At 41.3% G+C, this 576,716-nt stretch overlaps 1 protein-coding gene across 2 annotated transcripts; it reads right to left on the bottom strand.

The window, feature by feature from the left end:
• Positions 1 to 123,153: 123,153 nt before the first annotated feature.
• Positions 123,154 to 521,209, bottom strand: EBF1 (EBF transcription factor 1). 2 transcript variants are annotated; one of them, XM_060008445.1, is made up of 18 exons: positions 521,192 to 521,209; positions 515,465 to 515,583; positions 513,143 to 513,299; positions 512,516 to 512,579; positions 511,829 to 511,884; positions 500,763 to 500,836; positions 491,232 to 491,300; positions 264,678 to 264,759; positions 247,117 to 247,258; positions 219,042 to 219,172; positions 200,368 to 200,494; positions 154,466 to 154,554; positions 137,908 to 137,973; positions 136,750 to 136,927; positions 135,904 to 136,083; positions 131,874 to 132,068; positions 131,453 to 131,521; positions 123,154 to 123,600 (listed from the first exon to the last, which is right to left on the bottom strand). In XM_060008445.1, exons 2-17 carry the CDS (start codon positions 515,554 to 515,556, stop codon positions 131,454 to 131,456), a joined length of 1,770 nt encoding a protein of 589 aa, XP_059864428.1. In that variant the 5' UTR covers positions 515,557 to 515,583; positions 521,192 to 521,209; the 3' UTR covers positions 123,154 to 123,600; position 131,453. The 2 variants fall into 2 exon arrangements, with proteins under 2 accessions (XP_059864428.1, XP_059864427.1); XM_060008444.1 differs by lacking the exons at positions 131,453 to 131,521; positions 521,192 to 521,209 and having other exon boundaries at positions 515,465 to 515,839.
• Positions 521,210 to 576,716: the final 55,507 nt, after the last annotated feature.

The following is a 576,716-nucleotide window of genomic DNA, read 5'->3' as shown; positions in this document are numbered from 1 at the left end:
ACCTCTGTGAGAAGAGCAGCCACCCCTTAGCTATGATCAAAGTCAGTTCCCTCTGTGGCATCCTGCTGTTGGATGGTATTATGGAAAGTGATGAATTTGGGAGTTAAATTCCAGCTCTGACATTTGCTGTGCGGCTTGGGCCAGTCACCTTAATCTCTCTGAACCTCAGTGTTCTCATCTGCAAAGGAAAATATGGATACATAATCCTGACATCACATGTTGGTTGGTTGTGAGGATTTAAATAATATTTCTAACATACCTGGCTCAGGAATCTGCATTCAGTGAATGGGAGCTGTGAAGCATAAAAAATAATATTTGTGTGAAGGACTCCATGTGGCGCCTTCTTTGTGTATGTTGGTCCTGAACCCCCATGTAGAGTACAGGTTTCTTGAGTTCAGTGTTCATCTGAGTCGTCACTTTTTGGATACTGCCACTGAGGCTGGAAAGATCAGGCTTTTCATTTGTGTGAAAATCTGTTACTTATGCGCTATGACATGGGGACACTCCCCAACATCTATCAAGACTGCAAATGGCATCAACAGTGTCTGGGTGAGTGCTTGATATCCAACATTAGTCTTTAGCAGACTCTGGGCTAAGATGGTGCATCTTCAGCCAGAGAATGTTCCAAACAGGAATAAGATGTCAAGACGTTATTTTCTGCAGAATTAATAAATTTATCAAGTTTAAATCACTGATGGAAAGAGGCATAAATAAGGCTTAGGAAAGGCCCGTAATGTGTGTAACCACTTCAGAGAATAGACAGAGGTCAACTGCAGAGGCCAAGGAGGAGAGTAGAAAGGGCTCTTTTAGGAAGTCATCCAGAGTTGTTTCTGCCCTCATCTCAAACAGGCTATGTGGCTTGAGGCAGTCCTCTAACCTCTCTGCGCTTCAGTTTGCTCAAAAAAAAAAAACAGCTTGAGAATTCTGAGTGACCCTCCAGGGTTATTGTGAGCATCAGTGTCTGGCCTAGTTCCTGGCATGTGGTGGGCATTCAATCAGAACTTCCTGAATGAATCAGTACAGTGTCACAAGAGACACACGAGAGCACTCTGAACATCAAAAATTATCACATACCACTGAAGCTGTTACATGGTGGAATGCAAGTAAGATGCATTAATGGCTGGCTGTTCACCTGGGCACGCTGGGCGCCCTGGGGGCACTGGAAGAGGGAAGAAGCATGCAGAAAGGTAGGGACACATTGATAAAGATGAGGGGCAAACATGGCTACTAAGAGTACCTGGGACCTACCATGGACTATGGTTGGGAGGGATCAGTGGTTTGATCTGAGTCAGAATTCCACTGAATCAAGTCAGACAGGCGCTGAGTCAAAAGTAGCAATTATCATCAGAGTACACAACAGGCACTAACCACGTGCCAGGAATCGTGCTAAGCATTCCATACACAACCTCATTTAATCTTTAACAACAACAGTGAGATGTAGGTACTTAGCCTAATTTACAGTAACAACCACTTGCATGCAGTGAGACTAGCGGGATAGAACCAGCTCTGGCTGCAGGACTGTGAGTAGGAATGCCATGGGGCACATCTGCTCTTGCGCAGAGAAAGGCAGGCGCCACGGAGCCTCCTTCACCTTCTTTTTCTCGGCCATGGCAAACTTGAAAGCCACAGGGTGATGGGGCAGAGTGTCAAAGAGGAAAAGATCCTAGATTCCCAAGTTGCCTGGTAGAGAAGAAATCCCTCCATTCACATGAGTGAGAAATAAACTTTCATCGTGTTAATCCACTGAGGCGTGAAGGTTTATTTTTGTCTGAGGCAGAGCTTGACGCATCCCAGCAAACACAACAGCCCACATTTATTTAGTGCTTGTTACTACGTCAAGGACTCTAGGTATATTTTTCATTTCATTTCATCCTCACAGCAGCCTCTCATTCTCATTCTACAGCTAATGAAATCAATAAATTATCTGAGAAGACAGTTAGGATGTGAATTTGAACCCTGGCATTCTAATGCCAGAGCTGCCTTCTGAACCGCTGTGCTTAAACTACTTTCTTAGAGAAGGAAAAGAAAGTTGAGAAGTTAAGGAACTTGCCCAAGATCACAGAACGCAGAAATGGCAGAGCCATGATTCAAACCCGTATCTGTTTGGCTTCACACACTGTGGAAGCTGCTGCTGTTTCTCGTGCTCTGCTTTGCAGTTTTGGTCCAGGCTGATCCGGAGCGACCAATGTGTCTTTCCCTGGTTTTTCCACTCACTGTCCAGTACGTGGGATGTGAACACACTTTGTAAAGTGTGAAGGGTTGTGCAGACACGGAGACAGTGTGGGGTGTAGGAGTGGGCACAGGTGGGCTGGCTGGCCTTATGCTCCAATCCTTGTTCGCAAGGGAGGCTGCAGATGCTCTGGCCTGACAATGACACAGCCCTTGCTCTGGGCAGCACTTCCCATCACCACTCCTTGCGGGATGGCTTGCAAAATTCAGCAATACCGCCATGGGTGGTCCCTGGAGACGCCAGGAGTCCTGCTATTGACAGGTGTATTGACTTTTAAAACCACAGTGTTGGAGCCTCGGGGCACTCTTGGACGCATATTTCCTTTTTCAGTCTATAATGCTGCAAAGGTTCACAGAGACAGCCTGAAAGTCAGGCACAGCCGTGCCTGAGTGGGTAATGAAAAGGGTACTGTGGCTTGAAGGGAAAGAAATGAAAGAGGTAATAACAATAGCTAGCATCCGGGGGCACATGCGCCAGCTAGTATTTAGGCTGCTCTGTGGGCAGATATCATGGAATCCTCACAGCAATGCTGAGAGATGGGTATTATTTGATTTTACAGGGCAGAAAACTGAGATTCAGAGACATCATGTGATCTACCCAAAGTTACACCTCTAGGAGTTAGAAATTATATTGGGTTCCTCTGGAATCAGGAATCTTAATTTGCTTGGCCCTTTCAGTGCTGATTTGCTTTATAAATGCTTTTCTATGTGGGTTCACTTGACAGGTTAGCTATAATGAAGAGTCCGCTGGGGTTCTTACCTTGCAAACAGCATTTGTAAATGTTAATTTCTTTGATCCTCACAAAAGCTTTGTGAGGTAGAGAGGATGTATCTGATTTCCTCCTCAAGGACACTGGGACACAAAGAGGTAAGCATCTCACCTAAGGTCACACAGCTAGCAACAGAGGCAGGACCTAAAACCCACATGTTCTGAAATCTGGTCAGATGTCTTCCCATGAACCCCCCAGCTCTCCTCTTGGAAGCCGGGAAGTGGCCAAGAGCATAGGCTTACACGTGGGGCCATCTTGGATCGGAGGCATAGTGACAGCTCGAGAGCTATGTGGACTTGTACTATGCAGAGTCTTTCTGGGTCCAGGTTTCCTTAGTCCTAAAGTAAGAAGAATAATAGTAATACCCACCTCATGGTTATTATGAGGATTCAGTATAAGTGCACATAAAGTCAGTGTTCAGTGGATAGAAGCTATTATTTTTCTTATACTATAAAATCTCTTCATCTGACTGTTGCTGTCTGAGAAAGAGCTGCACTGAAAACAACCCATCATGATGTGATAGAGCCTGGGACTCCTACAGCTCACGTATGTTTCATCCTCTGAGATTTCCAGGAAACCTCACTGTGCTCAGTGCCAGTTTTCTGGATTCACTGAAAAATAATGCCATTTGGTCCCCTCTCTGCTGGCTTCTGGCCCTCCGGAGGAGAGGTTGGGTTCGGGCTGTGTTAAAGATCCTATCTACCCTACCCGTGGATGGCTAGAGGTCTACGCGGGGCTTGGAGCTGCTGTCCCTCTCAGCAACTTTAGTTGTTTCCTGATAACGGTGTTATTCTCTTCAGTCTTCTGGGAGCCCCACCAGCATCATTAATCAAAGCACCACGTTGCTTACTCGTACTGAAGTATCCTCACCGCCTCATCAATCATAAAAGCAGCAAAGGGTGTGCTTTGGATTTCTAAGGAACGCTCCCGACAGCACCAAAAGAAAGAAAACCATGTGAGGGTGGGGGGAGCTTAAGTATCAGCTGGTCCTCGGCCCATCACTCACACTGGAAATGTCCTTACAGCTTTATTTGGGTTGTGTCTCTTTTTAAATCCTAGTAAACAGCCATTAAGCTAAAAACACTCATTGCTTGGCACAGGGAGCCCCACTGGTTTTCAAGCTATTATTTTAATAAGGCCTATTTTACAATTAAGGCACCATGGGCTTTAAATTACACATAAAATAAAAAGTGGAAATTGAAGCATTAAGTGTGTGTCTGCCGTTAGAGAAACAGCAGCCGCTCTTTGTGGTAAAATGCTGTCTGGTATAAAACGAACAGAACAGAAGACTGGGGTTGTGTACCACCATGACAATAAAAAAAAAAGTGCACACACGTACCATGAGAAAGGCCTGTTTACTCTGCTGCAGTCAGGCTTTGGGCTCATGCCTAAATGAGCTAAATAATAATAATAACCATAACAATACTGTGAATATTACTGGTAATAATAATAGCAGCTAACGGTTTTTGAGCACTTGCTATGTGCCCACGCCACTGAGAACTTTCTTATGCACCGTGTCATCCTCTCACCAAGTGTAAGAGGGAGGTCATTCTTTTTTTTTTTTAACATCTTTATTGGAGTATGAGGGACGTCATTCTTATCTCCACGACAGAGAAGGAAACGGAGGCTTGGAAAGGAGGCCACCTGTCTAAGACCTTCCACCACAAGACGAAGCACAGCCTGCACCAGCACCCGACAGAGGGAACACGTTTGGTGATTTCAGGAAAGTGAGGGAGGCCGGCGAGCTTGCAGGGTGTTTCGTGAGAGAGGGTGGAATAAGATGAGGACAGGAGGCAAGCGAGGGTCAGCCCGCTCATGACCACAGTAAGGAACTGGCTTTCTTCTAAGTCTTGGGAGAATCTTAGGCAAGGGAGGCTGATGCTCCAATTTTAAATAGATAACTTGGGCTGCTGGTGAGGACGGATTGGAAATGGATGAGAGTTAAAGTAGGGAGAGCGGTCAGGAGGTTGTTGCAGTAGCCCAAGAGGCCCAAAAGAGTTGGCAATGGAGATGGAGACTGGGTGGATTCAAGTTGGGTTTTGGAGATGGAAATAGCAGAGTTGTTGTCAGTCGCCCGTCTCGCACGGTTCCCGTCAGTCTCTGTGCTGTCCTGACATCAGTTCTTGTCCTTCCAGCAGAGATTCTCTTCACTCCCTCAAGCAAAGCTTCAAATTCCAAACTCTTCTGCCTCTCCCTTTCTAGAATGTTCATAGATTTATTAAGGAGCTTTGTTAGTCTTTCCAGCTACCTCCTCATCTGTCTTGCAAAAAAAAAAAGGTTTTTAAGCTACCACCCACTCCCACCACCCTCCCTATGGTTGGCATTTAAGGCCAGAGAGTTCAAAAAGGTTTGGAGGATTCTCGTACATGTTAAATGAGCCACTTGCAGATCAGACCTGCCTGCCTCTGTAGACAGCTGTCAGGGGAGGGTGATGCCACAAATGCTCATTTGTCTTGACAAAACATCAAAGCCCCATGGGGCAGGAGGCTTTTACAGAAAAGTGCTGGGGGATTGGACAGGAGCTGCATCTACTCTAGTGACCAAGGATTCTCTGGTGGCAAGACCTCGTCTTCCCTCAGAAGATGAACCTCCTCTCTGAGGAATGGAGGGTGTGCCCAGCTATGTCATAGACTAGGAAACTTTTCACTTCTTGTCCACAAAATCCAGCTCCTGGGTGGTACTGAGTCAAATTCATTAACATCTGACATCTGTTCAGTGGTGCATGGAAAATGAGTTGCAGCTTCATGGTTGGATTCCCAGTTTGGCCTTTCAGAGCTCCAAGCTTCCTTGGCAACCATGACAGGGATCCTGGATGGGATGAAGGATCTTCAGAAAGGAGTGGTCCTTTTGAATTCTGCTTACATCCAAGAGACCAAAACTGGCAAGAGTGGAGCTTAGAACCTTCCAAAGATGTTGAATGTAGGTCTCTCTCTCTCCTAATGCTCGGGGAAGTATATTGGGAAAATTCTAGATACTTATCGAGTTGTTTGTCCAGCCCACCTATGTGGAATGTATCTTCTGTTTCTAAGAACCGACTCTCTCATGCCCGCAATCCACATGCCTCCTGTGGGAGAAACTGTATTTCTGCCATGGGCTCTGTGCCATGGCTTCAGCTAATGGAAGACCAATCAGACTTCTTCCCCTAGGAATGTAGAACCAAGATTAAGGTCTCAGTGGGGCCCGTCTCTCTCTCTTTTTAAAATCTTATTGAAGTACAGTTGATTTATAATGTATTAATTTCTGCTGTCAGCAAAGTGACTCAGTTATACATATATACTTTTTCTTGTTCTTCTCCATTATGGTTTATCACAGGGTATTGAATATAGTTCCCTGTGCTATACAGTAGGACCTTGTTGTTTATCCATTCTGTATTTAACAGTTTGCATCTGTTAATCCCAAACTCCCAGTACTTCTCTCTATGTCTGTGAGTCTGTGTCTGTTTCGCAGATATGTTCATTTGTGTCGTAGTTTAGATTCCACATATAAGTGACATCATATGGTATTTGTCTTTCTCTTTCTAACTTACATCGCTTAGTATGATAATTTCTAGGTCCATCCATGTTGCTGCAAATGGCACTATTTCATTCTTTTCGATGACTGAATAATATTCCATTGTGTGTGTGTGTGTACGTGTGTGTGTGTATACCATATCTTCTTTATCCATTCATCTGTCGATGGACATTTAGGTCATTTCCATGTCTTGGCTATTGTAAATAGTGCTGCTGTGAACATAGGGGTGCATGTATGTTTTCAAATTAGAGTTTTCTCTGGATATATGTCCAGGAGTGGAATTGCTGGATCATATCGCAACTCAATTTTTAGTTTTGTGAGGAACCTCCATACCGTTCTCCATAGTGGCTCCACCAATTTACATCCCCACCAACAGTGTAAGAGGGTTCCCTTTTTTCCACCCCCCTCTCCAGTATTTATTATTTATAGACTTTTTAATGATGACAGTTCTGCCTGGTGTGAGGTGGTACCTGATTGTAGTTTTGACTTGCATTTCTCTAATAATTAGTGACGTTGAGCATCTTTTCGTGTGCCTATTGACCATCTGTATGTCTTCTTTGGAGAAATGTCTATTTAGGTCTAGGGCCAATCTCTTGAGCCTTACTAGCTGAGGAAAATCAGGTTTTCCCCGAGGTAGTATTAGGAAATTAGTGGTACTCATCACAGTGGACAAACCCTGAATCTCTGGGGCTTAACACTATGAGTGTGTTTCTTATTCATGCATATAGGAATGCCATGTGAGCAGCCTTCAGGTTGCAGTGGCAGGAGGAGAGAGAGGTGGAGGGTCACAAGGGATATTTTTAAGGGTCAAGACTTACATCATTTCCATTTGCATTCCGTTGTCCTGGATTAACTGAGGTGGTCCAAACATAACCACACGAGAGGCAGGGAAACAGAGTCTCTCTGCGTGTCAAGGAAGAGGAAATGTTATAGTGAGCACATAGCATTGCTACACCACCTATGTGAACCTGCAAACAAAGAAAGTCAGACCCTAAAGAGAAGAAGAAATGAAGCAGGCACAGGCTACAAATAGCATCCCTATAGTGAACTTCCATTGTGGCCTCAGGTAATGCCAGGGGTCTCTGTACTTACAAACAAAGAGTAGCGTACAAATCCAGCCTTTAGCATCCACTGCACAAAGACACTTTAAAAGACTTGAACATAACATGGCTCAGGGTCAAGCCCAACTCCTCATGGTGATGAAAAGGTGAAGTTCTACATACTTACAACTCTGGGCTTCTAACCATAAATGACCTTGAGAACACAGGTGTTCTGGTGCTGTGGAGGTCTGTTGCCTTGGGTTTAAAAAGATGAAAATTTTCACATCACCAACTGAGAGAGTACCCTTCGATGCAGTTATGATTTTTTTTTTTTTGAAAGAACATACTGCCCTCTTGCAAAGGTCGTATTATTTTGCATTTCAGACAAAGGGCTGTAGATCAGGGAGGAAACCTGAATCCAAGGGCAGAGCAAAGAAAAGTGCACCATTAGCATCCGGGTAGTTCCACATACAGATGGAGTGGGCAGCATCCTGGGTGCTGATTTCAGTGGTGTCAGGAGAACCTCACAGGCTTCTCCAGGTTAGCCCTGCAACCTTATCCTAAGAGATTCATTTATTCCCTTGGCTTAAATCTTTACAAATCTTCCCAACCCCATCTTCTTGAACTCAACATTCCTGCACTCAACATTCCAACACTGGTGATTACTGTCAGATTCCCCAGGCTCACTCCAGTCTCTCACTTTCTGTCCTGCTGTGTCCCTCTCTCTGCCCCCAAAGTCCTTGGCCTTCTCTTCCTCATGGAAAAATCCACTCACTTTCCTCCAGCCCTTTTCAAAGCTTTCCCTGTCCTACCAACAAAGATCACCCCTTCTTCTGTGGCACCATCATGTCTAGTATTGCTCTGTCTTGTAATTATTTGCTTCTCATTTGGTCTCCCCTGTCCCTGCCAAGCCCCCCAGACCCCAGCCTGGCACTCTTTGAAGGTAAGATTTTTATCTTACTTGTGTTTAAACTTCTATGGAATCATCTATTATCTGACACATAGTAAATCATTGACTAAATAAATAACTGACTAAATAAAATGAACAAGCAAATGAATGTATCCACAGAAACAGTTACCTCTAGGAAGGATAGCCAATCAAGTCTTAGCAAATATACAAGTAAGTAACAATCAAGTGATTGGAGCTTCCGAGTCAGTGAGGACAGTTTTTGTTACTGCTACTAGAAACATTTATTTTTTCCTCTCTGGCTTTACCCCCTGGAGTGCTCAGGCTCTCAGCTTCTCCTCTCGCCTGTCAAAATTCATCTACTCCAACTTCAGATTTCTCTGCTGTCCCTTTACTTCTGTCTCTTGCTCCCAAAACCTTCCAACACAAATTCATTGACATACTTAACAATATTAGAACATTGGTTCCATGGGAGGAAGCGACTATGCTTGTCATGCCCATCAGCATCCCCAGTGCCTAGAACAGTAACTGGCGCAGAGTGGGTTCTCAATAAATATTTGTTGAATAAATGAAAGAATCAGCTAATCAGTAAATATGTGAAAAACTGAAGTCCTTTCCATTAATATGCTATTGAATTTTTAGAAATTAGTCTGGGTTTTAGATAGCATTTTTTCCCAGTTATAAGAGATGATAAATTGGTTTTATCTCACTTAAAATCGTGATTAACTGGCAGTGGCTAGTTGGAACACTCTATTGAGAAGAATTCAAGTTGGGTTCAGTGGAAAAAGAGGACCATAATTGATTAGTGATGTCTGTATTGGGCAAAGGAGGAGAAACTGGTGATGCAGCTTTCATCCCTGAAAGAGAAAACTCCCAGTTAATAGATAAGTAATCTTTGATCATGTGGTTCAGGCTGTAGACATCTGTGTAAAATGGTGAGAAATAAAGGAGGGCTGGGGTGATGTAAATGTTTACAGTTCCCAGGTAACTTGAATTTGAAAACAAAATTAGTAGTAATTTTAAAAATTTGTTTAAAAAGTTCTGTTCAGATATATAAATAAATCTATCAATTTAAATTGCCAAAGCACCAAAATACGAAACCTGCAAAAAACTACTCATCCGATCATATTATACATAGACTGCAGCAAGTGTTTGGGTATCTTGGTAACAAATCAGCTTGAGATTCTCCGTGGTATTTATTAGTACCATCCGTCAAATATTCCCAGTATTTCTTCTGCTCGGTACATGGTAAGATTGCATCTTCTCTGGCTCTTTGAAATTGAGTGTGGTCATAGACTTGCATTGGCCAGTGAAATGCGACTGGAGGTGAAAAGGGCCCCCCTCTGGGTAAAATCTCTTAAGGGCCAGTGTATGGCTTGCTTTTCCTGGTCCCTCCCACAGCAACCAGCAAAACTCCAGGCAGGAGGTCCTTCTTTAGCCTGAATCTCTGCCTGAAGACAGCATGGAGCAGAGCAGAGTCTCCAGCTGAGCATGAAAAAGAAAGAAACCTTTGCTAACGTTTTTAAGCCACTGATATTTGGGCTTTGTTTATTGCTACAGTATAACTGAGCCTGTCCTGACTGATACATTTTCCAAATTGGGAATTTGCAGTATGTGACAGCACAAGGTAGAGATGAGACTGGTCGCTAAGGACTAGTTACTTGGCTAAGCATCCCCTTCTCTAAACTGTGGCTTCTGTTCACCTGAAATATTTAGGAAAAGAATCAATAGAGGGAGAAATGAAAGCTCTGCTTCCCACTGCTCCTCGTCATGAACCTTGTGCTCCAGACGAACAAAGCAATGCACTGTTCTTTGTAATCACCCCCAGGCTTTCTCATTTCATGCCTTTGTTCCCACTGTCCTCTCTCCTTAGAAAACCTTTCTATCACCTTGCATCCAAGTCACTACCAGCTCCCAAGAACCAGCTACAAAGCCGACTCTTCCAAATGCATCTTCCCACCAGCTAGGAGTGATGTCTCCCTCTTCTGAAGTCTCAAAGCACTTTACCATTCTCTCTCATTATATTTTTCATTGTCTGCTGTAAAGGTTTATTGATGATTGTATGAAAGAATAGAGGGATGGAGGAGAAGGGGAAAGGAGAAAAAGAAGGAAGCAAATTTAGGGGATTATGGGTGGCAATATAGAAGTAACAGTTGCAAATTTGGGAAATTGGTCTTTGCCTCTCTATTTTATATTTTGGGCTTTCCCTCCATAAATTGCTTTTTATTCTAGTTACCCTCTCTGTGCTAACCCACTTTTTCTGTGCCCCACAGTTGCTTCTTCCCAGCTGTGTCTTCTGATTGGTTATAATGGGTTAATTGTTCAGATAAGATATATCTTTGCCAACAGGTGAAGAAATCTACGATCCTTCCTGATTAAAGTAATACATACTTCTGTTGGCCTTCCCTTCGTCTCTTGGTGGTTCATGATAGACATTGATGGCAACTCTGAGTCGTCAGGGTAGACAGTTTGAAAAATTCAAACCTTAATTCCTTTAATGGCCCTTTTGAAAGAAACAAACCAATTTGCAGTGCTTGGCGCAAAATGAAATTTCTGGGTCTCGTTCAGAAGTTATTGAGAATTTCAAGATGGCGACAGCAGAGCATAAAACCAAGGGTGAGGCCCTTGTAAGTATGGGACCCTGTGTAACTGTGTGGATTGCATACCCATGAAGTCAGCCCTTGCGTGTGATATGCGAGTTCTCAGTGTTTTCAAATCCTGCAATGTAGCTGACAGTCAATTCTGGTTATGTATAGAGCTTCTCCAAACTGGCAACACCTTTATCTCCATCCTCCTATCTACTAAGCGTGTCCTAAGCATCGTACGAAGACAGTGACATCCAGGAATCAATTACCTAAGGAGACTAACAACCTTCAGGAATGTTGCCTGCTCCTCTTTGTTCTCTGCAGAGGAAGCGGGATGCATTCCAGCATCAAAGCAGCAGCTTCGCTAGGCTTCCTCTAGCCGACTTTCAAGATGCTGCTATAGATTGTTTGTGGCCCCCCCAAAATTCATATGTTGAAACTTAATCCCCGATGTAATAGTATTTAGAGGTGAGGCCTTTGAGAGGTGATTAGGTCGTAAAGGTAGAGCCCTCTTGAATGGGATTAGTGCCCTTATAAAAGATACCCCAGAGAGCTCCCTTGCTCCTTATGAGGACACAGTGAGAAGACAGCCGTCTATGAACCGGGAGTCTGGTCCTCACCAGACACTGACTCTACCGCTGCCTCCAGAGCTATGAGAAATAAACTTCTGTTGTTCATAAGGCACTCAATCTACGGTATTGTGTTATAGCAGCCCGGATGGACTAAGACAGATGTCAAGGAAGAGTTTTGATTTGTCCTCATTTTCCTTTAACAGTTTGTCGACTAGAGCACCTATCTATTTCTTGACAGAGTTGAAAGTTTGCCCACATCTTCTAAGAACTGTGGTCTTGATGGTCTGGGAGTATGTTTTATTTTATCTTAAAAAAATTTTTTTCCCCTACCTAAATCAAAGTGAAGTTGAGAATACTTTTAGCTTATGTTGTCTAACTCCTGTACAGTTCAATTCCACATCAAGGTAACAGAGAAACTGTGGGATGTTCTCCAGTAGGGCAGGCCAGCAGGAGTTCCCAGCATGGATCTGTGGTGCTCTGTGATCCACTGGCAGCTTTGGAGAGTACACCACACACAGGGGAGGACGAGTCTGCTCCTGTTCAAAATTCCAGGAAACACCAAAAGATTACTACAGGACCTAGAAGTCATATTGCTATTGTCCTTGCCCTGCCTCTGACAAACTAAGTCAGTACCTTTGGGAAGAGAGTGCACAGGACAGATGAGGTCAAAGTGGTGACTTCAATTCCCTGAGGGCCGGGATGCTCCACTTTGTTGTACTTGTCATTTATAGTTCATATCTGCAGTTAGACCACCATCCATTCTGATGTCATATCAGTTGTTAAACTTTGTTTACTGTCATTCCTGGAACGAACCACGTGCTCATTTTCAATTTGGTGTCTCACACATGTATAACTTAGAACTACTGGAACAGCGGTCTAGGAAGCTCACACCATTCTTCCCAACCCCGTATTCAGTGATGCAACATTGGTACCTTAGAATCAGCCTTAGTGGGAGCATTTACACAGCAGAAATCAGCAAGGATTACAAATCAGAGCTTTTTTGGTTTTGTTTTCAGAAAGCCAGCTTATCTGTTCATCACGCATCTCAGACGGATGAGAGATGTGTGACTCATTTGTTTAGTCAGTCATCTATTCTTTCACCCATGATACAGTCAAAAACGTTTCTTGCTGTGTAATTTATCTCCCAGACTAGGACATTTTCAAGAGTGAAAGAGCAAAATTATACCAGAACAACCCAGAGTAAACAGAAACTGTGTTGGGCAAGTGAGAATGTGTCAACACCGTCTTACAGTGCCTCTAGGCACTGCGCTCGTGGTTGAGGCTACAGCGGTCATATGAAAGACATGATCTCAATCCTTCTGACATCACAGCCTCGTGAGCTAAAGGAACATATCAATAAATAGCATTATTTACTGCTTCATCTCCCATGAATAATATCAAGAGGTCTCAATCAAATACGATCAGGTTAGTTCTGTGAAAACTGATTTTATCTTGATCATCTAACTTTAAAAAATTTTGAGTTGTGACTCTATCAAGTAATTTTTCTGTCTTAAAAAACAAACCACATAAACACTCTTCATGTTCAAAGTGGTCACCCTAAGAGGCTGAATATTTTTCCCAGGGAGGCTGCCATTACAAGCACACCCAAGGCCTAAGGGTATTTTGATTGGCTTTGATGGTGGTCAGTCTTCATCCCTGCTGCACAGATTCAGCTTTTGAAATGGACCAAAAGTTACTTGGCGTTAAGTGTAATGAAGAAAGAAAATGACCAAGCTGGGCAGAATACTTTGGTTTAAAACAGGGTGGAATCATAAGGTCATGAGATGCAGCATCCCGTGTGGTTAGCTAAAGTGGTTTTGCAAGTAGATACTCCCAAGAAACCTTACCAAGTGAAGTCTTGCTCGATTTCTTTGGATAAGCATTCTTCATTTTTAAAATCACCCTGAGAGCTTTTGGCCACATCTTATACACATCAGGTATGGGAGAAGAGCAAGGCTGCAGTAGAATAAAGACATCTTAGTGGTTTGACATTTGTGTCATAGCGTCACCAGAAGCTTGCTGATAAAAATTGTTTCAATCTGCTACAAGAATTGAAATAGTTAGTCAAAATGTCCTAAATATGGTTAATCTTTCAATGTTGCTATGGAGAGAGAGTAGTTGCTGGTTTACTGATGTTTAGGAGGTGCTACTCCTCACATAAATTCCTATTAGTGGAAACTGAACTCAAGCCCCGGTCTTGCACCACATTCATTCAATCAGCACAGGGTAATGGAGCAACTACCATGTTTCAGCACTCGGCCCTGGGCATAGGGCAGCAAGGAAAAGTCACAAGTCTCCTATTTTCTTGCAAGTTATAGCCTAACAGGCTTTGATCAAACAGTATGCAAATAAAAGGATAGTTTCAAGCTGCTATGCTAAATTCCATTAAAGGAAAATTCAGGGCTCTATGAGAGAGTATAACCCTCCCGAGGAAGTAAAGTTCAAGCTAGGTTGTGAAATATGAATAGGAATTAACTGGACAAAGTGAGAGAACAAACTGTGGGAGGAGAATAGCATGGGCAGAAACTCAGAGGCTCGTGTTAGGATCAGGGAATCATTCTAATTTGGAGATCACATGAGCAAGCTCTTTTTTTGGTAAGTGAGAAGGTCACTTCTAGAGACCAGGTGTCTTGACTCATACCTCATTCAGGGTGACACTTCTTAAATTCCAGCTGTGTCTGGAGCATACAGAGAACCTAAGTGTTGAGATGGTCACGTGTTGATCTGGAGGTTAGCATCTGGGGCTTGCGCACACACACGTGCACACTCAAACTCATATGTGTGCATATGCACACATACACACAAACACACACTTATATTTACATGGGTGCACACATATACACACCTGTATGTATTTTTTTTTTAATATTTATTTATTTATTTATGGCTGTGTTGGGTCTTCGTTTCTGTGCAAGGGCTTTCTCTAGTTGTGGCAAGTGGGAGCCACTCCTCATCGCGGTGCGCGGGCCTCTCACTATTGCAGCCTCTCTTGCTGCAGAGCACAGGCTCCAGATGCTGCACAGGCTCAGTAATTGTGGCTCACGGGGCTAGTTGCTCCGCGGCATGTGGGATCTTCCCAGACCAGGGCTTGAACCCATGTCCGCTGCATTGGCAGGCAGATTCTCAACCACTGCGCCACCAGGGAAGCCCCTGTATGTATTTTTTTACTTATGAGAATGACTATCTACTTTATATTGAGCAGCAAGGTAGAATAACAGAAAGTACACTGAATTCCACTCCTGCCCATATTGGTACAAGTCACTACATCGTTCCATGCCTCTGTTTCCTGATCTGTAAAACAGGGACAAATCTTCTGGTCTAAATAACGCATTGGGTTTTATAGGTGCTAATCAGATGGTTAATATGAAATCGTTATGTATACACAATAGTATATTATTATTAGGTAGCCAGAAAATTAAATGGTGGTTTGGTGAGTTCTCTTTTGTGGTAACACTATGACTTTGCTTCCTTCTTTGCCTGTTAATCTGGAATTCTTCACCTCTACGTGGCCATTTGGTGCAGGCTCCACAGATCTAGAACCATGAGAACTGCCCCGCCAAGCTCACAGCCCTTCCAGGTAGGATTCAGTGTCACGAGGTTTGGATACCAGATCGTTATCCCAGCTTCGTTGCTTTCCAGTTCAGTTCCCCTTGAGAAAGCTGCATAATCTCCCTGAGCCCCCGTTTCCTCATTTGTAAAATTCAGATACTAATATTTTCCTCACAGACTTGTGAGAAACAGAGGCTGTTTTTGGAACCCCCCTGGGCCCCTGTCTGACACCCAGTAAGCCTCAGGAGGCTGCATTTGGCAGGGCCAGTGCTTTGCTCCCAGCATCAGCCCCAAACATTGCCAAACACCCAGAAGTCCTGTGCATCTGTTGTACCATTATGGATCTGTCATTCTGTGAATGTTTAAACATCTTTTGAGGGTACTGTTTGTATTTTCACTCTGTCCCATGTCTTGGGGTTGATTTAGTTGTTTGTTCACTCAACGAACATTTAGTGAGCACCTACTATGTGCCAGACACCATTCTAGCCACTGGGACACATCATGAACAAGATAAACCAAAAACACTACTCTAGTGGTGGAAGACAGATAATAAACTATAAACACAACATAGTAGTAAATTCTGGAGTATGTTAGAAAGTGATAAGTTCTGTAGGAAATAAAAGAGCAGTGTAGTTGTTTAATGGGTGTAAGGTTTCAGTTATGCAAGATGACTAAATTCTAGCAATCTGCAGTACAACATGGTGCCCATGGTTAACAGTACAGTGTTGTGCACTTCAAAATCTGTTAAGGGGGTGGATCTCATGCTAAGTGTTTTTACCACAAAAACCAATGGGATACAAAGAAACTATTGGAGGTGATGGACATGTCTGTTACATTGCTTGTGGGGGAGGCGTCATGGGTGTTTGCGTATGTCCAAATTCATCAAGTTGTGCACATGAATTATGCACAGTTCTTTGTATATCAATTATATGTATCAATTATCTATTACATGTTAAATTTATATATAATATATATATAGCAATTGTATAGAAAGCTGTTTAAAAACCAAGGAGCAGTGTACAGGTAATAATGCCAAGGTTGGGGTGGCAGGGGCGTCTTCTTAGGGCGCTCAGTTTAAGCATACCTGGAAAGAGATCATTTCAGCAGAGACTTGAAGGAGGTGAGAGAGTGAGCTGTGCAGCTCCCTGGGAATTGGAGAGGACAGAGAACATGCCAGGAAGCGGGAACAGGACCATGGGTGACATGTGAGGAAGCATAACAAGGAAGCCAGTGTGGCTGGAGCAGGGTGAGCAAGGAGGAAAACAGTAGGAGAGGAGGTTGAGAAGTAGAAGGAAGGCCAGATCACTGAGGGCTTTGTAGATGTTGATTAGACGCTGAACTTTACTCTGAGTTTATTCATTTGACGCGTAGGTATTAGGTTTCTGTTTCATGGACAGCCATGGGTTAGAAGCCATGGTGGTCAGGAGGAAATCAGAAACAAAAAGAAATAACAGTCTGTTGGCCCCTTTGCTGTTGACACTGGTGGACAATCAAGGACATCTCTTAATGCACCCTTTCTTTTATTTATCTAGTCAACACATAGAGCCCTTCCTTCGATGACTGTCAGGGCACAGCCGTGAGAAAAACCAGAGAGGGTCCCTGTCCACGTGTAGCTTTCAGCCTGACACTGGGTGTCTCCATCTTGGCACTATTAACATTTTGGGCCATTTAATCCTGTGTTGTTGGGGGCTGTCCCTTGCACTGTAGGGTATTTAGTAGCATCCCTGCCCTCCACCTACTAGACGGTAGTGACACCTCTCCCGGTGTGGCAACCGAAATTTTGTGACAACCGAAAATGTTTCCATACGTTGTAAATGTCCCTGAGTGGAGGCAGGCAAAATCACCCCCAGAGAATCACTGCTCAAACTGGAAAGATACACTGGCCTCTTGTCATTATTTTTGTCTGGTAGCAGCTAACCTTTTCCCTGTTAATTTGGAATCCCCCACTTTATGAGATATGGAGACAGGCAGAGTCTGTCTCCTTTTGTAGAATCTGAAAATGCCAGAAACTTGCTTTCAAGACAAGCAAGGGTATACACCTAGGCTGGACCAGTCATATGTATCTATTCCTAGTTTTGGACCTGAAGATAGAGCTGCAAAGAAGCAGGGCCTATGCAAAGTTCTTTGGCAGTAATGGGGGGAGTGGGAACAGGTAACATGTAGTTTCTCAGAAATCAGGGGAAGGATGATTCCCAAGACAGCCTGATCCAGAGATACAAGTTCCAGAGCTGAGTGCTCAGCACTGGAGGAAGCACTATCCTGCTCACATCATTTTGAGACAGGTCAGGGTCATCTTCCAGGCTCATAGTTTCTGTGCTTGTTTCCCACTGGTGTTTTCCCCTATATCCTTTTGTTAAATTATTTTTCTGTATAAGTCACCCCCATTCAGTTTCTGTTGCTTGCCACCAAGAGCTTTGTCTGAGACAGAATATAAGACACTGAATAAACAAGGGCTAATTTCTGAAGACAGGTTGAAATGGGGTTGGTACCCCCACCTTGGACAGAATGAGCTCTTAACTGAGTAGCTGCCATTTGAATGTTCTTGTGCATTTTGATATTTTAGCAGCCTGCCCTCACGGCCTTTGGGTTTTTTAAGAAGAGCAAACAATCGAAGGTCTTAAGTGCTCAGAGGCACTGCCTTAAGCCTTTCCTGAAGAGAGACTGATAATTGGGGGGCAGGGGACATTGTGCCCTATGTGGGGACTTAGATGGAAGATTGAAGCCTCAGAGAGCTGGCCACTGAATCCCACCCACCCATCACCCCCAAACTTTCCTTGAACTACAAAATGGTGGCAGCCATTTTTACTAGACTGTTCTGGTGTTTTGGTTTGGACCAGTCAGATCACCTTTATGACGTAAAACTTTCTTGGTATCTCTGCTGGTTGATAACCGTGTTAGAATCTGACCAGTCCTCAACCAGATTCTGTAAGAGAATTAAATCCTGATGTCTTAATGCATCCTTTTTATGAACTGAAAGAGAGAAGGGATTTATCAAGTAATGATGATAATAATAAATAAATACTAAGAGCGAGCACTGAGCACACTCCCGTGCCAGGGACTGTTCTAAGTGCTGCACAGGTAGAACTTTTCCTTTGATCTTCATCTTGATGATATGAAGTAGGCGCTGTTATTAGCCCCATTTTATAGATGGGAAAACCGAGACACTAAATGGTTAACGAATTTGTCCAAGGTCACACAGTCAATGAAGCACAGAGCTGGGAGATTGATGACTGATTGATTGATTTAGGAGCATCTACTCCTTTCAAGATAGGGATTAAATCTTCTGGCCTGGAAGCCATGGATTTAAATACTAGTTCTACTTCTTACTCACTATGAGAACTTACTTTTAACTTCAGTTTTCTCATTGCTAAAATAAGCAAATAATAGTATCTAGCCTTACAGGATTCTGCGAAGATTAAATGAGTTAACACATGTAAAAATTTAGAATAATGCCTGGCACCAAATAAGCATTCAGTAAATGTTAGCCAACATTATTATTATTATTATTATTATTCATTTGTGTATAACTCAAGCAGACTGGCTCCAGAGCTTATGTTCTTACTATTACACGATACCGTTTTCCTTATTAGACTCTGTTCTCAGTTCCTCAATTGAACGATTGACACATATTAAGCAGTTGATAAATACCTGATGAATGAATGAATGAACACGTGAATTATTGAATGAATTAGTGGAAGATGCAGAGGAGAATTGGGTCTGATGCTACTGTGTGGGATTTGGAAGGGGAAACACAAACTCATATTTCTTAGGAAATAAAAATAATCACCTACGTTTGCTATCATTAATGGCTCAAGTAATGTGCCTTCCTTCAAAGGAAAATGATGAACTTGTCTACACTAAAGCAAACAGCAGGCTCTGGGACCTCCCAAGTGCTCCGAAACCCTGGTCCCTTTCACACTTTCTCTTTGCTTCTTCGTAAGTACCTGCCCTCCCCCCTCTTCCCCCCACCCAGCCTGTGCTGTGAATTTCATGGCCCTAGCTTATGCCAGTAAAAAGCTTTCATGCTCTGCTAATGTGGCATTTGTTTGGTAATATGAGAGCAAGAGCGTTAAAAATAAATCCAGAAATGGCATCTTATAAATTTGGATTTTCTGTTCTCATAATTTATAGGAGTTCATGTTAGAGAGTGCTGTCTTATGCATAAATACAATATCTTTGTGAGATGATGATGGAATTTATATCAAAGGGGGTCGAACATATACTTCATGAACTCAGCATCTGCTATTAGAAGCTATTTCATGTATAACTGGAGACAAATGATCTCTCCCCCTGTTTGTCTTAACTTAAAATTCAGTTGGTTTGCTTGAATTCATTTCCAAGGTACTGGAGTGGGGCAGGGAACCCAAGATTTATGCACCTTTAATATAATCAATTCTAAACATATCTTTAGACAAATAATTTAAAAATCTATGCATCTCAAAACACCTCTATTAATTTCAGGATACACTGGTGAATTTTTATATGATTGTGGGTTTATGTGTTTAAAGAGATTTTTTTTTAAATTCCATCTTCTCTTTCCTTCCCCCTCAGAAAGAAATTTTAACAGGAACATTTTGAAATACAATCCCACAAGGAAACAATCCCCTTAGACAATTAAACTGGGAGAAGGTCCCCTGAGGGCAGACACAAAAAAAAATCTGTAAAAATCATTGCCGTGCTGAGTTTCTGCTGTTTTCTGGCTGGGCGTAAGCAAAGACGTTCGGCTGCCTGTGCCCACACTCAAGGAAAACACACACACACACACACACACACACACACACGCAGAGTAAGCGTGTCCCTCCATGGAGCTGACTTGTGACACTGCTGTGTGTAACTACCTGGCCACACTTGGGGCCTTTCTGACAAGCAGCAGTGATTTGGAGACTGTAGGCAATATAAACTAACAATCAGGTCATTTACAAGGTTCTGCCAAATATTAACCTTCTATCCAATTCTCCTCCAACCTTTCAGAGCCCCTAATGTAAACCAGGCCAGCTCCCCCATCGCTTTGCAATATTCTGGAATGGGGGTGGCAGTAGTGGGTGAGTGGAGGGAGCTAACACACTTGTTGGAAATATCTTAAGGGGGTATGTTTATACCAAGATAATGATGTGGTTTGTTGTTGTAGGTTTTTTTTTTTTTTTTTTTTTTAAGTACCAGAAAGATTGTTTAATTGCCCTCCCCTTCCTTAGGGGAAACTCAAAGGTTAATTCGTCCAAGAAATTTGGGTTTGCATTTGCCCTACAGATAACAGAATTACTTGAGCTGTGGTGAGGGTATAGGAAACTGTGGTTTAGGGCCAGGTGGCTGAGAGGGTTTTGGCAGGGACGACTGAAGTTATGGTTTTGTGTCTGTGTTAGGGAATTGCTTTGGACGAGAATCATGCAGTCCTGCATTTAATGCCACACTTAGGAGTGTGCTCAGACAGTTCATGTTGTGTTAGTATTTATTTTTTAACTTATCATAATTATTGTTAGCCCTTTAAAAGAAATCGTAGGTTTGGACCTTGGTCTCTACTTTTTCACTTCTCATTTTTTTTTTTAGCAACCATTTTTGGGCCCTTACCTCGTGCCAGATACCACGACTGACATGCATCATAATCCTGTTTAATCCTTACGACAACCCATGGAGGTGGATATTGTTAACATCTCCATCTCAGAGATAAGGAAACACCTTTCCCAGGTTAAGTCATGACTGAATGTGGAGCTGGATGCAAATCCCCCTCCCCTGGCAACCCGTACCCCTGGGCCCTGTGAGCCTTCTGGTTTAAGATGGCATTAGCCATCCATGCCTGGATCCCTTCTGCAAGGATTGCTAGTTTTTGCTTTCAAATGCCAAGGAAGCAAAAGCTACTGAACTAGTCTGAGCGATGTCTCAGAGAACTGTACTTCTCAAATCATCCATGATCACCAAGATTCAATAGAGAAATCATTCCTAAGTAAGCCCCTCTGTTTGAAGAATGGATTTTATTCTCTCTCCCTGCTGTATAAATCCCAGCCAAGTATTCCTTCCCCCTCTAAAGACTGATCATATCTTCATACTGAAGGCCTTGGAGAACTTTGGTGCAATTTCCCGTTTGAAATTAAGCCAGGTGAATAGTTCAACAATAACAACAACAAAAAAATTGGTCTCTCTGGGTCTTCGCTGGAAATTGGTGTTGTCACAGCTTCACTGGAAGCAGGGGTGACATTCCTTCTTAGCCAAGACGCCACATCTTCCAGGTAGTCTTCTTTGAATTTCTTTCTTTCTTTGTGGAGTGCAAAGGGGGAAGCCAAATTCTTTAGCGAACAGTGTTAGAATAAAGACCTCTGCTTGAATGCCGGGATAGCATACTAAAGTGAGTACCAGGGTTGTAGTCAGGGAACCCAGATTTAACAGCAGGGCTGTTATTTTAACAATAGGTTACCAGATCCATTGGGCAATCTGACTAAAAGCCCATATTTATTTCCCTAATTTTATAAACATTTAATAGGTCCTTATTAAACACATCAGCCAGCATGATTTAATAACACAATCAGTCTAGAAGTTTAAGAAAATTGAAAACAGGATTTGAATGTAATACAGCCACAATTACTGGAGATTATAGGGAATCATTCCCATATGTCTCCAGTGGAGAGCTGCTAATCTCTGTTTGCGTGGAGGTGATTTCCTTTGGAACCCTGCCCAGCCTTCAACGGCACTAGCGCCGAACAAATTAGATTTGAAAGTCCCCAATTTTATGACTAAGGTAATATACTCTGAATTTAGAGAAACACTGAGTTCCTATTTTCACTGGCGCTCGAGTGCTGGACAGAGACCTTGATTTCATTTAGTTTGGCTCCACTTAGAATATGGTCATAGGTTTGAAGGGGTCAGCATGTGTTTTTGTGTGTCTTTCATAGATATTCTAACTCCTCTCCACCCATAATGCTGAGGCATTCACATCATGGCTCCGTGAATGACGACAGATCTCAGGAATGGGCTGCAATTAGACCTGGAAGACAGCCTGATGCTTGGGGCTTGGGGGCCCAAACTCCCTCCTCTACAGTCCTGAGCCCCCTCCCCGCTTCCTTGTCCTCTGCTCGTAGGCCCTCCAAGTGGCTCTTATGCTCAGAGTGGCAACCTGGGAAACTAGGCTTTGTTTTTCCCTCCTTCTTAGGCAGCTTCTAGAAAAAGGGTGGATTCTTTGCAAGGAGGCAGAACTTCTTGACTCTGGGTAAGACAGCAAGAACCAGTAAGCTTAAGATTGAAGTTCTAGGAGCTGTCATTTTAGGGGCAAAGCTGAAAATAGGTTTCCTGTTTTCTGACAGTGTCTACTTTAATGTTCTCTTCCCATACTGCCTCCTGTTTTTGTAGAACTAGAAAAACATAATAACAATGACCCCTGATTAGTGGGCACTTACTACATGGCAGCACATTATAGTATTAACGACTTGAAACTTCATCATAACCCAATAAGGTTAGTATTACCAGTTATGCTTTATGGAAAAGGAAACAGATTCTGTCGATGTCAGATCCTTGCTATGGTCATAGTGAAGCAAGTTTTCATACCCGGAGGTCTTTGATTCCAAAGCTCCGGTTGTTAATTGCTCTTTGGAGCTTGCTTCCAACAATAGGGAAGATAATGAGATGATAGCAATGCCTTATGTGTGTATGAAAAGAAAGTGTAAATTTTTCTAGACATCTTCCTGCCCAATCCCAGAGTTCTGGTTTTATCCGTTCAGTTTCTTCCTGGCCTTTCCCCTTTATAATGGTTCTTTCAGCTTTTGAAGATACAGGAGCAGCAAGAGGAGGAGAGTCATAGGACTAGAGGAAGAAATGGGGGTAAGGTTTAGCAAGAGTGCTGGGCAGCTTGCAGAGAACCAGAGGAAATAAGATTTTAAAGTTCTTGAGTTAAGATTTATCAGTCACCTACCATGTTCCAGGAACAGTTCTAAGCACCTTTCTTGTATTTCCCTTCATTTCAGTCCTCCAAACCCTGTTAATTTATCGAATTTATCCTAAATTAATCTTTATTTTACCCACGTTAAGTAGTTCCTTCAAAGGTACCCTACTAGTAAGTGGCATGACCAGGATTTATACCCAGGCATCCTGAGTCCAGCGCCCACTCCTACCGCTACTCTGTGGCAGTTGTGTAGAACCTGCAGTCTGACAGGTAGAACCTGCAGTCTGACAGACACAAATAAGGAATTCGAGTCATGTGTTGGTTAATTTTTGTTGTTGAACTGTATTTGTTTGCCCTTCACTTGACCCCTTGCCTGAAGGCTGCAGTAGATTTATCTAAGCAGAGGGCGAAGCAAACCCATTACTTAGGAGCTCACTTTACAACCTGAGCACATACCCTCCTCCAAACTACACGCATGCGTGCACGCACACACACTTATGTGGTACGACTCACAAGCACAAACAAATCCATTACTGTATGTTAAGGTTATACCTGTTGAATATTAAAACAGAGTGGAACAAAATTATACCCTCAGGCAATCAAGAACACCAGAATTCTTCATTCATCCTCCATTGTAGCCAAGGATTTGAAGGTTGCCCAAAGGTGGAATGTTTGACACCCAGACATCTGTGTATAGACTTTCCTTTTGTTCTTTCTTTTGATCTAGAGCAGTTGGTCCTCAACTCTAGCATGCATTAGAGATATTGTAGAGAATACTATATCCTATAGATAATTGATACAGTATTAGAGACAGCATTGATATATAACACGAATACCACAGATAATTGAATGCACTAAGCCAAAGGCTCTCTCCTGAACATGATGGGCACTGATGGCTCTGCCTCCCCTGCAGACTTTAGACCACCCAGGTAAGAACTGGTTCAGTGGCCCAACACTTTGAGGCTTTTGAAATTATACCAAATCTGGGAGGTACCAGTCCAGGGCCTGGCCCAGTGAGGTGTCCTATCTACACCACAATTTTTCATCAAGAGATGATAGCAGCACAGGGAAGGGCCTCATCTTAACTCAGAATGTGCTGGACTCTAAAGAGAACCTCAAAACTCCCCTGAAATATGTTGCTGGGGCACACAGAGTAGCATCTTTTATCAACAGTCAACTTTTACTACAGATGATTCAAATAGCTCCTAGAGCTATTGAACATAGCAGCCTGAGTATTTAACAACTTTTTAAAAGAAATACAAGTAAGTTCAGTTGAACTGCCTGAGAACAAATCCAGCTAAACAAATAGCAGATAGGATTTTCTGTTTCCAGAAAACTAACCCTCCTGAGTATCATCCCATTCCATCACTAAGTCTTTTATTTAATCAAAGTTTTCCAGTGTAGATTTTCCGCTAAATCCTCAGGTTAATTCTAATTTCATAGTGTGCCTAAGTGGTTATAGAGCATGACCTCTCCAGAGCCCGCCTGCCTGGCTTTGAATTCTCACCCTGCTAACCACTAGCTTTATGTCCGAGGCAAGTTCACTTCATCGCTCTGTGCGTCAGTTTCCCCATCTCTAAAATGGGGACAATAATGGAGTCTACCTCCTGGAGTGGTTGTGAGGGTTAAGTTAGTGAATCCATGTAAAGTACTTAGAAATATGGGCTACTATTCAGAGTTTAGTGATTGTTATCTCCTATGCCTTCAAATGGGAAGACGCTGCAGTCAAGATGGAAGTCATTGGGCAAGATACAGGTTTGGTTTTAAAATTAATAAAATCAATCGAGTGTTATGTAGTGGACCAAGGGTAGGATTTTAGAATCAGGCAAACCTGACTCTGCATCCCGGCTCTGCCTCTTTCTAGAGCTTTCATCCATGTAACTTCTCTGAGCCTCAGGGTCCTCATTTTATTAAAAATGGGAGGATGATAATACCTCCTTTACGGGGCTTAATGAATGGAATCTACATGAGGCAGCGTGTGGTCAGCTGTGTGAACTTCAGAGCCACACAGTTTTGGGTTCCAACCCTCTGGCCACTTAGGATCTGTGTGATGATAGAAAAGATATATACCCTTTCTGAGCCTCAGTTCCTTCATCTGAAACAAAGGAACAATAAAGCCCATTTTACGGCATTGTAGTGAGGGTTAAATGAGATTTGTGTATAGTTCCTGGCATATAGTCAATACTCAGTAGATTGTAATAGTGTTACCATTATCAGACTTTTTCAGGTCACATAGGTAGCTGCCACCTCCACAGCCACACCTCATGGGAATGACTTTTAAATTTTAATTGTGCTAAAATACATATTACATGAAATTTACCAATTTAGCCATTGCTCAGTATACGGTTCAGTGGTATTAAGTGCATTCACATTGTTATGTGACCGTTACCACCATACATCTCTAGAACTCTTTTCATCTTGCAAAACTGAAACTCTGTACCCATTAAACAATAACTCATTTCCTTCCCTGCCCTCAGCCCCTGGCAACCACCATTCTCCTTTCTGTCTCTATGGATCTGACTACTCTAGGTACCTCACATAAGAGGGATAGTATGTGTTTCTTTGTGGCTGGCTTATGATAAGCGTAGCATAATGTCCTCAAGGTCCATCCATGTTGTAGCATGTGTCAGAATTTCCTTTCTTTTTAAGATTGAATAATAGTCCATTGTATATTTGTACTACCTTTTGTTTACCCATTCATCAATCAACAGACATTTAGGTTGCTTCCACGTTTTAGCTGTTATGAAAAATGCTGCTATGAACATGGGTGTACAAATATCTCTTCGAGACCCTGTTTTCAGTTATTTTGGATATATACCCAGAAGTAGAATTGCTGGATCATATGGTAATTCTATTTTTAATTTTTCGAGGAACTGCTGTACTGTCTTCCACAGTAGCTGCACCATTTTACGTTCTTACCAACAGAGCACAAGGATTCTAATTTCTCCACATTCTCACCTACACTTGTTATTTCCAGTTGGTTTGATGGTAGCCATCTTAATGGGTGAAGTGCTATCTCATTGTGTTTTTCATTTGCATTTCCCAAATGATTATTAACGTGGAGCATCTTGTCATGTGCTTATTGGCCATTTGTATATTTTCTTTGGAGAAATGTGTATTCAAGTTCTTTACTTTTTAATAACGTTGTTTTTATTGTTCTTATTCAGTCATAGAAAAAGACATTTCATAAAACTTCCAGAGACTCATAGAGAAACTTTTATTTTTTCTTCAAAAAAATAAATAAAAGAAACATTCTTAAAGGAACTATGAGGTTATTTTTCCCATAGGCTGCCATAAAATCTCCCTTTCCCTAGGAGCAGCTTAAATACAGGCCTTGGGTGAGGGAGTACAGGAAGGGCCTCTGCCTCTTGGGCCCTGACACTTTCAGGTGTCCATTCAGGCCCCATTATAAATGGGGGGGGGGTTGCTTATCCTGCCTTGCAGCTGGACTGTCCGTGAGTCTGGCTAACCCAGTTTGTCTCAGGATTAGTTCAAGAGAAGAGCGTACCTCACAGTTAACTGGATCCCACCCCATCCACTCCATAACCTCAAACGATGACTCCCTCACCGCACCTTATCACCTCAGAGCAATGGCCCCTGAGAGCCTTCCTTTTTGGGAGCCTTCAAAGAGCTCCTAACTGAGGACTGAGCTGGGTCACTGCATGTGACAATAAAATTCTGCTGTGTTCTACCAGCTCAGCTCTGTGGTAAGAGGCCAGGAGAAGCAGCAGGTGGATTTTGCTAGAACCCAGTGTCTTCCGTTCCTTTCATTCTCTTGCTGCTTATACTAGTGTCCCAAAACCCAAGACCTGCCTGGCACCATCTGCTGCCTGCATCCTTGGGGAATGGCTGGATCCTCCCTCTTTGCCCTTTACCAGGTGGGTCACTTGGAATTCCTTGCCTTTGGCTTCTTTTATTTAAGAATAAAAGAAGCTTCTTTTTTACCCACAGACTTCTACCATTACTTTAATATGCATTTACTCAACCACGGGACTGGATGAACTTGCCATGAAACAGAAAGGGAAGTTCAAAATGTGTAGGGATGTAGTGTACAAAGACCAATGAATAACTTCTTTGGGGTGAGGACCATCAAAGGTCTGGCAGGAACCTGTGAAAATAACATTCCTGTGGTAATTCCTCCTAATATGCAGAGACCTGAGAACATTTCAAGCATTTTATTTTCATGTCTGCTCCAATCACTGAAAACAGTTTAAAGAAGCAAATTATCAGGGCCAGAATTTTTCAAAGAGATGTTTTTTTTTTTCACCTCTTGCTTTAAAGCAAATTGTAACTTTCTAAGCAAGCAAACAAAAAGGGCTTTTGTGCATATCTGATTAGCTCATTTCCTTTGATTTTGGTGAGTGATGTCATTTGGGCCCAGCTGTTGGTATGCTGCAAATGATTTCCCTTCCTTGTGTTTCAGCTAGCCATTTCTGCCCCTAATAGAGTTACTTTGACTGGAACCCAGCATTTTTCATGGTTCACCTCTTCTGTCCGCTGATACCCAGGACTCCTCTGGAAAGAACGAGGAATGGCCACAAAGGCATTTAAATACCTAGAGAACAGTCATTTCATGTGGACCCTCATCAAGGAGCTGTCATTCTGAGGTCTGTTTGCTTCCATGGCCTTAGCTTCTTCTCGATTCATCCTATGCAATAATAGAGTCTAAGTAGTCGAGGGACTCTGAATTAAAGGCTTCTGGGTCCTCAGAAGCAGACGTGGCCCCCTTCCTGCCTCAAGTGTTCACAGCAGATCTCACAGGTTAACTCAGTAAGGAAGGCAGCAGGGCTGTGGAAGGAACTAGGTAATGCTCTGAAGCATCGGCTTTCACATTCTGCTGACTCTAGTCCAAATTCCAGGGCCGCACCTTGTTGGCTGAGAATCAGAACCTCTGTAAGCCTGTTTTCTTACAGGTAAAAAAAAAACAGCTACTAAAAGTAAGCACAGATAGGGGAGGAAGCTGTGGGTTTATAGGGACAGGAGGCATATGGGAAATCTGTGTACTTTCTGCTCAGTTTTTCTTTTTGTTTTTTTTGGTTTTTTTGCGGTACGCGGGCCTCTCACTGCTGAGGCCTCTCCCGTTGCGGAGCACAGGCTCCGGATATGCAGGCCCAGCGGCCACGGCTCACGGGCCTAGCCGCTCCGCAGCATGTGGGATCTTCCCGGACCGGGACACGAACCCGCGTCCCCTGCATCAGCAGGCGGACTCTCAACCACTGCACCACCAGGGAAGCCCTCTGCTCAGTTTTGCTGTGAACCTAAAACTGCTCTAAAAAATAAAGTCTGTTTTGAAAACAATGTAAGCACAAAGTGTTGTGGAGGCCTCAGAGCGCTTAGAACCCTACGTGACACGGTAGTCGTTATCTGCTGCTTCTATTTATTAGGTATGGGGCTAGGCCTCATCCACTGGGTCAGGGATTTTCAGCCAGGGCACTGTTGACGTTTTGGGCCATTTAATCCTTTGTTGTGGGGTGGCGGGTGCCCTGTGAATTGTAGGATGTTTAGCATCATCCCAACATGCCTGTTCTCTACCCACTAGATGCCAGTAACACCCCTACAATACACACACCCAGCTGTGACAAACAGAAACATCTCTAAACATTGCCCAGTGTCTCTTGAGGGGCAAAACTGGCCGTGATGGGAAATGACTGGGTTAAAGGAAAAACAGTAATCAGTGCGTTTGATGGCCCCGCTGCTCAGTCAACGTAAAAACTCTCTCTCTGAGGGTTTTGCTCCCTTGTCTCCACAGTACTCAACCTCATCTGCTTGGGTTGGTCTCACAGGCACATCTGGCTCACCTCATCGTTGTTCCTAGTCTTTGGCTCCCACATCAGGAATGTACTGTTTTTCCTCCCTGCCTCTCTCCTCCAGTCTGGACCCTTCCTAGCTTCAGGCCCCACCTCCTTAAATAATAATCCATCCTGAATCTTCTAAGCCTCTGGGTCATCTTCTCTTCCCAGCTTCTTAGCCTGCCACTGAATGTATCACCCTGCAATCATGGCCTTAAGACAAGGGGTTTTAGAGCAGGAAGGGACGATGCTAATCGTGTAACTCAGTGGCCTTCTGGAGCAGATAAGGAAATTAGGGCCCAGAGAGGTTAAAGGACTCAGCCAAGGTCACAGTGCTGGTTGATAGCAGGGTTAGGCTTGTAACCTCTGCCTGGCAGCCGTTACCCTGGAGTGCATCATCACAGGAGTTCGGCCCTGTGTCCAGCCTGTGCCTTCATTCACAAATAGCTGCTCCATTTATGGACTGGCTGGCAGGTGTAGACTCATCAGCTGTTCAGAGATATTCAAAAGCTTCTGGTCCTCCCGTGGATACTTAGTTTAAAAGACTTCCTTCCTTGCTGCCCCTGCTTACACTAAACCCCACTTAAACCCCCAAAAGTCAGAGAAATGGTGTAAACAGGCTCCAACTTGAGCCTGCATCAGAATCATCTGGGAAGCTTTTAAAAACACAGATCGCTGGGCCCCAGCCCTGGAGTTTCTGGGGTGGGCCTGGGACTTTGCATCCCCACGTGATGCTGGTATTTCAAGCCCCCACTTGGAGAGCCTGATGGAGAGGGATGAGGAATCTGGACTTTAGGACTAGACAGTGCACAGACAAGTGACTCAATCTCCTTGAGTCTCATTTTCTCATTTGTAAAATCAAGATAATAATAATTAGAAGTGCTCATAAAAATGAACCTTTTTTTTTTTTTTTTTTGGCGGTACGCAGGCCTCTCACTGTTGTGGCCTCTCCCGCTGCGGAGCACAGGCTCCGGATGCGCAGGCTCAGCGGCCATGGCTCACGGGCCCAGCCGCTCCGCGGCACGTGGGATCTTCCCGGACCAGGGCACGAACCCGCGTCCCCTGCATCGGCAGGCGGACTCTCAACCACTGCGCCACCAGGGAAGCCTTGAACCATTATTTTTTATTAAACATAGTACCTTCAATGTCTGGCATTTACCAGCTCTCAGTATATATCCTGCCCAGAGGAGTAAAAAGAGGCCAGTTTCCTTCGATTTGTCTCAGCTGGTGGCTCACTAGGTAGTTGAGCTCAGGGTATGTGTTTAATTTGGTATGGAACTCTGAGGAAATTGATTTCTCAGCCATTTCTTTAAAATGGGCAAAATGGGTTTTTTTCTGCTCCCCTCTAGCCCCTAGCACCTGTTGGACAGGTCAGAGGAGGTTTAGTACTTCCAAAAATATTACTTGATAATATGAGACTGTTTATTCGTGTTTATTCTTGAAGACCCTTTTGGTGATCATCCTTTGCTGCTTTCAAAACCCTGTACGTTTTCCTTCCACTAGGCACTTTCTTCCTCATTCTAGCCTACATGGATAGCTCGCTTTTCTGACTTGTCTCTATTACCTGATTGCTACTTAACAATAAGGAGCAATCTATAAGCTTACTTTGAAACCTACCTGCCTAATGAGTGCTATCTCCATGTCTCTTCTCTCCAATTAGAGTAGATGTTTCTTGAGGAAATGAACTATGCTTTCCACTTCTTTTGAATTCTCCCTGAGTGCCTAGCATCATTCCATGAATAGTCAGTGGCTTCAACTGTTGGTTGAATGTATATTATAGAGTTTGTGTAGAATTAATATCAAAGTTTTAACCCAGACATGGGAAAATAGTTTCCTATATCCTTTTATTTAAAACGTAGGTCTGTTCATCTTCCATGTTGTTGGTTCTTGTGCACGAGGAATTAGTCACTGACAGACTCCTGAACGCTTGAGTTGACCGCCTACAGAAGGGTAACTTCTAGGGTGAATCTACATGCAACCTATTCCTCTGATATTATATTAACAAAAAATTGTGGGGGGATCCCAGTGTTAGGAAACTGAAAGATGTCTGGCTTTGAATTGTCATATCACTTTATAACTGAAATTATAAAAGCATTATGCTGAGTGAGTTACCCAGCCTTCCCAATTTAAATTTAAGGACAAACATTAAACTCTTAAAATAATAAAACCCTGTGGAACAGAAAGGAGGGAGTCGTGAAATGAGATGAGGGTTTCCAGTCCTGGGTTGCTCATTTTTGTCCAACTGAAGTGTAGCCATAAAATAAATAATGGGTTGGTTGGAATACATGCGATTCAATTTGCATTTCAATTTGTATTTGCCTGTGATTTGAGGAGGTGGTCCCACACAGGTCAGTTGGGAAGGAGAAAAAGGATGGCTGACCTGTTTGTCTACCAGGGAGACAGGATGTTTTACGGGATTTAAAAGAAAAGCATAGTGTGTACACACTTGCCTTTCTAAACATTTGTGTTAGCCAGATCCCCATCTCTCAGGACATCAGGAAAGAACCAATATGAGCCATTCAAGAAGGAAGTGGCTGTGCTCTGAAGAAACTCGAAGCTAAGTCCTCTCTCAAATTTTGCCCAAGCAAAACTAAAAATGTTCAGTTGTTGAATTGCAGACACTTGACCCTAGTTTTTGTTAATTTATTTATGATGATGATAATAATGTTATTTTATTTGTGATATGATAATGTTATTTTATTTATGATGATGATGATAATGTTGCTATATCCAGATTCTTTTGTTGCAGCAGGCATAACTCAAATTGCTGTAAGCGGTAAAGCAAACAAGAAGCTTTCAATAAAGTTTAAATAGTCAAATAGACCAGGGTAGATATGACTCTACCTATTGCTTATCGCATGGCTCAAATGATGTCACCAGGGCCCTGTTCCTCTCCATTTCCCAGTGACCTGTCCCTCAATGCTGGCTCTTTTTATAGGTTCCACGTACTCATAGAACGGCTGCAGCAGTCCGAGATGCTCCTTTTGTTCTGATTCATTTCCTAGAAAGAAAATTGATGATCTCTTTCCAGGACTCCTAGCCAATGTCTCACTGCTGTAATTAGGTCATTGGCCCATCTCCAAACCAATCACTATAGTCATGGGTGGGGACATGACAAAGTCATGGGCTTCTACAGAAGCCCAAGGGTTTAGAGTTACCAAAACAGATATCCGTGATAAATATGAACACTCACTGCTGTTGAGAGCTCTTTATCAGGTACTACCTAATATTATCCCCACAGCCTCTTATTCACTCATTTGTTCATTCATTTGTTGTGGTCCTACCATGATGAGCAAAAACAAACCTTGTCTCCATGCACAGTTCAGAAAGAGAATGCACTATGGGGTATGTATGACATCTACATTTTACAGGTGGGACAATTCAGGCTTCCTAGAGTTATTTCAGTTGCAGTTATTTCAGTTCCCTACAGTATTATAATTACTAACAGAAAAACAGAGATCCGAACCCAAATCTGTTTCCATAGCCCATGTCCTTAACTGCTATGCTGGTCTGAAATGTCCTGCTTTGGGGAATAATCTGCCCCAGGCTAACGTATGTTTATCTGTGACCATGGCAGCACATCATGAGAATTATCTCATGATAAAGAATGAGGAACACAATATAAAAGGTCCAAGGAATATGTATCCTCCCTCTCCACCCCATAGTAATGAGGCAATATTAAATTCTTCTGGCTTCTTAATAAAATGACCACAAACTGACCAAGTAACTTTTGTGGATGTGCTTTCGCTTATAACATGGTGTCTCCTCAGTGCTTTAGAAATAACAACCAATCTGGTCTCAGATATTTGGTCCTATCAGAGCATCTTTGCAGCTCCTTTGTAAGATCAGCATTTTTAATCCTCTCTGGCTTCCAAGAGTTTAACAGACCACCTTACGCTACACATGAAGAAACTGAAGCTCGGAGAGGTTAAATGACTTGTCCAAAGTCACTCAGCTAGTAAAAGGTCGAGCAGGAACTTAACTCACATGTTCTTTTCACTCCTATGCTGGTGTTCCATCATCCTTCAAGATTTTAGGATAATATACTTATCAACTTTATTTAAATGTCTACTCTAGTCTCATTCTAAGTGACAATACTTGTCCGTGTTAGTGTATTATTTTCCTAAAACACATTTCAATAAACATAAAACTATCAAAAATTTAAAATCCATCCATGAATCCCCTAAAATTTTTTCATGGATCGTCAGAAATAGTGTCTGACACATTCAAAAAGTTCTGTGCTATGTAATTGCCTCACCAGTGAGTTTCAGAACAAGGCTTAGGGTTACAGGCAGGCAATAGTCAATTTCCATGGAAAGATTTTTTTTCTTTCCAGGAAGATATATATATATAGATAGATAGATAGATAGATAGATAGATAGATAGATAGATAGATAGATATAGATAGATATATATATGAATGGGGATATGATCATTTTCAGTTCTTTCCCCTCTGGTGTTGGCCTTCCCAATCAGAGTCACATCCTCACCCTCTGCTCACTTCCTGTCTTTGCTTGTGGGTGAAATACACCTGCTACTTAAAGGCTAACCTGACTTTTCAAGTCCCACTAATATTTAAGGCCATTTATTGTTCTGCAACTTGAGGGAGTTTTTGTGGTGTGCTTCTCTAGTGGTTGTCAAACTGCATTATTATTCTGATTGAGAATTATGTCTTTTGGAGGGTGACTTCAACAACGAAGCTATCGCCACCTTCACTTTTTTTTGTTATAATTGTGTTTGGCTCTTCATAAGTTTCCTACTGATTTCTGAAGATCTGCTACCCTTGTAAGCCACTTAAGGATGAAAATTCAAATACTGAAGTGCGTTTTTATCCCAGTTATTTGGAAGGAAGGATTAGGAAAACTACTTAATACTTCTCTATTTAAACACAAAGATTAGGAGAAAGAGAAAAGACCCATTGCATGAGCACATTTCTTCACAAAAATTCAAGCACTTGGAGGTGGCTCATTTGTTTTACTATTTAACAGTGAAATTAAGGAAGTCTTTGTCCTCATCTCTGTTCTTGGCTGCCATGATGCTCAGGTAGATTGGGGATATTGAAGGCAAGTGGGCCTTCTTGAGGCCAAGGGGTTGCGCGTTTATGTTTCGTGTTTTATTCTTCCTCAGGACAGAAACTACCAAGCTACACAATAGCACTGTGATTTTTTCCGACTCCGCCATTAGGGTGCTAACCAGGTTACTGATGGCCGTTGTTAAGTCCAGAGAGAGATTAGATCCTTTCTCCTTACTGTAATATACCTCAAATGTGTTGCACATTGAATCACCTAAGATGCGTTTAACAAATACTGATGCTCAGGCCCCAGGCTGACCAATCAAATCAGGATCCCTGAGGGTAGAACCCGGGTATCCTTTTATCCTTTTGAAAGTTCACCAGGTGACTCTAATGTGCACAGAGGGTGAAGAACCTCTCTTCCACGGGGCTCTGGTTTTAAGAGTTCCTGTACTGTCATGGTTAGATGCAGTCAGGCAGGTCTGGGGTCGAATCCCTGCTTCACTGACTAGCTATGACTTAGGGCTGTTCATTTAGGATCTCTCTCTTTCATTTACAGTGCTTTCTTTTTCTTGTTTTGAGTTATACCATTTTTATACTTTTTTACCTGACTGGTTTCTCTTCCTAGCCATCCTGAAATAATAATAATTGAGCACTTAATATGTCAATTAATTAACTGTCCCTACAGACGTCCATAAATTCATTCGTTAAGTCCAGACAGTAACCTTTGAAGTAGGTGCTATTATTATGCCCATTTTACAGATGAGGAAACAGAGGCACAGGCAAATTAAATAATATGTTCACATTCAAGCAGTTAGTAAGTGGCAGAATAAGGATTAAGAAATACTGTTTTATCTTCCTAATAAGGCTGTTGTAAGGACTAATGAGATAATGAAGGAAAAGAGCTTAACATCGTGGGTTTCCCAAAGGAGTTCCTCGTGCTTAAGCTGGTTTTGAATCCCTGTTTCGCTGCTGAAAACCTTTCTTTAGTAGTCCCCCAACAACGTGAGGCCTGAGTAAATTTTGTTGTGTATACTCAGGTGTATATTGCCTTAACTCATTCATTCGTAGACTTCTGTTTGCCCCCAAATTCAAGAAGCCATTGGAACTTGTCTGAGTAATCTTTGCCTTCCTATTAAGAAAAGTCACATTAGTTATCTGCTTATTAATCAAAAATGATCAGGGGAGTTGCTTCAGTCCAGCATGCTTTTTTAAAGACTTGCAGATCCAAATGCTAATATTCAACTCTAAAATTGAACTAAAGACACCTCACACATAGAGAATGTTCAGGAGGCCCAAGGCTTTGTAAATCACTGCAAACGTTCATTTCATGAAGGCCTCTGAATTTTCAGGTGGCAACCTTTTGCCAGATTAATTGATCACCTAGTTAAATGATTTACAAATCCCTTTGGGAAGCTCAGAATTTGTGTAAGACAGTGGGTCACTTTTTCTATTTATTGCAGCACACAAAATTTAAATACTTCTGCATTACATACCTGCTGGGGACTCATTTAGTTTTCTTTTTTTTTTTTTTTTTTTTTTCCGCGGTACACGGGCCTCTCACTGTTGTGGCCTCTCCCGTTGCAGAGCATAGGCTCCGGATGCGCAGGCTCAGTGGCCATGGCTCACAGGCCTAGCTTCTCCGCGGCATGTGGGATCTTCCCGGACCGGGGCACGAACCCATGTCCCCTGCATCGGCAGGCAGACTCTGAACCACTGCACCACCAGGGAAGCCCTAGTTTTCTTTTAATATGTTTTCAGGGGATCTTTTTTATATTTGTCTTGGAGTCACACAACTCCACCATTAAGCGCTTCCATTAGGGATGAGTCTTGTATCCCAAAGGAAAAGAGTTTTCAAATGTGTTTGAAATGGAACCATCTCAGATGGGAAAAACACAGTTTCAATGAGATTCAGGTGTCTGGAAAGAGAAAAATTCTTAGAACGTCATGGGAGGCACAGGACATTGAGTTCAGTCTGAATGCTTTGGGGAACCTGGGACTTAGGAGATTCTGAGAAGATAGGCATGTCTGGTGTATTTGAACTTACATCAGACTGCTTCCCACTTTGGGGTGACAGGAGCCTAACAGTATTTGTTTATAACCTTCCATTCTTTTCACTCATTAAGGAGCATTCTGTTTTTGCACCTCAGGGGCTCTCTCACCTTGTTCTCTAAGGACTCCAAACTGTGGCTATTGTGTTGCTTAAACAGTGCAGAGGAGAGGGAGAGGAAAGATGGAAAAGCTAGGAATGGAGGTCTTGTTTGGAAAGGGACAAGATTCAATCAAGGGAGAACAGAAAAAAGAGAAAGGAAGCATGGTGGGTAAGGGATGAAGCCCCACCCAACCTTTACACTCACAGCTGGGTATAAAAAAAGAACTTGTTTGGGAGTTGAGAATGGGAGCAAGTTTGGAGGAGATTAGAGGTCATCAGTGTGCAGGACATAGAATGACATAGATGAGGAGAGAGCATTTTCAGTGTGTACGGTAGACAAATGTACTTCTTTTCCTGTCCTTTGAGAGTCATTAAAGATTTAAATTGTTTTCTTGGATTTTTCTGCTGGCGTATGTTGCTTGGCATATGATTCTGCACATGGACTTGACGTATTGTGTGATTTGCCCCTTACTTGGGGATCACATACGCTACATTTCACTCAGCCTATAAGTGAGCCTGGGTCATATTCAGAATGTTAGGTTTAACATTCATGGCACTATGATTCAAGAGACCTATATTGGCACTTCGTTCAACTTGATTGCCACCAGGAAGATGAAAGAGCTCAAAACCACTTCATTTTAGTATCATTAAAAAGAGTTAGGGGCTTCCCTGGTGGCGCAGTGGTTGGGAGTCCGCCTGCTGATGCAGGGGACACAGGTTCATGCTCCGGTCCAGGAAGATCCCACATGCCGCAGAGCGGCTGGGCCCGTGAACCGTGGCCGCTGAGCCTGCGCGTCCGGAGCCTGTGCTCCGCAACGGGACAGGCCACAACAGTGAGAGGCCCCTGTACCGCAAGAAAAAAAAAAAAGAAAAGAAAAGAAAACTAAATGAGTCCTCAGCAGGTATGCAATGCAGAAGTATATAAATTTTGTGTGCTGCAATAAATAGAAAAAGTGACCCACTGTCTTACACAAATTCTGAGCTTACCAAAGGGATTTGTGGGATAGTCAGCAACCAGCAATAAGTTTTTCAGGAGGGATATTCAAGCACAGTATTTGTAAAAATGTGGTAAGTGGATGAGCATGAATTCAGTAATTCACAAATCTGAACGATCATTGGAAACCTATGCTCCAATCCAAAGAGTCTAATAAAGTAGGTCTAAGGAAAATACATCTCCAAAATGCAATGCAGGACAAATAAATCAATACAGTGGAATGCTATTCAGCCATAGAAAGAATGAGGTACATGCTGAAAAATTGACAAACCCTGGAAACATTTGATAAGTGAAAGAAGTCAGTCACAGAGACCACATATTGTGTGATTCTATTTATATGAAATGGCCAAAATATTTGGCAGATCTGCAGAGACAGAAAGTAGATTAGTGGTTGCCTGGGGCTAGGAGGCATTGGGGGGTGATGGGGAGTGACTGCTAGTGGATATGTGATTTCTTTGGAGTTATGAAAATGTTCTAAATTGATTGTGGTAGCAGTTGCACAATTCTGTAAGTATGCTAGAAACCATCAAATGGAATACTTTTTTTTTTTTTTGGCGGTACGCGGGCCTCTCACTGTTGTGGCCCCTCCCGTTGCGGAGCGCAGGCTCCGGACGCACAGGCTCAGCGGCCATGGCTCACGGGCCCAGCCGCTCCGCAGCATGTGGGATCCTCCCGGACCAGGGCATGAACCCGCGTCCCCTGCATCGGCAGGCGGACTCTCAACCACTGCGCCACCAGGGAAGCCCCATCAAATGGAATACTTTCAATGGATGAACTGTATGATATGTGAATTACATCTCAAAAAAAAGCTATTATATTAAAAAAAAACAATTCAGATGACACTATCTTTGGTGAAATTTGAGAACCAAATCTCAGTCCCAATCTTATAATCATCTGAGGATTTTTCATAAGTTACTAATACCCATGTCCCACCACCTGAGATTCTGATTCAGATGAGAGTAGAGCACCTGTTTTTAAAAAGTTTCCTACATGAGTTTAATACACCACTTAGCCTAAGAATCTCAGGAACAGATGAACTTTAAATTCCCTCTTTCTTTGAGATGCTGTGATTTCTCAAGCTTCTAATTCTATCTTAGCGTTTACAAGCATGAGCTCTGGATCAGATACCTGCATTAGCATTTAACTCTACTTGTCATAAGCTGTATGATATTGAGCAAGCTATTTAACCTCTCTGAGCTTTGATTTCCTCATTTGTAAAACGGAAGTAATGCTAGCACCTATCTCATAGAGCTCTTGTGAGGATAAATGATTTGTGTAAATTATTTAGTCCAGTGCCTCACATATAGTAAGAACTCAGTGTTAAAGAGGATGATGACATTGATGATGAGGATGATGATTCTTCTGCAAGGAGAAGAAATATAAATTTGGATGTTGGAGGGCTGGATATTTCTTAAGATGAAGTAGGGCCAAAACACATATCAGGTATATATGCAGTGGCTTTTGTGGACAAAGATTATGGGGTAAGAGAGTCAGTGGCTTTGAGAAATATTCTTGTTTGAATACTATAGGATCAAAAAATAAAAAACTAATGTTACTCATTTTAATGATCCTTTTTTAAGATGACATTTAAATGGGGCTAAGCATAAATACTGCAGTCCTTCTCACTGGCTACGTTAACCCAATAAGGCAGTTTCTGCCCCTGATGTCTAGGAAAGATGGGGGATGTGTTCTCATTAGGAGAAAGTTCTCCATTAGGTGCAGGTGTATTTTTAGACTGGCAATGTTTTAAAAATACATACATATATATATATATATATATATATAGTCAACAAACGGACGTGGAAAGCTACCAAGCATGAGGAAACAAGACCCTAATTTGAGCCTTCTGGGAGATCCAACCTCTATCACATACCTACATGTGGAACAAATAATGTGGCACAAACTTTCTAAGACTGTATTTTCTAGCTTTGGAAAACAAGCAAGATTGATGATGCTTAACCTGCCAGAGGATCAGTTCCCTGCTGCTGCTTTTCTTTTTCAGTCCTCCACCCCCTTCCCCCAAACCCACTTAAAAACAAAATCAGAACCTGGTATCCTCTGAGCACACTTTTGGCAGCCCTTGGCTTTGGCATTGTTTTTCTGACCAGTTTACTGATTAGTGTTTATTACTAATCGTCTGTGGCTAGAAACATGACCCAGAGAAGAGAAAGAGCAGGGCAACAGCATGCAGTGCAATTGTTAGAATTATTCACAGTGTTTTCAGCAGGAATCACTCAACTCAAATCCACAACCACAACTGATGCCTTAGCGTGCCAAATCCCAAGCATTGGCAGCTAGGCAAAGCAGGTTTCCCTTAGCACTTGGCAAGATTCCCTTTCCCTTTGCCCAGTATCCAGAGCCCAGTGCTTGGCCAGGAGTGAAGGTGAGACAGGCTGAGGGAATAATAGTTTGCTGTATCTGACAGCAATGCTCTGATGTCATATATCTCCAATGTACCATAGAAAATCGAGTCTCAGTGAGTAAGAACAGGGGCACACTTGGGCACAAAGGCAAGATGGCCAAGGGAATATCCGACAGTGTACTTTGAGTTATGATGCCTCTTGGAGTAATTTAACCTCTCAGAACTTGGGCTTTCTGATGAAGAAATTTATTCACTCATGTAGTACGTCAACAAATGTTCATTGAGTCCCTGCTATGTGGCAGATCCATAGTGCTAGAAGGAGGGCAGTAGATGAACAAAAATATTAAAATTCACTCTTCAAACAAATGATAGAGATTTATCTACATCTAAATCTGTGACTGTGTAACTGCCACTGTTTCTATAGGCACTTGGGAGAAACTTGTAGACTGAGGTTTACGTTGTTGAATAGATATGATTATATCTCTTACCAAGTCCAGAGTGTAAATATTGCTTACATTGCTAATATAGTAGTTCCTTTGTCTGGAAATAGGTCTTTTAGTAGTTAATTTTTCCACTCTACTTCCAAAAGTAAAAAAATTCCAATTCTTAAATTCATTTGGAAAACATGGGAAACATTTTTAAAAATCACCCATCACCTTACAACCCCCCAAAACCACCCTTAACATTTTGGGCGTAGAATAGGGGATTTTAGACCATGAAAATATGTATTTTTATATTAAGCTAATAGATCTTGTTATTATATTGCAAATTCAGCTTCCTGGAACAAAGACAGAGACATAATACTCTGATGGAAGGATTCTTCAGGAAATGGTGATTTCTATTCTGAGTGAAATCTTTTAAGTCAATTTAGTATTTTTGCCAAACCAGTAGGGTATGAGAGGATTAGAAAATGATGAGGGATGAGATAATGGTATTTTATTTGATGTTTTATGAGCATATTTGTTTAAAGGTTAACAAATGCTTTTTCATCAATGAAGAGAATTATTGTATCCAAGAGAGCTATAGCTATTGCTGAGTGGTGAGAATGGTTTTTACTTATTCAGTCAATATTCTTATCAAGTGTCTTTTATGTGCCAGCAATTAGGTGAGGAGACTGGAAAAGGAGAGGTATGGAGGTATTTAGTCTGGGGGACAAATTACCTTAAGCCAGTAATAATACTCAATTAAGTGTCATGGGTGCACGCCATAAAGGGAAATACAGATGCCATGAGATCACATAGCAAGGTCCCTAACTTACCCTAGATAATGAGAGAAGCCTTCCATACTCAAGTACCCTTTAAGTTCACACATGTGAAGGCAAGGGGTTCAGTCTGGTCCATGGTGGAGACCATTCGAGCAATCGCAGCAGGTTAGGATTTGGATTCCAACTGCTCAAAATAACCATCCTGCACCAGGAGCATTTTGTACCTTGCTGACATGTTGGTGCTGTGAATACGATTACACAGTGAATCTAGAAAATTATGTCCTTTTGTGGTCAGTCCAGTAACTGAGCTTCCTCAGAAAAGAATGCCACTTCCGGGAGACCATTTGCTGGAGCCCCACCCTTCAGCATTTGATGTATGGTATCACTTTGCACCTAGATAAGGGGATACCAGGAATTCCAGGCTGTATGCCTAAATGGATACAAAAAGCATGAGATAGGTTCTTTGCTTGGCTGTTGCAAAAGGACTCCTCATGATTTATGCCCTGTACATTGGGAGATGGCTGATGTGAAGTCAACAGCTGAAATCGAATGAATAATTCAGCATGCGGATCAATCGCATCATCTCCCTTGCCATGTTATTGCTATTTTTACGTAATTGCCAAGTGAAAAATAAATTGATGCCATAAATAAACAACTGTCATTTGACATGAAATAGACCCTAGCATCTTAGGGGTATTCTATTTTCAGGTACTACCCTGAAGCTTTTTATACAATTAAAAATATGCTCTTATTAAAATACGGGGAGACACATCTCTAGGTGTTAGTTCAGTGCCAATGTGGAAAGGAAAATAATGTAGAAGGACGAAACATCACATCTCCTCTTCAAAGGCCCCGTTCTTTGCTGGTCTTGTTCTGGAAGGTACTGCTCAGGAGAAGGCTCTTAATGCCCATTACGTGGTGTGATAGGACAATTGACTATGTAACTAAAACAAAATACTAAGTTTAATTCCTTTCATATTAGTTTTTAAAGTAGGTAGATATGAATGGACAAAACCTAAAAGCCTACTTTTCTTCTCCATGAACCTTTTCTTGATTAAGTGCATAGTAATTAATAGCTCCTTGTCATACTCATTTTATGCCTCTTTAAAGAAAAACACAAAACATAGTATAGATAATCTCATAGCTTAGGTAACTGTCATATCATTGTCATAATTAATGTTACAACTAGCATTTGTTCATCCTGGCACAAAAAGAATAATCAATTTAATTAATTGTGCAATTATTGGCCTTTCCATTTTTAAGGGTTTTTATCAAAGTCTTGCCTCCCTTGATCAGAAATTTTGCTTCTTGAAAGTGTTGACAGAACTTGTTTGCTGGGTGGCAAATATAAAATCTCTGAAGTTTAAGCTTACTATAAAAATTAGAAACATCTTTTTATTTATTAGCTTTTGGTCAAAAGGCAAGCTCTAGCTTTATCTTTAGTTCTGCAAATATGTGTTATCAATAAAATTAGTCAATCTTTTAGCATGTTATCAACTGTATCTCCCCTTAACAGGTTAGTTTTGTATCTTTAAACATCTTATCTCTGAGAGGCTGAACTTCATTTGAACGTCAATTAAATGCACATCAATATTTGCTGTTTTGGAACAGCAATTCCCTCTGGGTCAAGTAAGCTTTCCAGATAATATATCTTGTCTAACAGTACACTAGGTAGAGTTAGTAATAACAGAACAGTTGCAGATTATAGCATGATTTAGAGAGCACAGCCTTTTCGCTGTCTTTTCAGATAACTACAGTTCTCTTTTGTTCATTCTCAGAATTGAAAACACAGTGACTTTTTAAAGCCAACTATAATTTAAAATAAACTCTTGCATTCTCCTTTCCCAGCTCAGATCTGGGAATGGACAAGAGCTAAGTGGGAAAGAATTAGACCTTTTGAACTCTTCGGGGGTTGGGGGGGGAAGCGTAGGGAATTTGAAGGCTTCTGATGTTTCTCATCCGGGCTGGGTTTGTATCACTGAGAGGCTGGTGTTCTTGACTGTGCCTTCAATACACTTGAGCGTGTTTGTGCAGCCAAATGTCATTTCATAGGAAAAATCAAACTCGATTTTTGAGATTGGTGAGATTTCTGGAGAAGAATGAATCCAGACTGGGGTGGAACTGACAAAGCACACCAACTGAAACAAAGGCTATGCGGTGCCTTGCACGTGCCATTGTAATGTCTAAAGATGATTGCTTTTAGAGAAATACAATGGTTTTAGCCCAGAGGTGACAAAACACATTCTCTTTCCCTTTTCTCTTGGTAGATCTTCCTTTCAGAAGGGAAATGAATCTCTTTTATGTCCCAGTGTTCAGGGAGGAAAGAAGTACCTTCTGCCAGAGCTGAACATCGGAGGATATTAGTAATACTGACTGAGCAGATTGGATTCGTGGAACTGATAGATTCAACACTGCACATTCAAAGGAATACCGTGATTTTGTACAGTGCATGTTTATCTGATCCTATATTGAAGAAGCTTGCTATTGGTTTTCTTGGGACCAAACTGAATGATTTTTGTAGCCTAGAGTTAGATGGGTGGATAGTTGGGCTCAAGTGCCAGAGAGTCCAGTCAGTAGTGCAGGTTGGGCACCGCACACCTTCAGGACAACCTCGCTCACTTAGACTGCAGTATGGATGTTGCCCCCTCAAGTAAAGGTGCGAGACCTTTACAAGAATAGGAGCAGCCCTACCAGTTCTCCTCATTCAGATCTGCTTCAGTTAGTCACTTAGCCATTTCACTCAGCCCCCACTCAGTGCAAGAATCCAAAAAGACAGAACTGTTTACAGTGATCACTTTTAAAGCAGCAACGAAATAGATATATCCATTACAATGCAGCGCGTAACCCATTCTAGATGCTCAGTAAACGTTTGTTGGATGTATGATTTTATGTTGTATGTGTCGGTGAATCTCTTTCTCTACTGTTAAGCTGTAACTCTGTGACAGCAGGGATGATAACTGTCCTGTTCATCTCTGTAACCCAGGTGCAGGCCCCGGACAGTGGCACACATTAAGTAAGCATTCAATTAGTATTTGCTGAATGGATTAAAAAATGATAAACCATTGCCTAACAAGGTATACACTATTAACATTCCCATTTTACGTATGTGGAAACCGAGTTCTCAAAAGGTAAAGTGAGGATCCCAAAAGGACTGATGCATGGTGTTGTAGCTCACCCATCCTTCTGGTCTGGGTACCTAATCTCAGTCAGACCATGAAAGCTTTGCACCTTTGGACCCTTTTGATCCATGTATAATCCGTCACTTTGAACAAATTGTTTTGGATTCTGAGGGATGCTGAGAAAAATGGCCAAATAAAACTCACTATTTTATTTATTATCCAGATATTCTTGAAGGTACAAGTAATAGCCTACTTAGGAAGACTCTGAGAAAGGTTCCTCAGTGCTCTGAGCTAGCAAACTTTGATTCCTACTGAGTTACTAGTAGGATTTTGTTTTGGGTTTTTTGGCGGTTTTTATTTGTTTGTTTTTATTTTTAAATAGACTTGCTTTTTAAGGAAGTTTTAGGGTCACAGCAAAATTGAGAGGAAGGTATAGAGAGTTCCCATATAGTTCCTGCCCCCGGGGCATGCATTGCTTTCCCCACTGTCGACACCCCCGCCTGAGGGGTACATTTGTTACAACCGATGATCCTACACTGACACGTCGTTATCATCCAGAGTCCATAGTTTACACTGGGGTTCACTTTTGGTGGTGTACGTTCTTTGGGTTTAGAAAAAGTATATAATGACATATATCCACCCTTATGGTATCATACGGAATAGTCTCATGGCGCTAAAACTTTTTGCTCTACCTATTCATCCCTCTTCCCACCCCACCCCAGCCCCTGAGAACCACTGACCTTTTCACTGTCTCTGTAGTTTTGTTTGTTTCAGAATGTCATATAGTTGGAATCATACAGTATGCAGGCTCTTCAGGTTGGCTCATTTCACTTAGTAATATGCATTTAAATTTCTTCCAAGTCTTTTCGTGTCTTGATAATACATTGCTTTTTAGTGCTGAATTTATCACAGTTTATTTATCCATTCATCTACTGGAGGACATCTTGGTTACTTCTAAGTTTTGGCAATTATGGATAAATCTGCTATAAATATCTGTGTGCAGGTGTTTGTGTGGATATAAGTGTTCAACTCTTGGGGGTAAATACCAAGGAGTTCAATTGCTGGATCCTCTGGTAAGAGTATGTTTAGTTTTGTAAGGCTGGTGGGCTTTTTATCTTATGAACAATGTGCATTATATAACTGATTGCAGTTCCCTTTTTGCTTTGTCCACTTGGAAATTCAAAGCCGACTTTGAAGGCCAGCTTTAGTCAATGTGTACCAATGTGTGTTTTTCACTTCTTGCATTTTATAGTTCTTCCTTTTCTTGCCATGATGCTTTTTTATTTGTTTTACTCGTACCTCATTTTAACATGCTGTTACATTTTGCATGCTATCTTTAATTTTATTAATTGGAAATGAGAATCTAATAAATTATCCCAGTAGAGGCACAGTTTGTGGGAGTGGTTAAGAGATTAAGAGACCCTGGCTTCAGATGCCAATTGTACTATGTACTACTTGTGTGACCTTGAGTAAGTTCCTGTACCTCAGTTTCTTCATCCATAAAGTATGATAATGATAATTTCTACCTCAAGGAATTGTTGCCAGTATTAAAGGAGATAATTTATGCATGTTATTTTATTATTGTTTTGGTTTCAGCCCCACGCCACCCGTACTTCTCCCACCCAAATCCACTGACTTAATGCCCTGGAGAAGGTTCTCTCAACCTCCGTACTACTGACATTTGGGGTCAGGTAATTCTGACCTATGGGGGTTGTTCTGTGCATTGTAGGATGTTTTGCCGCCTTCGTGGACTCTACCCACTAGATGCCACTAGCATCCCCTCAGTTGTGACAACCATAAAATGTCTCCGGGCATTGCCAGATATTCTGTGGGGAGCAGAATCATCCCTGAGATGATTGAGAACCTCTGCTTTAAAAGTCTCGTGCTGTCACTTGTTGTTTTCGACCACTTTTCCTCCAGTAATTCTCTATGTCAGATCACGTTTACCCAGACCAGTGCACACGTTGTTGGGTTCATTTATTTCTTAAATCCAAATTTCATGGCCCACTTAGAATCCTGTTCTCCACTAATCATAGGGAAACATTTATTGAGCACCAGCAATGGACTTTGTCTTTGAGGAGACATCATCTGGGGAGGAAGTTGGGCCATGTATGCAAACCACTGTGACACATCCCAGTGACTGCTGAAGCTGGTGACATGCAAACTCCCCAGGCCTACACCGTACTTTCAGAATGTAAATGCACAACACATGCTTTGACACAAGATTTTTTTTTTTTGGTTGACATTTCAATTTATGTAAAATATTATGAGTGTATACAAATAAGTAGGTAAAAGTTTAATGAGTCATCCTTTTGAAAGGAGCAATTACATGAAATTGGAAAGTACTTGGAAAACTGGGCTATATGGCAGCTCTCTGAGGAGGGAGTGATTAATTTTTCTAGAAATAGGCAGATAGCCCGATTCATACTGAAGCAGTGATAATTGATAAGAGGTTAAAGTGATGTCCCTTCCTGGTACCATTTACATTTTGATGTGGGGCTAGAATGTGCTAAGTGCAAGTATGAGTAATATGGATATGATACTTATAGAAATGGAACCTGAACATATTTTGTAAGCAAAGTGAAAGCTATTGGGGGGATGGACTGGGCAGGGAATGTTCTTTTTAGCAAACAAAAACAAAGGAAAGCACACCTCGAAAACAAACAAACGAAAGCAAACAAACCAAAGAAATTTCTGGGTCCCTGATGATCTTGGAGATTTTTGCCATGACCAGCCCTGGAGTGAAAGGAGCTTGGATAGAGTCTCATAAGATATGGAGGCGATTCCTAAGAATAAAGACGATGATAGGGAATGTATGAGTAATGATAAATGGGAAAAAAATTTGGCAGTATTCTTCTTAATTTTTATTAAAAAAATAAATCAAGAAAGCGTGACTTTCACAAAAACTTGCCTCTCTGCACTTTTCTCTTTGCATCCCTGGCTACTCACCATCACACAAATGAAACCACCCCTTAAGTGCATAGTAATATAGAAGTTTACTGAAACATCCTAGAATTCATTGTTTTCTTATCAAGCTTGGTGCTGCTAATCACCAAAAGTACTTCATTGTACAACTTTCCTCCTGACTATTACTGTGCTTTATAAATGCCTCATCTCCAAATTCAAGTATCTCCAAGTATATACTAAGTGCGTTGATGTGTCCCTCCTTTCTGATTATCACTGAGATTGTGGTCGGTTTTGAAGATGGAGGGAAAATGAGAACGAAGATGAAGTGCTTTCTGAGAAAGGGCTGAGTTTATGTTCTCACATCAGGCTGTACCACAGAAGTTACAAAGAGCCCCCCCTCATTACCTGTGTACAAACCTATTTGTCTTCAAGCCTAGAGAGCCATATAATCCAATATAGGGACTAGGTGAGAAGGCACTAATACGAACGAGAAATTCATTCTCCATGTGTTTTCTGAAGCTCAACTTTGTACAATCCCATGAAAAACAAAGATACTTGCCCAGTGTGTATAATAGGGTCATTTTAAGGACACATTTGTTGGACTTCACTCTTTTGGCATCTGTTCAGGACACCTAACAAAAGTCAGTTGTCTCTTACCTTCTCATCACCCCCTCAGCGCTTCCCCTCACCGCAACAAATCCCTAGCAAATTCTACTTGCTGAGTGTCCTCCTATTAGCATAATGGTGTGTGTTAATTTGGAGAAGAAGCATGTGTTTCCTATAAGAAAGTTGTTTTAGGTCTTTAAATGTCTCTGTCAAACACTTTCTTTTTGTTTGGAGAAATAATTACAGATCAGTACTGTTAAAACCAAAACATCAGAGAAATTGCCTGTCCCAATGTTTCTAATTTGGTGGATGTCTGCTTAGTGAATGACAAAAGTTTAGCTTGGCCATGCCAAGAAAAACACATCCAGTTTGAGCATTGCAATTGCTGACTTGGTTATAAGGGATGACAGTCACTGCACTTTAGTTGTTTTCCTCACGTCCCAGTGAAAGAGCTCTCCTTCTACAGGACAGATCTGTTCCTATGACTCCAATAAAGGCAGACAGCTGGTTAAACGGTGATGTGAACCATGGTTGTGTTTGGATACCATTTTTCCCCCTTTTTAAGGAGGCATCTTATGTTGGCCCATAGATACTCAGAACCACCACATTGATAACTGATTTCTCTTCTCTGTAAACATTTCACCCTAGACTTTTTCCAATCCCAGACCTGGATGTGGTTTTGTCATAACTGTCATGGCTCCACTGGCTGAAGTGAGAAATACATCATTTTGAGAGACTTGTACAGCGTAGCATTTAAATGGACGGTATATTCATGGGATAAAGGTGACAAAGATGTACACACGCACACACGTACATATGTATGCATATAAAACTTTCTTTGGGAAATAGAGAAAATTATAGAGCACAAATAAAAATCAGTCACAATCATAGCGCTGAGTGTGTATTGGAGACAGTAGAGAGTGGGTCAAAGGGAAGTAATAGATGGTGACCCAGGCCTTCCACCTCTGCTCCTACCAGCACAGTTTCTCTCCTATTTGCTGTTTTGTATGATGGAATCCCACATGAGGTTTTGTGTCAAAGAAAGTTTCTACTGCTGAAAAAGATAAAAGTTGAAAAACCACTTTCAAGTCGCACATGGAACAGTCTGCTGACCATAATTATGAACAACACACAACAGCCTGGGTGAATCTCATAAGTGCAATATTGAGAAAAGGGGCCAGGCAAAATAGAGTGCGAATTGTATGATTCCACTTATACGCAGTACAAAATCATGCAAACTAGTCTATGGTGTTAGAAGTTAGGACAGCGGTTAGAAGGGAGCGTAGGTGGGCGTGCTGTAGGGTTCTGGAAATGCTCTGTTTCTTGATCTGAGTGCTGGTTTCATGGGTGTGTTCAGTTTATGAAAATTCATTGAACTGCACTTACATGTGCGTTTTTCCTATGTATGTTTTACTTCAATAAAAAGATGAACACACAACCAAAGCTTGGCTACTAAGGTAAGATAATCATGTATTTTGGAAGTTTACTGAGACGAGGAAGGCTTCAGGAAGATCCACCGGGAAGAGGCAGGTGGAAAGAGAAATGCCGAGATGTGGTGGTCTTTAAAACAAATATGTGGCTCTCTAGGATAGATAGGGATGGGGCTGCCATGTCTTCTCTCCACACTGAGCCTCTGGTACAGCCCAGTCTCTGAGGTTCACTCTCATCCATACTTCTGAATCCCAAACACACCTGATCCATGGATGTTTACTGTGTTGATCCATGGCTGTATGTTAGACAGATAGGGCATTCAAATCGAAAAAAGATATATCCTCCTCTTAAAAATCTTGCATTAAAAAGTTTTGGTTTATTAAAGCAACAATTTGGAAATAGCCTAAATATCCAACAATAGGGGATTGTTTGATTCAATTACCTTAGATCCATACAGCCACATAGTAGCAGTCATTAGAATCAATGTTTCATAAGAATATTTAATATATTTTTATATTAAATGTTCTCTTATAGAGAACATCTAAAATATTCTCTATATTTGTTGGGAGAAAATAGGTGAAGAAAACATATTTTATACTATGATAGCCAGATATGTACCCATAGCAAAAAAACAAAAAAACAAACAAACAAAAACCTGGAAGGATATGCACCAAAATGTTATCATCTAGGCATGAGACAATGATGATTTTTATTTACATTTCTTATATCAATTTGCTAAATTTGTCATCTGGAACATGTGCTGTTTTTGTAGTACAGAAAAATTATGTTTCTTTAAAATAAGAGTCATTGGGGCTTCCCTGGTGGCACAGTGGTTGAGAGTCCGCCTGCCGATGCAGGGGACACGGGTTCGTGCCCCGGTCCAGGAAGATCCCTCATGCCGCGGAGCGGCTGGGCCCGTGAGCCATGGCCGCTGAGCCTGCGCGTCCGGAGCCTGTGCTCCGTGACGGGGGAGGCCACAACAGTGAGAGCCCCACGTAACGCAAAAAAAAAAAAAAAAAACCAGAATCATTCAATTTAGGAAAGTTAGACAAAATATAAATATTAAAAAAAGTAATTCAAATTCCAGGGAATAAATAAATGCCAGGCATAAGTACTGACATTAAATCTTGTGAGCACGAAGAGGGAGCAAATACTAAGAAGTCATCAGAGGCAGTGGGACTTCAGCTGAGCTTGAATTCTGATATCAGTGATGATAGATAGCATTCAGGCAATGCTTGCCCTCTGCTGAGAATTGCTTCATTAGGATTTTCCATACATTACCTCACAGTAACTTCATGATGTAAGTGATGGTATTTCTCTATTTTTTTAAGATGAGAAAACCATTTAGAACAGAGAAAATATCTCATAATCACTCTCATCATACAACAGAGAAAATTACCTGTCCTAGATCCCATGGCTAGTAAGTTTCACAGCCAGTGTTACTAGAATCCACTTTTGTCTAATTCAAAAGACTACTTTCCCTACCTTGCCTTGTTCCTTAGAAGGAGAAGCAAAACTCAAAAAGGTTAGCTTTCTTTGTTTTCAGTCAGTGTGTATGTTTGGGGGTGGGGGAAGGTGATGGAGACAAAAAATGGAACCACTCAAGCAAATAGCATTTCCTCCACCTAATAGCCTTTTTGCCTGATAGTAAGTTATGGGTCAGGAAAAATGGGAAAGTTCTTTCTCTGATTCAGCATAGGAAATCATTATGCAGAGGCTCTGTTGCCTCTTTCAGAATAAAATGTAACATGATACTTTGGGTTTAACTTTGAGAAGGGTACAGCCAAACTTTCTGGGTTTGTTGATATATATTGTCTTCCAAATTGTCTGCACTCCATTACCTGATTGGAGATGCTCTGCTCTCAGATGGCTTGGAGTTCATCCTCCAAGTATCTGTAAGAGCATCCTGGGCCTGTTTATCAGATTCCTTGCTAGTGCTACAAATGGAAGGATCTTTAAAAGGTGCGAAGATTTTATGCAGGTGGTAAATCTAAATCTATCAAAGTTCTCTACCTCTCTGATGAAATGGAGATACAGAATGTGAGAGGTATATGAAATGCATTTGCTCTTATGCACCGTCCACCTGGAGAAAAGAATTAAAATTCTGAGTATTCCTCTAAACAGATATGACAATATCATTTGATGTATACTAGACAAGTTTAGATGTTAGATCTTAATTTATATTTAAGAATAAGCTTTCAACTTTATTACGTTTTTAAGGAACCCCTCATATATATAGTTTACCAAAACGTAGACTGGAATGACACTTTTTGTGTCTTTTGTTTACTAAATTGCAATGTCAGGATAATAAATGCTGAGGTTGGAGTATGTGTGTGTTTCATTTCTCTTAGGGAGTTCTGTACTTCAAGGGCTTTTCTCTTCAACATTGCAGATAAAACACTACATCACACTCTTTAGTGAAAGAGACACTTTCTCCTTCAAGATGCCTGTTCAGCTGTTCCACAGCTGAAGAGCTGGGGAGACTTAAAATTACATTCCTTTTCCTGCCATTAAAAGGGAATGGGGGGGAGGAGTGAGGACAAGAAACTTGCATCTGGTTCAATTTCTTTGCCAAATTCTTCATTTAATTGTTTTGTAATTTGAAGAAAACCACAAGTGACAAGATGAAATTGCTAGGAACATAAATACAGAATTTAATTGTTCATGTCAGAATTTCAATTCCCAAACCATGGTAATCCAAGTCGCAGTTTTGGACCAACAAAGAGGAAAAGCAGTGGAGACTGTTGCTGAGTTTTCTGAGCCCCCATGATTCCACCTCCCCACCCATACCAAGTTCATATAAAGTCCTTCAATCAGGAAGAGAGAGAGGAAGAGGGAAGTTCACTCTTCTTATCTCTATGGATTTGATCCTAACAGCTGGGATCCAAGGTTCCTCAAGAAAAGCCATCACATTGAGTCCATGATCCAAAATAAAACAGCACCTAAGTGTTAAACACTTCATTGATAAGCACCTATAAATTCAAAGAATCTTTGATAGTAATGAGGTTCTTCTAAAGGGGTGCCTTTATTTTGGTTTATGACATAAACTTCCCTGGACCAAGGGGCAGTTTAACCCAGTTGGGGTTACTCTTGATTTTAAGTTAGGAAATGTATGTTACTCTCAGCCACCAAGCAGAGGTTGCTTTTCTTATTCCACTGCCTGGAATAGCGTTACATCAGTAGTATATGCTCAATTTGTATTTGTTGACTAAATTTGTTTGATGAGCAAATGCACAGTAGAATGAGCCCTGGGGTTTTATAAAATAGTTGAGTAGACAAGTGTCTCAATTCTCTATGTTCTTTTCAAGTCTTATGAAGTCTCCAAATTCTAACTTACCAGATCTGCATCACATTCCCTTAAAACTCTGGTTTTGGCTCCATTAAAATCTAACAAAGTAATTGGGACTAAGATGCTATTGACTTAGAACGGTTTAATTTGCCATCTAACTCAGATTATTTTATTTTTATAAGCTTGATTTGTATTCAGAAATCACAGGGTCTATTTTAGAGTCAAAGGGGACTGTGTTGGGGGTGGACTTACCTCTATGTGTCTACAGGCCAAATTATTTCTTTCTTTGAATGTGAACCTTGAAAGGAAAGATTAGTTCCTAATCTTAGCTCAGGGTACTATTTTCTAAGATAGTTTGCGGGAGTGATTGGTTATGCTATACAGTGAAGCAATTTAAATCCCTTTTATGTAGACATATTCACAAATCTTAGAACAAAAAAGTGAAAAGAGTCACAAGAGAGAAAAATCCAGAATTACTCAGGTCATGTACATGATTAAGAAAATATATTATAAAGGGACTTATTTATCCAGAAGATTCTTGTGAGGTTTTAAAGGACAGTGAATTCTATATACGTACCTTACAACACTTTCTTTCAACAACAGATAGTAGACATGACTCATTACTTGATGAGATATGGAAGAATCTTAAAATTTATATACATACTTTTTGCTTCATGAAAAGTACATTCATGATTTTCCCTCTTCCTGATAATAGTGGGAAAATCCAGGCAAATCTTAGTTATCCATCCCATGTAGTACATATTAGTGGCTCTCAATCTCATTTACATTGAATCTCACCAACCTATCAAAAATCTTGGATTTATCATGACAGGGAAAAAATCGTTTTTTTTTCCTAAGTAAGAAAAACTCTATTTCAACAGCAATCTTGTTATATTTTTAAGGATGTCAAATACTGTAGTAAAAAGTACGGTCAGGAATGAGTTGTGTAGTTCTGGCTTTAATACTCAGATAAATGAAGACAATGGTGTATTGTTTCTTGAGTTGCATTATGATACTTATACCAAAGATTTTCTATAAAATTTCACCATATGGTTTGGGTATGATGATAATAGTTTGGTAGCTAAGGTAAGTCAAAAGTTGCAAACTTTGGTGAGTGACCACTTATTTGCTTCTCTATTCATCCCAATATACCATTATATTGAAAATTAGTACTATAAGAGATGCTACAAACACCTCCTCCATGCAGCCTTTCCAGATTAGCTCCATTAACCACCTGAGAAGTTTTCAGATAGAGCTAATTGGTTTGTCTTGGGTGATATACTTCTCTGGTAGGGCAGTAGTCATCTTGAGGTATCTTTCTAACCACAGAGCCATCTACTCCCATGTTATTCTGGAAACTGCCTATTCCTCTCCTTCCTCCAGGAAGGACCCCAGCAGCCATTTCTGTAATGAACAACTATACCCTCACTGGCAAATTGGGCCAAAGCTGGCCATGATGCAAGCAGGGTCATGTGGTTCTCTTTCTTGGAAATCTATAACTAGGGCCAAGAGAAGATAGAGTCAGCTTGTCTGTGTGGCTAGAAGTCAACATGTAGACTCAAATTGGAGGTAGCCAAATTCAGCCACATGTACCTAAGATGCAGAGATAGTGAAGAACAAAACAGAGACTAAGCTGAGAGAAAGGGAGAGATGGAGAGAGTTCCTTTCAACTTCCTAGTTCTATATCCTGAGATCCAAGTAATTCCTGCCCTTGATTTCTATGAGACACCTTTTTATCTCATAGCAAATTCTCTTTTTTATGCCTTAAACTGGCCAGGAATTAGTCCTTGTTACTTGCTGCCTTAGTGTCCCAGTGAATTCAGGTAATTTGCCCTTGGGAGGTTTTGAAAATATTGGCCTGACTTCTTCCATTTCACTTCATGGTCTCTAGGACCAGGTGTCAGGCATCCTGGGAGCATCTTCTGAATGCTCCAATAGCTTGTTTCAGGGATCTGTCTTCAGCCTGTGCTGCCATTTGGGGTGGGATGGAGTGGGAGTTAAGATGAAGGGATTTCTCCATAAATCCTAATCTCGCTGGGAACCATCTCAGCTCTTCTGAGTTGCCTGGTCTTCTTGGATGAGGATTCAAAAACTATGTTTTACTTGATGTTCTCACGCTTCTCAGTAACAAGTTTATATATGAGTATATTATATATAATTTTGAACTGGGACATTGGTGGGAATCTTACGGCAGACATCTTCTGATGAATTCAGTGCCAGCTGCCAATTTTCAAAATTATGTTTTGAATAGATTTAGTTACACTTTGTGTAGAAGCCAATTTTCCTTTATTATATTTCATATTTTGTAGTTTGACTTTTAATTTGCTTCAATCTTATTTGGAGAAAATGTATCCTTGGCTTTAGAAGGAAAGTCTTGCAATCTGCTTAATCTTGCTGCCACCACTTAATTCTCTTTTTTTTGGTTTTTTTCTTTTATTTATTTTTTATATTTTATTTTTTTATACAACAGGATTTTATTAGTTATCTATTTTATACATATTAGTGTATATATGTTAATCCCAATCTCCCAATTCATCCCCCCCGACCCCGCTTTCCCCCCTTGGTGTCCATATATTTGTTCTCTACATCTTTGTCTCTGTTTCTGCCTTGCAAACAGATTAATCTATACCATTTTTCTAGATATCATATACACGCATTACTATATGATATTTGTTTTTCTCTTTCTGACTTACTTCACTCTGTATGACAGTCCTTAGGTCCATGCATGTCTCTACAAATGACCCAGTTTCGTTCCTTTTTCTGGTTGAGTAATATTCCATTGTATATTCTTTATCCATTCATCTGTTGATGGGCATTTAGGTTGCCTCCATGAAATGGCTATTGTAAATAGTGATGCAATGAACATTGGAGTGCATGTGTCTTTTTGAATTATGGTTTTCTCTGGGCATATGCCCAGTAGTGGAATTGCTGGGTCATAGGGTAATTCTATTTTTAGTTTTTAAGGAGCCTCCACACTGTTCTCCATACTGGCTGTATCAATTTACATTCCCACCAACAGTGCAAGAGGGTTCCTTTTTCTCCACACCCTCTCCAGCATCTGTTGTTTGTAGATTTTCTGATGATGCCCATTCTAACTGGTGAGAGGTGATACCTCATTGTAGTTTTGATTTGCATTTCTCTAATAATTAGTGATATCAAGCAGCTTTTCATGTGCCTCTTGGCCATCTGTATGTCTTCTTTGGAGAAATGTCTGTTTAGGTCTTCTGCCCATTTTTGGATTGGGTTGTTCGTTTCTTTAATATTGAGCTACATGAGCGGTTTATATATGTTGGAGATTAATCCTTTGTTGGTTTCTTCGTTTGTAAATATTTTCTCCCATTCTGAGGGTTGTCTTTTTGTCTTGTTTATAGTTTGCATTGCTGTGCAAAAGCTTTTAATTTTCATTAGGTCCCATCTGTTTATTTTTGTTTTTATTTCCGTTACTCTAGGAGGTGGGTCAAAAAAGATCTTGCTGTGATTTATGTCAAAGAGTGTTCTTCCTATGTTTTCCTCTAAGAATTTTATAGTGTCTAGTCTCACATTTAGGCCTTTAATCCATTTTAAGTTTATTTTTGTGTATGCTGTTAGGGAGTGTTCTAATTTCATTCTTTTACATGTAGCTGTCCAGTTTTCCCAGCACCATTTATTGATGAGGCTGTCTTTTCTCCATTGTATATCCTTGCCTCCTTTGTCATAGATTAGTTGACCATAGGTGCATGGGTTTATCTCTGGGCTTTCTATATTGATCCATTGATCTATATTTCTGTTCTTGTGCCAGTACCATATTGTCTTGATTACTGTAGCTTTGTAGTATAGTCTAAAGTCAGGGAGTCTGATTTTTCCAGCTCCATTTCTTTCCCTCAAGATGACTTTGGCTATTCAGGGTCTTTTGTGTCTCCATACAGATTTTAAGATATTCTGTTCTAGTTCTATAAAAAATGCCATTGGTAATTTGATAGGGATTGCACTGAATCTGTAGATTGCTTTGAATAGTATAGTCATTTTCACAGTATTGATTCTTCCAATACAAAAACATGGTATATCTCTCCATCTGTTTGTGTCATCTTTGATTTCTTTCATTAGTGTCTTATAGTTTTCTCAGTACAGGTCTTTTACCTCGTTAGGTAGGTTTAGTCCTAGGTATTTTATTCTTTTTGTTGCAGTGGTGAATGAGATTGTTTCCTTAATTTCTTTTTCTGATCTTTCATTGTTCGTGTATAGGAATGTAAGAGATTTCTGTGCATTAATTTTGTATCCTGCAACTTTACCAAATTCATTGATTAGCTCTAGTAGTTTTCTGGTGGCATTTAGGATTCTCTATGTATAGTATCATGTCATCTGCAAACAGTGACGGTTTTACTTCTTCTTTTACAATTTTTATTCCTTTTATTTCTTTTTCTTCTCTGTCATGACTAGGACTTCCAAAACTATGTTGAATTACAGTGGTGAGAGTGGACATCCTTGCCTTGTTACTGATCTTAGAGGAATTGCTTTCAGTTTTTCACAATTGAGAATGATGTTTGCTGTGGGTTTATCATATATGGCCTTTATTATGTTGAGGTAGGTTCCCTCTATGCCCACTTTCTGGAGAGTTTTTATCATAAATAGGTATTGAATTTTGTCAAAAGCTTTTTCTGCATCTATTGAGATTATCATATGGTTTTTATTCTTCAATTTGTTAATATAGTGTATCACATTGATTGACTTGTGTATATTGAAGAATCCTTGCAACCCTGGTATAAACCCCACTTGATCATGTTGCATGATCCTTTTAATGTGTTGTTGGATTCTGCGTGCTAGTATTTTCTTGAGGGTTTTTGCATCTATATTCCTCAGTGATATTGGTTTGTAGTTTTCTTTTTTTGTAGTACCTTTGTCTGGTTTTGGTATCAGGGTGATGGTGGCCTCGAAGAATGAGTTTGGGAGTGTTCCTTCCTCTGAAATTTTTTGGAGAAGTTTGAGAAGGATGGGTGTTAGCTCTTCTCGAAATGTTTGATAGAATTCACCTGTGAAGCCATCTGGTCCCGGACTTTTGTTTGTTGGAAGATTTTTAATCACAGTTTCAATTTCATTACTTATGATTGGTATGTTCATATTTTCTATTTCTTCCTGATTCAGTGTGGAAGGTTATACCTTTCTGAGAATTTGTCCATTTCTTCCAGGTTGTCCATTTTATTGGCATAGAGTTGCTTGTAGTAGTCTCTTAGGATGCTTTGTATTTCTGTGGTCTCTGTTGTAACTTCTTTTTCATTTCTAATTTTACTGGTTTGAGTCCTCTCCCTCTTTTCCTTGGTGAATCTGGCTAATGGTTTATCAATTTTGTTTATCTTCTCAAAGACCCAGCTTTTATTTTTATTGATCTTTGCTATTGTTTTCTTTGTTTCTATTTCATTTATTTTTGCTCTGATAGTTATGATTTCTTTCCTTCTACTAACTTTGGGTTTTGTTTGTTCTTCTTTCTCTAGTTCCTTTAGGTGTAAGGTTAGATTGTTTATTTGAGATTTTTCTTGTTTCTTGAGGTAGGATTGTATTACTATAGACCTCCCTCTTAGAACTGCTTTTGCTGCATCCCATAGGTTTTGGATCATCGTGTTTTCATTGTGATTTGTCTCTAGGTATTTTTTGATTTCCTCTTTGATTTCTTCAGTGATCTCTTGGTTATTTAGTAACCTATTGTTTAGCCTCCATGTGTTTGTGTTTTTTACATTTTTTTCCCTGTAACTGTTTTCTAATCTCGTAGCATTGTAGTCAGAAAAGATGCTTGATATGATTTCAATTTTCTTAAATTTACTGAGGCTTGATTTGTGACCCAAGATGTGATCTATCCTGGAGAATGTTCTGTGTGCACTTGAGAAGTGTAATCTGCTGCTTTTGGATGGAATGTCCTGTAAATATCAATTAAATCTATCTGGTCTATTGTGTCATTTAAAGCTTATGTTTCCTTATTAATTTTCTGTCTGGATGATCTGTCCATTGGTGTAAGTGAGGTGTTAAAGTCCCCCAATGTTATTGTATTACTGTCGATTTCCTCTTTTATAGCTGTTAGCAGTTGCCTTATGTATTGTGGTGCTCCTATGTTGGGTGCATATATATTTATAACTGTTATATCTTCTTCTTGGATTGATCTCTTGATCATTATGTAGGGTCCTTCCTTGTCTCTTGTAACATTCTTTATTTTAAAGTCTATTTTATCTGATATGAGTATTGCTACTCCAGCTTTCTTTTGATTTCCATTTGCATGGAATATCTTTTTCCATCCCCTCACTTTCAGTCTGTATGTGTCTCTAGGTCTGAAGTGTGTCTCTTGTAGACAGCATATATATGGGTCTTGTTTTTGTATCCATTCAGCTGGTTTGTGTCTTTTGGTTGGGGCATTTAATCCTTTCACATTTAAGGTGATTATCAATATATAGGTTCCTGTTACCATTTTCGTAATATTTTGGGTTTGTTTTTGTAGGTTCTTTTCTTCTCTTGTGTTTCCCACTCAGAGAAGTTCCTTTAGCATTTGTTGTAAAGGTGGTTTGGTGGTGCTGCAGTCTCTTAGCTTTTGCTAGTTTGCAAAGCTTCTGATTTCTCTGTCGAGTCTGAATCAGATCCTTGCCGGGTAGAGTAATCTTGGTTGTAGGTTCTTCCCTTCATCACTTTAAATATATCGTGCCACTCCCTTCTGGCTTGTAGAGTGTCTGCTGAGAAGTCAGCTGTTAACCTTATGGGAGTTCCCTTGTATGTTAATTGTCGTTTTTCCCTTGTTGCTTTTAATAATTTTTCTTTGTCTTTAATTTTTGTCAGTTTGATGACTGTGTCTCGGTGTGTTTCTCCTTGGGTTTATCCTGCCTGGGACTCTCTGCACTTCCTGGACTTGGGTCGCTATTTCCTTTCCCATGTTAGGGAAGATTTCGACTATAATCTCTTCAAATATTTTTTTGGGTCCTCTCTCTCTATGTTCTCCTTCTGGTACTCCTATAATGCGAATGTTGGTGAATTTAATGTTGTCCCAGAGGTCTCTTAGGCTGTCTTCATTTCTTTTCATTCTTTTTTCTTTATTCTGTTCCATGGCAGTGAATTCCACCATTCTGTCTTCCAGGTCACTAATCTGTTCTTCTGCCTCAGTTATTCTGCTATTGATTCCTTCTAGTATATTTTTCATTTCAGTTATTGTATTGTTCATCTGTGTTTGTTTTTTCTTTATTCTTCTAGGTGTTTGTTCTTTAATTCTTCTAGGTCTTTGTTAAACATTTCTTGGTTTATTTCTTCTAGGTGTGTGTTAAACATTTCTTGCATCTCCTCAATCTTTGCCTCCATTCTTTTTGCGAGGTCCTGGATCATCTTCACTATCATTATTCTAAATTCTTTTTCTGGAAGGTTACCTATCTCCACTTCATTTAGTTTTATCTTGTTCTGAGGTTTTACCTTGTTCTTTCATCTGGTACATAGTCCTCTGCCTTTTCATTTTGTCTATCTTTCTGTGAATGTGGTTTTTGTTCCATGGGCTGCAGGATTGTAGTTCCTCTTGCTTCTGCTGTCTGCCCTCTCACACCAGTTGATTTTTGGCCACTGTTTTTACAATGATGGCTACCTTTTCTTCAGTGTCTTGGTGAATTGAGGATTACAAATCCTGGTTTTTGGGAGGTTTTTCTTTTTTTTTTTACTTGGCCCCATAATTAAAAATCTACTACTTCTCTCCTTAATGAACAGTTAGGTTGAGATTCTAGATTAGTGGTCCTCAAATTGTAGAACATAGCAAAATCACCTGAAGGCCTTGTTAAAACCCAAGTTGCTCGTTCCCACCCCAGAGTTTCTGATTCAGTATCTGGCATGGGTCCTAATAAATAGTGTTTCTAATATGTTTCAAGTAGGTGTATTGCTGCTAATCGGGACCACACGTTGAAAACCACTGTTTAAAACATGAAAGGAAGAGCTGCCCTTGGCTTTCCACGTGTGTTACACAAATCACCAACTTTTGATTTTCTTTAGCCACTAAACCAGTATCATCATACAAAACCCACCAGGCTAAATTTTATTGAAAATGCTTGGAATTACTGTGGTATAACTCAAGGGTATAAGAAGTTGATTAGGATTATTCAGACAAATGGAACCAATAGGATATTTATTAATTTTTATTAATAAACCAATAGGATATATACTTATTAATAAAAACTTATTATACGGAATTGGCTCATGCAAATATGGAGGCTGAGAAGTCCCAAGATCTGCAATTGGCAAGCCAGAGACCCAGGAAAACCAATAGTATAGTTCCATTCTGGGTCCAAAGCCCTGAGAACCAGGAGAGCCGATTGGTGTAAGTTCCAGTCCAAGTGCAAGAGAAAACCAGTGACCAGCTCAAACAGGCAGAATAATGTCCCTCTTACTCAACCTTTTTGTTCTATTCAGGTATTCAATTGGTTGGATGAAGCCTATCCGCATTAGAGGGGCCAATCTGTTTTGTCTATGGATTCAAATTTTAATTTCTTCCAAAGCCAAACCCTCACTCAGAATACTGTTGGACCATATGTCTAGGTACCCCATGACCTAGTCGAATTGATACATAAAATTCACCATCACAGGAGCCATTGTTTTCATTTATTTGAATATTAAAGCAGAACTACATGATTCATTCTCAACAGTACTTACTACTGTAGCTTTTGGTATCATTAAAAATTAAAATTCATGAAATATATAATAAGGTATTTATCAAAATAGGAATCTTCATATTGAGAAAAAAAAGACTTATTTGTCTATATCATGATAAAAGCCAAGACTTTTCATGTTTATTATAGACATTCTTATGCTGATTACAGCCAGTTCAAAGCTGTAATGATAACTCTATCACTGTCCTTCATGTACAAAACTATATTTTCTTGAATAGGAAAGAAAAGTGTGGAATTGCTTCTAGTTTATGCCAAGAATTTCACTAACCCTCAACCTACTGTATTTATGACTTTTATTGATCCAGCTGTAGAATTGTGTCTATTTAAATGCTTCTACTTCCTCACACTCATTTATTTTGTGGGGTGGAGAGGTTTTTGAGGGTCAAAATATGGCTAGCCCTCAGGAAAATGTGATGAGCGTGAACATCATGGGTATAGTACGAGAAGAAAAGGCTGAGATCCACTGCCTCATGAGACCAATTGCCACTTTTCTCCCCTTGGATTTCACAAGCTTTTAATAGGAATCATAATTTATTCTGAATGATCAGTATGTTCCCATTGTGGACATGGCAGTGTTGCCAGGCAACATGAAAATACAAGTGATGGGTCTTAACACTGTCACAGATGATAAAGACATAGGAGTAGAAAGAGTCCCAAGTACTGCAATCTTAGGACCATTGCCTTAGCAAAGAGGTGATAGACCTGGGGGCTGGAGGCAAAGATGGAAGTGAGGGAGATGGAGGGTCAGGACTGTGAGTCAGAAGTTGCCAATATCCACATCATTTTAACTGATGCTGAGGAGCATTGCAGGCAGGATTCTAGGTCCAGCCATCCAGTTTTGAAGGGAGCAAGGATGACTTCAGTAGGCCTCATAATTCATTCATGCACTCCTTCCTTCCTTCCTTCCTTCCTTCCTTCCTTCCTTCCTTCCTTCCTTCCTTCCTTCCTTCCTTCCTTTCTTCCATCCTTCCATCCATCCATCCATCCATCCATCCATCCATCCATCCATCCATGAAGAGATATTGAGTCTTTGTGTGTCAGGTACTATGCTGGGCCCTGGAGATCATGAGATAAACAATCCAAACATGGTTCTACCTACCCAGAACTTACACAGTAGCAGGGAAGACAAGTCAGGAAAGATTAATTATCTAGTAAATTATTTAATTCCATTTCTGCTGTTATTAATGAGAAGTATGTACAGAAGTTTGGGCAGTCAGGAAAGGTTTCCAGGAAGAAGCAAAGCTGTTTAAGCTGAGGCTTAAAGGAATGAGAAGAAATTAATTAGTTTTAGAGGAAAGGGCTGCAAGGAAGAGGAAAATGATGGGAGAGTGTTCCAGGTAGAGAAAACAGCAGGTATGAAGTGCCTGAAGTGGGAAGGAGCCACCAGGTGTTGGTGCATGGATGCAGGGGCTGGATCTCACCCCCATAGCCACAGTCCTTGTGCAGGATGCAGTCTACAAACCTACAGTTACCTTGGTGCTATATTATGACGGCAGATTCTCTTTGCTCATTTTGTTTGGCATCTCAGTTATATTTCCTACCAATTAACTGTTGCTTTCTTCTTGAAACACTTTCTTCCCCAGGCTCACATGACCCCACACTCCACTCGTCTTCCTTTTACCTCTGCTGGTGCTTCCTTCCCAGTCAGCCTCCGCATGATGGTGCATCCCAAGGTTCAGTCTTCAAACTTCCTCTCCTTTATTGACATCGGGGCTCTTTCCTGGACCCAGGGCTTTAAATCTCAGTATTGTGATGATGTCTTCATTATTATCTCCACCCTGACTTCCCCTTGGCGCCCCACCTTCTTGAGTCCTACTGCTTATGTGACATCTCTACTTACATATCGAATACACATCACCTCATACATAGCATGAATTAAACAGATCTTCATTTCCCTTCAAACCTAACTTATGCCTTTCCTATATCCCTTCCATCTCAGGAAATGGCACTTAATTCATGCAGTTGTTTGGGTCAAAAACCTAGGCGTTATACCAGAATGCTCTGTCTCTCTCTTTTTTTTTTTTTTTTTTTTTTGATGCCACAGTAACTCCATCAGCAAGTCCCATCAACTCTACCTCTAAAATATATTCCAGATTTTTATCACTTCTCCCATCTTAGTCAGTGACACCATGACCTTGTACCTGAACAGAGCAGCAGCCCTTCAGCAGCAGCCCTTCACTGGTCTCCCTGCTTCTACCTTGTCCTTTAAAATCTATATTCTATCAAGAGGTTAGGAGACTGTTTCCTGCAGTTCTACAACTCTCTAATGGATTCTTATTTCAACCAAAATTGAATTTTTTACCATCATCTACAAGGTCCTATTTGGTGTGTCCCCTGACTACCTGCCTACAGCTCTCAACTCCTCCTCCTTCTCTTCTCACCCTCATTCTAGGATCAAGTCACACTGGGGTCTTTCTGTTTATTAAACTCGTGGTGCTTATTCCCATCTCAGGGCCCTTGTACTTACTGTCTTCTCAAAGAACATGGTTCCGCCAGATATGCTCACCCCTGTCTCATCTCATCACTCAGGGCATTGCTCAGGGAAGATGGTCTTCAGTAGCCTTTCCCTCCCCACGGTCATGAGCTCTCCCAGGACTTGCTCTTATTCTCTTCATAGGCTTGGAAAGTCTTATTTATGTTACTTGTTTGTTTCTCTGGACATCTTCCTCTAGTATATAAGATTCCTGAAGGCACATTCTTGGCCTAACTAGTAACTCCAGCACCTAGAATACTACCTGGCATACAATAGGTGGTCAATAAATAATTAGGAGTGAGTGAAGGATAGAATTTTTGCTACTTGAAATGATACAGTCAAGGGCCAATACATTAAATTCCCAGACAAATGGACAGATGAATGTCTGTATCATATCTAGATTGGAATGTATGGAAAAGTAGGTAGTTTCTCGGCCTATGGCCACACTTATATTGTAAACTTAGGGAGGGGTTGAATGTACAGCATGTGGCTGATACTTACAGTTAGTAGCTCCTTGGAAGGGAGAATATTGAAAAATAAAAAACACGGGTTCTTTAGGTCAAGGGACCTGAATTTTAATTCTGTCTCCTGTTTTTGCTATGCCAGCTTACAAATATTTCTTAAGCTATATCATCAACTATGCAATAGAAATCATACCACCTGACTTGTAGGTCTGTAGTAGGGATTAGCCACATGTACAAAAAGGCATAAGATGAAATCTGGCACATGGTAGATGTTTACTAAACCACATTGGGCCTGGCAGTGACACTGACATTATGGCTGTCATTTTACTGAAACAATGAGAGTGCTGTGCCTAACCTAGTCAGTGTTTCCTCCTTGCCCTTGTAATTCGCTCTTTTTGATTTCTCTTTGCCCTTTCATGGCCCTCCTTTCCCTCACAACTCTATTCCAGACTAACTCTTCCATGTCCTTCATCCGTCGGTCTATCTGTCTCTACCTTCTTATCACCTATGCATGGACGTATACACTCATTTATTTGTCCATTCAGTATACTCATCAAATATTTATTCAGTGCTTACTTTATGCCAGATTTTAAGCTTTAGCAACAAACAGAAGCACTTGAAGTTAGCATATTGGCTCAATCATTTAAGCTCTTACATAATTAAGGGTCAAGATTAGTACATTTAAGGAGTAGGAGCAAACCTTATGGCATAGTATCTGCACATAGCAAATACTAAGTAGATATTTAATGACTTTGAAGACTGCTTAGTGTAGTAGCAGGTATAGGGGATTTGGAACTAGATAGACCTGGGTTCAAATCCTAGCATTACCACTGGTTTTCTGTGTCATGTGAAATACATCTTCTTCACCTTACATCTCCTCCCACCAGCACGGATGATGCCTTCCTTATGCTCTAAGGTTCAGCTCTGGGAAGGCTCCTCTGACCCATCTCACTCCAAGTTAGTCCCTATCCTCTGGACTTCTGAAATTCTGGGTACCTCTGTTTTAGCATGTATCACATCTGGGTTTATGTGTCTATTTCCACGTCGCATTTTTAAGCTACTTAAGGAATAGAAAAATCATATTTGTGTTTCTGTCTCATCTCTAACATAGCACACACAGTGATTTGCCCACTGTCCTTTTTGCATTGCCCCACTCAGTTTGCACACTTCACTTGCCCTGGTGTGTTAGTTGTTTTGGAAATATTGCTGAGACATTACTTGAGTGTTTGACCTTCCTAACTAAAGTATCAGCTCTCCAAGGACAGGGCCCCATCTTCTCCACCTTGTTTATCACTCCTTCCGACCCATGCTCTGGTCTGGTCTGTGTAAATGTCCCCTGTCCATATTGTTGACCAAGTGTTGAGAAAGTAACTCTCCAAATGTTAAATCCTTTAAAGAGGTCAGCAGAATCCTTATTTTGCCATTTTCCTTGTTCTTTGATGACAAAAGAATCCCCCTAGAATTTCTTCTATGCTGTTCACTTGCCATCAGCCCCAGATGACCTCCTCAAAGGCACAGCCTCTGTAGGTAAAAGGTATTTGTTCATCTTTATGAATGTCAGTCTCTTGACATTCACGGTAAATAGACAAGTTCTCAGTCTCTTGACATTCGTAGCAAATAGACGAATCCTTCAGTAAATGACAGTGGTCCCCAGCATCTCATTAAAAACTCTTGGGGGTAAACACTCAAGGGTAGTCGTTGTTCAGGCTCAACTTTCAAAGGCTTTGTAATGTGCTTACCTACAAAAAAAAAAGTGTATACCGTCACCTGTTACAGCCTCAACAGCAGCATTTTTAGAGCCCTCATCTATATTTAAACTTGGTCTTGCTTAGTCAGGAGCGGAGATGTTGCCTGCCAGCATTTCCAAACAGCAAGAAAGACACAGCAGCTTCCAGTATAACGAGCACAGCTCATGAGGGCTGCTTCTTTGGTATTCACTACTGCATCGGTTTGCCAGATGATGCTGATCTTATGCCATTTCGATGACTTTCTCTCCAATCTTCAACAGACTCCAGGGCCTTGGGCTTCCCAGTGGGTCATTTAAGCAGTAATCCATTCATTATTCATTACTGAATTAACAAATATTTATTGAGTAGTTACTATGACTTGAGCCCCACCTACTACTTTAGAAGGCGGTTGTGTAATGGTTAAGAGCATGGGTTCTGAAACCAAATTACATGGGTTCAAGACCCAGAATGTCCCACTTATTAGCTGTGGAACTTTGGGTGGCTTATTTAACCTCTCTGTACCACAGTTTCTCCATTAGTCAAAGGAGGATAATAATACCTTCTTCATGAGTTGTTGTGAAAATTAAGACTTAACACCTAAAGTGCTTAGAACTGGGTAATGATGGCTGTTGTTCGTTAGTATTACTATTATGTCTCTGGCCCTGAACAAGGCTCTTGGAATTACAATGATGAACAGATTTGTTAATGTTCTTGCTTAGAGTCCAATAAGAGAAATTAGTAAAATAATGATGCTAATGATTGTATACAGTAATTACGATAAGCATATATCGGAAAGGAATGTGAGGGCATAATCACAAAGGAATCTGTCCCTAACGAGTATTAGGTCTATCTTCTACCTAATCTACAAGCAGTAAATTTGTGCTTTACATAGTCTACAAGCATTAGGTTTGTATTCTATGTAATCTGTAAGCATGTACCGAGGTCGCACAAGTGGAGACAGAGTGGTAGGCCAGGAAAGAGCGAAACAGAAGAGCTATAAAGGGTTTTTAAAGCCATGTTAAAGATTTTAGTCTTTATCCATTTGGGAATAGAAATTCACTGAAGGATTTTAAACAGGTGGGGACCTGGTGTTTCATTTGTGTTTGAAACTAGTATTCCGGCTACACCTTAGAAAATGGATTAGAGAGGTGCCCGAAAATAGATACGACGAGACTGCTTAAGTGACCATTTTAATGATCAAGGCAAAAGACCAAGGTAGCTTGGATTACAATGGTGTAGGTAGAGAAGGTGATAAATATAGACTAGATCCTTCTCATGTTGCCTGGTATCTTCTACCCTTGGAATACCAGCTCTGCCTTTGCCCAAGGTGATGGAGTAGTTTACTTTTGTAAACCCTCTACTAGAATCTAAATATTACCTGGTCTCCTGATGGGAGGGACAGGCCTCCAATTGATATTCAAATGTTCAGAAATTTTTTGTTCAGATGCATGGAATCTTCTGGTGGTGCTGAGAAGTCAAAAAAATATATGTATACATGTTCAGGGGAAGAGAAGGAAAAGAATGTTGAAAGTAATTATACATTCTCTTGTCATGCAATGAAAATAAAAGTCTCCAAGGAAGTGTGTTAAATGACTTTTCTAAGAATGGATGAGCTTTTTGGGAGGTGCACAGCCCTTTGGCACCTCCAGTGGAAAAGCTCATCTCCCTGGATATGGCAAGACTTTGCTCTTGCATGAAAGCAGATTTTGGCTAACATTTCACAGGCCTGTGTTGACAGTTTTTAGATAGGGAATTTTCAGAGACAGAGGTTTGGAAAATGGGTCTTTAGCCAGAGTGCCTGATGCAGGAAGAAAACATTCGGAATTAGATTAGAACATCTCCATTTACTACCAAGAAATGGAGACAGGATAACAACTCTTATGGTACAGGACACTGACATGACAAGAGGGAGAAAGGATCAACAGCCTAAATCTTGTTGAGCACTACATGCTAGGTTCTTTGCTTACCTGGTGTTTATTTAATCTTCATGACAACATTGGGGTATTTAATGGTATCTTTTTATTTTTTAATGAAGAAATTTAAGCTTAGAAAACTTAAATGACTTGTTCAGGGTGACTCAGCTTGGACATACAGGTAAGACTTGAACCTTCTACCATCTAGTCATCAAATACAGTCTCCTTTTACTACATGAGACCTCCATGTTTATGGCATTGTTTTCCCAATCTTCATGGGCTTAACTGGGCTTCTCTATAAGGACTTTCCCCCTCATTCCTCTCTTGAAAGTAAAAATAACTCCCTTTGTGGAAAGTGAGAGAGCAAGACAAGTAAGAGAGGGGAAATCAACAACTGTCCTACTTTTCTGTTTCTCCAGCACCAAAGCTTAATGCTGCATGACAAAATACTGGAAGAAGGAGGAGAAAGATATTTTATAAGAAAGCAACGGTAAAACGGGTTGGAAACCTCATCATCCACCAATAATATTTCATAGCTTTGAAATGGGTACCAGGTGCTACTTTATGGGGGTTTGATGGATTTGCTAAAGGGAACATTGGGATCAAAATCGGGTGCACTATTTCTTTTATTTCCATAAGGTCTCTACCTTGTGTCTCACACAGGCCCTCCAAGGCCCAGCCTCCTTTTGATAAGCTTCTTGTCATGAGAATCATTAACAGTGGTCTCCTCACTGGGTTATTAGTTGGGTGATGTGGAGTACCAATATTCCCTGGAAGGAACTAACTGCTTGAGTCACATGCCATAATCAGACCTCTAACAGCTGTAGTGAGGATGTGTTGGCAAGTTATATTGAAATTCTAGGATGAATTTTAAAAATATATATTCCAGCCTGTATGTCTGAATCTCAACCTTGTACCCTTTTCTTGATCTTTTTCCTGTTGTACGTTAATGAGAAGATAGTTCTCTCTTCCTCTGCTTCTGTAAATCACATTCATAATTTTAGCCATTTCACTGTCTCATCTGTATTATTAGTAATTTTAAATCAACTTAATTTTTTATACTTAGTTTAATCCTAAATATATGAGACATGAGATCAGTAGTAGCTGTATTTTTGTATATGCATTAGTATAAATGCATAACTGTTTTCCCGTTTACCATTCACATTAGCATCCCATTAAATGATCAGTGATATGCATACTATATTGGAGAAATTTCTCGTACAGTAAAAAGAGGTCAACTCTGCCACTTAAAGGCCATGTGGCTTCAGTCATGTTTTTTCCTTTCTTAACATCAGTCTCTCCCTCTGCAAAATAGGAAGGCTTCTACCTGCCATCTAAAGTTGGGAAGTTTCAGTGAGAGAATCAGCTATAACTAAAATTTATTCAGTTCCTACCATGTACCAGAGACCATACCATGCCCTTGATGTACATATTTTCCTGTGTAATCCTGATCATGATCCTAAGAGAAAAGTACTACAATCATGTCCCTTTCATAAATGAGGACTCTAAGGCTTTGGGCTGTTATGCAACATGACCAAGGCTCTCCTTTCATCGAGTGGTACAGTGAGAATTTGACCCCTGTTCTGCCTGATACAAAGCCCAGGCTCTATCCCGTCAGTGTGTCTGTCACCGTGCTTGGCACCAGTAAGTGCAGAATAACCGTGTACTCCTTTCGCATTGTGTGGAGATACCGACTCGTGTCGTTCCATCATGGGTGCTAGATTCTTGCTGACCAGAGCTGCCTTCCTCTTCCCCCATGGCCACCAGTACTGTGTTACACAGAGCTGATGCTCAAGGGCTATTTGTGGATGACTTAACTGAAGGCTCTAGGATCCCAGTGGAATCATGTCTCACATTTGCCTTGAGGAAGATGATTTTCACATCTCTCTAGTGACTCTGGGACAGCATGGTTGTAAACAGAAATGACATAAGCCCAGAGCACTCACCAGCTGATGGAGTCTGAGAGTCTCGTTCCCTAGTTTTTCCCATTAGATGAAGACTTCAGTCTCCAAAAAGAAACCTTTTATAAACATTTGCTGTTATGTACATTTTTCAGAGAGAATTAGGAATCAAGATTAAGTTTTCATAGGGAAGTCAGGAAAGATTGCATTTGGGTGCTTGGTGTCTGAGGAAGGATAAAGGCCAGTGTGGGGATGAGGAAAGGGTATGCTTAGAGGAAAGAGACTTTGCTTCCTTCATAATTCTGCATAGAACTCTTCCTCACTCTGGCTATCTTCACTCCCCTGTTATAACTAGTTATTAGCTTTTTATATATTATGATCTGATCTGATGCAAGCTATTGGCCCTCTTCCTAGGAAAATGCAAGCCCATGCATACACGAGTTTGTACACAATTGCAGGGACTAAATGGACCCTCCTGAGAATCTATGGACCTCCCCCCATGCAGGTTAATAATGCCACAAGTTCTGGAGACTTACTGAGGTAATCCCCTCAGGGAAAGATAACAATCCTTTTGGGGTATCTCCTATGATATAGAATACTTGGTGTTTGTTTCTTAGGAACTAGAGTTATTAGGAAGCATTCCAAACAACAGTCTTCAGTTTTGACATTTTCATTAAAAAAGAGTTACAATAACACTAGAATTTCTTGCTTTGGACAATATACCAATATCTTTTTGCAACATTTAAACAAGAAGAGAAGAAAGGATAACAACAAGAGACAGATATGGCATATCATCTATTATAATTAAACATCAAAAATCTGACCATTTAAGAATAATTTTCCTCTGTATACATTGACGTTCAACATAGAAATGATGGCATTGTTGAAAGAAAAACTCAACTAGCTCTTACAAAGTACTAGGCGTTATTCCATGTGCTTTAACTAATATATTGATATATGATCTTTTTACCTCTTCTTCCATGAAATCTACCAGAAAAGGAAAATATTTTCTAATTCCTAGATGGACAGAATCCAGGGTGAAGGAGGATTTAAAAGACTCCATTAAAATGACAGAAGAGTTTGTATTGCTTCAGTGTTATGATACCTTATTATGTAAGTTTTTACATCTCTAGGGACTTAAAGGGATCCACTTAACTGGTCACTCAGCAGAGGGGTCCAAGAATTCCCAAGTCTCTGAAGTTCATCTTGGTGGCAGCAAGTGGGTTAACTTTTCCAGAGGCCCAAAGGCCCTCCTTCAGAGGAATCTTGTGAAGCAGAATGCCTTGCTTACCCTCATTGTTCTCTAGGAAAACGCTTGTTTTCCACCTCGGTTGGTATTTTGCAAACACTTTATCCTGGAGACACTGGGGGCCGTAGGGAATGGAATGTTGCCCATGAGCCAGATATTTGTAAACCTTAGCTCTGAAATGTGGCACAATACCACAAACTGTCAAGTTGTGTAAAAACTAAAGCAAAGACAAAAACAGAATGTAATATTTACCAGATGAGAGTTTTGTGTGTGTGTAATCTTGCTGGAATTTTGGGAGTATCCAACTCTCATACATTTCAAAATGAGCCTTGTGTCCCACCCTATCCCACCCCCACCCCCAGTTTTTCCCTCCTGCACAGGGAAGGAGAGTTATGGAAGTGAAAGGCTTCGTCCGAATAAACAGTGAGCTTGATATAGCCCTCTGCAGTTAGCTATATATTGAAAGATGAACAAGAGGGTTTTGGCCCCGTCGCAGAGGGAGGGTTCTGAAAATATTATTTCTGGAACAATTTTCAGAATTAATGCGAAACAATGGGATATTGTGTGTGTTGGCAATTTTCATTCAGCATAAGTGATTTAACCGTATGTTCATTAGCTTGTCCACAATTTTCATTGTACAAAATAAAACTAGATTCAAATGAGAGTTTCCAGTCATGTGGAAGAAAATATTTTTTCCACATGACTACTGACATCATTACACTGTGTCCTCTGACACAAGTGAACAGCCTAAAGAAACCAGTAGAAGATACCCATTTAAAGGAATTTAGTTTAGAAAGAATCAGAATGGGGAGAAATGGGAGAATTTTAAGTGCATTTGAAACACAAGCCTTCTGAAGAAGGATCAGGTTATTTGGGTTTTAAGTTTGAAAGTAGTTTGAAGAGTCACATCGTGAGTTCCCACTACCAGCGGGTACTCTTTCTGTTGAGAGAGGAAGTGAGAAATTTGATTCAGTGACTTCATTATGACATGTTTGTGAGTGCTGAGTCTAGGGCAGCAGGCTTGTACCATGTTACCTCTCCCCTATTACAGCTGGTTAGATCAGGGGTAGACTCATGGCCCAGGGGATCTGGTCCATGGATTAGGTGATGACTAATCCAATTCTGTCTTTCCTTTGAAGATCTGAACTAAGAGACCCAGTGCCTGAGATCAGACAATGGCAGGTTCCTAAATTGAAAGGTCACATTCAGATGGGAAAGGGAAGAGGGGAGGCTTTTTCAGCCCACTGCAAGCTAGAGGATTAGCAGAGAAAGCCAATCTGCCCAGAGAAGTGGGAAGTTTGATCAGCTGCACAGAGAAAAGGATATAAGATGACGTGTTCCCAGAAAGAAACATGGTAAGCATAGATGGCTCGAAAATGGATGGTTTTCCATTTCTAGTCCATCTAAGACCCAGAAATAGGTCACTCTCCTTTGTTTAAACTAGTTACATAGGTGAATTTCTGTAACTAGCACTCATACAGGTCCTTCTTGTACAGATTTAAATTTTTATATACAATGATGGGGATTTTTAAAAAATTGTTTACTTGGTTCATTTTTACAAAAGTCTCTTACACCCTTGGGTGACACTGAGGTGCAGCAGAGTTGGTGTAAGACATGGGTTTGCTGGGGAAAGCATAGTGGCTGTGCTTGGCAGAAATCTGTGTGTAATAATTGTGTATTGAGTGGAATTTGTGCCATGACACAAGTAAAGTGAGAGTACGGTGGGTTGGCAGTTGAAACTGCTAATAGCTACATTCCAATTCTACCATTAGATGGTTGATTTCAATTCTTTTTATCCAGCTGTGTTGAAGTAAGTGAAACTGTAAGTGTTAATAGCAAATTAAATGAAATAGATACTGTACGTGTGCATTATGGGAACCATAAACTCCGTAACCTTAGCAGAAGATTCTAGAGGAGGAGAAAAAGATCCCTGTGGTATGCTAGTGAATAATTTGAAAGGAACTACCTTACTTTCAAGTCCCCACTTCTGACTAATGGAGGCTCTGATGACAAAAGATCATGCTGCCGCTTTGGAAGGTCAAGATTCTAGTTTCAAATTGCGATTAAAATGGATTTCTGCATCACCAACCCCTCCCACACCTTACCTAGCACCTCCCTTCTCCCACCCGGCACCTGGATTTCTCATTTATCATGTGGCTTTCCCAAATACTGAGCTGAGAAGTAAGGGTTTTTTTAGTTTTTGTTTGTTTGTTTGTTTCTCTTAACAACTTTAGCGCACACATTAACAGTGAAGACTCTTGGTTGACACATGTGCTGCGAACCTTGCTAAGCGCTTCACATATATCTTATCTCTTTAAAAGTCACAGCAACCCCAGATGATGGGCATTTCCTGATCTCCTTTTGCAAGTGAGGAAAATGATGCTCCCAGAGGTCAGGTTACATGGCCAGAGTCACACAGCTCTAAGTGCCAGGGTTGGTATTTCCCCATATGTGACTGCACAGCTCCTGTTGTAAACAGCTAAGCTCTTCAAATTACATAGTTGTGTGCTTGAATCTTGAAAGGCCTAATCTCAGGGTCACCTCTGATATGAGATACTTTCCCCTAAATGACCAAGAACCTAGATCAGAAAGCTATAGATTCTCCAGCTGAGAAAAGACTGGTTCTCAGTTTAAGTAGTATGGTTTTTCATGTGCTCGCTAACATGAAATGATCTTGAAAATTCTTTTCTGTATAAAAACAAAATCACCCCTTATTGTATTATCTGTGGCAGCACGTTGAGTCAACATATAATCAATGTTTTATACATTTAAACTACAAAGGTTATTCAACTTCATATAAATTAATATACATACCTTTAGGCTTCATGCTTTGAGACTGTCTTATTGTCAACTCCCATTTCAAGAGACCTAGAACAGACCCACCTCCTGCATAAATCCGTGTGGTAGCAAGGCTCAGGCAATAACATAACAAATGAACAGAATTCTTTGGATTTACCTGCTTTATTTCAGGAATTATTAGGAGAGATAGTTGATCTCTCTTAGGATAAATTGAGGCTATTTTTGGAGACCGTTTTCCAGAAAAACACAAAGATCTCACATTCTGGTTTCCAGTTTGTTTTTAACCTTATACCAAATTTTCATCTTAAAAGTAACATCAGGATAGAATTTAATCTATAAAACATGTCAGGCTTCCCTGGTGGTGCAGTGGTTGGGAGTCTGCCTGCCGATGCAGGGGACGCGCGTTTGTGCCCCGGTCCGGGAAGATCCCACATGCCGCGGAGCGGCTGGGCCCGTGAGCCATGGCCTCTGAGCCTGCGCGTCCGGAGCCTGTGCTCTGCAACGGGAGAGGCCACAACGGTGAGAGGCCCGTGTACTACAAAAAAAAAAAAAAACATGTCAAACCTTTTCCCTGAAGGAATAAGGTAAGGGGCAGCAGGTGGTACGGTAGGGAAAATTTCTAACTGGCAAGAGGACATTGGCCTTGGAGGGCATGATAATTGCTATTTACCCCACTGGCTGTTCTCCAGTAAGACTTAAGGTCTTGCATACTGTGTCCTTCTGAATTGAAGACTATTGGTTTTGCTGCTGTGCTAATACAGAAATGGGAGTCACAATTGTGCAAATAAATATTTGCTTAATGTAACAAATTGTTCTGTTTTGGGTCCTTTAGCTGTATGGTGTGGTATTTTTTTTCCTTTGAAAAATCAGCTGACATTGGAAATAAAGGAAATGTAATAATTACCACGGGAAATATAGTTTGAAGATGGCAAAGGAGCCAAAATAGCAGTTGTGGAAAAAGGGAATCAAAATCATTTGATGTTACCAGCTGTACTATTAATAGGGCTCCGAGGAGAGGAAGGAGTGAGTGAGTTCCCAGAGCTATTAAGATTCCACCAGCCCTTCTCTTGCATTCAGCAGTCCCGCTGGATACCTTTGATTGTTGGCATGGATTCAAAGCATGGAAGTGTACTTCACTTAGAAATTCTCTCTCACACATGCAAAGAAGAATGGGGGATTAATGAATACGACACCTTAAAATGGAAGCCTCAATACAGCACTAAGCGAGTATAGCAAATTCGTTTAAAACATTCCCCATACGTATTTAACCAAATTGATCTCTTCTCTCCAGCCTCTTTTTTTTCCTGTTTCTTATTTTCTTTCTTTCCTTTTTTTTCCTTCTTTAAAGAGAAAACTTCATCTGATCTGGCAGAGAGTGACAAACCTCCAAAGCAGGTAGTTTGTATTCTAATGACAAACGTTATCCTGGGGCAGCAAGCGGGGCCTGGATGTACACACAGAGAGAGTTATCTAGTTATAACTGGGACAATGCCTGGTAAGGGGAGAGCTTGGGAAAGGTCTTCCATCAATGGCTGGGTGCATTTTCTCTTCTGGGGAGAGTCCGAGTCAGCAGGTGGGATTCTCTCCTTGCCCACTACAAAGGTTTAGGGGCATTAGCTAAGATTGCAGACCTCACCCTTATCGGAGTGGTCAGAATACGGTAACATGAAGCCTTTCTTTCTCTTACCAAACACAAAAACCTGTCCCAAAGAAGGCAATAGGAATCCCTTTGTGATTTCCGCGCTTGGATGGAGTTTAAGATGCTTCTCTGAATTCATGGTACATTCCAGCTTAGAGCTGCCCTACACTCTAGGCTGGCTTATGTTGGAGTGGGATTTAGGGCAGGGGCAGGACAGAGATTTAAGGTTCCTGCTAAAACTGTTGGGAAGGGAAAGTTTTGCTTTTTATTTTGCTGTGTTTTCTTTGGTCCATCACTCCCTGAATGGCCTTGGACGTGGAGCACGGGTTGGAAGAATAGGGGCTGCTTGTTTAACTTTAGGAGACTGAAGAGTGGGATAGAATGGACCGTGAATCATGGTTATATACACAGCCTCCTAAAGGCTAACATGCAAACACATACATAGTATATCATGGGGGAAATAAAAATGGGCCATGATCTAATGTGTATGATATCTCTTTCTTTAAAAAAAATGCAAAATATATGTATTTTGAAAAAAATATATGTTTGGAAGGTAGTAGACCAAAATGTTAACAGAGATTGTCTTAAAACTGGAGATTGGGGTAGTTTTACTTTTTTTTCTCTTTGCTTATTTATAGTCTCCCTTTTTTCCTAGCATGTTCAAGTGTATTATACATATATTTCCATTTAAAATTAAAAGCTAAAAATGTAAGACACCAAAAGAAAATAAAAATACATAGGGATTCCAAAGCTCAGGTCCTGCCCCTGCCTCATTCTGGCTGAGAACCTGTTCTCACATCCTCAGATCCACTTATAAAACAGTGATGATAACTATACCCTCCTCACATTGTGGGCATTTAATAATTTAATATCCACGGCAATGCTTTGTAAAGTATATACTAAGGAGTTGTGTTTACTAATATTTGGCATCCTTCTAGTCGGGGGAGGCACGTCCTTCCTTAAGAACTGTCTGTGAGGCTCGTATGTGGCTAAGGGGTGGTGATTGTGTCCTGCCCCACGGGAAGGCCCACAGCCTCCAGGGCCCTGCCAGAGCCCCCTGGCTTCCATCTGGCCCTTCCTTCATCCTGGTGGGGGCAGTGGTATGGGTGTTTGGAGGGGGCGTGACTCCTGGATATCTAGTCAGAGAAAAATGGGAACCATGTAGAAACAGCTCCAAGATGGAATTGTGGCTGCAGAGGAGGTCAGACAGCCTGGAATTTAACCCTAACCAGCCTGAATCTCAGCTTCCTTATCTGAGAAGGAGAGACAGCGTAGTGGCTCACTCAGCGCATTAGCACAAGTAGTCAGAGTGAGAGAACGACCTTCAGCGCTTAGCAGAGAGCCTGGCGCAGAGGAGTGAGTGCTCGGTGAATGTCAGCTGTGCTGCTTTTTTTTAACTTTTAATTTTGTATTGGAGCACAGTTTGATTAACAATGTTGTGTTAGTTTAAAGTGAACAGCAAAGTGATTCAGTTGCACATATACATGTATCTATTCTTTTTCAAATTCTTTTCCCATTTAGGTTATTACATAATATTGAGTAGAGTTTTCTGTGCTGTACAGTAGGTCCTTGTTGATTATCCATTTTTAATATAGCAGTGTGTGCATGTCAATCCCATACTCCTAAATAACCTTCCCCCACACCCTCCCCCCTGGTAACCGTAAGTTCGTTCTCTAAGCCTGTGACTCTGTTTCTGTCTTATAAACAAGTTCATTTATATCATTTCTTTATTTTTTAGATTCCATATATAAGCGATATCATACAATATTTCTCTTTCTCTGTCTGACTTACTTCACTCAGTATGACAATCTCTAGGTCCATCCATGTTGCTGAAAATGGCATTATTTCAGTCTTTTTAATGGCCAAGTAATATTGCATTGTATATACGTACCACATCTTCTTTATCCATTCCTCTATTGATGGACATTTAGCTTGCTTCCATGTCTTGGCTATTGTAAACAACACTGCAGTGAACATTGGAGTGCATGTATCCTTTTGGATCATGTTTTTCTCCAGACACATGCCCAGGACTGGGATTGCAGGATCATATGGAAGTTCTATTTTTAGTTTTTTAAGGAACCCCCATGCTGTTCTCCATCGTGGCTGCACCAATTTACATTCCCACCAACAGTGTAGGAGGGTTCCCTTCTCTCCACACCCTCTCCAGCATTTATTGTTTGTGGATTTTTCAGCTGTGCTGCTTTTAATCCACTGAACAGTCCCTGCTAATGACAGTGCTGATGAGGGGGTACACTTATTATTACAAGGTATTCACTAACCGTAAGAAGCATTGTGATGTGGAACCAGGAATGCCTGGATGACATGAGAAGGTAATGCCCAATGTGCTGCATTCTTTTGATGTTAACTTACCCATCTTACTGGTATTTGAAATGCAGCAGGCTTGGTCCTCTGAGTGGCTTCAGGGTTTTATTCTCTTCTGCCCAAGAGTGTTTTCTTTGCCTGACTCAAGAGGCTCGGGGAGCAAGTCAGAGTTGAGCTATTGCAGGAATGAATAAATAAAGCTGTAGTCTGAACACTGTCCCCAACCGGTGCTGCAGGGCTTGCAACTCATTTTACAACTTTGACCTGCCTGCCTAAGTCAGGGGTCCTGTCATTTCTTGGAATTCACTGTATACAGTAAGGCAGCATGGAGGTGGCAAGAGAGCCCCTTCTGAAGCCCTGGGATCTGTTTGGATCCTGGTTCCTCTGTACCTTACTGATATGTCCCTGTCCAACCTCTCAGCTGTTAGAAGAATGAGAAATGATGCATTTAAAGAGTCTAGCAAAATATCTACATCTAATAGGCACTTAATGTATGTTTTGTTATTGTTAAAAACCCTCCTATTACAAAGCTGAATTAAGAAGGGAGGAAAGTCCTTGTCTATCCTGTGTTGTTCAGACAACCGCTAGTGTTGGGCTTTGCTCTGATCACCATGATAAGAGGGATCTAACACACTGGGTCTAACACATTTGGTTCTGGAAAAGACCAAGGGGATGAGAGCAGCCATGTCATGGTAGTCTGATAAAAGGATACTTAGTCTAAAAGTGAGAAGACAAGAGACCTCTTTACAAAGAATAAGAGTAACAGTAACAATTAACATTATTGATCATTAATTATATGCCAGACCCTGTTCTAAATTCATTGCAGGCAGTACATTTTTTAACCTTCAAAACAAAAATGAAACATTTGAAGCATTATCACCATTTTTTACAGATAAGGAAACTGGGTCGCAGGGAGGTTAAGAACTTGTCCAAAGTCACACAACTAGTAAATTTGGGAACTGAAATTCAAAGCTGGGCCATCTAGCTCCTGTGTCCATGTTGGGCCCCACTGTGCCAAATCCGTTTCCATCATCTAGTGTGTCGTCAGGAGAAGAGAAATAAAACATCCTCTGCTACTCCAGGAGGTCAAAATAGGGCCAGTAGTAGAAACTTCAGGGAGAGAGATTTCATCCTAATATAAGAAAGGTTAACAGTCAGCAGCAGTAATTCAAGGATTGGCTGCCACATGAGGTAGTGAGTCTTCTGTTGCTAAAAGTATTCAAGTAGTTGTTGAACAGCCATCCGGTATGGGTAAGCTTTGAGGGGAATTCTAGTATCTGGAAATGGCTTACACTAAATTAATCCTAATTCTTCTCACAATGCTGAGATTCTCCTGGGCCTGGCCTAACACATTGCAGTCCTTTAATAAGAATTTTGGGAAATGAATAAGGTAAATGAATAAATGAATGAGTCCACTGATTTCATAAACGTATCAGATCAAAGACTTACCTAATACTTGCACAGCAAAAATGACCTTTTCTTCCCGATGCCTAAAGTGCTTAGTGACTTTAGATATTGTCAATCAACAGTAAAGGTTATCCTCATATTGTAATTTTATATTTGACTGTTTTCTTTGCTATAATTGGATTTTAAAATCCTTGCCCACAGAGATAATGCCTTACCTAGTATAAAACAGAGCACATATTAGAGGCCCTAAATATGTTATTAAATGATGAAGTCAATAGAAATATGATTCAGTTCCAGGTAAATATTCTAGATGCTGCCAAGATGTCTTGGGTCAAAGATCCATTCTGAACCACTCATTCATTCATTTACCAAAAGTTGATGATTTTGCTTACATTAACCTTTACTATGTGCCAAGAGCTGCACACAGAAGAATGAGAATGACCCTGCCACCAAGGGAGGGCACAGTGATAGATAAACTCATGGTGGAGAAAGCACAGGTGAGGTCCCAGGAGCCCAGATGAACTCAGCCTTGGAGGTAAGGAAAGCTCCAGAAAATTTCCAAGCCAAAGAAACTGGATGTTCAAACACCTGGAGGAGGAACAGGGCCAGGCACAGGAGGCATTTGCTAGCTGATGTGTTCACTGAATATAGCTGATCTGTGGGGCTATGTCACGTAGACCAGTGGTTCTCAAAGCATGGTCCCCAGCCTAGCAGCTTCGGCATCATCCAGAGACTGGTCAGAAATGCAGATTCTCAGACTCCAGCCCAGACCTGACTCAAAAACTCTGGGCGTGGAGACAAACGCTCTGTGTTTTGACCAATCCGAGTAATTCTGGTGCACACTCAGGTTTTTTGTCCTCTTTAGAAACCAGGCACCTAAATAGGATTAAGCCAACTAAATCCCCCCCACTCCCCAGCACACATGCACACCTCTTGAATGAGATTGTAGGTAAATACTGGCAGAGTATCACTTCTCAGAAAAGGCAAAGCTCTTCTGCCCACGGATCCTTCACAGCATTCTCTTAGTTGGGAAGAGCAGATGGTCCGAGGGGTCTGGAGCTGTAATGCACAATAAGAGGTTAGTACCTGCCGGCCCTGGCAGGCAGCCCTTGTGCCTGCTCTGATGACGGAACAACATGGAGAATTCCTCTTTGTTCTCACTGGGGTTAATGACGATCTGTGACTGATTTCACCGGGACATTCAAAACCGGGGGTCCAGGTCTGCTTCCTGGGTCTCCAAGGACAGCCCTAAGATTTGGGGTATAAGTCTCTGAAAAAACCAAAGAGACAGAAAGTGAAAACAAACATGGACATTTATTTTCCTAACTTGCCAATGGCAAACAGAATTTTGTTTAATAAACCATGAAATGATTCACAGAGGTCTGTGTATTATTCCATTGTGCAGCTGGCTCATGTAAAAGAATCTTTTCTCTTGGTCTTTCAAGCTATATACAATTCCCAGGCATGCCAATTTCTATTTATTTACTGGTAGGGCCTGTATCTGCCTTGTGAGTCCGTGGACTGGAATTCACACTTTCAAGTGGACATGGTAAACAAGAACCTGCAGGGGCAGATGAGCTGTTATTAACCTCAGACACTCAAGGCCCCCACCCCAGCCCAGGTCATCATCTGCATCAGTGGATAACTGCATCTCCAAGATAGTCAATCTGAATATCAACATGAGTTCTCTCCAGTCCGACCTCCACACACAGCCAGAGTAAATTTTTTTTTAAATGCATATCTGATTATATCACCCACTTGCTTATAAGAATATCTTCACTGTATCTTCAGTTGTATTCTTACAAGAACATCTTCCCACTGTAATTAGAATAAAACACATGCTCCTTATTAAGACCACCAGCCTTGCTACCTTTCATCTTCTGTCTCTGTGGCTCATTCTACTCCAGCCACAGTGACCTACCTCCTTGTTTTCAGTTCAGGGCAATTGGTTTGTTCTTTGCCGCCTCAGCACCTTTGCGTGTCTGTGGCCTCTGCTGTAAATGCTCTCACTTCTGCTCTTCACCCAGTTATGTTCAGTTCATTCTTGAGGTCTTATCTGAGCTGCACTTCCTCAGGAATTCCTTTCCCTCAACCCCACCAGACCTCACAGACTAGGTCAGGCCCTTCTGTTATATATTCAAAACATTATCAATTGCAAGAAAGTAATTGTTTACCTGACTACCAACTATCCTCTTTCCTTGTGAGACAAAACTTCATAAGAACAAAGACAACAATTGCTCTGTTCACTACTGCATTCCCAGCACCTGGCCCAGTGTGTAGCAGAGAGTAAGTTGCTAGTCACTATTATTCAATATCATTGAATGACCCAATGAATGAACTAAGTCTTTAGAAGGATTTGGGATTTCTGAAGAAATTTAAAGGAAGGAAGAGAGATGGGTTAGACGTAGGGTGAAGACCATTCCAGCATGGGAGGAAGGTCAGATTCAAATTTCTAGGCAGAGGATTTGTAACTCAGAGGCCACAAAGTGAAAAGTCATCGTTTGAGAGTACCCACGTGTAGGCTCCCCTGTGCCCAGGAGCACAGCTTTGCAAACGGAAGGGAAGAAGTGGAGAACCCCGGCACAGTCACACAAGATGTGTCTTTTTACTAAAAGTTGGATGCGTTGTTGAAAACTCTTTATGGTTTTCCAAATCAACTCTGATTTTCAGAGTTTAGAAGCAAGAGAATTTCCTTGTGCCATTAGCATTTAAAGGCCTTGATTCCCGTAATATTCTGCTTTCTAGAAACCTCTCTCCACAGACAGTATCAAGTGTGGAGGCTCTGAGGACCTGGGCAGCTCTGGATTTAGAGTGAGGGGGTAGGGCACTTGATGCAGCCTGTGATGTGGGTTCTCTCAGGTCTTTTGGAAGGGCCAGCTGTCTTATCTATTATTAGACTTTGCCAGTCAGGAGGAGACGTATATAAAGAAAGCCATCTACTTTCAAAGAAATATTAGAGTCTTGAGCTAAACAAAGTGTCAAAAACACACCTTCTGGGCTTCCCTGGTGGCGCAGTGGTTGGGAATCCGCCTGCCGACGCAGGGGACACGGGTTCGTGCCCCGGTCCGGGAAGATCCCACATGCCGCGGAGAAGCTAGGCCCGTGAGACATGGCCGCTGAGCCTGCGCGTCCGGAGCCTGTGCTCCGCAACGGGAGAGGCGACAGCAGTGAGAGGCCCGCGTACCGCAAAAGAAAACCAAAACACATATTCTCTCGTTACACGCGCGCACGTGCACGCGCGCACCCACACACATACACACGGTCCATAGGACTCCGTGTTGCAAGATGGCTTCCATGTCGGACATGCCATCCACAAGGCGCCTACATCACACAGTGTGATTCGGGTTTGACATATCCCCGTCTGAATCACTTGAAGGATGCCAGGCAGATATTCCATTTGTTTTCTCCCTTCCCGAGTAGTTTTCTACTTAAAGCCTCAGTGTCTGAAATTCCTCCATTAGGTGGTCCTTCTTTGGGATAAAGTACTGCCGTTTCTGTGTAGTCTCTTTAAATAGCAAAGGCTTAAATTACATCAAATCAAGTATAAAATAACCTGCCTAATATTCCATATCTTGACAGCAGTTTGAGTTACAGAGATAGATGCCTCTGTCCAAAGTCAGTGAATAGTCACTTAAGATTTGAGCATTTTATTTTTTGGAAAGCTTACATTAAAAGAAAAAGTAAATAAATATCATACTTTAGTTAATGGTATGCATCTGAAGTATTTAAGGGAAGTTGTACAGATGTCTGTAATTTACTTTGAAATATTTTTTTAAAAATAGATGAATTGATGAATAGTTAGAGGGACAGATATATGACAAAAACCCCAAATAGTAAACCATTAATGGTATAATCTAGGTGATCTTTACATAGGTGTTCACTGTAAAATTATTTCAACTTTGCTGTATGAAAATTGTCATAATAAATTATTGAGGAAAAGAAAAGAAAGAAAATATAACCTGCTCAAGTTCCTATTAGAGAGCCTTGTATATACAGGTCACTCAGTAAATGGGAGCTGTTATGTGAGTAATGAGAGGACTAGGACAGTGGTGTCCAACCTTGGCTGGTCTTTAGAATCAGTGGGGAAGCTTTTCTGAAAAACAGATGCCTGGGCCCCCCTTCCCAACATTCTGACTCAATTGGTCTGCAGTGGAGCCCAAGCATCAGCATTTTTTAGTTTCACCCCAGGTGATCCTTCTAGGTGACAACGTTAAGAGCAACCGTCCCTCTGGCCTGCAGTGGTGACCACACTGCTTTCCTCCTGAGGCTGATTTGCAGGGCACACTTGGCCTAGGATTGGGCCCAGACCCCCCACAGAGAAAGGAAAGGGGGCGAGTTCCTCTAACAACCAAGGCCTGAGATCAGACCAGATCAGCCTATGTAGTTCAAGAGTTCTGCCTTTGCCCTTTATCTGGGCTATGGCTTCCCTGTTGATGACCCAAGTAGAACAAAAAAGGTAAAAATCACATCAATTACAAGGAGATCTCTTGTCGAGGTGGATGGCTAAAATAATCCTTATTACTTTTAACTTTGAAAATAGACACAATAGCATCCATGAAGGGGAAAAATCTTTTCTGTTAACTTTTATTTGCCTTCATTTAAGCTTTAAATATGTAGTAAACATGATTGTAGGGCTTCTCATTAACTGGGGTATCTTACAGTCATAATTTTTGATACACAACATTACTCACCAATTAGCCTGTCTTGTTCATTTAAATTTCTTTGCTCATATTTTAATGGGAGCTAATGATGCCTTTGTTGACTTATTTAATGTTATGTAAATGTGGCTATAAACTGTGAAGTGTTTAAGCAGAAGCACTATTTTTGCTTACTCGTCAGATTTTGGAGTGTGTAGAATCCCCAGGAAACACACATCAACACAATGAATGTAAGCTTACTGAGGAGACCAAATAATAATAATAATTTTTAAAACAAGCAGTGAAGGATGTTTAGAGCATGAGATTTTTACTTTCCTCTGGGGTTAATTGTTATTTGAGCATCAAAGGAATTTCAAAGTTAACTTCAACCAGTTTTTTTTCTTTTCTTTTTCTGCTCCCATAATGACTCAATATAGGCTAATCTTAAGACCATCTTCTAAGCTCAGGCAGGGAGAGCTGGGCTAGACAGGCTCTCTTGTTGAGTTTCATGAGCCTTGCTCTCAGTAGAACTCCATTTTCCCTTATGGCCAGCACATAAATATTTGAATGAAGAAATGAATGAATGAATGGAAACTTTATAATTTCAACATACACATAGATGAAGCTTCCAAGATACTGGATTCTCAATACTATGGCCTCTACTCCTCCAACAATCCTTTCCATTCCCCAGCCTCAACCACTCCCTTGTCATACCTGAGACATTGTAACTAACAGTAACCAAACACCGTCGTATTTTAATTTCACGTGCTTTACTCTCTTCTTACTACTTTGTGACTTTCCAGCTACCTTCTTCAGGTGCCCCAACTTCATCTTTCCACCCCACCAAGAACCCTGATCCATTGATCCTAACACTTTTTCTCAGTCCCTTACCACCTTCAAGTTCTCTCTTCCCTCCTGCCCCAGCTTAAGCTGCATAGTGAATCATAACAGTCACCGACTGGCATACATCCTTGAATTCCTTGCTGAACTTATCAGGTGAAAGCACAGGCTTGGTTAAACCTCATTGTCTTTCTACTCTGTACTTGCACTCGTGCTGCTGAATGTGGGTGGGGAAAATGGTCTCCCCAAGCTGAATGGACTCACTTTGGAGTTATGATCACAAATGTTATGTGGCTCCTGCTGCTGCCAGGTAAGCACAGTATACTTCCAACCTATCCTGCTTCCAGTGGGATTGAATAGTGTCATCCCCACACCCCAAGTCATATGTGGAAGTTCTGATCCCCAGTACCTAAGAATGTGACTTTATCTGGGAATACTATTGCAGATGTCATTAGTAAGCTGAGATGAGGTCATGAGGGTGTGCCCTAATCCAACATGACAGATATCCTTGTAAAAAGAAGAAAATTTGGACACAGACACATACACAGGGAGGGTGAAGATGAAGTTTAGAGATCAGGGTGTTACTTCTACAAGCCAAGGAACACCAGAGATTGGCAGAAACTAACGAGGAGAGAAGTGTGAAACAGAGTCTCCCTCGGGGCCCTTAGAAAGAAACAAACCTGCTGACACCTTGATCTTGGACTTCTAGCCTCCAGAACTGTGAGACAATAAAATACAGTTGTTTAAGTCACCCAGTTTGTGGTACTTTGTTATGCAAACAGATATGTCATTCTGTCACATCTTCTCTAACCTCAAATCGTCAGCATCTCTTGCCCGACCTCACTCTCCACCAATGACTGTTCTTTATTCTTCGCTGAGAAAAACAGAAGCCATCAGGAAGCCCCATCTGCACATACACTCAGCTATGCAGGAACATTAACTATGCACCTTTCTAGTGAAAGCCAGTTCGATGTACTACATGCCATCCTGCTGACCTCCTCAAGGGTATCACCCCAGCTAGTGTCTCCTTTGTCCTTTTCATCAACTTTTCCCGCTCGACTGGATCATTCTAATAGGAATACAAACATTCTGTATTTCTCCTATTTTTCTCTTAAAAGAAAAATCCTTCAAGAAAATGTCAAATCTCCTTTTGACTCCCACTTTCCTCCACCCATACTGCCTCATTTTGTTGCTCCCCTTTGCAGCAAAGCTGCTGGAAGAAGTTACTCATGTTCACTGTCTCCACTTCCTCTCTCATCTTCATAAATCCACTCCAACGAAGCTCACACTGCACAGACATTTCTTTCTTCAGGTCACCAGTGACTTCCAGGCTAAATCCAAAGGTCACTTCACAGAACTCATCTTACTTGACTTAATGGCAGCATTTGACACAGCTGAGCAAACTTTCCTCCCAAAAACATTCTCTCCACTTGGTTTCTAGGGCAACACAAGACGCTGTTGCTTCTTCTAGTCTTCTTTGCTGATTCTTCCTCTTCTACCTGATTTCCTCCTTCTAGGGTTCCCTGGGTCTCAGTCTTGGTTTTTGTTTTGTCTCTACTACACTCATGCTCTTCTGTCCTTAGCACAGTTCTCTATTCCAAACTTCAAACTCCAATTTAGACTGCTAATTTAATGTCTCCGTTTGGATGTCTGATATGTCAAACTCAATGCCTCAAAAATTAAATGACTTTTCTTCCTCTTCCTATCACTTCTCCTTGCAGCCTTCCCCATCTCAGAAGGGATATAGATGTCCTTTCATTTGCTCAGGCCAAAAAACTTGGGGTCATCCTTGACTCTCCTCTTTCTCTCATATCTCATGTCCAGTGTCTCAGGAAATCCTGTTGGCTTCACCTTCACAATAGATTCAGAACCTGACCATTTATTACTACTTCCATGCCTACTCTAGTTTGAACCTACCATCATCTCTTGATGGTAAAGTACTGCAATAGCCTAAATCTGTTCTTTTTTAAAATTGTTTAGCAGTTTTATTTTTTTTTGACATATGGTTGATTTATAATGTGTTAATTTTCGGTGTACAGCACAATGATTCAGCTATACATATATATAGATTCTTTTTCAGATTCTTTTCAGATTCTTTCCCTTATAGGTCACCACAAAATGTTGAGTATAGCCTAAGTCTATTCTTAACACAGAAGCCAAACTGATTCTTTTAAAATATATGAGGTAGTGTCACTCCATGCAGAACCTAGCAACTCCATTTCATGCAGATCAGAAATCAAAGTTCTTCCAATGGCTTACAAGGTCTTGCCTGACCTGTCCCTCCCCTGCTTCTCTGGCCTCACCTATTGCTACCTCTGCTCATTTTTCTCTAGCCACATCTTTCTCAACAATTGTTCCTCAATGTACCTGGAACACTTCCACCGTTTGTACCAATTGGCCTTTGTACCAATTGGCCTTTGTACCAATTGTCCCCTCTACCTGGAAAACCCTTCTTCCAAATATCTCTGTAGCTAATTCCCTTACTTTCGTCAAGCCTTTCTCTTCCCAATCGAAGGCCCTTTTAAATACTGCAATCTGTTCTTCCAAAGCTCCTTATCACCTTTAGCATTCTCTTCATTTACTTTTTTTCTGGAGTATTTATCAACTTCTCTTATTAGATGTATTAGTTTGCTAGGGAAGCCATAAAAAAATACCACAGAAACGGTGACTTAAACAACAGAAATTTATTTTCTCACAGTTCTGAAGGCTAGAAGTTCAAGGTCAGGTGTCAGCAGGTTTGGTTTCTCTTGAGACCTCTCTCCTTGGCTTGCAGATGGCCACCTTTTGGCTGTGTCCTCGCATGGTCCTTTCTCTGTATTCACACCCCTGGTGTCTCTCCTTGTGTCCAAATTTCCTCTTCTTATAAGGATACCAAACAGACTGGTTGAAGGCCCATCCCAGCAGCCACATTTTAACTTAATCACCTCTTTAAAGGCTTATCTCCAAAACCACTCACTTTTCTCAGAATATACTGGGGGTTAAGGCTTTAATATATAAATTTGGGGCAGAGAGGGAAACACAATTTAGCCTATAACACTAGGTAGCTTACTTATTACATTTGTTCATTATTCTCTGTCTCAACTCCATAAGCCCCAAACATGGGAAGCTAAGTTCATGACCAGGAGCACCTTGTCTGTCTTGTTCCCTCCTGTGGCCTCTGCATCGGAAACAATACCTCATACAAAGTGGCCTCTTGATAAATATTTGTTGAATGAGTGAATGGATAGATGCAAGTCCAGGGTATTAAGAGTTAAGAAAAACAAGGGGAGGCTTTGTGGGTCACTTGGGCATAGGAGATCTAGGTTGTATTCCAGTTATGGGATCGTGAGCAAGTAGGTTATTCTCCTAAGTCTTAACTTACTCATCTGCAAGAATGAGGGTTCTTATCTGCCTGTCTCACCAGATGGTTTTGAGGTTCACATGTAAAAATGTATGTGGAAGAACTTTGGGATCCTCAATTCTCACTCATATATGAGTCATTTTATTTACCATGTGGCTAATGGTAATTATAATAGTAATAATGACAGCTGCCTTCTAAGTCCTTACTGTGTAACAGGCACTGTATTAAGTGTTTCACAGTCACTACCTTATTTAATCCTCATAGAAACCTTCAAGGTAGCTCCTACCCTTTCCATTTTTCTAGCTAGGAAAACTGGATAGTGGTCATGGAGCATTAAAAAGATGTATTTGCTCTATGCTGTTTGGCAGAAGTTAACTTGACCTTTAGAACTTTAAAGAAGCGTGTGTGTGTGTGTGTGTGTGTGTGTGTGTGTGTATGTTCGTTCTTCTATTAGAAGTCTATCCTTCAGATGATTAACAGTAAAAATCAGAGATCTAGTTTGGTGCTGTGTCTTATGACATTGTACTCTATAAAGTATTGTGGTGCCTAGGGCATTTCAAGAATGGCAAAGTCTCTGTTTTTCTTTTTTTTTTTTTTTTTTAACTCTTAAAAGGGTAGCCACTAAACTAGAGAACTTAGAAGCATTCTCCTCCTCTCTCTAGATAAATATAATCTACTGGCTGTCCTGACTCCATATTTTTAATCTCTAAATGCCTCATTCCTTCTTGTTTGTCCAGCGTTGTAGCATGCTAAAGGTCTGCCGAGAGGGATTTGGCTAACCCTTGTCAGAGCGAGAACCAGCCATTTGTGTGCAGTACAGTTAAAATTGCACCATTCTACTTGAAACTAATATTATCCTAATGCATTGAGATAGGGGGAGAAGGTTGCTTAGAAAAGATCGTAAGTGACTTAGCACTGGTTTCTCACTTCCAATGATAATGTTCTTCAGAACTGTGTTTTGAACACATTATTATAGATTTAAATATTTTAATATTCATTTATTCTAATTTTCCTTTTGATAGGTGCCATCTCCGTACTTGCATTTCATCAGCTCTGACTAGTGACACCGCTCTGTTTAATATCTTCCTTGGCCAAATTTCTTGCGATTTGGGAACTAGATTTTACCTTCTTAAGGAGGTTTCAGCAACTCCTTTGTGGTTCAACATTTAAAACTCAGATACTCACCTAAAATCCTTTCACAAGGAGTTATTCAATCTAGAGCTTATATAAATGTCCTGGGATACAGTCTATTGGAGATATTGTCAATATTTGCCCTAAATCGCAACCTAGCTCCATTTTCAGTTGTGTTTGGAATTGAAATAGAAGTCTTTATTCTTTCTTAAGTGTCAGTTTGGAGTATATTCTAGGCAGTCAGTAATTTCTGCACATGGGTGATGCCAGCCCTGAAAGGGAATATGGAACTCGCTATGCTGGCTAGTGTAGGTACCGTAAGATCCGTCTGCTCTAAAATACACCCTCACAGGCCCCCACGATGCCTGCGTCTCCTCTTCTCTGCCATTTGTCTATAATCACGTTGCCTTTAGTAGGTCCCTGTGAAATGCAGATGGCTTCTGGAAGAGTAATTTATGCCACTTACTGATGTTAGCACATATGTGTGACTGAGGAAGTGGGACACAGAAAAGGCAAATTTTGATGAAGAAAGAAAATCAGGAAAATAACAAGCCCAGAAGTCTTCCTGAGAAGGGTAGGACCATGGACGGTTCCATAGGGACTGAAGGTACCAGTTAAGGGCACTGAGTTCCTGAGCATGAGGCGTTACTCGTAGACTCTGCGGAAGGGGAAAGGAGGAGAGGCGAACTGATGTCCAGTTTTGTCTCTGCCATAATTATACAAAGGCCCAGTCTTCCTCATACACCCCTCTTACTCACAGATTTACTCCTTTATCCCAGGTCTTCACCTGACTGCCTTTTTATCAGCAGTCAGGTCCTACCTCAAATGTCAGCTTTTAAAAGAGACCGTCTCAGACTATCCAGTCTAAAACGGCAGTCCCCAAATTGTGTTTCTTATCTCAGGATGCCATGAAAAGAAAAGCCCATACATTTATTTTCCCACAGATCTGGAGGCTGGAAGTCTGAGATAAGTAGGTCAACATGGTTGGGTTCTGGTGAGGACTCTCTTCCTTTCTTCCAAGATGATTACCTTCCCGCTGTGTCCTCATGTGGTGGAGAGAGAGAGAGAGAGAGAGAGAGAGAGAGAGAGAGAGCAAGCAGAGGTTACAGGCTTGGTGTGGGGTCGCAGAGCTAGTCAGTGTCAGAGATGGCATTTCAACCAGAGAAATCTGTTTCCAGGACTCTTACCCTGAACTACTACACTCAATTCCCTCAATGGAGGTTACAGAGAGTGGGATTGAAAGAATGAATATGACTGAGTCTGTGAAGGATTGAGTCTTTAGCTCTTAGTTCTTTTAGAAAATTCAAGAAGCAAAATGGAGAGAAGATTAAATAATATGGAGCAAGGGAGCAGAGGTATAAGGAGAGAAAGGAAAAGAGAAGTATGCCTGTAGTAGAGGGACGGGGCAGCATTCATCTTCTGTGACATGCAAGGGGACTGTGCCAGCATTTACCCTCACTTGGTGATGGTCAACACTGAGCTTCCTGAGCTTTCTGTCATGTGCAAAGCAGACAGCATGGTGCGGTGGGGAAAACATTTGTTTTGAAACTGGACAGATATAGGTTCTCCTTGTGACATATGTAAGCCATGTGACCATGGGTGAGATCTAAACTCACTGATCTTATCTTTTATCATTTATAAAATGTGGGTAATGACATTTAACGTTGCTGCGAGTGTTAAATTAAAGCACATATGTATAGGGCTATCCTTGGTGTATGGTAGGTGTTCAATAAATTCAGCCTCTCCCTTAACACTATGGATTTTTAAGACACATTAATATACATTTCAAACACCTGTGCCCTCTTAAAGCAAAACATAGAGAAACCAATAAAAATAACAAAATAAATAAAAGCCAAACTTGGTTAACAGTAAACTCATAGAAACATTTATTTCTGGATCTTTCTTTTTCGTCTGAAAATGACAGGTCGTTATACTAATGTTGTGGTTGTTTGTTACTTAAAGAAAATTTTAATAAGGGTAAGAATATTATACTTCACTTTTAGTTCTCTTTTGACATGTTTCCATGGATCTTTAGATTGAATTAACAGTCTTATAGCTAGAAAATGGGCCTGTCAGTGACTCGATCTCCCTCCTTGAATTATTTTGTGATCTTAGGCATATCCATTACCTCTTCCCTGGCTGAGATCCTCCCATAAATTGCAAGACGGAAAATTTCTGGGCATGTAATAGAAGTAGTAGAAATACTGAGTATAAAAATTCCTTGGAAAAATTATTCTGTACAATCGTATGTTGGGCAAGAACTCAGACACCTTTTGACCCGCCCTGCCGCCACACACGGTACGCGTCTGGAGGATGCGTTTGTCGTCGTGCATCTGTGAGTGCTAAGGTGAGAGAGGCAGAGGTCTGAGGACGGAGGCAGAAAAATTAGAGGAAAGGAGAAGCAGTTTTTCAGTTCAGCAATTCTCGACTCTCCAGAGCTGCCGTCAGCCCCCAAACCGAGGGAGCACCAGCCATCACTAAGCCTTCCCCGCTTCTTTTCCCCCATTCCAAGCTCAGGTCCGTCAGGAGGAGGTGAGGCTTGCTTGACCCATGAGCCAGACACTTGACGCCAACACTCCTCACCTCCCAGCCTACGATGCTCCTCTCACACTTCACAGATTTGAGCTGGAACTCTGTGACCCCCTGAAGCGATAGTAAAGTCATGTGTGTCTGTGTGCTCAGGGGCACTTTTGTGGCCTTCCTATCCTTCTGGGAGTTTATGACTCCAAAAGGTCAAGGACTCTAGTTTTCTACTGATTTCCACTGTGTGATCTCTTACCCCCATGGTTTTAACCACCATCCTTAACTTCACTCTCAGATACTGTCAAGGTGTCTCCATCTGCACCTCAAAACTCAATAAGGCTTCTTCTCCTACACCAGGTGTTCCTTGTCCCATATAGCCTCCCATGGTACTGCACTGTCCATCCTTCTGCACCATCTTCCTCATGCCGACATCTGATCAATCACCAATGGCTAGCAATTCTTTCTCTGAAGTTTTCCTTGAGCTGGTCCCTTCTCTCTGCCTTGAACACCGTTTCCCTAGGGCAGGCCTTCACCACGTCTCACCCTGACAGGTACAACCGTCTCCCTCCTGGTCTTCTCTTTCTGCCCTAAATCTATCCTCCCTATTACAGCCAGACTCTACCATCTAAAACATGGCCTGACCACATCACTACCCTGTTCGCACAACTTTCTGGGCCTTCTTGGACAAAGGCTTATTCCTATAAGGGTAAACAAGACCAGCCATCGTGCCTACCTCTTCATTTCCATTCTTCCCATGTCCCCAGGTACACATCACACTCAAGTCAAACAGCACCACAACCTACTGTGACCCCCGTGCACCAGCTGCTTCGTGCCTTTTAGAACCTTGTCCTCTTCCCTTGGAATGCCTTGCCCTCTGTTCTTCATTCAAGAGTCTGTTTTTTCAAGTCACCTTCTCTCTGCCCAGATGGACCACACTTTGTGCTGCCAGAGCCCTCTTGGGTACCAGTATTACCTAGACCAACCCTGGTATGTGTAGGAAACTATCAGTTGCATGTTTGTGCTCCCCATGAGACTGCAAGCTCCTCAAGAAACTCATCCATCTTGAGCCCATCACATGGCCTGCCCTTTCCCTGCTACTCACCAGTACCTACTGAATTGAAGTTAGTTCAATGCAAAGAAGGTACTTGTGCTTGTAAGTAATCATACTCAGCAGTGCAGAACAGTGAAAACTAAAATAGTCGCCTAGTTATAATTTTACTTACTCATATTTAAAATGACCTCAAAGTTGCTTATTTTCTGTTTTCCTATTTCTTTTTTTTTTTTTTTTTTTTTCAGTACGCGGGCCTCTCACTGTTGTGGCCTCTCCCGTTGTGGAGCACAGGCTCCAGATGCGCAGGCTCAGCAGCCATGGCTCACGGGCCTAGCCACTCCGCGGCATGTGGGACCCTCCCGGACCGGGGCACGAACCCGTGTCCCCTGCATCGGCAGGCGGACTCTCAACCACTGCGCCACCAGGGAAGCCCTGTTTTCCTATTTCTTAATACCTGCACTGATATATCCCATACATGCTAATAGGAAATGAAGAGCTATCTATTGTAAAAAACCTCCTTGGTAAATAGCAATCACACACATATCTAAGCAATCAGTGCCATTCCATGACACTGCGGGGGCCACAGTTTATCCCATGACACTTTATACTCTCTGTCAGAATCTGCTCACACAATTGATAGCAGTCTTCCAGAAATGATTGTCCACATTCATCGGTAAATGCCAGATTCTGAAGTCAAAGCAGAATTTGGCCTATGAAGAGCCCAGAGTTGTTCTATGATATGAACTCTGAAACCTGTATGACCAAGGTATTAGTGGCCCTGGACAGAGGTCCACCATAGAACTCGACTTCTCACTGATGAATGAGCTTTTGGAGAGCCTGTGAGCCCCGAGATGAATGTGCGATTCTGTAAGTAGGGCCATTTCACAGGTGAAGATGCCCACAGCTTCTATCATATGCTCAAAGCGGTCCCTGAGACGCCAAAGTTCAAGAAGAATTTAAGAAAGCTGTAGATCCTTTTCCTGTGATAACTTGTTCTGTGTATGAGTATTAATTCTGGGTGGTGGTAGGGATGGTGGTGAGTGGGTGGGGGATACAAAGTTGAAGCAATCTGTTCTTCATTGACCAACTTATGGCTCATAAGTGAGTAATCAGCATAATCTAAATACTCTAAAATGAACTATTCTTTTGGGCTCAACAAAATGCTTTTTAGGTTGAAACCAATCAGTAGGAAATGACTGGTGTTTGTTAGTGTTTGAGAGGAGAGACCAGATTCTTTGCACATTAGCATTCCAGTTGATGCCAACATAAACCTCCAGACCTCCAAGTCACAGAATGTGTTATTGTTTTCATATGAGTGAATCTGGGACCGCTTGTGAGTCCTGTTTCCATCCCTTTCTTGAAAAATGGAGCTCCCTGTTTCCATAGACTCTGGTGACAGAAGTAACAAAACAATCCTTCTGAAGGTTAAACATGCAGAGAAGAACATTATTCCTCAAGTTGGTGTAGTCCCGGCTCTTGTTTCCATTTAATCGTGGAGTTGAGAGAGGACAAACTCTGATTTGACAGCCATGTAAGCTAAAAAGCTTGACTCGTGGAACCCAGCCCACACGGCAAGGGGTCCTTCCTGCTCATGAAGGAAGCTCCCCCAGGAAGGACATGATAGTTTAGGCCTGTTTGGCATTTTTCTGAGAGTGCTGTAAGATATTATTTTCTAGTGTACTGCCTCTTATATAACACCAATTTTCCAGGACCTCAGAGCATGTTATTTCTGTATGCAGAATCTTTGGATTCCTAGGCTAAGGAAAATAATGCCAGGGACTCTCCGAACACCACTGCACTTCCTGAAATGGGTCCGAAAGGAAGAGGGCCAAAACTGGAGGCATTTGTTTGCCGCCCCCCTTCAATTTTCTGTAGTAAATGTGGTGCTAAGATTCAAGCAGGGAAGTTCAATAAACCAGAGTTTGAGCCCCAATGACACTTACTAATTGTGCCCCTGAGGGTATTACCTAATCTCCTTCAGTCTTAGTTTCATAACCTGTAAAATGGTCCGACAATTATATCTGTCTCATAGGATTGTCTCATAGGATTGTCTCATAGGATTGGATATATCTGTCTCATAGGATTAAATTCTCAAAAGGCATATTGAGTTGATATCAGCAACAATGGAGGAATAAATAAGTCTTAGGCTTCCAAAAATTATCTCCTCCACAAAAGCAATGAGAAAATGGGCAAAGATTGTCAGAATCAATTTTTTAGAACTTGGAAATTAATCAAAGGCTTACAACAATCCAAGGAGCATTTATTAAAGGATTGTAATTGCATCTCAGTAAGGACAGAGGCTTTTTGACATTTTCGGTTGCCCTATTTCCATATCACTCCCACCCACCTTGAAAACCCACAGCCCTTTAGAGTGGTGAAAGCCATCAGCCAGGTAGAAACAAGGAGGAAATACGGTGTTGGAGCTCCTTCAAACCTCATTCCCATTCTTTGTTCTATATGGTGTTTCCCTGAAGACCTCACTTGGGAGGCTGTCTTTTTTTAACCTGACTCGGTGCTTGCCATGTAAAAAACCTTTTCCCAGGGAGCATCTGTATAAAAGAAATAGAGTCAATTGATTAACATCGCAACTGCCTGAAGAGTTGGATAACAGAGTGAACAAAAGCTAGGGTCTAGCTCTCAAATACTGATGGTAGAACAGTAAATTGGTACAATCACTTTATAAAACTATTCAGAGGCATCTATTAAAGCTGATTGTACCATGTTTATGGCACAGCAGTTCCGTTCCTAAGTATGTATTAAACAAATAGGTGTATGTATATTCGCACAAAGACATGTTCTCGAATATTCGTAGCAGCTCTGTTTATAGTAACCCCCAAATGAGAACTATAGAAATCTCCATCAGAAGTAGACTGCATAAGTCAATTGTAGTATGTGCATACAATGGAATATTCTACAACAATGAGAATAAGCAAACTCGAGCTAAATACAATAAATTGGATGTATCTTATAAACATGATGTTGCATGAGAGAAGCTAGATACAAAAGACTTTATACTGTATGATGTCATTTACATAAAATGCAAAACAAGCAAAACCATTCTATGCTTCTAGAAGTCATAATAATACAATTGGGAGAATTATCAGTGACTAGAAAAAGGAAAAGGAGGAATTCTGGAGGTACCAAAATATCCTATTTCTTGACTTGTATACATTTCTGTACTTCCTGAAAAATGCATCAAGCTATACATATGATGTGTGTACCTTTCTGTATGTATGTTATACATATATACTCCATTCAGAGATCTCTCAATACAAAGAAAAAGGCAAGGAATGAATATCCATGGTCCCACTAACCCAATAACCCCAAATGACCATGATTAGTAGTTTAGATTATGCTTTTCCATTCCATGTTTATGCATACTTGAGTACATGTATTCTTTTTCCTACAAAAATTGAATTGTACTATATTCCCTACTTTATAATCTGATTTTTTTCTTAATAATATGCCACAACCATCTTCCAATGTCAATATGTAATATTATTGCTGGAACATATCCAATCTTACTAAACCAGTCCCCTATTGTTGGGCATGATGGTTGTTTGTAGACTTGACCTTTCATATGAATTGTTAAAATATATCATCGATGAGTCATCGTACTCATTTCTGTTTTTTTTTAAACATAAGAGTAGAATTGCTGGTGAAGAGGAATGCAATTTTGAACTTTTTAAAAAGCCTTTAGTACATGTTTTAAAATCATCCTCCAAAAAATACCGAAACTATACTCCAATCAAATTTTATGGAAGGAGCCATTCCTTTGCCAAGATCGAGGATTATGATTCTTTTTCATATTTTCCATTTTACTGGGCCAAAGAAATTATATTTTGATTTATTGTTTTTGTAATTTTTATTCCTGTAAGAAGTGAACATTGTTTGCATATGTGCATCAGCCATTTATATTTCTTTTGTGAATTGCATATTATGTACTTTATACATGTTTAGAATATCAACCCTTTGTCCACTCTGTATTTCAAGCATTATTTCCCAGTTTGTTGCTTGCTTGTTGGTTTCTTTATACCATTTTGGGGGTACAAGGCAAGTCTGTCATGATTTTCTTATAAATTATTTATTTAATCATCTTAATTATTGTTTTATTTTTCACATTCCATCTGACTATAGGTTATAGAGTATGGTATGTGGAGTAAGATAAGAATATGACTTCTTGTTTTCCAGTAAATAACCATTTCTCTTCATTTACTGAATAATCCTTTCTAGAGCTGGCATATTGTAGAAGGTATTTGCTTTTTATTCAAGGACTGAGGAAGAGAAATTTAAAAATCTTAACAAACCCTAAAATTCAAAGAAGTAGTTCTCTCTGAAGATTTAATATTTTATTTAACATCCTTGAAACAAAATTTTGCTTATCAGCACTGCAGGTTGGTTACTGACTCCTTAGTCCCTTTTGTCTTTATCTGTTTAGGGTATTAACTCTTTGTTTTCTAATATATACATCAAACTATGTTTCAACCTATCTCTGTCCTCCTGCTCGAGAAATAATTAACTATTAGCAACATTCCTAGGATCTGATTATAGGTAAATTTGAACATGCCAAAACAAATACAGGAAGTCCTGTTTATTTCCTTCATAAGTGGAATGCCAGCCATATGCCAGGTTCTTCATAATGTATATGAAGTACTTAGAACAAAGTATACAAACTACTTAGAATCCGTAACTAATTACCACACAGCATAATGAATTTGTTGACCATCAGTTATTCATCAGACTTAGGAGTATGTTTGTTTGAGCACAGCCCTAAAAGTGACTGTGATTATTCTATGCATAGCTTTCTTATTTGTTGCTCGTGAATCGTAGTCACCAGCTCTTTGTTCAAATCAAGCCACGTAACCACTGGTCTAGGTCCAGCTTCTTTACTGTTAGGTTGCTAAGGGAAAAGAAGGAGGAGGAGGGGAGGGAAGGAAAGAGAAAAGGAAGAAAAGAAAAGAAAAAAGAAAACTTCAAACTAGATAAGCATAAAAGGTGGTTTATTAATGCACGTAGGTGAAAAGTTCATCCTGGTCAGACCAATGCATTCACATAATACCAAGAATCTGTCTCTTTATAGGCTTTAGCCCTGTTCTCTTCACCCGTGGCTTTTCTTTCAGGTAAGACCTCACCAAATAGTAGCAAAGGTGGTATCAGCTGCTCTGGGGTTTTAGCCTCCTAGGTTAGCAATCTCCCCAGGAAACAAGAGCGCCTCTCTCCCACTAGCTCTGTCAAATGCGCCGGGTATGACTCTCATTGGCCCACCAGAGGTCCTATGCACATCCCTGAATCAGTCACTATGGCTAGAAAAGAAAGGGGTGTACCTAGTGGTCACATCTGTGTCATGTGCCCATGACGTGGCCTAAGAGTGAAAGTGATATTGGTTCTGTTGACAGTTTTGTTATCAGGAGGAGGATGTTTGCAGACAAAGCAGGTACCCTAGACAATTCTGAATAGTTGACTCGGGCATTTTTGCTTTCCTGTCCCCAAACTGCAAGGTACCGGCCATGGTAAAAATAAGAAGAGCTCTCTTACAAAGGGACTTTTGAAAGAGACTTCTTTTTAGCACTTACTTTCAAAGAGGAGAGACATGCCTTCCACATCCTCCTTAGCTACAAACATTGGAAAACTTATAACATTGTTTCCTTGCATTTTGTTTTGCCATGTACCATTGACTGTCACATTTCACAAGTTAAGAAACATGTTATTTCTTTGTTTATTTTGTCAGTCTTTGGTATTCTCTGGAGAGAAATTATGTATCTCTGTTTCAGTGGAATAGATTTAATCTGTTTGTTTTGTCTCTAGACTCACCTAACTCCTTGTCTTTCACAGTCAAAGGTTTTCCTTTTTCCTCTCTTGGAGAAGAGGTGAATCTGTCCCAGATTCTGGAAAATATGGATTTTTAAGTATATCACATTAAAGACTTTCCAGCGTAGAAAGAAGTTGCCCTAGAAATGTTATCTCTTGTTCTGATATTGTTTGGAAGTTGCTCTGTCAATACAATTATTCAAGAACTCTAAAGCAGGCATTGACCTTGTGCTTTGGACTTTTCTATCACTCTAGTCATACTTTGTCTGCAGATCTCTTGTTAATTCTCCCATCTATTAAACATCCACCTTCTCATAACACAAATTACATTGTGTGTATATATATATATATATATATATATATATATATATACACACACACACACACACACATTATACACCTGAGGTTGAGGTTTGAGGCAACTCCTTAGAATGTTTGTCTTTCCAAGTAATTTGCCTGATTTTATGGGTGGGCTCTTGATCAGTAATGGGGATCATTTGGGGAATCCTGGTTATGTTACAGAAGAGGCAAGCAGTGGACCAGCTGTGTGTTTTACTAAATGTATCACTGGTGTGTTTTTAATGAAGATATTTGCTTCCCATCACTTAAAGTGTAAGGAAGTTTAGTTGTTGTACATTAGGCTTAAGCTGTTTTTATCTTCAAGCTGCCTTATTATTTATTTGCAGGTTATAGCCTATATATTGCAAATTCTTCTCAGCCAACTATATATAAACATTGTATCCAGGTATATATTGTTTAGCACATTAAATTATCATCATTAATAATTACATACATTAAGGTCTTCGCCAGCTGTCTTTGGCTGTCTTGTTTCCCTTTTCCAAAGCTTTGTTCCCCGGTGCACAGTCCATGGAGCACGAGTTGAGTTCTGGAAGATGCTAATGAGTGTTTCCAAAAAGGGGTTGGGGTTCCTTGCGCAAATATATTTGGAAAAGCCCAGATGAGACCAAATGAAACCTTTATTATGTCATTATTAGTAATACATTTTTACTCTCCAGACAGGTTACTCTGTGTGCTTCTTGCACTTACGGGAAAGTGAAGCAGTTCTGACCATCTCCTGAGTGAGACTGATGACCCATGAAATAAAACTTGGGAGGTGCTTTTTGGAGCTGTATAGCCAGTGTCGTCATTCCCTCGATTTCATCCTTACATTCTGACCTCTCTTCCTTCTGGAAGGGCTATGATTTGACCCTTCAAGATTCCCCAGAATGCTTCATGGAGGATATCAGTGGAGCAAAGATTGAGTCCCCTGATTCATAGCCTCATAACTACTCACCAGGAACTTACCTCTGTTTAGATTCCACTAAATTCCCCTGAACTTCATCTAAAAATATGAAAAGGTGAGGGCGTAGTCTGGTGGGTAAGAATTTATGGAACCTTTAAACCTCGCTATCTATACAATTTGATCTAAATTAGTATATTGAAGCATTCTGAAGAAATTCAGTTCCTCTTCGTCTCACCTGTGAGTCACAGCCAACGGAAGGGACAAAGTCAATTGTGAGATCTGCCACAGATATTTTGGCAGTAGCACTCATGTTGTGGTGAGGGGTGCTTAGAATGTTGTCATAGAGTGAATTCTTAACCGTAGTAAGTGCTTATTGCAAATAATTTCTTATATGCCCTGAATTAAGTATTGGAAAAAAGAAAATATATGTAACATAATTCCTGCCCTCAAGGGGAAGGTAAGACTCACACAAATGAATGCTGTAACAATATAAAATGATATGTTGTTAACAACCAAACTGAATATAGAATAGACGCTTGACATTCAAAAAGGGTAAGTCCAGAGACGTATGTAAATCCCCCAATATATAAAATTTTCTTATAAGATGCATGGGGTAAGAACATTACTGAGCAAATGCTGATTAGAGGGGCTCCCACATGGGAGGAATGGAAGTTTAAAATCTCTGCCTCAGCCAAATGACCAGTAATTCTGAATTGGACGTTTTGGAAAGTAAGCAAATGGTTGAACAAGAATGTCAACTATGTGAATGCCAGCCATCTCCTGTAATCATGCCAATACATATCTTATGCATGATAAATATTGTGAATAACTTAGAAGGGAAGATGATCATTTTGGGGTAGAAGTATCAGGCTTCAGTGATGAAAAATGGAAGTCAAAATAGACTCTGAAATATTAGTAGAATTAGGAAATCAGAACAACAATATTCCCAGAGAGGACTGAAGGGAAATGAGGTAGGTCTGGACTCTATCTTAGGCCAGCAGTGGTCATTGGGAAAGCACTTGTAGTGTTACAGGTAATCCCTATCCTCTTAAGCTGGCGCCCATCCTTTGACCTCAGACCACTTATCTATCGTCTTCCCCTCCATTACAGCTAATATCCCAAGGTCTGTGTCTCATCTTCCTACCCATATTTTGCCCCCAGGTCCACTGCCCCCAAGTATAGTTGTGCAGATTGCACACGATGTCTTATCTAAGGGAACATAATTTACATAGTCGACATCACTAAGATTGGTAAAACTATTATGACAATTTTTCTTCAGATGATAGTAAAGTATCCACTTGGAGCAAAATTAGCACATTACAGTCATTTTCTGACCCATGGAAATAAGGTATCTTGAAGGAAGAGTTGTCATTCTCTAATTTGCACCAAGGTACTCTATGGGCAGTTGGCAGCCTTTGCTTGTTGAGCGGTCAGAATCTTGGACATATTTCCAGGGGATAGTAGGCTAGACTCTCCAGGTTTGTCAAAGAGCGTGAAGAAAATAGAAAGCAGCCCTTTGCCTTTATGCACAGGTAAAGAATATTTCTCAGTTTTTGTGTTGTTCCCAAAAAAGCTTGGAAGATCAAGCATTGTGTATAATCATCTGGGCCTAAATTGCTGTATTATATCATAAACAAGTATTATGTATTATCTTATTCATTACTATATTCATGGTTACAAGTTGTATCCCCGTGCACATTTTTTCTTCTTTTAAATTTAGTACAACTTTGGAATTCTTCTGTTCTTTGCTTAGCCGTGAAACCTCGTAGTGAGAGTGACTGCTAAAACGCAAAAGCATCTTGCTGTTTGTACACCTTTAAATGAGCTATTGCTTATCACCCCCACCCTATGCCAGCCAGCTACCTTCAACACAGTCCACTGTGCATTTGAGGACCAGTGGGCAGACTCTAGGTCTATTTTCCAAACGCAGATTCACCAGATGACCAATCTGACAAGTTATCAAGTCACCAAATACTCTCAGACAAATGCCTTAAACCAGGTCTAAAAGACCAGCTGGACCCTTTTGCCGCAGGCATTTGGCAGAAACCAGTCTAAGTCCAGTATAGCCTATGTTGTTCTTCGGCACCTCTGAATCTTCAGAATGAAAACTTCTTTTCTATTTTAAATTAGGAGCACTGTGCATGTTTTGAGTCCAGATTTATATAAAAGAATGAGATTCTCTTCTAACGCTTTATTTGGGTCCAGTCTGCTGAGTCTCCATCATCTTTTAGTTCAATGATTTGTTAAACTAGCTTGAATAAATGTGTATTTTGTGTGGTTCAAATTTCAAAAGTCTCAACCATTCAGACACAAAGGATATCTATGCCTTTTATTTTATTTATTTTCTTTTTTTGTGGTATGCGGGCCTCTCACTGCTGTGGCCTCTCCTGCTGTGGAGCACAGGCTCCGGACGTGTGGCTCAGCGGCCATGGCTCACAGGCCCAGCCGCTCCGCGGCATCTTCCCGGACCGGGGCATGAACCCGTGTCCCCTGCATCGGCAGGTGGACTCTCAACCACCGCGCCACCAGGGAAGCCCTCTGTGCCTTTTAAATGCAGTTCTATGCTAATTTGCATCCTTTTTTTTTTTTTTTGGTGGGCTTGATTTTTTTCCCAAATGGTGCCTTTACATGCATGTTGATTTTCAGCAGTCTTTGACAACTTTACTAATTGCTGAAACTCTAACTTTGAAAAATTTTTAAAAAAATCCTCAAAGCCTTTAGATATTGGTTCATGCAGTATGAATTCTGTAAACTTTACAATTTGACAAATTGGTCATTCAGAATTGCTCATTTGGCAAATTGGTCTATCTCCCATGAAGCAACTGTCCAGAGAGCTTCCCAGTGGCCCCTCGATGCCAATTCACACACATCCTAGTGGCCTCATATGAAAATGAGGCCCTTCCTGGTAAGAGCTCTGTTCTGCAGTGTAGGGGTGAGGGAGACAGCAGGACGGGCTGTGCCATCTCTGTTGCTGCAGCACGGGTCCCTTTGTCGCCACTGTGGCTCATCACTAATGTGCCCAACATCGGCGACACAGGTCCGCTTTCTCTCCTCTGCTTTCCTTGTGTCACTTCCAGTACGAGTTGTTGCCAGGTGCTTCTCAGTTCTCAAAGTTTGAGGGGCCTCTACAGCTAGTCAGAGCTTCTTTATTTCACTTCAACCAGCCAACTTGTAGTGATGCTTTGAGGGTGATCCCCAACGTATCCTTTAAAATACTTTTTATTTGCTGGATGTCCAAGGGCTGAGTTTTCTTTTGACTTTTGCTTCTTGTCTACTTAGGAGTTTGTACCTGTAACAAAGTAGCAGCAAGAGTCCTAGTAATCTTGTCTCTATACCAGCTAAAGAATTAATGTGCAGTAAAGCCTCTGATCTGGTGGTGTTGGAGTAACGCTCACTAATCTAGAATTCTGGCTGTACTCTAGTCATCACAACCATTACGTGTGGATTATCGTTTTTCCGGGACATAAAGAAACAACATGTAATTTCTTGGAAAATTAGATCAAATAATTGTACCTTTGGTAGCCCAGAGCATACTTTTAGAATTTATGAGACTTCAAAATCCTTTTTACTTGCATCCATTTTGAGTTAACCATAGAAGTATGGAAATTGTTAAGGGAGAGGTTTAACTAATAGGATATTGAATGATAGAATTTGTAATGTGCTAATTTTCCTAAAAGTGTCTGATTCTCTAGTCTGTTTTGTTGGGGGCAGGGAGAGTGTGGGTAGTAGGGTAGAACTGGGGAAGAAAGAAAGAAAAATTGTAATTTCTAGTCAGAGCATAAACGTGATTACAATTTCAGGGCCTTTGCTTTGCCCATTTGCATCACATTCATAAGGGTAGTAATTCCACTGAATAAACTTGGGGCTTTTCCTCTCCTATCTTCTGATGGGGGAAGTTCAGCCATCTTTCTGGAGGAAGAACCAGAGCTGAAGGACATGCCTGAGATGCTCTGGAAAAGCCAACACCGGGCAGGTCGTAACAATTAGTTCCTGGCTTACTTGGCCACAAGTTAATTTCTCTTTCCAGAGACTGAACTTCCCTGACCATTGACAGAAACCTCAGGACCCTCTGCCTAGCCCTTTGGTGCATTTCCAGCAAAGCTCAGGGTGCCTGCGTCTCCCATAGGCTGTGTTGCTGTCAGAAATGGCTCAGAGGAAGATGGAGGTGTGATTAGCTGTAAATGAAGTTCTAAACCACTGGTACATGAAATGAAACTATTTTTTTTCTCTCTCTCTTTCTTCTTCCCCTTTCTTTAACCTGAGCTGCTGATGTAAGTGGATCTAATTTACTTTCCCCGAGAAAACAAAGCAAAATAAAAGGCGGAATGGCAAAAAGATCCCTTTGCAAAGTGTAGCGCTTCTGCTCCTGATAAAAGGGAGTCATTTGCAGCTTTCATGGTGTCAGTATTAATTTCCAAGCAGTCAAAGCCACAGCTAATTTATTTACAGAACAATCTCCTTGCCCAGGAGCTGGGCTGGTGAGGCAGCGGTTTCTAGCCTCCAGCTTTGTTTGTTGACAGGCTGATTTCCCACAAGGCCATTTCCACCTGTGTTTCTGTTGTTTTTAGTGCATGTCTCCCTTTCTTCCCCCCCCCCCCCCACCGCCACCGCCTCCCCGATGGCTGCTGAAGGGCCTTCTCATCTCCGGTCTCTCTCATCCACTTCCTCCCTCCAGCCCCAAGGCCTCCTGGCAGGGCTTTGCAGTCACTCTGCACTTACCCAGAGTCTCTGCTGGCAAAGTCCCAGGGGGCCCCGCATTTCTTTCTTTCTTTTTTCCCTTTTTTTGTTTCAAGGACAAGATTCAAAAGAGCCTGCTACACACAGGTTGTAGGGTGCACCTTCAGATGTGCCTTCAAATAGGGGCTAAGAAATTTGAATATTTGTGCTCCTGGAAATCAGCCTGTAAAATTGGCCCCCAAAGCCCATTAAATTCTGCAAAATCTCTCAGCTTTGAGGGCTTCGTTATGGAGTCCAAATGGGGACCCCGGCACCTCTCTACCAAAGCATTCATCTCCAAAGATGCCTACCGTTGAAATTATAGAGTGGCTTATTTGGCCTCAGCTCGTTGCATATCAAAGGGTGGGAGGGCAGGAGGGATATGCTTCCGCAGAGCAGTCAAGATGCTTGCTGCCTGCCAGACCCAGACAGGTGATAGATTGAGATGTTTAAAGCACATGTCTCGTGCATGCACGCGTGCCTGCCTCTGCCATTTTATAGCTCTGTCTGCAGGGCGCCATGAAAGAGGTGAGGCATGTTTTAAAGTTAGTGATGGTGCCACGTGGGCACGGAGTGGGAAATAGGTATTAGGTAGCCCATTTTCCAGACTGCGTATTTGCTAAATCAGTAAGGAATATTGAGACCCAAAGAGACATCATCGTAGCTATATAACCTGCACCGAATGTTGCCACCTTGGACCCATGAGGCACTTACTGATTAAGAAATACCAGCAGAAAAGGTGCCTCGCACTAATTTCTCAGCCCCTGCACAGTATACACAACCCGTTTTGTGCATCTTTCTTGCAGTTGCTATTTTTCCAGATTTAGAGGTATTTATTAGTTGTTTGTGTTTAAAGCTGTTGTGTTTAAAATAGCCATTTATTTGCAAAAGGAAGGACGCCAGAAGGAAAAGCACAAAGCTTTGTCCTTTTGGAACCATACAGTTCATCTGGAAAATTATAAAGAACTGGAGGCCTACCAAGGGGAATTTTGTTCTCTTTGGCGGTTGAACAGAAGAGTATAAGAATAAGAGTATAAGAACTGGCCTGTGGTTTCCATTCCCCCCCCAGTAATTATGGAATCTAAACTAAAAAAGTTTCACTTTGCTAACAGAATCTTCTTTACCTCCCTGCCCCCCTCAAACTCCTGCATCTTCTTTATTCAGATTATTTTCTCCCAAGTCTCTGAGATTTGTTTGCTTACAAGAGCTGTGGGATTCCTGGAGTCTGAAGGTTCAGCCATTTCTCACTTCTCATTCCTGAGCTCTCCGTGACCAAAAACCCTTCTATTTATTTTGAAAGTGGAAACAATGTCATTTCATTCCCTGCATGCATAACTCCAAGATGCCTGAAAGAATTTTCTCAAACTTTCTACTCACTCATCTTTGGGCTGAGACTCATCTTCATCTTTGGGCTGAGACTCATCTTTGGGCTAAACGGAAAGTTTGGGCCCCAAAGGACAATTTTTCTGAGAAGCTGGGAACAGGTAGAGGCAAAGTCGAGTGATGAAACTCATCTGACAGTTGTCATCTTCCCTTTTTGCGTCTCTGGTCTCATTCCTCCCTGTCTCCTGGGGATGCCTTGCTTTTCTCTCCTCTCAATAATGTTAGCAGTTCCTCACTCCCTTTCCCTCGCCTGCTTGTCCTCAGGGATGAAGCAAAGGCTTTAAACCTGTAAACTGTATAAATTTTCTCCAAAATCAACTTGAAACTCAATTTAAATCGGATGGAGAGGCTTTGCTGATGGAAGTGGCAGCCATGTACCCACACGTGTCTGATCGGGCACCCGTGCTGTCGGGGCTGCAGGCTGATCATGTGGGCTAGCAAGCTCTTGATGTCTGCAGTCTGGAGTGTCTTGTGTATATTGATATGAAGACTGTTCCCCTTGCAAACTCTGAGAACGTGGGAGGGTGCTAGGTTCTTCCTTCCTTACCCAGTGGATACTGTAGCTCAGGGTCCGTGTTGAGATGCTGAGTCTCCGATGCCGTACGTGATCAGAGGCCCTGTGGAAATGGGCGTAGCTGATGCAGCTTGACGTCCATACCCTCAGATGTACAAGAAACAGAACTCTTCCTTTTTCTAAACTAAGTTTTGGTTTCACAGACGATTCTCCTGATGAGGCAGAAACCTAATCTCTGTCAAGTTGGGCTTTCCTTAGTCCCTCTTCCCCAAGGGTGAGTTTTAGGTCTAGATGATCAGCATGGTTCCCAGAACTTAGGGAGGTCAGCTCAGCAGCACTCTCAGCATCTTTTCTGAGCTGCTGTGGCCTGTGTGGTCCTCACTTGCAACCCCGGCTGGTCGCTGCTGAGGCATCCCTTGTTTTTTTCAGCCTCATCCCACAGCCCTGGCAAGGCACTCGTCTACTCCCGAGGACAGGAGTGCTGTTGGGTGACCAGGTTTCTCACTGAAGCATGGAAATCCCCACCAGGCTGTGTAGACCATCTGCCTCGTGCCCCACTGCCCACTCTCTCTCCAGGGGCACTCTGAGGAAGCAGAGAACAGAGCCCTTCTCTGGGAACCCTCACATTTCTGCCTCGACACATCCCCTCCACCTCTCCCTTTCCTCAAGTCCAGAGGAGCTTTCTGGTCTTCAGGCGAAGCCCAGTTCTCCTGGAGCCTCCTTGCTTGACTCATGATGGCTTTCCCAGACATTTTGTGAATGCCTAGAACCCTCTTTGTAAGGGCTTTTGAAACACAAAAGCCTGAAAGAAACTTCTTTTTTCTTTGCTGTGAATCCTGTCACCGTCATTTTAAGAACCTGCGACTTGGACTGTTGTGTGGGAATGATATGGAGAAGGGAAATCTGGAAGAAAAGAAAAATGTGCAGCCACTGTAAACCAGCTATCCCCCCTTTTTTAATATTCGTTGCAGCTAATTAACCAGCTTAATTCACCTGTCCTTTGTTTAGAGACCGTTTAAATAACTTTTCTATCATACCAAGAGCCAGTGACAATAGTGTACGTAGTTAATGCTGGTGACCAGGATCATCTTACTAAGTAGTTCCTTTTTGGGGGGGGTGGGTACGCAGGCCTCTCACTGTTGTGGCCTCTCCCGTTGGGGAGCACAGGCTCCGGACGCACAGGCTCAGCGGCCATGGTTCACGGGCCCAGCCGCTCCACGGCACGTGGGATCTTCCCGGACCGGGGCACGAACCCGTGTCCCCTGCATCGGCAAGCGGACTCTCAACCACTGCACCACCAGGGAAGCCCTAAGTAGTTCCTTTTAACAGTCTTTCAGATCATTTACATGGCAGGTTATATAGTCTTTGAATTAGCACTGTCATGAGCTTTGGAATCAGACCTAGTACTGCACTCACCTAATAGCTCATTGGCCTTACGCAACCTAAAGAACTTCTCTAAGCTTCCAGGTCCTTGGGTGAATTACATTAGTGTTATTAGGCGATGTAGATGAACTAAGATGTGCACAACACCTAGCACGTAGTAAATATTTATTATTCATCTTCTATTTCTACACATTACCACGGAACAGATTACTTCTTATGAGAGCAGATCTGTAGCGTAAGAGCTCAGAATATGAAGTGAAATGGAATGAAGGTGGTAATTTATAGCCAAAATTAAAGGGTGGCAGAGAGAGAAATTCTTCTGGTCATCTCACTGGATGAACAGATGGATTGAGAGGAAGAACAGTAGATCAATTTTCTAAGTTAATTTTTCTTTAATTTATATCCCATCCATTTAAAATTGGGAATGATATTCAATGTATTACATTGAATAGGGGATGCTGTTTGTAACATTTTTGTGGTTGAAGTTTAAATTTTCTCCTGAGCTCCCTAGAAGGCAAAGTAAAAAGGGAAACACATTATATAGTCTACATTATTAGAAGGGAGAGGCATATAAAAATGTCATGAATGATATAAGGGAAATGAAAACTTCTTCCTCATCTTGACCTTATTTTTATGTTGTCAGTCTGTGGACTAGAGAGATTAAAAGAAGTTGGATAGGGAGAGGCATAGAAGACAGGTTACAGAATTAAATTTCTCTCTCTGAAATGAATAGGGGCCAACTCAGAAAAAAATTCTCCTTAGATCTAGAGCTATTTAAAATAAAAAGAAGAAGGAGGAGGAGAAGGACAGACAGAGCCTCAGAAAGTCTCTCAAAAGCTTTGGAGGCACTATGTTGCTTCATGAACTCCACGGGAGCCCTTTCTAGCATCTTTGCTTACAGGTGCAGCCTTGGCGAAACCCCTGCCAATTATCATACAGTACCAGTAAATCCTGGGAAATTAAGTTTTAATTCTTGATCCACTTAGGCAAGTGCTGGGCCTCAGTTCTCTATGGAAAAATAGTAGTCATAACCTCCCCCTAAAATAATTCCTGACACCTATATTGCACCAGGCACTGTAATATACACTGAGGATGCAATAGTGAGCATGACAGACATGGCTTCTGTCCTTGTGGTACCGACATTCTAATGGGAGAGACAAGCAAACAGACAAATAAAATAATCGGAGCTCGGGCTAAGTACTGGAAGACTGAAACATAGGGCTTGAGGTAGGAGCCATCTGGACTGGAGAAGAGTTGAGATTTGGGAGATTCAGGGATAGTCCCTTTGAGAAAGTGACATGTGAGCCAAGACCTTAAGGATAAGAAGATAGCAGATATACAAAGAGAAAGGGAAAAAAAATCCTTCCAGACAGAGGAAAGAACAAGGTCAAAGGTCGTATAGTCGGAAAGGGCATGGCATATCGCTAGAGCCTAATGAGCCAAGGGGAGACCTGTACGAGATATGTTTGGAGAGATAAACAGGGCTCCTATCCTATAGTGCTCAGTGGCCAAAAGAGGCAGGTGTTTCCTTCTAAGTGTGATGGGAAGCTATTGAAAGGTTTTAAGATGGAGAATTACATGGTCTGATTTGGGATTTAAGCAGACCACACTTGCTGCAAATGGCAAGCAGAATAAGAAGAGACGCCGAGAGGCAGTCAGGAAGGGCCACCCTCTCTTGCCTTGAAATAGCTGCAAGCATTCCCCGGTGTCCAGACTCTACCAGGACAGCTTCTCTCATAGCTGGACCCAGTTCTGGGAAGGAGGAGCCTAGATCTGCCTGTTTGCTAATTAACTGTTCTGATCCCTCCAGGGAATTCTGTCCGTATATTATTGGGTACATCATTAAACTGACTTCAAAAATTAGGAATTACATGGGCTTTCTAAAATTGACATATTTTAATATTTCTTGGATATTATTTTGTGAAAACCTCTCAATGAGAAGGACTTTCTAGATTCAACTCTTCAGCTTTAAAAATTCCTGTGACAGGACTTCCCTGGTGGTCCAGTGGTTAAGATGCCACGCTTCTAATGCGGGGTGCACAGGTTCCATCCCTGGTTGGGGAAGTTCCACATGCCATGTGGCATGGCAAAAAAAAAAAAAAAAAAAAAATTCCTGTGAGAAATCTTTGTTCTCACTGCCCCGGAAACTAGGGGAGCACAAAAAGGGAGTGAGAACGTCAACTCTCGTACTAGGGTAGAGATGGGGGGGTCTGGGGCCAGCTCTGCCCTTGATATATGACTTTAGTCTGCCCCTTCCTGAGTCTCTTCATCTTGTAAGGGCATTATAAAAATAATCTCTAAGGCTATCCCTTCAGCTCATAAAGGTCTATGATTCTCTGGCCTTGGATCAGCGCAAAGATCGAGGTTGATCATTAGCAACTGATTTTTCTGAGTGTGAGACTAGTAGCAAATAGCGGTCCTCTTATTGTGTTTTTTTGGTGCCTTTTTCTGACACCCCATTTTTGGGTTTAACATGTCCAGAATCTCCTTTGAAGGCAATTAATTTTCAATCCCTTCCTTCCCACCTCCTAATCCGCCAAATAAAGGTGTTCAAAGGTGGTTATATGGGCGATAGTCTTTGCTTGGGCTGATATGTGAGAAACACACCCTGCGTGTGTTTCTGGGGCTTCACTTGCTGGTTTCTTCATTCTGCTGGACACCTTCTGCAAAATGTGATCAACGGCATGAGTTCTTTTGCTGTTCCCACTGCCCACAAATCAAGCTCTTAATAGCACAATAAAATCATGAGATTTGGGATTTTAAAAAGTGATGCATTGCTCGGATGCTAACGAGACACATATATCTGAAACAATTGATTAAAGACTATGGAAAGAAGGTCTGGACACAACATGCAAGGTGGCTAATTTACAGAGGTGTGGAGCATTCCAGATAACAGAATGTCAGGCACCTTTACTTCAAAGAAATGTATTTAAAATAGCCTGCTTTTCCTTACGTATTTTCCCATGAAATATTGGGACACCAATGGAGTGAGTACAAGCAAGAGAGCTAAGTGATTCTCCCATCAGGATCCTTCTGTCTGCCAGGTTACAGCCAACATATGTACCAAGCTGGCAGGCCAAGTGTCTCCAGTATGTTTCTAGAATGTGTTGTGCAGTCGATAATAAATAACTTCTAAGTTGTGTGATTACATAATGATAGCCACGTTCATTCACCTGTCTATCAAAGGAACTATACTTGAGTTTGAGCTCCCTTCCCCTGGGCCCGTGAAGCAAAGCATTAGCTTGGAGTCTTTAAAATTCCTAGCAACCCTGGGCTAAGTGCGCTGGGGTGGAACATAGTCCCTTTTGCTTAGTAATCCATTAGTTAATGGGTGTGAGCCCATCAGCTTTCTATTTATTCCTTAAGCCATTAAGGTTCACCTGCTGTGCAGGAGACTAGACTTGACAAAAAAGAGTGATAGTTGAAATAAAATAAATATCAAGCCTTACAAGATCTGATGGGTATTGTTTAAAACATAATGGGCTCCATGGAAAGGTAAAGGTGAACCAAGCATTACGAGTTGACACATAGCATCCTGGGCAAGATGCGGCAAACAGAACTCTTCCTTGGTTCTAGCCCAGAGGTGCTCACTAGTGGAGGAGAGTCATCAGTATTTGAGAACTGTCTTCCAAGTGCCCCCCAATATTTGTCTGCAGTGTCTACCTAAGTGTCTTGGAAGCTGGTTGATAAATTTCTCAGTCAACCTTTCAATGGCTTTTCTTTTTTTTTTTAACAACCCTTTAGACAAAAACCAGACTCCTTACCACGTGGCTCTTTGTGATCTGGGTCTTGCTGTCTGTACAGCTTCATCTTTCACCTGTCTTTCCCTTGTTCCAGCCACAGTGATCTCTCTCAGGTCCTTTGCACATGATATTCATTCTTTCTGTAATGTTCTTTCTTGCCTTATTCATCCTTCAGATCTCAGCTTGAACAACATTTTTTCAGAGGAAGCTTTCCTTGATGGTTCAAAGAAAGTCGGTCTTTAGATGATCTCTTGGTTTCCTGTCCTCCTACATGGCCCCTAGAAGGGTTTAACATACTGCATTTAGTCACATATATATCTTACTAAGGTCTGCCTCTCTTACTAAATGGAAAGCTTCCTGAAGCAAAGACCATTTCTGGCTTAGCTCACCATGGTTCGCCCAGCACCTAGCATACTGCCAGTTGAATAAAGAAACCAATTCAACCTTGAGAGATCTCCATGGACCAAAAATGCAGAGGTACATTGATAGCTATTGAGAAAGATAGCTTGACATTTCTTGGGTTTTATTCCTTACAGTTAAGGTTTATTTTGTGGTGCCTAGTTTTGACTTCATCAGTTTCCATCATTATCTCCATTATCACTTTGCCCTATATAGACAACGTTATCAGCAATTTAAGATGGATATACTGGAATTAACACCGTGGTCTTCTGCTCATCACAAGTCAGTCTAGAAGACTGTCTCCCAGATTACTTGTTCTCCTGAATCATTACTTGGAAATGATTCTACTTCCTGCTTTTGTCCAGAAATCACTAAATCAGAGTTCATACGATATGGGTGTTCCCAATGAGTTATAACTATCTCTGATCAAAGATACCCTTTAAACTAATGATACCAGTATTTTGAAGCGTTATTGAAGGCAAAAAACAATGTCTTCATAATATCCCCAGTGCAGTCTAAGCTTGTGAGAATTACAGACTCTTTGAGAGAGAAAGGAACTTTAAATCAAAGGGCATCTATTTATCATTACTATGTGTCAGGAATAGTTCTAGGCACTTGACTATGAGGCAGTAAATAAAAATATTTACAAATAGACAAATATGTAAATGAGATAATTCCAGAAAGAAAAAGAGGCTATGAAGAAAATAATAAGTGGTGATGTCAGAGAGGATGACTAAAAGCACCTGCTTTAATTGGGTGTTCAGGGTCATTTAGGTTCATATGGTCCAAATTCTATGCAAGAGCAGGAATTGCTGTGTCAGCTGTTGCCACAATAATGCAGACCAGAGCCATCTGAGCATGCCCCATGGCTTCCATTTCCATCATATCCATTGACATTCCATTGGTCCAAGCAAGTCATATGGCTAACCCAACATCAATGAGTTGGGGTACTATACTCCACCCACATTCTGCCTCCTTGAAGTAGATTCTTAGACAACTATTTTTTCCACAACTGTTGGCTCTGCCTTCGGGAGACTCTTTCATTTATTCTGTAGTCATTTCTGAAACGGCAAGGAAAGGGTTTTTCCTTCTCAGTAACTGAGAAACTTTCTCAGCCTGCTTCCTGCCTGTTAGAAATGTGAGTGACTCAGATGTCTTTTTACATCTCTAATGGCCACAATCTCTTGTAATCCAGCATGGCTACGTAACTGCCAATACAACTGTCTCAAAACCTGAGTGGACTGTTTATGTATTGAATTCCACTGAATTCTGTTCACTGAAGCCATACTCATAATTCTTGTCAAAAATGCCTTTCTTTTTAGAGGTAATTGTGCTTCTTAATGTGGACATCTCAGGCTTCTGTGTGATCTTTCTGGGAGGCTCTCCATCCAGCTGAAGGAATCTGCTTAATCTTTTCAGAGGTCTTAACAAAGACTGTGGTGGCCACATTCTTGGTTTAGACTATGTTCCTGAGCTGTATCTTAATGGCTATGTCCCTGTTTCGGTCTTTCCCTTTAGGCTGTATTTTACTTAGAGGATATTTTACTGGATGAAGAGTCTAGAGATGAAAAACAGTATCGTTTTCCAACACAGCATGTGCCCAGTTTTCTGAGTTCTCTGCATTCTTTCTTAATTGTGTTTGTAAACTGGACCATTTTTTTCTGAGCTCATCTCTTTCGTGTAGCACCTTGTCAAATGTGGCTACCTACAGCCAGCTCAGGCTTTTAATATTTCGTTTCCAAATCTCCTTACTCCACTCCCGGTCTCCTGTCTAGATTATCTCGGGGACTCCCTTTACTACATGTTTTACTGAATTCTTACTAAATGTTTCCTCGGTTGTATAACACAGGTCGTGATTCTCCCAACCTCCCATTGGTTCCTCACCACCCGCCACTGAGTTTTAAACTAATTTTTTTTTTCAGTTTTTTCTTATAACTGCACCCACTTCTAGGCTGCTATTTCAGTGTCAATCAGCTATTGCCACAATAATGTCACATGACAAATCACTACAAAGCTCAAGGGTTTACAACCACAGCAAGTTTTAAGTCTCACCCTTGCAGATTTGCAGGGCAGTAGATCTAAGGAGCAGCTGATATTGTCAGCATGGCTGGGTGACTCTGCTTCAGGCTGAGGGTCAGTGCAGCTCAGCTCTGAGATGTCAGTGGCCTCTGGTCTGTGCTGTGTGTAGACACTTCAGGATCCAGGTTGACATTTCAACAGCTTTCTGGAGGAAGCTCTCCTCCTGGCAGATCTCTGGAGTGTAAGAACCTAGTCAGAATTCACAATCACATCTATGGCCTCTGCCTGTATCATGTCAGCTCATGTTCCGTGGACCTCAGCAAGTTACATGTCCAGGCCCAGCATCAGTAAGATGAGCAGGCAGACAGCATCCAGGCCAGTTTCCCTCACAGGGCTCTTCTCAACATGTAATTATACGTTTGCTTATTAATTTCCTTTTTTGTGTGCTGAATTATTGCCCACGTCCAACTGCTCTTACACTTATTTCCTAGCATAATGACTGGCACATACTAGGCCCTTACATATTAGAGTGAGAGAGCAAAGAAGGGATAAGTGATTTCAAGAGATTTCTTGTTCTGAGGCAGATAGGCTTCTAATAGTCCATCCCATAACTGTGTCAATCATGTCTAAATTTCATCTAATTTCACCTAAGCCTGTTTCACTTATCTTTTTTGAACTATGAGAGGGCTTAGCAGGTTCACACGTCGTGAAATGACTTACGGATGCCAACATACAAGAAATATTTCTTTACTCTCTTCCTTGTGTCCCCGAGTTACCCATCTCAACCTCTGTCTTGTCTCATCCTCAGCATCAGTGCTAGGTCCTTGCCCCGCAAATTTATTGCCCAGAGTCCCCTTCCTTTGACATATGACGGTATTCAGAATGATTCTTCTTCTTTCCTGTCTGGAGCTCACTGGTACCTACTGTGGTACCAAAGTATAATGATTTGGGGGATCTTTGTTTTTCTTGTACTTATGACAAGCATCAGCCACACATCATCTTCTGGTTTGATTTGGGATCTGTTGGGGTAGTGTTTTCTTGTTAAAGGAGGAATCCTTTCTTGAGGTGGCGCTTTGGATGCCAGGGATACTATACTGTTAGCTTTTAAGCAGTAGGAAGGACTTGCAAGAACTTTGTTTAAATCAAGCATATCTATCATAGTGTTGCATATAATATCAAGAAATAGGAAACAACTTACTGTCTATCAGTCTGAAATCAGTTAAACATATTATGATCTATCTATCTATCTGTCCATCCATACACACACACACACACACACACACACACACACACACACACACACACACACACACACACACAATGGAATCACAATGTCTAACATTGACAGACTGGCTAATACGTTCCAGGCACTGAATGATGACTCATTATGTGGCTTATTTAACATTATCTTCTTAGATACCTTTTAAGGTAAATACTCTTATTATCAGTTCTTTTTTATAGATGAGAAGCTGAGGATTAGAAAATTTGAGTGACTTCTTTTTTTGGAGTCATTTTCAATATCTGCTGATTATTGGGTTAATTCATTCCATAGATAGAGTAACTGTTGTGCCCATATGTCTTAAATAGATGGCCTTCAAGGTCCAGCAGGGACCCTCCGTCCTCATACAAAGTTGGTGAGTAATTCAGTTTTAGTTGAGGACAATTACACCCCTGTTTCATGACCCTTATGAGAATTTAATAAACATATTCCATAAAGTTAATGGAACATCACCTCATGTAAAAATAGGCCCCCAGCAAGGGAATGCCAGGTGCCATTCATACCACCTCCTTGATTTTCCTGGACATGAGCTTGTGCCACAGTATACGGTGCTTGTGGGAAGAAATGGGAGCTCAGGGTTGGCCTTTCCAGTTGAGCACTTTGGGCTGTGGTGGTTTCTAGGGCATGAAGTGTAGGGTAGGGATGTTTACCTTTGAATTATAAAGAGCAATATTGGGGACCCCTAACCTTTCATCTGGTTTCAGCTGCTTTTGAAGGATTAAAGAAAATTTCACCATATCCCTAGAATCCCATGCAATAAGTCCATGGGGCAGGCAGGAGTAAAGGTAAAGAGAAGGAGAGGGTCTCCCCGGAGGTGTACCGGAATCAGTAAGGTAATGGCTCTGCTTGAAGAGCTACCAGTGAACCGAATGCTGATCAGGACTGTTGCATAGACAGAGAGGAAGGAAACCATGTTGGAAGGCAGAAGAAAAGGACACGACAGAGGAGGGAGGTGAACTGAGAAGGGGCAGCATTCTGTAGGAAAGGCTCGAATGGCACCAGCCCTGCCCTCCGGGTGGCCTGCTTGTGTCTGGAATGCTGTCTGCGCCACCCCCAGCTTGGCCCTACTGACTTCTGCTCCTTCAGGTCTTCGCTCAAACAGGAGCACATCCGTGACTCTCGCTCTATGTGCTCATGGCTCCCTATCCTTGCCCCTGAAAGTACAACACGTCAAACATTATTAACAAGGAAGTGTTTACGGACTTTCCCCTCTTCCCAGCTTGCCAAAGGAAATCATGCTTGGCCAGTCCAATATCTCCCCTTTCCCCAGCTCTGCTAAAGGAGAAAGATTTTCTTGCTGGAAGAAAGTCTTAATGCAATGAGAGAAAGAAAATAATGCATTGAGAGACATGGGGAAAGTGAGGAGGTAAAAAGAAAAATCATGCAAACTCAGAATAGGCTTTTGTCAGATGGATTGAGAACAATAGCTTCTGAGTAAGTTGAGGAGTAGGGAAAAGGATGGTAGAAGAAAGAGAATTTTCGTAGGTATTGCTGTGGACTTTACATTTAGGTTCTTTTTACTGGCCTTTAAGGGATTTGAACAAGGAATCCATTTCTTTTTAATTAAAGGTGGGTGTTGAAGTAGGCTTGAATGTGTGCAGAGATAGAGCCACATGCTTGCTCAGATATATTAGGGTTACAGCGGCATTTATCACAGTATGAAATGATGTTCCTGTGATTCTTCGATTCATATCAAAGAATCCTCCTTAGGTAGTAATGGGGGAAGGAAATGGGTCTATTTAACATACAGTCAAACCCCAGCCCTTAGCACAGTGCTTGACACAGAGAAGGTCCGTGGTAAGAATATATTGAATAGGCAAATGTGTGAGAGAAGGCATGGCTATTGGTTCTAATTCATTTCTCCTTGCTCTCCCTCATTTTATGGCCGTGACTTTCCTGGCAGAATCCCACCCAGATCTATGTTATTGAATGAATCAACTTCGTGGGACTCCCTCCTTTCTGTTGACTCTTTTGTGGAGTACTGGATTCTCCTTATAGCATAATTCCCTGTGCAAGATATTTCCTGCAGAAGGTCAGCTCTCAGGCCTGTGGTTCATTCCAGGGCTCGGAACGTTCCTTCTTAATATAGAATGTGGAAATTCTACAATCAGTGGGAAAAAAGTATGCCAAGTAGATAAAAATCAGTCCCACTGTAGCATAACTCTCCAGAGAGAAGAGAGAAAACTGCTTGATGCTTGAGTTAAAAAAAAAAGTAGCGAAATATTTCCAGTTCCGGAAACTGAATTTCATTCCTAATGTAAATATAGAAGCCTCTGGAGAAGAGGATCATACTTGGAAGAGGGAAGGAAAGCAAAGGGAACAGTAGGAAGGGATTTCACCGTCAAGCTCTGTAGCTCAATAGCAGGGAAACAGCCCAAATAGAGAAATCGACCATTTCTTTAATAGCGGTTGCCTCAGTCAGAAAACTGAGTTTTATCTTGACTTTTTCCTCTCCTTCAATCCCCACATTGCATCAGTCACCCAATCCTAGTGGTTCTATCCACTAAATATTTTTTTATTGGGATGTACTTGACGTTTACCATGGCATAAGTTTAAGGTATACACCATGTTAATTGCAATATGATTGCCACCACAGCACTAGCTAACACCTCCATCTCATCACATAATTATTTCATTTTGTGGTGAGAACATTTAAGACCTAGTCTCTTAGCAACTTTGAAGTATACAATACAGTATTGTTGACTATAATCACGATACTAAATATGTCTAATCCTATCTATTCTCCTTCTTTCCATTCTTATGGTCCAAGCTATGCATTTTTGCCTTGCCCATGGTAATGGCCTCCTAATTTTTCTCTCTTTCCCCTCTGCCTCTCTCCAATTCATTCTCTAGGTAGCTACAAGGATACTTGTAAAATATGTGTTCGATCCCTTGTTTACAGTGTTTAAGACTCCCCACTACTCATCATTGCAGCAAACATCTATTGTAATATGGATAATAAGAGAATAGAGATGAAGAAGAAGAGAAAGACACAGACACCTCTTTAGAGAGGACTTGCTATAAAACGGAGCAGAAGGATGATGGGCAGACTGAGAGCAAAGTGAGGTCAAGGAGTTTTTTCTTCTTCCCTAAGATGAGATAATATGTATGGACTGATTAGATAGCAATATTGAGGAAGAAGAAATGGAGATGTTGGAGGGAGAGGAGGATAATTCAGGAGCAACGTTCTTGAGAACGTGAGTGATTTGGAGCCTGCTAGGACAGGCATGGCCATGAGCATGGTGTGCCAGAAAGAGTTTACTTCTCTGGACGTCTATTTAAAAATGAACTTTTTGACGAGGGCGTTTCGGCAAGGCAAAAGGAGATTTTTCAAAAAAGTGATCTGTATATTTAACATTGACATGGCTACTGTAGGATATAGAGTTTTCTCACAATTATATATTCCATTTCCCCAGATTACTATTCCTTTTGATTAATTGAACGTTGATTTTCTCCTACAGCCAGCTCCAGAGGCATTGAGCATGGCCTTCTATGCCCTGCTTTCCCTTACCTGCCTGGAGAGCGTCTATTTGCACCCCTCAGGCAGGCCCTTCTTTACAGCCTTCCTTGACCTAGTTCTAGGACTTAGCAGTAGGACCCTCAAGTCAAGCTGGGTAAACATCTCCTTTAGTAACTTGTCTTTTGGCCAGAAGTCCCAAACTGACATTCTTAGAGGCTCGTGCACTTTCTTTTTTTGCCCAATGCAGTGTTTTGAAAGCACCATTTTTGGATTAGATGACAACATTTAAAAAATGAGAATTTCACAGCAAAAAAAAAAAAAAAATTCAATAATATATCTGGCATTCTTGAAAAATGAAAGATGGGCGTCACTGGGGCCACATTCCCATGTGGGAACAAGTGCCTGGAGCAAGCGAGGTGTTCCTTGTCTGTTCTTACCCCAGCTCACCCACTTCATGGTTTACCTGTGGACAAATACGGTGCATTGAGTTTATGAGCTATGCTTGAGGCCCTACAGGCTGGACCTATGACTGGTTTGTCTAGTGCATCCTAGCATCTAGCGCAGTGCCAAGCACATAGTAGGTCCTCAGTATGTGTTCTGAATTGAACTTCCCAAGCTCCACGGTGCCATCCTGCACATTCGCATACTCTACAGACACAGTCTTCCTGTTCCTGAGTGGGCCATATGCACGCCCAGAGCCCAGCTCCTTACATCTGCCCTCATTCCCTCTGCTTAAGGTGCCCACCCCACCTGCTTACCTCATCCTTCACATATCATCTTAGGTGTCACTTTCTCTGGAAACCTTCCCCAACCTACAGGTTAAATCAGATCCCACTGTAATATATTTTCAGAGCATTCTAGACTTCTTCTTCATTGCCATCATCGGTTTGTTAGTTTAGACTTGTACAGTGGCTTAATGTCTCCTTGCCTCGCTCAACTGTAAGATCCGTGAGGGGAGGATCGGTGTTGCAGTGCTTGTTATAGAATCCACCAGGCCTCACCTGGTGCCAGATGTACAATAAACCCTCAAGGTCTACATGAATGAATGGATGCTTCCAGGAAATAGGCCTTAAGGAAAGTAGAAACCAGTATGTAGACGTGTGGATGTGTTTTATTCTGTGGAGCATTATGACATGACTGTTTTGCCCTAAACATTCTAAACTGCTTTGAGTATAGATTTCTCTTGTCTGAGATTATGAGTGTCCTGAGGGCAGGGGCCTCTTGTTCATTCTTTTTTTGATCTTCTGCATCTAATACGGAGACCTGCACCTGATACAGAATTCCAAAAATGTATATTGTATGACCAAACTAATCAACATAGATTTCTTTTAAAGAAGAAGATAGTAGCTTCTCTTCTTATTAACTTATTCATTACCGTCTTTCATTACCTCAGATTGGGCTCTATCCAGAGCAAAAGTGTATCAGCAATGCACACTTACAAATGATTGTGATGGTGGTTGTAGGACGACCTATTAGCTCTGGTCATCAAGTTTCTGTTGGTCCATGGCCTATTTGCTGAGTTTTCAAGGCATTTTACAAGCATCATTAACCTTATTCTGTCCAGTAATTGCAAAAGTAGGGAAAGCATTGAGTGTGCAATTGGAAAGCCTTGTGATGATGATGGAACTTAAAGTGAAATCGTTTTACAGGAGCAGGGACCTATTGGGTGTTTGTAGAATGTTTGACTCCAGATAAATTTTTTTTTTTTTTTTTTTTGCGGTACGCGGGCCTCTCACTGCTGTGGCCTCTCCCGTTGCGGAGCACAGGCTCCGGACGCGCAGGCTCAGCGGCCATGGCTCACGGGCCCAGCCGCTCCGCGGCATGTGGGATCCTCCCGGACCGGGGCACAAACCCGTGTCCCCTGCATCGGCAGGCGGACTCTCAACCACTGCGCCACCAGGGAAGCCCAACACCCCACCAGGGAAGCCCGACACCAGATAAATTTGGTTTTATCCAACAGGAAAAGTGTCATATCCACATGGGATTTAAAACTATAGATCATAGAAGTTTCTGTGTTCACACATGCCTCCTCATCAATGAGCCAGGGCACATAATTAATTGACCAGAAGTCTCGCTGGGATTAATTAGCAGATGTATGTGAAGAGCTTGGTTCAGACTTGCAGCACGGAGGATGGCTTTCCAGAGTGGCCAGATCCTGGATTCATAATTCAGTCACTTCCGGGGGATCTCATTGCTTGCCTAATGTAATCTTTGGGGCTCTTGGCCTCTCCTTGGGCCAGTATGGGCACTGCGCGTCCAGCTGCTGCCAGCAGAGGGCAGCAGTACGCTGTGTGTGTTCAATTTGCATCCCAGATTAGCAAATCCCCAAGGATTGACAAAGAGGGAAAGTGGGTGTCCCCAGACTACTCTTGCTGCTTTTCTCTGGGTGTCAGCACTGTCCTGAGTAATTGCAAACACAGACCTTTTACATTATGTTGGACTCGGACTCATCTGAAATAGAGAAATGAATACACAACTAGGAGCTGCCATCACAGACAGGAAGTAACTTTAATTAAATATTGTGAAAGTTGAAAAGTTTTTACAGCTTGAATGTTTGCAAAAAAAAAAAAATTATAACAATCTCTACAGTAGTTAGGTTCTCTAACAATTGAACTGTACAGTGTGTGTCTATTCCAAAAGTTTGATAAGAAGGTGAAAGGTTAGATTTAGAGATGACTTCATTAAGCTGCATCCTAGTACAATGTGAGGCCAGGGCATGTTCTGCAATCCAGTCATCCAGAAGCTGTGTTCCACCACCCCCCCAACCCCCCACCCCCCGCCCCCAACTGAAATCTTAATTGAATTCGCTATTTCATTTTCTTCTTAAAGCCATATTCTGTATTTAGGGTAACATCGTTTACTTGTAAAAAGTTCTGTGTAGAAGAGAGAGGGTCAGAGGGCCAGAACGTCTTTTCATCTAATCAGTATCAATAGAGGCAACAAGACACAAATTATACACATTTTAAAGGCTCTTTGGACTTTCAAGAAAACTTCTAACCACTACACATGGCTGACAGTGGGTGGCGTTTGTTGTCAAGGTCTGAGCCCGACACCTCACAGGCTGACCCGGGTCCTTCACAAACAGTTAAGGGGCTCACCAGACAAAATATGGCTTTAAATTGTACACATCTTCAGGCCAGCGCTTAGCACACGAATTCAGACAACCTTTCTGAGTACCGAGAAGCAACGCGTCCACTTTGCTTACATTTTCCAGTTTTATTATTATTATTAATCATTATTATTATTTCTCACCAAGAAAAATCAGCTTTGCTCCCCTCCCTTCCCTCCCGCAACACCCCTCCCCCACCCTCCCCAACCCATAAAAATCGCACTCTGACAGTCTAGTGAAAACCATTGCAAAATCCATATGGGGGCATGCACAGTTGCAGCATTGTTGTAAATTTCTTGCTCTACTAGAAAAAGTTACATTGTCTTAAGGTAACAAAACAGTTCTTTTGTGCTTTTCGATTTCTTTGTTTTTTTTTTTTCTTTTTTTTCTTTTTCTTTTTTCTTAGAATGTTAGTGATGACTGACAGTTCTGGTGCACAGTTACAATGTACAAGTGAAATGAATATGATTTGCATTGTTAAGGCATCCAATCTGCTGGTTTATATTTATGTGAAAGACAGGGGAAATATACAAGCAGACTTAGGAAAGAAAGTATGTTCATTGATTTCTATGAAGTTTCTCCCCGGAATTTAATGCACAAAATGCGTCACTCCAAAGGGAGAGGTTCCATGCATATTAATAGAGTAAAACAGCATTAGGGTTTTTTTCTGTAAGCTTCCAAAGCAAAGGATACATTTTTTTTAATCTACAGAACTAAATGCTACAAGAATAATATGCTACTATTTTTTGCCATATATTGGAAAAAACTTCTTAACTTACAAATAATACAAAAATAGACAATGGCTTTTGGGTGAAAATTAAAAAAATGAAGCATGGTTTAAAACAATACTAAAAATAACTATAAATGAAATGTTTAAAAATCACATTGAAATAGCTAATATAACTATAGGTGGCCAAACAAATACGCACTTTTCACATAGCAAACATACACAATAAAATAAACTGGGAGTTGGAGGAAAAGGAGGAAGGGGAAAGCAATGTACAAATTCCAAAGATAAATACATTATTTATACGGATATCTTACAAAATCCCCTTTAAAACAAAAAGCCTTTTAATTAACTTTGCAAGTATGTGCAAGCTAAAGGTAGTGAGCTTTTTTTTCTTTGCAAAATATGCAGTAAAATCTTTTTTTGTGATATTGAAAAACTGTCTTAAGACATTAAAATGTATAAATAGAACAACAACTTTGGCAAAAAATCACAAAAAATCTACAGTATTTATAACTACATACAAAACACAACAGCAAAGAAAAAAATATCAGGCAAATGCATCCTCAGAGCTTTGCTGCATCTTTGCTATTAATTCCTATTTTTAAGAACACTTCCCAGATAATGAGAGCAAAAATTCCCATCAAACAGAAAACCATGTTTTGGAGATCTCAACCTTCTTCTCCTTTCTCCCAGTTTCCTTTTATTCTTAATTCCAAAGCACTTAACCTGTCGTTTCAATCTACTATGTTACAAATGGTAAGGGTCGACTGATAGAGGCGCTATCTCGGATGGGAAATCTGAAATACCTGCCATGTTGCTTTTGTCAGCTTTTGAAGGATTGGTATGAAGTCAGCATTTAGGATGAGTAAACTTTAACCATGTAAATGGCGGAGTGTAAGTGGGATTTGGGGTTGATAACTGGAGGGCATAATGTGGAATTCTGTGCCTGACCCTGTTCCATGAAGTCTCAAAGGAGATTCTCACACAGCACGTGTGCCACCAAGCTCTCGAGAGGCCATCGGCTTCCGAAGAAGTTGACATAAGCAAGAGAGAGAGAGTGCTGTCAGGTTTAAATATGCAGTTTTAAGATCTGTCTAGAGGCACTGGATTTTTGAGTAGAAGGGGAAAATGTGATCACTTACATCACTTTTTAACTTTCCAGGCTGCATTTATTTACACAGTTACTTAAGACAACAATACAAAAGAGAGAAATAAGCTTGCACTGCTAAGGGGTGGCATGTTAAGTTAGATATTGGAAATGCACTGTCCGAGTAACTACCACTTGATATGCTTTAAGGCGCAAAAGCCGACCCTTAGTTTTCTAAAAAAATCTAACTGGCATTCCTATTCTGTCCCATACAAGCTTTTTTTTTTTCTTTTTTTCTTTTTAAACTTTTTTGTAAATATCACCATTTCATTCTCCTTTTACACAGCTTTAAAAACATCATAAATTAAAACATGGAGTCTTATTTATAGTGTCCCTTGTATACAGCTTTATGGTTTATAAAAGACAAATGATTGCCGAGTTAAGCTTTAAAAAAAAAAAGAGAGAGAGAAAGAAAAAGAGGATTTGCTTTTATCAACACAGAATAAATATATCCCCCCAAGGACTTGGGAGGTACAACTGGAACCAACACCCTGCATTAGCAGATCCCTTCCAATTTCAGTATTTGCAAGGTCGGTGATATTGTTTGTTTAAAAATCTGCAGTTATTGTGATTCCTCTTAAAAAGGCCTGAGTTAAAAGTTCCACTCTGGGACTTGTATCAGATTACTTTCTGTAGCAGAATCCAACCTCTTCATTAATAAAATTCTTCAAGGCAATTCTTTCACATGGGAGGAACAATCATGCCAGATATCGCTGTGAAAAGAGAAGACAAGAGTAAATGGTTTTGCATCCAAACTTCTCACTGAAAGAGGGGAAAAAAAAAAAAAGATGGAAAAAAACACCCACACGCCACTATGTTGGTTGAATATTAGCCACACATGTGCTTTCTCATCTTCCCTGGAAGGAGTTTTTCTTATAAAATATACATGTACTTTATTAAGAATGATAGTATGTCAGCATGTGTATGTGTCTTTAACAGAAAAGAAGATCCTAAGCGTCCCTCCCAATCTGATTTCAATTTTAAAACGTAACTGGAAAGTCACATAGTTTGCATGCTGCTGGGAAAGTTGCAGCCCAACGCTTGCAAAATAGTGAGAATTTTCAGTTTGTCACTCTTTTTTTTCCCCTCCCCTTCGCTTCCAAAATATACGATAAAAAACTGGTCCATTGTAACAGCCAGTAGTTTCTGCCACAAGCCGTGGCTCTGCCTATGCCTGTGTGAGCATGAGGACGGAGGCTCAGAGCAGTGATCTGAGTGACTCCATTTAGGTCCTCAGGCCTGGGAGAAGGGGACACTGGCTCCAGAAGGCATTGTTCACTGGAGGATGAGGACGCAGAATGTCTTCTGTGCCACTGCTTCACTCAGGGTTTCTGGAATGGTCTGACCATGTCCCTAGAAAACTGTAGCCTAGCGAAGCTCAAGAGAGATCCTAGGCAAAGGGAAGGCTGTATGGGATAATCAAAACTCTTGCAAAGCCGTGTTAGGAACCCACACACAGCTGTATTTAGAAAAGCATGGAATCTGACAGCGTTCCACCCCTGGCTTTTCTGCCTGCTGGGTATGTCCCCCCCCCCAAAGCTAGTTGCTTGTCTCCTTGCACCTCTCTGCCTCCTCAGCTAGAAATGCAGCGTATCGGTATTTGCAAGGGCCGCGATATTGTTAGGGTTGTTGGAGATTTAAATGAAACAACCAGTGCGAAGTGCTTAGCCCGGATCAGCTCCTAGTTAATAGAGGTGGGCTGCTGTTATTTTTAACTTCTGCCGCTAAATTAGCTGTGTGACCGGTGCGAACTGCTTAATTTCTCCGGGCTTGTGTTTCCTCATATGAACTAGGTACCATCCGATATGGAACACTTCACAGGATGGGTATGAGGAATAAAGGGATGAGTGCAGCGTTCCGGATGGCAACTTTGAAGTATGTGGAGAGGAGAGCGATGCTTACATTAGAAGCAAGAGGCAGCCATCTTTGGCTCCCAATGATGGCTTAACATCCTGTCAGGCAGAGAGAGGAAGTCATTGCTTTCTTTTTGTTGGCAATTCTAAATTTAAATGAATGTCCTTGTCAGTGGTGACTGCATCTAGGAAGTGACCCTGTAAACTTCCCAACTCTCACGTCTGCGAGAATGTGCCTTTGTTGGTAAGCGAGCCCCAACTACCACAAATCCTGCAGTAGACGTCGGAAGGCCAGGTGAGGCTGTGAGCCCTGTGCGCCCCATGTTCCTCTGCTTCCCCTACCCCAGCCCTGGCATTTTCAATTCAATTTTTTTAAAAAAAGTATTTTGCCAAACACTTTTTCCGTTAATTTTTAAACCCATCTGTATTCACAAGGAAATTTAATCCACATGTTTCTGATTCATTTACACGTAAATCATCCACATGTTGTTTTGCAAGAGCCGTTTCGCAGTCCAAAAGCTCCTGGAGTCTTTTTTGTAAGCCATCATAAGCCATTTTTCTTAGAAACAGGAAGTGTCACTTGCCAAATGCAGACCAACTTAAACCCCCAAAGGTTTGGGATCCACTGGAGATGCAGTCCCCTTAAGATTCAAGTGAGCCCTGGATTTGACTGAAATGGGGAGCTGGGTCTTTCAATCCAAGCCTTGAGAATTCAAGATGCTGTAGCTCCAAAGGCAAGGGGGAGGTAGCGGGAGCAAGAGGGTCTTTGCGGTGTGACAGCTCAGCATGGTCCTGCCTCCCTAAGGATCTTTTCCTCCAGGCTGGAGGTGCGTCCAGGCACCTTTACTAAAGGCGGGCCTTTCCGTGGGAGTTCTAACCCTCTGGCAAAATAAGCGTGTCTCCTTATACCTTCCGCCAAAATCTGTGTGTGCCTGGCATTAAAGGGCAGTCTCCTGCAGCATACATCAGGCAGCGTCAATATGATACAAAGCAAAGTAGAAAACTGACCAACTTCCTGCTATTACCGTCAGTGGACCCAGCCAGAATGTATCAGCTGGGCCCTAAAAACATCTGGATTTTTTTTTTTTAAATTCTAGATGACCAGAATTTTTTTAAAAAAGAGCTACTCAGTGTTCTGCTACCTGAATAGTATGTTAGATCAATTAGATAAAACTTCTATTAGGGCCACATTAAAAGCTATAAAGCAAAGCTAAGTGATGTGCTGCGAGTCCACAGATAACTGCTTCTTAGTCTGGAACACAGGAGTCAAAACCTCCAGCACCTTGAGAGCCCAGGCTGGGATCATGAGTGAGCAAGGTCCCCTCAGCGTGGACTGAGGTCTGTAGGGTGGGTGGCACTCTAAACGCTGCCCTGGTGCTGCCGTGCAGGAATGCCTGCTCACAGCCACCCAGCTTTCCAATTACTTCTAGAGAAGGTGGGCAGGTGGATTTTTTAAAAGATAAAATAGCCCAGTCTATATGTGTTAGCAAAAAGTTAAAATTAACACCAAATGAACAACTGTACATATCTGGGGGTATCTAGGGCTGGCTGTGGTCTGCCTGCAGTTTCCTACCTTTGCTCCGTTGGCCTTCAGATTCCTCTGGGGGTCTAACAAAAGCCAGGGAACCTCTCTCCAGAAGAAGCCCCAGAGGTACTTACACCCAGAGTTTTGCACATAATATCAGGGGGTTACAGCTCCCTAAATCTCATCGGTCACTTCCTAAAGTCCAGACGCAGAACCCTCACGGATGAGTAGATTTTGGGAAAGGAGCTCCCTTTGTGGCCTCTGAATTTAGGCACCTCTAAAGTGGCCGTTTAATAAAGAAACCTCATTGCACGACTACAGGGAAGCTCCCGGAATGTTAGAAGCTGTTTTTCTTGTATCCGTGCTGTAATCCCCAAGATTACTTACGTGGGTGAGAGGGATGGCTGTTTCAGGCTTAGAATGTTCCAGAAATGCCACTGGCACACGCACTTGGCCCAGTAGGGCCCGTGAAGATTCCCATGAGGACACGACAGTCTCAGTAACATGTGCCAAAGACATCACAAGACGGAGGAGGCTCTGCCATTCCCCTGGCTGCTGGGTGAGCACGTGTCCTGACCAGAGCGCAGAAAACTACTGGCTTGAGAGGCAGTGCATTTTTCAGTGTGATAAGAACAAAGACAAAACGGAAAGTTTTGCCGAGCTGGGAGAGTTTGGAGCGAGAGGGTGGAATGCGGTCTTCCTTGAACCACCATATGTGTAAGAAAGAATGAGGAGCTAATCAGGAACAGAATGGGGGGGAGAGCTTGCACAAACTGAACATGTGCGTGGAGCGAAAGACAATTCCAGGAGATTTGCTACCAGGCTGCAGATAGTTGGGTGAGGCCAGCCAGCCTGCGCTTCAGGGAGGTGGGGAAGGAAAGCGGCACAGCGTGCGGACAATTTTTGTAAAATCACTCTGGCCTTTTTGTTTTTAATTCTTCGCTGCGGAGACTGTCTGGGACATGGTTGGGGTTTCAACTCCCCACATTGGGGACAGGTCCAATGGCATGGTGACAGCATTCTTGGGGCTGCCTGTCTCTTGATTAGTGAAGTCCTTTGAGGCCTGAAATTGCGGAGAATCCATGCTGTAGGGGCACATCTTTAGGAGAAGGGAAAGGATGTCTCCAGGACAATAGCTGAGCGTACGAAGTGACTCAGGTCTCTGGGCTCTGAAAACAGACACACTTGGGGACTCTAAGATCAGGATTGATCAGTGACATTATCTACATAAGAATGGAAGGAGATTTCTCTGTGTTTCTGTCTTTAAATTCAAAATATGTCTGAATTTCCCAAGTGTTTCATGGCATGTTCACTGGTGTTAACATTCGGAAAAGTGTTCTGTGGGCAAAGAGGTGCAGAGAACAGAATGGGAGACTCTTTTTTTCTTTAACCGCAGGGTGTCTCAGAGCCTTTAGTTAAACATACGTGCATTGTGACTCCAAGACAGTGATGCAGTAAACACCAACTTCTAGGTTTGTTTGACCATAACATTTTCTTTTTCTTTTTTTTTTTAACAGAACATCTATGGGACCCCAGAAGTACTGAGATAGAGTTGCTTTGTCCTAAAAAATTTCTCAGACGAATCGTAAATCGTCAAAGGTTTTAGCTACCTGGGAGAGAAAACCAGTTGGAATCACAGTAGAAACTGTGAATTTTAAAGTATCAGTAAAGAATGGAACTTCTGACTCCCAGGTAAGGACTTGCTGTTCAAGCTTCTCCCTGCTTCTTGGTGCCTGTGCTGCAGAAGGGTGCACAGCCCCCTACACATGACTCTGGCTCAGGTTATCCTTGATCCTTCTGCCTGAAATGCTCCTCCCCCATCTCCCTGGACCCAAATCCTACTTGACCTTCACCCAAGGTCCAGTTCAAAGGCACCCTTCTCCACTAGGCTGCTCTGAACTCCCCCTAATCTTTCCCTCCTCTGAACTTCCACAGCTGGGCATCCAGCCTCTCCCAGACAGATCTGCTTTCTTTCCCCTGGTGTCATGTTTCCCCTAACGCAGGAAAAGCTTTTAAGGTCAGCATTTGCTGGTCCACATGGTCCTAGCCCAGTGGCTTGACTACGACCATTTCATTTAGCACAGGGCTGATACAGTAGTCAGTCAGCCTGGGATTTAACCCCAAGCTCCCCCTACGTGCTAGCTGCGTAACTCTGGATGAGCCAGCTTGGCTTTGTCTCAGTTTCTGCATCTGTACAATGGGGACAATAGACAGCCTATATCTAAGACTGGTTGGGAGGAACACATGAGACAGTGAAAAAGCCAGGCTGGGAAGAAGCCCTCCCTCCCACATTAGTGGCTGTGACCATTGTCATCACCATCACGTGAGACCACAGTGCGTATCTGTTGGGGAATAAACGTGAGTGCTGTCACCAGAGGAGGCTGAGAAAGGGCTGGTAGCGAAAAGGGCCTCTAAGGAGTTGGCTTGAAAAAAAAAAAGAACGATGGACAATTAAGAGTGATAGCTGGAGGTAAAAAGACCTTTAAAACACTTAAAACAACCTAAATGTGTCACCTCTAATCTTGTTTATGTGGTCAGTTTGCTTAACCAACTCTTCCTTCGTCACCTGCCCTGTCTTAATGATCACAATTCTGAACGAGGTGGGTCCAAATGAAGCAGGTGTTACTGTAACAATGCAAAGGAGGAGGGCTGCAACACTTCAGAGATCCTCACCCTCAATTCTACAACCCACCTGTGTCCTTTCTTTTCTTTTTTTTTAATAGAAGTGGAATTTAGACAGCTGAAGATGAAGTAATTCTTTAGTTATGGGTCTAGCAGCCTCCAGTCAGAATGTCACTTTTCTCAGGGGAGACTCCAAGGCAAGAGCTCCCTGAAAACCGTGCTGCATCTCACCCGTGTCCGCAGGGACAGCGTGCAGAGGACAGACGTGTGATCCCAGGTGTGTGGGCCCTGCCTGGCGGGTGGATGGTGAAGAGTGGAGTGGGCAGGAGGGAGGACAGCTTCCAAGGTGGTATCAGTTAACGTGACTTTCATTTCTCGACTCATTCCTCCTCTGCTGCCACCTCCCCCAAACTAGGGACGTTTGGTACATGACAGTACTGGAAAAACAAAAACCACCAGAAAGCGTCCCCGGGACACGTGCTCAACTAGAAGGAAAGGGCAGCGTCATCCACAATAGCAAATCCAGCACAAAGCGTGTCCCCCTAAACCCTCCCAGCTGTGAGCTGTGCATTAGAAACGAGATGGAGACTCAGCCGCTGATGAGAAGCGGGGAGCAGTCTCTGTACTTTCGGAATCTGTGCAGACATGGGTTAGAAATGCCCTGGGGGTGACAGATGCACAGACTCTCTATGTGTCCCTGTCTTGATGCCATTTCATCATTACTTAAGTGTACACACCCACACACCCCCCCACACCACCCGATGTTCCCTAGATCCAGGAGGTTCTAAAACTCAAGCTGAGTCCCTACTTTCAGTCCCTTCCTGCTCCCTCCTTGGCCCACGTGGCATGAAAAGACACTCGGCCTCACAGAACAGCTGCCCACTTCAGTCACCGGTGGCCAGTGATACAGCTGTGACCCTGCAAGGGCCGTGGGCCTTTTCTTCTCAAGCGCCAGCCCTCCACGGCGGATTACAAACCCCGTTATACCTTCTTCCTGACGTCAGGTCTGTGTTTAACAAGCATTGTGATTGGCAGTTCAAGAATGGTAGATTTCTGCTTTCCATGGGTTTTATCCTTACTTAAACCCGTTATAAGTTACGTTCGCTTAAGCGTTATAGCCTCAGTTTGCCAGCTGGGGGTGTACTGTGCGTGCCAAAGCATTATTTTTAGCGGAAAAAGAGACTTGCGTGAATGGGTGGCTCCCCTTTGTGGGGTGGGCATTTCCTATCACAAGGAACGTTGCCTGAAATGCCGTTCCACAGTACGATTATCTTCCTTTTCCCTCTAAGAAGATGGCTTTGCAGTGTATGTGTATTTCAGGGAGGGGGCAGGGGCACTGACCTTGGCTGTGCTGGGCAGACTGGCCAGCAGGTCTCCGAGGAGTGCCTTGCTGAGCCCTTATGGAGTCAGAAAAGGAAGCAGGAGCTCAGGCTCAGGAGTCACACAGATGGGGTTCAGTTTGGGCTCCACTAATACTAGATATGTGACCTTGAGCAAACGGGGCCTTGATTTCCTCATCTATATAATGGGAGTAGTACCAACCTCATAGGGTCTTCAAGAGAATGGATGTAAGTTTACATCAGTGTAAAGTGTCCTGTACAGAGTACGTGTATAGAAGTATAAATAGATAGAGATATAAGAAACAGGGCTGCCCCCCTGACCCCTCTCGACCTCCATGACTCACCTCCACCAGTGAAGATGGGCAAGCCGGCTGTGAAGGAAGGCTCCGCGGGGCACTGGGTAGGCTAAGGGTTAGGGCATAGACCCTGAGGGTTTATATTCATCCCCACTGTTTCTGGCTATGCCTATGGGCAGGTGTTTTCTCTCCTTACGCCTCAGTTTTATCCTCTGTACAGTGGAGAGCATAATTGTCCTCATGTTTCATCAGGAAGTTGTGAGGATTAAATAGGATAAGGCAGGCTCAGTGCTGAGCACTGGTCAGCGCTCAAGGAATGGCAGCTGATGATTTTATTGATCTTACTTCCCTGCCAGCTGCCTTACGAATCCTGGATACATCCCGTTTACCCGCTCTGAGCAGTAAAGTGCCTGGAAGCTGGAGGGAGGAGATGAACTCTTGAGCCTGGGTTTGAAGCCAGCCTCTGCCACCCACCCCTGTCGGAAGTCAAGCCACTCCATGACCTCGCTGACCTTTCGCTTTCTCGTCTCTAAGGTAGGGGCTCTGAGTGCTGATCACACGATCCCACTGTGGGGAAGGAGGGGGGTCATGCGGGTCAACGCCACAACTCAGTGCCAGTAAGAAAAGTGTAAGAAATGGTGGGACCCGTCTTAAAAGGTTGGGTTTCTTCTCAATGAATAGAAAGGTCACCTCAAATTTGGTTACTCTGTTATTTTCCATATTCCATGAGGGGGAGGAACTCGAACAGTTTTGATATGAACCAGAGTCCTCTAGTAGCACTTCAGGGTTTCTGGTTCCCAGTAGTAAGTCTTGGGTCTTTGGTCTAAGATGCTGTAGCCTCAGGGCTCTGGCTTGGCCAACTCACCCCCTCCCCATTATCAGCCCCACCAAATGTGCATGCTGACACAGGCAACAGGAAGGGAACCTACTTCAGGAGAAGGCCAGTCCCGGGAGAGACCCTGCAGTGGAGAACTTGCTAGAGTCCACAAAAGACTGATCTGATTATGGCGACCACAGGGAATGAGAGAGGAAAGAGAAACGATGGCATTAGTAAGTGGAAACAGTATTCTCAAGCAAATCCCAGGCCTGAGCAGAATTGCTGGAGTTGGAAAGAGAACTGCTCAGGCAACTCCAGCAGAGGACGGATGCCGGGGACGGGGGGCGGCGGGGGAGGGGGGCGCGTCAGGGACCAGGGCCGACGAGGGCGAACACAAAGGAACAGAATAGATGAGGGTGGACAGAAGCAGGCAGGCCCCAGGCCGATCCCCTCGCAACAGTGGCGCATCTGCTTCAGGCCCTGGGAAGGTGAGTCAGGGCGTCTGGTTGGCCCGGGTGGGGCCTGGGGCTTACCTTGCAGGCTGTTCCCGTTGGTGCTGGTGCAGGTGGGAGGTGGGGAGGTCTGGGGTCTGACCACAGGCGCAAAAGCACTCTTCTGTTTCACGGCTGAGACCATGTTGGCTGGTGAGAAGGAGAAGATGCCGGAGGAGCTGCTGCAGTTGGAGGGGAGGCTTGTGGAGGAGGCCATGGTGGGGCTGGATGGCACGACTAAGGGGCAATGGGAAAAGAGAAATCAGTGCCTCTCCTGGTGTCCTGACACAAGGCATCTCAGCTCCGACCCTGACACCCATCCTTCTCAGGCCGCCCTTCTAGAAGGAGCCTTCCCTGAACTCTGAGGGTCTTGTCTGCTCTCATCATTTGGTACTCAGCATGTGTTTCCTTTTGTTGTAGGCCGACTATGTACCAGGCAGCGTGCTAGAGCACCCCAAGCCAGGAGACAAGAGCACTCTTATAAGGGGTAGGGTACCACATGATAGCCTCAAAGGTGAGTATGGCCAACTCTGGGGAGGCAGGGAAGGGAGACCAAAGAAGGCTTCATGGAGGAGGTGTCAGGGGAAGCATTGCAGGTAGGGCCTAAACTAAGGTTCTAGCAAAGGGTCTGGGGATACAAGAGACAGGAGGAAGCCAACCTGAGAGAGTGTGGTCACCGGTGGAAGGAGAGGTGTGAGGAAGAAGAGTGAGTTGGTCACCGGTGGAAGGAGAGGTGTGAGGAAGAAGAGTGAGTTGAAGGCAACACCAGGATTCCAGCTTAAGGCACTGGCAGATGGTGGTGTGTGTGTGTCGCCTGTCTCCCCATGGAGCTACAGCTTCCTGAAGGATATGACTGTATCTTCATGCTCCACAAGACAGACAGAGGTAGGTCGGAAGCCAGGCGGGTAAACAGTCTGCCACGTGCAACACGTGTGAATAACGCAGGACTACAAGTCAAAGTTTCAAATTCTCTCTATCCCCCGTGGAGCTGTACAGAGATGAGTGTGAACTAATAAGCAGCAGGATCGGAGCCTTATGTAAATACTCACAGTCTGGGAGTGGTGGGGACGTGAATTAGCAATGATAGGAGACCTTCGGCAGTTGAGAGAGAGAGAAAACCTAGCTGCTTGGGGAGACGAAAGAGTTTGGGCGATGCACGTTCTCCACCAACCACAGTCCTCTCTGCCCGGCCTTTCATTCATCTTTTGATAGTTGCTAATAATCTCAGGTCACTTTAGGAGACAGATTTTGAGCACATGAAAGCCCTCTACACTCAGGACTGGTGCCATCACACACTCACCTTCCATTTCCTCCGTCTCCTGGGAAAAAGTATGAATCCTGCCTGATGATTTTCAGGCAACTTAGTTCAAATTCTAGGCACTTCCTCCTCCACTGTATTATTTTTCACATTATGTCATAAACCTTGTATATTGCTTTATCACCTGCAAGAATCTTCACATCTTTTTCATCTATGTCATTGGCCAAGCAAGCTTAAATTGGGACCTATTACATCCTTTTGACACCTGAGCAAACCCAGCGAGCTGAGACTCAGAAAATAGTCCAGTGACTTGCCCCAGGGCCATAGCTGGAAGGTGAGGCCAGGAACCAAACCCAAATGCAGTGCTCTTTCTACTGGGCTACCCTGCTAAGCAAACAGATTGCCATCGGACAGGCACCTTCCCATGAGCACACCAGAGTCCAAATTGCCAGTTAGGTGGCCTCCGCCTCGGCCTACTGGCTTTGGAAAGTTAGGGAAGTGGTTATCAAATCGGTCACAGGCAGCAATTGGCATCGGGGTGGTGGGGGGTAGGGGAAATGACCCCTGGTAATCGGCCCTCAGCACTACACAATCCAGACGCACTGGATGCTTTATGGAGCAGAACCCAGAGCCGCCATCATCAGAATTTTCACAAACATTTTCTAAACTGTACTTTTTTTCTTTTAATGAGACCAGCATTTTTATACATCTCTGAGGATTTGTAAATGTGAAAATACGCTCAATAATAACACCCATTTAAATTGCAAAACTCCTGCACTGGAGGTTTGATTTTTTAAATATTCGTAGACTTGAAATCCTGCTGGTTCACTGAGGAAGGCAATTAATCTCCTTGGCAAATGCGATCATTGTGTGTATTTAGAGGTGGGGAGTTTGGGGAGGGGGCGTTACCAGAGGAAGGGGTGAAATATAGTCAGGCAGTTCCATTTGTTTGTTATAACATGATTAGATATCAGCCACTATACCAGAAACTGTGTTCACCAGTGGAATGTCTTATTTTATTTTCTATTCTGTTTGGAATTTTTCAACATGAGTGGTTTATGAATAATTAAATATTATGGAGACAAAAAGTCAAATCAGCTGGGCTTTGTGTTTATTGTTTTATTTGCATTTATGCAGATAAAACTGTCCCATCTGAGAGCCTATTTGAGAATTTAATACTATATTTGTGAGCACTGAGGAAATCAATTAATGGAAATTAAATGTTCGAAGTTTCGTGGTCTAACGGATGCAATCTCAGGCTCAAGTCGCTGGGTGTCTGCAAGGGCTTGGGAAGACACAGCAATCCAAGCCCCTCAACTGAATTGCTGCCACGTAGCGATTAGGTTATTGATTTAATTAAGAACGCCACCTTTTAATTTTCAGGTCATGATTGAAACATTTTCTGATTGAGTAGAAGGGAGGACACTGAAATGATAGATCTGTGAGAAACAATTTTTTGATGAATCAAAATCTAATGTGAAACTGACCCCAAACACTGATGCTCAAGCAGACAGACGTAATCTATGCAGATTATTAGGGGGGATTTTAAATGTTCAACAAGCTGCTGATTCCAAGCAGATCAAGTAGAAATAAAGAAATATAGAGATTTAGCAAAAATGTGCAGAAACACAGGACACCCTGAGCCTACAGATTCACCAAGAAGGTAAATGGCCCTAAGTATTACTTTCAGAAATAACTTCTCACAAAGGCCAAGAATGATCTTTCCTTTTTCAACAGCCTAGCACACTCCACATTTCCACTATCATCAGAGAAAGCATCCTTTTCCGTATTTTTAGCTGAGACTCTCATTTTAAAAACGTGACCATTCTTTCATTTAACAAACAACACAGCGGCTATCATCCCACAAAATTCTAAGAGTTTACATATTTTATACACCGGAAGAGCCACCCACATTGTCCAAGATGAACCTGGTATTCTATGTAAAGCTCCTCAAAGGGCGACAAAGAGATTGCGCAAACACAGCCTATGACATTTTATATGTAGAGATGCCAGTTCCCTGAGGTTCTTTAGATGCAATCTAAACAGTGCACAAAAAAATCCTTTAAGCTAAGCTTCTGTAAGACAGGGACGAGACACCAAAGAACAATTTCTTGTGCGTGCGTAATTTTTTTTCATCATGCCAAATTTTTGGAAAAAAATAAAGTGTGTTTTTTGATTTGTTCAGTTTTCGTTTTTTCTTTGTACATATCGAACACAAAGGGGAAAAACTTTCCAAGCACTAAAAAAAGAGATTTCAAGTTTGGATAGTTGTTAGTATGCTATACTACCAGCACCGCTTAATATCATCATTCTGTCCTTATGATTAGTACCTAGATTTGTTGAATGCGTCTCCTATGGGCCAGGCCTCAGCACGAGCTCATTACGTGCCTTATTTTATCCAAGTCTCACAACAACTGTATGGGAGCGGGTACTGGTTCCTTCCCCATGTTACAGATAAAGAAAACTGAGGTTTAGAGGGGAGATGAACCTGCCCGCAGCCACCAGTCAGCAACTGGTAGAAGAAAGAGTCAAACCCAACTCCATCTGACTGGAAGCTTGGGTTCCTGCAATGACATCACGCTGCTGTTTGTTTGTTTGGGTTGCAGCCGAGTTCTGTGAGGGAGATGGGGAGGACGGTGAGCAAGGAGGGCAGAGATTCCTGCCGGGGACAGTGCTGGCTTTGGTCCCATCACCTGGCGGGGCAGGGGCCCTCAGACTGGGGACCGGGGAGACCTGCACAGTGGGCCACACAGCACGACGCCCAGTTCTTAGAGCAAAAGTGTGCAGAAACACAGGACACACATCTCTACTTACTGGCATAGGGCGAGTTGGCAGCTGAGCCATTGAGGAAGGTCGGGGAGCCGCCCAAATTGGACATGGCGGCAGTGCCGTATCCATTCATGCTCGTGGTGACCGAGTTATAGTTGGTCTGCTGAGGGGTGGTGCTCGGCACGTACCCATGTGGTGATACGCTGCTTGAGTTGCGGGTGAAACCTGAGGGGCGGGGGCAAAACCAAGGATGAGGTTGGGTGGGTGGCGGATGGGTGGCGGGTCTGAGAAGCTTGGGGAAAGGAAGGTCTCTGTTTCTTGCCCCATCGCTGCATCCTGAAGGGAAGGGGCCAGGTGGTTCATGGCTGGATTGGTGGTGCTAGCTCCGTGATTAAAATGGGAAGCGAGCAAAAGACACATTTCTCAGGAGATCATAGATACTTAGCGGGCCTGTGAGAAGTGGCAATGCAGGACCTATCAATCACTTATCATTTGGGAACAGAAATAAATCCCAATCTAAGAGACATAATACCCTGGAGGTAACCGGTTCCTACTCCCTGGGCAAGGATGATGTGCTTTGGCCCCTCCAGAACTTTAGTTCCACCCCTCCTTGTGATCTGTCATTCATGGTTTACAGTGAAAAGTCAAATGGTGAGGTAACTAAATGCATGCATTCTTTCTAGCACCTCCACCAAATTACCAGACATGATGGCTAGAACCAAAATTCTACAGTAATATCTGATACACACAGACTAGGAATCTCCCCTTTTGGGGGGGAAAAAAAAGCCTTTTTAAAAATAAACACTGTTTTGTGCCAAATAAATGGGGGTGGGGTAGCTTGAGGTTGGGAAGGGGCAGGGAAATGGGGAGGGGAAGAGTGGGGCTCCTGACCCTGATTGGTAGCCTGCGACGCCTCGGAGACATTCACAGCCAGTTGTCCACTGAAGGAATTCACGCCCATCATTCCCGCGTGGACGGAGGTGTTAGTGAGGGCCGGGAGCTGGCTGTGGTTGCGGGGGACACTGTACAGGGCCTCTGCGATGTCAGCTGCTCTCTTCAGAATAATCTCCTGAAAAGTAACAGGAACATCCCCCTTAGCTGCCCAGTCAGATTCCCAGGAGTACCACGTTCCAAGTGTTTACTACAGGCCGTGCTTAGGGCTTTCCGCGGTTAACGGCACTAACTTCTGCAACCCTCTCAACCAACCTGGGTGTTCAGTCTCATCATCATCACGCCCATACCACGGATGGGGCAACTGAGGCTCAGAGAGGCCAAGACCTCACTTCAGGACACTTACCTATTTAAGGAGAGAGCTGGGCTGCATAACCCTGTTCGTCTGACTCTGAAAGCCCATTAACTCAGCCAGTCCCCTCTATACTACCTCGCAGTACAGGACAGCAACCTGGGGCTTTCCTTCCCCACAGGTAACACAGAGAACTCTGGGTTCACACACACTCACACACACACACACACACCCTGCAACTCATCTCCCCATATGAAGTTAAGGGCAAGTTTACATGATGACCTGTGTCCCTGAGTCCCTGAGTATTAATGGGACTGTGTCCCTTGGACACTGATTCAAATGACACAAGCAAGGAAGGAGGATTTCTCAGACTCAGTTTCCTGAGCAAGTTGAGTCAGATACATGGAGTTGCTCTACGAAATAGAAGCAGACAATATTCAGGCCTCATTACACTTTTTAGGAGAAGAAATTAAATCCCCCTTTTCCTCCTAAATTTTCTTGAAAACCTGAGAGGAATAAAACCAAGCACCGGTAACTCTCTTCTTCAGTGATGAACTACATTCCCACAGAAGAGTCCTTTTAAATAACGTACCTTTTCTCGTAAGAAAAAATTATTCCCTAGAAAAGGCGTTAAAAGATTTACAAAAGAAGAGAGAAGACGCGAATGGCCTTGCAACCCGTTAGGTCCGAATGACTTATACACTGAACTCGTGCAAGAACTTTTGTATTTTTCATACTTTTTCATTCTAATAAGGACTCCAGGCACTTCAGTTGAATGTGGAAAGTTCGAGACCCACTATGCTCACCTGGTTGTTGTGTGGCATCCCATACAGCGCTTCCACCAGATCTGCAGCCCTTTTGAGTATCACTTCCTGTCAAGGAGAAAAACAGATACAATCCTCTGAGTGAAGGCAGGATGTCATTATCTTTTCACATGATCACGTACCACTTTCCTCTGGCCATCCTTTGCCAACGCACTGCTTTAAAAGAACCCCCGAATGGCATTAAATCACCAACGTATCCCTATTCACGTACACACTTAATCAAGTCAAAAGGTGAGCATCATTGGTACTGCAAGATAAAATACATCACTCAATAGTGCGCCATAAGCACGATAAAGCACTCATATGTTTATTGCTGAATACAATTGCGAGGTCATTTACTAGATTACTATGATGGATGTCAGTTGGTGCATGTTATGAATCCCTGAGATGTGTTTATTTTGCACTTAACTGCTTATTCCAGGAACCATGACCTTATCAGACAGGTCATTTTCAAGAGATGTCCAATCCATCTTCAGCAACTAGAAGCATGTAGCATTCAACTTCTTTTGTTTATCTCCCTTGCACGGCAGAGTCATGATATAAGGGAGCGATGTAGTAAACCCATCTACTGGGGCAATGCACTGTTTTGTCAGAGGTTCTCACAAAAGAATTCTCCCTGCCCCTGGAAGCTCCCTCTGCACCAGTTTTCATGACCGGCAGAGTCTGTTTCTCTTCTAGCAATTCTTTGCTATTTCAGTATTGTTTGTCATTTTCCCCATTTGCTCATTCATTCTCCTTCTAGATACATGCTCCACTGTTCACTCCAGGTGAAGAAAAAATGTCTCCTTTTCATTTAGGTGGGCTTCCATATTTAGATAGCATGCTTGTTTCTAATAATATAGGGCGCTCTACAAAAATGTGTGTGGTGGTAATTTTTTTTCATTCTAACCACAAGAAATCGTTCCCTCTTCATTCAGCCCTAATTTTCTGCAGATTCATTTATACTGGAATGTGAAAAGGAAAGTTAAGCTTGATACAAATAAAATGGAGGTTTATCAGAGGAGCAAACATGAAGGCGTGGTGTGGTTATCAGAAGTGATTTGCAAGAAGATATGTTTATAATTTTTTTTGCTGTGGGTAAAGTTTCAAAAAGAAGTTTGACTTTAAACATTTTACACAATAGAGTTCTGCATGGAGAAGCAGTGCTGTTCAATTTTCACATACTGCAGACGCTGATCAGAAAATAGGGATATAATTGCATTCATTTTGCTGTCACCATAGCCTCTTCAAAAATTCTTGAACAACTCTTGAAATGACACGCTTTTAGATACATATTAGCATTTTTCGATTTTAAATTCTCTATAAGATAAAATAGTTGTCATACTGCAGTAACTACTTGTGACATATATAATGTCCTAAATTCAAAAATGAGATAGAGGGGTTTTCAGTTCTCAATAAACATTTATGCTTGCCTTAAGCTGCTAGACCCCATTTATAAAACAGTTCTGTTATTTTTCATATAAGGAGTGAAAAACATTATATAATCAATGGGGTTTGAATCAATACATCTGAAATAATTTATTTTTTTTAATGCAAGCTACAAGATAATCTACCACTGTTTGTTTGCAGTGCTGTCTGACAACAGCAGTTAATAATTTACTATGGTATGGGCACAGTAAACCCTATCCCCAGATCCAATCAGCTTGTGCTGCCTTCACTAAAACCTCACGGCTTTATCTGGCTCTTAGGAAAGATGAAAACAAAACAGGATCAGGTTAGTTTATTTACCAAAATTTGACTTCTCTGGGTCTATATTCATTTATTTCTTCAAATAAATATTTATGCCAGTGTTTGGGCTTGGCAGAGAAGGTATTTTTCTTTTCATTTCAGGGAAAAAAAAAATACAAGTCTCTGTCAAAAGCAAGATAAGGTGCAGTCAGAAACTGCACTTGCAAACTTCAATCTTGGAACAGTATCACTGAGGATTTAGAGCAGTGCTTCTTCTTTTAATTAATTTCACAGAACCAGGGATGAGGGAAGGTAAACTCCACAATAAACTCCAAGATCTTTGAAGTTTTTGTGCCTGAAAAATTCCAACTATCAGTGTAGGCTGTATATTTTAAACTGATATATTTTTGGTGATAACATTTTTCAATAACATAATCTACAGTGTTCCTTTTTCTCCTTATTCAGTACCCAGGGCTCTCATCACCATTCAGTCCTCTGAAAATGAAGCTTGTGCATCTCACTTCCTAGAGTTGCCGCCTCCTTCAATACAAAGAGCCGGGACGTGCTTTCTACTAGGCACGTTGCCACTGTAGGTGGGTCAGCAGCCAGCATTGCTTCAGACCAGCAGTCTTGAGGACAGTGCGTGAATCTGATGTTGTGTCCTGGAAGTGACTCCCTTAAATGATATCTCGCCTATTTTAAAATGTCCTTCATCGTGGTATCAACTGTGGGGTTTAAGGGAGGGTCCACTTTTGGCTCAGCTTTGCCAATGTGATTCAGCTTCCATTAGTTATTTCTGCAAATGGGAAGGAGAAAGGAAATTTCTGGGTCCTCTGTGAGTTAGTGCAGCGGACCTGCAAGGTGCTTGGATTTCGGTGACCAGAAAATTGCTCTCACCTCCATGTCATTATGCTCCCAGTGAACTAGCCCCCAAGCGTGTTTGTGTTGGGGATCTAATATATTGCCTTTCAATCAGAGCTGAGAGCCACTGAACACACAGACAGAACATGACGAGCAGGTCAGGAAAGCAATAAAGATTTTACAGAGCTGTCCAAGGTGCTAAATTTACTCAATAATGGTTTTGGCACCATAGTGTTAACCTCTCATTTACTACCAGTTTGAGGGACTAAATTGAAGTAGCTGACTTCATTTACCTTGAAATGTATATTTTATGACATTATGTAAGTAGATTGAAGGGGCACTGCAGTTTTAACAATTTAAAGGCTAAAGCATGTTTAAGATGAAACTTGAATATTTATTGTATATTGCACTTAAAGTATATAGAATGTTAAAATGTATTGATTAAATTTGTAAAAGGCATTATAAAAATGACAGGTAGTATAAAAGATGTATGCCTCTTAAAATCAAACTGATAGTATATGCTATCTCTTCGGTGGTCACAAGTGTAATTTTTTTGCAGTTTTATATGGTAATTTGAAAATTCTGTAATTTCACATTAGGAAATGATTGAGCCTGGGATGTTAAAGAGAGAAGTTTCCCATAAGGGGACAAGCTGCATGTTTCATATAATCTTTTGTCTCTGAAATTGTTCCTAAAGTCTTATTTTTTGCGACATTAGGAGGGAGCATCGTGTAAGGATCCTTCCATTCTAATATGCAATTTTAATATTTCTGAAAAGAGAGAGCACTTGACAAGTACTAATATCTAATTTTTCAAAGCATTTATTTGTCAGGAGAGATTGTCTCTTCTTTTCATAATGTTTAAAACGTCTCGCTGCTTGCGGTCTAAAACATGAGGGTAGAGATTAGACTCTTCCAAGATAATTAATCCTATCCTTGGATTAAAAAAAATACATATCCCATTGGGGAATTAAGAAGACAAATACCACTACCCTAAATAGTGAAAAGCCTCAGAGTCTCCTTATAGAGCTAATGCTTGTTCTCCAACCTACATCCTGAGTCAGACTATTTTTCTTTTCATGGCTTTGGATTTCTTCTCTCTTAAAGAAAGAGAAAATGTATAGTCCTTAAAAACTGCAACAACTCTTTGCTGACCTATTTCCTTTCTCAATTAAAACCTGTCTTTACCTGCCTTGCTATGACCATCGACTGATGATTATGTGAATGGAGATCTGGAGAGAAAAAAAAAAAAAAGGATGAACCATACTAAATCTGCTTAGAGTTAGTAGGAACACTAGGAAGATTCAAGGATGAGTGGGGTTCGAGAAACAGTTCAAGTATAATTGGTACAAGTTTTACCATGTTTTGGAACCTTTATAATGAAAGTGCTGAATGGGCTACAAATGCAGAGAGATGATTTGGCTTTACTTCGTATGTTGCAACCCAATCAATTAGCAAATAAGTTTTGAACTTTCTCTTGTCCCAGCAGTCACACACTGATATTACTCTCCAGCACCTTTCAAGGCACCCTGTCTTCCCAGAATTAAGGTACGGCGTTCTGTGGGAATTGCAAAAGATTTCCGCCACCATCCGGTCCTATCCTCTTTATCCAATCTCCTCTCCCTAAACATCTGAAGAACTGCCCTCTATTCTGGGCTAGTTAGTCCTCTCCAGCCTGGAAGTAACATGTTGGGCTCCTTCCTATCTCCATACCTTTACTCATTTTGCCTTTATTTGGGAAGCTGGCTTCAGTCTGTGCCCATTTACAATATCTTCCCATCCTCTAGGGCCTGATAATGAAGGTGGTGCTGGTGGTGGTGGTAGAGTAGTGGAAAACATAACTGTTGTTTATGGAAAGGAAAACATTAACTCATTCAGTCTTTGTGGTGAGACTCCGTATCGCCATTTGGCAGACGAGGAAACTGAGACTCAGAGAGGTCCGCCAACTTGCCCTGACGTCACACAACTAATGAATGGCTGAGCAGGGATTCAATCTCAGGCCTGTTAGACATCAGAGCCTGAGCTCTTCATAATTACACTATCGTATCAGAACTAATTCCACCTTCACTGAGACCCCAGCTCCTAACCTCTCTCATTCCTCTGAAAAATAGTGCTGAATGCACTGCCCAGCACTGCACAGAAGTGGACACTGGGGGGTCATTTTGCTCTGGTCTTAAATGTGTGAGCTACAATCTCCACAACCAGACTACAGGCTCTTTGAGGTCCTAATCTCCTTCTCTAAGCCCCTAGCACTATGTTCAGCAAACTACAGCCCTTGAGAAATTCTTGTTGAAGAGCTCATTCTAAGATCATTACTGATTTTTAAAAGCACGTGCTTAATTTACATGAGGAAATGACCAAGTCATGTATTTGGCATAGTTTATAAAAGCAGAAGACTTAAATTTGGTGCTGCATTTGGCTCTAGACCTTTAAATCCAATATATAAATTCCCAAAGGTCAAGTCTTGATCACTGGGGGGTTTTTTAATACCACTTTTTTTTTTTAAGTGAATTTGCTCCTTCACTCCTGCTGGCTTGTACTTACATTTTAATTTTGTGATTAATATAATGAATCATGTCGGGTACAGACATTATCTCAAGTTATAGGCTGCTAACAACATGAGGTTTGTCTTGATGTACGTCAGCCTTTTATTAACTATACTCCTAGGCTCTTAGAAATACTTAGGTATTTGCACACTCTTAGGAACCAGGCGTATCACGTCTGATATGCAGACATGGCTCATTCACCTTTCCTTCCATTTCATGACAGTAAACCCGCTGAGGATTAATCACCTTCCATGTGAATCTTCTCTGCAGCATCTGATCTCAAATGTGTTGCTAATAATCTCATATTCACTGGGCCCACCTAGCCTTCCAGAGAGAACGGGAAGGCGGGAAGGCTGTCTAACCACCCAATACTGAGCCCATTTATAAACCCAGTTCCATGTTTTGAGTCATTCAAACCCAGATGAGCAGGGGAGATGGCCTGAACTCTCTTTCATTCAGAGCACATGTAGACCAACTCATAAAGCCAGATGGGTTACCCGTTTACCAACACAACATTAATTTCAAATCTCAGGATCAGATTTTGAGACTCTGGGAACTCCCTCATAAAATTCAAGCCCAGGGATGCTTCTGTAATTTGGGAAGACAACCTGTGCTTGGCTTTATGCTCCCTCAGTTAGAAAATAATGTTTTGAGGGACGAAGAAGAAAACAGAAGCTAAACGTAAACATCAATTATCAAAGTCAAGTTGACCTGGGTGATTCCCGAGAAAGAAGTACAATACTTTCCTGTCACTGCACATTGCCCTGTCGCCCATTTATCACCACTCTACTTTGCCCTATCAGGAGATTCAAGATACAGTGGGTTCAAATATCAGCAAAACAAAATGAAGAGGACCAGCAAAATCACTCCTGATTTAAAGTCGATAAGCACCTATCGGCACTGAAATCAGCACTGGATCCGTTCACCTCCTCACGTTGGAGTTTACTATTGGGTCCAAATTTTAAACAGTATATTCAGCTTACTAGCCTTTAACTTCTAGCTCTTTCCCCACTTGCTTCTGAAACTACTGATTGGAAAGTCTAAAAGCTGAAAAAGTGATTGGAAGTTTCTGGCAGCCCATATCCTGCAGAGCTGGATGTACAATGCAATAAATACTAGTTGACTGAGAGGTATTTCTGTGGAGGGTAGTATTATGTCCCAACTTCCGTTGTGTTTATTCAGCCAAATGGAAAATTCCACAGTGGTAGACTTTGCATCCTAAAAAATCATAGAATGAGGGCAGTGAGGGAAGGGGTAAAACAAACCAAAATAATACTTGAGCACTGTTTAGCTTCCGATCCTCTGAGACATTCCTTAAATTTTTCATTTTTTCTGGTAATATGAACTTCTCGAAGAGCTTACCGCAGATCATTAGAAACCTTTATTGTCACACTTTAAACACGCTTTACTCAGAAGCCCTATGACCGAGAGGAGTCACTCTCATCTAGCATGGATATAATTAAACATGTTTCCGCTGAAAGGGGCATTCTCATTATGGCTAAGGACCACTTTAGAGTAAATTGAAATGGAAAGGAGGAGCATAGATGAGGTGTAGGTAGCAAGTGGTTAGTTCTAGGGAGGCATAAAATGCCAAATGTGTAACAATTATATTTTACAACCCTGCATTCTGAAGACTTCATAGCATTTTATTATAGAAGAAGCTTCAGCTGAAGCTTACCGAACGAACATTCTAGTGCACACTCATTGCCCATAGTCTTTAAAGAAACATAAAATTCAAACCATAATCAAAATCTGCAGAAATATTCAAAACAAAGGAATCAAATATTTTAAAAGGGTCTACTGCTATTCACACAAGAGGCATCGGAAGTGTTCTAGTCTAAAGAAAATGCAGGGGCTTGAAGGGGGTGGGCTTCTGAACCTCCTCTAATTTTAAAGATGATTTTGTGTTCAGATTAGATGACACCCCTCTTACTTCTCAAACATATGATTAGGTATCATCGTGCCGCGTGGCTGGAGACGCACCCAAAAGCTTTGCCTTTGTTACAAACGTGGAAGACTTCTGAATCACATGAAATTAAGGTAGGTTGTAAGCTAACGCTGCTACCTCAACGTAAGACACACTAACTTACATGACTGACTTTTACAGTGGAAAGGAAAAGGCTGTTTTCAGGCAGCTGTTATTGCCTCAATGGGAAAAAGAAAAAAAAAAAAATCAATGAAAGTGAAATGAACAAGAGATTTTGTCTGAGTTGCAGTTAATACCACTGAAGAGCTATGGAAATTAAAAGGTCAACAAATAAATTAGCCAGAGTGTTATGAAATGAATGATTTGGCTTATAATTTTATTGACTGAAAATTGTTCACTGCCTATTAGACCAGGTAATTTTTATCTGGTGCCTCAATTACTGTTCCGTAAGCAATAATATAGTTGTAAGAGCTGCTGATTCGATCGCGTGACCTCTGAGAAGCTGGCTAGGACAGCTGACTTTACTATGATGGATAACCAAGCTTGGTCTCCACGAGGTGCGAAACCTCCCTTTCCTGCAAGGGGATCTCATAAAAGAAACACTACACTTGATTCATTTCACCAAAATGTTTGACTTTTCAAGTGTCAGCAGTTAAGTATAAATTGTGAAGCCAGGTATTCCTGAGAAGAGTGATGACAATGGCTTTCCCCCTCTTTTTGGTCTCCTGGCATTCTCTTCTAAATGGTGTCATGGTAATTGGTGAATGGGAGCCTGGGGTGCTTCCCGGCACAAATACAGTGAAAAATGGTGTCTGCACCCTTGTGAATATGACCTGCTTGGAGGTACAGAGCTGAACTTGGTAACCTCTGGCTGGCTCTTCTTATTCCAATTCATTGTACTGGTTTAAGACCAACGCTCTGGGTTAGATCCTGCTGAGTGGCCTTGGAAATCGACTTTCTGATCAGGATGAAAGTCTCTGCTTAAAGAGAAGGCTGTGGACAGAGGTGGCTTTTTCAGGGCTAGGTTGTAAAGTCAGCACATGAAACAAAAACTGCCTAGAGTCAAAATTACCCTTGAAACTCTTTTAAGTTGCCAAGGCCTGGGCTCTTAGAAACACAAAAGCCAGAAATTAACCACTTGTGTTTCTCTTTGTCTTTTGGCTGTGGCTTCCCTTTCCCTAGGGCAAAGGACAATAAATATCTAATTTGAAAGTAAAAGGAACACTGAGTGAACAAAGAGACTTATTGTCGTATGTATGTCCCTGTATGTCTGTGTATGTGTTTGGTGTGTGTGTATACAAATGTATGTGTATATTTATATTTTTGGACAAGTACATGTAGTTAAACTTGAGTAAGTGCTATGTGCAGGCTGGAACTATGCTGGACTTTAACGATATCTAAGGAAGGCGAAAATAGAGTTGCTTTTGGTTTCTTAAATTGTTGAACATCATCAGTTATGATATGTACCTCCAGAAGAACGGTATCTGTAAATGATGATTCCCAAGGCTTTACTGATGGTCCTGACTATAACTGCAATTAAAATCCACTGCCTCAAGACTGCTGGGGCTCACTTCTTATTACTCCAGTGGTTAATTGAAGTGTTACTCAAGGCTGAAAATAGTAAGCACGGCCAGAGGCCTCCTGGTGTCTCTGTTTCTAAGGGCTTCAGTCTTGAAGAGGAGGATGCTGGGTGGTTAGGAGGAGAAATGAGCCCCTGTTTACTCCTGTGACTTCTTCTTGAACTAATGAGTAATTATATTCAAAGCCCCTGTACACAGGGTGTGATACAAAGGTTAAACTTAGTCCCCCCCTTGTCAAGAGCTCAGTGCTAAAAGAACTTGAAGGAGGTTCCGGAATTCAGCTATTGGAGTAACTGTTATTACAGAGTCCCTACAGCAATGACTCTGGGGCTAAAGAGAAGGAGAATTATCTCCCAGGTTTGTATGTGTGTGTGTTTTAACTCCTACTGCCACTTCCCTCTGGCTAAGCCATCTGTGAGCTACCCTCAGTCTATGCTAGCACCTTCCCCTTCCCCCTCTGGCCAAGCTTGAGGGATTTTAAAAAATTGGTTTACGAAATTGCCTTTTTTCTTAAAATTCCCTTTTCTTAATTCTAGGAATCAGTGCTTAGAGATACTGGCTCTGGAGTCCAATAGAGTTGGCTCAAATCCTTGCTCTGCCATTTTTTTAGCATTGTAAATGCATGCCTCCGTTTCCTCAACTGTAAAGTACGGTTCAGACCAGCATCTGGCTCAGCAGACACACAGTGAGTGCTTACTGAGCAAGAGGCAGCAAGAATATTGATAACCCTCACTTGTTTTCCAGAAAACTTGGGCAAATTATATGCATTCTTAGAGTCAATGCTTTGAGTGCTCCTTGAGGTGCAATCCTATCTGCAAAACACTGGGAAAGATTCTGAACAGACTAATGGTGAGGATGTCCGGTGAGGTAGAAAGCCTCCCCTGACAGCTGTGTGAGTGGTCCCTTCTGAGCCTCAGTTTTCTCATCTCTAAATCGGGCATGATTCCATAACGACAGAGTAACTTACTGCAGAGTCAGCCAGTTAAAGATAAAATAAATAATCTAAAAAAAGTGAGAATTAAAACTTTTGTGGGGGTCATGGCCTTTTTAATGAAGCTATAATCTCACTCCCCAGAAAAATATGTGCGTATGTGCATGCATGTGTGTGCATACTCATCACACACACACGCACACAATTCTATATACAATTTCAAGGGTGCACAGAACTAGGCTAAACTCCCCTGATGAAAGAAGCATAGGTAGGAGGGGCTACCAAGCCCCTAAACTGAGCATATCATCAAAATGGGGAAGTGGAATTTGCCCGTGAGTTTTCTGGCAGATACAGAGGAGAGAGGGGGAAAAAGAACCGCATTCCATAGTGTGTGTTTTTGACAAGAAAATGCAGAGACAAAATGGTTTTTGGAATCAAACTCAAGCATTCTTTTCCTAAGAGCTGAATATACTGCATGATTTGCTTTTGTTGCTATATTTTTTTGTTTGAGTCATTTTGGTTCCCAGATAAAATGTTAATAGATTTTCTTGAAATTAAAAAAATAAATAAATGAATAAGACGAGAGAGCACGTCCAGTGTCACAGTGTGGAAGATAAAGATGCACGGTTTTTCTTTATCCTTTTCTGAAACCCTTAGTCATCCCCTTTTCTGCTAACAGGCAGTGTGGTTATGCAAAAATTTCTTATGTGTATTTTCACTGATGCAACTGCAGGTTTTGAATTACGGATAGTCTTTGCATAAAGACTAAAACAATAAAAGCATAATTAGAATACGTGGTATACAGCCGACTCCAGTTTTATTTTGCCCCAGCTCTGTATTTATGATAAATCACTAACACGACTGCTCTTTAGGGAGGGTGATTTTGGGTCTCGTCTCTCCATTGAGCAAAAACAGTGCCTGTGACTAGAGGCTGAATTTCAATTCTGCAAGAGTACAGTGGAACTGAATAATATTTGGCACAATGCAGTGCACAACCGAGCCACTAAATGGCTGATTTACTAAATTATTATTAGATGAGCCCTTGCTGTTCCAAATGAAAGTGCAGTCACTGCCTTCCTTCGTGGTGTGTTCAAATTGTTCTGTGTTTAAATATTCAGCATGAGGCTAATGTGAACTGATGAACTGAGACTATAAACATTCACTTTCAATACAGATAGAGCGACAGAGATGAAACATATCATGTGGCCTGCGGAGGTGAAAATGATTTATATTTAAGGATGTTGCTGCCTACTTCCATTACTTTAAGGTACTCTTAATTAGCATTAAGAGTTAGAAATGACTAATTCCCGTGTACAGGAAGAGGAGGCTGGGATTTTTTTTTTTTTTTTTTTGCATGCCAGTGCAGGAGAAGTTACCACGAGGAACTGCTGCCTGTGTTGTTGTTCAGAACCTTGAGTTTTATTCATGGTGGGGTGCACCGCACCAGCAGAGTCATGTGTCTGCTGGGAGAACTATGGTGTCCGACAGTCAGTGTTTTTTCTCAGCCCACCCAAAGGGTCTACAGTCCATCCTCACTACCATCCATCCCTCTGCAATCCACCTCCCTTACCATCACATCTACTACACCTGCTACACGGACCCCCCAGCACCTCACTCTCCACGTCACCAAGCTTCTTTACTGACACCTGCTGGAGTGAAGAACAACCCTTTGCTCCTTGGGCAAAGATAACCCCCTCCTCCTTCCTCCCCTTTGAGGGCAGTTATAGGCAAGCACTTAAAATACTGTGATCACTTACAGTAGATTAGAATTTTTTATGGGTACCGTGTTGCCATAACAACACGAAGACAGCAGATGACTTAAGCTAAGCTTGCAAAGCAAAAGGCTGCTCATCTGGCAGTTAAAATGAATACAGTTCATTTCACAAGTTTCCCATATGGACTCTTAGTGTATGGTAATGAGGAGACCATATGGTGAGAGAAAATGCACTGAGAACAATTGGGTTCCACTGGCTGAGTGGGAAGTTGGGAGAGAAAACCCGGGTGAGAGATTCTGGTGCGTGTGCTCTCTGGGTTCAAGGTTTGGTTGAGGTTTGTTTGGGATGGTTGTTTTCCATAGTGGTTTCGCGTTTCTTAATCTGTTCCTTAATATGTCAGCTGTGCGAAATGACAAACATCTTGCAAATTTTGCAATATCATTCATCACAAACTGTCAGCAGTGTTTGCAAATCTGACTTGCAAGATCCTTTAAATGTGTTGTTCTTAAAAGGCAACAGTACTAAGTTTTTAGACAAAGTGCAGGAAAATTTAAGTACTTCTGACAAGCAGAAACATTAACGGTAATCATTTTAAAAACACTCGCATCTTTTGCCTGCATGTTTAGCTGTAAATAATGCTAGAATGTATAAAAGCTTTAAACGAAAACTGTAATAACTACTTTTTAATATGTTTCATAAAGGATAAAGAAAATGCTGTGAGCCATGTGTATGGGTTATCTATAGGTGCGGACGTAGGGACATGGAGGGTTCCCATTCTCCTTACTGCTCACCAGATTGGAAACCGGGGAGGACAGCTTGAAAAAGGCTCTAAAGTCAATCCTGTACTATACATGCTTCATAAAAGATGAATATAAATGCATTAGTTAGACGCGGTGAGCTAAATTAGAAGGTCAGGCAGGGCTGCGAGGGCTGAAAAATCACACAACCAATGAGTGTAATTACTCTTTTTTAAGTCTATTAAGTGGTGTTGCTCTATCAAGGCTCAGGGATATAGGACATGAAGAACAAGATAAAGTAATGTGTATTTATTACTCCCACCGGATCAATTTACCAGATATTTTCAGCTCCATAAAGCAAAACACACAAATGCCGCCTTTGTTACTCTTCTCAAACTGCCTTATTTTCTCTAAAAGAGGGACTGGCTCTGGAAGAAAAAACACGTTTGCCCTGTGGAGGTCCCCACGCAAACCCCTCTGGGTGGGGAATGGGAGAAGCTGGTGCGTATTTGAGTAGGAAGGGGCTGAGGTTAGGCGAGAGACAGGAGAGAGAAGCCAGTCACCTCAAGGCAGAAGTATTTGGGTTTCCAGACCTGGGAGGGAAATGGGAACTTGATGCAGTGAGGCCGGAGGCCCCAGGTGCTAATCTCAGTTTTCCCATATGCTTGCTGTGAGTGGTAGCATGCCACCAGCCCTCTGGGAACTCTGACCCTGTGAAATGGGGAGTACCCATCTTGCAGGGAATAGTAGCCCCCATTTACTGAAGTCTCACTATATGCCAGAGAGTCCTCGTTGCGTACATTATCTCATTAACGCCCAATAGCCATGCTGCGGGACAGCTGCTTTACAAAGGAGAAAACGGGGGCTGAGAAGGGTGAGTCCCGTGCACGGAGCAGTGCAAGTGGTTTTCAAAATCCACGTCCATCTGACCTGAGAGCCCACTCTCTTGGCCTCAATACCCTTCAAAAACCTTGATAAAGCCGTGCCAGGCACATCGAGGGCATGACGCAAAGGTTACCTGTTCCCTGGGATTCACTGCAAACACACGGAATGCCAGCCAAGCTCGGTGCCTTTGTGCTAATGCTCACTGACCACTCAGGAAGACAACTACAAATCGAAAGGGGACAGAGGCACCTCTGGCCTTCAAAACAGAGACAGCTCCTTGTTCAGTGTTTCTGGATGGCCTCGTGCATTTCAGCATCTCAGCGTTTCTGACCGACCACAGTCCCCATCCTCCGCACCTCTACATTATAAGAAAAGTCAACCTTTGCCCCAAAGTTGGTCACATGTTCCTCTCCCTCCTGCCAGGATCCAGAGAGGAAGGCACGTCTGTCTGTATGACACAGAATGGAATGCTGCAGCTGAAAAACCTTCGCCTGCCCTCCTCCACGTGCACGTGAAAAAGGAAACCAAAGCACACCTGGGGTTGGCATAATTATAGTATTTTAAATTTGTGTGTACAGCAACTATCACTGATGGTGGCTTTCAGGGACAAAATAATTTACAGAGAAGGAAGGGTTCGGCTTGCTCCTGTTTTCTCGTTTGGTAAATAGGGATGATGTCTGCTTTCCCGACTTCTCTCACAAGAGGGGCTCCAATAAAACAACGCATGTACAAGTTCTTTGAAAAAGCACAAGCCAGTATACAAAGGCATATTATCATGGAAAGCTGTCTGCTTGGTCTTTGGAGCAGTTTCATTTGACAGAATATGTGGGTGGTTGTATGAATCTAGCTTTGTCTATTCGCAAACACATGGGTTTAATAAAGTGGAGTTTGTTTTTTAAGGTGTGTGGTCCATGGCTCACTGAAACACTCCTGTTTTACAAACACTGACCATGATTCTAAGAAAGGCGGAGCCCGTTTTCATCCCCCTAACAATGGACAGCGGGACTATAAATCTCCCAGGTCCACAGGAATACCTCGTGCTGGCTCCATCCGCCACTTCCTGACCTTGCTCTTGAACTCTCGCTCCACCTTCACATTCGGAGCCAAGAGGACACCACTCTGATCTGAGTCACACAGAGAGCTTCCTGGGGTGGGCTCTGGCCAAAGTCCTCGCACGGTCCAGTGGCTGGATGCACACTGTGGAGTGTTTCCTTAACACACAAACCCATTGTGTCCTTGATTACTCTTCCCAAACCCAGGAAAACGGGGCTGGGAATTTCACCATCAGGCCACCGGGGACAAAGTGACACGTGCCTGTGCTATTTGTTCAACATTTCTGAACGTGATGTGCAGCCGTGAAAATGTTATGAAAAGTAAGTACACAAAACTCAACCATATAGTCCTGTTTCTCTCCTTTCTTTATGAATAAGAAAAGTATTGCTTGGCTGCTGTAGACCTCAGCCATTAAACCAAATCTGTCTCCTGTTTTTCAATCAATATTTATAGAGTGGCAATTGTGGGCCAGAAACTATGCTGAGGCTCCCACAGGATTACTTCTTTTTGTCCTATGTGATCCCAGTGAAGTTGGCACGATTATTTCACCCCCATTTTCTAGATGAAGAAACCGAGACACAGAAGATAAACCATACACTCCACTGCTGACCTGAATCAGGACTTCCTGCTCTGCAGAGATTGGGTAGGAGAGCTCTCAGAAGCCAGGGTCCCACTCTCACTCAACTGGCAAATAATTATAGCTACCTTTTGTGGACTGCTAAATGAGTGATTAAAGCAACCCAAAAAAGTAGGAAGTATGACCATCTCCATTTGACAGACAAGGAAACTGAGGCACAGAGAGGTTCAGAATTTGGGGGGTGGGGAGAAAGAATTTTGACCCAGACCACAGAGCTCTCCAGTCCCTTCAGCAGACTCTAGGGACATCAAATGCCAAATGAAAGTGAAAATGGTCCCCAAATGGAAACAATGGGAAGAATCTGGCAATGCCCTCATGGCTTCTTCCCACCATTGGGTGGACACACATTATTTACATCTTCGTGCTATAAAATTACCGATTATTTTCCCATAGGAAATGCATGGGAGTTGGGTTCTTGCCAGACAGGAACCTAAAGGTGATTCTCTTCATGGCACACCCATCTGTGGAAGCAGAGGGCCATTCACTATTACTGTTAGATTCTGTAATTGCTCACCAAGAATAAGTCAGGGTGAAAGGGAAGGAGGTGTAAGATGGAGGCCCCTTTCAAAGACAAGGATATGTACGGACCGACACATCATATGATTTCTTCCTCAGGTGAAATGCTCTCAAGATGTTTTTTTAAGGTGAACAGCGCTAAGTGGAAGTGAGGCTGTTATGGGAACTCAGGGTTGAGACTGAAGGCTCTGTGGGTCTTCCCCCGGGGTCTAGGAGAGGGCAGAATTTGCTTGTCACGGTTCTTCCTCTCTCTGGGCAGGCAGTGCCCCATACCCACCCCCCAGCGCCTCACATCTGTGCATCAGTTTCGGCGGGGAGGGGCAGCTTTCTCCTGGACAGGCCTGTTCTGACAGTGGTCCTGCCGCTTCAGTGCAGCAGGGCCCACAGGTAAGATGTGATGATGAAATGGTCGCCCAAAGAGGTTCGCTGAGCTAGGAAGGATGCCAACTTCATTTTTATAAGTGTATTACGAGCAGAAACAGACCTGGACATGACATATCTCTAGACTTGCTGTGGCATGGAGAGGACCTTTCCTCTACTCATTTAATTTATACTAATTTTTACTTGTGTAGTAAATGAAATTTCATTTTGCTGTCAGTAAACAGTGAATGGTAGCTCGACCAATTCCGTTCGTTGAACTTCTATAGCATTTAACTGTTCTCTCCTCTGAGTCCTCCCAGAACTCTGGTTGCACTTTTGTTAAATGTACCTATTGTTTTCTGTTTTGTATGGCGTTGTATTTGGCTTTCTCTCCCACAGGGCGTCCGAGTTCCTTGGGTAGAGAGATAGGAATATCCCCAACATTGACAACAGGTACAGAATAGAAACCAATAACTGTGCATTTCCTTTTTTTCTGCATTGGCAATTAATACCATTGCTGTATGACATATATTGCTCTACCTTGAATTTGTGTCTAATTTCTCCCACTTGTGTCTTAGGTGGGATGCCTCTGGAGGGAACAGACTCATGTCTTAGTAGCCCCGGCGCAAGGTGTGCCAATATGCTTTCCTTTGAGCTCTAGCTGTTCTCCCCTCACCAGAAATAAGTAAAGATCCTCATGGGGGTAGAAAAGCAATGTTCTTTTTCCTCTTGAGAACTGATACGATATAATGATTAATAACCTGGACTTAGGAGCCAGGCTTTAGAGGTTTGAATCTCCGTTTAGCAATTTACATGCTGTGTGACCTTGGGCAAATGATTTAACCTCTCTTTGTTTGGTTATCTTCTTCTCTAAAATAGAGGTGGTAATGGCACCAACCTCAGAGGGTTTTTTAGAGGAAGAAATGACATGATATAAGTAAAACATTACCTGGCACATAAGTGCTTGCTACTTTGATTATTGCTTACCTTATAATACTAAACACACAATGCACAAAAATATTGAGTTGCTTATCTATGAACTAACTTTTATCAATGGCAAAGTTTTCTGCCAATCACCTGAGCCCGTGTTTCCAGAGACCCTAACCCAAAGAGGAGGTATCCTACCTTTGGCAAGCGCTCAGGGTCGCCAGGGTGCCGGGGAATAACCTTCTGTAACCTCTGGAAACCATAATCGATGGTGGGTTCATTGAGTGCTGCAATGAAGAAGTCGTACAATTAGAACAATTTCAGGAAATAAAACAGCACATGATTTGCAATACTTATGGTGCAGAAATAACTGGGAAGTCGAAAGTTTCATTGAGACTTTTGAATTAGATCATAAAGTGATTGGACGAATGATCCCTTTTGGTGGGGACTGACTCACTCAAAAGAACATGAGTCGCAGGTCCTAAACTCTGCTCTTCTGGCCAAATTCTATATTCCTTACAGTGTTGAAAATGGAAGGTAAAATGGAACTTGGTGTGAGGTTTTAGGATTCCCTTTAGTCAGAAGCTTGAGTTACAACACTGGAGGGTATCTACAGGTATAAAGAGCAGAATTAAAAGTACTTGCTTAGCTACAGAATATCAAGTGGACCTCAGCTGATACAGTGTCGCAATGCCATCGGGAGCAATTAAGTGTGGTGGGGCAGAGGCCAGAAAGCCTCTTCTACCCTTGGAAGAGTCCGAAAAGAGACAGGTATTGAAAGTGCCCTTGATACGACACCCTCATATCTAAGATGAAAGACTGATTCACCAGTATCAATATTATTTCAGGAAAAGGCTAACCTCTACGGAGCACTAGCTCAGAGCAGCTGGCTCTCCAAGAAGAATTTTTTTAAAAGACTAAAAGAAGAGCAAACCTGTAGTAATATTTGGAGACAGTGGGCCTTCTTGTACCCATATTGATTACACCTTCTTCAAAGCATCCTTAAATTCAACTCGATACAAAGTGGACTCTGGTGTATCACTTTTGAAATTCCTCCCCAGGATATGAAGTACCTCCAGCTTTCCTCGCCTGACCAGGAAAAGATGGCGGCTCCATCCTCCACCCACATCCCCCATCTCCTCTCAGTAATGAGTGGGTTTTTTTCTTCTTTTCTTTTTTCATGTAACCAAAGTACTCAACCACATATTTTCTCCCATACTGAATAAAAAGACAGTCTTTGTAGTTCTGACATTTAGCTATATACATTTAGAAAACAAGTTGCCACATGCTTTACTTAAAATGCATTTCCATTAACCTAAATTTTAAAAGTAAGATCCATACTACCACTAACTTTAAAAAACTGTATTAAATTCAAATAGGTCCCAAGGCTAATGGAAGCAATTTGTATACCAACCCAAACTGACTGGCCCACTTTTCAAAATACAGGTATGATAATCTTGTGGTTTTAAAAGGACATTTAAATTGAAAGACTGTGAATTTAGTACATAATTATACCAATAGAACCCTTTAACTTGTCAACTTGTAAATCTAAAAGGCTATCAATCATTTCTAAAGAGGAAATAAACCTTAAAATTCCTTGATTGACAGTGCTTACTTTTTATGTAAAAAAAAAAAAAAAAAAGGAGGAAAAAAAAAAAAAAAGGCTGCATAAAGTGGCCAGAAATCCATTTACAAAAGTACATTGTTTTACATAGGTGAGTAAAAAGCCAATAATTACACCTCCAAAAGACATATAAATCAGAGTAAGTACTTTTTCCTCACTTGTATATTTGAAGTTGGAGTGAACTTCAGGTAACTTTTTTTAAGAAGATCTTTTTTCCCAAATGCAATGCTTGTTGAAGCTGTTAATAGAGTAGCCATTTAAGACAATGTAATCATTTTTGCAAATATGAGGTTTAGCCATTTCCCCCACCTTCTCCCCGCCCCCTTCCAAACGGTAAACTTTCAACCTGCCTCTTGTGGAAATTAACTAAAATTACACCCAGGTGTACCAAATCTCTCTATAGTGGTACATGAGTTAAGGCACAATATTTATTGTTCCTCCCATTTCATGAATTACTTTCTAAACCCTTGAGAAAAAATTTTTTTTTCAAATTAGACTTGTAGAAAAAAAGCCATACAATTCTTTACACAGGGAAGCTGTGACTCATAAAATCCCAGTATTTAATAAAGAAATGCCCGAGAATGACAGGAATGAGCACCCAGGTTAAGCTGTATATCACATCTATCTCCCACCCGTAATGCTAATTGCCAACAAAGATGTTTAACCATAAAAAGAGCTTTAGGCAATTAAATGTATCATTTTAACACTTGAAGATATGATTCAGCATCCTGAAAATTCTAATTCTTGGTTTTATTTTTCAGTGTAAGCCACCAATAAAACTTGACTTGTTGACCCACCCCTTCAGTTGTTTGCATAATGAATTAATTCCTACTGTGTCAAGAAACCCATGGTTGTTAATTGAATGACTGATGTATGGGGTGGGGAGGATATGTTTCTCTGACCATAGGAACAACTCACAACAGAATGACTGACATTCAGTATCCACAATTAAAAGAACTGATTCAAATATCATATGGAACTAATAGCTAAAGAGCTCAGGAGAAGTCATTCTGCTGCCAGAAAGAGTAATTGAATTAGATATATTAAACTCATTATTCAAAGAAAAATAAGCATCTAGTCTATGGAAGTATGCTATGTGAGAGGAAATATTTCAGTAGAGGGACAAAGGCTTTTAATTTATTTCCCATGCCTTTATGATTTGCTCTACACTCGTATTTTTTACTATATTAACCTGCCCTCAATCTACATATTGAGTATTACAATGGCATTGTCGAGTGCTGTAAACAAAGGTAACGCTAAAGATATGCAAGCAAAGTTCCTTGTCTTAAATTCAAAGGTGCCTGATGATTTCTCTGATTGCAGTAACTAAAGAAAAAAACTAAACCAATTATTGAGTGAGAGGGGCCATCTGATAGAGATTGTTACTTTAAAAAAAAACCCTGAAAACAGATTAATTGTCTAGGGAGGGGGATGGTTAAATTACAGAACACCCATAGGAATATGATGCAGTCCTCAAAAGCAATGCTTTTGGAAAAATAAATTTACTGGCATAAAATATATTGCTATGTCAAGAAGCAGATTACAAGAGCATATGTGCAATGTGGTTACTTTTTAAAAAAATGAACATATACAGAGAATACAGAAAAGGTTTCTGTGTATAAACTGCCTAACAGTAGTTATTTCTAAGAAGTGAGTCTTGAAGTGCTTTTCTTCCTTCTCTTTAGGCTGTGCATTGTCTACATTTTCCACAATGAACATATATTATTTTTATAATCAGAGAAAAAGGTTAAGAGCAAGAGAGTGTTCCCAGGATGGAATCTGACCTGCTTGTATAAAGTAATGACATAAGAAACTTTGCCTGAAAAAGGGTCTGTATACCCTTTAATAACATTGCCTAGGTTATTACAGACCATAAGAAAAATAAGTAGTATACTTTTGGCCAGTTGTATAAATATGTGACTATTCATAAACTCTCTGAAAATCAACAGAGAGAGTAACGGGGAGGAATCATAAAGAATGGCATATTTGTTTTCATCAGTGGGGGTAGTCGTACCTTAGGGACATACATCTACTCTGCAAGAATGTAATATAAAGTTAATCCTTCAACAAAGTGACCTCATTGTATTCAAGCACAGGGCTCAGGGGGCACCAGAAGAAGAAGTGGGACTAGTCAAGTTTTCCCCCCTAAAACTTGAGACAATTCCGAGAATCCAGGAGAGAAAGAAAAAAATTTAACTGCGCATAATTAACCGCAAATAAAGCATGAGTATCTTAGGTTGTAAAAAGAAAAAACAGATGAAACTGTTAACTGCAAAAGGAATGCAATGATGAGAGCTTCTCGTGTCACCCCACTTCCAAGCACCTAACCCACACTTTCAACAGGGTTTGAGAGGGTGTTCTCCTCAACCAGTTAGGGGTGGTAATGGAATAAGGGAGGCTCAGAGGTTTAGCAAAATCCATAATCCCAAAGAAGAAAAGCCTCAATTTTTAAATCAGCATAATAAAATGGGACCAGTGAGGGCATTAAAAACATTCCACGAGATAATAAACTGTCCATTGACTCAATAATCATTTCTACTGCCTACCAAGTGTTCAGATGGCACTGGTAGGAATTCACTGTTTTACGTCACATAAGCCCTTAAAAATAAACTTTCTGAGAGGTGTACATAATCTCACCTCAGAAATGAACTACTATGATTGTAGAGTTGGAACCTGGTTCCAGCTCCCATGGCCAGGCCTCCCTCCTGCTCAGCAATCCGTTCTCTTGCCTCTCTGATGGTCAGATGGTGGGTCACCACCGCTGCTCCTCTTTTCTTTTTTTTTTTTTTTAAATTAATTCATTTATGGCTGTGTTGGGTCTTCGTTTCTGTACGAGGGCTTTCTCTAGTTGTGGCAAGCAGGGGCCACTCTTCATCGCGGTGCGCGGGCCTCTCTCTATCGCGGCCTCTCTTGTTGCGGAGCACAGGCTCCAGACGCACAGGCTCAGTAATTGTGGCTCATGGGCCCAGTTGCTCCGCGGCATGTGGGGTCTTCCCACACCAGGGCTCGAACCCGTGTCCCCTGCATTGGCAGGCAGATTCTCAACCACTGCGCCACCAGGGAAGCCCTGCTCCTCTTTTCTGACACTAGGCTCACACTACACTTCACAGGACCACGTGGATTTATAGAGTGATCAGGCCACTGCGGAGCCACAAAGATTCGCATTCAAGATGTCTTCCACTGTCCTGTTCAAACTTAGAGGTAGATACATATTCGCTGAGTAACCTCAGTAGGACCTCATGGAGCTGTGTACATATCCTACAGGAAGTGTGAAACTTTCCTAAAAGGCAAGATTAAATGCTTCTACACAGGAGCAAGCTTGTAGGGCAGATGTATCAGCTGAGATTTCAGAAGGGTCCTCTCACAGCTATGACAGGATACTGGGGAATGGGTATAGGGAGGAAGTAGGGGACCCATGCATGGGGCAGGCTCAGCTGTATCAAAGTCATTACTTTTCAAAAGGGAAAAGTTAGTTAAATATTTTTAAAAAACATTAAACCACTTCATGTGGCCTTGTGTGGGGTCAGCTTATAAATGGTTTTGGGTACCTACCCAGTCTCACAATCTCAGACTCCCCTAAAGGAAACCAGTAACTTTCCATACAGAACCAGTCTATGCAGAGCCCTTCCCCTTTGGGCTTCAACCAAGGTTCTGGTCAAGACAGAAGAACTCTGGTTATACAAAGCTATTTACAGTGTCCAAATGTTCATGCAGCATGAAATGCTATATGCAAAGAAAATTCAGAATAATACAACTAGATTTTATGTCCTACTAATAATGACAAGATTATAAAATTCATTCAAAACATCTGGTAATGGGTAAATCCTTACCAAATGTATATGTGAATTGTGGCCTTTTCATGCCTTTAGTTGTCTGCTTTTTTTTTTTTTATCCACAAACACATCAAAGAAAGAAAATTCTCTTTAAGGGGATTTATTTGCAAATTAAAACCATGTAGTCAAGACAAATGCATTCTCAGTTATTAGAACTGATTTTTCTCTTTTCAGAGTTGCCTTTTAGAGAAAACACTCCTCAGTCCTCCTTAACTTCTGGAATACTTATCCCTGGAAACAATGGAAATGAAAGGCAGGACAGTTGTGTTCCCGAACATCAGGGGAAAAGTGGTTTGGGTGCCATTCCAACGTGAGCGCGCAGAGTTCCACTGCTTTTATAGCTCAGTGACTCACTGTAGCGCTTTAACATATTTCTGGGGTTTTAATTTCCTTTTTTTAATGGTTATGTGACATGATGTCATTTTGACTGGAAATAAAAAGAAATGCAGATATTAGAAAGGTAATATTTATATTCTATTGCCATTTAATGTCCAAACAAATATCTAGACTCTATGCCAAGTAATAAATAAAGCCTCATAGCAAAGGCAATGATAAAACCAGCACCTGGGTCTCCAAGCTTCCCTGGTGACTATTCTGTATTTGAACTAAAGGAATACAGCAGAGCATTTCCCTTCAAGGCAGATCCATGCTGGGCATAAGAGTTATTATATATGTGTTAGGTGGTCTTTTTGTTCCATAATGGCCCTATTTTTCCCTCAGTCACTAAATTAACAACCAGAGGTAAACAATAAAACAGGAAGTTATCTTCACAAACCTATCTTTAAGACTGATTTTAAAAGATATAAACCGCAAAATCAACCAGAAACCTAAACAAGAGCCAGATATACGGTCAAGGAAGAAATGTGTTGCTTTTCCAGCCGTTTGGATGTTTCATTCCTCGCCTAGATGTTCAGTGCACACATGGTATTCCGGGTCATCTCTTCCTGGAAGGGATACATTCCCTAAGAAACCTAACACCAAGTCCCTTGCAAGCAGAGCCCCTACTTTCGGTGTGAAAAGCTTTCACAGCCTGGCACCCTGCCTCAGGAAGGAGGTTCAGGAGAGCTTCGGGAAGAGGCTCACTGAACTGCAGAGAGCTATAACTGAACCAGAAGGGTGTCAGGATGAAGCCAACATGGGCAGAATTTACCAATGTAGGAGCCAAAGGAACATTTCCAAACTGGCTTTCAACATGCTCTGATCTCTTATTTGTAGTTTTCAAACCTCTTGATGTGGAGCAACAACACTAAGATTCAAAAATCAAGCACAGGAAGTAATACTTCTCTCTACCGAAGGTACCATCAGAGGTATTGTTGGCCTGTGCGGCTACGTTCTCTTTACAGAGACTGGAGCCAGAGCCTGCAAGGTAAAGACTGAAGAGAGAAAGAGATCTGCAAAGTGGATCAGAGCCCAGGATGAAAAAAGACAGGGGCTCTGGGAGAAAGAGATGGAAGACCCTGAGGATTGTCACTTGGAACGCAAAGGACTTGCGTATGTTAGGAAATGAATAACTCTTCCAGAAGCAAAAGCAATCAAGAGCAGGAAGCAAGAATTGAGTGACTCGCTTTTGTTTTTCAAAATGGAAGTAGCTTTACTGTTTTTCGAAGTCTAAAAGGAATATACTCTTAATGTGTAAAAAATACAAAAGAAACACAAAGAAGGAAAAAAGCTTCATAATACATATACTCATGTATAATCACTATTTCTATTAATATGTAGGCTTTCGGGCATTCTTACAATACTGTTTTATATAAATATAGATTATATACATATTTATATCCCCCTCATTCTTTTTAATGGTTGCAGCATATTGTAATTATATGGATGGCCATAACTTTTGCGACAAATCTCCCGTTAATGGGGATGTATTTTTTCCTCAAAATTTTCAGGAGAAATTCTTAGATAAAAGAATATGTACATTTCAAGACTTTTGATACATATATTTTCTAACTATCCTTCCTAAAATTTATACCAATTTACATGTTGACAGGTTACTTTTAAAGGCATCTGCAGAAGAAAACAAATTTTTAAGACTGTGCATCCTGAACTCAATTATTCTCTAAGTTATAAGGACCTATGAACGTTTTTAATAGATGTTAACGATCACAATGATTTTACTTGGAGAAGTGTCATTTCAAACATACCCCGAGGTCATACAAGACACTTCTCCCAGTAATATCAAAGTGTTTTATAGACATTATCCCACTGAGTCTTTCAATATGCCCTTGACATAAATGTCAAAATTTATTACTCCCAATTTGAAGGTGAGAAACTGAGGCACAGAAAGAGCTGGCTGCATGAATCAGAACAAAACCCTCAGTGCTTCACTCACTATGCCAAGATGACTCTTTTATTTTCATATTGATAAATCGCAATTTGCAGCATATTGACAAGTCCAGCTACCAAATCAATTAAATGGCACTTGTTTTTTTTTTTACTAAGTATCTGTGAAACAGAAATCCAGCACGACGAGGAATCCTGGTGCCAGACTCCTGACTTCACACGGGTAAACAATCACTTGGCCTGATTTCTTAAAGCTCACCATGTCAACAGGCACAAACCTGTGGGAGAGGCCACCCTGGCATTTTAAACTTGCCCCACAAATAATCAAGAAACGGTGCTTTCTGTTTCATCAACTTCTCCTTACAGGACTGAGCCTGGCTCTCTAAAGTTGATTTGTCTTTTGAGAAACAGAGACACATAATGCCGTTGAGATACATTAAACCAACTTATTTCATACCACAACCAGTTGGTATTTTCTAGACGATCCTTGGTGAGAACTCACTGGCAGAAGTGGAGCATTTCTTAAACAGACCCACTTTTTGCCCTGGAGGGTTATACTCTATCTAAAATGGGAAGTAGGTGAATGTACAATAATTAGGGAAAACTGTATTGCTCTCTAATTGTGATAAAGTTGATGAGAAAAGTTGCCCCTGTTACTGCATATGATGTGCTCTGTACAGCTTGGCCTTCCAGGATCCTTAATTTAGATTTCCAAATCTGATGCAAGTATAAAACTAAAATTAAATCCCTCAAGCAAACAGAAGCTTGAATATCTCCAGGAATTTTTTTTTTTTTTTTTTTTTGCCTTTCAATCTTTTTCATTTTGGAGTTTTTCTGTTTGTTTGTTTGTTTTTTAATTCATCGTTTATGATTAGATTTCAAAGCCAGATTTGCTCAATTGAATGAGACGAGGATGGTTGTCGCTGTGTAATGGATGATGGTGTTTTAAGTATTGGAGGCCAACACACTCTTTCTCCTTTAACGTTCAAAGATAAATCCATCATTTTCTTCCCTACTGGCATATCTTCTGATATAACAAGAGTAATATTCCTTCTATAATTGTTCTTTAGATTTCTTCCCAAAGAGTTTTGACAATAACTGTTATCAAGGGGGTAAAATCACCCAGCCTGTCTGATAAACATGTTTTCTTGTGTTCCCACCCCAGCGAGTGCTTGACACTGTACTTTTATCATCCAGCGTGTGTTCAGAATGAGCTTAGAACAGCAATTGCCGGGAATAGGCAGGCGATAAACTGCATTGATTTAACACATCTTGTTTTCAATCATGCTTGGATTTTCTGAGCACGCATTTTTCCTGTACTTTGACTTGTAGCTTTTATCTGACGAGCTGATCCCTTTTCACTGGAAAATGAAAAGGTCGCACAATAAGACACGGTTTACTGGAACTTGAACACGCACCAGGGAAAGTATTTTAGATAAATACTGTCAGACATAGTGGAGCTGAATTTCAACAACACAACTGTTAAACAACAATACTTATTACTCTCCTAGAACAAGCTACCAGCATCTTATGGCTCTCAGCAGGGAAGAGCACCGAGTCAGGCTCCAAAGCTCGGAAACCCTTCTCTGCGCCTTTTGCTAACCGAGCACAGAGTTCTGGGCCGAGGTCCCACTTATTACTGTTAATATCATGGTCTTATGTGACAACTCAAAAAACTACTGCCACTGTCACAGAGCTGTCTCCTCTAAACCAGGGGGCAGGTTTCAGAAGAGCTGGATGATGAAGTTACAGCAGAGCTCTGCAGATAGACTGGGAGGAGAGAAAAAAATCCGAAGAAAAGTGACATGAAAGTGATTCCGAATAATCCATTAATTCTCCTAACAAGACAGGAAAGTACTTGTAACTGGCAGATATTAGAGGATTAAGTGCTTATTTGGTTATATTTTAAGGGACTCAAAGAGAACGTATAACAAGCATGCTATGTGGAGCGTTAACAGTGGTCTTGCAGATGAGCCTAGAAGTTTTGGCCGACCTGAACTCCAACCTAAATAGCATTTGATATAAAGTAAATGAAGCCAGCCTTCTGCAGTATTGACCCAACCTAAGTGATTATTTTTACTGCATGTCATTAGCCTTCGACTCAGCCAGAAAGTCTCCTCTGCCTGAATGTTTGACACTGGAACCCTTCCCTTTATAGCCTTGACACACATTCTGAATATATGTCTATTCATTGTCTGCTCCAGAGCTTCTTGAACTTTCTCTGTTCACAGTACCTTGGGTGCCTCAGTAATCTTTTCACAGAGCCCTCAAGCCAAAAGAAATGCCCAACAATTCTGTTTCATTAACTACTTAGGTCCAAACAGCTTAATATTGTTTATATCCTAACATCTTAATATTTATATCCTTAATATTTATATCCTAACAACTTAGCAGCCATTTGAAAAAATTACAAAGAAATGGAAAGCAAAAATAATACAATAATACTTTCAATTCATCCTAAAATAATCACAAGAACTTACTCATGGGATGTGTGCTCTTGCTGAGCACAGTACAACTTCTCAAAGCCTGGAGTAAGATTGGACATCGACGCCCTTTTTTCTATTCCACCTTGATTTTCACAGGACACTACCTTGAGTCACAGCAACTGCTAAAAACTGAGCCTGGCAAAGCTATGACACCATCAGAAGGAATGCAGTGCAATCTAATGTTGAGCTATGAACTACGTCAAACTAGCAGTTTGTCTGGTACCTGACAGACTTAAAGTATCATTGTTTCCCTCAAATTTAAAATACCCCACATCACCCCTGTATGTTTGAAGGGACACCTTGGTGCGTAAGTTTAGGAAACATGGATCTACTCAGCAACGTAGAATCAACTAAATGCGAAGATGCTATGAGAATCCATTGCATTCATTCATTGTGTCTTTACTTGTATTATTAATATAATAAGAGCATCAGCTAACACTTCCTGAGGACTTAGTATGTGCCAAGCACTTTACATGGACTAACGTATCTGATCTTTACCAAAACCCCAAAGGGAAGTATTATTGTTACGCCTGTTATACAGAGAAGGAAACTGAAGCCTGAAGGAGTTAAACATCTTGCCTCGATCCACAGAGCTAATGAGTGAAAGGCTAGAGATTTGAGCCCAGGCAGTCTGCCTCCCAAGCCCTGCTCTTAACCTCTCTGCTAGAAAAGCCTAGTTAGGATAACCAAGAGGCCTCCAGGATAGGTCTCTAACAATTTGGACCTGCAGTACTCTTCTAATGCTTTTCTTACTCCCAGTATACCCCTCTATGTGCAGTCTATTCTAATTCTTTTCTTTGTCCCAACTTATGTCCTACTCCAGCCCTTATCTGACATGCCCTCATTTCTCGAACAGCCCACTCTTGCCTCGGTTCCAACCCTTTTGGGGTAAGACAGAGCTAGATTATCATCCAGGCTATGTCACTGACCAGCTATGTGCCTTTTGGAAAAGTCACGTTCTTTAAGTCTCCTAATATGTAACGTGAAGATGTGATGTGATACTATTTGTATGATGCTTTGCACACAATAAATCCTCAATAGGCAGTTGTAATTACTAATAACAGAATACCTGACGTGTGCTAGAAACGGGGGAGGTGTGGGGAATAGAGGATTAATTAGACATATTTACACATTCCCCACTGTCAAGAAACTCCAGAGTCTAGAGGGGCAGAAAGACGAAACAGAATTCTACAACAATGCGATAAATACAATGTGAGGATGCAGTATTATAGGAGAACATCGGGCATGCTTCACTTGTCCTTGGGGTTCAGGCTTTCTTCCCCTTACTCACACTAACTGGAAATTACAATTCAAAGAATTCCACCACCTCTGATTCTCGAATGTTACTCTGAAACAGAGCTCTGTCTGGAATAGGACATAACTGTTTTAAAACAATATAAATTTTGTGACAAAATGGGAATACAGGTGAGAGACACCTAATTAAACTGGGATTTTTTTCCCCCAGACTTGAGATGTTTTACATTGCTTAATTAATTCAATAAGATTGGACGCTTGCTATATATGAGGCCAAGTGCTAAAGGAAATGAAAAAAAAAAAAAAGAGAGAGAAGTACAACACAGGTCCTTCCCTATGCTTCTCCAGCTGGAGATGGTTCCATTTGAAAACTCTCCTACGCACTGTGATGTGCCCTTGAGGAGTTTATTTATTTTTGGCCATGCAGTGGCTTTTGGGATCTTAGTTCTCTGACCAGGGATCAAACCCGTGCCCCCTGCAGAGGAAGCAGGGGGTCCTAATCACTGGACCTTGAGGAGTTTATAATCCAGGGAAGACAGGCCTATAATCAGCCACTCAAAAAGATACAAAACTATAGCATTACTGATGTAGTAACAGTACATTGCACAGGAGAAGGAAAAATAATTATCTGTACTGGAGCCAAGGAAACATATACCAAAGACGTCATATCTGAGCTGGATGTATAAGGATAAGTAGGATTTTTCTACTGAAAAGGATGGGAGAAGAATCCGAGGCAAAAGAAACAGCAAGAGCAAAGGCACAGAGATATAAAAGGACATGATGTGTTCAGATAAGATTAGATATTCCAGTTTGGAAAGAGCATAGCTTATATATTGGGAGTAGGGTGTTGAAGAGTAACTGTGAGTAATAGTATTGGCCTTGAGTGCCTTGCTAAGAAATTTACCTGATAGGTAACAAGGGGCTATTAAAGGTGTTCCATATCATAGGAGAGATACAATCAGATCTAAATTTCGAAGACATAACCACAGGAGTCCAGTAAAAGATGAATTTTAAAGTCAGAACTATCACAATAATCCAAATGGAAAATGAAAGACCAACTAATAATGAGGTGGTCATGGAGAAAAGGAGGAAAAGGTAGATTTCAGAGATATTTTTAGAACAGAAATTACAAGAATTTAGTAACATGGTAGATGTGAGGGATTAGAAGAAAGTGGAAGATGACTCTGATATTTCTAATTTACCTGACTAGATGAACAGAGTGGACATTTATCAGGATAAAGAATGGAAGAAGAAAACTATATATGGGAGGAAAAATCGTGAGTTCTCCTTCAGACATGCTGAATTTTAGATACCAATAGGATATCCATGTGAAAATGTTTAGTAGACAGTTGGAAATAAAGGACTGATATTCAGGAAGAAGATCAAGGATGGAGTTAATTTTATGGGTAACACTGAGATACAGGTAATAGCTGAAAACATCGATGTGAGAGGAGAACCAAGGACAGACAGCACTACGGGGAACACCAACAGTTAAGGAATAATTTGAGAAAGACTCAGAGACAAAAAAGAACAAAGGCAGGTCAAAAAAGTGGAAAGAATGTCAGGAGAGAATAATGTCACTGAAGTCAAATGAGGACCTTAAAATTGTCCACACTAGCTAGTGTAGCTGGGTAATCAACCAGGAGAGGTCTGGGGAGAAGCTGTCAAAGGAGACCACTCCAAAATGAAGACTCGTGAATGCTCTAACCCAGAGGCTCTGGTTTCCTTTGGTCTCACTCAATAACCCCCAAATACAAAGATCTGAACACATCAAGTAAGTAAGGGATGATGGCAAACCTGTTTGCCCAACTGAAGCTTAGCTAATCACAAGAGGCGTAAGAGAGAGGAGAGGACACTCAGCCCTGATTGGAGTCACTTCAGTCCTAAAGGAAAGTGTAGAACTCCAGGTGCCCTGAGACAAAAACTATGATGCGAAGTTCACCGCTAGCTTTGGCCAGTTTCTGTTAGTACAGTAGGAGGGGTGAGGATGATGGGATTTTCCGTGGCTGTCGAGTTTTTCTGCTCCCAATCTTGAAGCCTGTCTTTTAAAGAAGTGGACGGAACACAGCTGATCCCTCACAGCACCCCAGTGAGGCGCTACTGCTTCTAGCCCACTCTAGGTCTGGACTTGTGAGCCAGGAGGACTGGGTCTCCTTGCCACAAAATACTTACAAAATACATTTGTTTATGTAACCAGAATTTAATCTTCTCCTTTGGATGTCGGTGGTCTTAACAGTGGTCCCTGGTGACTTACAATCAATAGTTGTTTAGTTAAGCAATTCACTTGTTTTGGAGTAACAGTTATTGTGTGGGCAATGGGTATGTGGCCACTTCCGCAATAACCCCACATCTCCTGATGCAGTGAATGTTACAAGCAGACGTTTGTTGCTATTAGCTCACGAGATGCTGGAATCCAATTTTGAAAAGCAAGTGATAAAGCACCACATAAAAAATAATGGTGTAATTACTTCTTGGTCAGGTTAAACCTACTGTGACGATAAAAACCAAAGGGAGCAGCAAGCATCATAAGTGGGTTTGCTGTAAATCTGACACTGGTTCTGACCTTCAGCGAGCAAGAAGCTTGAAGCTACCCACCTAAGCCAGGTGCACAGGAGAATACTTATGTTGCGTATCTGTTTAAAAGCACTTTAATGAATGTACCCCAGGAATGCCATGGCAATTCTCAAGAGCTAAAGAGAATGGACCAGTCACTAAATCACTGACCTCAAGGCTTTCAGGTTCCCATTTGAATTCAGGCCCTCAAGAAAAGGGATTTAGAAACTTCATGGGAGAGTAATCACCATGCTGGTATAATTTGTTCTCCAAATGTAGAAGAAGAAGAAAGTAAGGGGGTCTAATTGGAACATGGACCACACTGTCCGAGAGGGGAAGGAAATTCTGGCTGTGCTGTATGAGCAAACACTGGTAACCCACTGATACGCGCAGAAGAAACAAACCAGCCTCTGCTTGCAGGCTGTGATCTTTCACATCTCATCCCAAATGCCTGAGAGGCTTCCTCGATCCACATGAAATGCCGTGGGCGGGTGGGTGTAGGGGGTGGGGGAGAGCCTTAGCCACAGTTATGACAAGAACTTTTAAGGATGGCATGGCACAGTCCATGTGTAAAGATATCATGATTGTTTTCACTTGCTGCCTTTGATTATTTCCAGCTCTTGGGAAAACGTTTAGTTAATATCTTTGTTTAGGCACTCTAAGAGTTGCAAACGGTTCTCCTAAGGTTTGTGCATTTTGAACAGACATTCTGACAGGATGCTGAAGACAGCATGAGCCCGCTGGTAAAGCAACAGCAGGGTAAGTTTTACTAATGAAAGTGACTTCTATAGGTTAACTTCTCAATGACAGCAATGCGCACGGAAATGCGAGTACTCTTGTACGCTGATGGTTAGAAACGGGTATGAGCTTTCTGCAGGGCAACTTGGCTATCTATGGGTGGAGAGGATGAAAGATTAAGTTTAGAGACTAAATCATCATGAGTTCGGAGGCGTCTCCAAATGGAGGCCCGGTGGCCACACAAACCACTTCTAACAACACTGTTTTTCCAAGTGGACACAGGCTCCCGGCAGTCACACCAGCCTTGTCAGCCTTCAGAAATGCCACCTTGTGTTTCAAGAAGACGCTGTTCTTGCTCTGACTGCCCTGGACCCTCCTCTTCCTTCAAACTGGAAATAGACACTGAAATTCTCCAAACCGAATCTTCCAATTCTGTCTAGATTGACGGGTGCGATGGGGTGGCTTAAAATGAATAACAAATGAGAACAAGGGAAAAGAACTGACCTCCCTTCCATATTCTCTCTCTGCAATCTGCCTGTCCCATTGGAGGCTGGTGAATTTAGAGGAAATGAAAATACATATTTAACACCATGTGTGGAATTTACTTTTCCTGAGGCCACGGTGTCAGATATTGTTGCTGGGTTTTTCAGAGGGCTGGGGCATAGCTGCAGGGGCAGACACTAGGCTTGATAAACTGCTGACCTATCCCCAGATGGAAAATTTTTACGATTATATTGGGACAATAGGTACTGTGGCCCTTTAAGAACAAAAGCAAACATACTGGATTGCATTTTTCGAAAGCTACCGAAACTTTTAGGGAAGAATACATTCTTCTAAGTCTCCTTTCTAAGTCTGGAATTAACAACTTGATCTTGATGCAGTCAGGTAGAGGGGCAAAAGCACATCCATTCAATCAACTTCAGAATTTTATTGCTGCAAAGATCCTTCCTTTTACAGCAAACACAACCAAGCTTGGGGACCCTAACTGATCAATGCAAGATCAAACTGCTAGTTAACAGTTGAATCAGAAAGAAAAAAAGCCTAATTCACACCAGGTCCCACATCAGTCCTCCATATAAGCTTGATTTAAAATAAAAAGGATCATTTACTGAGAGGTAGTACTAGGCATTTTAAATTTAACTTATTCTGTTTCTTCAATGGCCCCAAAGGTAGGTATTCCTGCTTTAACAGATGAGAAAACGGAGATGGCGAGGGGTGGGTAGGCCATGAAAAGAAGTGTGACTGGGTTATATCTATGAAAAAAGACATCAAACCCGCCCTTTAGGCAACATCCTCATTAACAGATCCATCTCCTATAACTACTGACCATTTCAAAGCCAAATGGCCCTGCCATTTTATAAAATGAATACTAACTGCAAGGAAGACCAACGAAGCCTCCCAGGATCTTGAAAGTATCATGGAGCATGTCTACAAAGTGTCCACATTTTTTTTTTAACCATTGCCAATCTTTCTTAAAGTCTGTTTTGCAAAGGCCCCTGGAATCAAAAACAATGTGCTCTGACTTGACCTAAATTCTTGAAATGGAAACGTGATAATAATCGTAGCCCATAGGACATGATGCATAGTTAGAATGTACCAGAAGCTGTGCTCAGTACTATGTTAAATATCATTAATTCTTAGCCATCCTTATGAGGTCTGTTCTGTTACCATCACCATTTTTACAGATAAAGGAAGACCCTGAGAATGACAGAGATGTGATGGATCCTGCCCAAATTTTGCAGCAGTAAGAGCGGAACCGGGATCCAAACTTAGGCAGTCTCCAGTGCCCACCCGCTTATTCACCCTTTACAGTGGACCGCCCCTGTGGAAGCATTTAGCTAATACATTGGAAGGGATGATGTTATCTTGCCTTTAAGGCACCATGGAAGAATACAAACAATAAAAGATGTCTCAAGCAAAACTATCTGGTTTTGACTTGAAAGTATACATGTATACCCACATAGGCTACATAAAGACCCGACTCCAGGAAGATGTGAGTTTAAAAAGGGAAACTTTCCAAAATGGATCACACCTAAGCCCCAAACCATTTTCTGTGAGGTGTATGGTGGTGATGGTGGTGATATCACCCATAAAAGAGATGAGAAATGACACACGCTTCTCCATTACTACCTTCCACCTTGTTTAATCTCACCTGGCAAGTTTTCCTTAATCAAGGAACTTGAAAATTGTATGGAATCTTGAGGCAGCTCTGGGTAACACAGGTAGAATTCTGATATGCTTTCTGCATTAACTGCTCATACCCAGAAAGGAGAAGGAAGCCTCTCCTCCTGGGTTGTCTTTTCACTGAAAAACTCATCTTAATTGAATGCACACAGCAGTTAACTATCTTCGAATTCACAAACCATTAATGCCCCATTTTCATAGAGCGTCATCTCTTCTTTCTGGCTTGTCGAGAGGCTGGCACTCTCCGGGCTGTGCTGCCAGGAATGTGAGATTCAGCAGGAATGGGGAGGGGACAGCAGAGAGAAGGGAGAGCAGCAAGGCGCTCGTCTTCACCAGCAAACAAGCAGGGGCTGAGCAGGGGGAACAGCGGATAACGCTGCCCTTGCAAAATTGACATCCTTCCAGCACTGTCCTGTGTCAGCTGCAAGGGAATCACAAATAATGCCATACTGCCATTCTTGGAATGTCAGTTAAGCAGGCTTCAAATGTGCCTACGAGGGAAGACGAGGTTTGCAAGTGGTCTTGTGGATGTAAAAAGACGGTATTAATGGTAAAAGGAAGGGGGAAAGAAAAACTGTTTGCACATTTCTCTCCAGAAATATCTGATCTGTTTCAAAGTTCCACTTTTCTTTCTCTCTCCAGGGCAGGAAGATCTAAGCAAGGTCTTGAGGTGTGTCCCCAAAAGACTCTCGTTAGGTTGCTCCCCGTAGCACAGCAGGTACCCGTGAAAGAGACCCTGGATTAACTGCCCTTCTGTGCCGGGGGCAGCTGGTTTCTTGAGGGATCTCTTACCGAGCGTGTAGCCTCTTGAAGTCAGAAGGGTGTGAGATTATGTCTCTGATGATTAAGATATTTATAATTAGACTTGGTACGAGATATAAGCATAGTTCTTACTGCACGGGCAACTATTTGGGCTCTATCAACACTTTTTTTAAATGTCATGAAATTGTCAGAAACCACTAGGAAGACCCATTTCCCAAAACAGGCAATGCCATCGTTTTCGAAAGCCTGATTTTGCTTTTTGAAATAAACTCCGAATCTGACCATGTTCCCCTTGGCCACGATTCTAAAATCAACTATGACTGTAATTCCGTGGGCAGAGAAGGGAAACTCCTGACTTGCCACAGCCTTGACCTTGGGCTTTGGTACTGAAGGTACCAAATCAGGTCATTTGAATCCCAGACCAACCACCCTACAATGCAATCCACATTTGGTAGGAAATGATGCGAAAGTAGGGTTCTAGTTCACCTGCTAGTAATGCCATTAGTTGTGACATAACCCCATAAGCTCCCAGACATTTTAGGATTTAGAGAAAACAAAATAACAGTATTACATGAGGGAGATAAACACACACTGAATTAACAGCAGTTATGAGTTTCCTTTACGTGGCAGGAATATTTTCTTGGCATTGGGATTTAAAATGTGAACAAGGAAGGCTGCGCATGCCAACTCTCTGAGTTTCATTTGCCTGCCAGAATATTTAGAGGTCTGGGCAAGGTAAACTAACTCTCCCACGTTTGTGCTGAAGGCGACGTGCCATTGACTTGTCCCAATCTGAGTATTAAATTATCTTTCCTCATGATGACACCAACACTGAAACTTTATAGAGAGCTTATTTTATAGTCAGCAATATGGGGCACTGGATTTTATTTCCCTTTGGACAATACGATTGTGGTTAGCATAACACAGTGAATCCAACATCAATCCTCTGTCAAAAATAGTTTTATGAAGGGCAGAGGGAGGGTGGGCATACCAGAGGCACACCCAGTTGGATATATAAACATTGAAAGAGAAACTAACATAAATTCTGTAAACAACAGAAGTCAAAGCTTTCTTGGGGGCATTAAAGACCTACATTTTAATATTCAAACAGTAGGATATTTACTGAAATATCAGATCAATTCTTAAAGGATTGCTGGCCCCAGGGGGTCTTATTTGTAGTCCTCTGTCCAAAGTCCATTAGACAGGGTCCCTGTCTTTAGTAGAGTGGATCCAAATAAATTCTAAGGGCGGAAATAGATTCCATTCTCTCTGTTTACTTTATTACTATTGATTTCTGAATTCTCTCCAATCTCTTTCTTAACTGAGCAGATAATATACATTTAGTACCACAGGTAATTATCCCAAATGAATCCAGTTTGCAGCTGGGCGATAACAAGGAGAAAGGACATTGATAGATTAAACACTTAAACATTAAAAATTAGGGCTGATTGTATTAATATATACAAGAACTTATAATATGCTCACGTTATGGTTAGATAGTTTCCTAGGCTAATCACAAATTCATGTGTACACTTAGACATATCTTATTTCCACTTTTCTTATTTTTGTGGAAATAAGATATGTCTTATTGTGGAAATGTCTTATTGTGGAAACTTTTCTTATTTTTCTTATTTTGTGGAAATAAGATATGTCTTATTGTGGAAATATTTCTTATTTCCACATCCACAAAATGACTTAATCTATATTTTATAGCATTATCGTAGAGTACAAATGCTAAACTAATAAAAACAAAATCATTTCAAATATTTTTTAAACTCTACCTTCTACAGAAAGGAACCACTTAAACAATGTTTTTAAATATTTAAAAGGGATTAGAAAATTTAATTGCCAGAAATGACAATGGTTTTTAAAGCGTCAAAGATAGAAAAGAGAACAAGGAGTGTATCATTTTTAAAGTATATATAAAACAACTTAAATATCTAGCAACAGAGGAATGGATAAATAAATTTAGTAAACCCACACTGTGGGAGATTATGCAGCCTTTTAACACTATGTTTATGAAGAAGTTGTAATGCGTGGGAAAATGCTTAGTAGGCTATGTGAAAAAAACAGGATATAAAACTGTGTGTGTATACACACACACAGTATAACCACAAATATGAAAAAAATGTTTATATATATTTGTTACACATAGAAAAATATGACAGAACTATATGAAAATGTTAGCAGTGGTTATCTCTGGGTGATGGGTATTGGACAATGTTCATTTCTCTTATCCTATCCTGTTAGTCCCTAAATTTTCTGTAATTAGCTTACATTATTTCTATATAATATATACTATAATCACTGTAATTACATAAATATATAATGTAATTACAAAACAAATAATAGAAAGAAGGACAGACGGACAACTGGCATTGGATGGTAGGTTTGACCCGTGTTTTGTTTACTCCTGGTTCAAGGTTATCTGGGAGCCCTCACGTGCCAGGGGTATCTGTTCTGGCTCCTGTTTGAAAGTCTACCCATTTATGGGTGAGTTTTCTACAGTCCTACCAGACTTGTGTAAGTATCGAACACTCAGGGATCATCACATTTTTAAAGAAGGAATATGGTTATACAGATATCGAAGTCCTTCTGAGGGACAGCACAGTGGAGCAGTTAAGGGGGTGAATTCTGGAGCCAGACTGCCTGGGTCTGACTACAGCTCCTCCACTTACCAGTTGAGTAACTCTGCAAAATGACTTAATCGTTCCATGTCTCAGTGCTTTATATGTCAAATCAGGACATCTCTACCTCATAGAGATGTTAGGAGGTTAAATGCGTTAATATCTTTAAAACGCTTAGAACAGTATGACGTGGTGTAAATACTTAAATTATTTGTTAAATAAGTAAAATAAAATTTTGACTTGTATTAATCAGAATACAATTACAAAGGAAGAAGTGGACAAAATACATGTAAAACATTTGAGTTTTTGTAAGTGTTTTGATAAGCTCATCTGGGGCAGGAGTGCAACGTTCTGTTGAATTAAGGTCAGTACTCAGGACTGTAGTAGTTTTACATGGTTTTTCCATACTTGCCAAAGATCTGTCCATCATCCATTTCCAGGAATGTTGGTGATGACACTAAGGTTCAATGGAATACTTACTATGTGCCAGTATTGTTTGTAAAGCTTCGTCTGCTACTCTATACTTAGACTCTAAGATAAGACTCAGAACTAAATAGGTGTAAAATAAATGTGTACTGAGTGAAAAAGCCAGTGAATGAAGTACTTCACCCTGGCTGCATCAAGTTGTCCAAATATGGGCATATTTCCACAAAGGGAAATATTAAGAACTAGAGTTGAATCAAGTGTTAAGTTTCTTAGGATCTAAAACTTATTTTTACTGTTATGATACGGAGACAATGAGATGGCATTATCAAAAGAGCGGGGCAATGAAAAAAACTATTTATTCTGAGAAAAATGCTGTAGCTCAGCACTCAGATGCCTTCCAGGATCCTTTTCCCGGGGCATCCATAAGGACAGAAGGCGCAATGGAAGTGGAGGTACCAAGAGAGCCATGGCAGCACCAATAAATAGAAATAGCATGTCTCACTGGCCCTGTGGTTTTTTTGCTACCAGGTAGTGCATGACAAGAGAACGTCAAAGCAACTGAAATCAGAGACAACACTCGAAATAACGGTATAGAATGGTCAATTTTACTGTAATGAATTTCATTACTGAGAGAGGAAAACAACTATTTTTAGATGTCTATTGTTCTGTATGGATTTCAAAGTTACTCTTCATGCGTCTAATTTCTAAATTCATAGTATAACTTTTAGCATTTTGTGGAGGTCTTGGCTCCAAAGCAGCAAAAGAGAAGTGAAAGGTCCCATGGTTGTCAAATCTTGATAAGTTCTCAGTGTCACTTTTTTCAAATGTGGAACTGCTCAAACCACACAGATAATTATAGATGACCAGATTGTAACTGTTTTATTGCTTCTTTTTCCCCATAAATTTTAATTTTGGAAAGTTAAGTGAAAAATGTGGTTCCAATTTTCTACAAATTGCACACAATTTGGTTTTAACAAGAAAATAGAAAGAAAGGGTATGTTCTTTAAAGTGAATTATGAACTAGAGTTTGTTTTCGCTTGCTCAACACCACAAGAATAATAAAGCACAAAATTTAGAAAAGATGCCTTACAAAATGGAAATCATGAACTGTAGTAAGAAAAGCGTAGAGTAATTTTTTATCTAAACATGGTTTAAGCCATCTAACAGGATAATACAATTGAGCTAGTCTTTCTCCCTCTGGTGAAACAAGCTAAAGTGAAAAAGGAAAGAAGGAAAGAATGAAAGGAAACAGGGTAGAAGCCGACAACCTTAATGCATTGTATAACAGGAAATCTCTTAATAAGAAAAGGCTGTGTACATCCCCATCTTATTCTCTCCAAAAGTGCCACTGACTACAGAACTACTGATACTGAAAACAATTAATATCGAAATCATTGGAATGCACACCTAGAAACAGAACAAAAGACAGGAAAGAGATCTCTAGTGGAAAGAAAGTACAGCCATCTGCTGGGTTCTGGCTAGAATCTTAGAGTTAGACCAACATGCTTTCTGTATTCAAGGGAGCGGACCAGAACTAGCATGTTAGAGACAGGAAGCCCATGATGTGTGTCTACGACACCAAAACTACCAGCTGGAAGGCAAACAGTGAAATCAATCAACCAGCTGTTTTATTCTCCTTTGTGCCAAACTTTGGGTTGAATATATTCTTTGATTCCTTCAACTGACCACTGCTTTCATCTAATCCGCAATGTAGACTATCTCTAAGTATAAGGCAAAATATATTATTCAGATAATAAACTGCTTCATCACAATTCTCAATCTCCTTTGATCAAATTGCTCCAGGGCTCATGCTATGTAACAGCACCACCGTGGCGTCCTCCAATTTCTACTTCCAAAAACGTTTACTTTCATACTGTGACGACCAAAGATCACCTTTGCTTTATTTGTATCCCATAAACAAAGCAGATCAAACCTTAACACAACTACTCGGTGTAATGTTGTACCCCTAGGTATTCTTTTTGGGCCAAATTGTAGTATTTGCTAAAATTTTTCTATCTGGGGCTAAAGTTCCAAGTATAGAGTGCCTCTGATTGTTAGAACACCAAGTTCTGACTTATGAAGGTCCAGCTATAAACTGGGACTTGGCAAACTTGGGAGTATTACTCATTGACTAATAATCCTATTAGTCAAAACTGCAAACTTCTGGTCAACTGCATATTTTACATGTTACTGCACAAAGCTCTAGCAGAAGTTCACCATCCAAAATGTCCTTTGAAGGCATCACGATTAACAAGAGATGATTTACTCTCTTGAAATATAAAAGCTGAATTTTCCCATCCAGAAGTCAATAAATCTATGTGTTGGTAAAGAGGCTATTCCCTACCTGTAGCAATCAAGTTACGTAACCCTGAGGCAATGACTTTCCACTGTGCACAGACCTCACGTGTATCTCAGTCCCCAGTGTTTGACTGATGATATAGTCTGATCGAAATGATGATGCAGTAAAATGGGAGGATTTCACAGCAAAATGCTCACAAAATGCAAAAAGCTAGCTAGAGGGGTATCCACAGAAAGGCATCTTGAGAGGGAAGCATACGAGAAGGCTTACTCACAAACCAAGGCTGAGGCATTCTTCATTCACTCATTTATTCTTCCAAACATTTATCGTAAGAACTCCCTCACCTGTGCCTCCCACTTCAGCCTTGTTTACACATCTACGACATCAGATCAAAAACACCATCCTGGGCTTCCCTGGTGGCGCAGTGGTTGAGAGTCTACCTGCCAATGCAGGGGACACGGGTTCGTGCCCCAGTCCGGGAGGATCCCACATGCCGCGGAGTGGCTGGGCCCGTGAGCCATGGCCGCTGGGCCTGCGCGTCCGGAGCCTGTGCTCCGCAACGGGAGAGGCCACAACAGTGAGAGGCCCGTGTACCGCAAAAAAAAAAAAAAAAACCACCATCCTGTTTACCTGACAAGGATCCCCAGATATTTGACTCTTATTTCTCTCTAAGAAAAAGTGTCTGGGTGACACTGGATGAAGGTAGGAAGCTCTACTCACTTCAGTGCAGGTAATTGTTCTTACTCAAAACTGAATGCAAGTGAATGTTCAGGATTTTCCTTAACAAGATGAATAGAAGAAAAATACCCTAAATGCCCTCCAATCTCTCGGCGGGGGCGGGGGAGTAGCATGGAATAACTGCAGGGAGGAGCAATGCAAACGAGGAGCTTAGGAAATCGTTTTTACATAAATTCTGGAATAGTGTAGAACATATTCTAAGAGGTAAAAATAAAGAGAGGGAGATGGGTGGGGCAGAATTTCTTAAAATATATAATTTTCACATATAAAGACTGCCCACTTTTGAGATGCTGGAGCTCAATAACAAGGGGAGAAGGCAGGAGACTAGAATTGAAAGGAATCCTACATCCTCGGTCCCCTAGGCAAAACCTTCTCCCAGTCCCCCGTCCCCTGGACTCCCAGGTTGGCTGCCCTCCCACCCCACCCCCACCCCCTGGCCATTTACCCAGATTTCTACCAGAGCATTTTATCAGTTTGATTGGCATCATGTGCCAACACAGTCTGCCCTCTATTTATTTTTGCTGTGCATTGGAGTCATATTTGGATCCCTGGGCCTTTGCACCATACTTTGCACATAGCTGGCATTCAATAAAAGGCAGAGAATGAAACCCAAGGGAACAGCAGACTTCTCTCTGCTTTAGGAGGTTAATTTTATTTTCCAATTCCTAAACTTTTCTTGGGATTAGTTAGCTGAAGGCCTAAAGGCAAGAGAAAGGACAGGAATTGAGAGGGCATTTTGAGGTATTTGATGGACCTGGAATTCTCACAGAATTAAAAGCCTGAGACTTACAAGGGACCCAGTACAATGCCTAGCACAAAGCAAGTGTACGCTCAGAGCTGAGCACATGCACAACACATCGCTAAGGGAAACAAGGAGGAGGGGAAAGGACTTCCTGGAAGATGGCTGCCATGGAGGGATGTCGGGAGATGCTGTGAAGACTGATGAGGGAATCTAGGACAGGGTCTGACAGTAGACGTGAACACTATACCATATATTCAAACCATAGTTTGGTGAAAGATCACCTGACAATCACCTAAGACTCTAAATGAAAGAGTGTAGATCAAGACTGCTGGTGGCTTTTCTATTGGAAAAAAACAAAGTGTGAAATCAGATTTTTTTCTTTTTTTTCAAGGTTCTTTTCCTGAAATTTCTAACCTGGACAAAATGTCTGTGGTACTTTAACAGCTTAGAAAACTTAGGAGCAAACCTTAGGGAATTTTGGAGTTGGGCCAGAGTCCTAACTTACTGAGTGTGCTGTGCCCTGGAGGGGGGTTCACACCATCCGGTCATGGTTGAGCCCCTCAGATCCAGGCGCTTTCCCTTTGGCCAAATCTCAACCACAGCTAAATTTTCCCAGCCTCTGGAGGCGAAGTGTTTGGGCTGCCTTCTGACCAAGTGTGAGATAGTTTTTTTCTGTTTATGAGATAGGCTACAGAACCTTTCCCAGGATAATCAGTCATCTTGACTGGTGACCCTAGCCAGAGGCAGACAAAACTGGGAGATCTAAATCAATGGATTTGTTTTGTAAAAATCACTCAACTCTACTGGGACAAATTTGATTTGGTTTTAATTTTTTTTTTTGCCTTTTTTAATTGAATAACTTATTCCTTCTTCAAGAGTTACTTTGAATATTTTGCTTGAACCCATTCCTAATTAAAAATAATCTCTTTAAGTATAAACATAGTAGTTTTCTAATTTTCTTTTTATTCACCCATCCATCAAGCTGTCCATTCAACAACTATTACTAAACTTTTTACTCTCCGCCAGGCATTGTGCTTGAGGTGATCAAAATGCAAACGCTATCCTTCCAGCTGTGTATTTTTCGTTCCTGAACAAATATTTGGCAAATAAAGAAAATGAGGACCGAGTGAACTAAGCCATGAAGAGGGCAAGTCCAAATAGGAAAAACAAGCAGAGAAGAGTAAAATGTACGCATGTGACATTGTCTGAACAGTCATACAAATTCTTAGGGAATTCTGCCACAGATTTAAAATGTGGGCATTTATTGGCCACTAATTCCTGTGGCCTTGAGGTTGAGGTTCTGGCCATTTTTTTAAAAAAACACAAAACCCCAAAAAAAGAGTTGATGGGACTTTTCTGTAAAAATGATGACTTCTGACCCAGATGCCCAGAAAAGAAAATAAAGTGGGCTCTTCCCAGATACCCCATCACCCTCCTCCAGGGGCCGAGCCAGAGGCTTGTCTTCTCATGGTTAGCCTGGAGCAATGCTTGGCTCAGCTCTGACCCAGAGGTTGGCGTGATGCAGATGACAAGGCCACACACCTGCTCACAGAATTGGAAAGCCTCAGTAGGATCTAGGGCTTCAGAAGGCATGCATCCTATATTCTCTAAAGAGAAGGAGGGATGTGTGCTGCGTACCCCACAAGAATCATCACGGTGCCACCCTTTTAGGCTTACCCTTGCACTCTCATTTCTGCACATGTACAGCCTTCCTTCTATTGCATCAAGTAAGACCTCTAAGTATCTCTCATTCTAGTAGTCACTGAGGAAAGTACGGGATGAATTGAAATTTGAGAAAATCAGACACTTTAGACTATAATCTCCGTGAGGGCAGGGCCTGTGCCCATCTGATACATGGTATCTCCAGTAAGTAACATATGGACGATGATTAAAAAATGTCTGCTGAACGAATGAAGGAATGAATGATCAGCACCCAGTGCCACACTTCACGTTACCTTTGGGCTAAATACTGATGATAATGCTATATGCTCAGGACTCTGAGGCCGGTCTGCCAGTAGGCAAATCCTGGTTCTGCCACCTTCTAGTTCCGTGACCTTGAGCAAATTCTTAACTCCTCTTTGACTCAGGTTCTTCACGTGGAATGTGGGGATAATAATAGTACTTGTCTCACAGCGTTAGGTTTTTTTTTTAAGAACAGATGTCTAAAAATATGTCATATGCTCAAAACAGTGAGTGGCGCATAGGAAGTACCTTTCAAGTGTTAGCAGCAATAGCTGTTGTTATTTGTTAATGAGAATCGGGGGATTCATTCAGTCAACAAACGTTTTTTGAGCATCTACTCTGGGCCAGAAATTGTACTAGGCACTGCAAATACTCTGGTGAACCCAATAGAAATAGACTGTCAGATAATCAATTCACAGATTGAGAACTACTTAAAGTCATCAGTTATAAGAACTTCCATTTCTTGAGTCCTTAATGTGCACCATTTATAATCTGCTAAGTGTCTTACTCATATTATCTATTTTAATCATTACAACAAACTAGTGAAGAAGATATGTGTATTTCCCCCATTATTCTAGATAAAAAAATAGAATTTTAAGTAGTGAAGTAACCTGTCAAAAGCCAAAGAGCAGGGTTCTTGTCCACTCATTCTTTCAACAACCACTGGGTACCGCTGTATTCAAGACTCTGTGTTGACAAGAGAGAACTAGTACACACAAGTAAAATCACAGTGACAGCCACAAGTTTGTTTTTCAAAATCAGCCTGTCTCAAAAGAAGCACACAGCAGAAAAGGATTAGAATAGATGAGCTATGATATGACATTTATCTCTATTTATCTGGGACCATACTAAACAACCAACAGTTCATTCTGACAATCTGTTTGCCAACAAGCAAATAAATAGTGCTTTAAAACGATTCAAACACAGCTGCCATTTAAAAGCATCAATGATTTTTTAAAAATATGATCTATTAGAAAAAGTAATCTTGGTGTTCTTTTTAATTCGGGCACTGCAGAAGCTAAGTAATCATTGTTGCAATTAATCGCCTTCTTGTTGCTTGCCACTTTCCTTTCATTACAAGAAATTAGAGGGTAGAAGCAATTATACAGTATATATTTATTCAAGCTAAGATGATTTGACATCATTTATTGTATTTGTATTTCCCAAACATTGCCTGATTATTCTTTTAAAACTAACATTCCTTTAGCTGCAAATGATTTAGCATACTCCCTGTAGTGACACACTTGATAATCATGACTCAAAAATGTGGAGTTGGAAGGGGCTGAGATAATATGTTGTCCCGCCCATATTTATCACCACACTTCCTGAATCATCCAGCTTCGTAATGATGATTTCTTTCCATTCTTTGTACTGTTTGGCAACTATGTGTTTTGTGAATACCTCAGAATGCTTATAAATATTTTCTTTCCTTGCAGCCAATAAATCTTTAAAATTAAAAGACAAAGTTTAAATGACTTCTGCACTTCACCAGTGTCTCCACTGAATGTACCACACATCTTGCAATTTCAATATTCACAGTTTAAGGCTCAGTGATGACTTTCAATCTTACTTTGTGGATAAAGAAGGAGGGGTATGCTTTGCAGTTTATTGAAAGCTATTTTGTGAGTAAGTCTTGATGGGTAAATGTTTTATTCTTTCTGCTTCTCCATCCTTCCCTCTCCATCCACCTTTATTGACACGAGGCATTGGCCTCTTGTTCCATGGAATTTTTTTTTTCTTTTAGAGCCAGAAATGGAGAGACAAATATTATAGAAACAACAATTTCAAGGATCTGGTGCAATGACATGGATCAATGCTTATTGAAATTTCAGGAAGCTTGATCTGCTGAGAACATAGTCAGCTGGCATGGCTCATATTTCTAGATGATGATCACAGAGTGGCTGGGGGATGGGGTAGGGAAAGTGAAGCTTCTGTGTAAATGATAGCATGGCTTTAGCACTGGGGAAAATCCACAGATGCTTAGAAACAAAAGCGTGTCTGGGTGATGCTGTGCAGGCTAGAAGCGATATCCATTTATATACTGTTCTAACTCTACTGTACTAACTGCTATTTAAAGAAGCCCTCCTGCCCCATTATGCTCTACCAGATCACACTTCTTATTCTTTCATAACACTTTTACCAGTCTGACAATTATGTTATTTACTTCTTAAATTCCATGTTGCCTTCCTTCTCTTACTAGAATATAAGTGTCTTGAAGGGAAGAACCTCACTTTTCTGGGTCACAGAGACTAAAAGATGCCTGGAAGGTAATTGGTATCAAAACTTTGTTATTAAATTGGAATTTGAATGTTATTCCACTCTCTCCTCCAAAATAAAATTAAATAAAATGAGAGCAAAATATTCACTACTAATAGGATAATCAAAGTCTAGAAAGAACCTAGACTTCTTCAGCAATGAAATACATTCTACCATCTTAAGGAGTTACAGTGATGACTGCATATTGTCAAGTTAATGTGTCAACATCTTAACCATTAGAGATAAATTTATAAATTCATAATTAGTGAATATGAATGTCAAAGTTTCACGCCATATTAAAGATTTCGGGGCTTCCCTGGCGGCGCAGTGGTTGAGAGTCCGCCTGCCGATGCAGGGGACACGGGTTCATGCCCCGGTCCGGGAAGATCCCACGTGCCACGGAGCGGCTAGGCCCATGAGCCACGGCCGCTAAGCCTGCGCGTCCAGAGCCTGTGCTCCGCGACGGGAGAGGCCACAACAGTGAGAGGCCCGCGTACCGCAAAAAAAAAAAAAAAAAAAAAAAAGATTTCACTCAGAAACAATAATACTATGGCCTAGTCCAAAAATTGTCTTAAAATATAAAATGATGCCATGTCAAAGCAAAGTGGCATAAATGTGTTGCTTTCAACTTAGTGACTTAACAAAGAAATACAACAGATGCAAACGTCTTCAGACAAGACAAGAATTCTTTCCAAATATGAGAGCCCATTACAGAAGATGAAGATTTCTTTGGTCCCTAAATGAACCACACGGCGTTGGAATTGTCATTAATTACTATAAGGCAATGAAGAATTTATAAAATCAGAGCCAATATGTTATTAAGACCAGGCACAGTGGATTTAAGGCAATATAGATTTCTGAGCTATTTATTTATTTATTATTATTATTGCGGGTCCCACTGTCCCAGCTGCAACAATCCCAACTCTGCAAGGCCCGTGTAACACGGTGATAGTATCTGAGAAATAATGAGCTGAGGAATGCTGTTCTTTCTTTCAGAGCAATCTCAGGTGCGATCTTATACTGTAAGGGCTGGATCAATACACCCAGCAGCAAGCCGCTCGATACCCCCTGAATTATTGCTTCATTTTTCTTCTTATTATAGATGAGTTGTGTTATTATTTTCCCCAAATCAATATTTTACAACCTTTTTTATCCGTTTCTCCATAAATTTTGTGATTACTTTAAACTGGGAATTCCGGTACACTAAATAAGATGCAGTATTTGAAAGGGATGGAATGTACTGACATGTTTTTGTTTTTGTTTTTGTTTTACTCTTTTAGATACAATGCCTTGTTAAAAGGCACATCATAATCAATAGCCAAAGGAACGTTTTTAAGGGGAAAAGTTTAACATAACCCTGTGCTTGCAAAATAAAAGTGCAAATCCTTTAAAACAGCAGCAGCCCAAACAACGCAAAGCTGAAAACAACAGAAGGAGGCACGATTGATCAGCACTTTGCATCTGAAATTTCATTCCTAATGCTTCATCTCCCCTCCAGTTTAAGGGCCAATGCAATTCCCTTAAATTGTTTCTCACAAAGGAGATAACTCTATGCACCTTGGAGAGATTTAATTGGCTTCTAGAGCTGTCCCCTGCTAAGTGTTTAAAACATCAGCAAATCAAATCATGTAAACTCATACCCTGTTCTGCTGTCAGTTTGCTCCAAGCTTGATTATTTAGCCGTTAACGTGAGCAGCACCCACACTTAAGGAAAGAGATCGGGTATATACTCCCTCCGTGAGCTCCGGGATGACTTAATTCTATGCTTCCTATGAAATCATGTGTGTTATTTGGCAGAGATGCTCAGTCAGTGGTAACTAAATAATCATTACAGTGCAGCCAGTGGTAATTACATGGTAATTCACACTAACTTCATAATAAGCACTGTATTTTTCACTATATTCATCTGAGGATGAGGCAGAATCATAGTCTTTCATTTCTTTTTAATGCCACCCAAAATAAAAATAAAGTAAAATCATTTTAAGGGCGGGAGGACAAGGAATATAACCGTGGTGAGTTAAGCTACAGATTTCATTAAAGAAATACTTAAATCCATGAAGTCTAATTAGACATGACATCCCAGAACTCACAAACAGTACTTCTAATAAACTCATTAAAATCTTTGGTGGCTTCTTTAGAAAACGGGAGGATATTATATTATAGGCTGTTATCTTACATTAAGAGTTTATAATTGTATACGGCCTCTTCTCTTTTTATGCAAAAGGCTACGAAACTTTGTAAGAATAGTTCTGCTTAAATCAATGAGTCTTAAACAACAATGTGCTTCTTGTAATATGTACTTAATAATGCAATAAACTGTCCTAAGTGGTATAGGATAAAAGGGGAAGCACTTTATTCTGACTGGCTGAAAGGTATCAGGATAAAGGGACTCAATTCCTTATAGCATTGCCGTGCACAATTTACACTCAAATCTCCATTTACATATATATTATTTAATTTCGGCAATTATCAAGTCCTGAAACCACTTTTCCATTACAACCTGGACCCTTAGAAGGATTCACACCATGAATGCATCATATATAAGTATACAAAAAAGTAGTCTGAGCAGAAAGCAGTGGGAACAACTTTAATCGAATACTTATATTAGTAGATTAAATTAGGTCTGTTTTAAATGAGCCACCCTTAATTAGCTGCAGTTAGGAAAGTGGAATTAATATATTTTACTTTTTACTCTACTCATTACATTTAGCATCAATGAACAGCTTAGCCCGTTTTTGCTTTTCACCAACAATTGAGTGCCTTTTTGGGAAGGTCTGGGGAAAAAAAACAAACTCGTTTATTTGAATTCGAACATAAGCCCCAAGCAAGATTTAGAGCAGAATCCCCTTATACAATCTGGATTTTTTTATGAACTGGGATATGCCACTGATACAGTGATATCCTTCCCAGATCGCTGCAGGACAGGCCTATAACAATTCACATGTTCATTCACTGTCACCAGTCAGGCAGCAAACAGTAATTGAAATACCTCACTGTGCCAGGCACATAGCAGACATCTCTTCCCAGGCAGATTTTAATCTTGTCCCTGGATACCATCATCTTGCAAGTATTTCCCTCTCATTGCCCCTAATGATGGTGATTTTGCCTCCAAGCCCACTTAGTAAGCGTAAGATCACTAAATGCAGCAAAGCCTGACACATCTTATCTCCTCAAGGACTTCCAGAGAACTGAGATTTAAAGGCAGAGTGGAGGGTCCACAGATGTCCTCGTTAAGTTACTACAGGCACTAGACATGAGAATGTGGAGGGGACGGTATATTCAGGCAGACCCCGCCAAGTCCCTCCCTGATCTGGACCTTGGGAAAATGACCGTCTAGTCCGATGAGGTTTCCCAATACTTTCTGGTGACCAATAGATGCCCTGCCCTTAAGCTGGGCTTTCACAAAAATATAGGATGAAGAAAACGCCCTTAGATTGCAAGGCTCCACTTCATCAATGGTAAAATGGCACTTGACTTTCCTCTCGGAATTTGATTTACTCAGAGGCGAAGAAAAGCTCCTTCTTCTCTTGTCAACAAAAAGTCAAGAATGTAAACAAATCAGAACAATGGTGCCCATGACACTTTTTTAAAAAACAGATCACGTATTGGAGGCCCAAGGAATCAAACATGCTATACTATCTCACCCTTTCTTTGAAAGGTCAAAGATTGACGACCTTAATTCAAAACGAGCCTGCTAAATACTATGGTGATGTTGGTTGAATGATTTTATTATCCATGCAAAAATGTGATGTCTTTACATATTCATAAATATGGAAGTCCATTCACAAAATAATTAGTTAACTCCATTTATGTATGATTTGTTCTGGTTCTGTATACAAATCAATTATATGTCGGTCTGGGAAAGGCTCTTCCTATAGGAGCCTCAGTAGCCTCCTCTACAAAATGGGCAGATTGGTTCAGGACGTCTCTGAGGGCCTTTCCAGCTCTAAAATTCAGACTTATAAGAGTCTGTTTTTCTCAAACCCTGTTTTGATAAGATCTGCCACTAAGTGAGCACTTACTACATGCCATGCACTGTGCTAAGCTTTTCACATGCATTATCTAATCGAATCTTCATAGCAATCATATGAGATATTATCATCCCCATTTTAAAGATGAGGAAACAGAGTCTCAGACTGGTTAAGAAGATAGCTAGATTCAAAGTGGGGTCTGTCTTAACTCCAGAGATCTACAGTCATACAGTTTCTTTATAACCAAATGAGCCTAAGGGGATACACACAATGTGGAGACAAGCCAAAGAAAAGGGCTCTGGTATAAAGATTTAGCACCAGCTGAGTAACTTTAGCCAAGTCTTTTAAATTCCGTAAGCCTAGTTTTCATCTTCTATAAAGAAATCAACAACTTGGGTAATTAGGTTATCTTTACGGCTCACATTTCATAAATTTATGGCTAGATTTTTCAGTCATTTTTTCATACATTTTTCCATTCATTAATTTGACTAATATTTATTGAGTGTTCCCACTGTGTGCTAGGCACTGTACTAGACACTGAGAACACAGAGGTGAACAAGACGGACAAGGACCCTGCCTTCATGGAGCTTATATTCTAGTGAGAGACACAGACTGTGCACACGTAAACAAAGAAATAATCCAGATTGTATCAACTGGTGGTAAGTGCTATGAATAAAATAAAACTGCTATGTATAATAAAAGTGCAATGCTGGAGAGGCAGCCTAAGACTCTAGAAGCCTCCAATCTAATTAGTGAATTATAACCGTAGAAAACTTAAAAAGTGAAGTAAAAGTATTTTAAGTTCATTTGTAGATGTAAAAATATGAAATACCAAAGAGTCTAATCAGTTCCTTGGAGTGATATAGATCTGATATCAGACCCATCACTAGGTGACCTAAATGACTCTTTTTTAAATTCATTTTTATTGGAGTATAGTTGCTTTACAACGTTGTGTTGCTTTCTGCTGCATGGCAAAGTGAATCAGCTATACGTATACATATATCCCCTCTTGGATTTCCTTCCCATTTAGGTCACTGCAGAGCAGTGAATAGAGTTCCCTGTGCTATACAGTAAGTTCTCATTAGTTATCTGTTTTATACCTAGTAGCGTATATATGTCAATCCCAATCTCGCAGTTCGTCCCAAGCCCTTCCCCCCCCTTGGTATCCATACATTTGTTCTCTACCTCTCTCTAAACCTCACTTTTCATACCCGAAAATGGGGCTAAAAATACTTGTCCTACCTACCTTGCCAAAGAGAATTGAATGGGAAAGTCTTGGTCAACTGTACAGACTGCATTGAGGTAAATTTATTTAATTACACAGACATAAGACAAAGATGAGACAAAGAGGTCCAATAGCCTAGCCTGTACTTTGGTCCCTGACTTAAAACTTTCTGACAAGTCACAATAATTTGTTCGCTTTGATGCCAGTAATTTTATGAAGCAAAATTTCCAAGTCTTCCTCTGAGTCAGTACACGTTTCATCCTTCTAGTCTTAAACAAACTGGAGAAGAATGAGACACACAAGCTTGCTCAGAACAGATTCTCCAGGGACGCTTTCCTCCACCCAAACCTCCCAATAATCTCAAAGAGTCGGCCTGGCCTCAGTGAGCACTTTTAAAATCAGCTAACACTAAAAGGAAACCACGCGCATGTGTAGAATGACTGGGAAGGCCTTATTCTGTGCAGATATTTAATGTAAGTATATTTTTGGCACTAAACAAAGGCCTAAATTAACTCCATATTAACTGGGAGTTGAGGCTTCCTGACACTAACCACCGAGGCTGATCCCAGGTGGCTCTTCCCCAGCAGGTCAGGCCTTCCACGCGTGCTATAAAGAAGCAAGCCACAGTTGATGTAACAAGACTTACATTTGGAGGTCAAAGAGCAGTGGGTATGAGGGGAAGTCTGCTCTTCTGTTGTTGTTTCTGCACACGATTTAGGGAGTCCCAGCTTCTGTCTACTCCCTCACCATTGAGAGGTTTGGCAGAAATTCTCCAATCTGACATTAATGGGATGGTTTCCACCTGCACTTTCAGTGCCCTGACTAATAGAAGATCCACTTAAGATCCACTTTATTCAAATCAAAAATACTATGTGGTACAGTATTCAGTTCACACCAAGGATCGCATAGGCCACAGGACCCACCAATAGGAAAGATGGATCAATGTGCTGACATATATGGAAAGAATACCCTTCTAAAAAAAAGTCCCCTTGTTATATATTTGAATAATTTTAAAGTCTCTCTTAAGACAAAGTGCTTTCCCAATTATGTTATTTTTAAACTAGGTACTGCTTGGGGCATGAACCAACTATAATCCATGGTGATACTTAAGAGGTCACCTGAAGAAGAGAGTAAAAACAACAAGGACGATTAGAAAACTTACATAAATGTAGAATTTTTCCTGGATGTCTCACCATTACAAATGTTTGTCAAAACAAGATTTTCAAAGATCAGCTTTAAGAACATTGCTGAAGTGGTTATGTTTGGAGATTAAAATATAGCAAATGGTTAGTTATGGCTTTGATAAAATTTTCAGTGAAAGCATCATGTACAGATTCAAAAAGAAGATCTCAAACAACGAACACAGAAGAGAATATGATGGGACTAAAAATGGCTCTGACTTTGATAGTAAAAAGAAAAGCACTAATGTTAAAGGTGGCTGTAATGAGTCTGAACAGAAGTGTAAACCCTAAAGGTGGAAAAAATTATATTTGTAAATGTTGTAAATTATGTATGTGATTTTCAATATGTATCCTTAACTAAACATGTGAAATACTATAAATAGACAATTGATAATTCACTGGTATCTATAAATATGCATATGGCTAACATGGTCCTAAAACAGAAAGTCTTTTGTTAGGAAAATGAGGGAACACCTTATGTCAAGGTGTTATATATGCTCTATTCTGGCACATATGATGTTGAAAGTTCTGTGAAAGAAAAGATGTGGTTATCCAATCATAGGAGAACAATTAGGTAAATTATGATGTGGCCACAAAATGGACTATTACATACCCACTAAAATGCATTTAGGAGGAATTTAAACTAATAGAGGAACGTTTACTTTACAATTCAAATTACAAAGTAGGATACAAAATTATATACATATACTGTGATTCACTCATAAAAATACATAAGAGTTTATGAGAAAAATATTAGAAGACTAAAAAATATTAGCAGAGGGATGGGATAATGGACCTCTTCATATGTCTCATGTTTTTTCAATTTTCTATCCTATATGAATATGCATGATGTTCATAATGATACGATTCGTTTAAAATATGTAAGGCTCCAGGTCCTGTCAGACCTCACCTGTCCTAGAAATACCCACACTCTCCCATCACTAGCGATCTAATTTAGGGGATCACATAATTCCAAAACTGAATAAGTGAAAGCAATACCCCAGGGGGTTACAACTGTGCAGGCTATGGTATCCTTCCACCAGGGTCCAAATTCTGGCTCCTCCATTTATTAACTACAGAACCTTGGGGAAGACACTTCACCTTTCTAAGTGTTTTTATCTTTAAAATGGGCCAATAATAGGTCAGCCTTACACAGATTCTCAGGGGGAAAAACATGCCTTACATTCTAGTAATACAGACAGGAAGAAGATGGAGAAAGAAGATAGAGTGGGCAAAAACGGTATAGAAGTCAAGAAAGGCTGTTGGAAGCCCACAGGGTAGAGAGAGGAAAGGAGTTCAAAACTCTAGTGAGAAATGCTGCTATCCCGGGGAAGGTGGTTTGGGAGGGGCCTGCATCGCCCCACCTATTGTCATAATTTTGGACTTACGTTTCAGACTAAGTGTTTTAGATGAGTTCTCATTTTTACTTATGGAAAGTACAGTAGTGCTTCACATAGTGGGGGAAAATTTACAGAATTCATTGACCCCCAGAAGTGGTTCAGGTAGAACAAACAGCTGTGTGTCAGGGGGTTGGTCCCAACCTCTGAGACTCAGGCCATCTGAGACAGGAGGCCTTCGGAGCTACTTCCATGCAGTCAGCTGGGATGACTGATGAATCCCAACCAATAGCGATGCCAAGAACGAGGGTATGGGACAAATGACCCCGTGCTATATGTTTCTCAGGAACTAAAGGAGATGAGAACCCAGACTCAACGTATCTATGCTTTAACGAGAAGATGAAGCTGTATCTCACGATGAGATTCTACTGAAGTGTGAAATGATTATGAGAGACTAAAAATTGTTTTAAATTCATAATGCCCTGATGTTTATGATAGTTAAGTGAGAGAACAAATTAATATTATGTAAGGTATCACCCTATTTTGGTAATGACGCAGATAATCTGCATAGGAAAAAGACAAGACATATGCCACTAAAAATAATATGAATAGCTAACATGTACTGTTATGTTTAAAGAACTGGCAGAAATGTGGGCAATTTTAATACTATTTTAATGATTTTCTGTTGGTGCTTCCTAAATTATCTGAAATCAGTGTGGGCAACTTTGCAATAAAGAAAGAAAAACAAGTTTTAATGCTCTAGTGGGCACCACACCACTTAGTTAACAATGAACAGAAAGACGAGTATCCGTACCACTGTAACTGTGGACAAATAAAATAGAAAATAATCCTCCGTCCAACATTTGGAATACATCTTAGGAAAGGAGAAAAAGAAAAATTTATTTTCATCTCCCTCCCACTCACTGTCCTCCATTTCAAGGTACATAGTTTAAAAACTGAAGGGTTAATCTATCATGATGCTGGGTAAAAAACAAAAACAACAGCCTTGAAAATCTCCAAATAGTTTATTGGTTCTGAAAACCAAATCATGTTATATTATACTAAATAGATTAGAGGTTCAAGACTTTATAGTATTGCATTACCTTGGCAAGAGTGCATATAAAACTCAGTTCCTACCTTTATTGTTAATAGCTTTCTAATCCCTGACTAGAAATTTATAGTTTAGAAATGGCAACACATCTTAAAGATTAAAGCCATGTGACAAGTAGTTCATGTCCCTTAATAACCAAATCACATGCCTTAGATTGGGGAAGCTTATCTGCCTTTTCCTTCTATACGGTTTCATTGGTAGGAAACACTTTATATCCCTATTACATGAATGATGAATGGGACTGTTGGTTATGGTCCGTTATTTGCTTGGCTGTAGTCAATATGTTTTCTTTGGACAGGGATTTCTGTGATTTATCTCTCTCCTGGCCTTATCACTTATTAACTCTGGGTAGACAGGAAAAAGCCAAGGTTGTATATAAGGCCTAGTGGCCATTTAGACCTCTAATGTCAGTGAAAATATCCCTTTTAATGATCCTGTTACACTAGCTACTCAAGTCCTGATTATACTCCACTCCAAAAAGGAAATAAAGGTCGTATTTCTTGGAAAGTATGTACATAAAATATGCAAAATAATATGCTCCCTTCAGACCAGCTCTATTCTTTGCAGAAACGGCTTTCATTTTATAGATGTCACAGAAGTACAATGGGTTACTTTTAGTGATTCTTGCTGCTGTTGTCCCCATTATGGCACCAACAGTGTTTAAGTTTACAAACGCCAGTGGGTTCAGGATCACCAATCACATCAATGTACATCAGATCAGGAGCAATCATATTTTGTGAAAAAATTCCCTTTGGCAGCGGAGAAGCAGCTTGGGACTTAGCCTTTAGATCACAAAAGCAAAAAGAATAAACATTCCCTCTGCCTTGAATTCTTTTCTTTGTGTGTAAATGGCTCATTTGGAGTAATGTTTGAGACATGTGGACAGGAGCAGCCTGTTAATTTTTCCTTCTTCTTGGGTCTTTTCCAATTAGGACACTGCTAAGGCAAAACTGCTAGTCAAGTGTTCATTACACAGCCCTCCTTCAGCTGAATCCTAAGTGAAAACAATCTGATATAAAAGAAAACGCTTTCTTGCCTTCCTTTCCTCAATTCTTCCTGAGTTTGCTTAGGCCTGTCTTTATAACAATTAACATATGTGTAGAATATTACCCTTTACAAAACATTTTCATGCCCATTCTTTCACTGATACTCACAAGACCCTTCGGATGCCCAGAGAAGGAAGGACCCCACCGTCTATTAAGTGGGAGGAAGTCAAAAATCTGGGCCTGAGCCCTCCATCCCCTCACCCCCACGTCCAACACATCGCCAGGTCCTGTCCACTTTCCCTCTTAAATACCCGCTTGAATCCTCTCACTATATTCCATCTCTACCCATTACCATCCAAAGTCAAGTCATCAAATCTCTTTCCTGGAATACTGCAATGGCATCCTAACAGGTCTTCCAACATCCATTCTGGCTTCCTGTGCTCCAGTCAGCCAGAGTTTTTTGTTTTTGTTTTTATTTTCCCAAAATGAAAGTCTGGTTATGTCCACCTGACCACTTAAGGATTGCTCTTGAGATGACAACTAGACTCCTCCCGCTGGCTACAAGGCTTCAAAGGCTTGTCTCTGCCCAATCTTCTCTCTCACCATTCTTTTCCTCTCTCACCATTCTCTTCCTCTCTCTTGATTTTTCAGCTTCACTGGAATTTTTACAGCCTGCCAAGATGCCACGTTTCCTCCCATTCAGAGCCTTCTTACATGCCTCTCTCGGCTGGAGCACTCGTTTTCTTTCCCCAACCCCACCTGACCCCTATCCTTCATCAGTTGCCAGGTTAACACTTAATCATCCTTCAAACCTCAGCTCATGCATCCTTATCTGAGAGAAAACACCTCCAACTGACCGACTGGCAGCCCTTTGTTTTATTCTTGTCTGAACCTCCGTTCCTGTTTTTCTGGGCACTTAGCAGGTTTGAAATTGTAAACTTATGAATATCCACGTTCCCTCTTAGACTACAAGATCCCTGAAAAAAGGGACTGTGTGTGGTTTTGCTCAACATGGTTTTAGAACACTGCCTAGAATAGAACAGGCAATCCACAAATATTTGTGAGATGAGTGAATGAACTAACAAAAGAAAGTCATAAAATCAGAATTAGAACCGAGATCTTTTGATTCTGACTCGAAGGCCTAGAAAGAAACAATTTCCTTAATCAGATGAAAGCTGGCACACATATAATACCAAACAAAATGTGCCCTAGCAACCGATTCTTTGCATTTTGAAGAGAAACATTCCTATTGTCTGCTTCTCTCTTTCTGCATTTACTTTTAGGGAGCATTCATACCGTACCAGGCACTGCCAGGAGTATGTTACATACATTTACTTATTGACTCCTTAGATGCAGGTACTGTTAAAATATCCTCATTTTACAGACAAAAAAATGAAGCGTATATATAATATAGATCGAACCCCATTTTTTTTTCTTTAACAAAAACCCCAGTGACTGTGTTCTCTACATGTAAGTTCAAGTTAAAAGGGATAGATTCTTAATTAACAGCTCTTATTTGCATTCCCTGTCATCCAGAGCACAAAAATCAATGAGGACCCATTGCTTCTGGGCAATATGTTAGTCAATTATTAGAGAACACCTATTGCAAGTAAGATGTAAGTCAAGTAAGTCAAGGTGCTTCAACACAGTGGGCAAAACAGTGTAAGATTAGGGAAGGTTCGCTCTTCCCTCAAGCAGCTTGTGGACTTCTTGAGATGTGTCTACCTAAGATCAAAAGAAGAGAGCCAACAGTAGAAGGAAGTGAATGATGAATGAGCCATCTAAGCACATGTGACAGAAGAGATCCAAGGACAGAGACTCTTCCAATCAATCAAGATGAGCCATAGGGAACATCAACATCACCTAGTCCAATTGGCTCATTTTACTATGAAGAAACTGTAGTCTGGAGCATGTCAGCAACTTGTCCTATGTCTCATAGCCAGTTAGCAGCAGGGCTGGGACTAGAACTCAGACCTCCCTGATCTCAGCCCAGTGCCCTGGCCACTTGCTACTGTGGCCAGAGAACACCTCCGAGGGGAAATAAGAGTTTGAACTGGAACTTACAGAGGAATCACCATGTCCAAGGTAGCTAAACATGAAGTGAGCGTGAGGCATAGTGAGGAGACTGGTTTGAGTGGAGACGAGGAAGCACCGGGCCCAGAGCATAGCGAGCTGTGAATGCCAAGCCCAGGGGCTTGGGCTACATCTTACATACAGGGAGTAGATAGGGAAGGTTTCTCTGCAGGGACATGTTATGAAAGTGGCTTTTCAGAAGCTTAATCTGGCAATGAACTAGTTTAAGAAGAGGCTAAAGAACAAGAGATTCATTAGGTGCAAACTTTTTCCCTAAAACTGATGACTTTGTTTATCCCAGGATGGCAGCCTTCATTTGTGCAGGAGGTTTCCAAGAACTAAAAAGAGAGCTTTCTCCCTGAAACCTCTTGAACGGGGATTGAAGCTGATTATAACCTAAACACCTTTGAAGGGGGTTGGTGATAGACGGTACCCATGTTACTATGGCCTCCAGATCAGGGGTTGAAATTTGGGATGGAAATAAGAGAACAGGTGTGTGTTGTTCCTGAAAATTCAACACCTGAGAATTTTATAAATCTGGGCTGCCTTTTTAAAATACGTATTGTTTGAGGTGGTTCTAAGAAAATATTTGTTATATCAAAATTGTTATCGTCACATTTATAAATCTTTTTCTGGCTGCCTTACACTGTGCTCTTTGTATTTGTGGTTGATTGATGTTGCTTCTTTAATTTACCGATGACTATAGTTTTGTTGCTAAAATTCCTAAAGGACATTTCTTAGACCTCTAGGAACATGGTGGAGAAGATAAACAACACATATAAAATACTACACCATGGTAGGGACTCAGCAACAAATGAATGAATGAATAATTATAATGGTCATCAGTTATTCATGGAAACTACTAATATCTGGCCAAGTGCTCATGCTAGCTCACCCTAGGTGCTTTATACACATTTCCCTAATACTAAGAACAACCCCAGTAAGTTATTATTCCCTGTGATAATGTAAAGATGAGGCGACTGTGGTTCAGAGCCATCGTACAATGTCCCAAAAATAACCCGTCTGGTAAGTGGCAGAGCTGAGAGTTCAAGCTACACCCATCATCTCTTAAACCCAAGGACTCAATCACTATGCTACATCATCTCCTTGGAAGTGAGGGGGGAAAGACTAAGGGGAAGGAATGAAAAGAGGGAGAAGGGAAGAAAGAAGAAGAGAGAGTGGGGGCAGAGGGAGAACATAAGAGGAATGGGAAGAAAAAAGGAATATTTGAAAGACATGGTACATGTCATCAAGTTTCAGGGAACATATTCAGCCAACATGGCCCCTTCTACATGCAAAGTAACTTGGGGCATGAGGTACAAACAAGAAGCATTTCCAGGAAGAATATTTATGTCAAAGTGGATTCTGAGACTAACATACAAGGATTATGTATGTTTCACAGGGGCAGGAAGCTTGGCAGAAAACGTTAAGAATAGGAGAACCCAGTGGTAGAAGGGATTTGAGATGTGACCTACACAAACATCTGAGCTGTTAGATGATCATCCACTGGGGCCTTTCACCACCTTTTGGGCAGTAGGCAGTATATAGCTCTTGGTGCACACCTAAGCGGGTCCAACATCCTGGTGGCCCATGTCTCCAGTCATATTTTTCCCAAAGTCAGCAGCCCGTCCAGTGGAGGAAGAACTGGACTGAAGTTAAAAAGTACATTTGGATTTGGCCACCTCTTATGAGGAAAAACCAATTCTAAGAACTTTGAAGAAGCAGCTAAAGCCTCCTGGGAGTCTCTTATCAGCTCCCAAGGTTACTCAAAGTTTAGTGGGAGAGATTACAATTCTAAGAGATCCAAGTCGCTTCAAGACATAACAACTGCAGGAAAGCAAGCTACGAGAAGAACAAAGATATTGGCGAGACCCCTTCCAGGGCAGTGGAGGTTTATGGAGATTGACTTCCCATTGGACTGACGGACCAGACACACGATTAACGAGGGCTTTGAAAACAGTCCTGTCCTCAGAAAGGGTTTTTGTTTCCTCCTATTAGAAAACATGATTTAAAATGTAAAGTCAGCCTTGCTCTACATTTACATAAGAATAAGTGGCCACAATAAATCAGATCAGGGATGAGCTACGCTCCTGAGCTTTTTTATTCTGATCCAGTTGGGCTTCACTTTCCTCCCTCACTCTGATTGGGCAAACACCAGAGAACCGCACAGCTGGCAGCTGAGAACACCTCACGTGTCCCTGGTCTGAAGCACCGAAGATGGAGAGCTGCCCTCCTGTCCCTACCAGTGGAGCCAGCTTGCAGGCAATCTGTGTTTAGTCAGATTCTTTCCCCCCACCCCCAATAGTCTGCCTTTATTTGCATAGATTAGGCCAGGCTGTTCCTGTCTCAGTTGTGTGGGTTTTTTTTTTTTTTTCATCTATTATAGATTTTTAGAGACTTGCACATACACACACCCAAACCCTGTCACACACTCTCAGAAAACAACAGTGCCTTAGTTTGGGCTGTTGTTTTTCAGTCCTAGGACATTTCTTTTTTTCTTTTTAAAGGGAAAAATTCCAAGTGATATTCTACTAAGAAACAACTGTTAGCTCACCCCACCCAGAAAACCAAGCCTCACATCTTGAAATGCCGTGGATGTTAAAGAAAATGAAATGTGAGCTTCTGTGGGTGGACGGAAGGGGAGGGCTGCAGGTTTCCAATGAGCTGAGCGGTTGTTCGGATATGAAGAACAGAGAGGATTTACAACCCATCCCTGTGCCTCCGCTAGAAAGTGGTGACAAGCAGAGAGGTAAACTGAGCAAATCACAGAGGCTTGGCAGCAGCAGCCATAAACACTTCATGATAATGATCAAGAGTTCCAGGTGTAGTTCAGAAATTAACAGAGACTCCCTTTTGCTAGAAATGGTGTAATGTCACAGTGACTGTGAACAGCCAGCTACATCAACAGGGAAGTTTTTGTACCAGTTTCTTTGAAACTTTTATTTTTCCAATGCACGGAGAGGTGAGAGTCTCTCTTAGAATACTTAAAAAACTAAGTCTTCCTGTCTCTTGCCCACAGTTTGAGGCAAGATCAGCAGAAGCATTTTTTCATACTTTAAATTTCCCACACACTTACACACATGCGGGAAATCCTGGAGTGCACACCCAGGATTTCTCTCTCTTTTCCTTAACTACCTTGCTAGACTTGCAAATCGGCCGCTTTTACAAAACTTTGATCTTGATTCCCATCTCATACAAGTTTTCCAAGATGTGATTTCTTAAATTGATAGCAATTTTTTTAATGGTTAAAAAAATTCCCAATAACGATGGGTCCCCTAGCTATTTTCTTTTGAGAACTTAAGTAATTTAATGGGGATGATTTTTTTTTTTTTAACTTTTATGGCCAGGTGGCTCAAGGGGATATTTCGTTGAACACTGATTAAAAATAATTTCTTCTAAAGGAGTCTTGACCACAAAATGGAACCATTAATGGGCAGGGACGTTGTCACCAAAGCGGAATCATGCCTGATCGCCTCTCGTTCCTCCCATCACACGAGCATTTTCTTCTTCTTCTTTTTCTTCTCCTTTTCTTGTCCTTAATGGCAGAGTAAATAAGCAGCCAGCGAGGCCTAAATGTTTTCGGCCAAAAACAGAGTCCAAACTCCTCAGAGAAAACATTTGGCCTCTGTGGTTTTGTAATATGTTCCAGAACACTGAGTTCAGTGAAGAACATTGTGAAAAACTCCCATCCATCGGAATGATGGTGGGGAATGTTACAGTATCAGAAGTTTCATTTGGTCCTTTTCCTGCAGGCCCATAATGAGGCTTGTAAAAAAAAAAAAAAAAAAAATAGCGCTATGTGGAAGTTCTCATGGGAAAAATGAATGGCAAGAAATCCTAGCTTTAAAAGAAACAGCTAATCTGCTAGTTTGATTGTTCTTCAAAACTTACGCTGAACCAATGAGCCTAATTAAAAACACTTGGCCTACTTCTATAAAGCATCATCGCTTTCTCTATGCTTCGTTTGTATACACCACAAAACTCCAGATAGACTATTATTTTTTCAAGTGCTCACTAACAAAGTGCTGACTTTGTTGGGACGGCTGAGTTAATTTCTTGAACTCAGTGTGAAACCTTAGCTAAACAAAATTGTGGTAATTTTCCTTAATTTGTAAAAGTGATTGGAGTGCAAACAAAATTTTCCTCTTGGGTCAATCCTATAATTTTCAATTAACTAAAACTAATAGTCAGGCAGGCACCAAACCTACATTTTGTTTAAAGGGCTGGGAGGCATTTCCAAGGGTCAGGATGCATTAATTGTTTTTTATAATTTTGAGGGTGGGGTGGAGAGTCACTAATAAGCACGGTCGGTTTTGTTCGTAGTGTTAAAATACAAAAGGAAAGATGCTTCGAGGTAAAATGTCACAGCGAAATAAAATTTGTCCATTTAATTGTATGGTTATAATTAGGATGTGTTAGCACAGTTATCCCTTCATGCTCTGGAGTCTCCTTGTGTGAAAGCAACTTACACTCTGTACTTAAGCTGGCCTTCTGGTCCTTTATTGAATGAAGAAGGAAACATGGGGCCAGTTTCTGGAGACAGCTACCCAGCGATGACTGCTACTCAGCAGAGGACCTAGAATGTTACCACTCCCAGGGTGGTCCTTGGACCAGGATCATCCACCTCGTTTTCGGAGCTTGTTAGAAATGCAGAGTCTCAGGTCCCACCCAGAGCTACTGAATCAGAATCTGGATTGCAAAAAAGATCCCTCGGTTAGGGATCTGTTTGGTTCCCTAAAGACTGTCTGGTTTGCACACAACAATCTGAGGATCTCTTCAAGTACACACTGGGCACTCAGACTATGCACTTGATGTATTTCCATAGAGAACATGACTGGTTCTCCCCATGTGACGGGAGGAAATTCACATTCACCCTATAACCCTAGCTTCCTACTGCAAGGCAGGTCCACGTGCCAAGGCTCTTTGGGGTGGCAGGGGGCAGTCGGTTGCGGGGGTGCGGGGGGGGGAGAAAAATGCAGCTTACAGGGAAAGAAAGCACCAATCCAGAATGAAATACGAAAATCACCAATTGTCATTAATACAAGTGCCACGACCAAGCTAGAGGAACGTCGTACTGGGCATTAAAGCACACCCCTACTCCATAAAGCAAGCGAACTGCCACACAGATGGTTTAACATCCAGAGAGACTCAGGATTGTCGAGCACTCCTTTCCTCTTCCCTTATTTCTCATGCTGCTGCTTTAGGTATCCAACCCATGATTTCAACAGATCCTGTCATTCAACACGGACACCCAGATGAATTCTTAAATAATGATAGTAGTAGTACTAGTAGTAGCACCTCATTTGGTCAAACATAGGGTGAAATGGAGAAGGAAAGTGGGTCTTAAGAGAAAATAGATTTTAGAATAACACACACACATATATACAAGATAGCGTCAAAGACCCACAAGGCCAAGGCAGCTCTGTCCACCATCTGCAGTAGTTCTTACCTGTGTAAATGAATCTTCCCGGTGTCCCTTTGCAGAACTGTTTGGATTTGTAGGACAATGTGACCTCTACAACACCAGGGATGTGCCGAGGAGGAGTTTGCACCCGGATGGCATGAGGAGTAATCAACTAGGGGGGAGACATTTGGGAAAAAAAACATTGTCACTGCATTATGTAAAGGACTCATTTCATATGTTTCTTATCAGCTCTCAATAAACATAGCCTTCAAACACATAATTAACCTGTCAGTGTTTAAATACAATCGTGATGGAACCTGTATAAAAGACACTGACGACAATATTTACAAGTGCTCTGAGCACAGCCATAACAACTTTATCTGAGTTTTCCTACACGGCAGGCACTCTGCTTCCTGGTTTGAAAAGTGAACCTGGCCTAATGAAATGATTTATCTACTACAGGATATCCTTTGGAAAATCTCTGTTTGAAGCAGACACCCAAATCAGAGCTGAGCTCTGCCCCTCCTCTCCAGAAGCTGGTGGGCCTGGTGTTTGAAGTGAGCCCTTAAACATGTGCAAAACACAGAGGTAGGAAATCAGTGGGCCAAGGTGCTCTGATTAGCTGCAGAGCACATGTAGGAAATGTCCCTGAAGACCATTTGGTGCATTAACTACCAGAGGCACAATCAAAGAGCTTTAAAGGGGAAACCCAAGAATGTGCCTCCCTGAAATAGCTGAGGGATCTAGCAGAACTAAGGACTGTCCATAAAAGGGAAATGGAAAGTTGGGGAGGGGGCTGGAGGATGATCAGTGGTCCATTATGCAATGCCACGTGCACAATGAGAAAGGTCATTTCTGAACCCTGTTGGCAGCCAGAGTACACTGCAAAGCAGAATTTATTTTTTAGTACTCGTATCTTTGTTTATATAACTAAAATGTTATTAACGGCCATAAAACTGGCATTATCTGGTTCTTTGAAAACCCCAGCCCTGGTATTTGACTGGCTGACCTCTCTGATGGTGCTGGACTCTGCGTGCTCTCTCTGTGGTGTGTGCAACAGCCCATCCGTTATTCCTTTCAGACGCATTTAGATCAGTGCTGCGGTACTGAGTCAGTAGGCAATGGGTGATCACTTGAGTTTATACTAACTCATGTTTGTGCTGTTCTTATAACTTAGAAAGGGCTTTTGTTTCAATGTGCAAATTCAAATGTTTTGCCCAGAGAATCACAGGTGACACCATGAGAATCCAGGTGACACCCACAAATGCCAGCCCCTGCGTCCTGCCTGGGTAAACTGTCCTAGCACAAAGTCCTGGCAGAAAGAATGTAAGAAAGTTGCTACTGCTAAAATCCGCAAGTAATTTCTTTCAAATGCTCTTTCTTGAAACATAAAGGTCATCTGCATAAAAATCATTTTAACTTAGTAATTAGAAATGCCTATCCTCTTCCACAGAATGTGTGGACCCTTAGTTTATTAGCTGGAAATACACAGAAGATACTTCAGTAATACCGTGCTTATGTGGAACCCCTGGAGACTGAGCTCTCCATGGCTAAGTTTTTCAGACGGCTAAGGGTTTATCCATAAAAGCACAAAAAATATTTAAGATTTTGACCTTTTCATACTGAAATTCTTCCAAAATGCACTGTATGTTTTCTAAAGTAAGCAAAGTATATATAATTTAATTTAGCCTTGATAAATCAAGATTTTCGTTTGGAACACCCCTTCTTATATCTTGTATCAAAGCTCTATTTATCTTAGATCTATATATCTTCTATAATACAGAAAAGCCCTAAGTCACCACTGAGGTATGAGGGGCTATTTTCCCCTGCACTAAATGGCCCTGGATACCTATGAGTTTTAAATTATTTCTATTTTGTTCATTTTTTTTTTGTCTTTTTTCCTCCTGGTGTCCTTTGCACTTTCTATACTGCTCTTCTAATCTTTAAGCATCCAAATCAGGAAATCAAGTTTACTATTATATAGAGAATAGGAGAAGAAAAGAGGCTCTGAAGAGCAGTAAAAGATGACCTTCCAAAATCAAGTGCATGTTTAATCTCAACTGATCAGACAGTGTTTGTGCAATGTTGGGATTAACACTTGTTGAGTACCTAGGTTATCTACTACATTGCCGAGGATTTTACTTGCAAACACTAATTTGGTCAGAACGATCGTAAGTATTTTTATCGCTTTTTTTCAGATGTGAAAACAGAATCATAAATTGTTAAACTGCTTGCACAAATCACGCTCGTTAGAGCAAATAAGAGCAAAAAAGTGACCCCAATGCAGTTCAAAAAACGACAGGAACAAATTCTTCCTATCTGATCATAAAAAAGAAATTGTTTATATTCATACCTTTAAACTTTTTAAAGGTACTATCAAACTCAAAATTTTCAGATCCAAAGACTGTGTGTGTGTGTTAATCTACATGCTATATCCATTTTTCACTTACTGCCTGGTCCTTGGCTATGTTTTTGATGGTGGAAGGTGCCATATAGTTATATTCCAAATAAGTGGTACGCTTCTATCTTAAGAGTTGCTTGGACTGTAGAGTAACATTAATTCACGAGAATATTTAGGAGAACTTTCAGCCAGTTACAAAATACTTCACCTGCCCTCCCTTTTCTCAGGGGAAATACATTTTAAAAGATGGAAAGATATCAGCAGACAATTGAGACATCTTTTTAAGCATAAGTACTTATTACCTATGAGTTGATACACTAAGAAACAAAATTCATGGGCCTTACAAATTGATTAGATATGACTGCAAAGAAACTAAGAGAGTGGGGTGTTGGCATAAAGTACTAGGCTCAGGAAATTGAAACAAATTTTCATTTACAATTTTATTTTCAGTTTTAATCAATCACTCTAACTAAAGCAGAGATTCATTCTTGAAATAACTATCCTTCGCAAATGAGGTAGAATATGAATCATCATTAGAGAGTGAATTTGTTGATGTTTTCCTTGCTGTGGATGTTAGTCTGGGAACAGGCTCTAGCACTGACACATGATACTGATGGCTTACAGAAGGAAAAACTTGTAACTAACTTCTGTCAGTTGAAAGCAGAGGCTTAATTACTAATCACTCAAAGAATTACAGTATTTATTACGGGAAGGAATGCTAGTAATCATTTAAAACTAACACTCTCATTTCATTAGCGAAGGACACAAAAGTCCAGAAAAGTCTAGTGGCTTCGAAAATTGACTCAACATGTTAGGGAAAAGACAGGGTCTAGATTTGGAAGTCTAGAACTCAAGACCCACCTCCAACCCCCTCCCCCCATCTCAGGATAAATTTCCCACATTGTTCCAACCTGGCTGAACTAAGGCAGCCCCTCTAAGTTACCGAAGGAGGAAGGGCTCCAGTAAGTCTAAATTTTCCGAACTTCCATCATCGGAATACCGCTTTCTTAGTTTTGCCATATCTATAAACCACCTATACAATTATGTACTTAAAAATTTTTAATTGGTTAACTTTTTGTTTAAAATAACTTATTTTAAAAGGGAGCTATATTATTATCACAACTGGTATCCCCTGCCAAAATAAGAAGGAACTGTGGGTGGTAATCTTAAGGTTAACATGATGTTAAATCCTAGCTAGATAATGTTGACAACCTGCGTGGGTTTACTGAAAAGGGAGTTGAGCTAGTGCTGGACGTTACAGACTTCTTTGCCCCAAGTGAGACTTTGTCCCTTAACATAAATCAGAAGGATTAAAAGAGAAATAAAAGGAAAATCACTTTCTCATGATGTGATTCAGTTCTACTTAATGTCTGTGTCGAATCCAAAATGGTCTCTTGTACAACCAGGGGGCACGTACCCCACACTTTGGGAAATTCTATTCTAAGTGATTAGAGAACAGATTCACTCTTTTGACTTAACTTCCTTAAATCACAAACCAAACGAGCTAAAAATAAATATTCTTCTGAAACCCTGTAGCATCTGACACTACTTTCTTCCTTTTTGGAAGTCTACACTTTCTTCACTTCTGTGACACTAACTTTGAGACCTAAGACTTGCAGAGCATCTGATGGTTTATCAAAGCACTTTCACATTCACTCTTTTAAAACCCATCCTTATGGGATATGTATTCCAGTTGAGAAAAGTTGAGGGTCAAGCAAGTTAACTAACATTATTCGAAACAGTAGAAGAAAACCCATCTCTTACGCCTGTTAAGTGTTTTCCAGGGCTCCTCTCATATTCATTGGTTCCTGTTCTCTTCATGTGCCAACTATTTCTTTCTGCCAACTTGTTAACTGTAGAAATTTCACAAGGCTTGTTCTAGATCTCTTTCTTTTTCACTTGCCTGACATTTCTTGAATTCACTCATTGGCTCAATCACCTCGCCTAAACTGACTTCCAAATCCACACCTGTAGCTTTGATCTCTTTGGCCAAGCACCACATTTTTATGAAAAACAGAGTAACAGAATCTCCCTGAACTTGTCTTATTGCCACCTCAATCTCAACAGGACCCAAGATAAATTTATCATCTTCCTACCTATAAGTGAATTTCTTGCTCCTGTGTTCCCTCTCTCAGCTAAGGGAACACTCTCCTTTGAATCACCCAAAATAGAAAACTTAGGATCATCTTATGTTTTTTCTCCCTTCAACTTTTCTTTTAGTCATGTTGATTTTACCCTCCACTGAATTCCACTGGCACCTTGCCTGGCTTCTTTATCCTGTTCAGGTTGTCACCATTTCTTACTCAGATGACTGCAATATTGTAACTGCCTTCTAAATGGCCTCTCTCTACTTCTACCTTCTCCGCCAGAACTATCTTCTTCAAATCAATCTCACCACAGCATGCCCTGACTCAAAACCTCACCTGCCCCCTTTGTGTATGGTGTATAGTCCAGACTCCTTGGCATGGTAGTCAGGTGCTCTAAGGCCTGACAGCTGATCACCCTTGCTAGTCACCCTCCCCACTCTGCCCTTCCACACTCTGAAGGCCATGCGGATACATGAAAACACCACGGCCTTGCCTAACATCTTTGCTTTGTTCATGCCATTTCTTGCCTAAATTTTCCCCCATGATATTCCTCTTGTTCTTTAAGACCCTCACCAGATGCTCTCTCTTCCAATAAGTTTTACCTGATCCACAGTTACCTGCACCTTTGTAAGAATTTATATAAGTACGGAATGTATACTATAGAAAGCATCCTATCTTACTTTGTGCCATAAAGATTTTCTTACACATCTTTCTCCCATTAGACGGTCCCTAAGATCAGCTACGGGGTCTAATTCATATCTGTATCCTCTAAAGTATTAAACTGGATGCCTTACATACAGGATATTTCCCAAATATTTCTGAAATAAATACTTGTGTAAATTGGACCAGAATTCTACTAGATGTTTGATTGCATTAAGCAAGCAATCCCTATCCATAAGAACTCACTGTTCTTAACCTGATAATATTTAACCCTCATTCCCTAAGTTGCTCTTAAAATTAATTATCCAACTGGCCCAGCACTCAGGTCCCTGCATGAGACTACTGCTCAGATATCATCTAAGTGGTAAAAAAAGAAGATGTCTAAAGGTCTGGGACTCATTCCAGCGAGAAGGGATAAGGCGAAACAAAGAAAAAAATGGTTAAGCAATACTAAAAAGTGGGCCACAAAAGATCAATGCTCCAACAGCAGTGTTTATTTCTAGACTGATGACATTAGATGTGATACATCTTCTGTCTCTCCTGATTCTTCCTCGTGTGCGTGTGTGTGTGTACTTCTGTGTTTATTTGTGTGTGTGAGAGAGTATGCATGTGCTCGCACAGGAAATAATAATCATATATATAATTCTGGAATAAATAAATTCATACATTTACAGGTATTACTTTTATTATGAGAAAAATATTACTAAAATCAAAAGTAGAATACTATCAGTTTTGTGCAATATGTATTGCATGTGATTATATAAGAATTAGATATATATTTGCATGGAAGAAAGACCAAAAGGAAAATCATCAAAGTGTTAAGAGGAGTTACCACTAGATGGTAAAGTTACGGGTAATTATATTTTCCTCCGCTTATCTCCCTGAATTTTCAGGCTTCTCAGCAATCAGAATATTATAATCAGAAGAAATCATTTTTAAGTGTGGTACCACAATGAAAGAAACACACATGGTCTCTGCAAGGCCCCAGAAGAGGCTGCCAGCACACCAAGGACCTGCCGGTGACAGCAATTTTGCTCCCTCCGAGCTGCCTGTGTGAGCATTTTCTCTTCTCCAGACTCAGAGCACAAGAGCAGAAGAGTCCCGAGTGGTCGGCCAGGCGAGGCACACTTGCTGTGGCCTCTGGGTACGAAGTGAAGCTGCTGTGACCGTGAGAGACAGGATGCAGACATGCGGGGCGGTGGGTGAGGCCTGTCCTTGACAGAAGCGGGAAACAGGAAAGAGGAACGACTCCCTCTATGGGTGCACAGAGAATCATGAAAGATGCACAGGGTTGGAAACAAAACCCCAAAGAGGCAGTCTGCAAAGCCTGGGAGTCCAGAAGAGGGGCATGGGAGACGATAATTCTCCAAATGGTTTTTATAAAAGTCTCTAGCAGGATCAAAAGTGTGACCCACGTGGTGGGTGAATGAGAGTACCTAGTATTTTAAAATATTAATGGAGACATGTTGGAGAATTCTAGGGGAAAAGGACAAGTCTTGGGAATCACCTTCTTCTCTGAGAGCCAGTAGCTCTTACTATCTGTATCCCCGTAGCTCACACTAAATGGATGGTGGTGATGACCTTGATGGTGACTCCAGCAGCAGTGACTTTTCACTGTCTTCTTACTCTGTGCCACATACTGTGAGAAACTCCTCCAGTGATTTCTGTCCTATAGTATTAGGGACAGGCAGGGGTAGTAGCTGGTTCACAGATGTGAAAAATGAATTTCAGGAAAGTTAAGAAAAATGACCAGGGAACCGATAAGAAGCAAGTCTGCCTGACTGATGACCACCTTTATACAACCACAGCTGTCCCTCCCTACTACTGTTTATTGTTTTTCCATAATTCCTGGCACTTGTACTTTTCATCCTACCTCCACTGTTAACAGGGTAGAATGGGTCCTCAGCCTCTCCTGCATTCAAAAATGTTCTGGGAACACAGTAGGTCCTCAAAATAACCTTTCTCATTGGTGAGAGGTTGGCTGAGAATTATGTCCCAGCAAAACAAAAGAGCAATTCTAAGATAAGCCTTTATGCACGTTTTCCAACCAATGGAACTATATGAAATAAATGCAATTTGAAGTTCCATGCTACAAAGCCAAAAAAATAACTGGGATTACTAGAAAGTGCACCAGTGATTTTTCATCACCACCCTTAGGACTTAATATTTTAGCCTTAATCACTTTCAACACTACAAGTAAAAACAAAACCAAAAAACTCGAAAACAAGCAAAGACTTAAAGAGAAGGGGTAAAAGGAAGGAAAAGTTAAAGTTTCTTCTCTGGAAAAATAATTAACAGTTATGACTAGAAAAAGGCTAAAGTGGGCACTGGTACAGTGGTTTTTAGGTATTACCCCTCCAAGAGTCTGGGTTCTAAGGTACACTGGCCCATTCAGCCAGTGTCACCCTCTGTGCCTCACTTTACCATCTTATCCTGCACCAGCTCCTGCTCTGTGGGAGGACAGACAATAATGTTAAATATGCTTTGTGTTTGGGTAGAGCTTCTCTAGGGACCCTAAAGCACTTTCCAGATTAATTTTTTAATTTATGCATTAATAATTCTCACAGCATTCTCCCTCCTCCTCAATTAGGATAATAATATCCATCTCTTTTGAGAGAGGCAGGGGGTGCTGAGTGATGGACATAAAACAGACACTTAAATAAGGAAACTGTAACATAAAAGCATAATTAAAGCTTCAAAACCAAATCGACCAAGGAGCTTTAAAGAGACACCACAGTGATGGTGACCACACAAGAAAACTTATTTTCCTTCCACTCTGGGGCATTCATCTTTCTGTAGTTAAACATGGTGCTTACAAAATATTATTTTCTGGAGTTCTTAAAGAAAGTTGAAATATGATCAGTGTATATTCTTGGGCACTGTGCTGGCTGTACCTATTTTATCTCTATTCCCCTGAAGTGGGTACAACATAAATCAGGGGATGCTAGCTCTTCTCTCTCAGTGTATTCTGGTTTGTTCCCTAATCAGGGTTCTCTGGGTTTCGTAACCCCGGGTTTTTTCATTCCCAAGAATTGCCTGTCTCAAAGGCAGTATATGATTTCTCAGGGAACGTGAGAGAAAGCGCGTGGAAGCATTTACTGTTTCACAAACATTCTGGTTTCCTTTTGTCCTTTCAAGAAAATAACAAAACCAATGTTTAGCAAAATATGTTGGGTCCCATGAATTCCCAAAGATAAACTTTATGTATGAATGTCAGAGGAGACCTTTGAAACTAAAGTCTCAGGAATTGAGTTAAAAGGGGATTTAAAATCTACGTTTTAACAGTCAGTCGTATCTCCTAATACTGTCTGAAATGTCTCTCACATAGGTATTGACACAGACACAGATACACAGAAGAGAGATATAGATCTATTTTCCTATTGATTGCCTGCATCCCCCAACTAGAATATAAGCCCCATGAGGATGCGAACTTGGTCTTTCTTGTTTTCACTACTCTGTTTCCAGTTTTAAGAGTGCCTTGGACCTAGCAGACATTCAGTAAATACTTATTGAACATTGAATGAGTAAATACCGTGACATGATTAACCACCACTAATAATTAGGACAAAGATTCAATAACGTCTCTTATGAATCTACCAAAAAGATATCATCAATACCACCCCATTCAAAAAATCTTTTTACTAAAGAAAAAGAATTATTTTGACTTTGCCCCCACAGACTTCCTGGTAGCCTCATTAAACATTCACAAAAATATACTACCCAATTCTTCTGACCGAGAAACTAGCCAGGTCCCTAAATCAATGCAGTTAATTGTACAAAACAAAACAGCAATAAGATCATCTTTCAAAATAACAGATTGGGGAGAAAAAGGCTAAAATAAATATATTATGCTTCAACTACCTTTGGTTTTGTGGGTTGATTGATTTATTTATTTTTCGGTAATTTATTTTTTAAATAAACTTTCTCCAGCTCTCTTCCCAGGATGTAAATCTTGTGCCAACTGGGCACCATTAAAGACTGGATCCCATCCTGACCATGTGGGAGCTGGAAAAGCACTGGTGAGATCCTGAGGTCCACGGTATACCAGACGGGGAGGACTGGACACCAGTAACGCCAGCCCCTGTGGTTTGAAACTGCACAATGGGCTCTTTCTCGAGGCTTGTTTTTCTACATTCAGTCAAGAAGGAATATCATTCCCTAGTTGGGCCTGGCTTAGGGTCCTGGGTTGCTGCTTTGTTTGTTTGAAAATTAAAATATAAAAGAAAAAGGAAGGCCAGATACATTTTTGGAAGGGGCTGCATGTCATCAAAGCTGGTGGTTTGCAGGGCAGAATCTTTGCCTGCAAAGATTAGGAATTAGGAACAAAAACGTAAGAACCAAAAGGTGGACTAGCAGGGAATGAATTCACGTCTCACCAGAAAGTCTTTTAGGTTCTTTCAGAGTTCTAAGAAAAGGATATCAAAGCTGTAAGATGCTAAACAGTGACTCATTCTCACATTCTTTAGTGGTATAGTTCCTATTTGCATCCTATCTACGGTGATCCTTGCACACATACTCAGTAATTCCTGATTTAACACATCCCTCCAGGAAGTGAGTTCTGCGGAAAACTGAAGCCAACGCCCTTTAAATACCGTGCCACCACAACTGCTTTCATTGAAGTCTTTCGAGGATGCATTACACACATCACGCTGTTTCAGACAGAAGATATTGAATATAATTGCCATCTCTTTCTTGACTACTCAGGGCCACTGTCATTATGAACAGCCATTAACATGCTGCGCAGTAATATAGTTCTTCGTCTGCTTTTTAGGTTTTCCTTTCCTTCCCTTGACATTAAGCTGTCACTTCTGCTGTCACTGAGCCTGCTTCTAACAGCCCGCCTCTAGTTTGCTCCTTCTAATTTGCTATGACCTGGGAAAACAGATAACATAGTTGGTTTAAAATTACTCTTCTGGTTACCTCAAAGTCTGTTATTTTATATATTTACTCTTTTTTTTTTTTGGTTCACTTCTGGTTTCATGCTGAATTTTGGAGAGTTGCGGTGACTAGAACGCTCTTCCCTGGATAGATGAGCTTTCCCTACCTTCTTTTTAGATGGTTAAAAAAAAAGATGGCTCTGGAGTCAGAAGAATTTTGGTTCAAGCCCAAGTTTTGCAAATTACCAGCTGTGGGACCTTTGGAAAGTCACTCAACCTCTCTGGCCTTCAATTTCATTGTCTGGGAAGGCGGAAGGGCTAGTTATCTGACTAGAGTTATTAAAGGACTTATTGACTTAACACCTATAATGAGTTTAGGAGAAGGCCTCACTGGTATCAATCACTTAAAAAGTGTTAGTTTTATTACTACTTAATCCTCACCATAACCAACAGATTTACACTAAGGTATTTATGTGCATCCTTACTGCACAATAAATATATCTAAATATAAACTACCTAATTATACATGCATTAACAAAAACTAAACTGCAATCTGTCTGGTACTGACACTATGAAGCAGCACTGAATATAACAGTTGCTAAAAAGTAGCATTTGTTTGATTGAATGAATGAATGAAAGGAGAAGCAGTGCCCTTCAACATTATTTTGTATAAATTAATGCCTCTGAAGTGTAAGGCTCTGTGCTAGACTCTGTAGACTAAGCTGAATTTTGCATGGATCCTGCCTTCAAGGGAGAGGGCAGCCCCTTATGTCACAATAATCAAAGATAGAAAGTGATAAGAACATAAGATGGTACAGATAAGGCCATTAGGAATTGAGAAAGAGAAAATATTCAATATCTAGAGCTGTGAGGGAAGATTTCAAAAAAATGATTTTTTTTCTGGATCGGAAAGGGTGGAAGGATTTGGGCACAGAAAGGAGGGAAAAGCATTGTGGAAGGAGGAATGGCATAAACAAGACAAGAGTGCAGAGGTGAAAAAATCACTGCAGGCATAAAGAGCCACATCTTTATCCAATCACTCATTGTGACTGGAGCAGAAGTTAAGATGAATGGTGGGTAAGGATGTTGAAAAGAAAGGTCAGAGGCTTACGAGGCTGTACTTGAATCCCAAACTACGGAGTTACGCCTTTAGGAAAGAGGAAGCCAGTAAGGTTGCATAAGGAGAAAGGCTTTAGGTCAGATCATCAGGGAGCCATTCCAGCAATCAGCATTGAGCACATGGATGAAATGAGCACAACACTATATAAATATTGACTTTCTTCATTAAAGTCACATGACTGCAGCCAGCTGCGAATTCTGTCTTTGATTCACGTTAAAATTAGAAACACATCACACTTCTGTGGTTTATCCGTTTTCAAGTTATAGGCACATATGTGTACCTCCCGAATGCACTGTAAATAAATAGCTGAAAATGTCAACCTAAAGGTGCTTTTAACTAACCTGTAATTATCAACATAGAGGATAGACTTAAAGTGCCTTAGTCAAAAGTAGCAATATAGACTAGAGGATTTTAAAGCATAAGGTGAGCATGGTTGTAACTATGTAACTATATTAAAAAGGCCATTGGACTATTTTTAATCTGTTTTTTAAATACGCTGGCTCACTTAGAAATCATTCCCTGTGCAATAACTTGGACTTGAAAGGTATTCTTCAAAGCCATATTCAAAGTTTGATGCAAGTGATTCAGGCTACTCCTTTAATTCTTTACAAATGAAGTTTAAAATTTTGCATTAAGCATCTTCCTCTTAATAGATGATCAATAAGTACAGGTTGAATAAAGACTTGGCAACTTATGTATTTAGGAAAAAGTAGGCAATTAGGAATTATTTAAAACCTGTGCATTTAATAAACTTTGAATTAAACTTCTACCTGTAAGCTTCAATATATGTAAAGTAGATGACACAGCTATTTATGTTGTACCCTATTTATATTAAAAGTTTTTGAAAGAGAAGATATTTGACACAATGTCTTTCTCCACCTTAATTTTTTTTATTTTAGTGGAATTGTATCTCATATAAATGTGTTATACATAATAGTCGTTAGAGTTGTGATGCTATTATGTTTAAAACTTGGGAGGGTTTGGTAAATATAAGGAAGTATGTTTAAAAACTAGGGAAATGTCACGAGAAATCCTGGTACAAGAGAAAGCTGAATGGGGAGTGAGGTTGGTGTCTGGAGAACTGGGCTGGAGAACCAGCACTAACTAGCTAAGGCATTCTCAGGACAAGTCACTGCACCGGCGGGCGCTGGAACCTCTTTTTCCTCACTTTCAAAATAAAACAGCTGCAGTTGATGACTGGAAATGCTCCTCAAAGCCCTCAAAATTTTGTGACTCTACATGTGGTTCAGTAAAAATCAAGGCCGGATATAAGGCCTGGGAAACTCACAGTGGGAGCATGTATGAGCTGTAGTCATTCATTTTTTGATGTCACAGAGGAGCAAATACTGTTTTTCTTTTTTTAAATTTACAGTCCTTCCTCTGAGCTATGTGCACACATGAGAATAGAAAGTAGATATGGAAAGGAAGAAGGGAAGAAATCAATAACTGCATTTAAAACCTTATTTTCCGACTTCCGGATTCAAGCAGCAAAACTGCTTCTCAGCCCCACAAACTGCTATTTACCTGACCATGGTCACCCATAGGTTTCCCAAAGAGTGGCTTCTTTTGCCTTCTGCCTGTCTCTGGGAATGCCGTTGAAGAAAACATTCATCTGGATGAAAAAGACAGTGTATGGCCCCTGGATGAGGCTAACTGGTTCATACAGTAATGTAACGCTGGCTTCTGCCATTTGAGCTAAGTGGTCCTGGCAATCTTTAAATATAGCTGTCCTACAAAATCACATGGCATCTAACGTCAAGTGTGCACGGACTAAAACCAGATGCAAAATATGAGAGAAATTCTGTTCAGAGCCTTGCAGGATTAAACAATAACAGCTCCAGACATTGCTGGTCTAATCTGAATAATACTCTGCAAATATTTCACATTTTCCTACATCTACACCAGCCCGATCACTTCATAATTGGGTTTCATGACTTTACTTCATTAACATGAAATCTATATATACTTCAGCCATTATCAGTATATCTTCCTGTAGAGTGAGCCCTGAAAAAACAGGTTCTGTGGTCACAAAGTTTGGAACATGCTGCATACTATGTCTTAGATAGTCAAAGTGCATATAAGTACCTCGAAAACTCTAGGACAGGACCAGTGGAATCTGTTTGACTCAACATTTCCCAAATTTACTGGGAAAAACCTCCCACCCCCATCTCCCATGGGGTGCCTATTAAAATCCCAAAGAACTGGTATATTCCATAGAACTATCTGGAAGATGAATTAGAACAACACTGTGGTATAAGTCTCAGGTGTAGATCAGATACCAGAATCTGAAGTGTAGAGAGTGAAAATATGGACTGAAGAGATATCAATAGGGAGATCCAGTTTGGGGGCTAATTAAATCATTTTGATGAAGTTCAAAATAAACATGATATTGTATACTGCAAGTGTGTTCTAAAAGTGAAGAACAAACAATAGTGGAAGAAGTTACTTCCCACCCATCCTCACTCCCACCCTTCTTACTGCTGGGGGGGTTTCAAGGGAATGAATTCTAGATAAAAGGAATGACTAGAATTGTAGCTGGTTTCCAAGAGGATTTGGTCTAAGACCCTCATTTTCAGATGTTGAGATGGAGGTCCAGTGACCAACAATGACTAAAATATAGGTGCTCCGACTGGACAATGGAAGGACTATAATTACTATCTGGCTCCTAGCCCACTGCTACCCCGTGAAATCTAAATCCTTTCTTGGATGGTTGTCTTCCATTCCCGCCACCCTCTGCTCCCTGCCAATCCCACCACTGGACACTTTTTACAGGCAGCTTAAACACCATAAGCTGTATAAATTCTCTCAGCTATTTCAGTGACTAATTAAAAGGATTGTGAGAGCCTAAAACGTCCAGCACAGAGATCCACCTGGACATAATAGAAACCTGATTGGTTATTGGAACAGTCTACCTCTGACTACACTACTCTCTCTGCCTTCTAGAACCTTAGCTGGAATTTTAAACCACAAATTTAGCTCTAGATTGCATAAATATATTATGTAACTCTCTAATTTGCTACATGAGAGCAAGCTGTCTTTCTAAGTAATATACCAGATCCCACAAAGATTCACTTTAATCACGGATAGTACCTACCCCAGTGTTCCGCACCAGCTGGTAAGCCAACCAGTACTCATTGTTTAGAAATTAGAGGAATTCAGAAGGAGATATTAAAATAACAATTGGCACGACAAACCAGTAGCAGGAGCCCCTCGCCCCTCCAAATCACAGGTTGGAGAAAAGCAAAAGCAATGAAGTACATGTGTATTCAAGAAAAAAACTCAACCCACGTTAAACATTAGCACACATCAACCCTGTTGGTTTCTCTGGGTTTATATATAAAACACTACAAAGATTTTTTTTTTTTTGAGTCTTCTGGTGTAAGACATGACAAGGAGTACGAGAGTATCAGGAAGATAATTTGCTTTGTAAAAAGAGAGGAGAAAGGGCGAGAAGCAATAAGGAAGAGAAACAAAGATAGCAAACCAAATTCACAGGAAAGCCCTGTGGTTCACCTCAAACTTGGGAGCTCACAGAAGGCAGCCCTGAGTTAGGAACGGGACAGTGCCACCTGTCTTCTTCCCAACTGGGGGCTAACAGTGAGCTAAAATGAGCTACTCACTTGCAAAAGATTGGGTTGGTAGGGGAAGGGCACAGATGAGGGTAAATGAAGCCAGCCCTATTTTCTCTGGCTCTTTTTAAAACTTCTTTAGCTAAAAAGAGACTCCAAATAATAGCATCAGCTGCTAATCTAAAATGTTATCGACTTGTCCTGGCCCACCAGCCCGCTTCCTGCGTGCTTTGAGCTACAGAGTGAAGAAATGGAGAAGAGATGAAAGTCTACTTAAAATGAAAAGTACTAGATCTCAGAGGTGGCATAACCTCAAGAGAAAATGTGGCCAGGGACAAAGAATTTGGATAGACTGGGGTCCTACTCTAGAGAAGAGGCCCAGACAGGTTAACTGTCTTAAATATACAAGTAACTTAGTCATTCATATAGAAAAAGAAGAGGTTGTCTTCTGCCTCTAACACAAAGCATATACCCTTCATAAGGGTAAATTCTTCCTGTAAGCCAACGGCTCCACCCACAAACTTACACAACTAGAAAATGAAGGGACCGCTCTTCTGTTCTCTACATGACAAGTCTAGCTTACTTTGGGAGGTGATAGTAACTGTTAAGATACCATCAAGTATAAGGCATCAATGGCAATTCCATCCTGGTCTGATACGGTAAAACCCTAGGGTAAAAATTTTGGCATAGGCTAAATCGTGGACGGTTAAAAAGGTGGATTTGGACTGTCTGGGTTCACATCGCATCTCCACCAGTTGATAACTGAACAGCTTATTTAACTTCCCCAAGCGCAGTTTCCCGGTTAGTGAAATGAGAACAGCACGCTATACATGCTACACATGCGAGCTGTCACCAGGTTCACGTGAGAGCCTGGCAGGAACTAAGTGCTCAATGAATGTTAGCTAATATTAGTCATACTCTACTTTCATAGATATCTTCTCTTAATAGTCACAGTTACCAAGTTCTGATTCTATCCAGTGGAAGCCTGGAGAAATGGCCCCCAATTTCTTTGGGTCCTACCAAAATAAAAGACACAATTTAATTTTGACTAAAAACAACAGTCATAGTTACTACTACTGTTGCTATTACTACCCCTACTACTGTACCACGTGGATTACTGTGCCTGTCTTTTTTTCCTCTCTTCTTCCTGTCCTTCCTTACTCTCAATATTCTACCTATTTGCTCTCTCATTAACGTGGGCTTGTATTTCCTTTGTAAAAACATACATTGTGGTTCAATCCCACCTCTAGCCCTATCTGTCAGTGTGATGGTGGGTCTCTGACCCTCTCTGACACTTGGTTTACTTATATGTATGTAACATGGGGCTATAATGAGAATCAAATAAAATAATACCCGTAAAGTGCCTATGCATGAAAACTCTTAGTAAATGTGAGCTACTTCTCAATTTCTCGTCAGTATACAATGGATTTGGGGGTTTGGAGCAGTACCAGATTCTCTCCCTGCACTAAAAAAGAGAGAACATCATATCTGTCAAATAGCCTGGATGAAAATCTAAATTTATAAATAGTTTAGAATATTTACAAAAAGTTCACCTCTGCAAGACTTATTTTTCCAAATGTCAGGACCATCATGATGATAACAGGCCAAATTAAAGTCCTCCATCCAGACACCCAACTGCTAATGCTGCAGGGGATTTATTTATTTTAAAAGAATATTAGCTAAAACATTTTGGGAAACTACATAGTGGGCTTTCACCAGGAAAGAGTCATAGCTGATTTATGATATATCCACAAAGGAGAGCAGTTTGTGAGGAGGAGGTGGGCAAAGAAGGAGCATGCGCCCTCCAACCCCCACCTCCCAGCTGGACCCCCCAGATCCATCACGAGGGGCTTCTGGTACACTCAAGGCAGGGGTAGTGGAGGGACACATGAGGGAGGAGGACAAAGGTATCACCTCAGTGGATTTTCCTTTCATGACTTGCGTTGATTTTTATATGGAAACAGATCCTTTAAAGCAATTTAGATAAATCTAAGGTAGAATTTAACCTCCCTTACGTGTTCACCAAAAAGGGCAAGAAAGTGAGGGAACTGAGAGGAAACTGGGGGACCCTGACAAGGTGGAGGGAAAAATGAACAATTTCCTGATATGCTGAAGTCCTTTATTCCACATCCAACGTGGTGCACCTGGCCTAAGACAGGCATGAGGTTGTAAAGGGAGCATCACAGTAACCCCACTTATTCTCAGGGGTCAAGAATATGGCTGATTCTGAGCCCCATTTCTCAGGCCTCACTGTGACTGCTATGACCTGGATAAAAAGTTCATATTCTATTTATTCTTCCCCTCTTCTCAAGGTCCAGGACAAGCAAAAGAATGAGGGGTAGGAAGGGATGAAGACACAGCCCAGGGGACCTGGGAATGGCTATCCTTATGAGCACTGTTGTCTCCAGCAGCAAGGAAGAAACATATGCCATGTACGTGATGCTTCTAATGTTACAACCCAATGTTTCCAACAAAGAATGGGGTGCAGTCAGCCAGGGAGCTCAGTCCACCTCCAGACCTGGGCTGTTCTAACGTGGACAGCAATGAGTTTGGTGGACTGAGAAGTCCATCTCTGATTCAGCTTTAAGGGAGCTTGGATTCTCTGGCCAAGAGCATGCCGCTTGTTGGATGCATGGGAAAGACAAAGGCAGCGGCAGAACGGGCTGGCAAGGGGCTTGCTGGGGCGGCTTACTGGCAGTGAGGTGTGCACATAGAAGGCTTAAAAGGAAGGGCAGCCTCTGCTTTGGAAAGATAAATGTACTCAACTGTCACAGTCTTAACTTTCTGCTTATCTCTGTGGCCCCTCCAAAGAGAAAACACAATCAAAACATCTGGATGGGCTAAACAGTGGTGTCATGGGAGGACAACCAGAAATGGAAATAGAAACTCTGAGTTCTAGCTCCAGTTCTGCTACTGACTCCTTTGTGTGGCCACATACCTATCACTCACACTCCATGGGCTCTGGGTGGCTGCTTTGGGGTGATGTAATTACATATGTCTAAGTCTCAGTATCCTTATCAAGAAAAGATACACGTTAAGAGTATTTACCTTGTGGTGTAGAGGGAAGATTAAGATGATCTATGTCAAGAACTCAGCACAGTGCCCAGAATCCAGTAAGTCTCAATAAAGTTTAGCCATTCTATGAGCACTTGTAAAGTGTGTGAGATAAGTGAGCTCAATGGTCTCTTGCAGTTCTAACCTTGTTTTTACTCCAAACTTCGGGGAGATGAAAGAAAAGGGGCTCTGGGCATGCTGGCTAAGAAATCGAGGCTCAGAATTTAGAAAGCAAAGGCAAGTTTGCCATGGCTTCTAAGGAATGGTGATACTTATGTTCTGTAATTTGAGCTAATGTTGATTATTGCCAGACAAGTCAACTTGCAGTTAAAATAATGATCACAGTGCTTGAAAAGTACTGCAAAACTAGAGCATAGTCATTTTCATATGGTTGAAGTCCCACACTGAGACGCCTGAGAGGTATAAACTCCTAGGGCTCTGGGTTCTTCTAGGTTCCCCTGGCAAACTGCTCACTCTCTGATGAAGAGTCATTGAATAAGTCAAGAACCACCTACACCTGGATTATTACTGTCACGTGAATGGTGATCCTTGAAGATGGTCCTACAATAGACTCCATCTACAAATGTTCACAGATTACTACCTTGTTACAGTTTGAACAGGGCTTTGCCTATATATTTTGTGACTTTGCATCTCCTTTCCAATTCCCAATACATAATAGGACCTCCACACTGTGGCTAGCCCATGAGGACAAATGACAAAACAGAAGGTCTCCTGGTGCTGATGGGCCAGTGGATGGAAGTCATTCCAGTAGAAAGTGATGCCTCCTGGTAAACCCAACCCATCTTTCCTAGTTTCCAGAGTTCCATAGACTGGAGCTGGCCCACCCAGACTGCCATCTCTAAATTCTACACACTCTCTTAGAAATGCAAGTGTAGACAGTCTCCTCAACTAGACCAAGCTATTAGATATTAATGTTCAGACAACACCTACCTCACTCCAGACCAGCATGGTACCGAATATGACCTGTAACCCATCAAAGAAATTGTCCCCTATGATGATCACAGTCGCACCTCCCGTCGTCCATCCTTCACTCGGGCTGATGGCTTTGATACAGGGAGTAGCTGCTTTTCAACACACATGAAAAAGAGAAGGAGTCGGCTGTTAGAACCAAACTTTAATGATGGGAGACTTGAGGAAAAGAAAAAAAAAAAATCTTTTATCTTTTCACGAACAGAAAGTCCCTCAAGATCTCAGCATTTCCTAGTCACATTAGGACCTGAAACCTCAGGGTGCAATTTCAGTTTTTAAAAGCATGCTTTTCATTGTTTCTATTAAGATACATATATGTTACCCAAATCTTTTTCAAACCTGAAATCTTATGAAATAAAACGTAGAAGCAAAATTTAATTTATGAAATGCTAAGGATTTTTTTTAAATGGGTGATGTTTTAAAATACACTGGAAACCTCATAGAATTGCTTCATAATTAAATACATCTCCTGAAAAGAAAGCTCATAGATTTTTTAGATAAACATTGCTGTTTGATGGGAAGGGAAGAAAGAAAGGAGGCTGGAGCAGAACATCATTCTTGTTCCATGCCTTCTGTCTGTACCACTAACAGAGCAATATTCCTGAATAAAAGTCACTAAGTTTTTTTCAATAAATGTCATGGATGCCATTTTATAGATGCAAAGTATGCAGGTCACTCAGGGTGAATTATGTAACCAAATAGCTGAGTCAGGGCTGAACCACAGAAAGTCCCATGACCTTTGCTTTGTTGTCATTCCCAGGCATAAAACCCAAGAACTGGCTTTTTCAAAACTTCCTATCTCCTTTCTTTCCATTATAAATGGCCCTTGGAGATGGGAAATAATTTGCAAATACTGTGATTCCAAACACACTAGAGGTGGTTTGCCTGATGAGCATGGCGTGCTTTCAACAGAATTACTAGGCAAAAATGAAATCTCTCAGAGAGTACTTTCGTACCACTGAGGACTGTTAACTCCACAATGCCATGCTGCTGTTTTCATGATCACTTTTATGAAAAGGAACAAAGCAAAATTCTAAAGCAAAGGAGATATTGTCTAAGGAGAGAAAATGAGACCCTCCTCTTTAATAAAATGTTTATTAAGTACCCTAGACTGACTTTCCAAGTATTGAAGCCAATGAGAGCACCAGTTAATTTTAACAGGAAGAAACTGGCAAAAAAATTATTGGACTTTGTCAAATTTGGCAAAATGTCATGCTTTAACTTTTGCAAGAAGAAAAGAAAATATGAAGCCCAGCCCGCTGGAACCATTGCTCATGTGCCACCACACAAACAAGCAGAATGGGTTTGATTTTGAGTCAAATTTATCTTATAAAATTGCACAGAGAAATTTGGAAATATCCAAACTAAACATTTCATGTTGGCTGAACTCACAGCAATGCATTTACAACTAAAACTGGCCAGTTCAGATGCCTTTTCTCTCCCCCACTTTCTCCTAAAAACAAAATAATTAATCAAGGAAATGTAAATGATTCACGGCTTGAAAATTCTTGTTCAATTTTTGACACATATAAAGGTTGTGATCAATGTTCCACAGGCATAGGACTTTTTTGTAAAATCTTCCTTTAAAAGTAACCACGTTTAAATGCATAATTGAGTACTCCTAAACTAATGATAGAATATGATGCATGATTCCAAGCAATTTATAAGAGAAATAAACTACATTTAACAACTATATAAAATTCTTAAAATATAAGCAGTTTGGAAACATTCTAGTTAATGTCTCAAAATCTTAATTCTTAATTTCTAACTCAGTATAAGTACTTAGTTGCTAGAGTGGAGTAGAACAGGTATTACTATATCCCCGGATACTTCTGAGAAGACTAGAATATTGGTTAAACTGAACTGGTCTTGAAAGATTCCTGCCTGATGGCAAAGTGTGGAATCCAACGGTATCATTAAACGCTGACCCTGTGATTGCCCTCATAAACACAAAATAATCTTGGTGTTTATTATCTGTATTAGCTTTGGGATTTCTTTTAATTTTTTAAATTTTATTTTTTAATCACACAAGCATGTTCCTTTAGTTAAGTATGGACTCCTCCAGGCTTTCTCATCGTTGCACAAAAGCAGACACAAGGGCGTGTTGGTTTATCTTTGACAGACTCTCCTATTGTAAAGAAGCTATAATAACATGGTCAAGAACTGCCAATTTTATACTTGACCCCAGCTCTCTTTTTTCCATTTGTTATTTGTAGGATATAGAAGGCATGTAAGTACATATATGTATAGATGTGTGCGTATGTGTTCAAACATTTCCTAAGGAAAGTGATGATGTTTTCAACCATCCAGAAGAAAAGGTACACGTCAACTAGTCAGAGGTAAGTGAGCATCAAGTTTCAAGAGAAAAACTGGTGAGGAAACAATATACAATACCATCTTCTTAGTTTTGGGGGAGGAACAAAAAGCGCTGGAGGAAGTACTAAAGGAAAAGAGTGGCACCCCTGGATCCATCCTACCTCTATGCTCAACACAATCCACTATCCCTGCTTAGGGAACTAAGTGCCATTCTCAGAACAAGTCGGTCGGGCAGCCCTTTCTAAGTTGAGACCTCAAAGGGTTCCAAAGGTGCTCCTATACATCTGTGTCATGGCAGTCTTGAGAGGAAGCTCTGTGGCACTCCCCCACTGGGAAGATTGGAAAATATGTAAAGGAATCATGGGCTGACCCACTGAGAGAGAGGGGTGAGGAAGGGATGTTACTGGCATTTAGTACCTGGAAGTCAAAGATGCTAAGTTTTCATGCATGAGACAGTCCTGCAAATGAAGAATGCTATAATGTCAATAATGCAGGGTAGAAGACACTGTGACTAGCTAAATGAACCAGGCTCAAGAGCAGTTGTTAAGAACTCACAAATCCATACAGGCCAAGGCAAGAAACACGAATGAATACAGCAGCTCAGGGTCTCAGAATAAGCATGAGATGGATGGTTGCTGGTACCGAATTGGGGAATCTCCAGCCATCGGTATCCCCGCACAGAGGCAGTCCCAGTGTGACCTGGTCTTCTGATCTTTCTAAAGAAGCCAGGAGCCCAGATTTTTATGTGAAATTTCCCAATCTTTAAATGCTGGCAACTAATTCAATATATTTTTTTTAATGTGTAGGCTAAACAAAATGTTTATGGACTTAAATTTAACTCATCGGCTGCCATCTTACATTTTGACCCTAGTCACAAACAAACTTGCCAGACTAAAAGCAGCCCAGGAAGTACTTGCAAACGTGCCTAAAATAACAAGTACCCAAATGTTCACTGTAGTATCGACAGTAAACAGTATAAGCGTCTAGGTGCCCCCAATAAGGGAGTGATCATAGGATGTGTGGAGTATCACTAGAATGGACGAAAAAAATTTTCTATAAACTGACATGGAAAGATGTCAAAATATGTCAGTAAGTAAAACAAAAATCAGTTTGTAGCCTGATGAATAGTGTGATTCTGTTAACTTAAAAACTGATATCTATTAGCCTATATGCATGAGCATGTGTAGGTATGTGTGAACAGGTATGACAGACAAAAGTCTGGAAGGATGTACACGAACTGTCCCGAGTGGGTCCATATGAAAAAGGAAGGTGACTAGAGAAAGGAGACTATTAAATTCTACTCTATAGATAGCCATATGGTTTGAATTTTTCCAGTGAGCACATACTAAGGTAATACGTTTTAATTAAAAAAATAACAGCAGAGCGTTTAATTCTGTGCGACATAAAGGTTATACGTTTTAGAGCAAATTGATACTACTTTTTTTTTTTAAGCTCAGATGTGCTAAGTAACAGATCCTGAGCCTCCCCTTCCGTCTTCTCTTGGGGTGTGTTTTCTCTGAGAAAGCTCGGAGAACATCTGCAACGACTTGTTTTTCTTTCACTCAGGATATCCAGAGAGATGCAGAGGGAAGATAGTTTATAATAGTCACGGTGGATGTGTTCAGTGAAATCTGAAGGTGAAAAGACTCATGAAAGAGTTCAATCCAGCCCAGGAGTGTAATAATCAATACAATTCTATCTCCAAGGAAATATTATGGAATGGGGGAGAGGAGTGGATTTGAATACAAAACCACTTTTACCGGCCAAATCTTGATTTAATTAATGAAAGAGTCTTTCTTCCTCGCCAATGAATTTTCACACTCTGGGTCTCCACAAGGACAGTAAGCCAATTCCTGGTTCTAAATCTCATTAAAAATAAAAGTTTGGGTGTTTTTTTCTCTTTTGTTTTTTTTTTAAACCTCTCCTCCCACTCACAACAGCCACCCAAGTAAAGGAGATTTTTCCTTCCTTCAAACTATGACAATAACATGATTATACCACCACAGTTTAGCATAATGGCTCTGAAATGCTCGTGGCACATTGCAGAGTTAAAGTGGAAATTATTAGGTAGCTCTTCTTTGTTATAATAATGATCACTCCACAAATAAAAGCTCTTCTCCCAAAGGTACTGCAAGGCGCAAAATGCTAATTCTGAAGATTATGTGTGCGCTTTTATTAAATATTACTATGCCCTGCCTGTTTGAGGGCTTCTCTGCTCTGATTGTTTTATGAGTACCATGTTAATGTCATTCCCATCTTGCTAGCAGCAGGCACACATTTTAGCGTTTGTATGAGAGTTGATCAAAGGCCACGTGCTGGGGGAATTGCTGAGAAAACACGGACAAGCGATAAAAATCTAACAGATTAATTGGTTTAAATTTCATTTCAGGGTGTTGAACTTTGGCTCGGAACTCTAATACTACACCCTGAGTCAGGGCCTAATTACCAGATTTCCAATTTGCTTCTGAACAATGGTTGCGGTGAGAAGGAAAAGAGAGGGTAGAACGAGGGGAAAAAAAAAAAAAAAAAAAAAACACGAAAGAAAGAAATCGTTCAGGCTCCAGTACATATTTAACAACTAATGTTCTGTGTGCAGACAATTGCACCAGGGGCCATTTGCTATCACCTGCTCTACTTCCAGAGGGTTTATATTTCCTTCCAAAAGCCACAGAAGGCAGAAGAAATCACGGATGGCCTCAGCAGTTTGAAATTTTCTGATTTATAGAATTAGTATTACAAGATTCGAATGCCTGCTCACCCACACTGGAAGTATCAGGCTTTTTATTAGCGAGGTGAATTTATAAACTGGAATCGCCCCTCAGCCTCCAATAGCAATGATCTATTTCATTGATAGAAAGCCAGGGCCGGGAGAACCATGTTTACCTCGGGGTTTATGGGGGGCCTTGGGAATAAGGGTTAATTGAGCTCAGAGGTGCCTGCCCATTGAGGTGAATTAGTGGTGTGCGCAGCTATCAACAGGGTCCTGGGGCTGCTCTTACTTTTGCCTCTGAAATCTCTTTGTACTGTGATCAAGACCTCACTTGTTTGGGGTAGCTGTATAGATGACCCGGGTGCAGCATTTACCATCTCTTATCCCCAAAATGAGGCTTTTGTGACAGTCGATGTCCCATTACAGAAGCCTCACTAGAGATGTGTCGTTTGGCTCTTTTCTCCATCCCTGTGTTTAAATGCCATGGGGAAACAATGCTCAATCAGTTGGTAAAAGGTACAAATTTAGAAATGCTTTAATCCCACTCCAAATCTCAAGATAAAGTTCCACTGAAGTGGAGGTAATGTTATTTTCCATTTTCTTTGTGTATGGTATATGGAAAAAAAAAAATGGAAACCCTCCTTTTCCAGCATTCTGTTAACCAGAACTCTCTACTACTGATGAACATTTCTACAGAGCAGATACTGATGCTTACAATGGAGGTGAAGATGCCAGCACCAGCCCTTAATGGCTTCTGAGTAAAGACAGAAAGATGCGACTATGTTAAGTTGATTCTAACGTTCAGGGTATTATAGCATCTGAAAATGGGCCAGAGCTCCAGCTTTTCAAGTTCCACATCTACCACCCAGTGCGACCTTGAAGCAGTCGCTTACCCTCTCTCTGAGTCACCCGCTCTAAGCAGTGGTGGTACCCACCTCACAGACTCCTGGCAAAATGCAGAAAGTGCCTGCTTGGGTATTGCTGTTTTACTATGTTCCATGCACATAGGACGCTAGTTGCTATAATAACAATTACTGTCATCATCAGTTCCCCACTAACCAGAGTTTATTTACTAGAATACACCATAGTCTCACCATCGCAGATCATGAGGCAGATTGTAAAACTTCCCTAGGAAATTTCCAACCCAGTGACTTGCTAACATAGCTAAGCTTACTGAGGAGGTGAATTTGGCATCAGTAATTACAAAGTAGAATTTTTTTTAAGGCTCTCATTAGCCTGGAATGAATATTAATGGCAATCTTTTCAGAAATGAGGAATTAACTTTAATGTTTTTGCCCCAAACTCTTGAGACTTGGCAGAAAATGCTGCGAAACCCACGAGCTCAGCTCATTTCTATGGGACACCTGTGACCTCATAAACTCTCAGGCCTTTCTCCCTTGTATCTACTTGATTTTGGTAAGGTTGTGCTTGGGAGCAAGCCTGTTTCAGAGATGGATGGGGACACAAAGTACCCCCACTTGGACTCAGTGCACAGTTATCTGCCCTTCCTGTTTAATTGGAACTATTATTTTTGCTAAAACTATTATCTTTCCTAAAGTGAAATGATGATTTTCCTGACTGCTCACAGCTCATCAGGAGCAACACCTGCATTCTTTGATCCTGACATCCAGTAGCTGCTGGCCAGGGAGGAGGGCAAACAGAGGGTTTGACCCTCCTGGGAAACCTGGCTCTGTATATTTTCACCATGTACAGGAAGTGAATCTATTCTGGGTTCACCCACCCTCCAACTGGAAGCCTTAGAAACCAGTAGCAGTTATAATGCCTGACCTGAACCCTAGCACCAGAGGGTGCAAACTTCACTTTCAGAATGCTAACCTCACCACAGACTCCTAGCCAACTAATAAACAGATAAACAAATTTGACAGCTTCCTCACTCAAGATGGAGCAGTCTTTGTAACACTTACGCTCTTACTTTAACTTTACTAACCAGATTTATTTCTGCCTTCCTTTATTTTCTTTAGTAATTGCTTTATGCAGTTAAGCATTTTATTGTTTATTAGGGTTTTTATTTGGGTTGGTTTTGTTATTGGCCTGCATTTATTGCCCCATCCACCAGCATATCTAGATATTACTTGGCAAAGAATCACATATTATATATGCAAAAGAGCCTCCCTCCTTCTCTCTCCCAACCCCCTGTGTGTATGTGGGTGTTTGTGTGTGATGGTGTGTTTGTCACTCTGAAGAGAACTGTAACCCATGATATAGATATTTCTCAACACCAGATGCAATTAAATCTATTAAATATTAAATGAGGAGTTCAAGAATTTCAAGTGTTTTTCATCCTTTATTCCAAAGTGACTTCATTTGGCAAGAAAGCCCTTTGCTTTGACATTAATGGCTCTCTCAGAAAACAAGTGAAGGAAAAATTCATAGTCGCTAGATGGAAACATGGATCTAATATCCATCTACATCAAGGCAGAGTTAACCCAGTGGGGCTGTCTAGGTGTATCTGAACTTAGCAGAATACCTAAGTTCCAAACTATGCCATTTGCTAAATACAGAGCAAGTCCAAATCATATCTACTTGCCATTTATTTTGCAGATTTCTTATTCTGTTCTGAATTAGCAAAATTCCTCAACAATGAGTGGACATAGATCTGAACAAGGGAAGGACAGAAATCCTGGTACAGAAATCCTGGGGCAACAATCGTAATCCGAATATTCCAGGACAAGCACTTTGGGATTTCTGAGTTTGTCTATTTGTGATCCAGAACTTTGTGCAGGTTCACTACACAGGGTGATTTAAAAATTTAACAGTGAAAAATCTTGACATTTTGATGTACCTGTAACTTCTAAATTGCACCTGAAAGACTTGTTTATGGCTTTTTGATTTAATGACACGCAACACAGCATTGTTTCATAATATGCAAAAATTGTTTGTTAAAAACACTTCAGGAGGGCTTCCCTGTTGGCGCAGTGGTTAAGAATCTACCTGCCTATGCAGGGGACACAGCTCGAGCCCTGGTCCGGGAAGATCCCACATGCCGTGAGCAACTAAGCCCGTGTGCCACAACTACTGAGCCTGCGCTCTAGAGCGCGCGAGCCACAACTACTGAGCCCGCGTGCCACAACTACTGAAGGCTGCACGCCTAGAGTCCATGCTCTGCAACAAAGAGAAGCCACTGCAATGAGAAGCCCGCGCACCGCAACGAAGAGTAGCCCCTGCTCGCCGCAACTAGAGAAAGCCTGCGCACAGCAACGAACACCCAATGCAGCCAAAAATAAATAAACAAATAAACAAACAAACAAATAAATAAACAAAAACATTTCGGGAGCTCAGAATTTTATAACTCAAAGAGGTGAGAATGTACTGCTTTCCACCTCAAGTTTGATCTGTCAAATCCAAAATTAAAATGTACAAAATATTAATCCTAGAGCAGCTCACAGCAAATAATGCCATCAGTTTTTCTTTTTTCTTGTCCTATGACTGTCAGCCACCCCTTTGCAAAGCAACAGAGAAAAATTATCATGGAGGGTGGAAGAATCCTCAAAATGAATTATTCATGGGTCCAATTGTGATATTTGTTGCAACAATAGTAAATTCACTTGCCTCTGATTATACAGTAGGTAAATAACTCTTTTCTTCCTGATGAGAACTTTCATGCACAAAATTATTTTTAGCCCAATTCTCCTGATTATCCTGTTATAAGAAAAGTTCTAGATATGAAAGTCAGGGAAGAAATGGAAATGAAAGTCACTTTCCAAAAAAGGACACCCAATATTGTGAAGAAAGGAAACAATTTTCAGGTTAAAAAAAAAAAAAAACATGTCACTGCTTCTTCATGGAATCCTCAAGTGTTTATTTGCAAGCAATCTTCCTGGGTCTGGAAAATCATAAAGTCAAATATGAGCAAGTCTAGTGGAAAATCTGTGACGCTAATCTTGGCTGGAGCCGTATTTTTAACAGGCCTTGAATGTGTGTGCCGGATTATCCAGATGGTCATACAGGAATCGGCCTGATAGGATTAAACCTTTATGCTGAACTCTGCTCCATCTGTTCTCCAAGGTTTGCCTTTCCTTATCTGAATATGAATTTTTAGCCTTCTTGTGTCTGGGAGTCAGACTAAATTCAGCATTCAAAACAGAGATGTGTGCAGATAGTTTAACATTTCGCTACTTAGTCTCAGTTGACATCAACTTGGTCTTTTTCTAGTAAATATTTTTGCGAAGAATTTTCCTAAGAAGGAATTTAAACGTACGGAGAATCTACTTTTTTTGTTAGAGGGCTTTGTCTTCCTCCTCCTATTGAATTCTAGGACTCATTCCATTCACTGTCCTAATAGGGGTTTACATTGATGTTTGCACATAAAGATAGAAAAGCAAGACCTGTATCCTCTCTGCAGATCCGACTTTAAGAAGAGATGACGTATAATTCTGACTGGATGAATGATCCAAGCAGAATATATTCATGTATGCTTTGTTCTTTTTCTCCATTTCAAGAGGATTAGGATTAGTCACCGTTTGATAAAATTAGCTACAACAGCTGTTTCTATCATGTTCATTAGGTTTTCTATGTTTTTAAGGAGGCTTTCTCAGGGGAGGGGGTTTGTAATTCAGAGCTCCATCTTCAGTGAAACAGGCTGATGTTTGTTTTGCCCTCCTGTGCATCTATCCCTGGAAGCAGTGAAGTTACTCATTTCTCAGTTGGAAAAGCTGGCTTGGGGCAAGTTGTCAATGGGCCAGAGCCTGGTAGATGGTTCTGGGGTTTCCAACCCTGTGACAAAGGAAAGGGGAGGGTTCTGACTGCTGGGCTCAGTGAAGCAAACCAAGGTGCAAAGGAATAAAGAAGCTGCATGAAAGAGGGATCATTCAGAATCCTACATTGTGGCTGGTTTAGGGCAATGTGGTCATTAGGTGTGTTGGATTCATGCTTGTGATGGAAACGCAAGAGCCAGCAGCCTGTGCAGCCCCAGCCCTAAGAAGAGAGGATCCCCCTAGCAGTCTAGCAGGGCTCCATCGGCTTTCCATAGCCCCCTTGGTGACCCTAATTCCTGCCTCTATGCCACCACGAATGGCAGCAGCAAGCAGCCAATCAAAAATGTAGGCTTTTATACACATAGGTCTAGTTATTATAAATACGCAATACCCTTAACTGATGAAAGGTCAGGGGGCAGAGAGCAGTGAGACTTCCCATTCAAGCTTAGGACGACTTAGGTTTATTGGTATAACTCTCGTAGAACATATGTATCTGGCTCCTTAAATGGACAAGAATTCTAGTCAGGTGATAAGGGGTGGTACCAAATAGGTGATCCTAACTGATGAAGCCCGCTATAAGTAATCTCTTGTAAAATAGACATGCTGACCAAACACAGTCCTAGCACCTATTCTCCACATTTTATCCTAAACAAGGACACTGCATCGGATGTTCAATCCCATTACTTAAATCTGCTTTGCCCAATATGGTAGTTACTGGCCATATGTGGCTATTGAAATTTAATTTTTAATTAACAAAAATGCAATAAAAATAGAAATTATTTTCTGGGTCACACTAGCCACATTGGTCAAGAGCTACATGTGACTAGTGACTATCACAGAGGACAGTACAGTTATGGAACATTTCCATCATCACAGGAAGTTCTATGGAACAGTGCTGATCTATGGTTCAAGTGTAAATAACTGAGCCTGTCACTGACAGAGAATAAACAGAGCTACCATTTACGGGGTGCCCTCCACACGCCAGAAACTGTGCTAGGAACAATTAACCTCTAATCCCTCCAACAGTGATCACAAAATCAAGTGCTCACAGGGCCAGGCAGGAAGGTAAATAAATAAAATGGGCTAGAGGCAACACAGTGGGAGAGGTGGGGAGTGTGGCCAACTGTAGAGTGTATCCCCTACCCAAGAGGGACACAACTTCTCAGTTTAACCTAATTGTTTCCATTTGAGAATGTGGTACTACCAGCCCTACCAGCTCTTCTGAATATTAAGAGAATGTGCACATCCAGATTTTCATATAAAACATCTTCATTTTTAATTGTAAAGCAACAAATACATAGTTTCTTAAAGCAACATGCAAACCAAACCTAAATATGACTTAGAGCTGGATTCAGTCCATGATCTGATCCATCAGCGTGCAACTTCTATAAATCCTTGGAGGGCCAATCATCTTTTAGTTATTAATTTCTGAAACTGCATGACTAATACTGCCACCGACTCATCAAACAACAGACACAAACCACACCACTGTCAATTCTGTCTCTGATTGTTCAATCCCTCTCCCAGAACAACACAGAAGTCCCCAGCTAGCCCTCCTCCGCTGTGCAGATTTTCTATAAGCAGTCTGGGAGACGAGCTCCGTGCTCCTGAAGGATTTCTACTGTCATTATGCAAGACAGCATAGATAGTGACTTTTTAAGGAAACTACGCTTTGAATGTGAGCAGCATCTCAAAATCAACCTTGTCCAACCTTTAGTAATGCACAACTCTTGCTTTGTGCTTTTCAGAATAGCACTGCTTACATTTCTCTCCACAACCTAGGCTGCTACTGCTAACGTATTTGAGTGAACTTTTATTATTGAGAACCTTATCGTTTTGAGCCAGTTTCCTCTCTTCGCTGACACATTCGGTGATGCTGCACTCCACTGTTTGTCATAGCACAGATGTTTCCGTGGTGATGATCAGTGACGTCACAAGCACCAGAATGTGTATCATCAAACTTATCCAGACAGAGGAGCAAAAAAGAGGGAGAGCTCCACTTCCATTTGAACTCCATGTTGGACTGACTTGGCCACCTCAAAAATTACTCTTTGGAGTCTGGGCTGTTCTATCTGGACTGCAAAGGGCAAGTACTCACACTTGCCTGTTTACGATTCATTTCTACTATCAGATTATTAATTAGGTGCTAAGTCCCACGTACATACCAAAACCCAGATTAACCTGCCTCTGATGCCCACTTTCAAAACAATACTGCCCTGCTCAGAAGCTTTCTGTCGTTTCCCCTTAGCCTACAGGATCAAGTCCACCCTTACAAGTCTGGCTGATTCACCCCTTCCAACCTCACCCTCCACCTATCCCAAACTAGAAGAAGGGCTCAGCAGCACTTGGGACCACTGGTTCTGGATTCAGGAGGTCTCAGCTCACATTCCAGCTTCTCCACTTACCAGGCTGGGCAACTTACTTCACTTTTCTTTTCTTTTCTTTTTTTTAAATTAATTTATTTAATTTAGTTATTTTTGGCTGTGTTGGGTCTTTGTTGCTGTGGGCAGGCTTTCTCTAGTTGTGGCAAGTGGGGGCTACTCTTCGTTGCAGTGCGCGGACTTCTCATTGCGGTGGCTTCTCTTGTCGCAGAGCACGGGCTCTAGGCACGGGGGCTTCAGTAGTTGTGTCTCGCGGGCTCCGGAGCGCAGGCTCAGTAGTTGTGGCGCACGGGCTTAGTTGCTCCGCAGCATGTGGGATCTTCCCGGACCTGGGCTCGAACCCGTGTCCCCTGCATTGGCAGGCAGATTCTTAACCACTGCGCCACCAGGGAAGCCCCTACTTTACTTTTCTTATGTCTCAGTTTCTACCACTCTAATTGGGGATAATACTTAAAGAGAACCCCCCTCATGAGGTTATTGTGAGGTTTAAATGAGTTCACCTAAATTTACAGAGCTCAGCACAGAGAAGAAATGAATAAATGTGAGACAGAAGGAAGGTGGGGAGGAGTTGCCAGAGGAGGAGGAGGAAGGTCGGGAAGAAGAAAATAAAGATGATGACGGCGGACTCTCCAAATACAGTCTCCAAACACGCTTTGCACGTTTCCACCATTTCTTTTCAAGGAGGTTATACCACTCACTTCCACCCAAATAGTACTTTGCTGAAAGGCTGGTCTTTTGTGGGAAGCTGTTTCTATCCCAAGTCTACAAAACACTGAAAACTTCAGTGAACTCCTTCATTTGTCACTTACTTCACTTTTTCTTGAACTTTTATCTTTGTATACAAACAGATGTGTGTGTGTGTGTGTGTATACAGCTGGGCATGTGTATATATACATATATGCAAAACAACCCAACTATCAACACGTCCCTTGAAGGCAGGGACCTCATTCATTCACAAACTGGATGGTCAGTGCTCTGCACTTAACCAATACCTGACAATTAACTAGCACTGGTATGTTTTCAAAGGGGTTGCCCATAATTATCACAATTAATATCAACCCCAAGTGGTGGGCAAGGAGATGTTATTTTAAATTCCACTTTACAAATGAGGTAACTGAATCTTGGAGACTCACTTGAACTTGAAACTTTGAGAATCCATATTGGTTGATAAAGTCAGATCTTTAAAATACCCAAACTACCCTTCAATTTTGGTATTTATCTGAAATTTCTGCTCAGTTTCGCTAAACTTCGACCATGTAAACACAGCCAAAGTCCCATAAAATCTTAGTTGTGAAATTCCTTATTCCCAAGATAGAGGGTGGATATTTATTAACTTTACAGAATATTACTACTCGATTTCCAAGTAAAGTTATTTTCCCCCTAAGACTCAGCCCCACATATGAATTGTAGTAAAATCTCTCTTTACCTTCTTCTGTTTCCAAGTTCAAAAAAATGGCATCCTAATATAATACCACAAGTGCCAATTTAAACACAGGAACACTGAAAATACTGCCAGACTTTGAGGCTTAGAAGCTTTCCTACCGCTGTTAAGTTGGGCTGCTAAACCCATGGTCAAGGGTCCGAACATCAAATATAAGTGATAGCAGCACTGTGAGAACTTACATCTTTAAACTGTAGGGCAGTTCCCCTTAACTTTCATTTTCAACTTGGACATTATCCATCTCAGTGGTGTTCATTATAGAATTTTGCACATATAAAGAAAATAATAAAAGTTTACTGATTAAATAGGTTATCCTAAAACAGTAAGTTAACATTTTCCCCAACTCGTCTTTTTTTTTTTTTTTTTGAGCAACAAGGATTGGATTCCACAGGCTTTAGCTAACCAAACCAAGAAGAGTTTCTAGGTTTCTGCCAAAGTTGAAAGGTAGAGGAATCTGAGGTCTGACTTTAAAGATTTGTTGCACATAACAGTTACTGGAAGAGCACAGCTGGCGTGGTGATTCAGCCAGAATATTTTAGCAAAGAATGACCCATGGACTTCCCTGGTGGCGCAGTGGTTGGGAATCCACCTCCCAAAGCAGGGGACACGGGTTCGAGCCCTGGTCCAGGAAGATCCCACATGCCGTGGAGCAACCGAGCCCATGTGCCACAACTACTGAGCCTGCCCTCTGGGGCCCACGAGCCACAGCTGCTGGGCCCACGCGCCTAGAGCCTGTGCCCCGCAATGAGAGAGGCCACCGCAATGAGGGGCCCACGCACCGCAGCGAAGAGTAGCCCCCGTTCACCGCAACTAGAGAAAGCCCGCGCACAGCAACGAACACCCAACGCAGCCAAAACTAAATAAATTTTAAAAAAATGAATGACCCAAACTCTGTTTTCCTGCTCTACTAGGAAATGACAAACCACTCTGGAACCTCTCTGGCACTCATTTCCCTCTCCCACAGCCCCACACATAACACACCTAAAAGCATCTGCTTCCAAACCAGCGCATAGGACCTGCTCAGCCTGCTGCCTTCCCAACTGCGCTCAAAAGAGAAGTAGCCAAAGAATAAAAGAGAGTTCTCGATTTGTACCAACCACATTAATTTTAATCATTCTTCCAAATAACAGCCAGAGTCTACTGCTATTTGTATGTCTTCTGACATTTTTATTGCTGTGCCCCAAGGTGGATGAAAGAAACTGATGTGTTGAGAAGAAGCCCCAAACCTGGCGCTGTCTCTGCCTCTATTCCCCATGTTCTCCTGCTGTACATCGCTCCCGAACTAGGGGGGAAGAATGTGGGTTTGAACAACTGGCGTCCTGCTGATTGCAACTGTCAGTTAAATAAGCCAGTAACACAGGAGCGTATGTTCACACATAAAATATTAATTGCACAGATCGGGGTAAAAATATATTAATACGTGGGTTCCACTTTCATGCTTAGTGGTCAGATAAGTATTCGGCCAATTCAGTTCTATTTCTGCGCCCCACAGTCTCGACAGTGTTACTTTTGTGTTTCACTTTTCTTTTCCTTCTCTGGTTACCGTCTGGTTTCCCATGTTGGTGCCTTCATTATGACTGACCAGCAGCATACGTTTAAGCAGGATTTTAATTACTAGGTCATCTCCTAGCCAACTTGCCCAAGGCAGGCTGGCAGAAAAGCCCTACAATCCATGCCTTAGACTTTCCCTTGCTCCTCTCCAGGTAAATCTCTTTTTTTTCTGAGGACGCTAGAATCATGCTGATGGCATCATATTCATCTGATAAAGATGATGATCACCTAATTTCTATAAAGTTTCATTTCTGTCCACTGAGTATTTCAAGTTGCAGGGCTGGCACAGAGTGGTTGAGATGGGGTGCCTGATAGCGTGACGTGATACCAGGATTTTTTTATCTTAACCCAGAAAAGCACCTTCCCATATATCACTGCACATGCCAACTAACGTACCCTGGGGATTTAGCACAGATCTGGCTTTTCAATTTGCCTTTGAGTAACGTCGTCAATTTGCTTCAATTGAAGCAGGAATTATATTACATGATCAAATGGCAGGAGAATTTCTCTCCACCTCTGAAGTCCAACGTGAGGGAATCAGCAATGACTAAAGAGTGGGAAAGAACAGTGGTGATGGCCGACTGCGTCAGCTACTTGGATGTCCAAATGCTGCAGATACAAAAATCTGACTCTTTTTTTTCTTTTTGGCCACAACCAAATTTTTGAAAGATGGCTTCAGGGTCCCTCATTTGCTAAATGGAGAGAGTAATAGTAGTGCCCTCCTATGGTGGTTAAGAGCATTAAAAGAGATGATATAAAGTGCTCAGCATTAAACGTGATGTTAGTAAACGCTCAAAGGCTGCTATCGTAACGGCAGAATCACCGTCACTCGAAACACTGGTCTAAAAGTTAGCATTTTACTGGGCAAAGAGGTCTGTTAGCCTGTGATTGTGAAAATACATTGGACCCACTTCTCCAGGTCAAAGAGAAAGCAACCTATGGGAAATTTCCAAATTTATTTTCTCAAAAATGGATCTAAGACCTAAGCCACTTTCCCATTTGGGTCTCCCCTAAGCTGCTGCTTCTTTTTTTTTTTTCTTTTAACATCTTTATTAGAGTATAATTGCTTTACAATGGTATGTCAGTTTCTGCTTTATAACAAAGTGAATCAGTTATACATATACATATGTCCCCATATCTCTTCCCTCTGGAGTCTCCCTCCCTCCCACCCTCCCTATCCCACCCCTCTAGGTGGTCACAAAGCACTGAGCTCATCTCCCTGCGCTATGCGGCTGCTTCCCACTAGCTATCTATTTTACCTTTGGTAGTGTATATATGTCCATGCCTCTCTCTCGCTTTGTCCCAGCTTACTCTTCCCCTAAGCTTCTAATATTTTGTTCCCATGTGGAATTTTGGATATGCTTTCCCCTCTGCCTAAATTGCTCTTTCCTCCTTGCTTGACGAAATGCTACTCCTTCCTTCTTATTTTAAATTTTAAGTGTCCTTGATTCTTCAGACTTGGCTGAGTTCCCTTGTTTAAAGCTCCCTTAGCAGTCTCTATTTCTCCTGTAGAGTGCTTACCATTATTTCAATTTAAGTAATTCTACGTGCAATCATTTGCTTTATATCGACACATAAATATGCACATGCACGTGACTGTATACCTCATAATGTCAACTATTGTGGCTGCCTTGTTCATCTCTGCATCTCTATTGTCTAATAGAGTAGGCAGTGAGTAAATAAATGTAAGTAGCTGAGTGACTGAATGCTGAACGAATAAGCCAGCGAACTAAAGAAGAATCATCAGAGTTGTTAACATATTAAGGCATTAAACAGACTAGCTTAAAAAAAGTTGAGACATCTTCCAGTGGTTATTAACTGCCACTACACCCACACTGGGCTTCCTCACTGGATAAGGCAGTGGCTCTGTGGAATCCGGTTTCCTAAGCTGCTCTGCTCCCCCTTCTAGCAGCAGGCACTCCATTCTCATGGGGGTTAAAATTAGCACCAGTAAGCTCCCCCTGCACTGGGCTCTAATCATGCAAGGGCCCAGGTGGATCTTGCTGACAGATGTTAAGGTTAGAAGGAAGGGTAGCAGCCAGATGAGAAAACAGAGCCACCCCCCTTCCGGAGGTACCAGCACTTCCTGTCTTTAGGCTTGGCTGGTTCCTGCCTGCCCCGCCCCTCCCCCATGCATCGGTTTCAACACAGTTGCTGCTCTTTCTGTCATTTGAACTCAAATCCTATCTTGGAAATTGATGGGCGATTCTGCCCCTGACAACGCAATGTCAGCTTTGCTCAGCGTCCAGCTGGTTCCGTATATATTATCATAATGCGCTGCCTGGGTGGACCCTGGCTGATGCTCTCCCTTGATTCAAATCCTCCTTTCCACACTAATTTCTGCTTTCTGACATGCAGACACTACTTGTTTAAAAATAAAAACAGAGGTAACAGCTTGGGAGACATTTTGATTTTCAAAATCCTGTGAGGACATTAAGTCTATTCTCATGGTAAATTGAGCTAAAAAGGTTTTCTATTAAAAAACAATATTTGACTCATAAAAAAAAAAGTGTTTCCCAGGGTCCTATACTGTTTCCTGGTGACGTGAGAAAAGTATTACTTCTCCCAACCCCTAAGCCCTCCAAAACAGTGTTTCTCAAGCTTCAGTCCTGATTTTGCTCCATCCTCTACCACTTACTCTATGACTTAATTAACATTATAGTTGCTATTTTTGTTTACATTGACTTACTTTTTCTTTATACTTTTTCTTTAAATTCAATCTTGCCCTCAGCAAGAATAGCTGTGAGGGAGATCAGCTCCGTGCTTTGTGACCACCTAGAGGGGTGGGATAGGGAGGGTGGGAGGGAGACGCAAGAGGGAGGGATATGGGGATATATGTATATGTATAGCTGATTCACTTTGTTACACAGCAGAAACTAACACACCATTGTAAAGCAATTATAGTCCAATAAGGACGTTAAAAAAAAAAAAAAGAATAGCTGCGAGACCACAACTTGGGAGTGCTTTGTTTTTTTGATTTTGTTTTTTGCTTATGCATTAAGATAGACATAACTGTTTTTAAAAACTTTTTTGAATGATTTTTTTTCTCTCTATCACCTAACTGCATGGGAAACCTAGTAAAAAAGCTCACTGCTAACCAGTGAACCAAGCGAATTCAACACTACACCATATCAGCTGAAGGAATCAGAGAGAACAACGCCGGGTGAGAGCTACCTAAGGCACAAGTGGCTGTGTATGCCACACCGTGTGGTTTTTCCAGGCCTCCTGGAACTCACTGTCAGTCTCCTGCAGAAATGCCCAAGGCAAAAGGAAGTTGGTCTCAGACCTGTCCTGTGGAGTGAACATTACCTTGGTATGTTGGTGGTCACTCACCAAAGCAGTGTGTGTATAGCAGCTCAGGAGATCAGCTGGGCTCAAACAACAAATCATCAGGGCTTAAAGGGCTCATCAAGCTCCCTGTCCCCAGCCCCACTTAATAGATGAGGAAACTGAGGCCCAAAGAAATCAAAGTACATAGTGGAGGTCACGTGGCAAAGTAGGGACAGTGCTCTGTTTTCATATATTTCTGCATGCGTGAATGAAAATGTTCAAACAAAGAAATGTTTCAAACCCACTCCTGGTCAGTGCCCCTAAATATCTCATCTTAATAAGATTTATGACCAGTACATAGAAGCTCTCATCTGCATATTCACATCACTTGAATCCTTTCATATTCTCAAGTAAGTAGAAAGTAATTAGGAAGAGGCCCTTGGCTTGAAACAATCAATTATGCAGATAAACACGATTGGAATTATGATGCTTTTGTAACCAAATAAAAAACAAAAAATTAGGCTTAAAGAAAAGTTCTGTCATTTTGGTCCAAAACATAGGCAGAAAGCACTATTCTGTCACCCCACCCCCTCCCCTGACACTGTGTGCTTATTAAAATAAGTTAGGTGTGGTTCAGTCATTTATTAGGTCACACAAAATACCAAATACTGGAAGTTTCCCACAATTCACAGGTTTCTCAAGAAATTCATAGAAGAAAACTGCCTCCCCGAATCCATCTCCGTTTCCCATGGTCCCTGTGGCATGAGGTTTAGTAACCCTTCAGTGCCCTAACAAGGAGACTGTTAGTACCCTAACTGTCATCTAACTCAAAATCTCACACTTTCTCCTGGTCTCCTTTTTCTCTACCTTGTATGCATGCCAGGGAGTCCATATGGTCAGCAAACCACTTCTAGATGAATTAGAACATCCTTGTAAATAAATAAAATATTACAAGTCTCCCTCTTATCTTGCCAGCCCCACGGAAAACATACCAGTCAGCAAATAAAACCAGCATTTTCTTTATTTGACTACAGCCATGAGGAAAGTAGGCTGTTGAAGGGAAATGAACTCTAAGGTAAACTTATACAATATGCCCATGAGAAACAAAAAAAGATATATCTGGGCTAACTTTTGAAAGGTCTGTTTAAGATACCAGCAAAACTGCCTCACTTGTATCGAGGAAAAATAAGAACAGTAGGATAAGAGATGCAAAGAATACCAGCATAATGTATAGAGCAAGTAGTCTATAAAGTACAGACTCTGAAGTCGGGCTCTCTGGGTTTGAATCCTAGATCTACTACTTATTTTCTGTGCAACTCTGGGCAAGTTACTTAACATCTCTTTAGTCTCATTTTCCTCATCTTTACAGCAGGGTGCCCACAGCACTATGTGCACAATGCAGTCAGGACTCAATGAGTGTTTGTGTCATTATAGTTAGTGCCACTATTCCACAGAGCTCTGTGGTTAGGTAGACCTGGGGTTGACTCCCAGTTTCAACTCTAATTGTGCCTTTGGGTAAGTTATTAATCCCTCTAAATCCCAGTTTTCCCACCTGTCAAATGAGGATAATAACTGTTATAGCTTAGAAGACTTGTTGGAGGATTTGATGACATGATATAAATAAAATGATTACCACAGTGCTGGCACACAGTAAATGCTCCAAAAATGTGAGCTGATAATAGTCCCCAAATATCAACAACAGCAATAATAAGAAGAAAAAGAATACATATTACTCCCTGGCATGGTCACTATTAAGCAGGGCAGCAAAGTCTGAGCACTGTTTCTCCTTTGTCGGCAATGCTGTTGCTGGTGTCATATTCAAATAAAGATAAAGTAGATCACCTGCTTAGCAGTGACCTGTGGCTCATGAACTCTTTAATCTGCCTGATGCCGAGAGCTTGCTGGCTACCAAATCCCCAGTGTTAGGATTTCTGGTGTTACCTGCTTTATGGATTACTCAAGGGATACTTTGAAAATCAGTCTTCACTTACATCCTTGTTCATTATCTTGACTTCTTGCCGGGTCCTTTCTATTGCAAGGGAAGACAAAAGACACCTTCCCCGCTGCTCAAAGAAAAAGGCCTGATTTGATGCTTGAAAATCTGGGGCCTCCTTCCTCTATTTTATGACACATCTGGATATTCTTAACCCTAATGTTCTGTTCTTGCGTCTGTCTTGCTTTTTCAAGTAGGAAAATCAATTGATAAGATGTTAACATGCCACCCTCAGTAACAAAAGATGACATTCGTATTTTTCTGCTAAACGAGACCCTTCACCAAAATGCTCTTACCTAAGTGGGGCTGGCTGGAGTTCTGCACCAACACCAGTCCTATAAAGGGCCATTGTCCAAATGCAAAGCTCTGAGCATTCATCCTCTGCCCTTGTGTTTTGAAGGTGCATTGCATTCTGTCAGGAAGTTGGTGAGATTTTACAGACATTATTCTCATGATCCCCAGAATCGCAGAGAGACTCGTGTAAGCCTAGGCCAGCCAGAACTGGAAAGCCATCAGGGATGGACCCCATGCCCTCTGACATCTGTGCAACTCCTAAAATCCATACTTGCCAGCCAGCATACCATGGGCAAGAGCAAAGAGCTCTAAATGGATTTGGACGGAAACTAGCAATGTGAGCATAAGCAGGTGACATGCTCTCTCCAGGTTTGTTTCCTTCTCTGGAATATGAAGCGTGTGTTAGATGACCGTCTGTACTTCAGTGGCTCTTCACTCAGCGTGAGCTGTGTGTTCAGTCACTGACCACAGTGGGAGGGGAGCGAGAGACTTGGGACAGCATGTTTCTCTTTGTTGTTTAGTTTATTTTCACTTGTCCAGGTAAGTCTCTACAAGTTCAGAAAGTAAATTTCTTAGCTACTTATGAAAAAAGAAAATTAATAAGCCAAAACCATCTGGAAAGAGAACTCTCCAAATGTTGGACTTTCTTCTTATTTTGAACACATGCACTATTAATAGAATGAGAAGTGATCAGGGGGACAGCTCCAAGGCACAGCCATCTCCGTCATGAGCTTCCAAAGGCTGGCAGGGAAGCGCAAGGTTATAAGCCACTCAGAGCAATCTTGCCCTGGGCTTTTACGACACACTAGGAGTCCATGTAATTGACACTGAGCTCTTAAAAGGCTTGCGTGGCCCCCAGAAGTGACATTTCACAACTGTCTCTGACCACGGCCTGAGCATCCACACAGGCCTGCGTGATCTGACCCTCAGCAGCTTCCCCAGCCTTGTCTCCTGTCACTCTCAGTGGCCAGAGCAACAGGAACCATCACAGGCTGCTTCTGGTTCCTTGAACTCACCTAAGCAAAACAGTCTTTGCACATGCTATTCCATCTGCCTGGAAATTTGTTTCTGTCCCCTTGTCAGGGGAAAACTTACTCATCTCTTAGGTTTTGGCATAAATGAGATTTCCTCAAAGAAGTCTTTCCTGACACCTCACTTCTCCTCACTCCTTTTACGGTCCCCCTTTTATTTATTTATTTACTTTTTTATTTATTTATGGCTGTGTTGGGTCTTCGCTTCTGTGAGAGGGCTTTCTCCAGTTGTGGCAAGCGGGGGCCACTCTTCATCGTAGTGCGCGGGCCTCTCATTATTGCGGCCTCTCTTGTTGCGGAGCACAGGCTCCAGACGCACAGGCTCAGTAGTTGTGGCTCACGGGCCCAGTTGCTCCGCGGCATGTGGGATCTTGCCAGACCAGGGCTCAAACCTGTGTCCCCTGCATTGGCAGGCAGATTCTCAACCACTGCGCCACCAGGGAAGCCCTACGGTCCCCCTTTTATACACAAGTCTGATGAGTTAGTTGTAAGTTGTGTTTAGCGTCTTTCTTCTCTATTTACATCATAATTTTGTGAAGACAGGCACTGTATCTACCTGGGCTCCTGCAGCACCTAGCTCCCCGTCTGGCATGTAATAGATGCTTAGTATGAAGGAATGGAGGAAGGAATGATCCATTACTGACATGACATAAGAATGATCTCTTACTGACACCTAAGAGAGGGCTACACTAGAAACAGCCAGTGGATTTCTCTGTTCTCCTGAAGACCTGTTTCTCCAAAGGCACCTCAGGAGGTATCAGATGAGCAAAGGCACGCGTCAATGGCTTCAGTCCAGAGCACCAAAAAATAGTGCATGCTAAAAGGTCTAGAGACGGCCCCACCCAGCTCTGAGAAAACATACAAAAATTGAGGCCAGAGAAGCAAAGGGACCTTCCCAGAGTCACAGAGCTAGTTAACGGCAGAGTCAGGACTGGACCCAGCTCTCCAGTCAGACAGCCGATCCTCGTCCTATTAGATCCAACGGACACTTACTAGCCACTTCTTAGGGCCTCATTACAAAGAAGGGAGGAGAGGGAGTCTCTTGTTTCTTTGGAAGCTCCATGCTGTCTCTCAATTTGGAGTAATCTCCCCAAGCCTGAACTGTCTTTCTCCACATGTCCAGAAAACAACAAATTTAAGTGCAGCTGGGAGTCAATGGGGCCGGATACCCAGGGGCAACCAACAGCAGCAAAAACTGCTTGTCTGGAGCAAAAGGATTAAAGAAGGTCAAATGCTAAAGAGCAAGAATAACACCATATTGTCAGGGGCAGCTGGAAGGGGCCACTACAATGGAAAGGTCAGAACTGACTGGTGGTGGGGAAAATCTGATTCTTTCTCTACTGCTGTACTTACAGCAAGGAGATAGGCCCAGCAAGTCTAACACCACTCTTTATTCTACAAAGGATTTTCAGTTTGACCAAACTCCACTTCTGCTTTATTTTGGGATCCTGGCACCATTATACTTCACATGTCAATCTCTGTAATTACTGTGAAGGGAAATTTAATTCATTCGTATCTGATGCTCACAAAGCTAAATTTCAATCGCTTTCCATTTTAAAAAGCGAGGTGTTTTAAAACATCTATGCTTGAGCCAGGAAACTAAGTCCTCAGGTCAGAACTCATGAACAGTAAAATGTTCATCTTCTCAAAACTCTGTGATGACCCAGATGGAGGGGGAAAGGGGAGGAGGGAGGTCCAAGAGGGAGGGGATATAGGTATACACATAGCTGATTCACTTCACTGTACAGCAGAAACTAACACAACATTGTAAAGAAATTTTACCCCAATTAAAAAAAAAAAAGTTCAAACTGTTTCTCAAAAAATAAATAAAATAAAATAAAAACTCTTGATTAATACAGTCCTACTGATTTTTCAAATAAATATGAAGGTTTGTACAAATTCATAACAATTAAAAAAAACTACCTTGATCTGAAGAACAGCAGATCAGGGCCTTAACCCCACTCCCAGAAAGGGTGTTGGCCAGGCGCCCGACCCGCTCAGATTTGCCCAATGATCCCGGAGAAGGCAAGTGCCCCAACAGTGCAGCAAGGGAAGAGAGCGGAGGGAGGGAGGGAGAAAAACACATGCACGCCAAAAAAAAAAGATGTCCCCTAAAATAAAATGAGCATTTAAACTGCTTGTCAGCCGGCTCCCTAACAAAGCCAGTAGTGTATTCACAGGCATTTGCATAAATGCTGCTGGTGAGTTCACCATAGCTGCTAGCGCTAATGGTCCAGAAAGTAATTTAGTCACTTCTCCCAGCATTCTATGTCAGAATGATGAGCAGCAGCACTTTGCCTCGTTGCATATTAGATCATTGGATAATAAAGTGTTAGCGCATGCAAGCTGACAGGGTCCCTGCACTACAGCTTTTGAGGGCGCCGCTTCTTGCCACGGGGGAAAAAAAAAAGAGAGAAACTGACGCCACGGTAGGCCTTACATTCAGGTCAACACAACCTGAAACTCAGAAGAGCAGCGATAGTACACTCCGCAGGCCCTCTGAAGATCCCCAGCACACAGGCCCCACAGTCTGCCCAAGCGATGGGGAAGGCGTGGGAGGGGCACACAGGCCAGAGCTGTGCATTTACCGCCCATGGGGTCAGCTCCGCGGCTCTGATCCCAAGCCTATGCTTTTCCAAAAATCACAATCCTGAGAGCAGTTAGCTTCTGAGGCTGCTTCTCCCCACAACGGTACATCTTCTACAAAGCTGTTGCTTGAACAGAAAAACCTCACTGGCCTAAACTCGCTCATAGATATCTAGCCAAAGGAAATCTCAGTATTTATGAATGAAGAAAAAAATAGGAGGGAGGACAGTCACCACGAGATCCAGTGCGCCAGGATTCACCCTCTCTGGACCACACCAGAGTCTGTGAAATAAATCCACCTTTGTCAACTCTCCTACTTGAAATACAGGGACAGTTATCCGAGCACAGAGGTCTGTGAGTCCATGGGTCACACAGGCATGAATGTAACACGTGGTCACTATTTCTCTCATATGCAAAAAGATGAGCCGTGGAAGAGAACTTTCCTCCAACCGTCTGACAAGCCCAAGACAAACAGAGATGTGCAGAATGGCTCAAAATAATTCAGGCTACCTGTAAATGAGTTGGTACAGAGCCCAGAAGGAGGGAAAACAAGACTCCTACAGGTCACCTAGGAGGTGAAAATACTGCGCGCAGTCTCGCTGTGGGGCAGCTGTGTGAGGTGGGGTGGAGGCGGGAGCGGCCGAGGAGGGCCATGGCTCTGTGAGTCTTAAACAGGGCATTCTTCAATGGCAAGATGAAGCATTACCATGCCCCCAAATTGATGCAAACTAGCATCTAAGTCCACTCCCACACATCACCAATGAAGAGCCCATAGTCACTCTCTGCTGAGTAGATATTTATGTATCAGCGGGAAGCGTCTAAATGAGTGGGTGGTTATGTGTGGTTGGTTGATTCATTCTGCAGAGAAGCAGATTTCCACATTATTGTCATTACTGAGAACCTCAAAGTGTCTGCCTTTTTATTCTTCTGGATAGAAGTGAAGTCAGGTTTTGGTGAGAGGGAGGCCCCCTAGCTGAAGGAGACAGGACACACCCAAGTCCCCAGTGATGGTTAACCGTAAATAAACAGTGAAATGTCATCATTTTCTTGAGAGACACGCTAAGAAGAACGTGGCCATTTGTGGACTGGTCACCTGCAGCAGAGGAATAAAATGTTGTCTTTAAAACTTAGAATAGTTTGTTGTTGTTTTTTGTTTTTTTTTTTTTACAAATTATGCGAATCTAAAAGGAAAGGTGGTGGCAATGGATAAATTAAGATTAGATTTACCATACCTATACAAATACAGATTAAGTACATATATCAGAAAGCCCGAGCACATAGCAAGGGAGGTCTACGGAACACTCTGTAATCTTTTACATGGGAAAAGGATCTGTACGTGAATAGATATATATGATGTACGAATGAACCAGATCGTGTACACCTAGGACAAACTGTATTCTAATCATTACCCCAATTAAAACAACGAAAAAAAAAAAACTTAGAATGAAATGCTAGCCCAGCCGAAATATTAATATGTTCACCTAGAAGGGAGAATATTTGAGCTGGGAGGCAGCTTAGCGACGTTCTGATGCAGAGATCTCCAAATGTGAGCCTGTGGCTGTCTTCTACCTAAGTGACTTTCCCCCCTGTTCCTCCCTTCAGGGGCTAAAACATTTGTAATTAGTTACCAGCAATTAAAAAATAGGAGAGTTTTACTTCTGGTCAAACTGGAGCATCTGACCCCACCCGGCTCTCCCTGCCCTGGGTGACAACTGCCTGGGGCTGGGGTCGGCAGAGCATGAACTTGTCCTTCTTCCGCAGTCTCCACCCAGCCCACTTCCCCCGTGCACGTGACCTGCCCCCACCCAAGGCACACATTTTTTTTTTTTTTTTTACCCCTACAGATCATCCCTTTCATTTTGCCAAGAAGGAAACTAAGGATCCCAAAAGGTAAGTCGACTTGTCCAAGGTCACACAAAGGCCAGAAATGAAGCTCAGACCTGAATTTGGTTTCCCAGCTCCTATTTCAAGGCTCTTTTTCCTCCACATCATGATGTCAAATAATGTTCCTGACCGCCAAGCCCTAGAGGCGTCCTGGCTAGCTGGTTGTTTTTTACTGGTTTGTGTTGGGATTTTTTTTTTTGGTGGAGGGATGATTTACAAGGCATTGTGTGCTCTCCAACGACCTTCCCAAGGGCAGGCATGGGAGCTGGATGTGGTCTGCACTTGGAGCACATTTTGAAACTGTGAATCCATGACTGTTAGATACCAAAATGACAGTCAAGTCTGTTCCCAGACACGACAGTAACTAACCAGTCATAGTCGAAAACAAGACTTTAGCTTTTAAGCTAGTGCTGTCCAAATTGTACCGACTGAGTATTTACCTATTTTTTCCTTCTTCTTTTCACCTAAATATCTCTAATGATACAATGCCTGAAGTGACTCCAAGGGTATTAAAAGGCAACATTACTGTAAAGTGAGGATTAGAATAATTTTAAGTACAGAAATGGAACTAGGAATGTAATCACGAGCAGGTGTTCCAAATGGCCTCCTGCAAAAAGTAATATCCATACATCTCAGCACTAATGAAACCATAAAGAAGTAGCTTTTGGAATACGCTGGTTTATTTTAAGAAGACTGTAACACTGGATTGGTAAAGAATCCCTTCTACGAGTGTTACACCTGGCTAACTAATAAAAAAGTACAGTTTTGTGTATTCCTTAACTGCAGGGGAAAAAATCAGGCAAAATGATGACAGTGGTGTGTTTATTAAATTGGGACGCTGACAGGGAAAGGAGTTTTCTACCTTATGAACTATATCACAGACAGCTCATGGCCCATCAAAAAGTCAGACAATCGGGTGGTAGTTTGTGTGATAGTGTTTTTAAAAGAATCTGGATGACCTAGCAAACTGGAAAGTGAAGTGGGGAAATGAGTTAAGAGTTTAATTTGAGGAGACTGGAGAAAATCTACCATGTTGATTGATATCCAGTAGAGTCTCAGTCACTGTCCTGGGTGGGTGGGTGGATGGATGGATGGATGGATGGATGGATGGATGGATGGATGGATGAACAGAGGGATACATTATATATACATGCAGCACAGAAACATTTGGACATATGCTAAATCCAGCCTATAGTTCCTTTGAGTGGCATTTACTTTCCTTGGTTCAAATTTTTGCCTGATTTCCTCCAGTCCACTCAAGGGTACAACTCATTAGCCATAAAATCAAGACAAATGTGATTTCTCCCCACCAAATTCTACCTACATAAAGCAGACTGTATCATGTGGTAATGAGGGTAGGGGTGTGCACAGGGCATGGGAGGGACATTTAGTTTGGACTTTATATTCAGAAAACACCTCCAACCTAGACTTCAGACCTTATCTCCAAAAGAAGTTAAGTATGTAGTCACAGAGCTACACCAGCAGGACTGTAAAGACAGTGAAGTTCATTATACAACCAGGTCAACCATAAACTTAAAATATATCATGATTTTTGTTGCCCTGTTTTGGCCCTTCATTATTTTTTAATCAAGTGGGAGCTTAAAATAAAGCAGGGGTCCAGTCTCCCTCTGTCTTTCAACCTGAAGGAAGGATGTGTCAGCCATTTCCAGGGTAGGGAGCTATGCAACAAGAAAGGCTGGCCCTCAAAGACATCCTCCTGTCTTTAAATACTCAGCATCAATATTGTTCAACAGGACATTTGAAATTTGAAAAGGGGTAGAGCATGTGGTGGAGTTGTAAGAAAGAAACCAAACAAATGCACAGTTAAAGTAGCAATGCCAACCAATGAAAATGATTCGCCTACCATGTTCCAGATAAGAGGGCGTACCTTCCGAGGGGTCAAGCCTCCGAGCCCTCCGCCCATGCTTGGAGTTATTATGGACAAACATATTATCAGAGACTGCCAGGACATGGCCATCCACATTGACTGTCGTAGACACCACGACCTGGAGACAGAAGAGAGAAATGAAGGAACATTTTAATATAAAAGCATGGAGGGTAATAAACTCAAGTTAAATAAATAACAGCTGGGAGCTGAAGAAAATTGCATAGCTATTTCACATAATAACTGGTGCTTATGCTGTACAAGTCTAACAAGAGGAGCTATTGATGAGTGGGTCTTTGGCATGGAACGCTTTTGATGCAGTTTTAAGTAAAATTGCACAGTTTATAGTTATACAGCAGAAGGTACACTGTTAACCATAATTTTAACAGGAAGATCTTTATTAGCATATTTTTTTTACACAAGGGTGGTTGTGTTTCACCTAAATTGCCCTTCAGTTTAGACACTGAAGCAGATATCACAGTTGATCATGCAAATAAAACTCTTTTGAATCTTTAAAATATTTCTTCCCCCCAGCACTGCGTCAGGGTTAAGGGGATAGAGAAATGAAAAAGAGAGGTTTCAGTGAGAGCTGGGATGAAGCTTTCTCTCCTGGGTGTCTTTTTGGGGTTTCTTGTACTTTTTTTCTTACCACATTAGTTTAGTTAATCAGACATCAGACCAAAGCCCCCCTCACCACCACGACCACCACCCCAAAATCCACGCTAATCAAGGGACTTAGAGCTGTGTTTCAAAGCCAAAAAAAAAGAAAAAAAAGAAAAAAAGATAGCCCTGGCCCAAGGTACATTCAGCTACTGGGGCGGTCTCATAAACTGACTGAACGGAGTTTGCCGGAAAGGACAGAGGCAAAGGTGTTTTCTCAGAGAACTTTGACTAAAACACTGAGACAAAATGACCTACAGTTCTCCTTATATTAAATGGGTAAGAGGATTAAAACCCAACCCCACAGAGATATGTTTATTCATGCGACCTCTTACAACCAAATATAATAATTGTCTGTAATTGCAGCTTCAGCACCCACCTCATGCTCTGACATGGGAAACAGCAATCAGCCGGCTCCCGTTTAATCCACCTATTATGTTGACTAATTAACTTTGCTCCACAGTTTATTTCTTCCTCCATTATCAGCCCCTGTCAGCCGCAAGCACCCTGCAGCACAGGGGGGACCTCAGGCTCTTTGATTGATCACCGATAGATTGACATGCAGATTAATTTAATTAGAATCACCTCACTTGAGAAATGAAAGACAATGGCAAGAGGGCTAATAGATCTGCTCTTATAATGAGGCGAACCTCCAGAGCCAAGGCTGAGGTTTTCTGATTTATTTTTGCTCAATTCCCTGGTTGCTTGGAAAGACTCGTGCTTTAATTGCTCTTGGTTTTGAGACGCCTAAGCCCCCGAAGAGGTGAAACGTTTTACAAGGATTGGCACATACTGAGGCCCCAGTTTCTGAGGAAGACTTTTCTCCAAGTTGGGGAAAGGGGACCCTGACTTCTAGAGCCTTGAGCAATGCTACGATTTCATCACCTGAGTTGGGCAGAGGGGAAAATGCTAGGCCCGGGAACCGTAAGCCCTGCCTGGCAGAGCACCCTGCCCCCAATCCACCAATGGTTGCCATACTTAAAAGTTCCACTGTCCCCTCTTTGACCTAAAGGCATCCTGGCAAAATATGGCAGATTTCCTTCCCCCTTGCCTTCAAGATGGCAACCAAATTTTTTGTTGTTGTTGTTTTCCTTCGGGCCCTCCCCTCTGCGGACCCAAGGCCCTGCTCCTTTTATCCAGGCTCTAGTATTTCTCAGACCCATGAAGCAACACTGTGGTCATCCTGCCGTGGGGTCTCCCAGGGATGACTGCTGGGGAGGGCTTCTGTGGGATCCCCTCCACCCTCCCTCAGGGTCTTCACCTTGACCCCCCCCCCCAACCAGGACTTGGAGCCTCGCCTGATTTTATTTTTTATCTCTATTTTGTTAAAATGCAAAGTAAACAATTAAGAGAGTCCATTCAGGGACTCAGGGTATTCTCTTTAGTCATTGTGAAACCCAAAATTCCAGCCAGGGCAAGTCATTCATGGAAGGATGCAGTAAGTTTGAAGCAGCAGTTTGCAAAGTGGTTTTTCTCTTTCTTCATGATTGATCAACCAGATGTGACAGCCTGAAGTTTCTGTGTATGTCTCATCAATTGTAGGTTAATTTAGAAGAAGAAGGAAGAGGAGGAGGAGGAGGGAGAGGAGAAGAAAGTTCTCTATTCTTTTATTTTCAAAAAGTACTATGAGTGGTGGCAGAGTCCATATTATTTAAAGCAACGGAAACTCACTTTTCTTTTTAGTTAAGAAGATGACTTCGTGGGGCATTTACAATTATGTAACAGAGCTGGGTCTTTCAGAGAAATTTTGATTTACTGCAAGACCACAAATGAGTGGTCACTGGAGTCGTTAGCTGAAGAAACTATAAAAGGAATGACAAACGGTATCTGTTCGCAGTGTCAGGAAATACAGAAAGTGGTTATTCTAGACGTCTGTCTTAAGAAAAAAAAAGGCAATGACAATCCACTGTGCACCTGTAAGACTGAGTGCTACAGGCTTAAAATATTCAGTATCATTTAAAGACCCTGTCATCTAATTCCTACATTGAACAAAAATATCGAGACGGTTAAGAAAAAAAAAAGAAAACTACACCCTATATGTTTTTATTTTCTTGGTAAGAGAAGGATCACCAAGACCACATGTGCAGTAAGATCATTTCATTGAAAGACCAGTTACAATTGGAGAAAGATGATACAGAGAACCCTCATGCCTTTAATTTCCAGCAAATAAACACCTATTATGTTTCTCAAAAACTCATAACACAACACATTTTAACTTCCCTACCCTGAAAAAATTTCTCTCATTCCAATTTGGAAATGATCAGGATATAGTTAAATAAAATAAATGCTGCAATTAATCCACAGAGAAACTTGTAAATAAAAAAAAAATCTAATGGTGAGATGCAAAGGGAGCACTGAAAAGTCCTTTAAAAATAAGCCTATAGTAGGAGGGAAAAGGGCCTTTACAGTTTAAACACAAGATTAATGAGGTGCTGACACATTCATGCAGGCAAAGGGACAGATGGACCTGCCAAATCTTCCACCTTCCCAAATTGTGTCAACAAAACCCAGCTTGAATTTGAGACAGATAAACATGGAAAATGATTTTACACTTGGACTCAACCACCCCTTCCCTTTCAACCTCCTTCCTCACTCCCCTGACCCAGGGTAAGATGAGGAACAGGTATATTTAGAATTTTATGGTATCTGTTATAATTAAAACTTTACTCTCTAGAACTGCACTAATACAGTAATCACACATGTGGCTGTTTAATTTTAAATTAAGTAAAATTTAAAATTCCATTGTTCCCAAGTTTCCATAGCCACATTTCAAGTGGTCAGTAGCTGCATGTGGCTGACGCCACTATAATAGGGCAGTTATAGAACATTGCAGAATATTCTACTGGACAGTGCTGCTATAGAATGGTTTTTTGTGGGGTTTTTTTGCGGTACGCGGGCCTCTCACTGTTGTGGCCTCTCCCGTTGCGGAGCACAGGCTCTGGATGCGCAGGCTCAGCGGCCATGGCTCACAGGCCCAGCTGCTCCGCGGCATGTGGGATCCTCCCGGACTGGGACACAAACCCGTGTCCCCTGCATTGGCAGGCGGACTCTCAACCACTGCGTCACCAGGGAAGCCCTATAGAATGGTTTTGAAATAAATTGTTCTAACTTATTCATGAGGATGCCCAATTTATTCCTCCTGAAATAAGTATTAAGCCAGGTGGACATGTTTAGGGTCGTATACATATATATTTTTATCCCTGTATCTTTTGGAAGTAAATTTCTATTTGGGGGAGGGGCATGGCTTTTTAGTATAGCAATCCAGAGATGTGCTGATGAATACCCAGTGTGTTCCCTGGTATCTTCTGTTTGCAACCAACCCTCCAGGTGAGGGGATAAAAAGGGCGAAGGGAAGTCCACAGGTACCCACAGACTTCGGGGATTTTACAATGAAGTTTCTGACTTCTTGGCTCATATCAGTGGTTCAGAAATTTTCTCTGTTATATCCTGGATCTAAATTCCCTGAAGGTTATTACTCTTACTATCTACCCCCATCTATTTAGAATTAGAAAAAATTCAACACAAAATTTATGACTTTTGACTCTCAATCTTTCCTAGCTGATGTTGTCTTTGGCCAGCTTAACTTAACCTCTCTAAGCCCCAGTGTCCCTGACTCTCAAATGGAAATGATAATAGTACCTAACTCATAAGGTTACTGTGAGGCTTATATTATTTAAAGTGGTTAGCAATGGTTTCCAGTTCTTATAGAGCAAATGTTAGCAGTGGTAGCATAGTTGTTGCTTTGTTGGTGATCTCGTCAAAAAGTTCAAGAGTCTATAAACTTATTTTAAATACAAGGCTGCAGAAATTATTTCTTCTACATTCACTGCTCTATCAGTTTAACACTGAAATCTTACAAATTTAAAGACCTTCGTGCTCATGATACATAATTATATAATTTAGACCTCTTGTGAATTGCAAGTTTCTATGGTTTATGTAATTTTGCTCTCTATAAACCATCTTCCTATTGGCGTTTTACATTCTAGGCTTGAAATGAAATAAAACCTTACAGCTTTGAAAACAGTCCATAAATTTTCTGCATCTTATCAATGCAGTCTAGTTTCCCCAATACTTCATTTGAATGAGGGGTTCTCTGAGAGTTTTCTTATTGGTAATTATTTCTTTGCTATCATTCCTTAGGTTGTCCCTCTTCCCTTCCTATCAAGCCGGAGACTTTGTATGTCCCAACTATATTATCTCAGATTCATGAAGCATGATCTCTGTCTCATGAGCAGATTTTCAGAAAGACACAAGCAGCTAAATTCAGTCATGAGTGGCAGATCACATTAACAAAAGTAGCAGCTCATGTGGAAGAAGGGGTTAGGACAGAAGCAACAAAAAGAGTTGAAATCTGTGTCTTCAAATATTTCTAGAACAAATACAGCGCTGGGGGAAAATTAAATCATAAAAATATTTTCACTGTTTAAATTTAGAATATTTTGGTAGGCAGTACCTCTAAAATATAACCACTTTAGCAACTTAATTTTGAATAATGATTTAAAAATTATAAATCTTGGTTTTCAATGCTAATATATGATAATTCAGTGTAAGGAAATTAGTGCTAAAGTTGGTCTATTACATGGCTTCCTTACCTCGGGGGTTAGCTTATTCTATGTTTGCATTAATTCAGAGCCCTTAATAATGAGGCATGAAATGCACTGACCAGAAGTACATGAAATAAAAAGGCATTAAGCAACATTCCATGGAATAATACTCGACAATAAAAAGGAACAAGCTACTGATACATCTGGATGAATCTCCTGAGAATTAGGTCAAGTGAAAAAGCCAATAACAAAAGGCTACATACTGCATATTATGGGCTGAATTTTGTCTCCCACAAAATTCATACGTTGAAGTCCTAATCCCAGAACCTCAGAATGCGACTGTATTTGGAGACAGGGCCTTTGAAGGGGTAATTAAGTTAAAATGAGGCTGTTCGGGTGAGACTTAATCTAATCTGATTGGTGTCCTTATAAGAAGAGGAACTTTGGGCACACAAGGTGTTCATGCAAAGAGGAAAGACCATGTGAGGACACAGTGAGAAGGTGGCCATCTGCAAGCCAAGGAAAGGCCTCAGAGGAAACCAAACCTGCTGACACCTTGAGCTGGGACTTCCAGCCTCTAGAACTTTGAGAAAATACATTCCTGTTTTTATGCCACCTGGTCTGTGGTATTTTGTCACAGCAATCATAGCAAACTAGTACACTGCATGATTCTATTTATTTATTCTTGAAATAGCAAAAGTTTAGAAGTGAACAAAGTAGTGGTTGCCAGGGATTAGGGACAGAGGGAAGGTGGATGGGGCTACTATAGAAGGACAACAGGGGGGATCCTTGTGTGGACAGAAATATCCAATATCTTGACTGTGGTGATAGATACACAGACCTACACATGATAAAATTTTATAGCACTAAAAGCATACATACACAGATGAGTACAAGTAAAACTAGTGACATATGAATAACATGGATGGACTGTATCAATGTTTATATCCTGTATGAATACTGTACGGTACAATGTAATATTGCCCAATAGTTTTGTAAAATATTACTATAAGGGTAGACTGAGTAAAGGATACACAGGATCCCTCTGTATAATTTTGAACAACTGCATGTGAATCTATGATTATATCCATAACAAAAATTTGACTAAATAAAAGGCATCAGCAACCAGAATGTCCTTCAATAGGTAAACGGATAAACAAACTGGTAATCCATAGAATGGAGGATGATGCAGCAAAAAAAAAGAAATGAGCTTATACTACCCAAAGCAATCTACAGACTCAATGCAATCCCTATCAAATGCCAATTAAATCCCTATCAAATGCCAATTACCAATGGCATTTTGCACAGAACTAGAGCAAAAAATTCTACAATTTCTATGGAAACACAAAAGACCCCGAATAGCCAAAGCAACTTTGAGAAAGAAAAATGGAGCTGGAGGAATCAGGTTCCCTGATTTCAGACTATACTACAAAGCTACAGTAGCCAAAACAGTATGGTACTGGCACATAAACAGAAATATAGATCAATGCAACAGAATAGAAAGCTCAGAGATAAACCCACACACATATGGTCACCTTATCTTTGACAAAGGAGGCAAGAATATACAACGGAGAAAAGACAGCCTCTTCAATAAGTGGTGCTGGGAAAACTGGACAGCTACATGTAAAAGAATGAAATTAGAACACTTCCTAACACCATACACAAAAATAAACTCAAAATGGATTAAAGACCTAAATGTAAGGCCAAACACTATAAAACTCTTAGAGGAAAACATAGGCAGAACACTCTATGACATAAATCACAGCAAGATCCTTTCTGACCCACCTCCTAGAGAAATGGAAATAAAAACAAAAATAAACAAATGGGACCTAATGGAACTTAAAAGCTTTTGCACAGCAAGGAAACCATAAACAAGACAAAAAGTCAACTTATGGAATGGGAGAAAATATTTGCAAATGAAGCAACTGACAAAGGATTAATCTCCAAAATATACAAGCAGCTCATGCAGCTCAATATCAAAAAGACAAACAACCCAATCCAAAAGTGGGCAGAAGACCTGAATAGACACTTCTCCAAAGAAGACATACAGATTGCCGACAAACACATGAAAAGATGCTCAACGTTACTAATCATTAGAGAAATGCAAATCAAAACTACAATGAAGTATCACCTCACACCAGTCAGAATGGCCATCATCAAAAAATCTAGAAACAATAAATGCTGGAGACGGTGTGGAGAAAAGGGAACCCTCCTGCACTGTTGGTGGGAATGTAAATTGATACAGCCACTATGGAGAACAGTATTCAGATTCCTTAAAAAACTGAAAATAGAACTACCATATGACCCAGCAAATCCACTACTGGGCATATACCATAACTCAAAAAGATACATGTACCACAGTGTTCATCGCAGCACTATTTACAGTAGCCAGGACGTGGAAGCAACCTAAATGTCCCTCGACAGATGAATGGATAAAGAAGATATGGCACATATATGTAATGGAATATTACTCAGTCGTAAAAAGGAACAAAATTGAGTTATTTGTAGTGAGGTGGATGGACCTAGAGTCTGTCATACAGAGTGAAGTAAGTCAGAAAGAGGAAAACAAATACCGTATATTAATGCATACATGTGGAATCTAGAAAAATGGTACTTATGGACCCAGTGGCAGGGCAGGAATAAAGATGCAGATGTAGAGAATGGATTTGAGGACACGGGGCAGGAACGGGAGGCTGGGACAAAGTAAGAGTGTAGCACTGACATAAACACACTACCAAATGTAAAATAGATAGCTAGTGGGAAGCAGCCGCACAGCACAGGGAGATTAGCTTGGTATTTTGTGAGACATAGAGGGGTGGGATAGGGAGGGTGGGAGGGAGGCTCAAGAGGGAGGGGATATGGGGATATGTGCATACATATAGCTGATTCACTTTGTTGTACAGCAGAAACTAACACAACATTGTAAATCAATTATACTCCAATAAAAATGTATAAAAAATAATAAAATTTTAAAAAAAGGAATGAGTTATCAAGGAACAAAAAGACATGAAGGAACCTTAAATGCAAATTGCTAAATGAAAATAGCCAACCTGTAAAGACTATATACTGTATGATTCCAACGATATGACATTTTGGAAAAGGGAAAACTATGGAGATAGTAAAAAGATCAGTGGTTGCCTGGAGTTTGGGAAGAGGGAGGGAGAGATGAATAGGTAGAGCACAGCGGATTTGGGGGGTGGGTAGGGAATGAAACCATTCTATATGATACTGTAATGGTAGATACATAACATCATGAGTTTGTATAAACCCAAAGAATGTACATCATAGTGAGTCCTAGTGCAAACTATGGATGTTAATTGATAATTAACAATATTGTATATCTATATTGACACATCAATTGTAACACATGTATCACACTAATGCAAGGTGTTAATAATAAGGGAAACTGGGGAGGGGGTATTAAGGGAGTATTTGTGATCTCTCTGTACTTTCCCCTCATTTTTCTGTAAACCTAAAACTGCTCTACAAAATAAAGTCTACTGATCAAAATTCTACCCTCTCCTTCACACAGCCCACATTCTACATCCAACCTGTCTACGGAACTACTCTTTATAGTCTCCTCCAACAAGCCACAAGGGACCCAAGAGGTCAGCCAATCTAGTGGCTTCCAACTACAAGTTTTCAAATGTTGTACTGGGGACAACATTTCAGAGAGGGCATCCTAAATTCATCTATAGTAAGGATGCATACCAAAATATTCAGTTACCTGCCTTTATTGATATGGGATCATAACAGTTCTATGTGGAAACACGGTTATCTCATGCACATGAGAAGCTCTAAATTGGCAGTTTCACATCACCTTGACTAATTTTAAAATAGAGAGTGTGATTCTTACTCAATAAATGCAATTACGTTGAAAAATATGTCACCACAAGACATCTGTAGAAGAAAATCACAAAAGGAGTCCCTAGTAGTTATGATACTGCAAATTTGTCCAATGCCTCCTTTTACAGCTTGGAAAACTGAGGTCCAAGAGATTAAAAACACCCTCAAGGCCACAGGATAAATTAAGAGCAGAGGCAAACCCGAAGGGAAACTTCAGACTCCAGGTCCACTTCTCTCGTCAACAGCTTCTGGCCTCTCAAGACAAGCTCCTGGCTTAGGCCCTCTCTCCCCTGCTTCTGGTCTCTTCCAGTACACTTCGCTGTGTCTATCTGGCTGACCACACTTTAGGTATTATTTACATAAAAATGGTCTGCTGCAGTTGGGTCTTCATTAACTCTGTCCTTTAAAATATCCTTGACTGATATGAAACGAGATATTCTCTGAAACCAGCCTGACTGCTAGTTTCTATCTGGTTGAAAGAGCCCAAATAACTCATTAAAAATTATGGAGGACGCATAAACCTACAGGATGTAACAGAGTGGAACTGCAGGAGTGAGGGAGCGAGTAGCTGAATTAAATCCGCCCTTTAAGGCTCAAGGCAAAAATCGCTCTTCTTTTAACAGTAAGACAAGAACAGACACTTCTAAATCCTCAGATTCTTGTGCTAGACTAATTTGGACTATTGGAAACTAGACTCAGCTTCTGTCTCCTGAACTGTGACACACTGTAGACATAAAAAGCTCATCATTGATCTGAACCTAGTTTCTCTCTCTCTGGATCAGGATACTTTTGATGACTCTTGATGGTGTCATTGGCATTTAACTGATGCTCTCCATTTATGTGTTCCCATTGGCCATTTTAAGTAGCAGTAAGCCCAAACATAACAGAACTTCCATGCGCGCTCTCTGCCGATGGGACCGTGGCACACAGGTATGGAAACTGGGAGAAAGAAAGTAGCATATTAGTCATCAGCTCAGTTTCCAGGGTCAGACAGTGCTGAGTTTGAACCCCGACTCCATCATTTACCAGTCTGTAACCTTAGATAAGTCATTTAATCATAGGAATAAGTGCCAGGCATTATTCTATGTACTGGAGAAGCAGCAATGAACAAGACAAAGTATTCACCCATCAAGAGCTTAGTTCCCATTGGGAACAAAAAAGGGTTTTCAGACACTAAATAAATAAGCAATGAAGGAAAATTTTGGAATGTGACAAGTTCCAAGAAGAAAATAAAATGAGGAGAGGGGGGTGACGCCTAGGTGGGAGCTACTTTTGAGTGGATGATTAGGAAGGCCTCTCTAAGGAGGTGACATGTTAGCTGAAATCTGAGTAATAAGAAGTATCCAGCCATTCAATGATATGGCAGAAGAAGTTCCAGGGGGATGGAAAAGCAAGCGCAAAAATCCTGAGGCAGGAATGAGTTTAGTATATTTGGGGAAGAGAAATGATGGAAGAGAAAGGCAGCCAATGTGCCCATTTGGAGGAAAGTAAACAAGGGGAAAAGGGTAGAAAAATAAATAAAATTATATATGTAAAACACTTAGTACAGGGTCTCACACATACTAAGAGCTCTATAAGTTACAACCTAAAAAGTGGAAGAATATAAGAATACCTTCTGTTGGTAAGTCTCAGTAAGTGTAGGCATCCTCAGAACCAATATCCATTGGCAACACTGATCAAACCAAACACTTTTACATCTATCGTTTAATGTATTTTACATTTTTTTCAATAGCAACTGTAATTAATGTAGGAATTTATTTCCTCCTAGTGAAGAGCTACCACTCATCAAATCCCATTCATAAGGATTCCTTTTCAGTGATACATATTTTCTGCCAAGGCCCAGCATAAGGCTCATGCCAAAATACATATTTGCCCAGTAAGCCGTAATGGTTTAATACATCAGGTTGAAAATCCACCATTTGTATTTACCGTGTTATGTGAATTAATCCTATATTCTGAAACTATCATTAGAGCTGCTTTCAGTATAATTAATCAGCATGGTGCATCTTGAAATTATTCTGTAGGAAGAAAGTGATGGCAGCTCGGGCCCCTAGCGTTCTGTTGGTAAAGAATTTAATTGCAAGATGTGCTGTTTGTCAAAATAATATAAGACAGGGGGGTGGGGACAGTGGGAGAGAAATAAAAGGGATAAGAATATTTCCTTCTTTATTTAAGCGCCTTTAAAAGCAGAACGGAACTGCAGGGTTTGGCCATATATTTTAAGAATCCTCTAATCATACACTGTGGGCTTCTGAATAAGTAACGAGGATTCTCCAAAATTTATAGAATTCATCCAAAAACGGGGGGCAGAGTTGCCTTTTAATGTCATTTACCATGTCATCATTTTTGAAAGACCAGACATTTTTGGTGGGAATTTGGGAAGAACAACCTGGTCATTTCTCCTATTTCCTACCCCTCACTCCAAATGATTAGTAAGTGAAAGAAGATTGTTCATCTCCTCAGATAAATGTGAGAGAAACATGAATTGGGGCCTTGTCGTTCTCTCTGCTCAAAAAATCCTTTTGGCTCTTCTCAGGATGAGTTATTCTTTTTTTTTTTTTTTTTCCCGGTACGCGGGCCTCTCACTGTTGTGGCCTCTCCTGTTGCGGAGCACAGGCTCCGGACGCGCAGGCTCATTGGCCATGGCTCACGGGCCCAGGCGCTCCGCGGCATGTGGGATCTTCCCGGACCGGGGCACGAACCCGCGTCCCTTGCATCGGCAGGCAGACTCTCAACCACTGCGCCACCAGGGAAGCCCTAGGATGAGTTATTCTTATCCATTATCTTGGAGTTTAAAAGTCCCCTCCTCAGAAGTCTTCCCTGGTCACCTGCTTTAAAGTAGGTTCCCATCCCTGATCCCACACTGGTATTCTCTCTCATAATATCCTGTTTCACTTCCTTTATAGCAATAATTAAAACTTTTAATGATGTGTAATTATTTGTACACAGCGTAGCAGCTGATGGTAATCGTTCCTTATATATCCATTTTCTCTTCTTCTTGGGTGGTACAACTAGACACTCTCAGGTCCCTCTGTGGTTACACATGGCTGTGTGACAGACTTCTAGCCAGTGGAATGTGGGCAGATTTGACAAGGATCACTTCGAAGACCAGGGTTTAAGAAGTCCACGTGCCCCCTGCATGCACTCTTTACCCTTCAACTGGATGGATGGAGACAACGAGGTTCTAGGAAATGGTGGAGACACAGGTCCCCAAACTACTTCATGTATAAGATCTGCTCACCAACCAGGAACACCTGCCTTGTACCATTACACTAGCAAGAAACAACCTTCTCTTGTACACAAGCCATTATATATTCTTTGGTCTATTTCTTACAGCAGCTAGTATTAACCTAACTAATAGACCCTGACTAGAATATAAGTTTCATTAGGGCAAACACTCAGTCTTTTTTGTTCATCACGGTACACTCACCACCTTCCAGGTCAATAAATACTACTGAGTGCAGGCATGCATGCAGGAACAAAGATATATTACATTTATGTTCACATGTAGTTACAGAGCTAACATTTATACACAGATAGAGATTTACATCCTATGGAAAACTTTGTTAAAGAGATAAGATGAACCTGGAAATTTACTTCCCAGTCTCCAGGTATTATGGTATCTACTGTGATGACAGCTTGTACCCAATTCTTGTTCCTCCCCTCAACACCCCACTCCGCCAGCCCCAACAAGGAAAGCTATTGATAAGGATTTAAATCTTAACCTAGAATTGTCTAGCTCCTGTCAGTTAAAAACGAGACCTGTGACATGGCTTTAACACAGTCCTTTGACATTAGCGTGTTTTTAGTGTCAAGATGAAGAAATGGGCTCATTTAGTCACAGTGAAATTCTCCCTGTCATGAGCTGTCTTCATTCACAGCTTTCCCTCCTACTCTCTTCCTCCCCATGTCCCCACACCCGCCAGAACTGAATGAAGCCTGTATCCACTGTTGTATTTAAGCAAGTTTGTTACCCTAACCACAGCCTGGGGATTTCAAAAGAAAACATCCATTATAAAAAAAGAAAAAAGAAAAAAGATTGTACCAGATTCTCTACAAGGTTTATTCCATACTGCCTTAAAATATGAACACAGCCGAGCTCTACAGAAAGTGATTAATTTCTTGAAAACGCTAAGGTCACACTAATTGACATGACCTGTGTAATTAAGCAGTCTCTGTTTACACACCAGAAGCTCAGTCGCTGTGAGTCTGAGTTTGCTTGACAGAATGTCTTTACATGTCAAGAGATCAACAACCTTTCTTATGTCCTCCTCAGTCACCTACACAGGCCCCTGATTGCTGTTCAGAGGAGACACGCTCTGGCACGGCTGCATGAAGATCAGGCTGGCCTGGTAAGCATACAAAACGGGGTGAGAGAAAAAGCGGCTCCCACGACAGGTGGGGGGAGCCCACTGAATTGGCAGAAGAGTGCCTTCTCACTCAGATGTCTCCAGGCCTCCGGTTTTCAGTATGATGGGGAAAAGTCACATTGAGATGTAAAGAGTAGAAGGGAGTTTTCTTGTGCCCAAATGACACTCTCTCACTCCCCCCGCCCCCTGCCCAGAGGCAACAGTGACATCAAAATATTTGAAACCAGGGCTTCCCTGGTGGCGCAGTGGTTGAGAGTCCGCCTGCCGATGCAGGGGACGCGGGTTCGTGCCCCGGTCCGGGAAGATCCCACGTGCCACGGAGTGGCTGGACCCGTGAGCCATGGCCGCTGGGCCTGCGCGTCCAGAGCCTGTGCTCCGCAGCGGGAGAGGCCACAGCGGTGAGAGGCCCGCGTACCGCAAAAAAAAAAAAAAAAAAAAATATATATATATATATATATTTGAAACCAGCTTCCTAATTAGCGTACTATGAGAAAAATGATGGAAATCAATGACTATTCATAGGAAAAGTTCCACCAGTGTTTCTAGGACACACCTCTGTCAGCCAGGGAAGCTGCAGGGAAGACTAATCCTCCCGCGCTTGATTTAGTCCTAACAGTTGGGAACTTCAGTGTGATTTCTGAACAGAGCTCTCTGAGCTGCCAGGGGCCACTGGACTCAGGCTTCACTTGGTGAGGGGGTCTTTCTTGCCCCGGAGAAGTGGCTAAAACCTCCATCGATTAGGTGAAGCGCAGGCAGTTTTCTGCGCAACAGCTTCTTTCTCTAAAGTTCATACGAATAAACACTGACCAACACTGTGGCTCTGATCAGAAACAGTGCTCAAGTTCTTCCCCTTCCACACAACTCCACGCACTGCTTGGTGAGCTTTGCTGGCATCCCGGTGTCCTGCATGCGGACGGTATCCTTAGGTTCTATTCAGGGCAAATACCCCTTTTGAAAATGCTCCTCAGCTTTCCCGGGATTCTAACACGTATTCATGGGTAGCCACTGGGGCTCTCAGGTGTTGAGAAACCTCTTTACTGCCTCACTAAGTATCTGCCTACAGGCTCTGGACAAGTTATTTACTGTCCCATGACACTAGAGAACATCTGAGTCGGACTGACTGGGTTGAATCACTGCCTCACTACTTAGTAGATGGGTGACTTTGGGCAAATTGCTTAACTTCTCTAGACTTCAGTTTCCTCATCTGTAAAATGGGAATAATCCCTATTTGCACATTCCTAAACCCTATATATTGTGAAGATAAATATGATAACTCATGTAAAATACTTAGCACAGTACCTCTCACATAGTGAGTACCCAATAAATGTTAGTTTCATCATCATCATTACGGACAGTGTCCATAGTCATACATCAAGGTACACACATGGACACATACAGTTATACATATGTCTACGGAACACCCTGAATGCAGACACAAATGTAAATAGTCATCTCCCCAGCACTTAAGGCAGTTAGGAATGAACCCAGGCAGGGAACACAGGAAGAGAAGCCAGCTTGGGGTGGAGGCTCACACACACAGAAAACGAGGCTGACAATGGAGTTTAGGGCTCATTGAGTTTAAGTTGCTGGATATTTCCAGGGAGAGTCGGAGGTCATCAGGTATAGGACTAAACCAACGATTCCCAAGTAGGGACAATTCTGCACTCCCACCCCCACAAGGGGACATTTGTCGATGTCTGGAGACATTGTGGTCTGTCATGACTGTGGTGGGGGGATGGTCTCTACTGGTATCTAGTGGGTAGAGGCCAGTGACATCTACTAAACATCCTATGATAAACAGGACGAATCCACCCCCACCTCCAAACAAAGGATTATTCAGTCTAAAATGTCATTTGTGCCCAGGCTGAGAAACCCGATACTGAACTAATGACCCAGCTTTAGTTTACAGCAAATATTCTCTCCAAAAGCTTACATTTATATTTGATCATGTGCAAATTAGTTATGCTTACAAAATACTGTCTTTTGTGAAATCAGCAGAATCATCATTTTTACTCCACTTTACAGTTGAGGAAATTGAGGTTTTGCAGAAATCTAACTCACACCTCCTTGACTCAATAGCCCTTATGCTAAACAAGAATAACTATTTTGTCTGTAAAAATAAAGCTTTCTAGATACTCTCAAAAATAATAGACTGAGTTGGTTCTCATCTCATCCAAGAGCTACATTCCTATAATTCGAAGCTTTCAGACATTTCACTGGCAGGTCCTGTGAGGAAAAACAAGGCCCCAGAAATCTTACACACACACTCTTTTAGATTCCTGGTGTCACCAAAGTCCATCTCTAACTTTTCTGCCCTGAGAAGCACAGCAAATTTGATCCCAGTATTCATAAGGCATCACACATGTCTACTAGACACGTTTATTACACATCAATTGGTTCGTGCTTGGATATGCCTTGTTCTTAATCCAAGTTTGGTCAAAGGAGATCTATGGCCCATTTCAAGGCCAAGGTAAGTGACAACACAGTTTATACTGAATCCCAACCTCATATTCCAAGACACTCAGCAACACATACTTAATAGCATCACATGTTTCACCAGCAGAGCTGACTCCAACTCAACACAAAATGTCCTGGGTGGGAATGAAAGCACCCAAGTCTACCCGCTTTGGTCAGAAGCTCCCCAGGAGAAACATTTTCCAGGACACTAGGAATCTAGGGATTCTCCCCATTTATCTGTCAGGACAAAAGGTGGCAAGGCCAAATGATTTCCAGAACTGCTTTAGAATCTCAGGAGAGAATGTCTTCTTTCTACTGAATTTGTTCTTTCATGAGACTACTGAGTCTCACCTATTAAAAATAATCATCTTGTGGGAGGGAGGGAGATGCAAGAGGGAAGAGATATGGGGATATACATATATGTATAACTGATTCACTTTGTTATAAAGCAGAAGCTAACACACCATTGTAAAGCAATTATACTCCAATAAAGATGTTAAAAATAATAATAAAAATAACAATAATCATCTTGGAGATGAAGAGATCTTGACATCCAAAAATCAGTGCCCAGAATCATCCCTTCCCTTTCTCCCATCAGAGAATATGCAGCTAAAATTTGTCAAGATCCTCTCAGACATCATATATTTCAATCTACACTTAAAGCGGACTAACTATACCTAAGAACATACCTTAAACACCATGCTATTTTTCACTGACAGACCCCATGGGCATCCATAGATGAATCATGACTCTGGCGGAGAAACTAACATTGACCATGCAAATGAGTTAGTCATAAAATTAGACGGAGAGCAACACAAGGGTCTAGAACCTCGCTACTCAAAGTGTGGTCCATGGCTTTGCCACCACTTGGGAGCTTGTTAGAAAGGCAGAATTTCAGGCACATCTCACACCTCAATTAGCATTTTAACAAGACCCCCGGAGGATTCTCAGCACTTTAGGGCTTGAGAAGCATGTATCTAGAACTTAGCAACCCTTCCTAAAACCCAACCACCATGTCTGTGTCTTGGAAGTTAACACATGTATTTTCACATCTTTTTTCCTTTAGTAAATGTATAATTATATGAGGCTAACATACCACTCATGCTTTAAATGGTGGCAGATATGACTGATGCTTGAAAACATTTACGTGTTGCTGTACAAGGACATTTCTGAAACAGACTGAGTGTCACCCATACCGCCCTAGATATGCCCTGCCTCTTCAGGGGTCCACTTTTAATAGATAATTACTGACAACAATTTCCAAGACTGGAAAAGGAAAACAGAGAGAAAGGAGGGTGGAAGGTGACATCATTCCAAAACAGCACAAAGGTCCTATTTACCAGTTTTCTACCTGTAGAACTTTCGGCAAAGGATGCATCACTTTGTATGTACTTCACTTAACCTGCAGTGGTTTAAGCTTATGAGTCCATTTGGGAAGCCAGACTAGGCTCAAAGGGCACCATTGCTTCAACCAGTGAACGCAGGTGGCTCAGTCCTAATTCTTCTCTAATATAAACAACAACTTCTAGGGTACCCAAAGTCTCACCTGCTCTTCACCTCTGGGAAAACCATGATACTCTGTTTCTTCTCCACCTAAGACTTTTTTACCCTCTCCCAATACTCATGTCATTATTGAGGTATAAGAAAGACAAGACAGACCCACCTGGAATCTCCGCATGTCACGTGGGTTTCCTGCATTCTTTAGGCAATTTTGGTTACACTTGAGGAAAAATTTCAAGAAGAACCTGTGAAGAAACAGATTATCACGGTTAGCATTTCAGTCCTGACACAGAAGGGAAAAAAGTAGTAAGTCACTTCTGGGTCATGCATTCTATTCTCTGCACGTTTCCTGAAATATTCAGAATGATGTTAGAGCCAGTATTTTGTTTAAAGCTTTAGCCTTTGTTTTGCATCCAAGCTGGACCTTCTTTATGAAGAGAATGCTCTCCGTGCTGCCAACAGATGTCACAAAAGAATTAAGCCCCCAAGGAAGTATTTTCACTCATAAAGAGGGTAAGTCTTCCCGATAATTTAAGGCAGGGTCCAACTGGAGATAACTGCCTGAGAATTACTCAGAGTCCCCAACAACAACATGTAATTTAAGCCCCGTAAATTCACAGATGATGAACCGGCAAGATACATGCTAGATGAATGTAAGGAGATGGTAAACACTTTTTATCTTAGCATCTCCAAATAAAATATTCTAATTAGGAGTACTTATGAGAAGTAGGTAAGATTCACATACTGACTGAAGCCCTTTGGCTTCTTGAACATATCCCATACGTTTTCCTTACATGCATGCTATAGACAAAAGCTATTTGTGATGGAAGAAGGAACGTCCTGCCTCACTGCCACCTTGATCTCTGAATTGATTCTAGAGTGAGATCCATGGGTTTTACTGGCTAGGGTGACCAAAGGTCCCAATTTGCCAGGAATAATTCTAGTTTACACCAGCTGTATTAGTGTAAGTATGAACAGTACCCACTTTAACTTTCAAAAGTGTCCTGGTCTGGGTGATAAATTAGATGAGTTATTTCTATATTTCTTAGCTGGCAGTTGTTAAAAGTTCATCACGGAAAGGCAGCAAGGATCAAAAGTGTCCAGTTAGGGCATTCTTGTTGTCCACCTACAATTAAACTTCTCCACCTGCCTATGTTTGGGGAAAGAAGCATTTTAAAAGCTGCCGAAAGTTCTTCATTCCTTTTTACTTTTAGTGCTGTGAATTTCAGGCCCAAATATTTTCCCAAAATATTACACTGCACTAAAATGTTGATTAGTTCAATTCCCATAGGAATTTTCTTGTCTTCCTCTTTTCTCCACTTCAAGTCTACACTGGAGTAAAATCCCTACTTCAATACACATAATTTGTGAAGAACTATCACTCCAGGATGCCTCAGTCCGGACTTAGCTCTGAGTACAAAGCCTATCGACCAAATAACACCTCTGTAATGACAGCATGGCACAAAGATGCACCAAATTCAGCCAATTTCTGAAAACCAAACTGAGAGAGAGCCCAGCAGAATCTCTCTCCTCCCTGGTCTCTTAGAATCTGCCAAGAGGGAAGTATGGCGTGGGAATAACTCTTTGAAGAGAGACAATGACTTTGCTAACCCAAAAATAACATTTTAAAATGTAAACATCTTCCTGAAATGGCTCTTTCAACATCATGCAACATTCAACTGCCCATCAGTAAAAGCTGGCTTCTGAACGATCCTTCATCCCTACTTCCAGGTTCTCTTCACAGAGGCCAAAGTTTATCAACATTTTGAACAAGACAAATGACTCATGGAACACTGCTGAAACCCAACTGTGTCAAATGAAATCCAGCTCAAAGAGCAACAGTGTCATTCCCTAGCCCAACTGGCCATGCTGACTCCTGACTTCAGTCGTAGTCTGGGGGAAAGGAAAGGAGTTTGAGAGAGTGGTCACAATCCTAAGTGCCTCTGCACTGTCCCTTTCCTCTGAACTCTCAGAGGCAAATGCTGGGTAGTCCTAGTGATCACACACCGCTGTCAGACTCTGTTCAATGTGGTGGAGGTCGGGACAGTGAGTCTGCCATCTTGCTGGGGTTCAAGCCTACATCCAAAGACATCTGAGATGTGAAAACTGGCTGCTTCTTCCAAACATAGCTGGTTGGAAGGGAATATTTAAAAGCCACCCAAACCCCAGGACAGGGCTGAGTATCACTAAGTTGACAGTAAGAGTCAGCTTGGTATGATAGAAAAGCCACAACCCTTAGAAATACCCAGAATGGGATTCCCATCCAAACTCTGACAGGTACTGCTGTGTGACTTTGATAAATAGCTGAACTTCTCTGCATCACACTTTCCTTATCTACAAATTGGGTATAATACCAGTCCCTACCATACAGGGCAAGTGTGAAAACTAACTGCAATGATGCATAGTGTCTGGAACACAGTAAGCATGGTGATGGTGGCAGTAAAAATAATCATGTCTTTCATGTATTAGGTGCTTACTTTGTGCTCAGAACACTAAGAACTTCAAATTCGTTTTCCCAACTCAAGCCTCCTAAATAAACTCTAGTATTAATCCCATTTTATTGATGAGGAAACTGAGGTTCGGAGAAGTTAAGTTGCCCAAAGGTTATTAAATGTGAATTGACTCAAATGTGCACAGAGCCTGTGCTTTTAACCATTATGCTATAGTGGTTTTAATAATAATAGAAGTAGTGCAGTATTGATATTAATACTAATTGTACCACTGACAGCAACTGTACTATAATGGCAATTGCACAAATAAGTGTAATCATAAGACTAATTATTAGTACGATTATTTCCACTCCGTCAACATGAATATTGTGGAGGGAGACGTCGCTGCCTTTCTCCATCCAGTGGGCACCCGGCTCCCATTCCCAGTTCCCCAGGGTTGATAATATTTGCTGCCTGTGTGTGTTTAAGCCATTTGAGCCCAGACTCGACAGCCAGATTCAGGTTGTGTTAGAAGGAGCTGTCAGCACACCCTCTGACATCTTCAAGTCAGACAACTGCTAGCCACCGTGAGGGGGTCCATCTGGTGCCAAAATGGATTTTGAAAGACCGGCAAACAGGACACTAGCTCTGCCAGAGAGAAACAGAATCAAGGGAGCAGGGGATCTTCTGTCTCAGCGATGAGCCGGGGCAAGGCACCTGTCACCAGCCCATCGTTAGCACAAAAGCTATGCCGGGCACACACCAGATCCCCATTACCCTAAGCAGCCCTGTCACTTGGCACGCTGGCAGAATCTCCTGCCCGCCCTCTCAACAGCAGATCACTAGCTGAAACTGAAGGCTTGACCATCTGTCGTGGGGAAGAGACGGCATCAACTGGTGCCTGGGGCCTCGCACAAGCCCTTATGTGGAAAAGACACTCTGAAGGGCCAGTTCTTTTGGAGAAAGGCAGCCCTACCCCAGGGGGAGCATCAGGAACTCTTTCAAAGTTTTCCCCCAAGTAGATGCCAAATGTCTGACCCTTTCGGATCACACTTCCTTAAAGGAACTGAGAGGAGTTAGAAGCAGGAGTTAAAAATATCCCCACCGAGACACGAAGTTGGACATGGTACACAAACTTGGGGGATGATTTATCAGGCTGTTTTTAAGGCATTTGTAAACCTGGGGGACACGTGCACTTCTGCTGGCCTATGGAGAAGATCTCAGATTCCGAGGGGGTGCTTTGAACAAAGCGGAGGTTAGTGTAACTCAAACCCTCACTTTTGTCTAACAAATTACCACATTTTGAGTGTCGGGTGTGTTTGATAACGTTGTTGGAGGAAAGAGTGTGCAGCCTTACCCCAACCGTGGGAAACTGACCTAAGGCAGGACAAAGCCCCTATTGACCCTTTAGCGTTCCAAAGAGTTCCATAAACTACAGGAAACAGCCCAACCAGGACCAAACTCCAGGGTTTTTTTTTTTTTTTTTTTGGTAGGGGGGAGGAGTGGCGAGAAACCTGACACCTTTCCGTTAACTTTCCATACGAATAATATCTTGTGTTCATACAGTGTTATATTATCCAAAGCACTTATATACCCAGAATCTCACTAAATACTCACAAAAGTCCTACAAATTAGGCAGGCCAGGAATGATCAACCCATTTGAATGGTGAAAAAAAACTAAGACTCAACAAAATTAAGATATTTATCTACAGTCAAAACTAAACTAATACCCTATATTAGCCCAAAGGACTCATCATGGTATGAATTTTCTCCGTGATTTACAGGACTTTATAAGTGACCAAAACCAACACTGAGTCTACCTTCCTCGTCGTGCATGTGGGAAAATTGAGAGATCAGAAGACACGACAATACTCACACAGTTATAATCATTCTGAGAGATAAAACTATAATCCACATGTCCTGACTTCTAGTTGCATGATTTTTCCAATACAGCGTTAGCTTTTCAAAAGCCAACCCAATAAAAGCTCAACACCGGAGCTACTGCACTACTTAGTCTACTACCTCAATTAGGAAAGTGACAGTCATAAAACCAAAAGTGACATCCCATTGAAAGTTGTGTTTAGGTTCACCAATGAGGCTAATGTAGGACATTACCCATCGTTGAACATTAACTGAACCGACCACACACATCTGTAGAACATAACTCTTTATTCAGTGATTTCCTTGTGTCACATTTTACCAACCAATAGATATTCAGTATTAGGAGCACCTTTCATGTGACAAGCACAGTGCTGGATACCAAAGGTACCACTAGGCCCCCCCAAAAGGAAAGTTGATGAAATTAGCCAAGAGGATATGACCCATCCATATGAGGACGTAAAATAACAAAAAATTATCTCTGTATACCCAGCACATGGCACAAGACTCAGAACCAATGGGTTTTCAGTAAATATTTGTACAACTAAACAGAATCCAGGACCTCTTAAGGGTAGAAATGGGAACATTCTAAAATGAAGACAGCAGTAGAGTATATTGGACAGGAGCCTGGGTTAAAGATAAGACAAGCCTGGGTAAATTTCTACAATTCCCTGAACCTCAGTGGCCTCAATAAAACATGGGAATAACAGTACCTCCCTCCTAGCAACATGGTGTGGCTTTCATCATAATTCTAGCTTTACTCTTTAATTAACTGTGTGACTTTAGAAAAGTTACTTAACCTCTCTGTGCCTCAATTTTCTCATCTGTAGAATGGGGACAATAAAAGAAACTACTTCAGAGGGTTATTGAGAATTAAATGAGTAATATATGTGGAGTGTTTAAATAGTACCTGGCATAGAAGAAGAGATAATTATTTTCATTATCATTTGTCCCTGGCCACTGCTCACTGCCTAACACTCGGAGATATTGAGATTTTTTTCAGGTACAGAAAGTATTCTTCTCTCTTTGAATGCTAAGGTTAAGAAAAGAAGCCAAGATCTATGTAACTGACGAGAACTATAGGTTTCATTGAGTGACCTACAAAAAGAAATAAAAAAGAAACCAAAGAGAGATAATAATGACTACAGCAGCTCTACCCAAAGGCCAAGACACAAAGGAGAGAGGCAGTAGCTTAAATCACAGAGGAACTCCAGCTAGTCACAACTGAAGGGCATACACAGTAAAACCGTCCATTAGGCAACAGCTTATACATCATTAATGATTATGCAAAGTGTTGCAATAGATCTGGGCTGAGCAGGTTGAGTTTTCACCTCCCCCACCCAAATTCTGAAAAATCATGTCTTTCAGCCGCTCTCATAATGTCCAGGCTGGAAAGGAAAAGCATCAAGGCACACCTAAACTAAGACATAAAAGCCCCATTTGCAGCCTTAAGCCTCCCTGAAAGTTCCTCTGACTTATGCCCACAGATGGTTATGTGGCAGACGATCCTTCTCAAAGATATTCAAGACACGGAGACTCACTCTGGCCCAGTGAAGGAAACAGCTGTGTGGAAACAACTGTGGGGTCCCTTCTGTGTGAAATTCAAGCTGTTCCCACACACACTCGCTGGAGGGTAGAGAGAGAAATGCCTCATGATTCAAAGGGCCTCTTTGGAGGAGTCCCTGTCATAGACTGAGCCATTCTCTTTGCTTTGACGGCGAAGCGCAGAACTGCCCGCTCCAGGACCAGATCTACTGCCCAGATGTAACCAAGGAAGACTTTCCAGGAGTACAAGGATTCTCTCAAATTAAAAATATTTAACCAGAAAGCACCTATCCCTATCCAGACCTCCCGAGATGCCAGAGACTGTTTCAGAAATGCCATCACTACTCCATGGGAGCCCGCCATGAAGACGTAAACACGAGTCCATGGCCACTGCCATGAAAAATAGATCTCCCTTCAAAACAGGGGACGAAAACAGCTAGAAAGAGAAAACTTTATTTTCAGTGTCAACACTTTTGGGTTCCTAGTCCACAGGAAAAGTTGTAGAGTACAGTTCATGCATGTGAAAATATGATACCCCTAAGTCTGCCAAAATCCTAGGGATGCCACCAGGGCAGGCTGAGGAGGCTGAACCTCTGTGAGGGCAAAGGTTTCTCACTGCCTGGCTGACCTCCTCTCCTTTCCTGATATTCAAGTACGCTGCTGAGAGAGGACCTGCCTTGACTCAAACCCCCCCAGTTCTGTCTGAGAGATGAGGAAGGCAGGAAGGGGAGAACGAGGATCACAGAGAGGCTTCTACGCAGATGAGGCGCAGTCTCTCCTCCCTTCCCGCACTGGGAGGTGGAATGATACCAAGCTGTGGCTCTATCTTGGGGATCCCAGAGGGAGAGCATGTGCTGCCCCTATTCTTGGCCACTGACTTCAAGGAGTTTACCTTTTCCCCTGGCCAAGGTCTCTCGGATCTTAGACATTTCTGGAAAGTGTTCTCAGCCTGAAGGGACGAACATGATCAACTTGAAAAGCATCCGTGACCTCAGAGCTCAAGCTGGGCCGTAATGGAAGGACATAATTAGTGGCAAGGATTTACCAAAAAGAAAGAAAAAGGTGTTTGGGATAGCATAGCAGCAGAATAAAGAATTTAAAAATAGTTTTCAGTAAAAGGACCCACAACAAACAGGTCTCCCGGCGCTCAAAGTCAAATCTGAAAGGTGGGGAAAAAGCACCAGGAAAGTGAGAGGAGAGGACAGAATAACCAGTGGCCAATGGGGAAAGAATAAATCACCATTCTTTAGAAATGACATGGAGAAGGGAAGCCAGAGCAAGGGTGCTGTAGCTTACACCAACTGCTACAAGGTTAGACTGGATATTAAATGAGAAAGCATCACACATCCAAAGAACTGTAGAACTTGGTGTGGCAGAGCAGGCATTCATCTTCAGGGATATTCTTTTATGAAGATTACTCAAATGCCAAGTGTTTCTTGCTTAAAATGTGTTAAGGTACAAACCTTGGCTCTGGGCAGACATTTTGAGTCACCCTAGTAGTTTGATTTGCAGCAGGAATGAGGCAAATAACAAAACCAAGTATTGTCCATCGACGGAGGAATGCATAAAGAAGATATGGTACATATATACAATGGAATATTACTCAGCCATAAAAAAGAACGAAATAATGTCATTTGCAGTGACATGGATGGACCTAAACATTGTCATACTGAGTCAAGTAAGTCAGACAGAGAAAGACAAATATCATATAATATCGCTTATATGTGGAATCTAAAACAATGATACAAATGAACTATTTACAAAACAGAAATAGAGTCACAGATGTAGAAAACAAACTTATGGTTACCAAGGGAGGAAGTGGGGAGGGAGAAATTGGGAGATTGGGATTGACATATACACACTACTATATATAAAATAGATAACTAATAAGGACCTACTGCATAGCACAGGGAACTCTACTCAATATTCTGTAAATGACCTATATGGGAAAAGAATCAAAAAAAGAGTGGATATATGTATATGTATAACTGATTCATTTTGCTGTACAGCAGAAACTAACACAACTTTGTAAACCAACTATACTAATAAAAATTAATTAAAAACAAAACAAAACAAAAAACAAACCCAAGTATTTGTCCTTCTTGGGGCTGGGCATAGACTGAGAATGTATTTGTCTTAAACTGTTTCCATTACAAGGATCATGATCTGCAATGAATCACATGGCACAGAGTTCCTGCAGACCCAGGGATAGGATCTGAGACAAGCATTTCTGGGTCACTGGTGCAAATCCTTCCCCAGGCTGGAAAAGATGCAAACGCAGTGGCAACTTTGTTTCAATAACAATGGCCCATCCCACAAAGCCCGGCCTAAAAGGTGAAGTAGGAGGAGCCTCAACACCTCAACTTAGCAGGTACTACAGCAGACACATGAGTGTACCCTGTACAAGACACTGCTCTGAGTGCTTTACATGTATTAATCCATTTACTCTTCTCAACAACCCTATGAAGTACTATCTCAGTTCTCATTTTATAGATAACACAACTTGAGGGGTCATGAGATCTGTCCACGGTTTCCTATCAAGTAAGTGGTAGAGCTGGGATTTGAATGTAGGCAGTTTGGCTCCAAAACCCACATCCATGAAACTACATTCCTTTGTATGTTATATGTATGATAGATATTATGGGAGTACAGATCATTGACCATATCTAGCTATTCTCTTATCAGCATCATCAAATTCATTCAAGATTAGAGGTGAAGTCACCATACAAATTTCTGGTATTGCCACTAGAATATTCCCAATTATAAATGTTAATGTGTTTCGATTTTGCTTATGAACACCCTCGCCTATTTCAAATGCATTTTAACCACAATTAATGACCAGTGGGTCTGGTAATAAGAGTCAAACCAGGTTCAGAGAATGATGGCCAAAGCAAAATCAGTGTAACCTGGGTCTCTTGGGAGGACTCAGTGAACATCACCTTAAGGATTTAGTTATACTCTCTGTGGTTACCAGTTCCACAAGTCACTATCTTTGAAAGTCTTTCTTGCAGACAGAAAGCCACAGGTTGAAAATAAAAGGCTTTTAGTACCCCTCTGTTTAATACCTATGTGTATAAAATTTTAAAGCAGACTCATTTAGAATCTGATGTTACAATTTCACTTTTCCTCCTAAGGACTCTAAGAGTTTCGATATTAATTTCCCCTGCGGAGGTGACCGACACCAGAGAAAGATCAAGAAGTTCAAATCCACAGTAACTGAAACATGAGGGTTTTTTTGAACACCCAAGTCACTATTGTTTTTCAAGACTTTATGAACTGTAAATGTTCAGTGTCATTCATTTACTCAATCAATAAATAAATACCAACTGTACTAAGATCACACTGACTATGGTTCAAGTTTTTCTCCAAAGGAAAAAAAAAAACTTTTATTTTTAACGAAACCACTTAAAAATAGAACTTCCAGAGGAAAAAAATGGACTCTGCAGGTGATAGGGTTTTTGAGTAATTACCAAGAAAGGTTGAATACTCGTAAAGTATTAATGTGTTGTGAGTGTTCCGGCCATGGCTGGATCAGGGGATTGGTCAAAGTCCCTAATAATGTCAAGATTTTACCTTTCCAGGCACATTGGTCCCCTACTCTTTACGTTCCTGCATTCTTCGCTTCTGTCACGTCGAGATACACCCCGCGCCCTGAACATGAAGTTTCCTTCCTGCCTTCCCCAAAGGCTGGATTCCTGGGTCTGACATGCCTTCCCCAACCCCACACCATCTCACCCTCCCATAATCCGACTTATCTTCCAGGTGCAGTTTAAATGCACTGAGCCCAAGAACCTCAGCTAGAATTAATCATTCCCTCCTCCACTCTGCTACAGCTCTGGTCACACTCGGTCTTCACATTCTGTACTCCAGTCACTTGAGTAATCATCTACCCACTCCATAGCACTGCAGACACCTTTAGAGTGCCTCCATCTTCCCCACAGCACCAGGTACAGCTGTATTTGGAAAACAGTAAGTAAATATCCGACTTGATAGACCGTTAGTATTAATGGCAGTTAACTTTGAATTACAGCACAAAGATGACATCTTTCTTTTTTCCACTTTTTTCTTGGTTCTCTGAATTTCTTCTGAATAGGCATTACTTTAAGAAAAGACAAACAACTTAATTTTTGTAAAAATTGAAGTGAATATCATTCAGAATAGAACCTAGGGAATGCTGCCCCCATTTTGCAAGGGATAAATTAGGAACTAAAAAGAATGAGTGTCTTTGCCAAAGTCTTTATGCTCTAAGATATGGCAGTTAATTCAAATGAGAACACCTAAGAGCAGTCCATCTCATACTCTGTAAAATGTAGGTCATTTATTAGTTTCTCATATGCATAATTCATAAAAGAGTGTCAGCTGGGCAGATTCCACACCATTGGTATCCTCAATTTCTTACTTTAAAATTCCTCAACATCAAAGTTTAAAATATTTTATTTAAGTTAAACTTGCCATTTGTCTTAAAGCATTTAAGCATAACCCAAAGGGACAAAATGTCATGTAACTAATAGTATGAAATGGATCACCTCTCTCCAAAATTCTACATACCCTTCTGACGACTTCATTGAAACCCAGTGGTTAAAGCTCTTGGTGATTTGCTATTTCTTGGTTCAGCCTATTTCTTTAAGTTATCCATTAAATTATTCAGTCCCTCCTTCATTAAGTATTAACTAAGCACCTACTACGTGCCAAGCTCAAGCACAGAAGACAACTTCACCCCTGCCCTTATAGAAGCTCATCAAAGTGCAGGCCACCTGTGTCAGAATTAACTGGGAAACTTGCCCTGGTGGGAGTAAGCTAGGGGATAAGATACTCAGATAATTCGGATGTACGCTGAATGTTGAGCCTTGATATCTAATTTATTTTTTAAAGTCAAAAGTCATGTCAATACCATGTGACAAATGCAAAGTTATACACCAGAAATAGTGAACTGCACAGAAGGGATGGACATCTAATCATGTGTCATTGAAACCAGGTGTAAAAACTTATGTCAAATCACCTCTGAGTAAGAAGAAAAATTAAATTCATTCACCCACCCCACCTCCTGTCCAATATAAGCCACAGAGAAAGAAAGGAGTTCCTGGTTGCCAGGGAAAGCTGTACTTGACAAATTTTTGCTTCAAGGAAAAGAAATAAGCTCATTTTTCTACCAAAAAGGAAAGAAAAGATAAACGCATCAGCTGAAGAAGCTGTTCCCCAAGAGAGAAGCAAGAAGTCTTGCTAGGATGAAAATTATTTCGAAGCCTATTTAAACCATCATCATCCCTTTTTTAAAAATCTCACTCCCCTTGTCTGTTCACTTTTCTGGACACATCCTTCCTCGTCCCAATCTCAGCATCATTCTGTGTTGCCTCCCATCCTCCAGGCTCACACACCACTGGGGATAATGAATTTAATTTGAGCAATGGCTTTCATTGAAAAAAATCAGTGCATTCCAACATGCCACACAAGTGAAGTTCAGACAAAAACAAGTGACTCCTTAATTTGGATTTAAAGCTCAGGATCGGTCTCCAAATAAAAATGACCAGTGGTCATCATGCCCACAGAGCACTGACAATAATCTCATGAGCTCCAAATTATTCCAGTTTATATTATGGGCGATCCAATAAGTCTGTGTGTTCTAGTTCATAAAAATATAAGAAAAAATTTATCATCTTAAAATCATAAAATGCAAAATAGAGTCTGACATGTTATTAAGCACTATTTCTCATGATATCATAAGGATGCTGATGGAATATGAAACTAAAGCAATATTGTTGATGAACAATGACATAATTGAGATTTCTGAGCGTGCTTTGCAGCTCATAGGTCACACTCCCTTGCCGTCCCCTCCCAACAAGTCGCTCTTAAACAGCTTCAGTTTAAACCAGAAACACTGGAAACAAAACTCCAAAGAAGCTTTTATCACAAAAATTGGTTGATCATTTAGTAATATGGGACAAGAACTTAGAAATTATCTAGTCCAGATACTCTTAATCTAGAGTCAATGGATGGTCTACATACAGATCTTGAATACCTGAACGTTGTATCCAAAGTTTTATCCATACTTTTTTTCTGTAGAATGGGTCCAGATTGTGGAAGGAATCAGTGAGTTGATTGCCCAGAATCCATTTTCCCCTATTTTTGATAACAGTCCTCCATGCTGCTTTTGAAAAACTTCCTTGTTCACACCCAAGAGTCCTTGTATTTCATCAGTATTAAGTTATTCCACACCTGGGCCCCAGCAGTGCCTGTAATCCAGGCCAGACCGGTCATGGCATCTCTCCCCCAACTGTATGACTGCTTTAGAGATGAGCATGTGATCCAAGTCAAGCCAATCAGGCCCAGTCCAAGCTAGCTGGAGGACTTTTCCCTGAGTGGCTCAAAACAGAGATGGGCTCCATTCTTCTTAGAGCTGAACCTGGAAAAATGTGAGGCTGTGTGTCCTGGAAAATTCTATTCTTCGAGATGAAACCATAATAGAATAAAATCCACTAGTATCCCACCTAATAGAGACCGCAGGACAAGGAGACTCTGCTAGGTGGGGAGGAGAGAATGTAGAGGAGCTCACATCATCCGATGCCCTCCAGGAAAGGAGGAGGAAAGTGGAGATGGAGATGTTGACAGAATGATGAAGCTGAGAAGGTAGCAAAAGGAAGGATCCCCCAAAAAAGTGTATGTGAAAGAGAGAATATTCTACTCTATTGAGCCCTGGTAACTTTCAGGCTGTACAATCTCAATATGCTATGGCCCCTTCTCAACTCTCTGTCCAGGTAGATAGATAGATAGACAGATAGATAGATCTCTCCATGCAGGTAACAACGAGTGAACTAGGCTACATGTAACACCTCAGACAGTACCAGGAACTGTAGTAACTGAAGAGAGGATGTCTGGTCCACGTGGGGCAGCCTCACTCTTCTCCAGCTAACGGACTCCACGGGGGAACTTGGGGACAGTGTTGCCAGAGCTTCCCATTTCGAGAGAAGCTGGAAATACATATTAAGTGTGAAGTCTGCCAGTCTTCCAGACAATATAAGGGCCAGATATAACAGATCTGGGAGTGGAGTCCCAGTTTGCATCACTTGCTCTAAAGCGTAATAACCAAATTAGCAGCAGGTGATTTGTCTGTGAGGCTAGGGCAGGGCTTCTTTGGGCCCATTTTTTAATTCAAAAAAGTAATTTAAAGAAAAGGAGCCCTGTGGTTCCACTAAATGGGACTCCTCTCATAATAAAAAAAAAAAAAATAGTTTTTGCGTTTGAGGTAATGGCGTGTTTTGTTTTGTTATTTTTGAGAATCCTTGTCACCTGAAATCCAGATGTACTCAAGCCTGATTTTTCCCCCAGACTTTTGGCAGCTGACATGTTGGGTGATGGGAAAAGTTAGGAAAAACATCTGCACCCAGAAGCACATTTACCAGCATGAGGCTGCCCACAGACATGAACACAGACACAGGGAAAACCGTCCACGCCCACCTGTTCAGAGCTGGATTTCCTAGGGCACTTAATTCAATCAGGAGCAGTAAGTTTTATTAGCATTTTACAACCAATTAACCATGCAGGAAACAAAACACCTGACTCGGTGCATTCCTCCTGGCTTCTGAAGAGCCTGTGGCCTGGAAAGTCAGCAGTCTGGAACAATGTCTATGGCAGAAGATATTACCAACCCGGTACAAGCAAGTTTTCTCCGTTCTTACATTTAATGGGAGGACACATGAGTCTGGGCGGCCTCACTAGCATGGGAATCACTCGTGATTTCACCTAGATCCCCCATTTCACTCAGCAGGTGCCAGGCACTGGGCATTTACAGGGATCATTCCAATGAATCCTGACACTCCCAGACAGTTAGGTCCTATTAATGGCCCCATTTCACAGGTGAATATACTGAGGCCAGAGAGGTTGGTAAAAGAGCACAACATCTCATCCAGGCTGTAAGTAGCAGAACCAGGACCTGAGGCCAGGTTATAGTTCATAGCAGAGAGCAAGACTACAGTGTAGGGCTCACTGCCTACCCCTGGACCAAGTTAAAAGTGAAACTATAGGATAAGAGTGGGCTTCTGTTACTTCCAGGGATAAAGCTCCTTAGATGAAAAACAGGTATTCAAACTTGTGCTAAGGTCTACCAGCAATAAATCTTTGCTAAATCAATAATAAAAAATAATGGTATACTTTTTAAACTGTGCTTCACTTGAAAAATCATCTCTTTTCTAACTTTTCTTGAATTGCTCTTCAAAATAAACTCTTGAAAGATGTGCTAGGGGATGGGTAGAGTTGCCCCCATTTGATGGATTAGTCTATTGAGGCTCAAAGAGGTCAAGTGGTATGGCCAAAGTCACTCAGTTGCTTAGTGGCAGCCTCTATTTCAACTCCAGCCTTGGGGTCTTCCTTTTACTTCCACAAACATGCCAAGCTCTTCCTCACTCTGGGCCCTGGAATGACCTGGCCCAGTTGTCTCTCATCCTTTAGATCTCCCTTAGACATCGCCTCCCCAGGGATGACTTTCCTGCATCCTACCTCTGTGGTTCCCTTCAGTCCCCATCACTGTCTTTTTTACCCAGAGCCTAGGATAGGGCTTGACGTCGGGCACTAAAATATTTGGGAAATGAATGAACAAGTAAGTGAATGAATAAATGCCTGGGGGAATTCCCAATTTTGAGTCTCCTAATTTTTAATAGGGATAGATTGGGAGTTTGGGACTGACATGTACACACTACTATATTTAAAGCAGATAACCAACAAGGACCTACTGTACAGCACAGGGAACTCTAGTCAATATTCTGTAATAACCTAAATGGGAAAAGAATTTGAAAAAGAATAGATATATGTATATGTATAACTGAATCACTTTGCTGTATGTCTGAAACTAACACAGCATTGTTAATCAACTATACTCCAATACAAAGTAAAAATTAAAAAAAATAGTAGTGACTAAACAAAAGGATTTTCTCCCCGTCACTTCCAGTTAGAACCCCTTGGAGGGTGACAGACAAAAATGAATCCTGCCCCAGAGGTATTTAAGGGTCATCTGCTGAAAGGAGACCATGATGTGACCCCCACCCCCACCCCCAAATGCACACACTTGATCTTAAATGTCTTTCCCAGTTGACTCAAGGCTAGCTTCTTAATTCTGGTGGGAAGACCCACACAACATGGTGGAGATAAGAAAAATGGTGATAAATGAATAGTGTTCCTTCCTAATGGAAAGCACAGCATCCTCAGAGCTAAGCAGAGAAGTTGCAGGTGGGTGCGAAAGGCTACAGTTGAGGTCCCTAATTCTCCCTGAGTTTTCATCTCCTTCTGGGGTGCTCCTCAGATGGCTACCATGTGTAACAAAGAGGCCCCTAACTGAAACCTGACAATCCCCCCACCCCAACTCAGGCTAGGAGCTGTGGAGGGCAGTGGGTCTGCTTGAACCCCGTATGTGTTCTCTCCCAACCAAACAGTCCACTTCCAGAACATTTCTCTGAACTCATAGAGTTTTGAGTTTTCTTTTTTTTTAAAAAAGATGGCTCTTCCCTTACAAAGACAGTGATGATGGTAAGTTGTTCTCAAAGGGAAAAGTCTGGGAAAATATGGGATTTCATGTATTCTTCCTTGAATTACAGGATCAAGTGTGCATGCACTCTCTACTGCGATGATTCTTAACCATGCCTCAGAATACCAATTTCCTTCTAATAATGGCTGATTTTTTTTAAGGGAAAGAGAGCTCCAAAGTAGCCTAACTGAATATTTTACCAAATGTTGGGTTTTAGAAAAATAGTAGTGAGTAAAAGCATAGCTGATAACTTATTGAGTACTATGTGCCAGATACTGTGCTTAGTACATACTTCATTTATTTTTATATTTGATTGAAGTATAGTTGAATTTACAACGTGTTAATTTCTGCTGTACAGCAAAGTGATTCAGTTATACATATATATATATTCTTTTCATGCTCTTTTCCATTATGGCTTATCACAGGATATTGAATACAGTTGCCTGTGCTATACAAGAGGAACTTATTGTTTATCCATCCTATATATAATAGTTGGCATTTGCTAATCCCACACTCCCAATCCTTCCCTCCCCCTTGGAAATCACAAGTCTGTTCGCTATGTCTGTGAGTCTGTTTCTATTTTGCAGATAAGTTCATTTGTGTCATATTTTAGATTCCACATGTAAGTGATATCATATGGTATTTGTCTTTCTCTTTCTGACTTACTTCGCTTTAGTATGATAATCTCTAGGTCCATCCATGTTGCTGCAAATGGCATTATTTCATTCTTTTTTATGGCTGAGTAATATTCCATTGTACATATATACCCCATCTTCTTTATCCATTCATCTGTTGATGGACATTTAAGTTGTTTCCATGTCTTGGCTATTGTGAATATTGTTGCTATGAACATAGGGGAGTACACACTTTATTTTAATCCTCACAGCAACCTGACACTCCTCCATCCACCCACTCACCCTCCATCCTTGCCCCAACTCTCCAGGGAAGAAAACAGCTGAATGACAAAGAGATTAACTTGTCTACCAACAGACAGCTCCTGGCAAGTATAGACAAGATTTGAACACAGGGGCTCACTAGGCAGCCTGTGCTCTAAGAGCTGGAACAGAGCTCTCCAGGCACATAGTTTCTCTGCGCTCCTGGAGGACACAGCAGTCAACATGCACTGACAGCTATTGTATTTCTCTCTGTCCATAGACACTATGTCCTAAAATCTGTGCAAATGCCTATCTGTTTTTGAAAATTTTTAAGCTTTCTTCTGTTGTTGAAGCACCCCTCTCCTTCGCGATGTGGACCAAACTTACCCCTGTAATCTTCTTCCTCCGATTTTGCACCTTCAAGCTTATGTGGACCACTTCTCCTTCCATTCATCACTCTCTCTGCTTTGCTAACTCTGCACCTTTGCACATGCTATGGCTCCTCCTAGCACACTTCCTCTTTCCTTCTCCCATCCTTTCTCACCTGAGCAACTAGTCATCATCAGTCAAGATCAAGTTCAAACGTTACATGTATTAGGGCACTGCCCTGACCCTCCCAAAGCAATATCCCCAAACTCTCTCCTTTGTGCTCCCACCATAATTATAATGTTGCAAACAATCAAGTTTCATTTCTCTGCTGCCCTAACACAAGTTCCCACTCATTCACCATGACATCAATTTTTATAAGATTCAAGTCTTGAAGACTGAAATTTCACCAACATCCTAAGTATAATCTTTTTGGTGCTGTTAATCATTGAACTAGAATCCTGCACTGGGCTATTTATACTCTGAATTGCTCACATTGCTTCCCTTAGGAACTAAACATAAAAGCAAGTACAAGTGCTTTGTGTCTCAAGTAAGACAGTCCATTCACCAACAGTCTCGGGTCGGTGTTGGGTAGTGGTTTTCTATACTAAACACAGAGAGTGAAGAAAAAAATCCATTTAACTCTGATTTCTTGCTTTTTGCTAGAAAGCTTTATAAGTCGCTGCTTGGTCTCACCTAGTAGAAGAAGGGTCACTGCTTCAGCTGGGATTGTGACAAGCCTCTCCAGAATTAGAGTACTTTATTATCATGTTAGTACTGGAAAAAGTCACATAATTAACAGAATTTATCCTCATTTACTCTTTAAAACACTAATATTCAATTTCTCTGGCTCTGTTTAATTACTTTCCTTAACACAACTTCTTTTTCCAAGTTGACCTTTCCTGGGCTTATCTACAGAAATGTGTTAAAACTTTCCCGCTACTCCATTTAAACTGCTAGACTTCATTCATTTGAATAAGCATAAAAAGTGCACCAGGGTCTGTCATAGTTCACACGATGCCTTTGAATTAGCAGCCATAACGGTGTCATACTTGTGTGGAGATCCTCTGTTCAGAGTAAGTGATGACAGCCACCAGAATTACTGTTAATTGTAATATGACACTCGCATTATACTCAGTGCTTTCTAGTGGTAAACTAGCATTAGTTCAGGTGCCTAAGAAATTCAGAAGCTGAGACACCACAATTCTTTAAAGAGCGCAGCGCCTGTCACATGCCGCCTTCTTCAAGACCTGTTGGCTCAAGAGAATGAAGAGGATGGGAAGAACACACACACACACACACACACACACACACACACACACACACACGCATCAACATCAAGTCACCATTAGATAACAAAGTCATCATCAAATAAAAAATCTGCAAGACACTGAGCTTGCTCTTTCTCTCTCCTGATTTTGTTCTTTTATGCAGCAAAGTAGTAGAGAAATCAAGGTTTAAATGACACTTAGTAGAGGCTGAACTCCTGCTCCCTTTTTTCTGAAACACAGATAAAAAATTGTGCCTCTGTATTTCATACTGAGATGGTCTACAGCCTTGTCAGGAAGATGGGGGCTCAGAGCGAAGGAGAGGATCTTTGCTTTGAACAGATCTTTCGGTGTTACGGTAGTTGGTTCACTTCTAATGGAAGGTAACCCCTTCCTGATGAGGTCAGAGTGGGGCTGGGTGAGTGATGGGAGACAATGGATAAAATGGACAGTTGTCCTGGTTCCTTGGACAGTGAGTTCCAGGCATAGAGAATACAGACAGACTTCTGCCTGGGACACATCGGTAACTTGGGACGTCCACAGCAATCATCTTCCCTCTTGTTTGTTTATCAAGGGAAGAATCAGCCCCAATTCATTTTCCCTATAAGACACCCATCTTGGATGGAATGTGAAGAAATAGCAGATGAGAGGTCTTCCTCATCTGCCTTCCATTTTAGCCAAGTGACACGCGGGAAACTATAGTGGTCTTTATCCCAAAGTAGAATAACCTTGTGAACCCACAAACATGATACAACCATGTTCGCTGGGAAATAAAAGAGTACTCTCCAACCTCCAAGCTTTAGCTCCGTTGTTCCTCTGATCTGTAATGTCTTTCTCTCCCTCTTCAAGTCCCACCATCCTTCCAGGTCTTGTTAAGATTCTTCCCCTTCCAATAACACTGTCCAGATTCTCCCAATTTGGAGTTACTGTCTCACTTCACCATACACCTAAGGCATCCAACAAGTGTCTTTCTCAGGGCTCTTCCCAAGGTCATTTTATATTTAGGTTATCTATGCAGGAATCTGATTGGTTCACTTGGCTGTGAACATCCAGGAGGGTTATGAGTGTTGAGACTTTGCCTAACCTCAGTGACCACGTTTGGGGCCATGTCTGGCTGAAACAAATTCAGCCAAAGCTGCCCTTCACTTAACCTTTGGTCAAGCGTCTCAACGTTCCCGGAAAGGTTGTTATTTCCCACCTGCAAGCCTCTGCACATACTGTTCCCATTGCATGGAATTCAGTCTACTGAAAGGAAATCAAATCCATCCTTCAAGGCCACTGCCAGAGACTCCTTAATCACATTGGCCCAAATAGCACTAAGTTACCACAGCCTTTGTTTATACCACACTGGTCCCTTAGCTTATCTGCATTTACATTTTTTATCTACCCAACTAGATCATAAGCATCTAAGCGGAGGGATCATGTTTTATACAATCCCTTATCCTCCACAGTGCTCAGCAGAATCTTGTTTGTGCATCACAAACATCCACTGTACAGTGAGTGAACAGACATTGATTGAATATTTACTTCAGGATCTCCACAGAAATAATACAAGTATTGATAAATAAACTACTACAGTACTGGCAATAATACTTCTACTTCTGCTACTACCATGATAATACCGTGATTACTATTATCTGTGTTCTTATTAGAATTACTATTATTTGAGCGCTTACTATGTGCAAGGTAATTTGCTGAGCACGTTACTAATATTATCTCATTTAATTCCCACAACAACCCTAAGGTAGCAACTATTAAGGTAGATGGTATTAATAGTCCATTTGTCTGCGGTCACAAATATAGTAAGTGAGAGAGCCTGGGTTCAAATCCAGGTCTGGCTAAGGTCAAAAATCATGTTCTTGCTTACTACACAATTTGTATCCAGCTTATCACTATTCGGAGGGTACTCGGGATGCTTGTGAAGGGTACTTTTACTCTGCCTGCCTACTCACCCTGGCTCTCAGGTATAGGAATGAGGATTTGGAGTATAAAAGTGGTCCCATTCAGAGTTTGGAGACAAGGTGCCATCATGTGGAAGGTGGTAGCCATCGGCAATGGACTTGGGCGCCATCTTTGCATGGTTCTCTTTGGTGCAACTGTGTGCTTTTCGGTTTTTAGAAGGACAAGAAAGCCCTCTCAGCCTCTTGACTCCCTCACTGCCATACTTTCCTCAGTCCACGTGGTCAACCTGAACTTTAAAAGGGCTATTGCTTAATGCTTTGCAAGACAGACGTGTGACATTTATGACCACTCAGACTCACCTGTTACTGCTCCCCTTCAGCCCTAGCCCATGGAGCATCTTCTGTCTCAGGGAATAAACACCTTGGCCTCAGAACCCTGGCACTGCCATCATTACATCTACCTCCAACGCCCCGCACACGGGCAAACTCGGGGCCTCTCACCCTCAGCTGTTCCACCATGTCAGTATCACAGGCAGCGGGACACGCATTCCAGAGCCGGGTGGATTAACCTCCAAGATGACACTCAGTTTTAGCTTTAGCCTCCCTAAATCCTCAACAAAAACTTTAACAGCCAGCTCTGATTTAGGACCTTAACTGTAAATCTCCTCTCTTCTCATGCACTCACTAAAGGGATGAGTAGAATCAATTCAGACCTTTCCTAGTCACTTGTCTCTTATGTTTCCTGACGGATTCAAGGTAGCAGGTAAGAACTTTCATCATCGTGAACCTCGGTTAAAGGCAAGCCAAAAAAGAAACAAGAAAAAAAGAAACTGGAGGGTGTACAGAAACATTATTAATGCCTTCTTTTACACGGTAAGCACAGAATATGAAACATGGGTGGGATTTTCTGAAAATATGTGAAGCAACATCATTCATTTACAGAAAGCAAGCCAACCTGCTGGAATGTTAAAAACAGCAGTAACCGAATTTAGAGTCAATTCTTAGAGCCTTGTTGATTGGTGACTGAGCCCTGGCGTGAGAACAGATCTCCTTTTCACTCAAGTGAGGATCTGCGGGGGTATTTTCAAAAGTAAATAAATGGCCACAAAGAACAAAAAAGATCAGTAAAAAACTGAGTCTCTCAAGAACATCCCTGACAAAATAAACCCCATGTTTATGTATACTCCCTCAATTGGCCTGAGTCAGAAATCTCCTCTGCAACTTAAAACCAACTGCACAGGAGTAGGGAGAAATGTCTGGAATTAGCTTAGTCAAATGCTGCCTTAAATAAATGCTGCTCTGGTGCTTAACAAGATGCTAGGGCCAAAGCAGTTTTAGTTTGACCTTAGAAATTCCCACTGTCTTGCCATCATGCATCGCACTATCTTTTATTTTTTGTTTTGGTTAGATGGCATCTGAAATGTAGATTCCTCTTAAAAATTCCAGTTTAATATATTTTAAAATAGTATCTAGCTTTTTCCTGATTATAAAAATTGAGTTATTGCTAAGAAAAAAAGTTTAAATACTCAAAATAATAAATTAAAACCACCTCTATCTCATCTTCTCCCAATCTTTTCATGGATATACAACTTTTACAATGCTATATAGATTTTATATCCTTTTCTGGTGTCAAATAATCTTCAAAATGTGATTTTTTTCACTCTATAATATTTCATCATATATAGCAGATATTCAACAAATCTCCTATTATTTGATTACTCTCAAGTTTTTGCTATTATAAATATACTTTGGTAAACATCCTTGTACATAAAATTTTGCCCACATATTTGAATATTTGCTTATAGTTTCCTAGGACAAGAACTGCCAAGTCAAAGTGGCATATTGTTTGAAAGCAAGTATAAAGTGGTTTCATTTGACAACGTTGACATGAGTCAAGGTAAATCGAGATTCAGCCAAACCAGGTTGGAGAAACTCTAAACAGTGGCCCTTGCTGTGCCCAGTGGCCCAGAAGTCTCCAGGCATCCATGTTTATAACAAACTAACTAACTAAACACAGTGAATATATTGCATATCCACAGGTCCAACCTGTTTCACCCACAAGCATAGAATGTGTGGATACCCAGGACAACATAGTCAACATCTGGAGTTATAATTAACCACAAATGGAGGAGGCAGAAGAGACGCTCTCTATCTGCCACCAGTGCTCATGCTGGTCTCACTGAGCCTGCTGCAGGGCTGAGAAAAGGATTCAACTAGAGCAAAGCAAGTCACATACTGAACATGGTCAGCGTTTCCACCAGGCACATGCTCCCACAATGACGCCATATCAAGAGTAGGGTGAGAGAAAGCCCATGTTAAAAGATCTCTGCTTAAAAACTGAATGGAGTCATATGCCCTGGGAGAAATTGCATCCTTTGTAGAGTAGGCATCCTATTGTGAGTTAAGGCTTTTGGAAAAAGTCAAAGCAAGCGACCTACAATATGGTTATCATTTTCTTAAAATCATACCTGGAAACTGTTCAAGAAGACCATCCCATCAGGAACAGCAGTCATTTGTTAGACTAACGTTCTCCAACAAGTGACTTTCTCCAAGACCCTGCCTCTGATTTCTGGAGCTATCTTGTTTATCTGAGACATCAGCCTCAAATATAACTGATATTATGATGCCTTCTCACTGTCTCATGGAACAAAAGCTACAATGTATGACCTGGCCTCCAGCAACGCGGTCAGCTCCATCTCATCCCTTGTCCCTTATGTTTCCCTATGCTACAAAACCCTCTGAGCTCTCTCAGGCCTCCTTAAATGCTCTTTCTTCCTCCTGACATGGACCTCCCACCCCTTCCAGCCCACTCCTGATCTAGAAGAATCCTTTGTAGCTCAAGAATTACCACAAACGCTACCTCTCTGTCTAAGAAGCCTTCCCAAGTTCCTCCAGGCAGATATGCAATCTCCCACCGCAGGGCTCCCCTGGCACATTCCTCCAGAACCATGTCTATCACATGACTCTGTGACTCTCTACTTACTTGCTGCCCTCCCGAACTACACAGTAAATATCCTGGAAGATAAGAATCATGCTTTTTCACCTCTGTATCCTCAGAACCTGGGATAGAGTTTATAAATAGCTGCTTAATTCTGAAAGAAAAACAAGCATGTAGGTGGCATGATAAGATAATGGAGGTAGCATGATAAAATGCTACCTACCCCTGAGAAAGAACTAAGACCAGAGTAAATGAGCTGAGGACACCAGAACATTCTAGCTGTGACCTGTGTGTACAGAGCATCTTGACTTATTGTAAAGAACCATATGCTGGGGCTTCCCTGGTGGCGCAGTGGTTGAGGGTCCGCCTGCTGAGGCAGGGGACATGGGTTCGTGCCCTGGTCCGGGAGGATCCCACATGCCGCGGAGCGGCTGGGCCCGTGAGCCATGGCCGCTGAGCCTGCGCTTCCGGAGCCTGTGCTCCGCAACGGGAGAGGCCACAACAGTGAGGGGCCCGCGTACCGCAAAAAAAAAAAAAAAAAGAACCATATGCTGGAATGTTTGCAAAATCAAATTGTACTAATGGAAAACATCCATAGTTTCATACTATGTGGCAATAATCTTAATATTCATGAAATGGGGAATGTCATCTGTAATAAACACCAATTCTGTAAAGTGTCGTTGGTATAATCCAAACTTTTTCTTTGGTGCATTCTAAACATATTTTACATAAGTGATGCCAAAATGTCATGCTGATACTCGTGAACCTGAAGTTCACTGGCAGTAAATGTAGAGAATTCCCACAGAGTTACTGAGGGAGCAAATTAAACCCATTAACTTGGGGGTTATCTTAGATATGAAGAGAGTACTGGTTATAAACCGACCAAGAGCTGATACTGAGGTCTTATAAAATCTCAAACACTCTCTTGTCTTTCTGATAAGGCAAAGAAACAAGGCGAACTACTGTAACACTGAGATGCTCACAGGCTGCAAGAATGAGCGAGAAATATAGGCGTTATCTAGTACAGCTTCCAGCCCAAAGAAGGAATCCCTTCTCCAATGTCCCAGCCAAATGATGCTCTGGCAATTCTATGGCTGTCTGGGAGCTGGAGACGGACTGCAGAGAGGGGAAGGCTCCCTCCCCTCATGGATTTGACATTCTAGTGTGGAAGAGAGACAAAAAGCAAGTTATTTAAAAAACCCACAAGTAAACAAGATAATGTCAGTTACCGATTAGAGCTATTGGAAGAGACAAGATGAGAAGTGATTGCTCGTAGAAAGGGGGAACTTTAAAAAGGTGGTCAGGGAAGGTTTCAGAAATGATATTTTGGCTGAGACCTGAAGGATACGGATAAGCCATGCCAAAGTCTAGGTGAAGAGCATCCTTGCAAGTGCAAAGGCCACTGAAGAATAGTAAGCGAGGAAGAAAGTGATTAGAAATGTCCCAGAGGGAGCGAGATCTTTCAAGCTGTGACAGAAAGCACCCATTAGGGGGAGGCTGGCCTTGGCATCCATGCTGGACAGCTCTGTGAGGAGGCCCCCTCTTCCTGAGAACTGAATTCTCCCGTCATTCACCTTCAGGAATTTCAGTTGTAGCTTGGACCCAGAGAACAACACCCAACTTTCTTCCTCAGGATAACCCTTAAATAATTTCACCTGGCCACTCTATCATCCCAGGCCTCTTTTCCAAATAAACAAACCTGATTCTTCTACCAACTTAGGACAAGACTCCAAATGCTTCACCATCCTGTTCATCCTTTTCCAAATACTCTCTCATTAGACGACATCCCTCCTGAATTATGCCATCAGAACTGAGCAAGCCCCCAAAATGTTAGGGGCAGTGAGCAGGCTGGCTAAGATACGAAGTCAGACAAACTAGGTTCCAATCTAGTTTGAGCCCACTACCACTTAAAAGCTGTGTGACTCTGAGCAAATCATTTGAGCAAATCTAGTAGAGCCTACTACCACTTATCAGCTATGCGACTTTGAGCAAATCATTTAACCTCTCTAAGCCCCTGTCTTCTCATGCATGAAATGGGAATTAATGTACCTACCTGGGAGGATTATTGTGAGGATTAAATAAGATAATATATATATATATATATATATATATATATATGTAAAGTCCAAAGGGCCATAAATGGCATGCAGCAAATGTTCAATAAAGTTTACTATTACTATTATTACTTATTATTATGGGACCTCAGTCATTCTCCATCTTGGTCTAAAATCTGTATTTGTTCAAATGCAAGTTAAATATACATTTGTGGGTTTTTTTGCTTTGTTTTGTTGTGTTTACATTAGGGATCCAGGGAATGGGCTGGGGGTTAGGAGCCATGTGAATGTAGACTGGACCTTTTCCCCCTACGTCTTTTGCGTATAATACAATAGCCCTAATCTGATCACAGTAACAAAGAAAGATCCATAAAGAGCTAAACCATGAAATTGGGATGTTTCTAGATCCCAGTTACTGTAGGAAATATAACCCGGTCCATATGACTCAGATCACGCTGCATATACTGAACAGTGTTTGGCGATCACCTTCTCGGGACTAGAGAAAAGTCTCATCCATCTTTTCAGCCTTCATCAGAGCCCACACATCAGTCCTCAATAGATACTGCTAAGTGTGAAGGAAGGGGGAAGTCAATTAAAGGTCTACGTAGACTCAAAGGATCACATTTGCTCTCAAAGGTCTCAAAGGAACCCAAATGAAACATCATCAGCACAGAAACGGAGGCTCAGAAAGGTGAAGGGACTGGCCTAGAGCCACACAGCCACCTTGGCTCAACAATGGGACTCTTAATTAATCTCTTCCCAGAAAACCATCCTGAGCAAACCAGTCACAGACCTGAATCCTGGACAGGTCCTCTGTCCTCCTTCAAAGCCTTCCAGCAGAAATGTCCTATGAGGCAGAGAGAGTTGGGTTTCCCCGTTTCCATGGTGTGTATCCCTAGCTCATCTGAACTCAGAGTTCCTTAGGGAGTAGACACTCAAGGCTGGCATCCTCCAAAGCTGCACATCTCTCTCACCTAAGGAACATCATCAGTTTTCTCTTGTCACAACGCTTCCAGCCTAATATTTGACAGCTCCGATAGGGTGCTGTCCAAACATTTATTAAAACATTTTAAATGATGAATATATCCAATTATTACTATTAATGCAGCTAATACTGACTAATGAGGGGGAAACGCAGGAGCTGGTGTCCCGCAATTCATTACCCCTGCCTTGTCAACAATTCAAAGCCCGAAACCTAATCATCCATACCGGGCCCTGTTATATTTCACACGTCACTTTTAATAAGTCACTCAGTGCCTATAAATTAATGTAACATGTCGGCGTTTATGAGTGCGGCTTTGTCGCAGTTAACAAATGATGTTCTGGGCCAGTCTACAACAGCTAGGCAGTGACGAATGATGGAAGATGATTTCTTTCCAAACTATAAACTACACACTGGGGACACCAGTAATACATATATATATATATATATAGCTACATATTACATACATCTAAACACACACAGACGTACCCACACAAACTAACAAGGCACACAGACACACACACAAGCACAAACGTGGAATAAATGTGATGCATAATTTGTGGTGAGGAGCTGAGTTATAACCCCTGTTCTTTCTTCTTCAAATATTAAACATGCAGCACTGGGAACCATGACAGTCCCATAAATGTGGTCAATGTCAACTTCAAATTTGTTGTAAGTTCTGGTCTATCAGTCCTGGCCAGGTTTCAAGACAACCTGACATCCTAACTAATAATGAAACCCCAGTGGTGTTGATGAAAAGGGGAGGGTCGATGTGATGCCAAAAATACCAACAGTTAGAGGAAGGGTCTGCATTTTTATGGCAAAACTGATGGTCATTTGGTGTTTGGGTGGGGGAAGGTACTTATTTGCTTCTAAACAGACCTGAATAATTTATAATCGCCTTCTAAGCCATGACTTCATATTTCACAAAATCGTTAGTATATAATTTGGGTGTACCTTGACCTTCGTATTTGTCATCTAATTCAAGATTCAAGAAGAGAGACAATGTTTCTTTAACTGGTGTCCCTTTTTCATTACTTTGCCCATGTCCAAGGCAGCTCTGGCAATGAGGGAAGAGCCGGATCCTCATACACGTGGATTGAGCGCTATACACAATGATAAAAGTCCGGGGCAAAGACCAGGGGTTTCCGTGGGAGTCAGTCTACATTCAAGACTGCAGCTTTGAGAGCTGAGTCCTTCGTGTAGACGACATCTCTCTCCACCTGCCTTGATTTTGGAAAAACATAACTCTCCATTTTTTGACGAGTACTACAACTTGCATACGGTTAGATTTTTTTATTTTTTTCTTTCTCCATGACATCCTATCTAAACCTCAGAAACTAATTGTCATAATAGACATTAAAATGAACAAAACTGGAAAAATTATGTACTTGCATAGTTTGGAATGGATCCTACAGGGTCCTCATTATGCCTCCTCTTTGACATGTTTCCAAACCATTATCTCTCAGAACCCATTTCCACTTATTTTTTTCTACTTGCTTACAAGATTCAGAAGATACCATTATACCTGACTATACAAAGCCTCCGAAAACTTTTTTTTTTTTTAATTTCCCCCTGAAGGCACAGTTATATGTGTACATTTATATCTGGGAATTCTCTATGTGGTTTTTGTCCCAAGGATTTAGCTCAAATACAGTGGCCAACATTTACAGTACAGTTGTTCAAGAAGTAAGCAAACAACAACGACAACAAAAAAGGCTTCCATAAATGTTTTGCCATATTCCCCCATTCCACCATTAAATTAATAGTAATAAATAAGAGCTTTAACTTGAATGTCTAGACAAAGATTCATATTTTATCAACTCAGAGTTTATAAAGACTTTAATTTTGGGTGTGGCTGAGAGTTTAGTCCTTCTCATCTGGATCCAAGAAACATTAGAGAGTTAAACATGACGCTTTTTTTTTTTTCTTAAGAATATCACTCAGAAGTGTAAAGGAAACTAAGATAAGCACAGCAAAAATGTCCTCATTACATGTTTATTACAAAAGAGAGCTGCACTTGGTCTGCTGGGGACCACATTGGCCAATTTGTTTCCTTGGGGTCTGGGACTGTCTAGTTCAAGTGTTAACACCCTTCACACACCCTAAAGGAGTGGAGAGAAACTGACAGTGATGCAAGGACATTGCTCTTTTGTTATTTTTAAATTGGGCAACGTCTGGTGCTCAAGAAAATGGTTTCAAAGTACGGTCTGGGGTCACATACAACACAGCCAACTGGAAGGACTAGTGCACAAAGTTGTGTGATGACTTGGTGTCCCCAGTTTCCTGATGTTTGCACAACTTTTGGGCAGTAAAAATGCTGCACAGCAGACAAGAGCCATGGCAATACCCTGTTGGGGGCAAGGGGTGGGGATGGCATAAGCAAAGCTGGAGACGTTTGCAACATGTGTGGTGTTGAAAGCATTCACTTGTAACCTACTCTTGAAAAGATTCAAAATAACTTCATAAAACCAACTCAAAGTGACCAAAAGAGGTTTTATGTTCCCTCGACAAAGAGAGCTGGGGAAAGAAAAGAAGGATGATGTGTACTCTTCCTTGGGAAGCCAAAAGAGTGAGGCATTCAACTATTTCTCCTTCCAGGGCTGGTGTCTTCTGGGGTGTGTCAGAATGAAAAGGCACTTGGGTGTTTGGGTGTGTGTAGGCGTAAAAATGAGGCAGAAGTAGAAGACACTAGAATTTTAGGCACTGTGTGGAAAGAAACGCAGAACGCCGTCTGCTCTGGCCGCTCTATAAAGATATCAACCCAGGAGGAGACAGCTGAAAAGCGCTTTTCCCAGCAGAGGTCTTCACAAGGGGCAGCAAAATCCCGCAGGGAATAGGGACAATTTGCATAACAATATGCTGTTGCTTATCTGGGGACCCAAGGGATCGGATCCTCATAGAGAAAAATCCACAGTTCTGAGTCCAGCCCATTGTAGAGATGGACATTGGTGTTCAGTTTGTGGGGGCAGAGGAGGGAGGACCCCCCCCTTCAACATTACTTGGTCACAGGAAATCAATGAGATCCTCATGTTTCCTCTTCTCCAAAGTATTTGTTTTTCTATATTGGTGGTGGGTGGTGTCCTTTTTCTTTTTCCAGCTTTGGTACAGGTCCTCATAGGCACTTCCCATACTCCCTCCTCCTCCTAACTTCTGTTGTTTGTTTTGTTTTTATCTTTGGGGACCCACCTAACTCCAAAGTTTCCCCGTTCCCTTTTTGCTTCACTATCCTGCCTTTTCATCCAGGCCAGTGACTTGGACTGGTGCATAAGAATTCAGTTCTTCATCTTGTGAACTTGGGAAGATTATCTTTATTCTTTCATGAAGATGAGTGGAGGGTCCATTCTCTGCTGCTGTAGGGGACACCAGTTTGCTTGCCATTCTTTTGAATTTGAAAGAGGCACGTTTCAAGGTGATATTTATTCCTGCTGTCTTGTTTGGGGAACCAGGTAGGGAGGCTGTTGAAGAAAGCCAAGAAAATCCAGAGAATGCAAAACTCTAATTCCACAAAATGCCAAATACTCATAAAGAGCAGGATTTCATGCTCCAAAGCTGCTACTGTTTATCAACAAGCAGTCCACCCGGTGTCAACGTTTTTTTGCCAAAGCACCTTGGCAAGGGCTAGATATAGAGGGCCTGAAAGAGAAAAGCACATGTCCTCCACTCCAACTAAAGATGAAGTAGGGGCTTCCCTGGTGGTGCAGTGGTTGAGAATCCACCTGCCAACGCAGGGGACACGGGTTAGAGCCCTGGTCCGGGAAGATCCCACATGCCGCGGAGCATCTAAGCCCATGCACCACAACTACTGAGCCTGCGCTCTAGAGCGAGCAAGCCACAACTACTGAGCCCGTGCGCCATAACTACTGAAGCCCGCATGCCTAGAGCCCGTGCTCCGCAACGAGAGAAGTCACCGCAATGCGAAGCCCGCGCACCACAACGAAGAGTAGCCCCTGCTCGCCGCAACTAGAGAAAGCCCGCGCGCAGCAGCAAAGACCCAACACAGCCAAAAATAAATTAAAAATAAAATAAATAAATTTTAAAAATAAATAAATAAAATAAAGATGAAGTAACATTTAGCCATAGTACTAGAAATATGGTGTTCAGAACCAAAGTGCTCAGTACACCTGGAGTCCCACATCATTTCTGGATGTCATAATTTAAGATATAGACAAAGAGAAAAGTTTAACAATGAGAAGCAATAGAATTTCATTTAGTACCTACTATAGACCCTGGATGATGGTAGATATTTTCAAATATTATTACCATTTTAATTATGAGAAATCTGAGGCTTAACCACAGAGTCATGACCCCAGAGCAAGGTAAGTAGCTCATCCGGAATCTAAACTGACATCTGATTGACCTAATAATGGTCTAGCTCTTTGCACTCATGTATGTTTAGCATAGAGTGGTCAAGAGGTCAGAGGACTCAATTCAATGTCACAGGGAGAAAATGTGAAAGATATTAGTCTAAGAAGAGAGCAGCGTTAACATTAAATTTCAAAAGTCTATTTTTCTTTATAAAGGTAATATAAGCTCGTTAATGCAAATTTAAAGATACTTGAAAAATAATAAAAATCACCCAAAGGCAAATAAATAAATGAAAGAGAGAAGCCTTGATGAGACAAGAAAGCTGTTTCTAAATATGTGAACCATTTGCTCTGTGGCCGAAGCAGCAGATCTATTCTTTAAAAGCCCATGAGACAGAACAAGGACCAAAGAGTGAACATTTCATCAAGCAGATGTCTCTTCGACAGAAGGAAAGAATGCTCTAAGGGTGAGATGGGCTGCCTTATGAGATGGTGTGTTCCCCATCACTGTACATGTTCAAGAAAAGACCAGACGCCACTTGGCAGAAATACCAGGGAAGTGAGGGGCTCATCGAGCTGGTCATTCATTTCACTTCAAGTCATATGAGTCTAAGACCAGCAGAAGCTTGGAGGGTTTTAACCTGTGACATGCAGATGGCTGCTGAAAACAGATTAAGATATCAGAGTCAAATATCAGACTTTGAAAGAACAAAGTTCTACAATTCTTCACGACCTTCTTCCCCTTTTTGATTAAATAATGTTCTAGATATACTTTGACTATCTTGGAAAAATGCCATTCAACTGCATTAACACAACTGTTGCTAACAGATATATTTACATAACAGAACAGAATATACAGAACAATCAGAAGAGGGAGGAAGTAGCGAGAGAGTCCTTCCTACATGTGCTCACATGTATATGGAGGCAGAAATTAAAAGTGTTCAACAAGCAGTCTTGTTTAAGTTATGACAAATGATGTTCTGACTTCCTGAGGGGGCCAAGGATCTGAATTCCATCACCATAGATGTGAACAGTGAATGATGGAACCATAAAAAATTAGAACAGATTGCTTGGTGGACTTACTGAATGACACATGGTTCACTGGCAGCAGAGTTGGGGTCACAACCTTCCTCAGACCTGGCCTTGAGGTACAGGACATTTTTCTACAACAATGCACCAAATTCATCCTTTTAAAACTGAACTCCAGAGGGAGGAGATATGAGGATATATGTATACATATAGCTGATTCACTTTGTTATAAAGCAGAAACTAACATACCACTGTAAAGCAATTATACTCCAATAAAGATGTTAAAAATTAAAATTGAAAGAAAACACAAAAACGGAACTTCAAGGAATCACAAGGCCCGAGCTTGGAAGAGTCAGAACCAATGGGATAAAATCCTAAAAGAAGAAAGACAGTTACCAGAGCAGGTGCAGAGGTGCTTCGTGGAATTGCAGCCGTGGCTTTCCAAAACACAAAACCTTGGCTGAGAAAATTTTAAAAATGCTTCACCACTCAATTCTGTTGCCAAAACACTAACCAGTAGCCAGAAGGGACAGTCATCTCAGCCTCAAGATAATCTTAAGCCTCTTCCGCCTTTAGACAAGACTCCCCTATCTACCCAAATAGAAAGGTTTTGGTCTTTTCTGATTCTAAGAAATTAGAAGACATTCAGATCTGAATTTTAAAAATTAATTTTAAAACCTGCTTAGCATACAATTCAGTCTTGTCAAGTCAATTGCCATGAGCTCCTAAAGAACTATATAATTTATTCCTCAGCCACCCCTCAGTGTACAGACATAGGCATTTACTCCACAGGATACACTGAGCAGATGAAACAGTAATCTAATTTCATCTTCAATCATACTTCACTTTTCTGTGTGTAAATTTTAGGGAAATATTAGTTAATCAGAGCCCTGCTATCTAGCACTAATTCAAGCACAATGGAGACGTGCTAAGCCACTAGACATGCCAGGCGCTGTCCCTGGGCACAGGCCAGAAATCTTCCAGAGCACATTCTCTTTAGATAACAAAACAAGCTAATATTCTGGCTTTATTGAGAAATGTAGCTTGTCCAAGGGCTCTTCTATAAAAAATTACACTGATTTCCTACACTCCTATCAACATTAATCTATAAGATCCACTGTGGTTTACGACAACCTCTCTGAGCCCTAAAAGCCTTCATTCATTAATGATAGTCAATTTCACCCCGGCACTGTCTTACTATGGTGGAAAGGGGACTCCTGCACCATTAGAAAACATTTTTATCCATAAAGGTGGATCCTCAGTAACAAAGAAAAAATTGAATAGCACCTTATTTAGTTAGTAGAACTTTTTACTAAAAACAAAGATAGCTGAATTGCAAAAAAAAAAAAAAAAAAAAAAAAGCCTTCATCTCACCATCATATCAATTTCTCTTTTTGCCCATCACTCAATCTTATCCTTCTCTTTGGCTCTACTGAATCCCTAGCTCTCTGCAACGATTCATCACTGCCTTGGCATGATCCTACTGTCCTCTAAACTTCAATCATTCATAAAAGCACTTTCATATTTTTTGCCACTTTTACATATTACCTATAATAGTATTTATTTAATACTTTATGGATATTGACTCACCTCCTTTTTACTCCCAATAAATTTATTTTTAAACGACACTTTTCTATTACCATTATGCATGAGAACCAATGCCACTTGCCTTAGATAAAGGGAAGTAATACAAATCAAAGTCAATAAAAACAAAACCAAAAATATTAGCTAAACTTTGGCTAGATACTGTTTCCTGCCAAAGCATATTTATTCAATAGAGAGATGAAGCAAGTGTGAGAGAGGTGTTAGAGACAGATTAGCACCAAACTGATACCTTGGCCCAGTTAGGAGGACTAAAAGAAATTTTACATGGAATTATTTCCTCCTTAGCTGATTTAGTGTTACTAAAAGCTAAGTTTGGGTACCACTTAAAAATCGTCTGACTGCCAACCTAAAATCATCCCATGTACCAGCAGCAGCCTGCAGGTATACTTGAGAAATAGTGAGTTAGCTGATACAGGTGTGGGAAATGCACATCACACACAGAAAGGAGGGCAAGAAGGCTGGAGGGAAAAAATTGATCAGTTGCGGGAGAGGAGATGGAGGAAGGTTTGCTACATGATTTGTAAAGAGTTGGAAGTTCCTAAACCAGCAGAAAATTCATGAGTTTTCCCTGGTGGAGGACAGAGCAAAAATATATCAGCAGTAGGTTATGAGCTGCCATGAATTTCTCTGTTTTTTATCTTTAAACATGGAAAATGATACTGAAATACTAGGAAAGTACATTCTGTGGTAAATCTGGCTTTTGATATTGATTAACATTAGCATGTACTTTTGAAACTAAATTACACACAGAAAGAGAGAAGAGATACAACCACCATATCTTCCCACCCTAGGATAAATTTCAAAACAGTATGATGTATGTGGAATAGAGATCAAGTTGGCAGAAAAGGGAAAGAAGCATTAGGAAGGTAAAATAAATAGGTGCAGAGAAACTGTCACACAACCAAATTGAGAATCAGTATTTAATTAGGGGACAGCAAGCTTGAAAGCCTCCTTGTAAATGTCTACCTAAACCAACCACATGTTGGTTAACACTGAGACATGCAAACTGATCAATAGTACAAAACAAAAGGGCTCAGGTATGCATGTAGAGTCATACATCATTTCAATAAATTATGCTGTGTGTAAAGACAGGTTTTTTTTAGAACAATCATTCTGGGATCAAGGGCTAAATCATTTCAGCCACATCTTGATTTTTGCAAAACTCGGCAGGAATTATGAGGCTTAACAGCATCCTGACAATTAGCATATTATAAATACAAAAATGATATATTAAAGGGAGAGGAGGAAAAAAAGGCCAGCGTTTTACACCTACAGTAATATAATTCCACTACTTAATGCAAAGTAACAGGCCTCAGAGTGTTTGGGATCCTCTCGTATGGTGTTATCTTCTCTATCAGTAAATGAGACTATGTGAACAGTACAACCTATAAATAATTCAAGGCCTGAGATGGCAATTATAGAACCATGCACAACTAGCATGAATATTTTATGAAGGCTAAAACAGCCCTCAGAATGAATCATGGAGAGATGAACACAGACACACACTCACACATGCACACGTACACACGTACACACACACATCAGGCAGTTGTGGCCAAATTGTATTCCAAGACAAGGCTTCTCTTTGATCCCTGGCACACCTTTATTTTACAGAAACAGTGCCCATAGTTATATATTTTTCTTTCTCGAATTTATTTCTTAAAATCCAAACACAGAGGAATGGAGGAGCAGACTTGCCAATAGGGTAGAAGAGCTTGAAGTAGAGGAAGAACAAGCCATTTTTAACCTGAACTTGTGCAGAGAATTCTGAGTGATTTTTTTTTTTTTAACCTCTCCAAATGGACTCTACAAAAACCATAGCGTTCCAACGCATCAAAATTGAAACTGAAACCAGTATCACTTCTTTGTGACTCAAGCAAGAACACACCTACACGAAAACTTCCCTGGTATAAATAAGCTTTTATTTCTAATTATTCCTTGAGGAATACCTGTAATCCCTGCTTTCACTACATTTATAAAACAAAACAAATATTACTGAGCCATAAGCCTGAGCAAACAAGGTACTATATTTAAAGAAGAAGCCCAGATGTCATACTTTACTAGGAAATGAGCAAAACCACAAGTCCTGTGCTGCTTCTGTAACCAAAGGATGTGCACAGCTGAAAAAAATGAAATCATAAGAATTCATGTCCTGTCCTGATTTCTCTATGCAACGTACTTGCACTATCTGAATAAGAGTTAATATTCATTTGAATTTTGCAGAGATTAGTATTCATCTTTTTCACCCATCTCTTATTTACACATACCCAGATAATATCCATGTGGTTAGAGAAACACTACTGCCTTCCTTGAGTCAATTTTGCATAATCCACTTTCTTAATTACAACCTAAAACTTTTCAGGCTTTTCCCAGTTCCTTCATACAAGAGCTCTAGATTTCTGATACTTTTGGTATGAATGTGGGCATTTTTCACCTGATTACAACAAAAACAATGGACCTTGAGAACTCTAGAACCTTATTACAGGAAAGAACTTCAGAGATCATCTGGCCCAACTCCTTCACTTTGCAGATGAGAAAAGTTTAACAGCTAAAAAATGTTCCAGAGCAGTGGTCCCCAACCTTTTTGGCACCAGGGACCGGTTTCGTGGAAGACAATTTTTCCAAGGACGGGGTTGGGGGGCCGATGGTTCAGGTGGTAATGCGGGCAATGGGGAGCACTGGGGAGCAGCAGATGAAGCTTTGCTTGCTGGCCCGCTGCTCATCTCCTGCTGTGAGGCCCTGTTCCTAACAGGCTGGTACTGGTCCATGGCCCAGGGTTGGGGACCCCTGTTCTAGAGCATCTTCAATATCACATGACTAGTCGAAACACTAGGACCAATAATAAGATATAAGAATATTAGCAACAAAAAGAATCAGTAACAACGTCAGGTATTTACAGAAAGCTTGCAAAAAGGCAGGCACTGTGCTTTGCAGGTTCTGTCTCCTTTAGCCTCTCAGTACCTCCAATGGGTAAGTACCATTACTGTCGCCATTTAAAGATGAGGAAACAGAGGCTTCAACAGGTTAAGAGTATCTTCTACCCTCAATCCCGTGACCCTTCCCATCGGCTGTACTCTTCAGCAAGCTACTGCTGAATTCTCTCCTTAAGCCTCAGCTATGAGAACCTTTAGCACATAGAACCATTGATTTTTACCAGAGACTTTCTAAGTGTGAGACACAACGTGTTCCATGTTACTGTACCTGCTGCTTTGTAGGACCTCCAAGGGCAAAAAACAAAAAGGAAGTCGCTATAACCTGCGCCACAAGAATGTCAAGAGAAACAATACCTTTCCATAAAATATTTGGCATTCCCCTATTATTCAGTGTTAAAGGTCTGAGCCACTGCTCCACTGGGTGTGCCCCTCGTGTTGGATTTGAGGCATAACTATAAAGCCCAAGGCTATAAATTGAGATACCACCTACCACAGCAACCGATAGGCAGGCTAGTATTGTGTTTTAATAGCCCTCTTTGGGTTTTATTAACACAAAGGAAATAAAAGTAGTATGAATCTCCCTCTCTCCCTCATCATGCCCAGTTCTGGATTTTAGTATCAGGAGGATAACACCCACACGTCTTTTTACACTAGTGCACTAATCTGGTATAAACAGAATTATCCTGTTTGCTATTTTCTTTTAGGTACTCACTCCAAAATATGCCTGGCTCTAGACCACAGTTCAGAGAAATACACTGTGATGTTGTAACAGTGGAAGGAATAAAGTAAACCATTGGCTTTTGGCACGTACTTCCTTTAAGCCTCTCCCTGTGCCACCTCCTTTTCCCACTGCGCCCAGATTTCACTTCAGAGCTTCCATCCCGCACTTCCCAGCCCAAGCCTGAGAAGATGTTCCGAAAAGGAAACCCAAGTAACTGACTAAAAACCACGCTCTGGACCCTTGCCTCTTTTCTTCCTATAGACTCTCAGCAGCTGGACTGTCATTTATTATTTACATGCACCTGAATGGGTTAATCTTTTCTTTTCTTTATTTTGACAACCATGTTTATCTTTCGAAAAGGCTAGCAGAGGCGCAGTGTGGCACTGCAGTGCTAACTGCAAACACATGGGCTGTGCTGCATCTCGGCAAAAATTTCTTTCATACTTGTACAGCCACCTCCGCCAAGATCAACACCATGAGTTTGATTTTCTTCATCATGAATTGACAGCTTATTTATCTCCATGGAAGAACTTTTTAAGCCCTTTAGTCACCCAGGCAACTTAGGAGGCATTCAGCTGACTGTTCAAAAATATTATTGTAGCTTCATAAGAAATAGAGACTAAATAATTTCATTCCGATTAGGCTGTTCTCCCTTTAAAGAGACATTTTGGTGACCCTGAGTTATGACGATAACCAAATACTACAAACACATGTGCACACGCCCCCTTTTTAATTGATACTTTATTTCGGAGACCTTTTTAGACCTAAGTCTATGCTGCAAGTACAAAGTTTGGTGATAATACACTCTTTCCGTGGATTCCCTTTCCAGTAATGCTCAGGAAGCCTCATTAGAATAATTAGAAAAGAAGTCATTTCCGTTTGTCATATCTTGCTATGGAAATAATAGCTTCAGATGCCCGTAAAACCAACAAGAAATAGAACTCAAACGCCAACCCCTGAGTCACAGTGGAAAAGAACATAACCCCACGTGGCTGCTGCATGGAACCCAAACCAAGTGCAGCTCTGTCAGGCAGCTCTCCCTTCCAGAGGGAGCTTGTTGCTGCTGCTGGAAGAAGTTTAAACAAATGTGCAAGCAGAAAATGACCCAGAAAATACTAATAAATTGAGTACGCAAGTGCGGAATCCCAAAAGTATTTTCACTAGTAATAAATCACCTGCAATTTTCCAACTAAAACGAGTAGCATATTGACCTGCTATCGGGTGGGGACAGATCTGTATGTATAACTATCAGCAAAAAAAAAACCTGTAAATGAGCGTGAGAAACTGACACGGGGAGACAGAGAGGTGAGAGAGCGAGGTTTACTGGATAGATTGGAGTGATTTCTGACTACAGAGCCTCCCAAAGTCTTAGCTGGTGCCCCAATGCTCTAAGAGAATATCTCCAACTAAGACACTAGTTTCTGGTATTATGACTTCCACATAACAACAGCCACAAGAGAAAATATTTACTGCATGCATACTGTGGGCCAGGTGTCCTGCTACATGTGCTTTATCTCATTTTATCTCATTATGTGATTTCATCCCCACAACAACCCTATAATGTAGGTATATACTATTATTGCCTTCATTTTTCAGTGAGGAAGCTGAAGCTCAGACAAGTTAAATAATTTGCCCAAGAGCACCCATTTCTAACTATGAGCCAGCCTAAATTTCTTCCCATACTCCAAGAATCCAATAACTGGAAGAAAAACACAGATTCCCGTCATTCCAAATCTGAAACTAAAACACAGTTTTTTCTGTCCAGTCTAAATTCCATGATTCACTCTTTCTGGATTTCTACCATCCTTTCTGCCTTGTTATGATCAGATATGTCCCTTCTGTTGCCTGAATGTTCTGTGCGTAAATATCTGACTAGGATGGTTGGTCTGTACAGTATGAAACCAGGCACTTAAATGATATCGATGGTCATAACGGTGAACATATAAACTCGAGGCACCTCATATGTCTTCAATGTGGTCAAAAAACATTCAGTCTTACATAGCGTTTGTAAGTACACACACCCAAGGGAGAACTGCATGCATCAAGGTGAGTTTGGCAAAGAAGCTGTGTCGAGAGAGGCAAGTTCAAGTGGAAATGCCCTTGTGTACTTCTACCTGAGTGTTAATGAATGGGAGAAAAGAAAGACAGAGAGCAAATATTACAGAGACCCAACAGGAAGAAGCTTACGTAGAAAAGCACATCGCATGAAAGGCGAGGCTGAGAAACATAAAATCACGTTCAAAAGTTGCAGGAAGTTTGACTTTATTAATGAAGAGAGAAAAACACAGAGAGGAGGACAATCTAGCACTTGATCAGCGCCCGTGGTTCTACAATGAGCTGCGAATATGAATAATTCCTACGGTCTCAATAAGATTGTGAGAAACTTGAGGGCAAGGACTGGGCCACGTGCCTTCTTTTCTCTCTCCTGAACGAGGCTCCCTGGAACATTAGGGCAGGAAAGGCAGTTAGAGATTCCACAGTACAATCACCTCGTTTTACACACGAGGATATGGGGGTGCGGATGGGTTCAGTGACTGTCCCCAAATCACATAACTAACTAGTGACAGGAAGCTCAGCCACCAACAAGAATCCAGGCCTGTTGACTCCTTACCCTGTACATTTTTCAGACTGCCCTGCTGCCTCGGTAAACACTCCCAAGCTCTGGGGGCTCTGAGAAAGGACAGAAGAGAGGGTCTGGTGTACCTCAGGAGTACAGAGGTCCTCCACGACACTGTCCCTTCCATCCAAGCCTTGATCAACAGGGCTTCAAACAAGAGAAACTGCAGCTTTGGAAAAATGGGTAAGGATACCGTGAAAGCTCAAGGTTAACGATCTTTAAATGAGGAGGGCTACTTGGAAATGTGGAGGAAAGAAAAGTTCGAAGGATTTATTATCAATCTGGTCATAAAGACAATTAGGTAAGATGTAACACATGCTGTCTGTAAATATACACACTTGTATATTGCCACGCTTGTATGCCCAGCGCTATATTAACATATGTACATATTTGTTCAACAGAATCCTTCAAAGTCCTCTCCCTTAGAGTCACTTTCAGACATTTCTCAAACACGATGCAGATCAAAATGCAATATACAAAGTCAGGTAATGTCCCCGGCATCAAATTAAAATAGCTAACTGGCCAACAGATGGCAGCTACAGCAAATCACTTGCCGATTTAAATAAGAACAGCATTCGGTTCAGTTGCGCGCATTTTTCTAGACAGAAGTTGACTGCTAAATGAAATCAACTTCAGAGCCCAGTTGCTTGTAGTACGAAGGGGAAATTACAAAAAAAAATGCCTCCTTTGTTCCTGGAACCTGGGGTGATTCACAAGCACGGACATCCCCAGGTCTACTGATTTTAAATCACTAAGGTAGAAATGTCGTTCACCCAGGAGATTATTGATTAAAATAAAGAACAGGAATGTTTTCTGCATGAACCTCACTTCTGCCGGCAATGTTACATCGTTTAGATACTGAAAGGAAAGAAGAGGGGGAAAACAAAACAGCAGAGAGAGGAAGGTTCAGAGCAGTCACATACTAGGAATAAATAACACAAAGAAGCTTTCTGGCCTGAGGATAGAGGCAGAGGTTGGCATTATTTTACATTAGAAACACTTCGTATTCAAAACGGTAATTGATAGCAGTGAAGTGTTGGGGAAAAGAGCCACTTGCGCGCAGGCAGCCTGCCCTGCCAATCAAACTCAACCTTTCTTTGAATGAATAAAAGCTTCATTGCCCTATTATGCTGATACAGTCAGACAGGACTAAAGTAGCCTGTTTGTCAAGTTTATGTGCACTGCCCCAAGCTACTTAGATTCTGACGCTTAAATAATTCCCTCAAAATCGGCCATGATTTTGGATACAGTTCTCTTTTTACCAGCACAGTATAAATTTTACCTTGGAGTTGACCGCCACTGGCTAAAGATGGGGGAGGGGGCGCAATTCTCCCTCGTTTTAGTAGCAGGAGGGCATTTGGCTGTCTTTTGTTTAGAATCCGCAGCACTGAAGTGTTCCGCACAGAGTGTGTGTGTGCTGCGGGCTGTCTGAAGCCGGCAGACATTTGCCAGATCCTGTATTCCCAGCTCTACAGGAAGTCGGTGTAGAGCAGTGTCTCCATCGCCTCTCTTGTCATCAGGGATTTGGGGTAAACAGCACCAAACCTTGCCTGCTACTAAGTGATCAATGAACACTGAAGGGCCAGGGGGGACTTTCGCTTCCTAGGTCCCAATCCTTCTCTGCCTCTAGCACCACATCAGTGCTTTGGGCGCCGGAAGGATCGGAAGGTTATACAGTGCCCCCGTACCAGCAATGCAGGAATCCTGAGGAGGGTCTTTAGACATTGAGGGCAGCAGAGGCCCAGGAGAGCTGAAAAGGAATCTGTCCCCCCTGCTTTCACAGGCCTACGTGCCCTTGCCTTCCCAGTTGCCTCTACTTAAAAATGCACGTGACAAAACTGCTTTGTATTTGCAAAGAAGGAGTCCTGGGTAACAATGAACAGCAATTGGGTTGGAAATAGATTTATCAGGCTTCAAGGATTATTGTTTGCTGAGAGATGGTACACACATTACTATTTCACAGTTCAGCTATGACATTATTAACCTACTGTGCAAGGATTTTATTGCCAGATTGGTCCATTTATCAAAAATAAGAGAAACTCAAAACCCCATAAGGAAGTTAACATTTCAGTCAGCCTTGGCTTTCACTTAACGCCATTAATCTACCTATTTACATAAGAGCAAGAAATGTTCATTTAGTAACGTCTCTCCGTTTGGTATAAAAGCTGCAAGATGGTACTGGATGCAAGCATGTGAATGTCACGCTCATTGTCACAGGAAAAATGAGTGTCTTCTCCTTAAGATGAGTTGGAGTCCCCAGAGCCTGCCACATCTTCTGGGTTGCCATGTGCTAGAAGCTTGGTGCTCAACCAGCAAAGGGCTAAATCCAAGTATTGGAACATTTAAATGCTCAAGCTGGAAAGAGAGGTGTGGAGAAAGGTGGACACTCCTAATTATTTTGTGACAATACACAAAGATATACCAAGTTTCTTAAACGAAAAAAATTCTTATCCAACCTTACCACAGCAAAGAGCCCTTATAATAAGAAAGGACAGGAAAGTGGTGGCAAACAACTCAATAATTCATAGAGGTGCAATTGATTTTGGACTACAAAGATAGTGGTCTTCTGACGTATCTTCTCCAATAGGAGGCTTCACTAACACAGGGATATTTATGGAGCAATACACACGATCATGTCACACACTGTCCAGTACCCAGCACTACATGTACACCCCAAGATGTCACATAGCCTTGCTGTTCATGCTTGAATCTGCATGGTATTAGAAATTTACTTCTCTGTGGGTAAGGACACAGCCCTTGAAAAAAAAAAAGGAGGTGGGCAAAATGCCTCTGTTTCCATTCCTCAATCTTTTCTGTTTGTTTTCTCCTTCGTTCTTTTTGTTTTATTACTTCTTTGTGGAGAAGACAATCGACAAGCTCGTAAAATGCCTGCAACCACTAACACTGATCCTATCAATCTTTTTTTCTTCAAAAAGTTTGATGTTGGAAAAAGTGAAGGCAGGCCATCTCAAAATAGAGGGACACTCATTTATGGTAGGTATACATGTATGTATATATATATGTACATACATGTATATATCCTCCCTTCACTTTTATATTTATACACACACACACACATCAGTGTAGATAAACATGCTCAAGGTACATGGGTAGTTAAAAAACATTCAGCAAGCCCTACTATAGAGCCCCTCCTATAGAAAAGGTACTGCGTTCGGCCACGTGATATGTACTCCATCAATGGTAGCCTTGAATCAGTACTAGGAACTGTGCTCAGTACCTTGAAAAATTACTGTATTGAATCCTCGTAACATTCCTACAAGAGTCATTAGCCCCATTTTACGAATGGGGAGGCTAAGGCTGGGTAGGTGACGTAGCTTGCCCAAACCACACAGCTGATAAGCTGCAGAGCCTGAGTTCTGCCTGCCTCCAAAACCTGGTAACCCCTGTGGCATTGTGTAAGGAATCAGGGAGGACACTACAACAAAGAAGACGTGGCCCCTGTCCTGGAGGAGCTCACAGTCTGGCAGAAAAGCCACAAACACCATGAACTAACAAGGTGGAAACCAACCAGCTTCATTTCAGCAGGGCAAAAAGTTACGGGGTAGCTCAGCACTGACTGGGAGCAGAGGGGCTTTCCTGGAGACTGTGCGCTCCAGCACGTACACACATCCCACCTTCCTCTAGGACAAACCTGCCACAACAGGTACACAAATGCCCTGTGCCTCTGAAAGTTTCTGGTACAACACTGTCATTTGTTAACATTTTCTCCCCTGAATGCTTAAGTCACTGCTCTAGTATTTTCAGAAGCATTTGGCTCATGGAATAGAATAGCTGCAGTGATATTAAATCAAGTCTCATCCATTTCAATTATTAGAAGTCAACCTAGGCAAATACAGTGAGGTGACATCCACATTCGGGGCTGATCAAGCTGGTGGATAGTGGTTCTCTTGGGTCTGGGGAGAAAATCAGCTAATAACACCCAGGCTTCAGGGGAGTTGGCAGAGCAGAAATGGCCCACATGATAATTACTACCGCCATGTTATTGGAGGTTTACTGAGCACGCGTTATGGGCCAGACACTCAGCTATAGCATTTTGCCCACATCTGCTCATAAAATCCTTCTAACTCCTCTGTGGGCAAGATACCTGCTCCTTTACAGACAAGGAAACAAGACCCACAAAGTCTGGGCAAGTCCCTTACATGCTGCACTACTGAGTGGCAGCCCTGGGACTCGAACCCAGGTGTGCCAAGCTCCAAAGTCTATGTTCTTAATCATTATTCTCCGCTGCCATGATGTTCTATATCTTTTTTATTTTTCTCTTCCTAGCATAGTAAAATGTCAGCAAATGTGTGCTTGAATCCAGCGGGTCTACTATGCAAAGTACGTATTGAAGTACTTCTCCCCCTGTGCCGTCCGCAGGACTCCACAGCCCCCATTCCACGCACAGTTTGAAGGAGGTCGTTCTAAGGCAGGAGGAAGAGAGGAAACAGGCCTAGGAAGCTGGCCTTACGCAGCGCTCAGTGGGAACGGAAAAGTGTGCTGCCGCCGGTGCCCAGCTCTCCCGTCCTGATCCTTAAATGGGACCCATCAAGCTTGCCTTCCAGATTATCTGCAAGGATATAGCTGTTATCTGTGCAGCCTCTTAGAAGAAAAGTCATAATCTGAGGTATTTCTGTCATCAGCGTGTGGCACTGGAAAAGCAGTAGGGACCAGTAGCAAAACCATACACTTTAGAAACCCAGCAGACGTGTGTTGCGTTGGCAAATCAAGTGCTGGTCTAAAGCCAGACGCTCTGTGTCTTCCAGCAATACTCATCAATAACTGACAAATTCCATGCTATTTTCTGAAGTATAACATTCCAAGTTAGACGGATGGGCATTTGCTTTGCATTGGGGCTTTCAAGTCCAAAAGATTCACAAACACATTCCTCAAATTCAAGCATTTCTGTTCCGATTTGGGGATAAAGGAGGGTGTTTGCCGTGGGGAACTCCAATCCCAGAGCCTATGTCTATCTGAAACTAAATTCAAGTAAATGATGTTTCTGTTTTTCTTTCAAACTAAAAAAAAATTTAACTCTCACCCAACATCTTTATAAGGTAGTGTTGCTTAACCACTAGGAGATTAATTATAGCCACTTTGGGAAAATGAATACTTGTTTGAATTCCAAAATATAGAGAGGATGGAATATTCTCTTTACAAAAGAAGACTTTGCATTTCAGAAGGAGACACCATCAATGTAGAAACCTAGATTTTTCAAAGATCCCAATTTCAAATAGCCTCTTTCTGGTACACTGGCTGGCAAAAACAAGTTGGTACTTAATAAACACTTGTTTTCAATGACTGAGCAAATGAATGTCTTCTGTTCTGTTCTCCTAATAACTTTTCGTGGATTTATAAGACCACACGTCCCCATTTTGATGTGATCACTATGATCAACAAAATTAGCAGGTGCATGGATTTCTGCTAAGTGGTAACAGTCAGGCCAATGATACAGCCTTTATTAATCACGTACACATTGAAATTTACCAAAATTTACCATAGTTTAATTTCCCTAGATTTAAAAAAATAAAAGAGGTTTCAACTTATACATAGTTCCCTCAGAACCAGCCATTGTACCTATTAAAGTATACCTGTAATGTCGTAGAATTAGTAAGCTTTATGCTCAGGCTCGTCTCTGGAATGTCCTGTTGATCAGAAATGGTTTTAACCTAATTTTCATATGTAGTAACTTAGATCAATATCCTTATAAATTTTTTGAGACAACTCTGAAGAAAAGCTTACGGGGAAATTACCTCTTTGAATAACCACCTTCATGGGCAGATTCTACCATCATCCCATCCAGCTCCTCTGTGGTCAGAAGCTCCTTTTACACTCCTCTGTTTATTTTCACTCTAACCTGGTACTCTAGAAGTGATTTTTCACTCCATTTTATATCGTCTAGTGGGATTCACTTTGGTGGGAGATCAAGTTATGAAATAATATATTTAAAGCTTTTCATATTTATGATTCAAAGGGGAAGAAAAGTCTAATCTTGAGCTCTAAAATGTTTGTCAACAAATTTCCAAGGTCCAAGGTGAAGAATTATTTCTGTTTTGCCTCAATATGAACTGCAAAATTCAAATGATTAACCTTACTACTGGGTGCTCTGTTTCCAGGGGAAAGGGGAGAATGATTTCTCCGCTTATATGTCTAAATCGGACTGCATGGAGGGGTGCTGGCAGGTGAGGGCTCAGCAAAAGTCACATCCTTTTGCCCTCAGAGCCTTACAGATTATTTATTTGATCGAAAGAGAGCCACAAAGACAACATATATTAACAGTTCCTACTTCTGAGGGGTTTTATTTTTTTTCCATTTTTCTCTCTTGGTTGAAGAAATAAAAGATGCTCTTAAAATTCACTCTTTTTTTTCTTCTGTGTATGTGTGCATGTTGTGTATGTAGAGTGTGGAATCGATGTCTGAGTTAAAATCAAAATATCATAGTATTGACTATGGCTCGCATGTAACATGGCAAATAAAACGTAAGTGGGCCTAATTGTTCTCATAAAAAGTTCTGTACATTCCTAAGGGGCAAGACCGTGCACCGAGTCTGGAGATATGAAGCTAATAAATCTGCAAAGTTACAGAAAGTGTTCACACCCAACGTGCTAAATGTGTTCAGTGAGTTGGCAGAAAACATTTTCTATGACTACATCTTCTCAATTTAAAATTTATACCTCCACCGGATCCCAATAAAAATTGACAAATTATATTAAAGACCACGGAACTGGTACTGATACGTTCCTGAATAGAAAAGTTTGCAATTGGAAAATAAATAGTAACCAAAAAGGTTTGATTTCTGTCTCTATGTGAATTTGCTTCAGTGTATTTCTGCTAGTCCTCCTTCACCTCTCCCACAATCAAACTCTCCTCAGGCCTCACCCACCCCAGAAATAAGCACCACCACCTCCACCTATGAACCTAAGATTCTCTTCCTCCTCCTTCCTCTCCACTTTCCCACCAGATTTTCCTCCTGCTGCCCTACCCTGAATAGATGTGTCCTTCTCCTAATCAACACAAGTAGAATTTTCTTTCTTCTATTTCTCCCACCAATACGTTGAATAATTCTCTTCCTTTGCTGCCCCCATCTCACCAATGTCTCAAGTCATCAAATTCCCAATGACTGTGTTAGAGCCGTTCTCCAAGCGTGTACCTTACTGAGCAAGATCTGATCGCATCACTACCAAAAACTACCCTGATTTCCCAGGACCTCAAACCTCACCTTTTAGAAAGTGACCCGCATTCTGTAATGCTAATTCAAACGCTTAATACAATAAGCCTGCCTGTCCATGGAAGGCATTCAATAAATACTTGCTGAATGAACCACTAGTATCCAAATCAATAGATGGCAGCGGTGGTGGTGGTGGTGGGGGGGGTAGATTTGCAAGCATAAAATGGCTGAAAGGAAGGACGCTGGAAAATTCTGCCAAAGATAATATTTAAGCTTAGCTTTTCAGTTGGAACAGCTGAAGGTATTCACATGGTCTTTCTACTTTGATTTCTTAAGGTTAAATTTTTTAAGTGAATTTGTTCAAGTCTCAGTAATTGCTCTATTGCCAAACGTTGTATACCCAAAGAGGGGAGCGAACCCTCAGAAATGTTAGCAAAGATGAGTAGAAAGCTTGAGAATAAATGCATCTAAGGCAATTATGATGCTGAAGCAAGAAAAGAGAAATTTAACCTCTGCTATCCCTAGTTCATTAGGGATAGTAGGCATCCAGTGATTCCTAGAATTTAGAGCTGAACGGCCTCATCAATTACTTGCTCAAAAACTCCCATTTTGTAGATCCAAGATGCTGACGGATAAAGGGAATTCGTGAAAAGACACAGAGCGAGCTACTGGCACAGCCGAAGCAAAATCTAGGTCTTTAATACTCACTTTTGCTGCTCTTCTTCTTCTGTTAATTGGATACAATATATTCGCCCTTCTAATCCCCCAGGTTGTTGTGAGAATGAGTAGAAAGAAAATATATATGCTAGATGCAAAAGAACGTTGCAAAGCAAAAACTTTCACCCAAGGAATATTATAAGGGGTCAAACAACATTGGATTTTTCCCTAAATGATGTACTTATATAATTTTAAAATTGTTTAATCCCTGTTGTTCAGGGCACAAAGCCTTTACTCTTTGTAATAATAATTACTCTTTTCCTACAAAGAAAGTCAAAGATCATCTCCATTTGCTCATTCATTTAAAAACCCTTATCCCATATGTGACACCAAAACAAATAGCCACCAGCCACTTCTTCGTGCTTCTCAGAACTGTGCAAACTTCCCAACAAGCCTATATTAGTTTTTTTGTTTGATTTCTCTTCTAAAGACACAGGAAAAAGGGATATCATATCCCACTCCTGGGCATATATCCAGAGAAAAACATGGTCTGAAAGAATACATGGTCTGAAAGAATACATGCACCCCAATGTTCACTGCAGCACTGTTTACAATAGCTGAGACATGAAAGCAACCTAAATGTCCACTGGAATGGATAAAGAAGATATGGCACATATATACAATGGAATATTACTCAGTCATAAAAAGAATGAAATAATGCCATCTGCAGCAACATGGGTGGACCTAGAGATTGTCATACTGAGTGAAGTAAGTCAGACAGAGAAAGAGAAACATCGTATGATATCACTTATATGCAGAATCTTGAAAAATTATAAAAATGAACTTATTTACAAAACAAAAACAGACTCATAGACTTAGAGAACAAACTCATGGTTACCGGCGGGGAGGGTGGGAGAGAGGGATAGTTAGGGAGTTTGCGATTGACATGTACACACTGTTATGTTTAAAATGGATAACCAACAAGGACCTACTGTACAGCACAGAGAACGCTGCCCAATATTATGTAACAACCTAAACGGGAAAGAATTTGAAAAAGAATCACTTTGCTGTACACCTGAAACTAACACAACATTGTTAATCAACTGGACTCCAATATGAAATAAAAAGTGACTTAAAAAAAAAAAAAGGCACGGGCCTTCTTCCTGTCTAAGCCTGGGACTCCTCTAGAATTATGTTACATACCTCAGTCATTTCTTTCTCCTTGTTACAAATGGAGAAGAGTACTGAAAGCAGCATTATAGTGGTTTCCTCCAGGTTACTGTATATTCAATACTTCTATTTATACTTTTCATTTTGTCTGCTGCCTTTGTTTTTGGTCCCTCCTCCTGCCCCTACCAACCTGCTATTGAGTCTGGTGTCAAACAGATGAGAGTTTTATATTCTGCAGCTGAAATTATGCCATTTTCTCTTGACTTGGGGATGGATCACTCTTGAAGGTGTAGGTTTTCTGTTTAACATTTTAAAATAAAACATGATAAGCTTTGATGGCATTAGCTCTGCCCTCCTTTTAGCCAAGTCTTCATGACATGATTTAGTGCCACTTAGCGTCACTGCCGTTTCTCTGCAACCTGGGCTAGTGTGTATCTCATTACGGGCACTCAAAGGGCCACTATTCGTTTCCTCCCCCTGACTGAAATGTTAAAATGTTAAAGACAAATAAAATACCTCGAATTTGGAGTACAAGACACACTTTCTGTCCATTCAGGAAGCTAATCCCCCAAACAAACTAGTACATTGTAGTCTCTTTTCCACAAAAGAATCACAAACTACTCTGAAGTCAGGGGACATTAAAGCTCATCATTTCCCACTGTTCACACTCACTTTTGGGTTTGTGCTTGTCTTTGTTTGAACACAACGATGGTTTCTGATTTGGGGGGAGTGGAGTGGCATTTTTTAAACACCATGTCTCCCTGTTGCCACTGCTTTATTTTGGCTTTTTAAGACCCCATTCCTGTGTGTTACCAACTTCTGAAGTTAGAAAACTCAGTACGATGAAAATTGATTTCAATAGGAATTACATACCCATAACTGTGGGAAGGAGCTCAACCTTCTCCTGTGGTAGCAAAATCCTCTTCCTTTCTTATCGATACATATGTGTGTATTTTCCTCCTAATGCTCATTCTCTGCAAACAAAAAATAAATCTCCCCAGCAGCTCTCCCTGTTATTTTTTCTTTGGAATCAAAGTGGACTCAGTGCTAAAGCCTTGCCACTGTCAGAGCCACCACTTTCCCAAGTCTCATCTTCGGGCTAATCCTTTTCACTGATATTTTTCTTCTTAGGGCCAGCTAAATTGTGCATTTGTGTGTGTTTGTGTATACGTGCGCTTATTATGTGTCCATGTATGAATACACATGTATATATGTGTGCTTATATGTGTGTGTTTATGTGTATGTATGTATACACTGTACATTTGCTTTTACACAGTAATTTGCTATTCTTGGCTCAGTAAATTCTCCTTGGTAATGTCCTGAATATTCAACTCTCTCTTACTCTATAGCTTTCCAATTCTTATGGACTAGGAATATGTGGGGGAATTTTATTTTCCATTCTTCTTGCCTCACTGAAAAACAAATGGAGCAAAGGGCAATATTGGCTTTATTTTTATTTTACTTTGAAATAGCTGTTTGTTTGTTTATTCATTTATTTATTTTTGCCAACTGGTGACTATTCAATCAAAAGCTCCCCTCATTGTGTATATACAGTCAACCTGGCCTTTATTGATTTTATTCACCATTACTGTGACTGTGCAACATACCAGGGAATATTATCTTCCAAAGAACCCCCCCATTTTCTTCCTACACACACATACACACACACACACACATTTACAGTTCTGCCTGATACATTTAATATTCTGTTCAATACTATTTCCTTCTTCAACCTATATACCATCTAATTCAGCATGAGTGATGAATATTATTTTCCCATTTCACAGGTAAGAAGGAAAAAAGTTATGGTGGAAGGATCAACAGACCTCTCAGAACTTGGCCAAGGTTGGAATCTGTGTCTCTGGTGCATAAACAGCTCTCAAAATTCCCCATATTGATCAGAGCTTATGATATGACTTTTCCTGATATCATGATTTACAAAAAGAAAAAAGGAAAAGAAATGGGGCACTCAATTTCTATTCTTTATTATCCTTGATTTCAAGCTATAATGATTTTGTTCCGTCAGCATGAATTCCGAGGTCCCCTTCCACCTCAATTTTTTCTAACCCTTACCTTATACATAAGGTTATTCCTTAGGTTTTATTTCACTAGCCTGACACTTTTCTTCTTTGCTGATCTTTTCTAAACAGTTCATATCCCACAATATTTATTCTTCTCCCGCACACACCATTCATTTTCATTACTCTTCCGTGATTTGGCTATACCCATCATTTCTGAAATAGAGAATGCCTGAACTTCTTTGAAAATCCACATGTCAAAACATAATAAAAAATGTTTTTCATTGCTACATTGTTTTAGAAAAAATGAATGGCCTGCTCAACCACCAATTCCAAATTTATATTCAATTTGGCGAATATATATTATTAAGCCTTTTTCCCCCTTTCCCTGGTTGTAAAAGACTCGACTCAGTGGTCTTGCATGGCTGGGATTAGGAGTTAAGGCATTCCTTATAAATCAGTGTAATCTTTACAACAGGACATCGCTGTATTGAGAATTCCCTCTGTATTGTGCATTTTCAATTATGTTACATGTTTCTACTTAGTAAGCCAGCTTAATTCTACCCTGTGTCACAATATTAGAACATGTCCAGGTTGGAAAAAGGGACAATCTTACTTCTCGTGTAAGTTGTTTAGCCTTTGGCACTTATAAATCCCCCCAAAACACTGGGGAAATCCCTTTTCCTTGCTTTTAATATGTCTTTAGATTTACTGCTCGAAGAATCTGCTCACTTAATCCTTTGCTGAGGCCAAGGTTCGTCAGCATTCTAATAAAGGTTCTATGAGGAGGAAGGAAGAAAACAGAATCACAAAATCAGGTGTCCAAAGAATGCTTCAGACTTAAAACGAATTTCCAAGTATATTCTCTAAAGAAAGGCAAGAATAGGCAGGAGGCTTTAAATTACTCTGCATAAATCCAGCCCTATTTGTCTTGGGCTTTACTCCTAGACAGTGCAGCCAGGGCAGGCAGCAGGACAGAGCCTGAAGGGCCCTTCAGGGACCAAATTACTGTTTTAAAATGGGGCTCATGTTCCAGGTGTAGGACAATATTATCTGAGAAATGTGGCAGAGATGTGGTGTTCTTCAAAGAGCTCTGTTAAAACATTTCAAATAATCGAAGCTTATGTCATTTAAAAAAGGCGGAAGGATTGAGAAGCTTCATTTAAAATGTATTTTATGCAGTTCTGGCCAAAATATTAAAAGTCCTGCAAATGATCAAAGGAATAAAGTCACTACTAAAAAATTAACATGCTTCTAAAATGCCACTTCCAAGTTCCAGGCAAGAGTGATAAGATTCACAGACTATTTATTGTATAATGAAACAATCTTTAAACTTTTCTGATGCAAAAATATAATGCTGGGAGAATAGGTATTAGTGGAATCAAATCAAATCTGATTTCTGTTCTTTTTCCAAGCTTGAGTTAGGGAAAAGGGTATTGAGGGTCTTTTCCTTTGGTTTTTTTAAGTCATCTATATTCACAAACATGAGAAAACATAGGACAGAGGGTAGAGAAGTAAAAAAAGTAAAATTCTCCTAACACCTAAATACAACTTTATCCCTTTCCGATTTTTTTTCTCCCCTTTTTTTGCTCATATCTCTTAAAACTATCCTGGGTTAAGTCAAGAGGCAGATTATTCTCTGTGACATGAAGAAGGTCCCAAAGCGAGAATCGTCAGTCCATCCCTTTCTAGTTATTTGTGGATCTAGAGAGTGATCCATCCTTTAAAGCTCAAACCTGATATCACCTCCTCCATGGTCTTACTGGCAGGATTAGTTGTTCTTTCAGCTTCACAGAGAGGAGCAGAGAATGTTGTAGAAAGAACATGGGAACTCAGCCATTTACCGTGTCAGAGGGGCAGGTCATATAACTTCCCTAAATGTTCATTCCCTCATGTAAAACAGAGCTCCTGCCCACCCTACCGATTTCAGTAGACTTTTGCAACAATCAGATGGGCTAATGTATACAAAAGCATTATAAAGAACAAATTCCTCCGCATCTCTAAATCCACAATCCCCCATCTGAACACCTCTAAGGAGCCACATATGTTTCAGAATTCAGAATTCTTTAGATTTTAGAAAGGTAATACAGCGCATATACTATACATACTGTATAGTATGTAACACTCCATCAGTGAAATGTATGAATATGAACATTAAATGTAATAAAATCATGAGTACCAAAATCTATTTCTGCCTATAAGAATCTTGTCCAAATTTCCTCATTTGCCAATTGAAGAAAACGGATTCTCATTTTCTTTTATAGGACTCTAAACATCAGTAATAAGTCAGATGTCAGTAGGAAATGTTGATCATCAACATTATCCACTGAGTGTTCACTATAAGCAAAACCCTCTGTGCAGCATTTTGAAAGTATACAAAAGCAGAAAAAATAATACTTGGAGGACGATATAATAACTTCAGTTAACATTTACTGAGTGCTTACTATGGATCCTAAGCATTTTACACGCGTTACCTCATTTAACACTCACAACTATCGCAAGTGTTATGCCCAAACTGCAGATGGGGAGACTGAGGCTTAAAGAAGAGAAGTCAAGTGCCCAGGTCAGGGACTGAAGACAACGCGATCATTCTAGTGGTGGACCACCAATTAATAAGTTACTTTCTGAGAGCACAAGGGTAAGCAATTCGAATGGGAAGGAGGGACCTAACCAAGGGACGTTCTGAAGTCTATATAGCCAGAGCTACCCAACCTGTAACCTGGATCCCTTGAGGCAGAGGTGGAAACCTCTCCCAGTTGTAAACGTATCTGAAGTTTGAGTTCCCCAACCAGCTGCTGACATGCAACTTCCAAGTTCTAAAAATAAAACTCCCGAGATCAGCCACATTATACTTTTGGAACTATGGACACATATAAGCATTTCCTCTCCTGAAATACATTCAAGGAAGAGGAGGAGATTCAAAGAAGATGGGAAAGAAGAGAGAAATTGCAAGTATTCTAGACAACAGATAACAAATGAAAGAAAACTTAAGGGCAAAGGTAGGCTGAACAAGGAAAGATCCTTTAGACACAAAGACAATAAAAGGAGAAAATAATATGAATTGTTTACCCTTCACAGACGACAAGTTTCAAATCACTTGCAATCAAAATAAAATGTTCCTTAATCACTTGAGGATAAAGAGCTTTTGAGGACTATGGTATGATTCTATGTGTAGGATTATATTATTCATTTATCTACTGTACCTTACTATTTGCTACACTGATAGTAAGTAGGTTTGGTTTTTTTCTTTATCTATTACAGATTAGGTAGTAAGTACCCAGAGGGCAGCAGCTCTGCCCCATACTTTATTGTATCTCCTTAGTCTTCATACGAATTTCTGAAAGACTAAATACCCAATAAATATGTCATTCAATAATAGTAGTCATAGCTACCATTTCTGTTGACTCATAATGTCCCATGTGCTGACTGTTTTCCTTAATTCTCTCATTTAGTCTTGTTTAAAGGGAGTGTCATTATCCACAATTTCCTGACGAAGAAATCAAAGCTTAAGAAGCTTGAGTAATTTGCTCAAGACCACACAGCTAAGTGGCAGAAGCTGGGACTTAAAGTGTATGATTTCAAAGTTCTTGCTTCTCTGATGTTGTGCATATGTGTTGTCCATATTTACACACTTAGGGTACATTCACACGGATGGTTGCTTTGTTTTCCATCATCTCGCCACCTTCTTTCATGACACCATCAAAACTATATCCAAAATAACTCTAATAAGCCTTTACAAATCTTTTGTAGAAAAAACCCAAAGGCTTTTTGATACCTCATCTTTCTCCTTGGGGCATCAGGAGAAACCTGGATGTTTCCCCTCTACCCAGCCTAACCAGGTGGCTCAATGAGAGGGTCAGAGATGCGCCCAAGGTCATACGGTCAGACAATAATGGAGGTCAGGCTAGAATTTGTGTCCCTTGACTTCAGCCCAAGGCACATTTAACTCAAGAGACATTCTGAGCAGTCGGTTTGTATTTATTAAGGATCTACTAGCCACTCGGTACTACTGTAAGACAACTAAAACTGCTCTTATTCTCATCTAGTTCAAGAGAAGAGCTCTTAGACACATGAAATCAATAAATGAACTTCTCAAGTTGACAATACTAACCACATGCAACAAAACTTCAGAAGAGCCATCATGCAAAGGTGGAAATGGCACTGGCCTAGAGCCACAAGACTTAGCTTTGCGTCCGCAAGTTCTGTCCCCGTCTCCAGGGCTGTTTTGGCCAAATCACTTTCACCTTCCTCTTACAAGATCAAGATGATGAACTTGGGAAAGTAGAAAAATGTCTCATCTCAACCAGTGAAGAGTGCTGTGAGCTTCAGCAATGGAAACTGGGGATATTAATAGTACCTCCACCGGGCTGCAGGAAGGAGGAAATGAGACGATATACAAAAGTCGACAGACAAGGTGTCTAGAGCGATTGACAAACACTACCCACTACAATTTGCCACTGTAAAGTCACTGTCAATTCCGAAACCGTGTGAAAGGAAATGTTTTGCCAGAGTCCAGTTCCCCAGAAGACTCTAACCCTTTTGCTATTTAAGGACCATGACTTTTAAGTTCACCCTTGGTCTTCGAAACATTAAAACAATATTAAAAATGGTGTTATTATTATAGAAAGTATGCCATCAGCTACTAAACACCAGAGACGTCCATCTTGGGTCTGATCAGCCCCTGGTCTTTTTTGATATCTCTAGGTGCTCTCCTTTTACCAATATTTGCATTGGTAACGGTTCCACATCATTACTAAACATTTGACATCAGACTTAAGAATTTCTGACACTGGCAGAAAAGTTCCTGCCCCTCACTATACTTTCTCAGAAATTACTCGTTGTAGTCAAATGTGCCCAAGGCCTTGAAGCACATGAGGTGAATCACCAACCAGAATCAGAAGTTCTTCCCACCACGGAGCCTTAAGGCATTTGCCCAGTCTTAGAGTGAGATGTTTCTTTTAATTTTCACAATGTAGCTTTCATTTTTTCACACAACCCAATACCAGAGGTTTTTCTAACTGGGACATCTGTCAGCTTTAAAAGGATAGAAGACAATGTTGAATATAAATTGACATCACATTTTCATTTTCCCCACTTCTGCTATTTTCAAAACCTCAGACTTTCCACTAGTCTCACTGCATTCAGTGGAGGCTGAATCCCCACATTAAGCAGTGGATTATCTTTTTTATCTCTCAGGAACCTAGCTTTTCGGTTCCAGAAGCAACTCTAATCAGCAGAAGTTGCTACACACTAAGACAATGAAGCCTGAGGCAGGACCCACATTTGCAGAGCAGTGATAGACTGTCTGAGGGGGTCGTCTATCTATCAGTGAGCAATTATGAGGCAGAAAGGCATTCCCGAATGGTGGGAATCACATGAAGCAGTAATCTCATCTGCAGTTTAAGAGTCCTTTTTGTGTGTGTGTGATTTTGATCACTCTCCTTTTATGAGGGCCGTATGCACAGACTCTTGATTGCTTCTGCAATGGAAAAAGAAAAGGATGTCCCTCTGAATCCCAATGATCTGCTTTGGCCAAAATCAGACACCAAAGCTGTTAACAGGAAGAACACTTGCAATACGGGAAATCCTATAATGTAAAGACGAATGCGGTCGGTTAGACACTCTCAATACACCCCCAAGTTGACAGAAGGTGGCACTTCCCACGGACAACTACACAGCTAAACCTCTCTGTCCATTCTATTTAGACTCAAGGATAAGAAAGGGACATTTAATGGAATAATTAATACATTCTGGGTGGTCAGAGCCACGTGTTTTAGGACAGCCTTTTCCACGAGGAAGGCGCAGTTTTGTGGGCAAATGTTTTAATCCCCTTCCCCATGCCCCCCGGGCCATGTCACACAATACAAAACTGTGGGTGGGGGAAGATGGATTGCTCATTGCCCTCCCACTCTGTGGTCCTTTTGGATGGCATCATCGGACCCAGATGACAAGCCGGGAGGCGAGAGGCTTCCAGCAGCAGCATCTGGCCCTCTGGCAGATGGTCAGGCCCTCAGGTTCCCAGCTTGGGTTCCCTCCAGATGTGTCTCATGCTTCTTCTGTTTGTGAGTGTCCTCCCTCCCCTGCAGGGCATTTTTACACAAAGTCATTTTAGACCAGAAGAACTGGCAGGTTCTTATCTGAGAAGCGGATCTTATGTTTTTCCCACTGGGGTTATATTTTGCTCAAAGACGTCTGGATGCAATGGCATATATGAATATAGTATCAGAGCCATCTCCCTGGAAGCCTGAGTGCTGAGCTGGGGGGCGGGGGGGGTGGCTGCAGAAACAAATCATACTGTGCCCTTACTCCTCCCTCACCTTCTACCCCAACATTTTCTTTCCTACTCAAATCAAATTTTAATTAACACTAAGGGCAGCTCAGAAGGGGAAAAATTGAGAAACGAACTGTCTGTCACCTGGGATGAGAGAGAGCTCTCTGGGTAGGTCTGATTTTATGATAATATGAGCACTGGGCTTGGGAACTGGTAGCACGTATCCGACCCTTAATTTTTTTCAACATGACAGCTAACACCTGTTCCCCACCTACCTCGAGCTACTCCCTTGACTTATTCTCCAGTCACTGCCTTGGCAGGACTAAGGTGACTGCTCCCAAGTTTTGGTGATAATCACAATAACCACAGAAATATCAATTGTAACAGCAATTGCCATTTGTTAGACACCAGGTACTATGCAAGGTACCTTAGTTAATTTAATCCTCACATCGTTCCTATAAATCTACCCATTCTACAGAGGAGGAAAGTAAAGTTGAGAGAAGTAAGGTCCTACACACAGTAAGTAGAAGACCTGGGATTTGAACCATGCTCTATCTGATCCCAGAGCCTGTGTTCTTTTCCTTCTACCACAACCACCTCCCCCGAGATACCACTTAGAGTTTATCAAAACAAGTTAAGAGACATCCTCATCTGTCAACTGGATAGTGGAAAAGTCAAGAATCCTTACACTGGACAGAACCTTAGAGATTATCCAAAAGAGTGCTACAAATGGTGCTGGAATGTCCCTTAGATTCTGCTTGTACTCCTCTTCCAATGATGTTCTCGCTGCCCTCCAGGCAGTCCATGCCACTCCTAGACTACTGAACCAGAAGTGTCTCAATTAATCAGAGCCAAAATCAACTTCTTTGTTCACCTCCACTATTTGGATCTGCTTCTTGCTCTTGGCAGTAACACAGAATAATTTCTCTCTCACACACTTCACTGGACCCACAGTTGAACCCATTCTCTGGTCTCCACTAGGTTGGCTAGAGTCAACTAGTTCTCGCTAATGTTCCTCATATTCACCTGTGACCACTAAAATTTACCGTCTGAGAAGTTACCTTGGTTATTTATTCAACTTGCTTATTATCTGTCTGTCCCTGCTAGGATTTAAGCCCATGAGAGCAGGGATATTGTTTGCCTTAGTCACGGCTATACTCCCAGCTGCCACTAGATAAGTAGTCAACAATAAATGGGTGACTACATCTGTGTCTTCCGGCTCAGGTAAACTCATGAATCCACTCAATCATTTGTTCTTCTGTTCATTCATTCAACTGAGCATATCCACCAACTGTGTGCCAGGAAAAGTGTTAGGTGATAGATTCAGTCAGTCAACAAGAACTTACTATTATAATAATAAAAATAGCTAACATTTATTAAGAGCTTACCAAGGTACATGTTGGGTACTTTACCAAGATATATGCTATAGGGATATGATGCAGGTATTCTCTTAACTTCCTTTTTAGAGATATGAAAATGCAGGTTTAAAGAGGGTAGTAACTTGCCAGGTTTACACCAACATTAAGTAGTAAAGAGGTAACTCAAAACCAAGTTTTCTGATACTAAAATCCATGCCCTTACCCCTACAATATATGGCCCTCCACTGACTGGCAATAAAGGAGTGCTTATCTATGTGGGCTTATTTGTTTGTTTGTTTGTTTTGCTATAGGAAAGGAGAAAAAATTCTTAGGAAGCTAACATGAAGGCCTCTCACTAATTAGAGAGACAATCACACAGTGCAATCAAAACTCCACCTCTGAAAGAAGCACAGATCAATCACAGAGCAAAGGTATTGATGGGACTCTGTGCCCAAATCCTAAGTATACTTGAGTAATGGAGTGATCAGAGTAGGGTGAGGCCAAAAGAAGCTTCTCGTAGGAGCAGAGCAGATTTCAGCATGGTCCCCAAAGACACAGTTGTTCACGGAGAAGAGCAGGCAAGGGTTCCAAATGCGGGGCGGGGGGGTGCGATATTCTGACCCAAATCCCAGAGATGGGAGAGGTTCTATGGGAGGGTAGTGGGAGATTCTGCCAGGCTGGAGCAAAAGGGGAAAGAGGAGAGGAGAGGAAAACCATGGACACCTAGAATTCACGGAAGAAATCTTCCTGAAACAAAGTAGATCTCGTAAGTTCAAAGAGCGGGGATCTTCAGTTAACGAAAGTTCAGGGGACAAATTAGCACCACCATTAGGATGAGACCCCAAGATGAAGAGGAAAACACCGCATGGACTTGGCTGTCAGTGAGGAGAGAGCCCCTTCAGTGAGGAAGCCTGTCACATGGGACTGGGATAAGCCACAAAACTCCCCTTCCCCAGGCCAGCTCATTCATTTATAAATAAGAAGATTACTCACTGCCTACATGCATCAACATCTTTCTGCATCATCCTTGGGGTATTTTCCCTCCACCTTTCCTGCATGTATGTCTCTTTTCTGTTTTCATCTTTGAATGTTCACTGTGTCTGGGTCATGATGAGTTTTCCCTACCAGCCAGCATCAATTAACAGTTCCAAGTTGGGCCAGCAATGGTCTCTCTCCCTGACTTCTCTGAAGGGGAGTCCCTTGATTGGGGGATGTGGAACGCGCTGGCAGTGGGGGCGCCTTCATCCTCTGTCCTCCCTGTCACGAGCCTGGCAGACAACGGGCAAGGTTTGGGCTGTTAACTACTGTTCAGCTGGTGGATCTCTTTCTCTCTCGCTCTTTTCCACTTAAAATAAATGCAGGCTGCTCACTTTCTAGCCATTAGCAGTGGCTGATTAATTTTCAAAGTGAGTTCAGTTTTAAGCCACTTCTACAAATAGACACTTCATTGAGTTGAAGAGTCAAGAAGGGATTGTTTTTTAATTGTATTTGATCCAAAGACAATGAGCAGCTTTACAATCTCACCTCTCTGCATCCTCTGATTAATTATGAACACTATTCCCCCCGCTCGTGTTGACAGAGCACTTCATAATTTTCCATGCTCTTCTGCACTTACTCCTGGTATAATCATTCCCCGCAGCCTGTGAGGCAAATTGGGCAGGTGATATTACCTCCACCTGCCAAGGTGAGACGTGCAAGCTCAGAATGAATGTCAGAAAAGGACCCACTCTCACAGGAAGGGGGCCACCGCAACACCAAAACCCAAGCGCCTGACTCCCATCCCATTTTCCTTCCTGTTGGGTCACACCAACAAATCAATGTGGGGGAACTGCAGTGTGGTGCTCAGAAGCTCACAGAGCTGCTCTGAATTCAAATCCCACCTCTGTCTCTTGGGGCTCCAGTTTCCGTATCTGTAAAACAGGAGACGTAACAGCGCCTACTCATAGCACCTACTTGAGGGGGTAGGAGGAAACAATGAGGTGAAGCATGCACTGCTGAGGACAGAGCCTGGCAAACAGCTCAGCCTCAACCACACAAGCTGCCGTCCTCATCTCTGCCACATCACGCTGTCCATCACGGCATGTTTGTTCTGTCCTGCTACAGGTCCTAAACTGCAAAGAAGCAAAAGTCGCAGACTCTGACCCCATGACCTTCATTTTTGGGGGGACAGAGAACTTTCCTGTTTTCACTTTTTTATTGACCAGCATTTGAAAATTGGGAGCTTTCATAGAAAAATCAAGGTTTCTCAAATTTCTTGGAAAATGAGATGTTCTGGCAATACTAGGTCCGCATTCCCGCGTGGCAACAATTAGCTGGGACTCAGCAGGGACTCCACCTTCAGAGAGTGCACATGCTCACCAGTTCACCCCAGTCCCCACCACTCCCTCATGCATGTTTCAAACCTCAATACTCAAGCCATCTACGTTACTGCCTGGCTCAGGCAGCAATTGCATTTGTCTCTTCTCCAGCACTAAGACAACAGAGGGCCCTGCTACAGGAACTGCCATAAGATGGCCTAGAGCTAGACGGATGACTTGCACTTGCCGGCACTGTGAATTCTCATACTAACTATGGCATTTCAATGCACCCTCTTTATCACCCCAGCTTCTCACAAGCATATCTGAATGGAGGGAAGAAATACATTCAGCCCATTTTGTGAGCAGAAAACTTTAACTGGAGTCAAACCAGAAAAAGCTGAAACTAAAGGAGGAACACAAGAGTTAGGCCTAGAGTGATAGCTTTTACTTTCTGTAAAAATCTCCCAATTTGCGCCTATTCACGTGAACATTTCTGCTGTGTGACTCCAAACTGTCCTCAAAATGTATTTTGTTACTTGGTAATCAAATTTGCTTATGCCATAAAACGCCCTAGATCCTATGTGAATATTTTAGTTAAGCCAGAATTGAGGAATATTGACTCTTACTGGAAAATTAAAGGGCCTTGCGCTCTCTTAATCGTGAGATGAGTCAATTAAACGGGCAGTTGGTTGGAGAGTTCGGACAGTGGCATCTTGGCACCACGGCGTAACTGGGTGAGGATGAAGTCATTTCTCAGCTCTCCCTGGCAGAGCCTTCATTATTTACAATATTTACTTCAGGGAAATCTTGGCATGTGTCATATTTAACTTGCTGAAAACATGGGCCCGTGAATGCGTATCACCTTTTGAACAAAGCCAAATGTTGTCGTACTGATTTGGTTCATGAAGTGTGTAATTCAGTTCCTTTGCACAGGGGCAACATTTGTCTTCTGCTTTTATTAAACTATCATAAAACAATTTTTCTTGCTCATTATTGAAATATGTGTCATGTCGCCAGGGCTGGGGCAAAGGGGATTGAATGACTCAAGTTCTAAAGCCGTCCCAGTGACACTTCCTCTCTGTTCTACTGTGTGCCACCGGAAAAATTAAGAAAACAAGGAACCTGTAAGGAAACCTTTGCCCTTTCCCCATTTACTGGGTAGCAGGAAGGATATGGGTACACAGAGGAAGGGAGAAAAAATAAAGCAGTCACTTTTATGAGATTATTTCCACGAAACACATACCTTCCTTAACAGGAGCTATTTATAAATCACTCCTGATTTACTTTTTCATTTCATTCAAGTATACTTTTAGTCCCTTTAAGGATAGCTGCACATAAACTTGGCCACCGACATACCAGGTCCCAGCTTTGCCACCATGGGGAGGGTGATTCGGTGAGGAGAGAGGGGTAAAGGTAGAATCAGTATGGCTCCACCCAAAGCTTCCCTCTTGGCCAGTCTGGGTGTTGTTTCCTGTTCATCCTGTCCCACCTGTAACAGCTCGCTTGGCTGGCTGCCTGTCTTTCTAACCCCGGCCGTGTGGAAAGAAGTCACGCAGACTCTGGGTAAAACAGATGCGGCATTTTAGAAACCGATCATACACACAGAAAAGTATTCTTTTTCCAGGCAGACCACTGTACACAGAAATAACTCCAAATTCAGTCTAACAAGACGTGCCACCATAAAGACTCTGTCACCTACCTGAATACACTCAGTATTCGTCATGTATTGCAGGAGGAGAAAGAGTCTGCACACACCACAGACCTGCTGTTAGAGCAGACGCTGTGCTCTGGCCTTTGTCTCACTGAATCCTGGCACCAGCCCTGTGAGGAAAGTACTGTTATCATCCATCCCCATTTTACAAGTGAGGAGAATAGAGAAAGATGATAGAGCAAGTAGCTTGCCCAACTTCCTAGAGCCAGGAAGGAACAGAGTCTGAGTTGACACTACAGAACAATTTGCTATTTGATCACGTTTTGTTTAGCACCTGATTGAGTTATAACTTGAAGGGTTTCCAGAGCACCGTGGGAAATTCAAAGAAATGGAAGAGACACAGTCCCTGCCCTCCCATCCCTATCCACCAGCAGGGGAGGTGATGTATAGATATATCATGCTAATTTTAAACAGGAGCTGAGTGTACTTTTCTCTCACATAACTCTGGAGGATGATTTATTCCTACAGATATCTCTTTTATTCAGATACTGATGAGCACCTAAGGGCCAAGATTGCCTGGGACGAGGGGGCTCCCTGGAGTTGGGACTCTTGGTGAGAAAACCAAGAAAGCCCCAGGCAATCAGGGCAGGTCACCCTAAAGGTAACTGTGGCTAGAAACCAGAGGTACAATAGTGAACTAGACAGTCGTCAGCCCTGCGTTCAGCCAGCAGTTAGTCTAAGGGGGATTCAGACAGTTACAGAGTAAGGTAAATGAGACCAGGAGGGGAGTATGGTGCCCGGCAACAGCACAGACACACAGGATGCTACCGGTACACTTCTCTTAGGTCTAAAATGTCTTCCAAACACATAAAATCAGAAACAAACTAAAAAAATGTGGCTTCTTCAAAGAATTGCAAATATACGTTTATTAATGAACTTTAAAAGATGAGGCTGAAGTTATGCACACTGCTTACAAATATTAGAAAATGCTTATGTATTTTAGACTTATTAAATGGTCAGCTGATATTTAGAGTCATTTTGTAACATATTTACTCATCTCTGAGATGTCCTGTGTAAAACTGAGGAAATTGAAAGAGCAAAATTTTCTGAACATAAGCAAGAGTTCACGTTAATGTTACCAAAACCTTGCCATTTTCATGTGTCTCCTGGTTCCATTAGATGAATTGTTGCGTAATCAATATCATTTGTCATTTTAAATGAGTAAGAGAATCAGTTCTCCTCCACCACCACTACCAACACACAAAATGTACTTTTTGAGCAATTATGACATCACAGTAGCAATTAATGTCAACAATATAAAAAATAACAAATGCTCAGGGATGTAACCAACCAAAACCAGCATAATCATCCCCTGAATGGATGCATACTCTTTTGTTCTCAGCGCATTTATCAGGTAGGTGGTAGATTCTAGAAATCACATCTATGGAAACCTCACCCCATACCACTACAATGAGTTAAGGAATTGAAGAATTCGAAGTCACACTGACTTTTTTCAAAAGTGTGACTAAATAGTTGCAGAAAAAGGAGTCTAGAAAAACATATGAGATGCTAATCTTCCCCCCAACAGCCCACCAGGAAGTTTTGGCAGATGAAAATTACTGAGCTGGAGTTTGGCAACTGGTGAGCAACACATAAATCCTGAAAAATCATGTCAGGGGGAACTTTGTGGCTCCTCTCACTAGCCCCGTCTTCACTTGTAACACACATTACCTTGTATGCTTGCCAATTATTTCCCAAACTACTGGGGTGTGATACATGCACTATACATCTTCATGCACAAAGGAATTATCTTCGTACACATTACCCGTATCCCCTCTATGTGTGTCTGTACAGATTTGCACGTGTATTATCTTTGCTCACAAAAGGCGTAGTCACAGATATATTATCCTAACATGATACCTTGGTCCGTGTGTCCATACATTATAACTTTTGTCTACAAACCAAATCCCTGGCTAAACCCTCAGCTCTTTCCTTCCCCATCTTATCGAGTTCCTCGGAAAGTTGAGGCTTCCATTAACTCAACCCCAGCTATGAGGTTTGAGTTTCACCGAGCCGTTTCTGGTCCCCTTAAATTAACCACGCTGAGTCCTGCAATAGGGAAACAGCTTCCTCACAAGCATAGCATGCGTTCCAATCAGGTGTGCATTGTTACCTCCACCTTGGCAGTTCCCAACTTCGTTTTAATTTAAATATGGCTAAGAGGCCTCAAGAAATGCAGATTTATACCCAAAGAGATGTGTTTGTACCTCCAAACACAAATTATGCTAATCAGGTGGTCCAGCCAGAGCCAGCAAGAGGAGGTGTGATTATTTTCAGGAAGCCTCCATCATTGGCAGCCAACTCCTACTGAGAACCAGAACTGGTTGGCTCTTTGGAACCGTGCAGAGTGCTTGCCTCCCTCCCCTTAACTAAAGGCTGCTCCATACTCTACCTGTCCGGCGGGGCCGTGGTCAAGCTGTTCCGCTTGCCATGCATCAATGCCACTTTGTTCAGACTGACTGGCTCGCCTGACAGTGACCCTCCTGCCGTCTGTATTATTTAAAGGAGATTTATGGTTGGGTGTCTCGTGCTGTGAAACATGAGCTGTGACCCCCGGACTGGGAAGCCAGCAGGGAAAAACATTAATATTATGGCACACGGGGAAATGAAACTCATAGGCAGCAGCAAAAAAGAACAACGGAAATGTGAGATGGGAAATGTATGGACGTGTCATAAACTACACCGAATATTTGAGTTTCCTCTCTGACGGAGCCTGAAAATATGCTCAGGTTAGGGTTGTAGTGTTATTTTTTTTTTTAATTTTTAAAATTTGTTTGTTTTCTTGTGTTTTTAGAAATAAATGCCAAACAAGGGCTTATGTGAAAAAATACCCCAGCTTACTAGAGCACCAAGAACTCTGGTTGCATATTAAAGAGGACCAGATAATTTTAGGACCATTAGGACCATTTGAAGTTATGCATACTAAATTAACAGTAATCAAAACTCATGCTTCAGGGCACACTCTGATCATTGGTAGGGTCAGGAAGAATTCACCCCTCTTCTGGGTCCCTGTTCTTTAGGACGAGTGGCACTAGTCATTATGAGGGGTTTTGCAGTTACAGATCAGCTAAGAAGCAGGGGAAAGACCAGAGCCCAAACCAGAAGAGCAAGTTTGAGGGTTTCTAATATAATCAGACGTATGTTTCCTGATTTCCCAAGTGCATATGTTTGAAATGAAGAGGCCTTACTATCCTAATGCCTGGGGTGTGCGTCTTGAAAAGAGGGGGCTCACAGTCTCCAGGCCTTTCCATAAATTGCAAAGGCCATTTGTTTTGAGAAATATTTGAAGATTGGAAGAAAGATTGAGCTGTGAGTAAGTCTGACATTTTATTACCGACTCTTAGCACTAGCCAGAAACGATCTGTCCTCCTTTGGTCTCAGTGTCCTAATCTGTAAAATGGAAATAAATATTCACCATTCCAAGCAGAAACAGGCCACCCACCAAGCAGCGGTCCTTGCAAAGATGAAAAGGACTATTCTGGCATCTAGCATAGTAACAGTTTAATAAAATTGCCTTTTACATGTCGACCTATTCTCCTATCTTTCACACAAGCATAATCTTCTGTCAATATTTCTCTTAGAAAGAGACACATTTCGTTTCCATTAATAGTACTTAGAAGTTCATGGAACTAAACGAGCATAGGGATGTGTGGAGGGAGGTGAGGCACCATTAAATCTTAAACACACCTCTTGCTTGGAAAATGTTCTTCAAGGAGACCTGTGAGCTTCGGTTACTTTGGTGACATTAGATCCTGTACTAAAGAAACAGTATGTTTAATCTCTGCAGAAAAGATGATTTTTTTAAACCATATATTTTATTTAGATGTGATTTCCTTTGCTCAATGAAAATTTAATTGATGCATGCCCTCAGACTAATCTCATAAATACCTGGTAAACTTTTTTCCAATCTTCAAATATTTCTCAAAACAAATGGCCTTTACAGTTTATGGAAAGGCCTGGAGACAGTGAGCCCCCTCTTTTCTAGATGCACACCCCAGCAATTTGTGCAGGATCTTGAAAAGTACTGGAATGCCCCCAAACAAAGGTTTGCCGAAGCTTGCTGCAATGATTCAGTAGGAAATTGTAAAGTCCAAGATGTAGCCCCAGAAGGAAGCACTGCTGTCCTTATGCAATCTACAAAATTCTATTTCCAATTAGCTTCTGCTTCTGGGGAAGCTGGAGCAGGTGCTTACAGCTCAGCAGAGAAAATTTCCTTCTCCTAAGTATTATAGGCTCGTTTCTATCTTCTGTCACCGAAAGTGCACCCTGAAATTGCAGCAAGTGCCAGAAAACTTTCCCCGATGAGTCACCCATCTGAACAGGGAGCCTCTACAAATCTCCTCCCTTTCTTTAAAGTATTCAATACTAAAACGTAACATCCATTTTACACAAAATGCCTGGACCTTTGAAATTTACTCTTTTAGTGTTCAATCTTGCTCATTTATCTTTCTATGTTTCATGCCTAACTCAGTATGACTAACTAAAGCTGTCAGCTCCCAGAGGTCAGAGACACAACCGTTTAATTCTTTCTCTAACCAGCATGGCAGTCCACTAGTTACAACTAGATGATGAACAAAAAGTGCTTGATGAAGATAGGGGTTTTATTAAACTTCCATAATCCCCGGGGTGGAAAGGGAAGGAAGACCTATCTTTTTTTCCATCTCTCCTAAAACCAGTCTAAAATCTGTAACTACTGCAACCTAAAAAAACAGGCATTTCCAGCTAAGACAGCATAGTGGATGAGCAAATCACGTCACTCAGCCCATCCCACCTTGCCCAGGCCTGCGATGCCTCAAGTAGGACAGGATACCTACTATTCATGCTTTAATCCTTAGTCAGGACCACTGGGAGCTAAGAATCTCAGCACCCACTCCATGAGCCGAACGTGGCAGTTAAAATGTAACCATTAAGCAACACTGATAAAAGATTAGATGATGCTGTCATCCCATTGTTATCCAATTTATTCTACTCTGACATGGTACAAAGTGGTTCTGCGTCAATAATGGTTAATAAATACAGCCGTACCTGAACGCTATCACCATTTCCATATGCTTTCACAGAGAGGAAACAGCTCTCTCTTCCATTTCTCCAAGTTCATTTCTTTAGTGGGTAATGACAGTTTCACCTCCAGATTCTATCTGACTATAAAGAACATTCACAGAATGACCTAGATATTTGGTTCAAAAGCACCTGCTGTTGACTGAGGGCTCCTCTCACTAGTCTGGGCTGTACGTGTCGTATTGGGGGGCAGGGAGAATAAGTGCTCTTCCTCATGGATCCTTCTGGATGGACACATAGAGAGCCCATTCCTGCACAAACACTGCAAATTTCAGACAGCCATTCTTTTTATCAACAGGTCCCAGTGACTTACCTGTCCAGAATTCAAATTCCAGAATGTAGGTAATGCTTGGAATTCCTATAATCTAGAGTTTTTCCCATTAAAGTTTCGTGCTATGTAAAGGTACAGTCTTGAACTACTTTTTAATTACTTTGCAAGTCTTGTCTCCTTCAGAGTACTGTATTTTATAGAGCACTTAACATACAGTATATACCTTCCAAATTGGCTGGATCATAAAAAAAAAATCACCAGAAAATATCTAAGTATACAGATTCTCAAGCCTCATCCCAGGCCTAAAGAATTGGAATCTCTTGATAGAAGGGCCTGGAAATGTGTATTTTTGACTACTCTCAGGTGATTCTGATGAACAGGAGAGTTTGGGAAACAGACAGATCTCAGGGGATTTACAGAACAGCCCCATGAAAAAGGCAGAGCAAATCTTAGCTCTATTTTACAGATATTAAGAAATGGAGCTCTGGGCTTCCCTGGTGGCGCAATGGTTGAGAGTCCGCCTGCCGATGCAGGGGACACGGGTTCGTGCCCCAGTCCCGGAAGATCCCACATGCCGCGGAGCGGCTGGGCCCGTGAGTCATGGTCGCTGAGCCTGTGAGTCCGGAGCCTGTGCTCCGCAACGGGAGAGGCCACAACGGTGAGAAGCCGCGTACCACAAAAAAAAAAAAAAAAAAACTGGCGCTCAGAGAGGTTAGTTCCCTCCACTGTGCTTAAATGTACCTCATCAGCTCTATATCATGTTTATACATCACTTGCATCTACCCTTCCCTCTCTCTATCAGCCTCCATCAAATAATACGTAGCACTCTGTAGGTGACCTAATAGTTATTCTTGCAGATAGTAGGGACACTGACTGCACAGCAATTCCCGAGAAATTCTCTCCCAATATTCCCAGAGGATGCCTGGCATACCTGTGCCCACTCTCGATTCCTGGCACCACGTTTGGTCCACATTCTTGTATAATCAACATCCGTTCAATAGAGCCTCCCTCTGCTGAGGAATTAATCACCAGAAATACTGCACATGAGGATATAATATACAAAATATCTGTATAATACAGCCTCTTAAGCAATTATCCTGTACCACTGGGTCACATTATGCAACTTAATATTTCCCATAACAAAAGTAGAGTTATGGGATTTTTTTAATGCATACGTTGTTAAGTTTTACTTTAATCATTTGCGGCATTCTTTTATATTATTTTACTATTGCATGTCAGTAATCAGTGACAATTAAATTTTTTAAACCTTTGATTGAAAATTAACTCTCATCAGAAAAAGGATTAAGACCAGGGCTTTCATGGTTCTAAAGCTGAACTAAGTGGAGGAAAAGATGTTACACAGGGGGGAAATTTCCCTTAACTCAACACACGCCAGTGGGCTTGAATGATTTCTGAGAATTTTCCATCAGTGTTTTCTCAAGTAGCCTTTGGTGGTCTGTTCTCTTGGTGTCATTCCTAGTAATTCTAGCAGGAGTGGCTGTACCCCAAAAAGAGGAAACATGGTTCTGTGTGCTCCCACTGAGATGTGGGGAGAGGTTGTGTGAACATCTGAAGAATGAGAATCAGACCCTCCACCAGTTCTGGTTTATGTATTGCCTGGGAGGAGGGAGAGCGGCGGAGAAGGAGCTCAGGATGGGTTTGGCAAGGCAGTGAGCAGGCCCTCCATGTCTGCCTCTTGGTCGCCTCCCAAGGACACAGCGCCTATTCAGAATTCGAGTTCATGGAGGCTTTTCAATCAATAACATATGGCCACGAAAGCGCTAGTGCTATACAAACAGACTGAAATAAATATGCTCAGCAAATAAAATATCTGTATGTGAAACAACAAAGCTTTTAGTTTAACTGCAGAAAATGAAAAACAAGTCTACTTAAAACCAGGCTAAATGAGTAACCAGTTATTCAATGGGAGTTTTTGGAGATGAATGAGCTGGCAGATGCTTTAGTCAAATCATTAAGACCAGATATCAGTAATTCCTAAGGAATGGAGGCAACACTCACCAGCAACAACTTAATGTGGCCGGGGCCCCACAGCCTTTCTTTCCCCACTAGGACTGGTGCAAGGAACGCTGGGACACACCAGCTGTTTAAAAAGCCAAGTGGCTCCTAGCACACCAGCTTGTTAGCCTTTATCTTACATGCATTTTTTTTTTTCCTCCCAGATTCACGATCTCAGATTAGGTAGGTGGTGGGCTGGCTCTAAATATACCTCCCTGTTACCCGAGACCTGGATCAGGGAAGGTGCTTATTAATATCATGGAGATATGATTTTTAATGATCTCTGAAAACAGCCTATATGGGTGTGAATAATGGCACTGTCTCATTGCATGCGTGGTTTGTGCTTTTGTCTCAGACAGGTTCATTTTTCACTGGAGGGGAAAGGTTCATGCCGCACGAGGGGGGTAACCAGTTGATGTTACAAGGCTGACTATTAGGCCCCTTGCTGTTCCACATGTCACAGGGAAGGACTCCAGCCGGCAACCTTAATGCCTACTTCAGCATCTTGAAGAAATTAATGAACACAGCTTCTATGGCAAAACATTTCAATCAACCCTTACCAGCTGTGCCTACATTTAAGAAAAAGAAAAGGGAGGGGGGATTGCCCAGGTTTATCAAAAAAGTTTCTTCGAAAGATCACCCGTGGTTTTGGCTGTGAGCAGGGATGTGGGAGGTGGGGAAAGGAAGAGCAGAAGGAGTAAAGGTAGAAGGTGGCCAGAGCCGAGTGCCAAAAGATGTGCTCTGGCCCCTGTGTTTGTTGAACAAATTAAGCACGTTCTGCTTTTTCACCTGCTGAAGTAGCAGCAGTGCATATGGCCTAGAAGTTAAAAATAAGGAAATATGCATACATTACCATACTTAATAGACGACCCTCTCCATTTAATATGCAAATTTCCTGAAATATTACTGAATGCCGTCTGTTCTAAATGAATAAATTTGAATTGCAATTAGAATAATCCTTTATAATTAATGAAAACTGTCAATTTTAGTTCATAAGTAATTTGATTAACAGGATGATGGGACACTTATCAAGTTCACTGGACTGCTAGGGTATGAGAAAACTGACAGTGAAAATGGGGCGGGCCAGGCACTCAGGCTCCACTGGAGTATTATCCTAAATTATTGATAACACAAGCTAATGAACTTCAGAAAGTGAACTCTGGGGGCCTCATTTAAAGAGACAGCATCGGAGGTTGATGGGCAGCATGAGATGAAGATCTTTCAGAATGCGTCTTTGCTGGTATTTTTGGCTCATAGGAAAATAAATGTTTAGAAATGCCAGGGCAAAAGAAAACATTGGCTTAAAACACAAATTTACCGTTTCCAGCTGTTGCTGTAACAAAAGGAAACAATATTCAGAGGATAAATGTAAGAAGAGACAATCCCAAAACATGTGGAATGAAGTTTATGGTAATGCATCACAGGCGAAGGATATAGCCATAGCAGTGGGGCCGTCTCAATTTCCCTTCATTGTTTCTTTCTTCAGATAGACCAGGAACAAGAACTTTTTAACCAGTATTATAACTGGACATTTATATGAAACAACTGGGGGAGGGGGACTCCTTGGAGGCACACACAACTCTTAGTTACGAAACGAACAATAAGGGCACAGAGGGACCCTAAAGAAATAGATGCCCATCGCATTCTCAATGAGGAGGAAAGGAGGTAGGGAAGAGGGTTAATGTTACAAGAGAATGCTGGCTTTCTTTTATTGTTGTTGTTAATTAACATGAAGACAGAATAAGTAAAAACAAGAAAAGGAGCTATAAAAAAAACTTACTTTACCTTTTCCAGAAATTGATTCCAAAACTCAAAGCAAAAATGCCACTGGTATCAAGACTGGGTCTGCATTTGGGGGCTTTCACACTCACTGGCAGGTGAGAAAGTGTATTAAGAACCTTCTCCTGGGAGTCTCGGGAGAGCAAGGGTCTGGTTTTCTCGATTCACAGCCTCCTGTCAGACCTTGCTCTTTCATGCCTTCCACACCTATAGCTCCTGACAACTACTGGTGACCCCCTTGCTGACAAAGGGGGCTCCAAATTTGGTTGATGTTGGCAGAATAGAGGCAAGTCACAGTTCTTTACTTCTATGTAGTTCTCCTACACCCATTGAGAAGTGCCTTAATTCCAAGGACGGGAGTTATCTATCCAAAAGACTTCTTGTCCCTGAAAAATTAATCAGAATTCATGTGGGGATAACCCTGTCACGGTAACTCAAGACCATCAAGGAATAATTTTTCAAGAATAAGACTAGTTGGCACCCGGAGCTTCAGGCGGGGGTGAGGAGCAGCGTCTGTGCACAGAGCCTGCTGTCGCCATCTTGAATTGAGGCGTCCTGGTCAGCACTTCTCCACAGGGCTAAGCGCCAAACTGTCACATTATTCGTTGCGGTTCTTTGCTGGGAACACTAATCCCACATGTTAGGTGCGAGGCTTCTGCACACAGCCCACTACAGGCAAACAAAACTAGGCTAAGCCCACAAGAAGAGATTCAAGCTAGTCTTCAGACCCAAAGCACTGACTGAAGGAGTAGTTGGATCTACTTGAGGGCTACACAGGGTGACAGCAAATATATAGAGCATGGATTTCTCCATTGTTTTCCCAAAGGAATTTAAGTCCATTTATATGACCATGTGGCTGACAGGGTATTGGTGCTCTGGCTGGGTGCCAGGCCTGGGCCTCTGAGATGGGAGAGCCGAGTTCAGGACATTGGTCCACCAGAGACCTCCCGGCTCCATGTAATATCAAACGGCGAAAGCTCTCCCAGAGATCTCCATCTCAACGCTATGACCCAGCTCCACTCAATGACCAGCAAGCTGCAGTGCTGGACACCCTATGCCAAACAACCAGCAAGACAGGAACACAACTCCACCCATTAGCAGAGAGGCTGCCTAAAATCACAATAAGGTCACAGACACCCCAAAACACACCACCGGATGCAGTCCTGCCCACCAGAAAGACAAGACCCAGCCTCATCCACCAGAACACAGGCACCAGTCCCCTCCACCAGGAAGCCTACACAACCCAGTGAACCAACCTTACCAACTGGAGGCAGACACCAAAAACAACGGGAACTATGAACCTGCAGCCCAAACACAGTAAGTTAAGCAAAATGAGAAGACAGAGAAACACACAGCAGATGAAGGAGCAAGGTAAAGACCCACCAGACCAGACAAATGAGGAGGAAATAGGCAGTCTACGTGAAAAAGAACTCAGAGTAATGATAGTAAAGATGATCTAAAATCTTGGAAGCAGAATGGAGAAAACACAAGAAACATTTAACAAGGACCTCGAAGAACTGAAGAGCAAACAAACAGTGATGAACAACACAATAATTGAAATTAAAAATTCTCTAGAAGCAATCAATAGCAGAATAACTGAGGCAAAAGAATGGAGAAGTGACCTGGAAGATAAAATAGTGGAAATAACTACCGCAGAGCAGAATAAAGAAAAAAGAATGAAAAGAATGGAGGCCAGTCTCAGAGACCTCTGGGACAACATTAAATGCACCAGCATTCGAATAATAGGGGTCCCTGAAGAAGAAGAGAAAAAGAAAGGGACTGAGAAAATATTTGAAGAGATTATAGTTGAAAACTTCCCTAATATGGGAAAAGAAAGAGTCAATCAAGTCCAGGAAGCACAGAGAATCCCATAAAGGGTAAACCCAAGGAGAAACATGCCAAGACACATACTAATCAAACTACCAAAAATTAAATACAAAGAAAAAATATTAAAACCAGCAAGGGAAAAACAACAAATAACATACAAGGGAAGCCCCATAAGCTTAACAGCTGATCTTTCAGCAGAAACTCTGCAAGCCAGAAGGGAGTGGCAGGATATAATTAAAGTGATTAAAGGAAAAAACCTACATCCAAGATTACTCTACCCAGCAAGGATCTCATTCAGATTCAATGGAGAAATTAAAACCTTTACAAACAAGCAAAAGCTAAGAGAATTCAGCACCACCAAACCAGCTGTACAACAAATGCAAAAGGAACTTCTCTAGGCAGGAAACACAAGAGAAGGAAAAGACCTACAATAACAAACGCAAAACAATTAAGAAAATGGTAATAGGAACATACATATTGATAATTACCTTAAATGTAAATGGATTAAATGCTCCAACCAAAAGACATTGACTGGCTGAATGGATCCAGAAACAAGACCTGTATACATGCTGTCTACAAGAGACACACTTCAGACCTAGGGACACATACAGACTGAAAGTGAGAGGATAGAAAAAGATATTCCTGCAAGTGGAAATCAAAAGAAAGCTCGAGTAGCAATTGTCATATCAGATAAAATAGACTGTAAAATAAAGACTATTACAGGAGACAAAGAAGGACACTACATAATGATCAAGGGATCAATCCAAGAAGAAGATATAACAATTGTAAATACTCATGCACCCAACACAGTAGCACCTCAATACATAAGGCAAATGCTAAGAGCCATAAATGGGGAATTCAACAATAACACAATCATAGTAGGGGACATTAACACCCCACTTTCACCAATGGACAGATCATCTAAAATGAAAATAAATAAGGAAGCACAAGCTTTAAATGATACATTAAACAAGATGGACTTAACTCATATTTATAGGACATTCAATCCAAAAACAACCAATTACACTTTCCTCTCAAGTGCTCAAGGAACATTCTCCAGGATAGATCATATCTTGGGTGACAAATCAAGCCTTGGTAAATTTAAGAAAACTGAAATCACATCAAGTGTCTTTTCCAACCACAACGTGATGAGACTAGATATCAATTACAGGAAAAAATCTGTAAAACAAAATACAAACACATGGAGATTAAACAATGTACTACTAAATAACCAAGAGATCACTGAAGAAATAAAAGAGAAAATAAAAAAATACCTAGAAACAAATGACAATGAAAACATGATGACCCAAAACGATGGGACTCAGCAAAAGCAGTTCAAAGGGAAGTTTACAGCAATACAATACTACTTTAAGAAACAAGAAACATCTCAAATAAACCTAACCTTACTCCTAAAGCAATTAGAGAAAGAAGAACAAAAAACCTCCAAAGTTAGCAGAAGGAAAGAAATCATAAAGATCAGATCAGAAATAAATGAAAAAGAAATGCAGGAAACAATAGCAAAGATCAATAAAACTAAAAGCTGGTTCTTTGAGAAGATAAACAAAATTGATAAACCATTAGCCAGATTCATCAAGAAAAAAAGGGAGAAGACTCAAATCAATAGAATTAGAAATGAAAAAGGAGAAGTAACAACTGACATTGCAGAAATACAAAGGATCATGAGAGACTACTACAAGCAACTATATGCCAATGAAATGGACAACCTGGAAGAAATGGACAAATTCTTAGAAATGCACAACCTTCCGAGACTGAACCAGGAAGAAAAAGAAAATATAAGTAGAACAATCACAGGCACTGAAATTGAGATTGTGATTAAAAAATCTTCCAACAAACAAAAGCCCAGGACCAGATGGCTTCACAGGCGAATTGTATCAAACATTTAGAGAAGAGCTAACACCTATCCTTCTAAAACTCTTCCAAAATATAGCAGAGGGAGGAACACTCCCCAACTCATTCTATGAGGCCACCATCACCTGATACCAAAACCAGACAAAGATATCAGAAAAAAAGAAAACTACAGGCCAATATCACTGATGAACATAGATGCAAAAATTCTCAATAAAATACTAGCAAAGAGAATCCAACTGCACATTAAAATCCAACTGCACATTAATCCAACTGCACATATCATACACCATGATCAAGTGGGGTTTATCCCAGGAATGCAAGGATTTTTCAATATATGAAAATCAATCAATGTGATAAACCATACTAACAAATTGAAGGAGAAAAACAATATGATCATCGCAATAGATGCAGAGAAAGCTTTCGACAAAACTCAACACCCATAAATGATAAAAACCCTCCAGAATGTAGGCACAGAGGGAACTTACCTCAACATAATAAAGGCCGTATATGACAAACCCACAGCCAACATTGTTCTCAATGGTGAATAACTGAAACCAATTTCTCTAAGATCAGGAGCAAGACAATGTTGTCCACTCTCACCACTATTATTCAACATAGTTTTGGAAGTTTTAGCCTCAGAAATCAGAAAAGAAAAAAAAACAAATGGAATCCAAATCAGAGAAGAAGAAGTAAAGCTGTCACTGTTTGCAGATGACATGATACTATACATAGAGAATCTTAAAGAGGCTACCAGAAAAATACTAGAGTTAATCAATGAATTTGATAAAGTAGCGGGATACAAAATTAATGCACAGAAATCTCTTGCATTCCTATACACTAATGATGAAAAATCTGAAAGAGAAATTAAGGAAACATTCCCATTTACCAGCGCAACAAAAGGAATAAAATACCTAGGAATGAACCTACTTAAGGAGACAAAAGACCTGTATGCAGAAAACTATAAGACACAGATGAAAAAAATTAAAGATGATACAAACAGATGGAGAGATATACCATGTTCTTAGATTGGAAGAATCAATATTGTGAAAATGGCTATACTACCCAAAGCAATCTACAGATTCAACGCAATCCCTATCAAACTACCAATGGCATTTTTCACAGAACTAGGACAAAAAATTTCGCAATTTGCATGGAAACACAAAAGACACCGAATAGCCAAAGCAACCTTGAGAACAAAAAACGGAGCTGGAGGAATCAGGTTCCCTGACTTCAGACTATATTACAAAGCTACAGTAATCAAGACAGTATGGTACTGGCACAAAAACAGAAATATAAATAAATGGAACAGGATAGAAGGCCCAGAGATAAACTCATGCACATATGGTCTTTATTTTTGATAGAGAAGTCAAGAATATACAATGGAGAAAAGACAGCCTCTTCAATAAGTGGTGCTGGGAAAACTGGACAGCTACCTGTAAAAGAATGAAAGTAGAAAACTCCCTAACACCTTACACAAAAATAAACTCAAAATGGATTAAAGACCTAAATGTAAGGCCGGACACGATCAAACTCTTAGAGGAAAACATAGGCAGAACACTCTATGACATAAATCACAGCAAGATCCCTTTTGACCCACCTCCTACAGAAATGGAGATAAAGACGAAAATATACAAATGGGACCTAATGAAACTTAAAAGCTTTTGCACAGCAAAGGAAACCATAAACAAGATGAAAAGACAACCCTCAGAATGGGAGAAAATATTTGCAAATGAAGCAACGGACAAAGGATTAATCTCCAAAATTTACAAGCAGCTCATGCAGCTCAGTATCAAAAAAACCAATATCCCAATCCAAAAATGGGCAGAAGGCCTAAATAGACATTTCTCCAAAGAAGATATACAGATTCCAACAAACACATGAAAGGATTCTCAACATCACTAATCCTTAGAGAAATACAAATTAAAACTACAATGAGGTATCACCTCACACCAGTCAGAATGGCCATGATCAAAAAATCTACAAACAATAAATGCTGGAGAGGGTGTGGAGAAAAGGGAACCCTCTTGCACTGTCGGTGGGAATGGAAACCGATACAGCCACTACGGAGAACAATATGGAGGTTCATTAAAAAACTAAAAATAGAACTACCATACGACCCAGCAATCCCACTACTGGGCATATACCCTGAGAAAACCATAATTCAACAGGAGTCATGTATCACAATATTCATTGCAGCCCTATTTACAATAGCCAGGACATGGAAGCAACCTAAGTGTCCATCGACAGATGAATGGATAAAGAAGATGTGGCACATATATACAATGGAATATTACCCAGCCATAAAAAGAAACGAAACTGAGTTATTTGTGGTGAGGTGGATGGACCTAGAGTCTGTCATACAGAGTGAAGTAAATCAAAAAGAGAAAAACAAACACCGTATGTTAACACATATATATGGAATCTAAAAAAAAAAAAAAAAAGGTTCTGACGAACCTAGGGGCAGGACAAGAATAAAGATGCAGACATAGATAATGGACTTGAGGACATGAGGAGGGGGAAGGGTAAGCTGGGACAAAGTGAGAGAGTGGCATGGACATATATACACTACCAAATGTAAAATAGATAGCTAGTGGGAAGCAGCCACATAACACAGGGAGCTCAGCTCGGTGCTCTGTGACCACCTAGAGGGGTGGGATAGGGAGGGTGGGAGGGAGACGCAAGAGGGAGGAGATATGGGGATATATGTATATGTATAGCTGATTCACTTTGTCATAAAGCAGAAACTAACACACCTTTGCAAAGCAAATATACTCCAATAAAGATGTAAGAAAACAAAGAATCAGACTAGTCATAATGATACTAGTCATTTGATTTGATATAACAAATAAATTAAATAAACCCATCACATAATAATGATGATGGTGATTTTTTAAAAAAGCACTTACAATTTACTTTTAAAATATTCTAAATGCCAGACATTGTGCAAAGTTGTTTAAGTCATTAAACACTTAAGGTGACCCTGGCAGTACATATTACGTCCATTCGACAGGTGAATAAACCAAGGCTCAGAAAGATTAGGTGCCTTGCAAAACGAATGAATCACCACCAGGACTTGGCAGAGTCAGGATTTGAACTCTGGGTCTGCCTGTCCAGGATTTGAACACTGGGTCTGCCTGTCTCTGGAGCCTAAGCTGTTAACCTAGTATGTTTCCTAGGCTGATTTCCATTTCATAACAGTGTGCTTGGATGCTGGACATATTGAATCATGCTATAGTTCCCCTCACTTTACAATCACATTTTCATTTCCTTGCTCTGGCCCACCATGACTGCTAAGTTGCCTGTGCCATTTCCAAGCCAGCTCAGCCAGTGTACATTTGGACTCATTGTCCCCCCTTGCATGGAACAAGCAGGTCATTAACATTGTCTTTCGTTCTACAATGTGGGCTGAAAGCAACCCTTTAGCATCCACTGCCTCCCACAAAGTGTCTCTTGGAATCCATATATCTAGAGCTCAGTTTTCAAAGCATGACAGGCACCAGGTAAGGCTCATTCCTTGGACTCTGCCCTAGAGGCCTGTGTTGCCACTGTCCTAAGTAGCCAACTTCGGCCCTGGGAGATCTGTAATAAAAGCTGTTAGCTCTTTGACACTCAATAAAAGAAACAAACACGAAACCAGTGATGTTCTCGGTTATTAAGCTCCCTATTAGACCCAAATAAAATTAAGCAGCTGGTGGCCCTATGTCTCCACAAAATTAATATTAAAAACTCTCTTTGAGCCATTTAAATCCTTTGTACATACACTCGAAGCCTCAAGTGCCCTCATTCTTCCCAGCAGTACAAGCAATTTGTTTTCCTCTCCACCCCTGCTAGTCTTTCAAATGCTTCCAGTATCCAGAGGATTTCTTTGTTTTTTCCTATAACTTACCCCATCTGCAAATTCCCAAGATAATAACAAGAGAGACCTATCTAGATACTAACCCCTCTGAATATTAGAGCAAGGAGGTCATTTAGAGATCTTCCAGCTCAACGTTTCTCAAGGTTTATATGCCACCACTGGTTTTACATTTACACTTTTTTGTGGTTATAACATTATTTTTAAGTGTATTAGCAAAGAAAAACCATAAACAGACATCAAACTTTTGCTTTCACAGACAGCACTGCCTACCTCCAAACCTAAGTGAATATTTAGGTAAGAAGTGGTGAAGAGATTTTTTTTTTATTATTATTATAAACACAAATATGGAGTAAATAATACTCTAGGTGCTACTCATCTACAGCAAACGTCACAAGGGTACTCTGTGAAGCATACAACTTCCAGAAAAACTTATCTAGCTCAAACCCCTCTTTTTCCTGGAGCTCAGAGAGGTGCAGAGGCAAGGCTGGAGCTGGAACTCAGATGTCCTAGGGAGGTGCTCTTTCCTCTACCCAGGGAGCCAGGCCTTCATTTGGTTCACTTGGGAAGAAAGGGGAAAGTGAACCCCAAGAAGGCTGCAGAGCTGCCCTGGGGCACTTGAAGATGAGAGGACAGAGAGCAAGCAGCAGTGTCCTCCAGTCTCCTTGTTCAGCCACAGCACCTCCACTCGGGTTAGGTTTAATTTGGGAGCTCCGTGTCTGTTCTCATTTGAAGAAAAAGTCTGACATAAGATTTTTAAAAGGATTCCACTGACGCAACGATAAAAAATCTTCAAACTATCGGAAGCTCCTATATTCAGCCTTGCCGTACCGTTCAACCTTGCTCATGGGGAAGCAAACTGGTCTCCATTAGCGTGGTCCAGCTGCTCCCAAAATATGGCTCAAGGACTAGTTATGCTAGAATATCCTGGGGTGGGGTGGGGTAATCTGTTAAAAGGCAAATTCCTGGACGCTATCCAGTCTGTTTATAAACTTTCTGGGAGTGAAGTCCCATAATTTGCACGTTTAAGTAGCTTCCTAAGTGATCATACCCTGAGCTAAGACCTAAGAACCAGTAAGATGGAATGATGGATTACCAGCAGGGCTAAGAGAGAGAGATTGAAAGAAAAAACACTAGTGAAAGAAAAAGAGATTGTGACCAAGGGAGAAAGAGAAGCTGAGATTTCATAATTTTCTGATCCCTCAGTGGAATACTGCCTTTATGGTTAAGCCGCCTTATGATAAAGTTATCTTAGTTCTTATGTAACTAAAGCAATCTCTCACCCATGTATCCCCACCCTGACACTTGGCGTGTCCTTTAAACTGAGTTCCTTTCTGAAGAGAATGGTGCAACCATGAATTTATGACTTAATCACCAGATATCCAAGGGAGCATCCTGTGTGCTGGGTGAGGCATGTATACCAAAATAAAGATAAGCCACTTCGCAATAGCAAGTTTCACTCTGGTACAAAGGCAGCACATGCATTTGAAAATGCATGTTTTCTCCAAACTTAAGTTAAGGGTGGGCTTGTATATACAAATTAGCTACTGATAGAGTCTGTGTGGCCTTTCAACTCATACATTCATTATCAATGGAGCCAACACTCCCAATATACCATGGCCTAGAGCTCTCTGCAAATGGATGTTAAAAATCTTATTTGGTGAAAGAAAGAATTTTTTTCTTGGTAAAAAAAAAAAAAAATCTGCATTCAGACTCCATCTGTTTACCACTTGTTGGGCCTGCAAGGATGTGCAGACACCCTCCAAGGCTGACATGGGTGGTCACCTCCCATAGAGCAAGAAAGAAACCCGCTTTCATTAACTGCTGGCATTTATGAGGATCTTATAATAAAATTCGAATTTTTTTAATGGCAGTTCAGAATAATAGCAACCTTGTAGGGGAAAATGGTAGTCATGTTACCTGGGTAACATGTGGTCTAAGTAGCCTGAGGGGGAACCCCTGAGAGGGTTCTTATCCCACGGATAAGATCAACCACGCTTGAGGGGCCAGCGAGAACAACCTCAGTGCCTGCCGTTCTTGGATCTGTAACAGGGGACAGCGCCAAACAATGTGCTGGCAAACAATGGAGAAACACAGACACCAAATGGGAAAGCAGATCTTCCCTCACCCTTGAGAATGAGAAATGACTCCAATGCTTAGAGAAGATGTATTCCAACAACTGTGCTCATTTTCAGAATGAAACACCAGTGAACTGGCCTGGGAAGAAGACTTGAAACAGAACTACATCTTCTCTCAACCGAAGGCTCATTAGTAGCATATGTGGGGACAAAGGACAGGAATGTCCTGGAAGCACGGGTAATAGGGTTTCATTCATATATCGAACACCCACCAAATGCTAAGCACTACATGCATCCATCATCCAATTTAATCCTCACAAAACCACACTGCGGTAGGTACTATTATCTCAGTTTACAGATAGGTGTGTGAAATGTATCAAGATTTAGCAAATTCCCAACTGCAGAGGTATTTGAAAAGCGGACTAAGATATCTCAGCCGTGTTATCAATACATTGCACACAGCCCCACAGAAGTGCAGAAAGGAAAATCTAGAGGAAAAAACGTGTCTTTGAAAACATGCTCCTAAATTCCCCACAATGAAAATAATGATAGCTACAATTTCCTAGCACCTCTTATGCCATACATATATGACTTCATTTGATCTCCTCAACCATCCCATCAGGTATTATTCTTAAGTCACAGGTGAGGACACTGAAACCAAGAGGAGTTCAATTACAAGCTCAAGTTTACACAACGCCTAACCAAACTGGGATCTTAACCCAGATCTGTCTGATCCCCCATCCCCTGGGCTTTCGACCACATTATTCTGTCTTTTCCTAGGAGTGAAATCTTCCTTTTCCATTCCTTTCAACTGTAGATGATGGTAAACCAGAATCCTAAACTTCAATTATAAAGAGACTAAAAGGAATGTGTTACTCCTTCAAGCACTTGCATTTTGTGCCACCTGGACACATGGTGGGCCTGGACAATGTTCACTGTGAAAACTGATGATGTGAAAGCCACGAGCATCTGGCAAACTCTTTCCCAAAGCCAGTGGATCCCCTGCGAGCCAATTCCATCTAATGGACTTGCCCCTTCTCCTTTGAATGCAGGCTATTCCACTGGTCTGACTCACTAACATCTACCTGGAGAAAGAAATGACAGAACTAGAGAGAATGGCATGAATACTGAGGTCCTTGTGTTTCAATTTGCCTAGAAATCTGTGCGCTGTTAAAACAAATGTAGAAACTAGCCATTTGGGAACCTAGCTTGGGTACATATCTTCATCTGTCACCACATTGGGGGGGAAAACACTGCAGAATCATTGTAGTGTTTAAGCTTATAGAGAGGGAAAAAAGTCCACTTGGAAGCAAACTAATACTGAACACGTTTATGCTTTTGACCTCACAATATGGTAACTAACAATGCTTCTGCAAACAGACTTGGGGAAATAAATGGATGATTGCAGAGGGGAGAACCCCAAACGAGGGTGATGAGATTCATTTCACCTACGTTAGCCCTTAATTCTTAACAGGACAGTCAGCACAAATTCTATACAGCTTGCCTAAATAGACGAAATCGAGCCTTATTCTGAATTCAAATCTGAGACCCAGCGCATGTAATACAGTGCCTTAATAGGTTTCCAAACTCTCATTTGGCCTCAGTTATACAACCAGCTGACACTGAAAATAATTAATGCCCTTTAGGACTTGCATCTGCTCCTATGGTTCCAAGTCAAGGTTTTTAATTGGGCTATTTTGGCATTTGGAGACAATGGCAAGGTGAAATAACCTTTCTTTAATATTTTTGAGGTCAGCAGATAGTCCTGCCAAAGGTCATCCTTCAGGTTCACAAATGAGTCATTTGTATCACCTAATGCAATCTGTGACTTGCAAATTGCACTGGGATGTGTTAGCGTGCATTAATTAGTCCATGTGATGAATACTGAATTCATCATTACTAGCCGGAGCTTGTAGAGGTGTGCCAATACTTGTTTTGGCGGTTTGTGGTTGCTTATTTTTCTTTTACACTCCACTTCCAACCCTTGTCTGAGATCTTCAACACTCCAGGCTCAATAACTGGCACACTAAAATTAACCCTCTCACTACGGCACTGCCAGGGCCCAGGAAAAGATGCACTGGCATAAAAATATTACAAAGCAGGATGCGACCACAGTCTCCCTGTCTTCTGGTTTGTTTAATCTGTAACTCAGCAACAAAAGATGATTCTTCCTGCCCTTTATGATCCAGAGCATTGCTAACCTTGAGAGAGAAACAGACAGACAGAGACAGAGAAAGACAGACAGAGAGAGAGAGAGACTCTTGTTTCAAACACTTTGCTCAGAGCAGTGCCCTGAGGTGCACTGGGTCCTCTCAACTGCTTGGCACCTACTGCCTATAATGAAGGCATTATTAATTTTAGTTTCAGGGGATGGAAAATCAGGACGTGGACACTGTATGGCTATACCATCTGTGCAGTTGACATATATTGATTTATACCTTCTTGCCATCTGTCCTTGACACTGTGCAGTCACAGAGGTCACAGTCTTCTCTTTTCTGGAATTCCCCCCCCATGCAACTTGCAACCCAGGATCCTCTCAATGCTATTGTGCACTTCTAAGGAAAACTGGGGGCAAAGTGTCTGCATCCCGTCATCTCCCAGGTAGGTCTCTTGGACCCAACATAACAATAACCGACCACATCAAAAGGATGTAGGAAAACAACAGCTCTTCCACTTTGCTTTAAGACAGTCAGTGAGGGGCAGACATTTAAAATGGATCTTCCAGTTCTCCCGCATTTTGAGGATAACAAAGAGAATTAACGCATCACTCTAGAAGTTACCACATTCACTTTCCACAGAAAGGTACAGTAGCCAATTAAGTTATACACAGTAGATCAAGGGGATTGGAAAAGTAGACTTACAGAAAGTTATGAAGCTGAAACCCAGCAGGTGGGTACACCCTGTGCTACATTAGGGACACTGGGAGAAAAATAAAGTCTCCAGTTAATGAGATATTTGTGTGTGTTATGTTTCATATACATTTTTTTTTTAAAAGGAACTATCTGTTTCTGTATTGTCTCTTCAGGAGTGAGAAAGCCTGAGGCAGATTTCAGAGGGATTTTATTTCAAGGACTATTTTTTATTTTATTTCACTTTGTTTCCTAACTACTCTCTGTCCAGGTGAAATTGGACACAACTGAATTCACAGTGGACTTTTTGAGGATTCAAGTGCCCACTTATATTTGCAAAGTAAGAAATAAGTGGCTAATTGCAGCCCAAGTGAACTGGCTGAGCCTACAATTAGCCAATTAGGTTGTCCATTGGGGGAGGGGCGATTTGAATGCAGAAAGCCTCTCTAAGGCATGAGCCGAGGCCTTTCCAACAGACTGGAGGAACCCCAGGAAGAGGGTTAGGAGCCTCTCTATCAAAGCAGAGCCAGGCTGCTCAGATTCAGAGAATTCTTTTTGTCAGTTTTTTCCTATAGCTCTAAAATTCTCCAGGTCCAGGTAATAAGCACTGCATCACCCTCCCAAAGGGGGAAATTTTTTAAAAGATTTTAACAGGCACCTGTAAACCTTCACATTCTAAATGAAGTAAATGTCCAACCTTGCCTTATCCATAAAAATCTCCTCCTCCTCTTTCCTTTTCTCATAAAATTAGAGATTAAATTTTCAGCCCATATTTATAGCTGAAAATGAATCCATCTTTCAGTTATTGCTGAGAGAAAATATTGCAGCTTTCAAAATATTTTAAGGAAATTTCCCTTTCTTTGGAGGGTGGATCTCAGATCACTCAGCCAATTTGATTTCAAAACAGGAAATTTCATTTTGATTAAACTGTGTAACTCTGCTGAGCTTCTGCAACCCTGGGCAAGAAATAAAAGTGTTTGGGGATGGGGGCAGGATTTGAAAATAGTCACATTATACCAAAGGGATATACTACTAGCTCCTTTAAGTCAGCTCTAGAGGAAATAGCATTAAATCAAGAAACAGTACACAAGTCACACCTTTCTCGGGCTTCAGATTTTTCCCCATGTGTAAAACCAAGGACTGGACTAGTTCAGGTCCCTTTCAGATCCAAATGCCCATGATTCTGAATCTTAAACACACTTCATGAACCATGAACTGGTGATAAACCAGTCAAGCCTTGGCTTCTGGGTAGTTAAGGAAGATTGAAAAGCCACTGCCTCTGAGCACAAAGCCAAACCAGGGCATGGCTTAACATCCTTGCCCCTTTCTTTTAGCCCTTTTGGCTTCAGCATCATTTTAATGATCATACTTGAAACTAAGTTCGCACAGATTTGTGCTGTTTAATCGCTTGTTGTTTTAAACACTGGAGACTTTCCCTACAGCCCAGATGTGTCATTCACAGAAACACTGTCCCCTGTGAGATTTACAAGATAAAATCATATGTTCTTAGTTATCTAACTTTTTATCCTCCAACATTCTCCTACTGAGTTCACCCTGGTCCCCAGTAGCCTGCTAACATCTGCTCTGCCCCATGATGGGTGAATAAACAATTGGTGGAGAAGACAGCTGATTTGATGAACCATAGCTTCATTTTGCCAGTCGTTTTCTTGCCTTTTCACTGTGAACTCTCTCCGTCCCTCATGTAGGGGCGCTGCAGAACAAAGGTGGTTTTAAATGTGGTTTGCCTGTGTCCCTAAATATGCAAGCCTTTCAGGTTCTGCTAAAGCCACATCAGAAAGCCGTGGCAGAAGACGAATCTCTGGATGCCACTGGGCAGAAAAATCTCCTTCATTCGTTCAACACAAACAAGAGAAGCTGAGGGTAAATCCCTCTCTCCTTACATCGGCTGCAACAGAATGGTCCAGTGCTATGTTCCGTTTCATTTGCCATTCTCCTTGTAGCAACCACCATGATCTATTAAAATATGACCAACCTAATCACACACACACCCATCCTCCCCTCCCCTCCAAATGGTTTCCACTGCTCTTAGAATAAAATACAAAGCCCTCACCATTTCCTAGTCCCTGCCTACTTCTCTAAGCCCATCTCATGCCATTCTTGCCTAGCTTTCGTTCTTTTCCTGAAATATACTAAACTCCTTCCCACCTCAGGGCCTTTACACATGCTGTTCTCACTGCATGAGAGAACTCCTCTCGTCCCCTAGCTCACCACGTGGCCAGTTCTGTCTCATCAGTCAGATTTCATTCAGCTCAAAGGTCGCCTTTCCAGAAAAGATAACTTTGACTGCATCAATCCAAAGTAACTGCCACCCTGGGCCATTACTCAACTCTCTATTATATCAATATGCTTTGTTTTCCTTAAAGTATGTATCACTTTTATCTTGTTCAATGTCTACCTCCCCCTGGAATGCAAGAGCTCTCAGAACAGGGAATTTGCAGATCTTGTTCAACTCTCTATTGCCAGGAATAAAGCAAACATATAGTGAGTACACAATAAATATCTGTTAATAAATGATGCATAATTGAATAAATTAATGAAAGAGTTTTAAAGTGTTTTGAAACAAGGGGTTCTTAACTGGGGTTCATGGGCACCTGGGCTTTAAGAAGTCCTTGAACGCCCTCAAATTATTTGTAAAATCCACTATGTATATTTTTCAGGTGAGAGGTTTCAGTTTTCATCAGATTCCCAAAGGCTTTATGACTCCTGAAAGATAAGACATTGTGTGGCAGAGCCTATTAGTAACAGGACCCCTAATTTTTAGTTGATCACAGAGCTTCCCTTTCTTTCCTGACCCCCTATGTAGTCATATGACCAATTCTGACCAGTGGGATGTGTGGAGAAGCGGTAAGCATAACTTCCTCAAGTATCCTATAAGGGAAGGGTCCTGCCCTTCTTCTCCCCTTCCTCTGGCTATGATGTGGAGACAAAGGCTGGAGCTCCAGTAGCTAATTTTGACCAATAGGTGACCTTGAGAATTGAAGCCATGCACAGCAGAGCAACAAAATAGAAGCCAGGGACCCAACACAATGGAGCACCACCTACCCCTCAACTATCTCCAGACTTCTTAGACAGGAGAAAAAAAAACTTCTACCTTAAACTATTGTTATTTGATGAGGGTGTGGTGGGTGGAGATGAGAGGGTATTACTTGCAACTTCATTACTAATTAATTATCCCACTGTTTGCAAAGTAGGAGATAATGGTGCTCATAGAAGGGAATCAATATATTACTACATGTGAGCAGGCACAGTCCAAGATGCTGTTCCCAGTACTCACCTGTCCAGGAACTAAGTTTGGTGGGATAGAGAAATAAGAAAACGGATCCAGGTGGTACAATAGGAATTTCACTCAATAAGCCTCCAACTTGGAGGCTTACTAGAAAGCGAAATCATGAGAGTAAATAGTACTTATTTGACACATTGTATTTACACTTCCACCATTAAAATGTGCCTCTAATATATGAGTTACATTTCCAACAATAAAAAAAAATCCTTTCCAGAACTATCTTTCAGCAAAAATAATGAAGCCTACCTATGCATATTGTCTGTATTTCGACAATTATACCGAGGACTCAACTCATTTTTATTCAGGTCCACCTATGAGCAAATGATGGTGCTTTTTGTTACATAAGTGTATCTATGTGCTGTCGAAATTTAATATTAATATTTACATGTTGATTCTGAAGGTAACAGTAAGAAATAATGACATCACCATACAAATTAGTATTATTATATGAAAATGCTCCAATCCTGTGTATTATTAGAAATAGCTAATCATAGTTAAATTATTGACCCATAGCAATGAAAATGCCCAGAATTTATTGTACATTATTTGTATATAATAGATTGTTTAACGAATTTGGCCATAGAGACTTGAGTAATTTATTAATTGCAACTCAATCAGTATAACCACAAATAGAGGACATTATTATTTACAAAGAGATGAGCTAGTGGGTAAGCGGGCCTTCTTTGTTGATTCAAGAAACAATGAGAAGTAAAAGTAATCCAGATCTCTTCATGCCTCCCTCCACCCAGACCTCAGGGTTGATTTCAGGAGGCTACTCTCCATCTATGTGGTAGAGGTCAGTGGCTGAGATGAGAGGATGGAGACAAAGATTTACAGCTACATTACCTTGGGCAGGTTACTTAACTTCTTTGATCTTTCATCCTCGTCCACTGTAAATAGGGATCCACTAGTTCTAATCTGTAGAGATACTGGGAGCAGTGAATGGGATAATTTTGCAGTGTCTGGCAAATAGTAAGTACTCATAACATGTCAGTTACCATCAATGACATCATCATCGTCATCGTCATTCTCGGTGCTATTTTCTTAACTGGATTTCCTACAATGAACTTAACAGGTCTCCTGAATTTGTTTTAGTTCACAAATCCATCATTTTGTTCTTCTTTCTGTCTCCTAGAGTCCCAAATGGTGCCTTGAAGCAGTGCTTTCCTCATGGATGTCAGCTGAGCTTGGGCTGAAGAGTAACGCTATATACACCAACTGGTACCCAGCTAATCATTTTCTGAGTTAGCATCACTATCCATTCTAATAACACAGGAATTAAAATGGCTTCCAAACAAGAAAGCAATGGCTTCTTACCTCAATAACAGGCACAGCCCATATTAAGCTAAATGCCATTTTGGGTTCTTCCCAGAAAACACGCAGCAGCCAAGTTCCCAGAGGCAGCCTGCACCCAATAGATAAGATGAGGCAAAGCAAATTGCAATGGACGAGACAGATGACCCTGCTGGCTTGCACTGAGCTAACAGTCAGCACGGCTATCACTTACTGATCACTTACTATGTTCCAGGCACAGTTCTAAGCACTTTGTACACAGTCTCTCATTTAATTCTTCTAACAAATTATATGAGAGTCTCTCCATTATTATTCTCTCTTTACAGTTGTGGAAACTCAGGCTCAGAGGATTTGAATAGCTTGCCTAAAGTCAAACACAACTAGAAAATTGCAGATCTTGGCTTCGTACCCAGGCAGCCTGACTAAAACCTATTTCTCACACACTACATTGTGATGTTCTGGGAAGTGAGTCTAAGCATTTCAACATTCATAGATTCCCACCATATTCTGCCAGAGGCCTCTGATGACAGTTTACAGAGGCAACCCACATAGCGGTTAATTAAGATCTCAGGATGTTGACATACGGGGGTTGAAACCCTAGGTCTGCCCCTTATTAGCCTGATCTCTCTTTGACTCACTTTTCTCATCTGTAAAATAGGGATGACAATAGGGCCGGCCTCACAGGAAGTTAACTGATATGTTGGAGTAAAGTCTTTAGCACACTGCAGGACACACAGTAAGTGCTCAACAAATAACTCTGTTGACATTATTCTCTCTATCCTTCAGAGATCTATTATTTAAAAATAAAAATAGAGTCCCTGTTACGTATATTCAGCCTCAAAGCTCTCCTCTTCACATCTGGATGATAAAATGTAATTCTTAGGAAAAAGGGTAATTTTTTTGGCACGACGTTCCCTATCTGCAATTACATCAAAATCACATTAATTGAGCTATAACACTGTCAGGCTCAGCAGCTGGAAAGCGCGTCCATACATTCTAAAGAAAAGGCCATTAATTCAGCTCTCTACAGCGCAGCAATGAAATTGGGATGTCCGTTCTCCAGAATGATTTACTGTCTTTCAAGCTGCTTAAGTGGGAACCTCTACAAAAAGATTTAAGTTAAGTGACTCTTGTGCTGCTCTGAAGCTCATTTATTATTGAATTAAGCGTTCATTTCGTTTAAAGGGAATAAAGAAATATAGTTTTATTTGAAACAAGGTAAAACATTTAAAAGAAATCGGCTATTATGATCCAGGAAGCCAGTTTATATATCTGCAAATGATCTCACCCTGCTTATGCTCTGCTGAAAAGCCAAATTTAAACTCATAAATATAACTAATATGCATATAATTTGAGACTTTTGCATCCTAGCTCATCCTTACTTTTCATACTTTATCATTCCTCTCTTTAAAAAAAATTTTTTTTAATCCAAGACCGTTAGGAAATGGGCTGGAGAAAATCCATGTAGAAAAAAAACCATACATTTTTGAAAAGTCTAGGTTTTCTTTATGACAGAGGGAAACACAGGAGGGAGAGGAGACCAAGAGGCAGAGAAATACATGTTTTAGGTTATTAGCCTGTGGCAGAAAAATCAAGGTACAGTAGGCATATAGTATTATTAAAATATTTACAGCATATTGGTGCACAGATGAGTTGTGTGTGGCAGACAAATAGAGAATAATTCTCTACTGGTAGAGAAAGCACAACTTCAGTGCCTAAATTATCAGCCCTTGCATTAGGCACTAGGTAACAAAGCCCCTTTAGAATTAGTAATCCTGTCTGTCCACTGTCTAGATAAAAGAGATGGTATACTTCTATATAATGTTTCTTCTTCTAAATCTCATGCAGAACAGCCAAGGGTAATATCCCCTGTACTAAGAAGCCTCCAAAGAACTAAGCACTCTGAACAAACTATATTTTCAAAAAATTCGCTAGGATCCCTATAATGGTGTCATTTACACTCCAGTCACATGTGTCTACAGCACAAGACCCTTCATAATTAGGTATATACACTATACCAGCTCACTGCCTAATTAGCAAATTATGTTGAAAATAGCATCCTGCTAATTAACGGTTATTATGGCATTTCTGAAGCTGAAGCTTTAATTATCACCAACCTAATGCTTGTGTACAGAGAAAAAAAAGCCCCCTCTTTTTTAAATGATCAATAAGTGCAAGAGATTATTATAAGGCAAATCTGCTGACAGCTGATTAATTTGTTTGATGCAAAGTTGCTGTGTGTTTCATATTATTTTATCGGAGTTGCAGGAAAAAGGTACATAATTTGCTTTCATTAGCAACCTCTGCGATTTATCATTAGAAAATGCACCCCCCACCCTTTTTTGTTGTTGTTTGTTCAATTCCCTCTGTGTTTTTGCCTGTACCAGCATCAAAGTCAAGAGCAGGAAGTTTTAATTAAGTGACACTAATGAGGTCGTTGAAAATGATACTTCAGCAATTCAGCATGCTGTTAAATGTGTTTACTCTATAATGTCATCAAAGGTGATTGTTTTCCCTCGTAATAGATAAAATTCATTACCATAAGCACTGTACTTTTGAGTGTTAGAAACGCAAGTTAGGTGTATCTGTTGCATGTTTTTTCTCTTTTGCTGCCAATTAAAATTACTGGACCTAAAACAAAACTTTAGCAAGCAAGACTCACTCTGACGTGTTTTCTTTTTTTTAAGTCTCCCCTCTTTAGTCAGTAACAGACCCTGCCCAGGGAGAAACAGAACAAAAATGAGCATGCGAATGACTAATCAAGGAAAGCTGGAATCAAAGGGAGTGATGAGGGGTGAAAAGATGCTCCTATGAGTCTGGCCACTGTGTCACTAATGCTGCTGCTCTGCCAGCACGGAGCTGCCCGCCTCGTGGGTGGCTGCCTCAGTAGCCCCACCACCCACAGCCGAGGCTGCGCCGCTGTGCCATTCAGCACTTGATGTGAAAAAGAATGAGGACGTTTTGGTGACTTCTTCCTCTAAAATGGTTTCAGCCTCCCACGTACAATTTGGTTGTACGACCCACTTCGGGAAATTAATTATCACGTTGTGAATTTCCATGCTTCCTAAGAACTGAAAATGATTTTTCACATTTCTGAGAGGTCTAAAGGGGGAAGCAATAAAATGACTCCATTCTACAGATAGGGAACACTAGCAAAGTAACTCAGCCCAGGTCAGAGGAAGAGCGAGCAGGCAGACAGGCATAATCCCTGTTCCTCTTCTTCTCACCAAGCAATACCACCTCTGCAGTTCCAAATATTCACTCTTGATTTTCTTAAGTTACTCAATTAATAGCCCATTTTCATATCTTGCACAAATTTAAAAGTGCTACAAGGTTTCTGTTTCTCTTTTAATGAGATTGGCACTAATGACAAACCCTTCATCAAGGTAGCAAGTTTCACATCTTACATGGATTTAGACTACAGTGATTATCTCCTACACAAAGCTTTCCATGTCTAGAGTTTTTTAACGCCAGAGGAAACCCATTCTGACCCACCAAGTTTCCTAACTTAGAGCAGTAACGATTCTTTCACAACAGTGCTGCTAATTCACAGCAAACTAAACAGACTCTGCACTTTTTTTTTTTTTTTTTTAAACTGGCTGCCCAGCCACAGATCAGGACAAAAAGAAGTTTGGTGGACTTTTTCAAGATACTTTTTAACTACTGTGACTGAGAAATTAAATTTGCTTTTTCCTTCCTCACTGTATCCCTGGTTTGGGCTGGTTCGATTCTGGGGCAGGAGGCTGGATTAGGTGACCTCATGGAATGTCTCAAAGACTGTCTCCACCAAAATTATTAACCAATTCCCTAAAACATCTCAGGAAAATTAAATATTCAGTACTGTGGAGCAAATCAAACTTTGACTTAATTTGCCATTTTTCAACCAGTTAGCTGCAGAGGAAGCTCAAAATGCTCTGTATCACATGAAAGTACAAGAGGTCAGCAGCTTTTTATTGGAGGGTTGAGCATAGGAAAAACATTAGAATGGCTCAAAAGTATTAACAAGGTGGTAAAAGCTCTAAATCCCTATCTACTGTGCATTAATGAAACACGAGAACATACATTGAGAGGCTGAGGGGCACCTAATACTCCAGGAGGCTGGCAAGTGTTGAGGCAGCTTCTTAGAAGCAGGAGATCCTCATCTTTGAATTAAGGGAAGGATGTTTCTAGAAGAACCAGAATGCCTTTGCCAACTTGGGTTTATTGTCTGGAATTTAAACTTCTGTTTCTCTTTGTGGTTTCTCCACCTTAACTTTAGCAATCACCCAGATGCTCCTCAAAAGAACAGCAAAGATGTAAATGAATGTTAGTATTTAGCACCAGTGAGGGTGTGGCGGGTGAGCACTTTCTCCAGGCGGGGTGGGGGGCAGTATCAGCCAGCAAGGCCTCTCTGGAAAGCACTTTGGTATCGCATCTAAAGTTTAAAAACATTCACATCCCTTGATCCCATAATCGCACTCCTAGGAATCTATCATAAGGAAATCAGAGATGCTCATCAAAGCACTATTTATCATAACGAAAAATTAAAATCTTAAATGTCTAACTTTGGCAGATTGGTTAAATAAATGATGATATATCCACATGATGTAATACTATGCAGTCATTAAAAAACATGTTCAAGGAACACATCTTAATAAATATAACAACCACAAAGAAGAGGGCTAAAGGCGTTAGGCATTATATATATGATATGTGCTCATACTTACAGATTTCAATACATTTATTTATATAAGCAATAAAAACGAGTAGAGGGCTTCCCTGGTGGTGCAGTGGTTGAGGGTCCGCCTGCTGATGCAGGGGACACGGGTTCGTGCCCCGGTCCGGGAAGATCCCACATGCCACGGAGTGGCTGGGCCCGTGAGCCATGGCCGCTGAGCCTGTGCGTCCGGAGCCTGTGCTCCGCAACGGGAGAGGCCACAACGGTGAGAGGCCCGCATATCACACACACACACACAAAAAACCGAGTAGAAAATAAATACCAAAGTGCAAACAACGGTTAACTCTGGAAAACAGAATGAAAAGCAATTTGAATGTTTGTCTTTATACTTTGTATACTTTGTAAAAAATCAGTCATTTATAAATATTGAAAGTAGAATTCGATAATCTTTTTCAGAATGCACCCATGGTATTAGGAATTTTATAGAGTTTATTATATAAATTATAAATTATAGCTTTATATAATTTATGACACCATCAGTCTAAACACTTTTTTCTCTATTAACTGCATAACTGTTCAGCCCCAGGAAGCTCAGAGAATATTGAAATGCTGGGAACTACTATTATGAGACTCTCAGTACAGCACTCCCAGAACAGGCCTTTAAAAGATGCCTTCACATTTTTTTTTTTTTTTTTTTTTTTGCGGTACGCGGGCCCCTCACCGCCGTGGCGTCTCCCGTTGCGGAGCACAGGCTCTGGACGCGCAGGCCCAGCGGCCATGGCCCACGGGCCCAGCCGCTCCGCGGCACGTGGGATCCTCCCGGACCAGGGCACGAACCTGCGTCCCCTGCAACGGCAGGCGGACTCCCAACCACTGCTCCACCAGGGAAGCCCGCCTTCACATTTTATAACCAGAGTAGTAGTCTCCATTTGTATAAAGTGTCCTACAGATTTGTACGAGGGAAGACTGCAACATTTGAAGTCCTAAATTGTTTGACAGAACTATCTGGGATCCTCATGAGCAGATATTTTCCTTAAAGATTTCATTTACTCCTCTTACAGTGATGCACACTTTTTTTTTCCCTTTTCTTTTTAATTGAGGTAGAATTGATTTACAATGTCGTGTTAGTTTCAAGTGTACAACGAAGTGATTCAGATATATATATCTCTTAAAGTATACGTGTATACACACACACACACACACACACACACACAATTTTTTTCAGATTCTTTTCCATTATACGTTATTACCGATGATGGACACTCTTGTCTCTGATTCCTCGGAACTTCTGAAGCCACTCTCCAGTTAGGTTAAAGAAGTTTGCACAGGGCTAAGGACACGTGTGGCCAAGGCTTATTTTTTGGCTGTGCTGTTGTTGTTGTTTACCTAAATCAGTGAGAAACTGTCTCTCTCTCTATATATATATCAATACACATTGTATATTATTTAAATTTTGAAAAATAAAAATTCAAGCCACAGATGGGAAAATGTTTTTATGTCCAATTAAATTTTTTTTACTGAGATTGTTTCCCAAAGGAACGTTTGAAAATGTTTTCCACTAGAGAAAAGAGGGGAGAATCCAGCTACAAGGTGAAATTTTACAATAGGCAAGCATCATCCTTCTGAAGGATAACATAATTACAACAAAAATGAAGACAGGGAAAGAAGTGCACAACAAGCTACCTTGTCAGCTGGAGATGAGGAGATCAATATATTGTTTGCCGAACATTTCCCAATCACATTCTTAACCCAACTGGATTTATGTGGGTTTGGGAGATGCTCAGAAAATAATACAGATTTCTCCCAACTGGAGAGTAAATAAAATAAATTTAAACTCTTCATCAAAGGATTCATGGATTGTTTGTTTGTTGTTTAACCTTTTCAGAGCTGTGAGGAAGAGGAAAGAAAGCTGAGAATAAAGAGACCCAGGTTTGCAACTTTATCCTGTTGCTTACCCATTACTTTCAGAAAGTGACGGAACCTCTCTGAGCCAATGAATTCTAAACTGTTCATGGCTTTTCTCAAAGGGGGTTGAAAAGTTAAGTAACCTAACATAGAGCTGGAGAAACAGTAGGTGCTTGACATCTTTTTGGGTGATTTTGGTTCACTTTGAATTAAATACAAAACAAATAAATTGGATCTGCTCATACCCCGAAAGGAAAGAACCTGAGTGAATACATTTGAAGAACAGACCTTTTAACAAGCACCTCCTCTGCTTTACACTGACACAGAATGACGATCTGTAGTAACATCACAACATTTTAATGACTCTTTGTGTTTTGCTCTTTTATTGGATCACAGGAAAACAAACCTCGCCCTTGTTTAGTGTCTAAACTACAGATGAAAACAGACTATGGAGTCACAGGACATCTTCACCACATCCCACACACATCTAAGTAAATGAGAATGCATGTGAGCTGGGAGTATGAGTGCATGTGCCGTATAATTACCAAGCAGTGGCGATGACACAGACCCTCCTGAATGCTCATGGAAGATGACTCACACTTTAGAGCCGTGTGTCATTTACGGGCACGCCGGCTCCTTCCTTCCTTCATTCAACCTCTGCGATGCAGCGCACTACTACACACACACACACACACACACACAAACACACACGCATGCGCGCTCACACACAAGAGCAACCTCCCCATTGCCAGACTGGTTTAGATGCTCAAAGTTACCTGGAAGCTAGATGACATGTTACTCTGTAGAGTTAGGAGGGGAGGTTATTCGGAAGATGGAGGAAAATAGAAGCTTCTGGGGTGAAAAATCTGGGACTCTCCCTTCCTCTTTCCCCAATTCTCAAGTTCAAAGGTCTTCCACAGTTCAAACAAGCTATTCAAATGCCCAGGCCTTGCAATGGGCCGTGTCAAACACTCGGCAAGAATACAGATTTAGGCGTCATACTTGAATTCGAACCCCTGCAAGTTATTTAATCTCTCAGAGCCCCAGTGTCCTTAGTAGACCGTTATGAAGATCAAGGGACATAATGCACATGGAGCGTTTAGTGCAGTGCCTGGCACACAGTATCCACTAAATGTCATTGCCAAAGAAGCAGAAGTAACACTTATACCCTGGTCCTGCGCTAAACGCGTTATGTATATGACTGTATTCACAAGCCTACAAGGTAGATGCTATTATTATCCCCGTTCTACAGAAGAGGAAGCAGCCTCACAGAGATTAATTTGGCCAAGACTCATCAAGAAAGTGATAGAACTAAGGTGAAACCCCAGAAGGCTGGCTCCAGATTGAGCTACTAATGGGTACACTATATATTTTTAATCTATAATGGTTGAAAGTCTATTAAAAAGGAAAGTGGACACTTGTGTTCATCTTGAGAAATGATGGGCCCAGTTTTTGCCTGGCCTCTAGGGAGGTGATGGGCAGGCACATGCCCTTCATCTGGCTCCCTGACCCTAATCCTACTCCTCTGACCAAGAGAAGCTGAGAAGGAGGGATTTGCCAGAGGGATCTTGGAGGCAGCAGCTGGTCAGAGGCTGTGCTCCAAGGGCGCAGTTAAGGTGAACTCAGAGAACACAGGCCATGGGCACCAAGGAACTGCGGAACATTCCAGAGACATGACACAAATGTGCTTGCTGCAGCACGGCCACCCCACTTGCCCACTGAGCCTCCCAAGAACCACAGGCACAGGTGCTGCTGTCCACTCCCAGATTAGCATTAGTGAACCCAGCCAGCTAGTAGAACAACCAACATTCACTGCTGCAGGTTCTTGCTGCAGCCAGACACACACACACACACACACACACACACACACACACACACACACACACACACACACACACACACACACACAGTGAGACAAAAAAGAGTAAGCAGGAGAAAAACTAGATCTACCCCCCTAAAAGTCTTTTAATAAGGGGGCAGCATATACAAAAAGGCAAAATAACACTATAATTTTCTTCCCTTTAGCGACTCCATTAAAAATGACCATACTATCCCATCACTACAATTAGCCATTGCTTGGTTGGATCACACTTAAACAACAGAATAACTCTCACCCCAGAAAGTATAAAATATACCAGAACAAGTGGTGGCCATGTATTCATTTAAACAAATGTGTAATGAACACCTACTATGTGCTGAGTACACAAGACAATATCAACATGATACCAAAAATCTGCTAAATGCCCAGAGGTTTTCCAAATATGCAGATGACTCATGTTCCATTTTTATTCAGCTATCTTTCCACTCGATGGCCATTTTCCTCTGCCCCCTAGTAGGATTTGGTCTAGTAGATGGACCGGCTGAATGTACATGATACTACTGGATTCTTTTAAAAAAAAAAAAAAAGGGAGAAGCTTGGTTTTCCATCCTCTGCCTGACACCGCCAATGATAAATAAATACCTGTGTGTGCTCCCAAGGTGCCCGACTGTACAAAATGCCTGGCTGATCCCATTCTTGCTGTTTGTCAGCACCAGCACAGGGATGATATCAGGCATGAAAGGAAAATGGTTTTGTATTCCCTCCCTCATGAACATCTTTCCTGCCTCGGTTTCCCATCTCAGCCAGGCATGAATGGCTGATCAGTATACACAACACAGCAGACAGGAGAACGAACACTGGAGATGAAGCGTCTCAGTGCAACCTCAGCTCCACTACTCACCACCTGTGGGACTTCCGGTGAGTTGCTTTATATCCTTGAGACTTGGTTTCCTCCTTGGTAAATGGAAATCATAAAAGGAACTAAAGTTGTTTATGAGTTCATGAGATACACATAAAAAGTGCTCAGCACACTGCCTGGCATGTCTCAATGCTCCACACAGGTATTCCTAGGCACCTACTACGTTGAAGGCACGTGCTGGGCATCGTGAAGGGCACCCAGATGCACCGGACAGTGATCCTTCCCACATGCATGAACTTACGATCCACGATGAGAAGGGAAATCTATTCCGCATCCCTCCCGCTCCCCAGTCCTCCCAGCCCAACTCCATCCAGCATCTGTCTGTGGCTGTGCACTGGCTTCCTCCTTTGCATGGGAAGCTCCCTGAGGGCAAGAATTCTGTCTCCGGGTTTTAACCTTGTTGGCCTTCCATTCCCCCCAGCATGAGCCATAACAGCAAGAACAGAGAATGTGCTAGACAAATGTTTGCTGAATGGATATATGAACAAAATAGAGAAGAGAAAGTGCTACAAAAGTAAGCATTACAAAAGTGCCACAGAAATTCACAGGAAGGACTGGTTACTGTTATCTGGTCATACCAAAGTGGGGGTCAGCGTGATCAAAGAAGGGGTGGTAGAGTAGCGAACCCGAAAGCTTGGCCTTGGAGAATAGGCTGGATTTAGTGAGACTTGTTGGGGAGGGTCATTCCCGTCCCTCCGTGGCTTAAATTCACACCCTCTCTGCCCTCAATAGTACAATGAAGTGCAGGTGCATGAATATCAGAGGACTGAGGTTTGGGTGGGGGGTTGGTCCCTAGAGTCAAATTCATTTTTCTTTGAAGTGCCCGGAGTCCTATCATAGGGGGTTCACATCAGCTCTGTCTTTCTAAATGATTTTTACATTCCACCCAGCCCAGTTTAGCATCATTGAGAAAGTCTGCCATATAAAAGATTAATAAATACTACGGTTAGGAAGCCTAGGATTCATTCTGGGCTCTTCAGTACCCTGAAAGAAATAGGCAAATTGGACAGAAATAAAAGAAGGGAAGCCACAAGGATTAAAGAGAACTGCAGCAGGAGCTACTTATAAGGGTTCCCGCAGCACCAGCCAGGAATAAGCAAAGCTCAGGGAGGACACAAAGGACCAAGGATCAAATACTCTCCCCGAGCAAGGGTGTAGGCACACCGATGAAGAGAAAGAATTGCTCGGGGTCACGCGGAGGGGTAGAGCAGAGAGGGATGGGATGTAATTACAGAAAGGAAAACTTGGGCTGCAGATCAGGGCAACCTTCTTACAAGCAGGCTCAATCCGAGTGCGGAACAGCTTCCCAAGGGAGGCGGTGGAAGCCCCATCGCTTGAGGTGCATAAAGCCGCTGGACAAACAGCAGAGAAAGACAGTGAGGAACAATCTGCCCACGCGGGGGGTGGGACAGGTGACCTCACGGGGCCGCAGGCTCCGCACTTCAATGACACGTCAAGATGTATTTCATCAGGCACCCACCAGCAAAAGCTGAGAGCACTGCCACCGCCCACCCCCCCCCACCCCCGGCCATTGTGCTTTCTCAATACGCCACTCAAGAAACATTCCCATTCACTTCAAGAGACCCTCCACGGCTCCTTGCTGCCAGCGAGAGCCGTGAGGATAATGTCTCGCCGTGGACTCGGCGTGTTCCCACTTGAAGGCAAAACGTAGCTTTGCAGGAGGAATTTTCTCTCTGGCTCAAGTGCCTTAGTCTTGGCTCCTGGAACTGTGATATTTTTGTTTTATTTTGTATGAGACCCTTTCAACTCAAAAGACACTCTTTATCCCTACTGTGGGATCCTGAGTGGCCGATATAAAATTGAGATATTTTAATATATTCTCTGAATCGATTAAATGGTTCCCTTTCGCTTTCAGAGGAGAGTCCAATATTTCTAACATGGATTGTAGTGCCCACGACAACCTCTGCAGACTCACTTTCCACGCCCCTCCACTCCAGCGTCGTACCCCTGTTAGGCTTTCTCAAACTACCTGTGTCCCCTCCTCCTCTAGGACTTGTCCCTGCTGCTCCCAAACACTCTCATGCTCTCCCCACTTTCATTACTATATTCATGTGCTCAGGCTGCCATAACACAATACCACAGTTTAAGGGGGCTTAAACAACAGAAATGTATTCCTCACAGTTCTGGAGGCTGGAAAGGCCAAGGTCAGGGTGCGGCATGGTCAGGCCCTGGCGAGAGCCCCCTTCCTGGTTTGCAGACTACCTAGCTTCGTTCTTGTGTATCCTCACATAGGAGAAGAGCACACTTTGGTCCTTGGTCCCCTTTTTATAAAGGCACTAATCCCGTCATGGGGGCTCTATCCTCATGACCTCATTTAAACCCAATCACCTCCCAAAGGTCCCACTTTCTAATACCATCATACTGGGAGTTAAGGCTTCAACATACAAACTGGGGAGGGGGACATTCAATCCACATCATTGCTCTGATCCTCTTCCTTTAGGACGTAGCCTTAAATGTTAGCCTTGGGAAGTCTTTCCTGATCTGGCACAGGGTGGGCTAGGGCCCCTCCGATCAGCATCTGAGGTGTGCCAGACTTATCTCTGTGGAATCACTTAATACAACGTGTGTTAACTTGTCCTACTTGCCCACCAGTCCACAAGAGGACAGGAGCTATGGCCATATCATACTCTGCTGTAACTTTGAGACCTGGCACACAGGGTAAAAGAATCAAGAAGCATCACATTAAAAGGGGTCCACGGGTACTCTGTGCTCCTCACAGATTCAGTGCATACCTGAGTGTTTAACATACATAGGACAAGGGCTGGGTCTTCTGGAAAATGCAAAGATGAATAGAAACTCATCCTCAAGGACTTACGGACTAGGCAGGGAGAGAAGATACACATATAAATAACCTATATCCAAGGTACAAAGGTAAAAGTGGCTTTCAGACTTAGTGCTGTGGAAATTCAGAGGCAGGACACACATTTCCAGCTGGGTTGGGGAAATGGAGTTGGGAAGACTTCCTAGAACAGGCTGGTAGACCATGAGATGCGGAGATGACCCAGAAAGCAGGTAATACTAGATAGAAAGACCAGAGTAAGCAAAGGCACAGAAGCTGAAAATCTCTAGCACCACTGGCTCAAGAAGAGAATTCAACTGAAATTCAACTGTAAGGAAGCCATCTTGATCACAAAGTCTCTTGAATATCAAGTTTAGACTTTATTACGTACACAAGGGAGTGACACGATCAGACTCTGCTCTGTGGTATGACTTGGTAGGAAGTGGACATTTGAGCTACAATTTGTAAGGAAACCTGTAGTCTGCCATTTTTTAAGCAACCTACCAGTGTGAGCAGTCAGTATTCTCGGAGGGCCAACTACATCTGCCTTCCCCAGGGGAGCGGGGAGGCTATGAAATGGCCCCTTGCCTCAGAAATTGTCTACCCAACTGCCATTGAGGAAATCCATCCTTCTTAGATCTATGGACCCCAGGATCCCATACAGGAATACAGCGACCAAACTAACAAAAGCCCTGGATTATGGAGTCCGAATAGTCTACTTGAGAATTCTGAAACAGTCGCAGGAAATACACTTGCACGCCCTCTTACGGCTCTCCTCACTAAGGGCTGTGCCCAGGGGTTTTGTTAGGCCCCTTCCAACTCCAGCCCTGCTGTTTCATTTAGCTGGTGGGAAGCTGCATGGTTGAGCTTGCCCTGGTGCATCCTGGGAGAGCTTCCCTTGCCCCCACTTCTATTTAGCAGAATTGTCAGCCTCGGCCTCTGCTGGTGAGAGAACCACAAAGCAACTAGCTAAAGAGTGGTATCGCGATGGCACCTCCCACCTGCTTCACCCGGGAGAGGAGACAATGACTTGGAGACTGTGCCCAAGGAGGATGTTTACTCAGCCATGCACCTGCTGAAACCAAAAGGGTAGGATTTGCCAGAGAATGAGAGGTCCCACATCAGATGGGGGTGAGTCTAGAGAGCAGTATTAAGTACAACAGCATCTACTGCCATTTGCAGAACTACAGGATTCTAGGCCATTTAAGCACACTAGTGTTATTAGCCCAAGGTGAGAGACCAAGAAACCATAGCTTAGACAGGTAAAATGGCTTCCCCAAGGCCAGACAGCTGGCAAGTGGTAGAGCTGAGATGTGAACCTAGGTTTGTCTAACTCCAGAGCCCAGGATCTCAACAATTTTGCTAAGCTATTTGGTTGCTGTATTTCTTGGAATATTCTTGTGGAGACAAAGACGACAGGCTGTTTATTAACAAGGCACCCTCTTTCCAGCCTTTTATAAGGGCAGGAGATAGAATGGGATCTCCCCGCACAGCTAGTCTTCTGCCCCCCCACTGGTCAAATAGGGGATGGGCTTTAATAGGAAGCGAATCCCCAGTCGAGGGTTCTTCCCTGTGGACTATCCCTGGTCTAAAACCACTCCAGATGAAAGAATGGCCTGTGGATGAGTTGAAACTGATTATTATGATCATCATTATCTGTGTAACGTTTGGGCAGGAGATAGCTCCTGACAGTTTCTTGTGAGAAGTTATGTCTGTCCGAGCAGAATTTATTTGAAAATGTCAACCACCTTGAAGATCATTAGGGTAAAGCTCTTGGCCTCAGGAAAAGACAAAAGTGAAAACAGGGGGCTTCCCTGGTGGCGCAGTGGTTGAGAGTCCGCCTGCCGATGCAGGGGACACGGGTTCGTGCCCCGGTCCGGGAAGATCCCACATGCCGCGGAGCAGCTGGGCCCGTGAGCCATGGCCGCTGAGCCTGCGCGTCCGGAGCCTGTGCTCCGCAACGGGAGAGGCCACAACAGTGAGAGGCCTGCGTACAGCAAAAAAAAAAAAAAGTGAAAGCAATCATCTGTTGCTGCTTATAACCAGCTGTACTGGGGTGGACAGTAAATGAAAAGGATGAGCATATGGTACATGGGGGCTTTGTGAGCCATTCAAGCACCAAGTCCTCAGGTTTGCTGTGAGTGAAGGAGATACTCATTCCAGACACACACATTTGTGAGGGGTTGGATCCACGCAATCAAGACTGGATGGGTCATATCAGGAACGTGTCCAAATGCAGTGACCCTCTTCTAGAAAAATGACTTCTTGAGGCAGGAATTTGCCTATTCCAAGACAAAGCAACCAATGAAGCAATCCCCTATAGTCAAAGCTTAATAATATTGTTCATCCATCTTGTCTCTCTGTCCTCTTCCTGTTCCTGGCACACGCATACACATACTATGTGGACAGAAACACACTCACGCACACATACATCATCCGGGGTTTCCACTGAATTATTCAAACTCAGCTTCTCCTCCCAAGTATCCAAGGATACCTTAAGAGTCTGGGAACCTTGGTATATCTGAAAATAGTTTCCAGCTGATACTGTCTTTAGTACTTTCTGAGGTAACAAAAAGCATGTGACTATTAGAGAAAAGATGCATTTTGTAAATATGGAATATGTTTTTACTACCAATATTGAACACAAGAAAGGAAGAAGTGGGTAAAAATTCAGATATTAACACATAAATCATTTAAGGGATTGCACTGAGAAACTCTGCTCTGTAAAATAAAAAATAAATATACTGTGCTATGTAAAATGCTTACTTACCATTGTGAAGCAGTGTCTTTAGATATCACCAGATTTAGCACATGTCACTGTACTTATGAAACCCCTATCTGGTAGTATACAAGGTACAGAAGGCATAACATCGTGAACTAGCTGTCAGGGGCTCTAGCTCTGGAATTAGACCACCTGCATTCAAATCCTGGCTCTACCACTGACTAGTCGTGGTACCTTGGGCAATCGACTAATGAAACAGAATCACCTATAGTCAAAGTCTTTAAACCTCAATAACTTCATTTATGAATTGGGAATAACAGCAATACCTAGAACCCCACAGGGGAAAGGCACTGATCACGGAGTCTGAGACATGGTTAGCCCTCAGTAAATGACAGTGGTTCTTAAGCTTCAGTGGACACTAGGATTGGGTGAATGGGAACAGATTACCAATTATCATGAATTTCAAACAGGGGTTTTAATTTCACATACAAGGAAATAGGGAACCAGTGAAGGTTTCTGAAGGAGGAGTGTTATGATAAGGAGGTCTTTAAGGAAGCACACAACCATGTGGTTTAACATACTATAAGGGAGAAATGCTGAGCACAGTGGCTGTCTAGAAAGTCTCTGCAATGATCTAAGCTAACGCCATACATCTCTGGATCAGAATGTTAGAAAAGGCAAGGGCAAGGAAAGGGCCAGAATGTTTTTAAAGAAGGAAGAGGGAGGGAGGGGAGGGAAGAGGAGAAAAGAGAGGGGGAGGGAGACACAGAGAGAGAGAGGGAGGGAGGGAGGGAGAGAGGGAGGGAGGAAGGGAGAGAGGGAGGGAGGGAGGGAGGGAGGGAGGGAGGGAAGGAGGGAAGGAGGGAGGGAGGGAGGGAGGGAAGGAGGGAGGGAGGGAGAGAGGGAGGAAGGAAGGAAGGGAGGGATGGAGGAAGGAAGGAAGGGAGGGAGGGAGGGAGGAAGGGAGGGAGGGAGGGAAGGAGAAAACACTGTTCTAGGTGACTGACTAGAATGACTAATCATGACTCAGAGATGAATCGAGGGCAGTCATCTGAACAAACTGCATCTCCTGTCTTATGACATTAATGCAAAGGGTGGCCAGAATGACACACAGGCCAGTCATCATCCTAACTAGACAGTCTTTAGGGATCCTTCAGGGCTGGCCTCCAAAGTCCAAAAGTTTCCTGATGGCCCTTTGTTCAATTCATTTAGCAAGTATTTATTGGGTACCCACTATGTACAAGGCACTGTGCTAGGCTCTGAGGACACTGAAATGAAGAGAGACAACAAAACTGCTCTGTTGGAGCCTATGATCTATGTACAGATAGCTATAAAACAGTTAAATTCAGAAATACGTCATTAATTCCAATTGTGCTATGTGTTATATAAGTGGCACCCTGATCAGATCTGTCCCTATGGAAAGGCTTCTAAACAGGACAGGTCCTTTACTGAATCCGAATATAAAAGCTCCTACCTAACTTTCAGAATCCATGTGGCTTCTAGAATCAGGAGAGGCAAGCTGAGTAGATTTTACTAAGAGCGTGCTCATGCCTGTTCTAAGCAGCAGCCTGTATGCCTGGGAGCACTCTGAACCATCCCTGAAATCTCAGCTGAAACGGAAAGCAGAAAGGGAAGGCAGAAGACAGCCTGGAATGGGGCGGTGGGGGGACGGGGAGCGGCAAGCAATGGAATATTCTACACAGCACAACTGCTATAAGTCATGGCCCATCAAGTCACTTAGAATCACCTCTCTCATAATCTATAGAAAATAAGAAGATTAGGTAAAATCAATGATTAAAAAAAGTACCTGACAGTCACTCCACTCTGCTGTATTGTTGTATAGGGAAAGACGCCACTGCTTTATCATAGCACTCTTTCCTTGCTATACTCCTCAAAAAAGCACTCCAGGCAGTCACTTAGCAATGGAATTGTGTAAGGAGGAGAGACAAATGTATTTTAAATTCATCAGTTACTAAGGTCCTTTCTAATCTATGTCACGGCAACCAATAACTCCAGAGTTTGGGAGGCAAGCAGAAGGATTGCAGCCAACAGAAATTGTAAGGATGAGTAATCATGTCAGAGCAAAGCTATACCTGAAATAGACTTGGGATGAGAATCATTTCCCTCATAGGTAGAAATGAGGGGTGAACAGCAGCAATGTGGAGCAGCTTGTTTTAACAGTTCCTCGCTAAAGAGCTAAGCATCCTCACTCCATTAAAATCCAACCTTGGCCTGTAAAACACTAACCCTCTCCATGTTTTTCTCTAAAACTGAAACATGAAAAATATTAGCATATGTTGAAGAACTTGTAACGATCCGTAAAAGAATAAATCCTTCATTCCTAGAGGGTAGGTGTACTTCCTAAGCACTATTCAGGAGCCAAAAGTGACAGACTGCCATGGGGAACAGACGTTCCAGTTTTTCCTGTGCTGGGGGCAGGATGGAGGATGCAGGGTGGTGTCAGAACATCCCCAACATTCTCCAGGGTGGGACACTCACTCCCTTCTTTGCTCGGGGTGATCTGGGTTCTTCTCACACGTCTGCTTGTCTCTGTGATGTCAGGAGAGGCCTGAGGGCAGACCAAGGGCAGCTTCTGCTCAGTCAAAGAATAGGATGTTGGTTTACTACAAGATATAAATAGAGCAACAAAGCCCCCCATGGAGGAATGTACATTGGAATGCTTTAAAAAAAAGAAGTATGCAATTGGAGCAGGGGCATTACACAGGTATACTGAATAAGGGCCAAAACTGCTTAAAATGGCTCTTAAAAATATAAGTCTTTCTGAGATTGCTTCTCGGGTGTGTTATTTTTATCTATTCCACTGGGATTAAGCATGGCCTAGAATCCCAGCTTGAAAGGGAAGAGCAAATTTTGCACTACCTGCTATCTCTCCGTATTCATCAGTACTCATCAGAAATCTGGATGTGCACCTAGAGGGGTGGGATAGGGAGGGTGGGAGGGAGACGCAAGAGGGAGAGGATATGGGGATATATGTATATGTATAGCTGATTCACTTCGTTATACAGCAGAAACTAACACACCACTGTAAAGCAATTATACTCCAATAAAGATGTTTAAAGAAAACAAAAAGAAATCTGGACGTGGATACCCTTGACACAAAGAAAGCACAATTAAAGCCTGAGAGGAGGCCAGTCTGACCTCTGCCAGAGCCAGATGGACCCTACGTGGCTTCCTTCAGTCTCAAGCTCGCTTGGCGGCTCTGCCTTTGACTGACACGTGACATTCTTGTCTTCCTGGACAGAGAAGCCAAGCTTTGATGGTTATCGACATCAGAAAATGTCATGTCTGAATATGCTTCAGCTGGACCTTCCTCCCTCACTTCATTTCTTGTCTCCTGCCCTCAGTTTATTTTAATTATACAGTGAAAACTCTCAAGTATGGAACGGCTGCCTGCTGTATCACACAAGCCCCTAATTGTACTTGGGAGCTGGATCGTGGCATTTTATCACCCTGCAATGGTAAAAGGCACATTTGCAACAGGAGTAGGTCATGGAATATTTTCTGGAAATGCCAATGGATTTCAAGGCCCCTCCTTTTTTTATACTAGACATTTGTGATTTCACCTGTGTGTATAGGAGGATAGTAAGTTACATCTCCTCTCTTATACCTTTTCCTACTCTTCCTCAATTTGTGGATGAATATTAATATCTTGATCCATAATCACTTGTCTGTTATTAATCCACAAAAGCATTTGAGCAGATTTAATTTTTGTTTTACCATAGTTCCTACACCGTGATGGTGTGCCCATTTCGCATCCTTCGTGCTCTTTTAAAGCGTTTTCATCAGTAACAGCATAGATCACAAGAGAGAAATTATGTTCTGGCTTTTCCCGAAAGAGGCCATTTCAACAAGATAATTCTGCAGAAGACAAAACATGACTCATGCCCAATCTGGACACAGCTGGCCACTGTGGGACTCTGGTTCAGATGGCTGCGTATGCAACAAATACAGGCTTTCCCCGTCGTGTGTGTTCAATAAATGTTCACTGAATGAGTCTCCCAACCATGAACGTGATCAAACTCAAACGCACCCTACCCGTATTTAACCAAGAACCCCCCATGCTCTAGTTGTCACATGTTGAACACTCATCCCCTAATTCACACTAAGAACAAATTCTCCTCTGGTAGCCACCCTTCCCCAGCTCAATCCAAACCTCGAGGAAAAAGGGTTCATGTATTCACATGGTTTATAAGTCATGCTCCCCACAGCAGTATTCCTCACTCGACAGATTAATGTTGTATCACTTTTAAGCAATTCCCAGAGGTGTATGGTGGTGCCTGGTCACAGATGTTTCCCTAATACTGCTAAGTAAAATGAAAGGTTTCACAGAGGCAGTAGACTAAGGAGAAATGGATTACCGCTGCTTTTCTATTTCCGGGCCCAAAAGTCTCTAATTAACATTCATGCAATTGGCTTCTCCTGGCACTCCTACCTACTTCCCTTGGGTGTTATTCACATCAGGATTTGGGAAGAAGCAACGTTTTAGGTAACAACCTCACTCATTAATCCTTAGTGAATGCACTCAAGAAAAGGTACTCAGGGCAGACGAAAGGTCCAGAGTCAGTGAAGAATAGCAACCTGTTCTTCACACTGTCATCTCCCAACAAAACTTCAGTCCAGGCAAATATTCCACCACAGCGGTCCAATATTTTCTGTTAACATCTGCTGTAGTCCAGTTTTTATGGAACCAAAAAGGAGCTGATTCATGTGAAAAGTGCCCAGCCCTGTGTCTCGCAAAAAGGAGATGCTTAATGAAAGTTATTTTGAAATCTAAAAGGAAATACAGCATATCCTAAGAAATTCAGATGTTGGTGAAATAGGCATTGATCTGAGGACCATGCCGAAAGCAACAGAGGTATTTCCTCAGTGACCTGGCAGACACCATTCAGGTGTGAATACGAGAAAGGAACATGCTACAAATGAGTGATGCGAACCATCTGAAGTCTCATCATGGCTGAATACTGTGAGAGTGTGTAGGGTTAATTTGACCGAGTTTATCCAAAAGTGAGACATCCCTGACCACTATAACCCAGCCTCACTCCCACCTTGAATCCCCCTATCCCAAAGTAGAAACCAGGAACAGGTGGTGTCCAGTTGAGGAGAGCAAGGCCAGGGTACATAACTCCAGCCAACTGCTGCCTTGTGGGAATGGAAGCCCTGTGTTGCTAGACCTTCCGACTTTTCGAGAGAAGATGGAAATTTGGATTTTTATATAAATCTCTCAATTTAAAAGTATTAGTTCAAACTTAAAAAGAGATATAAATCAAATAAAACACATCTGACTGTGGGCTGGGCTAAATGCACAGTTTACCATTTTGCAATCCCTGGACTCTTTGATTCATGTGGTGCTGAATCATACACCCTTCTGCATCATTTCACTTTTCACTTAGCAGGCTGTGACTTCCCAAATAGACCATAAACACTTTGGACCCTGACACACTTTTGGCTGGGTGGGTCTACGATGCCATGCATTTACTAAACAGTGACTCTATTATATACTGCCATGTTGAACAATGGCTTCTAGCAGATGTAACATTTCTGAAACAAGAGAATGCAAAGCAAAAGAAGGAACTTGGCATCAACTTGAGTGAATGCTCCTCCTTCTTTTCTCCATTCTTTTTTCTTCCTAGCAGGTGAATGTCTGCAATGGTGATTTCTCATTTAATTGCTAAGTATTTCCAAGGCAGAGTAAAATCCATCAAGGACCAGACGGGGGACTATGCTAATTCCCCATTTCTCTGATAATGCACAGACTCAGTGGGGTCTCCTTCCCGCCAATGTGTGTTCATAAATGCCATTAATAGTAATGGGAGTCAAATGCAAAATATCACTGAGTAAGTAGGCCCTAGTGCATGAAATATATGCTCAACCACAAGGACAAGCCGCCACACAGCTCACTGCCTTGTACCGAATTGGGGGCCGGGGATTCTCTGATTGGGACCAAGATGGTGATAATGACAAATAAAAAGAAAAAAAGCCAGTCCCTGTTCCCTGCTTATCCACTACCAAGACTATCCTTGACTTACAGGTCAGAGACAATGAGGAGCTTTGAAGCCGGGAAACAGAGACAGGGCGCAGAAAGATGCAAGCTCCCGGCCTTGCACGGGAATTAATGAAACACAACTCAGCCAGTTCAACACCAGTGCCCTTTAGTCATCCCACCCACTAAAAGACACTGTTAAAAACCCGCCAGCTTTTATTAGCAGAAACAAATGAAGTCGACTACCGAGCACTCAGGAGTTTTTCATCCTGAAAGTCCAGGATGGCTTTGGCATAATAAAGGTCATATCTCCTAACCACGGTAATGTTCACACAGCAACCTGAGCTCCAGGCGAGAGCCAGGACGGCTTCTCAGTGTTCCCCCTGTAGAAGGTGTTGCCGATTAAACTATCACATTTCAAAGGGCTCCTTACAGTAAATAGGAAAGAAAGGAAAAAAGAGATCCAGGGCCTTTTGTTAGTCAAAAAGCTAGGGAAAGGCGATAATTAACCCATTTTTGTAGAGAAATCATTTGGACAAAAGTCAAGGGATTTACCACCCTGTCAATTGTTAAGTCTAGATAAGGACATTATATTCCCCTGCACAAAGGGGGACTGAGATGGAGAATGGAAAGTAGGCCACTACTACTACTTTACCTCACATCTGAAAAAGGACTTTTTTTGTCCTCCTGATGCAGTGATGGACTAAAGGATTTTTCCCCTCCTTGCACTAAAAACGTAACTTCAGAGCCTGGCTTTTGCATTTTGTTAAATATTCAACGGTATTGTGCAATTAGCATGTCATTAATGAATAATTAATTACAGCTAAAGCAGCCTTCAGATTTTTGCAGCTAAATTATTTAAACAGCAAATATAACAATACAATGCAATGCTTTCATTCGGTGTTTTGTTATTGCATTATTTGAAAGGAACGGCAATATTACTTTGCATTAGTTGCAAGAATTTTGTTCAACAAAAGCTGTTCTTTCCTTTTTTTCCTACCTAAAAGTTACTTCATGTGCCCTAAAAGGGAAAATTAATTCAATTCAGATTAGATTCCCTAAGAATTAATTAGCTGCAAATATCTGAAAACTGTGGCTTGGGATATAAGGCTTAGATAACTGAACCTAAAAGAAAAAAAAAGTAAACCGATTTAAACTTATCCTTTAGAAGAACTCCTACACAAAAGTTCCCTTTTCTAGATATTTGGTTACCACTTCTGAAAGAGGAAACCCGTTAAAAATCCTTTTGTTTTATTTTTTAACCTAGTGGATATTACAGAGTCACCCCCAGCAAATAGTCAAGAGTTAAAAGAGAAAGTAATACGTTGCTACTTGCAGACATACATCACTAGTAAGACATGAGTTTATATTTGTAAGTTGCACAGCTGGGATCAGTTGACTTATCCATCTGTTAACTACACCAGTAAACAGTAGGTCTAGGACCGTCATATCCTTGCATCCATCACAAATTCCTGCTTTAATTGTGTGTTTACGTGGCAAACCTCCGCTTAAGTATATTTTAAGACTGTTTTAAGCAGTTGTAATTGCTCCTTTCTTCTTCATATTAACTCCAACACATTTTATTTACCATTATGACAGACCATGATTTTGCAAGCCTCATAGATAAATAAACGTCAGAGACCATCCCGCTCGGGAAGAGGCAGCAGAAACACAGAGACTGAGAGGGCTTTAACCTGTCTGGTCTGAAGAGCTTGGGCCTCTTGCACAAAAGTCAGTGCCTTGAGTCACAAGTTCAAATCTCAGGAAGGCTATCTCCTATCTCCCGAGCTCAGAAAACTGCCAACTATACAGATTGTTTTAGAAGAAGAGGGAGAGGAAGATTTGGGGCGGCGGGGGCGTGGGGGGGACTTAAACCACAGTTTGGGAAGATGAGATACCACCCAAAGGTTTCCTTCTTTTCCCTTAATTAGTCTGCTGCCACTCTGCCAGTTGAGTCCACCATAATTTGACACTTATGGGGTGAGGAGTTCCACGATGGTGGGGGAGTGGATGAGCCAGTGGCAGAGGCTTAGAAGTATCGAGAAGCTCAAAAGTCAAAGGACAGGGTAGCCCGTGGCCTTGCCGGATTTTCAACCCCTGGTTTTACAGCTCAGTTTCATAGCATGTTAAAAGCATGGGCTTAAAAAAAAAAAAAAAAAAAAAAAGGCACTTTCCATAATTAGGGAAAAAATATGCACAGTGTTCTGCACAAGAGGGGGGATTTTACCGTATTTTTTCCAACCTGCCTTTTACACGTATATGTATAGCAGGATGTTAAACTTCACACAGCATTGTTAAACCACCTCTTGGGTTTGGGGAACTGAAAGTCTTATGTGCCTATGTATTATTGTACTGATGCAAAATAGTTAAACTTTTCTAGGTGATTAACCATCATTTTCTCAGGGTGTCCTCGCACAGCTTGCAGTTTCCAGCTTCTCAGTAAACGTTCAGATCGATACGCGGCTAATGGGGGCGGGGGTGAGGACTGCAAGCTGCAGACCCTCCCGGAAGCTAAAGAATCGCTCCGGCACAATCTAGTACAACGAAAGTGTGGCAGTAGGCAATTTACCCAGGCCAAGGAAGCTGTGGCTTGTCAAAGACATTAAAATCCAAATGGGCCAGCAGCGGTGCCAAATGTACTCCCAGGCCTTGCAAACACACAATCCAGACAAACCGAATTAACCTCAACCAGTTTATAATTAATTTGCTTTTGAAAGTCATGTTATGAGAACAAATGTGCCATCCGTTTGCAATGAAGTGTTCTTAGGGGCACCCCTACTTAATAACGCCTCTGACAGAAGTGCCACTGGTACTCGCTACTAACCTAACTAGGGGGTGAGCAGTGGAGAACAGATTCCAGGAAGCTTAACCTTCCTGTCAACCTAGTGGAATCTGGTAGCAGTGTGGTAGGTGGTGTGGCCCTGTGGCCTCTCTGACCTCCAATGACAGTCTCACTATCCCTGAGATGCTAAAATTAGAAACACAGTCCTCTAGATGAGGCACTGCCCTTCCTAGACACCATCCTTTTTTTTTTTTTAACATCTTTATTGGAGTATAATTGCTTTACAATGGTATGTTGGTTTCTGCTTTATAACAAAGTGAATCAGCTATACATATACATATATACCCATATCTCCTCCCTCTTGTGTCTCCCTCCCACCCTCCCTATCCCACCCCTCTAGGTGGTCACAAAGCACCAAGCTGATCTCCCTGTGCTATGCGGCTGCTTCCCACTGGCTATCTATTTCACCTTTGGTAGTGTATATATGTCCATGCCACTCTCTCACTTTGTCCCAGCTCACCCTTCCCCCTCCCCGTATGCTCAAGTCCATTCTCTAGTAGGACTGCGTCTTTATTCCCGTCTAGACAGCATCTTTTAAGTACTGTTTTTAAGATCAAAACAATAAGGTACCAAGGCAGTAATGCTTCACGTGAATTTATTGTCTAGGACTTCAGGAGCCAATGCATGTTAGAGCCTTGTATGTATGTGAAAAGGAAACTGAAATAAGGCAAAAGGGCCAATTATCCTGAATCTTAACATGGAGTATTAGGTGCCAAGCACATTTTTTTCCCGCAATCCTAAGGGATAAAAATTTACAAAGAAGTAACTACAGAGTAGATGATTTAAGTATAAGAAGGCTTGGGTTTTATAGCTAGTACGTGACAGGCAGGATTCAAACCCAGGACCAACTTGACAGCCTGGGATCTCAGCCCTCTGCTTTTCATTTCACCAAGAGCCAGATCTCATTCCCCCTCTTTCCAAAGCACAGAGGCCAGAGTGAGACTTTAAGTGTGACTGCTTTTTAAACAAACTTGAACTGCACATCAAGATGCATTTGACCCCATCCCAACCCGTTTCTCTAGGAGGCTGTGCTGGAGAGCATCTGCAGCTTAGAGCTCTGAATATACCTCACTGGAGCTCCCTTACAGGCGCACAGCATTTCTGATCCAAAATGGTCTGTAATAGGCTAATGTTTTACACCAGCTTTGGCACCAAAACTGTTTCCAAAACTCGAATCAACCCTCAAAGAGTGGAAGAGTGCTACTACTGAGGACAGTCCTAAGAGGGTGCTGCAGGTTCAACAAGCACCTGAGAGGAAGACGACCTGCAAAAACACGTTTGGCAATGACATTAGAAAGGAAGAGCCAATGTAGTCACAGTGGTTATTCGTTCATTTATGCCACAAATATTGATTTCTTACAAGCTCCTGCTTGAATGTGCCAGACACTGCATTAAGTTAATAAAAATATAAATACATGTGGATTTGTGTTTGTGTGTTTTTAAGATTTAGAAGCATGCCCCAAGTCACAAAGATAATAAATGACAAAGCCAAGGTTTGAACCCAAGTGGAACTCTAGTACACACAATCCAATCCACAATACTATTATTCCAACAAAACTGCGACTTTGCAGGGACACGTCACTGTCATGTCAAAAGCCTTCGCAGGTGAAATCCTATGAGGCAGTTTCCTTTCACTGAGATGCAGCCTAATGGTCTCTGAACATTTTCACCAGGAGGAGAATGACAATATCACCTCTGAAGGGACAACTGTGCCATTAAAAGGAGAGAAGAAATGAGAAAGTTCAAGAGGCATTTGGCTACTGGAATCCAAAACTAGAAATTTAACTGGAAGCTTAACTGCAGGACTTATCTTAAAATCCATACACACACACACACACACACACACATACCTTCCAGTCATTCTGTCTACAACCACCATTAAGAACTTGCTTCAGATCATGACTTTAGTGTCTTCCGAGTTATTTCCAAGCATCCAAATAATCATTGATTCTTTGAAATTGACAATGCTTACTAAAAGAAGAAGTGCAAACTCTTGTAGAAAGATTGCGATGAAATTAACAAGAACAGAAGTTCTAGGTGTTAAGCATGCACTACCACTACCATTCCCTCTAATACCTCCACTGCTTCTACACTAATGAAAACACCAGTAGCTCCCAATTACCGCCTGAGCACCCTCTGCCATGCTCTCTGCTGAGTGTTTTACGTGCATTATATCGTTTATTCTTCACAAGCACCCTCTAAGATAGGTAGTATTATCCTGTTTTACAGAGGAGAAAACTGAGGCTTCAAAAGTTTAAACATTACACAAATAACCAATCAAACAATAGGAGAACTATTTACCAAGCCCGTCTGTAAGGTATTGCAAAGCTAAGCACGGTGGTGGATGCAAGAAAGTATGAAATATTGATCCTTTTCATCAAGGGCCAGGAATTCAAACTGCAAAGACCAAGACACGTAAGAAAAGCAAACTGACGAGGCACACCTGAAGAGGAAGTCCCAAGAGGGCAAGAGCTAAGTCTATCTTGTAGCAAGTTGGGTCCCAATGGCCTGCCACAGTATCTGACCTGTAGGACATGCTGAGCAAAAAACTGTTAATAAATATAGAAAATAGTAAGTGTCAAACAAGTATTTTAGAATTCCTGAAATCTAGTTCCTGAGAATTTAGTTAAATATGGTTAAGGAAAAATGCTCCTGATTCTGCAACTACCATTTTGAAGCCCCCTGACCCAAGGTGTTTCAGTGCAGGTTAAGCCCCAATTTGATGGCATGTGCCTCTTATTTTGATCAGATTTGGGCACCAAGGGCCTTGAAGGCTTAATCAGAAAAATCTCCATTTCTCTTTGTCCATATTCTGCCATGGACCGCTCCTCTGCCAAACATTTCATAGTTACCTTCAAGCCAAACAATATCTTGCAAGGGAAGTGACTGGCAAACAGCCAGCACCGCCGATGCAGAAAAGTACCAACCTCACTCCCAGGCTTCAATGCCTTCAAGGAGACCCTGGAATGAAGGAGTCTTTACAACCAATCTGATTTTTTTCACTCCCCTTTTGTGGAAATATCTTTTACACAAGGCCTAAAGAAAAAAGGGAAAAATAAGAAGCAGCAGCAAAGAAAAAGAAAACCTGCCTTAAATGAAAAATTCCAATCTTGCCTTTGTAAAAACCCTCCAAGCCCCAGTCAGTTGCCCCTCCCCCTTTATCCAGGCCTCTGTGTTTCCCTGGCAAAGGGGTTAGAAAGCTGTTGAAAAACATTCTCCTGCTGTATTGAGACTGACATCTGACAGAGCTCCGTGGTGTCCTAACTTGGGTGAATTTAAATGACAAGCTTGGCTTTATAAGTAAGGGATCCTCTTTTACAATAGAACAGCATGATTGCTTCATGGTAGAGGGGGAAAAGGGGAAGAATCAAAGTTTTCTTCAAATCCCCAGTGGTGCCATTGACCTATCAGAAGGTTGTGACCCACTCCTGTTAATCCATGCAAATCAGATGCCTCCAATTTGTGCTACTGATTGGACTACCACACCTTTAAATTCAGGAAGCAGCTTTAGAGTGAGGTTCCTATCACAGAGTTCAGTTCACCTCTCATTTTTTTCTTCTTCAAAAACATGACGACAGCTGACTTCCTTTAAGTCCTGCCCTTGCTCAGTGAGGGAAGACTGTATGATGGTTTCCTGATTAGCATCAAGGCAAAAGCAGCATGTTTTTCATAGACTAACGCTATTACTTAAATTATAGGCCTGTTGCTCTCAGCATTTTCCCCCCACAGACAGGTTAATATACACATCCCACTGGTATTACTGCTTTGCTAACAGTCACCCAATCATTTTTATAATATTGGGGGGTAAAGGCCTGGTATTCCCTGGAACAAGCTTCCCATCCAGATGAAAGAACCTTATACATAAAACCAGAAAAGCGGTTTTCAAACCGTTCAAAACTTACCAACATTCCCCAGGTTCAATGCCATGCGCCATTTGCATTTTAAACCCGGAGTAATTTCGAGCAGAAACATTCAGAAACAGGAAATTCAAAGGCTGGTATATTGGATATCAGCCTTAATCTGGCCTGTGTGATTCCCATGTCACTCAAGCTGTCCTGAAGTCATTCTGAACTGGTTGTACAATGTCAGTGACCAGAATTTGTGTGAATCATATCCGAGGGGGAGAAGGAGGTATTTAAAGGACTTGAGCAAATTTTCACTTTCTGAAACTTGGAAAATTGCTGTCTTCAAGAACTCCAGAATGATAAGCATATATGAACAATAAATAACCATAAAAACCATTTTGCCTGTATTTCAGAAAATGTTATTCCCAAAAGCAAGAAAAAAATGTCAAAATAAACAGGAATAAGCCCAACCAAAAATATCAGAAAAATTCTACTTAAGGATATTAAAGACTTGAATAAATGAGTGTACATATTCATTCAAGGTTGGAAGACCAGATATAGTATAGATGTCAACTTCCCCAGATTTCAATGAAATTTTGCTCAATATCTTAAAGGAATTATTTTAACCTAAAAAATGATTCGATAGTTTATATACAAGAACAAATAAGCAGTAATAGTTATGAAAAAGGAAAGGAATTATAATATTTAAAGATATTATATAGCTACAGAAATTAAAATTGTACAGTGATGAAATCAGACTGAACAGACCAATCAATGGAACAGAATAAGAAGCCATGTGCCTACATGTCCTTAGTGAGGGCTGATATTCAAAACAGCAGGACTAACGCCTGCATTGACACCAGCGGTTCAGCCTGGGAGGCATCACATCCACCCGCTTCAATGTGCCAGAAGAGACCCTTTTAATTGATAAAGAAGGGTCTGAACTGAGGGGTGAGGAAGGGATGGGAGGCTCAGAGCAGCAGCTATTGACCAACCAGCATGGAACAATTTTAAGATTTTGATAAGGAAATGATTACTAGACTTAAGTTCATTACAACTTTAAATCTCTGAATGTGAAAAAAAGGAAGACCAATAACAAACCAGAGGAAAATACTTAAACATTGCAAAAACATTTTTGAAAGATAGGCTCTGTGGTGGTTTTAAAATATGTCCTCCAATTCTTTAAGAGGTGCTGCTTCAAGAGATGGGATTTAGCTCTCCTACCCTGAATGTGGGCTAAAGTCAGTCATTTGTTTCTAACAAACAGAATATGACAGAAGTGCAATGTATGACTTCCAAGACTAGATCATAAAAGGCATTAAAGTTTCCTGTTTGCTCTTTCTCAGGTCAGTCAATTTGGGGATGCCAGTCGCCATGCCATGAGGACATTCAAGCAGCCCTAGGAAGCCCACGTAATAAGAAACTGAGGCCTCCTGCCAACGGCCTTGTGAGTGTGTCATCTTGGAAGCAGTTCCCCCAGCCCCAGTCAAGCCTTCAGATGACTACAGTTAGTCTTGAATTCATGTGAATAATAAACGTTTATTGCTTTAAACCTAACTAAAAATCCATGAGAAAAAAGAAGGAAAAAAAATGAATAGTCCATTCACAAAAAATAAAATAGATAAATGAAAAAAACACAAAGAAAAATATTCAACCTCAGGAATAAGTACAAGATGCCAATTAAAATAGGAGTAAATAACATATTTGAACTTACTAAGTTGGCAGAGGCTTTTAAGTGAGGGAGGTCTGTTGAGGATGCCAGTAAAGTGAAATCTCTTAAAATGATGGTGGGAGGGCTTCCCTGGTGGCTCAGTGGTTAAGAATCCGCCAGCCAATGCAGGGGACACAGCTTTGAGCCCTGGTCCGGGAAGATCGCATGTGCCGTGGAGCAACTAAGCCCGCGTGCCACAACTACTGAGCCTGCGCTCTAGAGCCGGCAAGCCACAACTACTGAGCAGGTGTGCCACAACTACTGAAGCCCACGCGCCTAGAGCCTGTGCACCACAACAAGAGAAGCCACTGCAATGAGAAGCGCGCGTGCCACAACAGAGTAGCCCCTGCTCACCGCAACTAGAGAAAGCCCGCACGCAGCAAGGAAGACCCAGTGCAACCAAAAATAAATAAATAAAAATTTAAAAAAAAATGATGGTGGAAGTGTAAATAGGTACAGTCTTTCTTGAGGGGAATTTAGTAACGTACCAGAAGGCTTAAAAATATCCATATCCTTTAATTCAAAGATTACACTTCAAGGAATCAAACCTAAAGAAAACAGATTACAACCTGAAGATTTATACACAAGGCTGCCCCATTTTAACAATCTCAAAAAACTGAAAACAGCCTAAATATCCCACAAAAGGGGGATGGTTAAATAAGTTATATCTATAGGAGGTAATGCTGTGCAATTATTTTTTTAAATTATGGGATTCATTAAAATATTCACAATGTCACAACGTATTAAATGAAAAAAGCAAGATGCAAAACAGTATATGTAATTCAATTTTATCAACACATAGAAAATATTCTGAAACAAACTGTAGAAACCGTTAAGAGAGATTTTTTCAAGTCTTTGGATAAAAAATAATTTGCGTTTACTTGTCCGTATTCTCTCAAAATTTTTACAAGAACATGTTCTTCTTTTAATTAATTTTTTTAATTTAAAATTATTTTAGAAGCAAGAGATAAATGACACACTTACCACCCACCAACCAGTACAACTCCCATGTGTGGAAGTCATCTTTATTTAAAAAAAAAAAATTTTTTTTGTCTATGTTTCTGAGAGAGAGAGAAAGAGAGAGAAGACATTTTCAAGAAGAGAGAAAAATGGAAATCCTAAATCCTAGAAAGTCTTCTTCCAGATAAAACAGGAAATCCTTAATACCTGGAAATCTTTTGTATAAACTTGACTAGTGGCACAAATGCACTAATCTTACTTGCTTATGCCTTGCATCTGTGCCGATGCACCGACAAATGCTGAAGGTTGCCAGCTGTGATGATGGGAGTGCTGGACTTGGTGTAAGTGATTTGATAAAGCCACCGGCAGCTTGAGGGGCGGTATGCTCCCAGATATGTGACCAACATCGTCAACAACCAGCCCATCCCATACATGGAGCCCCCTTCTCAGATGTTTTGAAAATAAAATGGGCATCTCCAGCTTACCATCCTGTAAGCCCCAAACAAAACAAACCATCACACTAAACTCAAGCTTCTGAGACCAGGCCAATAATCTAACAGAGAGAAGCTGCTGGGAGCAGTGGGGATTAGGGCAACCTGCAGACCGTACACCCCATCTAAAAGGCAATAGCACTGCACCTCCCAGACAAAATGCTTCCCCAAGCCAAATATGATTACAGCTGCCCATCTGCAACTTTGAGGCTGCACACTCCCTGAGAAAATGTTTTGTTATGACTTTATAGAATCACGAAGACCTCAGTGCTATAAACCAGAGTGTCACTATAGTAAAGTGTTGTTTCATCAGACTATAACTTACCACATCCTATTCACTCTCCTCAGTTAACTAGCATTGCTTTCTGTAATGAGTTCATAATCAGGAAAAACAAACAAACAAAAAAGCAAGCCTTTTTTAAAGACCACGAAGGGACTCACACTGAAGGACAAAGAACAATGAATTAGAAGTCTGAGGACCAGGTATGAATCCATCTGTGGGATCACCTAGCTCTGGGACTTCGGGCCAGTTCATTCATCTCTGCGCCCTGTGTTTCCACTTCTTTAAGGATGAGGTTTTATCAGATTGTTGGTAAGTTCCCTGCTGACTCAAAAGGCCCACAATTCTGTAACTTAGCAAAACAAGTCAGTGGTACCAAGAGTTAGTTCACATCCAGCCTAACTTCCTATGCCTCTTACATCACATCTCTACAGCCAGCCCATTATTTACTAAGGAAGACATAGAATTACTTTTCCACCAGCAAGGTTGGAAAAAAATTCACAAACTGCTCCATTTTCCTGGCATTCTGGCCAACAAGGTTTGACTATAATAATGTGTCTCTAACTTCTTGGTGGCCTATAGTTTGTATTTTCACTTGCAGACTGTGGAGGTCCAGGAATGAATGATATTCGCTGAAGAATATTATACTCAAATGTCTGTTCCACCACTGGACAATTATGGTACTCCACCAGATTTGAATTTGTAAAGAAAGGTTCTCTGAACACCACTTTTGAGTCTTAAAAATGTTCAGAGGTTGACCGCAGAAAACAAACATTTTCCAACAGATCTGCAATGATACTTCACTGTTAACTTTCACAGAATGGCAATACAGGTTTCTTTGAAATTTTTTCTCTTACATCAGATTACAGCAAGAATATCTTTAGAACTGACCGCCAAGACAAGCCACAACTCAAGCTTAAAGAATACTCCAAAACCCATGACAAAGGCTTTTCTCTCCAACTGAAAACAACTCTCCAACTTCTTTTGATTACAGGCTTCTGCCTACATGCGAAACGTACTACAAAGAAGTGAAATCACCACGGACAACCCCAGAGAAACAGTGTTATTAAAGGTGGTGGTCAACTGACTTCTACTGTATCCAGGTAACTTTGATTTGTAAAAAAAACAAAGCTATTGAACCAAGACATTATAGCTTGATGTAAAAAGGCACGATCCAGCTATTAACGAAAGAAGGTATATAATGGAATAGGGAACCAAAGAACACTAGAACACTTCCCTCTGCACAACTTACAAGACTGAAAACTCTTGTCAGAGTTTCTTTCTTTCTTTCCTTCCTTCTGCGTTTATTGATTTCCTCCTCTGAACTAGACACAGTACTTAGAAATAGGAATACAATAAACAACACTACATGTTCCCTACCTTCAGGGGGCCCACTGGTGGGCGGAGCCGTATGGTAAGGCATCACCACACGGTGAGAAAGTGCTAGGAGAGAGGATGGGTTGCACACTGTCCTAAACCAATGGGTCTGAGAAGGCCTCTTTGAGCAGGTAATGCTGAATTTAGCCCTGAGGTTAGTCAAAGACAGCCAGATGAAAACTGAGGCAAGGAGAAAGCCAAGAAGGACATACCAGTTATCAGAAAAAAACAGGTGCCAAGACAGAAGCCACCTCAGAGTGCATGGCGAGTTTGTGTTAGCACAAGGTGGTCCAGCATAAGGGAAAGAGTGGCGAGAAATGAGGCCAGGAGGGATGCTGTACGCAGAGCTAAGAAGCTTGGACTTTTCTCTCTGGGACAATGAGGAGGCAGACCGTCCAAGTGATGGCCAGTTTTGAGCAAGAGAGTGATTCAGAAGCGTTTTAGAAGGATGCTTCTAACTGCTGTGTAGACAACAGATGGAGAAGAGTCAAGACTGGAGGCTGAGAGGTAGCCAGGAAGTTCCGATAGTGATCTGGGTGAGAGATGATGGTGAAGTCAATTCCATCAGACAAGTGCAATGGGATGGAGAGGGGAGAACAAACGTGAGAGGTGGCTAAGAGGGTCCAGAAGCATGAAGGCGCTTGAACTGATAACCTGTGAGGGTACCTTTTTAAGCTCAGCATTCCCAGCTTAAGGCTACCCCAGTCCCAGAAACATCAATATCACATGGTCACTGATGCCCAAAGAAGTTCTCTAAGCTTGGCAACACCCTAAAAACTATATGCAGTCCTTTCAGTCCTTCCAACAGGTGGGGACCAACTGATAACCAAGTGCCCTGACTGTCACTTCTTTTTCGGCTAGCCCAGCCAGCATGGTAGAGTGTTTACACTGGAGCAGCAACTTTCCATTTTTACTATACATACGACATGATACCTGCCTACAGGTAAAAAGGAATATGAATTTTCAAGTCATGGAGACGCAACAAATCCTCCAGATGTGTAAGAGTGTACTTCACATTTGTCAAACAGACTGACTTCAGTAAACAGAGATATCTTAAGACATGACGCATCAAACAAATAACCTGATGTGTCAAGATACTTAGTAACCAGACTAGAGATGCCATGTCGTTTACCAAAAATAGCACTGGACCATTCTAACCAGAGTCAGAAACGTTGGTTTTCAGCTCTGGCTTGTCACTAGCTGTGTAAGCTTTGTGCTTCTTTGCCTTAAAATGAGGAAGTTAGGAAAAAAGACCTTCAAGATTCTTTTCAGCTCAAAGATACTAGGATCACCTCCATCTTATAAGGTATTTTAACTTGTGCACCCGCAAGATCCCTAGGACAGAGAGCAGCTCTGAAGTGGAGCTTTGAATCTCCAGTCCCCTCTGCAACTACAGCAATCCTCTTACATATTTTATACATATTATTTGTTTAAAGGAAGGTTATTTAAAAAAACCTTTGTAAACCTGTGCTCAATGGATTTGCATATTTTCTTAAAGATCCCAGTTCATCTCTCATTCTCCTCTAGGAAGATTAATAACATCCAGAAGTTAGGGTTTAACAGAGAGCAAAGATTGCTCTGCGGCTTTGGATCTTTGCAATTGTTTTAAAAATCCATACAGTTAAATCAGTGATTCACATATGCAAATTCTGTGTTTATCCCAACCTCTAAGCCTTCTGTGGCATTTGAGTTTATAACAGCTTTTGCAAATGTTGATTTAAGATTTGGGATTAAAATAGGAACACACCACCTGTCTTAAAGTTGACATAAAAGTTATAAAATGGGATGTTACACTTTTTCTAATCCTTGTCTCTAACCAGACCCGTATGTAAATTTCACATGGTAGCATTTGGTAGCATAATTAATCCCTACTTTATGTTATGAGTAATATTTCCTATTCCCGACCCTGTAACGTCCTTTAAGAAGATCCATGTTCCAATTAGACTAGCCCATCGGCACTCTTTTAATGAGCAGATTAATCATTCAGATGGGTACAGCGGTGTCATCACAGGTTTTAAATATGATAATCTACATCTTAATGGTGCTGCAAAGCCTTGGCTTAGAGCAAAAGAGGTAGACAAAATTGGTGAGAGTTTCATTTTGTTCTCTAGTTGGGACAATGCAGGACACAGGAAACCTTGAATAATGCAGAGGGGCAGATTTAGGAAAGTAATCATTATTCAGTTACAACAATTATTTCTAGGGGAAGTCGTATTTGTTGATTCCTTGAAGCACATGCTCATATGTTCAACTTTGATATGGGGAAAATTTTTCATGTTTTCTTGACCAAACATCTCTTTTAGAACTGTATTCCCAACTTCCCCTTCTAAGAAAGGCTATTAGGAAGAGGACTTCCAAATGAGAGCAGTTTTAAAATAACATTAATTTTAGTCAAGCCTGACCCATATTGATCAAAAGGTTCCTCCAGAGAGGTATGAGAAGGGAAAAAATGTCTTTCCAACTTGATGACTACCTTTTCACATAAGCTTATAGAAAACGACTTATTTTTCTCTGGCTTCATTTTTCCTCTCTACAAAAGCAGCATTATAGCCAAATCTCAGAGAGCATCAGTTCTCTGGGAAATACAGGGCAAAACCACTGAAAAATAGGCTCACAGAGCAAAATATCAACAAACTGGAATTCACTGTAAGTGATTCACCCTGACGAAAAGTATACTCTTACGAGGCAATTAATAAACCCAAGAAATGCAAACCAAACACATACTCTCTTTTCTGTACTTCCTAGGGTTTTATCATCATTACCCTGAAACCAAGCCCTCCTTTGAATTCTTACACTGATACCCAGTGAAACTTGTTCCTCCAAAGACAGTCACCTGGCTTGGTCTTGAAAACAAGTGCTGAATCATCTTCTTAGAGCAAGTCATGGTTACATTTTTATACAAAGAGCCGAAAGCCAATTCATTTGTACCTACAGCAAGGGTTAGCTGCCAAGAAATCTCCAAAGAGAACATACGCTGACTTGAGGAGATAGTGAAGGATAGTAACTTAGGGCAGATGTCAAGTATATGATAAAGGGACATAATGGGATGGCGCTGTTAATATGCTCAGGGTAACCCCAGGTTCATCTGCAGCATCTGCAATAACAACCCAAGTTTCTGGATCTTCACAGATAAAAAGCCCTTTCAGGAAATAAGACATTCAGAGAGCAATACTTGAGGGGGGTTGGGGAAGACTGCTCTTTAGGGATAGCTTCACCCATTCAATTTAACAGATGCATACTGAGCCCCTAGAAGAACGAGGCACTGTGTACACAGAGGTGCAAGAGATACGCAGATCCCGCTCAGACCGGTCCATATATCTCTAACTCTGTTGGGAAATACAAGAAGGAAAAACGATCTTATTTCAAAAAGTCTGAATTAAAATACAACCATCTTGAATTGTGGACCATAATAAATACATATCTTATTGTAAAATGAAGCCCTTTTCTGTGAGACACAAATTGAGGCCTCACTACCATCAAGAAAGATCCTTGTTCTAGGACAAATCTCTTCTTCAGTGTCATGCCCATATCCACCTCCTAGCGTTTCAGTACTTTCCCTATCAAAACCTGCTCTGAAAAGATTCTTACACTAAAGTGCAAGTGTCAAGTGTGTGTTTGGAAGGGGAAAGAGAGCTAGGTATTTGGTCAGAATTCAAAAAATCAACATGCTAGAATTTCAGACAGCGGCAAGACTGGGAAAAATAATTTAGGTAGGGACAGAAAGGTGCTGTGGTTCTGAGGAATGAGAAAGGGAAAATGTGTTTCCTGTCCCAATACCTTAGATTTATCACTTGGGAAGCTTCCTCAAGATACACATTAACCCTGCTTCTTGCACATGAAGTCACCACCATGAATTAACATGAATTCACCCAGTTTCTTCCTAGGACAATGATTCTGAGAAAACTCCAAAAGGGCCAATTTCCAAAACTCAGGAATTTAAAAAGTTTTGTGAACAAACTGTACACGGATACTCTTAAGAAGGATGGCTTAGCATCTGTCCTTGAGGGAAAATATTGAAAAATCTAGAAGACCCTCCCTGAAACGTGGATTTTAAGTGCAACTCAAACATGCTTGTCTGTTCTCCAGTAGGTTTAACTCGTCCCTGTTAAGTACCACATCATGGAAAAACACATGTCAACAACTACCAATCACTGCAAAAATATAATTATAAATTAGTTCTAGATGTCTAAGTCAGTACGATTCATTTAATGCTTCCACTGAGATCCTAGTCTAAGAAGAGTTAATCAAGCATAGCTGCTTCCTAATCAGAACAGTGAACTAATGATCTTATTTCTGAGTAATACCAGTCAGATAAAGCTCTCAAAAGGTAGTTAACATCACTTTGGTGGAAAGGAATGACAAGTGCAAGTCCTAGTAGGGGTAATGCATCATTCATGCCCCCTCTCATTCTGACATTTTAACGTTATCTTGTTTTACTGTGTCGGCCTAACACTGCCACTGCTGGCAAATTAAACTGTGAACTTACAAAGTGGGTGGCAATAAATACAAATTATGAGAGTTCAAAAGATGTCCCTGGAGGTGCAATGCTAGACACAGAATGTCTCTGGCTTTTCTGTCACATAGCAATAGATGAGAGACAAAGTAGAACAGGCATTTCTGGAGGCAGGAGAACAAAAAGAAAGAATTATCCAGCTGATGATAAAAATGAGATGAAAATTAAGAGAAAACACATGTTTCAAAAACCAGTTTGAAGACGACACACCAATGAAAAAGGGAAGAGGTCCAGAAAAACTATATAAACATAAAAGGTCTTATTATATACTGGTCTTTTATGTCAATGACATCAAAAATCTATTCTGAAACTGAGCCAGGTATTCATAAATTATCAAAATAACTGCCAGGTATGCTGAGTAGAATTTACAATGAGAAAATTTGCACTGATGCCATGAATCTTGTTCAGCTTATAAAGTTGTTAAATGAAACCTGAACCACAGTCCCCACCTCCCCTCCCAGCCCAACAAAGAAAGGAAAAAAAGAGAAAATCACCTTCTTCTAAGTAACTGTGGGTGGACCAGGCTAGCATGGATGCCACTGAAAATATAAATATCAAGAGTTCCTCAGGAAGCAGTTGTAGGCCAGGAAAGGAGGCTCTCAGCAGTCTTAATTTTTGCAGGAATTCCATGTGCTCTCCTGGTCAACTCATCCTCAAGGGTTAATGGGCAAAGTCAGGGAGAAGAGAATGAACATTAAAGTGTTTCTAGAAAGTCTTCTGGGGGCCTTGCCAACTTCAAATGCCTACATTAAAAGGCAGAAACACAACTCAAACAAAAGAATCTGCCCCTTTTAGGCACATGAACGACAGCCCTAACAAGTATAGCCAGAGATCAGATTTTTTAATGTTGCCTAACATGGAGACTTTTGCTCCTAATTTGGTCTAGTTCCACTAATGAATCTTATAAAATATTTTATCTGCCTATTCCATGCCCACAGACCCCTCACAGGAGACTGGGAAATCATCGTTTCTTCCAGAGTGCAGATATCAGTTGGACCATATGCAACGGCAGTCTGTTTATTTTTCCCATAAGCCACCAGTTTCATAGAAACTCATTAGCATCACCTGTGTTAATTACACTAGCACACCAATCAACAGCTCCTTCTTAATTAGGTTTTCTTTATTAAAGCCGGAAATTGCCAAGGAGACAAAAGTCACCTGGGGAAATTATGTGAAAAGGAGTGTTTATGCCAAATTACACACTAAAATAATAATAAAATAGCCCGGTTTGTTTACAGAAAAAAGAAACAATATTAATATTCAAGGTCACTGGCACACTCCTTATTAATTATTCTCGTTATATTAAATTGTGATCATTTCTGCTTCAAGAGGGTTGGCTTATAGAAAGGCTTTGTACTCGAAGTTGACTCACATCAGATTTTAATGGCTGTGGTCAGCGATTATGACTTGCTTATTCTATAAACACGAGCACCCACGGGTTAAAGCAGTTAATACTAATTTCATGAGCTCATGTCCCAACCGTAACTCAAAATCCTTTATGTCTGTTAGCAAACCTAGAAAGGCATATAAAAATCTACTCTGAAAGGAAAAGATACCCATGTGACTCGTGGAATTTGTAGTTCTCCTAAAAGAAAAAGGAAAAAAGACTTCCAACCATATTCCTCTCACTTTCCAAGAGCCTTTCATCAGAGGGGGGTGGTCACAGCACTGAGAACACAAAAGCAGCTTTTAGAAAGAGATTCTTTCTCCAAGGTTAGACTTATAGGGAGGTTCCCCTGGGATGTTTAAACCAAGCCTGGCCAAAGCACTAGAAAGTAGATTGCAGGGAGCTTCCTGCTCTGGTTGTGTGGAGGTGGAGAGGGAGGGGCAATCCTGGGACCTAATAGGGCTTTTCATCTTCGATTGACTATAATCCTAAGTACACTTATCATGGACTCAAAATCTATCTTCAGAATAATAAAATCTGGGCACACCCATCTATAAAGTGGGGATAAGAATGCTTAACCTGATTCTTACAAGAATTAGTTCATATTTAGAAAGTACTTTGATGATAAAAAATCACTGAGTGAGTGTTATTTGTTCTTATTCCCATTGGTCCCGGAAGATTGCCTGTCCAGGAGGCCTGTGAATTCTGGTTCTCTGTGGCCGAAAGAGCAATTGTAAAAAGTCAACTAGATTTGGGAGCTGGACCTGTAAGAAAAGCAATTGTGGACTTGATCAAGCAAACATCAATGGAATCACTTTTCAGCCTCAAGCCCAGGACCCGACTGGGCTCAGTGGGCTGATTACCGGCTCTCAGTGGTTCCCTTCTTAGGGTCTTCTTGGCTTCTGTGTGGGCTGCCACACACTCCCCACCTCAGGTCAAGGCATAAAGAAGCTGGCTGACTGTGCTGATGAATATTCATTGAAAATCAAGGAGAGTTTGCTGCAAGCCTCATAAGAACTTTTTTGTTTTCTGGAACAAACGCCACAGAAGATGACCAAAAGACCACAAACAGAGACATCACAAATGGTATCAAAGCCTGAGGAGATATAAACATCAGAAGATTTTTGTTGTAGTCTCTAAAGACCAGCGACCCAACACCTATTCAGTATTGCAATCAAGAGATAAGGCTCTGGACATGCTCTCTCTCCTCCACCTTGGAAAAGTGCCTAGAACCTTAAGTCGTAACTTTGGAATTCCTTCCTAGTGTTGCAAGATTAATATCAAAGATGAATATCAAAGGAATATAGCTAAAAAAGGGAAACAGAACAGGTAAACAAGTATTTGGATACGGATTGCAACCTACGTATTTCTTTTTCTTGGTCATCTTGCTAATTGACAGTCATTTTTAACCTTCCTTTCAGAGATTGCACGGGTTCCTCTAGAGAATGAAACTTCAGTTTACACAAAAGCCAAGGTGTCCAGGCTGCATCTTCATGACTGACTGATGACCTTTGTGGAAAGGTGCTTATCAGGACAGGCCACTGTCTAGCCTGTCCACCTCAATCTGCAGTCCCAGCTGGGCTTTCTCCCTCCCCTCTCTTTCACCCTCCCAGCCGAATACCTTGTCACTTAGGCCTCAGCTGAGTTTGTTTCATTTACCTCACCCAGATAGCATACACACTGCATATTTGGGTACACAACTGTCACATCACTAGACAGTTTAGACAGAATTTTAGCAATGGGGTTATCAAAGCAGATCTTTAATGGGGCGAAGTATATGTTCCAAAATACATCTTTATGAAACAAGGTCAGCTTAAAAACCCTGTTAGTGGACCTGACACAGAAGCCATTCTAAAAAAAAATGAATCTGAAGTTGCAGTAGTTTTATTTAGGGTTTCACTCAGGAAACACCAGGAGACCTCTAATACTCAATGCCCATTGCTGGAAATGCTTTCCTTAAGTTTAGGATTTACGTGCTTATTAAAGACTGGGCAGACATCTCCCTTGTTGTCTGAAAACCTTCCCGTCTATCTGTCCTCCACCTTCAATGGCTTCCCATCTCACGCAGAGTAAAGGCCCAAGACCTTCATATGGCCCACAGGGCCACCAGAAGGGCACCATTATGCCTCTGGCAGCATCGCCTACTATTCTCTCCCTCGCTTGTGCTGTTCCAGCCACACTGTCCCGCATGGCTTGCGGGATCTTAGTTCCCCAACCAGGTCTTAAATCCGGGTCATGGCAGTGAAAGCACCAAGTCCTAACCACTTGGGCCACCAGGAAATTCCCGAGTGTCCTCTCTTTTATGAACTTATCCCATTACAGATTTCTCATTTACGTGTGTGATTTTTTAAATTAACGTCTGAGCCCCAGGCCCCACAGTCTTATGAGAACAGGACCCTGTCTATTATCATTATGCTTCAAATTACTAGCACCCAGAAGACATGCAATTCTATTTGTTGGCTGAATGAACTAAAAGTTTATCCTGTGAAGTAAACATGAATTCATATACTATTCTTAGCTAAGAGCTCCATGAAAGCCTAGTAACTCTTAACAGTAGTAGGAGTGGCAACCGTGGTCATTGTTATTGTTATATACAATGTCACCTTTTGATTCTTGCCATCTCACCCCATCTGATCTGCACCCTCAATTACCTGCCCCACCTTGCACCCTGAAGAAACCTGCAGACTCCCAGATCTTACAAACTGCACCCTCCTTCTTATTTCTAATGCACTTTGCAGGTGCTCCCATTCATTCACGCCTCCATTGTCGAATTTACCATTCTGAATGTGTCTACAGGTCTACATGCTCCCCAAGATTATAAATGCAGCTTATTCTCTTTCTGTCTCTAATTCCTAGCACAGTGACATATTCAATAAAAGTTTGAAGAAACAAACAAGTAGTTACTCTATTCTGACTGATTTCAAGTCCTCTGTGATTAGATGACAACCTATGATTCAGAGAGCCCCAACAAAATCAATCCCTTGTCTCTTCACTTTCAAAAGCACGCAGGCTTGAGGAAGAAAGTCTGGCAAATCACCCACAGCTTTGGTAACCTATGTTCACTGTCTCAAGTAAGGGGAGCCAGCAGTTCTGATCTTTCACAGCCTGGAGTATCTAAATTGCCATTTGAGAGGCATTTCAAAAATCCTCAATTCTGAACTGTCTCACTGTAATGATCTGTCTAAATGTTAATTGTTTTACATAATGTTTTCAAGTTTACTGGTAAGAAAAAAATTCTCATTGGAAATATACACAGCTTTGATACGGGGTTTTTTTGCAGGCAATTTCTTGAACACACATACACGTTATCTCCCTGATAGGCAATAATGGTTCTTTAAGGAGCTGTCATGATCAATTGTAAAAATACATATTTAGAACACTTTTTAAAGTGTGTGTATTATAAAAATGTTTTAAAATGAAAACTATTTACCCAAAAGACTATAATGGTTCTGAAGAGTATTTTGTAAATCCTAATTTGAGACTTTAAGGGGAAAAAAAAAAGATTTCTGACCTGGGAGATCGTAAAGACTTCACTAAGCCATTAACATTTATTGTCTCTCAAGGGCTAAAAATGTTGCTGGGAACATGTTTCCAGGTTAGAGAAAAAATACAGACCATGCTGCTGACAAAGGGTCTTCGATGCTCCTCTGTGCTGCCCCAAAGGCTGACAGACACCAGTCCATTATACTAACTAATGGCACACTTAGAAGAAAATGCCATCCAGAAGATGTTAGCCCAGGGACCTTGACTAATGGGTACCGTCTAATGTTCAAAGACCCCATCAGCTCTGGTCACTGATGAGACATTCTAACAGTAGTGCATTAAGACCTTAGTGGAGAAAGTCACTGTGGGGAATCTGATAGGATGAATTGGGTATTTGAGGAGAAAACACTCTTTACCCCTTTCATCTCAAGCCTGATTCAAGAGAAAAGAGATGATTAATAATCACATGTAAAAATCTAGTCTCCTACACCTTCTGTATCTCCGTCCACAGTCCTGAGCAAGGAAAACACATTTGATTAAGAGCCCTTAGCCCTGGTACTTAGTACTGACTGTGTGCTGTGTTTACTAAGGCAGGAAAACAGGACACTTTCTGGTTAATAAGAAAAAAAACAAGCATTCACTTCAATGCTCCACTGGAAATTTTCTTAAGAGATGCAAGGGTCTGTCTCGTGAGCAGCAGAAAATACATTGGATCGGCCCCAAAGTTGTGAATGCTATATAGTGCCTTCATATTTTTTGTCAACTCTTTTTAACAAAAGAGTTTTAGTTTTTGTAAGAAAAAAAGAGTTGGGGGATGGAACGAAAGAGAGGGGAGAAAAAGAGCAAGAAAGAAAAGGAAGGAAGACTGAAAGACATCAGTGATATTATATACTAAGCGCTGGCCTGAAGCGAAATATCACAGGTAACCTATAAACAGAAGTCAAAAACGGAAAGATGGAGAAACTTAACCAGAACCACATGAGAAACACTACTAGATATAAACAACTGGGGTGGAGGCTGACAGGGGGCTCGAGTTGACACATTTTTCACTTTTTACACTATAGAGTTCACAAATCTCTACCGGGCTTCCTCAAAAACCTTACCTGTTGGGTCTGAAGGACCAGCTGGGTTTGATTAGGACAGCAGTGCACCCCTGTACGGGCAAAACGAGGTCACGGATGATTGGACTCGGCTTTACACCAAAAGAAGTTCAGTCCCTAATAGTTAATGAAACGAGCAGATTTCCCTTCTTACACCTGAAATAACCTGCCTCCAGAGTCTGCCCAATATACTGTCTCTGAAAGCAAATAGCCCCGGCTAAGAGTACCTTCAAAGCCAAGCTTTCATTTATTGTCAAGACAGAATGGAATTGGTCCTTTTTATGTAACACATGAGTTAGGCTGACCTAGCCATTCTGTACACAGCAAAGTACTGCTTCATTGTGTTGGTTTCATTCCCTTTCCTGTAATGTAACAAAAGGAATCTAAATACTCAAGGGCACCTAAGCCTGTGATGAGAGTACTTGGCTCTCATCAGTGGTAATGGGACTTAAACCTAACATTTCAGACAGGATGGATTGCTTTGTCGGGTACTTTTCCTCTTTTTTTTCCTGAGCTTGATTTCACACCAGCTATGTTCACAAACCCATAATAAATCACTAGGAATGTAAAATACACTACACTTTCCCCCCCACGTTGGCCTGGGTCATTTATCATTCTGCAGATTTCAAAAAGATGGTAGTGTTTTTATTGCAAAGGCCTTGTCGTTACAGAAACTAGAAAAGAAAAGTATTGATCACAATTAGATCATATATTAGCAGCCCCTGATGCCTGGATGGCTGAGGATTTCAAGCTAGATCATTCTCCCCTCTGTTAAAATTCTGGACAGCAAATTTCTTTTATGTTAGAATAACTAGTTTAAACCCATAAAATGTAACCTAAAAATGTAATTATAATTGCCATGCCAAAAGCAAGCCAGTCGATATCTTCCCGATTCTAATAGTTTCAAGCACTATTACCTTAACGGTCTCACATCACAGTACTGATTAAAGAAACATTTTGTCTTTTTATCTGTATGGAATGGCCAGCATAATCACCGAAGCATAGAGAGCTAAAATATTTATTAGTGTGTATATATCTTGGTTCAGGCAGTGAATGTCAATTTAGGGGTGGAAAGTTACAACACAGCCCTCCATTCAATCCATTTTCAGGATCCTCTAGTGCTCCTTGGGTGGCCATCCCAAGCAGAGGAGGAGATCTTAGAATCTGCCCCTCCACCCGAACGAGCTCCTTCTGCAGATTTTCCAAAAAGAAGCTCTTCTCGGGAGCTTTGAAACTGGTCTCAAATTGACAGTGACTGTCGTGGACCAGTGTCAACCATCAGAGACAAGCCTGAAAAGAGACACATTCAGTGGATGGAAAGCATGAAGTGAGGCCAGCTTAACAGCAGCCGGTTCTCCCACCCACACTTCCTGTCCAGCTAAACAGACAAGCAAACAAAAGTATTCATTTTAACTTGACTGATTAAAATAAACGCAATCTAAAATCTGTGAATCAAAACCTAGCCTCTTCCCACAGAATACATCACCTACAATTTATATATTGAAAGGTATCTATCATTACATTCTAACCAATTACCAAACACAGAATTAGAAGGAACATATAAAAGGATTTCTCCAAGCTAGACACTTAATATTGTTTCTTTCTCCAAACTGTACAAGCGAATTATGTAGATTTGGAATGTAAGAAATATAAAAAGCTGTTTTAAAATGAACGGCATATTCCTGATCATTTCTCTTAGAGGTGAAAATATATTTTCTCCCAATCAGTTGAACAGGAGGAAAATTTAGAGTCCTATCAGTTCAGAAGCATCAGCACAGCGGTCAAATAAAAATTTCTACCATGTGATGTGCACAATTAATTTTACAATTAAACTTATCCGTGTAATGTGCATTTCCAAAGCTAAATACAAATCGGGTGGAGAAAATCTGTTTCACTTAAGGATATACAGTCTGTGACTTGGTAAAAACTCTACATGGCTGCCCTCCCAATGGGTTGCTGAGGGAAAGCCTCTATTAGGACTCTTCCCCAGTTCTTAAGTAAACAGGGTAGCAGGCTCCAATCCACCCCTCCTTGGGGAAGAGGGAGCAGAGAGGAGAGAGAGACACAGAGGCGAAGGGGATGGAAAATGGGTGCCCAGCTCCAGAATTAAGTGAGAACGCCAGACTTGTCATCCAGGGATGGCCAAAGGGAACAGGCAGCATCACACCTACACAGTCTACCCATGGGTTAACTGGCATTTCTAATACTTTTCACCTAGTCTGACTTGACAGATGCCTAACCTTAGCTACTGAGTGGAGACAGGCTGATGGGTCTTGGCCATACAGGGGGAAAATTTTTGATGCTTCTCACTTATGACATGATTGATTTTCTTTCAGCAGCCCTTCACTTTGGGAAGTGGCGAGGGCTGGCTCACTGTGCCCCGGTGCGCCCTGACCCCCGACACGTGGCCGCTGTGAGGCTGGAAACCGATGACGGCAGAAACCTAAAAAATCAATAGGCCCTGTCAGTCAGGGGCGAGGCGGACGTCTTTTAAAAATCCAATCACGACATGTATTTGCTGCATGGTGTGGATCTACTGCACACTTGAGAACACACTGAATTTCCCCTTCCCCTTATTTATTTATTTATTTGGCTCTGCTTTACACTTCATTTTACCTCTTTGGGGGAGGGGGGTTGGAAAGACCTTAACCTTTCAGGCAGTGAGGGAGAGGGAACAAGTCGTGTGGTAAGGTTGGTGCTTCATGATATTAACAGGAAAAATTCCCTGGAAACTATTTGAATAGTATGAAATAAATAGAGCCCCTTGTGGCTGCCAACATAAACAGTGACATCATTTTTTTTTTTTTACATTATCTGGAAAGAATTTAGATATAAGACTTTTAAGTCTAAAAACACATGAGGGCAAAGCTGCTTAATAGACTTGGTTAAGGGAAGAGTATTGTTTCATTTTTCTTTGGGGGTTTCTTTAAGGTGAAAGAATGGAGGACACACACACACACACACACACACACACACACACACACACACAATAGTTCTCTGTTGGGGAACCAGAGCAAGCACTGCAAGAATCGCTCAGTTTCTGAGCAGGGTCAGCGTAATATTCTCCATTCAGTGTGGAAGAAATACCAAATATGCATCCTTTCTTTGGGAGACAGACAATGCAAAAGATGGCATTTAGCTTCTTCGTGATCTGGGGCTGGGGGATAAATATCAACTCTGACAAGCCAAAAAGATAAGAGAAATACCATCAGGTGAAATGCAGCCACACGGGGAAAGAAATTCCACACTCACACAAAAAGAAAAAAGCAAGTAAAAAGGGTCTGGAGACTATAGGGAAGGATTCTATTAGGTACAATTAAAATGTGTGTTATGAGAGCTATGTGCAAGTGTATTTCAGAATTTCTGTGACATGCTTTTCTTCTTTCTTTCCAGAAAAATAGGTGTATTATGCATCATCTTAAAATCCACCAAGGTAAACATCGTATATTAAAAAGAAAACAAATAAACAAAATCTGTGCCTGAATTCCCAAACTAAGCCCAATTAAAGGTTTCTTTATGGCTGTAGACCTGACAAGCTACAATTTCCCCCTGTTGCAGTGGGTGTGTGTGTTTTAATGTAATATTAATGAGCCAGGATGGAGGGTCATAAAAAGTGATAGGTTTTTTCGATGGTAAATTATAAATCGGTATTGATTTTTCCCGGCACTAATGCAGCCAGCTTATTGTAAGACACCACAGGCAAAGTGCACTTTATCAGATTAGACTGGGGCCGGTATCAAATATACATGAGAATAAGGATGCATTTGTGAGTTAGACTACACTTTTCTTCCCTAACAATGCATGAAATTTTTAAGGAAAAAAAAAAAACAACACACACACACACACACACACACACACACACACCAGACAAGGATACTGGGAAATACAACATTTTTTTTTCCAAAGCACAGATTTCCAGAATTGTTGCTCGTGGGACAATTTATTTCAAATTGAATAGAGGGCAGTAATAGTACTAATGAAATTATAAATAGGTTTCTTTAAAGGGTGTTCTAACTTTCTTTCGTTTAATTTGTAGTGTAGCAATGAAAGGGCATACTTCTGCCCTCTCCACCGAGTCCAGCCTCCGGCTGCAGCATCATTCTTTTGCCCACCTTCTGCCCACAAGTCACTGGGGTGGACCACAGCGGACAAGAAAGTGTTATTTTTTCAAATGACTGAGGTTCCTCTCCATTGGTATTTTATAGTCATAAGGACTTCATTAGACACTTCAGTGGAGATTTTAGCTCTTGAGAGCAAAGAGGAGCCAAAGAGAGCATAAGAACAGGAGAAAGAAGAGAAAATGACTGGAACCCATTTCCCTGGACAAAGATGTTATTATTTGTCCTCTCTCTCCAAACATGGGTCAGCCTCTGACTCACTCGAATGTCAACAGAGATGCAAGTCCTCACTCTGAGTGTGTGTTTGCCTTTTGTTCTTTGGAGAGACTTCTCCAGCTTTGTTGGGAATGCTAGCAGCCCTGTTTCCAAACACTTCCCCACTTCTTCCTATAACTGCTAGCACACTCTCTATCAAAATCTGCCGCTCTCCTCCCGGCACAAAGGCTGCACTCCCACCACGTGACAGCAAGCCGTGCCCAGCTTTGAGGCCGGGTCCTCAGCCAAGATTCCTTCTGTGTCTCCATGGCGTGAACAGGAATTGGAAACCCGCATGCTCACCCCCAAAACAGTCTTTTTTAAGAAGTCGGGGAGAACATGTGTTTATTGACAGTTCATTAACAAATGTCAACCCCCCTGCAAGCTGTTTACTAAGGAATGTAGTGAAGTGAAGAAGTGTGAATATAAATAACTAACAAAAGAAGAATGGAGAGAAAATATCTCAGGGCTGTCCCCTTTCAATGTATTTCAAATCTGTTTTCTTTTCTGCTGGAAACATGACGCTGCTGAAGGTATATCCATGGCACCCAGGGCAGTAAAAACAATAGGTGTTTGTGTACTGATATCTAGAACATTTAGATAAAATTCAGAAAAACTGGGCTATGCCATTTCATCTTATTTTTTTTCTCCTTGTCTATATCAAGAGATTTAAACATTTTTTCTAAAAAAAGGAAAACTAAGCTAATAAGTTCCATAATTATAAAGTTACGGCTATAATAAAATTGCTTATTTCTAAAATATGAAGGATGTCAAAACCGCAGCAAAAGTTCACAAAAACCTGGCCCCAATCTTGAGGAGCGTAAAATCTAAGTTAGGGGTAAGCAAAATCACCAAAGAATATATACTATTCAGTAAGGTGTTTCTCATTTGCTACATCAATACTCAAAGTGGACCATATTGAGTGAGGGTAGCTAACTATTTCCAAATGTTAAAAAAAAAAATCTTAATACAGTATACTTGCATCAAAATGACTCCTGAAATTACAGAAAAAAAGGGAAAGTGTTTTGAGACAAGAACAAATCAGGTAAAACCTAATAAAGCCCAAAGGAAATTAGAAAAATAGAAGGTTGTTTTCATGGGAGTTTAATCTCTTCACCGAAAAGTGATCTCTATCATATGTCAAATCAACATCTTAAAGATCTATTTATAAAGTTATGAAAGTGAAAGCATACATTTTTGCCTATGCTAATTTAACTTTATTAGTGATGCCAAAACCCTCATTAACATTTTTCATAAAATCATGCAGGGGTTCTCTCTGCTTTAGGGATAAAGCTAATAAACAAATACATAAATTAGTGTATTTTAATTAAACGTTATCCCATCAAGTAATATTGTACACCACCATCTAATATGAGAAAAACTTTCTTACTTAAAATCCAGTACAATATTAAAATATTAAAACTCATTAAATATTAATTTAAAAATACTTTACAAACGTTCAAGTACTCTGAGTTCTGTATTTTTAAAGGTTTTATGTGGTGGTTGTACATATGATGTAATCCCTAAACTCCTAGCAAAACAGTGCAAGAAGCTCAGATTACTTTGCAGAACTGCACTGATGGACTTAGAAAAATTGCTATTGTTTTGTTTTAAAATTTTTCATCAAAACGGTGTTGCTAGAAACTTTCAAAAAAAAAAAAAAAGGGTCCACCAGACATTTATAGCCAAACAGGATTCAATAATAACTTTAAGTCATTATTGTAAAGATCTGAAGATTTATCTCAACAAGGCTCCGAACTGCATCATTTTAAATTGCATCCGAATCACTCAAGCAGACTCTCTGAGTGCCTACTATGCACCTAACATAAGCCACGCATGTGGAATTTAATTGTTAATGTATGGCTTGGGGAAGAGGATTCAAAATAAGCTACTAGCAGCCTAGACCAACCACAAACTAATTGAAACTCTGTAGTAAAGGGTAGATAGGTTTTAGAACATGCCTAGAAATGTCTTTAGAAATCCTAGGTCAAATAGATAAGTGCCCTGAGACAAGAAACTAATGAATGCAAATCGCTTGACATTTATTAAATAACCATTAGCCACTACAGTTGTTACTAAAAGTATTATTTTGCACAGTAAGGCTCAATCAAAGGTGCAGATTGACCAAAGCTTAAAAACCCAGATGGAGAAGATGCACTTGGGCACACTTTCTACTCAAGTTAATCGTCATTTATTGAGGGGCCATTTCTTGTATGTCAGACACTGTGTTAGGCAATGAGGATGCAAAGATTAACAAGACTAAGCTACCTGAGGGCCATAACTCTGTCTGCCTTATTTACTGCTGTGTTTCCAGTTCCTAGCATAGTGCCTGACACATTGCAGATACTCGATAAATACTTCTTGAACAAATGAATTAATAACCAAACAAAAATCCCTGTTGACAAAGCACTCACAGTCTAATTACTTTTGCCATACTTGGATTTTTCTATCACAAATCTAGCTGGCTTTTTTTGCAAGCTCCTCCCTTGCTAAAAGCAATTTAATGAAATAGCTGTGATCCCTTGGTTTGGAGAATACAATCTAGTTGGTATTCAAGGGGAAAGATAGATATTGTGGTCTAAATAGGGCCAAACTTCCACCCAGCATCCTATGTATGAAGCTCTTGATTTAACCAGAATTATCCCGGAAGGAAATTCAACACAAAAAATGCTCAGAAATACTGTTTTGTCACCTCGTGAGGCTGAGCCTTCACAGGACCTGTCATCCACACATCATCTGATAAGAGGCCCTGGATATACATCATGGAGGCTCGGACTCCCTGAGTCCCGGGACAGAGCTCTCGTCAGGAAAATACCAGCTTTTCCTTTCAATCAAATTACTGTGATGGCCCAGAAGGTGGTAAAACAGCACAAGGGTTCTCCTTTGGCAGCAAGCCTTCAAAAAATCGTATCTTTCATGTGGCTGAAATTCTTAGTAACCTGAAAACATGAAAGAAGAAACAATGGGCCTCAAGGAAGCATGTAGGGGTTTTTTGTGTATATAAGTTGTTTTGAAGAGGTACATTCACTCAGCAAGCTCTCTGAAAGTATGACTGACTTGCTATTTCCGATAGGACTAATTTACAGCCCGATCTGAACTCTGCTGCATCCACTTGTGGACGCAGGAGGCATCTTTTTCCGACGTTGGTGGAATGTTCTCTAGAGTAGTATTGATTGCACAGTGATGGGAAATGATAGGACAAACCTGAACTAATTAAGCAATAAGCTCAAAGACTACCTACCTTCAATACTGTTTGAAGGTACATTTAATTATTGCGTGGCTGCAACAGCACAGGGAAGAACATGCCACTTAGGTAAATGTATCAAAGAGTATTGACCGAATGACTAAGGCTCCCTATCGGTTCTAATGTCTTTGGGAAATCAAAGAGAATAAGAAGCGAATATTTCAATTTGGAAAGGGAATGCTACCACATGGGTGGGTGTGGGAGCATGGAAGGGGGAGGTGAGGACCAAACCAGAGGTAATATACTCAACCGAAACCTAGAATAAACAGGTTCCAAGCCTAGGACAGGTCATTTTAATAATACCTGAGAGCATTTTAGTAATTTATCTGGGCAGAATCTCATCCTACAACTTTGTATGTGTGACCAAATAAAGTAAAATAGAGAGAATTGTCTCTTAGAGTGGGAATTCACTAACATAAAGTAGAATTAAACTGCTGGTTACTGTTAAGATATTTGGGCACTTTAGTTAGTAGCTGATTTCCCATGACTCTCATAAATGTCCAAATCAAACTTGGAATCACAAAAGATGGAGTGAAATATCTAAAGGAACCCTTTAGGGCCTGGAGCTCCTCTGAATTCAGCTTATCACTTTAGTGGAGACCACTGCCTACAAAAAGTGCTAATAATAATATAGCCTGGTAGCCAAAGTCAGAAATGTTAATAATATAGCCCGGTAGCCAAACTCAGAAATGTTAATACTCTCACTTGGTTTGAAAACTGATTTCTATGATACTGTCCAAGATTTACTCCAGCTTTCTAACTTCTCTTCTCTAGGCTTCTCAAGGCTCTTGTCTGATGACCTCATTTTAAACTTCATTTTTCTATTTTCTGGGGACTTGACCCTTTTTTAGAGTATTTTTCTAAATATCACCTTTTTAAGGCAAAGAAAGAGGTACTAATAATGTATTCAGGGTGATTTTAGTGATGCAAGAACATAAGCATTAAATAGCACTGAATCACACAGTGAGGAAGTCTGTCCCTTTTCAGTTTTCTCTTATTCTGAAGTCAGTGAGAGAGTATCCGCTGGGTGCTATAGCATTTCTTGAACACCTAACACTTGCCAACCTCCACGTTTAACAGAGCCACTGGCAGGCAGCAGTGTCCAGCTAGAAGATCACAATGCTGCTTTCTTTCCCTTGCGTGTATTCTGCGGTTACCTTCCATTTACTGCAGGTGAGGCCAAACTAGCACTTACTGCAGTGCATAAAGTTTCCTTTTCAAATAAATTCAAGTTTAAAGAGTGAGTTGATGTAAATAAATTTATTTTTTTTTAAATAGTACAGATGGTACAAGGATATGGTAAAAGTCATGGAAGAGGTACAAGAATGATGTTTGCAAGGAAACCCTGGCATAAGAGAAAGCACCCAGAGCTGAGAAACGGACAATCTAAGCTTTTCATGATAGTTTTTCCACTAACCAGCTTTGCGACCATTTGGAAGTCACTGAACATCACCTACCTTGATCATAAAGTGAAAGTGTTAGATCAGTGTTTTTAACCTGACAGTCCGCTACAATCACCTGGGGATCTTTTATAAAATGCTGCTTCCTGGGCTCTACCCTAGACAAGTTAATTCAGAATGTCTGGAGACAGGGACTAGACATCAGTATTTGTTCTAAAGATTCCCAGGAAATTCTAATGTCAGGCCAGCGGTAAGAAACACTGAGAGAAACGATTTCTAAAATCTTCTGAATCCTAATAAGCCACTAAAAAGAGTATAAGAAATGCAGAAGTCTGTTTTCTCCCTGCTTTTACTTTCTCTTTTTTTTTCAAACCTTCCCTCTCTTTCTTTCAAAGTTCCAGATACAAATATGCTTTCTGAATTTTGCTGATGTGACACCTCTCAAACCACCATTATCCACAAAAGCTACCGATGAGCTGTTTTCCTGTTTCTCAGATCAGTAATAAAGCCATTAAGACAGAGGCGTCAGAGTTAAACTCAGGAATTCTGGACAACAATCCAGATTTCTAACTCCCAGTCCAGCACCTGGGAGAAGGAAAGTAAGAGGAAGGAAGGCCAAGGAACCCATGAAGTTCAGCTCCTGAATCCAAGTGCAGGCAGGTCGATGGGCAAATCCCCTGGGAAATGTGGATCCTGCAGAAGCCTGGAGCATCGGCTCTAGGGCTGGCCTTCTCCATATGCCACTTAAGCCCCTTCATCAATAACTACTTACCCCAGGAATGGCATATCAGCAAAGCCATTCCGAGCAGCCTGGCTCTTCCGTCCAGCACAGCCCTCGGTTTCAGGAGGCAACGGCGTGATAAATGCTGAGCCACAAGCCATGCTGTCTCTCCCAGCCCCTATCTCCTTCCCCAGCTTAGTTAAGAAATCTCTCTCCCTGGTTTTCCCTTTCATCTCCCCTTCCTTGGTCTCCCCTTCCTTGGCTGCTCTCTACTTCATGGTATGACAGGTGCAAGAGAATGCTGATGACAAATAATGAAAAAAACTAAGAACAGGTATGACTTCAGGACTAGGTTTCTTTCTTTCTTTCGTTTTTATTAAAAAGAGTCACTTCTATCTCGTCCCCTAGCTTTCCCAAGATGATTCTCAGGCAGGGGACCTCAAGCGCCCATGGGAACACACAACAGGTGTACATCCCCATGTAAATAGAAGAGCTATACTCAGCAAAGGGTCGGTGGTTTCCAGGCACGCATGTGAGCCCCTGGTTACATATTCTCCAATTTTATAAGAAAAGCCAGGTACACAGATTTGAATGTGAAATCTTCTGATTTTATAATATTAGCTTCTAATTCAGAATTTTAAATTCAAAAGTTTTCAATTCAAAATTTTAAAATATTCTGCACACCAAACCAAAAGCATCTGAGGGCTGAATTCAGTCAGGGAGCCACATATTTGGGGACTTCTGCAAGCCACGAGGTTGGGGGAAGGAGAGAGCAAATTCCTAAGAATTTAATCTCTCTCATTTCACTGGATTTGCCAGACTTATAAGACTCTTGTCTGGACCCCAGCTTAGCAATTCAATCACTCACCATCCAATTAATAATGATTATTATTACTATTTTTATAACTTTTCGTGTGTACTTCTACTAAACACCCCTATGAATAAGGTATGTTATCGTCACCATTTCACAGTAAGGAGGCTGAGGCTCAGAGAGACTAAATAACTCAGATCACACACATCTCAAGTGTCAGACACATTGAAAGCTGAGGCTGTCTGATTCCAGCACCCACATTTCTAACCCTGGGTTAACGATGAAGAGTCCCATCTTAGAACTAAGAGATCTCAAGAAATATCAGGGGAAACGTTGGTCTAGTTGGGGCAATAAAGCAGATAGATTTTTAGTAAAATCCAGGCTTCCCATGTTCACTAATTACGTGCCTTTGGGCAAACTGCTCCACTTTTCTGAGCCTCCATTTCTTCTGTAAAATGGAGATAGCATTAGTATTTCCCATATAGGCTGCTGGGTGGGCATTACATGAGATAATCCATGTAAAGGCTTAGAGCATAGTGCCTGGAGAATAATAAACACTGAACAAATTTGGACTAGTATTGTTATTATTATTATTTATTATTATTATTTTTTTTTTTTGCGGTACGCCGGCCTCTCACTGTTGTGGCCTCTCCCGTTGCAGAGCACAGGCTCCGGACGCACAAGCTCAGCGGCCATGGCTCACAGGCCCAGCCACTCCACGGCATGTGGGATCTTCCTGGACCGCGGCACGAACTCGTGTCCCCTGCATCGGCAGGTGGACTCTCAACCACTGTGCCACCAGGGAAGCCCTATTGTTATTATTTTTATTTTCTTTACTATAAGTCATCACTCCTTATATTCAGCCTTCTACCCTAAAGTTAGAGAATCCTAATATTTCCTTGGGCTTTAAGAACACTTCTAACTTTTTAAAGCCTTTGAACATCCATTATTTCATTTTATCCTTCCAAGAGCCTAATGAGGTAGGTAAGACAGGGATTACCTCATACGGCAGATGAGAGAATTAAGAAGGCACAGAGAGGTTCATTAGACTTCCAAAGTCACACAGCTATACATAGGCTCCATAATAACCCTGAGCTTTCTTCAATTACTGGACATTCAAGAAGGAACTAGGCAGGGAAGACCCCTAAAAGTAGAAACGTTATATTTGTCTTTGGGTGCCTGGAAGATTAATATAATATAGATAATATAACTAACTGTCCAGGAAAAAATTATAAGAGCACTTCTGAAGAAAAGTAAATGAACTGGAGTTAATATACTGAAAATCATACGGATAAATACTTACAGAAAAAAAAAATCACTAGAAGAAATGACTAACATGAGAAGAAGCTGGAATAGGGACATATGAAGAAGTTCCTGGAGGACAGTAAGAGGCCTGGGGCCCCTTCTATGCATGTCGCAAACTTACTAGAATTAGGAATGGTGTCCTATGGGCTGACTGCAGCAGCACTGTAGGGAAGGCACATCAATCTCCCCAACTCCTGTCTCTAGAGCACATCTTACACTCTGGATAATTGAAGTATTTTTTTTTAACATCTTTATTGGAGTATAATTGCTTTACCATGGTGGGTTAGTTTCTGCTGTATAACAAAGTGAATCAGTTATACATATACATATGTCCCCATATCTCCTCCCTCTTGCACCTCCCTCCCACCCTCCCTATCCCACCCCTCTAGGTGGTCACAAAGCCCCATGCTGATCTCCCTGTGCTATGCAGCTGCTTCCCACTAGCTATCTATTTTACATTTGGTAGTGTATCTATGTCCATGCCACTCTCTCACTTCGTTCCAGCTTCCCCTTCCCCTTCCCCTTCCCCGTGTCCTCAAGTCCATTCTCTATGTCCGCATCTTTATTCCTGTCCGGCCCCTAGGTTTTTCAGAACCATTTTTAATTTTTTTAGATTCCATGTATATGTTGGACAACTGAATTATTAAATACGGTATTCCCAGCATGGAGCACATTATCTACCCCATAGCAGGTGCTCATAGTAGGTGGACTGATTGAATAAATTAATGAATGAATATCGCTGTCCAGAAAGATGGAAGAAGCTGTGAGCCCATCTGCAGTGGCCCTGGCCCATTCTGGCAGATGTCTTGTTATTTTACCTGCCCAATCCCTCCATCATCTCTTTGTAATTGTACTTTTCCTTTGGTGAACTGCCTGTGGTGCATTCTTTGTTATCTTAGAGAAACTGATAGCCAAGTCAGGCCAATCTACTTCTCTCTCCTGAGATGCTGAATCTTGAGAAGAGTAGAACACAGGGGAGGAAATGGTAAGAGCCCAGGCCTTTGGCTGGTGGCATCCTGGGAGACCATTACTTCCTATGACCCAAATTCCCAGGGCTACCTTACATACTCATCTTCCCAACACCTAATTACTCAACTCTTCTGACTTTTAAGCTTACCAGTTATTTCTCCAATAAATCCCTACTGCTTTGCTTAGGAGTCCCCTTCTACTGCTTGTAACCAAAAGATCATGTGCTTTAGAAGGGAGCAGTTGAGTGGATAGGGTTGCTATTGTACCAGCTGATGCAATTCCAAGAGGCTTTAAATAGGTCCCATTGTTCTTCCCAAGTCTGTCTCCCACAGCATATCAATAATATAAATACAGAGAAGGGCACAGCCAGTTAGGGTTGCCCCTAGCTGATGCAGGGGAGAGAAACCTGCTTTAAATACTTTGCTCTATTTCTCTCGTTCTGGCCCAGAATTAGGCAAAATGGAGCCAGCGGGGTGACACAGAGACAAGGGGAGAAAAGTCTCAAAGGGGTCTTCTCCTTTCCCCGCACTCAGAGCTGGTGTCTCCCTTTGAACCAGTTCCTACACAATTCCAACAGAAAACCAGCTGGCAGCCACTGGTCCTGCCCACCACAGGCTGAAGTCCTCTCCTCTGCCCAGGAGAAACACTGTTGACATATCCTACTTGTGATGCAAGCACTGCTCGCCAGCCTCTGAGACACAGCAGGAGACTGCTGACTTCCCGGCTCTCTGAGACGCAGTAAATCCTCCCACCCAGCCCAACACCTAAGCGAGCCACGAGCCTCCAATATCACAGTAGCTGGACAGCTGTAGTTTGCACCCTCTGCTCCAGCGAGAAACTGGAAAGGACAGATTGGGGAAGGAGAGCTTTCTGCAAAGCCTCCTCTTTAATCCCCAGGTCAGAGATCTGGGCTTCTTGGTTTTTAATAAAATGCTCAACTGGGCCTGAATGGAGGCTACTGGGATGGGAGATCACTGGTCTGATGCCAAACGATGGGCAATTTCTTGTCAGACTGGAGAGCAGACACAGATGTCTTCATGTCAAATGGTGTATACAAATGGCCGTGAGGCTCTTGGAATCCCTCAGACAAAGCGCTTAGTCACGGCGATCACTGTAATCCACTGCCAATTGAAACCAAATGCAGGCATCCCTGCGATGGAGACAGACACTTGAAGTGCAGGGCAGGTGCAGCCCTGCTCACAAAAGTCTTCCTCTCTTTGTGTGCAGCTCCAAACCGAGCTGATAACCATGAGAGCAGAGTGGCTGTGAGCACCAAGAACAGAGGACAGCAGAGCTATTTCAAAACTTCCACTCAAGATGCTGGTAGGGCCTGTGAGAGGTCAAGTGTCCATCACAGCCATTCATTCATCTGCTCGCTCGTTCCAGACACTAACTTGATTATAATGGCATCCAAGACGTGCTATTACTCACTCCTTCCGTCATTCGAGACAACACCTGTTGACTACCTGGGTTGCCGTGCTGAGTGCTATAAGGTACCTCATTTCTGGGCAAAGCTCTAGATGGCACAGCCCGTGAGGAGCTTATGGCCTTAGCAGGAAGATTTAACATGAAGAAAAACAACTAGAATGCAAGGTGGAAAGTGACAAGTGACACGAGAGATCCCAGGGAAAAACAGTAGATGGCCGAGGAGCCGTTGGAGAGGGTGATTAAGAAGCAGGTGAGGAAGCTTCAAGAAGGAAGCGAAACATGAACCTCCTGGCACAGGATGGGAAGGATTCAAAACACAGGAGTGGGAGTCGGGGGTGGGGTGGGGTGGGAGGTGGTAAGGGTGAAAGGGCAAGTTGGATAGTATAAAGTACATACTCGGAAAAATACCACCATGACGGCACGACGGTGCTCTTCTCCTGGAGTGGAACATGTTGGGGGGACACCCCAGGTAAACCAGGCCTTGGGCTCATATCAGGAAGGCCGTGAGCCAACATTCAGCAGTCACAGCTCTGAGAAGCTAGCTGAAGTCCCTTCCTTGGAAAGAGGCATAATCAGAAGTGCACACAAAGAAGGCTTCCCTGGTGGCGCAGTGGTTGAGAGTCCGCCTGCCGATGCAGGGCACACGGGTTCGTGTCCCGGTCCGGGAAGATCCCACATGCCGCGGAGTGGCTGGGCCCGTGAGCCATGGCCGCTGAGCCTGCGCTCCGCAACGGGAGAGGCCACAGCAGTGAGAGGCCCGCGTACCACAAAAAAAAAAAAAAAAAAAAAAAAAAAAAAAAAAAAAAAGAAGGCTTCCCTGGCTGCAGTGTGCAGGAACAGATCAGAAGAGGAAACTTCTAGGCAGCGAGACAAATTAGAAGTGTAATGAGGCAGGCCTGAACTATGGTGGTGAAACCAAAGGGTAGCCACATGAAGACGGGCTCTCACTGAAATGTCACTAGTTCAGTCCTGGAAAATGAACCACCGGGCTTGGCTTTGAGAGGCAATGTGATTCCACCCAGAACTGGGCTCAAGTTTGCTAGCCTCAACTCAAGCAAAGCTCGCCGTGTGACTTTCACCTCCCTGTGCCTTGGTCTCCTTGTCTGTCACTCTCTGTAGTTACACCTAAGGGGAATTAGGGCTACGATGGGCAGATGTGAATGTTCTTTCACTTTTTTGGAACAATTATAAAAACATAGGCTAATAACAGAATTATACTATTTCTATAAGGTGGTCCTTCAAGGCTTTGTATTTTCCTGGCTTCTATGTCAGAGATAATCCAACTCTAGACACAGGCTAATATCAATGAAACCCATCACGTTCCATTTCCCCGAGCACTGGTGAGCCAGGTGATAACAAGAGCCAATTATATGTATGAGAATTCCATTAATGGATCCTAACACTGAACCTCAGCCACAGGACATGCTATATGCCTCAGTGTCCCAGTCATTACAGAAAGAGCAACAGAGAAATAATGTCAGGGGCGGGAGAGAGAACCAGGAAATCTCACTCCTGCTGTTTACTGTCTGTGCAACTTGGAGGAATTTATTACTGAGCCTTAATTTCGCCATCTGTAAAATAGGGTTAATAATCTCTATCGCCTAATACTAATGAAAGTATAAAATAAATATGTATCACAGAGCATAGTGCCTGGCTCATAGTAAGCACTTTACAAATAGTAGCTGTTATTCATTGTTATTTTTTTTTATTGTTTACATCACAGGCATTGTTTCATTAATTTCAAACTACAACATTTTGCATATCCACTCTAGCATACCAGATGGCTGCTTAAAAATATCTGAATCGCTTATGAAAACAGTTTGAGACATTCCATTGAATAAGTCACTGGTTTATTTAAAATAAGTTGAAAAATCTCATATTTTATGTAAGAGATGCCTTTGTAGAAATAGTCTTTTTAAAAACACTACCACATGTTTTGCCACTTCTTGACAAAATGTTTTTCAAGAAAAGGTGCACACGCGCACACACACAATTATTCTGTTGTCAAGAAAACAGATCAAGCCTGAGATATTAACATTGCCAAAAGGTGACAGTATTTGGCAAGCCTAAAAATGTTTGTCATCTTAGAAGTATTTATGCAAAAGCAGAAAATAAACTATTCAATATTTTAGTCACTTTAGGTGATTCAGGCAAGTCATTAGGTTTTGGTTTAAAATATTCTTGCAGGAAATTCACCCTTCTCCAACCTAGCTAGTTTTATCCTTCTGCCTATAAAACTTAAACTGTTTCAAAAGTTTCCTCTGTGTTACCTGTGGAGTTTTTGGCATTTGTACAACACAAGGGCTAAAAATGCCCCTCACCACCTACCCAATCCACCCCCACTCCAATGTTTTTGCAACACTTTTTAAATTAAAGGCATTTACTAGCTCTGAGACCTTGAGCAACTTGACTAACTTCCCAAGACTCAGTTTCCTCTTCTTCTAAAAATTTGGGTTGGGGGTAGAGTTGAGGGAGAATACAAGCCCTCCCCCAGCTTCCCACGTGGGGCTAAGAGAGAATAGATCTGAAAAATATTTCTGTTAATGGTAAGGCCATTTAAAGGGGGGGGGAAAAAGCGAGGACCCATAAAGCCAAAGCTTATTCAACAAAGACTTTCCTCAACATTTTCCTTGCAGAACCCTTTAATAAATCCTTGTAAGGGCAAAAGGTGGCCCTTTTGCCTGAATGCAAGTAACTGTTGAGTTCATATAGAAGCAGAGGCCAAAATGCTCCCAATGGCTTTCCTTAATGATTTTTTTTGTCATCAGAATTAAAGAAATGTATGCCCTTTTAGAACAATTTATGAATGTGTATCTTGTGAAGTTATAAATACATTTAGATCCATTTCTCTGCCCTTCTTATACAGACATTGATGTGTTTTTTCTGACATGCCTCATGAACTCAGTCAATCACAAGTCTTTCTTAATGGAAACCACATGTCTGCCCAGAACTGTGTAATTATAATGCTAGGATTCTTGGCACTGCCAGGAAAAGGGGCATTGTCAAACCAATTAAAGTTTATTTACTTACATACCATTTCTGGATCAGAATGTTCCTTCTTTTATGCTGATGCTGAGAAAATATATATCTCATCAAGTTGTTGTAATTGTTTTTTTTGGACAGATTTACATTTCTTACCAATTATATTCCTGGTTTTCAGTTCCTTTGCATGTAACTAAAAATTTCTTTAAAAAGACATCTGGGAACAGTATCATGAGATGTTCTGTAAATAAGACTTTGCACATTTCACACCAAAATTACTGTGCTTGTTTATGTTGCTGCTGAAATGTAATTTTATAGGATTTATCTCCACTAAGGGGTATATTAAGAACATTTTCTTTAGACCTGTTAGGGAGTGAGCATGGCCTACAAGAAGGCCTGGGCTTGGTATCTGGCTCAGCTATTGAAGCGATGGATTATCAAGGGGAAAAAAAGATTTCTTAAAGTCTCAGTATTTTCTGGTTGAAAAGTAGGAATAAAAATTCTACTCACAGAAATAACAGTGTTAAGGGGAAGTACCATGGTTAGTGAGGAAAACAGTGGAATAAATATTTGGAGGCAGACACCAGCTAGCGGAATGGCCTTGGACGAGGCCTTCAATCATTCTGAGCCTTTTTTTCTTATCTGTAGAATGGGACTAATAATACTTATCCTATGAGCCTCGAAAGATTGCTCTGAATTTAAAAGGCAATGAGAGAAAGCCTCGCAATGTGCAAAGTAACTGTCCTTGTCCCTCTCTCTGATTCTATCAAGCCTAAGTCGAGAACCACAATCACAAACCAGCAAAAGTAAAACCAAAGAACAAACTTAGATTGTGGTCAGAAGCAAGGGACAAAACAAACCAGACTGAAAATCTCAAATTCCGGCCCAATGGGGAGAAAAGAGTCCATCAAGGAAATAAGGCTGATGTAGGTCAACCAGCAGACACATGAAAGACCTGCCTCTGAACATCTCCCTCCACTTTCATCACTGGAGACAAACGATCCCAGTTTGCTGTCAAGGAAGATGGGAAGGTGGGGTGAGTTACTTGGGTTCTCATCTCTCACGCTAATGTTGGCTCTCTCACTTCCCAGGAAAAAGGGACAGAGAACAGGCATTAGGAAAGCCCCTCAAACCCTTTGTGGGATGGGTTTATCCAGCCTGCAGGTGGGTGTCCCTTAGAGGGGGGACAACATGAGGGACATCTCTCATCTCTTGGGTCCACCAAATTAAATGACTGCGAGTTCCTCTTTAATTTTCCCAACAATGAGAGACAAAGGTGACATTCTAAATATAGGAACAGACTAAAGCACAACCCAATTTTCCATAGGCATAATGAACAATCTGATTCCCACTATGCCTTGGTTACTGTTGTAGATAGAGAGGCTTCACCCAAATCCAGCAAGTAAGCCAGCCTCTTTGAACTCTTGCCCTTAGAGACAAAGGACCTTTGAACTTACAAAGTCCACCATAAAAAATGTGAATGTGCCTTGCTACAGGGGGCTGTGCTAACATAACCACAGGCAAAAGAGTAACACAAACTGTGGAGTGAAGCGCATCCCCTGACATCAGGGTCTACTCTGCCAGTGACAACTCTGGAAACATCACTTGAATTCCTTTGGAGTAAAGTACTGTATTTCCTGGAAACTCTTAAGTCTAAAATTTTGTCTAACTTTAACACTTATATCACGTTAACTTGATGCCTCATAATGAGAATGACTGATCTTTCATTACCATTTTTACATTTCATCATTTGAATGGTTATTTTATCAGAAATTCATTTCTACCTCAAAATCTCAAATATACCATTACATTAAGAGCCTCAATAAGGCAAAAACACACACACACACAATTTTGCTCAAACTAGTAAAGCAGAAAATTCATGAATGACTTTTTTCATTAGGTTAGAATTCTTGACTCCAGATTAAATGATTAAGTTTGCCAGTTCATTTTGATTTTTGAACATTCAAACTAACAATGCAGAAAATTTACGGTTGGTTTTTTATCCTCATCATGTAAAGATCTTTAACTAGAAAGCGAGTTCTTCCAGCATATTTTGATTTTTGGAAGTGCATTCTGGATTCAACATTTCAAAAACACCATCAATTATATACATGAGAGGCCTGCTCTGGTCTCCACTCAAAGAGTGGACGGAGCCCTCTCATGCGTGAATAGCCGTGGACTGAGCGAAGTGAGGATATTCTAGTTGGCTATCCCTCTGCATTGTCTGACAGGCACCCCCTCCCCTATCCTGGCCAAGCTTTGGAAAAAAGTCAGCTTCTGTCTTGGAAATCCTCTCTTCCTTGATGCGAGAAGCAGGGTTATGGAAGAAAGTGGTATGAAATTAGACTAAGGATATGCCAGGGCCTTCCTCAGCGACCAGATTTTCCCTCTCCTACTTCTCCCTCAATATCCTATCTTCTTTGGATGCTTGCATACAAGTGACGTAAAATAATCTTAACCTATTTATTAATGACATCTTCCTGGGGTCATGTTGTATTTAACAAGAGACTAAGATTCAACGTGGCACAGTCACTGAAGGGGAAATTTCTCAGCAGAGTGGTGGATCAATGATCGGAGGGCTCTAGATAGGTTTGGCTTGGACCTGCTGGGATTGTGGCAGTGGGCATGCAAGCACCAAAAGAATCCTCTGACGGTATAAACTCCAAGTCCCTCTGAGCCTGCAAGTCTAGGAGGCAGAACCTTATCCCAGGGCAGAGGAAGTTTCAACATCCCTCAGCATGGTGCCGAAGCAAGAGCCTAGATCAGGCATCACGTGAACAGCACTATGACTCCAGGATCTGCCATTTGTGAAGCTCTGTGAGCTAGGATATATTCCTCAACCTCTGCCTTTCTTGCAGGGCTGTTGTGAGGATTAATTGAAGAGTTAAAGAAAGAACCCAGCACCCTGCCTGGCACAGGGTAGCTGAAAGATTAAAATCTGCGGTCCCCCCCCCCGCCCCCCCGCTTCACATCACAGCGCACAGACATTCTGTCCTACTCCACCTATGGGTAGGGTGGTCCTGGCCTGAAACTATGAGCTAAGAAAAATGATCTCATCTCTGGTCAGAGACACGCAATGCAATTTTATTGCATGATGCACAGAGACTCCCCAAATGTGTTAGCTCAAACCTACTGATTCCAGGGGTGCAATGACGGGTCAAGTTCTGCAACAAAGAGGATTCAGCCTCCCTGAGGATCTCAGCCCTGCTTCTGGGAGTCTGGCCTCCAGCCTTCGAGAAAATAAATGGCTCTAACAGATTCTGGGCCCCAAATCCAACTTTAATTTACTGGTGACCTCATGGCTTTCAGGAGCATTACACAGGACTTATTTGGAATTCACTCTTTCCTACGCCCTTTTTTTTATTGGATAAATCTGATGATCATGCTGATTTCTTGGATCTTTTTATCTAGAAAGGAATTTTTCTGGAAGTACTTAGTATTTTTAATCAAATCAAGAAAGAATTTTATTTAAAAACTTGTAAGCATATAATTTCTTAATATACTTTCTTGGTAAATTAGTGATGGTTTTGACATAATTTTTCCTAATTTTTATGAAACGTTTCAATTAACTTTCACTCTATAGGTTAATCACAAAGATTATAGTTTAGATATTGGATGTGGAACATTATGATTCCTATCTTTTACCGAAAAAAAGTGTGTGTGTGGGGGGGGGGGGGCTTTTTCTCTTACTTTCTCCAAATCTGCTTTCTAAAAGTGATTTTTAAATGTGAGCTTATTTTTAACTATTTAATTCAATTCTGGATGTGAATTTATGAGGTAATGAGGAGGTCAAAGTCATGGAAAAATGATGGAAAGTAAGGCAAACTTTAATATAATTTCTCAAAAAAACTGCATATTTAGTAAAAGTCTGCTTAAGTGGTCTTAGGGGAACTGGACATCTCTATCAATTATTACTGTATTTCTAGCTTAAAGGCAACAACTGTAAAGAATTATGATACTCAGGCCCATACCTAACAAAAGGAGACTCACATACCGCATGACTAAATATTTCAAAGCTATAAAACAAACTTTAAGTGAAATATGTTATACCTCCTCTCTTGATGAATATTCCTTCATAATGACCTAGAAGGCCAGGTTTGACTTTAGAATTCTTGAACTCTTCAAAGTTCCACTCAAAAGCTTGGTGACACAGAGAGACCAGCCCATCACATTAGCTCTCTTCTCCTTCCACCTCTGGCCCAGATCCACATCTCAAGGAGCTTCATGCACCCATACGAACACTCCAGCCCTCACATCCAATCTCCCTCCCCATCTTCTACAAGCAGCCCTCTGACCTTGATGCTCACACCCTAGGAGGGTAGACCTGGGTGAGAGAACCAGGAGGCCCTTTGGAATTGGGCTCAGGGCCTTTGGGGGTTCAAATTCCTGGGTGCCAGAAACTCTGAGCGTGATCTAGAGGGTGGGCAGGTTCCCGATGGCCCCATGGACCTCTCATCCACGGGAGGGTTATGGCTCGGGGCCAAATTGGGGCCCTCTGAAGAGCAGAGTCCAAGAGCAGAGGACTCTCTTAACAGGACATTCAACCACACTCTGAATAAATGGAAACACTGGGTATTCTCTATAGTTTAGTACTAAGTATTTTACAGTTTCCAATTTTCAAAAACTTGCAAATGTATATTCCTAGAATTACGCACCCTCCATCTACTTCTGAATCCCCCCAAATCCAGATTCCACCTACTAGGAATGTTTTTCACCTTTCCATATGCTGTTATCTCTGCTGTAAATGGCCCCACCCTCCCACCATCTCCTTCCCTTGCTAACTCATCTTCATTCTGAAAGATTTGATTCAGGGCAACTACCTCTTCTAGGATACCTTCTGGGACCTCATTTCCCATTGCTTGGAGACAGCCATTCCCCTCCTCTGTGCTCTCAAAGTATCTGTCTTATGTTCCTATATTGCATTCCATTTTATTAAACTATGAGCTCTATTAAATTTCTAGCTCTGCACCGTCCATTCAGATCTTCTTCTGACCAGTGTTATTTATATTTGTATTACAGAGCCAAACACCTAATACATACTTGCTAAAGTGAAATTAAACTCAACTCACGGTGGTCTCTTGTCATATGCAACCTTCCCGACCAGGCTTTCCCTCAACTTTCTCTAAAATAGCCCCCTTACCAAGCTCTAGCCCCTAGCCCCACTTTATTTTTCTTTATAACATTAACTACCTGACATTATATTAGATATGTATTTATCTTCCCCATTTAGGATGTGAGTTCCACAAGGGCAGGGACTTTGTTTATTTTAATGACTGTTGAGTCCACAGTACCTAGAATAGGCAGGCATTCAATAAATAGTGTTGGATAAGTAAATGAATGCACTAAACACATCTGAACTATCTCAGCTTCCTCAAACTTCTATCATTTGTATATCTGTTGCCAATCTACCCACCACTGTTATTATTATTTACCTAATAATTTTACTTTAAAATGATTCACTCTCTCATTTAAGTAAAATTATTTGCAAAGGAAACTATACACAGAAAGGCAGCTAATTGAAGATAATCATAAAAATAGGTGTAGAATGATTAAATGGAAAATGCCTGTGGGTCTCCTAAAATTATCTTACAGGCCAACACTGGTACATAGGCTGGTAACTTGCCACACTTTGGGAAATGCTGTTGACTTGATCAAAGAGACCTTCGATTCCCGAACTGTGCCAGATTGCAAAGTATATTATGCATGCTTCTCACCTACTACTGAAAAATAGCCACAACCTGAAAAATTTAGTGCCTATACCCTAAGCATTTCTCTGTCATGGAAGCTTCAAAGGCTCAGCCCAAACACCACGCTTCTCAGATTGCAGTGAATGAACCTCAAGCACACACAAGAGTTTTTCTGTTTCATTTTCTCTCTGAAAGAGAAAAAAAATTCTCACAGAAAAAGAAACAGAATGAAAGACCCATATTGACAGCTCTTACCCAAAGACTCAAATCTGAGAATTATCTATGTTGCAGCCTGAGACATAGACAGTTTCGGAGTCTGTGTAATGCCCCAGAATAGGAAATATGGCCAATGGTCATTCCAAACAATGGACGGATAATTTTTAAAAAATAGTAGTAATTATGATCAGTTTCCATAAAAATTCCAAATTTTCTTCACTTCAACAAAGTCAGGACTCTTCTTTAAGAGTCTTTTAAAATTTGTTGCTAAGCTTAGTTTTTTAGAAAATTCCTTACATCTAGTCAAAGGATCAGTCTTCAGACTTTCTCTCTCTTGGCTAAGATGAGGTGTTTTTGGTTACAGAGAAGAATATTTTCCAAGCATTTGTGAGAAGTTGGTAGTTTTTTGCCTCTTAAAATGCTACAACTATACACAAGTATTTTACATCTATTCCAAATAGCTAGTCTTCAGAATTGTAAACAGAGAATCAGTAAGTTCCAATGTTGACATGGTAAAAGTGAAAACTAAGTTCAGCAGTGGCTGATAGCTTCAAAAGTATGCTCTCCGCTGATCCATAGTAAATATTTTTTTCTTCCTTATTTGAAATGAAGCACAAAGATTTAATAACAAATAAAAACCTACCAACATTCTATTTACCATTATAGAAACATATGTGTATGAAAATACACATTAAAATTTTATTATAAAAATAGTAATATCCAACTAGTTTCTGTTTTGCTGTCCTACTGTTTTCTTTTCCCGCTACAGAAAGTTGTTCTTACATCGCCAGCATTTTTGAGAGACAGCATTGTGTAAAGCAGCTCAAAGGTGGTCCCATGGAACCCTGAAGGTCTCTGAGTCTCTTTTAGGAGGTCAAACCTATTTTCCTCATAATACCACTGTACTGACATTTGTACAGAATTGCAAAAGCAATGATGGATAAAGCAATGACGATGCTTTAGTGAGAATCAAGGCAGTGACACCAAACCGTACTCAACAGTCATTGTATCCTTCACCATCCAGTAAACACACACACTTGCACACACACAAAAAACATAAAAACCATTTCACTTAAAATGTTCTTGATGAAGTAGCAAAAATTATTAATTTTCTTGAACTTTATTAAAATATTAAATTGTATTAAATCTCAACCCTTCTTACATCTTCCTAAGATTCTGTGAGATGAAATGGGAAATACAAATAGAGCTTTCTGCTGCATGCCAAAGTATAATATTCAGGTAAACTACTTGTGCAACTGTTTGAATTGTGAGCTAAACAGGTCTTTTTTTTTTTTTTTTTGGCAGAACACCATTTTTACTTGTGAGTACAACTGATAAACAATGGTTATTCAGACTGGGTACTTGGCAAACGTCTTCTTAAAAATGAGCAAAGGGGAACTGTCACTTCATGGAAAACAACTGACAGTCATATGTTGCCAATGATAAAATTCAAGCTTTCAAGTGAAAATTAGAATTTTGGGAAATTTGTATCCCCCACTATGAGCTTGAAAGCTTCCTAATAACTTCTCTGTTGAGACTGACTTGGATATTAATGAATATGAATATGAATTTTCAATACTGTACAATAAAATGTCATTCAGCTCAGTGAACATAATTCATAGGACCAATATTTTCCAAATAACCAATGCATGATGTTACAAAATCATGGTGGATAAAAGATCCATTCAAAGTGAAAGATATACAAGTGGGCTTTATTATAAAGAGTATAAAAAAAAAGTTCATTGGTTTTGGTTTCAGATTGAACACTACAACTAACTTTTAAGAAACTACCACTTGTCAAAATTTTGGTATAATATCAAAGAAGAATATTCACAATTATTTTAAACTATTAAAACAGTCCTCTTTTTGCCAACTACGTGCATTGATAAAGCTGGATTTTCGTCATATACTCTACCCAAAATAACATATAGCAACCTAGTGCAGAAGCAAATATGAGAATGCTGTCTTTTATTAAGCCAGAAATTTTTTTAAAGATTGGTAAAAGTGTAAAATAATTCCAGTTTTCTCACTAATTTTGTTTCAGAAAATAGAGTTTTACCCATTTTACAATATATTACTTATGATAACATAACTTATGTTAAAATGTATTAACTTAGGTTAATAGCAAACATGGGTTTGCTACTGTCATTTTAAAAGGAATAAATAAACATTTTTCAAGTTCTCATTTTCATTTATAATACAGCCAATATGAACACATATAAGCCACATAAATAAAAGTTCTTTGGAGTCCCAAGAATTTTTAAGAGTATAAGGTCATTAGGCCTTACAGTTTTTGTTTGTTTTTTTTTTGCGGTACACGGGCCTCTCACTGTTGTGGCTTCTCCCGTTGCGGAGCACAGGCTCCAGACGCGCAGGCTCAGCGGCCACGGCTCATGGGCCCAGCCGCTCCGCGGCATGTGGGATCTTCCCGGACCGGAGCACGAACCCGTGTCCCCTGTATCGGCAAGCGGACTCCCAACCACTGTGGCACCAGGGAAGCCCGGCCTTACAGTTTGATAAGCACTGGTGTAGCTTTGAAGAAACTGGAATCTGTAGTTAAGAGAGGCCCACACATTACAGTTCAGCCATGCATTGACTCTGTGGCCCCTTGCAAAAGTCATTTAATCTCTCTGAACCTCAGTTTCCTATCTGTAACAATAACAGTGCTCCTCCCCCTCACAGGGCTATTATGAGAATTCCATGAAGTCACGGCTATTTGTCCCTAACACATTATGCATTCTTAATAATTACGAGCTGCCGATATCACCTTCATCTTGTCTTTTTTGGCCAACTTATTAAGTTGACACTGGCAAAAGCCGTTCAGATTTTGAAAGAGAGGAGAAATTGCCCCTCAAAAGAGAGATGAGGCTGGCCTCCCCTCATAGATTATGTGGCCACAAGGCTGTTAGGTCTGAGCCACAGTTTACCACAATATTGCCTGACAGAGTGATTCCACCAGGGCTCAGCTCTCTTCTTACCAGCTGGTGCTAGGAGAGAAGGAGCCAGGCAAAAGAGAAAACTCTATCACTTCCTAAGGGCACCGAAGTCATTTTCATTATCAATCACCAGCTCGTACACACATGCGGATGCTCAGGGTGGAGTAAACCAATTCAGTTGTGTGATAGTTTCAGGGTTCAAATGCAGTTGACATACACCATCTCTGAACCTTTTGGCATGGACTTAGGAAAAGACAACTAGCCCTATAGAATGCGATGAAAGATAAAAGAAACCCCTTTCTTTCTCATTTTCCATTTACCTTTTAAGTTCTGTGGGATAGGTACACAAACTACACAAATAATCATTTCTCAATTTTCCCCTACTACTTTTTTTCCATAATTTGAAAACATAAAGCTCTTTCCACTGGCTGCCTTTCTAATTCTTCTTTCTATTCCTGTGCCAGTGCAAAAGGAATTGCCAACGAAAGTGCTATAAACAGCCATGCCCTCGCTGAAAAAGGCAATATGCCGTCAGCCTGACATATACCTCGCTTTTCCGCTCATTGTTCACACCGTGATTGATGGTGTAGTTCATTAATGTGGGACGATTGTCAGCTTTTCCTGAATAAATATAAAAAGAAACAAAGAAATCCCCACCCTTTTCAAGCCAGAGTGAATTATTTCCTATTTTCCAGGCTTAGGTTTAAGGATCCATAGGGCATTTGTCTCAAAGTAAATAATGAACATACCCTTTAATGGAAGAAATTTTCGTTTGGTTTCAGGGTTGAAATACTTGATATTTATATATACATAAATACTTGATATTTATATATATGTAAAAAGGAGGAAGGAATGCTATTCAAAAGGATGAAGCAATTTGGGCGCCTAAAACTATACTTCCTTTAAAGCAAAACGTCATCTTTAGTACACATAGTCACGTAAAACGCCAGAAATTATCACCTCAGGAAAGCTGTAAAGTAAGAGGGATATGTCAGGTGCTGAACCACATGTGACAAGAATCAGGAAAGAGAGCAGTGAACTGGATGGATAGTTAGAGGATTAATTTACAGCTGGATAGGAAAGTTGATTAACGTCTATCCGCATCAAAAGGAAGTCTCCTGGAAATTACCAAAATAGATTTTCCTTTCAATTTCTGTACTCATAATGCAGGCTAGGAATGCTTTCATTGCCAGACACATTTACATGTATAAGCTGAAGAAAGGTAAGATGGTTCCCTCTTGGTCACCTTTGCCCTTTTATCAGGAGGCATTGCCTCTGTGACTCTTCTCGGCACTGGCATACTTATCTTTCTGCCTGTCTGAACTGTCCTAACTGGATCTTTGCTAACTCCGTTAGGCACAAGGTCAACAAACACCATCGGGTGTGTCTTGCTTTTAGCTTTGGTGTACAAAAAGCGACAACCGAAACAAAAACATCCTCGTACATGTGGTGCTCACAAGCTGATGAACATGCAGCATTTCACTCTGGGCATTCTGTTCCTGTACAGATTTTCTTCGGTGGTAATGTGCTAATGACAATAATAATTTATTCTGAAGATGCGCTAAATTTCTTGAGTTGAATCATGAAGTATTTTGACTACCACTGGAAGGCATAGGGAACTGAGAACTGTAGAAAAGCTGGTCCTCTGCCACCACTTGGAGATCCGCTGTGATCACGATAGAAGGTGATTACTGAGGACTAACCAGCAGACCCTGGATGATTTTTCTTCTTAAGATGACAGCTTGCCTCTGTATCATGTATTCTGAAATCACATGTGCAGGGCTCTGTTTTCAGGAAGTTCTCATTCTTAATGATGTAGGTAAAGGGACCCAAACCCTAACAAGAGCTCACTGTTATTAAGCACTCACCACATGCCAGGCACGGGACTAGGCACAGTTACCTTCTTCGATCCACTTTCCAACTCTGTTAGGTCTCAACTACCATTACTCCCATTTTCATGATGAGGAAGACGGGGGCAGGGATTAGGCGAACAGCTTATTCAAGGTCACATATGAGTAAGTGGGATGGCCAGGATGCTCACCCAGCCTGTCTGACTCCAGAGCCAGAACCATGAGCCACTAAGATTCGTGTCTACTGATTAAGTCTGAAATGTTGGGAAAGTTTCTGTCAAGGAAAGAGCAACCTCCACTTGGCTTTAAAATGCTTTATAAAGTGGTAGCCATTTGATTTCTCATTTCCTCCTCACTCTAACCACATTAAGTCAGCAGATAATATTATGCTCATTTTACAGATGAGGAAAATAAAGTCCAGAGGAGCAAAAGCACTGTCTTAAGGTACAACAGCCATGACTGGAAGAGCTGGGACTGGAATTCGGGTCTTTCCTGTCCATTATTTTGCTACAAAGTAGCAAAATGAAAAAGAAAATAAATCCCTGAAGCGTGACAAAGTCACTTGGTGGAAAGGTAGCTGTTGCTGCCATATTTCATTTTGCAACTGCTTACCTTGTTATATAATAAATACAATGTTTCCCTACTAGCTACCAAGTGCTGTGGAATTCTCCAGATACACTGTTGTATTATTTCAACAGCTTCAGTTGATCCTGGATTTTTCAGGAGGGAAGGCTAAGAGTCCTGAGAAGTTTGAGGTAAAACTAGCAAAGCTGCTTACAATCAACAGCCAGACTAAACATAATGTGAAACTCTTCCAGTAAGTAACCAGTCAGCAATACATCTGCCTGTACTTCTTAAATGGTCACCGCAACACTTCCAGCATGTCACCAAATAATAAAAATCAGTTGTGGGAAATGGGGGATTTGAAAAAGGGAAAAGCGCACTCCTACAAACTCCAGGATTTACAGGTCACAGGGAACCAGAGACTGCAATACAAGGGCTCCCAGGCTTCACAGCAAATTAAGATGGATGTATTTTCTGGAATCTACCAGGGCAAGGCCTTGACACTCATTCAGAATACTCCACCAGGGAGGAAATAATCCCCAAGAGCAGTAAATATCTCAAATCTCCTAAGTGTCCCTAACTGATAGCACTGCTCATCTTTAAAATTTGAATGAAACTTCATCTACTGCCTCTTTGACTTCAAGAACCCAACTCACAGTAGTTCACAACGTGTGTGCCTTCCCCTAAATATCATCAAGAGGGACGGTGTGCGCACTTTTTGCTTCTTAAAGACGTGTTGAGCTGTAGGCCAACAAGGAATATAATGAACCCACACCGATAATGTACATACTATGAATTTATTCTGTATTCCAAAGGATTCTTCCTTCCTATTTTCTCCCCAGCAAATTGAAAATTATATTTGTAACCTGATTTTAAAGCACTCTCAATGTGCATTTCTCAGAGCTATTAGCTGAGTTTGGATAGGGTTTTGTATTTCTTTCCTGTACATTTATTATTGGGCATCCACGAGAGAGAAGAAATGAAAGATTAAGGCATATCAGAGTTGTGCCTGCTTTTGTCTCTTCTGCATAAAAGGAAATAGAACATCAACTTTTAAAATAAAACATTAAAAAATTATGAAGATGGAAGGCACCAGTTCCTTAACCTTTTCTGGCCTGTGGACCCTTGTGCGATTTTGATAAAAGCCTAGCCCTAGGAAAATATCAATTACTTAATAAAAAAATGTTCCATCCATTTTAAAAGTTTCACTGCCTCCCCTCAAAATCTAGTCTTGAATTGCCTATAGGATAATAATCCCTGAATTACAACCCCCAACACCATGAAAAATCAGTTCATCTAATTGACTTGTCCTGCGTACTAACAGTCATGGATGGCGTTCACCATTTAACCTTGAGAGTGCAGTGGCTATTCAAATTTTACTGGAACCCACACCTCCTGACCCCTCTCTTCCTGTCTTCTCCACTGGATGCGCTACTCAGTTTATGCATGATAGCATAGAGAATTGAATTAACACTGTAGAGAGAGCTGCTTTTGCATCTCTGTCACTTAAGAAGCAGACCTTGAGAGAGGGGGCTTCAGCATTAAGAGAAAACACTGCATTCTCAGGGCAATCAAACCGGAAGGGTCACACTTCCAAGAGATAACTGAGACCGAAAAGGAAGCCAAGCTCTTTGGGGAGCTGGGTGACACCACAAATGAATTATGTAATGATTTCCCCTAGGGAGTTTAGTGGGGCTGACATCATGAGTCCTTCACTATTGTCCCAGGGTGGTGGCAACTGTGTCCATTTTTACAATCTAATTTTACAATAGATTAACTTGGAAAAGGCTGAATGGCGAAGAGGCTGTATGGGGCTTATAAGTGGAACCAACCAATTCAGTCATTAGTGGGTATAGCACTTTTATTCCCCTCTTAGAAAGAGAAATACATCAAGAGCCATAATCATCAAATCACAAAGCAACCAGGGACTCCATTCCAAATAATACCACTTTTAATGCTGCCCAGAAGTTAGGTTTGCAATTTCACAAGCTCATACAAACAATCATAGTCATGCCCAAAAAGGCCCATCTTGGGTTCTCAATGGTGATGACTTCAAACACAGAATCGATTTGTCAGACTTATACCCAACCATGCCCAGCTATGCCCAAGAAAGTTTGGATCCTAAATGAAGCAGGAAAACAACTCCAATTTCTATTCTCTATTAAACAGGAGGTTTCTGTTTAACTTGTTCTCTGCCTTATGAAGCCATAAAAATGAGTCTGACTTGCAGAATTCTATTTTTAAAAACTCGTCCTATTTACATATGCTTTAATTCTCAAAAGAATGTCACCTTCCTATTTAATGCAACACTTAACAAAGGCAATGTGAGAAACATGCCACTGGTGGGGGCTTTGTTTCTTGCTTGCCATGTTTTGATTGGGATCTGTGTTAATTCATGTGCCCTCATTGTGATACAACTGAAAATCATCATTGTCAATACAGTTTCCTAACAATCCCAGAATCGAAGCAATTAGGTATAAATAAGTCATTGTCGGCAAAATAAAGAACGTCGCCTAATGTCTCAGATGAATAAAAGAAACAGCTGGAAAAGGAAGGGAGGGAGCACAAAGAGAGAAAGAGAAGGCGGACCCAGAACTTCTTTATGGAGTCCAAGTAAAAGGAAAAACTTTATATGCCTAAATAAAGACACCAAAAAAATAAACATGCTTCGAAAATCATTATCCAATATACTTTTAAGCCAATTCCTAAAAAGAGCTTTTCTGAAATGCTTCTAGATAACTGTTTATATGTTAAAATCAACATTTAAATTGTGCTACAAAGCTTATTGTGCACTACATAAGCAGTCCTAAGACCTCTAGAACAACATAGCTTTGGGTTTAATCCACTGAAAACACACTCTCTGCACATGAAAATTTTGTTCGCTCTGGTTGGGAAAAAGTGAGGAATGTGCTTGTCTCCAGGTTAGAAGAAGGTCAAGAAAGTAGTTTTAAAATATATTCCTCCATGAATGACCAAGTAGCCAGGGCCCCTTTGTGCACCTGAGAAGTTTGCCAGCCAAGATGCAGATTGATTCTTGAAAGAAGCATTCATACCTTAAATATGCATTTATACTCCCCACAAAATGCACAGTTCCAAATTTTTCCTCAAAAATAGAAGTTCAGAAACGAGGGAGTTGGAAACAACATAAGTTCTGTTTGTTTAAGCCAATGGTAAGTATCATATGATGTTAAGGAAAGAAAATCCTTAGCAATCAGATAGATCCCAGTTATATGACAAGTGATGGCATTGATTTTGCAGGTCATGTTCTCCAAATTGGAAAGCAACTCTCTGCTACAACATTCAATGAGGACAATTATCAATTTAATAATGACACAGGAGATGTATTTTATTCTGTAATCTGTAAAAACTGCTTCATGTTCACTACTTTACAGAATACTATTTCACATAACAATTCATCAGATTTCCGCATATAAGAATAAGGGATTATTTCTACCAAAACAAGGAGGACCAACGAAAAATAAAATAAATATACACTAGACGTATAAGAAGTTAAAGTTTTGACCCAGAAATTCTTTGTCTGGGAAACTATCCTAAGACGGAAATCAGAGTGGCAGTCAAAGATATTCATCACGATGACATTTATGGCCATGAAAAACTGGAAATAACCTAAATATCCAATAACGAGGGGGTGGTTAATGAGATAGTAAATCACCACTGAAATATTTTCCAAATATGCCTGGATGACATAGAAAAATCCTTGTGACATCATATGAATAGAAGTTATATGATTCAAAGCAGCATACACAGATGGTCAGGTTTTATTTGTTTGCAGTTAATCATACTCGTCAGTTTATGACACATGATAATCACTAGAATTCTTTTCCAAAAGTATATGTATTTTATAATATATATTTTACAACATACATGTACTTTATATTTTATACTATATATGTACTTTATTCTAATTAAGAAACAGAAAGAGACAGATAAGAAATTTAAAAGAAAAGAAAAAAAGGAAATGTATTCCAAATGCATATCTGTGGGTAGTGACACAAATGAATTATTTTGGGTTCCTTTTCAAACTTTCCCATATATTCCAAGTTTTCTACAACATGCAATATCAGCAAAAAGACACTTGAAAGAAATCAAAATGGCCTTTATCAGTTTAAACTCTAGCTAACATGATCTCTTTTAGACATAAGGAATGTAAAATGCTAGCAGCAGAAGGACCATCGTGCAGCTGAGAGGGGAGACCCAGCCAGTGGAATCCTACCCAGGCTCGGTCTCCTTGAGTACAGCAGCTTTGCCTTTATTTATTCTCTAGATGTTTCTAATTTTCTGTCAAATCAAACCCTCTTCAACTTATAGGTGAGGAAACCACCACCCAGAAAAGTTAAGCATCTTGCCTAGGATCACATAGCTTGTTAGTGGAAGATCTCAGATTAGAACTCAAATATCCTGATACAGATTATCCTCTGTCCACGATGTGGTTCTGTCTGTGCAAGAAAGAGCACATGTTTTCAGCTAATTGCTTCATAGTGGTAAGAGACCCACATAGAACCACCCAACACCATCCCCCAAACCTCATGACTATACTTAAAAAAAGAAGCAAGCCCTGTTTAATAAATGCCATTGGAAGCCAGTTGAAAAGGTCAATCTTGGTCTTAAAGCATCTTCCTTAAAAATGATCACTTGCCTCCTTAATCTTTAGAGTAACAAAATTCATAGTATAAATACAAAAAAGATGGCTGATCTATTGAGGATGGCTTCCTGTTATCCATGAGATAACCACTTTATACAGTACATATAAAACTAGCAAAAAAAAATAGTTTAAGGATTAAATAGTATGTGATGTTAGTACAGCTGACACTTGCTTTTCCATGCAAAAGAAACATCTGGAAAACCTCAAAATCATTTCATTTTATCTTCAAATAACTTGTGGTTGGGTTTTTAAAGTACATTAGAACTTACTCCCATTGTAATTGTGTATTACTTAATCAAAATCTAAAATTCAGGCAATCTTCAAAATATTAATCATTGTACCAAAATACTAAATACACATACATTCAGATATTCAGTTCATGCTGGAATCATATTTAAATGATGATGCCTGATGAGCAGGCAAGTATATGGTCCAAAAGAGTAAAGTCTAATTATTGAAACAAAAGATTGAAGACATGCCAGGGCAAAGCGAGAGCAAATTTTCAATAAGGTATCTGACCAAAAAAATGTCATGATATCCTTGCAGATGAAATGGATATGAGAGGGTGGGTGGATAGAAACAGAGAGAGGAAACGCAGTTTGCAGGATTCAAATCTGGGTGAATAACCTTACGTAGAGAAGTTAGCAAATCTCTTTTTGCAAATGCAAAACCAACTTCTGCTCTTACAACACCTTCAATATCCTACCTGCCTATTACTCGCACAACGGTTTCTTCATGTGTTCTATTGTTCGAAAAATTATTTATCTTCTTGCAAGCAAAGAGGAAATGGTCTATGTTAGGTTTAAAACCCCGGAAAATACTCCCCAGAAGCATGACTAGTTTGCATCTTTTGGACAGCCAAGATCAAAGTGATTTAAAATGTTTATTTTTAAAGTAAACCATTTACACTGATCTTTGAAAAACCCCTTTCCCCTTTAAGAACTGTATTTGTCTCCACAACTCTTTTAGAGACATAGCAAGATCACACTCTATATTCAAGATGGCACTAGCAGGATTGTCATGCCCGATTTATCTGATACAATCTCAAAGTCATCTCTACAGAGAGTGGACCCCAAGGAGGGCAGGAAAATGAATAAGGCTGAACCAGGAGCGCTATGGCCACCATGAGCCCAGGAATGGGAAGATGTGCGCCACACGGCCCTCTAATTGAAAAAAGCTGCTAAGAAACAATACTGAGGGAGAAATCATAAACGCTGTTTCTTGGGATCACTTAAGAAGGTAACCTTCATGGATCTCCAACTTCTGTTTACAGAGTAGGAAGTTACAACTTCAAATCCAGTTCTTTCCAAATTATAGACACATACCATAAAATAGTAGATACCAAATGCCATGAGCCCTTGGGGGTGAGTGAACCCCTCTCCTTTTCCTTTTCAAATCTGGAGGACAATTTGAATTGCATCAGGGTCACTGTATCTGAGGGCGTTTTCCCAGCCCCCTGACTTTATTTCGCATCTCACACACAACCCTTCTTTTATGAAAACCCAGCTTAAATATTAATGTGTGTTTTCTTAAGGAAGTGCAAGGCAAATCAACTTCCTGGTACCCAGGGTATCTGATTTCTAAAATGGTCTAACGCTGATTGTCACAGCTCCACCAGATGTGAAGGGTGAAGCTCTATAAAAACGGAAAGGCTGGCTTTCAGGCTCACTGCTGTGCGGGTCCCACGCCTCCCTGAGCTGCATCCTGAGAGTATATTTTTGTTAGCTGGCTGCCGGAAGCCCTCAACTGCCCGAGTTGTTTTGTGATCCTATAAGGACCTTCCCAGCCCTGCTGTCAGCCCAGACATTAAGACAGTGTTTGTGTTGGTAAGTTTTGGGGGCTGGTTAAAATAACAAGTATTATCATCAGCATCCCCGCTTCAGCAGAATAGAGTCGGGCGGAGTTCAAGAGCCTGGCTCCAAAGTTTGCTAAAAAGCCTATTTTGAGAAAACCTTTGTTCTAAACTCTCTTGTTTACCTCCTGCACCAAGAAACAATGTCTTTTGTTACCGGGCTCCCCCTTCTTTGACTGCTGAGTTTGTTTACTGACATTTTCAACACCAGGCAATACAAAGAATATTTCCTCATATTAATTCCAAATGTCACAAAGAGCAAAATTTCGTCCCAAATAAGCCTGTCAAACTAGATAAGATGCCCTCAGTTAAGAAAAAATACAATGAAAATAAATCTTGCTCTTTAATGCGGACCGCACAACCTTAGGGATCCAATTCTTTGCCTTTCTTTCTATGTCATCCGGAAGCCTCCTGACTTCGCCTCGCTCTAACCAGACCAGGCTGGGCTGAAGTGACTCTAGTCTCTGCTTAGAAAATGTTAACTTGTGATGCAAAGAACATTAAACTTCCATGTTAGCTAGAATCTGTGATGCTCACCAAGCAACTGCCAAGCTTACAAAAAAAAAGTTGATTATAGAGAGGTCTTATGAGTCACCAGAGGATGACCCGCAGATAATTTATTGATTTCCAAATTCATTCCTTCTGCAAATATTTGTTGAGCACCAGGCCAAACACAGGGGTCCTAGCACTGAGCCAAAGCAGACCTTGTCCCTGCCTTCACTGGGCTTACAGGCTAAAGGGGAAGGCAGACACAAATCAAGTATCACCTAAGAAGCATATCTGTACAGCCCAAGATGGGCACACTGAAAAAAAAAAAAATAGCCCAGTGTTATGAGTAAATACCAAGAAGCCTGCCCAACCCGAGAGCTCAGAGAGGCCTCCTGGAAGTGGGCTGTGAAGGATGAGGGCCAGGTAGGTAGGCACAGAGGGCGGGTAGGCCCTCCATGCAAAGGGATTAAACTGCAGAAGGGCCTTGAGGCAGCAGGGAGCTTGAGTGTGGTTGGAGGGCTGAGAATGCTGGGCCAGTGAGGCAGAGGGGCCAGACCACTGCCACTGTGGACTGAATCCAGATAGACTCATCCAGAGGGACACCACTGAAGGAGTTTAGCTTAGCACCCAGTGCATCCCTATCTCCTGCATAACTTGTCAAGATCTGGTGCAAACTGAAGGTATAACACTCTGTCCCATGCACACCTCTCTAGCCCACAAACCTCCCAGTCAAAGGTGTTGCATTTTAATGATAGTCTTCCATGTTCCAAAAAGAAAACTAGAAGCCTCTGTTTTAAAAGGTATGCCTCTCTTTTAAGCCCAATCTAATATAGTGACAACCAGGATAGATCCAGATCCAGATGTAAAGTTTCACAATTAATCCCTTCCTTTAACGAGTAAATTCCAAAATTATTTAAAATTGTGGTTATATTGACACTCAGCTTTCCAAGCACACAATGTAAAATTAAGTTCTGTAAGAAAAAGAAACCATCTGTGAGAGAATCAATAGAAAGAGAAGGAAAACCAACTTGACATTGTGTTCATGATTTCTTTTCCCAATCTTTTAGAATTCATGATCAGTGAATCTTACCACCTCAGCCTGACAAGGAAATAGATATTGAACTAAGGTCACAGGGTAGCCAAGAGATTCAAAAGTATTGTTTAAGAGTGATAATAGAACATGAAGGAAAAAATGTAGAAAATAAGCATCTTTCTCTAGTAACTATGTTACCATATACACAAAACTAATAGAAATAAGGAAAGATCGGTCATCTTATAATTAAAAATAGCTATGATGTTTCAAACGATGCCAGCTATGGGAAACTACACTAAATGCTTTCCAAATAGCCTCACTTATTCCACATAACATCCCTGGAGTTAGAATCTACTATCATCAGCATTTTCATTTTGCAGATAAATCAAGAGGAGTCTTAGCGATGTGACCAAGGTCACTGTGGTGGCCAAAGTCTATTGCTGACCCCAAATATCTGTTTTCTTCTTCATCTGAAGTAATAACATCTTCAATTTTTATCTGAGCACATGACTGCCCAGAATAAAAACTGTATTTCCCAACGTCCCTTTAGCTAGGCAACCATGTGACCAAGTTCCGGTCAATGAGATGCAAACAGAATGCTGTATGTACTATCAACCCCGCCCTCTTCCTTCTTCCATTCTGCTACTAGGAATGCCATTGTGACAGCCATGGCTCCATCTTGCACAGCAGGGATGAGACCACCCTCCAGGTGGTGGAAGAATATGGTAGAAGGAGCCTGGCTTGAGGGCTTATAAAGCAGAGCCTCCCCTGAGGCCTTGGACTGCTTACCTCCAGACTTCATTTGTGTAAGAGTAATAAACTTCTGCCTTATTTAGGTCACTGTCTTCTTTTTGTTTTTTAGAGGATCAAGGCAGTTTCCCTTACTTGCAGCTCTACCTAACCATGGCTGATGTAGTCACGTAGAGAAAAGTGTGATACTTGGAGCAAATTAGTTAACCTCTCTCAATTTCCCAATCTATAAAACAGGATGGGTAATACCTACTTCAGAGGATTGTGTGAATTCGATGAGCTATGCTGTAACTGCAACGTTTAGCACAGTCTCTGGCAAATGATAAGCCCTCAAAGAACGTTATCTTACCACCACCAAATTCCTTGCACAACACAACTCATGGTAAATTCTCAGTTGATGAATTTCACTGAAGTATCCATAACAATCACCCAAGCTCCAACATCCAGGTGGCTGTTCTTTAAGTTGTAGGCCCTCTAACTGACACCATAGGAAGCTGCAGGGGCTCATCTTAGAGCTGATCTTGAACATCCTTCTAGAGATAACATGAATTTGGCTTAAGTGAAGCCAAAGCACCTGGAGGGAGCTGTAATGTCTGTGGGCCACTGAACCTAGGCAGCTGTAGGAGCCAGCTGGTTCCCCTTCCAGACTGCCTTCTGCTGCCCTCTCTACTCCCAAACAATGTCTCCCCTAGACTGGTCAGCCCTCCACTCCCCAGCCTCAGGAACACTGAGACTGCCTAAGCTTCCGTGGGTTTTCTCTGCACCCCACCAACCCTCACATTAAGAACACATTATTCTCTAAGCTCTGGAAACAGAGGCTATTTACCCCACATCTCTGTGTCTAGCCACCTGGAATCACACACTAAGAACTCTTACACATTTAGAAGAATTACATCTCAGGCAGGAAGTCAAGCCCTAAAGTTAGCATGGAAGACAAAAATCACACGTAGTCAAAATCACCCTTGAAAATCACTTTCATCATTCATAAAGTACCATATATATGGATTTGTATTTACAACCAACTAAAATTTGAGAACCACTGAACTAGATTAAGAAGTCTATATGTTCATATCTGGGTATTCAAACTATCCTGCCTTTCAGAAAATTATTAAAGCCCTCATAAGTCTGGGGATGGGCGGAGACTCTGACATGTTCCTACTTTCCTCTCTGATATCAAGCACATAAAAGCTCAATAGAGGCTGCTAGATGTGTTTCGTGAGGTGAGAATGAAATGAGATAACGTCTGTGAAGACATTCCGTACAGAACCTAGCACCTAGCAGGTGGATCAATATTTCCTGGATTTGAATCTAGTGCTTTTGCTTGATTAGATCCACAAACACACTGTTCTCTGAAAAACTGAAGAGAAGAACTGACCAGCAGCTTTCCCTCTTTCCAAGCTGGCGTTTCTAGCTGTGGCCCCACTGACCAGCCACCACCCTTGATTAGTTACTGAATCATTTGAATCAGTTAAAATGTGAGCATCACGTGACTCCCATGGTGATGCTGACAGCTTATCGGCACCATGGGCAAATTTCAAGTGTTTGCTCTTTTTTCAATAAAAATAAGCTTTTAAGAAACACTAAGGCAAACAAAAGAAGTCTGATTCCCAGTCGTTCACCAATGCTTCTGAAGAACACAGGTACCAAGGGCTCTGTGCCCATGACTGGGACACCAGATGTCAGCGTCACCACTTCGGGGGCTCAGGCAGGTACAGCTGGGTGCACACCTGCCAGCCAGCCAAAACCTAAGCTGAGACATAACAACCTGTCCACTAGAAACGGAATGCAAGCCACATAGGCACACCATATATGTCATTTAAATTTTTAAAAGTTAAAATAACAAGATAAATTAATTTATTTATTTTATTTATTTATTTATTTATTTATTTTGCGGTATGCGGGCCTCTCACTGTGTGGCCTCTCCCATTGCGGAGCACAGGCTCCGGACACCCAGCCCCAGCGGCCATGGCTCACGGGCCCAGCCGCTCCGCTGCATGTGGGATCCTCCCGGACGGAGGCACAAACCCGTGTCCCCCGCATCGGCAGGCAGACTCCCAACCACTGCGCCACCAGGGAAGCGCAAGATAAATGAATATAAATAAATGTTTCATTTAATCCAACATATCCACAACGTTATCATTTCAACACAAAATCAATATTTTAAAAATACTAATATATTTTACAATCTTCAAAATCCTGTGCTTATTTTATACTTACTGCATGTCTCAATTGGAACTAGCATTTTGCAAGTGCTCAATAGCCATTATCTAGTTAGTGGCTACCGTATTGGACAGTGCAGCTCTAAAAAAAAAAAAAAGTGACAAACAGGCCACCCACAGAATAATTTTGTTTTGGCTTTGACAGCGATTTAATTTTTAAATTGGTTGTCATCATTTAAAATCAGATTTCACATTAAAATACCAGTTCCTGGCTTCTGTTGAAAGGTCCTGTCTGGTAACCCTGGGTTCTGATCCTCCAACAGCAGCAAGCAGGTCGAGCTGACAAGCAGCTACAGCACTTCCCTTTAACAGGAGCATTGGCTTTCCAGTTACCAGAGGCCCGATCACTCCCTACTGCTTCAGCTCCTTACATTTCCTGCCTGGCCATACCCCAGTAGGCATACTAAAGAGCAGCGCCACAACCTATGGAGATAACATCAAAACTACTGGCTTGTTTAATGTGGCGAATTTTGAAAAAGAAATATATTTATGTATTTGTACTTTATTTGTTTTCCTCCCACTTGCCATTTATGTTACCATGAACCTTGAATTTAAATAGGGTCATATACACAAAGAAGAAACAAATCCTTGCTTATTGATTCAGGAGAAGACGGAAATCAGCCTAGGGAAGGAAGTGATCCTGTTTACTCTGTTTTTCAAATAACTGAGGACATAAGACTGAAAAGGCTAAGAAGCATTAGAACACCTAATGTTATTCAAATCCATCACTAGAAGGACCTTGTTCTCTAAAAATACTAGCATAGATAAACATTATTCTCTGTGTTCCTTATTTCCCACATGTGGCTAATCACCCATTGGGTCTCCTCTCTGAGACTCATTTCCTCTCTCCACCAGCCCTGTCAAGACCACCTGGCAAAAGGCCACAGCCCCTCCCTACACGTCTCACCTCAGCCTCTCCCCTTTTTTTTCTCTCTCCCTCACACTCGATCGACATTTAAGTCTCCTACCCCTTTTCCCTGCTACCTGTTTTCTCTCCTTATCAAAAATCATCCAGGGACATCTAGATTTATTTCAAGGTCTCAACTGAAGGTTCAAGTCATCCTATCAGCTACCCTACTGATTCCTTCACCTCAGGCCAATAATAACACTAGCAACACAATTATAATACAGCGGCTTCAGCTGTGATGGGGGAGTTAGCTTCTGAAGTCAGTGTAGAAGATAACAATTACATAACGTCAAAATAAGGCTTGAAAGTCACAAATTACACATAGAGGGTGTTAGACATGCATTTACAGTCTTATACTGATGCATGAATATCCATATATATAAAGGCCTGATTATCAGCAAATTTACATCTAGAGCTCAATCAGAGGCAGGTACACTGTGAGTGGAAAGGAGAATATTATTGACCCTGTTCTTTTCCTTTCAGCATTCTTTTTTATTTTTTGTTCAACCACACATAGTTGAACAAAATGGATAAATGCATGTATGATGAAAATCGATTGTGATAATAATTTTATAATAGATACTACCGGCTTAGCACTTGTAATGGTCTGGGCTCAAACGAAACACTTTATAAATATTCTATTATCATCTTCACAAAAACTCTATGAGGTAGAAGTCATTCTCTTTCTCCTCACTTTATAGGAACAGGCTTGGAGTGGTCAAATAACCTGCCCCGAATCTTGCAGACAGTAAGTAGCAGGGTTAGGAGTTGAACCCAGCTCTGTCCAAGAATCCCCCTTTTCAATAATAAAGCCAAATCTACCGCTTCACTCCTCCTGTCTTCCGACTGTAGCCTGAAAACACAGTAATATAGCTATAATCCCCACAGACTGAATCTGAGTGTTCACTCACCTCCTCTCCACAAGACTACAAGCCACTCCAGATCTTGGACCTGTCCTTCAATCCCGTTTCTCCAAACATTTCTGTGTCTTCTCCAATCAGTGAGAGTCCAGTAAGTGTTTACAGATGGGAGTGTTTAGTACCAAAAGTTCAGAAGACACCCAAACCAACCATAATTCCCACGACTAGAGAAAAGTTTTTCAATGTTTATTATTTATAGTCCACTGGGGAAGAGACACCCCCCCTCTCTCTCAAGACGCCATGAGAAAACACTGTAGTCAAACACCCCACCATTCACATTTTCTCATTTTCTTCTGTAAAAATTATACATCTCTGTATAATTTCCCACAACACTTAACAGGAGACTATTTAAACTAAGAAATGTCTTGTGGATATAAACATCAGGTTCATGTAACTACATATGTCACACTAGATAACTAAATAATATCCTAGACTTTCTATGTGTATCTGCATAACAGTACTATAAACAAAAAAATAATGATTTATGAAAACTGATTTGCATTTCCAAATATAAAATGTGTAAATCCAACTAATTAGCAAGAGTGAGGGCTGAGGTGTTTCTATAGCAACTATAAAAATGCTAAATTATTTTTTCTCCAAAGTGTTTTATATCTGCTTCATTAATGGTTGTTTTTCACATTTGTTTTGTGGATATTTCCAAAGTGAAAGGTTTCAAAGATTGCAAAGATTCTCTACTTTATTGCAAAGTTCAAGAAGAAGTTTCTCACTGGAAGTGTCTCAGGGGTCAACAGCCATGTGCATGAAAACTGTATTTGGCTGAGCTTCTTTCATGCCAGCGGCTCCAGCCTTTGTTCTTAGCTTCCTCCTAAAGTCTCCTTTTCTCTTACCATCTCTGATTGTTTCTCAGTGTATCTCTGCTAAGGAGATGTTAACCTAGGGTCAGTTTTTCATCTTGCATCCTTTGCTGCCACCCTGATAGTTCCCAAAGCCCCTGAGCCAGGCAGGCACTACCCAATCAGCTGAGGATGACAAAGAGCCCTGACGAATGGCTGGTGGAGCTTGGGCAGCGACCTCCACCTCTGGTTCTCAGCTTCCCCACCTGAAAATGAGGTGGATGGACAATGGCCCATTTCTAACCCTCTCTGGAGGTCTCTTTAGTGGCTCCTTGTTGCCTTACATGTCAGTCAAACTCCTGTGCCAGGATTTTAAGTCCCAAGCACCCTCAAAATCAAACTTATGGCCCCCAATTCCCATGAGGCAGCAATTCTTAACCCTAGATCAAGAAATCAAATGATGGGCCTCAAAGAGATCATGAGTTCCTTAAATTCCTTGCAAACAAATTTTTATTTCAGTGGAAAGATGCATGGATTGAGAATTACTGCACTAGGCTCTAAGTTCCCCAAGAGCAGGACGATATCTTATCCATGTGTGTTCTCAGAGCCCAACCACAGTTTCAACCAACTGTTGATTGAAAATATTCAGGAAAAAAAAAATTTTCCAGAAAATTCCAAAAAACAAAACTTGAATTCATTGCACACACAGACAACTATTTTCATAACATTTACCTTGTATTTACAATTATTTACACAGAATTTAGACTACACTAGGTATTATAAGTAATCAAGAGATGATTTAAAGTATACCCAGCCATTCCTAGGAGTATGTGCATGGAATATATGCAAATATAGAAGAGACTTGAGTATCCTCAGATTTTGGTATTGGGAGGGTGGTCCTGGAACCAATCCCCCACAGATACCAAGGGACAACTGTAATATATATGAATATACTGAATGTGGCAACCAATTTGATCTTATTTGCAATGACCTTTGCCTCCTGTCTGAGAAGGTGGGTGACTCTGTGTGCTTCAGTCTTCTCTCTTTTGTGCCTCTGGTGTTATTAATTCATGCTATGTTCATTCCTCAAGCTCAGTTGCAACTTTGAATTTATTTCCAAGTTTCTCTTTGCAACTTCCTTGCTTTAGTAAATTGAAACCAAAGACTAGGGCTCAACTATTCTATAAAATAATTCCCCTTGTTTGATTGGGTGTTGGGGGAGCTAAAATATCTCAACAGTTGAAGGAAACAATCTTGAAGGAAATTCATATATTCTCTCACCCCAAAAGAGGGCAATCACATTCATAGGGGAAAAAAAGATATAAATGTGTGCTGAAGATTATACATTGCCATTATTTCTTAAGGACTTGGGTTTCAGACAGAATTCTTTCCTGACACTCAAATTCCCTAAAATCTGCTGAGTTCCAAACAGAACCATCGCATTAGAACAATGCAAGTAACTCTGACTGACTTACAGGTCTACCTGTGCACGTGCAGCCAGGCAAAAGGATGCTGTCACACTCAGTTCATGAACACAGACAATCCCATGTGAGGGCCCACAGGCCATGTATGTGTGTATAAAGACAAGAGGGCTTTGCCCAAGAACGACCCGGCTCCACTTTACTCTAAGCCAAGCTTAATCAGACACTAATTCCCAGTCTTTTTGTTGGGTGTTATTTATACCTTCAGTAAAGCACACGGCATCACGGCTAAATGATCGTGAACAATAAGGATATCCTTAAAGGACTGTGCTGTTGACAAAGAGCATATACAACCAACCCAGCTGGAAGGGATTCGCTTAGAATGCCCCTTTAGCAATAGCTGTAATAATTTAATACCATTAGTCTCCGTCTCAACTGTAAATGGCCTTAATGGACCCTGCAGTGTTTCTTCAGATTATATACCAATACTGAGGCACAGCTTTTATGCTCGCATTACTGCTGCTAATTGTAAAGCCCTTGTGTCAGATACACTCGAGTGTTGCAGTAAGTGTCTTCAGTTAACTTCTTAAGGGCACAGCTTTCAAAGGCGCATTTGTCAGCCCGATAAAAGAGGCAAGAGAATGTTTCATCTGGTTTCAACGTCAAGGGGGGATCCTGAAAAATCTGACTGCCTCGCTCCGTACTTCTTTGCAATGAGCACTGTTGCTTCAAAACTTATTAGCAGCCATCTCCTCAAAGGATTTATTTTGATAGTTCACGAATGTGTTGTCACACAGCATAATTAAAGCTTACAGAACTATTATCAAAACACAGAGGAAATGTGCTCAGGGAGGCTGATGGCTACCCGGCCGCCTGTGTCTGCCGCTTCCCACAGGATGTGCGCTGACTGACCAGCTGGCTCCCAAGTTCTGACACTAGGCATATGGAGGAAAGTGAGGCCTCGGGGTAAAGTGCGCGGGCAGGCTTCAGTGAGCAATCAATTACAAGTAACAGCCAACCCCCCTCTTGGTGACTGTATATATTCCCACCATCACACACTGCCAGCTTGCCTCTATTTTGAATGCAATAAAACTTGTAGGGAGCCGACTCATGTGAAACTCTTAAAGATATATGGTAGGGATTAACCATAAAAACGCTAATTAAGGATGGGCTGAGGAATTAGAGGACAGGCAAAAAGGCTTTGTGCCTTGCAGTTTGTATATAATGAAGGAGGAAAGGGACTGAAAGCAGAGTCTTTTCTGTTTTCTGAAGACGGGCCATGGGGGATAAAGGTACAGGCTGCTTGGTCAATGCAACACCATTTTCTCAAAGTGATTCCTCACCTCAGTGGTATTCAATGAGATGCAGCTGAACAGAGGGACAGATTAAAAGATGAGAACATGCAAGAACTTTTATATTCAAAGGTTTCTCTTTTTTAGCATGCGACTTTAAAAAATATTTTGTAATTCACTAAATAAAATATGAAAAGGAATTGTGAAATGAAATCATTGTACTTCCAAATGGCCGGGAATTCGGCCCTTGCCTTCTCATCTCTTCCTTCAATAGAGCAAAGTTCCTGGGCTTATTTCTCACTTTGGGAATTATGAAAGCTTGGGGCTATTTGCAGTAATAAAAAGCTATGTTTCACTTGTAGAAAAGAGAACTCTTAAGCAAATATTAATTTATGTTCTACATCAATGCCAGAATTTTCTCACTCCCCAAAAAATTATACTAAGTTTGCGCAATTCATTTTATGCGAATAACTTTCGGCAAAAGAAAGAGAATTAAGAGATCATTGAGTGCTCATTTTATCATAAGATAGTTACATGATAGATACAGTACAAAAACCCCTAGGAAACAAGAATTATGCCTGTTGTATAGATAAGGAAATGAAACTCAGACTGAACCAAGTGAAGCCTTCTGACTGGTAAGGAAAATGCTGAAATTCAAATCCAGTCTGTCTGATGCCCAGGTTATGCTTTTTTCCATCAGTCTTCCCATTGTGCCTCTACCTCACAGTGATATCCATAAAGCTCACTAGGCTGTGGGTCCTGAAAACATATCCTCAAGGAGTTAAGTCTTTGGAACAGGGGAACCCTTCCTCTACCATACTATATTTATAAAGTTCCATATGTGTATGGTGTGGAACATGCAGATAGTGATATAGGAAAGGATTATATTTGTTGAATTTTTACATTACTTTGCCTTGTACTCACAAAAACAAAATTCTAGCACTCTGTTCCAATTTACAGGGAAAGCCAGAAGCATCCTAAAAGAACAGTCACAAACGTATTGCTTACCATGAAATAGCATGAGGCACGACAGATGATAGGAAATTAATCCATGTAGAAATGATCAGGTCTTGCTTCCTAAATAAAACCTTCCAAGGTTAAATGTGGAGTTGGGAAAAGAGTGGAAAATGGAGAGAGAAGAGACGGGCACATGAAAAACATGCATGTTTTTCTGATAATCCATAGCTTTATGAGTTTTTTGGGGGGAATCAAAATTCTTTCTGTAGGTTGCTACTGGGATTACTCAAGCAAGGTAAGATGAATTGTTGGTGAAAACAGTAGCTGAAAATAAAATTTTATTTCCTAGAATGGAAAAGCCAACAATATTCAGACAAAATCTCTGTGACTTGGGCCACTCCTGATGCTGAGATCCTAGAAACCAACACACTCCTCAGCCAATGTCTGGAGTTCCAAAGGCTCAACAGATCCAAGCAGAGAAGCCACTAAAGTCACTTTTCATAGACTTCCAAATGCCTGCTAGAAGATGCTTCGTGAGAACAGAAACCTCACCTTTCACAAACTTTACCGGCAGTTGATAACCCAGGACTGTAAAAGGGTAATAAGGCTGATGCTTAACCAACATGCCTACCAGAACTTAAACCTTGGAGTAACTTGGCAGTTTTTCCAATTTTATGGCCTTTGACACTTTTTTGGCATTTCTCTTTTAGAAATTCCTTCACAGTCCTACTGCACACAAAACCAGACCAAAAAAATCCGTACTCATACTTTATAATCTAATGCAACGAAGAACACTCATCCAAGTTGACCACCTGTTTGACTTCTAACATTTGGCTCTTTCCAAACACAGCTGCCCAAAATGAAGATTTATCACTCTCTCAAGGATATTCAAAATAAAATGCTACAAGCTGAGGGGCAAACAAGGTTTAAAGAGATGAAATAAGCCCATGGCTTCCCACAAGGGCAATTATTCACTTAGATGTGTAAGTGGGGTTATGCTTCTTTAAAAAATAAATACATCACATGACTCTTTGTACTTATGGTTTATAGAATCATCTCTAAGTGAGACTGACTACTAATCAGAAGTATTCTCCGTAGCCCATGGGTCTGGAAGTAATAAAATGGAGGCTGAGGGGTCAGCTAGAATGCCCAGTTGTCAACCACTTAAAACCGAGCCAGAACATGGCACTTACCAACCTAGGTAAAATGAGCCATCTTGCCTCTGAAATTTCTGTTCTGGAAGCCTTGATGTGGTCAGTGGAAAGTGTCTATGGGTGTGAAGGCAATTCGGCTACACAGTCCTCAAGACTTTGCACTACTTAGAGGAAACGTACAAAAGACATGGCAAAATCCTTGAGCCACGGTATTTCCCCAGTCAGCTGGGCAAACTCAGCCCACATAGAAGACATCTATCTGACCTCCCTTTCCAGGGCTGAGGTCAAAGGAGACTAAAGTGAACCACCTCCTTGGTGTAGTGGTTTGTAACGGCCTCTCCTTGACATCAGGTGCTAAGCTACACTGAATCTGCTCTTCTTACATTTACACTCGCTGATTGATGTTAGAGAATTCTCCCACAAGTGAAGCGATTAAGTGATTTCCAGAGAGGAAAGAGGGCTGTTGAGGTCTCCAAGTGAGTATGCCAGATGCCCAAGGAAATAATCTGGGATGTCTCAGTGAAGAATTCCACATCTATTGCTCGAGTCTGTGAGTTATGATTTTTGTTTTTCCCACACAGTGTATACATGATGTGACATGCTTTATTTATTGGACCTGATTTATCCGTACTGCTTTATTGTTGACCAGCTTTTATTTCTTCCTTAACCTTATTAACCCTTGCTTGTATTTGACAGCTTAACACCCTCCATCACTCTGCAGCATTCACCCTGAGAACCGACGTGGAACTAACGGTGGCCTTTTTATTTCCAATCTTTGAGGTCACGAGCAGCTGCCCTAGCCTGAGCCCTGAAAGATTTTTCTACAGGTAGTTCTCTTTCAATGGGTCGTCTCCTTAATGTGTCTCTACAGGTCTGTCTGGATGTTTGAAATGAGATGTGATTCCTGCTAACTTTAGTCACTGCCAACATACACCTTGGAAGAAGAGGAATAAGTTTTACCTTTGGAAAAAAGCCTTGAGCAATTCAAGTGAAACAACTTGGTGATTTTCTTCTTGGGCATTTTATCACTTTTCAAGTTACATCCAAGGAACGTCCATCTGGGGACACCTTTGATTGCCTCGAGAAAATCCACCAGTGAACCAAACTCAGAAACATCTATTACCCGATATAAGTGTGAATGAAATAGAGCATGGTGGGTGAGATTTCCTAGCTCCGTTTTTCAGCCTGGATTGATTAACGCTAATAAATTCAGGGAGGTGATTTCAGATGATGCCCGTCAAGCTGGATCTTACAGCCCAGTTGTTTATTATTTCACACTGCCCTGGGCTCAGTCTTTGACATTCACCACCCTAAAAGGTCATGAAGTCAAATTCTACAGCCAGATTTAGTAAGTATTTTGGTGAGCAGACTCTTGTGTTAATGAAGACTAGTTTTCTTAGAATTGAGACTTAAGGAAGAAAAATTCCAGGAGGAATACAAATAATCCCATATCAGGAAATTCATACTTTTAAGTGGCCAGATCAGCGCAAGAACATTTGAGACCACAGGAGAAAGAAGAGGATATGGAGAGAAGCCAGTCAGTGCTTACAAACCGAGCAAACATAAGAGTTAACAACCATGGGGGCAAAAATAACATTTCCAACCAGCAAAGATGGCAAAACCTATGCCAGCAGCCAACAGAATCCATGGCCCATGTGCTCCATCAATGTACACTCCCAGTCTGGCCACCATTGCTCCTGCCTTCCCACGGATTCTCCAGGCCTTGTTTCCCAGCACAGAAAAAAACCTGGAAGCCGACTCACACTTCTCCATGCACTGTACAAGTCAGAACGACAAGCCTTAGGAGCCATCCATATTCTCAAACTTTTCTTTCCCAAAGCTTAATGCAACTCTAGATATTGACATTGATGACATTAGAGTAGCAAATATCTTTTAGAACTTCTATCCAGGAAGAAAATGACATGATAGACAAGCATGGGGTCAGTGCCACTTTCTTCTATCCATCAAGCCTTCCTTTATCTGCCTTCATCTTCCATACCTTCCCTGTGTCTCTAAGCTAAGAAGGAAAATAGGTATCTGTCTATAGCACACACAAATTCCCACTGCAGTGGAGGTTGGGGGCTGGGGAGAGGTATCCAACAAAATGAAAAGTGAAGAGAAAAAAGAAACAGGGTCTACTGCATTTGGTTTGGGTCTTGCCTAATTTCTGTTAACTCCACCCAGTTGGCTTTTCTGGCCTCAGGCATCTATCTGTACCATTAGGGCATATTTTCATGACCATCCCGGATGCATCTGTCCCTCCATTAGATAACAGGAGAGGGTATGCCCAGCCTTTCAGGAGGGGCAGTGCCACTGTCTATGTAGCCAGATTTTTTCATGAGTAAGAAATTCCTACTTGCATACAACTCCCATTCCTTATCCTTGGTAAACACATGGACATTATGCCCATTCACTCTGATAACCTGAATACTTCTCAGAGGTACTAAATTCCTCCTCTATGCTATGGTCTATCCTAAACCAGTCCTAGCCCCCATCCCCTCCCAGTTAACCCTACTCCTCCAAGTCACCACTAGAAATATCACTTCTTCAGGAAGGCTTCCCAGACCACTGCTCATTCCCACATCAGGTTAGGCTGCTCTGACAGACCCTCCTCTGGCTTAACATCCAACACTTAATATTTATTCACTGTCGTTCTTCCCTATGCTACCAGACCTGTTTTCCAGGCCTCAGCATGTGAAAGAGTCTAAGGGGAGCTTGTTGAAAATGCAAATTTTCAGTTGTCTGTTCCCAGAAATTCTGATTCTGGCAGAGGCTCGGGACTCTTCATTTGACCAAAGTGAATCACACACAGGTGATCTTCAAATAGCACTGTCCCAAAATGTTAACACTGTGAGGCCTCTAGTCCATGTCTTAATCACAGTCATTTTCCCACCACTCAGCACCTTGCCCAGCATGTAGCTGGCATTCGATAAACACTGATTTAAAACAAGGATGGGGCTTCCCTGGCGGCGCAGTAGTTAAGAATCTGCCTGCCAATGCAGGGGACATGGGTTCGAGCCCTGGTCTGGGAAGATCCCACATGCCGTGGAGCAACTAAGCCCGTGCACCACAACTACTGAGCCTGTGCTCCAGAGCCCGTGTGCCACAACTACTGAGCCCACGTGCCTAGAGCCCGTGCTCTGCAACAAGAGAAGCCACAGCAATGAGAAGCCCGTGCACGACAACAAAGACCCAACGCAGCCATAAATAAATAAATAAATAAATAAATAATGTTATAAAACAAGGACATTCTGATTCTGGTTCCTGCTCCTCTAGTCCTAATTTTCCAGCCTCACAGGGCAGTTGTTCAGCAGGGTGGACCAGCGCAGAATCTTGCACAGATCTTTGTAGCTCCTGAGTTGTACAAAGTACTTTCAACCCTGGCTTGTTATGCCCAGGGTTCCCCAGCTCATAGGAACCTTTCCTTTACTCTCTTTTGGAAGAATGAACTTCAGCCCATTCCTTTTCCAAATAAAGGTTGCAAGGGAGAAACTGACATGGACTTGGCAAATAAGGGTTTCTATTATTAAAAGCAGGTTGAAGTTGGGGCTCTGTGCAACTGCTTCCTAATTTCTGAAGTGTCTCTATTTTAAGTGTGTGGCTAGTGCTTGAAAAATCCCAGCAGGCTCTAGATGAGAGAGCATCCCCCTCATTAACACTAATGAGAGCTGGGCTCATGCACTAAAGGAAGAAAACATCCTCTGGGCCAAACCCAGTGGGTGGTGGGATGGGAACAGGAAGACTTGGGGTGGGGGAAAGGGAGAACACCCCTTAATTTCATTCTATCCAGGAATGTGGTGACAAGGTAGAAAGAGAGAAACCAATTAAAATGGACTTCTGGGCTATGAAAGTCTAAGCTTCTGAAAAGATGCCATCAACATTCCAAGCGATTGAAATGGTACCATATTGGGGGCATGGGGGGAAGGGGTTGAAATATTTATTTATTCAGCAGATATTTATTTAGCATATATAGGGCGGAAGAAGAATAAAGTACTTCTTCACATGGATTCTATAGCAAGAAGTGAAGGGATTATATAATTAACAAGGAAACAAGATATTCCAATGAGAGCAGGGACTTCATCTGTTTTGTTTACCATATTCCCTGTACCAAGCACCATAATGCGGATGCAATAAGCATTTGTTAAAGAATGAATGGAGGGTTGGATGGATAGATGATTTGATGGTTGAACGGAAAGAGGGAAGGGAAGGTGGGAGAAAAAGTGAACAAGAAAGACTTCTCTGAGAAGGTGACATTTGAGCTGAAAAGCAAGAAAGAGGCAGTTATGAATGTTCTGCAGGAAAAGTTCCAGAAAGAAAGAACAGCAAGTTCTTCAGGGCTGAACAGGTTTGGCATGTCAGAAGGCGGCCAGTGAGGCCAGAGTGTGGTGGAAGTGGCTCAGGGCAATGGGGACAGGGGCAGGGTTGGAGATGAGAACACGAGTAGGATCATAATGAGGATTAAGGATGGAAAATAGTAAGCAGCTGTGATAGTAACTTTATCCATCCAACTAGCACTTTCAGAATCTCTGATACATAAGAGACTCAATGCCAATTGCTATGGAAAATACAAAGTCTCCTTTACCTCAGTGGGCTAAGCCAGAGTTGTGTTTTTTTTTGCGGTACTTGGGCCTCTCACTGCTGTGGCCTCTCCCGGTGCGGAGCACAGGCTCCGGATGTGCAGGCTCAGTGGCCATGACTCACGGGCCTAGCCGCTCCATGGCATGTGGGATCTTCCCGGACCGGGGCCCAAACCCGTGTCCCCTGCATTGGCAGGCGGACTCTCAACCACTGTGCCACCAGGGAAGCCCCTCAGCCAAAGTTTTATAAGAATGAAATCTTAGGTATTTATTTTGCAAACAAAATGGAAGAATCAATCACATGTGTTTCATAACCCTAAAATATGTACAAGACATTATTTCTAGATAGCTATTATCTTTACCATATAAAGATTTAAACCAATTGATAATCAAAATACTAAGATTCCAATAAAGAAACCCTCAATGAAAAGGAAATAAAGAAGTCACAAAAAACAACTTGAAAATAATAAATGCACATATGGAAAAAATGTCCAACCACACTAGTAATGAAAGAAGTGTATGCCTATATTAAATCCAATTTTCATCTATTAAGTTATTAAAAAAGTAAATTTAATGATAATGTACAATGTTCACAAAGATCTAGAGAAGTGATACTCTCACAAATAATCAATAGAGGTGAGCACTGGAAACTCAAGTTGTTGCGAGACAATCTGCCATTATGCATTGAGAGCCATGAAAATGTTTATAAGGTCTGAAGAAGTAATTCTTCTTATGAGATTTATCACAAGCCTTTCAAAGCATTTCCTGCAAAGCCCTAGGTTTCGGCAGAGGTGCCTCAAGGTCTCTGGTGATTTTGAAAGGGAAAGAACGGGTAGGGTTTTAGATACCCTACCCCATGACAGCAGCACAGTTCTGTTTTATATTTTCAGGTTCTTGAATATGTAACAGAGTTTACTTAAAAAGGGAGTTTTTGATACTTAATTTTTTTAAAGAAACTACTATCTTAAGGAAATACCAAGTTATAAAAATAAATATAAATATGTTCATCAGTATTATTTACATTAATAAAAAATGAAAAAAACCCTCAATTTTCAAAAATAGGAAAACAAGTTATTATTATTCACTAAATATGGGATATATAGAGACATGGGCAATTTTATATTTTTATATATCATAATCATTTTATATACATATATAAATTGCAATTTATATATATATAGGAATTTAAAACAAAGAATACAAAATTGTAGTTATGCCATCATAACTTTCTAAAAATACACATGAATTAAAAATGCAATATGATACAGAGTGAAGTCAGAAAGAGAAAAACAAATACCGTACGCTAACACATATATATGGAATCTAAGAAAAAAAAAAAAGGTCATGAAGAACCTAGGGGTAAGACGGGAATAAAGACACAGAGCTACTAGAGAATGGACTTGAGGATATGGGGAGGGGGAAGGATAAGCTGTGACAAAGTGAGAGAGTGGTATGGACATATATACACTACCAAACGTAAAATAGACAGCTAGTGGGAAGCAGCCGCATAGCATAGGGAGATCAGCTCGGTGGTTTGTGACCACCTAGAGGGGTGGGATAGGGAGGGTGGGAGGGAGGGAGACACAAGAGGGAAGAGATATGGGGACATATGTATATGTATAACTGATTCACTTCGTTATAAAGCAGAAACTAACACACCATTGTAAAGCAATTATACTCCAATAAAGATGTTATAAAAAAATGCAATATGATGAGTATTGTAGAATTGTGGAATCTATCCTTTTTATTTCTATCCTAATTTTTCTGAAATGTAGTTAAATTACTTTTATAACTTGTTAAAGAAAAAATATTTTAAAATAACCTTGATGGGCCAGGGACTGGGTTTTTTTAATTATTGTTATTATTATCATCATCATCTGCTTCCCAGAATAAAGCAAAGGAGCTAGCAGAGAAGAGATACTCCACAAATGTTGGTTGAATAAATAGATTTTTAAAATTGATCCGACTCCAAATAAAGCAGTAAAGAGAGGCAGGAGAGATTCCTTCTGGAGGGCTGAAGGGCCAGGTAGGAAGGGCAGGAAGAAGAAGGAAGAAGGAAAGTCAGGACTTGGAGATGGGCAAGAGCTGACTGGTCTGGGAAAATGAAGTCTGGGTTGCAGAAGCGTGAGGTGCCTGGAGGACAGTCGAGGAATATGCAGCTGAAAGGTGGTTTGAGCCCACAGGTCAAATAATTTAGACTTGACTTAGGAGGAAGAGGGCTCCAGTGAATGTCTGTGAGCGGAAGTGACATGCTCAGACCTGGACTCGATGGGGACTAACGTGGCTGTAGTGCTAGTGCACGGTGGATGGGACATGTGGAGTGTGTAGAGAGTAGGGCCCAGGAGATGGGGGGCTGAACTCTCCAGCAACATGCCTGGAATCCACTAAGACACCTTATCTGTCCTTAAGAAGTCTGTACCTTAGAGGGAAATAGTAACTCCCTTCTCGCCTTCCCCATCGAAACCAGGCTTCCTTCAAAGCCCAAGTGTGCATGCACACATCCAACAATTAAAGCCTCGTCGTTTGTAACATGTGTTTATTAGCAGCCCCAAATGTTTCCTGTGCTATATAAAGTTTACCTTCGACCTCAACTGGGGAAGTGAAGGGTGGAGCTGGGAGAAGGGGAGGAGGCATGATCTGGGGCACAGTCACTTTGTGTACAATCTCCAGTTTTAAAATAATGCATTAACTCTGAAGCTCAAATCAAAAGGTTGCAAACTCGCATAAGGCACCAGTGATTTAGAGCTCCCTTCTATACACAGTTCAGCAATGCATGGAATGTAAAAATACATGGAAACCACAACACAGCAGGAATCTTGCAGTGCTGCTGGCAGAGAGCGCCGTTTCCCACACAGGCCCTAAATCTGACCCAGCGATGAAACTTTTAAAATTTGTAAAAATAGAACAGTTGGGAAATCTTGGCCACTTTTAGTTAAAATAAAAAACAAAACCACCATATTTGTGGGTGCAGTTAAAAATCTGCCATACTCCTCCCCTCTTTGAAGGAATTTTAATGGTTAAAAAAAGATTTTTTTTTTCCAAATGTCAAACTGTGTTTTCCTTTTAGGTTACCTAGTGAATACATTCTGGAATGCTCTAGAATATGTAATCGTTTGAGGTTTAGAATCTCCACCAAGACCAGTAACAAATATCCCTGCTTAATTTTCTAAAGAACAGTAGTAGTACAACTACCACTTGTTCATACATTAGGTGCCACAATCATCTCCTATAATCCTCAGTCCTCAATTCACAACCCCAGTGAGGGTAGGTATTATTCCTCCCACTGTACTAATTAAAGAAACAAAATAAGTTAATTAGCTCATCCAGGTATATGTGGTAGTCAGGATTCAAACCCAAGACCATCTGACTCTAAAGTCCAGCCTCTTCCCATTATATTTATTTCATAGGAATAAATTCTCCTCATCCTCCAAAAACAGCTATATTTAGAAATCAAAACATACCACCAGCTCTTAACTAATTTCCTTGGACTATTATGTAAAGCGGGCATAAAACAGAATGATATTTCTAGTCTCTTACATAGATCTCTCACCTATATATTATTATTCTTGAATATAGGCAATGCCTGAGCCTTATGGCAGAGCCCATGTTAAATAACAGAAGAATTCTATGAAGAGAACAATCTCTCTTTCTCTCTCTCACACCACCCTGTCCTTTTAAAGCGTCTCACTAATATTTATTTTGGAATTGCTATAAACAGTATTATGACATTGGCTTCCTTAAAAATTTAGCATTCACGATTAGCACTTGAAATGAGCATATCCAGAGAACGCATTTTGTTCAGTGCTTACAACCAAATTAACTCAAGAGGCTATCAAGAGCTCTCAAGTCATTTTGTTAACTATGTTCTCCATTTAACTGAGCCCCACACAGAGAGAAGGGAGGGGAAGGAAAGCAAGACTTAAAATGTCACTTAAAAAAGAATTCCGATATTTGGTTCCCTCTCTCTTTCCCTTCCCTACCTTCTCCACCCTCCCACATCCGCCCCACCCCCAAGCTAAATATAGAGACCAAATGCCCAAACTCGAAGGTGAAGTTCCCAAAGTGGTAATCAACAAATCATTTTAACATGGAACACAGAAATTAAATGCAATGCCCAAGTTCACATGGGCAGCCACACGGAAGATGCGAAGTGGGGCACACCTGAACATGCTTTAGGAAGCTCTGCGCGTATTGTCCCTGCTTTGCAGCCGTCTCTTCCTTCCACTCCACAGCACAGGAAAGGCAGATTCTGAGTATAACACCAGAACCCAGGCTTTTCCTACCATTAATCGGAAGGTTAGATCCTGGATACAGAAATGTTAAGCGATCAACAAACATAAAGTTAGCACTGAACTCAAATGATTTTTTCCTTTCCCTTTCATTGAAGGGAGAGACAAAAAAGAAAAAAAAAAAGCTTCACGTGGCTTCCTTTCCTTGACCTAAAACAAATTCCATTAAACTTCAAAAACAATGCTTTGAGATGCTGGAGGATGCGGACAGGAAACTGAAGAAAGACTTTACACAAAAGTTAAAAATGTTTTTTGGAGGGAGGGCTGCACGGCGAGGAACAGTTGAATCTTGACAGTGAGAGCTCGTGGCAACTGAGAACATAATGAGATTTGGATGTGACTGGGATATAGAGTACATCAAAATGGATTGACTCTTTAGTCAGAGTAAAAGAAATATGTAAATGCCTATAAATAATTAATGATGACCTCAAAGTTTACAAATTCATAAAATGCCCTGGAGCTCCAGGGCAGGTAACAGATTAAATTCCATCACATTTTCAAGTTACTTGAAATCATCTTTTTTGGAATGAATATCACTCATCTGTCCATGGTTGATTCATCTTTAAGACTGAAAGAGTCTTCCTACCCACCCACTCCCAACACTCCTTCGTTTCCTGGAACAACTCGTTTATGAGTATTTAGTATAACAGGATGATCTTCCAAAAATGACGTAATAAAAATGGGCTTGGATGTCATCATCATTAGTAAGCCTGTTATTACAAAAATGTAGTGTTTGCAATGAAAACCAGGTTTATGTCTATATATAATCATTATGCATCAAGTTTGGGGCCATTTTGAAACGACTCAAATGACTCAAATTCGAGATCAAAAAACTGCTTCAAAATGATATTCAGCAGTGATTTTAGGCTTATTTTGGGGAGAACTCAAACAATGCTTTTTTTCATTCCGACTTATTGCCCCCCACCCTGAATGCAAGAAGGCTTAACCTTGATGGCAAAATCAAGAAACGGGCCTATTGTGCAATAATCAGCCCACATTTCAATGAATAAGTAATATTTCTCACAAACCCAAGTTAGATAGTGGATTTATTTAACCTCTTGGGGTCAGGTAATAAATACTAAGTGAATTATTCAGCCCAATGGGTAATCAATACAATTCCATGATATATTTTTTGTGTTTCATAAAAGGTTGTACACTAAAGGCAGTGAGCAATTATGGAAATTGGGCCAGAGCTCCTCTCAATTCCTCTCCAGCTTGAAACCCCAGCAGGCCACCTTGACAGCAAATCGATTAGTGCTCCAGTGAAGCGGCTCAGTGACCTCTGACCCGCCTCCAGCACGGCCTGACAGAGGAGAGAGTATTTTATATTTATTTTATTGAATTAACTCCATCTTGCCTGTACCAACGCTTTACACATATTAGGCAGCAAGCTACAAGCTACTTCACTGTCGTTGTTTTCCACCACCCTTGCTAAGCAAGCCCCGCCCCGTGCCCTGCAGATTTCTTTGTCCTGGTTTTCCTTTCACTTTTGGCCTCACTATGGGATTTCAGTCTACCCTGAGACTCATGATGGAGCTCCAGGTAACGAAAGCCAAGAGCAAAGCACAGAATCCTCCGGCCCTATGGTTCCTACCTACCTGATCCACTCAGGATGGTACCCTTTCCCCATTTTTTTCCCTAATAAACAAAGACCTGGCTCAACATGGAGCTTTGGAAAACATATATAAGAGAACATCAAGGATTGAGGATATTTCCTACTAGAAAATCAAAAACAAACCAGAGTAAAGCAACTATACTCCAATAAAAATTAGAAAACAAAAACAGAAGCCTTAGGTATTCTCTATTTTGGGCACTTAATTATATTACTGGCTCATTGAAGTCATCAAAGAGAGACGGACAGAGACAGAGGAGCCAAGCCAGCTGAGTTTAGGGCACTGTTTCATCAAGAGGGCAATAAATGCAAAGGCTTATCAACCACCAACAACTGAAAGCTTATGCAAAAGGGAAAATTCCCAAATCATCAAAAATTTCTCAGCTTTACTTCTGCTGTATGGAGCATCAGTAAAAACCACCAAAACAAACAAAAAAATAAATGCCAGGAGGAAGCTGACAGTTCCAAGTCAGAAAATCCAGTTGGTGGTGCTGGGTATTCAATAATACTAAAGGTTAAATTATCAGCAGAAATTTGATGCTCTAAATCACAGGAGAGAAAGATCTTAGACCCTATTCGCAGGATGCTGTATAGAACAGTGCTTTAGAACAGAGACGGTGAAATTAAACTACGTGGATTCTAATCACAGTTTTTCTACTAACTAGTTGTGGACTTTGTACAAGCCACCTACCTTCTCTAAGCTTCAGTTTTCCTCATCTATCCATAAGGATGACCACAACAGTCTTGCACATAATAAGTAATGTTGGCTACATTATTTAACCAGATCCCCTATTTCATATGCATAAGACGTATTTTTTCAGTCTCATTTTATGAGTGGGGGGACTGAAGGATGGCGGGGATCAGAATTTACCTTCCAGGCTATTGATCTTTCCAGTTTCACGTATACACAAAAGTACTGTGATAACCACGCACTCCTTAAAATCTCTCTCTTGGGTTTAGAGGACCTTGAATTTTCCCATTAAAGATTCAGTTCTTGGGTTATCTTCCCGAAGATCTAAAATGGAAGTTCTCCTCCTTCTCCCTCCACTCAGTGGTGAAGAACATGAAACTACTTCACTCTATTCAGACTCTGGTCGGAAGAGACTTGGCTCCTGGGGAGCACTGGCCTCATGTGTGCAGAATGAGGGATGGAGTTTATGCTGCAGGAAAAGAGACTGAAGAAAGCGGGTAAAAGATCAGAAGAGAAGGATTCCAGAATTGTGCTTCAGCTGCTCCCTCATCTCATCAGGGACGGGACAGCACTGCTGGGTACCTTGCTTCTGAAAGGAAGGAAGACAAACTCACCTCTTGGATTCCCCAAGCTTCCTTAGCAACAAGAACCACTGTCACCTTCCCACCTGCCACACCAGACGCCCTTAGACCTTCTAGCAAAATAGGACTGGGGTGCATGTTCATTTGCAAGAACTATTTCTATGCAAATGCCCTCACCTAGGCTCATGGACAATGACACAGTGACAGGAGATGCTGGCTGCCAAGGCTATTTTTGAAGGACTTATCACAGTTCTTGGGGAAACTGTGAAGGAAGAGTACCTTGATTTTTATTTTGTCCTCATCTTTCTTTGTTCCTTGCTAGCCAAGGGATTCATGATCTCTTCTTCTCTAAGTAGTCTATTCTCCCTTGACCCATGCCCACCACCACCAACCCTCTTGGTAGATAAAAAGGTAGACTCACCTTCCTTTTCCTTTGACCTACAAACCTCATGACAAAAAGTCAAAAAGCCACAGAAAGCAGCAGAGGGAAACCCACTCACCCCCACTCCCATCTTCTCTACTGAGCACTTTTGTAACAGCCCAGATATTTCAGACTTTTAGGGTCAACGAAAATAACTTTTTATGTATATATTCTCCAATCAAGATGGACCTAGCTAATCATACCTAAGAGAGATATCAAGACTCAGGGTCAAAACAACTTAAACAAAACCTAATGCAGCGGTGACTCTAGAATACAACAGAAGAGGACTTTAAGTCATTATGTTGGGGAGTGTGCAGTGAGGAGAGTTCAAAAACTCATCTAGAAGCTAAGTTCCACAGCAAGCAAATGTTTTTTACTTAGAGTGTATGTTTATTTGAGGAGGTCTGGGAGGAACTGATAGAGACTAAGGCAGGCAGGCTAAGACCCTACCTCAGAGCCACTCCTAGGGTTGCCAATGACCCATTGACATTTGGTTTGTTTTGAGTTGCCTGACCTATTATATTAGCAATACTATCAGCAACACTGTCAATGTTCCCCTCAATCTAGTGCCTGGGCACCCAGCTGCCTGTAAAAGTCTCAGACACTCTGCAGTGACTCTTACCAGGAGGTTGAATGGGACTGAGTAGAAAGATTCTGGTCCAGATGCCGGCTAGCTGTATGACCTTGGGCAAGTCTCCTCTTCTCTGGTCCCTCATCCATAAAATGGAGAGGCTATTCCCTTTGTATAAACATTATGTGATACAAAGTGGTTTGTTTATCAGAACGTGTGAGAAGCCTGAGATGGAATGTTTACTTCCTTTGGAAAATTCTAATTTAACAGCCAAAAGAGTCTTTATTTTTTTTTTCCTGTGAAGGAATAAAAAGAAATGCATTCACTCAATCTGCAAACCCCAAAACCCAAACAAAGAGAGTCCGGGGTATAAATGAGTTGGCCCAGACTCCTACAAGCACTTGCTCACATGTCAGCTGTGTTCCCTGAGTCTTTTGGCAAAATGGCATGGCACATTCTTCCTGGTCCCACAGAAAAGAAAATCTTTCACACCTCTGTACAACTCTATGCATTAAATCATAAATTATTCTTCCCCTCTCTTCCACTTTCAGAATCTATACAAAAGTGATTACCTCAGTCATTCTTCAATATCACTTTCATACCTGGAAAATGCATTTTCAAAAAGTTATTTATTTTTCACAGCATGTCAGGTTTTTATATTGTACTAGTTAAAATAAAACTACTATATAAACTACTGTATACTTTTGCATGCATTACATTTCCCTACAAATGCTGTGAAGTAGCATTTTCACAGGTCTTAAGTACATTTATTTTAAATATTATATTATACTTTATTTTAGCACTGTTCCAGATTTTAAGAAAGTCAGTTGCTAAAGTAACTTAGCTATTAAAAAACTTTCTTACTGAAGTTGCCCCACTTCAGAAGAAAAATTATTTAAATATTAAAAGTGGTTTTACCATGAAACTTAAAACCAACTCACACTATTATTCCTTCGCAAGAGCTCTTGAAATAGCTAAAAATATCCCTTTGGATTTGATTCATGCTCACCTAAAAGCAACAATTGGGCAGGGAGTGAAACATGTAAAACATAAAATATTGAATGTATACAACCCAGCATTTCTAATAATAAGGCCCACTGGTTTTTTTTTTTTTTTTAATAAATTTTACTTATTTATTATTTATTTTTGGCTGCATTGGGTCTTCGTTGCTGTGCGCGGGCTTTCTCTAGTTGCGGCGAGCAGGGGCTACTCTTCGTTGCTGTGCACGGGCTTCTCATTGCAGTGGCTTCTCTTGTTGCAGAGCACGGGCTCTAGGTGCACGGGCTTCAGTAGTTGTGGCACACAGGCTCAGCAGTTGTGGCTCGCGGGCTCTAGAGGACAGGCCCAGTAGTTGTGGCACACAGGCTTAGTTGCTCCACGGCATGTGGGAGCAGGGCTTGAACCCTTCCCGGACCAGGGCTTGAACCCGTGTCCCCTGCATTGGCAGGCAGACTCTTAACCACTGCGCCACTAGGAAAGTCCCAGCCCACCAGTTCTTGATGTATATGGTTAAGTTTAAAGTATTTCCTGGAGTACCTCTAAATGATGACAAAACAAAACAAAAAGCTTTGCTTAAGGTAATCCTAAATTTTTGCCTGAAATTGTTTTCTGCTCATACATAATATTAACCATTCTCTAAAGTGCCGTGGATTTCTTTAAAAAGCCACCTCAATTAATAACTACACAGAAAGACATGGATCCAGGTGCTTTCATTGGCATTTGTACCTTTGACCACGGGAGCCCTCAGCTATGGGTAAGGGGCACTGGCTGCAGGATAATCTGCCAAAACAAAGCTGACCCTTGACTATAAACTGAAGGAACTACGGCTCCACACTGACACCTCACTGGCTTAGGAAAGGCTGCTCTTCTCCGGCTCTCCGAGTGGCTGAGTAAGAGGCAGAAAAAGGAAATGCTTAAATTTTTTTTTTTTCCTTGTGATGAGAACTCTTTTTTCTTTTTTAACATCTTTATTAGAGTATAATTGCTTTACAATGGTGTGTCAGTTTCTGCTTTATAACAAAGTGAATCAGTTATACATATACATATGTCCCCATATCTCTTCCCTCTTGCATCTCCCTCCCTCCCACCCTCCCTATCCCACCCCTCTAGGTGGTCACAAAGCACTGAGTTGATCTCCCTGTGCTATGCGGCTGCTTCCCACTAGCTTTCTATTTTACGTTTGGTAGTGTATATATGTCCATGCCACTCCCTCACTTTGTCCCAGCTTACCCTTCCCCCTTCCCGTTTTAATACATGATTCTGCAAAGGTTTTTGAGGCCTGGCATGAAGAGTTTGAAAGCACTAGCTACTTTGCATCCATTGAGGTTGACACCAAAATGGCTATCTATGATCTAGAGTACAGGTGACTCAAGAAACTAGTTTCTTTTCCTTTTTCTTCTTTTTAAGTCCAGTTGGGGGCTTCCCTGGTGGTGCAGTGGTTAAGAATCCGCCTGCCAATGCAGGGGACACAGGTTCGAGCCCTGGTCTCGGAAGATCCCACACGTCGCGGAGCAACTAAGCCCGTGCGCCACAACTACTGAGCCTGCGTGCCACAACTACTGAGCCTGCGTGCCACAGCTACTGAAGCCTACATGCCTAGAGCCCGTGCTCCACAACAAGAGAAGCCATCTCAATAAGAAGCCCAAGCACTGCAACAAAGAGTAGCCCCTGCTCGCCACAACTAGAGAAAGCCAGCGCACAGCAACGAAGACGCAACGCAGCCAAAAAAAAAAAAAAGAAACAAAAACAAAACTATAAAGTCCACTTGGCAGCAGCCTATCTTGAAATCTTTCAGAATTGCTTTAATCTTTCATTTTAGTTTTGTCTCAAGCTACAAAGGATGTCCACCCTCAGTGCCCCAGAGGTCACAGGCAGTGAGTCCCTGAACAGGGAAATCATGCTCAGAGAAATACAGAGAGAAAGAGTGGAGAAGAGAAAGCAAAGATACTCTGCATGTATTTTTAATACCACCAAATTTAGCTAAAATGCACTCCCTGGTAGTGCTTTTAACTAACAAGCAGGCAATATATTGCACTGTAAAATGTTTTATTTTAACACCTTACAGTTTTTAGCTCTGTGACCATTGCAGGTATATCCATTAAAAGCAACACAGACCATAAATCAGAATTCCACACCTTTTCACAGCATATGAATCTATTCTCCTGCTGCTAAGCACACAGCTTTCATTGATGCCAATGGGGGTGACATATATTTATGCAGGGGAGACCAGACCACTCTATACATGTGAATTTATGCTTTTAGACAGGTGTCTGTATGTAGACAAGAGACACCAATAAACAGATTTTATTGGAGCTGTTTAGAAACAGATTCTGTGCTACATATCTACAGAGGAACAGTCATCTTTTTCAAAGGGAAATACAGAGGCAAACCCTTGGCAGAGTTATGATCTACAGGTTCACTATACCACAATGTGGTACCCATCCTCACACACATCCATGGTTATCTGAACTGAGACTGACCAATCCTCGATGCTTTAATAAGCTAATAGTAATTCTGAAATTACACTTAAGCTTAACCCTCATTGCATGAAAACACAGCAAACACTGCATGGCAGAAAGCAAATGTTAACTCTTGTAATGCTCTGTGCAATATACATACCCACAAAAACACAGGGTATAGATTCTCAAAGGAATGGGTTTTTCATGAAGCATAAATCTTTTAGATCACCACCAAACGGACTGATACTCTGACTTTGAGGGAATATACTTCTCGTGTTTAAAAAATAAATAAATACTAAAATAGTCCATGTCGCATATGGATTCTGTGTGGTTTTATATATTTCTATTCTTGAACAATATTTCCTTTTATTTGCTTTCTGCATTTTAGTTACTTCCAAGGGAACCCAGGAATAATGCAAGTTGCAAAAACAGATGTGGCAAATATTAAGAAAAAAATAGGCAGCCTAAATTTCCATGATTTACAATAGATATTCACACCTACAGAAAGGGTTGACATTCAGCATATGTATCTAGCTGTGTGTGATGAACAGAGGGCTTTTACCAAGATAAAATATCTATTTCGAAAGAAATAAACCAGAAACACACCGGCTCCCATCTTCAGCTTCTTCCTGTACTTCATTATAAAGTCAGCTTTCTAAAAGACATTGGAAGGGTCAATCTACTTTTATTTACTGCACCGAATATTGCTATGATTGACCCTGTCAACTCCATCTGTTACAGAGACTTAAATGCCATGACAATATTTAACTACTCACATTTGCTTGCATGGCTGTGGTAGAGAGAACCACAAAATACTGATCTATCCAAACGAGAAAAAAATTAGAGAGTGGCACAGTGGAATTTATGAATGAGAGTGCTTTGGCTGCAAAGCATTCCCATTATAGCCCTCAGCCACCACAAAACTGCTGTGTAATTGGAAGGGAACTTTTTCCCATGCAAAGAAGCTTGCCGTCGGCGCCAACCCATCAGAGACAGCACGTTGGCATTAAGGGACACACACCTGCAGCCTCTCTCACTCACTGGGGCCTGGCCCTTGTCTGTACCCTCCGCTCACCAAGCAGAGAAAGATCTGAGAAAAAGCACAGATCCCAGAGGAATGGACTGAAGGACTGTTAAACTCTTTATCCATTGGATTTAGAGGTGAGGAAACTGAAGCCTGGAAAAGCAAAGCAAACAAGTCCCAGGTGCCCAGCCAAAGGCAATGGCAAAGCCAGGACCAGAAGTCAGTGCTCCTCCTGCATCCTAACCCAGAGCCTCCTTCTCTATACATCTAAAACTGACCCTATTGCAGAGTTTATTTACCTAAAACCATGATCAATCAATTCAAATTGTTATACCAAATATCATTCTGGTTGGGAAACAATCAACTTCTTCCAAACCAGCTTAGGAATATCACTGTTTTCCCAAAGGAAAAAAAAATTTTTTTTCTTTGTGTGTGTGTGTGTGTCTTTGTGTTTGTTTCTTGGTCCCCAAGTAACAGAAGCTGTATTGAAATTTAAAATAATTACTATATTTCTGGCCTTCCTTAAAAAAAAATTCATCTTCTACACAGAATTATACCATAGATCTCACATGTATTAATATCTTAAATTTCAAAAAGACTGTTATTAAGTTCAGTAGAGTGTTCTCAGGTTTTGATTTATTATTATGCTGCATAGCATAAGTGTTACATATAGTATTTTTTATTTATCAGATAGTAACAGTACAAAAGAAAAAGTTAAACAAGATGTCATGATAGGAAATTGCTTTAGGTTAGGTGGTCAGGAAAGGCCCCTTTAAAAAGATCTCTCTGGAAAGGAAAAGGCCTGATTTATATAACTCACATATTGTCATAGATGAAATAATAGTAGTAAGCACCTACTATCTAACGGAATCAGGCATTTAAGGAAAGTACTATTTCTATAACATTTCTACAATACCAAACAATCCAGCAGGATAGACGCTGCTTTCCCTGTTTTGCAGATTAAAAAGCCTAAGTTTCAAAGAGATGAGGTTACTCATCCAAAGTCACATGGCTAGTCAGTAGACAAGTTTGAAACCTTTGTCCATCTGACCCCAACATCCATGCTACTTCTACTGTGCCACATGGAATTCTGACTAAAAGGAGAAGGCAGACATAGAGATTTGCTCTCCATTTGATCATCACGTCCTTGGAGCCATGTTCCCTGACTCCTTCCGTAAGTCAGATCTCCTCCTCCCTGACATATGTGTGCACTTATATCATCCTCCTGCACCTGCCTTCATAGCACCTAACATAACTGTAACCTCACCATTGTTTATGTGATTCTTTGAAAGTCTGTCTTTCCCACTAGACTGTAAAGTCTATGCAGTGTCTCTAATAGTCTTTGCTTGGCACATAGTAGATGCTCACTGAAGGAATGAACGAATGAACCACTGCTTCAAACTTACCCTTGCCTGGAGGAATTCAGTACAAAATACATAGCCAGAAGAACCCAAATTGCTATCGCTGTCTTATTGTTCTAGCCAGATCTGACAACCGCAATTTAGATTCAAATTATGCCCTTCATTTAAACATCTCGAAACAAAATAAACAGCTGGAAATAGCTAACAAAAAAAAAAAAAGAAGAAGAAAGGAGAGACCAGAATAAGGTTAGAACTTTGCCAAAGGTCTTGGTGGTAGCAAGAAAACCATAAATGTCTCACGGCACTTCATACATCATGAGGGCTCGCGGATGGAAATGATATCAGTTCCATTCTCTGCTTCTGCTTCAGCTCACCAAGACACTGCTCCAGGAAAAGGTGAAGTGATTTATCCTGCATTCTGTCATTCGGAATCCTCTATTAACCGGCACTTGTGCAGTCACAGTACAATGATAAATTATGGTCATAATTATGACCCTAATTCACAGCAAGTCACCAAGGTATTCTCTGGATCATAGAAAAATGACACTAGGTGAGAAGTTCTTTAAGAGTAGAAACCATGTTACACCATTCTTCCAGGGGCTTTATATAATACATAATTGTTGAATAAAACTATATTATATCCATGCTATCATACCTGAAAAAGATCTTCTGTATATACCATATGAAGACATCATCTACTAACCAGAATGTTTAATTATATAGACTACCCATTCATGTTTTTTTAAGAGAAATTTAATTCACCCTAAGTGGAAAGTGATGATGATCTTAGTGGAGAATATTTGGTTCCAACCTCCAATTTACTGAACAGCTAAGAAATTACTATATTGGGACTTTCAAAGAGCTGTAAGTGAATCAAGGTATTGTGGCTGGTGTTACTGTTGCTTTAATCCACCAGACACTGCTGTCTGGATACTTAAATTCTGATGTAATGAAACAAACTGAAACGCTACAAAAAACTTTGATCTTTCCCAATTTAAGTGGGAGAAAATACATGTGAACGTATACACTGCCACAGAGAGTATCCATGTAATATAGAATTTAAAGCAAAATTATATTATTCCAGACTATGGGTTCCTGGTGTTTTATCTACGAGTCAGACAGGTAGCTTATTACTCATTTTTTATTTTGTCATTTATTCAATAACACTTGGTGTTAACTAAGCAGTATAATATAAAGAGCACAGTAATTAGTCAAATATTTCTTTATCTCGGGAACCCTCCTACACCATTGGTGGGAATATAAATTGGTGCAGCCACTATGGAAAACAGTATGGAGGTTCCTCAAAAAACTAAAAATAGAGCTGCCATATGATCCAGCAATCCCACTCTGGGGTATATATCCAGAAAAACTATAATTTGGAAAGATACACACACCCTAACGCTCACAACAGCACTATTTACAATAGCCAAGACATGGAAACAACCTAAATACCCATTGACAGATGAATGGATAAAGAAGATGTGGTACATATATATGATGGAATACCACTTAGCCATAAAAAAGAATGAAATAATGTCATTTGCAGATATAAGGATGGATCTAGAGATTATCATACTAAGTGAAGTAAGTCAGAAAGAGAAAGACAAATACCCATATGATATCACTTATATGTGGAATCTAAAATATGACACAAATGAACTTATCTATGAAACAGATATAGAGAACAGACTTGTGGTTGCCAAGGGGGACGGTGAGTGGGAGAGGGATGGTTTGGGAGTTTGGGATTAGCTGATGCAAACTGTTATACACAGAATGGATAAACAGCAAGGTCCTACTGTATAGCACAGGGAACTATATTCAATATCCTGTAATAAATCATAATGGAAAAGAATGTGAAAAAGAATATATATATGTATAACTGAATCACCTTGCTGGATAGCAGAAATACAACACTGTAAATCAACTATACTTCAATAAAATAAATTTTTAAAAATATATATTTCTTTATCTCATCTGTACCTTCTCTTTTTTCTCTCATTCATTTGCATTTGCAAATTTCTAAAGTAACTTCTGCCAGGATTGTAAGGGAATTAGTTAATTTTTATAAATAAAACCACAGGAAAAAAAAATATCCTCAGTATACTAGAGCTAAAAACAAAGACTCCAAAGAAGGGGAAAATACTAAATAACCTTAGGACCTTACTAAATACATTTAATCCTTTGAATAACTGTATAAATATTTGACTGTCTTTTATTTATGTTTTCATTCTTTTTATTATAAAATACGCTTTATAAAGTAGCCCTCTTTAAAAAAAAAAGGAATGAAACAAAAAAAACCTGTGGTTTATTATTTAACTTCCGAAAAGCCAACATCAAAGGTTAGACTTTTAGACTTCAAGACCAGATCATTTGTAATTTCTTCTTTTTTATTATTTTTAAAAAATTTTTTATGTGGAAAAGAGTCAAAGATCTCAAAAATTCTTATCCAAAGGCTTCTCTTAGCCAAGCTGAGTTGATGGGAATTACTCTTTTGTGCCAAAACCAAAAAAAGAAGCTGTATACATTCCCTCCCTCCCTCCCCTTCATCCCTCTCCTCTACACCCCCCTCCCTTTCTGACTCAAAATGCAAATATTTATATTCTTTCTTCTCCTTGAATTTAAATGAAGAAAAAAAAGAGTCCTAGATGAATTGAAAGTGTGAGGCTACAATTTTATCACACAAAAGAAATGATCTGAAACTCCCAAATTTATTTAACAAACCCACAGTGTTTATTTAGGACTAGGGTGAGAGGTACTTCTTATTTGCATAGGTTATCCTGTGAATTTACTGCATGCATAACTTTAAGGTACGTAAATGAGTGATCCAAATGAAAATGGAATTAGGTTGCAGAAAATGATAGTAATGAAACTCAGGGACAATGAAATAGGGTGCAAGTCCAAAGCTGTTTGGCAAAATCAAATTGTGTATCCTACAATCCAATTGCTATTGAAAATGCTGTAGCTTGAGATAAAGTTGTCATAAAGTCCTGTCAAGATAAAACGGACATTAAAAAACCATATTTAGATAATTTCAATTCTCCCACCTCCCACCATAAAAAGGGGTGGATGAGAAAATGATCCAGGCAGGTCACCTTGGTTCTCTTCTCCTTCACCCCTCACAGCCAATCTGACACTTTGTTCACTGCCCACTCCCTTCCATTCCTGCCACCAAGATTTCATCACCTCTGGGGCTTACTATCCCAGTAACTTCTTAGTTTGGTCTCCTTGCCTCTGGACGCCACTCTCTACAGCACTGCTCATCCCTCCAAGTTCAACTCAAATATCACTTCTTCCTAGCTTTCCCTCACCCCATACAGAATTAATCAGTTCCCGATATGGGTGCTCCCCGATACTCTATTACACCATCTAACACATCTTATTGGTGAACTCTCTGTTTGCATACATCTACACCTCTCAAGGGTATAGGCATGTGAGAGCAGGAAAAGCCTCTGTTTCACTAGCTTACGAGCAAGAGGATCTCGCACAAAAGAGACCCTCAATAATCTCGTTGTATTGAACCCATGAGCTGTACTGTGGAATTTAGCTATTCATTTAACTGTGCCGAGTCGTCCATGATGACAAGAATACTGCTAATTCAAACATGCTTCTACAACAGAAGTAGAATATGACACCTACCAAGTGTCAGGCACTGTACTGGGAAGGAATGAAACAGCCACAGCCTCTGGCCTCATGGAGCTTGCAGCACGCTATGCTGGGAACTGACCCAGCTGGAGACATCAGTAAAAGTGTCTAAGAATCCAAAGAAAGGCAGCTAGAACCTAATGGATGAATTGAACTTAAGTTATCAAAAAGGGAGGGAGTGTCCCTGACACAAGCAACGGGCACAGCATATAAGGAATTTGGTCTTCATCTTAAGAGGAATAAGAAATCACTGATGGGTTCTAAGCTCGGGAAGGGCACTAACAGATGTCAATTCTGAAAAGCTTACTCTGGCTCCTGTGTGAAGGAGTGGATTCTAGAAAGGCCAAATGGACGCAGAGACACCAACATGGAGATAGGGCAGGAGTCAAGGTGAGTGATGGTAGGAGTGGGGATGATACGGAGAGGACAGGGTTGAGAGATGCCTAGTGTGGCTGTGCAGAATGAGGGAGAAGGCAGCATCGAGGATAATTCCCAGGTTTCGACAACTGAAGGGACAGAGAAATCTGTCTACAATAGAAGGAAGATGACGTGGTTTGGGAACCAGAATTGAGAGTTCATGTCTGGACCACTGAGTTCTTCAACATGGATTTTAGGTCCCCCCACTCCCCGTCTTTATGTAAAAATGGCTCCCTACAGTAGAAAACCCATACCTCTTATCATGGCTTTTACAGGCCTTCACACAGTAACCCCGACCTTCTTTCCAACCTTCTTTCCCACCAGTTGCCATGCTATTTCCCTCCCCCCAGGAGTTTCCCCTTCCCAAAACCTTTAGGCAACTCATGGAACCCTATCTGTATTTCCTTCCCCAAAATCCCCCATCAAAAAACCTGCTTTCTAATCCTTGCTTCTTGGTGAGAGGCAAATGTTCAACACCTAACAGAGTCACCCACCCCAGAACAGTCTATATTTCAGGCTGAAGACACATAGCTCCAATCGTGTCTCATTCACCTTTTTATCTCCTGGACCTGTCAAGAGATAGGGACCGTATTTCCACATTCTGGTACCATATTTTTCAAAGCAAAATCACAGCACCTGGTCTGACAACATGAACACACTTGTTGGAAGAAGACAGACTAGCCTTCAGACATACAATAAGTACTTATCAAACATTTATTGAATATTTATTGAATTTGTGTGCTCATCGATGGATTCAACAAAGAATCACTGAATGCCTACAATGCCCATGCACACTGCAGGTGCTCAATAAAGAACAAAGGATGGACTATTAGGCACCAGAAGCTTCCCTCCCCATAGGCTTTCCTACTCAGCCTCTGTAACAGATGTCTCTGATACCTGCCTCCCATCTTTGTGGTCCATTCTGATTTCAGCCACGTATCTCACCCTGACTTCATGCCATCACAAGAAGGCTTCCTTCTGTGGCATGAGAACTCTGAGGGAGCCGCCTGGCCTGAACACAAGCACAGCCTACAACTGTCAAGGTGTCAGTGCACCCAGGGACAACCCTCAACCTTGGGGACAGGAGTCAGGGAATAAATGCCCCAGCCTCTTGTCTTTCGGAAGCATAATTCTAGGACGCATATTTAATCTGCCTCTTAGGAGATCCCAACAGGATGAAACACTTATTGCCTACCCAGTGACTTTGATAATGCACCATTATCTTAGTTTTTCTTCTTTACCTGTTCTCCCTCTCCTCACATCCTGCTTCCTAGGATCATGCTCACATAAACTACCTGCAACCAAATCCTTGTGGAAGGTTTACTTTCAAGAGAAGTTCAAACTATTTGATAAGATAGCCTCTAATCAAAAGCAGTCATTTCAGTGTCCATGAGATACTCCAACTTTCACTCTGGCTAATGAATTCCACACTGAAAACAGGGCGAGGGCCATTCAGGAACTCTTCCAGTTCTGTTGTTCTATGAAGAGGACATCTGTGAAACGTTGCACTGAAAAGAGCACATGGTAAGTGCTAAATGCATATCTTGCAAATTAAGTCCAGGTAAAAATACAGCTTCTTCACTATAGTAAAAAGAAAAGGAAGTAATGTACGTGGCTTCCCCAAATTACTGGTTTTGTCACAACATTCCCTTGCATTTTTCAGTTTGATTAGGCTCTTTTTTCCAACCTTGGCCCAGTGCATTAGAACATATTTGTCAGTATATTAAATGCTACTTAAACTTCCCCAAATCATCCCGGAACAGTAAAGAAAGAAAGAAAGAAAGAAAGCTTCTGATTGAAACATAGTCAGCTATCCATTAGCATGACAAAGTCTGCATTTTATTTAGAAATTGCCATTAATAATGAAATGATGTATGATTTCCACTCCTGCAGCTCTTCCTTCCTTGCACAATCAATTATACATTTAAGAAAATACTTAGTGGATAGAAGGCTTCTCTAATTAAGCATCACTTGAGGGAGCCTGTGAGATTCTTAAAGCTAGAAAAGCTCTCTTAAATATGTAAGATGGCAGAGGGAGAAAAACACTCAAAATGTTTTAGTCTTAATTAGAAAAACAAGCTTTTATGCATTCTGAACTGCTACATAAGAAAAATTCACATACCCACATATTTTTTAACCCAATAAAGACTTTGAGGTGAACTAACTATTCTGCAAAGTATAAATTCTTTCTCTCTTTGTTCCAGCTAAGAAGCCAGTACTAAATTGAAATTAGATATTTTGAGAGAGACTCAGCCTTAGAATTGCTGTCCCTTAGACAAAACAGTCTTTTCTGTCTAAACCATTGAGGATTTAAGATGGTTGGCCCTTGAGAAGTCTGGAAATTTTCCAAAGTTAGAATCAAACAGAAACAGCTAGCATAAAATTTCCCAGAAGGCAAAACAAGGATGGTTTTTCTCACTAAAATTATTACATATCACATCCTGTTGTCAGGAGGGGTGCTTATCTTGGGATCATCTCCAGTATGAATTTGCATCCCAGTTGTCCTCGAAAACTAACTCTCTCCAACACACCACAGCAGATTCACTCAATTTGGCAAGTCCTAACGCTTTCTCTTTCTCTCCCTCTAGAGGCAGAAAATGAAGCACAAAATAAGAATTGATTTCAAGGCATTAGAAATAAAACTTGGGATAAGCCACTCCAACAGGAAGAGAAAGCTGACCTTGAAAGAAGGCAAGGAGTGTGACAAGTTGTACAGAGGAGAAACAAAGGACAGTGGCTGAGGAGGGGTAGGGAGATAAAAGGTGATGTACAGAGCACTGGCTCTCTCCCCTCTCACCCTCCCGTCTCCATCTACTTCTGCTTTCTCTCCTCCATATATCCTCTCTCTCTCTCCCACGTTCTCAGTCTCTCTCTCTCCTATGTTCTCAGTCTCTCTCTCCCTCTCTCTCTCTCTCTCCCATGTTCTCAGTCTCTCTCTCCCCCTCTCTCTCTCTCCCTCCATTGGTGGTCTCTGTATCCCTGACTCTTCCTTTCTTGCTCTTGTTCTCTCTCCAACTTTCCACGACTCACTTCCGCATAGGACCGAGGATCCATCCCTCCCTCCAGCCCAGGTGACCCCTCCTACAACTGGAGGCATCAGTGAGCTTCCTGAATGGGCTCTGTACATGGTGCCATGTCGCCAGAGACAGCAGATGTCCCAGGACACCTCCTTTCCCCAGCATCTCTTTCCCCAGCACCCCTCGGCCCCAGGAGCCTCAGTCACAGCTCTCAGACCTTGGGTCAGCTGCTCTGGGGCAAAAGCAATGTTCTCCCCAGGTGCCATAAAGCAGAAATTTTTTAATCCTTGTGCATGATTGAACTTCTAACTATCGATGGACTCCTTTCCTCATGCCTCCCTTCTTCCTGCTAGCCTGTCCCTCAGTGGGCCAGGAGCCCTCTTCCCTGGCCAGAAGCCTCAAGAGGAAATTCAGAAACTCAGCTGCAAGAAAGAAGTCGCTCAGGGAGCGGGGAGAGGGCACAAAGCTGGATGCCTGTGCTCTTTTTAATTCCAGTCTCTGGCAAAAAAGAAAACCTCAGGTCGGACTTTAGAGTCTTTGACACATAATTGGTAGCCAATTTTCCTAAGTGGTGAGTCAATTTTCTGCTTGTGAAATGTAACTTTACCCTGGTGCACACCAGGCCCCAGGGTTTTCAATGTGGCTTAACAGCAATTATATGAATGTTAGGAAGGGGGGAAGTGTTAAAGTCCCTACATTTACATTTTTTCATGTTTTTACCTCTTAAAGGGATAGAAGACCTCTCCTAACCAAGGAACCCACGAAAAACCCACCCCAAGACAGACACAGAATATCCTGAGAAAGAAAGCCATTTAAAGCCACATCACAAAGGGTACCTCTTTTTTTTTTAATTATCTCAAGTATTCAGACAAGTAACGGGGAGGCAAATAACAGTTAAGGGTCAGGGCATCCTTTGCCCGGTTCCCCCGGAGCTATTTTCTTTGCTCCCACCCTTCCCTCCACTTCTCCCTCCAACAAATACCCCGGTGGGCGGTGGCACTCCCCCTGCGCGCCCGGCGGCCGGCGGCTCCCGCCGCACATGTGCGACTCATGTTTCGGCTTTCACTGGCGACAAACTGGAGCCGGGGCCTTTCCGTTTCGGAGGAACTCGCTACGTGTCGCTAACAACAACACAAACACCGAGGCCTCTGCTCTGTGCTCCGCTGCCCACAGCGCTCTCGGCACCAGGCTGGATTTATAGCAAGGAGCCCCGACTGTAAGAAGTAATTCATGAGTCCCCACAATGCCACCACTGAGAGCACGGGTAGGGGGGAAAAGGCTCCGGCGTGCTCCCTCCCCCAGGCCTCCCTTGAGCCCATCCCCTATTTGCAGAGGTGCCCAACCCCCAGCAGGGCAACACACGAGGTTTGTCCTCATTCACTTTGTTGTAATTCTTTTCTCTATAAGGGGAAAAAAAGGTAATCTCTGCCACCTCCCTTTTATCATAATTAGTTAAAAATTCACTAGTCTCAAAATATGTTCTTTTGTCATCAATAGCTGCAATAGAAAAGCCATACTACATACATATGTTTGTAGTACAGAAACCTACATGGCACACACACACTCAGGCCCATAATACACTCACATGCAAAAAGAAAAAAAATTATATCGCTATAATGAACTTTCCTGGAAGATTTAATATGTGTGTTTCAGAAAGACATAATAATTTTAATAAAACCCAATCTGATTTGGGAAGCATCTTCCATGAATGAAGTTTTGGAAAGATGAAAAAGAAAACAAAGTAACTGATGTTAAAAATATTTAACAGGGGGGCTTCCCTGGTGGCGCAGTGGTTGAGAGTCCGCCTGTCGATGCAGGGGACACGGGTTCGTGCCCCAGTCCGGGAAGATCCCACATGCCGCGGAGCTGCTGGGCCGGTGAGCCATGGCCACTGGGCCTGCGCGTCCGGAGCCTGTGCTCCGCAGCGGGAGGGGCCACAGCGGTGAGAGGCCTGCGTATTGTAAAAAAAAAAATATATATATATATATATTTAACAGGGAAAAATATACTATGTAAAAATTCCACCGAAAAAAAGAAGAAATCATATATCCCGTAGATATAGATTTATTGCTTCACAGCCCTGGAAAGCTCCTAAACTATCTCAAAGCAAAGAGGGAAATACTGCACATGAAAGATACCATTTGGACTATCAGACTCAACTCTAAAAGATGCAGAAAAAAACCAAAAATACACACATGAAACTTTGTACCAGATTCTGTATTAAAAGTAGGCTTGTCAGGTCTCATGAATGCCTCCGTGGTCTGTGGTTACGAGGTTCTGCATTCAGCCTTCAGCAAATCAGTTTGGGGTTTCTCTAAATCTGAGCCACAGCCTGTCAGGATGATACTTTGCAACACCAATCTTTTAAATCTCATATCTTAGTTTTTCTCCCTAACTCTCAGACAAATTGTCTTCAAGTCCTGCCTGCGTCAGCCATTCCAAGCTAGAATTAAGAGCCAGAAGATCCTTTACCCTGAGAATTTGGAGCTGCAAACCTTTAGAAAAGGCCCAGGGAGGGATAATTGTTTTAGTGAAGCTTGCTGCCTCTTCAGTGGTCCATGAGACCCTGCTGAGCGTGCCTGCTTACCTTTGGCAGTAACCCAGCGCAGGTTCAGGAAACCGTTTTGTGTTCCTGCCCTCAGCCTTGTGTCAATGAAGCTTGGCACATCTTTTCTGTGGTTGTAATTTAAATGAGACAACCAACTGCACAGCTGTCTCGGTCAAATTATGCAGGGCCATGTGGCCTTTCTTCCATCTTTAAAAAGTCCAGGGCACCTCTGACCATGTTTGAGGGAAGCCCAGGGGAGCAATGACCAACAAAAGGAATAGTGATTATGCCAGCAAAAGATGGAAATTTGCCTAAATGAATATATTAAAGGCTGCACTCAGAAAATGGAAATGTTAGTTTTTAAATAGAGGCAGAATGGTGTCATGATTAAGACCCTGATCTTTGGGGTCTGACACAGCAGGGCTGGCTTCCCGGCTCTACCACTTAATAGCTATGGTGACCTTGGGCGAGTTATTTAACCTCTCAGAAGCCTAGTTTCCTCATCTATAAAATGGGGGGAAATAAAAATACTCCCAACATAGAGTTACTGTAAGGATTGAATGAGAGAATACTTAGCAAATATGTAGCTTAATAAGGGTTAGCTATTATCATCACCATCATCAACAGTAATTATAGGAATTGCAACAATAACACATAGAACATGTAAAAGCCAATGCCAGTCACCATGCCTCCGGTCATCTGTACCCCAGGAAAAGACTAATTTCACTCTGCCTCTAGTCTCATATTCTACATATTACAGAACTACATCCTTGCCAAGCGGCAAATAAAACTTATTTGACTGAAGGTTCCTGTAGCCTAAATTTTATTTTATACTGTTTATACTTCATTGAGTGTTTCAACAGCTCTCTCTTTCCCTCTCCCTCTCTCTCTCCCCCTCTCTCCCCCCCCCCTCACACACACACACACACACACACACACACACACACACACAAGTATAAGAATATACACAGATGCTTTCTACACCATTAAAAGCCAGCAGATATGGACACAGAAAAATGAGTACACACACCCCAGAAAGAAAGGAACATAATTATCAACCTTTCTTGACAACTCCATTCAATGATACTCAACTATGAATTGCATGGCAAAAACAAACGCTTTAAAAATCTGAAAGCATGGACCCATTGTATCTGCTCCTCGGGGCCCTTTGAAAGCTGAGGTTAAATTATAATCAGATGGCAAAGGATAAGGACCTCACCTCGGGGCACTTCCTTGGGATAAATGACCGGTTCTTGTCCATGCTGGAAGGGATTGTTGGCCCAAAGCACCATGGGGCCAGTGACCCCTTGCTGGTCATTAATCGTTACTGAATTCCCTGGAACCAAGGTCATTATTGCTAATATAAACTTAAATAAAAATTCCAGAGGCATATGGATTTCTTTTAATAGTCTTATTTCTTTTGTTTTTTATAGGGCATTACTATAGAATTAATATTCTATACTTTAGCTCTGTAGTTGGTTTAACAATTGATCTTGCTTAAGGTAAAGGTTTATTAGACATAAAATAAGAAATGAAGGAAAGCAAACAAAAAACAGGAAAGCCTGAGAGGGCCTATCCTGTACCTGGAATTCTCAGGAAGTCATTATCCATGGGACTCACAAGTTTGTTTCCTTGAGGTTCTGTCAAAATATTACAATGTTTCTATGAAAGGATTCAAGAATTTCACATTTAAAAATAGCTATAGATATATGGAATCTTGTTCCTATCCTGAACAAAGTTCGTTTCTCAGTCTCTTATCTCTGCACATAATGACCCCAAAAAAGTTGTTTTTGACATTTTGTGAGATTCTGATTTCTTTAAGCTTAAGGGATATCCACTGTATTCTCATATACAAGCACAGGATACTGGCAGAGCATATAATTTCATAGCTTCATTCTAAAGATACTCAGAGTTATTTGGCCTTAAAGGACATTATCCTCCCCAAAAGTACATATAGGCTGACAATGAACAATTATTGCATGAGCATGTGCTATGTGCAACTCATCATATATCTTCATACATATACCAACATTTAGTCGGCTTCACCTGGAAGCCAAGTCTAAACCAGAAGAATCCGGTTAGACCGCTCTGGGATGTCCTATAGGCAGCTTCTGCTGGTTACTATCTCACGTAGATGAAAGTGTCTGTCCACGTGCCTCACATTTTACAAGCCCACAGCTTTCATTTTACTAGATCCCTTCCCCATCTTGCCCAAGTTACGCTACCAATAAACTTAAATATACCAACTCAATTAGCCTTGTAAGGTACATCATCTAAAGACCTCACCCCAAAGCCGCCTGCCTTAATATAAATCTTAGCAATAGATGTGGGCTGTGCTTACTGCCTTACCTTCTTATCACCTAGCTGATACCTGGACCAAGGTAATAGAGGAGGAATAAAAGTTGGTTGAGAACACTGCTGGTTGTTTAATTCTGAGGTTGCTATTTGTAGTATAGTGAGTGATGCCCAAGCAAATGTTTAATAATAGGCTACTGTTCAATGTTACATATAAGAAGTGACCAGAGTTATAGGAGTATAGAGGATTAGAACCATTGAGAGAGAAGGAATCTTAAAGATCCTAAGTGTCCGATTCTCTCATTTTATAAATGGGAAAACTGAAACCCAGAGAAGTTAAGAGACTTGCTGAGGCTCACATATCTTAAAAACAGCAGAGGCAGTATTAAAAACCAGGTCTCTTCTGTCCTGGTTCAGCATTCTATACCAGGTTGCTTCTCATTTTCATCATAACTGAAAAATCCAACTTCAGCATGAGTGAGTTAACTTACCAGGCCTATAATAGAACCAAAGCATGCTGGTTCATAACAGAAGGACATTCTTGAATTTGGGTATCTTGAAGATCAAAAATTAGCACAGTAGGGCATTAACCTACACTGAATCTGATGCATAATGAATTACTTCAAATCTTACATTGGGAGTGGGGCAGGGGGCCAGGTGGTGGCAGGAGAAAGATGAATGATTCAATGGAACTGGTGGTGATCTGGAAAAGAGAAAGGGATTCTACACTGAACGCAATGTCTCTAATAAGTGAGTGCCCCGTAAGTGTCACATGGTACCTCCAGGGCAGTCCCCACTCAGGGATGGGGGCTACAATTTATGTCAGACAGTAGATGCTTCATGAACATTTAGTGAATAAATTAACATGCTGGTTCGTTTTCCCTATTTGAGGTCAATGAAATCAATGGGTGTTTGTCCTCGTCACCTCTGTGAATGAAAACAAGAATACACTCCATAGTGAAACAATTTTTAATAGGTTTAGCAGGAATACTATTTCTGGGTTCCAACATCCAAATATTTGGGAGCACAAAGCAAATCCAGCTTTTTTGTTTATGATAATTTGGGAACAAGAAAAGAAGATATATCTTGTTTCATCTTTTTTAAACTAGGGCATGCACCCTAAATAACCAGATAGTGGATGCAGGAAAGAAAGACATAGCTCTTGGCTACAGGCAGTCACAGAGCTGAACCAAGACAGAAAACCTAAAATGCTTCCAAATCAGCCCAATCATTTATGCAGGCCAGATAGGCGTAGAATTCAGAGGCTGAGCTATTTTTTGCTTACTCCTTTCCCCCATATCTTGAAGAAGTACAAAAGCTGCTGATTACCCACCCCTCACCCCCAGCTTACCAGGTGAATCCCCCTTTGCCTTTTGGAATTACTCTCTGGCAGCTCGGCTTCAGACTATGTCAGGGGCTACTTGTCTCTCTCAGCATCACATCCCAGACTTCTGCCCCTCCTTGGCAGTTCAAAAGGTGTGACAAACCTGCTCAGGGAACACTCTACACAAAGGGAGTTTTGAGCAGGGAGAAGTTCAATGTCCTTTTTTTTCCCCTTTCACTAAGATTTCTTCCGAATTATATTCTATAACAATGCATTTCCTTTATTATTATTTCTGGAAAGGACAGTTTATTAAATTTGTTTAGGTTTAAATATAAGATAATTTTTAAATTAGGACTTACTTTGAAAATTGCCAAGTTCTATATTTATGTATGTCGGTACCTTCCAGACAAAGATAATAGAGACAACTGCTCACGATGAGACAGCTAGAATAGAAAGAACTTTTCTAAAATTCCTGCTGAAAGATGACTATTGATGAAATATAAACAGAAAATCCTATTTTTGCATAGTGTTATGACATAGCGTGAACAAGCACAGTTGCAAATGAATGAAATATGTGAGTTTTTTAAAAATAAATAATATAATATGATGGGATATTCTGTGCTTCCTCCTCCCCATGACTGTTATAATTTCTTAGAAACAATTTAACACGTGCTCCTTGTATGTGTGGTGCGCCATGCTGGGCCTTGTTGGAGATACCGAGCTCACAGGTTTCCTTGGACCCAAATCCAGAAAATACAACTTATACACTTCCCTGAGGCTGATCTCCCACAAGGTAAAATGGAGAGCAGAGCAGGACCCAGATGGCCCAGGGTAGTAGCAGAAAAGCCACTGGAATCAGAGCCAGGGACTTGGCTTAAGGTCCTGGCTCTGAGGCTAATTAGATCTCTGGGCAACGTTACTGAGCTTCTCTTGCCCCCAGCTTTCTCATCTGTAAAATGAAGGGACTGGACTGTAATCTCTGAGAGTTCATTCAGCTCAGATAGAAACCTCGTCTCTTCCTACAACAACCTGGATTCCTCAGAAGACCTGCCCTTGAGACCTGGGTAGCTTATTGATTAGCTTGATGAAGCTAAACTATTCATTCTCCATCTCCAGGAAATGGGTACAAAACCCCCTGCTTATCTCACAGGGTTGCCATGGGAACGAAAATGATGTAGGCCAAAGAGTAGGAACGTAAACTGAAAACAGCCAAACCCATGTAAAATTTTTCTTTCATTCCCTCAGAGAGGTAAATGAGTGATAGAATTAAAGTGTTAGCCTTCCCAAAGTTATATATGTCTTAGTAAAGATCAAAAGCTCTTAGCTAAAAGGATGAGGCTCTAACAGTAGAATTCCCAGCATCAGCCAGAGTTGGGTGGGAAAACCTTGCCTGCCATCTTAAGAGCTCTGCAAATATTCCTTATTGTTTTTAAACCCGGCTGTTTAATCAAACCTCAAGGAGACATTTCTGGTGGAGCTCACAGACTTGCCCAAACTACAAAGGATATCTAAATGGGGCAGGGGAAAGGGGAGGGAGTCAGTAACTACATGTTTGCTAATGAATAAAGATCCTGCATTTCATTGCTGGAAATTCTCACGTTATTTTAGGCCCATCAGCAGAACATAAAGCAAGCTTAATACACCATAGGATGCAAAAAATTCATAGTGATGGTGCATACCCGACATGTCCCCAACTGAAGGGGACCCTTGGGAAACAGTCTACCCACAGTCCTTCTTGAAACCAGACAGGTGAAGCTATCTACTAGAAAACAGAGATTTCTTTTCACTTTTCCACAAATTACAAAGTTGTTTGTGGGAGTCCCCAGAATCATTTATAACTGAGAGAACAAGAGAAGCCACCTTCAAACTCCAGTTTCAATAGACCTGAAATCCTCCTGGAACCCAAAGCATCTACACCATTTGGCATCCCCGGAGAATACCAGCAAGAGATAAAACTAATCCAACCCAGTGGATTTGTGAAGGGCCACTGCAGAGCTTGGGCTAATTTCTTAGTAACATTCAGCCCCTGTCACAAATTTTCCTTCTCTGCCATTTCCGTGTACCTTAGAATTTGATTTCGTAGTTCATACCCCGTTTTAAATTCCCACCTCTATAAGGAATACTGCCATGTTTGTGTCAAGGAATACTGCCATGTTTGTGTCAAGGACCTTACAAATATAAGGAATACTGCCATGTTTGCGTCAAGGATCTTACAAACAGTTACAGGGAAAGGACTGAGGTAAAGTTTCTTCTTCCCAGACTGGCCGGGCTGCATACCTGGCTTATATGACCTCCAAATCCCCAATGGACACGCAAAGAACATGGCCACTCTGACCACAGTAGTCGCCATTTCAGTCAGCCCCCCTCAAACAACTTACGTCTAATTTCTACAATATCTAGGTGGCAAATGAAGCCCAGTGGGTACTTGTAGATACAAACAAAAGCTGCTAAAACTACCCTGTCTGGGAAACTGAGACATTCCCAGGCAATCTACTCTGAGCAGCAGACAGAAATAAAAAGACTTGGGAAAAGGAGAAACAGACATGAAATGTAACACAGTTTCCTGAAATTCAGTATACCAGACTTCCATGACATGTCAAGGAATCAGAGCTAATTCCACCCTGATTATCTGGGTTATGTCATTATTAATGTTGCAGGAACATTTTTAAGCCACTGTCTATCAGCAATTTGATGAAAGAAAAAACTAACACCTCACAAGAAATGTTGAGAACACCGTGATCTGAAAGAAACTACTATTTGTAAACTAAACAGAACTCTAAATAAAGAAAATTACTGCTGTTAAGACGTACTGTTCTGAGAATGATCAGGAAGAGTACCGAAACACTAACACTACTGTATATAAGAAATTATTCAAGCATGCATTTGAGTAATTCTGCATTTTAATTTAACCCTTTGAAACATTAATCAAACCATGGCTAATTATAGGAATTAAGGAATTAAACGATGGAATCTTCTAAAAGATATTATTTAAAAGGCAGTTTATACAATTACTTGTATAGATGTTTGCTTTAAAGAGGAAAACAGTTCTACTGTAATGAAAAGGGTCTTAGAAAATTAAATTAACAAGGGGGGACCAGGCTGATATGAAACTAAATTAGCATCAAATGCAAATTACAGGGTACTTAATGGTAGAAACAGGTGCAGAGAAGAACCCTAAATGAGATAAATGAATAAAACATCCCTCTCCACAAATGTGGAAGCTGACACAAAGTCAATGATATGAATAATTCAGCAGCCTCCACACTGCTGTTGAGGTCAGCCTGCCCTGACCTTTGAAACAGGAAGTAAAATTCAGTTCAAATTTGAGTGACTGGAAATATAACAGTTATTTGTTTTTTATATTAAAAAACCCACAGAATTTTTAAAAAATACAGATAGAGGAAATATACAATAGAATTACAGTTTGAACTAAGGGGATATTACATAATCAAAGTAGTTGGTAAACAAAGAAATTAAAAAATCATTAGGTAAGATTTTCCACAAACTATGTTTCAATATGGAAATCCTAAAAATAAAACAAGTAAAAGCATATATATCAGTGTTCAGCTTACAGATCAAACTCCCTGTGAGAATAAATTTCTAAATTTTTGTCCTTTTTTCACATTATTTTATTGTGTTAATGTCAATGTAAAAATTTTTAAAAGCATGTTATAATTTTTTAAGTAGCCATATATTTTTATTAATAATGCAAAGTAATCTCTCACTTTTGTAAGACAAAATTTGGTTAAACTAGATTTTTAAAAATCTTTATGAAGCTGCTCTTTTTTTTTTAATCATTCAAACCCTGATCTAATAAATGTTGCAGCCCCAAAATTAGGTTATCTTATAAAAATGCAACCCAGGTTCAAAAACAAATCATTCCCATAAGTGAATATCTACTGTGGTTTTACGTGTCTTTTATGCTTTTTTTTCCCTTCTTTGTATGCTTCAAAAGTATTTTGTACAGTTAACTGTGAAAGTACTTTCCTTATTTCAAATCGAATCTGGTGCTGCTAGAGATTAACATGGTATGACAACAAACCAATTTCTACAAGCTAGAAAGACAGCAAAATATATAATGGTATATCACCCTCATCGTTATTTTACAGGATGGCATAAAAGATGTTTGATAATAGTGGTTATCTCTGCCCTCCAATTGGTTCTATTAATGGGACCCACAACTTGGCTATCTACCTTTCATCTATCTACTGTGCTTGTCAAATGAAAGATTATGTTGAAAGAGGAGCTTAATTTTATTTTCTAGATTTAGAGAGGGTTAAAGTTACACACACACACGCACGCACGCACACACACGCACGCACGCACACACACGCCATCTATGAGAAGTGGTAAACTAGTATACAGTATAATTACCATAGGAGGAAGTTTGAGATGTGCTCCTTCTAAATCCAAGTGTTCGTTCGGCAGAAGCAAATTAAAGACATGGGGTGTGTTTTTTTAAAAATTATTATTATTATTATCTTATTGGCTAAATCACTCCTCGGTCGACATTTAATAAAGGGTGATACACCAAACACTGCTGATTTGGGGCTTGGCGTAATGACCGACCTGAGTGAAGGTTTGTGTACAAAGTGGCTCCCCATTAAATAGGGCTCTGTGGAAGCAGCTGGTTCTCATTTTGAAACAACCGGTTTCTCTATCCCCAAGTGCTAAAGAAAATAATCCCTGCCATCTATGACTACACACTTTCACAGGGGCAGCAATGAGAATTTGATTGTGGAGATAATTAAAGTCATTCCTGGAACTTCCAAGAAAAAAAAAAAAAGGAGGAAAAAGGTGGGACTGAAAGAAAGAATAGTCAATGACAGTGTTTAAAATTAAACTATGACAAATCATCTGGAGTGGGGAAGGAGGAGGAGGGATCCCCGCCCTTCACGGAATCCGGTGGAAGCAGCTCTCTTTTCTCTCCATGCTGCAGCTCCAAGGGGAGGCTGAGATGCCATTAGTCAGGGCCACAGCCCCCAGTGTCCGGCTTGGACGCCGAAGAATCGAAACACAGCCGGAGAAACTCCTTGTCAATGATGGCATATCACGATGAGATTTTTTTTTTTAAGTTTCAATCTTAAATAAAATAGTCGGGGAGGAATCCATCTGGATTCTAGAACAAATAGTCATTCCGGCTGATCTGAAACACTGACATTATTTCAACATTAAGAGAAAACAAAAAAGAGATCAGACCTTTGAAGAGCTTATTTTTTGTGTTTTGTTTTAATACTGTGCTGCTCTATAAGAACCCATGCTCCGACAGTCTGATAGCCTGAATGACACTCGACTGAAGCTACGTTCCCCGAACGCCTACAGATTTCATGGGCTTGGGGAAAACTAAAATATGTGTAATCTATCTGTCTGCACTATCTGCCTTTAACAGGAAGAAGAGAGGGGCTCAATAAGGACAATCCGGGGCCTCCCAATTAACCTGATTAGTTCAGCACATTGCTCTCATGAATGACACCTTATCTTGAAAATAAGGGAGAACTTCCTTCCTCAAGAATGCGCAGGAGCCCCCAAAGCCACAAAGATGCAGCCTATCAAACAGTGAATGGCCTCTGCTTCTTCCCCCTCTTCCCAGCTCACACACAGGTCAGGGAGACCAGCAGACACAGCGCCTGATTGGATTTTGTGTCCTAAGGACAGGAGGCAAGCTCCCATCTGCCCAGGTGGCCTTGGAGAAGGCTGGGAAAAGGGATGCCCTGTGGGCAACTTCAAGCCCCTTCTTTCAGAGTCAACCAGGCACATGATGGGATTGAGGGGGGGGACGGGGGGGGGCCGTTGGAGGGAGGGGGGACATTCATTAACCCTTCAATCACCAGAGTAGCACATCAATATTATACCTGCCTGAAAGAAAGAACAGTGAACTCTTAAGTCTTCTAACGTCATATAAAACAAAGGCACTGCTGAAACATATGTTACCTAACACTGATTTCACATTTGATATAATAATGGGAGATTACCAAGTTGCTATACAAAAATAAAGCTTTCCCCCCAAACTCTCTGAAATCTGCTTGCTTGCAAAGGATACTGTGTGTGTGTGTGCATGCGCGCGTGTGTGTTAAATTCACATTATCATGTGTAACAGACATACTAGTTAACAGAATATATTCTTGAAAATGTGCTTTGTGCGAATGTCAACAGCAGGGTTTTTCACTTGTCTGCTCTGTGATTTACTTGGTCAGTTAAACAGGCAATGAGAGGATTTGCATGGTAATCGTGTGAAGATTAACTTTTTTAAATGTAACAAATTTAATATTTTATCTTACATTTTCTGTTTCTCATCATTCTTTAATGGCAGTGCCTTTTCACTTTATTGTGTAGTTATAACAAGCCTGTCTTTAGGCAGAGAGATGAGACCACCAGATTCAACAACTCCATTTCTAGTTCCATTCTTTCATTTCACAAAAATATACTCTAAGCACCTGCTACACAGCAGTGAGGCAAATGTGCTCAGTGCTTGGGATACAGCAGCAACCAATACACGCAAACCACTGCCCGCTGGGGTTTACAGTCTACCTCCTAAAGAGTTTATCAGCCTCAGCAATACCAGAGGGAACTCAAATCAGAATTTCATAGCTGGAAAGCATCTTAGAGATCTTTTCATTCCAGCCCTTTTTTAAAAAAATAACAGCCACCTTCTATTGAATGTGATTTATGTGACAGGCATTGTGCTAAGTGCTCTCCATGCATTATCTACTTATTCCTCACCACAACCCTATAAAGTAGGAACTACTACTCCTATCCTGGTCTTACAGATGAAGAAACTGGTGCTTAAAGAAGTGAGGCGATCTGACCGCAGCCCGAAGTTATCACTGGCAGAGCAGTCTGATTTGATCCCAGGCAGTCTGACTCCACAGCCTGTGGTCTTAACCAAAGTGTAGACTGCCTCAGAGGAGTGCAATAAAACCACGGAGTTTGCCCAAGTTCAATACCACTGAGTAAGAGCTAACAGGCAACTTTGAACCCAGGGATATTTTTCCTCTGCACCATGATCTCTATCTATCTGAAATAACATTCTCCATTATTTAAAAAATAAAAATTCTCCATTATTTAAAAAATAATAATCTCTATCTATCTGAAATAACATTCTCCATTATTTAAAAAATAAAAATTCTCCATTATTTAAAAAATAAAAATAAATCCTCCATTATTTAAAAAAATCAATATATTCTTTTCTACACTTACTATTCCAATTTTCTTTTTTTCAACTCTGAGGCACTAAAAGCTCCACGAGGGCAGGAACCATGTGTGTCTTATTCACTGTTTTATCCCCAACCCTGAAGACAGTGCATGGCATATAGTAGACGCTAAATTAGTATTTGTGGAAAGAAAAAAAAAATGAGTAACTCCTCACCAAAAGGACTGAGTCACCACGATAAACTTCAGTAAGGTAATTTTGCTTATTAGAAAGTACCATGGCAATCATCACATTAAGAATAACAATCCACATGGAATATATTATATTCAGATTGCAAGAGCTGCCTGATTTCAAGCACCTAATATATGCCGAACTCTGTGCTAGGTATTTTAACCCACACAATTCTTCAAAATTGAGATGACTTTCCCATTTCAAAGATGAAAAAAATTGAACCCCATGAGGCTCAGGTATTGGGAATTAATGGTGGAGGAATTTGATTTTCTGCCAATGGACTCCAAATTCTAGGCCTTTTCCATTATACTCTGCCTTTTCCCAGTTTTCTCTTTGGATTAGTGCCTGTTTTCTCCCCTAGTGAAACACACAATGGTTTACTCATCAAATTAAATGAGGACACAAGAACTCAAATATTGCTCTAGCAATGAGTACAACAATTTATGTTATATTATTACTATTATTTTTAATCCCAGAAGTTAAGTGCCAGATATACTAGAAAACTGTTTAGGTAAAAAGGTTTAGATTAATTCATGGAAAGGATGAAATGTGGATTCCAAGAAAAATAAATGAGGTTACATGAAATACTGAAAACAGTATTTTATTTCAGCTGTGCAATTGAAAAGGAAAAAGATCAGGCTGAGAGCTAGGACACCGATTTTCTAATCACTTGCTTTGTCACTAATAAAGTTCCTTCAGCTGTGTGCCTCAGTTTACATATGTGTAAAATGGAGTTAATTTGTGCCCTAACATTTGTGTGAAGAGAACTCTCTGAAATACTACACCTTAAAGGCCACCAATAACTTTGCAAGTTCCACTCAGATGTAAATTACTATTAAATTCACAATGGTCAGGCATTTTGTTTCTTTTGTTTTAAGGTGCTCATAGGCCAGGATTCAGATGCTGGTCTTCAAGAAAACATGCCGGATGGCCAGAAGAGGACATTCCCACTCCTATAGCCACAGAAAGAAGTACTCAATTTTTTGAAAGATATTCTGAGATGTACGCCATACACCTGAGATTAGAATCTGGCTTTAAGAAAAAAAGACCGTGTAACAAAACCAAGTTTTCAACATTGTAATAGCTTCAAAGATATCTCTTAACCAACTTTCTTTTCTAAAGAACTTCCTAATAAATAAAAAAGAGACATCTCATTTTTCATCTTTGTTTTTGTCTTTGTAACAAGTGTGTGTGTGTGTGTGTGTGTGTGTGTGTGTGTGTGTGTGTGTGTGTGTGTGTGTACATGTGAGAGGAACCAAACCTGACACAGGTCCAGGGTTCTTCAAACTACCTTTTCCTTTTGTGAGGGGACTTCAACGAATAGTGCATCCAAGACTATCAGAAATGATGCCTTAAGATACTACTAACAGATCAGAATACTAAAGAATGGAAAGCATATTCAAAATAGGGGGAAGTTATTGTTCTATTGAACAATGATAAATAAATTGCAAATAGCATGATAGTCTGACCTTTCGACAGAAAAAAAAAAAAGAAAAAGCTTTAGTCAAATCATGGTTGCTTTAGGAAGGTGGAGGGCAAACAACCTCTGACCATTAGCCAAGTTTTCTGCCTGCACTCTGCTGCCTCAGTCTCACCTCCAGCCTGTGTAGAAGGCACCGTCCAGCGCAGGCAACGCTTGGGGCACAGCAGGGAGCAAGGTCACACAAAAAAGCATCAGCTACCATCATGGAACAAGATATCCTGATCTTTCACTTTGATCATTTCCAATTCATTGGTTAAAAAAGAAAAGAAAGGGCTTTCCTGGTGGCGCAGTGGTTAAGCATCCGCCTGCCAATGCAGGGGACACAGGGTCGAGCCCTGGTCCGGGAAGATCCCACATGCCATGAAGCAACTAAGCCCGTGCGCCGCAACTACTGAGCCTGCGTTCTAGAGCCCGCGAGCCACAACTACTGAGCCTGCGTGCCTAGAGCCCGTGCTCCGCAACAAGAGAAGCCACCGCAATGAGAAGCCCGCACACCGCAACAAAGAGTAGCCCCTGCTCTCACCAACTAGAGAAAACCCGCGTGCAGCAGCGAAGGCCCAATGCAGCCAAAAATTAAATAAATGAATAAAATAAAAAGAAATAAAAAGAAAAGAAAAAGTTACTTCAACCTGGAAATGCCACGTCATCAGTGTTCATACCCGACAGAAGGGCTCTTCTGACCTACTCACCCACTGACCCACCAGACATAGGTAGTATCAATATTGGGTCAATCAAGCAGCAAATGAGCAAAAAAAAAAAGTTCTTGAGGGAGTCCTGATATTGATTAAAGGGGCATTTTTTTAAACCACCATAACACTGACATGAACCAAAATTTGAGAATCTTGCCAAAACACTATACGATACGTATAGTGACCGTGTCCAGATTAAAAATGGACACGTGCAATGTGATTATTATTTTCTCTTTTTTCCCTCTCCTGGCATGAAAAGTGTTAAAGAAAACAATAAAAGGACAAGTTAAGTGTACAGGGTAGGATTTACTGGCATTTACTTTTAATCTATGGCCCTTCACTCTGTAGCTTATCAGGCCTCTGTCAGTCCTTTTTCCTCCTTTATATCTCATGAGGAGCCCCCCCCATGCTGCTACTGAGAGACAGAGCCCAAGTGTCTATAAGCTTTTTGTCAGGTAAAAAGAGAAGAAAAAGGAAAGGAACAAGAGGAAAAGCAAAGCTAAGAGGCATCTATTAGATGTCACTAGGCTTTTGTATTCATGTCAATGATTCAGGATTAGAGTATTTGAAATAATCTTATTGAGAGGAATCAAAAGGCCCACCGAGTGAGAGGCTGCTCTGTAGCATATGGCAAAGGCACGAACAATATCTTATTAAAGATGTGTTGGCTAACACTATTACTTTATATTATATTACAAAACTATTGTGCCTCAAACAGTTAGCAGGATGGTATAGTTACCGAGTGCCATTTTAGAGGTTATTGTGTGGGATCAAGCTATATAATTTGCCAGCTTGTCTAGTTACATCTTTCCAAGTAGGGTTTGGAGGCAAGTTTGGACCTGGAACCAAGCACTTCACCTTCAAAAATAAAAATCCCCAAAGCACACTGAGGATCACTCTGTTCCCACTGAAAGTGGAATATACATTACATGGACGAAACACCAATGGCATTCTCTTCCCCAGAACCAGTTTCATTAAGTTTGCATCATTTACCATATGTGACCCCCTCTCCCCCCATGAAAAATATGCAGGGTTTCTTTTTGGCTTGATTCCCCTCCTCATGAAAAATACACGCACACACAAAAACACACACACACACTCAGCTTCACACATTAGCAGGGTTAAGGCAATTAAAATTCTATTACAATAAGTACTGTAACGTTAAAACCTTCATTTACCTCTGGACAAAAGCTTGTAACTGGAGAAAGAGTTTGCGAGGGAGATTTATCTCCATCTACACACACCTTTAAAGGCAGCAAGCAACCAAAGACAAACCTGTACTGTTCACCATATTTCACTGATTGCAATTGGAGTATTTAGGTCACTTTTATATTGTCCAGGATGGTATACAATTACACGGTTTGTAAAGGGAGGGATGAGATGGTGGGAGGAGAGAGAAGGAAAAATTAATGGTCTATTTCAGATAATACCTGATGCAAATTAAAAAGACCAAAATGCCATCTCTTTATATGCATGGGCCTCTAAACAGAGTTTTTAAAATCTGGTCAATTTTTATTAAAGAGTTTGGTCAGGTGCCTGCACTAAGGAAAAACAAGTAAAATTTATCAATGGAGAGTTGCATTTGGGGAGGGATTTGGGTTTTTTCCCCCATTCTAAGCAATTTATTTTAGAAAAGTGAAAGCATATTTAATATAATGATATATTCTCATCACAAACTGTGCAAAGTTGTTAGATGACACACAGAGGAGTTTGTACTGCTTTTCTGTATTTTTCCAGAACTGTTACAAAAACAAAGTTATGATGACATGGGATTTAAAACCCACACCATGGGCTTGACACCCAGGCCAGTTACACATATGCGCTGCTGATTCTCTGAAGCTCCGTTAAATACATTTCTTGGAAGTTGCTGCCATTATTTCCTTTACAGGAAAACCACTGTTGTTCATTATACGGTGTCTGCAGTAGTATTATACCATGTAAAAGTACTCTGCATTATGATATATTGTCAGCATATTTGCAATCCATTTGAATGTATTCTGGTTGTGTATTTGGGAACAGCTGATAGCAAATGGAATATAGACTGCTATTAGCTGATTGTATTCGTTATGTTCTTTTTTTTTTGTATTCATTATTTTCTTATCACGGTAGCAAACTGCACACAAGTATACAGGCTCATCTCATATTCAGAACGGTATTATCTGATATGTGATAAAATTTAGAATGATAGTCTCTCACATAAGTCTCATCGCTAATAATCACATATGAATTCCCACTGAGAAAACAAATGTTTAAATACGGTAGGATTAATAAACAACCATAAATTCACGCTCAGCGCTGGGTCAGCGCTGCCTTTCCACTTTTGGAAAAACACAAACCTCTCAAACCAACCAAGAGGACAGCAATTATCCTGCCTGCGGCAATTTTAAAGGGTGAATTCCTCCTCCTTTTATTTTAATGGAGCATTCAAAGTTAGGAAATCAGGCAATATAAAAGTCATATCAGAAATCTGAGAAATGCATTGATACCTCTGGTTCCTTGAGCCCTAGATAGCTGTCTGTGCACCTTGCAGAGTGATTATGTTTAGTGGTTGGTCCTTCTAAAAACTGATGAAGACCAAAATAATGAGTTGAAAGGTCAATGAAATAAAGCCATGAAACTCTGACTAAAAGCCTCATCTGCAACTTTAATAAAAGGATGTTTATGTTCATGTTAGTTGAGGACTTTTTTTACAGAAAATAAAGGAAAAACTTTTAGTGAATTTTTAGATTTAAGTTTGATTATAAAGGACAGGGAAATCATTTACTGTCGAGGGAACCTGATGCCTTCACCATTTTAGGATTGTAGATATAGGAATTAGAATATAGCCCACCCTGCTCAATGTTTAAAAATAAACCTCAATTATATTCTAATTCTGAAGTTTTACTATTGTTTTCCTATTATACAAATGAATATATATGTTACATAAACACATCAGGATCGATTTAATCGAGAACTTAGCTTGATGGTAAGACAACACTGCGCTTTTCTGAAAAGTCCTATTACAGCATTTAAACCTCTTAGATGAAGAATGGATCTTAAATAAAATTGTTTCTCTGAACAACTCTGACGTAATTCAACAGGTAAAATGGCCATTCCAATATTTTCACTCCTGAACATTCTATTTCAGACAACAATCGTAAAGAAAACACATTTAGTGTCACCTAGGTGAAAGTGATTGAGTTGTGAAAGATCTTTAGAAAATCCTAGAAAAAGACAAATATACACTTCTTTTTTTCTTTTTAGGAGACCCTTGGGTAAGTGTGGCCTAAAGAGCTAATTCCGAACAGGCTAAATTCTTCATGTTACAAAACTCATGTATTTTTTTTTAAATGTTGCATGTCAGGGCTTACATCTCAAATGTAGATACAGAGATTCCTATAAATGGAAAAGAAAGACAAATCTGTTAAAGCTGCACTAAGCAAACCCAAAATCTTTACAAGGATATTAGTTGGCAGGCTTTAAAAATCCATGTTTTTAATATTGGCCGTGAGGGACCCAAAACTCTCCAGTTACTCAGGCCACATTATATCCCGAAAGGACTATGTCTAAATTCACACAAGACAGGAGAAGATAATTTGAGGAGGAATTTCATCCTTTATTATTTCTATCTATTAAAAGAAAACAGTCCACTTGTCAATTCTCATGATCCACAGCACAAAGAAATGAAGAATTGGGCTCTTATTTTCTCCCTTTATTTAGTGATCCAACTATTTCATCAATCACACTGATCTTAAATTGAAACAAACAAACAAACAAACAAACAAGTATTGAGCCATCCCCTATCCTGTCCTACTGGAAGTAAGTGTACAAATCTGGCCGGAAACTTTAGGGCTCTATGTGAAAGGAATCCTATAGCATACTTGGGAGAAAGAAATGTTTTTGTTAAGACCATCTGTATTCATCCATGTCATTGCTCAAAGGAAAATAAAGAGTTTTGTGAAGCAAATCTAGAATGCACAGTAATCCTAACTAACTAGATAAGGAGTAACAGTCTGCACACTTAATATATTCAGTTCAAGCATTTATAAATAAGTTTCCACATAGAAAATGGAAGTTTTTTTATGAATTCAGAAAAACTGGGTTCCCAATTCAGACTACCCTATGTGACTTTTGTCATTATCATCTTTTCTGATTCTTACAAAGTAAACCTAATTAAGAACCTCCCTCATTAGTCTTCCAGAAAAATTAGCCCAGCTTATGCTAATTACTCCTGCAAAATTTAATAAACTCGTTGAAATGGGAATAGCCTAATGAGGTTTTATTTATTGAACTAAGATAACTCCTATGAAAAAGGTTAGGACACAAGGATATCCAATGTTTTAATAAAACTACAATTTATTCAATTTCTAAACACGAATTTTATTGCAAACCTTTTAAATTCAAATATGAGTTGCTACGCGAATATGTTAAATCAATCTCCACCTTAATCCAATAACTGCAAGTCATTTTTTGCTTTTTACTTTAACAATAATTACCACACATAGCCCTTTACCTCAACGATAATGAAATTTGCTGTTATTAGTTCCTGGTCATCAGGTATTAAACATAACACATTTGACTTTTCCCATGTCTACACAGCCCAGATATCTAGATCATTGGGCACAGCCTGGATTTTTATAATTCTCAATCAAGCCATTTGGCATTAGGCAGAAAAACAACCTGGCAGTCAACTCCACATGCCCACTTTGTACATTTACAGAAATTTTCCTCCAAACTCGTTTGAAGTGACTTGACAAATTGTCACAATCGTAAAAAGAGCTGGGGTCATATTTTTCTTACTTTGTCGCACGCTAATATAAAAGAAGAAAGTAGAAACACATTTTCTAAATCACAGTATATAAATGCTGATTTTGTTAATTTCACTTTTTTGATAGAGTATGCCGACCTGATGTCCCCAAATCACCGGCAGCAAAAAATACAGCCAAAATTTAACACAGAAATAGCTTACCCTGTACCATTGCCGTATGACCAGAAAGCCTCTTCTATCAATCCTATAAATAGTTTTCCTGAATAACCACTGCTAAAAGTCTTTTGACTGATAAAAATAGCACTGTTCTTCCAAAATCCGAAGGACAAGCAAAGGGAACTAAAAATTATTGGTGCCCAAAAGGTGACTGCGTGTTAAACCTATGCTAAATCCTAACACAAGGATTGCCTGTACCCTCAGCTCTATAATTGCACATTGTATGCATCTTGTAAAAACAGTTACTATTGCTACTGAATGCAGGCCCCATAACCTATTTTTACAAAATATGCAGGGATTCGCATCCATAAATCTGAAAGCAAATCAAACCCTAAGCACGTAACACAGATATTATGCAATCGGTAATATAGAATCAAATTGGAAAGTATGAAATTCAAACACGGTTGTCATCATTTTTTTTTCCTTTGCAGCAATTTTATGGAATTGAAAAATCTTTTCTATTTTGCCCTTCCCTGTGTAAGTTCTTTTCCTGTTGTTATTCTCTTCGCTTGTTGTTAAAAATGGAAGTTTCACATATCAGCACAGACAGGACTGGAGCTTTTAAAACCTTTGGCAGACTGAAGGACAAATAAATTCTGAAAACTCAGATGCAAATAAAAATAGCTAAATGGGTTTGTGCATATCAGCTGGCATCACTGCTTGAAAAGACGGTTCACGGGAGACAGTGGCAACAGCCAGCAAATAAACATATGTTGGGACTCATGCAGATACCCTGGGTTTCAGCCGTTTTTCAAGTATCCTTCTCTTAAGAGACCAAGATTGGCTAACACCGTTTTCTACTTTGTCAAACCAAAAAAGAAAAAATGAAAAGGATAAATGTCATGAGTAATATCTCTAAAGCCACCGACAGTATAAAGTGCATACTTATTTTGCCTAAATTGTTTGAACTACCCCAGCCAAGAAAAGGTTTTAAGTACCCTACTGGGACAGATGCAAGGCGGCAACAATAGAAGCCACACTAATGCAATCCAGGTAACACAATCCTGTTTCAAAAACACGGGCCGGGCTAATTACAGCGCTGCTGAGTCAAGTTTCTTATGCCATCGCAACCCACAGAAACAGGTCAAAATCAAATGTTATTCAAACCACAGTCATATCAACCTTCTATATCAGAGTCACGGCTTAAAACCAAACGAAGAACTTAAAAGCTTAACCCATTCAAAAGCAAAAAAAAAAAGTGTTTTCATTGCGGGTGGCAAAGTAAGGTTCTTATCATCTGAACCAAAAGAAACCGTGTGGCAGAACCGAATGTTGATAGTTTCAAAGTTTGGGGGAATATTTGGGCTGGTCCTTTGATCAGAACACTTTCTTTTTGATAGAAGAGTAAAATCTGCTTAAAATAACAAATGGCATTTTGAAGAGAGGTATTTAAGTGAAACAAACAACAAAGGTTATATTTATTTTTTATCTTATTCATTTGAAGATTTATCTGCCATTGCAGAAAAAAGAAATTACATAATGGCATGTCTGCTTTTGTAGATAAACATGCTATGCTAATTCTATAGGCAGCACACAACTTCATTACACACTAAACCGTTGATGTTTCAAACTTTGAATCGAAGATATTAATCGTCACTTATCAAGCAAAGATATATGTCTTTGGTGAGTATTAGTGAAAGATATTTAGTTAAAATACCTGATTGAAATGTAAGTTTTATAAAGCTACTTGGCAATCAAAATTGGGTTTAAGCCTGAAGAATCACATAAGTCAAAATCAACAACCTATGTTTTGTCACAAATTACAGTAAAGCAAACACTTTTTCAGTCAACTGAAAAATGACAGAGCAAGCCTCCAAAAAGTAAAGAATTGGAAAGACAGATGGGTGGGCGGGGCAGGGGGGAGGTGTCAAAAATCATTATTACCAAACCCCAAAAGGGACTTTTGTTCAGCTGTTGATTTCCTCAATGAGGGATCAGTCAGTCTTACCTGCAAGACTCTTCCAGCTAACGGAGGGTGCTAGCTCTTGTCCTAGCTGACAACTGACAGTATCTATAAACCTTCCAGGCCATTTAACTCCCAATGAGTAATGCTATGTAACAAATGGTTTATTATACATGTTTCCATACAATGAATTTCAATAATTAAAATATAAAACGAATATTTGGAATGCAACTTTGCATAATCTGTGCACACACTGACTCAAAATTGCGCCGAACAACTAAAACAGATTTATTGTTCTACAGTGATTTACTTGGTCATGTCAGATTAGTAATATGGATCTGTTTAAAAACACAATAATTAAGACAAGCAGGATAAATTAATCAACTACAAGGCAGCGTGAGCTACAATCAAACACGGGAAATTACTGTAGAATATCTTGGTTCACAGATCTCTTTAAAACTGCTTTTATGCATAAATAAAACCTTAAAATGTAGATGGATTGCGTCCAACAGAACTACTGTAGCTAAAAGTGATAATGATTCAAACATTTTTCAAATAAAAGTTAAATATTTATAAGCACCCAACCACATTTCATAAATCACAAACTATTATTATTTTATTTCTGAAGCTTCCTGGCACAGCGTGAGGACTGAGCCACAGAAAGGCAAGAAAGAAGAAAATATGCCTTTAGGAGCGTGAATCAGACACAAAACTGGAGCAATCCAAGAAAACAGGCCTCCAAAGAACATCCCATATGGCTTTCCCAGGAATCGCAATAGCTCGGCGCAGCTGAAGTCATGACCAACAGGCAAATTTCGGCCACATGCCTTCCTAACCCTCACCCATGAGCCACGCAAGACAGGTGTTTCATTATAATGAGGAAAAAGAACCGAGAGAAAGTAGAGCGGTCCCTACCTGTCAATTATCACTGGATCTGAGGGAGTCTCATTTCGGTTGCCACAGCTTTTCTTGTCACAACAGCGGCTATGGAGCAAAAGCAAGAGGATTTAGTACAACCATTACCATGTAAAATCATCATTTAGGCAGACAGAAGGTTCAAATTGCTGGGTTGCAAATGCTAGAATTACCACAAAGCCATACCTGGCAATCAACGGATCCCTGAGACAGAACGTTCTATTTGGGTCACCTATGGGTTAATGGCCAGGCTTAACCTCTCCCTGCACAAAGGAGGGAGGGAGAGGGACTCCCACAGAGTGAGGACTGACAGCCCTAAGATGGGGTCTTCCCATCACTGCCCGCAGGATTGGAAGAGTTCACTGTGAAATGCATTATTATTACATCTACCCAATGAGAATATTCAGGGTTGTGGGTGGCTTAAACACTCTTCCCTCAAGATCACACTAATTGTGTGGAACGCGTCAATAATGAGGTATGAGTGATTTCTCCCCCTCCAGTCATTTTGTATTAAATGGATTCCTTTTTCTTCTCCTTCCTCTTTTATGGGAGACGTTTCCGTCAACCACAACCTTCCCCAAATCCTAAAACTGTAACTGTTTGCTTTTGAACCATGTTCAGAATGTAAGAATAAAAGTACAACACAATAATCGAGACAAAGAGGCAAGATAAAAGAAAATAGAGATCCACACATCCTCTGGCTTTTGTGCCCTGCTCTGGTCACTGTGCAAGTTTCCTGGAAGCATTTAGGACAGTTGCTCCAAAGCCTGGCAAAAGCCTGGCAATGGACACTCTTTATTAGGTCAGAGAAAAGGCAGACGTGGGCAAGTAAAGCACCTACTATCAAAATCCCACCCCATGTGTGACCTTAAAGTTGACAGTTTTTTCTTAACCTGAGATGCTTCTAAAAAGTGAAAAATCAGGGTTTTTGAAAACTACCCATGGTCAGTGGAAAACTATCCATCTGAGACTTGTTTGCAAATAAGAAATGTGTCCACTGGCCAGTCTACACCCAAGGGCACACTATAAAAGCACGTATTTGATCAGTCAAGGAGGTGAGGGAGTTATCCAAGCATTATACATTGCCTTGCACCACAATATGCACTTTTCTCCCTCTCGCTTACACAGGCACGCACGCACACACACAAACATACACACAGACTCATTCGACTTAGTGAATCATAGAGCCTAAATTTAGAGAGCTGCTAGAGAGAAACAAACACTGAACTTCATTTTCAGGACCCAGAAATATATGCCCGCACAGGGAGTCTTTCAGCAAAGTTAGGAAGTCTCTCTTCTGGCTGTAACTATATCTCTGAAAAGAGAATCAGCTTCCATATTTGGTGCTCATTCGATTTGCTTCTCGTATCTTCAGAAAACAACAGCAAGAATTGTATCTCCTTTGTCAAAGCCCCAGCTAAAAACCATGCCACTCCCTTAAGAGCCTTTCCTTTTCTGATTTAGAGGAAACTATTTCCTCCAGGCCTGAGTTCTGCTATACTAGTACTTTGGGGATAGAAAGCGCAAAGGATTCCAATACCTAAGATGAAGAAACAAGGGAATGAGGAGTACAGTCTTTGAAATGCATACAAAAGATAATAATAATTTACAAACTAAACTCCATCCTCCCTGAACTCTGCTCCCCTGCACCTACATCTCAAGGGCTTTGCCAGAAGAGCACAGTGGTTAAGCACACCGACTCTGGAATCCGAGTGGCTTGTGGCAGCTGGAGCAAGGTATTCCACCTCCTGGAGTCTTAGTTTCCTCATGTGTAAAATGGGGCGATTGTGGTACCCACCTCTAAGTGTGAGGGCTCAGATCTCCAAAAGCAGCCCAGGGACAGAGCCCAGGTCTTTTCCCAGGGATAAAAGCAATGCATGGGAAGGCCTATTTCTCCTTTCTATTTTCCATTTGCTCCTTTCTTTTTCAAAACAGCGACTGGGCAAATCCCCATTGGTCAAACCCTCACCATTGTCCTGCCTGGACTGAATGCCTTCCAGGGACTCTTCCAACTCACCTGATGATAATTTCAGACTAGAATCTACATCTCAAGACAATGTGATTCTCTCCCTCCTCACTGCCATCACCCTCATCTGAGTCACTTTCACTTTCTCGCTTTAACTCCTGCAGTGGCCTCCCACCTGGTCTCTCTGTGTCTACTCTTCACCTCCCCCATGACAGCCACAGTGATCTTTTCAAAATGTCAACTGGACTGTGTCACTTTACCGCCCAAGACCTTTTAATGGCTTCCCACCACACTGAGAATACATCTATGGCCAGACCACCTCCCAGTCTCCTGTCACTCTCCTCCAACTTGCCAAGCTGCAGCCTCACTGGCCAATTTCAATCTCTCTAATGGGCCACGCTCAGTCTGACCTCAGGCCCAGGTCTGGGCAGGCCTCCAGGCTTGGACTGCTCTTCATCCAAGCCCTGCCTGGTTAGCCAGCCTCTACCCCCTCTTTGGGCCTCAGCCTCTGAGCTTCTTCCTTCCTCAGAGAAGCTAGCCCTGACACTTGATAGGTTCCTCTGGTTTTTCCTTTCAGGGCATGAAACACAAAGCAAATTATATACTTACATATATATTTGCATTTTTTTTGGTCACTGTCTCCTCTCACCCCCTCCCCTACTAACTCATGTGCTTCATAAAGGAACACACTGTCAATTTTATTTACCTAAGGAGTAGCATAAGGCCTGGGACAGAATAGAGAAGCTCAAATATTGGTTGGTGGATTGGATAACTTCATGAATGAATGTAATGTACTGGGGAAAATACAATCCAAGAAAATAGGAAGGTAGCAGATACAGGAAGCCAAGCTGACCCTCTGAGCAGACACTGCTGAGGAAAGGAACGTTCACCTCCATCCCACCCCATACACCAGACCACCTCCCCAAGCAAGGGCCACACTGGGCCTCAGATATGCCCTGTGCCTTAAGCACTGTCTTCATCCCCTTAAAATAAAAATGCCCTGGAGTGCAGCCAGCTGAATCGAAGCACAGCCTAAGTGAGAACCACCCCTCTCTGCTGTGCCCCAAGGGACCCAGGGAAAAAAGCAGATGCGAAGAACAGAAGTGTATAGGACTAATAGAATAGGAATAAAATAGGAATAACGAAGAAAGGAAAACAGACTAAGGGCTGGAGGTCACTTATCATTTATAAAACCCTATACAAAGTATGAAAAATAGCCCAACAGGTTTCCTGCTTTCCTGCCTCTCAAGTCATGTCACTGCATCACGTAGTCATCATCCCCAAAACGGGATTCTTGGGCTCTGCTCTGCGTCTGGAGTGGCAACAAAACAGTGTCTACAGTTTAAGCCCACTTTTAAAATATATTCATATACACATATACATATATGTGTGTGTACATATATACATGTAAATATGGAACTTGTGCAGCATTAAAAAGAACGAAGGTGGGTTTGTACACACCATCACGTAAAGAAGTTTGTACACGCCATCTACATCATATTATGACCTGAGAAAGCCAAGCTGCAGAATAGTATGTACGGTATGGTCCTACTTCTAGGAGAAAAAAAGGAAAGACTGAGAGAGAGGAAGGGAGTGAGGGGAAGAGACAAATAGTCTCACAAGCCAGTTCACACCCTCACTTCACTCAAATTTCTGCACAAAATGACAGCCTGCAGAAGCCCTTCCCTGACTACCCCCAGAGCTCTCTAGCCCCTCAGCCTGCTTCACTTTTCTTCCTAGCACTCATCACATTGTCTTTTATATTTGTCTTCTTATTTATTGTCTGTCTTTGAGTACAAGGGTCTTAGACTGTTCTGTTCATCCCTGAGTCCCCAGCAACTAGAACAGAGTGTGGCACACAGTAGGCCCTCTGGAAGTATTTTTTGAATGAATGAATAGAAACTTCAAAGAAATAGCCTATAAGGAGTGGAATAAGTGGGGAAGTATAGAGGATATATATTTTATTTCTGTACTCCTGCAGTCTTCTGCTTTGTATTGCAATATTATTTTCCTATTAAAAGACTAAAAATCAACTGCAAATTGGGGAAGGAAGGTCTTCCTTTAGGCTGAGCTGGCATCTAACCCCATAAAGCTCCCTAGTTCTAACCCAGAGCCAAGCAGAGCAAGGACCTGTCTTCCTTCCCTGTGATGGTCTTTCTTGCCTTCTCTTTCCTCCCTTCTCCAAGCTGAACTGCTCCCTATGTCCCTCTACTGAACTCAGAAGGACTGAGAAAGGTGGGTACCAACCAGCACCATACACAAGGCAGGCATTAAGCAAGAAGGACAGAATGAAGGGAGAACAGATTCACTTGTGTTTAAGGCAGGAGAGGTCTCGGGTGAAACAATACAGTACCTGGAACAACAGATGCAAGAGCACTTCAAGGGAAAAGTTACCAGGTTAACAGAAGAAATCACAGTGCCAATCATGTCCTCATTACTGTGTGACTGATGGATCTTCATCCCTTCAAATGCTGTTCTTTAGACTCCTACTGTGTTTGTCAGGCACTGCACCAGGCACAGACCTGGCATTTGCTTCCTAAAGCAGGAATCTGTCAGGGGGCTTGGAGTTTCCTCATTTGCTCTGTCACAGGGCAGGATTCCCACTACTTCACATCCCTTCGCAACCTGCAACCCAAGTGGCAGGAGAGCAATGTGGCCCATCACTGGAGTGGGGACCCATCACCCGGTGTCCTACGTACACTGTGGACTCAAAACAGCAGCCCTTTCCCCAGCAAGATTGTGCATCCCTCGGACAAGCTAGTCCAGGGAAAAGCAAGCTTGTGAGTTTCTTCCTTAGCAGCATGACACAGGTGGCATCTCTCTAGTGCACTGACACATGGCTTCATAAATCATGGCAAGAAACATATACTTGTTTCCTGGTCACGAGGCCTGCAGATCCTCATCTTAGGGACATGGAACGTCTTCCCATAAGTAGAGGTTCTCTCAAGTGGAGGAAAGCATCAGCTCCATCTCTAAGCCTTACAACAAAAAGCAAGATTATCTTACCCATTTAGCCAAAGTGGCTGGAGAATGAGATATATGAGTTATCTGAATAGTCTGATTAATAGTAATAAGCTCATTCTTTCCCTCAGTTAACCAACTTAAGTTTTTCCATTCTTTAAAAAAAGACACACTCCTTCTTTTCTCTTGAGTTGGTTTCTTCACTGTCCAACTGTCCCCTTGCCAGAGTTGCCGTCACTCCTTGCCACCTGAACCCCATAAAAGCTGGCTTCTGGGCCTTAGCGCCAACTTGAATGTCCTCTCTTGAAGTTCACCAGTGACTTTCTGGTGCTTTTCTCAGTATTCAAGTCTATCTGGATCTCCCTACACTTATTACATGGATGGCTCCCAGACTTTGAAACACCCTCCTTTTATTTCTATGCTCTGTATGCTCAAGGTTCTTTTTCCTAATTCTCGAACACACTAAATGAGATTGTTGCCCAAGGATGTATCCATGGCCTCTTCTCTTTCTATTCACCTATCCTTGTCAATCCCACGTAAGCCCATAGCTTTACTTTGCACCTTTGAGAAAAGACCTCAGAAGTTGGTGATCCTTCGCCCTGACTCTCTGCCCAGCTCCAGGCCAAAGGCCCACCATCTGTAGACCTCTCCCCAGAGAAATCCTGCCTGGACTGCCAACAAATGGACCAAAATACTCCTTCATGCACCCTCTAAAATCCAGGTCCTGTTTCACCTTCCTCCCAATCCCTGCAGCTAAAACCCACCTTTCTCTGAGCAGCTGTGGTCTTTGGCCTCACCTCTTATCCCTGTCTACCCTTTCTACACTGCTGTCTAGTTATCTGTTTTATGAGTCTCATTCTCCCAGGCTAACCTGTCAGCTCTCCTATTATAGGGGCCAGTCCTCTTTGGCTCTTCATTCCACTGTGCTTTGCACATAGTACGTGCTAAAAGAATGAATGAAAATATCCTTAACAGCACAGCTAGAATGAACAAAGCATGTTAACATTTTAGTAGACACTTCCCTTCCTTTCAATATTCTCTTGCCGTCTTTCCCTTTGAGCAACTCTGTGCCAGGTACTTAACTAGGCACTGCAGATGTTGCTACTACTGCTCCCACTACTTCCACTGCTTCTATTAATATCAATACTAATACTACTGCTGCTACTATTAATAATGACAATAGACATTCGGCACTTACTATGTGTCAGGTACCATGATAAGCATTTATCGGGATTACAGCATTTAATCTTAACAACCACCCTATGAGAGAAGTAATAGTTTCTCCCCACGTCACACATGGGCAACTAAAGCAGAGAGGAAAACTGGGTAACTTCTTTGTCTTCAAGGAGCTCTTAGTCCAGCAAAGAAAGACAGGCCTTGGACACACAATTACAATGTGCTGCATGCTATGAAGGAAAAGCGCAGGATATCACAGGAATGAATAATAAGGGGACCTCGCTCAGGCCAACAACCAGGAATGCGTAAGTGGGAATCTAAAGGAAAAAAAGGAGAATACACCAGCCAAAAAGGAAGGAAGAACAAGCCATATCAAGGAACCAGGCTAGCCCTGGGAGCTCATGGTCCGCAAGATGTTAGGCACTGACAGTGGGGAAAAAATGCCTTCCTAAATACAGCACCCATCCCCTGCAATTGTCCTGTTCACTGGAAAGGGAGAAAATCTGTTTTGCCCTGCCTGGGGGGCTAGGAACTGGACACACCTACCAAGTAGAGTTCGTATTTTCCATTCACATTTTAAACACAGGATGTGGAGATGCATTTATAATCAAATGCTTTGTGGAATGAATCCTGCTTCTAAAAATCCTTCATTGGGCCATACTTTTTAAGAGCTTAATCACCAAGTATTAGCAAAATGTAATAATGATGATTGGTATAATAAATTCCAGTTTACCAAAAATGCAGAACCTCTCCCAGAATTCCATGGAAAGAGTTTTATGCCATCAAGTCAAAGGGGTTTTGTCTCAAAGAGAGACAATAATAACAATCCCATGGCAGTAAGTCCTTTAGACAGCTCATGCAATAGGGTTACCCTCTCAACAGAACAAAACTGATTTTTTATAATTTGTAACCACCTAATACACAATTCCCTGGTGTTTATTTTTTTTCTTTTTTCTTTGATGACAACAAAACAGAATCATCCCAAGCCCTTTCCTGTCGATCTAAATTCTCTGTGTCTCCTTCACCCGTAGCTCCAACATACTATAAATATACCTCTTTTGTGACATAAATGCAAAGTTTTATTGTGCCGTTAGCCTTGATAGAAAGCACTGCAGAAAGTTGTTTAGAAATTAAATATCTAAAACAACCTATTTTAAAATCCAGGGCCCTCACTATTTCATGTCTGCAGTGAAGAAATTTCATCTGGGGGAGAGCAAGCTGTCTTTCACACCATATGGTTAATGGTGGTGCATAGCAATTAGCCAGGCTGATTAATGGTGAACAGACTCTAATTTTATGCTTATAATTGAGCCTGCATTTGCACCCCTGGTGCAAATTCAGCACATCCCAACTTCCACTTACAACCGGCAAGAAATCAAGAGAAATAGGATGGTGTGGAAAGTGAGAATTTTTTTCCTAAAGCCCCCTAAAGAGCATCAGATTTGCAATTTAAAAGACTGTTAGCCACACAATAGATGACAGGCTTGTGTAATAGGGTCATGGCGGCCTTGTAAACAAACAGTACCCCTTACACATCTATAGGCAGCCAGGAAAACCATCATCTGTAGCATTAGCAGGATGACATTTTGAATATGGCTCTTCCCTCTTAGCCATGCAGTACAAACATCATTTGCCTTCAGTGGCTTGAGAATTTTATTTTTTGCTATTTTTATGTTTCTAAAATATAGAAAGAACGTCAGCAGTAAAGCACATCAACCAGCATCATAAAGTACTTTGGACCAATGAATTTCCAGAACAAGAAAAATATAAATTGCATTAACAGAGTGTAGGCTTGTGTGTGAAAGGCATAATATATCTTAAGTATCTTAAGAATAATTTCTAGCATAGTCCAAACAAGTACAGATATGAGATGCAAATCTATGATTTATAGATATTAGTTGGCCTATTGGTTGAGATCCATCTTCCTGTCTCCTGTTTGCTGGAATCACATGGAACAGAATACGGAAAATTCATTCTATCAACATGCTAATTGTGGGAAGACGAAATAGAGATATGGCTGGAAAAATAGTAATACGAAGGAGGTCTTTTTTTAATGCTTTTCAAAATGATTTTACTCATTTTATTCTGAAGAGCGCAGCTCAGCTTTAGCTGTGCAATTGTTGTATACAGTATGACACTAATTTTGCCTAATAATATCTTCTACGAAATCCATGACCATATTTTTGGATTTTGTTGCTGCTTTAAAGTTAGAGAGAAGCAACCTGTTTTCGGAACAATTAACAAGTTTTACAAATCACTAAAGTGAAAACTTGTGAAACTCCTGTATATTTTAGAATAATATATTCGCAGAATGTTTTTTAAAAAGGAGAAAAAGAAATTTTTACATACATATTACAGATATAGAAGAAGTTACTACTTGGGACTTCACTAAGGAAACACATTAATCTCTTTTCTATCTTATTTCCACCTGTAGAGTTTTCAGATTGCTTTCCCCGCAAGTCTGCGGGCAGCAAATAAACCCACCCATGCCGAAGCAGCAGCTGAAACTCCTAAATGGTTTGGTCAGTAACAGTCAGGAGCCAAGCATGCTTTGTGCCAGGAGAGCCTGCGTGGCTAACAAAGCAATTAGTAGCCCTTCCCTGATGCAGAGTGTCATCGTCATGCTTTATCCAATTACTCAGAATATATCAGAAGCAAAGTGCCAGTGTTATTTTACAAAGAATTAGAATCCTAAACTGCAAGTTACAAGGCTGTTCTCTGGTTTACTCTCTCCCATGTGGAGGGTTGGCTGAGGCCATGGAAGTGAATGTGGTCTGCTTGCCTGGTTTCAAACGTAGCTTCAGACAAAAATAAAGATACTCATTTGTGGACAACATGAATGTTTATACCTTTCAGTGACTCATCTTTGCCATCCTTCCAAAAGCTCACTACATTTAAGAAATGTTATCTACATTGTCATAGTTATATAAAAGGTAACTAAGATTAAGAGATCAGATGTTGGGTTGGTGTGGGGAGGAATGATGCCTATGTACGGACGGTCACATTGTTAAGTGGAAGAATTAAAAAGGGGAACTATAACTTTCAAGTCTTATCCAAACAGAGGTTTCTGCTGACCTCAATAGAACTCTTATTTTACTAGCAATGCAGTTGAGCACATATATTAACACTAGAAGGGTTATACTGTATTTTACTCAATTGAAAGGAAAAAGGAGAGGGCACTGCTTTGTGTCCATTAACAATGCGATATCAAAATTGGAACGTTTGTTTTTTAGGATGAAATCTAATAAATAATTGAGAACCACTGTGATGCCTGACACTTTACTACCAAATACTCACATCTAACAGTTTTTAGATTGTCTAACAGAAGATAAACATATACCCAAAAATAAACCTGAATTCACCTAGATTTGAGATACAAATTCATCTTCTCTTTGCTAATTAAAGGGAAAGAAAAAGGTATTTCTTACCTGCACATGATTTCGTGTGTGAGCAACACTCGGCACATTTCTGGGTTCTTGTCTTGGCCTTCATACACTATGGCCTGTAAACAAAGGCATGATTTGAGCTAAGAATGGAACCAAGTAGCAGAGGACAAACTACCACAGTCAAATTCTTGACCATTCACCACTGCCGCAAGGCCAATTAGCTTTCAGAGCCAAAGGCCTCACTGGGCTGATTGTTTTAAGACAGTTGTTAAGGATCAACCCAAATTGAGTGGAAGGGGATATGTTCCTCTCTGTCCCATCAACCTCCTTATTATAACGCACATCTTTGGATCCTTGTATGAGATGGGCTTCTGTCGTCAAGACAACCACAATTCTCTCTTCAATTCAGAATAAAAATAAATCTAATCAATGGGGGAGGAAAAACCCAGAAGGCTTAGCAGATTGAGATACTAGTGATTTAAAATATAGAAAAACACATGGATTTTATTTTTAAATGATTCGTATTTGTCGCCTCATTTTACTACTTCCAACTCCAACATGTAATATTCTAGAGGTAAGTAGTAGAAAACAAGTGAGGGTATGGTTAATGAGTCCATTCACTGTCTTGAGATGATTCATCCATCAGGGGAAATCCTTCCTGCCTACAGGTTGAAAACATGTGCTCTCTGGGGTGTATAACCACCCAAACAGTAATACTCGCCCGCATATGCGGGGGGACAGGCAGGGTTGGGGCAGGGGGAGTTAAGCCATAGTTATCTCCCTCAACTAAGAAGAATTACATCTGACTCTCAAAATTTGGAGTCCCAAACCACCTCACCAGCCAAGATGTTTTTGTCTGTTTTTAGTAATATGTGTACAAACATTTTCCTTAAGGTCACCAGGAAGTTTCCTTGAGACCTCTGCTTACTGGAAGATCTACATGTTAACACCTGGGCCAAAGAAAAGCTCACAGCTATGGATAGAGCAGGGCTCTGCATGGGGATACATTTTAACTAACTTAACAATGTAGCACTGCATAGTACTAATATAACACAGCTGCAAATTGTTAACAAAATTACTTTCACACATTCAGATAACTCTCAATTTCTTGGTGATGAAACTACTTAAGTTAACCAGAGACTATCCTTTTTTTATAATACACAGAAACTGCAGTAACTAACTTATAGTTGGCTAGAATGTGCTTGTTTATGAACCTGAGACTTTTAGAACTGTAAATGATGGAGGATAGCTTATGACACTATGTGTGCAGACCTGCAGACCTTCAGAGCAGGCTCTGACTTTTTTACCTAACTCCATTACAAAACAAAAATTGCAACAAATTTAAAAATGACAGAAAGTACCTGCATGGGCTTCCCTGGTGGCGCAGTGGTTGAGAGTCCGCCTGCCGATGCAGGGGACACGGGTTCGTGCCCTGTTCCGGGAAGATCCCACATGCCGCGGAGCGGCTGCGCCCGTGAGCCATGGCCGCTGAGCCTGCGCATTCGGAACCTGTGCTCCGTAACGGGAGAGGCCACGGCAGTGAGAGGCCCGCGTACGCAAAAAAAAAAAAAAAAGTACCTGCATAAGGAGAAAACATTTTCTACCATTGGGCCATCAAAAGCATTTATATGGTTAGCCTGTTATAACCCTACATTTTTTTTTTCCCCCTTACGCGGGCCTCTCACTGCCGTGGCCTCTCCCGTTGTGGAGCACAGGCTCCGGGCGCGCAGGCTCAGCGTCCATGGCTCACGGGCGCAGCCGCTCCGCGGCATGTGGGATCTTCCCGGACCGGGGCACGAACCCGTGTCCCCTGCGTCGGCAGGCGGACTCTCAACCACTGCGCCACCAGGGAAGCCAACCCTATATTTTTTAATGTTTTATTTTGCCATAATTTTAGATGTACAGAAAAGTTGTAAGGATATATAAAGAATTCCAAGATACTCTTTCCCAGGTGCCTCAAGAGTTTACATTTTAGTAAATTTGCTTTATTCTTCTTTCTTTCTCTATTTTCTTTTCCTGAACCATTTATTAGTTAACTGCAGACATGCCCTAAATACTTCAGTATGTATTTCCTTAAAACAAGGAATTATCTTACATAACCATAGCACAATTATCTGAATCACAAAATTAACATTGATACAATACAATAATCTAATCTAAACATCTGAGGTTCACCAAATACCCAATAATGTCCTTAATAGCAAACAACAACAACAAAACCAATACCAATCACTGCATTCAGTTGTCATATCTCCTTCAATAAGGAATATTCCTGAGTCTTTGTATTTCATGACATTGACATTTTTGAAGAATATAGGCCAGATATTTTGTAGAACATCCTCAATTTGGGTTTGTCTAATGTTTCCTCAGACTTAGACTAAAGTTATGTAATGCAGGGCCAGAATACCACAACCATGACGCTGAGTTCTTCTCCCTGTATCACATCACACTGTCAACTCGTTCCACTAATGCCAGTAAACTCTGACCATTTGGTTAAGGGGGTGCCTGCCACCCGTCAGAGAGCACAGCCGGATTTGTGTACTGTAAACTTACTACTCACTTTAAGTAATTCATAACTATCTTCTGGGGAAATCATCTAGATTATGTTAACATCATATTATGACTTAAATTTTCACCCATTAGTTTTAGCATGCACTGATGATGCATTCCTGCAATCTTAAAAGACCTTTTATATACCCAGGAAGTTGCTTTACTCGAGAAAATGCATTAAGTAAATTGAAAATGTTTTCAAAACCAAAACTTGTATCTGCCTGCTTTATTTACTACAATCACTGCTTTAAAAAATCAGAGACACTGTAAATAACTGATTAGATCTCATACATGGTGCTAAAAATTCTGTTATGCATTTCTGAGAAATCCTATTATCACTACCATTTTGTGTGTTCTCTTAATACCCCTGAAAACCTGTTTCAACTTTAGTTTTCTGTCATGCTAAACTAATTCAAATAACTTGGTGAATAAAATTCATAGGTATTAATGGGGTTTTCCTTCCTGTTTAAAAAAAAAATTGGTTTTGGGAGGAGAAAGGAGTATCAATTACATCAGACCTTCTCATTTTGACTCTTTCTAGATAATACCAATATTATTTTTTACTGAGGCTGCTGGTTCCGCTGAAATCAGTGGGCCCATGATGATACTCAATTAAAGATATGCTGCAGTGAAAATATGTTGACACCCCCCCAAACAGTAGATGACCCATGGTCTCCCAGGTATCCCATGTTTTTGTCTTTGGTGACTGGACATCATTTGTTGAAGGCCCATGGCCTCCGTAATACATGTCTATCAAATGTCAACCTGCCACTTCGCTTCTGGCAGCAGAGTCAAAATGGAGAATCTTCTCTACATCAAGCATAGAAAAATGAAAGCATGAGTCTGGATTTGCTCAGAAATAGTTAAACTCTGGGGACGGAAGGAAGCATGAAGTTTCTTCTGTCCCTTTCCTTGGGGCCTCAGCAGAACAATACTTTTCAGCACATAAACACAGATGAAGAAGTGCTTGCTGCTTCTGTGACTTCTGAAATAAAAACAAGTGAAACAGAGTCTTCTCCCTCTCCTAAGGAGTAGAACTAAAATTCTGGAAATAGAGTAATCTAGAACCTCAGTGTAATAAAGTTAGCTACACAGTGAAACTCTGTCAAAGGCAGCTCCACCTCCAACCTTGCCTAAGCAGTTTTTTTTACTGAAAAAGCTTGTTAAAACACACACATGCACACACACACACACACACCCCACACCCCACACACCACACACCACACACACCACACTATTATATAAAAGTATGGTCCAAGAAATCGACATTCTGATGAGATCCAACATAGGAAAACAGGATAAATCTATTTTGATGAACGTCTTCAATGTAGAGTGTCAACAATAAAACAGACTTTTAAAAAATGCCTACAAGTTCTCCCTCCAGCTTTCACACATATCAAATCTCTACCATGTACATTTAGTGCACACGTCAAGACTGGTTCACAGTTCAGCAAACCCAGACTTCGAGCCTAAAAGGAAAGGGGTTCTCTAACACCAGCTTAGGGAGAAGTTTCTGCGTCTTTTCCCAATTTAAATATGTGCCTCTGTGCGGTGTGAGTGAAGCTCATTGAGGCCGGATCAGTTGGGAGATCACAGAAGCATATAAACAGCACTGACTACTTTAAGTGAAACCATTTTAATAGACAGCTGGTCTAGGACCTAGACAATGGAACACCAAGAAGAAGGCTTATCTTCATCCTCCATAGTAAGTCATGCATCTGCTCACTGGGAGGAAGGTAGTCTGCTGTGAGAGTGACAAAAACAACAGTGGTTTAAAGAAACCAGTGTGTTCATCAGCAGTAAGGATGGGAGGCCTGTTACAGAGATGGGCGGGAGCGGGAGAGAAAGCATATCAAATACATTATTTAAATAAATGATTTGATGGTGAAGCAAGTTGAGGTTTTAACCTAAGAAACAACAAAAACAACAACAAAATACAATAAAATAGAAAACGATGTTTACATTAATCCTGCCAATGCAAATAAATCCCTTAAGGTGGCAGGAATGCTTGTACAGGAAAAAAAGTAAAAGAATAAACAGCACAAACTTCATCTCAACTTTAAAAACCTGGTGAAACTGATAAACAAGTTGTCAAAACTTGACATATTTGGAGCAGGTTTATTCTTCTGATATACTAGCCTCCCTTTTCTTAACGTTCTCCTCTAATGAGCATAATGGAAATATCACAATTATTGTTAATACTTTGTTGACTTTCTGATTGAGGTTTTTTTCAAGAATAGTTTTTTATAATAACAAAAATGAAGGAAAAAATAGGAATTGTTAAACTTTCACATCCTTACACAACAGTGCCAGAAGGTTTGCTGTGAGAGGATGAAATGCCATCAGTTTCAAATGCCCAATTACACATTAACCTATACCAAACTTCGAAAAGAAATCAATCAATAGAAAAAATCTGCCTCTGTTGCCACTGTTTTAGAAAGCATCTTGTGAATTGTGGTTCATCTCCACTTTTCTAAAATATCACTGGGTCTTAAAAGTTAATTGAAACTTACTATGGATAAAGACCACACAGTAAAACAAAAAATAGATGGTGAACTTACACAGGGATCACACTTCAATGGGATGCCAAAAGAAATACAGAGAATTGAGCACAGTTTTCTTTGTTTACTTTTCTGATAATTTTAACTCTTTGTGTTCCAGGCAAAAATAAAGTGAGCAAGGAGAATACTTTTGACTTTGGTTCATTAAAATCTGAAAGGTTTTTAGGAACAAAATGTTTTCATTAGGAGTCTTTCTTGGTTTACAAACCAACAATCGGAGACTTGTCATCATTAATTTAGAAAGACAGAAAAAGATAATGAAAGGAAAGAAAGAAAGAAAAAAAGAAAGAAAGAAAAAAAAGAAAGAAAGAAAGGAAAAAGAAAGAAAGAAAGAAAAAGAAAGAAAGAAAGGAAGGAAGGAAGAAAGGGAGGGAAGAAGGGAGGAAGGAAGGAAGGAAGGAAGACAGGTAGATAGGTTACCTATAACTAACAAAAACTCCTAATTTTCCATTTAAATCAAAACAGTAACCTTGAAAATACATCACTCTTTTTTCCAAATACAAAATAAAAGGCTAAACCTAATTTGTCACCTTAAAGAATACATTCATGAATGTACAAAGTATCTCCTTCAACCAGAAGTAAAGTGTCCTATAAATACAGACTGTCAACACGACTTTGGCAGCAAATTACCAAGAATCAAAACTAATAAAAAAATATGAACACGTACATTATCAACATGCTGTAATATTAATCATTACTTTCGACCACCAAGTTCCACTTCTTGTCATTAAAATAAAAAAAAGTGTTAGCTAATGCGGTTCAAGAAATTTCCAGTATGTGAGGGAGCCTTAGTTAAAAATTAACCTGTGACAAAGAAAACACTACAAAATTGACGTTTCATAAACAATTGTGTCAAACAGCAATCCAAAATTAATAGTGAAATAAAATAAAAAATTATTTTGCTTCAATTAGCAGCTTAGCTACTGGTGAACAAATTACAAAGATGTAATTTAAGCTCAGCAGCTAAGCAGGCCTGTTTGCAGAACTGAATTAGGAAAGTTGCAAAGGAATGATATCATATTCAGTATGCTGTTCAGTTACATCACAGCCCTGAATAAAAAGAGAATGTGTACCAAAAGCAGTTAGCTTCAGAATGCATCTTTTGTGTCTCAAAGAAATAAAATCTCTCATATTATTCAAACACCAAGATAAAAACTGAATCATTCTAACAATATCATGCAATATTTCTTTTTCTAGCAGTAATAAAAGATATTTCACTCATACGATAACTACATTTACATCTATATTAGTAGATACAACTGGTTTTGTCAACTCAATGGGGTAATAATAGTAATAATAGTAAAATAATAAAAGCAGCTAATTTATTAAGCACTTAATGTATGCTAGTCACTGTTCTAAGCATTTTCCATGTATGAATTCATTTAATTTTCACAACTGAGCTTCCAGGTAGGTGCTACCATTACCTCAATTAGTTTCCAAATGCTTACATATTTTAATAACTAAGACCAAATCATTCTTGCTCAACAACTATATAAACAATTCACCAACATCCAGACCCTCCTTCATTCCTCTCAGCAATATAAGTAAAGACACAAGAACAGACTATCCGTGTAGTCATACAAGTTCGATAAATGCATCACTACTAATACGTTCATTTTTAATGCTGTTCAAACATTCACATGGAAACAGCTCTAGCGTAAATATCCCCGAACAAATGGCTGTATATTATCCAGGAGGGAGCAGTTGGACCGCCAGACTGGGAAAGTACTAGGCCATCTGGCTCCGGCAATCTCTCCAAAACCATCAGCTTTGTTTTCACCCCCAGACTCCAAACAACACATTTTCCACTGTGATGAGTTTACATTTTCCCAAACACAGGTCCTGATCATGCATAAAAATCCCAAACTTCTTCATTCCTCTATGTGCAAGGAAATTCAAATCACCTGCATTTTTGACATGTTACCAAAGAAGAGAGAAAGCTGCTAAAATATGGCTCCTAACTATAAACTTGCCCTGTCATTGCTTGTTTGTTTCCCCAAATACATGAAAGAACCTCTCTGCTGGCCTAGTTGAATTCCTTAGGAACTTATTGATACACTAAAAATGTGTTTATCTACCAATGAAGAACCATGAACAGAAAGGGTTGTTAATCAAATCTACGTAGCTGTGGCAGGACATGATGAAACAATCAATCGGAAAAAGTGCACTTGCATCAATAACTTGAAATACTGGGAATATCAAAACAAATATATAAAGATTAGCTGGAAAGAGAACTATGACAGCAGTTCTAATTATTGTACCTTAGACTTCCCACAGTGCTGGGACTTTTTAGGGGTCCCCTCACCATATCACCTACCTTCAAATCCATACACAAAAAGATTATGTGACTATTATTTTTCCCTTTCCAAAAAAGAGCTTTGGTTTGGGGGCAGGGAATGTTTTGTTTTTGATAACTTTATGGAATTTGGTACTCTTTCTTCGAATTATAAAAATGTCCCTTTTTTCAAAGCAAGATGGTAAGAGGGCAGATAAGTTAAAGGTTGTTTTTTTTTTTAAAAAAAAAACTATTTAAAGATAACTCACTGAAGCAATCACAGAATGTAATTATATCTCAAATACTACAGGAAAATCTGAACTGAGGCACATTAAAACTCAGACCTCTCCCACTGAGTTCATTTGAGTTTCTGCAGTAGATACCATTTCTGGATGCAACAGCCATCAACTTCTGGATCCTACAGGCCTTTTTGCATGCTCACTAATGGAATACCAAAAACAGCAATGACAAAAAAAAAAAAAAACCTATTTTTAGTCCAGCTAAACTTGGTTTTGCAAAACCCTTCCCAAAAGCAAGCTTCTTATTTTCTAGCTGGTGGACAAATATTTTAAATATAATTATATCCTTAGTGTTTTATAAGAAAAGCATAGGGATAAGAGGGCTCAGATCCTTACACATTCACTTCTAATTCCCTTTCCTGGTAGAGTTAAAAATTAAGAGTCATTACCCCAAATAGTGTAATGAGACACTTTGAAAAGGTGTGAAATACTGTGTCATACCAATACATCTTGGTTGATTGAGTACATTTCTGTTTGATCTCAAAGCTGCTAACTCCACCCAAGATCACGAACATTCTATGAAAATATAAAGTGCACAGCTAGTTTTGAATTTTGCTTGCCAAAGATTCCCTTCAAGTCTTAACCCCAACTTCTGAGTCAAAGATATGACATCACATACATAAAGCTGCATCTCTGATGTGAAAAACGTTGCGATAAATAAGCAGCTAAGAGAAGACACTTGAACTCTGCTTAGATACTCCCACTGAAACTTATGATGTTATTAGAACTCATCACATCACTGTAATTATTCCATTCAGCACCCTAAATATCAAAATCCTGAGTCTATCTACCTGGAATAATTTCACAGGGGAAAAAGAAGTAAGCGTTTAATTGGTCACCTTATGTCAAGACTTACTTCTGATTGAAGGGGTCACTGCACACTTAACTAAAATAAAAAATTTAAGAAACTTAAAAATCAGACTTGGCATTTAATTATCACAGAATAATTTCAAGCTAGATGAGAATCCACTGTTTTACTCATCAAAGCTAAAACATAATAATTATGTCACAGCTAAGGAAAGTCATGCTCTTCGCGCTGATCTGCTTTTTGAAGACTATTGTATTAGCTGTGTACACAAGAAGCTAACCTACTTCCCAAACTCTTACAGCACATAATCAAGGAAAAAGCAACCGGATAACGGGCAGGGATTGCCTTTCAAAGTAAAAGCTACAGAGAAGGCATTAGACAACTATTATGAAAGCAAACAGGTATGCCTGGAAAAATCTTTTTTCTTGATATTTTTAGACTAAATTCAGATAATTACTAAGCCTTTTTTTCAGGTCGCTCCCCACCAAAATATACAATTGCCTACATTTATAATTTTAACTTTCAGTGAGATGTCACAGTATGGCAAGTAACTCTCTTATACCTGCTATTACTACACTATATCTTATTCTGGTCCCACTCCCACCCCCACCACCGATAGAATTTATGACACCAAGCAGTCAAAGAATGCCTTAGCCAAAGTTTTTCTTAAGCTCTATGACCTTGTTAGTAAAATGATATTAGATGTATTGCTTTATAAAAATCAAGATTATTCTTCCAACTTAGAAGAGTGTGTAAAGTCAGTTCATCTCATAATGGGAAGATCAATTCTTGTGGCACTTTTGGTTTAAGGGGCCTAAAATCAAACATGTCCTAATTTTGTGTGCCTTACAACTGTTCACTTCATAGAGTTGCCGATAATTTAATATTTAAGTGGCCAATGTTTCACAGGCAGACAGGCCTTACATACTGGTTTGTGGGGAGTTTTTATTCTTTAAAAAATAAACTCTAATAAGTACATAAAGAATATGTATTAGAAATCATACTTTCCCTCTCCCCCTCCCATCTTTTCTTTCCTCTGATGGAAATGGCAGGAAATGATACCCAGGGTATCAAAGACAATTTTTTAACAACAAAATTCCACTTAAGACATTTTTGTTTTGATATCATTTTTTTAAAAAGTTACTGAAATAAGGCTTTTGCATTTTTTGCTTGGCAGGAAAAAAATTTAACAAAATACAGAGAGTCCAAATCAAAGGGAATTATCCTATGTAATGATCAGAACCAGTATAGTAATAATAATAAAAAACAATAATAATACCAAGAGTAAAAGCATAAATGTGCGTTTACTCTGAACTATCAACTAAGAAATAAAACAGATCTTTAAGAAAGTCAAATATTTTAGGCTAATAACTTGAAATAGATTTCAAGAGATATGTATTTATCATTTTAAAAAATACATGTCATACCCTCATGCTTTTTACTTGGTTCACAATGAAATAAAGGTAAAAATTACAATTAGCTGTTATTAAATTGGTTCTTGCTGAGCAGATTTTAAAACTCCCAACAGCTTATTAACGTGCATTTTGTACAACATATTTAAGCCATGGGTATCTAAAAACATTTTTTAAGTATGCATGTATTCTCTAATTTGAAACCTTCCAAGCCAGTATCTATGAAAACTACATCCCTTATTTTAAAGGGAATATTTTTAAATCGCAATCAAGCAAACCAGTTTTAACCCTCTCACTAAATTGGTGGTCAGTACACAATGGGTAACTTTTCTCTTTGTTCTGATTTCTTTCTCCCACCCAATAAAACTGTCTCCTTTTTTGTCACAAAATCCTCCAACTACCTAACCAGATATTTAATTCTTAAACTTTTTCTTAAAATTAAAAAGAAAAAATGTTCCTGCCCCTCGTAAAAACGTCAGACCTCTTTTCTTACTCGGCTCATAATTGTATCTTTTGAACCATAACTCAACCTTAATGTATACTGCTTGGCACCCGCGTGTTGGGAGCTAAAGAAAACGCCGTCTATGTACCTTTAAGACCACAAGCTCACTCATGCTGCCTGGCTTCTTGCCAAACTTGGAGGCAAAAGCCAGGAGGATTTTTGCAAAATATCTTCTAACAATTGTCGCTCCGTCTTCCAACACTACCACCACCACCATCTCTTTTTTAAAAAATGTGTAGAGTGGGTCAAGTGCGCTCTCAGACCATCTCACCGTTTCTGGGGAAGCTGCCTTTGCCCCTCACCCGCTTCCTCTACCTCTGCCTCCCGGGGGAGGCCCTGATGGTTTGGGTTTCACTAGTTCAGCCCGATCTGCACGAGGGTCTCTGCGCACCTTTGCGCCCCTGGGGCTCCCCGGCCGGGTCAAAGGAAGTTCAGCCCATATTCTCCCCACGCAGCACTCCGCGTAGTCTTAAATCACAAGGTCTGAATTTCCCTTATAAAGAAGGAGACGTCGAGCCATCTCCTCCACGCGGCGAGTCAACGTGCTTTTGGGCATTTGGAAGGCTGCGCTGAGAGCGCGGTCCGCCCTGGCATTGAGAGTTCGAGTCCCAGCCCTCCCGCTAAGGAGTAGCCAGCTTCTAGACTCTCCCAAATTTCGCGGCCGTAGAGTCACCCCCACGGCGCGAATTTAAGAAACTTACTTGTTTTGTCATGGAGTCAATGAGGCGAACGTAGAAATCCTGCTCCGTCCTTATTCCTGGGGGAGGGGCGGGGGACAAGGGAACGAAGGAGAATTAAGTGAGAGAGGATCTGCAGGAAACAAAGAATGGGGCTCCAAGGCTGATGGAACTCCGACTGTCCCGGAGAAGCAGCCAGGACCCCCTTCCCCAGTTCCCGGAGAAGGGCCTCTGGCCCAGCCCGAGCGCATTTGGAAGGCGGCCCCACCCTCAAGCACAGCAGCTGGGAATAAGGCGGACCCCCACCTGGGTTCTCTCCCTTCCCACGGCTGGAGTCCCTCTGCGTGCTCTCCGGGAGCCACCAAGGCCCTGACCGCTGTAGCCCCCTGAACTCAAGGGACTTGGGCATGAAGTCTACGCTAAGCGGAGGAACCCGGCCTTAGGAAGGGGAAGAAGAAAGAAAGCAGCCCAGCGGGGGCCAAGGCGCCACACCTGGACCCAGGTACGCGTCCGCTAATGCCGCCGCCCTCGAGCCACTCAGGGCCTCCTCAGGTGAAACCTCTTCAGGAGAAACTTAGGAGAGGCCGTTTTACCCCGAGGATGGCGGACGACTGAGCTTTGCTCAGGGTTCTCGTCCACCTGAAGCTCCCCGCGCCCCCTACCCTCACCCGGAGCCCCGGGGTGCCGGCGCAGACCCGACGGGAACCTCACCATTGCTGTAGAGGAGCTGGAGCCGGTAGTGAATCCCGTTATTGGTCTTTTCGCTGTTGGCTTCCTGGGTTGCAGCAGGACGCAAAGACACAAGAGACGCAGGAGAGAGGTCGGCGTGAGCTAGTGGACAGACTTCGAGGCAACTTTCCCCAAGCAGGGACCCCTGGCCTGGGAGCCGGACAGGCCCGGGAGCAGCAGAAATTGTGGCCAACTGTGATCCCTCTGCCGCCCTCCCGACCCTTACTGCTCCCTCTAAGTTTCTAAAAAATTCCGTGGGGCTCGCACGGGAGATCCCGTTCCTAGGGCCTGGGGGCTCGAGCTTGGGCCAGCAGAGGCAGGAGCCACGCGTGGTCGCGCGGTCGAGGGCGGGCTCATCCCCAGCGCCCTTGACTCTGGAGTGCGAAGACGGGCTCGCCTCTCTCCATCTTTGGGGACTAAGCACGAGCTTTTTTGGAGCAGAACCTCAGGAACTAGGAGTCCGGGTTCGCCCAGAACGGGAAGTGGCTTGGGGGACCCCGCGCGGGAGTGTGTTATGGATGCTTTGCACTCGCGAGGAGCTCGCCTCCCGAAGCGCCTGAGCCTGCTCCCCGGCTGGGGGCGAGGGGCAGCGGCGCTGCGCCCACTTACTTTTTCCTTCTCCACGAACCCCACAAAGGCTGTCCTCTCGATCTCCACGGGCTGGCCCTGTCTGTCGTAGAGGGCCAGGACGAAGTGGAAGAAGTTGGATTTCCGCAGATTGGAAGGCGGCTGCTTCTCAAAGTGAGCCCGGGCCAGACCCACCCCGCTGCGGTCAAAGACGCAGAGTTAGACGGCTAAGCGGGACAACAACCGCGACCCCTTGTCACCTCTTACACACGCGCGAACCCTCAAACACCTCTGCCCCCCCAAAACGCCCTGTGGGCTCCCTACACGCCCCCTCAGGCGCCCCGGGCCCACCCGGCGACGGGACATGCGTGCTCTCGCCTGCCCAGTCCTCCCCGCCGAGGACCTGCGCGCCCCCCGAACTTGACGAAGAGGTGTGAAAGTTTTGTTTGGGTTTTGCGCAAGAGATAAAACGCTGTACGCGTTTACTCCGACCAGACGCGCGCTGCGTGGGGAGGAAGAAAAGTAGCGGTGCATGAGGTGAAGCGCGATCGTGGAATAAAGCCGATCGTTTACAACTTAAAGGGAGGGTGGGCATGGGAGTTGGTTCTCGCCACTCCCTCGAATCTCCCGTGGGCAGGTGAGAATGGATGGGGAACATGCTCAGCTCCTCGCTGCAGCAGCCATCCTCCGGGAAACCTCATGTGCCGCCCCCTCCCCGCCCCCGGCCAGCCGCGGGTGCCCGGCCTCGGGAAGCTGTCTGTCCCCACCCCCACAAATAAAGCATGTGGAGAAAAAGGATCTGTGGGTGGAACTCAGAGCAGTCAGGAGTGGTCGCTGTGGGAAAGGGAATTGGGTGTTTTTTTTAAAAGACCTGTCCTGACAAAGTTTCGCTGTTCCGCAGAAATCCTCACACCCTTTCCAGAAATCCTATGGATAAGGGCTGAGGGTTGAGCGCGCCCTCCCGGGGGCTGGAGCCTGGGGCACCAGGGGCGCAGGGCGGCCACTGACAGCCCGACCTGCCCGACACAAGGGCGCGCACACACACACACGCACGCGCCACACACACACACTTTCGCTTCTAGCCCAGTTACCCAACTCACTCTTACTGCCAACCACCCCCATCCTTATTATCATCGGGGATGGGAACAGTGTTGTGGACACTTGTCCCCAGCCCGGAGAAGATGAGGATGATGTAATTAGTCATCTTCATTCTTCCCCTTCCGCCCTCTCTGGGCCGGAGAGAGCATGGAGCCACAGATCTCCCATTCCCCCAAGCCCAGCTGGTGGCCTAAAAAAAGGGGGGGGACCATTTCTCACTTGGGACCAGGAGTCCCCAGAATGGGTACTGAGGGTGCCCAGGAAAGTTCCCCCGGGTCAATCTCCAAAAGCAGTGCCTCTAGGCCATACAGCCTAGCATGCAGGAGCTGAGAGTGGCAGAGGGGCTAGAAGAGGCCATGGTCATAGATGGCGGGGAAGACTTTTAAGAGACATCAGAATTAAAGTTAGGAGTTGCTGTTCTTCGGGTGGACCAAGAAAAACTGAAAGCTAAAGGGAGCGGGAGGGAGAACCAGAGAGGAGAAATAAGAGATGATTCTAGGGGGAAATTGAAAGAGAAAAGGGGAGAGAAATGGAGTTAAGAGAAGGAAAAAGAGGAAAGGGGAAGAAAGAGTGAAGAAAGAAGAGGGAGGAAAGAGGAAGAAAGTGAAGAAAGAAGAGGAAGGAAAGAAGGAAGAGGGAAGGAAAAGAAAGGGGGAAAGAAAGGAAATAAAGGAGGAAGAAAGGAACGAAGAAAGGAAGGAAAAGGAGTAAGGAAGAAAAAGGGAGGAAGAAAGGGAGGAAAGGAAGGAGAAGGAAAGTTTTTTAAAGGGGGGAAAGAAAAGAAAGAAAAAGGAGGAAGGAAAGGAAGAACGAAGGAGAGAAAAGGAGGAAGGAAAGAAATAGAGAAGAAAAGGCAAAGAAAAGAAAGAAGAAAGAAAAAGAAAGGAAAGAAGAAAATAGGAAAGGAAAAGGAAGGAAAGAAAAAGACAGGCGGCCTGAAAAGAAACAGCAATCACAGAAAAACACAGATATCCAACATCATACTGGTGAGACGCCTCTTCAGGCTTAAAACAAAATGAAAACAGTCACAGACCAGGCAGGGAAAAGTGCCGGTAAAGCGCGGGCTCCTCGCAGGCAGCTCCTGGCTCTGCGGCCGCAGGCAACCAAGACAGAGCGGCCGGGGAGAGCGGAGCCCCGGAGACGAGCAGAGCCGAGCGGCAGACGCAAGAGCGCGGCCCGGCCCCGCGGCGGCGGCTTCCGCTACCACCTCCCGGCTCTGCTGCTCGCGGCTTGCCTCCCCGGCCGCGGTCCCCGAGCGGTACTCACCTCTGCGCCGCCGTGTTGGCGTCCAGCACCCCGGCGCCCTGCATCCACGTCCGCACCGCGTTCATGCCGCTGCCCAGCGGCTCTTCCTTCATGCTGCTTCCACTCCGTTGGATGCTTTCCTGAATCCCAAACATGAAAACAACCTTTTCTTGTGGAAAATCTCCTCCCCCTTGAAAATTTGAAAAAAAAAAAAAAAAAAAAAAAAGGAAAGAAAAACGCCAGCCAGAGATTTTTTTTTTTTTTGAGTTGTTGAACTCGCGCTAGAAGATCAAGACGGGCTGGAAAGCAAATTTTTTAAAAATGTAAACCTTCGCTCAAAACTGAGCGATAACCCGAAGGAAAAAAAAAAAAAGGAGAGAAAAAAGGAAGGGAAAATCCAACAAAAAGACCAAAATTAAAAAAATAGAGATGTATGCTTGGCTGTTGGGGGTTGTTTGGTTGGTTAATTTTTGGTTTGGGTGCTTTTTTTTCTTTTTTTTTTCTTTCTTTTTTTTTTTTTTTTTTTTTTGTAATGATCACAGGCCGGTGGAGGACAGGAGGGGCTGGAGTTTCCTTTTGTAGAGGTACCGTTCACTTGAAGAAGCAGGAAGAAAAAAAAAAACCCTGATGGCAATTTAAGAAACAATAGACTCAACTCGCGCTGCCGGCTTTGCTACTTCAAGTGTCATTTTCCACAACCAGGCAAGTTTTTCCTCTCTCTCTCTCTCTCTCTCTTTTTTTTCCTCCTTCTCTCCCAACCAAAGATGTTTCTTTCCTTTCAGTGCGTATAGATGAGGAGGACGCTGGTTGCCATAGACAGATACACCAGAGAGGGAGAGTGGGGTGGGGGGAAGGGGGAGGGGGGTAGGGAAAGACAGAGAGGAAAGGAGAGGAGAGGAGAGGGAGAAAGAGAGAGAGGTGGACCCTGCTGAATGGAGATTCTGTTTTCTCCTTGCTAAAATAGAAGTGATTTGCAGGCTTTCCCTATGGAATCCAGTTTGACTCTCCCCAGAGCTAAACACAAGCACACTAACCCCAAAGGGAGGAGGCGGGGCCCGCGCGGCAATGACCCGCCCCTTCATTTGCATAACGTCATCCTTCCGCCTCGCCTCAGCCAATCGCGGCGCAGGAGCCTACTGGCTCTCAGCACAGGGCCACGCTCCCTCATTAACATCCCTCTCCGGGTGGCGCAGGGGAGCCGGCCAAAGTTCCTCGCAAAGTGGCGCGCGAAGGATCGCTTAGTACCCGTGTCCGAGCTGGAGAGGAGCGGGGCTGAGCTGGGCAGAGCCGGGCAGGAGAAGGGAGACAGAAGGAAGGGGAGGAGGATATTCTTCTCAGGGATTTGAGCTGGGGTCTGCATCCCGGCCATTGCAGTCTGTTAAGCATCCTCGCCGCGCCCTGAGCGCGCTCGAGGCGCACAGGCTGCGCCCTCCCAGGGCCGTGTCCTGCTCCGCTGTTCTGGGACGTCGGGGGCAAAAGTGGAGGAGACGGGAGAGCCCGGGCAGAAAAAGCAGGACGCGCATGCCAGGTGCCCACCTCTTCGCTTTGAGGAGGGGGTGGTGGGTTGGAAAAATGGGTGTGTAGATCGGCGCTGGGAGCTCGCGGACGGCACTGCCTCCACGCTGGGAGGGTGGGGTGGACCCTGGGCTCCGGCAAGCAAGGCGCTGTGGATCCCCAGGGAGTGGGGGACCCGGGCTCTGCCCCTAGTCAAGTCACTGAAACCCCTCTCGCTCCGCGGCTAGCCTGGAGACCGCCGGCGTTAGGCACTGTCCTCACATGCTCACTTCTCTGGAGCATCCCGCGGGATAGGTAAACCACCGTTTACCTAACGAATGCTCGCACTGGAGCTGTGCCAGGCTGCGTTTTAAAATTTGCTCGGAATAAATCCCCACCCCCTCATCACCGCCCCACCAAATAGTTTTTTCCTTAGAGTAACTACCAAAGCAAAAACAACGTCTCTGATTAGTTATCTGGTGTAGGGTTTCTCTCTTCCTCATTCTTTCTGTTAAAATGGGGGCTTGAACAAACCTTCCCCCAACTTCGGCCTCTGCCACCTGTCAAGAAAGAGAGAGATCAGGGAAGGAGGGAATGAAGGGAGGGAGAGAGGGAAGAAGGGAGGAAGGAAGGGAAGACGAAATGATCTCCTTCCTCAGACCCTTCAACATGTAAGCTTGTGGCTGGCAAAGGAAATAGCTAGATGTTTCTGCGTAACGTGCCCCATCATTTTTTAGCAGGTTGTAACCTCTAATAAGCACATGGTGAACTTCTGTTTCATTGCCCTCAAAGGAACTCCCTGACTGCAGCCAAATCTGCTAAGGGCTCCTTCGGGGAAATTCTCTGCCAGAAATCCAGGTCCCCTTTCTGCCGGCCTTTCTTGGCCTTTTGATTTAGGGAGCTCATGGGGTCAGTGATGGAAAAGTACACATGCTCATGTTGAATGGAATGGAGACAGGCAGAAGTTAAACTTAGTGCTCTTGGCAGAGCAGGAAAGTGGGAGCCACTTCCAGATTCATAAACTAGTTGAAAGACTGTGTTTCAGGCCTGAGGATACACGGCCACTGTCTTCAACACTGCTTTATCTCTTGTGCACAAAGCCTGCCCAGTCTCATACCATTTAATTTGGACCACTTAATGTGCTCTTTTCCTCCCTGATATCATAATTAATGCCATTTCCTCCAAGAAGCTCTCGAAGAGATCTGTTTGATCCATCAGGATCCCCACACTACCCACCAGAGTTCCTGGCACACAGTAGATGTTCATAAGGGGTATGTTGGTGGAAACACTGGAAGGATTATAGTTTTGTGAAGAGGGAATAGGGGAAGCTGGACATTCTCTATCTCTATAGAATTTAAGTGCACAATTGAAACTTGGCCTGCTGAAAATTTCCCAAAGCTCCAAGTTTAACCTCCAAGGCCCAAAGGGTCCCCAGAACCAATCCCTTCCCCTTCCTGGACCATCCCCTGCCTTCTCTGAGGGGATCCTTCAGAGAAGGGGGACCAGGAAGCAGAGGCCACCTTCCTATCAAAGTCCCAGGTAGCACTGGCATAAGACCGAGATCTCCATCTCTTTAATTGCCTGAGCCTCCATTTCACTCCCCAGTAAACAGTGCTAGGACTCCAAGTTGAGTGTGGTGAGGTACATACCCCAGTGATGGGGAACGCACAATGGGGCATCAGATCACTGCCAAAGGTGACAGAGAAAGGAGAGACACAGCCACTCTGAGGACCAGGTTCAGTGACAGCAACACAACAGATGGATTTCTAGGGGGGTCAAGCAAATCTAGAAGCACGCTTCAAATGATGTGTTTGTGGAGGGGCCTGAAGCTGCGTGATCCAAAAGAGAAATTGGCCCAGAGAAAGAAGCCTTCAGCAGCCCAATTCCTGCCCCAGAGCCAGTAATCTCCAGGAACTAAATAAGAGGAAGGCAACCTCCACATCCACCAGGCCATGGGGGGAAAAATAAAAGGGGGCAAGTATCTTTTGATATGACCAAGTCCATTTGGCTATGCAGAGGCAGCAGATACTTCACCTGGGATGGTGAGTGTACTTTCTTTTAATCAAGCAGAGTGTATTCGTAGTTTTTCTTCTGGGTATCCTTGTGCTTTCAATCTTGCTTTCTTACCCAGTAATAAATGTTTAAGCAGGAAGGAAGCTAAAGAGAAGGTGGAGAAGAGACAAAGAGGGTGATAGAAAACTAGGAACAACACCCAGGCCAGCAGAATGGTACCTTTTTGTGGATTTCCTCTGGTGAATAATGAACTAGCACTGGCAGTTTTAAACTTTGAAAAATCCTTTAAACGCTTTTCAGTCTTCCCTCAGGTAGGTTTGCACCACCTCCAAAAAGCAAAACCTGTGTGTACAGGGGTGACTGTAAAGTATGTACTGAGACTGTCTTCATGCTTTTTTACATTATAGTCACATCCTCTGTGGAGAGACAAACTTCTATGTATAGCATTGCCCAGGCTTTGTAGCATATCTGTGATATGACTTTAGGGTAACTTATCAGAGTAATCAGTTATAAGGTAAACCCTGCTTATCAGCTTAATCAAATGGGGGAAGGAGGAATTTTGTTAGAAATGCAGATTTCCAGGCCTTGTCCAGACCTGCAGAATTAGGGAGGAAGAAAGTGAGGGGTAAAGAACATGTACATGAGGAAAATATACAGCAGAATGAGTTTATATGGGGAAGGAGCAATTGGAAAGACTTGATATTTCCCCTGGAGTGAAGACTCCCTCAGGGCTTCTCAGAGCGCCAGGACGCGGTTTAGCTTCCACCCACTTCCTCTCAGTTGCTCCAGACAGTAGACAAGGCTGCCCAGCCCTCGGGGTCTCCCCGCGTTGGGGGTAACTCAGGCCCTGTGAGCAAGCCCTTCTCCCCACCCCGACCTTTGACACCTTCTCACTCTTGGATATCCCAACCCTCTTAAAGCACAAAGAGATCAAGTCCGTTTCCTGAAGAGCATCAGTCGCCGCGGTAACTTCCGGGGAGAGCAAATAGAAACACACCCTCTCCCCAAAAGAGCGGAGACAAGATGCCCAGCTAAGATGCCCATCTAAGACTAGGGGGACGTCCCAGGGAAAGAGGGAATCTTCTCCGCTAGTCCGCCCCCAGGAGGCCAGACTTGGGACCTGTCATTTAGAAATTTCCTTCGTTTCGGTCCCCCTTATGAAGACACGCCCCCAGAAGGGCCGCCTGTCTGGGAAGTGCCCCCTACCTTTTGCCGCTAGCCAGAGCCCACTCAGAGTGAAACCGGAAGAAAGATGCCTCTTTCAAAGCTGGGAAGAAGGGAAAAAGGAAAGATGAGGCGATGAAGGCCAAAGGCGCAAAGTCCTGCCGCGCGCGGCCGGCTCCGAAGGCGTCCCTCCGCGGCCTGGAGTCACGGGCAGGGTTGGACAGAGGCCAAGGCACTGCCCCAAAGAGGAGGAGGATAGGTGGGTGGAGGGTGGTGGCCCCGGGCCCTGGGAAAGAGAGGATCTGAGCGGGGCGCAACTCCGCAGTGGCCCCTGAGCAGCACCCAGACGCCGGCGGGGGTGGTCAAACAACGGATCCCGGTCGCCCGCGGCAAAACCCTGCCCCTGCCCTCCTAATACGTCTACCCGCTGCCCTCGAGGAATGCGTAGGAGCAGAGGCCACGGTTCCACCGGAAATCCGTCTATCCTCCCTCCTTGCTCTCAGTCCTCTCTGGCAAGCGGCAAAAGGAAGGGGGCATTTCCCTGGACCATGAACCCTGATTCCGACCCCCCAGCACTGCAGAGAAGCCCCGGTTTGCTCACCCAGTCTGACTGATACTTCCAGACCCTGGGAGCGTGCCTCTTCCCACAGCACGGACAGGGAAACTGAGGCCTAGAGAGGGACAAAGTCACCCACAGAGAGCTAGGAGGTCGAAATCAGGCAAATAACACCGCTGGGGCTCTGGCTTGGGAGCGCTTAGTCTGCATGGGACGAGGGCTTGAGGCCAGGGTTTCGAGCAAACCTTTCCCGGATCGAGCCTGCAGACTCTCGGGTTTCCTCTGGGGCGGCCCCCCGATAAGAACAGATCCCATTTGTTGAAGGTTTTATGGGCATAAACTCACCGAATTCCCACAACAGACAAACAAGGCAGGTAAGATCACCCCTATTTTACAGGTGAGAAAATTGACGCTCTGTTATTAAAATGAAACAACTTGTCCACAGCCGCATTGCTAATAAACTCGCCGAGTCCAAATTTCTCCAGAGCCTCTCCTCTGAACCTTGGATCCAAACCACTCACCCAGCTTCGGCGCTTATCTCCCCCATTCGCCTTGGTGCTTGACCCCCATGGCTCGAAGACCCCTTTAGCTCTCGAGCCTGTAGGTATCCTGGATGAGAAAGGAGCGTGGGTGCAAGTTGTCCCCCCGAAAGCAGGCAGCAGACAGTAGAGAGGAGGGTAAACGGTTCTGAAAAGCCCTAATACGCGAACTGTATGCGCACTCCAGCGGTCAGATACAAATGCCCGCGTCTCTCGGGGCCGCCAGCGGCAGGGCGCGCTAGGGTCGTGCCAGCTCCAGCCCTGGCTCTGCGACATTTGTTATGTGACCTCCAGTCAGCCGCTTCTCCCCAGCCCTAGCTGAAGTTTTAGAGCTCCAGGCGCACGCAAAGTTGCCTAATTGAAATATAAATTAAAGACTGCGGGGATGCATGGGACGCCCATCAGAGGGCAGAAATCTGGACACCTGCGGATGCGCTTTAATGGAGGAAGGCCGTATGGCCTTGGAATGACCATAGCTAAAAGCTGAAGTTACTCTGTGCAGAGAGAACACAGTTAGGGGCACTGCCAGAAAGGTCCCAGTCAAAGGCTGCCCCAGGGCGCGACCTTACTCCTCCCCTGACCCTTCCCCACAGTCCTCCAGCCCGCAGGATTGGAGTCTGATCCGGCTGATTGATTCTGGAGTCTGAATGGCCCTCGCTCCCCGCACGGAAGGAGACTCCAGGTTGCGAGAACAGGGGTTGCCGGGCTGTTTGGAAATTAGCATTCCTTCAGTAGTGCAAATCTGAAAGAAGGAAACTGAGGCCTTCGAGGATTTGGAGCAGAAGGGAAGGAGAAGGCCAGTTTGCTTAGAGGAAAGTAGAAGAGAGGACGAGTTTAGCAGACAACCTCGAGATGCCCTAGTCACAAAAAGTTCTCGAGTGTGTTTTCTTTAACGTGCAATTCACTGGATATTTACGCACCGCTCCGCGCTTGGAGGTCTTTGTTGGATGTGTGTGATGTGAGTGTGCAAATATTTGTACAAACGAAGAGTGGTTGCAGATCGTGGGTCTGTGCAATACGAGTGTGTGGCAGTGAGTGACATCGCGCACTTGGGTGCATGTGTGCGCGTGCTTGAGGATTTTTGCACACAACCGTGAGTACACGAGTGCATGTGTAGAGTGTGTGCGTGTGCCACGTGTAGACAGTCCTCGTTTATGTGAGTGGGTGTGCATGTAATGTGTGCAAAAGCATCGTACACGTGTCTGAGCCTGAGCTTATATGTGATTCGTGTGTCCATATCTGCATGTGAAACCCAGCGAAGTAGTCCCCCAAAGATCTCAGGTCCAATCGGAGGAAAGGTGCGGGCAGGATGCGGATTGAGCGCCCCACGGCAGGCGTGGAAACTGTAGCTCCTTTGGCATGCAGGTAGGAGGTGGTCGTCCACAGGGCGCAGGAACCGCCCAGAGGCTACAGATTAGCGCCCAGCTCGGCTCCAGGCGGGCGAGGCAGGTTCCCCCGGGGTCCACAAATTACCCGGAATGCGCACGCACTAATCCCTGCTGGACAGTTCCGCGTTCTTAATTGTTCCTCGCGGACGGTTTCTGATTATTGATGCCGTGTGTCCTAAAAGAGACTGCTTCGGATTATCTGCGTATTTATTATCTTTATCACCGCCATTATTTGGTCGCTGTATGAAGATGGTGCCAAGCCCACCAAGACCGCCGTGCCCCGCCTCTCCGAGGCTGCCCTGGGCATGCAGTGACCCCGCGGGTGCCCGAATCTTCCCTTTACGTGGAGCCACAGCGCCACCTCGCGATCACCCGGCCTCCCTCCCGTCACTGCCGGCCAAGGCAGAGCCTTTCCTGATTCAGACCACCCAAGTTCCCACTACTGGTTTTCCATTTGCTTTTCATTCCTCTTGCCCTCACTAGAATGTTCCACTTTGCCAGAGCCTAGAGATTCCTCCAAACACACCTTTGCCGCCGCACCTTTGTACAGGAGCGGAATGCCTACACCCTTCTCCACCTAGAGAAGCTCCTCTCCCCTTGCAATCACCGGCTCAAGTTCACCTCTTCCGCGAAAACTTTCCAAACCCATTCTATAAGCAGTCACTCACGCCTTTTCCTGATTCGCCTAATGTTCATATCATATCGGACAGGAAAATATCCTTTAAATGTCTCCCCGTCCTCCCTAAACAGGGAGCTCCTCGACAATGTCTGTTGTTGCTTATACCAACGACAACGACAAAAATAACAATAAAAGCTGGTATTTACTGAGAGCATATCATGGAGCATCTTATGCAATGTACTGTTCTAAACACTTGACTTTCATTATCTCATTTAATTTACCAGGAAAACCATGAAGTAAGCATCAGTATAATTTCCCAGTTTTCAGGTGAAGCTAGAGTTCCTGTCCAAGGTCGCATTGAAGATCCCAAACCAAGTCTGTTGGTGTGATGCCAGAACCCACTTTTCTTAACCTCTGTGCCTTGCAAATTTATTCAGCTCTATATCCACAGGCTTTACGACAGGACCAGGCACAGAGTGGGCATTCATATATTTATGAATAAAGGAACCACTACCAATTTAAATTCTTTCCAGAACAGTTGGATTAGAAAACCACTGCAATTATCAGATACCTTAGTTGAAATATTACCACAATGATTTATCCCAAAAGAGGATTCCACTGTTAACTAGATAGGTGACCTTGGTCAAGTCATTTCATCCTCAATTTCCTTGTTTGTAAAAGTAGGTTTGCTGTGAGGAATAAGTGAGGGGAAAATATAAAGTATTTGGTACAGCCCCAGGTACTGTAGTCAATATTCAATAAAAGTTTGCTATTTATAAAATTAGTAATGATAGCTTAAGAAAGTAAGGCAGAAAACACAAAATCAACTTACCCCTATTCACAGAGAATTCATGGTACCTCTGTATAAAATTATCTCACTATTATATCTTCATTTTCATCTTGAACATAAAATATGTAGTAAAATATGTTTGGTTTACTGTGGTTACTGTGTTAATGTTAACCCTGCTCTGTTATAAGATTTTAAGGGGTGGGGGGGGGAAGATATAATTAAACAGTAGATCAGCAGACTTTGACTCTCACCCTTTCCTTTTGCTTTGTAGGTTTTTACCAAGAAGGATCTAAAGACAGACTATAAAAGTGCTTACTATTCTGGAAAGTACAAAACTCTATTTTTTAATTTTGGGGATGTTCTGGGCTAGTTTTTCCCCCCACTTGAAACACTTTGTTGCTAGTAATACACTAAAAGTTTTAAAATATGTATCTAAGCAAATAATTGTACCCAAATAAAAGAAACAAATGAAGCTTGTTTAAACATATTCCAGACCTTCAGACATTTCCCCAAAAGGCTAAGTTTTAAAGGTTCAGGGTGCCTTTGTAGAGTGACCCATTAAACAATTACTCTTATTAGCAATTTAAGTGAATATGAACTTTTCTATCTAATCAGGCTCTAACTTTTCTATTGTCAAATTATTTTAGAAAGACTCTATTGATTGGTATAATCATGTCAAAGAACTGATTTCTCCTCAGAGAAATGAGTCTAATAAAATCCACAAAAGGCATAAATGTGTCTCCCCATTTAGCTGGCCCAAAATGAATTTCTAGAAACTTCATCCCAGCCCATTTAGTTCATTTGTACCTGCTTCCTATTCTATGCAATACTAATGTATGAAGATGAATAAATGGACGCAGGAAATCTTACCTGCCTCAAATTAATGTGTTAAGAGATTTTGTTGTATAGCTGACAGGTATTTTATTAACCCTGATTGGGGATTTGATTCATACTGATGGTGTGAGACGCTGGCTTTTTGACAGCTGGGTCACGTACTGTGGGGCTGTGTGGGTCCTGTTCTGTTTTTATTTTCTTCTTTTTTTATTCCTAGTATGGTAGCCATTAGAGATGCTCACCAAAATTATGATTTTTCTTCTTCCAGGTGCATAGTAAGATTAAAGTATTCTGATCCTTCTGCATTTAGATATGACCTTGTAATTTGCTTTCACAAATGAGGAATTAGCAGTAGCAGTATGTGTTATTTATAGGCAGAAGCTTTAAGAGCCAGTGTGCAATTCACCAAATCCCCTTCCCCGTGTCACAGCTGCTGGCCATCCCCAGATGGAGTTTCGCTCCACCTGCCACTCTTTGCAAAAAGTGAAGAGCCCTCCAACCCACAGTGGACTTTTAACGTGAATGGGAAATAATCTTTTCTTACTGTATGTCCCAGAGATTTTTTACTGCAGCATAATCCGGCCTCTCCTGACTAATATGCCTAGGAAGGTAGCTTATGTTTCTTTTTCTTTTTGCAGACAATGTGAAAATTCTCCTAAGATGAAAAGTACACTTCCACTTCTAATTAAATAGAATAATCAGATAACGAAATTATTCAATGAGAAATTGGTATATCTTATTTTCTTACTCAATTCATACATTTCCTGTGGATTAAAACATCATTTTGAAAATTCTGAAATGGGGAAACAATTGAATTTTAGATAGGCAGAAAAGGAATCTCAAAATCATTGCTAGACCTTCATAAGAATTTCCAGTGAGCCCTTTGTCCACTTGCAGATACACAATGTAGGGAATTTTATAGGCTCTGATTAGAAAAGATTCTTATTAGCAATTGTATGAGGGAACAGAGAAACATTTCTTTCTCCACTGGGTTCATCTCTATAATTTCAGCTTGGGGAAAAGGGAAAAATACTTGACTTATCAACTTGTGTTTAAGGAACATAATCTAGGGCAAATCAATTAACATTTCCAGACCTTACTTTCTTCATCTGGAAAATAAGAGTGTTGGAGTAAGACCATCTTAGGATGCCATCCAGTTCTACTAAACTAGAACTCCAAGATACTTGGGTGATTTCAGTTTTAGGAATCAACACTACAGTAGTACAAGAATCTTGTTTCTATCCTCAGCACTATTTTGTGGGACACTTATAATTTTTTTCACACTGATCCCCAACTTAAAGCTACTGCTTCTTAAGAAGATAGATAGTGTTTCTTTTCTTCAACCTCACATTTTTTAAGGTAGGAATCTGCTAGAAAATTGGACCATATAGATTTGGGGCCATGTAAAATGCTTTTTCATTTTCTAGCCAAGAGGAACATTCTGCTTTTTTATTGGAGAGCTGTTCTCTTCAGGTTTCAAGAGCAGATCACCTAAGGAAATTTCTCGTGAATTTTCAGTAAATTTTTGTGAGAAAATATTGATCATGTAACAAGTGCTGTAGGGTGAAATCATTACTCTCCGTTCCTTATCCTCAGTGTGGTATGACTGACTACCAAAAACAATACTATTACCTTCCTTTGGATAATAGTTTACAACTGAGAAGGAGATTTCACATGAGTTATTGTCTTGACTCCTCTGAACAAACCATGCAAGTGACATTTCTCCCCCATTTCACAAGGGAGGAGCTGAGGTTGAGATTTGCCCTTGTCCCGTGGCTAGTAAGCAGCCAGGTCTGGCTGTAACCCAAGAGCCACAGCTGCCCATGAAATTAAGAAAGCTGTCTGCAACTCTACCAGGGAATAGAAAGTGTTGAAATCAGGGCACAGGGTACTACTTGACAGAAAGATGAAGGATGCTTTCTGTTACACACATTATTGCTGTGAACTGATTCCTGGTTTCTCTCTCCTCTGGGTACCCCCCCAAAATTACAGTACTCTGCTTGTAGTTAGGTGTGGTCATCTGACCTACTTGAGCCAGAGCATTTATTTAGAAGTGAGAGGACCCAGAGTAGTCACTCCCCTCAACCAGAGGTATTACCAAGGGTAGATCCATCAGTTGGTGTCCTGCTGCCCATGATCACAATGAGCAGAGGTCTTTGCCAATACCCAATAGATTTCTTTCTTTTTTTTTTTTTTTTGGTGGTACGCGGGCCTCTCACTGCTGTGGCCTCTCCCGTTGCGGAGCACAGGCTCCGGAAGCGCAGGCTCCGGACGCGCAGGCTCAGCGGCCATGGCTCACGGGCCCAGCCGCTCCGCAGCATGTGGGATCTTCCCGGACTGGGGCACGAACCTGCGTCCCCAGCATTGGCAGGCGGACTCTCAACCACTGCGCCACCAGGGAAGCCCTACCCAATAGATTTAATGTAAGCAAGTGATTTAAGCCACCAGGGATTTGGGGTTCGCTTATCACAGCTTAGCTTAGTCTGCCCTGACTGGTATGGTTTCCTAATTCAAATATAACTCTTTTGTAAAAGAAAACTATCTCTGTGGGGTGGTCTTTTGTAAACTTGAGTCATATACAGTCAGCCCTCCGTATCCCTGCGTTCTGGATCCAAGGTTGCTTGAATCCACTGGATGTGGAACCCTGTGGATACGGATGGCCGACTGGACTACACCATTTTACATAAGGGACTTGAACGTCCTTGGATTCTTCTATTTGTGGAGTTCTGGAACCCATCCCCCTCGGATACCAAGGACGACTGTACACATACCTTTTAAAAAGAAAATATTCTCCTGGATCCCTCATGTTTTAATTTAAATTAATTTTACTATCTCACTTAAATATGCACAAGCATAAAACTAGGGATAAATTCTTTATGCATATAGCACAAACAACTGTGAAAACAAATTATAAAAATAACGAAAAACACCACAAAAGCAAAGATTTATAAATGAACAATAATAAAACACTGGAAAACATTGTTTTGTGGAAACTAAATTGCCACTCAAATGTCAAGATGGTTCTGAGTTCAAAAAAGTAGGTTCTTTGAGGCTGGTATCCTGTATAATTATGTCTGGCGTAATGTCTCAATTCTTCTACCATTTTTCTCTTTTTTTGAACCACCATAAAACATTCCTTAATACATGTGGAGAAGCTTAAAGGAGTTATTTCAGTAGCAAATCCACCTCTGTCCCTTTCTTGCCAGCTTATGACAATAAAGAATCACTGTTGGCACCAATAAACACAAACTAAAATGTGAGATTAAAAATATTATGTCAGTACTCGGTTTTATGGAAATTACCAGATAAGTCTGACTATGCTTAACTTTTTAATAGTATCATTGAAACGAAAGCCCTGTGCTTTTAAATTCCTGTCAAAATCTAAGAAACTCCCCACTCTCCAAAATATATTGTATATGCCACTGAACTGTACACTTAAAAATGGCTGAAGTGGTACATGTTATGTGTATTTTACCACAATTTTAAAAAAGTTTTTTTCAGAGAGAATAGTGCAAGTTTCAGAGCAAGATATCCTGACTATCAAATGCCCACTCCCACTATTTTGATGCTGAGCGACCTTGAGGCAAGTTGCTTAACCTCTCTGAACCTCAGGTACCTCATCAGCAAAGTAGTACTGTACTCATTAAACAGTTGTTTTGAGGAACAACGAAGATAGAGTAAATGGAAGAGTCTAGCACAGTACCAGTCTGTGGAGAACTGCTATGTGTTTCCTCCTGGGCCATTGCCAAGACTGCATTTCTCAGCTTCCCTAGCAGGGAAGCTCCAACCGAGCTCTGGCCAATAAAATGTAGGTGGAATTGATGGAAGCCATTTCCAAATATAGCTTATAAAAACCTCCCACAGGATCTTCCACCCTTCTTCCCCCTTCTGTGAGCTGAATCAGATAATCCAAGAGAAGATTCCAATGCTATAAGGCAGGGCTTAACAAACTTCTTCTGTAAAGTGCTAAGAGTCAATATTTTAGGGTTCATGGGCTATATACTCCCTCTGTCACAAGTACTCATTCTGCCGTCGTAGTGTGAGAGCAGCTACAAAACACAGGTAATACATACAAATGGATGTGGCTGTGTTCCAATAACATTTTATTCACAAAAAAAGTATTCAAATTTGACCCACGAGCCATGCTGACTCCGGCTCTGGGATGTTAGAATCACAGGGTCAAAGGCATCTGGGTCCCTAAAACTGCACGAGGAAATGCACTTTAATACAAGCAAGAAATAAACTTATGTTAACTCATAAGAGATTTTAGAGTTTTGTCAGTGTTAGCCTACTCAGACATTTTTGGAGGAGGTCATGGAGGAGACGTGACCTCCTGTTGACCCTCGAGCTGAGTAAGGGCAATCTGAGGCTGCTAGCCCCCTCCCCTGTCCTTGAAATATACATTTGCCCTCTGTTCCCACAGTGGGAACTGTTTTCAAGGACACAGTCTTGAGAGAGCAATGTGTTGTTGAGACCATCTGGACAGGATACGAGACTGAGTCCCATCATCCCAAATCTACCTAAACTTTTAAGATTCGGTCGGGCACCTGCAGAGATCTACTCATCTTGCAGCTACCCAAGACAAGCCTTGCATGTAAGTTCTCTTGCTTATCAAACCTGCCACCTACAAATCTGGAGTGGTCTGTCTCTTTCTTCGGTCTCTCCTTGCCCTCCGTGTACAGAGGCCAGATTTCACCCAGGAAGCTCCTGAAGTTTTAAACCAACAGATATCATACCCAACCACATAAGTCCCTCTTCTGCCCTATGTTCCTTTGAAGACAGGGACTGTGAGTTATTCATCTGTCACAAAGCCTTCCCAATACATATTAGTGAAATTTAAAAAACACCATCAAATAGATAATCATGTGCATGGGGAAATTAATAGATGCAACAGCTATGACATTCAAAGTCATCTCTGTCCCCTCTCTCCATCCCATCACCCTATTCCTGGGCACATATTAGTGTTGTTTGTGCCCCATCCCAGATAACCAGAGACACATATTTGGGAGACAGTTTGCTTGCGTAAAGTGAACAGAGCTTGGTTAATTGGTTCATTTTATGTGAACAGGTTGCTCCCTCTTACAATAAGTAAGCCCCTGGAACATATTGCAAAGTCAGCTTTCAGTTGTGGCTCGGCATGTGATAGCCTGTCACCTACAAACCTGATGATACCACCATTGCAGTTTGGTACTTTTACCCCTAATTATGGTGAGGGAGCCTGAGACTGCAGGAGATTAAAAAAACTTTTCCAAAATCCTGTCCTGGCCACACCAGAAACCCAGGCCTGTGTGAATCCCAAGCATCATGCTACCCACAGTTGGATTCTGAAACCTGTGGAATCATCCACCTTCCCTACTGGTAATGTATTTGTTGGGGAACAATTAACCTCAGGATGAGTAATTTGTCACCACTATGTGTGAGTTTCAAATTTTCCCATTACAAGAGGAAAATGAGAAAAATATGTCCTAGATAACACAGAGAAAAATGCTTCATTGTCTTAATTGCCTTTCTATTTCAATCAAGGAAGGCATTTAATTATTTCTGAACTACATTCAAAACTCTCTCTCAAGAATATTACTCTCCCCAGGTGAGTTAACCAAATCTGTGCAAAACATTTCTCGTGTCTGAATATTAAAATCAAACATTTATTGAGCACTTTTTATATGCCAGTGACTAAATTCCTTCCACTTACGACCTCATTTTTTCTTCAGAGCAAGTCCATGAGGTGGAAACAGTCCTTATTCTTCTCTGACAAGTGAGGAAACTGAGGCAGAGAAAGACGAGCGTTTGTGTGAGTTCCAAAGGCTGTAAGTGGTGAATCAACATTCAGTCCCAGTCCCCCACCCAGACCACACTGCCCCCTCCCCCACTCTGCCCTGCTGACTCTAAAGAGAGAGATGTGCTTTCCCCTTTGAGATTCCAATTTCTGAGTAAATGTGCAAAAACCAATGTGGAAGAAATCACCCACGATGACTCGAGTCAGCTACTCAGGGGTCATTGAGAACCTCAGCCCTCTGGAACTTGAGGTGGGTCATCTAGAGGCTATGGACTCAGGAAGGGCTGAGTTGGCCTGGCTTCTTGCACAAGGAAAGAAACCCATGCTGCTCCACACCACTGCCCTGGGCCCTGGAAAGGCCCTCACGACCTTCACTCAGGGCACGACTTTGTCTTCAACATCGCTGCTGGAACCCACAGAGAAAGGAAATAACTTTTCTATGATAGGTACTTTAAGGCGATTATTATCTCACTTTACTTTTTAAAGAATGAAGAACAATCAACTCACTCTACTTTAAAACTGAATGGCATGAACACATGTGTTGCATAACTAAGAAAAAGAAATATTTTCTTCTGTGATGGACTGTGCCCTTCAAAACGCATGTACTATAAAACAGAATAAAGACTGGATTTTGAAATCTGTGTACCGCATCAGTAGGAAAGTTGACACTTGCAATTTTCACAAGGATTTTAAACTTTACAATGTGGTAAGCATAGGACAATTAAGAGTACACTTATGTCTTCAGAACAAAATGCTTTATAATTTGGGTTAAATTTTTTTAGTCTTCACAGTAGTCCTAATTTCAGTAACATAGCTATTTGAAAATATTTTAATGAAAATATTCTATTTCATTAACTTTGCATAAGAGCATGAATGAGACTGACATTTTTAAAATATAAAATACAGCCTGTATTCCTAATAAATAAGAGCAATTGTCGATTCCTTAACTGTGTATCTTTGAAGGCTTCACTTCTCAAGCCTGATCATTTGTACAGATGAATCTATTTCCTCTCCAGTAAATATGTTAACAATTAGAAAGACTGCTCAGCTTCTTGTATTAAGACTTGTGGAAATCATAGCCTTAAGACATGCAAGCAGTTGTCTAGTAAAGACGTGAAACACATTCTTAAACAGCTGGAGATAGGTAAGAAGTCTAAACAAAGTGCATTTTCTCTTGTGCTGGTCCATGGCCATGTGTATAGCACGTCACAAGGATTTAAGCACCCAAATTCCATTATGTTCTGGGGATCCCATGCCAACTTGAACACATTTAAGGATATGAGAGACTAAAAACAACCATCATTCAGATCACTCCCCCCTGCACACAAACACACCCTGCACACACTGGTTTCAATACTTTCAACATCTCCTGAAATGGACTGAGGACCCCAAACAGCAGTTGGTTGTTCCCAGGCAAATTTTTGGAGAAAGACACATAACCAGAGAGAAAAGTGGAATATAGGAAGCACTTATGCCTGCAAGCATTTCAAGTTATTGTTGTTTTGGGCTTCTGCTCAGGGACTGCATGTAGGAGGGGCAGCAAAAGTCAGAGCACAAAGCCTATGAAAGGTAAAAATTTTTAGGAAACCTGCTCACTTTAAGCTGGGGTTTCAAAAAGCTGAATTTTCAATGTCAGGGCAAAGTTAGTGGAACCCTATCCCTCTTTCCCCAAAACTGGGCGACTTTTGAGTCCAGACTGGACCCCAAAAGAACTGACACCCAGGGACTCACAAGCTGAGTTGACTAAGGAATCTCAAACTGTGAAAATGGTTTAAGTTGATACCCAAGTGGGAGTGACCCAGGTCCCTGACAGAGCGAACCCAAAGCTTCTTGGGGGCGGGAACACCTGGGCCAGGCCTTGCTTACCCTACCAGTAACTTTACAAAGGCAAAGAAGGCCAGCAGTCAAAGGTTAGCAGGAACAGAAAGAAGCACCCCTCCATTCTGAGATCCAGAAGAACCAAAAGGAAGCAGAAAAGCAGAAACACATCTGCACTCCCCTCAGACATGGAGACTATCAAACAGACTAAGACATCACATTCATTACCAAGCTTAAAGAATTAAGTGACAAACTTGGAAATACCTGCAGAAAACAGGTATATCATAGGAAACAGATTACATTATAGGAAACTATCAAATTTGTCATAGCAAACTTGAAAAAGAAACAAACAGAGCTGTTATAAACAAGTATTAAAATAACCAATGTTAAAAATGCAGCGAATGGACACAGGCACATTGCTGCTCTAGTGCATTTGCACTGGAAGTCCTCCCTGCCTGGAAAGAACATCCCCCAGACATCCTCTTGGAAAATTCAGGTCCTTCAATCTTTTCTCAGAGGTCAGCTTCTCAATGAGGCCCACACTGACCGCAACAGACATCTTCCCTCTCCCCACATACTTGTACTCTGAATCACCTTCTTTAAAGCATTTACCAACTTCTAATATAAACACTTCTCTCATTTACTGTGCTTAAAGTATACAGTCCGCCCCTTACCAACAGAACATATGCTCCATGAAGCCAGGAATGTTTGCTTGTTTTTAGTTCACTGAGCTTTCCTAGATGCAAAAATACTGTGTAATATCTCTGACACACAACAAATATCAGTTGAATGAATGATCAGTGTAGAGCACCTCCCTATTCTAGAGACAATATCTTTATTAATGTAACCTTAGGCCAAATGCTGTTGTGTGGCAGCTACAGCACGACAGCCACTCACGTTGACATCAATGCCACCTGTACTTGACGTGCTGCCTTTCCCTCCCTCCACTCAGCTCCCCACTCCCACACCAACTCTCCCTCACATTACAGCACACAATATATATTTCTCTCTTCAGAAAAGATGAGTCTAGGCTTATGGGTCCTATTTTCTAACCAATTGTGAGTCTAAATTAGACTCTATAAATCCATGAGTTTGTACTAGAGCCAGCACTCAGATTACTAGAGCTAAGGGCAAAAAGAGGTGGCAGGTTGCAGAGAAGATAAAAAAAATACAGTGAATGAGGGGCTTCCCTGGTGGTGCAGTGGTTAAGAATCTGCCTGACAATGTAGGGGACATGGGTTTGAGCCCTGGTCTGGGAAGATCTCACATGCTGCTGAGCAATTTAACCTGTGCACCACAACTACTGAGCCTGTGCTCTAGAGCCTATGAGCCACAACTACTGAGCCCGCATGCCGCAACTACTGAAGCCCGCGTGCCTGGAGCCCATGCTCTGCAACAAGAGAAGCCATCGCAATGAGAAGCCCACACACCGCAATGAAGAGTAGCCACTGCTCACCGCAACTAGAGAAAGCCCGCGCCCAGCAACAAAGACCCAACGCAGCCTAAATAGTTAACTAACTAAATAAATAAATAAAAATTTTAAAATACAATGAATGAGATAAACAGCAGATTGTATAAAATACAGGAAGAATTAATGAACTCATTAATTAGACATATTTTTAGATATGAAACTATCTAATTTTATATGTTAATTATGTATTATATAAATATATGTTAAACATAAATTAGAATAAACTCTCCATCATGAAACATGGAAACAAATTTAAAAGAGAGTAAGACACAAGGAGGGTACAGTGAGAGATCTAACGTGCATCTGATCAAGTCCTACAAGGAGAGAATGAGGCAGAAGAAATGTTTGAAGAGAAAATGGCTGAGAATTTTCCAGAACTGAAGAAACACATTCATCTATGGATCAAGGAGATCCAAGGAACCCCATGCAAATAAATCTAAATAAATCTGCTAAGAAAGCAGGCCCTGAAAGCTATCACAAGGTAAAAAAAAATTGTAACTGTATGAGGTGATGGACTAAACATTATGGTAATCATTTTGCATCATATACGAATGTCAAGTCATTATTCTGTATGTCAATTAGATCTCAATAAAACTGGAAGGAATAAATAAAACAAAAATCTGCAATTAGATGCATGATAGTAAAATGGCAAAAAACAAAGGTAAAGAGAAAAATCCTGAGAGTAAAAAAAGACAATTACCTTTAAAGGCATAGCAGTTAGACTGACCTCTAAACAACAGTCAACTATTTTCTCAATAGTAATGATGGAAGGCATTTTTCTGTTTTTCTCTGCCTGACTTATTTCACTAAGAATAATACTCCCTAGGTCCATCCACATTTTGTTGCAAATGGCAGAATTTCATTGTTTTTATGGCTGAGTAATATTCCATTGTATGGATGTATATACATACCACATCTTCTTTATCCATTCGTCTGTTGATGGACACTTAGGTTGCTTCCATATCTTGACTATTGTAAATAATGCTGGTATGAACATTGAGGTGCATGTATCTTTTCGAATTCGTGTTTTCGTTTGCTTTGGATATACACCCAGCAGTGGAATTGCTGGGTCACATGGTAGTTCTATTTTGAGTTCTTTGAGGAACCTCCATACTGTTTTCCATAGTGGCTGCACCAATTTAGAATCCCACCAACAGTGCACTAGGGTTCCCTTTGCTCCACACCCTCTCCAACATGTGGAATCTAAAAAATAAAACAAATCAATGTATATAACAAAACAGAAGCAGAATCACACATGTAGAGAACAAACTAGTGGTTACCAGTGGGAAGAGGGAAGTAGGGAGGGGAGAGATATGGGTATAGGATTAAGACAAACTACCATATATAAAATAAATATACAACAAGGGTATATTTTAGAGCACAGGGGAATATAGCCATTATTTTGTAATAACTTTAAATGGAGTATAATCTATAAAAATATTGAATCACTATATGGTTGGTGGGCTGCACCCAGCAGGCCTGGAAGGCCTATACTTGTCCAGCTCTGAGACTGAAAACAGGCAGGAGAAAGCAACAGAGACATCAATGATTTATTGGTTAGAGGATCCTACTCTTGCAAAGCAAAAAGGTGCTGGAGCAACAGCGCACCACTTAATGGCAAATGGCAGGTAGGACATGGGAGTCATCTTCGCTACTCAGAGGAGGAGGAGGCCACTGTTTATATGGGGAAGTGACGACAGGTTGGTTCATCAGTTACCAAAGTAACCAGCAGTTGCGTTACATCCCTCATAGCCCCTCAGATTAAAAATCCAAGTGCAGATGTTTCACTTTAATAAACAAGCAGGTGGAACCCTTCTGGCTTAAGGACCATAAAAACTCATGGAAAAAACTGAAAGCCCCTTTTTTTGGGCAACCAAATATTCGGGAAATGCAAATCAACACTACAAAGAAGTATCGGGGGGACTTCTCTGGTGGTGCAGTGGTTAACAATCCGCCTGCCAAAGCAGGGGACCCAGGTTCCTGCCCTGATCCAGGAAGATCCCACATGCCACAGAGCAACTAAGCCCATGTGCCACAACTAATGAGCCTGCACTCTAGAGTCTGCGAGCCACAACTACTGAGCCCACGTGCCACAACTACTGAAGCCTGCAGTCCTAGACCCTGTGCTCCGCAATGAGAAGCCACCACAATGAGAAGCCCGTGCACCCCAACGAAGAGTAGCCCCCGCTCACAACTAGAGAAAGACCGCACGCAGCAATGAAGACCCAATGCAATGAAAAATAAAATAGACAAATAAATTATATATTAAAAAAAGAAGTATCAGCTCACAACAGTCAGAATGCTCATCATCACAAAGTCTACAAACAAGAAATGCTGGAGAGGGCGTGGAGAAAAGAGAACCCTGCTGCACTGATGGTGGGAATGTAAGTTGCTAACAGCCACTCTGGGTAACAGAATGGAGTTTCCTTAAAAATCTAAAAAATGGAGCTACAGAGGATACTGCAATTCCACTGGTGGGCGTATATTTTGGGAAGACCAAACAACCACAAGACAGAAGCACCCCAAAGTTTAGTGCAGCCCTGTTTACAAGAGCCTAGACATGGAAGCAACCTAAATGCCCTTGGAAGGAAGAATGGATAAAGAAGATGTGCTACATATGTACAGTGGAATATTACTCAGCCATGAAATGAAGGAAATAAGGCCACTTGCAGCAACTCGAATGGACCTAGATACAATCATACCAAGTGACATAAGTCAAGGAAAGAGAAATATTATACAATATCACTTATAGGCGGATTCTAAAAATTGATACAAATGAACTTACAACCCAGAAACAAAGTCACAGATTTAGAAAACAAACTTTTGACTACTAAAGGGGAAAAGCAGGGGTGGAGCTATAAAAAAGGGTGTTTAAATCAGTATACATACCCTTACATAGAGAAAATAGGTAATCAATCAAGACCTACTGTATAGCATGTAGAACTTGACTTAACACACTGTAATAGCCAAAACAAATATGACTGGTAAGAATCTGAAGAACGATATATAGATACCTCTGCATAAGTGAATCAGGTTGCTATACAACAGAAAGAAATACAATATTGTAAGTCTGCTATAGTCCATTATAAAAATAAAGTACAAAAAAAGAAAAAAGAGACAGAGAGAGAGAAATTTTTACTGAATTCGATGAGGGGCGGTGACCAAACATGGTGTCACAACATCTGGAGTCAGAACTGGCTTGGGTCCCAAGGCTGGGCTGTCATGGGGCTGAGGGAGCTGATGATGAGGTGCCAGTAACTGCAACCCCACTGGAGTTATACTGCCTAATCCCCAAGACATGGGTCCAATATCTCCTGGTACAGGGGAGCCAAGCTAAGCTAAACATGCCTGGGACACCCAAAGAATGGTGAACCCACCTGGAGAAGAAGAGATTTGAAAAGTCACCTTATCTCCACATCTCCTGGTGGTGGGGTTCCCAAATCCAGGCTCTTTCCTTAGAGTCTCGCCAGCTAGGGGAGACAGCACCCTCAAGAGCCGGTTTTGCAGGGCTTGTAAATTGTCCAGGGGATGAACGGTAAGAGGGGTTAAGGAATGAGACACAAGCCCTAGGGTGTTTGAACAGGCACAAGCCACTCTAATTTCCAATCAGGAAGAAGACTTTCCCAAAGGCTCAGGTTGCCCCAGTAACACAAGTGGGGCTTGAAGAAATCCTGCCGCCTTGTGGCCGTTTCCCAAAACAACAACTTGAAAAGCAGTGCTCAGGGGCAGCAATTCACAAGGCATGCAGGGCTGTAAAGGACATCAGCCCCCGAAAAATGTCTTGGGGTAAATAACCGAAAAGGACTTGAAAAAAAAAGGGCTTGAAAAAAAAGGCAGAATTCCGGAACTGGATTTCAAGAGCTACATTCGACTCACCATTAAAGCATTTGAAAAGCTGCTCAACATCGCCAAAGATTGGGTTTGCCAAAAAGGGCATTTAACATATTAAAGGAAACATCCATATGCCCTTTGTGACCAACCAAACATTTGGGAAATACAAATCAACAATACAAATAGGTATCACTTTGCACCAGTCATAATGGCCATCCTAAAAAAGTCTAAAAACAAGAAATGCTGGGGAGGGTGTGGAGAAAAGGGAACCCTGCTTCCATGAAGGTGGGAATGTAAAATTGCTAACAGCCACCCTGGAGAAGTGTATGGTTTTTCCTAAAAAATCTAAAAAATACAGTTACAAAGCATACGGCACTAAGACCCCTGGGCTTATATCTTGGGAAAATCATAAATTGATAGGATGCAGGCACCACAACGTTCCGTGCAGCCCTGTTTACAAGAGCCTCGATTTGGAATCAACCTAAATGACATTGGAAGGAAAAAATGGATAAAGAAGATGTGGCGCTTATGGACAATGGAATATTACACAGCCATGAAATGAATGAAATAAGGTCAGGTGCAGCAACTCGGATGGACTTAGATACAATCATACTAAGTGACATAAGTCAGACAGAGAGATTTATCATAAGATATCACTTATAGGTGGAACCTAAGTCTGGATACATATGAGCTAACTTACAAAACAGAAACAGAGTCACAGATATAGAAAACAAAATTATGGCTGCCAGGGCTTCCCTGGTGGCGCAGTGGTTGAGGGTCCGCCCGCCGATGCAGGGGACACGGGTTCGTGCCCCGGTCCGGGAAGATCCCACATGCGGCAGAGCGGCTGGGCCCGTGAGCCATGGCCGCTGAGCCTGCGCGTCCGGAGCCTGTGCTCCGCAACAGGAGAGGCCACAACAGTGAGAGGCCCACGTACCGCAAAAAAAAAATAAAAATTATGGCTGCCAAAGGAGAAAGGTGGCAGGGGGGAGGCGTAAAACAGGACGTTTAAAAATTAGAATACAAACCCTTCCATAGACAAAGGCGGTAATTGATAAGGAGTGACTGTATAGCATACAGAACTCAACTCAACACACTGTAATCACAGGAAAAGAATATACAAGACTGGTAAGAATCTGAAAAAGAATATACTGATGTCTGTCTGTAAGTGAATCAAGTGGATGTACAGCAGAAAGAAACACAGCATTGACATTCAGCTATACCCCATTATAAACATAAATTACAAAAAAAAAATAAAGACAGAGAGAGAGAAATTCTTATGTAATTCGTTCAGGTGCGTGACCCACCCGGAGTCACATAATCAAGACCCACGGCTGGCTTGGGTCCTAAGGCTGGACACACATGGGGCTGAGAGGCTTGGAGAGTATTTGCCAGCAAATGAAGTCCAATTGCAGTTGTACTGCTCGGTCCCCACTCCATGGGCTGCAAATCTCCAGGAGCAGGGGAGCCAACTTACAGCTAAAACATGCCTGGGACACCCAGAAGATGGTGGACCGTTTGGCCGGGAAGACTTTGGAAAAGTCACCTCATCTCCACATCTCCTGGTGGTCGGGTTCCTCCCTCCAGCCTCTTTCCTAACAGTCTCCCCACCTGGGGAAGAAGCACCCTGAACAGCTGGCTGGGAATTTGTCCCTGGGATGAAGCGGATGGGGTAGGGGACGGAATAAGACACAAACCCTAGGTGTTTAGACAGGCACATGTCACTCTAATTTCCATCAGGAAGTGGAATTTCCCAAAGAATCAGGTTGCTCCAGTAATCAGATTGGGGCTTGAAGCAATCCTGCCGCTTTGGCTGGTTCCCCAAAAAAAGCTGAAAATGGGTGCTCAGAGACACTGCAATTCACAAAGACTGCAGGGCTGTAAATGACACCTATCGCAAAAAAAAGTGTCTTAGGGTAAGTAAAGCCTTTATGAAGACTTGAAGAAGAAACATGGCAAAGAATCAGAGGGCACATCATTTAATGCCAGCCATGGCTGGTTTCATCAGTTCAAGGCTAGAGCCAACCTTCACAATGTAAAAGTAAGTGGGGAGGCAGCCAGTTCAGATAGGGTAGCTGTCCAGGAACTTCCGGAAACACTTTGAGAAATTATTGATGATGGTGTGTATTTACCCAAGCAGGTTTTTAATGTGGATGAGACACAACTGTACTGGAAGAGGATGCCGGACTGAAGTTACATCAGTAACTAGGAAAAATTGATGCCGGGGGCTTCCCTGGTGGCGCAGTAGTTGAGAGTCCGCCCGCCGATGCAGGGGACACGGGTTCGTGCCCCGGTCCGGGAAGATCCCACATGCCGCAGAGCGGCTGGGCCCGTGAGCCATGGCTGCTGAGCCTGCGTGTCCGGAACCTGTGCTCTGCAACGGGAGAGGCCACAACAGTGAGAGGCCCGCGTACCGCAAAAAAAAAAAAAAAAAAAAAAAAAGCTGCTCGACATCACAAATGATTCAGTTGGCCAAAAAGGGCATACGTGTCTTTCCTTAATTTAAGGAAATTAAGGAAAAATAGGAGGGAAATGCAAATCAACACTACAAAGAGGTATCACTTTGCACCAGAGTGGCCACCTTCACAAATTCTAAAAACAAGAAATGCTGGAGGGGGCGTGGAGAAAAGGGAAATCTGCTAAGCTGACACTGGGAATGTAAGTTGCTAACAGCCACTCTGGAAAAGTGTATGGCGTTTCCTAGAAAATCTAAAAAATAGAGCTACACAGCAAATGGCACTAACGCCACTGGGAGTATATCTTGGAAAAACCATAAATCGACAGAACACAGGCACCCCAACGCTTAGTGCAGCCCTGTTTACAAGAGCATCACCTTGCAAGCAACCTAAATATCCTTGGAAGGAAAAATCGGATAAAGTAGATGTGGTACTTATGTACAATGGAATATTACTCGGCCATGAAATGATGAATAATGGCAGTTGCAGCAACTCAAATGGACCTAGATATGATCACACTAAGTGACATAAATAAGAAAGAGGAAGAAACGATATGAGATCATATTATCATATGATATCATTTAAAGGTGGAATCTAAAACTGGATACATATGAAATAACTTACAAAACAGAAACAGAGTCACAGACTTTAAAAAAGATTATGATTGCCAAAGGGGAAAAGTGGAAAGGGGGGAGGCATAAACCAGGTGGTTGAAATTAGAATGCATACCCTTCCGTAGAGAAAATAGGTAATCGTTAAGACTTACTGTATAGCATACAGAACTCGACTAAACACACTGTAATCACCAGAAAATAATATATAAGACTGGTAAGAATCTGAAAAAAGAATTTATTGATGTCACTCTGTAAGTTTATCAAGTGGATGTACAGCAGAAAGAAACACAGCATTGAAAATCAGCTATACCCCATTATAAACATAAAGATAAATTACAAAGAGACAGAGAGAGAGAGAGAGAGAGAGAAAGAGAGGGAAATACTTTAAAAATTAGTTCAGGGGCAGTAACCCAACTTGCAGTCACATTATTGAGGCACCGAGCTCTCTAGGTTACTAAGGCTGGACACTCCTGGGGCTGAGTGGCTTGGTGAGGATGTGCCAGCAAATGCGGCCCCATTGGAGTTGTACAGCCCAGTCCCCACTCAATGGGTCCCAAATCTACAGGTTCAGGGGAGCCAACTTACAGCACAAACATGCCTGGGACACCCAGAATATGGTGGACCATCTGGGACGGAAGGGTTTGGATAAGTCACCTCATCTCCACATTACTTGGTGGTGGGGCTCCCCCCTCCAGCCTCCTTACTTAGAGACTCCCCACCTGAGGAATGCAGCACCCGCAACAGCTGGTTTTGCAGGCTTGGAATTTGTCCAGGGGATGAAGGGGAAGGAGAGGTAAGAATGAGACACAAGCCCGAGGTGTTTGGACAGGCCCATGCCACTCTAATTTCCAATCAGGAAGTAGAAATTCCCGAAGGCTCAGGTTGCCCCAGAAACCAGAATGTGGCTTGAACAAATTCTGCCACTTTCTGGCCCGTTCCCGAAACAACAAGTTGAAAACCAGTGCTCTGGGGCACTGGAATTCTTAAAGACAATAGTGCAGTAAATGACACTTACCGCAAAAAAAAAATCTTGGGTTAAGTAAACAAAAAGGACTTGAAGACACGGCAGAGTTGCAGGAAGAGATTTAAAGAGTTAGATTGGACTCGCCATTAAAGCACATGAAAATCTGCTCAATATCACCAATGATTTTGTTGGTCAAAAAGGGCGTAAGGTTTTTTCCTTAAAATATAAGGAAATATATTAAGGAAAAACACGTATGCAATTTTGGGCCAACCAAACAGGCAGGCAAGGAAATCAACACTACAAAGAGCTATCACTTCCCACCAGTCAGAATGGCCATCCTCAGAAATTCTAAAAACCAGAAGTGCAGGAGAGGGCATGGAGAAAAGGAAACCCTGCTACCTTGATGGTGGGAATGTAAATTGCTAACAGCCACCTGGAGAAGTGTATGGTGTTTCCTAAAAAATCTGAAAAACACAGCTACAGAGCATACAGCATTTCCACTCCTGGGCGTATATCTAGGGAAAACCATAAATCGACAACACACAGGCACCACAGAGTTTAGTGCAGCCTTGTCTACAGGAGACTGGATTTTGGAGCAATCTAAATGTCCTTGGAAGGAAACCACGGATAAAGAAGGTGTGGTAATTATGTACAATGGAATATTACTCAGCCATGAAATGAATGAAATAAGGAGAGTTGCAGCAACTCGGATGGAACTACATATGATCATACTAAGTGACATATGTCAAACAGAGAAAGAGACTTATTATAAGATATCACTTATTTGTGGAATCTAAAAATGGATACAAATGAACTAACTTACAAAACAAAAACAGAGTCACAGATTTAGAAACACACTTATGGCTACTAAATGGGAAAGGTGGAAAGGGTGACGCATAAACGAGGAGGTTGAAATGAGCATACATACCCTTCCATAGAGAAAAGAGATAATCGACAAGGACCTACTATACAGCACAGAGAACTAGAGTCAACAGATTGTAATCACCGGAAAAGAATATGTAAGACTGGTAAGAATATGAAAAAGAATTTATTGATGTCTCTTTGTAAGTGAATCAAGTGGATGTAGAGCAGAATGAAAAACAGCATTGTAAATCAGTTATACTCCATAATAAAGATAAATTGCAAAAACAGAAAGAGAGCACAAATTTCTTAGTAAATTATTTGAGGGGCCGTGACCCAACCTGGTGTCACATCATGTAGATGCAGAGCTGGCTAGGGTCCTAAGGCTGGACACTCGTGTGGCTGAGCGAACTGGTGAGTATGTGCCAGCAAATGAAGCCCTATTGGAGTTGTACTGCCTGGTCCCCATTCCATGTGTCCCAAATATCCAGGTGCAGGGGAGCCAACCTACAGCTAAAACATGCATGGGACACCCAGAAGATGGTGGACCGTCTGGGCGGGAAGAGTCTGGAAAATTCACGTCATATTCACATCTCCTGGTGCTGGGGTTCCCCACTCCAAGCCTCTTTCCTTAGAGTCACCACACCAGGGGGAGGCACCACCCTCAAAAGCCGGATTGCACAGCTTGGGATTTGTCCCAATGATGAAATGGAAGAGGGGGAAGGAAGGAGACACAAGCCCTATGTGCTTGTACAGGCACATGTCACTCTGAATTCCAATCAGGAAGAGGAATATCCAAAGGGCTTATGTTGCCACAGTAACCAGAATGGGGCTTGAAGCAATCCTGCCGCTTTGTGGCCGCTTCCCAAAACAGCAAGTTGAAAACTGGTGCTCAGGGGCACAGCAATTCACAAATCCTGCAGGGTTGTAAATGACACCTAACCTCGAAAATGTCTTGGGGTAAGTAATTGAAAAGGACTTGAACAAGGCAGAAATGCAGGAAAGGGATTTGAAGAGGTAGATTGGACTCACCCTAAAGCACATGGAAAGCCACACAACATCACCAATGAATGGGTTGGCAAAATAGGGTGTATGATTTTTCCGTAATATATTAAGGAAGAGTTTTTACGCCCTTTTTGGCAAACAAGACATGAGGGTGTGGGACTCGAGGGACATTGTTCCAGCTAATGATTAAGAACTCTCCAGACAATAGGGGCTTCTTAGACAATGGGTGAATTTCCAGGATGTCCGGCCCCCTTCCGAGAAGGAGGGAGATAACAAAATGTAAAAAAGGTGTCTGTCAAAGACCAATCAGGCAGCTGGGGAGAAGGAGGGAGATAACAAAATGTAAAAAAGGTGTCTGTCAAAGACCAATCAGGCAGCTGGGGACAAGTTCCCTCTCTGGTCCGAGCCTAAGCCGGGACCAATCAGCAGGACAACACAACCAAATCTATAATTTACATACGGGGAAGTGGGAACCTATAAAACTGACATATTCGCGCCCAAAAGGGTTCCTTCTTCGACCTCCTGCGTGAGGACCAAAGAACCCCGGTGCACCGGCCTTCAATAAACCTCTTGCGTTTTGCATCGACTTCCGACTCTTGTTGTTTCCTGGGCGAGTCGAAACTCCTAGGAGACCGCGCAGGTCTAACAAGGGAAATGCAAATCAATACTACAAACACATACCATTTCACACCACTCAGAATGGCCATCGCCACGATGTGTAAAAACAAGAAATGAAAGAGAGGGCGTGAAGAAACGGGAATCCTGCTACACTGATTGTGAGAAAGTAAATTGGTAGCAGACACTCAGGAGAAGTGTATGGCATTTCCTAAAAAATCTGAAAAACACAGCTACAGATCATACAGCATTTCCGCTCCTGGGCGTATACCATGGGATAACCATAAATTGACTTGACACAGGCACTGCAACATTGGTGTAGGCTTGTTTACCAGAGCCTCGACTTGGAAGCAATCTAAATGTCCCTGGAAGGAAACAATGGATAAATAAGATGTGGTACTTATGTACAATGGAATATCACTGAGCCAGGAAATGAATGAAATAAGGAGAGTTGCAGCAACTTGAATGGAACTAGATACGATCATACTAAGTTACATAAGTCAGAGTGAGAAAGAGAATTATCAAATATATCACTTATAAGTGGAATCAAAAATGGATACAAATGAACTAACTTACAAAACAGAAAAAAGAGTCAAATTTAGAAAACACACTTATGGCTTCTAAAGAGGAAGTCTGGGTGGGGGAAGGCATAAACCAGGACGTTGAAATGGCCAAACATACCCTTCCATAGACAAAATAGGTAATCGACAAGGACCTACTGTATAGCACAAAAAATTCTACTTAACACACTGTAATCACCGGAAAAGAATATATGACACTGGTAAGAATCTGAAAAAGAATTTATATAGATGTCTCTCTGCAAGTGAATCAAGTGGATTTACAGCAGAAAGAAACACAGCACATCATCTAGACCACAGTTGGCTAGGGTCCTAAGGCTGGATACTCCTGAGCTGAGTGGATGGCTGAGGATGTGTCAGCAAATGCAGCCCCACTGGAGTTGTATTGCCTGGTCCCTACTCCATGAGTCCCAAAGCTCCAGGTGCAGGGGAGGCAACCTACAGAAACACATGCCTGGGACACTCAGAGGATGGTGGATCGTCTGGTCGGAAAGAATGTGGAAAAGTCACCTCATCTCCATATCTCATGGTGGTCGAGTTCCACCCACCAGCCTCTTTCATTACACTCTCCCCACTTGAGGAAGGCAGCACCTTGAAGAGGCTGCTTTGCACAGCTTGGAATTTGTTCGGTGGTTATAGGGGAAGGGAGGGAAGGAATGAGACACAATCCCCAGGTGTTTGGACAGGCAGCTGCCACTCTAATCTCCATTTAGGAAGAGGAATTTCCTTTAAGCTTCAGCTTGCCCCAGGAACAACAATTGGGCTTGAAGTAATCCTGCCCATTTGTGGCCTATCACGAAACAAGTTGAAAACCTGTGCTCAAGGGCACTGCAATTTACAGTCTGCAGGGTTGTAAATGACACCTATCAACAAAAAATGTCTTGGGGTAAGTAATCAAAAAGCATTTGAAAGCAAGGCAGAATTTCAGGAACCGGATATCAAGAGGTGGATTGGACTCGACATTAAGGCACAGGAAAAGGTACTCAACATCACAAATGATTCGGTTGGCCAAAAAGGGCGTATGCGTTTTTCCTTAACATATTAAGGAAAAACCGGACTCCCATTTTGGCTAACCAAACACGTAGAAAATGCAAATAACACTACAAAGAGGTATCACTTTGCACCAGTCAGAATAGCCATCCTCAAAAACTGTACCAGAAAGGTAGGAAGAGGGGTAGGGAAAAGGGACCCCTGCTTCTATGATGGTGGGAATGTAAATCGCAAAAGCCACTCTGGAGAACTGCATGGTGTTTCTTTAAAAATCTTAAAAACAGAGATACAGAGCATACGGCACTTCCACTCACGGGCGTATATCTTGGGAAAACCAAAAATCGACAGGACACAGGCACCCCAACGTTTAGTGCAACCCTGTTTACAAGCGCCTTGATGTGGAAGCAACCTACATGTCCTTGCAAGGAAATAATAGATAAAGATGATGTGGTGTTATGTACAACGGCCAACAAATGAATGAAATAAGCCCAGTTCCACAACTTGGATGGACCTAGACACGATCATACAGAGTAACATACTTCAGACAGAGAAAGAGACTTACCATAAGATCTCACTTAGAGATGGAATATAAAAATGTATACAAATGAACTAACTTACGAAACAGAAACAGAATCATAGATTTAGAAAACATACCTGTGGCTACTAAAGGGGAAAGGAGATGTGGGGGAGGCGTAAACCAGAACATAGAAATTAGCATAAATACCGTTCAATAGAAAAAAATAGGTAATCGACAAGGACCTACTGTATAGCACAGACACTCGACTCAACATACTGTAATCACTGGAAACGAATATATAAGACAGGTAAGAATCTGAAAAAGAATTTATTGATGTCTCTCTGTAAGTAAATCAAGTGGAAGTTCAGCAGAAAGAAACATAGCATTGAAAATCAGCTATATCCCATTATAAAAATAAAGATCAACTACAAAAATAAAGAGAGTGAGAGAGAGAAATTCTTAAAAATTCATTCAGGGGCGGTAACAAAAACCTGGAGTCATACCATCTAGACCCACAGCTGGAAGGAACCTAAAGCTGGACACTCGTGGGGCTGAGCGGCTTGGTGAGGATGGGCCAGCAAATACAGCCCATTTGGAGTTATACTGCCTGGTCCCCATTCCAGGGGTCCCAAACCTAGAGGTGCAGGGAACCCATTCTACAGCTAAAACATGCCTGGGACACTCAGGGGATGGTGAATCCTACTGTTGGGAAGGGTTTGGAGAAGTCACCTCATCTCCACATCTTTAGGTGTTCAGGTTCCCCCCTCCAACCGCTTTCCTTAGTGTACCCACTTGGGGAAGGCAGTACCCACAAGAGCCTGTTTTGCATGGCTTGCAATAGTCTGAGAGATGAAAGGGAGCTGGGGGGAAGGAATGAGACACAAGCCCTAGGTTTTGGGACAGGCACATTCCACTCTAATTTCCAATCAGGAAGAGGAATTTTCCATATGCTTGGGTTGCCCCAGCAACCAGAATTGGCTTGAAGGAATACTGCCTCTTTGTGGCTGGTTCCCAAAACAACAAGTTGAAAACCTGGGCACACTGCACTGAAATTCAAAAGCCTGCAGGGTTGTAAATGACACATATCATCGAAAGATTTCTTGGGGTAAGTTATCAAAAAGGACTTGAAAGAAAGGCATAACTGCAGGAACGGGATATCAAGAGGTAGATTGGACTCGCCATTAAAGCACAGGAAAAGCTGCTGAACATCCCCAATGATGCAGTTGGCCAAAACGGCGTATGCGTTTTTCCTTAATATATTAAGGAAAAACACATACACCAATTTTGGCTAACCAAACAGACAGACAATATAAATCAACACTAGAAAGAAATATCACTTGACACCAGTCCGAATGGGATCCTCACAAAGTGTAAAACCAGAAATAAAGCAAATAGAGTGGAGAAAAGGGAACACTGTTATGATGATGGTGGGATGTTAATTGCCAACAGCCACTCTGAAGAAGTGTATGATGTATCCCAAAACATCTAAAAAACAGAGTTACAGAGCATGCAGCACTTCCAATCCTGGGTATATATCTTGGGAAAAACATAAATCGACAGGACACAGGCACCTCAATATATATGCAGCCCTGTTTACAAGACCCTAGACTGGGAAGCAACATAAATGTCCTTGGAAGGAAAAATTGGATAAAGAAGATATGGTACTTATGTACAATGGAATATTACTCAGTCATGAAATGAATGAAATAAGGCCAGTTGCAGCAACTTGGATAAACCTAGATGTGATCATACTGAGAAACATAATTCAGATAGAGGAAGAGACTTATCATAAGATATCACTTATAGGTTTTATCTAAAATTTGATACAAATGAACTAGCTTACAAAACAGAAACAGAGTCACAGATTTAGAAAGCACAATTGTGGCTATAAAACCAGAAAGATGGTGTTGGGGAGGTATAAACAGGAACGTTGAAGTTAGCATACATACCATTCCATAGGCAAAATACATAATCCATAAGGACACACTGTATAGCACATACACTCGACTGAACACACTGTAACCACTGTGTGTTTACACAATATAAAGAGAGGTAAAACTCTGAAAAAGAATTTATTGATATCTCCCTCTAAGTGAATCAAGGGGATGTACAGCAGAAAGAAACACAGCATTGAAAATCAGCTATACCCCATTATAAAAATAAAATACAACAACAAAAAAAGAGTGAGAGTGAGAGAGAGAGAAATTCTTACAAAATTCGTTCAGCGGCTGTGATGCAAACTGGATTGACCACATCCAGACCGACAGCTGGATGGGACCTAAGGCTGGTCACTCGGGGGCTGAGAGACTTGTTGAGGATGGGAGAAAATACAGCCCCTTTAGAGGAATACTGCCTGGTCCCCACTCCATGCAGCCCAAATCTCCAGGTGCAGGGGACCCCTCCTACAGCTAAAACATGCATGGGAAACCCAGAGGATGGTACACCGCCTGATTGGGAAGAGTTTGGAAAAGTCAACCAAACAGGCAAGCAATGCAAATCAACACTACGAAGAGGCATCACTTCTCAGCAGTCAGAAAGGCCATCCTCACAAAGTGTACAAACCAGAAATGCAGGACAGGACATGGAGAAAAGGGATGCCTGTTACGCGGAAGGTGGGAATGTAAACTGCCAACAGCCACTCTGGAGAAGTGTACTGTGTTTCCTAAAAGATCTAAAAAACAGAGCTACAGAGCCTACAGCACTTCCATTCATGGGCGTATACCTTGGGAACACCCAAAATCGACAGAACACAGGCACTCCAACGTTTAGTGCTGCTCTGTTTACAAGAGCCTAGACTTGGATAAAACCTAAATGTCCTTAGAAAGAAAAAATGGATAAACAAGATGTGGTACTTATATATGATGGCATATTACTCAGCCATGAAATCAATGAAAGAAGGTCAGTGGCAGCAACTCGGCTGGACTTAGGTACGATCATTCCAAATGACATGAATCAGACAGAAAAAGAGACATAAGATATCACTTATAGATGGAATCCAAACATAGCTACACATTAGCAAATTAAAAAAGAGAAACTGTCACACATTTTCAAAACACAATTATGGATGCTAAAGGGGAAAGATCGGGTGGAGAGAGGCATAAACCAGGAGGTTGAAATTAGTATATGTAACGTTCCATAGGCCAAATAGGTAATCGACAAGACCTACTGTATACCTCAAAGAACTGGACACAGCACACTGTAGTCACCGGAAAAGAATATATAATACTTTTAGAATCTGAAAAAGAATTTATTCATGTTGCTCTTTAAATGAATCAAGTGGTTGTACAGCAGAAGGAAACACAGCATTAAAAATCAGCGAAACCACATTAGAAAAATAAATTACCAAAAACAAAACAAAACAAAAGACAGTGAGAGAGAGAGAAATTCTTACAAAATTGGTTCAGGGATTGTGATGAAACCTGGATTGACCACATCGAGAAACACAGCTGGATGGGACCTAAGGCTAGACACACGTGGGCCTGAGAGAGTTGGTGAGGATGGGCCAGCAAATGGAGCCCCTTTAGAGAAATACTGCCTGGTCCCCATTCCATGTGTCCCAAATGTCCAGATGCAGGGGACCCATCCTACAGCTAAAACATGCATGGGACACCCAGAGGATGGTACACCTTCTGATCAGGAAAAGTATGCAAAAGACACCTCATCTTCTCATCTCCTGGTGGTCAGCTTCCCCCCACCAGCCGCTTTCCTAACAATCACCCAACTTGGGGATGTCAGCACCTTCAAGATCCTGTTACACACAGTTTGGAATGTGTACGGAGGATGAAGCGTAAGAGTGTGAACCAATAAGAAAAAAGCCCTATGTGTTTGGACAGGCAGTTGCCACTCTAATTTCCAATCAGGAAGAGGAATTCACCAAAGGCTCATCTTGACCCCGGAAACAGAATAGGACTTGAAGCAAACCTGCTCTTTTGTGGCCAGTCACCAACAAAACAAGTTGAAAAATGGAGCTAGGGGCACTGCAATTCACAAATCTGCAGACTTGTAAATGATACCTATCGTGGAAAAATGTCTTGAGTAAGTCTTCTAAAAGGACTTGTAAGCAAGACAGTTACAGGAAATGGATTTCAAGAGGTAGATTGGACTCGGCATTAAATCACTTGAAAAGCAGCAGAACTTCGCCAATGATTCAGTTGGCCAAAAAGGGCGTATGCGTTTTTCCTGAATATATTCAGGAAAAACGCATACGCCCTTTTTGGCCAACCAAACAGGCAGGCAATGCAAATCATTTCTACAAAGAAGTATCACTTTGCAGCCTTCTGAAGGGCCATCCTCACAAAGTGTAAAAAGGAGAAATGCAGGACAGGGCATGGAGAAATGGAAGCCCTGTTACGCTGATGGTGCAAATGTAAATTTCCAATGGCCACTCTCGAGAAGTGTACTGTGTTTCCTAAGAAATCTATAAAACCGAGCTACAGAGCCTACGGCATTTTCACTCAAGGGCATATATCTTGGAAAACAAAAAATCGACAGGACACAGGCAGCCAACGTTTAGTGCTGCTCTGTTTACCAGAGCCTCGACTTGGATAGAACCTAAATTTCCATGGAAAGAAAAAACGGATAAAGAAAATGTGGTACTTATGTACAATGCCATGTTACCCACCATGAAATCAATGAAATAAGACCAGTTGCAGCAACTCGGGTGGACTTATCTACGATCATCCTAAGTGACATAAGTCAGACAGAAAAAGACACTTATGATAAGATATCACTTATAGCTGAAATCTAAAAATGGTTACACATGAACTAAATTACAAAACAAAAACTGTCACACATTTAGAAAACAAATTTATAGCTGCTAAAGGGGAAAGGTTCGGTGGGGAGAGGCGTAAACCAGGAGGTTGAAATTAGCATAGATACCATTCCATAGACAAAATAGGTAATCGACAAGACTAATTGTATAGCTCAGAGAAGTGCACTCAGCACACTGTACTCACCCGAAGAGAATATACAAGACTTTAAGAATCTGAAAAATAATTTATCGATGTCTCTCGTTAAGTGAATCAAGTGGTTGTATAGCAGCAGGAAACGCATTATAAAAATAAATTAAGAACAACAAAAAAAGGACAGTGAGAGAGAGAGAAATTTTGCCAAAATTCGTTCAGGGGCTGGAATGCAACCTGCATTTACCACATCCAGACACACAGCTTGATGGGACCTAAGACTGGACATTCATGGGGCTGAGAGGATTGGTGAGAATGGGTCAGCAAACCCAGCTGCTTTACAGTAATACTACCTGGTCCCTATTCCATGCGTCCCAAATCTTCAGGTGCAGGGGAACCTTCCTCCAGCTAAAATATGCATGGGACACCCAGACGATGGTACACTGTCTGATCGGGAAGAGTTTGGAAAAGGCATCTCATCTCCTCGTGGTCGGGTTCCCCCTTCCAGCCTCTTTCCTAACAATCTCCCCACTTGTGGAAGTCAGCACCTTCAACATCCTGTTTCGCACAATTTGGAATCTGTCCGGAAGACGAAGTGTAAGGGGGCGAACCAATGAGAGACAAGCCCTAGGTGTTTGGACAGGCACATCCCACTCTAATTTCCAATCAGAAAGAGGAACTGACCAAAGGCTCAGATTGCCCCCAGAACCAGATTAGGAGTTGAAGGAATCCTGCTATTTTGTGTCCAGTTGCCAAAAAAACAAGTTGAAAAATGGAGCTCAGGGGCACTGCAATTCACAACCCTGCAGACTTGTACATGATACGTATCATTGAAAAATGTCATGAGGTTAGTCATCGAAAAGGACTTGTAACCAAGGCAGACTTGTAGGAAAGGGATTTCAAGAGGTAGATTGGACTCACCATTAAAGCACATGAAAAGTGGCAGAACTTCGCCAATGACGCAGTTGGCAAAAAAGGGCGTATGCGTTTTTCCTCAATATATCCTGGAAAAACGCATACACCATTGTTGGCCAATCAAACAGGCAGGCAATGCAAATCAACACTACAAAAAAGTATGACTTTGCAGCAGTGGGAAGGGCCATTTCCACAAAGTGTAAAAACAAGAAATTCATGAGAGGGCGTGGAGAAAAGGAAGTCCTGTTACGCGGAAGGTGGGAATGCAAATTGCCAACGGCCACTCTGGAGAAGTGTATTGTGTTTCCTAAAACATCTAAGAAACAGAGCTACAGAGTATACAGCATTTCCACTCATGGTCGTATACCTTGGGAACACCAAAAATCGACAATATACAGGCACCCCAATGTTTAGGGCTGCCATGTTTACAAGAGCCTTGAATTGGATACAACCTAAATGTGCTTGGAAAGAAAAAATGGATAAAGAATGTGGTATTATGTAAAATGGCATATTACTCAGCCATGAAATCAATGAAATAAGGCCAGTTGCAGCAACTCAGGTGGACTTATCTACGATCGTCCTAAGTGACATATATCAGACAGAAAAAGAGACATATCATAAGATATCACTTATAGCTGGAATCTAAAAATAGCTACATATGAACTAAATTAGAAAACAAAAACTGTCACACATTTAGAAAACAGACTTACGGCTGCTAAAGGGGAAAGGTGGGGTGGGGAGAGGCATAAACCGGGAGGTTGGAATTAGCATAGATACCATTCCGTAGACCAAACTGTTAATCGACAAGACCTACTGTATAGCTTAAAGAACTGCACTCAGCACACTGTAGTCACCAGAAAAGAATATAGAAGACTTTTAAGAATCTGCAAAAGAATTTATTCATGTCTCTCTTTAAGTGAATCAAGTGGTTGTACAGCAGCAGGAAACGCAGCAAAAAAAAATTAAGCAAAACTGCATTAGAAAAATAAATTACCAAAATAAAGACAGTGAAAGAGAGAGAAATTCGTTTAAGGGCTGTGATGCAACCTGGATTGACCACATCCACACACACAGCTGGATGTGACCTAAGGCTGGACACTCGTGGCACTGAGAGCCTTGGTAAAGGATGGGCCAGCAAATGGAGCCCCTTTAGGGGAATACTGCCTGGTCCCCATTCCAAGCATCCCAAATCTCCTGGTGCAGGGGAGTCTTCCTAAGCTAAAACATGCCTGGGACATGCAGAGAATTGTACACCACACGATCAGGAAGAGTTTGGAAAAGGCACCTCATATACTCATCTCCTGGTGGTCAGCTTCCCCGCTCCAGACACGTTGCTAACCATCTCCCCACTTGGGGAAGTCAGCACCTTCAACATCCTGTTTCACACAGTTTGGAATTTGTCCAGAGGATGAAGCAGAAGGGGGCAAACCTATGAGAGACAAGCCACAGGTACTTGGACAGCCACATGCCACTCTAATTTCCAATCAGGAAGAGGAAGTGATCAAAGGCTTAGCTTACCCCCGGAACCAGAACAGGACTTGTAGCAATCCTGCACTTTTGTGGCCAGTTGCCACAAAAACAAGTTGAAAAATGGAGCTCAGGGGCACTGAGATTCAGAGACCTGCAGACTTGTACATGATACGTATCGGCGAAAAATGCCTTGAGGTAGGTCATCGAAAAGGACTTGGAAGCAAAGCAGACTTGCAGGAAAGGGATTTCAAGAGGTAGACTGGACTCGCCATTAAAGCACATGAAATGCGGCTGAACTTCGCCAATGATGCAGTTGGCCAAGAAGGGCGTACACGTTTTTCCTGAATATATTCAGGAAAAACGCATATGCCCTTTTTGCCCAACCAAACAGGCAGGCAGTGCAAATCAACAATACAAGAGGTGTCACTTCGCAGTAGTTAGAAGGGCCATCCTCACAAAGTGTAAAAAAGCAGAAATGCAGGACAGGGCTTGGAGAAAGGGAGTTCTGTTACGCTGAAGGTGTGAATTTAAGTTGCCAATGGCCACTGTGGAGAAGGGTACTGTGTTTCCTAAGAAATCTAAAAAACCGAGCTATAGAGCCTACGGCACTTCCACTCATGGGCATATACCTTGAGAAAACCAAAAATCGACAGGACACAGGCACCCAACGTGTAGTGCTGCTCTGTTTATAAAAGCCTCCACTTGGATACAACCTAAATGTCCTTGGAAAGAAAAAATGGATAAAGCAGATGTGGTACTTATGTACAATGGCATATTACTCAGCCTTGAAATCAGTGAAATTAGGCCACTTGCAGCAAATCGGATGGACTTATATACAATCGTCCTAAGTGACATAAGTCAGACAGAAAAAGACACATAACGTATCACTTATAGCTGGAATCTAAAAATGGCTACACTTGAACTAAATTACAAAACAGAAACTGTCACACATTTAGAAAACATACTTATGGCTGCTACAGGGGAAAAGCGGGGTGGGGAGAGGCATAAACCTGGAGGTTGAAATTTGCATAGATAACGTTCCATAGAACAAATATGTAATCAGCAAGACCAACTGTATAGTTCAAATAACTTCACTCTGCACACTGTAGTCACCAGAAAAGAATATATAAGACTTTTAAGAATCTGAGAAGAACTTACTGATGTCTCTCTTTAAGTGAATCAAGTGTTTGCACAGCAGCACAAAACGCAGCAATAAAATTCAGCAAAACCACATTACAAAAATAAATTATGAAAAGAAAAAAAAAGACAGTGAGAGAGAGAGAAAGAAATTATTACAAAATTGGTTCAGGGGCTGTGATGCAACCAGATTGACCACATCCAGGCCCACAGCTGGATGGGACCTAAGGCTGGACACTCGTGGGCCTGAGAGACTTGGTGAGGAGGCCCCAGCAAATGTAGGCTCTGTAGAGGAATACTGCCTGGTCCCCACTCCATGGGTCCCAAATCTTCAGAGGCAGGAGCCCCTTTCTACATCTAAAACATGTATGGGACATCCAGAGGATTGTACACTGTCTGATCAGGAAGAGATTGGAAAAGTCACCTCATCTCCTCATCTCCTGGTGGTCAGCTTCGCCACTCCAGCCTCTTTCCTAACAATCTCCCCACTTGGGGAAGTCAGCACCTTCAACATCCTGTTTATCATAGTTTGGAATTTGTCCGGAGAATGAAGCTGAATGGGGGGGGGGGGGGACCAATGAGAGACAAGCCCTAGGTGTTTGGACAGGCACATGCCACTCTAATTTCCAATCAGAAAAAGGAACTGACCAAATGCTGAGCTTGCCTCCAGAAGCAGAATAGGACTTGAAGCAATCCTGCTCTTTTATGGCCACTTGCCAAAAAAACAAGTTGGAAAATGGAGCTCAGGGGCACTGCAATTCACTAACCTAAAGGGCTGTAAATGATACCCACTATCGAAAAATGTCTTGAGTTAAGTCATCGAAAAGGACTTGAAAGGAAGTCAGAATTGCAGGAAAAGGCTTTCAAGAGCCAGATGGGACTCGCCATTAAAGTACACATAAAGCGGCTGAACTTCGCCAATGATGAATTTGGCCAAAAAGGGCGTATACATTTTTCCTGTATATATTCAGGAAAAACGCTTACGGCCCTTTTGGCCAACCAAACAAGTGGGCAATGCAAATCAATACTACAAAGAGGTGTCACTTCACAGGACTCAGAAGAGCCATCCTCAAAAAGTGTAAAAACCAGAAATGCAGGACAGGATGTGGAGAAAAGGGAGCCTTATTATGCTAATGGGGGGAACGTAAATTTCCAATGGCCACTCTGGAGAAGTGTACTGTTTCCTAAAACATCTAAAGAACAGAGCTACATAGCATACGGACTTCCACTCATGGGACTATAACTTGGGAAAAGCAAATATCGACAGGACACAGGCACCCCAACGTTTACTGCTGCTCTGTTCACAAGAACCTCGATGTACAACTCAAATGTCCTTGGAAGGAAAAAAGGGATAAAGAAGATGTGGTACTTTTGTACAATGGAATAGTACTCAGCTATGAAATCAATGTAATAAGGCCAGTTGCAGCAAGTTGGAGGGACTTAGGTCTCATCATTCTAAGTGACGTAAGTCAGACAGAAAAGAGACTTATCATAAGATATCACTTATCGGTGGAATCTAAAAATGATTACACATGAATTAAATTACAAAAGAGAAAGAGAGTCACACATTTAGAAAACACACTTATGGCTGCAAAGGGGGAAAGGTGGAGTGCGGTGAGCCATAAACCTAGAGGTTGAAAGTAGCACAGAAATCGTTTGCTAGACCAAACATGTAATCGACAGGACCTACTCTATAGCTCAAAGGACTGGACTTAGCACACTCTATTCACCAGAAAAGAATATATCTGACTAGTAAGAATCTTAAAAATAATTTATTGATGTCTCTCTGTAAGTGAATCAATTGGATGTATAGTAGCAAGAAACACAGCATTGAAAATCAGCTATACCCCATTATAAAAATAAATTACAAAAAACAAACAAAGGCAGTGAGCGAGAGAGAAATTCTTACAAAATTCGTTCAGGGGCTGTGATGGAACCAGGATTGACTACATCTGGCACCACAGCTGGATGGGACCTAAGGCTGGACACTCACTGGGATGAGAGGATTGGTGAGGATAGGTCAGCAAAGGCAGCCCCTTTAGAGTAATACTGCCTGGTACCCATTCCATGGGTCCCAAATCTCCAGGTGCAAGGGAATCTTCCAACAGCTAAAACATGCATGGGACACACAGAGTGTGGTACAGTCTGATCGGGAAGAGTTTGGAAAAGGCACCTCATCTCCTCATCTCCTGGTGCTCGGGTTCTCCTCATCAGCCTCTTTCCTAACAATCTCCCTACTTGGGGAATCAGCACCTTAAACATCCTGTTTCGACAGTTTGGAATTTGTCCGGACGATGAAGGGGAAGGGCCGGATCCAATGAGAGACAAGCCCTAGGTGCTTGGACAGGCACACGTCACTAATTTCCAATCAGGAAGACAAATTGCCCAAAGGCTCAGCTTGCCCCCAGAACCAGAATAGGGCTTGAAGCAATCCTGCTGTTTTGTGGCCACGTTCCAAAAAAAGCAAGTTGAAAAATGGAGCTCAGGGGCACTGCAATTCAAAAACCTGCAGGGTTGTAAAAGATACCTATCGTCGAAAAATGTCTTGAGGTAAGTCATCGAAAAGGACTTGAAACGAAGGCAGAATTGCAGGAAAAGGATTTCAAGAGCCAGATGGGACTTGCCATTAAAGCATATGTAAAGCAGCTGAACTTCGCCAATGATGAATTTGGCCAAAAAGGGCGTACGCATTTTTCCTGAATATATTCAGGAAAAAACGCATACGCCCCTTTTGGCCAACGAAACAAGCAGGCAATGCAAATCAACACTACGAAGAGGTATCACTTCACATCCCTCAGAAGGGCCATCCTCAAAATGTGTAAAAACCACAAATGCAAGACAGAGCGTGGAGAAAAGGCAGCCTTCTTACGCTGATGGGGGGAATGTAAATTGCCAACGGCCACTCTGCAGAAGTGTATGGTGTTTCCTAAAACATCTAAAAAACAGAGTTAAGAGCCTACGGCACTTCCACTCATGGGCATATATCTTGGGAAAACCAAAAATCGACAGGACACAGCCACCCCAACATTTAGTGCTGCTCTGTTTACAAGAGCCTCAACTTAGGTACAATTTACATGTCCTTGGAAGGAAAAAATGGATAAAGAAGATGTGGTACTTATGTACAATGGAATAGTACTCAGCCGTGAAATCAATGAAATAAGGCCCGTTGCAGCAACTCGGGGGGACTAAGGTACCATCATTCTAAATGACAGAAGTCAGACAGAAAAAGAGACTTATCATAAGATATCACTTATAGCTGGAATCTAAAAATGGCTACACATGAACTAAATTACAAAACAGAAACTGTCACACATTTAGAAAACACACTTACGGCTGCTAAAGGGGAAAGGTGGGATGGGGTGAGGCATAAACCAGGAGGTTGAAATTAACAAAGATACTGTTCCATAGACAAAATACGTAATCAAGAGGACCTACTGTATAGCTCAAAGAACTGGACTCAGCATACTGTTGTCACCGGAAAAGAATATATAAGAATGGTAAGAATCTGAACAAGAATTTATTGATGTCTCTCTTTAAGTGAATCAAGTGGATAGATGTAGAGCAGCAAGAAACACAGCATTGAAAATCAGCTATACCCCATTATAAAATTAAATAACAAGAACAAAAAAAAAAAGACAGTGAGAGAGAGAAATTCTTACAAAATTTGTTCAGGGGCTGTGATGCAACCTGGACTGACCACATCAAGACACACAGCTGGATGGGACCTAAGGCTCTACACTCGTCGGTCTGAGAGGCTTGGTGAGGATGGGACAGCAAATGCATCCCTTTTAGAGTAATACTGCCTTGTCCCTATTCCATTGGTCCCATATCTCCAGGTGCAGGGGACCCTTCCTACAGCTAAAACATGCATGGGACATCCAGAGGATGGTACACCGTCTGATTGGGAAGAATTTGGAAAAGTCACCTCATCTCCACGTCTCCTGGTATTCAGATTCCCCTGTCCAGCTCCTTTCCTTAGAGTCTCCCCACTTTGGGAAGGCAGCACACTCAACAGCTGGTTTTGCACAGCTTGGAATTTTCCGGGTGAGGAAGAGGAATGAAGGGATGGAATGAGACACAAGCCCTAGATGTTTGGACAGGCATATGCCACTCTAGTTTCCTAATCTGGAAGAAGAATTTCCCTATCCTTCAGGTGCCCCAGTAACCGGAATGGTTCTGTAGAAATCCCGCCCCTTTGTGGCTGATTCCCTAAACAAGTTGAAAACTAGTGCTCAGGGGCACTGCAATTCACAGACATGCAGGGTTGTAACTGACACCTATAATGCAGTCATTTCTTGAGCCAAGTATTCATAAAGGCCTTGTAAGCAAGGCAGAATTGCAGGAAAGGGATTTCAAGAGGTAGTTTGCACTCGCCATTAAAGCACATGCAAAGCTGCTGAACATCGCCAATGATGCAGTTGGCCAAAAAAGCCGTATGCGTTATTCCTAAATATATTCAGGAAAAACCCTTACTCCCTTTTTGGCCAACAAAACAGGCGGGCAATGCAAATCAATACTACAAAGAGGTATCACTTCGCACCAGTCAGAATGGCCAACCTCACAAAGTGTAAAACCTGAAATGCAGGACAGGGCGTGGAGAAAAGGGAACCCTGACAAGCTGATGGTGGGAATGTAAATTGCTAACAGCCAGTCGGGAGAAGTGAATGGTGATTCCTTAAAAATCTAAAAAACAGAGCTTCAGAGCATATGGTGCTTCCACTCCTCGGCCTGTATCTTGGAAAAAACATAAATTGACAGGACCCAGGCACTCCAACCTTTATGCAGCCCTGTTTACAAGAGTCTCTACTTGGAAGCTACCTAAAAGTCCTTGGAAGGAAGAATGGATAAAGAAATTATGGTACATATGCACAATGGAATATTACTCAGCCATGAAATGAATGAAATAAGGCCATCTGCAGCCACTCGGAAGGACCTAGACACATTCATACTAAGTGTCATAAATCAGACAATGATAAATATATGATATTACTTACCAGTGGAATCTAAAAATTGATACAAAGGTACTATCTTAAAACACAGAAAGAGAGTCCCAGACTTAGAACACAAACTTATGGTTGCCAAACTGGAAAGGTGTTTTGGAGGCATAAATCATGAGGCTGGAATTAATATATACATATTTACAGACAGAAAACTTGTAATCAACATGGACCTGCTGTAGAGCACTTGGAACTCTTCTCAACACACTGTAGTAACCTCAATGGGAAAATAATTCTAAGAAGAATATATAGTCATCTATGTATAAATGAATCATGTTGGTGTATATCAAAAATGAACACAACATGGTAAATCAACTATACTCCATTATAAATTTAAAATTGAATTACAGAAAAGAAAAATGATCACTAAATTCGTTTACTCGTGGTGAACTTGCTAGTGTCACATCCCTGGACACAGACCCAATTTGGTCCCAAGGCTGGACTGTTGTGGGCCTGAGGGCCTCGGCAGGATATGCCAGCTACTTCGCCCCCCTTGAACCTGTAGTACCTGGCTCCCTCCTCATGGGATCACAATTTCCAGATCTAAGTGTGCCCTCATACTACTAAACCAACCCTCTGACACCCAAAGGATGGTGGACTCTCTGGGCTGGATGACATTTGGAAAATCACCTGGTCTCAACATATCCTGGTGTTTGGGTTCCAACCTCCAAACTCCTTCGTTAGGGTCATCCCACTCTGCAAGACAGCACCCTCAACAGGTGATTTTGCAGGGGTTTATACTTGTTCGGGGGATGAAGGGTAAGGGGGAAGAAGGAATGGGACAGAAGCCCTTGGTCAGGCGCATTCCACTCTAATTTAAAACCCAGGAACAGGACTTTCCCTACATCTAAGGTTGTGTCAGTAACCAGAGAGGGACAATAGAAATCCTGCCACCTTCTGTTTCCCATAACAACTCTAAAACTAGACCTTATAGGCACTTCATATTCACAATGCCTGGGGAGCTGTAAATGACAACAGCCCTCAAAAAAATGTCTTGGGGTAGGTAATCGAAATAGACTTCAAAACAAGGCAAACTTTCAATAACCCTGTTTCAAGAGGTAAATTTTACTCACACTTTATAAAAAAAAGCACATATGACGATGCTCACCATTGCTTTATTGTTAGACAAATGCAAATCAGATGTACAAAGAAGTATCACCTGGAACCATTCAGAATGGCCATCATCAATGTCTACAAACAAGAAATGCTTCAGAGGGTGTGGAAAAAAGGGAAACCTACTATTTTTTTTTTTTTTTTTTTTTTTTGTCTGTGTTGGGTCTTCGCTGCTGTGCACGGCTTTTCTCTAGTTGCAGCAAGCGGGGGCTACTCATCACTGTGGTGCGCGGCCTTCTCATTGCAGTGAATTCTCTTGTTGTGGAGCACAGGCTCTAGGCACACAGGCTTCAGTAGTTGTGGCACATGAGCTCCGTAGTTGTGGCTCATGGGCTCTAGAGCGCAGACTCAGTAGTTGCGGCCCACGGGCTTAGTTGCTCTGCGGCATGTGGGATGTTCCCGGGCCAGGTCTCGAATGTGTGTCCCCTGCATTGGCAGGCGGATTCTTAACCACTGTGCCACCAATACTACACTATTGGTGGCAATGCCAATTGGTAACAGCTACTATGGAGCACAGAACGGAGGTTACCAGTAAAGGGAGGCGGGTGGGATAAATTGGGATTGACATATACCCACTACTATATATGAAAGAGGTAACAAATAAGGGCCTACTGTATAGCACAGGGAACTCTACTCAATCTCTGTAATGACCTGTATGGGAAAGGAATCTAAAAAGGATTGGATATATGTATAACTGATTCACTCTGCTGTGTAGCAGAAAGTAACACAACATTGTAAATCAACTATACTCCAAAAAAATTGAAATTGAAATGAAATGAAATAAAATAAAATAAAATGGAGCTACCAGATAATCCAACAAGTTCACTCCTGTCCGCGTATCTGGAGGAAAGCATAAATCGAAAAGACACATCTTCCCCAATGTTCACTGCAGCACTATTTACAATAGCGAAGACATGGAAGCAACCAAAATGTCCATCAACATATGAATAGGTAAAGAATATGTGGTACATATATATAGTGGAATATGACTCAGCCATAAAATAGAGGAAAATAATACCAATTGCAGTAACATGAATGGATCTAGAGATGACTGTACTAAGTGAAGTCAGACAGAGTAGGACAAATATTGTACGATATCACTTCTAGGTGGAACCTAAAAATTGGTACAAATGAACTAACTTACAAAACACAGGCAGACTCACAGACTTGGAAAAGAAACTTATGGTTACCAAAGGGGAAAGGTGGGGGGTAAGGATAAATCAGGAACTTGGGGTAAACATACGAATACTACTATATAACATAGATAAGCAACAAGGATCTACTATATAGCACAGGGAACTCTACTCAATATTCTGGGAATACCTTTATCAGAAAAGAATCTGAAAAAGAATGAATATATGCATATGTGTAACTGAATCACTTGCTGTACATCTGAAACAAACACAACATTGTAAATCAACTATACTCCAATAAAATTTAAATTAAAAAATAAAGAAAATCACCTAAATTTCAAAAGAAAAAAAATTCCCATATATTTTTATGGCTTGATAGCTTACTTTTTTAGTGCTCAATATTATCCCATTCCCAGAATATATTAATACTATATCATTTCATTCACCTATTGGAGGACACCTTAGTTTCATTCACATTTTGGCAATATTGAATTAGGTGCTATAAATAACCATATGCAGGTTTTTGTCTGGACAGTATGTTTTAAACTACTTTCAGTAAATATACATGAGAACACTTGCTGGACTGTACAGTAAGGGAATGTTCAATATTATAGCAAGTGTCAGACTACCAAAATAGCTGTATTATATTTCATTTTCACCAATAACAAATGAGATTTCCTATTGTTCCACATCCCCTACAGAATCTGTTCTTGTCATTGTTCACATTTTAGCCATTCTAAGTGTTATAGAGTGGTATGTAATTGTATTTTTAATTTGCTTTTTCACGGTAGCATGTAATCTGGATTACTCTTCTGTATGCTTACATGCGAAGTGTCTATTTTCTTTGGTGAGGTGTCCATAAAGTATATTGGTCCACATTTTACTTAGGCTGCTTTCATTTTTTTCTACCCAATCTGTATTTATTTTATTTATTTTCATGCCTTATTGCATTAGCAAGGACTTGGAGTAAAATATGGAAAAGGAGTGATGAAAGGGGACATCCTTGCTTCTACCTGAACTTAGTGGAAAAGCTTCATATTTTTTACCATTAATCATGCTGTAAGATAAAAGTTTCCTGTAGATTTTTGTTATCAACTTGAGAAAGCTCCAGTCTATTTCTTTAACTGAGAGTTTTTATGAAGAATGGGTGTTAGATTTTTTTCAAAGCTCTTCTGAATCTATTGATATGCTAATGATTGTCTTTAGGGTGTTGATATGATGGATATAATTATTTGATTTTAGAATGTTGAACCAGCCTTGCATACCTGGGATTATTCCCTCTCATTCACGATATAAAACTCCCTCAAAACATTGTTGGATTCGATTTGTTAATATTTTGTTGAGGATTTTTGTATTGATGTTCCTGAGAGATATTGGTGAGTTTTCTTTACTATTCATATGCTCCTCTAAGTTTGGGTGCTGTGGTTTTAGTGTCAGACATTCATTTGGGGAGATTCTCAATCATTTTTAAAAAATATTTTCTGTTCTTTGTTATCTTTATTCTTCTCCTGCTTATACCCATTACGTATAGGTCATAGCATTTTTCATTGCTCCACAATTATTGATTACTCTGTTCTGTTGATTTCTTTCCTGCCCTTTTTCTCTTTTCTTTTGAGATTTAAAGGTTTCTCTTGATATGTCTTCAAGCTCACAGATATTTCTCCTCAGCCAGCTCTTTGACTGCTAAAACAAAATAGGAGAGACTTGGTAATTTATAAACAACAGAATTTTTTTTTCTCATAATTGCTGAGGCTGAGAAATGCAAGAACAAGTTACCAGGGGCTTCCCTCGTGCACAGTGGTTAAGAATCTGCCTACCAATGCAGGGGACATGGGTTCGATACCTGGTCCAGGAAGATCCCACATGCCGTGGAACAACAAAGCCCGTGCACCGCAAATACTGAGCCTGTGCTCTAGAGCCCAAAAGCCACAAATACTGAGCCCCTGTGCCACAAATACTGAAACCCGAACACCTACAGCCTGTGCTCCGCAACAAGAGAAGCCACCCAATGAGAAGCCCACACACCGCAACAAAGACCCAACGCAGCCAAAAAATTAATTAATTATTTTTTTTAAAAAAGAACAAGTTGCCAGCTGACTTAGTGTCTGGTGAGGGACCAATTTCTGGTTCATAATGTGGGTCTTCTGGCTCTGCAATAAAATCATGTAATGGGCATAATATCTTCTGTGTGTTATATTTATTAGGTCACTAATCCCATGTTTGAGGTCTCTGGCCTCATGACCTAATCACCTCCCAAAAGCCCCACCTCCTAATACCATCAGCATGGGAGCTGGGTTTCAAAATTTGAAAATTAAAGGGACAAAATGTTTAACAGGGACCACAGAGTTAATGGATTTTTCCTTTCGTGTTAAAGGTTTTTCACATTTATGTTTATTATATAATCCCCAAACCCTTGTTTTGTGTCTTTTTTTTTTTTTTTTTTTTTGCGGAATGCAGGCCTCTCACTGTTGTGGCCTCTCCCATTGAGGAGCAAAGGCTCCAGACACACAGGCTCAGCGGCCATGGCTCACGGGCCTAGCCGCTCTGCGGCATGTGGGATCTTCCCGGACCGGGGCACGAACCCATGTCCCCTGCATCGGCAGACGGACTCTCAACCACTGAGTCACCAGGGAAGCCCCCCTTGTTTTTTTCTTTGAAGATTCTTTTCCCATATAGGCCAGTACAGAGCACTGAGTACAGTTCCCTGCACTATACAGCAGGTCCTTATCAATACTTATCTATTTTATATATAGTAGTGTGTATATGTCAGTCCCAATCCCCCAATTTATCCCTCCCCCACTTATTCCCTGGTAACCATAAATTTGTTTTCTATATCCATGACTCTATTTCTGTTTTGTAAATAAGTTCATTTGTACCTTTCTTTATTAGATTCCGCATATAAGCAACATCATATGATATCTGTCTTTCTGTGTCTGACTTGCTTCACTCAGTATAACAATTTCTAGGTCCATCCATGTTGCTGCAAAACCCTTAATTGTTAAGGATAACTCAATTTTTTCCAGTATCATCAGCAATTCTTTCTGGCAGACACATGATAACACTTTTAAACAGGGATATTGAAACCAAGGCTACTGACCTGCAAACAAACAAAACATCATTCATATAGTGAAAACTTTGAACATCAAATGATGAAAGCACTTGGTCTAAATCCTTTTGCACCCACTTCTGACAGAGGGCAGAGGAGTTTGACTCACTAACCATCCTAACGTGCACTTCTTCCTAATGGGGTATTCCCTATAAAACTTATAAGAAGCGGGAATGCATCATGGAACACAGCAATCTCTACTACAGATTCTGAAGCAGAAAAAAAAAAAGAATAAAAAGAAAAACATGATGAATCCATCCAAAGGGTTCTGTCTACATTGTTACAGTAGTTTCCCTCCCACTGTGAACCCTTTTCAAACCCTATCACTTGAACCTGTTTTTATTTTTTTCAACGACAATAATGTTAATCTGGAGTCACATGCTCCAGTAATATTACACTATCCCTTGTGCAAGTATGTAGGGATTCAAGGAGCTATGGGAGGCTATCATGAGAGGTTGCCTAGAGTAATTAGGACATTGCATTTCATGTTGGCTCTTCTCCCTAAGATGTCTGCTGTCCTCTTCTTTTTGTAGCTACTAGCATTGAGAAAGTGACCAAGATAAGGCCCTTCTCTTTTACTGCCCATGAATGCAGCTGTGATTAACCCCACAGACCTTGGTGCTTCCAGAATCCCCTGAACCTACTGACCCTCCATGCATGGCATCACATAGAAAACGATGGTGACATGTATACTTGTATAAAGCATGCTATAAAATGTTTGATTCTTCCCTTCCTCATAATTCCAAAGAATACATTTCTTTGGATTTCTGTGTAATGCTGCTGGAATTGGTACATAAGTTGAGGGAGGTATCATGGCACAACAAAAGAGAGGGTAACTGCACAGAAAATACAAGCAGGTACATTTTTGTGTAGTTTCAAGCAGCTTATTTGCTATATCAACCATGGTGACATGTTGACCCTTCCTCTTTCTACTAGTAGTACAACAAACAAATAAATATAGAGGCTATTTAAGCTGCTTATTTTATCCCCACCTCTCACAATTGATCTGCATTCACATATAGGGCAATGAAGGGCCCTTAAATACCATCTTACCCAATACTTGAGAACTAAAGAATGCCCAAATTTTTCCAGGGATTATTTTCATATTCCCCCATCAGGCCTATGAAGGAATCTTACCTATTGTGTTTAATGAAGTCATATCTCTGAGACGGCATTCCATCATCACCAAAACTGGAAAGAAATTTGAAGGGTCTTAGATTTTACCATATTTGAAATTCCGATATTTTAGCCTGACAAGTTTTTGGATTTTAGAAAAAAATATTTTAAATGAGACAAAAAATCATTTTTATGACACAAAAAGACAGCAATAGTTTTGTTTTTATCTCTTCCACTTGCACACAAAAGTCTCATGGGGTTATGTAAAGCAGTCCTGTTGGGTGCTGTGCATGGTACAAGTATGGATTAAAGCTTAGGAATCTTAAGCTTCAGTCACCTGAAACATTTTTTTTTTCTTTTTTTGCGGTACATGGGCCTCTCACCTCTGTGGCCTCTCCTGCCGTGGAGCACAGGCTCCGGACGTGCAGGCCCAGCGGCCATGGCTCATGGGCCCAGCCGCTCCGCGGCATGCGGGATCCTCCCGGACCAGGGCACGAACCCGCGCCCCCTGCATCGGCAGGCGGACTCTCAACCACTGCGGCACCAGGGAAGCTCTGAAACTTTTAAATCAGGATGCAAGCAATCCTGCCCAGCATTTGAACAGAGCAAGACACTGTCTTTATTTTATTTGTTAGGTAATTAATCTGTCTTTTGCCCCAAGGAGAGAAACAACTGGCATCTTCCATCAATGTGTTGTACAAAAATCTTTGAACACAGAGTGCAAGCAGAGGCTGATACAAGATGTGAAAAAAAAAAAAAGAGAGACCCTTGTGGCATTTTCTCCTAACTTATTGAAATCTCCCATTTAAAATGTGGGAATGATTAATCTTCTGAGGAAAAGGGCCCAAGGAAGGTTTTTGCATCTGTGGAATAATGGGATTGCTAAAGATTTCAGGAGGCAAGATGAATTAGTGAGAATGACCATGAGAAATCAGAGAAAAGTCAGATCCATGGATGAAGTGATGTTTACCTCTGTGAATCAATGAGAGGTAGGAGCAAATGAAAAGAAAGCTGAATACAACTTTTTCTGAATAAATGTAACATTTTAGCTGTCATAGAAAAAATTAATTTTCACTATGACACAACATATTTAGAAAGTTAACTTAAAGCATAATAATTAGATTTATTGAAGAAACAAAAACATCTTTGTGGTTTAGAATAATGTGCGCTGCTACAGAGAAGACGACTACATAAATAAATAGAAATAAGTCTAAATAAATAAATAAAGAGGAAAATTATAAATTAGACGTTATTAACATTATAAACTGACACTCATCTAAAGAAAGAGAAGGAGAGACAGAGAGAAGAACTCATATCAAGCATATATAAAAAAACTCCTAAATAAGAAGTCTTCAGATGTTGGGGAAAAAAAAAGAAGTCTTCAATAAGAAATGTAATAGCAAAAATGGGGAAAATATAGCAAAAGATATTTCAAAAAAGACAGTACAGAATGATAAGTAAACATATCAAAAGATGCTTGGCTTCTTAGTAGTCAATTAAATGCAACAAAAGTGATACCTGGAATTATCACTCACCAATCAGAAAGTTCAAATGAAAATGACAGGTATTATTAAGTTTGACAAGAATGTGTATAATCCTTGAATCTCATTCACTGCTGCTGAGGATGAAAAATCACACAAATGTTTTGAAAATATTTAGAAGTATCTAAAACATAAACACATGAAAGCTATGACTCAAAAATTTTACTACTACATATATACTGAACAATAATTTATACACACACCACCAAAGCTCAAGTTCTAGAATTTATATACCAGTGCTATTCTCAATAGACACAAACTGAAAATCACTCATATTTTAATACACATTGGAATAAATTAATTAATAGTTAAATGTTTACACTATGGAATACTATGGAACAGTGGCGATGCATGATCACAACAACAGGCAACTATATAGGTATATTCACAAACAAGGAATAAAAAAGCCCAGCCCCAAAGTGTTTATACTGTGTCAAAACATTTATATAAAATACAAAATACAGGTAAAGTGATCTTTTTCTTAGATACCAGAACAATATTAAACCTTAAGAGGAGTCACTAGAATGGGGCCAGGGGGCCTCTGAGTATCTGGCAATTTTCTGTGTCTTTATCTAGAAGCTATGTATAGAGTGTATTCAGATTCTGAATTTTCTGTAATTTGTCATTTCCTTACAAATCGTGCATCTTTTTAGTTGTTTTTTATACATAACAAAAAGTAAAAAAGATAGACTAGGGAAGGTAATTATATTATCATTTTAATATCCATGCTTTTCAAGGTGGAAGTGAAAGGTATTAAATACTTGACACTGTGATTATTTCTTAAAAGTAAGCTGAAAATTTGAGATTAATAGATAAGACATACTTCTTCATATATAATCCTCAAAAAGGAGGGGTATAAAAGAGTATTATTTTTTTTAATTTAATACAGAATAGTTAAGATAGAAAATAATGAAAACAGACTAAATTTAAAAAAGAGCACACTGGATTTCCCTGGTGGCACAGTGGATAAGAATTTGCATACCAGTGAAAGGGACAGGGGTTCAATCCCTGGTCTGGGAAAATGCCACAAGCCGCAGAGCAACTAAGCCCGTGTGCTACAACTACTGAGCCTGCCCTCTACAGCCCTCAAGCCACAACTACTGAGCTTGCATGACACAACTACTGAAGCCCATGCACCTAGAGTCCATACTCCACAACAAGAGAAAGCACTACAAGGAGAAGCCCATGCAACACAATGATGAGTAGCCCCCACTCGACACAACTAGAGAAACCCTGTGCAGCAACGAAGACCCAACGCAACCAAAAATAAATAAAATGAAATCTTCTGACTTCGAAGATGACTCACTCATGTGGCTGTAGGTAGGAGACCTCAGTTGCTTGCCACATGGATCTCTCCTTAGGGCTGCTTGAGTGTCCTCATGACATGGCAGCTGGCTTACCCCAGGATGAGTGATCTAGCAGAAAACAAAGCAGAAGCTGCAATGTCTTTTATGACCTACCTTTGGAAGCAGCACTTTGTCATTTATGCAATGTCTTATTAGTTAAACAGTCAGCCCTTTTCAGGTGTGAGGGGCCACACAGGTGCATGAAGACTGGGAGATAATTAGGGGATAATTAGGGCCATCTTGGAGGCTGGCTACCAAAATGGCTGACTCGCTGAAGACTGAATTTTGTTTTCTTAACTTCTGGAGAGAAAATGGTCAGTAAACCCCATTGGTGGTATTTGAGATGTACCAAAGCTACCTCTTGCTCTCACCCCCAGTCGTGTGGCTGACAGGGTCTTGGTGCTCTGACCGGGTGTCAAACCTGTGCCTCTGAGGTGGGACAGCCGAGTTCAGGTCATTGGTCTACCAGAGACCTCTGGTGCCATGTAATATCAAACGGTGAAAGCTCTCCCAGAGATCTCCATCTCAATGCTAAAACCCAGCTGCACTCAAAGACCAGCAGGCTCCAGTGCTGGGCACCGCATGCCAAACAACTATCAAGACAGGAACACAGCACCACCCATTAGCAGAGAAGCCGCCTAAAATTATAATAAGGTCACAGACATCCCAAAACACATGACTGGACGCAGGCCTGCCCACCAGAAAGACAAGATCGAGGCCCACCTACCAGAACAAAGGCACCACTCACCTTCACCAGAAAGCCTACACAACCCACTGAACCAACCTTAGCCACTGGGGGCAGAAACCAAAAACAACTGGAACTACGAACCTGCAGCCTGTAAAAAGGAGACCCCAAACAGAGTCCCCAAAGACATGAGAAGACAGAGAAAGACAAAGCAGATGAAGGAGCAAGGTAAAAAAAAAATGAAGAGGATATAGGCAGTCTACCTGAAAAAGAATTCAGAGTAATGATAGTAAAGATGATCCCAAATCTTGGAACTAGAATGGAGAATATACAAGAGATGTTTAACAAGGACCTAGAAGAACTAAAGAGTAAACAAACAATGATGAACAACACAATAAATGGAATTAAAAATTCTCTAGAAGGAAACAATAGCAGAATAACTGAGGCAGAAGAATGGATAAATGACCTGGAAGATAAAATAGTGGAAATAACTATCACAGAGCAGAATAAAGAAAAAAGAATGAAAAGAACTGAGGACAATCTGATACAGCTGTGGGACAACATTAAATGCACCAGCATTAGAATTATAGGGGTCCCACAAGAAGAAGACAAAAAGAAAGGGATTGGGAAAATATTTGAAGAGATTATAGTTGAAAACTTCCCTAATATGGGAAAGGAAATAGTTAAGCAAGTCCAGGAAGTGCAGAGAGTCCCATACAGGATAAATCCAAGGAGAAACATGCCAAGACACATATTAATCAAACTATCAAAAATTAAATACAAAGAAAAAATATTAAAACCAGCAAGGGAGAAACAACAAATAACATACAAGGGAATCCCCATAAGGTTAACAGCTGATCTTTCAGCAGAAACTCTGTAAGTCAGAAGGGATGGCAGGACATATTTAAAGTGATGAAAGTGGAAAACGTACAACCAAGATTACTCTATGCAGCAAGGATCTCCTTCAGATTCCATGGAGAAATTTAAATCTTTACAGACAAGCAAAAGTTAAGAGAATTCAGCACTACCAAACCAGCTTTACAAAAAATGCTAAAGGATGTTCTCTAGGCAGGAAACACAAGGGAAGGAAAAGACCTACAATAACAAATCCAAAACAATTAAGAAAATGGGAATAGGAACATACATATTGATAATTACCTTAAATGTAAATGGATTAAGTGCTCCAACCAAAAGACATAGACTGGCTAAATGGATACAAAAACAAGACCTGTATACATGCTGTCTACAAGAGACCCACTTCAGACCTAGAGACACATACAGACTGAAAGTGAGGGGATGGAAGAAGATATTCCTGCAAATGGAAACCAAAAGAAAGCTCGAGTAGCAAATGTCAAATCAGACAAAATAGACTTTAAAATAAAGACTATTACAGGAGACAAAGAAGGACAGTACATAATGATCAAGGGATCAATCCAAGAAGAAGATATAACAAGTGTAAATATTTATGCACCCAACATAGAAGCACCTCAATACATAAGTCAAACAGTAACAGCCATAAAAGGGGAAATCGACAGTAACACAATCATAGTAGGGGACTTTAACGCCACACTTTCACCAATGGACAGATCATCCAAAATGAAGATAAATATGGAAACACAAGCTTTAAATGATACATTAAACAAGATGGACTTAATTGATATTTATAGGACATTCCATCCAAAAACAACATAATAGACTTTCTTCTCAAGTGCTCGTGGAACATTCTCCAGGATAGATCATATCTTGGGTCACAAATCAAGCCTTGGTAAATTTAAGAAGTTGAAATCGTATCAAGTATCATTTTCAACCAGAAAGCTATGAGACTAGATATCAATTACAGGAAAAAATCTGTAAAAAATTACAAAATCATGGACGCCAAACAATACAGTACTTAATAACCAAGAGATCACTGAAGAAATAAAAGAGGAAATAAAAAAATACCTAGAAACAAATGACAAGGAAAACATGATGACCCAAAACCTAGGGGATGCAACAAACGCAGTTCTGAGAGGGAAGTTTATAGCAATACAATCCTACCTCAAGAAACAACAAACATGTGAAATAAACAAGTTAACCTTACACCTAAAGCAATTAGAGAAAGAAGAACAACAACAACAACAAAAAAACCCAAAGTCAGCAGAGGAAAGAAATCATAAAGATCAGATCAGAAAAAAAATGAAAAAATAAATGAAGGAAACAGCAGCACAGATCAATAAAACTAAAGCCTGGCTGTTTGAGAAGATAAACAAAATTGGTAAACCATCAGCCAAACTCATCAAGAAAAATAGGGAGAAGACTCAAATCAACAGAATTAGAAATGAAAAAGGAGAAGTAACAACTGACACTGCAGAAAAAAATAGGATCATGAAAGATTACTACAAGCAACTATATGCCGATAAGATGGACAACCTGGAAGAAATAGACAAATTCTTAGAAATACAAAACCTTCTGAGACTGAACCAGGAAGAAATAGACAATATAAACAGAACAAACACAAGCACTGAAATTGAAACTGTGATTTAAAAATCTTCCAACAGGGCTTCCCTGGTGGCGCAGTGGTTGAGAGTCTGCCTGCCTATGCAGGGGACACAGGTTCGTGTCCCAGTCTGGGAGGATCCCACATGCCGCAGAGTGGCTGGGCCTGTTAGCCATGGCCACTGAGCCCGCGCGTCCGGAGCCTGTGCTCCGCAATGGGAGAGGCCACAGCAATGAGAAGCCCGCGTACTGCAAAAAAAAGAAAAAAAAAAAATCTTCCAACAAACAAAAGCCCAGGACCAGATGGCTTCACAGGTGAATTCTATCAAACATTTAGAGAAGAGCTAACACCTATCCTTCTCAAACTCTTCCAAAATATAGCAGAGGGAGGAACCCTCCCAAACTCATTCTATGAGACCTCCATCTCACTGATACCAAAACCAGACAAAGCCGTCACAAAAGAAGAAAACTATAGGCCAATACACTGATGAACATAGATGCAAAAACCCTCAACAAAATACTAGCAGACAGAATTCAACAGCACATTAAAAGGATCATACACCATGATCAAGTCGGGTTTATCCCAGGGATGCAAGGATTCTTCAATACACGCAAATCAATGTGATACACCACATTAACAAACTGAAGGATAAAAACCGTATGATCACCTCAACAGATGCAGAAAAAGCTTTTGAAAAAATTAAATACCCATTTATGAAAAAAAGCCTCCAGAAAGTAGGCATAGAGGGAACATTCCTTAACATAATAAAGGCCATATATGATTAACCCACAGCCAACATTGTTTTCAATGGTGAAAAACTGAAACCATTTCCACCAAGATCAAGAACAAGACAAGGTTGCCCACTCTCACCACTATTATTCAACATAGTTTTGGAAGTTTTAGCCATGGCAATCAGAGAAGAAAAAGAAATAAAAGGAATTCAAATTGGAAAAGAAGTTAAGCTGTCACTGTTTGCAGATGATATGATACTATACATAGAGAATCCTAAAGATGCTACCAGAAAACTAAGAGAGTTAATCAATGAATCTGGTAAAGTTGCAGGATACAAAATTAATGCACAGCTATCTCTCTCATTTCTATACACTAAAGATGAAAAATCTGAAAGTGAAATTAAGGAAACATTCCCATTTACCACTGCAACAAAAAGAATAAAATACCTAGGAATAAACCTACCTAAAGAGACAAAAGACCTGTACTCAGAAAACTATAAGACACTGATGAAAGAACTCAAAGATGACACAAATAGTTGGAGAGTTATACCATGTTCTTGGATTGGAAGAATCAACATTGTGAAAATGACTATACTACCCAAAGCAATCTACAGATTCAATGCAATCCCTATCAAACTACCAATGGAATTTTTCAGAGAACTAGAACAAAAAATTTCAGTTTGTATGGAAACACAAAAGAACCCGAAGAGCCAAAGCAATATTGAGAAGAAAAACAGAGCTGGAGGAGTCAGGCACCCTGACTTCAGACTATACTACTAAGCTACAGTAATCAAGACAGTATGGTACTGGCACAAAACAGAAATATAGATCACTGGAACAGAGAGAAAGCCCAGAGATAAGTCCATGCACAAAGGGTCAACTTATTTTTGATAAAGGAGACAAGAATATACAATGGAGAAATCACAGCTTCTTCAGTAAGTGCTGCTTGGAAAACTGGACAGCTACACGTAAAAGAGTGAAATTAGAAAACTCCCTAACACCATACACAAAAATAAACTCAAAATGGATTAAAGACATAAATGTAAGGCCAGAGACTATCAACCTCTTAGAGGAAAACATAGGCAGAACACTCTGTGACATCAATCACAGCAAGATCCTTTTTGACCAACCTCCTAGAGACATGGAAATAAAAACAAAAATAAACAAATGGGACCTAGTGAAACTAAACGCTTTTGCACAGCAAAGGAAAACATAAACAATACGAAAAGACAACTGTCAGAATAGGAGAAAATATTTGCCAATGAAGCAACTGACAAAGGCTTAATCTCCAAATTTTACAAACAGCTCATGCAGCTCAATATCAAAAACAAACAACCCAAGCCATAAATGGGCAGAAGACCTAAACAGACACTTCTCCAAAGAAGATATGCAGATTGCCAACAAATACATGAAAGGATGGTAAACATCACTAATCATTAGAGAAATGCAAATCAAAGCTAAAATGAGGTGTTACCTCACACAGGTAACAATGGCCATCATCAAAAAAATTTCAAACAATAAATGCTGCAGAGGTGTGGAGAAAAGAGAACCCTCTTGCAGTGCTGGTGGAAATGTAAACTGATACAGCCACTGTGGAGAGCAGTATGGAGGTTCCTTAAAAAACTAAAAATACAACTACCATATGACCCAGCAATCCCACTACTGGGCATATACCCTGAGAAAATCATAATTCAAAAAGAGTCATGTTCCACAATGTTCATTGCAGCTCGATTTGCAATAGCCAGGAAATGGAAGCAACCTAAGTGTCCATCAACAGATGAATGGATAAAAAGATGTTGCACATCTTCAATATACAATGGAATATTACTCAGCCATAAAAAGAAATGAAATTGAGTTATTTGTAGTGAGGTGGATGGACCTAGATTCTGTCATACAGAGTCAACTAAGTCAGAAAGAGAAAAGACAAATTGTTAGAAATACAAAATCTTCTGTATGCTAACACATATATATGGAATCTAAAAGAAAAAAATGGTTGTGAAGAACCTAGGGTCAGGACAGAAATAAAGACGCAGATGTAGAGAATGGACTTGAGGACAAGGGGAGGGGGAAGGGCAAGCTGGGACGAAGTGAGAGAGTGGCATGGATTTATATATACTACCAAATGTAAAATAGATAGCTAGTAGGAAACAGCTGCATAGCACAGGGAGATCAGCACAGTGGTTTGTGACCACCTAGAGGGGTGGGATAGGGAGTGTGGGAGGGAGAAGCAAGAGCGAAGAGTTATGGGGGTATATGTGTATGTATATGTATAGCTGATTCACTTTGTTATAAAGCAGAAACTAACACACCATTGTAAAGCAATTATACTCCAATAAAGATGTAATAAATAAATAATTAACACCCCAAAATTAAATCTTTAAAAAAAATAAATAAATAAAAAAGAGCACACAATAACATGGTAACTCTAAACCTAAGTATTTTCAGTAAAATAGTAAATGTAAATGGATTAATATCTCCTAATAAAGTGTAATTTTTTATATTATGTGCAACTAAATTTATATATACAGGTAAAATAAAAGAATTAAATTAGAAAGGAGAATACATTCCATGTATTTAAAAACAATAAAACAATTAGTATATAATATGCATCTTAGATAGTCTTTAAGTTCAGAATAGTTTGTCATTATTGTAATTAGTATTATTATCCCAATTTCTTAAACAATATTTCAACACTTTTTCTATTTGAAAAAATATTTTAATACTTTTTCTTTGCTTTTTTGTGGTGTAATACATGGTAAATATTTAGGTGTTAACATAGTCTAAAAATGTATGTTGTTTTTTTACAGCCAACAAAAACTGAATCAAGAAGAAATAGATAACTTGAACAGACTAATCACTAAAAGCGAAATAGAATCTGTAATTTAAAAAAACTCCCTACAACAAAAGTCCAGGTTCAGGTGGTTTCACAGGCAAATTCTACCAAATACACAAAGAAGAACTTACATTGATTCTTCTCAAACTCTTCGAAAAGACTGAAGAGGAAGGAATACTTCCAAAGACATTCTATGAAGCCACCATCACCCTAATATCAAAACCAGATGTGGGGGACTTTCCTGGTGGCACAGTGTTTAAGAATCCATCTGCCAATGTAGGGGACACGGGTTCGAACCCTGGTGTGGGAAGATTCCACATGCCACGGAGCAACTAAGCCTGTGCGCCACAACTACAGAGCCTGCACTCTATAGCCCGCGAGCCACAACTACTGAAGCCCACGTGCCTAGAGCCTATGCTCCGCAACAAGAGAAGCCACTGCAATGAGAAGCCTGTGCACCACAACGAAGAGTAGTTCCCACTCGCCGCAACTAGAGAAAGCCCACGCACAGCAATGAAGACCCAATGCAGCCAAAAGTAAATAAATAAAGAAATTTATTAAAAACAAAAACAGATGGGGACTTTTCTGGCAGTCCAGCAGTTAAGATTTCTCCTTCCAGTGCAGGGGGTGCGGGTTCAATCCCTGGTTGGGGAGTTAAGATCCCACATTCCTCACAAACAAGAAACCAAAACATAAAACAGAAGCAATATTGTAACACATTCAATAAAGAGTTAAAAAAAAACATAAAGACACTACCAAAAAAGAAAATTTCAAGCCAATATCTTTGATAAATATAGATGCAAAAATTCTCAACAGAATGTTAGAAAACTGAATCCAACAACACATAACAAGTTCATACACCATGACCAAATTTGATTCA

Source organism: Delphinus delphis, chromosome 3 (genome assembly GCF_949987515.2).
Source record: "Delphinus delphis chromosome 3, mDelDel1.2, whole genome shotgun sequence".
NCBI classification, from domain to species: Eukaryota; Metazoa; Chordata; class Mammalia; order Artiodactyla; family Delphinidae; genus Delphinus; species Delphinus delphis.
This window is presented reverse-complemented; position numbering and strand designations above follow the sequence as displayed.

What these genes read in the sequence shown, in the direction of transcription:
- EBF1 (XM_060008444.1), bottom strand. Translation starts at nt 515,598, where the DNA reads ATGTTTGGGATTCAGGAAAGCATCCAACGGAGTGGAAGCAGCATGAAG. An exon ending in ACACACGAAATCATGTGCAG is followed by an intron (nt 491,301 to 500,762) that starts GTAAGAAATACC and finishes TTTGCTCCATAG; the next exon opens with CCGCTGTTGTGACAAGAAAA. An exon ending in GTCGCAGGCTACCAATCAGG is followed by an intron (nt 136,084 to 136,749) that starts GTCAGGAGCCCC and finishes CCCGCCCCTCAG; the next exon opens with GTTTCACCCGCAACTCAAGC.